General features: G+C 37.3%; 1 protein-coding gene across 2 annotated transcripts; it reads left to right on the top strand.

Annotated features, from left to right (window-relative positions):
• The first annotated feature begins 191187 nt into the window (after positions 1 to 191187).
• SYT1 (synaptotagmin 1) lies at positions 191188 to 520167 on the top strand. Of its 2 annotated transcripts, none has more exons than XM_016199415.2 (9): positions 191188 to 191355; positions 337582 to 337764; positions 384170 to 384354; positions 390122 to 390244; positions 393764 to 393931; positions 397489 to 397656; positions 432696 to 432813; positions 513547 to 513680; positions 518180 to 520167. In XM_016199415.2, exons 2-9 carry the CDS (start codon positions 337599 to 337601, stop codon positions 518384 to 518386), a joined length of 1269 nt encoding a protein of 422 aa, XP_016054901.1. In that variant the 5' UTR covers positions 191188 to 191355; positions 337582 to 337598; the 3' UTR covers positions 518387 to 520167. The 2 variants fall into 2 exon arrangements, with proteins under 2 accessions (XP_016054901.1, XP_087670649.1); XM_087814523.1 differs by lacking the exon at positions 191188 to 191355 and adding an exon at positions 300164 to 300396.
• The last annotated feature ends 56549 nt before the right edge of the window (positions 520168 to 576716 follow it).

The following is a 576716-nucleotide window of genomic DNA, read 5'->3' as shown; positions in this document are numbered from 1 at the left end:
TTATGTTGTTTTTCCATAACCCCAATTGCCATGACTTCTCCTTTCTATGTGAACAGAGAATATTAATAAATTTAGGGCCATTGTTTCTAAGTAAAGTTTGCCAGAAGGTCAATGCATTTTTTTCTGTAAAAATACATATGCAAATCCTCTGACTTTTTTTTAATTGTTGATCTTGCTGCATGACCCTATTGTCTTAATTTACTTAAAGTGAAGTTAGTTCCTTTGTTTAAGGTCTAATAACATTGCTAAGCAAGGACCTTTGCCTTGCAAGCACTGTTGGGAATAAAATCCAGGGATGCTGCAAATAAATTTTTGTCTTTAACATTGCCTTGCCATGCTATACATTTTTATCATAACCTCTCCCCAGTGTCAGAGTAGAATGGTCTGGAATTTGCCTACTTAAGTAAAATTGTAGGCTATAGACTACCTCAGCTTGCGCCGGCATGAAACAGGTCTGACAGCTTAGACGCCAGGACCATTTAGACCTTGGAGGTGTCAACTATCAGGTAGGGGCATAAAAAACAGCTGGGGGTTGTCTACATATCACTTTTAGCAGAATATAAAAAGGGCTTGGCCTCACTCTTAGAGCAGAGTCTCCTCAAATTTGGAGGCCCCAAAACAATGCACTGAAAGCGTATGTTTAGAATCCAGGTAAGAGCACCCAAAATATGAAGAATTAGGATGATTTGAATATCTGTGTACAATATTTCTTCAGTAATGAATATGAAAGAACTAGGCTTCTCTAGTCTGTTTTCTGAATTTGACTCCTCCCATTAATCTCATTATCTGTCTAAATATTCGCTTGTGATTATCATCAGGACAAGAATGGAAGAATGAAAATAATAAGCATTAATATCAAAGTAAGTTTATCTTTGAAGCCTTTCAATTGAACATTTTGTTAGTCAAACTACATGAGGGAGAATGTGACTTACAATATACTATTTACCTGAAAGAACAGGCGTATCTAAACATATGGTTCAAAATCACAATTAGATGGTTTCTTGCAGAGAGCTCAGTAATCCATGATAATTTGATACAAATTGACATTTGGCTAAACCTGTGACAAGAAAAAGAGCAAATTTCCTTTGGAAAATAAGCGAATAATCTCCTAGGATCCCGAAACTGGGAAAAATAGGAAGCACAGGCTAAAATGTAAGACTTTCTGACTGAATACGAGCTTATAAGTATTATAGCACTTTCCTTCCTCCAGTCTCAGCAAGCCCATCATTTACAAGAGCCCCTTGGATCCCTTTCTTTTTACCCTGTGCACTTGTTTATTTCTCTTGAAAACTCCCCAGTGACTGCAGACATTTTTCTTAACAGGTAATTTTTCAATGAAATGTCATTTTGGCTTTGTGAGTATCCTTAGTGGCATGTACCAAATGACTCATTTCATTTGTAACCAGAGCCAAATTCAAATTTAATTTTCCAGAAGAGACAAGTTAATGTTTAACCTATTGTGCCACCTGGCATCCTAAATTAAATTTCCTGAACTGTTTTCACTGAGGACAGAATCAGGTATATTGTTTTGTAAAGGCATTTTCAACTGTCAGCTGGGACTTCAGTCATTTTTATAGTTATATAATTAGCCCATTTGTTATAATTAATAAGTAATAAATATCCAGGCTTCTTGATTTTGAAAATGACAATTGGATTATTTAGTTCTATGGCACTGCAATAGCTTATACTCTGAACATTAAGGAAACATTAAAGCCTCTTACCTGAACTCCCATTACAAAGCATATACTGGATATTATGCCCCATGAATACTATCATAGAAGGAAATGTTGATTTGTAATTCAAACGCAAACTACTTCAATTTCAAAGCTCATGTTCTTTCTACCACATAACGGTAGAGTTACAGATGTTTTGTAAATTTTTATGGAAAGCATACAAATTTCCATTAAAAAAGAACATAAAATTAAATTTAGAATTTTCAGACCACTTCAGAATGGCATCTAGACATAAAGTTCTAATATAGCATACATACATCTATCTCTAAAAAATGTAAGACCTAATAAGGCTTCTGTATATACAGAATGCTGAGTTATTAAGGTCAATTTCTGTCCAGAGTATCCTGGCATGTCACCAATATAATATAGTTATTATATGTGTTCCCGTAACTCACCAATTTACATTCTATCAGCAACTTGCTCATTGGTGTCCAAATATTCAAGATTGCTCTTTATATTTAGCTAACCCCAAAGTGAGCCACTTTAAATAGTGAACAACACATTTTATGCTGTTTTGTTTAAAAAATATGAATTTATGAATGAAGTGATATTTTCTCCTTTATTCTTATTGCAGAAACAGTTATTTCCTTTCCTATTCTAAATACAAACTCTGAACCAGTCAAGGCTTCAAATCCCAGGTCCACTACCTCTTGGCTGGCTAACTTTAGGAAGTAGTGTGACCTCTCTGAGCTGTATCTGTACACTGGGAATAATAATAATAATAGTAATAATAAGAATTACCCCATTTAGTAATTTTGAGACTTATGCAACTTAATTTATGTAAAGCACTTGAAATAATACCTGCACAGTGAATATTCAAAAGCACCATGCACTATTATTAGTTATTAAAATCTTCATATTTACAGTACCTTACTTAGCAAGATAGCTGATCTCTCCATAATACTCAATCACTACTGTATTTCATCTCTCCTTCCCTGCCTTCTAGCATCATTTTTTCTGAATATAGATATTACATAATAATTGCAAAATATTTAGAAATAAATAAATTAAATATCTCCATCCAAGCACAGGGACTGTAAATATTTTGAGGTGTTTTCTTCTGTCTTTTTTTCCCCTTTAGGTATACATACACGGAGACTGTTATGATCACTTTGCATATATAATTCTAGGTCTTGCTTTATTCACATAATGTTACAACAACAAAAAAATCACTTTACTACAAAACAGACATCATTTTAATGGTTTAAGTTATGAATATTTACTAGGTTATTCAACAACCTTCCTATTGTAGATCATTGAGTTTATTTCATCTCTATTTTTTTCATTATTATAGCTAATGCTATGATTCATTCATTCACCAAGTAAGAGTCTTGCCTGGCCAGAGGATATATGGGAACAAAAGAGGGAGAACCCCTACTGCTGTGGAGCTAATGTTCTAGCTGGGGAAGGAGCAATAAACAGATAACCTCTATTATACACTTGGAAATGACATGTGCTATAAAGAACACTAAGGCAAGGTATGGGTGTGAAAGGTGATAGGGAAACTCTTTTAGACAAGCTGGATTTGGGAAGCCTCTCTGAGGAAGAGATATCTGAACAGACACCTGAATTAAATGATGATTAAATCATAAAATTTTAGTGCATAGGAGTTATTGCAAATCTTTTTGAATATTTATATACCTATAAGTGGATGAAAATTAGTAAATGCAAAAAACCTAAGTAATTTCATGTCATGTTCTAAAGTGACTCCCCACCAATCACTTAGCATTAAAAAATAATATTATACCTTGCCCTGGCCAGGTGGCTCATTTGGTTGGAGCGTGGCCCCTTACACCAAAAGTTGTGGGTTCGATTCCCAGTTAGGGCACATACCTAGGTTTGGGTTCAGTCTGGTTGGGGCTAGTATGGGAGGCAAGTGATTGATGTTTCTCTCTCTCTCTCCTTCCCTCCTTCCATCCCTTCCTCTCTCTATAAAAACATTGAAAAGCATATCCTCCGGTTAGGATAAAAATGTAACATTATACCTTATTAAATAACAATAGCAAAATAAGCGCATTCACCGAGTTATGTGAGGAGTTCAAAGTATGACTTACATGATTACTTAGGCCAATTTTTGTGTCTGGTAGATTGAAGGTTATGGATCTGAAAAGCAACTTTGTTTTTATATTTACCAGCAAAATCCTCATCATCTGTTTGTAAAAGAAAATATGATCAACATCTATGGGTATGATTTGAACAGGCTCATCTCTTTGGGTTCAAATTATTGTCATCAGCATACCCATGTATTTTATACTTTCCAAATAATTAAAAATCTGTCTAATTCCAGTAGACAGAAACTGTGATACTTAGCAATATGTAACCTGCAAAGGATTTCTGATACTTAGGGTGCATGGTAGAGGTTGCCTTTGCTTAAAAGTTTACATAACCACTTACAGTCCGCCTTCTGGAGAAGTTCCCACACTCAGCACTACAGCCCTTTGATCATAATGTAATAGGACAAATGTCAGGAAATACATTCCCATAAAGCAAAATAAATCTTGTTCTTTAACCTAGAAATGACTATAAACATTACTGTCATGGAAATTTCACTCATATGCATATTTTCAGCTTCTGTAAGAGAACACTCAATGACAATTAAGTAGTAGTGATGCTTTTAATTGAGGCAAGATCAAACCTTATCAGATTCACACTTAGTACAACCTGATCATTTTGGTCTGTTTGCTACACTAAAATCATGACACAATGACCTCAAAGCATTTGAGGGTTAATTTTCTTTGACTAAAAGAAAAAATGAAATGGACTTTGGTGAGTTGTCTTGATGAGAAAAATATTATACAATATTTATATACCTATTCTTTTATTGTATGTTCATATATTTAAAGATAAAACAGCATTTCTTCCTTTAGTTTTCTTTTTTTAAATAATATAGCACTGGAGGTTTCTATTTCACATCGATTGGAGGTTGCAGAACTTAAAAAACCTAAACAAAAAATTAGGTAAATGTACAAGACTCAAATCAGAGATACATTAAAGAGCAGAAATGATGAGTAAGAAAAAAGAAGAGCAGCAAAATGGAAACAGACCTAGAAATTATAAAGGAGAATTGTGTTAAGAATGGGAAGATACCGGTCAAAACTACCACGAGAAAGAAAAGGCAGATAGAGGAGAAGAAAAAGAGACATAAAGCCCGAATAGAAAAGGAAGAGAAAATGTCAGAGAGGATTATGTCAAGATAAGGGGGGCGGGGGGATCAGAAAGGGCAGAAGTAGAAAAAGAAAATATAGAAAAAGAGGCAAAAGAAAAAAAAATTCAAGTCAATTCTTATGACTGAAAGTTACACAATCCCACTGCAACTAGTTTGTACTTATGAGAAAACATCTCATGAGGATATGCAAGTATTTCAGAGAATCAGCTGTGGAAGTTCAACAAGTTCTTTCCAAGGACCAGCGCTAGGAACTGGAAAGCTGATGGTGTCAAAGGCTCTTTTTCTAGCCTTAATGTATTTGCTCTTGTCTTCCCTGTTTGCAGACTGGCTTCTGCTGGAAGTTTGGTTCTCTTACAGTTGCCAGTTTTTCATCTACATAGTACAGTCTGTACGAGAGACTGAATAGGATTTTCTGAATTTCAGTCGCTAATTATCAAAGGAGTTTATTTGATCCAGTTGGATAAAGGATTCACCCATGGTAATAGATTTAATCGGCCTTCACCAGGGAGTGATATTTAAGATTAGTCTTCTACCTATGAATTGTGAGACACTTCTCAGAGAAAGAAGTCATGAAATAGGTAGAAAAGTTCAAAGATACCAACTCCTTAGAAGTAAAGAAGATTAATTGAGTAATGAGAGAATGCCTGTAGTTCAGTAAAGTAAAAAGATTGTTGAAGGGGGGAAAAAAACACCAAAAAACAGGAAGGGAGGACACAGTAATGTATGTTAAAAAGGAATGTGCCCAATTTCAACCATCATGCTGTATATAAACATCTGTGCTTGTAAAAACTCCATAGCACCACAAAAGTTGGTTCCTAGCTCTACATTTTTGATTGGATAATTTAATCCATTTTTACTTAAAATAATCATTGATAGGAAAGTAAAGCAATTGAAAATTTCTATTTTAAATTGTTTTCCATTTCATGTGTAGTTATTTTGTAGCTACTTTCTTCTCTTATAGCCTTTCCTTGTGTTTCATTGATATTTTTGTATTGATATGTTGTTCTCTTGAGTAAATTCTATAGGTATTTTATTTGTGGTAACTATGGGACTCACATAAAATATCTTTTTGGAAAGAAGGTATCTCCAATTTTCCTGCCAGTTCGATGTGTTGGTTTCACATTCACCTAGGCTGACAGGAGCCTCTCAAATAGTTTCTGAATGTATCACAAAGGTAATTGACCTGTATATTGCTGTCGATTCAGTTTGTCCATAGCAGGAAAGAATGTCCCAGTCTTCCAATTCTGCTATCTCATCTTGTTACTTGAGTCTTACTTTTTTTATGCCAGCACTTTGTAGAATGCCAGGCACTTAATCAATGCTTATGGATTGATGATAGGAAGTCATACACTATTTTGATTTTTGTGTTATGAATTGATTCATTGAATCACATATTTATTCAAAAAAATAATTGAGTCTCTTCTAATTACTAAGCACCTTTTTTCCCTAAATATGAAAGATTCTCCACAGGAACTATAAAGACAGAATGGTCAACTTGACATACCCAATGCACAAAATACTCTAGATTAGATTTTTTGAGGAAGCCAAATCAAAAATGCCTTTTTTTTTTTTTTACCTGGATCCTGGACAAATTGAGAGGCAAGATAAAAGACCAGCAGATGGAGAACCGAAGTATCTTCTTTATTGCTAATAAAGGTTAAGAAGAAGGACATAATGTAAAAATGAAAATTGCTTTCCTCCCTGGGCCCACAGAAATAGACTGAATTACCAACTGGGAAGTTTTGCATTGGGCCAGCCTCCTTACAAAAGTAGCTGTCACCAGAGAAATAAGGAGAAAATGTGATATTTGGGAGCACTCTCAGAAGGAAGGAAACAGGAATGGTTTACCCTTACAACTCTCCAAATTAGCGTACACAAATTTAAATTGTAATCAATGAGATGCATTAACTGATACTGAGACCAAAATATCAATAAATTATAAGAAAATGAAAACCAAAAAGTTTTACAAAAAGATAAAGATTTAATTTCACTCATTTGTTTTGTCATCAATTTCTGCTTATAATTAATTTATCATTACAGTTTTTATTTTTTAATGACAACAGCTTAGGCTTTGGTTATAATTTTTCTACATTAATTTAGTGGAAACAATCCAATGGCAATCTGTTATATTTTTCCAGTTAAATTAGCATAATTGACTTTTAATATGTCTTTTAATAGACATTGTGATCATCAAGAATATTCTGAAATCAAAATTACTCTTAATGATATTTTGGACTTTATGTAGTGACAGTGCTCAGTGATTGATTCTGGTCCTCTGGGAAATAATATGAAAAGTCTTACTAATATATTTCTCTACTGTTAGCAAGAAAAGTGGCAAAGTGAACATATACTAGGCTAGTTTTAACAAGTTTTTTAAATAAACTATTTAATTGGCAGTCTAAAGTTTTATTGTGATTCTCCAGCTCTATGTATGTTTTTAGTAAAATAAAACACAGATTAAAGAGATAGGATTTGATTTGGAATTAAAAAGTAATAGATGGGACATCTAGCATGTGTTCAGATCACCTACAAAAGTAAATCTTGAGTTTAACTTAACCTAATTGCCAAGTGGTACTTCCTTGGAATTCTTTAAACCTTTATGTTTAGTGGGTGGCTTTTTCTCTTTGATCTGTGGAAACACACGTCTATACTCCTTGAATTAGTGAAAGCAAGAAAACCTCAATAATTTAACTTGGTTTATGTCTTGAGAGAAAGCTATTAAGCTGAATGCTGAGATTTTCCTAGGACATATAAAGACATTTCTGCAGGTGGTTGAGAGTTGTCCTTTATGCTGCAGTGGTAACAGAATGAAAAATGCTTACTCTGGGTACACTGACTATGTCATCCTTAAATTATCTGGTCACTACTTAAATAGTTTACATTGCTGTAATGGTAGGAAGGCTTGCAGTTATGGTTCCATCCTGCAGTCATCATTGCCTCTAAACACTGAGCATTCAATGCAAGCAAAGCAAATTGTACCATATATTTTTATTTTAAATTTTCATTATATTTTCATTGCTTATGTAACATATTGTCACTTTTTAAAAAATTGAATATAGGTAGATAGATAGATGATAGATAGATAGATGATAGATAGATAGATAGATAGATAGATAGATAGATAGATAGATGATAGATAGATGATAGATAGGTAGATAGATAGATAGATAGATAGATAGATAGATAGATAGATAGATAGATAGATAGATGATAGATAGATAGATAGATGATAGATAGACAGATAGATGACAGATAGATAGATAGATGATAGATAGATGATAGATAGATAGATGATAGATAGATAGATAGATAGATAGATAGATAGATAGATAGATAGATAGATAGATAGATGATAGATAGATAGATAGATAGGTAGATAGATAGATAGATAGATAGATAGATAGATGATAGATAGATAGATAGATAGATGATAGATAGATGATAGATAGATAGATGATAGATAGATAGATAGATAGATAGATAGATAGATAGATAGATAGATAGATGATAGATAGATAGATAGATAGATAGATAGATAGATAGATAGATAGATAGATAGATAGATAGATAAAAAGGAACTTAGGCCCTGGCTGGTTTTGCTCAGTGGTTAGAGCATTGGCCTGCAGATTGAATGGTCCTGGGTTCAATTCTGGCCAAGGGCACATATCTCGGTTGCAGGGTTGATCCCCTGCCCTGGTAGAGGCTCGTGCAAGAGGCAATCAATCAGAGTGTCTCTCTCACATTGATGTCTCTCTCTTTCTCCCTCCCTCCACTCTCTCTGAAAAGTAATGGGGAAAAAATTATCCTCAAGTGGGGATTAAAAAAAAGGAATTTAGGAAGATTTTTTTCTGTAATCTAACACTTAACTATAAATATAAGCGCTGAACACTGTTAATATTTTAATAACCAGTCATATATATTTATATGTGTGTATGCTTTCTTTTCCCTCAAATATTCATGTATATATTCAATATATTAAGAATATTTTATATGCATTAATTTCATATTTTCTAATAGAATGCAAATATTATAGAAGATAATGCAAATATTAAAGAATTAAAAATGGAAGAAACATATAATAAATTGGAATTACTATAAATCCTTGCTCCCAGATACAACTACTGGTAATGTTTTAAGATATAGCTCTTTATTTTATTTTTCTAATTTGTGTCCTGAAAATTGGCAGAATTAAATAATATATTAGGAACACATACCATGTCAATAAATGTAGAAAGACATCAGTAGCATAGTGATCAAAAGCATTATCTCAAGTCAGATTTCCTCTTTCTGATCTATACTGCCACTTAGTTGTGTAACACAGGACAAATTGCTTAACTCTATTAAACCTCATTTGTATATTGTGAAATAATAGCACTACCTATCTCATATGTCTGTTTTAAAGCAATTAGTATATAGTATTTAAATAACATAATATAAAATCTTATAATTGTATTTTATACTATTACTATATAATATGCCAAGTGAGTAGATACACCAGAGACTATTTAACTCTTTTAATGGACTTTCATCACATTTCCAATGAAATTTACCACACTGAAAAATAATGTGTGCAATTAAAATTCTTATGTGTGAATTCTTATACATTTATAAAATTACTTTTTAGAATACATTGCATGAAGTGGGAAGTTACGTAGAATATTACTCATTTGAAGGAATTTTAGGAGATAGACATTTTTCTATTTAAAAACTTTTAAATTACATTGATTATGAATATAAAGAAAACAATAGACAAACACAAAAAGTGTCAGAACTCCTTGATATCAACAGATGCTACTACTTAAACTTGTAATGAAGAAAACAAAATGACTTGTCCAATTTGTTGGCATTTTATTATTAATTGTAGTCTCATGGGTCTTTGTATTTCTGTAGTATCAGTTATAATGTCTCCTTGCTTTCATTTCTAATATTATTTGAGTACTTGCTCTTTTTTGTTGGCTAGTCTAGCTAAACGATTGTCTATTTTGTTTATCTTGTGGGGGGAAAAAAAAAAAGCTCTTAGTTTCATTGATCTTTTCTATTTACAAGTTCAAACCTTGCTAGTCTTTTTCACTTATTTCCACTGATTTTTAAGCCCTTCCTTCTACTAACTTTGGATTATTTTCTTCTTATTCTAGTTCCTTGATGTGTGAAGTTATATTGTTTATTTTAGATCTTTCTTGTTTCTTAATGTAGGTATTTATTGCTATGACTGTCCCTCTTAGAACTGCTTTTGCTGCATCCCTTAACTTTTGGTATGTTGTATTTCCATTTTCATTAGTCTCAAGGTATTTCTTTTTATTTTGATTTCATTGACTCATTATTTGTTCAGTAGTAACATGTTGTTTACTCTCGACATATTTGTAAATTTTCAGTTTTCATTTTGAACATTTCTAATTTCATACTGTTGTGGTTGGAAAATATGTCTGATATAATTTTAGCCTTTTTATATGATTTCTTGCTTATTTTCTATTCCAGATAATTTTAGAAAATTACTATTTTTATATTGTGACTTTTTTCTGAATTACCTCATAAAGAATTATCAAATTTAGCCCTGCTGGGCGTGGCTCAGAGGTTGAGCGTCAGCCTAGGATCCAGGTGATTGGGTTTCGATTCCCAGTCAGGGCACATGCCCAGGTTGCGGGCTTGATCAGTGACTCTCTCATCATTGATGTTTCTATCTCTCTCTCTCCCTTTCCTTTCCTCTCTCTGAAATCAATAAAGATAATGTTCAAAAAAAAAAAAATTATCAAATTTAATAATAAAAGTCACAATAATGAGTCCAGAATTCTATTTCTGAAAATTAATGTCTTATTTTGTTTATGTGGCCTAAAAACTTTGTTTATAATCAAGAGCCTTAATTTTAGTTCCTTTTAGGATTGTCATCATGATCAAAGCAATGGTTTTCATTATCAATAAGTTAATTCCTCATCTTACACATAGAGAAAAACAAGTCTTGATTTCATGAGGAATCATTTTGTTTGATGATTTATATAATTCCCAAATGAAAAGTCTATGTAGCTTTTCTTAAAATAGTTTTGGAAAAACAAGTGCTATATGAGAAAAATTAGTTATTCTAATAGCTATATGAAATTATTTTTTGTTTCCCCTCAATGAGCCCATTTAAACATTTATTGAATGTTAAGAGGGCTATAAAGCTAAAAACCTAAAATTTGACTGAAATGTTTCCTCTATTACTATTTTTTCTTGAAAATGCTCTTTCCCCCTTTTCTTACCTTGCTACTTGGCCCATTTTGCATACAATGTACTATTATCTCTTCTATTAAATAGAATAACATGTGTATCAAGGATTTTTTAAACTTTCATACTTCAGATTTTGCCAATTAATACCAATTCCTTAAATTTATACTTTTTTCAAATATGAAGGAATAGTAGTCCAAGTTCAAGTAAAAGCACATATTCAAAGACCATAGCTTTATTACTCAATTTTTATAATTATTAGAAAATTATATGTATCAATTTATTCCACTTTATGTTATAGTGATATTTAATTTTATAAAATATCCCTATAAAATAATTTACTTTTATAGGGATATTTTATTTAGTGAAATAAAGTATTGTGCATAGTATCATCAGTTAAAATGCTCAGTAAGTCTTAATTTGACTATTGCTTCTAGATGATTAAATAGTGAAAGTTTGTTTATTTTGGAGTCTAAATAAAAAATGCACAGTTTCAAGTATCATAATCATGCATAATTTCATATTTAATGAAATGAGAGGAAAATATAAATTAATCATATCATTTATATCACTTTTAAACTTTGAAAAATATAGGAAAAGCATTTATGTGACATGTACAGCGAAGAAATTTAATGAAATCTTATTAATGTTTTTAACAACTGAAGGTTTTCTAATGTACAAAGCTAAACTTGTTAAAGAACATGCCTGAAGGTCTTATAGTCAAAACTGCTTTCATATTCATTTTGAATAAAAAAAAATGTCCCACAATCCATTGAAATGTAAGCAAAAGAAGTGAGCTCCTGCAGTGTTATATGTTTGAGAGCAATGAAATCTCTCCATTACAAGCATTAATATGCATTTTGAAAGACTTTATAAAAGCAATGTATTGGCATGCTTTAAAAATGAGCTTGTTACACAGTGAAACTGGCATATGTGTGTTGCTCCATCTTTTCCCGAATATCACCAAATGTAAAATACCCCATCTGTATAATCCTGGAAGCTGGAACTTGTAAATCCAGAGAGTTGCAATTGTTTGAGTTAAAAATAACACTTAAATAGCCCAGAAGTGAACGTTCTAAACTCTGACTTGGATTTAAGCTACTTAGCTGTAGTTGGAGCTTGCACAATTTTGGACAGTACAATTTTTAAAGCACATAGAAACTGTAGTGGTCTGAGGGTGATTAAGGGATTTTAAGGGGAGGCTAATGGAACAGGGTTATAATTTTAAAAAATAAAGAAAAGAAAGACTATAAAAAGAAAAACCCCAGATTAAAAATGATCTTGTAGTTCTTCCTCAGACTTAATTCGTCTAATGTTGTGGAAACTGAGGAAGTACACAGATATGTTATTGAATAGGGGTATCTGTATTGTGGTATCCTGAAAACATCTCAGATTTAACTAGGAGGTTAGAGACGTTAGATTCAGCATAAAAATGTTTCAGTAAATTTTGCATGTGGGTGATAGACTGCAAACAGGCCCCTTAAAGAAGAAACTTCAGTCCAGCACCCCATCAGCATTCCGTTAGAATAGATATTCCAAGAGGCTCATAACTATTCCATTGATCCTTCTTAACCATACTACATATGGCCATCAATATTGATATTCTTAACACATAAACTATATGATGTCATTCTCTTGTCCCACACTTGCTTTCTGGGCATGTGGAATAATCTCTTTTTCCTTGTTGATTTTTTTATTGTAATAAAATGTGTAAAACATAACGTAAATTTACCCTTACACATTTTAAAAGTACAATTTAGTAGAACCTAGTACCTTCACAATGATGTCCAATTATTCCCCATTATCTAGTTCCAGAATATTTTTATCACTCCAAAAAGGTATCCCTGTCCCCATGAAACGAGTGGTCGCTCTCTATTCACCCCTCTCCTCAGCCCCTGGCTCGTCTGCTTTGTGTCTCTATGGATTTACCTATCTGGATAGTTCAGATAAATGGGATCATAGAAATGTGGCTTCTGTGTCTGTCTTCTTTCACTTAGTGTTGTGTTTGCACGGTGTGTCTATGTTGTAGGGTGTATCAGTACTTAAGTACTTTTTGTGGATGAACAGTATGCCATTGTATGTTGATACCACAGTTGTGTATCCATTTATCAGCTGATGGACTTTTAAGATGCGTCTGCATTATAGCAATTGCGGGTAGTGCTGCTGTGAATATTTGTGTACAGTTTTTGTTTGAATGTTTGTATTCAATTCCTTTGAACACACACACACATATGGACTTGCTGGGTTATACAATAATTCTGTTGTACTTATTGAGGAACTGTCAAACTATTTTCCACAGCAGTTGCACCATTTGACATTTTCACCAGCAATATATGAGGGTTAAAATTTCTCCACATCCTTGTCAAGTCATATTTTTTATTTAAAAATTATTATAACCATCCTAGTGGGGATGAGATTTGTGGTTTTGATTAATTAAAATCCCTAGGATGGGTGATATTGAATACATTTCATGTGCTTCATGGCAGTCTGTATTTCTTTTTTGGGTAAACGTCCATTAAATTATTTTGCTTGTATTTTAATCAGGTTGTTTGTCTTTTTGTCAGTGAGTTATAAATGTTCTTCATATATTTTGGATATTAAACACACTGATTAAATATGATTTTCAAATATTTTCTACCAACCTATGGGTTGTCTTTAACTCTCTTAATAGTGTTCTTTGATACATACAACTTTAAATTTCGATGAAGTCTTATTTGTTATCTTTTGCTGCTTGTAATTTTGTTGTCCTATCTAAGAAATCATTGCCAAATCCAAGGTCACAAAGATATCCCTGTTTTCTTCTGAGTTTATAGTTTCTTCTTTAGGCTACTGATCCATTTTACATTAACTTTTATATATGATGTAAAGTGGGGGTATAATTTCATTCTTTTGCACATGGCTATACAATTATCCAGCACCATTTTTTGAAAAAAACTGTTCTTTCTCCCATTGAATGGCCTTGGCACCCTTATAAAAAAATCAAGTCTGTTTTATCCATTTATAAACCTCTCCTTATTCCAGTGCTACACTGTTTTGGTTATTGTAGCTTTGTAGGTACTTAAAATCAGAAATTGTGAATCCTCCAATTTAATTTTATTTTCCTTTTGCAATTTTGTTTTGCTTCTTCAGGATCCCTTGCAATTACATATTAGTTTTAGGATCAGGTTTCCATTTCTGCAAAAATGGTCATTGGACTTTGATAGAATTTCATTGATTCTGTAGCTTGTTTTAAGGTATATCAACACATTTAACAAAATGAAGTCTTCCAATCCATGAATATGAAATATCTTTCTATTTAAGTCTTTTCTAATATCTTTCAGCATTTTTTAAAATAGTTTTCAGTGTACAAGTTTTATACTTCCTTTCTTAAAATTATTCCTAAGTATTTTATTCTTTTTGATGCATTATAAATGGAATTGTTTTTTTAAATGTCCTTTGTCGATTGTTTATTGATAATGTATAAAAGTACAAGTTAAATTAGTGTGTTGATCTTGTATCTTGTAGCTTTTCCTGAATCCCCCCCCCCCCCCCCCCATAGTTGTATTATGAGTGCTTTAGGATTTTACATATATAAAATCTTGTCATCTAAAAATATTGTTTTACTTTTTCCATTCCAATTTGGAGGCCTTTTGAACCTTTTTCTTCTCTTGTTGAATACTGTTATGTCATGGTATTGAATTTTGTGAAATGTTTTACTGCATCTAGCGAAATGATCTTTTTTTAAAATTTTATTTTATTTTATATTTTATTTTCCTACTTTAATGTGGCTTCTTGTATTTACTCCTGGAATAAATCCCACTTGATCACGGTGTATAATTCTTTAAATACATTACTACATTCAGTTTGCTAGTACATTGTCCAGGATTTTTTCATCTATGTTTTTAAGGATATTGCTGCATAATTTTCTTGTTATGTCTTTGGCTTATCAGGCTACCCTAATAGAATGTGTGAGAAAAGTATTGCCTCCTTTTCTAGTTTTTGAAAGAGTTTGAGTAGGAGTTGAGTTAACTATTTTGCAAAGGTGTGGTAGAATTAACCAGCAAAGTGATCTGCTCTTTCTCTTCTCTTTGTTGAGAGGTTTTGTAGGGGCATTTTATGTGGTTTTAATTTGCAATTTTATAAAAACTGATGATTTAAGCACTTTTTCATGTACTTGTTAGCCATTCACACATTTTCTTAAGTGAAGTGTCTGTAGAAATCTCTCCCCTATTTTTTAATTGTTTACTGTCTTTCTATTGTTGGTTTGCAGGAATTGTTCATCTATCCTGGATATTGTTATCACTCACCTTGATCTAATTTCCAGACCCAAGTATAACTGACCTAAGTGTCATCACCATCTCTCCTTTACATAGGAAACTTGAATTCAAATACTTTTAAATATATACTTTTTCTATATTTGCTCTCTTAGTCAATGACTCTTAATTATCCAGTTATCCAACTCTGAAATCTGGTATCCTGCCTAGGTTTCTCCCTCTCCATTATCTCTGATTTCAAACCTGGGAAAAATTTAAATATATCTCTTAAACATCTCCCAAATGTGTCCCATCTTATGCATTTCATTATTATTGACTTCACTCGGGACCACATACTTTCCTAAGCCAGGAGTCAGCAAACTTTTCTTTGTAAAGACTCCATAGCAAATATTTTTGGCTATGTAGGTCACACAACCTGGATGAGTACCAACTGCTTATCTCGGCTATTGTAATGAGAAATCAGCATGGACAAAGGATAAACGAATGGGTGTGGCTAGATTCCAATAACATTTATTTACAAAATCTGGCAGTTTGTGGATATAGGTAAACCTTAAAAAGAACAAATTGGACCTAATAGAATTTAATCTGGATGCCAAAGTAAAATTCAACACACTTTTTAAAAAAAGACAACAATGTTCTGACATTTGACAATGTAATATTGGCAATGTCCTTTATCCTATTAAAAAAAATACTAGATAGAAGCAGCAAGGGATTAAGTAAACAAATAAATGAAACCTCATAGACAAAGACAACATTATGGTAATCACCAGAGGGAAGGGGAATAGGGGTACGTTGAAGAGGGTAAAGGGGGGATAAATGCTGATGGAAGGAGACTAGACTTGGGGTGGTGAACACACAATACAATATGCAGATGATGTATTGTAGAATCGTACACCTGAAACCTGTATAATTTTATTAACCAATGTCACCCCAATAAATTCAATTTTTAAAAAAGGAGGAAAATTTGACACATAATCAGGAAGAACGTCAATAAACTGAAAAACAAAACAAAGAATAGATGATAGAATTAATCAAGGATTTGAAAAGGGCTATTATAAATTAAAATGTTTAAAGGTAACTATAAACATAAGAGAAGGAGAAACAAGATATAAAACAAAAGAACATTCTGAAAGTGAAAGCACAGTATTTGAAATGGAAATTGATAGACCAAATAACAGAAGAGATACTGAGAAAAAAGAATAGTGCATCTAAAGACACAGCAGTAGCCCTGCTGGTTGGCTCAGCAATTGAGCGTCAACCTGGAGATGGCCGTTCTGTTCAGTTCCAGGTCAGGGCACATGCCTGGGTTTCCGGCTTGATCCCCAGCAGGGGGCGTGCAGGAGGCAGCTGATTAATGATTCTCATCATTGATGTTTCTATCTCTCCCTTTCCCTTCCTCTCTCTGAAATCAATAAAAACATATTTTTTTAAAAAATACAGCAATAAAACTATCAATACAGAAGTAAACAGTAAAAGGGAGGGGAAAATACTGAGTTTTGGATACTGTATCTGTGGAACAATATTAAGCAGTCTAACATCTTTAAAAGTGAAATCCTAGAGAAAAAGGAAAGGAAGTTAGAATGTTTTTAAAATTAATGGTCAAAATATTTCCCAATTGATCAAATCCCTAAATCCACATATTAAATAAGCTCAATGACCCCAAACAAGATCAACACAAAGAAAACTGCACCTAAAGGAACCATTTAAATTGTTAAAAAAACAATAAGTAGAAATCCTAAAAGCAGTTGGAGAAAATGAACACATTTTATATAGACCAAGAAAGAAAAGAAATATCACTCACTTCTCACCAAAACCATTCCAAACTAGAAGATAATGGAATGAAGTCTCTCAATTCTAGAAAAACCCCCACATATTATCAGACTAGAAATCTATGTTCAGTGAAAACAGGCTTCAAAACTTAGACATTTTTAAACAAACTAAAGTTCATATAATTTGTGAATAGCCATTTATACTACAATAAATATATTTTTTAGGCTGAAGTAAAATGGACCGAGATAAAAACATAGAACTTCAGGAAACAAAGAAGAAAAAAAGTTTATGGGTAAAGATAAAAGAGTATTAAAGAAAACTCATGATAATAATGTAGATTTAATATATTTGGATAATTAAAATGAATTGCCAGAATTAGGCTAATGATGGTGTGGAAATAAATGGACTTATTCTAACTTACAGTGTTATTGAGAAAATGGCCAATATAATAATGTGTATTAGATTATAGTAAGTAAAGGATGTATGTCTGTAAAGCAATCCCTAAAGGAATAGTAAAAGCAATGCATTGAATTAACTAAATATCCCTATGGGGGAAAAATGAATCTTGACCCCCCCCAACCTAAAACCATACATAAAAATAAATTCTAGATTGATTATCTATTTAAATGTTAAAAGTAACAAGCCAAACTTTTAGATTAAAACATAGGAAGTTGTCATTGTAACTTCGGATAAACAAATATGTCTTATAGTTATCCATAAGGAAAAGATGTAAAAAGTTGTGCTACACAGAAAAAAAAACATGCCCAATACATTTTACTTGATGCTGTAGTAACCTTGATATCAAAACTGGCAAGTATAGCTTAAGAGGAAAAATATAATCATTAGTCAACAATAGGAATGCTAATGTCTTAAAAGAGTATCATCAAAACAAATCTAGCAATTTATTTTTAAAAGTATGTTAGTGTTAATTTATATCAAAAGTACAAAGTTAATTCTATATTGAAATACATATTGGTATAAATCACATTAGCAAATTAAGAGAAAATTTCCTCCAGTAGGAGCAAAAAATAAAAACCTAGAAAATATTTCATATCCAACCCTGATTAAAAATAAAATAAAAAAGTAAGCCAGAAATAAGAGAGAACTTCCTTGCCCTAACAAAAGATTTTGTCACAAACTCTACAGTAAACAATATACATATTGGTAAAATATTAAAAGTGTTTTACTTAAAGATTTTTACTTCAAGTGGATGTTCTACCCAATGTAACAATCAAGCAAAAAAAAAAGATAATAGCTGTTGGGAAAAGTAAAAGTCATTATTCATAGTTTAAATGTTTGTCTCCAGAGAAAACCTAAATAATCTGCAAATTATCATAATTAATCAAATAGTTTAGCAGGATATCTACAAAAGTCAATTTTTATAAGGAAATGTGAGCTTTAAAATGATAGAACTACCTCAACAGTAAAAACTGGACCTTAAATCTAAGAGAAAATGTATAATGCCTTTGATAGATAGAGTCAGAGTCATAATGATGCCAATTTTTAAATCCCAAAATTAATGTAAAAATATAATAAAGGTCAATAATAATATTAATAGAGTTTTATGCTGGAAATATACAAGGGGATTCTAAATTATATATGAGCATGCTAACGATGAAGAACAGTCATGACATTTGGGGAGTACAGGAAGGAAGAAGCAATAGAGGAGTGGGGAATGTTCTTGTATATAGGAAAATCTTTTATAAAGTTACATAGTTAAGACAGTGTACTGTGGATGCAGGGAAAGATAAAGAGGACAGTAGAATACAATGGAGACTTCAGAAACAGAGAAAGCATATTTGAAAAAGTGATCTACACAGGCTGATGGGGAAAAAGACAGGCTCTCCGTAACTATGCTAGCAGAATTGGTCATCTGTGTAGGAAAAAAAGTGGAACTAAATTCTATCTCCAATCTATCAAAAATAATTTTAGATAGATTAAGGACTCAAGCATAAAAGGTTAAATTTTGTTAATTTTATAAATATTGAGAATATAGAGTAAAAGATGATAGGACTGAACTGCACTAAAATTAAGCATTTTTTTTTATAAAAAGGAAACAAAACAAATTAAAACACAAGTCACAAGCTGAGAGAAAATATCTGCAATACATATAGCCAACAAAGTATTAATATAAATAATATATAGGGAACTCCAATAAACCAAAAGACCAAAAATAAATAATATATGGGTAAAATATTTGTGTAAATGCACTTCACAGAAAAGGAAACATAACCAGTAAACATATGATATTATTCTAAAATTTCTCAGTAATCAGAAAAATACAAATGAAAAAACACAAAAGTAATCACTGATAGCCACTAAACTAAAATTAGTAAAATTTTATTATTACAATTTGTTGGGATTTCTTTTCTTATTCTAGACAAATATGAACTTCTGTTCTTAATTTGTTGGGATTTTTTAAAATATGTTTTTATTGATTTTAGAGAGATTCTTAAATTGTAAAAACTTCAGATCTACAAAACCTGGATCCACTTCTTATCCTAACTGTATACTCAGGAGAAACCTGTGCCCTGGCTGTTGTGTGTCAGTTGGTTGAGTGTTGTTCTGGGCACCAAAGGTCGCCGGTTCAGTTCCCAGTCAGTGCACATGCCAGGGTTTTGGGCTCGCCCCCACGTCGGGGGGGTGTTTTGGGGCAGCTTACTCTCACATTGATGTTTCTCTTTCTCTCTCTCTCCCTTTCTCTTCCTTAATCTCTCAAATTAATAAAAACATATTTTTTTAAAAAGAGAAACTTGTGCACATGCAGAACAAAAGACATGTATGAGAACAATCATAGCAGTACTATATGTAATAGCCCATAATCAAAAACAATGCAAAAAGCTACAGATGGAATAATGGGTAAAGGTAATGATAGATTCATGCAACTGAATATAATATGAGCTATAATGAATAAACTTCAGCTACATGGATAAATCACAAAACTTCTTATACCAAGAAAATGAGTTGGAGAAATATGTATTACAGCATAATTATATTTATAAAAACTTCAAAAACAAGGAAAGCTGAAAATAACATTTTATAGAAACATATACATATGATATAACTATAAAAAATAGCGAGATAATGGTAAACACAAAATAGAGAATAGTGGTTACCTTGGTGGTGCAGGTAGGAAGGAGTATCAGATGGGGGAGAGCAAATGGGTGAGGGCAAAGGTAATTTTTAATACTTAATTTCTGAAGCTGGATGGTGGCTATCCTTGTGGTTTATTAATGACCTTTAAGCCATTCATACTCTTTCATAATTCTAAGAGTTCTAAAGCTGACAGCTAAAATTCAGTAACTTTATTTGTTAAGGAGAGTGGCTCGCAAAATAATCGTGTTCTGATTTCACACATTTCCCTTGATGATGATGAGACAGTTATATTAAGATTGTCAAGTCTTGGAAGCTGAGATGTGAAAGGTGAAGCCCTTCCTGCTGTGTGATATGGAAGTTATTTACCATTTCTATCAGTCTCTCAATAATGTTTGCTATTATTTATATACCATTGATTTCCTGACACCCAAATATATTGTTCAATCTCTGCTAAAGATAGAAAATGTGGGCACACATAAAGGACAACCCTGGTCTGGGAGATGTCGTTATCATTGTATCCACAATCTGCCACCTGGAGTGGAGGCATGCTTCCAGGCCATGAGGCCAGTCACTCAGGCCCCTGCCACCTTTGTCCCAAGTCTTGCATATCCAAAAAGGAAGCATGAGATCCAAGAGAGACATCTATGCTAGGGCTAGAGGCAGGGAACCTGCTGTCCTCATCTTTCCTTTGGGTTCAGTATCCAATAAGCGAACTTCTTTCCTTCAGAAGCCTAATTTCTGAAGCTTAATTTAATGTTAGGTGAATTAGGGACAAGTGGATGAGTATGCATATAAATTATTGAAGCAAACCCATGTAAACCATTCTGCAAAAAGCCTTCCAGGAATGTCCTAGAATGAATTAGACCCAGATGCGTATTTCCTGCCCACGGTCAGAACACTGAGGACCATTCCAGATTCAATTTTTGAAGTAGTGGTCTTGAGTGTCTGCCATATTTTTCTCCCAAAGGATATTACTGGGACATTTTAGCTTCTTGAAAACATAGAATATCCTTCCTCCCCCATCCCACTCTACCTTAACTATCTACACTTTCAGTAAGTGAATTAATCTCTCTGGAAACACTTTTTTTTTTTTTCCACATATACTGAATGAAGCAGTTCAACTACAATTCTCTATATATTCAGTTAAAAAGAAATCCTACCTCTGATTTTAAAGGGAATTAACATGAAATTTAATGTTGTTCTTGCTTTATTAGCAGACTTGTTTTCACCACAGTATATTCCTTGTACAATAGAGTATTTGAAAGATATATTATTTGTTTTCTTTCTAAGACCTTCGGCTAACATTAGCTCAAACTACGCTTATTTTGCCCTTGAGATAGATTCGCCTAAATAATATTTTCCTTGCTAACCTCCACTGCCTGACACACTATATTACTTTTTGAGTCACTGTCCTCCTTTTCATTTCTAATATTTTCTTAGCCATAACTTTAAGAAAAGGCTTTTTGTAAAGCCACATTGAATACTGCTAGCTCTTTATTTTCTTTAAAAATTGTAAGGTATTGTAGTTCAATTATGGGGCTTTTACTCTCTGCCCCAGAGACTTGACTCCCATCTCTATTCATTTCTTTTTCCCTCTCTCCATTTCAGATTCTCTTTATTTTACAGTGTGGGTGTTCAGTTTAGAAGTTCATGTGGTTAATTTCTCTTTATCTAGTTCTGACACCGAGAGCCCTGATTTTTTCCCCCCTACTGGTTGGCTATAAAATGATCAGCAGTACTGCCAGGCCAAATGAGCTTAAGAGAAAAATGTGTAAGGGAACGCAGAGTGGAAGGCTCCACTTGTTTGCTAGAAATCAAAAATACTGCTGTTCATGATTTTTTAGCTCTAGAATTAGATTTTTCTTAATGTTAAAAAGTAATAGAAACCAAATTTTAATGATAAGAGAAATTTAAGTACACATTCCCTAAAAAACAAACTATTCATCTCCTAGAAGGTTACAGTATAAGACCAACACATGCAAGATAGATTTCTGTTGGCATTTTATGTATAAACAAGTGCTTATAACATGGATTAACTCTCTTCTAACTTCAGTGCTCATATATTAAGAGTAGTGCTACTGATTTAAATGGATCAGATGACAGGAAGAAATCCAATCTCCTAGAAACCTGAAAAAAATATTTGCAGTAGCAGCACCAATTAATTATAATGATAAAGTAATAATAACGGTTAATATGATTCCTTGCTATATGCTTAGAGATAGTCCTTGAGCCCAGCTTTATTCTACCCTCACCAAAAAAACGAAAGATATATGTTGTATCCTTATGGACTTAGTACAAATGAAAAAAAGTGGAGGGTTAGTGTGCACTTTTCAAAATCACATGCACAATTAGTGATGAAGCTAGAGTTTTATCCAAATTCTTGCCCCAGAAAACAAACATTTAATCAACCCTCTATCTGTCCAAAGCCTGAATCTTGAAAAGCAATGGCAGAAAATGTATAAGTATAAAATAAACATTTTAAAAATGACATGAATCTATACAGACAGTAAGCATATGAATAGATTTTACCAGACATCTAGGGAGGTTATTAAAGATACAAAGTTGAATGATGTATGAGAGTCTTGATGAAACAGAACTCTTTAGTACCATTGATCAACTAGAATATGCAAGCTTTTTCACCAACACAGAGAATTTTCTTGGTACCTCTCTCATGCATTCTATTTGTAGTCTACAGAAAACCATGGCTAAATTTTCACTTAATGAATTTCTTGTTTCTAAAGCCTCTAATTCCCACTCTTGCCATAAGACACACTTTTCTCCTCAGTGTCCCAATCCAATTTAGTTTCTATTCTGATCCTGTAGCCTAAAATAGATGGCAAAGGGAACATTAAAGTTGTAAATAGATGAATCCCTTGGAAAGGGAATAAAGAAAATGATGACAATAGGATCTCAATAGGAGTAAAAATGTGAAAGAAAAACTAACAAATGTGTGTGCTTTTAAAGCAAAAAATGAGGAAGCAAAACATTAAACAAAAAAAAAAGAGATGAAAACAGTTCTGGAAATGCCAAGTAATTTTTTTTAACTGCCACACAACCAGGGAATGAGTTAAATCTTTGTAGCATGAGAGAGACACAGAGATTCTGGATTTAAGAGTAACGGAGAAATGAGACAGAAACGACAACTGACCTGATCTTTCTTTTAATGGAGGAGAGTCTGCTATCAAGGCAGGAGAGATGGTGCAATCTCTAAAACATGAAAGTGTGATATGTCAGCGTAGTAGGACCAGGAGGAGGTACTCAGCCCATTCATTGAACTTGGGGAGCAACAACACAGGAGGGAGAATAAAAACCTTAGTCCTGCAAAAACTAGAGCATATCTACATCCGGTATACAAGTAGAGTCTTCTTAATATTCATGAATAGAAATGTTATCCTAAAATTAAGTACATTATATATGTAAAACCCATTTCTTATGTTAGCCAGCAGTCTCCCTCGAGTAATTTGGGGCTATGAACATGTAGCATCGTTCATGTTGTCTAGGATTCTGACCACTGAGAGGGCGTGATTGTTGGGTAGGAGGTCAGGAAGACAGGAGGATAAATTGGCTAAGATACTGATGATAGGCTCAGAGTCTGGGACAGAGATAACTAATCTGGATTCATAGTCTACTTACTCATCTCTTCTAAAATAAATTTAATTCTTTCTATATAGAGGCGCTGTTTGTGGCTATTGAAAACGCACAGATTTTAATTATTGGAATTTAGAGAATGTATGACAAGTATATTTAGAATGAAGATGTCTATTAGGTGGATATTATAAGAAGCCTCTCATAGACATTTATTGCAAAACAGTGTTAGAGAAGTCATTGGCTCTTTTCCCCTCCACCTCCTCCCCTCCCTTTTCTTCTTCATCAAATACTTAGAACTGACTTTAAACTAACATTTATTATCTTCTTTCTCCAGCTATGAAACTATTCTAAAATTAAGATTCGAGGAATATTTTAGAAACGTGAAAGATAAGTAAAGTTACAGTGTTTGGAGAATACACCATTACTTGTCATTAAAAATATTATTAGTTTATAATTAAGGTTCCCATCGTTTTACCTATACTTAGGCTCAGGACCTTAAACATGACATAAATAGGAGAGGTTTAATTAAAACTTGAAGAAATGTGTTACTGTTAATTGAATTCTTGCTGCAGTTACCTTTGCAAACCAGTGTTAATGAAACTCCAGTTCAAAGTGGATGGGTTTGGGGAATTGAGATAGCTATTTATTTCCTTCCCGGAGATGCCACGATAATCTTCTCAATAAAATAAAGGACCCAATTAAGAGAGTTCTCATTTGCAGGTATTGGTCAAGTTTACACAAACTGCTAGGATTTCTAAGCAAAACAAACCGGGGGCCCCAAGGCCCTCGAGCGAGGTCGCGGTGGGAAAGGGAAGCCCTGCCCCGCCGCCGAGCCCTGCACCTGTGGCGCGGGGCGGGCTGCTCCCGCCGGGGTCGCTCCGCCCCGCTCGCGGCCCCGCCCCGCCCGCCGCACCTCCCGCCGCAGCTCCGGGTCGCGTCTCCCTCTGTCACCGCGCTGTAGACTGCCCTAGAGCTTAGAGACAATCGGGTCAGCCCAGCTCTCGGGAGGGAAAAGCTGCTTACTTCCCCGCACAGTCATTCGGGGGGAAGAGAGGACGGGGGGAGGAACCTCCACGCTTTAGTCGCCACCGCGCTGCCGAAGGGGTGGAGAGACGCGGGGCGCAGGCGGGGGGCGCCTGGCGGGAACTGCATCCCCAACACCGTCGCGCTGGACCCAAGTCTACAAACTTGAGGGTCGCGGCTGCGGAAACTCGCGGCGCGCTCGGGGGGCCGGCAGCCTCCGTCCGCTCCGGGGTGGAGTCGCGCTCCCGGGCCCCACCTACGGACTCGGCTTCCCTGACATCTCTTTGGCCCGCGGCACCCTTCACAAAAAAGTCTCTAGGCTTCCAGCAAGGCTCAGGTTAATCCACCCTCGCTCCCCCCCCACCCCTCACCCCCGAACCCGGGCAGAATTTTATTCTTCGCCTCCGAGGGCCACCTCCCCGCGGCTCGCGGGCGGATGCTCCAGCGGAGCCCTTGGCGCGCGCCCTGCCCGGCTCCGCTCTCACAACTCCGTGGGGTCACAGGGCCAAAGACAAACTTCTGCCTCTTTTTTTTTTTCTTTTTTCTTTTTCTCTTCCTGATCTCACCTTTCCAAAACCCACCGCCGGGGAACCCACCCAAGTCGGAACTCCGAGGGCGCTGTGACCGTCTGGGCATGCTCAGTATCAGGGCAGGTTTTGATTGAAAGTAAAGAGAAAAGAAAAGAAAAGAAAGAACATAGCTTTGTGTTCTGCTGTCTCCTCCTGGGCGTAGGGCTGGCTGAACAGGTTGCGGGGCATCCCCGCGGGGCCCCAAGGGTTTATCGGACGCCCTTGATCGCGTCTCCTTGGGAGCTGCCCCCTCCTAGTGACCCCCCCCGCCCCTCCCAGCCCCCCTCTCCTGGCCCCGTCCGCCGTGGGGATGGAGAGACTCTCACGGAGCTGGGATGGGCAGCGCCGGCTGAGCGGATCCACCTATTATGAGTGCGCGCCGATTGGCTCCCCGGCTCAGCGTACCCGAGGCGCAGCCAATCGGGAGGCCGGGGCTGGGAGGGGCCGGGCGGCCGCCTCCTCACTGGAGGGATTCCTGGAGGAGCTGCAGTGTGGGGATGCTCTAGACCCAGGACTGCCCCCGGCGTCTCTCCTCCTCCGCCGCCGCGGCGCAGCAGCACCACTTAGCCCGGTAACTTGAGGCTGCAGCCGGACAAGCCCCCCCTGCCCCCCAGGGTGGTGCTCGGCCGAGGGGGGGGTGCTAAGCGCCCCAAAGGGGTGTGTGTGTAGGGTGGGGGCGGCCAGCTGGGACCGCCTGGTGGCCCCGCCGAGCCTCCCACACACCCACACCCACACCCACACGCCCCTTTTGTGTTGCAGGCTGCCCCTCCAGGATCAGGCAGCGAGGGGACGCGCGTGCCTTCGAGCGGGTCCGCCCGGGGACGGCGCTGGGCACGGCGACAGCACCGCCTCCCGGTCTCCCCTGCAGGTAAGGCGCGGGACGAGCGCGGCGGCCACCTCCGCGGCGCCTGTTTGCTCGAATCCCGTGGGGAGATTTTGTTCTCGGTCCCTTTGGGCTTTGGTGGTGGGAGGTGAGACCCGGGGAGGGAGCCCCGGTGGCCTATTGTGAGCAATAGGAGACCACATGTGCATCTCCTAGAAAAGCACTTTGCACAGCGCCGGTGATTTCGAGCAGAGCCTGGAGTTGATGTTGGGCACCCCCCCCCCATCTTCTTGCTCTGTCTCTCAATCTCTCTCCTCCGCCCCCCACCCCAACCTCAATCTCTCACCTCCACCCACCCCTTTCTCAGTCCCTCTTCTGCCTCCTGCCATCCTGGGCACGCGCAGGGTTTCTTTCCCCTCCTGGAGAGGACTGCCTGCTCTCCGAGGAGAGACGGGCATGGTGCAGGGAGGAGAAGGGTTTCTTTCTGCGGGGCCGGGGGCCAAGGTAGAAGGCCACCTCGGTGAGAATTAGAGCACGGGGGGCGGCTAAACTGAGCGCGGCCAGTGCACAGGCCACCCAGCCCGGCTGTCAGAGGGGAAGCGTCAAGTTTCCCTCGACCCCCTCTGCAAGAGGCTATGCCTCTCCCTCGATTCGTTCCAATGGAACAAAAATAAACCACTGATCCAACCCACATTCAGCTGCTTAATTGCTGTTGTTTCTAAGCGCCAACCATCTGACTTTTCCTGTTTTCATCTGTCCGGTGGGGCTACATGGTATTTGCCCATCCGTGGTAATGTCTGAACTTTGAGGTGTTTCTTGCATAGAGAATAGTAATAATAATAACAACAAGAGATTATTACTTCCCTGAGGTTCTCGGGTATGGCCTTTATGTTGTGGGGGCAAAAAACAAACAAACAAAAAAACGTAAAGTTTGAAACATTCGTAGGTGACACCAGTATCACCAGGAGGCTTGGGTTTCTACTTTGAGGAAGCTACTCTAGGTAGCTTTGCATACATGTTGATTTTCACTTTCTTGGATGTTAACCCTTTGGTGAAATAAAGCAACCATTTCACTCTTATTTTAAAGCTGCATTTCTGTGTGGATCCCCATTTCATTCTTCCTTTCTGCGATCTGCATTTTATTGCCTGGATATCAAATTCACGCGTTGCCTTATTTTCTAATAATGGTATAAACCTGATGTTTATACCATTTCAGTGCTCCGGTTAGAAGGCAGATGGGCGCTCAGTTGGCCAAGAATCCTCTTGTACTGGAACAAAGTTTAGAAAGTAATGGTAGGAAGATGATCTAAAATTTTAAAAATCTCAAAGGGGTAATGTTTTTGTTCTCAAGGAAGAGAAAGATGGCAAAACAGCTATGTGTCCTGACTGCCGGAGTAATAGGTCAAGTAAAAGGTACTTGTTGAACGGACCTTGACGGCAGCTTCAGCGATTTCCAGTTCCATCCTCAGTGATGGAAGCCTTCCTTCCCTATTATGCAGCAGACACAGCGAAGCGATTCCTGTCAGATGGGAGAAGGTAGAGAGGAGTGCCCGGCTGAATGTAAGGGGAAAGCGTTCCAAGTGGGTCCTGCATGCCTGAGAGAAATCAGCAGATGCTAGTGTCCAGATAAATCCTTTCCTTTGATTTATCAGGGGAAATTCTAAGTCTTACATTTTTTGTGTGCATATCACTTGGGATAAGAAAAGGGAATCTTCTTTCTCAACTTTGCCTGATCTTCCCCACTAGTCTTATGCACCACAGGAAGTATTTTTTCACCACAGATCTTAGTGTATAAGTTTATACACCAACTTAGATAAGAGCTGGTTTCATTTATCATCAGTGTAGTGAATATTATTGTTTAAACCATTTTCCATTTGAGGCACTTATCTCTGCTATCTAAGTAGAATTACCTAGAGTCACAAAAACAAGATCTTCTTTCTAGGGCTTTGACACTTAAATGGCTTTTTTCCCCCTTTTTAATGTAGTACTTCTGTTGAAAGCTGACTAATTTTTAGAGATGCCACCTTTTGGTTACAAGGACAAAAGGACAATCGCTTAATTGCCTCATGTGTATACAAATGAATTAACAAGTTTAGACATGAAAAGATGTATAAAAAGGAAACCAACTGTTTTCCATGTGAGCAAAAGAAGATTTTGTTTGCTTATTTCTCCACTGTCTTAGGAAAGGTAAAAGTTTAGGCTTCTTGGTTTTTGACAAATTTTTTTCATGACTCTTTGCAAATGTTAATTATAGCAATGACATGTAACAGAGATGTATCTGACTGTTTAGTTTTTAACATACTTCTGAAAAATTAAGTCTTATAGATACTGGAAGTCAGAACTAATTCCAATATGTAGTGAGTGGATTGAGAAGAGACTTTAAATTATTACCTGTCATCCCACAAAATGTTCTCATGTAATAATTTTATACAATCTTCATCCTTTCTCTGTTTAAAGAAATATTTCAGAGCAAATATGGTAATTAGATTTTTAAGATATTTTTTATCAAGAAATATTGCTAATGTGCAGGAGAAATTCTAAAATACTAATTCCAGAAAATACCACACAATGGAGAGTTGCTCCAGACTAGTTTTGAACTTCATTTCATAATAATATTATTCACTATGGTCAAATTATCAGATACTTCTAATCAAGAAATACGAAAATGGATATCATGGTGTTTACATTATTAGGTATGTGTTTGAGATGGTGCTAACTTAAAACAAAACTAGAATATAGTATCTTATCTTAATTATATTTACAAAATGAGCCGGAAGATTGATACAGAATGTGTTAGAAATGTAATTTGAACTTCCCGGTAGCCTAATGACACCATGGACATAATATCTAATTCATCTTTGGAGGTCAGTATATTAAATCAATTTAGAGTGAATCCCCAAACATGTTTTTGGAGCCATCTGATCTGAAAGAATGCACACTCAAGGCAGACATTTACATGAGCCTGCAATACTTATAGCTCTTACGATTTCCAGTTTGTGAAACAGCCAGGAAGAGATACCATTAATTCCAAATTGGAACGTAATATTTATTTTCCTAATGATAGTGATTAAATAATTTGGGGGGTGGGAAAGCAAAAATAAAACAGTTCGATTACATAATGGAGCAAATTTGGTCCAATATTACAGAAAACCAAGACCAAAGTTAGACTTTCTACCATAGAGTAATGTTGGTGTGGGTCTTGCAGACATTTTGCTAAACAAATAATGTTTTCTACAACTAAGTATCTAATCCACCTGTGATTTTAAAAAGTTTTTAAATGATTTGCTTGTCATAAATAGATCTGTATCAAAAGTTTAAGATGAAAGAGAGGCTTTCTAGCTGAATTTGTTTTCCACAGAAATTTACCAAAGCTATTTATTTAAACAGGGGTTAAGTATGTGGTAGTCTAAATAAATAAATAATTTTTCCACTAGTATTTAAGGATATATGTACATACGTAATGTGGATATATATATATATATATATATATATATATGAACATTTTTGAAAATTTTCTAAAAGGATTATAGACTAATGGACAGTAGTATATAATCTGCTGAAACTAAAGGGTACTCCTGCAAAAACTGCCATTCAAAGAAAGATGATAGTCTCTTAGGGTTGCTTTTAACAGTTCTTTGGTTGAAAGGCTACTAATACCCAGAGGCAAAATTGATGGGGGCCTGTCTGGTTCTTTCCTTCTAAACAGTCTTTCTATGGCTTTGGGAAGAAGTGATTTTTATTTGAATCATGGGTTAAAAAAAACCCTCTCAGCAATAGAAAATGCACTTTTATATACAATTAACAAATAAGATGAAATCCTGTTTTTACATGATTTGGACATAATGGGGTGATAAAGTTTCTGTCTGAGGTTTTTATCAGGTGTTTCTTTCAACATTTGCATAAAGGTAAACTTGTTCTTCATCTTGAATGATGTGATTATCGTTGCTTTTTCTGGTAAGGGGGTATGGATTTGTATCTTTAATAATTCCTCTGAGAATGATTAATATTTTTTTCATAATATTTTCATAAACTTTACTCAAACCCCGACATTAAGTGGGGCCATTTTTTGAAAGCAGGAATTTGATCTTTCCAATTCGAAGTAAACAAGTTTTCCTTTAGCTCCCCTGCCATTTTAAGAGAGTTCTTGAAGAGCTACCTTTATATTTGCTATAAGATAAACTGTTAGCAGGGTATATGAACATCACTCTATTCACATGTGATAGTAATAGAAGAATAAGCTTATTTTACAATATGTTGCTAATATGTTCACGCTATCTTTGCAAGTATCACAGCAGGCTGTCCTTTCTTGTATATATGAATAAAAATTTAACCTTTGGTGTTGAGAAATACTGCTATGCTGTAGAAAGGATAAGTAACCAGAGATGTATTTCTGCTGTTTTAAATATAATTTCAAATGTCCTATTGCAAAGAAACCCCCTTTTAAAATGTTTTCTAAATTTAAAAATAATATTTAAGAAAGTTCTAAAGCAAATTAAAACCTAATTTAGAATAAAATAGCACATTCATAATAGTGTTAGAAATAATTTTCTGCCATATCTTTGAAAAACAAATCAGATTTTTAAAAATTTTCTGTAATTTTTATAATTTTAATATTTAGTTAAACCACAAGTTCTAATTGCTTAGAACTAGTCTGATTTTCTTTGGGTTTGTTTTGTCTCCACAAATACACTCAATGCTTGGAAGAGATGTGGCACATTGGTTTCTTGAATTTGCCAGTAATGCAAATGAGGGGAGGTCAGAGGTCATCTTTTTTGGTTACTGCTATTGTGGAGATACAAAGAAAATATACTGGTCATTCCTATATAAGTCTCACATATAGTATGTTGAACACAGGAAGTCATTTTTTTAAAGAGGAGTTCTGGAAAATTGTAATTCAAATAAAGATAATAAATACTTCAGTTTCTTAGTTGTTTGTACAAAATGGGAGCTGAAAAATTTCCACGTCAAATGAGAAATATTTTCTTCAGTTACTATAAACATCTGGTGAAACTATTCAGTTAAGATATAATTTCCTAAATTTTTCTAACAGTGCTTCAGATAATGTTTTATCATATATACCAAGTATGATCCTGCTACAGCAACCCCAAATACTGTACCTGAGACAGTTAGCTAAGTGCCTCAATCAGGAACTAATTTGTGGTCAAAATATCCGGTTGATTAAATCTTAGACATGGTACTGAAATTTGGTCTTCCCTTATTCTAGGGAACCTGTTTATTTGTAAAATGTGCTTTGCTTTTAATTCTTATGTGCTTAGAGTTCACATAATTAACTATTATTTATAAAACGAGTTGTGTGTTATTTTCTGTAATAGATAAATGATTTCTTTTTATTTCTAAATACTTCCAAGATAATCAAAGATAAAATGCACATAGGCACTTAAACACAAATAGCATCAGAGGGTCCTTTGAAGGTGAAACATTCTTATACTACAGTTGTTTGAGTGAGACGTATTATCTCTGGCCCGCTTCACACCCTCCCTGATTTCAGCCATCTTTCAGTAACACGACCATAGAGGGGAAATCAGGCAAACCCACCTCACACCTTCTAGGAGAGTTGCCTGGGTGTGACCTCCTGGGTCCAGCTTCCTATTTTTACCTTGGGCCCATTTCCTTTCTGTGCCAGCCTCCTTGCTTGTCACCCCAGGCCTCACTGGAGCTTGAGCTTGAGCTTGGAAGCAGGTGATTAGATTTACTAATTGCTGCAATTGAGACTCATTGGCAAATTTGCATCACCAAGAAGGTAAAAAGCACATGAAAATACTCAGACAAAACTGACACAGCTACACAAAACTTAATATTAGTACTTATATAAAATGGGTTATTGAATCTTGCATAAGTTTTAGGATGGTTCATGAAATAGCTTTTCCTTCATGAAATTTGTTTTGATTACTCCCAGGTGATCCAAGAAAAGGTGAGGTTGTTAAAACCATGAATCAGTATAACTTTTCTTTTTAAATTAATTTACACCAGTGGATAAAATACAAATAATTGTTAAAGAGACTTTCAGATGCTTAGATTGGCTTTAGTTCTTCCCAAGTCCACCTGTGTCCTGTTATGAAGATCCTTAAGCATCCACATGCCTCACTCTGTCACAGCACACCGTTGAGGACTGGTGTGTGTTTCTGTGACATCTCCGGTATCGTGAAACATCACATAAGGTTGCTTTTAGGATGGATTACTAACAATCTATTTTCAAACATAATTTTATGTGAGAGTTGCTGTAAGTATAAACAACAACGTAGCATCACAGCAGCAGGCTACACGCACTAAAATGTCCATTTAGAATTGTTTGCTCCTTCTTGAGAAGGAGAAAAAGCCCGTTGAGTGTATTTTTTTTCCTCATGATACCCTGCATCCCGGTATTCTATACAGTATAACTAGTGGACAGGTCCTTGTTCAGCACCTACGAAATATGGAAATTGCTTACTTACGAGGAAAAAATCATCAACAAATGTTTTTTAGACAAATGACTGGATGGCCTTTGAAACAAGAACAGTGGTATGACAGGTTCCTAAGGCCTAGCTGAGCAACTCTAGCAGTCACGCTTTGAGTTAGCAAGATTATTAAAAAGAAAAGTTGACACAGTTTCTCATGAGGACAGAGTAGCAAAGCCCTGAGTCTGTTTCTGATTTGGAAGGTCTGCCAGATCCTGGTTTACAAGGCTGGCTTTCTGCCAAATTCGTAGTTTTTTCATCAGATTTGAGGAATGAAGAAAGCGTGAACCATTGGGCATTAGAGACTTTCTAGAGCACCTGAATCTCTTCTATAAATAGAATAACATCATCATCCTATTTTAACCAATATCCAAAATCCTAGGCCACAGGTTTTATATTTAAATATAAATATAACCAGACCAGTATACGCCTGAAAGTGCTTGGGTTTTATCTGTCTGTGTTCAGGGAATTCTTATGTTAAAAGCTTAGATAACAACACGATGTTACAAATGACACATCTATTTTTAGTGTTTTTATTAAGTTATAATGTTAAGCCAAGCAATCACCTTGAGACACATCTGAGTTTAATAATTCAAGGAAGTGACATTTCAACAAAAAGCCATATACTCCTAAATTAACCAAAACTGCCCTGCTTTTACATTGTGGAGAAAGAAACAAAAAGTAGTTGGTATACAAATATTCTTTTTTCTTCCCCCCCCCAAGGGAATCATAGATACTTTCTGAATCACTCCTAGACACCACAAAATGAATATTGATGATAGGAGAGAGCCAGCTCCTTCAGGCAAGTGGAGGAGACAAGTTTTGTTATGCCTTTGAGAATCTGTTTCATCATTTATATATTGAATACATGGCAACAGTTTTATTTCTCTTGACTTCTGGACTTTCAAACCTGGATGCGTTGAAGCATATTACCACTCACTGCCAGAGTAGATCTGTTCAGCTCTCCCGCTAAAGGGGGAATGTAGCAATTTTCTTGCATTCCCTCCTTTCCTTGTATTTTCTTCCTTTCTTCCTTTCTGCTTTTCCTACCCTCTGCTTATTCTTCCTGCCTTTCTTTTTTATTCTTTTTTATATCTTAATTATCTTCCTCTCATCACTAACTGGGAGCTTGGTACTTCAGGCTCCATACTGATGGATTATTATTTTTTCAACAACCAAGAAATTTAATTCTTAGCTTGTTAGCTTTACAAAACATATGTACGGATAAACAAGGGAGCAGCTTCTTAATTTGTTTATGTAATTGGTACACTTAGAGGGAATGTGCATGATTTGAATGTTTTTAAGTTCTTAAATATAAAGACTGGCCTACTGGTCATTTCTGGAACAAAATTGATTGCAGAGAGATAATACAATACTATTTAAAAATCCAAATAAGGTACTATTTTTCTTTTTTCCTATTTTGCTCTTCCAATGACAATTAAACCATTGTTTTCATGGCATTTGTATAGTACTATATTTTTTAAAAAAAAATTAAATTGCCTGATTTGATTTTGATAATGAAGAGATTCTCCATTTTGCAGATGCAATAAAGGAGACTCAGCTGTTAAGTTACCTGCCTGCAATTACACACTTAGGAAGCTTTTTATAATTTTTACCTACAGAACAATAGTGCCTCAGCATTTAATAAAGGAAAAAAATATGTCTTTTAATCCTCTCAATATATAAAAACTAGTTTGCTATTTCTTACCAAAATAAAAATTTAACATTATCACTGAATGTTGAATATATAGCCTTTATTCTTCTCATTGAAAACATAAGAAAATTTTAATATACCATCATTACTTAGTGTTACTCTAATTTTGAAATAAATTATATTTGTATTTTAAAATTATTCCAGGAACAGTTTTTAAATCTATAAGAGAAGTCACTGAGCTTGAATCACTAGGCTCAGTTACCCTTCAATCATTGCTATGTCACTGTGATATTAGATGTCATCTCACTGGTTTTCTTATTTATACACTACGTAGTACTAAGCCACTTCCTTGAGTACGCAGTGATGTGATCAGAATAATGTGTTGTAGCTTTACCACAAGTCTCTAACGTCATCATGTCTCATTATTTTTCTTGTTGGTACTCACAAAATTTCTCAGTTTCCCGAACTTATCATTAATGGAAGTTGTTGAATTTACTATTCCAAGGTAGAATGAGGTAAGCAGAGAATATATCAAAGCTCCAATTATTACTCAGCCCTAACGTGTGAAGTCCATCAGTTGGCAATTCTTTGTGTTACGACTCGAACACAATTGGAAGTGATTGCCAATAGCCATGCATATTGCAATGTGGATAAACATGATTCACTTTCTAGCTGAGCTGATATAAGGAGACAGGAGTTTTAATTGGGAAAGGCCTACAGAAAGAATGCAAGATTAATCAGAGCAAAGGATAGGTTTTTATGGTGATTTTTGGACAAACACAGGGAAATCATAGTTTTGTATTCTTAATAAGTGTTAGACACCTTTCTGTGTGCTTTCTGTGCTTCATTTCATTAATATTCCCAGTAACCTTATGATTGGTACTAATTTACCTATAATTCTTCAATGAGAAAATCATAGAAAAGAGGTAACTTGCCAGTGTCACACAAATATTATGTAGTTGGTTGTGGTTTCAAACCCAAACAGTCTATATTTATAAAGCCAATACCTAACCCTAAGTAATTATATTAAGCTTCACAGTGGCAGGAGAAAAGGAACAGATGGGGTCAAAGAGTAGAGATGACCTAAAGAGATTGGAGAGTCATAGGTAAAACTGATTCACTTCATAGCAATGTGATCAAAACGTTAAACTTGGAATCCTCTTGACCTGAGTGTAAATACCTACTCTGGCATGGTAAGCTTCAATAAGATAGTTCACAAGGAAGGTTTGCAAATTGTTTGGTCTCTGTTATCAAATGGCAGACCTTAACACATGTCCCACCTCATTTTTTTATTAGGAACTCTTTCATTTGTAAAAATGTCACCTAATTCAAAATGGTTTAAGAAAAAGGGGAATTTAGAGACGAGATTATCATAAAGTTCAGGAATGTTCTGTATGTGGCTATAGCTGGAAATGGGAAATCAAACCATCTCATCAGAACCAGGCCTATTGTTTCCCACACCTGTCTCATCCCCACCTCCTACCAGTTCCTATTCTTCTGCCAGAAATGAGCTCGGTTATATGATTACTTATGGCTGAATGTTGGCTTTGTAAATATAGACTTGCTTGGTTTCAAACCGACATTCTGCTGCAGTTTAGTTCTACTTTTCTCAACCATTGCTTTATTTAGACTCATATTATTTCTTTACGGTGGTTCTTTCTTTACTCATGTTCTTTCTTAGCCAGTGACTCTAGGCTAATATAAGAAATCGTGTAAAGCGAATATTCCCCCCCCCCCCCCAAAACTTCCAGGATGAGCTTGATTGGAACAACTTGGATACTTGCCCTGGACCCATCACTGTGGTGAAGGCTATGAAATATGATATTTTTCTAAGCTAGGCCTTGTGTAGTTTCTGGATTTGAAAGTTGGACATATCATTACTCAACTGTATGGAAAGAGAGTTCTGTTGTTACAAGAAGGAAAATGATTAGATTTAAGACAGGCAAAAGCAGCAGATGCCTACTAGCTCATGAGGTAAGACCACTGACCCATCAGGAAGGATGCAGGGGAAGATTCAGGGAATCCTAGGGAGAGGCCTGTAGTTGTTGAGGATGTGGAGAGAAGTGGCACTCACGAGGCTTGAAGCAATGACTGATTACAAACAGGCATGGAAGTATTCAATAATTTAACAACCGATATGACTATACCATGTGAAAAGGCTGAATATCAGAACACAAGGGCCATGTTGAATGTCGTCTAACTCTGGCTGGGTCCTTGCCTTATTGCCTTGGCTTCTTTTTAAAAACAGAGGAAAGATGCTTGTCGGACTTGAAGATTTTTAGATTCTCAGCTCGGCAGAGCTGAGAGCAGCCAGCTGAAGATACCTATAGGGACCACCTGTATGTATATCTGTCAGTACTTCAAATTTTTTTTTCCAGTTTTTTGCAGGGAGTATTATTTCAAGGAGTTTATCAATGTTTATTTTATAATGGCCCTCACTACATATACATTGCTGTAGCTGCAACGGAATAAATTTGCACAAAAACACTATGCATTTTCTCTTTGCTCTACCACAAACTGAAAGGGAATTATTTAGGAATAATGTATTTCTTCAGTAAATGCCATGATGTGCCTACTATATGCCAGGCACTGTTTTGAATGCCGGGAATTCAGAAGCCAAGAGCAGAAAAGTTCTCTGCTTTTATGCATCCACATTCTAGGGGAGACAACTAAAAGCAACAACAAAATATAACTAAGGCAGTGTCAGACATTGAGATATGCTAGAAAATAATAAAACAGGCTAAAAAATAAAAGTAATACTAGGGACTCTAGTCAACCAATAATATGGAAGCTGAGACATAAAAGGAAAAGAAACCAGCTATGTAAATGTTGGGGGTAAAACGTTGTAGTAGAGGAAACCCCTGTGTGGAAACTCTGCCATGGGAACGACATTGGTCTACAGTAGTCCCCCCTCCCACCCAATGCATGTGTTTGCTTCGCATGGTTTCAGTTACCCAAGATCCAACATAGTTCAAAAATACTAACTGTAAAACTCCAGAAATAAACAGTTTGAATTGTGTGCCATTCTGTGTAGCACAACGACATCTCATGCTGTCCGCTCCCTCTCACCCGGGACTGGAACCCTCCCCTTGTCCAGCCTGTCCGCACTGTGTAGGATCCCTGTCTGTGAGTTACTTAGTAGCTATCTAGGTTATCAGATCCACTGTCAAGGTATCACAGTGCTTGTGCCCAAGTGAGCCTTATTTTGCATAATAATGGCCCCAAAGTGCAGGAGTGGCGATGTTGGCCTTCACCACACTGTTGTCTGCGTCTATGGGTTATGCATATATGTATATAAGCTCTTTGATTAATCTTTCCCCAGCCACTCCCCCACCCCCACCCCCACTTTCCCACTGAGATTCCTCAGTCTGTTCCATGCTTCTGTCTTTGGATCTATTTTGTTCATTGGTTTATTTTGTTCATTAGATTCCACATATGAATAAGATCATGTGACACTTGTCTTTCTCTGACTGGCTGATTTCACTTAGTATCATACTTTCCAGTCCCACCATGCTGGATCAAAGGGTACGGGATCCTTCGTTTTTACAGCTGCAGAGTATTCCATGGTGTAAATGCCCAAGAAGATGCTCGATATGATTTCAATCTTCTTGTACTTGTAGAAACTTGTTTTGTGTCCTAACATGTGGTCTTTCTTTGAGAATGTCCCATGTGCACTTGAGGAGAATGCCTATTCTGCAGCTTTGGAGTGGAATGTTCTGTAAATGTCAATTTAATCCATCTGATCTAGAGTATCATTTAGAGTCATTATTTTCTTGTTGATTTTTTGTCTGGAAGACCTGTCCAGTGAAGTCAGTGGGGTGTTAAAGTCCCCTACTATGACTGTTGCTGTCAATCTCTCCTTCATAGTCCTCCAGAAGTGTTTTGGTTTTTTTCCAGCCTGTGTGGGTCTTTTGTTCTGAGGTGGATCGCTTGTAGACAGCATATATTTGGGTCTTGTTTATTTATCCTTTCAGCTATCCTAAATTTTTGATTGGGACACTTAACCCATTTATATTTAAGGTTATTATTGATAGGTACTTATCTGTTGCCATTTTATTTCTTTATGCCTATGTTTCTCTTTCTCTCTATAGCAGTTCCTTTAACATTTCTTGCAATGCTGGTTTAGTGGTGATAAATTTCTTTAGCCTTTTTTTGTGTGTCTGGAAATCTCTCTTTTTCACCATCTATTTTGAATGATAGCCTTAATGGATAGAGGAGTCTTGGCTTCAGATCCTTGTTTTGCATTACCTTGAATACTTCATGCCATTGCCTTCTGGCCTATAGAGTTTTTTATGGGAAGTCAGCTGACAGTTTCATGGGAAGCTCCTTTGTAGGTAAGAGCTTGCTTGCCTCTTGCTGTCTTTAAAATTTTCTCCTTGTCTTGGATTTTTGGTATTTTAATGATGATGTGACTGGGCGTGGATCTCTTGGGATTCTTCTTGCTTGGGACTTTCTGTGCCTCCTGAACTTGTATGACTTTTTCCTTCACCAGGTTAGGGAAGTTTTGTGCCATTACTTCTTCAAATAGGTTCTCTTCAAACAGGTTGACCTCTTCTGGCACTCCTATGATGCAAATATTGTTATGTTTCATTTTGTCCCATAGCTCCCTTAGACTACCCTCCTGTTTTTTAATTGTTTTTTCATTTTGATCCTCTGATTGAGTGATTTTTTTATCCTGTCTTCTGATTCACTGATCTGATCCTCAGCTTTCCCTAATCTGCTATTCATTCCTTCCAATGTTTTTTTTAATTTTTTTTTATTTCTACTATGTCATTCTTAATTTCCTTCATTGTTTCCATATATTTTCTCATGCTGTTGAGCATCCTCAGGATCAGTATTCTGAAATCTATATCTGATAGATTGCTTATCTCCATTTCATTTAGCTCTTCTTCTGGAGACTTCTCTTGTTCTTTCATTTGGAGCTTGTTGTTTCGTCTCCCCATTTTGCCTGCCTATTTGGGTTGTTTCTATGTATTAGGTGCATCTGCTAGGACTCAGTCTGTTGGATGGTCTCTGGTGCAGGCCAATGTTAGAGGCTGTTTGTGACTGGCCTTGAGTGTTCCTTTGGAAGTTTTCCACACTCCACAGCTTCTGGTTTCCTCTGTTTGGGCTGAGTGTGCTTGGACAGGACCAAGATATGCACCAAGGTCTGCTTTTCCAATCTCTGGGTCCAGAAGCAAATCAGGCAAAGACTCAAAGCACCCAGAAGCTGTTATTTAGTCTCTTAATGAACTCCATGGGATGGGGCCAGAGGTTTTCCAGCAGGGTGGGGCAATTGCTCCCCTCCACCCCCCTAGGCAAAAGCTGTTTAGAGGGTAAATGTCTACCTTAGAAAGATGTTATCTGAAGTATGGGGGAATGACTCAGCACTGGGGTCCAGATGGATGCCCTCTGAGATATTCTCCCAGCCTGCCTCAGTGGATTCTCTTCACACTGCTCTTGTCCACTCTGCCTTCCTTCCGCCCGAGCCCAAGGTGAGTGGCTGCACACAGAACTTTCTGTGTTGGCCCTTTAAGCGGGTGCCTGCATTTTCAGCCATCTCTTCCTGGCAGACAGAAACCCTCTTGCTTTTCACAGCCAGATGTTATGTGGGCACCTTTCTCAGTTCTCGAGCTCTGGGCTGGGGAGCCCAGCTTGGGATTTAGACCCCAGAGTTCTCAGTGGGAACCCCCAACAGCTGAGATTTCCCTGCAGACTTTTAGCTGCTGCCTGTGGGAACCCAGCCAGCCCTCTTGTGTCTGCACTTCCTACCAGTCTCTGTGCAGCCTCCACTTTAAGTCTTTGGTTATAAGGGTGCTCCCCAGGTAGTCTTCAGTTGCAGTTGATTATTCAGGATGGTTTTTCTATATTTAGTTGTAATTCCAGTTTGGTCCTGGGAGAGTTTCAGTGTAGCTTCCAGTCAATCTGTTGCCAACTTGGGTCTCCTATAGGTATATATTTTCACCTTCTATTTTAATCTTTAGAAGAGTAACTCCTTTTATGGTATATATTATTCCATAGACACTTACTGTACATATTTTATTAAATCTTAATAACCTTTCTCCTTTTGCCCTCATTTTTAAAGGAGTGGAACACAAGGCCTACCCCCATTTTTATTATTTCTCTGAATTAAGTGAACACCTTGGCTTTTTATCACAGTAATGATTTTTTTCAGTGTAATTTCCTTTTGAGTATATATTTGATAATATCCTACAAAACTCTAATTTAGATTTTGAAACAGAAGTAAATAAACACCGAGAACATAATGAAACAAATTATTTTGTGTCGATTATCATTTAGACAACACAGGTCTCAGAGCATTAACCGGAAATTATTTTTCTTCTATCTAGTTTCATATCCTGGTTTCAAGAACTCAATAACCCAAGTCTACCTAGGTCACTCTGTGATAGTAAACTAGGTGCTTATGGAGGCATATTAACTTTTGTGAGGCTGCAGGACCACTCAGTGCGCTGCAGCAGTAATGAAGCAGTAATTAAAGCGTCAATCTTAAATGGCCCTCTCTTTCCCCCTAAGACTCCTATAGATATTACACTCTGATAATAACATATTTTGAAAATGGAGTTTTCTTTGCTGAGTTGACACAAAACCACCTGCATGTGAACATAGCAAGAGTATAATAATGGACTATTCTGGTCAATAGCGGTGTACTCTATGTTTTCCTTATCTGTGGATCTAAGGTTCTTTTCTATCCTAAATATCTTATGTTTTAGGACATTATACCTATATATTTGCATATATAATATATTTGAATTTTTAAAAAATATGTTTTTATTGATTTTAGAAAGAGAGGAAGAAAGAGAGAGAGAGAAACATCCATGAGAGAGAAAACATCAATCAGTTGCCTCCTGCATGCCCCCTACTGGGGATGGAGCCCACAATTCCGGGTATGTGTCCCTATCAGAAACTGAACAGATGACCTCTTAGTGCATGGGAGGGAGCTCAACCTACTGAGCCACACTGGTCAGGGCTAAATTTTTAATGTATCTGATTAGTTCACTAAATGCAAGTTTTCAGGATTTTGTAATGCCATTTTTTATCATCTCTGACTCTCCAGTGCCTCACAGATATAAGACAAGTGCATTCTATAGAATGTTTATTGAATGAGTGAATGAATCCACAAAGTCTATACTTTCTAATGTTTTTTAATGACATCCAAACTCAATACACAGTCAAACACACATACACACAAGATGAACAAAGGTTCTATGAAATATTTCTTACTGCTGCTGTATCTTGATATTATTTTTTTCCAATTCTCTTTTTTTTCTGATTCATTAAAACATAGTGCTCATGACCAACTAAGTTAATGTAACAACCTACTAATGGGTAACCATCTTTAGTTTTAAAAACACTTCCCTAAAAAGTATTACCAGTTTTCAAATAATTATAGTGCATTTAAAATCCCATTAAGCATATGTAAACATAACTCAGTAGATATTCAGGAACTTGGGTATAAGGTATTAAATCATAACATAAATGCATAAAATTTAATTACATCCCCATACCAAAATTATAACATTCTTGCTGCATTTACATATAGATATTTTTTTGTGAATTTGCACTGGATGTTTTCTTTAAAGCCCACAATGAATCTGGCACTAATACTGTTATTGGCCATTCTCAACCAAGTAGACCTGTGTTGGTCTGCTACCTTCTGAGGAATTCAGTTAATAGATACTAGTTATAATAGCTATCAGTTAAAAGATATTACACTTTCTTCTTGTTAAAATGGTGTCAATACATCATACCTCTTCTTTTTCTTTTTTTTTTGGTTATGGATAAACTTTCTTGTAGAGTAGAAGAATATACCTAGATGATAGATTATTTTTCTACCTTTAAAGTAGTGAGTAGAGAACTAGTCTATGGAACCAATAGGCAATGAAGACTGAACATAAGTATTCAAGGTTTTGTGTTCAAATTAAAACACACAAAATACAAAAACACTCAACCTGTCACTAACTCCATGATGTGGAGGTTTTACTGGATGATATATCTTACACTGTTCTGTGCTAACATGTGACAATCTGTAACTGATGTGGCATTTTCCTGCAAGGTAATTAATTAGACATACAAGTAGCCTAGCACAGAGACACTCCTTTGACTTCCCAACTATCCATGTGAGTTTTCTCATAATGGTGGATAAGGTTGGAGATTATGTCTTCAATCTTTCAATCATTCATTAACCTGCTCAAAAATATTTAGAGTACAAACTCCCAGACATTATCAATCACCTATAAAAGGATAAAGTATATAGTTCAGTTAGGAGAGAGACTGTAAGCAAGTAATGATAATATATTCAGATATGAGTTGTGCACAGTCAGGATAGGATAGGATATGCTTGTGATAAGAAACAGCACAAAAACCTCTGGATTGAACACCTATACCTTATTTCTTTCTCATAGTAAATAACCATTGTGTGTGCGTGTAGGGGCAGAGAGAGGTCTTCTGATTTACAGTTATTCAGGGACCCAGACTGATGAGGGCTTCAAGGACTTGTGACACTGTCATCTCAACATAATGTTCAAGGATTCATTGCAGTAGAGAAGAAAGCACTGGAAGTTTTCTCACCAGCAGTTAACTAGTTGACCCAGTCTACACGGCCTGTGACTACAGGGCATAGGAAGTGTAACGCCCTCTGTCAACCCCAGCATTGGAAGGAGAGGATTTCACCAAGTTCTTGAAGCTTCTTCTGTAAGTTGCAACAGGAAACTGCAAAGCTTTTTAAATGCACATGAAAGTGAATGATCAATTAGTGAAGACAGCGATGGCTTCGCAGAGGAGGTGATCCTTGAGCTGCACTCTGAGGGACTTTCGTATTATGAGAAATGCTTAGTTCATTCTTTGGTGAGAGCTTCTCTTTCCTTTACCCGAATTTCAAACATTGTATCTGTATTTAATTAAGAATGCCATCACTCCTGGCCAGTTTAGAGAGTGAACTTAAACTAGGATTTCTAACATCTAATACAACCACCAATTTAATAGATCTATTTGGATGTCTTAAAGATACTTCAAATTTACCACATCCAAAACTGAAACCATTCTTTCTTCACCAACAAATCTAGTCCTTCCCCAATATCTTTGATCCTAATGAATGATTCTGCCATTCATCTAGTTGTGTTACCTAGGGACCTGGGAGTCATCTTTGTTTTCACATGTCTTCCATCTTAACCCCAGATCCAAAATATATAATCTCATAATCATTTTTTGCTCATAAATACCTTTTAAATGTCTAATATTCTCTCCTCCTTTACCATAATATAATCAAAATAACTTCCCTTCTCAATTCTGCTATTCTTGACACTCAAGTCCATGCAATGCTGGCTCCTTCTATTCACCAGCCTAATTTCTCATATCACCGCTCTCATTCTCATGTCCTGGCCACATTTGCCTTCTTTCTAGTTTTTAGTATTTCAAACTCTTCCTGCCTTGGGGCTCTGGCACAGTCTGTTCCCTGTGCTTGGGAGGACCACAGAATGTAGGCGCTATTGGCAGATGCTAACACATAAGTTCAGTAATGTAATATGGGTGGCTGTTTAAAAATATGTATATTTTTAAAATTAAGACTTATTTATTTATTTAATTGTTCAAAATATTACAGATGTCTCCATTTTTCCCCACTGACCCATTCCACCCGCCACCTACTCCCTGCCTTAAGCCTCTACCACACCATTGTCTGTGTCCCTGGGTTATGCGTATATGCATATCAATTCTTTGGTTAATCTCTCCCCAACCACCCACGCTCCCCCACCTTCCCTCTGAGATTCATCAGTCTCTTCCATGCTTCTGTGTCACTGAATCTATTTTGTTCATCAGATTACTGTGATACTTATGTCTGAAAGTAAATGTCCAGTTTTTCCGTTTTATAAGAGTATGAATATGTCACTTTTGAAAATTTCTGCAGAACTGTCAAGAATTAGCAAACTGTGCATACTAGGGAGGTATTTGAAGAGTAATTAAGACCACATATATATATGTATATGTATATATGTGTATGTGTATATATATATGTGTATACACACACACACACACACACACACACACACACACACACACATATATATATATATATATATATATATATATATATATATGGAAACCCTAAGCAGAGTTTACGTTTAAGGATGTTGAATGTTTGACTTCTTTTAAAGAAGAAATTTGTTTATAAATTTGTAATTTAGAGTTGAGAATAATGATGGGCTAAATTGAAGGAAATCTTGAATGGGATGTAGATCACTGCTTTAACTATATACTGCTAAATTTTTAACCTTAGGATTTTTTTCCCAGTTATTTTGGCAGTGTGTTTTCTCAGAATCATGGCATCATAGATTTTTGTTGTTGTTGTTTGTTTCTTTTCCTTGTAATAGGAACATTCTGTGATCTTACATTCTCTGAGTGTGAAAACACATTTTCAGAAAATGTCTAAAAAAATGCAGTGAAAAATAAATCTTCTAGCTAAAGCTAAAATAGTGAGACTGAAACAAACACAGGCAGATAGGATTTGTAAAAATCTCTGGAGACTAATTTGAGAATAACTCGAAAATCTTCTGATACTTATATTTTTATGCTTCAAACGAAATGCATTAAATTATAAAATTATAGCAATGAAGAATTAATGTTTATCTTTACATCACAAAACATCACACGAACGTAAGTGCTCTGTGAGTGCGGGAATCTGTCTGTATTGTTACCAAGTGCACCCGCAGTGTTGACCGACCTGTGAGTGCTTAGCACTTACTATGCAAGCACTTAAGAATCTTTGGTGGATGTTGCTGGATGAATCATCCTTTTTAATTTTTTTTCCATTTAATTCTCACTCATTTCTATTTTTCTTCAAACTAATATAATAACTTAATGTGTAGCCTTGATAATAACAGTCTTCATGAACTGGAAGTAGTTATGGTCGACTCATTTTTGTACAAGGTAAAACATGACTTCCCTTCTTTTATCAGTCCTTGGTTTCCCAGAATAAATCAGCCAGGTAGCTCACTATTAAACTCCAAACAAATGTGTGCTAATTTAAATATTCATTTTGTGGTAGATAATTAAAAGTGAAAGAAAATGTTATGTAACAATATATTCCAATTTCACTTTAATTACGACCACTATTTTGTATTATTTGGGCCATTGCTCACTACTTTTGAAATAGATAATCATTCTTTTGCATCACCTTTTCCCTTTCACCTACTCTCCACCTTTTTCTTCCTTCTCTGTTTTTAACTATTTCCTCAATTATGTCATAAATCTCTATTGCATTCAAAGCACAGAAGTGTTCTGTTACTGAAAAACAAAGATATTCTGTCTCTGTGTAGATGTGATTTTCAAAATATGTTTAATAGTCTACATTGGAAACTGGTAGTTTTAAGAAATACATGGTTTATTGCTATAAAGAGCAATGTTTTTAAAGAAATATTTTTACTTGATTTTTGAATGAAAATGTGTTTCATAAAAATATTGAGAATATTCAGATTATCCAAAAACATATGAATTGAAAAATAAGTCTTCTCTCAGACCTCCTGTTATCTTCCCAGAGGCAACCACTCTTAACAGCCTTTAATCCCCTGGAGCAGAAATATTACGGGGAAATGCAAAGATACATCACATTTAAAATTACTGCTCCATTATATATACAATGTCCTGCATATTTTAAGTTATTAGGTTATTTTATTTATATTGGATAATATTTCATACAAACTGCAATTATTTTGTAATGTATGTATTTTATGTATTAGGAAGAGTAATATATTACTTTAGTTACTGTAACAAAATAATTTTATAAAATATGTTAATTGCAAGTGATTAAGTTTAAGTTTTAGCTAACTTAGTCTTATGGTTTTAAGTATTTTCTTGTATAATTTGTGACTATTATCACAATATACATAAGATATATTAAATTATTTTATAGATTTGAACATATTTAAAGACTTATAAAATTTCACTTTCTTCATATTGCATTCTTGTGTTTATAGACATTATTACAGTATCTTATTTAAAATTAGTATTTTCATCTATAATCATTACTAGAGGTCATAATATTATATAGTATTTTTAATGTTTGAGTTCTTACATAAGTTCAGACACAATTATAAATAAAAATTTATAATCATTTAATATGTGTTGGGTTTGGGCCTGCAATATGTTAATTTTAAGGATTTAAAAATATTTCAAAAAGTAAAATTGTAAATATAAACTCAAAAATGTAAAAATGTAAAATATTTCAAAATGTAAAATAGCTACATAAATATTTCAGAACTAAAATAAAGGATAGGAAAGATGTGCGCAGAATATGAAGATTTAGGGTCTTTACAAAATTTATTTAATAATAGCTTACATGTAGAGAGCTTTAATTACATGTCAAGTGCTATTCTAAATATTTTTGTGTATTACTTAATCCTACTTCAAATTCTCTGTGAGGTTTGTATCATGCTTATTTTTGGAAACAAAGCTAAAAGTCATCAGAGAAATAGTACTATTTGCTTATAGTCATATAGCTGTTACCTTTTACAACTGAGTCTCAGTGCAGAGGCTGGGCTGGGCTGGGGTGGGGGTTAGTTGGTTTTAGAGCTAATAGGATCTAGATCTAGATCATTTATTGTTTCCTAATTCAAAAAAGCTGAGAGTTAGTTCAAAATTATTCACTGTCAATAACTTCCAGACCTCAAAGAGCTTACCTTTTAGTGGAGACAGTAAAGAAGTAGAGAAAAGAAGACAAGGAGGAAGGAGAGAGAGGCAGGAAGGGGAAGAGACTTGCTGGTATTATGTTTTATCTTGGCAAGTGCTATGAAAAACGTCAGAGTGAGCAAAACAGGAAAGAAAGTATACAGTTCTAGGTTGGGGTGGGGGCAGTAATGAATGTGGAATGCATTTTTAAATAAGGGTGGTCAGTGAAGGTTACATTTGAGTACAGATTTGAAGGAGGTAAGAAATGGAACTTTGGTAAGAGGTGGGACTGACCATGCCTGGTGATATGAGGAAAGCAAAGAAGCCCTTGTGGACCAGTGGAGAAAACACCAAAAACTTATTTCAGAGCAGTGTCACAGGAGCAAATGGTGTGGGGCACTGGCATGACTTTGGCTTTTATTCTGAATTAGGAAACCATTAGAGTGTTTTGAGCAGGAGGGTGACGCTCCACCTTAGAGTTTCTGAAGAGTTGTTTTGAATAAAATGTTCTTGCTAGAATAGATTGAGTGGGACAAAGGTGGAGGTAGGAAAAATTGTACTCTTTGTAGGTTTATGTTAAACCTCTCTCTGTGTTGCCTAGATTTTTGTGGCTTCTCAGTACATTAAAGAGAGCAGTAGGAAACTGGAATATGTTATCATAGAATTAATAAAAAATGGGTTTAACTTCCATCATACAAGCTAAAGCTTATCACAACACTGATTTTCTTTTATGTTTTTAGCATTTTTTACATGCATTTCCTAGCCACCTTGCCAGGTAATGCATTGTCTTGGAGCAAGTAGATAAAAGTTGGGCTAACTTCAAGGCATCTGGGAAAGTGGCAGAGACAATTTTTCTTTTTTCTGCCTGTGCTTGCAAGACTTACTAATGTACTCCCAAGCGTCCGAGGAAAGGAAGCATTAAGGGTTCACAAATAGAGAGTGAGTGCAGTTGGTTCTAAAAGCCATCCTCCATGAAATGCCTGGATTGGCATTGCTTTTCAAGAAAATTGTTTTTAGACAAAATGCTTTTGTTTTTCAGTATTTCACATGCAATTTCATTTTAAACAAAAAATATATCAATGTCAACATCCCAAATGATACTCACTCAGTCGATGGCTGGTTTTGAAAGTTATAAAACATTTGATGTAATTCCCAAAAATAAACTATCACCCAAATGTTGGTCATAGTCAAATGCATAGCAACAATTTAAGAATTAAGAGATATTTATAGCCCTTATAGCTATGATAATCAATATTTTACTCAGTACATACTCCTGATGTTTTAGGTACCCAGTCAGCAAATATTTTTCTATTGCCTTCTCTGAGATGAGCATGAAGCCAGGTAGCCTAGATTTTTTATATATACTTTATTATTATTATTATTATTATTATTATTAATCTTCACCTGAGGATATGTTTTTAATTTATTCTAGAGAGAGAGGAAGGGAAGAGAGGAGAACGAGAGAAAGAAGCATGGATGTGAGAGAGATACATTGATAGGTTGCATCCCATATGTGCCCCAACCGGGATTGAACCTGCAATCTGGGTATTTGCCCCAACTTGGAATTGAATCTGTGACCCTTTGGGGCATGGGACAATGCTCTAACCAACTTAGCCACACTGGCCAGGGCTAGCATAGATTTTTTTTTTAAAGGCTTTTTTTCCCCTTAAAAAGAATATACTATAGTTAAAGAGCTAAGAAAGACCTACAAAATACTTTCAATAATAAGTATAAGACAGTGTATTATTTGTTGCTAAAGAAAATGGGTATTTAAATAAAAGACTGGTTGGGTAAACAGGTACAAGCTATTTAAGTCATTCTGTAAGAGTTTATGTTCTATAAATGCTACTTGGTCATGTGATATGGGAGCCTCACAAGCCAGTAGGTGGAATTAAGATAATGATCTCCTAAGACACTTGCACTTTCTACCTTATGATATAGTTGCTTGTATGTATTGTTTACTTTCCCTATTGCAACATGAGCTCCTTGAGATTAGGGAGGATGTCTCAGTTGTCTTCATATTTCACGTAGTTGATATTCAATAAATATGTACGGATCAAATGAAGTATGTGCTTTCTCCTAAAATGAAAAAAACATAATTTCAATATATAGACCTTTTGTTAGGAGAAATAGATTATTACTGCTTGTTTGGGAGCACTGGTTGTATTTCTTAAATGTGATATTCTTGGCTTATTGAAAGAAAGCTCAAACTTTCAAGGTAGAAATATTTAACACTAACTAAACTTTATTTCCAAAGAGGCTTCCTCAAGTTTTATACCCAGAAATATTATTAATGCATTTAAACTAAGTTATGTTGAGACTATAGTTAGCAATGAAACTTATTACATGAGAAAAGTAAAGTGTTAATATCAGTAGTAGTAGTAATAAAAAGTATAAATTAGTAGAACCTCAGATATAAAAGTATTTTTAATCATTTTTAAAATAGTTTTTGTTTTCAACTTTTGTGATTTGTGAAGATTAAGTATTGTCCGTGTTTCCAGAAAACTACACATTTGTAGCATAGGTGTAAGTAGATAGCTCATTTCCCATTTTACTTCCCCGTCCTGGATATCTTTGTGTACAATGCCCTGGGCAGATGGACAGACTCATCTCCATTTTTTAAGCTTTAATGAAACATATTTAAGATGCTGAGATAATAAAACACATTCACCCTACTGAGAGATAATGCACGTAAAATGATTAGTATGGTACTAAACACAGAAATGTTCAATAAATAATTATATCTATTATTATTATTACTAATCTTGTTGGTGTAGTTCATTTTTTGAAATGCATCAGAGATCGCTTTTTCCAGCTACCTTCTGAACTCTACGCGGTTCAGCCTGCCTCTGCCTGGTGATGGGTTAGTATCTTTGGTGGCTTCTGAGTCGCGCTTCATCAGGAAACCAAGCGTGTGACTTGCATTCCAGCATCTCCTCCTCCCTCCTGCTCACTGTCACTTCTATTTTTACTTTGGTGCACAGGGTTCTTTAAGGCGTCTTGTATTCTGAGGCTTCCCGCATCCACAGATTTACTACCTGCTTTTCTATAAGAAATGTGTACTTGGTAACAAATCTTTACTAGAAAGAGACAGCTGGAGCTAGATTAATACCTAAGGCCAAAGCTTTCATTTTCTCCTAAATCCCCTACTCTTTGCCCTCCTTGGACTATTATCAATTTTCTGTCCTAGTTCTCTCAGAGCGCCTGAGCCAGTTAATTTTGTTAAACAGTTCAAAAATAATTTGAGTACCTATAGTTAACCTATTGACAAACGTGTTGAATTCCTACTTTATCCAGGGATATTTGTTAAACACTAATTCAGCTTATTTTATCCTGGCATCCATGTTGCTTCGAGGGCTTGAGGATGTTTTACCTGAAATTATATGGAAAAATGGGGAATGTATATTTACATATGCATTTTCTGGGGAATGAGTTCATAGCTTCCATTACATTGTCAAAGGGTGAAGATTCCAAATACATTGTCACCCACTAGAGAGGCAATAAAAGCATAAAACATGTTGGAATATAAGTGAAATTGATACAGTAAACGGCAGAATAAAAATAGGGGTGAGGTGGTATACAACACAATAGGTAAAAAGAACAAAATCCCTTAGTAATAAATGGGAGTAAAGAACTAGGACTTGGTCAGGGTTTAAAAATAAGTTATTTGTTAAAGTTTCATGGAACTTCCATCCTGTGGGGAAAGAGCATGAGAAAAGCCTTGGAATTAGGACTGACTAGAGTGTTTGGGAAGATAATGGAGAGCTTATGTCTTGAACGAACGATAGTGGTTTATTAAAAAAAGTAATTGAGTACATGAGCTATTAATAATTTTCATGGTTTACAATGTTGAATAGTAAAAAGATGCATGGTAGATTATCTTTTAGCTAATCTTCCTTAAATTTAAAAACATTTAGACTCTGAAAACCTTAATTAGTCTTCAAGATTTTTTTGGTAAAATAACTCAGTAGCAGCGATCAGCGTGATATATCATTAAGAAAGATACTGCAGTTCATTTCACAAAGACACTAAGTACAGTTCTTCAGTAGCAAATTACATTAGAGCAGTTTATGCTGACCCAGGCTGAATACTTATATTTCAGTTTTCTTACATATCCAGGGCATTTTGTTTTAAGCTTCGGCTTGTTCAGTTAGACAGAAAACAATGTTCAATTTCCATGGCTTAAGAGAGTAGACATCTCCACTTGACATCACAGTGTTTTAATAAAATTCATAAATCTTAAACCGATCTGTTCATGACCCTCTTCTTTTTTCTACTTACATCATCTTTTCTTTCCCTTCTTTTCCGAGCTTCACAATTTCTATTAATTGCAATCAGTCATTCTTCTCCAAATTGACCTTTTCTTCCTGGAAATATTTCTTCGTCTCCTTATACCGTAATATTTAGGGTTTACTCCCCACTCTAGCTGCCTTTCCATTGCTCTGATCTCCTATCCAGAGTCAGAGCCCCCTTCCTTCCCGTCAATGTAAATGTTGCCCTCCCTCCACGCTTAGCTGAAAACCATCAGCTAGAGCATTATCTAAATAAGATCTAAGCAATAGTAATCATGCCCTAAACATGAATACTTCTAGATTTTAGGAATGTACATAGTACCTTATTTTATACTATCTTTTTTATGGATTTCTTTAGAATTGATCCTACTGATTTTTCATGGATAAGTATTTACATTATTTGTCTTCCCCCCTGAACTATAATCTTCCTACCAGCAGGATCAAGTCTCATACTGTTGGTTTCTGTTTGTTTGCTTTGTTTGCTTTTATCCATCAGATTAAGCACAAAATGAGCTCTTGCTATGTAGTTGTTTGTTAAAACATTGGCAAGATGTTAGGAGGTGAATGACACAAAATCAATACCAACATACATTTTAATTTACAGTGTGCAAAGCACTTTTACATGCCTTTTCTCATGCACTATTCAAAACAACACTATTATGTATCTTTCTTTTTATTTTGCAAGTAAGATAACAGACTTGGTCAAGAATAGAAAAGTAGTAAATGGCTAAGCTGAGCATTAAGCTTGTATTTTCCCCCCATATAAAGCTTTCCATGATACCATAGCTGCCTTCTAAGGTTGCATTTTATAGAAGAAAGCTAAAGACTGCATAGTTCCTAATATCTGTTTGATCAAAGGGAAATAAATGGATCTGGAAAAAATTTGTCAAGGTAGCTAACAGAAGTTCTAAATGTTACTGAATTTTAAAGTACCCACCCTGAAATGACAGCTAATTGGTACTTAGATACTGAAGAAGGCATTTTCAGTAGCTTTTTAAGGTAGAAAACTTAAAGGTACAGTAGACCTTCCTTGTTCACAGTTTCACTTCCCGCATACACATGGTCAACTTTTTCATGGTCTGAAAATATTATGTGGAAAATTCCAGAAATAAAAAATTCAATGAACCACTTCATATTTTAAATTGCATACCATGCATAGTAGTGTAATGAAATCTCACACTGTCCCACTCTGTCCTGTATACACTCCTTCCCCGTTAGTCACTTAGTATCTGTCTGGATGGCCAGGTCCACTGTATCTGTACCACAGTGCTTGTGTTCAAGTCGCCCTTATTTTTACTTACTGATGGCCCCAGCACAAGAGTACTGGTGCTGGCAAATCAGAGATGCCAAAGAGAAGCCATAAAGTGCTTCTTTTAAGTGAAAAGGTTGCTAAGATCTATAGTAAGAACAAATCTATCTATCTGGCTGGTGGCTGAGCTGGTTGGAGCATCGTCTCATATACCAAAAAGTTGCAGGTTCCGTTCCCAATCAGGGCACATACCTAGGTTGTGGGTTCAATCCCCAGTCGAGGCACATGGGAGGTAACCGATCAATATTTCTCTCTCTCTTCCTCTCTCTCCCGCCCTCGGTCCCTTCCTCTTTAAAAAAATCAATAAAAACATATCCTCAGGTGAGGATTAAAAACAAATCTGTGAAATTGTGAAGACGAAAAAATTATTCTAGCTTTGCTGTCACACCTCAAACTACAAAAGTTATGGCCACAGAGTGTGGTGTTTAGTTAAGATGGAAAAGACATATAATTTGTGGGTGGAAGACATGAACAGAAAATGTGTTTTGATTTTTGGCAACATGTTGTACCAGAAAACATTGAACCTATACAAAGACTTCTGCAAGGGATCCCCTGAAACATGTGACCACATCCACATAACTTTTATTTATTATAGTATATTGTTATAATTGTTCTTAGTTATTGTTGTTAATCTCTTACTGTGCCTAATTTATAAATTAAACTATGTATATATAAGAAAAAACACAGTATATGTAAGGTTCAGTACTATTGGTGGGTTTAAGCATCCACTGGGGGTCAGTGGTTGAGTGTCAACCTATGAACCAGGAGGTCATGGTTGGATTTCTGGTCCGGCCACATGCTGGGGTTGTGGGCTCGATCCCCAATAGGGGGCGTGCAGGAAGCAGCCAATCAATGACTGTCTCTCATCATTGATGTTTCTACCTCTCTCTCCCTCTCCCTTCCTCTCTCTGAAATCAAGAAAAACATATTTTTTTTAAAAAAGTGTTTACCAAGTTACTCTAGGATCATGCAGACAAATGGATGGCTGCTATTATTGCAGCTAGTACAAATGCACTGAGTAAGAATATACAAATGAAAAGCAATTCCAGATTCTGGGAAATTGCCACATGAAAAGCAAAAGTGATTAATATTAATGACAAGTTACTTCTCCAGAAATCTAATGATACTTGCCTAATTTTGGGGGGGAGGGGCTTTTTATTGGCTGGTTTATCAGAATACAGGGTGGGGCAAAGTAAGTTTACAGTTGTGAGTATGCAAAGCAGTTTATTCTTGTATTATTATTTATTAATTATTGTATTATTTTCCACATGAACCACTGTAAACCTACTTTTGCCCCACCCTGTATATAGATTTTAATAGAAAGTAAAGTATTGCGCATCTAGACCAATAATATTATTACTGAACATAATATACATATTTATAAAGTAAACTTTTAGAGTTTGCAAGATTTGATTTCAATAGTAAGCACAATTTTCAAACCAGCTCACCCATTTTTCTCCATCTGTATTGAGGAGGAAGATAGTCTAAGTAGCAAATTTACTGAATACTCAAAAAATAAAAAGCCTGAAAATTCATATACTCATGAAATCTAAGCTATAAGGGGATATTATAGAAAAATTGAGTCAAAGATATTAAGTCTTCTACCTGAATAAAATTTCATATACTGTGATTTCTGCTAAGACTAGGCCAGAGTATGATGACTAGTTACTGAAAACAAAACCTAACTGAAACTAAAATCTAAGCCTAAAGGCAGGTTAAAGACTAGATTTATCTCACAGAGTAACAGTTGGCTCCAGCCTAGTAATTAGACTGACAGATTCCCACCGAAGCCTCATGACTTCCTACTTGTGTGACATCAGGCAAGTCACTTACTCTCTTATTCCCTCTGGGCCTTGTTCCCTCACTATCAAATGGGCATCAAAATAATAGTTCTCTCTTCATCTCAGGAGTATATGAGATGAGGCATTATTAAGTGCTAATGAGAAAGCTTGGAAAACAGTAAATACTCATGAGTTCCTAAAATTATGACTATTGAAGTTGAATGTATGATGTACCTTCCTTTTAGGTTTCTATAACATCCCATAAAATACCTTGAAAATAAATATGTACTTAAATTAATTATTCATAAGAGAATTGATTATTTCAGGACATAGGATTATTTTGAAATGCAAAATGAGAAAACACAGAGAACACTTCCTCATAAAACTAATTTATGACAGTTAGGATTATAGGATTAAGTAATCAACACTTTAAACAAAATAATAAAGCCTTTATGTAAAATAATATTGGTTTTAGTAATTACTAAAGAGTTGGCATTTGTGTGTTACCCACATAATAAACAGACTCCAAAAAACACATTTGGCTGCTTGAACTAAGGCATTTTCATTTGAAAAATAAAATATGTTATCATAGAAAACTTTTTATTTCTTTGTGATTAAGATTTATTAAAAGTATTTTTGAAGGCATTCTATAAAAACAATCCTGTTGTTGTTACTGATCCGTGTTTTTTCCCCTAAATCCAAAATAGTTTAAGAACATATATTTGAAATCAGAAGACACAATAATGAATGATTGTAATGTGTGCAAAGTATTTAAATTATGAAAAGTAATTCTAGTCTACTAAGGAAAATAAAAAATGCAATAGTAACGATAACTGTGGCAAATGCTTACTTATGTTTGTTCTGCATTTGGATCAATGGACTGCATCTATAGCCTCTTGAACTATTTGGAGTCCTAAGCTAGAGAAATCTGGCCTCCTGCTATACCAGGGACTTTGTGAAAAATGTAATGATGTGAGGGAAAGAAACTGTACAAAGTAACTTAAGGATAGGAGGCAAGCTCAGCTATTTAGTTACCATGCAGGGGGCAGTTACTTGACCTTTGAGCCTTTCCCTCAAATGTAAAATGGAAGTAATTAAACTGACTTCAAAAGTAGGTGGTGCGTAGAGCACCTACACCAGTTTCTGGCATATAGTCTGTGACTTTGCTATATGAATAAATGAATAAAAGAATGTGTTTCTAGAAATCTAATTCTACGTACCACAAAATCCCTTTACTATTCTATTTTTCTTACTCATTTAAAGTTAGAACTGCATTTATTTTCTGCTAACTTAAATCGTGGTGCTCTGTTTGAGTAAAGAATTGGCTATTTCGAGTCGTGTTCAGTAGTGAGTAGCATCTTCATGGGAATTAAAAGGAAATACATTGGCAGATGAACTTGAAAGGAAGGAGATATGGAAATACAGGATGAAGAAGTAACTAGGAAAGTGCCTCAGGGTTAATCACGAAGGAGAATATTGTAACGACCCTTTTCTGTTGAACAAATGAGAAAATGTCACTGGAAAAAGAGATTTATCTGAGAAACCCAAAATGTTACCTGAAACTTGTTCTTAATATGAGTGAGAACAAACGTTCTGCAACATAGATGAAGTGAGCTTAATTTAAAATGAGCAGCAATCACTCTCCCCCAGGGGGGAGTGTCCCCAAACTATGTATCCTCGTGTAAACAGACTTGGCAGTATTTAGGAGTCAGTGACATTTCTATTAATTGTTAGAATATAAATATCCGAGCCATTTAATTCTGGTTTTTTCCAAACAGTATAAAATATAATATATATTAAGATTCTAAAAATATGTGAAAAGTGGCTATCTTTGAAATAGCTTTAATTCTTTTCGAGGAATGAATACAAAGAGAGAAATAAGTAATTTTATGTGTTTTACAAAGAATGATATGAATTAAAGTTCAACGTCTAAAAGATGATTTTCTACAGAAAAATCATCTTTCAACTAACAGAAAAGTATACTTAGAAAATTTACCTTCTTTAAATCTCAGAACCTCACAGTAATGCAATTAAGTTCTTTAGACCTATATGCAGGAGTATCCAAATAGATTTTTGACAATGTCAACAGTCAACTAAAATACTTAAAATTTTGTTTTATATTTTTATATACTTTCTTATACTTTTTACATGTAGACTATAGAAGTTGTGGACCATGCATTTAAATACACAATACCTTCACATTGATTAAACTGAAATGTGCCATAGAGTAGCTTTTGTACTTTGTTTTTTTGAGATATTATTTGAAAAATATTCAGGCCCAGCTGGGCATGGCTCAGCGGTTGAGTGTTGACCTAGGATCCAGGCGATCGGGGTTTGATTCCCCGTCAGGGCACAGGCCCGGGTTGCGGGCTGCAGCCAATCAGTGACTCTCTCATCATTGATGTTTCTGTCTCTCTCTCTCCCTCTTCTTTCCTCTCTCTGAAATCAATAAAGATATATTTAAAAAAAAAAAAGGAAAAAAAAGAAAAATATTCAGGCTGATTTTATAGGTTATATAAAAGTAAACAATTATATGTGACATTAAATTATATAATTAATCATATGCCAAATATTAGGCTATTATTAGATTTCTGAGTTTAGCAGGAAGGCTGCCTTTCTTTCTCTGTAGTTCAATGGTATGAACATAGAAACACTGCTTAATAAACTATCCTTAGAGTGCTTTGGGTAGGCCTGAATGCTTGGTGACCAGAAGTTAAACTGTTTTTTATTAGGCCAGGGCTTGGATGCTGTCCAGATCCTGGAGGTGAAGCACCATCATTGCATAAAGCTCTGTAAGCCTGAGCAGTGACAGTCCAAGACTGTTGTGAAGAGGCATATGCAGCAATTTGTCTTGAGCTTTTAAATGAGTGGACAGATGAGGCTTTGACACTGATTCAAATTAGGTCCATCCATTGATTTGCTCATTACAGCTCATAAGGATTTATATAATTTATTAAGTGCCATAGGGCAGACCCTATGCTAGAGCTTGACATATGTCATCTCACAATGATCATACTTGACCTATTGATACAGGTGTACTAAAAATTTTAAATTTAACAGAGGATGCAAATTTCCTTCCTGGTGTTTTTGGAATATTAACTTGATCATGGACTATTTTGCCAGGGCTCTGGCATTCTCAGTGGTTTTTATTTTATGGAGTAAATCCACATATGACTTCTGCCTGGGCAGAGCTGAAATTCTCAAGTTAGGAAGTGAACCAAATATAAAGGTCCATTTGGAGCTTGTGCTGAGGCGGCCTTCATCGTCTTCAGTTCCCAAAGGGGTAAAACACCTTAGAGCAGCAATTTTCAGCCTTTTTCATCTCATGGCACATAAACTAATTACTAAAATTCTGTGGCACACCAAAAAATATATTTTTTGCCAATCCTACAAAAAAAAAAGATATAATTTTGATTCATTCACACTGGATGGCTATTGTGTTGGCTGTTTGTTTGTGTTTTATTTGCCAATCTAAAGGAAAAGAGGTCAGTGCCCCTGCCTAAATAGGCAGGTGTTACATGTTTTATAAATTATTGTGGCAGCCCAGTATGCCCCAGCACAACAGTTGAAAATTGCTGTGTTAGACCAAAAAAATCCTACTAACCAAAAGTCCTAACCTTACTTACCCAAAATTTCTTAAGGCATTTGTGAATGCTTGGACATCAGTGATTACAGTTTCTAAATCTCTTACCCTATTTATATGGTTGCATTATCTGGAGTCAGATTCTCACACTAACACTGCACTTAGTAACTGTACAACCTTGAGCAAATTACTTAACCTTGTTGTCTCATAATTCTTACCCATAAAATTGAAATAAGAATAGAGCTACCTCATAGACTTGTTTGGATGATTTAAGTGACTTAATAAATGCCAATGTTCATGGAACAATGCCTGAGAAACGCTAACAAAGAAAGGGGTAATTATCATTATTGTTATTGTTGTTTTTAGGGGTGGGGGATATTATCTCATGTATAGGTTGTCCCTATACCATGCCAAGGCAACTCAGTCAACTTGAGTGGGGAAAATATCAGTCAAAATCATGAGTTGGTGCCAGAACATTTACTTTCCATTTTCTCGTGTTATCTTTGTGTTAAAGACTAACAGCATAATCTCTATTCTCAAAACTTACTCAGCCCTCTGATCTTCCCAGAGTCATAGAAAGTAGGATTTGAATGGCTTTCATCTAGTTTGTCTTAGTAATACACCCACAGTCCATCAAGAAACAAATGCTATTCTATGGCCCTAGTTAAACAGAATTCATGATTGTTTTTCCCCCCAGGACTGCATTGCAACCACAGATGACAATGGCAGCCTGCCAGTAGGCCCTGCCAGCTGGCTCTCCACTGCACTCTGGGTTTCAGAGAACAGAAGCACTGATATTTTTGATTCTGCAGGCCAATTCAAGCACAATTTACAATGAGAAAGAAAACCTTTAACAGTGGTTTCACATGTAGTGAAGTGATATCTTTAACATTTAAAAAATGTAATTTCTTTGTATATACATATACTTTCAAAATGAATACTGGCAAATCATCAGCTAAAATGGACATGGATAAAAAAGCATGCTTTCCAACAGTTAATTACATGTCCAGTAATGATACTAAATTATATAACTGTTGATAGTGAAATGTTTCATTCATTCCTTCTTTCATTCATCTCTTCAATACACAGTGCCTACTATGTGCCCAGCAATTAGTATGAGATTGCATTCACTTCACATCAATAAATGGTTATGAGTTGGCAAATCCTGTTGTGTATTGTTACTTATAATACTAGGCTAATACTTGAAAATAATGCTCACTAAATATCACCATTTTCAAATAACATTTGAGATAAATTCTCATTTAGCTCTCTTAATATTTGAGGTTGTTTATGAATTCTTCATGAGTATCACTAGTGTAGGACTTTGCCTTGACCTCTAGTGTATTTCTGGAGTTAGAACACTGTGGCACAAGTTAAAAAGTACAATGCAATAAATAATTGAATGAATAAATATGGAAATCTAAGTAATACAGAATGTCAATTAGGGGAAGTAAGCAATGATGAAAAGCTGCAAACCTTGGGAAATATTATTTTTATTTTAAAAGCTATGTGATATTCTTCAGATATAATTTTATTTATATTAAAAATATATTTTATATATTAAACATATAGTAATGTACTATATAGTAAAAGCTGTGTCTATAAGTGTGGGTGGATATGATACACCATTAAAATTTTTTTTAATATATTTTTGAAATATTAACATTTTTCTCCTATGTGAGATTTTTATTTTGCTGCTTTCTTACCCAAGAAGATTCTTCTCTTTGAAATTTAATGTAGCTCCTAAAAATGTTCTGTTCTCTGCTTAGTCTGCAAACTTAGAATAATTGGATTTTTTGAAGTTGGCTCTTAAAACACTGTGAATACTTTCCCCCTAATATATTTAGTTCAGTATGCTTTATAATTTTTATCAATGCTTTTTAATGAAACTCTAAAATAATTTTATAGCTAGATTATTTTATAGGAAGGACATAATAGTCTTTCAATATTATTACCTTTTGAAGGAAGTCATTAATTTTGTTATATAATTGAATTTAGCTCCTAGTTTTTTTTAAGTCTAAGATACCTTTAGAAATACAAATTAAGATGGTTGTACAAATAGATAAAATCCATATCTAAATTAAAAATATAATTATCTATAATTGCTGTGGACCAAACACAAGTGTAACAGAACAAGTTACTCAAATAAGTGGTCATTGAAAGTTGCTAAAAGACCCATTGGTGGTGATTAAGAGAGGCAGTAGATAAAGATAGCTAAGTTTTCATAGATTTCTGGTAAAACAACCATTTTGATGGGAAGGAAATTACTGAAGTGATGTTTATTTACTGATTTCATTCTTTCATTCAACCAGTATTAATTCAGACATTCTGTCAGGCATGCACCTATTTATTACTAGGGCCAGACTGGTAAACAAGCTCTACAACATAGTATTCTCATGGAACTTACATTCAGAAGGAGAAGACAGATTTATAAGTACATAAGCAAATAAATATGGTGAAATCAATGGATTTAATTGTGAGAAGAAAATAAAACAGGCTAGAGAATGACAATGGAGAGATATGATGAATTTTGATTGAATAGTCAAGAAAGTCTGGTTTGAACTGAGACCTAAATGGCAAGAAGATACCAGGCAATGGAAGATCTTCATCTGATACTCTAGACAAAAAAAAAAAAAAAAAAAGGGCTAAAGGCCCCAAAGGAGACACTTGAGCTTGATGTGTTCGACATATGGAAAGAAGGTGCATTTGACTGGAGCATGTAGATCTAGGGAAAGGAGGGGACAGGAGGCTAGAGATAGTAGAAAGTAACACCTGTAGAATCTGGTAGTTCATAGAAAGAGTTAGACTATTCTCCAAGTGCAATGAAGAATTGGAAACAGCTTAGTGTCAGGCTCTTATTTATAATTTTAGAGGAAAACTCTCTAATGTGAAAGAATATTTGTTCTCTACATGGATTTGGATCCCTGTTGGCAATACGTACTTGTTTCTTTGTTTAAATACTCAACACTGTCAAAATGCATGTAATTTTTAATATAATGTGGTTTGTCAAAACACTAGAAGACAATTAAAATCATTTAGCATAGTATTTTTTCATGTATTTGCACAAATGTGTTTTTAAGTTCTTTACAGTAATATATTTCAAGTAAACATCTAATCTATTTATTTAGTTATATCTTTCCTACATAAAATCTTCACACATTATTTTTAAAGGTGTATCTATATGTATGTCTATCTGGCTGACTTCATACTAATCCATTGCTTCTCAAATAGAAAGAAAAGTAATGGAAAGTTTTTCAGTCCGACCATTTAACTATCAAAATTTTTTCATGAAGGTAAAATTACATATTTTCTAGAAACATAAACTTTGAATTGAATTTGGGCCTCTTATAATAATTTTTCCTAAAATGAGATAGCCTTTTTCCTTGATTAATGAAGATCAGAGTTGGTTACGAGTGTTTGAGATTTTATTTTGGTGTAGTGTTTTTCCTTTTCTTTATTTTCTAGACATGAGTATCTGCCAAGCAAATGCTATATTTAAACCCCTGAGAAGTTCAAAGGGTTTGGAGACAACAAAGGGAGTTCTTTTATATTTCACTATCCTCTGTAATTAACATTTCTGTCTCAATATTCAAGCTTTTGCTGCTTTAGATTTTCATTTTAGTGGTTGAGGCCATTATTATTTGTGCTAAAGGACAATCTAGCTGTTAAAAGTAACATAAGTACAAATTGAAGAATAATTGAAAGAGATAATTTGCCATTATTAGCCATGTCCAAATATTTGTTCTGTAGTTGTCGACAAAATGGTGATCATCAGGCCAAACCAATTCTCCTTCGCAGGCACCAACTGGTTGCTGTTGAGTGTTTGGCCTTCACCCTACTCATGTGATCAGATCCCATTATACATGCTTGAGACAGCTTCTTGAAAAGGGAGAATACTCTTAATGTAAGAAATGTGGACACTGCTTCTTTACCTCTACCTCTTAAAAAGTATTCTAGCTGTATGTGTTAACAATTTAATTCTGATCATATAAAGACACTTAATCTTAACATTATGTATGTAACTGTGCCCATTACTTCTTGGAAAAAGAATATTTTCTTACATAGATTTTTAAGGACCTAATTGAAGGCAAACTTGACCTGTAACAGTAGTCAAAACTTTAAGGGTGCTTCAGGGATATCTCTGTACCCTCTATATCTGGCAAATCATTTGTAAGACTTTATATAAAGCCATCTCCCAGAGTGTTATTTATTTCTAAACTCTGAAGCAAAAAGTCACAGGTAATATAAGCTGGCAGACAAACTGAAATTATAGGACAGTAAGAAAAAATTTATCAATTATAATACCTGTTACTTATTGAAATTTAGCTATATTATTAATGAATATTGATATTTTTTCTCTAGGAATTTTCTGTTTTTCTAAAAAATGGAAGATTGTGAGCTTGTTAGCAACCAAATAAACATCATTGGATAAATAAATAAAGATAAATATAAGTTTAAATTTTTATTTTATTTAGGTAGGCACATATATATTAACCATAAAAAAAAGTGAGAGTTAATTGGTTCACTTGTGATTATTTGTTTTGCTTTATTTTGACTCTTCAGGAAAATAATATTTTTTTCTCTGATGGTCATGGAAATCATAGCCTGCTCTGAAAAACTCTTATCATAAGACACTCTTGACAATTTGAAGTCTCAAACACTGGATATATTCAGTAAACAATATTTGGTGTGTCCAGTTTTCTGAAAGTAATATGTGGAGTTATGCCATAAAACAAGGGCCTTGAAATTCAAATCTTACTATTTAAACCCTAGTAACATGTGTTCTGGGAGGTGAATTGGTGTTAAAATAATCAATCAACTGGATTTAGCCACAATTGTGCAGAATCAATTTTAAACTCAGAGAACTGACAATAGTAATTTATATTATACCTACTAGTAAAGTAGTATGGTAGTTCAAAGCTGGTAGAAATATATAAAATTGTTAAATCTCAAATTTATCTTTCAAGGTAAATATGAACACATCTTTTGCATTTTATATGAAAAAAGTAGGTAAATTTTCAAATGTTTAAGGTTTTATATGTAATACTTGTATTATAATTACATATAAAACATGGTAGATATTTAATTCTTTCTACATATGTTAAATTTTTATATTGATAAAGGCAAACACTAACAATTTAAAAAACTGCTGAGTGAAAATGATATTTTAGGATATTCTGAATACTTAGATTAGAGGTATATATTTTTTTTAATTTTTATGATCTTGAATAATAGTCCCCCCTTTCATATGTTGTTAATTCAATTGAAATGCATAACATAAATAATAATACATAAATTTATATATAAGTATGTCAAGAATTTTTTAGTCTCCTAGCCATATTTTATAAAATTAATTCTTTGCGTTTTTTAAAGACAGGACCCGGTAATGTTACCCCATTTACTGTATCTTTTTTCCTATAAAAGAATCACAAAATGTTTTATATCCTCTGAATCTGTATGACACAAAACTTGATCTATCTGAATAATAGAATCAAATACCTATTGTAATCAGTAAAAAATAATTTAAATAGCTAAGTATCATACAAATATCAGAGTTTCAATTAACTAAAATTGTGATATAAATCAAATTTACAAATCTCTATGTTCATAATAAAATTGTAATTTGAAAAACAAACTAAATACTAGTATGTATAAAATCTTAATTAATTAATCTTATAGAAGTTTACCTATAAATATTATAAGATTTTAAATCAGTCATTATCTGCATGTGACTGAGTCATAAGATAATTGTGTATTCTCCTTTGTGATTTGTTCTCTAGAAAGCAAATGCAAAATTGAGATACATTGTACAGACCCATAATTAACTCCATAAAATATATAAAATTTTAATTGTTTAGTACGTATTTAATGCCCATCCTTTCAGGGTAAATCAATACATTGCATCTATGGTAAAGAGAATCAATGAATGTAATTATTGGCATACTGCACTTATTTAACAGTATGCATTATCCTAAAGATATGTGATGAAAAGAAGGTAGTATATGTGTGTAATACTATAAGCAGCTAAAAGTACTCAATTTTTCTCACATTAAAAGCTTACAGAATTCCATAAATATTTTGGGGATGGTGAGAGAAGAAAAAGAGTTCTGACTTTAATAAAACTGTATTTTAACCATTTCTTTTTTATTTGCTTTAACTTAAGTAATAAAGATAACAATATGACTATGTGTTGCTGGCTCCCTGAGCACTTTCTATGAGCCAGGAGCTGCTCTAAACTCATTGTTCACAACACTTTATAAGACAGATACCGATCATGAAGCAAATAAAGCATGCAGAGGTTAAGTTGAAGCAGTTTTCAAAATTAAAACGACATCATACATTGCAATTAACTGAGTTTATGTTAATCTAAAGAATGATCTTTTGCCCTAGCTTGTTTGCACAGTGGTTAGAGTGTGGGCCCAAAGACTGAAGTCTCGGGTTCGATCCCGGTCAAGGGCATGTCCCTCGGCTGCAGGCTGGATCCCCAGCCCCGGCCAGGTGTGTGCCGGGGGCGGCCAATCTGTGTCTCTCGCACATCGCTGTTTCTCTCTCTTGGTCTCTCCCCCCCTTCCACTCTCTCTCAAAGGCAGTGGAACAAATATCCTAGGGCGAGGATTACAAAAACACACCAACTCTTTTATTTCCTTCAAATTGGTTATTAAATGTTTTAGACATTTAAAAATTATTTACATTCTTAAACTTGGAAGGATTAATAAATCATTTTTTCATCTTCCTGTAAAGTTCTTTGGATACTAGTGAAATCTTGCAAAATATAGTATATTAAGTATTTTATTACAGGTTATTCAGATTTTTTTACATTATTAAAATGGAATAATTAACGGATCACTTTTGTTTTTCTTTTTCTAAAACCCCTTGGATCCTAATGATATGTTGCATAATGTAATACAGTAACTAATGTAGCAAAATGAAGATAAAAAGAAAAGAAAAGCAATGTTAATTATCTTATTTCTCTTCAAAGTGATTACTTTAAGAACTATAATACAGTGAGCAATTGGTCTCTATTTTCAATTATAAAACAGACTAAATAAACTGTTAATTATAAGAATAATAAATAATTAAAACTACTTTTAATACTTAAAGGTAAGACATAATATAATGAGGATCTTCAAAGAAATTTCATATCACTCACCTATAGTGATTTAGGCTCAGCATGACCTTGAATCTGTTAGCTAGGCCTTAAATTTCTTTTTCTGTCTTTTGAACTCCATGAGAACATCAAGCTTTAGTGCATGTAAAACATGAACCATAGCTTTCTCAGCGGCAGTTTCTCTTTAAACATCCCAAACAGTTGTTTAGCTTCTCCTGGGGAGCTGAAATTATCATTCAGGGACCCCTGCTTCTCTTAATTAAAAAAAAAAAAATCACATTTTTAGCCAATGAAGATGAAAAATGTTAGGCACACTGTGTTTTAACATAAAATATTGCACAAGCAACTTTTTTATATGAGGTGATAAATTCTGTAACCAGCATATGGCCTCTGGATAACTGCTCAGCAGATCAGCTTTTAGCATTGAGTTTTTTGAAAGTCTGCTTCCTTGAAATTATAATTGCCACAAAAATAAATTATATCTGTGTTATTAACTTTATTAATAAAGAAAATACAAGAAGATTCATTATGTTTGCTAAAAATATGCTTTTTGAGTAGCACAGGATGAAGCCTATATGTAATTAGTTGTTATTGTTTATACACGCTTTCACAGGTGGCATTATTACCTGGAACAAAATCTAAAATAAGTTAACCTGCTTGTTAAATTAACTTTTACAAAAGCTGCAATATGGTTTCACAAAAAATTTGTTTAATTAAAAAAATAAAACCTGAGTTGCCATTGTATAGGGGTAGAGATGCTTTGCTCCAAAAGAACTGGCTTGGAAATAATAGAGTAGAATTAGGAAGGGGAACTTCTCTGATGGAAAATTAACAGTGGGGTCCCTAACTGAAATAGCTTTGCTCCCAGAAAAATATCTGTTTCTAAGTGAACCTACAGTACTCTTTAAAAGACAAAGAAATACTTCTCCAGTGCAGAGGATTTAGTTAGGCTGATGGCATATGTAAAATATCAGTCGATACACTACAAAATTAGGGATCCATCCTGGAGACGTAAAAGTTGAAAAGAGATGTAATGAATATTTAGAAAATGATTAAGACCATGAGGAGTGGATAGATACTTCATTCACTGCCATCCCTAGTGCTGAGAGGAGAAAGAAAATATTTTTTGGACCAATGGAGAAATTAAATGAAGTTATATTTTATACAAGCAGACAGTAAGCTATGAATGTCCCAACACTCAAAAAGACTGAAAGTGTACATTGGGACTTCAAAATTTTGTGTTTCAAATGGGCTCTTAAACTATAGTCACCATGCTGTACATTATATCTCCAGAACTTCTTATATCTGGAAATATGTGCCTTTTAACCCCCTTTTCCCATTTCACCTCCCCCAGCCTCTGGCAACCACCAAATAGTTCTCTGTATCCATGAGTTCGATATTTTTAGATTGCACATATAAGTGAGATCATATGGTATTTATTTTTCTCTAATTTTACTTACTATAATCTCCATGTTGTCACAAATGGCAGTATTTCCTTCATTTTTATGACTGCATAATATTTCATCATGTATGTATGTATATATACACCACAATTTTTTAATCCATTTACCCATCAGTGGGCCCTTAGGCTGTTTCCATGTCTTGGCAATTGTAAGTAATGCTTCAGTGATCGTGGGTGTACAGATACCTTTTCTTTTTTTGTTTTATTGAGGTGTAATTGACATGCAACATTATATTAGTTCCAGATGTAAAACATGATTCAATATTTTTACAAATTGTGAAATGATCACCACAGCAAGTCTAGTTAACATCAATCACCATACATAGTTACAAAAAATATTTTTGTGTGTGATTAGGACTTTTAATATCTACTCTCTCAGCATCTTTTAAGTGTGCAATACAGTTATTAACTGTAGTCCCCATGCTGTATATTACATTCTATGACTTAAAACTAGAAGTTTGTATCTTTTGACCCCATTTGCCCATTTCATTCCCTCCACCCCCCCTGGCCTCTGGCAACCACCAATCTACCAATCTGTTCTCTATATCTATGAGGGTGTTTTTTTAACACATATTGTTGCAAATAACAACAGCTTTTTTGTGGCTTAATAATATTCGTGTGTGTGTGTGCGCCACTGATGGAAACTTAGGTTGTTTTTATATCTTGGCTATTATAAACAATGCAGCAATGAACATGGGGTTGCATATGTCTTTTTCAGTCAGGGTTTGGTTTTCTTTGGAAAAATACCCAGAAGTGGAATTGTGGTTTTTATTTACATTTCCCTGATGATTAGTAAACTTTCACCTTTTAATAGATGTCTTCTACAATGGATTAGACTTTGCTTTGCTTACTGTTATTTATTTTAAGTTCAGCTTCAGTAAAATAAACATCTATACCGGAACACAGGAGTACTCTTCCTTTTAAGAGAAATGACCTTGGAAAAGGAAAGATAGATTTCTTCACCCACTCAAACAATTTAAAAATTACAGCACATTACAGTGCTAAAAAAATGCTGTAAATAATGTAAAACCTAGTTAAACCTCTAATGTGGAGAAAAATAGCTCTAATTATATGTGATGTAGCATCACGGAAGTTTTTTTTTTTGGAGCAGTTTCTCATATTTTATAAACACTGATGAGTTCTTTCTCCCTGAGGTAAGATAAAGATATTTGTAATTTAGGAGTCGTCCTCCTTTGTTATGTACTTCAAGGAATCTGAAGATATCAAAAGACTATTTTTAGCATTCTCCCAATCAAGCCAGTGAATAAATATATGAATTAAAGGAGCTTGTATATTTAGTAAGTACAATTATAGATATTTCTCTTAATAAAAGAAGAGAATGGATTAAATTATTTTCAATAACATTAAGAAAGTCTTTTAAAATCTAGAAAAAATAAAACAAAACATATTAGTCATATTCAGTGCTAATGATTGGTTTTATTCTAGGCATTTATGCATATATCCAAAAGAATAGGAAGAAGTTATATTGTAAAAATGTATTTCCTCATGATAAGTAAAGTTCATTCAAACATTCAACAAATACCTGTATTTACCAAGTGCCAGACTGCTAGAAGCGCTGGAGATATAGCAGTGAACAAAACAGATTAAAATGTCTGCCCTCATAAAGTTTATATTCTAATGGGGGGAGGCAGGCAGACAGATCAAAAAGTAAAATATTTAGCATTTCTGAAAGTAAAAGTGCTACGGAGGAAGAAACAGGGGAAAGGGGATGCCAGCAGCAGGAGTGGGAGTTGTCCCTGGCCACTCACTCGGGCAGTGACTGGCATCAGAGAGGAATGACTTAGAAGGGACATGAGAGCAAACGCAGAATCGGGGCTGCCCGCCTTAGTGCAGGGAACGGTGAGGCTGCGAGTGTCCCGGCAGAGGCGGAGGGGAGGGCCCTGCCAGGGGAAAGCGGAGGTCTGGGCCCGACTCCACCCTGCCAGAGTCCACGGTATCCCTAACGTGATATTTTATTTCATCTCATCACTAAAGCACCAGTTATAGTGCCTCCTGTGCCAGGGGTTATACTAGATCTTCTGAATACAATGATGATTAAGGCTTCATAACTGCACATGAAAAGCTTAAGTTCTGGCATTTTAATAATACCTACTGGTATAATTCCTTGACGTAAAGCATTTAAAGATTAGATTTTCATGTTGATTCATTAACGCATACATTATGGTAAAGTGTTGTCAGAAAGGGAATTGAACATTTATTGAGGATCTTACCTTATTCAGGTTTGGGGATAGAGGTTTCAGATATATTACTTCATAAAACTGATAAAATGTTCCCAGGATTTGGGTATTATGATCCTTATTTTATACATAAGGTGGGGGGGAAGGTATCCCAGTTCATGGAGTAGGCAAGTAACAGAGCAGACAATTGAATCCAAAATCTTCATTTTTTCTGTGATGTGTACAAAATATGATGTGTACAAAAACTACCACATGAAGGAGATTCATTTTGTAGTTTGATGGTACAATCATTATTGCATGGACAATAGGGGGGAAAAATCAGTGAAATTATGTGAAAATGTGTTAAATCAAAAGTTAGTGATTACACACACACACACAAAGTATGTGTGTCTTTGTGTAAACAAGGAGATGAGACAACAACAACAACAAAAATCAAATAAGAACTAACTATATATTTGGAAAAACACTTTTCTAATGAAGGACCGAGGGATCAAGCTCCTCTAAGCAAAGTCATCACGTTTAGGTGGTGATGGTGATGATGCTTGGAGATTTACATCCCCAGGGCAGTACTTCTTTCCAGGAGTTGCACACTTATTAGAGCGTTAACTGCTAAATTCTCCTCTGATGCACTGATGGAAGTCTCGAAAGATGAGCTATCTGAAGCCAAAATATGAAATGCCATCTGCAGTTAGGTCAAACGCTCGGATCTGCCTCCCAGTTATTACTGTCACAAAGCTACTTTTTATTTTGTCAAATGAAATAAAAATGTGAGTTTATCTATGCCTTACAACCAGAAAAACCCCATCAAAACCACAGGATCTTGGGACTTAACAGAAGCAACGTGATCAAGATGATTCCTTACGCAAAACATTGGTCCAATCTCTGCTTTGCGGTTTAGGGAAGGAGTACCTTAAATTACCTGTTAGGTATAGAGGGAAGAAAGGCTTCCCCCCAGCCACTTCCTAGAGTCCACAGTATCTGAACTTGCTCAGTCATCAGCCATGTTGTCACATGGAAAACATGAAAATCAAATTTTATACCCAAAAAGTTTAAATAATTGGGTTTATTAGAAATAGAAAATTTCAGACACTATAGTCTTACCTCCTTGTTTACACAAAGACACATGCTTTTGTATAAGTCACTCTCTCTCATACATATATGAAGTCATTTTGCCTCTGGCAAATAACAGAAAGAAGGAATTTTCAGAAACTGAAGGAAAAGAATCTGTCAGAGGTTCTAGGGACTTAACTAACCTTCCCCAGCTAGCTGTTCAGCCTGGAGCAAACCTGTTCAACTCCCTGAGCCTCAGTCTCCTCATATTCACAATCTCCAAAGTCCTGTCAAAATTCTCTTTACTCATTCAACTAATATTCACGGAATTGGTCATTTCCAGGCCCATGAGATCTTATTTCATTATTCTAGTTGAAATACTATAATTAAACTTACAGACTCTGATGATTAATGAGGTAGGTTTTTTATCTTTTGAGTACTGGTAGATATAATTTCTAAATATAATGCTACCTTAAGGGCACATGGTGCAACTTCAGAGATACCATAAATTTGGGCAGTTTTGGTAAATGCATAACTCAACAATATAAAACTGAATAAAACTTAGCAACTCACTCTTAGGCCAGAATCTTTGCCAATCATTCTGTTCTACTGATCAGAAACCATAATATTTCCCCTTAACCACTAAAGCACATTGTACCATGTTCCTATGGTTCTTTGGTACTGTTTCTAGTTTCCCATGTGTGGTAACACTCCTTATTTCTGTAAATAAAATAGGCTCAAGAAAGCGTTGCAATTAAAATGGATAAAGAAGGACACATAGACAGGTTGAGGGCAGAGTCCACTATTTCTGCCCTTTGCAGAATTTCTACCTGTACAGGTTGAACATCCTACTTGGCATTTCCAAGAAATCCATTTCATTGCTTCACTTAGGATGATGAGGTTCTGGGACACTGATCTATATTACATATTTTCACAAAGAATTGATTTAAAAATGAGAACACAATTCATTAATGTATAACTAAGGCCATTTCCGTCAACCAAAAGATTCATAATCTCTGTAGGACAAAGAGGGCATTTTATGGCACACTCCATGTTCTTCCTCATGTGGATACAGAATAATTGTTTCCACTCAGAAACGTTATCTTATTGGTGTAACACTCAATAAATACATGTACTTTATATTTTTAGCTTCTATGCAGATTTTGTGTTCCCATTTTCATTAGCTCATTGCAAATACTTCAAAAATGAGTTTTTACTTTATATAAATGTGCGATTGGTTTAGCGACTTTCTAGGATCAGAGTATGCCATTATTTCTTATCAGCTACTCATTTATAAAACATCTCTCAGTGTAAGTTACTTCTAAATTGTTTTGCTTCATCTACATTTTTCCTTATTTCTTAAGTAGAAAAGATGTGTTTTTCTGATTGCCTTCATATTTTTCAAGATATATAATTGCTTTCTATTGTTAAGATTCTAATTAAACTCTGACTGACAAAAATCACAAATACAAGAACTTAGGTTTTACATATAGAAAAATAATTCAGGGATATATATATATAGGGTGTCCCAAAAAATGTATATACGCTTTAACAGCTGATAGCTCTATTTTGAAAATGAAAATATATTTTAATAAATACTGCCTTCACAATTATTCAAAGTGTGTGTATATATTTGGGGGGACACCCTATATATATTTCACTTGTGTATCCCCAGAGAATTGTACAAAAAATGTTCTAACCAGATATTTGCTGCCATATTTTCCTTATAGTTAAAACTTGACCCTTTTGTAATTTAAGACAATTAGATAGATATAGATATATAGATATAGATATAAATGATATATAGATATAGTAGAGATATGTGATCTTCAGTGTCCTTCATGAGGGAAAAATACAGATAATGACCATAATGAATATAATATTTATTTTTTTTCTAAATATTGTCATCAACAATATTTTTGATTCTTCTGTAATCTAATAATATGCCATCCATACTTAGTAGTATTCAAAGTATCAAATATCATATACAATAGGTTGTTACTGTAGTTGTTAATAAATGTGTTTTCTCCTTAAACCATAGTCATTCACAAAGCCAGCAAGTACTCTTGCCATACTAGGACCCTGTCCAGTGTTGTTTGGTTGCGCCCCTTCTTCCTCTGCTGTTCGCACGCATCCAGCTAGGGATGATCAGCTTCTCCTCTGCCATTTCCTGCATTTGTCGTGTGCATCCCAGAATCATTGCAGTTCAGATCTAGAAATAGATTATAAGCTCCTTCCTCACCATTAGGTGGCCCTCAGAGCCATTTACCTACTAGATTGAAAGTTTCCTAAGAACAAGCATCGTATGATCTTTGTAGCCATAACGCTTAACATAGTCTGCAGTGCATAGTAGGTATTTAATCAATGTATTTTATTAAGTAAATGGGTGAACAACTAATTGAATAAACAAAACCTTGACCTCCCTTTCTAGGGCTTGCTAGTTCCTTCAGGGTCTCAGTTCCTAAACATCCTTACATGAAGCCTGGATCAGTTTTCTTAGACTCTAGATGTCAAATAGTAAACCTCCTTAGGGATTTTTTCTGCCCGTCTTAGGCATTCCCCATCCCAGCTTAAATCCCTGGATATTTACACCTGTGTATTTCAGGCCACAAATATTCATTTGTTCATTCATGCAATTGGTGTTTATTGATTTCCTCCTCTGTGCTGGGTCTTTTAGATACAAAGGGGAGAAAAAAAAAAAAATACAGCCTTTGCCTTTATGAAAACTAGAGTCTAGAAAAACAGAAAGGGAGTAATGACCATGATTGCAAAAAATGTAGTTACAATTCTGTAAAATGCTACAAAACAGTGTAAGATACGCAGTGTTCTGAGAGCTCATAGTAAGGAACATTTCTACCTCTTTGGGTAAGCTAGGCTTTCCGGCCTAAGGTACGTGTGAGCGGATATCTGAAGGGCAAACTAAGGTACATGATGAGTATGGAGGGGAGAATCCAAGCAAATTCTTCTTTAAATTTTTTATTGTTGAGAGTATTACAGATGCCCCCCAGGCAAATTCTTGAGCCAACAAGGGACTGAAAAGGCCACTATGCTAATGTACACGGAAGGCAGAAAAGCAAGCTATAAGAAAAATTTAAAAAGTTGGGACAGTCAGATCATGTAGGGTTTTTAGGTCTGTCAAGGTTTATCTAAAAGCGTTGAGAGGTCACTGAAAGGTGTTGAACAAGGGACGGAAGCGACCGGATTTTCCATTGTACGTGATCGCCAAAGCTCCAGTGTTGTGAGTGAACCAAAGAGGCATGAAGGTGGCTGTGGATAGATTAGTTTGTCGTCAAGATGAGTTTTCTCGCTTGTGCAGCTAGATGGATGTGGGTGCTATTCATCAAGACAGAAAACACTGAGTGTGTGGGAAGATCATGAATTTGATTTTGGACATGAATGTGTGTTTGGAAATAAATCCCGGGAGAGATGTCTTACAGGAAATTGAATATATTGGCTCAGGGCTCAGAAGAAATCATTTGTGTTTAGATAGTAATTCAAGCTGTAGATGTGGAAAAGAATATAGAATGAAAAGAGAGACAGCTTAAATATGAACTTTGGGGGACTCCACTGTTCAATGTCTTTGTACACAAGAGTGAACCTGCCTGTGACAAAGAGCTGGCACAGAGGAAGGAGTATATAGTACAGTAAATGTGTGACAGAAGACCAGGGAAGGATATGTTTTGAACAGAGAGAAGACATTGTAAGTGTCAAAACAACAACAACAAAAACCTACTAGGATATCACCTGAAATCTGAAAAATGTTTATTTGATTTAGTAGCATGGAAATCATTGGGAATCTCAACAAGAGCTGTTTCAATGGACTCAGGAGACGAGAAACTGGGATAATAACCAGTGGAAGTTACAAAGCAGATAAATATAGACACCGCTAGCCTCTCTAAGGCTCTGTCATTATGATGCTGGTGACTCCCTGAGGAAGTGAGGTGACGTAATTCCTGGGAAACCCTTTTGCCATTGCCTTATTTCTTCTTTCTTTATTCTAAACAAGCTAGTGATGGAGTCCCGGAGTATCTTCTCACTGGGACTGGCCACTGTTAAATTACTAAACATGATGAATGTCTGCTCACTGTACTGCCTAATTGTATTAATAGAATCATAAAGTGCAATAAGGCTCAAAGTGCAAGGTAATTGATGACACCTGCCTGACTTCCTATTTCCATGACTTCCTGGGTGAGTTTCTATGATACTTCTGTAAGTTCCCTCTGTAGCATTTATGAAGTAGAATATAATTGGGGTACATAAAAAAGGTAAGTTCAGGGAGGTAATATTAGGTGTGAGTCAATTGTGATATTTCAGAAAATGAAACTGGATTTACTGTTATACCTTCGCTCCATTTCCTTCTTCCTTCCCCTCTCCTTTCCTTCCTTCCCCTCTCCTTTCCTTCCTTCTTTCCTTTAGGAAATGAACACCTAATCATTATACGATGCAAGTCACTAGCTAATAATAGAAAAGGTAAATGAGATAATGATAAATACACTGAAATTGCTAAAAAAAAAAAAAGTCTATGTCAAAATAAAGACTGATAAAAACAAGATTGAAGAGAACGGTATTAAGAGAATGAGTTTGATAGATATTTTTGATGTAAGGTTACATGCAATGTGGCGATCAATAGAGCACTATTAAGAAAATATAACAACAGAGATTATCCTAGAAGCTCTGCACAGGTCTAAAAATAAAAAGACATTGGTTATTGTAATAATCTAGCTATCAATTTGGAGGATTGAGTATAAATAAGAGGCATTATGTAGTGGAAGTACTCTCAAGATAGTAATTATTGGGAACATATCAAAGGGAAAGGCAATTTGGAGTCAAAAGAAGTTTTATATGCGAGATACTTTTAAAAGGAGATATATAACTTAGAGTAATATTTTTGTCTTATCAGGCATCATGTGTTGGTAGAACATCCATGCATACATACACGAAGGCAGAGAAAATTCAAAAGCATTTAGGGTACTGTGCAGCAGTCTATATAGATTTCCTCAATTCTTCTTGGGAAGGGCCACTCGGTAACCAGCATTTTCTAAAGTATGCCCTAGATTGATAAAGACAAGTGAGAAAATCCACTGATTGAAAATGTTACAAACCTATTTAGTTATATTTACTTACATCAGACTGGAAAGGTAATTTTACTTTTAATGGTAAGTGAAATCATTTTAAGTTTATTAATTTCTAATATATGTTATAGAGTCTGTTGTTCTTAAATAACACAAGTAAAATAGCTCATCTTTATCTTAATAAAATGTATCCAATCTTCCTGATTTCTCATATAAAGTTCTTATGAAGAAGGCCTATTTTTAAGGAGCTAAATTTTATTTCTTTATAGTTTAAAGATGTTTTATATATTTATTATTTTCCTTTCTTAAAAAAATGTAAAGGATATTTATTTTGGAACAGTTTATACTTACTATAAGATCTAACAGTGACAAAAACTATTATGTAATTTTAAATTAAGCCAAATACATTTTTTTTCCATATTAGTTAGGTAAATACTTGAGTTGAACCTAAAAGTTTGAAGAATATTTCTTCAAAAAATTATTGAATTTCTAGTTAATGTAATATTAGATACTTCATTGATATTTAAGGAACTTTATATATTTTTTTGCTAGATCTCATAATGATTTAAAATTTATACATAGTAGAAAAATGTTTTATTATGCTCATTTTCTGGATTGTTTATCTGAAAAATATCCTAAGATGTTGGCAGTTAAGATGTTTATAAAATTCAGAATTTCTCCTTCATTCCTTGCTCTGAACAAGACTTTAAATAGATTTTCCTAAAATGTGAGTTGTTAGGTTTCCTTTGTTGTTGGTTTTTTATTTTGTTTAGGTTTTTTTTTTTACTTAATCAAATCTATTGCAATATTTACTTGATCTAGTAAAATGTATGACTCACTTGACTCACAATGATGTATCCTGAAATGATTAAACTCACTATAATTGAAGCCTAATTATTAACCAGTGATCTAGAAGATAAACAAATTAGCCTTATGCATCGCTAGTCACATATATGAGGAGATTGCAAGGATGTAATGGTATCTTCCTATCTAAAATATCTTTGGAAAAATCATGTGCATTGGAAAGGGCACTGAATTGGACTTGCCTTAGGAAAAAAATCAATTAATCTTACTTAGTTTTTTCATTTGCAAAATACAGGTAATTTTTATTTATCACACAGATGTTCTGACTCTTAAGTAAGATAAGGTATGTGACTTTTTTGAACTACTGTAGTAAGATGGCATTAATCTTCAGTTAATTATTCTTTTGATCACCTATCAGATTCATCCCTTAGTAATCTGAGAAAATAACTATACAAAATTAAGTTTTCAAAGGTTTTGGGAAAACGATTGTGGGACTTTGACCCTGGAGAACTGGGGATTGTTGTAAAGATATCCTGGAAAGTCTTTCTGTGGGTGGAAAGAAGAGGCAAGTTGTGCTAATATTGAAGGGTGAGGTACATAACTGGGGACTAGAAAACAAAAAACTGTATTTTCTAGTTTTGCTCCTGGAATCTATTCTGATAATCTACTCTGACCTTCGGCAGCAGATGTTTTCATGTCTTAAACACCGAGCAGTTTAATGAGTTAAGCCTACTTTAACAGCAACAAATTATAGAGTAATTTGTTTTCTTTTATTGATGCACATGTTATATATACGTTTCCACTTTAATGTCCTCATTTGCATAAGTTTAAATAGGAGTATGAATTACAGCTCTGAGGGTGATGTGCAGCAGTTCATGGGTCCCTACACTTGGTGATGTCTGCTTAAAGACACATAAAGCTCAAATGCTGTATTAGAAACATTTCTTATTAAAACCTATGAATTTAACTCTGACTCGAGAGTGCTATTTTGTTTTCTACATCTTTTCATGCATTAATTCATATAAATGAATATCGAGTTTCATAAGATATGATGTAGTATGCAGTTTGATTTGGGCCTCTTGTTGTTTTACATGCAATCCAGTGCACACACACAAAAAAGCACACACATTTATAATACACAAGTGAATATTTTAGGTACCACACGGGTAATATAGAATATATGGGGGTTCCAAATAAGGAATGATGACTGTAATAATGGGTAGTGAAAGTGGGCGTCATGGAGGAAGTGTCTATTGAGCTCTACCCTAAAAAATGACTGGTGATCTCTCTCTTTTAAATTTTCTTAAAATTACAGATTACATTCAATATTAGTTTGTATTAGTTTCAGGTGTACAGCCTAGTGCTTAACCAATCATATGCATTACAAATTGTCCCCCCCCAATATTTCCACTACCCAACTGGCACCATATATAGTTATTATATTTGACTTGAAAAAGATAGACAGGAAATAAATTATGCACTATTGAAAATTTTAGAATAGGAAGGCAATATTATTAGAGAGAAGCTTTAAAAAAATTGAAGTGGTAGCTCGAGCCAGATTGATTAGAAAGCAAGGGATGATTCTCCAGATAAAAATGCAGTTAAGGCACTATTTTAACAATAGGCCAATGGTTCCCAAGCACTGAGCCTCCTGCTACAGAAACATCTGCAGAGAGTTTTTTCTTTAAACAAATGTTCAGGTTCTTCCTGAGACTCTGATTCAATGAGTCTTAGATAGGGACCTAGAAACCATATTGAAAACCCTCTAAGTGGTTTTGATTCGTAGCCAAGGTCACAAACCACAAGTTGTAACAATAAAGCTTCGGGCCACATTAGTGGAAATTGGAATTAGGATAAGATAATGGGGTAATAAAGAAAGAACTGCAGGAATGACCAAGAAGGTATTATATTTGCTGTTAATTGCCCAACAGTCAAAATGACCATTTTTTCTATCTGTATTTTGTAAAATGCACTTATGAAAAACTCTCTGCCTTGTCCTGACCAGGTGGCTCAGTTGGTTGGAGCATTGCGGGTTTGATTCCCCATCAGGGCCCGTGCCTAGGTTTCGGGTTCCATCCCTGGTCAGGGCAGGTTATGGGAGGCAACCAATTGATGTCTCTCTCTCCCTCTCCCCCTTCCTGTCTCTAAAAATCAATAAGAACATATTTAAAAAGATGTTTTCTATCTTGTTGTAATTTGCTATATTTATAGTGCATTTATATCTATTTCCCTACCAGTTTTTAACCAGTTGACATCACAACAAATTTTGTCAAAATAAGTTTCGAAAGTGTTTCACCCTTCTACTGATTCTACTATATCTACTGATATAGATTGCTGATTATAATTCAGAAGTGAATGATTTTAAGAACTGTTAAAATTATATTGAATATTTAAAATTACTTACTATCATAGTTTTTTGTAAGGAAGAATAATTAATATCTGCTAACTAAGGAAGAAAACAATTATGTTTGAAAAAGGTTTAGAGCTTTCTTATCCACTTCGTACTCCAAATTCTATATATTTTTGTTAATATTCCCAAGGGCAAAAGGATAGAAACTGATTATTTTTCAATGTAATTTAACATATTGTATTTAGTTACGCTACATTTATAGGGATTTTATTGAGTTATTCTGGGTCTAAATAAAATCCAGTATTATTTTATTTTTATTTTTTTAATATGTCTTTATTGATTTCAGAGAGAGGAAGGGAGAGGGAGAGAAAGAGAAACGTCGATGATGAGAGTCATTGATCGGCTGCCTCCTGCACTCCCCCGACTGGGGGATCGAGCCCATAACCCAGGCTTGTGCCCTGATCGTGAATCAAACCGTGATCTCCAGAATCATAGGTTGTTGCTCAACCACTGAGCCATGCCAGCTGGGCAATCCAGTATTATTTTAATTAAATGGTAAACTATGGTAGAAATTATGAGAAAAGCAAAAAAAAAAAAAAAGAACTCCAATGGATGGAAGACTCAGTTTCAGTTTTTGATTTTGTAAATGTAAAATAACTTAGCTTCCTATCTGAGTCAGCCAGACAAGATTGAGATCATGTCTTGGACCCATCTTTTGAGCCAAGATTTTCTCTTAATTTTATTGAAGTGTCTGAATAAATCACTTAGCCAAATGTATGTTTTTCTATTAAATAATATTAGAATAACAGCAAAACCAAAATTCTTACATGATGTAAATAATAATAATAAGGGTAATTTCAAGTAAGGTTATTCAGGACTTCTTTTAAGAATATTTGAGGAGGGCCCGGCTGGGCATGGCTCAGCGGTTGAGTGTCAACCTAAGATCCAGGAGATCAGGGTTCGATTCCTGGTCAGGGCACATGCCCAGGTTGTGGGCTAGACAGCTGATCAATGACTCTGTCATCACTGATGTTTCTGTCTTTCTCTCTCCCTATCCTTTCCTCTCTCTGAAACCAATAAAGAGATATTAAAAATATATATATATTTGAGGAGGTTTCAGATATGGTTGTTGAAGTGAACATCCTTTTTATGACATTTTCCCTTTTTTTATTCCCAAGTTCAGCCTAGCTAAATCCATGTGTTTCCCTTTTATCTTAACTTTTTATTGACAACTAAATATATTTAGTTCATCACTTTTATCACTTACTATTGATCTGTTCTCTTGAACTGTACAGTTTTCTTTTTCTGTTGATGTATGTAGAAAATGAGAGTAGCATTCTTTACAAGAGTCTGGGTTAGTTGTACCAATGAAACTTCAAAACCCCTTTTTAATTACATTTAGAACTATTTTCTCTGTCTGAGTCTCTGGGCTTAATATTTATGAATCCGTAGTCTTCAGTTACTGTTTTGCTACCCCCTTTCTTTTCAAGAAATATAAATGTGAAAATCTTTCTTTTCACAGTCTCAGTATAAATTCTCTAAGCAGTTACAACTGACCCTGAGCTTTATTAGAAAGTTCTTTCCTATATTGAGTTGAAATGTTTTCTTACATTTCCACACATAGCTCAATCCCTTGTGGCCATACAGAACAAATCTTATTTCACACAACAGCCATTCAAGTATTTGAAGATGGTTATGTTCATACTCTGCATCATCTCTGCTCTAGGCAGTTTTTCATGAGTCATGATTTGATTTCTTTGCCACCCTGTCTTCTGGGTATAATCCCAGTTAGTCTGTGTACCTGGACTTTGCGCAAGACGCTGGCATTAGTCTGAACAACACAGAATAAAGTAGGACCCAGACTAGCCTTGTTCTTGAGCATGTATTTCCAACACCACCACTTGCCTCCCTGCCACACATAAACTAACTGGATCAGATAAGATCTTAAGATGATTGCTTTATAATATTGGCTTATAGTAAATTTAAAGTTAACTTGAATTTGGGCCTGAAATACAACTCAAGCATCAGTAGTTGGAGAGACAAAAAATAATAATTAAATGTTAAGAACACATGCTTATATTGAGCAAATCTTTTAGGAATTTTAAAAGCTACATATTTTTAAGAGATTTTTAAGTCTTTTGTAAGGTTTTTAAGTACTCCCATCTCATATCCTATATAAAATAACTGAGCCCAGAAACGTACAAGTAATAGTAACACAGATTTTTTTTTTTTTTTAAGTAAGACGATGCACCCACACGTGCTCTGACTGGGCCTGATTCCTGCAGGGAAGAGACTAGGAAAGCACTGATGCGAGAAGAGCCTTTCACTTGCCCTTACCTCCGTTCCAACAGGGTTGCCCGCCCGGGCCTCATGCCTGCCTGTAGCGCTGCCGGCATCAGTCCGTGCAGCCGGCTGTAACTTGCTTTGCTGGGAGCTGGATCTGGGCAGGGTTGACTGATTGAGAGAGCTGAAAGCTACAGACTCTGGGGACAAGAGGTCTGCCCTGTGGGCAGATGAGCTAGTTATACTTCGAGCCTTTTTCAAGCCAGGGAGATAAAACTCTTGATAAGCATCGAAAAGCCTATGCTGGCTGTGCTGACAGCGCTGCCCTGAACAGTGCGGTCCCCCGCGCCACAGGCGCAGTAGTCACTGGGTAGCGGTCATTAGAGCACCGCCTAGACCAGACAGACAAGCACCAGGTAAAGAGACCAACTGCAGCCAAGTTTATATAAAGGGTAATCCTCAGAGAATTATAAAGGGTAAAAAGAACATAATCTTAATGGCTAGCAATTACAGTATTAACTATAGTACAACCATACGAGGAGATATGCATCCATACATGATGATCCTAAAGAGAAGTCTTCAATATTGCCATGAAATATCAATGAGCTACTGAATCAAATTTCAGTGTAGTATGTATAGTGATATCTCGTTGTTAAAATATATAAGTGATACATTTAGCGAAAGAAAGATAGTAATTGAGACGAAGATGTGGAGACAGGATAAATGAAAAATTATAAACCAAAATTTTAAAAGATTTATTGCTAGATAGTAGAGTTGATGACTTTTGATTATTTTAATTTCTGCACTTGTGCTTATATGGGTTATACAAACATACAGGCAATACAATTACTACTTCTGTAATAGAAGCATATATAATTACATTTTTGAACAATTATGATAAGTACAGAAGTAAAGTTTCCAGGTTATAAACAACAGAAACCAGCTCTAGGAAACTGGAGCAAGAAAAAAGGATGTGTTGTAAGGCTATCAAAGTACTCCCCAGATCTGTGGAGTCCAAGCTTGGGAAAGAGGTCAAGGGAAGCTGGATACCAAGGAAGCCAGGATAGCCAAATACAGAATTGGATCAGGCAGAACAAGGGAGTGGGCTGCTTAGAACTTCCACTGGTACCTTTGTCACCTGGACAGTCCATAGTCACTTGACACCTCTACTCCCAAGCCCAGAATAATCACTAACCCTCCTTAATCTTCACTTCACTTTGAGATACAAAAGCCCAAGGTGGGATGATGTGTATTATTGGCCCATAGCCCATAGCATCTGTCCATGCCCTTGCTTCCAGGGCTCTGCATAACTAGTCTCTGCTTCCCTCTGCTTTAGATGGAGGGACACCTATTTTGAAATATGTCATCTCTTTTCAAGAGAAATAATGTGGGGTGCTAAGTCGTGACAAATGTTCTGTACAGCAAAGTTTGGAAGGAGGTAGTAAAATATTGTGTTAATACTTCTCTAGAGATCCTTAAATGGGATCCTTAAAGTATATATATATTTTTCTGTACAAGAAAGTCTAATTGTGTATGCCACAATTACTCAAATTCTGGAATATTTCAGTACTGTGTATTATGTAGCTCAGATGTAACAGATATGAACTCTCCTGGAGACCAATACATAGACTGATTTATGCATGCATGGCAGCCTCAGATACCATAGATTAGTGTCTCTATGTTCTAGATCAGTGATTTTCAACCTTTTTCATCTCATGGCACATATAAACTGATTACTAAAATTCTGCGGTACACCAAAAGTGCATAATGTTTTTTGCCAACCAGACAGAAAAATAGGCATAATTTTGATTAATTCACACAGGATGGCTATGGTTGTGTTGGCTGTTGTCATCTTTTTTATTTGACAATCTAAGGGAAAAGAGGTCAGTGCCCCTGATGAAATAGTCAGGTATTGCATGTTTTAAAAATTCTTTTGGCACATTGGTTGAAAATCGCTGCTCTAGAGTATCATCAGGATGATTTTTGTTCAAGAGAGCTATGACATTTAGTCTTTTTGAAATACTAAGTCAGGATGAATTACTAAACTAACTGCCAAAATTCAAATAAAAATAAATAAAATTTTTAGTTTTTGAGTGATATGTAGGAACCTGTCTTCTTTTTATTAATAGACTTGAAAAAAATGTAAACTAAATTAAAGTCATGGAAATCCATGATTAGGTTAAAAACATAGTGACAAATTTTTATTAGCAAAACAATAAAATTTAATATGGGTGTTCTCTGCACTTTTATAAGATGGTTTACAAGATTCCATAGAAAGTTATAGATGTAGTGCTGCCACTGAGTTATTTTAAGAATAGATGAAACTCAATGAATGAAAATGAAAGGACAGAATACAAATTATAGATAAATATATATCAGTATCATTTATTGATATGTGCTAAGGGATATTGGGGTGGCTTTAACACATTGAGGTTCATCTTATACAAATTCAAGAAGCAATTGAGTTTTCAATTCACATGTTTTCATTCTTTATTTTATCCAGTGAGATGCATTTTTTAAAAGTTTTGTAACCGAAAGATCTCTAAATAAGCATTTTTTATTAAAAATCTCACATATCTACATCGAGAATATATTTTCACTGAGGAAGAGGGGAAAGAGCCCTTTAAATATGATTTCTCTTTGTATAAATTAAAACTCAATAGACAATTCAAAGTCTATAATTTGTTCAGTTAAAATTAATTCCCTTACTTTCACTCCATGTTGCCCCCGAACGTTGCTTTTACCAGTATTCCCTGATTCAAGTTTACATATATGGTGATACTAATGATGGTAATAAGGAACCCTTAGTAATTAGGAAATCAAAGTTAAGACAGATTAGCTAATTTGTCTAGGGTCATGAAACTTTAAAATACTAAGATTCAATCTTGAGCAGTTCAAGACTGAAGTCCATATTTTAATCCCTACACTATTAATAGATCATATATTTTCTTCTCTGAATCATTAATTTTTAGAGGTAATCTATCCATTTTATGTAGTAATGTAACTTCCATAACACTTAAGACTGTGATGACCTCAAAATAAATGATTAAAAGGCAATAAACCAAAATGATCACTACAGTGTTTACATAGTGTGATTGTAGGTAATTAATTTTACTCTTTTTATATGTTTTCTTAATATTCTATAATGAATAGAAGTCAGCATAGGGTATAGTTCAAAGTAGGAGTTATGGTTACACACACCTATTTTCAAATTATCCCTCTCTTACCTTATGACTGTGATAGGTTATCTATAGCTTCAGTTATCTAATCCATAAAATAAGAATATTATAAAGGAAAGTATATTTAGGATTGTTGGAACAACTAAAGATACACTTTTTAATGTATGTGGTAGAAATGAGTAGATGCTAGCCAATATTTTTAATCAAATATTTAAGGAGAGAATGCTAATAGCATATTATCAATAAAAAAGGAGCAGCCCTTTTAACTTTATAACTGTCTAGTGTCAGATCAGCAGAGTCCAATAGCCTCTCTGAGACGAAGAAAATGGTCTGTATCTTTCTAACCCAATGTGATAGCTAAATAGCTAGTTAGCTTTTGAGCCCTTGATGTGTGGCTAGTGCGATTGAGGAACCAACTTTTTCATGTCAGTTCTTTAAATTTAAATAGGTGCATGTGGTTAGTGGCCACATAGTGACCACTTATTGAGCTATGCAATTTTAGGTTCTAGATCTGTGCTTCACAACTTTTCCCCAGGCATATATGATAGTTGGCATTTGTATATGAGACACCATCCCACAGATGGAGGCTGAAGGCAGAACAAAGCAGCGACTGCAAGCGTAGAGGCTGAAATGAAGGGCATTTAAGCTCAAATCCTGGCTGTGGTGTTTAGTGTGTGACTCTGAGTGTGGAGTTGACTTATCCATGAATTGGGATAATAATTGAATTACATTAGAGAACTTTTTAAAATACTTTTTATTTGACATAATTTCAGAGTTACAGAAACCATGCAAGAATAGTACAGAGAATTCTAATACACACTTCACTTGGTATCTCTAAAGGTTGATTCTCTCCCTCTTGTTCTCTCTCTGTATTTCTCTGTGTGTGTCTGTGAGTGTGTGTGTGTGATTATTTCCTGAACCATTTGAGAGTAAGTTACAGGCATGATCCCCTTTCCCTTTACTAAATGCTTAAGTATATATTTCCTAAAAATAAAGACATTATCTAACATAAATCAGGAGATTAACATTTACTAGTCATAATACTATTATCTAATCTACAGACCTTATTCAGATGTCAGCGTTTGTCCCGATAATGTCTTTTATATCTAAAGCAAGTACCATCTTATGCTTTGCATTCAATTTTCATGTCTCTCTAGTCTCCTTTATTCTGAAACAGTTCCTCATTCTTGATTTTGTTTCATGACATAGACATTTTTAAAATGACATAGGCCAGTTAGTTTGCAGGCTGTTTCTCAATTTAGGCTTGTCCATTGCTTCCTCCTAATTAGATTTACTTTGTGCACTTTTAGTAGGAATGACAAAGTATGATGTGCCCTTTCCAGTGTGTCGTATCAGGAGGCACATGATGTCCATTTGCCCCATTATGCTGATGTTATCTTTGATCCCTTTATCAATTTAAGATGTTGTCTACCAGCAGGTGTTTGCTAGTTAAGCTTATGTAATTATTTATTTTGATGCTCAAATTGTCCCAAATCTGGGCAGAGTGAGCCCCCTCAAACTGGACCCTATATCCTTTGGACATGACTCCATCATTATATGAGTACATCCCTAATTTCTGGCACAATAAGTGTTTTCAGACCCATCTTTTACCTTCCATGACTAGCCCTGGAATCAGTAATTTTATCAAAATGCCTAGTTTTCTGTTAGTGAAAGAATGATATTTTGATAGCAAGATCTTGGAGCCAGGTATGCCTCTTATTGTTGCTGGAAGTCCTTGCTTCTAGGCCCTCTCAACATATAGAACTGAAATTTACACACACATATAGATATGCAAGTATGTAGCCAAAGATAAGAGTGTATATACTGCCAAACATACACACATACATATATCTATAGCTTAGAAACCATAAATTCAAATGGATGCCTCCAATTCCAACAACCCCTTCCCCATATTTATAACAACCTTCTCTGACAGTACAAAACCTCACTCCCATGATCTACATTTTGTTGTTCATTTCTAGAATACAAAAAACACAGTTTCAAAATTAACTCATGAATCTGGAAAAAAAAGACACCTACCCTATGGAATTCAATATTTGTTTAAGTTCTTTGACTCTCCAGACTGAGGATACACGGTTTCAAATAGCTTCAAAGTTACCTGACTTCTTCCTGCTCCTCACCCAGTGCGGCTGTTATTAATTTGAAATATGACTCTGTTCATGTTTCTGTTTTGGATCTTAAATTTGTTCCCCCCCACCCCGACTGCCCAGCAGTCTCATCTAGTTTTATTTTAAGTGTGTGAAACATTAAAATTTTCAAAAATCAAAATTCCCTTTTTTCAAAGAACTGTTCTCAGGAGTAAATAAAACTATAAATATTTAGACTTTACACATTAGATGGCACCTATTTTAAGTTCAAAAAAGTCTCATCTAGCTATTCATTTAATAATATTGCTCTATCTGTGTTCAATTACACACTCCCTTAATTCTTCACACCTTTTCCTACCATCTGTGAACCCAAGTTGGAATGCAAATGTGAAATAAAATTATTCTCCAACTTTGATATTTTAAGTCTTATTTGTACCCTTGTCACGATTGATTACAAAAAACACTATTGTGTTTAGTTTCCAGTTAAGACTCACTGGCCTATTTCATTCCTTAAAAAGTAGAAACGTGGTTACTGCATGTGGGATAAGCATAATTTTACTGCAGGAGTGATACAGAAAACATATCAGAGTCAGACCTCATTTAAATAGTGCCTTAAATGGGAAGAAAAAAGCTGTAATTCTGTATGAAGGTGATAATTGTTAGATTGCTGTGAAACAAATAAAGAGTCCTGAGGCACGTCTGAAGAAATGAATGGATTACATGCTTAACTAATTCTGAGAGAAAAAGTTTCTAGACTAAGTCATGCTCTACAAAGGGGGAGGGGGGAGCTTACATCATTAGGATCACTTTTATTTTAATGTATTTCTTTTAAGAAAAAGCTTTGTTTTTGGAAACATCTAATATGGCTGCATATTCCTTATGATTTCTCCTGTGCTTACTTCACTAGCAACTATAATGTGTATACTTACTAGGGAGAGTGAATAAATATGTCAGAGAACAGATCTCCTCTCCTGGTTAAAAGTTTGCAGTAAAATTAACAGATCAAATTTAGGCATTTCTTTCATTGGGAGAAGATATACACATCTCTCTCTCTATATATATATGTATATATATCCATATCCATATCTACATCTGTATATTCTTAATAAAATCCTTTTTTTATGATCATGTATAAAACATATTGAGTTTCATAAAAAAATTAAAACATTTAATTTTACTATGACATAACTAAGCAATGGAAGAAACAAAAAAAGAAGAGTATGTTTATGGAGAACTCATAAATGACATAAATAACTCTGAACCTTAATCTTCAACATTTATGGGAAGCAAATAGAGATGACATGATCAGGATCAAAAATGTAATAACCATGTGGTATCAGCAACATAACCATCTCCCTGAGATGGTGACTTTTAAATACACCTTCTATATTGATGATAGTATAGAGAAATATATTTTCTTGTCCACACTGTAATAGCAGTGTGAACTTAGATTACAGAGGCTTATTGCTTGTTTAGTACCCAGTTTTCATATTTCTGGGTCTCATCTTCCAAATGAGGTAAAGATAACAGCAGCCCCTCAGAACTCAAATCTTCTCCATGCCATGGCAGGGGCTTCCAAAACCCCTTATTTTCTTTCACCACCACCCCTCCTGGAGATTTCTTTCTTTTCTGACCTCTCATGTCTCCTTTATATGTCAACTTCTGTCCTTGCTGTTAGTGAGTTAAGTGGACCAGGGTGCATTTGGGTTCTAGCTGCTTCTTGAACCACTGGACTCCATTGGGATGCTTTGGAAACCCAATCTTTATTGTAAGGTTATTTCTATGAGAAATTGGGTTAAGTGTTCTGAACAATACAACTAAAATTTTACTGTAAGACTACTGTGAGTCATGGTTTAAAAAAATTCATCTCCCATCTATTGTGGGATATCTACCATTCTATAATTCTGGTCATGGAATCATGCCTAAATTTTTTTGCCCCTTTTGAAATGACCTTCCCAAATCTTTAGTTTATGTTTATAACTAGTTACTATTTTCCCCCTTGTTAGTGGTCTGAATTAGCATTTAAGAGAAAATTATCCTAATAACTTCCTTTTCTTTCTCTAGTGAAATTGTCAGCATGTCAAGGAATAATATTTATTAGCTTTCCCACTTTTATTATAATAAGATTTCTCATAGATATCAGAAAAATTTAAGGCCATCATGGCTACAAAAGCTTGCCTTTCTCTCACCTGACTGTCATAATATCATTAGGAATAGAGCCTCCATAGCTTCCATCCAACCTGGCATATGTAGCACAACACACACCCCTTTAAAAGGATGCTCCTGCCCACATTTCTGTTCATTTATTCTAATGCTATCCTTTATGCTCCCACTAAAAGAATATGGATTCCCTGAGACCTTATTTTTCAGCATTTTACCTGAATTTCTCCTGCTGGAATTTGAAAGTATGCATGTAAACTTCAAGTACATAATACTAATTGATGCAAAAATTTTTAAATATCCTATTATAAGATGGGAGTAAAGTGATAGCTTAGAAAGATGTAACTTATAAGAGCAATAAAGAGTTTTGGACATTTTCTTTTCTCGGCTGATCTCATTAGGAGCTGCTGGAGTCATCTGACTAAGTTTAAAGGGTAAATATCTGACTCACACTCCGCTGGGAGTAATTTACGTAAGGTAGATCATACAGTGTTCTACCTCTGGATGGAAACCACTGCCCCTGCATTTAATTATTTTTACAAGATGGTATGTTAAGAATATAGATGATTTACATTTAGTTCTAGGCTTATTTTACCCTTGGACCAATTAAATAATTGAATGTACTTACCACTTAATATAGCATTTTAAAAAGTAAAATAAGGGTCATAGAGAAAAATGATGACCTTAGAAAAGTTTGGACTTCAAAACCAAACCAAAAAATACAGGAAACATAAGTTTTTGTTGACGCTGTTGTTGTTTTTAAAGAAAGTGTATTTATTTATTTATTTATTTATTTATTTATTTATTTATTTAATCATTGGTAGATAAACCAGGTAGAATCATGTCCATTACATTCCTTTCTTTTTTTAAATTTATCTTTATTGTTGAAAATATTACAGATATCCCCCCTTTTCCCTTCCATTGACCCCCTCCACTCCACATCTGCGCCCCCCACAGGGCTTCACTGCACTATTGTCTGTGTCCATGGGTTGTGCATACATGCATATGAGTTCTTCAGTTCATCTCTCACACCCACCAACCACTCCCCCTTTCCCTCTACTATATCTCAGTCTGTTCCATGCGTCTATGTTTCTGGATCTATTCTGTTTATCAGTTTATTTTTTTCATTAGATTGTACATATGAATGAGAACATGTGATACTTGTCTTTCTCTGTCTTATTTTACTTAGCATAGTAATTTGTGAGACAGGAAGGATACAACAACTAGGTCACTCTCAGGAAATTTGAGAATGTCTTAAGACATGTCATGTTATTAGTCACAGTTATGCTAAAGTACAGAGTGAGTTCTAGCACATTCTAAACCATGAATCCAGTCACATGGGGTTATCTAAAAGGAATTATCCTAATCCAGCACACGCTTCCATTTTGAGAACATAGAATATAAAAATCCAGTGTTTGATTTCTCTTGTGATCATCTGGAAATATGGTGAATCATTTTTATCCAAAATTTCCTATATGAGGTGGGACTAAAATGGAAATAATGCTGATGAAGCTGAAGGTAAAAACTACCAGCATGAACCAGGAACTTAACACAAAACGGAAGATGTCCTCCAGAACCCCAGAGCTATTAAACCCTGCACTTCAGGAACAGTAAAACAAAATGTTACCACTTGGATTCTGTAAAATGATCTGGTGTTATTTTAGCATAATAGTTCTAATTGATCTTTCCATAATCTGAACATGTAGCTTGACTTCGATGCTGCCTTTCATGCCCACATACGGGGCTGGCGGACAGTGACCATTTGGTGGTGTACTCCAGCCTATCTCTAATTCAGTTCTACTCTGACCATGATTTAAGTGAGTACCTACTAGTTGCAGAGTAGTTTTAAGGTAGAACTTAGATTGTTAACTAAAAAAAAAAAAAAAAAAAAGTTGCAGAAGTTATATAGTTTGATCCTATGTCTGCAATAGTAACAAAAATAAATTGGGGGATCTATTATTCTTAGGAATTATAGGAAAGTTATTAGCAACTATTTGGGGAATGATAGGAAGAATATTCAGTAATTTTAGTTTCTAATTTAACAACATTGTGGTGTTTGAATGATTATCAATTAGCAGTTATTACCTATCTGATTAGGAAAAGATAGTTTTTCAAAAGATAGGTTTTATATAGAAATGTAATCATATAAGGTGAAGTCATAGAACTTACTGTCAGAAAACATAGCACCTATCTAGTCATGTGACTTAGGAGGTGTCATGTATTCTTTCTGAACTTCAGTATTAACTGTAAAAGTTTATTGATAATAAAATTACCAAACTAAGAGGTCATTGAGAAAATCAAAATGCAATATATGAGAAGTACTTTACAAGTTGAAAATAGCCAAACACATTTGGTAGTTATATATGTACAGCTTTATTCTATTGTATAGGTACTTTTTTGATAATTTAGAGAGAAAGAGAGAGACTGGGTAGACCTATTTGTAAAAAAAATAAAATCCTGTGAAGAAAGCTGATTCTGACAAAGGCAGAGGTGGAATGAAAAATAAAATGGAAATATATCAGAACACATTTTCAAACAAGACATAATAGCTATGTAATGCTGGGAACAGGGAGGAGAGAAATTAAGGAAAGATTAACCTAGTAAAGAAAATTCAGAAGCTGTGGGGTGGGGGCAGTAGAGCTAATGACTTAGGCTTGGAAATAGCACTAAATTGTGAAGCCTAAAAATGGTCACTAGGGAAGGAGAGTTGGGGTGTTACTTGCTGATAATGACAGAAGAAGAGGATGAAATGTTTTCTAAGACTGTCAGTATATATGCTCTGTATACTGGAGAGTGGTCAGACCTTAAACATAATTAAATTATTTAACCAAGATTTGATCTATCAAAATTTAACCAAAATTTGTCTCTTTAATAGCTGCAGGTAAAAATAAGCAAGAGGTGAAGTGAGGGCCTAAGTTTTAGCGTCACTCTTGGATTCCAGTTCTACCACTTCCATAGCTGTGTAATCTTGTGCCAATGATGATCTTCGAGTCTCATTTCTCTCGTCTATTAAATGTTAAAAAGAATATCTGTCTCATACGGCTGTCAGAAAAACTGCGTTGCTGTCCTTGAGACAGAATACATGCTTACTAAATGGTCAAGAGGTGAAATATTCAGAGGCCTTACTTCTGTACGTAGAACTAAGATATCAACTCACATCTTGAGGATCCATATCGCTTACTGAGAAATGAGTGAACAAATGTCTGCTCATGTTGTGGATTTATTTTTCTCTTAGGGGTTATCGTCAACAATTTTCTTTTGAGAATCCTGACAGACTTTCTGTAGCTTTCCTACCAGCTTCAGTTGCTCTGTGCCTCTTGCTGGAAACTACTTTCTGTCCATAGAGATGGGGTAATTTATTTGATGTTGCCTCTGGAAGAGAAGGAGGCCCTTTAGGTGCAAAAGTGTGCCTGTCGTGCAGATGACATCCCTAATCTAATGAGGGACAGGACTGAGCAGTCAGAAGGAGCAGCAGAAGCAGCCTGTTTTCTTTCCACACCTTTCCCATCCATGTAAGAATAGCTAGCGGGAGAGCCACTTTCTGTAAGGATTCCTAATACTTGGCGTGACCGCAGGAGGCCGCTGCTCCGGGACACAGTCCCGCTGTCTGTGGGCCGAGCCTGCCAGTGCGTCTGGACACCTTTCCCTCACTGTGAGGTGTGCGGCCTGTTATTCTTAGCGGTGGTTTGGTTTATGAAATCTGCACTTGTTTGTGAAATTATGAGAGGCTAAATTGGGTTCTTCCTACATCTGTATCTTCAGGCTGTTATCTGAATATACAAGTGTAGGCTTTGGGCCTGTTTCGCTTCATCATTCATTCAGAACCTAGTGGGCTCCCTAATGAGAAAGTGCTTGCAGCTCGTACATTACTAGCCTGGTAGTGGCAAGTGAGAGAATGAGGCCGCGGCCTTCATGCTTTCTGTGTCTCAGCTCCCTTATATATATTAGTAGGAGATACGTCAGTATTTTTCACTTGTCTCATAGGATGATATTGAAGGTCAATTATGTTTTAAAATATCTACAAAGCTATTTGTTACTCTAAAATTATCTAATTTTGCAAAAGTACTAATTTTAAAAGGATCCCTATGGTAATAAGATTTAGTTTAGTTGTCAGTTTAAAATATTTTGATTTTAATTTTATTCAAAAAGTAGAATCCACTTCAAGTTAAGGTTGCTATGTGAAATTTTTAAAATTTGTGTAAATATTACCATCAGGTAGATACCACATTTTGTTCCATTTTATAGCCATCGTTTATTTTTTATCTGACTATCCTTGTAATTTTCATTTCAGGTGCCTTTAGGGAACAATATGAGAACTCTTCTAGAGCTAATTTAACTCCTATCAATTTTTGCCAATAAAAGTCAAAGATTATAAGAAAATTATATAAACATTTTATTCACTTGGATAAGACGCAGTCTGTTCAATTGCTAAATCAGTTCTTATATTAAAACGATTATTCATTTTATTTCATCACTTCAATTATAGGCTAATAAACTCGTACAGCCTTCTGAAACACAAACACTCAGAAAGTCTTACTCATCTAAGACTGACTTTCTCAGTATAAGAAACATTTTAAAAGTTCTGCATAAAGCAAATCTTTGTCACATCAAGATGCCCAAAATTATAAAGGTTATCAGGCATCACTTTTGGTATTCTAAAAAATTACTTGTTTGATTTTGAGAAAAGCCTCTAAGCAGTCAAGTTAAGCTATATTTTTAACTTGCTTTACCCTGCTTTAAAGGGTACACCTGTGAAGAAATATCTAGGTCACAGATAATATGCTCATCTCTCTTCTCCCACCTTGTTTTATACTCTGTGGGTTGCGATGCATATGGTTAGATGAATTCCTGTGACTAATATTAGAGCAATCTTGATCCTAGTGTATCAATTCCTGTGAGCCGGCTATCCTTAAAAGAATGTGGTGGCTAAGTTATAGAGCCTCTAAGAAACCCTGACTTGAAGAAGGAAGATTCAAGTGAAGAGGTCAAAACAATACTTATAACTTGTTAATAAAAATTTTGTCATCTATTATCAAGAGTAGTCCAGGAAAACCATTCTTGTGACTTCTAAGTCCTTGAATCTAGCAATATAAATTTAGATTTTGTTGTAAATTTAAGTGTCCTATTTCTTCAGGTTCCATTTCTTCCTAACTGAAATGATTTGTCAAGTTCAGATCATGAGAAAGAATATTTGGATTTTTGTAATACAGTGTATTAAATTCATCCATTTGAATGAGTAAAGATATGGCTTGAACATCCTCGATTTTGTGTTTTGCATTCCCTTGGAGACTATCCATTTCAGGAATAGTTTAATACTTTCTGAGTACTTGTACTAAACTTCTATGATAGATATTAGCAAAAAATCTACAGGGAAAATTTTCTTTATACATCCTTGTTTTGCCTCTTCAAGAGAGAAAAGGAAAGAAAGAGGGAGAAGAGAGATGGTGTAGGATCCCATAATAAGATTTAGATTTAATGAAACATGCCTGGTCTGTGTGTTTGGTTCTTTACAGAAACATAGGAAATTCATTAGAAGAAATTAAGGGTAATCTGTATTTAAAGGATGCAGTTTATATGCCTTTATTGGTAATGGTCTCTCCAATGAAAGAATTTCTAATACATCTTTATTGAGTAAATTGATTTTTAAAAAATTTATAATTTATAAAATATTTTGTTTGATCCTTACAGAAATCCGTTGGGATAAGTGAAAGCAGTATTATAATGTCTCTTTTTGGTGTTGCTGCTAACCTGGCTTCCTGACCCAGAGTCAGTGCCAATCTTGTCCACTTGTGAAAGACCTAAGAGTCATCTGAACAAGTAGGAGATATAAGACCACTGGTTTTATCTCATATCTGGAATTGAGAAGAATTGTCAACCAGTCAAAACATGGATTAATCACCTGTGTGTTTTAAAAAAAAAACTAGATGTTGAAGTGAAAATCTAAAGAATTAAATATGAGATGTTTTTAAAAAAGATTCACTGAAACTTATTACAGAAAGGATTTGCTATACAACCCTTGTCTTTAGAGAATAGTATAAGCACAGGGAGCAGCTGCAGGCCCTCAGATTCTCTGGCAGTAAACAGTTATTTTAATTTATGGATTCTAACAAGACATTCCAGCATATTACATGTTGGTAACTGAAGTGTGATAAACCCAAGGACCATACTCTGGCTTGTGCTCCACAAAAATCATGACTTGCCTAGGAAGTTTAGATTTGGTTGGACCCATTTCCAATGAATGAAGGTCAGAAGCCTAAAAAAGACTAAAATTGAATCTCCAACAATTTTTTTAAAATGTAAGTTCTAAAATGGTATTTCTAGGTCTACATAATTTGGAATCTGCGTTTGGACAGCAGGGCAACCATGGGGAACAATTAGGCTTCTTGTGATGACATCAAGGATATCTCACCCCCTGTGTGGCACTGGTTGCATTTCTCATAAAGATTGCTCTAAAGTCCAAAGTGGACTCTGCTAATAAAATTCTGAAAGGCAAGTTTTAGATCTCATTGATTTACTGAATTATTTATTTAATTAATACATTTCTGAGCTCTTGCCATGAGCCAGTGAGTATGCTAGGCCATGTGGCTACAGCACAGGCATGGCTCATGTTTGGTGCAACCTAGATTTTATTGCTCTGGTAAAGATAACATTGCTCATGAAAAAGGAGGCTAAATATTATAGAAAAGAATAGTATGGAAGTAGGACCCTTCCATAAAAGGAGGCAAATACACAAGAATGGAAATTGAAGTGTGTTTTCGTTTGGGTAAATTTAGAAATGAGATTAATTGCTCCTATGTTGAAAATTAAGGTAGGAGGGAACCTCTATAATGTTAATTATGTCTAAGAGTAACATTATTTTATACTGTTTTCAGTTTGTCATTTGCCAGTGTGGGCTTTTAGATAGCTGTTAAAAGAAATCTGTGTAAATCAAAACAAAAAAGAGGCAAGCCTTCCTAGTATACCAAATTATTAGAGCTAAGAACATGCATAAACTAAGAAATTTGCTCTGAAGTCATTTGAAAGGGGTACACTTATCTGTAACCACCTTAGCTATGTGTATCTCAGAGCAGAGTTAGTTCATCTTGAGCTTGTCACCTAGAAACCAGTATTTTGGTAGCCTCATTAAATATTTCAAAGTACAAAGACTCAAATTTCCTTTGAAGTAAATAAAGATATAGTAAGTAGTCAAGGCTTTGGATATAAGATTGAAAAAGTTGGAAGAAAATTATTTCATTCTATCAAAATCAGATATTGAGTTCTGTGTTTATGTCGCTTCTTTTAGAGTGGTACAGTTGAATATTTAACCTTTACCTTCAAAAAATGTACAAATTAAAAGCAAAATTTCAATGTAGAAAAGGTAACTGATAAATACAACATGTCCTATTCTGTCCTACTAGGAAATTTTTACTTAGATACAGATATAGAATTCATGCTTCCTTATCTGTAATGACAGTTGAATCAGCATTATCTCTGTTTTCTAGTAACTTGAAGACTGTGATTTGAACTTGAACTCTAAGGTATCAAGTTCCAATCATGGCTTGTATGCTTTCTATTTTATCATTGGAAAATTAGGCCTTGGATATTTATGGTTTCTTAAATCATTTACATGTATGTTATACCTTTTAAACAGCTTTCAGTATAGTTCTTATAATTTGGCTTTGTAGATACACCTGTTTTTTTTACTTTTCTCTCTATTTAAATAGAGTATTTTAAGGAAGCAGTAGGAGATACATTTAATTACAATTTTTTCTTATAAAGAAGCCAAACTTTCATGTTCACTAAATAATAAAAAATGTAAATTATTTATTAGTATATTTAGAATACTAATTTCTTCTGAATGTAACTTTATCTGTCAGCTTTGCATAAACAAGCAAGGAGGCCTTGATTTAAGGTTATTGTAACAGGAAGAAGAGGCCAGATCATGAGCTCTATTCCTCTGAAACAAAGGGCTGGAGAATTTTAAGAAGTAGGGAGAAGCGCTCTCATGCTATCTGTTTGCTAATTGGCTTTACCCAGAGGAAAAGGAAACTTCCTTATATCTTCAAGACTAGAAATAGTTTTACAACTGGGCACCCATCAAAGTTAAGTCTCCTAGCCTTACACAAACATTGATAGGGGTGCTATCTTCCTTGATGTTTATACTCAAAGGGATGGCTCCCAGGCCCTTGAAAAAGACTTTTCTGGGTTGTAAAACTGGCAAGAAGCTTTTATAAAGATTTACATTTCAAAGGAGCAAAGAAAGACTTTATAATTATAAGTTATCTAAAGTGAGTGCTCTAAGAAAAGAGAGATCAAGGCCTAGAGCTGGGAAGAGACTGTCTAAAGTTTTGTCAAGCTGAGGAATGTGGTGTTGGTGAGTCTATTATGTTGTAATTATGTTATAATTTGGACTTATTTTTCCAAGGTTCTTTGACTGTGGATCTCTGGGCAGGTGACCCATTTGGACCTTTAAAAGGGGGAAAAACAAGAGGGACAGTGTTTTTGGTGCTCTTCTTTATTCTGTTACCTACCATTTATTTCTTGGGAAGTTGTGTTTGCAAATTTTAAATCCTGTAAGTTGAAAAAAATTAGATTTTTATCCCAGTAACAAACAAAAATGAAATTGTATTTTAAGATATTGGAATTGCACAGAAGAGGATTATCGTAGAAACACAATTAGTAGTAATATTTTTAGTACTTTTGTTGAACATGCATATTCATCATGATGCATAGAAAAGGGACATGGTTATAATGTAAAGATAAATAAATTGTGTTATACTGACCACTTAAATTGATACCCATATTTTTATACTTCTTACCTTCAAACTTGAATTAAAAGTAATGTAGTGTTTATATGTCATCTTGTTAAGGAGGCAGCAATAATTATAAATTCTCTTTCTCTTTTGAAACCTTTTAAACAAAAAAGCCTTTCTGGAAAATTCCATAGTGCTATAATGTTGAAACATTATTCAGAATGAAATAGCTCATAAAGATGTTTATGAGATGTACCCAGATAATTCTTAATCTCTGAAAGCTAGAGCTCTCTATTTCTTTTCTTTTCCATTTTTTTTTTTTTTTTTTTTCAATGTTGTTCAGGGTGATTAAGTATTGTTTTCTAGTTCAGGGTGATTAAGTATTGTTTTCCAGTTACCTGGAAGAGCAGATGTCCCTGGGATTCCTGATATCACAGTTTCATGTATTAATATGATGCTGATTGTATGATGTAAAGATTCGATACTGGGAACCTTTGAACTATATTTAAGAGAATTATAGTAAGGGCTAAAAATTCATTTTTGCAGCCCTCTTTTCCTTCTTTCTTCATTTCCTTTCACTGTCCCTCTGTAGCTGAATTATTGGGTTCTCTCTCCTCTCTGTTCCTTTCCAACCTCTCTTTCTGTTTCTCCTTTGACACTGCTCTTCTGGAAAATAGGACACTGAAAAGATATATGACTTCAAACAGCCATCAGGGAGTAAGTCCTAATCATTCCAGCACTCAGTAAGCCATGTCTGAAGACTCAACCTTTCCTCTGGGCTTAATAGGATAAAGCGAGTGGTAGAATAGGAATTGAGAAATGTGGCTCTGCTGATAAGGAAACTTCCCCAGAAAGTGTGAGTTAGCAGCCGTTCACCAGATTTACTTTTGGAGGGTTACATTGCTATTAGATTGCCTAGTTTATCCTTTGGCTTCTATGGACATATCACCTAGGATAATGATCCTCCATCTATTTGCACAGGTGCAAGACAAAAAAAAGGCCCTAAAATGTGCACACAGACTCACACATACATATAAGCATGCCAAGCGTACTAAATTATAGAAAAGAATCATTCACCAATAGAGTAAATGTTATGAAGTCCTGAGACTCATCATTCATGATTTACTCATAGCACAAATTAAAAAGTAATCTTGAAGTAAGTCGACAGATTGGACCAGAAGCATAAATCTAAGCCGTGCAGGAAGTGTAACTCTGCACGGTCACATTATGGGAACAGCTGCTATCTCAGTGTCACTCACGCATAGGTTGCCTTTATAGACGCTAATAATGACAAAACCAGTTAGCGAGTTAGAAATTGCCAGAAATCAGGGTACCTCTTGCTTGAGAATCACTAGAAAGGAATAGTATTTTGGCTAGGGGAATTCTTTGTTCACCTGAGGATTTATGGAGTAAGAGTGTTTCGTGTGTAAACATCTGCTGCTTCAGGAGAGTATCCATCACTCAGTTGCCAGACAACAGGCAGTGGGCACTTTGTACATCTGGGAAGACTTTAAGATTTTTGGCACTGCTGAATTTCTAACCATGGACTAAAACTTTTAATCAGGTGTTTTTGTTCTCTTTTTTATTTAAATAAAATAAACCTAGCTTATAAAATGAACTGTTGAATAGTTAAATGTAAAAGAAAGCATTTCAAATGATATTTGATTTAAACATAAATGTAGACTATGAGTTATGAAAGAGAATGCAGCTTTTTGTATTCTTGTTTTTCTAACACCTGGGATCAAAGTCACCTTTTGAACTTGCAAAGTAGTCTTTGAAATTTAAATCTTACTGTTAGGATTTAAATTCTTTATTTTTATTGCTAAAGACAAATGTTGCCTAAAGCTTTCTCTGCAACCTAAGTTTCCTGTAAAGACAGGGACGCTGAATTAACAGGAGAATAGGGAGGACTCTGGAACATTTAGGTCATTGCTTTGGAATCAGAGCTCTCAGCAGTTCCATGCTTTGTGGATAATTAAAATCGATACAAAATAATTACACAGAAGAATCTCCAGGTACTTAATCCAGTCCCTTGCCTCCATGAGAAACTAGCTCTGCTCTAAACTAACCTCCACACGGGCATTCAGGTTATATGAGAGAATGGGAACCCTAGATTCACTTTCTGCACTTACTAAGAACATTGCATGCAAATGTGTCTTGGTAACTAACCAAGAGACTATTCTTATAAGCATGTGTTTAGAAAGATATTATTCTTATAAGCATAATGTAAGCATCATACAATGGTCTCCTACATTCCCAAGATTAGCAATGGGAGGCAGTGATGGCCAAAATTGTACTCTTTTTCATATTACTTTGACAGACATTTTCGGATTTCTGACAATGTCCCATCTGCTAAGTGGTTTTGTCATTTTTAATGTCTCTTATGTCATATCTTAAAAGACCATATCAAGTGTAACTTCCTCCAAGAAACCTTACTAATCTCACTACATATTATTTTTATTTTTATTCCTTTATTTAAGATATATACCTAACTCTTTAATATAGATATAAATTACCATATAAAGTAGCACTTGCCATCTCTCTACCTTGAGAAGTCCCCAGAGCCCAGCACAACAGTCTACTTAGTCATTAATCAGCAAATGCTAGTTCATAAAATCTTTTGTTTCTAAATCTAGTTAAAAGTAATTTTATTTATTGTTCTGTCCACAGGAGAGATGAGGACAATTGTGAAAAGTGTTGAGTCTCCTAATTGATTTCAATTTTTTATGTCAACATTATGTTTCTCTTGATTTATTCTATTTTAAGGCTCCTTTTTTATTTTATAGAGATCAAATAACAAGAATAAAGCAAAAGAAATATTTATAAGTTCCATTAATGCTCCCCTTTCTTCAAGTAAAACTTACTATGACAAAATTAGTGTACAACAAAAGAGTTTAGATGATCCCTTGGAATTCAATTTGACTTTTCAGAAATGCTTTTCCTAAAGAAAAGGGCTATGATTCTTTAAGTTTTTGTAAAGTAGTAGCAAAAACCCTAAAGTAATTTGTCAAGTTAGATTGATGGGTTAGTCTGAGGATACCTGAAAGCTTTAGGCAAACTCTCTTTGGAAAAAAAAAAAGAAGAGAACTTTTAATCAATATTCAAGATTGGCTCTATCCTGTTTTCCTCAGTGGTTAGAGCATCAGCCCTCAGACTGAAGGGTGGAAGGTTCGATTATAGTCAAGGGAACATACCTCGGTTGCAGGCTCCATCCCTGGCCCAGTTGGGGCACATGCGGGAGACAACCAATGAATGTGTCTCTCACATCGATGCTTCTCTCTCTCTCCCCTGCCTCTCTCCTTCCCTTCTATTGTCTCTAGAAATCAATGGAAAAAATATCCTCCAGTGTGGCATAACAGCAACAACAAAAATATTCAACATTGGGCTACTATATGGAACTACATCCTATTCAGGCCCATAATATTTTTTTAATCCTGTCATCTTTGACTATTGGTCAAAATACAAGATTTCTATCAGAGGAAATATTTTCCATATTATCTACAACCAGCTGCCTTTACAATCTCTATATTCTGTGACCTAGATCCTACATTTCTTCCAAAATGATTCCTTTTTTTTTTTTTCTTGAGCTAATAAACACCCAGTTACTTCACTTGACAAGAAATAGAGGAAACCCAAGCGGAAGCTGTTCATTTCACTATACCTGGGAGCGAATGGGGAGGGGAGGGCTGCAAGTGGGAATGACATTCTAAGTTCCCATTGCCACTTGAAGACCATCATTTTCCTCTCATGTAAAACTCTTCCTCTGCACATATATCTGAGCACTGTCTACTAATCACTGAAGATACTGGAATCTGGTGTGTTCTCTTCCTTTTGACCCTAGTTTCAAGCACCCATTTGTACAACTTCAGCCTCTTTATGGAGGACCCATCATTTATCTCAACACCCTTCACCAACAGTCCACTCGGCAAATGTCATCAAAGCTCAGGCCCAAAGAAAAAATTAATTTTTATTTTAGGCCTTATTAGCATCAGCCTCTCTCTCCTTTCAGCATCCATGCCCTTCAATCCTATAATTAATCAATTAAACAATTTGATCTTCCCAAAACACTACGTGAATTTATGCAATCATGATTCCCATTATCTCATGTCCAGTCTTCTTATTCTGGTATGCAAAGACCATCAAAATTGGTTCTTAACCTGTCTCTAGACATTTTCTATTATTTGTACAAGATTATAATTAATCTAACAGTTCTCCAAATATGCCTTATTTTCCAGACTCCAAGGTACTCTCATGGCCTCTCTCCTACCTCCCCCCCCCCCCCAAAATCACTCTTCTTTAGGATTCAAAACATCAGGTAGTCTATGACCTCTAAACATGAAAGTGTTCATACCCATCTCAGAAGTTACACAGAATTGTGTCCTACAGTTTGAAACCATCTCTTTCTTTGTTTTGTGGGTAAATGTGTATTTTATCTAAGTTTCCTTAACTACTTGATAGGTGGAACCAGCTTACTGTTTTAGTAAAACAGGGTATTTCTAGTTCAGAGTCTGCCTCTAACTCTTACTTTTTACTCCACTTAACTATAGTTGCATAAACCTAATATAAAAATGTTGGTTAAAATATTGTCTTTAACTTTGTATGTGCTCTATGAAATTATCAGAAAAACTGACTAGGGCTATCTATGTTTATTTTTTCCACAGTATTCTTTGTATAGTGGCCTAAAAATAACAGATATTCAATAAGAATTCATTAATATTAATTGAATAAGAAGGAGGTGAGTACTTACTAAATACTTTAGATAGAAAGGATTTACTCTTTTATGCAGAGCACAATAATTTCTAGGAATTAATGATCCACTTAAGGCTACAGTTCTCAGTCATCTACCACTTCTTTTCATCATATCTGTGATTGGGTTTCCCCAATGAGCTCTTATCTTCCGGGTCACATTTTAGCCTATGGCAAATAATAAAACTAGTATAAAAAGCATGGCATGCCAGGTTTGGAAAAGCAGACTTTTAAGTTTTGGTGACAAGCTGTACAATGCTACAATGCGACAGTTTTTTTGAAAAGAATTTGGTAAAGTTACACCTCGTCATTATTGTTCTTGTGCCTCCTTGAATGTTCCTCTAATAAAACTGTGATATTGACCTTGTTATCCACCAATAGCAAAGCCCCATCACACGGTTCGTCTTGTGTGAACCTCATAGTAAATCAAATGTTATAGCTTCTTCCTGTTGAATTGGTTGCCTATAGAATGTTTTGTAATTATATAGAATTTTCTTCAAATGCTGGTATCTTCTAAACATGACAGCTTCTATCTTGGAAAAGCTCATATCTTTTTTGGGCTTATACATTAATAAGAAACGTTGAAAAACATAGTTTATTTTTACAGAGAGCTCATAATTTTAAGAATCTCTGAAAAATGATATATGTCAACAGATGTTAATTTTCAGTGTAGCCCAAATATATCCTATGCCCAGAGAACATTTTTTTGTGTTTGTTTTTTTAATATTTAAATAACAGTTATCTTGGCAGATGCCATCCCTCCACCCCCAACCCCCCATGTGTAGAACAGGAATGTTTTTATTTGCTAGTCAAGAGATGAATTTCATTTGTCTTTAAAGACTAAGTAAAAGAAATATATTTTTACTAATTAAGTTAATTACAAACAGAATAGTTTGTATTTAAAAAAGTGATAATAAGCTTCTAACTCAGCCTCAGGACTTTAATTTTATTTGTGTACCATGTACTGTTTGTAAGTGGACTTTAACTAGGCTTGTTTACCTTGGGAGTTCAGGATGCAAATGTAACAACAAAATTCCTGAAAATACTTTAGCTGATCCAAACCCCCTTAAAGAATTATTTAAAAGATAGGTTATTTTCTGTACTGCAATAAATAAAAGAAAGGATTATTGTGATCAATATGTGAGGGAAATTAAGTTAATTTGTACTCAATACGCAAAGAAAATAAAATTAACTTGTAATAAATTCAAAACAGAAATGTGCCTTATTTATAATCAGCTTACCTTATTAGCTCAGTATTTGATTTTTTAAAGATAATTTTGGAGAAATTGTGCTCTTTTTGGCTAAAATTTCATTTTAATAAACACACATATGTTGTTGACAGTGTAGCCCCATCATAACTGAGATCAATTTCCAGTATGCAGCAGTACTTGAGATTAAAATAGAATAATTTTGAAGCAAAAGTGTTTTTCCCCCCTTTAGATTTGGGACATGATTCAGCATTTGAAATTTAAAATTTTCCAAAAGATGTTGCAGAGACAAATTGTACTCAAATTTAAAATAAAATTTTTAGAGCAATTTCTGTATTTAGATTCAAAATTCTGGAGACATATGCATATAGCAACAGCTTCACTCACCTTACCCCCACATTACTTCTCCTTCCCTGATAATTTCTTAGTAAAGCAAGTTCAAACGAATGTATCGCCACAGGTATGCGTGGGACAGAGAGGAACTTGGAAATATTACAGCAACTTATCTGTTGGATTTGTTTCAAAACAAGGGACTGTTTCATATATTATGCATGTATTACCCATACATGTATATACATATGCATTTATACATAGTATGTATTATGTGTATTCTCTTTCTTTGTAGAATTGCACAATTTCTGGTTATTGATGATGTCCTTAGGCAAATGTTACCAAGCCTGACCTCTCTGCTCTGTTCAGGAAATGAGATCAGCAGTGCTCATGCGAAACACTCATGGAATCATCAGTCTTTGGTGCTAGTATAGTCACACTAGGGTTGTGCTTCACTAATCATGTGGGTTTGGGCAGCGTAAGTCAAATAACACAAATCTAACAATATTAATGGCAAATCACTTCTGTTTGCAGAGAGTCAAGGCTGGATAATCGTGCTCAGCGTGCCCTTATTCAGCCCTTTGTCCACTCCCAGCCTACCTGCCTCCAGGTCCCACCTTACACTGAAGGCAACACTTCTCGACTTTACCACTTTTTCTAATATTACTTAGCCTTGTAGGAAAAGATCGGAGGAGGAATAAAAGAAGTTCAACATAAGCAGTTTCCTCTTTAATGTCATTATCTCCTTAACATCGTTCAGAGAAAAAAACGCAGGCCCTTTTTCCTAAAGAGTAATATTCATGAGAAATTTAGGCTATAACTCAGGTAGATAATGTTAACAGTAGATTTATATTATATAGTAAAGAATTCTATATTGTTATATGTTATGGAATACTAATATTAAAACCCCTTTTGATTTTATTTCAGTAAACTGTTCTTTTAAAAATATTTAAAATCTGGACAGGCTCCATCTGGATGCCCATGCCCCTTCTCAAGCATGACCTTTTTACTTCCTCCTAAATTCTAAGGGTCCCCTGAAACTTGCAACCAGGGGAGCAGTGGGCAGCGGCACCTGGACCCAGGTTTAGCCTCTGATCCTGTCTTCAAGGCCCTCTTTCCTCTGACTCCCCAGTGAGTTGGAGCAGCCCCGCCTTGGCACAATGCTTTCCTGTAACATTTATAGGGAATCAAAGCAGAGCACTGCCTAGGCTCTCTCCTGTTGCTTCTTCTACCCTAAGTCCTTCCTTTGTTTCACTGTCTCCAGCTTCAGTAAACATACTTTCAAAATAAAAAATAAAAAAATTCTAATATCTGGGGGGGGGGAAGTTTCCCCCAAGATTATCTCTCTTACAAGAAAGAAACAAATTTATTCATTCTATAAGAGTTTGCTGGGCATCTGGTATATACCAGGATATCCCCTAACGAGATACAGAAGGAAACAAGAAAGGCAAAGTTTCTGCCCCCAGGAGCTTATAGTCCAGTAATATTTAATGGATAAAAGCATGTATTTATCAATCCAGAAGCTCCTCTTTAAAGCCACTAGAAGCAGTAATTCTATAGTGCCCATAACATCTTACATGAATACATAATAAATATTTGTTTGGTGGTACATTTAGTCACCAGTTTGGAAGGCCACTGAAGATATCTTTTACGTAAAATATCTCAGCTTTGGAGTGAACAAACAAAGGCACTGGATTTAATCAGAGTGCAGCATAGAAATATTTGTTATGGGTCTGCCTCTTACTATAAAGGATGTAAGAATTATTTTACATCTATTTTCCAAAGCACACCTTCACACATTTTGTTTTCCAAGATTTTTAATGACATTTTCTTATTAAATAAGAATGGTTTGTTAATGTATTTGATGGAGTACCACCGAAGGCTTTTTGGATTTTATTTTACTATTCCTGAAAGATTTGTGGCTGCTTTCCTCCACCAGTTTGGTTTCACTCTCTTCTCCCCTAGTCATAGTTTTCTGGAAAATAGGAAGAATGTTATGGATTTAGGAATGAACCTTCATGATGTTGCTTTGGATGGTGATGTCCTTAGGTATTGACCAATTCTTTAGCCTCTCGCTGTGCACAACTGGGCAAAGTGAAAATATACCAAAAGATAGAAAAAGGGAAAGCATTTTGCACTGAAAATTTTTTACTGGTGAAGCCCTTTTCATGAAAGAAACATCACTCACATTAAGCCAGATTATACATCATAACCTGGAATGGGAACCCCAGTGGCTGGTGAATTGGAGCTTTTCTGAGAGAGAAGCCAAACAATTTAAGTTAGAGCTATGGACTCTTCACACAGGCTATCATATCCAACCAGATGAAACAGTGCCTGATAACCGTTTGACTCTAGAAAAGAAAAACAGATTCACTGAGGAGAAAATTGGCTAAAAAGAGATTAAAAAATTTAAACATGTACTAAAACTGCTGCTTTCGTGCTGTTCATATTCTCAGCGCTGACAGACCACAGAAAGGCTGTAAATAGCTGCTGTAGCTTTGGAGGAAGACATGGATTTTATTTGTTTGGTTTATGTTTCTGTGGTTTATTCAAATTGTTGTACTTTATAGAGCCTCTTGGGTTGTTTTTATTGGTTTAGAAAAGCTTGGGCCTGTTGCAAGGGGAGCCATCTAAAAAGTGCTGGAATTTAGCCCGGCCTTCGTAGCTCAGTGGTTGAGCATCGACTTATGAACCAGGAGATCATGGTTTGATTCCAGGTCAGGGCATATACCTGGGTTGCGGGCTCAATCCCCAGTAGGGGGCATGCAGAAGGCAGTCAGTCAATGACTCTCTCTCATCATTGAAGTTTCTATTCTCTCTCTCGCCCTCTCCCTTCCTTTCTCTGAAATCAATAAAAACATATTTTTAAAAAATAATAGACTTTAAAGAAGTTGAGTCTCTATAATAAGTAAGTTAGGGTAGGTCTTTTATATAAACCAATCTCATAAAATGTTAATATATATTTTAATCAAATAAAATATCCTCATCGTCCAGTAGTGTTTTAAAATATCAGCTCTAAATTTTCAAGTTCATTTTTTCCCAGCATTTTTAAAGAACCATAGAAATAGTGTATGTGAAAAATGGATAAATTTAACCGTCGTGATAGAAAATGACACAAATACAATGCCTAAAAGGTCCTACAGATTATTTTAACCATTTAATTAAAAATACAGAGAGCAGCATTTCTCAGATAATTTTTTAAAGTCAATATTAGTATAACTCACTATATTAAAAGCTCTCAAAGTAAGAGAATTAGTCATGGAATAGCATTTTTTGCAATTAATGATGTATTTAATTTTCTTATTTAGTCATATTTCTATCTTTACTCCTAATCAAAATATAATTTAGAGAATATATTATTTCATCTAGAAGTTAACAGCTGGCTTGTAAGAAACACTTATGTCAGGTTAATTACTGCCTTTTTAAAATTTTATAATATACTGTGACAGAAAGTTAATGATGCTCACAGTATTTAGCATAGTTCATAACCTATATTTTAATGAAAATATACTGTTATTAATGATATGCATGTCTGTTTGTATAATTCTATAAATAAAGCCAGACTCATTCTATTTATTAATTTAGGCATCATGGAGTAAAATATGCATTCACTATATTCAGGTGTACATAGGATTAGATGAATTTAATCAACCCAAGGCATAACAAGTACTGTTTGGCTTACAGTTTCTCAAGATTCTAATCTGGTCAAGAATTCATTTCCCTTTATTCTCACTGTGCCAAAGTGAGATAAGCACCTGCATTCTGTCTATGGAGAGAAGCTGCCATAACAGGCACTGATATCAAATGCAAGATGTCTCTAGTTCGAGTGCCTCAAATATAAGTTTGTTACACAGACTAAGTTAAAAATCCCTTTTTACTGTAGCAAAAAGCAGGGTTTCTTACATGATAGTACCTCAATTGTAAAATCCCAAATTCTCAAATAGGGCCACCTCTTTCTTTCCTCAGTCCTGTTGAATTCAGTGGTTGTCTTTATACCAGTGGCTAGTGATGGGCTATAGGACTTCTCCAGGCCAAGGACTACAGTAATAGGAAAGACATGATATATCCTGGGCTAACATGGAAACAGTCATCTTTGGAACCATAGACATAAAATACTAGAAAGATGGTCATAATAGTTTTATTATAGAAGATAATTTTTGAAATATGGAATTGCTGTAGAAGATTTTCAGGAATGTTGATAAACATGTTATATGAATAGCCAAGATGTCTATATTAGTAATTAATGTGAATAAAGTTTATTATTTTCATAAAGTAATACCCACCAATATCTGCAGACCTATGATTATGAGCAAAATGTGTCCACTGGTTTCAGGATAATTCTAAGTGCGTTTAGAATGTGTGAGTTGTCACAAAATAATATGCTGAGTTTTAAAAACCTTAAATAATACCCAGTTTGAAAGACTTCAATCACAACACCATTTCATTTATAAATCACTTCAAAGTGTCTGTATTCTAGAGATTGACTGACAGTGGTGGGTGTCTCTGAGTCACTGCTAGAGAAAATGTCTAAGATAGGATACAGCAGAAAGAAGTTCCTCTAAAGGAAGAGAATTAAAAGGAACCAGCTTTGGAAATTCATTTCTGAGTGAGAAAATACAGCGGGCTTTCAAATCTCACTTTTTGGCATATGCCTCACATTGAAAAGGAAGCATATGAGGAAAACAGAGGAACTACAGAGAATAGTAAGGTTGTTTTATTAGAGCAGAAGGACAAAGGTGAAGCTGGGCAACCTAAATTACATTGAATTATCTGAACTATAAAAACCCTTAGGATATGAATTTGTCTCTAATTAAATAGGAACATAGTAGATATAAATTAATATTATAATCAATGTTTGTACATAGCAGCAAAATAATATTCTTTTCAAAAGTTACGAATGTTTTAGCGTTTTTCTGTTACATCATAATTCTAAAAAAATAAATTTCAAAAACAAAGAAAATAAAAGCCTCCTTGAAGTTATACCCCCTAAAGGTAACTATAATTTTAGTTTGGTGTGACTCCTTTCAGAATTCTGATAGTATATAAATATAAACTTTTACATTAATGGGTTTTTGTGTAGTACTATTATGAAGATTACTTTTTTATTCAATCATATAAAATGTAAAATAATATATCAATACTTACATATGAACCTACTTTAAAATTTTCTCACTACATTATTTCGTTAAATGGCTGTACCATAACTCTTTTAAGCAATCCCTTCCTGAAATATGAAGTATATTAATATGATAATATAAACAATCATGTAATATACATATTTCTAGTGGAATTTACATTTTGACATAGTTTCTGATAAGGCCCAGTGATGAGAAGGGACCAGGTTCACACACACACACCAAGTGCCAGGAATTTTTTAACATAGCGTTTTGTGTAATCACAACCACATTTGGAAGTAAAAATTGTTGGCATCCTTTTACAGCACAGGATAATGTGTTTCAGAAAGGTTAAAAAGTTCATTGAAAGACACAAAGCTAGTAAAAGACAAAGCTTATTCAAAACTGGTGAGAAAGGCAACAAACTGTGAGAAAGACACTTCAAGTGTATGCATGGTTTAATTAGATCTGCCTCTTTAGTCATATGGTTTGACTCTCAAATTGCTTCCTTTAAGCACAAACCCCTGATTTTATTTTTAAGAGAACTATTGAACAGAATTCTGCCGTTGTTTTTCCTCTAACATCCGTAGCAGGAAACCTGGTTGCTCAGACCAAAATGGAGTAGCCATTGCACTATCACCAAAGTACCAACTTACAAATAGTTTCAGGAGGAATGCTGGGTTTCTTTATTTTTACATTTTAAATACAGAGCAACATCACATCCATGCATATCAACTGATAGCATTTTTATATCTAATACATTTTTATATTATTTTTGGAGGTGTTTGGTTTACATGGGAAATTAAGTAATATTCTATGTAAATGGACAATAGATTTCCTCTAATATAATAGTTAAGTCCAGACTCTCAATATATGGATTAACTTTTTCCCTTAGTTTAGTATAATTCCCTTGTTTTCATAATAAAGCCTCACATCTACATTTTCACAAAACTAATTTTTATTTTGGATAAAATGTTTCACTATCTCCTAATTATCTGTGTCAGACTATTATGGGACCAGAAACTTCATACATTTATTTATTAAGCAAAAAAAAAGCAAAAATGTATTAAATAATTGTTATTTTCTGGATTTATCCTGAACTCTAGGGATATAAAAGCAAATTATCCATAGGATCTATGTCCTCAAGTAGCTATCAATGTAGTAGGTAGGAAAGGTACATGAGCAGGGAATTGAAAGGAAATATGATACAAGGTTAAAATGGCAACCCAGTGATAATTCGTGTTTTTATACAGAAGACATGAGAAATGCTGTTATTTAAGGTTTTCAGGACAATACTAATATGGGATTTAATAATACAAAATTTTTAGAGTAATTAGGAAACTCCAAGGGAAGGAAACACTAGTTTAAAATATATTGTTTAATATGTGATACCAGTTTGTAACTCTATAAACAAATAAAATATCTGGTTAACATTCAAAAGACTCTCTCAGTCTGTACAAATCAGAGCAATGAACAAGTTAATCACCACACCACTCGGCATCATGTTTTAAAAGCCAGATAAATGAGCGGATTTTTGTTCACCTGAGTGGATGCTTTGCTGTAGTCTAGTCACAGCCACCATGCAGCTCCTCGTGATTTGGCTGCGAGAGTGCCTGCTGAAGCTCGTGTGTCATTCAGGATGTCTCTGGCCTCTGCACTTCTGTCTGTTCTAATGACCACACTCAGCAAGCCCCAGCTTTCAAAGGAGACTCCACTAATTAGCTTAGTTGATAGAGCATCTGGTAACTGGTTGGTGGGATAAACAAAAAGGACTCCTGAAGTGAAGGATGGAAAAATGAATTCTCCAGGCCGCAAAGACCAAAATGAAATTACAAGCATACAACCCAAAGCCATGAGAAGCCCGCTCGTTTACATTAGCCGTGTCTTTAGCATTGCCTGGCACCGAATCCTGGGCCTGAATGCAGATAATTGGAATTACATAATGCTCAGTGCTTCGGTTTGGCATGAGTTTCATAATATAATAAAACTTATCATTTGTGAGCCCGTCTGAGTTTTTGAAAGAAGACTGGGAACAACTTGATCTGTCTTGCTACAGCAGACATGGATGCAGATGGTTTAAAAACAAAGCATTTAATCAGACAGAGTTTTACTTAAACTACTTGATGATTCATCATCCAGCCTCTGCTCATTGTCACTTGTGCCTCTCTGAGCTATTTTTCATAGAATATTTAAGGAGCCCGGAGTACGTGTGCCTCTGTCTTGGGTTCTATTGTACTGTAAATTATAGCTCCAATTTGTTTGAAATTCGACATGGCCTGTCAGGATGCCGTGACTCATGCTCTGTTCAGATGAATACTGTATAGTAGTTATACCAAAAAGCACTGTTGTCACTGCTAATTTATTGGTAATTCTGGAATATTCCTAGACTACAGTTTTGTCAGGTTTCAGTACCATAAAATCATACTCCTCCATTTTCTTACGTTCTTTTTGTTTTTGTTTAACAGTGTAAATTCAGTCAATGCCTTAATAAGCACTGTAGATTCTGGCCTCCTAAACAGCCTTTGCTTTCCGAGATTGCTCAGGATGACACAACCCTTTCTCTATTATGAAAGAGACCAAATGTCTATGGTATTCCCTAAGTAGAGACTGCATGTGCTTCTTATAGCACACTCTGTATTCTGAGGTACTTTTCCTTAAGCTGACTACTGAAAACAAAGCAAATCATAATTGGATCAAAGAAAGGAAAATTAGCCTCAAATGACAAAACCATGAGGAGAGGCCTTTACTTTACTTGTCGTGCTTAGCACTTAACAATTGCAATTAAATAGGTACTTAATTTAACACATAGGCTCCCTGAAAGCAGAATAGTCTATATTCGTCACTGTACCCTCAGCATTTAGCCATGTAGTGGTAGGGACATCAACCTCTAGACTGTAGCAGGAGTTGATGCGTGAATGAATGGCTCTGAAAGACAGGTATGGGCTAGATCTCCTGCAGGCTGGAGAAAGTTAGGAAAACTAGTCAAGTATGAGAATAGGGCTGAACAACATAGGTACGAGCTGAAAGGGTATAGATGTACTCAGCCTAAGGTTTCATCTCTATCTTAGTCCATCTGGGCCGCTTTAACAAATCACCAGACGGACAGCATGTTGGACGGGCCAGGGAGCTCTCAGGGGTCTCTTTTATAAGGGCACTAATGCCTTTCATGTGGGTTCCACTTTCATGACCTAGTCACCTATCCAAACACCCCACCTCCTAATCCCATCATATTGGTGGTTAGCTATTCAAAATATAAATGGGGGGGGGGGCACAAACGTTCACTCTATAGCGACTTTAAAATGAGCGTCTTCCCCTCAAAGCGCATATGGCTCGTGTGCTGCTGTTGCACCCAGTACCTTTGTTTGTTACAGCTCCTAAAGGCACTTGGATGGAACCTGTCCTTTCCCCTCCAGCACAGAGTGCGGCACCTTAAGAAGTGCTCAGCGCGATTGTGGTGACCTGAGCCGCTGCATACACACTGTCATTATCGTTAAGTCCTAAAGTCTTGTCTGGCTTAAAGACAGTTGAGGTGTTGTGTTGAGAATTTATGCAAATTGTATAATCCACCAGAAGAAATGTCTCAAAGCATTTAGACATCCATTAAACATTTTTTTAAAATCTTCACCTGAGCATGTATTTTAGAAAAAGAAGGGGAGAGAGGGAGAGAGAGAGAGAGAGAGAGAGAGAGAGAGAGAGAGAGACCAGTTGCCTCCCATATGCCTGACCTGGGATCAAACTGCAACCTAGGTATGTACCCTGACTGGGAATTGAACCTGCAGCCTTGCAGAGTACAGGACAAAATTCCTACCCACTGAACCACATCGGTCAGGGCAACAAATTTTAATAAAATTAAAAGTTCAAACCACAGTATGAGGTTAGAGAATACAACTATGCTTTGTCAGAGGAAAAAGGTTTTTGAATTTTTTCATTAAAAAATTAGAAGAAAAGACAGTGGGGCATGGGAAGGGAGGTAATAAGTAGGAATGTGTGGGAGGGACTAGAAAGAGTGAAGACAGTACCAGATTTTACGTCAGCTCTCGCCTAGCTTGCTTTGGGCTCTCAGCCAGGGATGATTTTTAACTATTCAAATTTCAAAAACAATCCTTAATGATATTTCAGGGTCCACTAATATTTTAGGCAGTTACATTTTAGGGTCAGTAGTATGCAGAATTATTCAGATGTATATGGCAAACAAAGGCATTTAATAGAAATTTTCAACTATGTAGAGAATCAGAGATTTTCTCTAGCTACTTTGTTTCTGGACTTAGAGAAATAATGCATTAATATGCAATTAGATCATGTCATCTTTCAGGGTGTTTAGCTAAGGTGAAATGTGTAATTAGACATTTTAAATTGCATGTCACCTCCACCCACAGGGTTGACACATGTTGTTTTCTCTTCAGTACAGTCCTGTGTAAGGATTCACTCAGTATATCTAGAAGTCACCTTGACCATGAAAATAAGGCTGTTGTACATTACAGCTTCAGAATTAAATCAAACACTGTCTTCTATTATTTGTGTACTCCGTGAATGAATTTGATAAATAAGTTTTCCCTTTTATTTAACATAAATTTATATTTAAAGACATCATAATAATAAAAATATTTAAATATTAGCAGGTAATGAAATCTATATGCACCCTGTCCACTCTTCATTATGGTAGGGATATACATGGAAATAGATTATAGATAGATGATAGATAGATAGATGATAGATAGATAGATAGATAGATAGATAGATAGATAGATAGATAGATAGATAGATAGATAGATGATAGATAGATAGATAATAGACAGAGAGAAAGAATATATGAAAATAAATATCTTCTTAATATTGAACCCAATTTGGTTCCATCAATTTGTTGTACACATAATTACCCTAGGATATTTTTTTCAATGATTGCTTATTTGTTATTGTAAATAACTTTAAATATGTATTTTCCATTTGAGGTTTTGTTAAATATTAGCATGTGAGGGAAAAATAAAATATGTAACTCACCTATATGTGTATAGTGGTAAATGTTAAAGGTTTATTTGCTAAAATGCACTGAAACTAATGCAATATTGCCTGCATTATATTTCTCCACTTTCATTGCAATGTTAATCAGGAATTTAAACTCTATTTTTGGCATGGTATCCTGAGTGCTATATGAAAAGGAAGTGATGATGGAATTTTTATTTTAGCGTTAACAACAGTTTTCAAGGGAGCTAATTAAAATCTTTATCTGAGCCTTGAAGATGGGAAAACTGTGAATGCAAGTGCTGAGTTCATATGCCTTTGAGATTTTTCTTTTCAATTTTATAATTTCACATTTCTAGTTTTTTATCCATTCTCCCATAAAAGCAGTACTTCTCGATAACTTTAAATGCTGCTTCAACTTAAAGTGACAGTTAAACAGTTTCTAAGATATTTTGAAATAGCATAAGGGGGGAAAACATCTTTTTTGAGGGTTTAACAATAATTTAGGAGTTGTTTTTAGTCTTGTCCAACTGCCATGCAACTTGTCAATTTAAGGTGGTGTCTGGTTATCAGCAGGATCAGGATTCAAAAGATGAGAAAAGTGTTGCTTGATTAATTTCCAAACATACTATTTAGATTTTTTCAGTGTATCTTAAGTGGGGTAGTACTGGTTGGACCACAGGGAGTAATAAATGCTTATTTGTCATATAGGTGTTTAGTTGGTCTCATTGGTAGCCTTAGTGTCCTTGAGCTATACCTTTATAATGACCTGGGAGAAAATAATATTTCCTTGCCCTTTATCTAACAATTGCAGGGGGCCATGCACTTTATTTTCTGCCAAGTTATTATGATATTATGTGTGTATATATAGATAAAGATAGGGAGTGTGTGTGTGCGTGAGAGAGAGAGACTCAAATGTAGTGTCTATTTGCTTTATGGTCATCTAGCAGATCAATTTCATTTTCTTGTGTTTCAAAATCTCAAGGTCAAAGTCATCTTTTCTTTGGCTGAAAATAAATGAGTTTTTCAGTGTATAACCAGGTGGTGTAAGGCCAAGGTGTGTGGGTAAGGATGGAAATTCCTGTAATATTAGAAATTATTATAAAGTAAGGTTTCGTTTCTCCATATTGAACTTAGGTTTTGTTTTTCTGTGTAAAAGCATGGTGTATAGTGACTTGGAGGGAGTAACTTAGTAATAATGGAGTACTAACATTGCTAGAATGACAGGTTTTGTGTTTATGTATGCTTAATAAATATATCACACAAATGAAGTAACATTCTGAGAAATATCTGTAACAGTTTAACATAATATATTCATACAAAGTCCACAAAGAAACCCGAGGCACGCCGCTTGAGTTTGAATCCTGACTCCTCTGCCTGTTAAACCTGTGGTGGGCAATTTATTTAACCTCCTTGTGTCTTAGTTCCCTTGTCTGTAAAACTGGGATAATAATAACATCTACACCATTAAGTTGTTTTGAGGATTAAGAGAGTTAATATCCCTCTCCCTTCCTTTGCTAGAAAGAAAACTTCAGGAGGATTTTTTTTGTGTTTTTAAGGGATGTATCCTACATACCTGAAACAATGGTGGCAATCATTTTAAATTTAAAATACTCATTCAAACTGAGAAAAGTGCTTCTTATGATAATTAACTACTGACAAGAACATTTATGTATGGGCTCTGTGTTTTAGTACAGGTTAACCCAAGATTATTCTGTTATTTATTGAGATTTGACCTTCTATATAGTTGAAAAGTTAATCAGTAAAGAATAATTACAGATTATCATCCTAATTAAAGTTTGCCTATTATGATGAATTCCCTTTTGCTTTCATAGAAAAAATATTAATTTTTGGAAATGGAGAAGGAACATTATCTTAGCATCACAGTTTACTGGTTAAGAAAGTTGGAGAGTTTTTTGTTTTGTTTTTTTAATGACAGACAACTTAAAAGATTTCATTGTTTGAGACCATGAAGTCTCCATTATAGTACAAAGCTAATTATTTCTTGAATAATGTTTTGCTAAATACTAATGTCAGTCTAAGTAAGCTTGACAGGCAAACTTATTAACCATTGACTGCCTAACATTTGAAGTCATTCCTCTCCTGCTAATTATAAATCCATTTTGTACTTTATATCTCTTATATTTCCTTAATCACACTCTGTCTTTGCTCTATTGTCATCTGCTTGTAGACCAGCAGGAGGTATCTCTCTTCATAGCTATGCCTTTATAACAGAGTGCCTGGCACATAGTAGGCCTTCAATAAATGGTAGTTGGATGAACATGGTAATGGATGAGAATATTAGTACATTTTAATTTATATCTACTATATTGTGCTTAGATAATTTTAAGGAGTAATAAAATTAATATTAAGACTCATTCACTGAAAGTACAGTGGTGGGAAACCTAGGAGTTGAGATATTTTAAGATGTTTGCTTAGAGTTGTTGAAATTATCATCTTATTTAAGAGTAATCATAATAAAAAACTTCCTTCCATAAAATATTAGTTTTCTTTTTCTTTTGTATTTCAAATGACCTTTAATCCTTCTGCAGCAGCTGTAGTTGATGCTGTTACCTTAAAATGAAAGTGAGGGTGTGTTCGACTTGAGAGACTTTTCTATGTGAACCCAAACAAGATACAATAATTCCAATAGATGATTCTTACAAGAGGCACCTAAAAAGAAACAATCAAACATATAGTTTAATTCTTATTACAGAACAATAGATGTCAGGGCTTCTTAAGAAAATGCATGCCCATCATAAAATGCTGCTGAGTTCTAACCTGTTTCAAACTAATAAAAACATGGTTGCAGTGCCAGCTATATAAACTAGGGAGGAATTCCGTGGAAAAATGAGTTAACAGTTGGAAACACTTTCATGTCCTTTGGACTGATAAGTGTATTTGAATGTTATGCCATGATCAGGGAGGCAGGGCAAAGTGATTTTGTTTCTGAGGAATATAGTTCTTTTGAACTACAATATTCAAGAAACAAAGAAACACTACTGGTGATTTTGAAAAACCATCCAAAGTCCAAGGTGGGAAGAACTGCATTCCAGAGTGGTTTTAAAAAATGTCACATGATTTCAAAGTAATTTAATTTAAATAATTATAAAACTCTTGTATATACTTTGTCTTACAGTCTAGTGGTCAATATGTTAGTAAAGAAACAATAAAAATAGCAACTTCACCACTTGCATGCTTTGTTGGGAGTTTTGCTTATAATGGAAGAAAAAAGAAAAAACGTAAAAGAGGAAATCTTAGTGATTTATGTTTTAACAGGGTTAGCATCTGTTCATTTAAATTTATTTCTAACCCTTAGCCTTTCCAGATTTCCTCTTTTAAGAGTAATGGCATTTTAAGCAATGGCATGAATTTTAGGAATTTAAAAAATATTTTCTGTTAATAAATGTGTACAGAATCTGTAAAGTCAATGCTCATTTATTGAATGAGTCAATATATTTAATAATTTGGAAAATAGAAATACCTTTTTGGATCAATTTTTCTCAGGTCCTCAGCAAAAAAAAAAAAAAAAGGAATGGGTTCCTATAGCAATGAATTAAATCATTTGATAAGCTAGGTGTGATAGATGCAAGCTCCGTGCCTCTGGGACATCACAGTCTATTGGAAAAAAACAAGTAAAGATACCAGTGCAAAGCAATAGCATTCATGTCACATTAATAGAGGAGCCTAGAATGCTGTGGGGTACAAAGGAAGGATCTTCACTCAGATGAATGATGGCTTCTGGGAGATGTGAATTGCAACAAGGAAGACCTTTGAAGAATTTCGATTCAGAAAAAGTAGGCAAGCTAAAATTATTTAAGGGATGGACCTGCTGTAGTTTTCCTTGTAGAACTAAAAATATTAGTTTATAATTGAACTAGGGAACACAAAATAAGGAAAAGCTCTGAGGGAAGTATGCCGCATTTCATTTGAGGTTTGTGAGTTTAATATTCCAGTAGGACTTGTATAAGTAGATAGCAGTCAAAAGGAAATAGGCGTCTAGAATATAGTAAAAGAGGCCAGTGCTCAAGATGTAGTGGTACGAGTAATCTGCAGAGCAGTAATATTGAAACTATTAGAGTGTAGAATACAGAGAAAACCTTGGGTGTTTAAATATGAATATAATCAAGGAAGACTAAGCAGAGAAAGTTACTAAAATAAAATACAGAACTACAAAAACCCAAAAGTGTACGTCTTGACACACAACCAACGTTTGGAGACAGTGGAGTGGTATAGTAAAAAGGAGAAAGGTCAGTATCAGTTAAAAGGGCTGTGGAATGAATATTTGGCTTAGTATGGAGACAATTGAACTTGTTTGTAAACTGGTAGAAAACAGAAATAGAGAAGAAAAAGAGTGAGGATTCTTAATCAAGGTCCATGGTGTAGGGGTCTATTTTGAGCTTCAGGCTGTCTTTGATCTCTTAAGCACAATCTATTGACTGTATGTGAATATTTATCAAAAGAGTCATGAGATTCTCATAAGGATCCATATGTCCCACTGCAACCCCCAATAAAAGAAAGTTTAGCATCTATGAAATGGTGCAAAGGGAACATTTTATGGGCAATGGCCAAGGAAACAGGATGAAATTAATTTGAGAGGACATATATTTTACACCATTTCATTGAAAAGTTCATCTGTGAATCTCAACACGTTCCATGTATATTAATAACAGATGAAAAGAATAACTTGTATCATCTCTTAATTTACTCTGAATTCTGAAGAAAAATATACCTAAAATGACCTTCACTGCATGCATAATTCAATACATGATTACTGAATACTTGCCCAGTCTGTGCCCAGCAGAGTGCAGGATCCTCAAACAATTAAGCAGGACACCTAATCCAGACTTTGAAGGAATCATGTCAATGTGATTCTAATAATGGGACTTGTTATATACTCAAGTATTTTAGGAAAATTAATCTGATGTTAGTGTGTAGGGTGGATTAGAAATGGAAGAAGTATCCAAAGGTTATTGCTTTAAGCCAGGTATAAAGGGATAAAGACCTGAGTCAGTGGTCTCAATGCATTACTGGTGGAAATGGAGAGAAAAAACAAGTTGCTTCTAGATACATTAAGAAGAAAGAATTGATAGAATTTTCCTGATTACAGAAAGAGGGAAGGAAGCAGAGATGACTCCATATGATGTTCATGACTAAAGTAACTATCATTTATATTTGTGTTTAGTCCATTGCAAACCTTCAATAAACCTAATGAAATGAATAAATGAATGAACACATGACCAAATGAGAGAGGAAACAATGTGGTGGCGGGGGGAGTGAGGAGGTAGTTTTGGCATTTTGAATTTAGGAAGAAAGTGCAAAGATCTTTGCCTAAATTAAAACAAGTTATCAGCACACTTCATATCTTGTACTTTCTTAGCAGTATTACAAAGTGAGGCAATTTTGCTAAATTTGCCTATCTTACAGCACAATGTATGTAAAAGAGGGAAACCTGAAAGACTGATAGCGAAGGTTCCAACCTCAGCTTCACCTCTCACTGCGAGTGTGACCTTGAACAAGCTGTATAACCATTCTATTCCTGTTTCCTAATCAGTAAAATGGGAATAGTAGTATCATCTTCCTCACAGGATACTAAGGACCTGATAAATGATCTACTACCCACTATCCTCAACGATACACCAGAAACATGAGGTCTGCAGATTAAAGACATCACTAGATAATTATCCAAAATTCTCTACCAGGAGATACTGATTGTTTATTGTGTATAAGACACTGTGTTGAGCGCAATGGCTTCAGATTAAATTAAGTATAATCTAGGGTTTAGAAAAATACATTTTCTTACTTTAAAGTGCCTAATGTTCTAAGAGTTTTCAAAGTAAATATATTTCATTAGTTTATATGTACATATTTTAAAGAATGTGAAGAAGCTTGATTTTTAAAAATTTTACATATTCTAAAATTTTATCTGTATATCATAAATAAATGGTTCAGTCATTAGTAGGGTTTGGTTTTAAACTTTATAAAATTCCTAACTTCAGGTTTTCCCTGGCTTTTTTTTTTTAATTTCACAGTGTTTTTAGAAATATAAAATAATACTAGGGACTAAAAATAAATATCCTAGTCTCCCTTTCTCCAGTATAGTTGATGTACTCAAAATGTTAGTGAGTCTTCAGTAGCTTTAATTGTTGTAAATTATGTGCTTTTACATCTGATTTAAGAAACAGATAAGTTTTTAATTTAATTGCTCAAATGAGATTGATACAGTTGTCTTCTTATCTTCTTATTGCCCAAGTAATATATAGAAGATATGTCATTTTTAAAAATAGATAATTTTTGTAGTTTAAAACAAAAGGTTGTGGTTACTATTACATGAACAAGCTATTTCAATAGACGTTTCCTTTTACTGTTGGGTTGTACTTGCTGTTATCTGGGTTTTCTCATATCTGGGTTTTTCAGACATGGGCAATGTGACATAAAAATGTAGGATGTGCTAAATATTTTGTTCAAGATAAACTTATATCATAAAGTAAACATTAAAACTTTTTATAATTTACTACATTTATTTGTTTATTGATATGTTCTTTTCTCATTAAATTATATAGTCCCTTCTGTAAATTATAAACTTTTTTTATTGTGGCTTAACTATAATTGTTTATTATTTATTTACATAAAAAAGCTTGACTTTATTTACTTGTTAATAATACATTGCCATTCAGCCAGTGTCAGTATACTCTGCCTTCACTATTATAATTTTTCATGATTGTGTTGCCTTTTTATGAAAGTTTACATCTTTTACAATTTCTTGCATTATAAATATATTTTCTAAAATATCTATGTATATATTTGTTCATGTTTTTATTTTTGTATTTGGTACTTCAGCATTGGGGTTGGGATTGAATTTAAGCAAATAGTAACAGAATTTTCATTGAATTTTACAGAAATTTAAGCAACATGAAGGTAAAGACTTTATCTGTCTTGTTTGCCCCTATATCCTCAGGCCAACAAAAGTACCTTCCATGTAGTTGCTTAATAAATATGTGTTGATATAAAAGAGAGAAGAAAGGAGAGAGAGGGAACAAGAAAAGGGGAAAGACAAATTAGTACGGCATTTCTGGCCCTCAAGAACTTAGAGGCAAGATAAGAAAATATGACAGGTGCATAAAAAACTACGAATAGCAATTAGTTCACTGATGTGATGTACACTCCAATACACCATAATTATGTGTGCTCTCAGCGTTCAAGCATGGGAACCTCTAGGCTATAGTGTTTTCAAATTTAAATTGGTGTTAACTTTATATTAAAAGGAATAATTATATCAATAACAGCAGCAAGCAGCACTTACAATAGCCAACTCAATAGGGCTTATTATGTGTTAACATTATAATTGAATTAATTTATCCAATGTTCACAACATCACTATTAGAGAATTATTATATTCAGGGTTTTTTTAGATGAGGAAATTGAGAATTATAGCTAGAAAGTGCTGAAGTCTGGATTTGAACTCAAGCTGCCTGAAGACAAAACCCAATAACAACAAAAAATAAGTATTTGAAAAATGGATTCAGTTCTTTACTGTAAATGTCAGTCAAAAATTTTTTTATACAAGATTCCATTCATTTATTCCTAAATTGGATTTTTAGTAAAATAGGAATAGTTATAAATAATCATAATATAAATATTATAAAATAGGAATAGTTATAAATAATCATAATATAAATATTATTTCAAACTATTTAAAAGTTTATTAAATAGTATAAATATTAATAAATTATGCTTTATTGGAAAATTTGTTAAAGGAGTATATTTTGAAACACGCAACTAAAAAATAGTGCCATAAAATTAATTACTTTGGCTTTAGTCTCCCAAAATGCATTATTTATTTATTTAGTCTCCCAAATGCATTATTTATTTATACTGTCCATGTTTGTGTGTTTTGCCTAAATCTATTCTCTCAATGATTTTTACCTGCACTTGAGATCAGAGTTCACCTAAATTTGCACAGTAGTCAACTGTTGCTTGCATAGATCATGTGCATAATTACGGTCAATAGGTTAGTTACCTACATGCTGGCTAGTTTTAGCAAATCTCTAGAATACATTTTTTTCCTAACTAAATTTATCTTATAAAGTCTAAACCTCTTTTGAATAATCTAAAACTTGAAAACAATTTATAAGAGAAAAAAGAAATATATTAGTTTGTCCTGACAAAGGAATACAGAAGCGGAAGACAATCGTTGAACAAAAAAAGGCTTTTAAAATTCAATGTATTCTATGCTGAGATTTTAGAAATAATAAGTAAATAAAAAAAAAGATGAGAATAGGCACATTGTTTTGTGGATTAAATCAGACAAGACAGCCAAAGAAAAATTATATAAAATTTCCATGGCTATAAAAGATAAACTCACATTGACTAATTATGATAAAGGATTTCTCCCTGACATTTTTGCTTTTAAAAAAATCCAAGCAAATCTTATTCTAATAATAAAGCAAAAACTTGATTTTCTGAGTTTTTTATGATATTTTACTGTTGGATTCTTGGAAGTAACGTGCTATGTTGGTTTGACTTGGACCATGTATTAGAGCAAGGAACTAGGAAGTCTATGATGAAAATGGCACTTTTCACTCATTGGCTTGAGAATCAAAATATATGAGTGTAACAACTTGGGCAACTTTTTATTTTTGAACTTTTTATCAAGGAGAAGAATTATTGACTCCTTTTGAGAATCTGGTTAAGATACACAAATGCATAAATGCATAAAATTCTAGATAGTATTTCAGGGGTATGCAGACTTCTTGGAGCTGCAGTCACCACCAATAGGTAATAAAGCCAAGAACTAGATAATCCCTGGAGGACTTTTGCATTCTATGCTCCTAATACAATTTGCAAGCATTTTGTCCCAAATGATTATTTTAACTGGAAAAAAATTTTTGAATGTTAGTTATAAATAAAAGCCTAGTTCTACTGCTTTCTCTCCCCCCCTCCCCCCCCTTTTTTGCCTTTGCCCATTGCAAACAAGATTCTTCTTATGCAGATATCTTTTAGGGCATCTTGGCACAAGAATAATTCTAATGTAATTATTCTTTAAATATTCATGGGTAATTTGCTGTTATATCATCTGATTTGCTTATACCTAAGGTCAAAACCCTGAGGCAATTCATCATAAACTAATCATCTATATTTTCTTTACCAAGGTTCACTGAATCTCTTAACCTATATTGATTACTAGAAAGTTGATTGTCCATATTTGAACAATACTCAAATTAGCCTTTTAAAAATTACACAATAAAAAAATGAAGATACATAAGTCAAAATACATAAGGTATCATAAGCAAATAACCTTTGGCAGTTTTTCTTGGAAAACCATATCCAAAGCACATTTCTCTAGATAATTTATGCTATTTTGTATATTAAAACAATTTATATATAACCCAATAAAATGTATAGTACATATGTTTAAAGAATAAAACAATTGATAAATTAGAAATATCTCACTCTGAAGAAACGGTACAATAAAATTTCTAACTTAGATATTTTTTGTCTATAAGCTTTTATGAATTGATAAGTATGCCATAAAAATATCACCTTTTAATATTACAAAATTTGAAGTACAAAGTATAAGAGAACTATGTTAGGACAAAATGTATTTTGCTTTTATCTTTTATTTTTTATACATTTGCTTTGCCCAAATAGGTTTATGTATGCTTTTTCCATAAACTGCAACTCTAAATACTGTTTTTCATGACAAATCAGCAGAACCACATGCTATTAGTCAAATTTGCTGTAGTTTACCATGCAAAGTTGACCTATCATTAAAGTAACTTAAGGGAAAGAATGACATTAGATGATTGCCTGCATCTAGGAGACTGTTTTCTAAATTATCCACTTATTTATACATTCAAGATGTATTTGTTGCCTGGCCGGGTGTGGCTCAGCGGTTGAACGTTGACCTAGGATCCAGGCGATCGGGGTTCCATTCCCGGTCAGGGCACATGCCTGGGTTGTGGGCTTGATCCCCAGTCAGGAGCGTGCAGGAGGTGGCCAATCGATGATGTTCTCATCATTGATGTTTCTATGTCTCTATCCCTCTCCTTTCCTCTCTCTGAAATCAATACAGATATATTTAAAATAAAAAAAAAGATGTATTTGTTGAGCTACTAATATTCAATGCCAAATGGTGTTCTAGGCCCTCATTCTGCATCAGTGAATCAAAGTACAAAGAACTTTAGCTCTTACAGATTTTTGAAGAGGTGGTGGAAGTTAGACAAATCGACCAACTAAACATCAGGGAGCCAGAAAATTAATTTTTAAATTAATATGATAATTTCTACTCCTGAGGATAGGTAAAATAATTTTTTTGAATTATGGTAAATGTCCCACCCACCCACACACAGCCCCACACCATTATTCAAAGATTCACTAAAGGGACTAGATCCTTGAGCGGCTTCCCATGGTTCCCTCACCTAGAATCCTCAGCAGAAGTTAACCCAGGCCTGCCTCCAGCCTTGGCACACTTCATGTTTCTCCATACTCACTATATTACAACCACATTGTCCATTTTTGTTGTTTCTCAAACATATAAAATTCCTTTCTGCCTCAGGACTTCACAGGCATATTGTTCGGCCTTGAATCTACCCCTTTACCCACCACCCCCAGCTCCCAACACACCTCCAAACCCAGCTAATTTGTAAATGTGGTTTCTACACGGAAGCCAATTCTGTATGAGGGACCTGCTCTCACTGTCCTAGCATCTTTACCTTTCCTTTTTGGAACGTATTACAGTTTAAGGAGTTATATAATTACACGTGCTCTTTGTGCGTGTGTTATCTGTCTCTATCTTTCCTGAGCCTGCAGGCTCCTTGGGGTGAAGTGAGGGGGCACTGAGGTAGCTGTTGCTTTCCTTTGCCAATGAAGTTCCACTGTTTTGCACCCTGTCTGACACAAAATAAACACGTAGAAAATTGTTGCTGAGAGAGAAAATGAATTTCCTTCAGAAATGTCTTCAGTTTACAACACATGGTTTTATGCAACTCATGGCAAAGTGGGTTCTGGTGGGAGTTGGTAATAGCCTTTCAACCCTGTGACTGAGCAAATGAGTGCACTTGAATCTTGTGTTTTTCAATCTGTGTTACACACTGGTCCTGCCCCAGACTCTGCTGGAAGTCTACTGCTTGTTCGTAGGCTCATAGTCCCAATGACAGATGGTTTTTAATCTTCGCTATTTGGCTTCCAGAATGGGAGTATATTTCTAACTCATGTATTCTTTCCAACATGTAGAAAATGACTGGTTGGCTGTGCTTTCTGAGTAATAAAATACTTTTTGGGACCTGTATCCATGGGAAAAGCTTTTAAATGCTTTCTGGCGGGAAAAAACACTTTATGCTTGGAGTCACTGTTGAAAAAATGATCCAATTATGAAAAGTCACAATTGTGTAAACCATTAAATAATTTCAGGACTTTATTGTTTAATCACCTCATGCCCGGTACTCTGAAGGACACACACATATGCACATAGGCACACAGTGTCAGTGATGATTTCTACTTTCAGAATGAGAGATTAAAATTCTCCTTGAGGAGGGGAAGCACCCTTCTTCAGTGTCTAGCATATCCTATATCTCTATGTGACACTTATCAGCTTGTAGTAATATTCTGTTTTATTTTTATATCTATCTCCCCAACTCTTTTTTCAAAAACAAGAAACTACCTTTCTCTTTTTTATCCCCAACATCTGGCCAAAAAAAGAAAAAGAAAAAGAAATAAGGTCCATATAGACACTCAGTTAATGTTCATTGACTGAATCACAGATAATAAATAAATACTTAAAATGGAAACAGCCTGAGCTGAAGTCAACCATCCCTTGTGCATTATCAACCAGGCAAAGTGGAGCTCAAGAAGCCTCTAGGGAAACAATGCTCTCTTATGCAGCACCTATTTCTTTAAACCAACAACCAAGGTTTTCCCAAACCTAGTAAACACTCAGATTTTCCTGCATGGATTTATGCCATAACGATTCTGGTCCATTAGTTGGCAAATAGGACTCCTTAATAACTGCAGAGAAACTATAAAATTCTATTCAGAATATAATGAAAGCTACAGGGGATTGTATGTGCATTTACCTTGTGGTAGGAAAACTTGAATCCTCAAATAACAGGGTGTTGCTATGTTAGCTTTCTCTGGAGAATTGAAACTGAAACTGCAAAGAGAGAGGAATGATCTGATTAGTGTAAGAGCCACTGGAATATGCAGAGCCTCCATTCTTAATTGGGACTACAAGATTCAGCTGATAACATAAATGCCCCTACTTGTGTTTCTGTATGTATGAAAGAATTATGCCACTGTACTTAGAGTTTTGAGATTTCATAATACAAAATCATTATTTAAAAACCTCAAATATGAGAAAGTAGGTTGCTCTATATCAAAGCGTAGATAAATACAATAAGGAATTCATTAAAGAAAGCAGAATAAAAGGAAGGAAAGGAAAGAAAGGAGAGAGTGAGAGAAAGAACAGAAAAGGCAAGGAAAGAAGGGAGCTATTAAAAGATCTGAGAGAGCCCCTCCACAAGTTGGGTTCTTTTGTATGTACAGTATTTCAATGCCCTTTTTGGGCAAATAGCAATGCCTTTCCTTTTTATTAGCACTGTGGCACTGCTGTTGCTTACAAAGAGATTCACAAGTCAAAATAGACTCAGTTAGCTTTTCAATAATTCTAAAAGGTGGGAGAACATTGCCAGAGAAGGATAGCACTTCAGTATCCTAACAAGGAGTCTTGTTAGCAAAACGAAGTGTGAATTGCTTAGAGATAATTCCCCCGGTGGGTAGTTCCACTGGGCGCCTCCCGGGGCAGCGCATGCTATTTCTCCTCTGCAGACCCATGCCATTGAACGGGATTTGTTGGAAGAAATGTGAAAAACTTGCTTTTTTGAAACATTTATTCTTCCAGATTTTTCTTTATGTCAGCATTACTCTCACGTATTGATTCTTAGCCTGGAGCACCTCGCACAACCAGGAATTAAGGAAGCTAGAGCAGGATGTGAATAATGAATGGCTGCCTGAATCAGGAGAACTCTCCCTGCCCAGTTAGTAGTAAAAGCAAGTGCAGAGTTGCAGACCATCATTGTGATGGATTATTTCTTTTATTCTCCCTCAAGGGAAAACAGGAAAACGAGAGCTAACAAGAACTTGAGTGACAAACGCCTGGCTTCAGATCGGAAGACTGCTCATTTGCCTATTGCTTCATTCCTGGAAATTGCGGTGCAACTGTCTGATTAAGGTATGCGGGAGGAAAACAGAAACTTTCATAGGTTTTGCTGATGATCACCTCCACCCTTATACATATTTTGTGATATGGGCGGCGGGTGGGGAGCATTTGTACAGAAGATTAGAGGTTTGTATCTCTTACTTTAAAAATGGTTTTATGATATTTAAGTAAATATCTTTTGCAATTATTACTCGTTTTAATGCCCTTGAAGTGTTACTTTAGTTGATGGGGCACCTGTCATTTATGTAACATTTCTGCTTTCTCCTGCTTTCATTTTATACTTCTTCACATCCCAAGTTGTCATGGTTCATTATCTGTAGATGATCTTGAGCAGCCTTGCATTCTAAAAGAATATGCCATGACATCTGCCTCTGTGCTTTCGTGCCCTGTTGTACAGATGATATTTGGGTAAAGGGGTGAGAGTGGAGGCAGAATTTGTCTCAGGCTCATGTTTCTTTGTGGCTTACTATGTCTTACACTCACATATGCTTAATTCAACAGTGAGGTACATGTATCACATTGTGACTATTACATATGTTAGAGTTCATAATTGGGGTTGTAAAGTATCTGCTTGAATGTCTTAACTAATGAATTCCATCAAATTCAATTATCATTCTTAGACTCTTCATTAACCAATCAAATTGCATCTTTGGTCTAAGTCATTTCTAACATACTTTCACTAGACATAAACACTATCCTATCAAGTAAATTGGAGGTGATTAAATTATCTCACTGATCATTATTTGGAGTCAAGTGTTGTTGACGTTTTGGATCTCTAAAGAATTGCTTTTCACATTATTCTCATTTTATGCAGGAGAAATAATGTTACAGTATGAGACTGTGTCTTGAAGACTTTGCTTCATTATTTGCATCTTAGTTATTTTCTGAGAAAGTTGGCTACAATCGGTCTCCAATATTAAAATCACTTAGAAATAAACCAACTATACACCTGTAAACTCACCAACTTATTAAGTAACTCTGTCCAGTGGGCTTGGGTTATATTACAAGTGCTTCAATTTTTGGAAAGGAACTGTTTCAGTACTAGAAGCGTCTCCTCTTTCTCATGCAGTATGATACTACAGACTAGGACCACAGTTGTTTTCCTTGAAACATGATTTTTAAAATTTTTATAATTTTTAAACATGGATTATTAAGACAAAGTGGTCTGAAAATGCATATAACCAGAATCAAAAGTACTTTAGTTTCTGAGGAAATAATTGTTGCAGTGCTAATGGTTATTTCAATCATTTTATAATGAAGGGCATGTGCTGATGCTCTGGTGGTGTGGTTCTGACTGTACAGCTTTTAAAATATTTCCATTCTATTCTCTTCTACTTTGATGGCTTCAAGGAGCAATTTCTTCTTCTGTTCTGCAAATATTTTAAGGAACAACCTCAATGTAGCCAGAAGTGAACCTACAGAAATATCTGCTCCTAGGTACCATGCCAGTCTTACTTAATCAGAATCTTTGGGAGTGGGCTCCAGAACCAGCATTTTAAATATGTATATTAGGTGATTCCACAGTACTTCAGAGTTTAAGAACCACTACTCTATAATATGAGAACAAGGACACAGCTGAGAGGAAAACATTATAAATTTATAGACATATAGTTGATATCAAACATTACAATATTTAAATTAAATTTGGGTTTTGATTTTTTCCCTACATATTTTATTTCTCAGGACTGTACAAATGATTTTAGACTGTTTATTTTATTTTAGCTTTAAATATTTTGAAATTAAAAACTCAGTATAAGGATATCAAGGATAAAAATGTCTATTAATTTAAAAGTTTCCCAGAGTTGCCAAATAATATAAATTATCTCTATCAGAGTAAAAATATATTAAATTCACAGTTTGTACAATTAGTTATTGTTTTCACATCTAAATTTTTAGCTTTACAGAGCTTTCTAAATAACAAGTCAATCTTTGCACATTAGACATGTCTAAGAAGTACCACTTCTTTAAGAACTAGAGCATGAGAGACAATATGGTCTCAAATAGGGGTAGCCATGCAGTATTAAACTACTCATTTAAATAGAGAGGATGCTCATTAATGGTTATGTTCATAATTCAGGGAAACAGATATATTCAGTTATTATAGAATGGATACATATAGTACTTACACATCTATTGAGGAAGCATATGAATAGAGGAAATGTTTAAACAGAGACAATGAGCTTGAGTGCTAATTCAATGAGCATCAGGAAATGGTGTGAAGACAGAGAACTGGTGAGTCTCATAGTCTTCACTTTTTCTCTGAGTTATTCAACCCACTACTCAAGGCTTTTTCCAACTCCATTTTCTAAAGGATCCTACCCTCTATGTATTTTTAAAAGTTTAGCATCAAGTATTTCAGTATTCCAAATTTACCAAATTACTGCATTTACCCATGCAATTGTTCCTTTAATTTATCATATGTTTATTAAATACCTATTGTGTCTTAGGCACTATGCTAAATTTGTTACTCTTTCAGCAGAAATTAGACCACAAAGAACAGTTTGTTTTATTTGAATTTTAGTATTTTTACATTTTACCATTTCTCTTTATTTTCTATTCATTAAATTTGGATGGTTTGAGAGAACAGGCATCATCTGTGCCTGGGAGAACAGGGGTGAATAATTCAGGGAGTAAGGCCCAAATAAGGGCACAGCTGTCTTATTCCTCCCCTAGCCTTTGGATTTCAAGGAGGCCTAGCAGCCCTAAGTAGAGCCCCCCATTGTCCTATTTTACCTAAAGAACAAGTGTTACATGTAGAAAGGCAAGTAGGGCTATTTCTTCAATCTAAAATTCTCCATTCAAAGAAAAATTAATAATTTCAAAATAAAAGCTGATAATAAATAGCACCTCCTGATTTGATATAAGCTACACTAGTAGGCTAATCTGCAGTATAAGAAGCAAGAGTTAGAAAGCCATTCTGGAAAAAGGGCCCATAATTCTATATCAGATATAATTTCCAGTAAAATAGAATATCTAAAGGGAAAGTTTCCAGAATCTCTATTAGTATTTACAACAGAAGTCATTTTATAATTTCCTAAAAACCCTCTTTACCCTGGAAATTGCACTGAGGGGAAAAATTGTATATTTTTTTATTCTATTGAAGAAAGTTGTTAAAAGGGGTTTTAATGTAAAGCACCCCTCTTCTCCATTCCATTCTCAAGAAACAAGACCAAAGGCTAAGACGGTGTGTTGACAACATTCAAATGAGAGTCTTAGGACAGGAATTGTCAATACTATGTCGGGCTATCTCAAAATATATTTTTCAGCTTTCAAAACCTACTATGAAATCCTGGGCTTAGTAAGACTGTAATGGTATCACAACCTTTATGTGAATTTCCCAAATGCTTTTGCTCCCCCATCCATTTGAAGTGATACTTCAAAATTTCCTAACCAATGCTACATCACCAGTTATCTTTCTATATAAACTTTGTTTACATTCCATTCAGTTAGGTTTCCAGTCAACGTCTTTGTTTCCTACTCTCCCTTGGCCCAACAAGTCTTGTTCGTTGGGAAGCCTGATTTCACACCTTTATGTATTCAGCAGTGATTTTTTTAGGCACCTTCTATGCCAGTCACTCTTCCAAGCCCTCTGTGCAGGCCCCTATTCTCATGAAGATTTCATGTTAGTGGAGACTCAAACTATTAACAAGAAACAAATACATAAATATTTAGACCCATTAAAATATTGGTCATCCAAAAACTCTAATCACATTCTTCTCTACCTTTTTTCCTCCAAATTTTATGTAGTCAGTGATCCTACTTTGTATTTTAATCTCATTATTACTGTTGTCAGCCATGCACTAAAATCAATCTGATCCACTTATTTTAACTTTTTTAAGGCTTTCCATCTTCTTAAATGGAAAGGACAGGGTATACATAAATTTACATATTAGATAAAGCTGAGTTGCCTGAGAAATCTAATCCATATAGCTAGGCCTAAGTAATGGGGTGGGGGCAATGGGGAGGGCTACACCGTGGCCATTACAGAATCAAATACCCACAACCTAGGCCTCAAAAGACATCTTCTCTGATGCTGAGGTTTTTCTTAATTACATTTTCCATTGACTGAATGCCCTATTGTGGGACACATCAGAATAAATCTTTTGCTCTGCTGCTCTTCCTGTCTGGCACAGTAACTTTGGTATGGATTAAGTTGGACTAGCCACTTCTAAATTCAATAAGGTTGGTATGTACCTAGTCAAGATAAATAGAACAATCATTGTGGTAATAGGAAGGAAACTATTTAAATGAAGATACTAGCCATAAAGCACAAAAATAGATGATAAGAAACAATACATCGCAACTAAAAGTTTATTTAGTGTTGATTTACAGTTTACTTAATGTTGATTTATTTTTTTACTTGAATGTATTTTTTGCCAATTGTTAGGCATTTAAAAGATTCTTCATTTGTCATACATGTACCCCTTATGTGCAGCTAAACATATATCGAACATATACCCAGGAGAATAGTAAGGTTCACATGAACATGGGACAAGAATTTGATAATAATCCTATAGAAAAACAGAGCCAAAGCAGGAAATGGATAAGCAGATGAAAGAACATTTTCAAACACCCAGGAATTATGTGAGGCAACAAAGGGATATGTTGAAGGACAGAAAATTGTTTCGGGTACTAAAGTAATGAACTCTGGAAAGCTGTCCTTTTCCTAACATTGTAAAATTCACATTGAACTACTTGAAACATAGTCTATAAACTCACTGTCTGCACTGAGATGAATCACTGATTACTAATTTGTTTCATATCAACAATTCCAATGGACTGAATGGGGCACTCAACCACCTCCCATTTGTGTATGTGTATATATTATTATATACAGTAATAATACTATAAATATTTCTAAATATATAGATCAGCAACAAATAAAAACTGAAAATCTTTAAGGATCAGAAAAGAAGAACTCCAAAGGCAGAGGAGGAAGATTCAGAGCTGGTGTCATGACGAAACAGGGAGGGGCCAGTCCCTTATGAAGACTCTCATGGCTAAAGGACTTGGGTCAGTCATGTTAGCGATCTGGAACTGAAAGTCCCACATAAATTCAAGACCTTGGAAAAGCTGTTTCCTCCTAATGAAGCAGCAAGAACACTGCATTCCCTGCTCCAGGGTAGTGACGAGATGAAATGGAATCTAGATGAAATGGAAAAAATAGCTCTACTCTAACAAAGCAAGACGCTAGACCTTGGCATGTACCAGGGTGCGGCTTACATTTATCGTACTCACAGCACCTGAATCCCCAAAAATATAATTTATGTAAACTAATGGAAATGTATCATTCTTACAGAAACATGTCTTAGCCAGGGCATACAGGAAAAACAAACAAACAGAACAGAAATGAGTTTTCCATTAAATGATGATAAAGTCCTCATGAGAATTATCCAACGTAATAAGGAATAAGCGAGCACCACAGCAGGAGAGTTAAAAGCCTCAAAGTCTGCAATAGCCGAACAACATGGACAAAGCATAAACTAACCACTTTTAATTATTAAGGAAAAAGGAAGAAATAAAAACCAACAATAGGACACTATGAAAACAAATGGGCAGATTTGAAAAAGAACCCAATAAGTTAAAAAAATAAAAATAATAAATAACAACTTCCGAAAAGAACAGTATACAAATTTAAAAATTTAGTGAAAATTTTTAGGAGGAAAAGAGAAATGGCCTTGGAGAATATTGATGGAGTGTGAATTATATCTGTAGAAATTTTCTAGAATGAACAGTGTTAAGAAATGAAAAATTTAAGAGACATGGTAGAATAAAATGAGAAATTACACCAAATGTCTACTTAGAATCCAGATGGATGTGATTAAAAGATAACAGAATTTTCCATATTTGAAGAAAGATGTATCATATAGAGAATCATTCCCAGCCACAAACCAGCTAAATAAAACAAACTGGGATACACAGATATTGTAACAAAACAATGCAAAATCTTAAAAATCAGAGAGAACAGACAACATATAAAGAGACAAGAAAAAGGGTAATATTTGTCACCTAAAATTGACAAGATGACAAATGGAAAAAAATAATTTCAGGGGTTGAAGTAAAATAACTAGCAAACTCAAGTTCCCTATGTATATAAATTACTTTTTCAAGAATGGAGAGTCAAATAAATGTGTTTTTCCCCCCAGAAAATAACTAAAGTTCACTGCTCATGAATAATTTTGAGTAACAAATTATATATTCTCTGCACTTTGGTGGAACCCTGGTGGTTAAATATTTTTCAGCCTTGAAAACTTGGTTATTCTAAGATTTGTTAAACTAAAAAGACAATATCTTCAAGAGATCAAACTTATTGCTGACACATCTTCATATATCAAATGTTTGAAATTGTAAAGGCGTCAGAGAGGTACCCTTTGGACAGCTAGTAAAGTGACCTGAAAGAGAAACCGTGTACTCTTCTGATCCTTTACGTCTTCAGCTTTGTAAGCTGTAACATTGCCATCCCTCTTAACAGTGGCTTCAAGTAGGAAATCTTTATGTTCTCCTAAGATCTCCCTTCTAGTTCTTGAACCATCAGAAGATGAAGCCTGTTGCATTTCAGAATGCACATCCAGATGTTGACATGTGTGCAACATGTAAATGCTTATCTTGCTCAAATATTCTGGAATAGTATGAAATATGTATGAATAATTTAGTGGCTAAATCTTCATACTGTCTTTGTTCCATGCACACTTACTAAACAGAGAATAGCTAAAGATATAGGAAAAGGTGGTTGGGGTAATTGGAGTAAGTTCTTGCCAGACAGCTCATGATCTTTAACTCTCCATATTGAAAAGTGATTCTTTGAAGAGCAGAAGGGCACTAGAGAACACTGATACCGGGATAGACCTACCAATGACGGAGTGGCTTAGCAAGAGTGTGCCTTTACACAGGACAGAAACTTAAGAATGGCTGGAGATGGACCAATTACTAAGGCAAAGAACTTTGCATAAGCAACTTCTCAACCTCCTAAATTAGATCATTCAGAAAACAATTATAACCTTTCCTATATTGGTGATGTTTTCTTATATCCTGGATAGAATGTACCAAGATAATTAAAATTTCAGAGCATCCTAGCAATACAATGGCATATAACCATTAGATTTATTATCATTTTGTTTAATTCTTGAAGCTAGTGTGTTTGTTAGGATAATCATAAATTAGGAAACAATAAAGAATGGAATTTAATAGAAAAAGTATTAAAACATATTCATGGCAGAATCACTATATAAAGGTGAATTAGAATTTCCTCTCAAAGACATAAATAATTAGATGGAGTTTTTGGTTCACAACAGCTGATGAGTTGGCAATATACTACTGTTGAAAACAAGCATTATTACAAAGCATTCAAATAATTATTCAAGAGTAATTCTGGGTATGACTACTTTATTAGAGATTTGAGTGCAAACTTAGGTTCATAATTGAAAAAATATCAAGAATTAAAAGAAAGCAACAAAACCAAATTTATTTAAGGCTTGTGACATAGCTTTGTAAGAAAAGAACAAAGACATTTTGCAGCATTAAAATGAGAAAAAAAGAAACACTAAATGTGCATTTGAAGTAAATAAATGCCATTACAAGCAGCAATGTAAACCAAGGACCAAAAAGAGGAAACTTATTTAAATTATAGAAAAGAGTGATGGGAATGATGGATGAGATGATGTAATATTCTGCAGAAGAGGCAGTTGACATCTGTTCTTGAAAATTTTTTAAAAGATAATTGTCTTTTGTGAAAATGTTTACTACAATTCTGCCAGATGATAGAGAAATACATTTTTTAATATTTCCTAACTCTCACATACAGGGTATGACAAAAGTCAGTTTTCAGTGTTGGATACAAAAAACACATTTTATTCTTCTATTATTATTTATTGTATTATTTCCCATCCAAACAACTTTAAGCCTACTTTTGCCTCACCTTGTATTGATAGATAAGTATTAAAACTGTACTTAGAAGGCTTAGTGTAAGAAATCAGAAGGTTTTCTGAAATATGAGCACAACATCACAATTTTCTAGGTGATAAGTTATTTTGGGATTTTCTTATTACGCTCTGAATGAGCAAGAGAAAGTCTGAGGGAAAAAGTCTTTTAGAGAAAAAATAATATCCCTCCTAAATGGCTCCCTGTCAAATTGGCAGCTGAGTGCAGAGAATGACCAGATTAATCCTTTGGGTTTAGTGGCTGTTTGATGTTCCATAAGAGGAGAAATGAAGATCTGATGACTTCCAAGAAAGCTCTCCTCTGGAATAGAATAGAGCCATCCTGCTCACTCTCTCACAACCCCCTGTATATTAACGGGCACTTTCTAAGTAGACGACACGGTAATGAATTCTTTATGTTCTTTAGGACTTTTAATTCTAAAAATATTGGAGGTTTTTATCTGTGCTGTTTACTTCTGAGCATATATGTAAGGGAATTCGGCGTTAAAAGTTAGACTCTTGAATAAGATTTTATGAACTGATTTAAGGTCAGCATGCTTCAGGTTAATTTTGGATGCAAAATGATCTTATAACATCTACCGAAATCAACAAAGGAGATAATTTCCAAAAGTATTCATCCAATAAAAATTCTCTGTAGTTAGAAATTTACATTAATCTATCTTTGTTTACCAACAACCTTGTCCTTTTGTTTATAAAAGCGCTTTAGAGGAGGGAGGAAAACTAAAAGAAAACAAAAGAGGAAAATTGCTCTCCAACTTTAAAACTCGCATTCAGCTTTGCCTGCTTTTCATGTAGCATAGTGTCTGTTATGTGTGGACAGGCAGGATAGTGTTTTCTCGCCTGTTTCTTCTACATGGGCAAGAGCATTCAAACCAAAAATCCAAGCTTGTGTTTTTTTCCTGAAAGAAATATCTCTGGTGCATAGGAAAGATCAGTTATGTGCAAATACCTGACCTTATAAAAAATAATCTTTGTGCTATCATTAAGTTGAATTAATATTGCTTCCAATCATTATTTATAGTTTCTTTCTGTATATCTCTAATATACTAGTTAGTTTTAGATCTCTGATACCTTAGAATATAAAACAGTTCAAGTACATCTATTTTGTTTTCCAAAAAGATTGATTTTAGTTGGTAGTTTTTCTTCTTTATTTAATGAAACAAATAATTTCTTACATGGTTACAATGATTTTTGCAGAGTTTTAGCTAACCTAATGCAGTGACTGAAAATAGCCTTTGCCTATTGTTTATCATTCAGGAAGTAAAAGCTATATATTAATAATTATATCTACAGAGTAAAGGTGATGCGGTTTCGTATACTAACAATCCCTGTTTATATATAAAATGAAATACAGGTTTCTTCTAACTGGAGAAAAATTGTTATTCTTACACATTAAAAAAGCCTTTTCATCATTGCCCGGAAACTGGGAAACTTCATTTTTTAGCTTGTGGAATATAAGTTATCCATTTTCCACATGCACACTGAAATTTAGTTTGTGAGACAGAATATATATCTGTTTATATGTCTCTCCATAATAGGATTTTGCTGTGGTGAGTGGTTTTCCATATACACATGAAAGATTAGATACATATATATTTTTCTTTCCAAAAATTCCATCAGTGTTGTCAGTCTCTGAATATAGGTGGAAAACTGCCTCAATGTTTCTGATATTTCTTATTAAAATATAGTTACAATACAGAATGGAGAAATACTAACATTTTATGAAGCATGACCATGAAATAACAAAACTTTTTTTAAACAAAAAAAGCTCATACACTGAAACTTATATCCAAATGAGTGTTGCCCTTCACTATGTTCACCTTGGATTTCAGAAATGTTGCTGCTGTTCAAATATTTTGTTAACACATTTTTTGAACCGTCTTTAGGGCCAGTTTATACATCAGAACACATTTCTCAACAAACACTGGAAGACATTGTTATTACGACCTGTGAAAATGTGGAGGTAGCCCTTCTGACACGTTTCTTTTAATGAGTTTATATTTTCAAACGAAATAGGCATCCATCAAGTATATTCTACACAGTACGTTTTTTCCTAGACAGAAAGATATATCTATCACAAAAAAGGAGGGCTCCTAGGCTGATGGGCTCATGAGGACACATGTTGAGTAAAGGACTTTCTAATCTATGCCCAGAATATTACATTAGACTCTCCAAGATTATTTAAAAACAAAACAGGAAACAACAAAGTTTCAGGCTGGATCAATGAGTGCGGGCTCCCTGTTTTACTCACCTCTTGTTATATCATTTACTTATATCCCTGTTTCAGACAAGTATATAAAGTCCTTACTAGAACCTATGAAACTGGCCCGGCTGGGTGTGGCTCAGTGGTTGAGCATGGATCTACAACCCAGGAGATCGGGGTTTGATTCCTGGTCAGGGGACATGCCTGGGTTTTGGGCTCGATCCCCAGTGGGAGGTGTGCAGGAGGCAGCCAATCAATGATGACTCATCATTATGTTTCAACTCTCTCTTTTTTTGTCTCCCTTCCTCTCTCTGAAATCAATAAAGATATATTTAAAAAACAAAACAAAACTATACATGACCTGCCGCTTATCCTTTACAATCTCTTCCAGAAAATAAAAGCAGAGGAAATACTCTCTGACTTTATGAGGCTAGAATCACTCAAATACCAAAACCTGACAAAGACTCTTCAAGAAAACTGCAGATCAGTAGATCTTGGTAACACAGAAGCAAAAACCCTCAACAAGAGGCGGCCCATAAGCTTTCATGCCAAGTGAAAAAGGCAGTGGCACTGTGCAGGCATGTTCTGCCTTCCATCAACTGTTCATTTTTTCAACCAACATCTACTGTTTTGAGCAGTATTCTATGTGGTCAAGAGGTTAGACTTGTTACCATCCCTCCTTTAGTCAGTAACTCATCAATTAAATCATCCAACAAATATTTCTTGAACATGTATAATGTGTCAGACATTAGACCTGATACTGGGGAATATAGCAGTAAGAAAAAAAGGCCAAATTCCTGTCCTTCTGGAACTTATATTTCATTGGGGAAACAGGTAATAAAGAAGATATACATGTAAAATATATAGCATCTTAGAGATATGCTAAGAAGGAAATGAGAATGTAATGTGTACATGTGGGTGAAAGTTGCATAGGCTGTTCAGAGACAGTTCCACTGAGAAGGTGACTTTATGTAAAACCCTAAAGGAGAGGATGTTGACAATGTCTCCTGGGAAAGAGGAGGAAGACAGGACAAGAAGACACATAACTAGGAGGCCGGTGGAGAGTAAGCATGAGAAAAGCGAGTGGTTGGAGATAAAATTCAAGAGTTAGATGGAAAACAAATCATGCAGGGCCTTGAGGAAAATGGTAAGGAGTTTAGATTTTCTACCCAGTGTAATGGAAAACCACTGGAGGATTTTCAGTAGGGGAAATGCAATAAAATGATTGTTATAAAAATTCATTCTAGTTTCTGTGGAGAAGATCTATTTAGGTGTCAAAAGCACAGCCCTGGCTAGTGTGGCTCAGTTGGTTGGAGCATTGTCCTGTGCACCGAAAGGTCACGGGGGTTCGATTCCTCATCAGGGCTCATACCCAGATTTTGGGTTCGATCTTCAGTCAGGGTGCATAAGGTAGGCAACCAATCAATGTTTCTGACATCAATGTCTTTCTCCATTCTTCTCTCTCTCAAATCAATTTAAAAATAAAAGTACAGGCAGAAAGACCAGTAGGAAGTTATTGCAGCAATGAGGGGAGAAAACTATCAGAGAGGTTAGTAGCTTTGATTAGACTCAGAGCAGTACAATGGTGAAAAGTAAAGAGACCTGAGACATATGTTGAAAGTAGAACCTAAATGACCTGTCGATGGATTAGTCATGGGGAATAAGCAAGAAAAACTAATCGAGAATTATCCTAGGTTTTGCCTGATACAACTTGGTGAAGCCATTTAGTGTGATGGGAAGATTCAAATAGGAACAGGCAAAGGAGGAGAAATCAAGTTGTATTTTTTACATGGTAGGTTTGAGATTTTTATTGGACTTCTAAGAGATGACGAATAGGTGGTTAGATAGAGGAGGCTGGATCCCATCTTACTAAAAGTTGTTTAAATGTTAGTGAAATTTGTTATGTCACTTTATTATGTCTGTATTTAATAAGTCTAACTTTACAGAGTGCCAGGGTTAATTCAATAGATAACTGATATAGGAAACCCGAGCCAGCCTCTGTGAGTCTCTTGGCCTGTCCCCAGGTCGGCGGTCTTGGTGCAGTAGTGTGAGCATCATGTCCTCACATGGCAGCAGAGAAAGCAAGGTGGCTGAAAGAGTGTGTAGTAGAGAAAGGCGTGTTTTTTGTTTGTTTGTTTTTTGAGTTAGCTACCTCTTCTGAGCAGGGAGCAAAATCTTTTCCAGAAAATTACTAACAGACTTCTCCAGTGTGTTCTTGCCCAAAGCAGTATCAAATGCCTATCTCTGTACCATCCCTTGCAAAAGGAAAGGGCATTATCTAAATTTGATAAATATGAGTCATTTCTTATGACTGAGACTCCATCATTAATGAAAAAACTAGGGTGTGCTGGGAAGGTGACCATCCATGTCCCTACAGGAGGCATTGGCTTTATTTAAAATCAGGACAGGAGGATGCCCCCCAAAATGTACCCACTCTACACTCAAAATATCTACACTGTCTCTCTATAATACTCATTTTATATGGCCATGGAAGAACAAAAATATCTATTCACCTTGTCTAGACGATTACCTACAAGTGATGAAAGAAAACCAAAACCCAACAGTCTTAAGCTGCCAATGAAGAGAATTCCCTCCCTCCATCCTTTGTTCCCTCCCTCTCGCCCCCCTCCTTGATTTCTAGTAGCTTCATGTTTTCAAAGTAGCTGAGGGAAAAAGACAGCCTAGAATATCATAGTATTAGATTGATTGTGAACTTACATTCAGCAGGTCTGTATAATTGCCATTTTACCTTTATAAGCCATAATTTCCTCATCTTCAGAACGCCTCAGGGCAGTCACTCTTGCTGTCCATTCTCTCTGGCATTTGCTCCTCTTAGATCTTCACAGGGTCGGCCAGTTCTCTTTATTTAGGTCTCACCTTAAATGTCTTTTTCTTAGAGCTGCTTGCTTACCTTGGAGTAGCCACACCTATTATATATTATAATATCTATATTATGTACATATTTAAATCACTGCTTTTGAGGCATAGAAGTTATCACTGACTAAAACTTGTACATATTTTTGCTTATACGTTGTACCCTTCCCACTTTCAGTTCATGGATTTCTGTTTTCTTCTCCATGGACTCCCAGCACCTAGTATGTGCTATATAGTAGATAGTCAATATTTATTTACTCTTCCGTAAATAAGGAGACTTTGAGTAACTGGTCTGTATCATCTTTCAGAATATACACAACACTTAAATTATGTGATTCCTGGTAAGCATCTTTTTAAAATCACATTTGTTGGAATTCTTTTCTGATTGGGAAAGTAAATTAGGTGTAGAAATCATTTCTATTTCACTATTTTAGACTTAGCTGCCTTCCTTTACTTTAGGGAATTTATTTTTCTTTTTAAACCACATTTTCTACTTCAAAATATAGAATGAATAAAAACACATGACTATGCTTTTTTGGTCATAGTAGTTGTTCTAAGGATGGGCACCAAACGCAAGCCAACCCAGTCATGAAGCTTTTTTTTCATATGGTTATGATTTCATGTACACATTTATTTTTATACTTCTAGGCTCTTAACATATGTCTTCCACTGTCTGTTAATTTAGAAATGGAATGATATGACAATGGCCTGCAGTTTTATACTATATTTTTATAACTTTGAAATGAATCATTTGCCTATGAACCAAAATATATTTCTGGTCTTATGGGTCTAAAGGATATAAGTTGGAATCTGGACAGGAAATGTAGCCAATATCACAAAGATTATCTTAATTGGCTCCTCAGTTTGCCTGTCTCCAAAACATTGTTTTCATATTTACTAATTCCTATACCCTTATTCAAAATAATTACAATTATAAAATAAGCACTTCATTTGCCTATTGACCCTTTTAAGGAAGGAAAGATTGATTAAGTTATTTGAGATACATTTGCAAAGTGACAGGAACTGAATTAGGTATTAGAGTTTTTCAGAGGAATTGTTTCAAAGTCTGGCTGAAGACTGTAGGTAGTGTGTAGGATTAAATAAACCAAAAAGGGGAACTGGAAGTGCCTAGGAAAACTGAGACCCAGACAGAGAAAGATTTCTGAGAGAGAGAGAGTTCAGAAGTAAACACATCTGATCCAGGGACTGTGCTGAAAGTTAATGAAATCAGTAAGAAACAGAGTTTAAATCAGCCTGAGTACTTGGGGGCTGGGAGGGTGGATAGACAGACCTGTTAAAGAATCAGAAATGGGACAATCAAACATAATAGAAGGAGAACTTAGAAAATTTATAGACGAATGGAAGAAACTAAATTCCAGAAAATAAGCTCCTGAGTTTATGCACCTTTAGTAGAAGGGTCATAGTGTTTGAACACAAGCTTGTGTTTGGGGTGTGTTTGGTGGCCTGTGAATGTGGCCAGTCGCCAGCAAGCTCTGTGAGGAGGGTTAGCAGGGATTTGTTTACTGAGAATCTCCCATATGCCAAATACTGCAGTAGAAGCAAATAAAAGACAGACAGAGGCCTCTGTCCTCAGAAAGGTTGTAATGTCTGATGGGATGAAAAGTAAATAAGCAATGCAATAAAATACATTTGCCACAACTCTCTCATTGCAGGGTTTTTTCCCGATTTTAAAAACTAAGCTAAGCAACGCACTAGCATTTCAATCATGGCTATCTGGTTTACACAGTCCTTCCATTCTGCTACTTTGTTCTCTCTGCTCTATTATAGAGAAAACAATGTAAGTTGATATCTGCATATGTTTTTTTAAGTACAAATTCTTATCTGTGTCTCCCATATCACACTGTATTGTGAGAAGTCCAAAATTTAGGTTCTTTCTTAAATTTAATTATCTGGTACTTTCCTACAACAGTCTGTCTCCTATTGACGTGTCAGGTTTCATTTTGTTCACATATCTTTTGTGTGTGCCTCCTTGATATTGATAACAGTGGCTGGTGTAAGAGCTTATCTGCCTTTGATTCTGCAAATGTAATAAAGAAGGAAAAAACAAAGTAACAGCCACATGTACTGGTTATTCAAGCATCTATTCAGCTTCTGTATCAATATTGGGGGGACATGGTATGCACGCTGCAACTCAGTCTATCTGGGATCAAAGACAGACACCGATGGCAAGAGATGACACTTCTTTGACAAATACATGAAGGAATAAACTGTTAAAACAAGCTACAGTGGTCTTATGGGAAGCTTTGTTTTATGTTTAAGGTACAATAATTTCATGAATGTGGCCCTTTGTATTTTATTACTCTCTTTTACTGCAGCATATCACCATTCTTTTTCTTACCTAACAATTTATAAGCAGAAATGACGTCAAAATTAGGAGAGATTTTACCCTTTACTCTGTTTTGGTTTTAACTCCATCCCCTCCATTTGAATATACTTTAAATATTATAAAAATTAAAGGGATATTTGAGATAAAACATAATATTAAATAAATTCTAAGAAGTTATGTAGTTCTTACCTGATGCTGGCAGATTTTTAATTTATAAGGGCCTTCTAAAATGGGAAACTTGCATCTTATAGAAATTCTTTCTTATATCTAACACAATTTTTTTATATGTTATTAAGCTTGTGTTATTGTTTCTTAAAAAATTTGTAATAAGGTATTTGGCCTATAGTCAATGCCAAAAACATTACAGGTAATTGATAGAGACATTTCAAAATTGTAGGACTAAAGATAATTAATTTTGTTTTCGTTGGATTTCACAGATGAAAGTAAAATTTAATTTGTAATTAGAAGAAGGGAAGCATTCATCATATGGAATTATTTTATGTAAAAGAAATTTTTTTCATCATTAATTTAAAACTGTAAATCAGACACTTTTATCCATAAAAATTCTAGAGAATAATTATGATTTTCAAATGTGATCAGAAAAACTGAGACATTCAGCCCTGCCCTTTCTATGAACTCTTTCTTAGATTAACAAGTTTTCTCAATTTCATCATTTTTTAATTCTTTTTATAAAATTTAGAGTTGTATATAAGTACTGACTCTATTTATAGATTTTATAAAATCATGCTGAATTGTTTTGTGGATAAGTATGTTTGTGCCGAGATAATTTGGTTCTATATTTTATTTGTGTGAATTGCTGCTTGAGAATAAAGCTGACAATTTTGTACAGGGGGTCATTACATGAAGAACCATTATTTCCTGGAACCTTTACTTTGGGGCCACAGAATGTAGACTGGAGGCCCTGGGCAAGTTGAGGATCAGGCTACTGACTAAGTTCATTGTCTGCTCTTACCATTGTCTTTTCCCAACTCAGAGTCACCCTGGTAGTCAGGAAGATTCATTCGCAGGGAACAAAAGGAATAGTTCCTTTTTTACCTATGCCCTGAGAGCCACAAACAACAGAAACCACTTGGAAGTCACCTTGGGAGAATGGAATATTCAAGAGTTTTAGAAGTTGTTATGCCTGGACCTGAATCCTTGTCTCTACCAGTTACCTGTGTGACTCTGGGCAAGGTGACTGGCCTCTCCAACATATTGTCATTTACATGCAATAATTCAAAAGGGTCCTCCCAACATAATCTCAAAGATGAGAAGTGAAGGTAGATATGTTTTTCCAAACTGTTTTGACTTCTAATTTATCAGTGGCATGAGGTTCTATTAAGATATAACTTAAAACAGTGCTTATGTTAAACACTAGGTAGTTACCTACTAGTGGGTCATGTAATCAAACTAGTAGTGTGTGACTAGCATTGTTAAATGGAATAGAATAGAATGAAATAAATATACATCAAATGCAGTGAGGATTAGTATTACTTTGTGAAACTTTATTTTTACCATACCAGCAGTACATATTTATTATTATTCATGAATAGTCAAAAGACTTACAGGCCCATTATTATTAGGATAACCACACATATGAAATATCACTGAGTGACTGGAGTGAAAGGACAGTTTTATATATATTTTAAAAATACAGGAATATACACACATACTCTCCCTCTCAAGTGTTCACCATGCACTGCTACAAAAGCAGGAGGCATTGGAATGCAGGAGTTCCAGTATGCATAACATGTGGAAATATCTCAAGCATAAAAACTATACTTAAGTTGAAAAAAAAAGTTTCTTTCTTCAAACACTTTGGGTTCAAGCAAAGCAAATAATGAACAAGAGTGATTACCATACTACTTAACACTTTAAAACAGAAAAAGGTCAACAGTTGCAATAGTCCTGAAAATGTAGAAGTTAGTTATATATTTGCACTGTGTGAAATTAGTTGTGCTGTAAAATATATTTCTTGCTGATGTTATTGCATGAAGTAAAGTAGCTGAGTTACTTTATGTTTATGGACAAATGTTACAGAGAAATTTACAATGTCCATTCATTTGGATGCTTGTGGGAAAGAAACAAATAGTGCATCCATATTTGGTTTACTTGAGAACTTCTTTTAGGCATCGTTCCTCAAAATTCATATGCTAAGGCTACTGCAGAGAGAATTCTCCGTTAATTTCCTCTACACACTGATGTTTGTTCTCTGGCATTTTTTTGTGAGCAACAAGATGGCTATTTTATGCAAATAAAATCTTTGTGCATCAACCCACAACTCATCCATTCTGATAGCTCTATATCTAATGACTTAAAGCCTATATTATATTTCTCTATTTTCTACAACAGATTAAGAAACTGTCAGATTTCAATTATCCTCAACCCCAATCTGTGAAAGGACAAGTAATCGTAGGAAAAACATATTCCTTATCAGAACAAGCAGATGTGCTCAAAATATTGACTGAGCTGCATAACCTTTGGGGCATAATACTGCAAGGAAGTACAGTAACGCTCAAATGCCTGCATTTTTATTTTCTGTGAGTTTGGTATTTTCCCTTCAAAATAATAATTTTCCACATTCTTGATGAAATCAGGTTGATGCATCAAATCAGCCGTCCCTGAATAGGTGAAGCCTTTGACATTTGGCCCTATAATACTGCTTACATATGGCTTCCCGAAGTGGATGTCCAGTCAGAAACTCAGCTCCTCCACTGGGACCCCATGTTTGTTTTTTGAAGAGCAGTTGCACATCCATAACATCCAGCTTCTAAAAAGAACAGCTTTCAGACTAAACAGAATGAGCTTATTTTATTGTAAACCAATTTTTTTTAAAAATAGCAAACAAAATTTTTAAAGCATATATGTTGAACCATATAAAATTGCTGTTTGATTCCTTTTGACTTATAAAGATGGTGATTTTATACAGTGCAATTTATTGTTACTTTGGAAGAAGTAAGACAAAATCCTACATCCAATGTACATTTCCTTCTCAATATCCAGACTACCTGAGCTCAGCCAGGAATAGATGTGATCTAATGCTTTTCTTCATTGTTGTATTTTACAAATATTTCCCTAGTTCCTCCTTTGTTCAGAGCACCAGGCGTATGGTAAAGACAAAGATAAAGCTGGCAGACTTAAGAATCATGTAATATTTTTCCTGATTGATAGTAGGCTGGTGGCAAAATAAAGAAAGTGAAATGCTTCTTTTCACTTACAAAGTGACACAAAACTTGATGACCTATTAAAATGTGTGTTTTTTTCTTAAATATTACCTCATATGGGTATTTCCATCATCAAAGTTCTTCCTATACTATCCCTATATATACTTCCTCCCGAATAGATGCTCTCTGCAACCAACCTGCCAGTATAACTCAGTCTTTCCCAGGTTCTGCTCCCCAATCCTCAATATTGATGCTTTCCTGTAAGAATTGAACCACCCAACACCTCCTGGTGTCTTGAAGCACTGACAAAGGAGTCTTTCATATTTTAATCCCCCAAGCTACAGTCTATAACATAATACAGTTGTTTATATGTTGTTGGAACTTGATTTTTGAGGAGAAAATAATGAGTGGCTGTCTAAGTGGTTTGTCCCTTCATAAGATAATCACTGACCGGCCTCTCTTCTGTTATCTCTACCTCTTTCACATTCACTGTAGAAGTTGCATTGTTTTTGTTTGACTTTGTTTGGAGGGAGTCCTTTGTTCTGTGATTGATATTTTTGAAACGAATGCTTCCAGCTATCATTAGCCGGTGCTTCAGGGGCTTTTGTTTTCTTCAGAGAGCCCTCATTTTGTGTCTTCAGACTGACCATGCCACTTGCGACTGTGCACTGATGCTCACCGACTGTAGACTGAGTACAACAGGGCGAGGCAATTAAGCCGTAATTCTCCACCTTGGCCTCACATTGGAATCGCCAGAGGAGTGGAAATACGAATGCCTGTGTTCTGCTCCTGAGATTCTGACTTAATGGGTCTGAACTGAGGCCTGAGCATTAAGAGTTTTAACTCTCCCAGAGGGACTCTTATGCACAATGAAGTCTAGGAACCATTGATGGGAGTTTTAACAAGAATTCTCAGGGATAGCTGCGTGTCTTTGGTCTCACTGAAACCAGGCCCCAACTTTGGGATATGCTAAAAGCGAATGTAGTAACCCATTTTGGTGATTAGCTGACTACCATTTATAAAGTTCTTGCCACTGGCCCTAAATTCATCAGAGTGGAGTTCAAATTTCAACAAGGGTGAGAAACAGTAGCCGTAATAGCCTTTAAGTCACTCTTTGGTATCCACTGCAAGATTATTCTACTCACCTGACGATTTGGGCAGCTTTCTCCTGAGAGTAATTAACATCTGTGTAAAGATGTAATCACCTGAAGCAGCTATGTAAGCAGGAGTGATCTCAAGGGCTTTCGTTTCTAGCAGCAAAGAAATTGTATTACAGCAGCATTTTTCCAGCATATCTTAGAGCATCAGTGTAACCAGTATTAGAATGAAGCATTGTAAGACGGACTAACAGAAAGAGATTAATTTCTATTAAATATCTACATCTATTGATTCTCCAAAGTAGATTAGGCTGGGAAAGAATAATGGAGGATTTTACCCAATCACCTTTGACTCTGGACACAATTCCGGCAGCTGCTGCTGAGGTTCACTAGAAAGGAAAAAAGAAATGAAGTAAGCAGTAACCCTAAACATGTAACCAATCCCTAAATTAATTGCTGTTTGAATGAACTGTGTTGTATTTGGGTTAAGTCTTAATTTATATGGACAATGATATTCTTTGGTCTAGAAAGAAAGATTTTTTTTTTTACTGTGTAACATTATGCACTTTTAAAGTAAAACACTTGCCTGGAGTTTCTGAACTGAACTTACTGTTTTTCCTATGTCTATTTCACTATCATCTAGGTTTATCTCCATTCATTTTCATCACAGAAAAGTTTACAAATATAATTATGGGTATAATATTACCTTTTTCTTTTCACCTTCATGTCACTTATTATAAGAGAATTGAAAGACATTTGTCAGTTTGTGTTGTAACTTTTGTCTCAGTCCTTCAGTGATTCATTAAATTATAAAAATAGGCATTAGTAGTAATTTTTAATGAGTAGAATATTTTTGTCTGATATCGAAGTCCACCTGCTCTCAAGAAATCCCTTGATCACCTATACAATCATGATTTTGGCTTAGAAAAATGTTACTAAACACTGATTTTCACCTAAGGGGGAGGTTGATTCCAGGATTTTATAGAAAACATCTTGCAGAAGCAGCTTTCTCTTTAACTACCATGCTCTATTGATACTAATTAAGAGGAAAGCATGAAATGGGAACTCTTCTAGGTTTCTGAAAGTTCCATTTTACTGGAACTTGGTTAAATCCCTGGGGAAGAGCTTTAAACTTCCCTTAGTGGTTATTTTTTTATGCTTGTAGTAAGAGGTATTCTTGAAGGTCCTCAAAAGTCAAAAAGACCACATTTACCATCTTTAGATTGGTTTCTAAATACTACATTACATTAAGCATCATATGTAAGAATGACCCCAAAGTACAGTAAGATTTGAGAATGCTATAGTGTCCTATATCATAGTCTACAACCTCATCTACCTGCTTTACTTTACCCACCCCAGTCAAGTTTGGAAAAATAAAGAAAATGGATAAATTAATCTGAAAGATAATGAACAAAGATAACCTCACACAAGTGGCCTTGGAAATGCAATGCTTAAGAGAAACTCAGAGAAATGAAGATTGGATTATTCACAGGATAAATAGAAGCCTGGTCACAGTATTAAGAATCTTTGAATAGCAAGTCATAGAAACTGTTTGAACTTGCATAAATCTCAGTGATATTATCAGAAGGACACTGGAGTATCTACAGAATCCAAGGAAGCATTAAGTTTTCACCTCTCAGAGAGTGGGATCCAGTGCGCCCTCAGAGATCTCAAAGGCTTCTAGACGTCTCCTAGATTTTCAACAGCTTAACTCCCTATATCTCTCTTCCAACTCCAAAGTAGCAGTAATTTGATTTTCCCATTTGTGGTGAAGGGCCTAACCCATAGTAATTAGAAATAGCCAGACTGACAGCTATCAGAGGGGAGGGGTTTAGGGGCTGAATGAAAAAGGTGAAGGGATTAAGCAAAACAAAAACAAACACAAAAACCTCATAGACACAGACCACAGTATGGTGATTACCAGAGGGAGAGAGGGGTGGGGAGAGGTAGATGAGAGTATATGGGAGATAAATGGTGATGGAAGGAGAATTGACTTGAGATGGTGAACACACAATACAATGCAGATGATGTATTATAGAATCGTGCACCTGAAATATATATAATTTTATTAACCAATGTCACCCCAATAAAGTTAATAAGAATAATGGAAGGGAGGAAGGGAGGGAGGGCCAGGAAAACTGTTTTTGGAATAAAAACATGACCCCTGGGAGTCATTCCTATGGCAAGTATGGCAGTTCTCAATTAGGAAGGCCCAGACAGAGACTCCAATAGGATCCCATTATGAATATTTTCACAGGGTCCAGAAAACAAAAAGGAGACATAATAAAAACAAAACAGGAACATTTATGGATCACATTATTCCCAAAGCCTCAGGCCTTTTTATTTTGCTTAAAATATCTTACATTCTTAACTGTTGGCCAGTAAGTAATTGTGCATTGACAGGAGGTGGTAATATTTCTGCTTCTGGAAACAAAGGAGAATGAATGACCTGGAGAATGGGCAGTTGGCCCTTTCTGGAGAAAGTAAGGGCTTGGGGAGCTCTCAGATTCTGTGTCTGAGTGAACGCTGCAGGAGGAGTGCGCCCTAAGGGGTACAGACTTGTACCCTAAAATCTGTCTCTTTCCACTTTCCATTCCCCTCTTTTCCAGTGTGGGGAAGAGAAGTGGAGAAGAAAGTGGCGGAGTTAGGGTGAGAGGGTGAGAGGGTGAGTGAGGAGTGAGAGAGAAAGACTGAGGACCTGAGGGCCAAGAGAGGAGGAGGGAGAAACGCATGGAGGGAAAGAGCGCCTTTCAGAGGACAGTGCTCACACGGCGTATCCCTTACCCGGTACCTAGGGGACAGTGAGAGGGAGCCGCTACTTCAAGGAATCATTTCGGACTATGAAGCTGGCCCTTACAGTCACCTCCGTCCCTCCCCAGTGCCCTTCATGCCTAAAATGACTTCCCAAGAGCTCAGAGCCTTAATGAGGACCGACCAAGTTGGTTTAAATGCAAAACAAGTTTCAAATGGACTCATATGACATCTTTGCTCAAGACAAAGTTTTTATAGACTTGCAGAGAAACGGAACAGAAGAATTGTAATAACCCAAAGAGAAAAGGGGAGAAAGAACATCCCATGTGAGCTCCCACCCCCAAAACCCTTGCTCTCTCCAGTTTGCCTGGACAGTCCTTGATTAGAAGTCATTTTATTTTATTTGCCTATGAAAAATAAAAATACTGAAATTAAGATCAAGCATGAAGATATTTTTTATAGATATTGCCTTTCAAATTAGCTGACAGGGAGAGTTAGGAGGGAAAGAGCACAGGGGCCAGGGTTTCACTAAGAAATTTTATTCACCCTCCTTGGAAGGTAAACCTAAATGTGTGAATTTGGTACAACGCTTATCCCTTTTCCTGAAGTCACATTTTTTGACAGGGAAAAGTACTGCTTGCTTTGTCCATGCCCCCGGACTGTAATGTAAGCTCCATAGGGACAGCCACCAGGCCTCCTGTATACAAACTGAACACACAGCGCCTCGCACAGGGCCTGCCAGGGAGGCACTGAGTAGCATTTGCTGAAAGGATATTAAATCATGAAGCAGTGTCTAAACAACAACGTGACCTTTAGGAAATGTGAGGAGGCCGTATAGAATCTGCACAGTGTTTGAGAGTTTGGGCCCTTGGTTAGATGGAATTGATTCAAATTCATGACTGCCATTTTCTAGCTTTGCCATCTCTGCTGATTTATTTAACCTCTCAGAACTTGGTTTTCTTCTCTGCAAATCTAGGGTAACGATATGAGCTTCCTTCTGAAACAGTTCTTAAAAATAAATCAGCTTATGGACTTAAAGCATTTAGTGCATCTCCTGCCACACAATGAGCACACAGAAAGAAATATTAAGCATAACAAGTTGTCATGCAGCATTACACGCAAAATTCAGTCAAAATTTGTAAGTACCTTGAGTTTTAGTATTGGTAGAAATTTTCACTCGATCACACTGATTATATATCAAGAAATTGATAGAGGGTGGTGGTAAGGTCCTGCTTTTGTAAAACAATATTGAAGTTCTAGAGCAGCAATGCTCTGTGACTATGTGACCGAACGTGGCTTACTAGAGTCCTCTGTTCTCCAACTAACCAATAAGTAAATTATAAAATATCTCCATAGGAAGCTGTTAGCCACCAAGTATTTTTGGAAAATCATATTTGCTGTTTTTCTTCTAACATTAGCATGTCCTTGGCTGTAACTGCAGGTGTTTTGGAGCCTTCATTTGTAACACCCTCTCTAGAAGGGCAGCCCGTGACTTGGAGGCAATACTATATAGAGTGATTGGTAAAGGGAGATTCTTTTGTGTATCTAGTTTCATTTTATGGGGGTTGTTCTTTTTAAGTCTAGATTTTTGGTTGTTTTTATTTATTTTTGTCTAAAAATGGAAGATTAACAATGCTGATCAAATCCAGGATAACCATGGGGTAAACTACTCTGATAGCCCTTCTAATGACAAGTTCGATTCTAAAATTTAATGCCCTTCCTTTTCTAATCCCTCCAGCCTGGCAGGAATAGTTTGTCTTAGATTAAATTTATGTCTGTCAGAACATATGTGCTTAATAGAAACTAGACTTGAGATATCCCCGTACTGAAAATTTGAGCATGTTATAGAGAGAAAAGATATTTGCTGCGTAGGGTCCAGGGCACTATTTTTTGTCCACTGTATTAGAGATAATCCAGGAATCAGTCACTGGCAGTAGCTAATGTATTCAGTATGTTATTGGGGGGAGTTCATCAGTGATATGTGGAAGCTCGTTAATATTCCAACAAAGAATTCATTAACTTCAACAAGATGTGATTTAAGAGAAAAAGGTTCTAATCACCATACATTTTAAATAAGCACACATCATAGGTGCCAGGGTTTTGATTATACAATTGGGTATTTCATACTGAGAAATGCTGACTATTTTAAATGTATCAGTGAGGCTACTGGAAACATACAAAATGTTTGGAATGTGAAATAAATGGAAGCATTACTGATGTTATGTAAGATTATATTAAATTGGGTTAGTAGGATATGTTAAAATATAGGAGAGAGTATATTTCAAAGTAATTCAAATCTAATTCACCATTGCTAAAATGTGATTTAGATGCAAGCAAAATTGAAGGTAGAGTGCTATTTTTATTTTTCAGGTAAGCAGTGGAAAGATTAAAAATGTACACTTACTCCTTGGAAACAAAATACCTCCTTAGCTTTTAAACATAAATGTTATAAATCTCTTTTTAGAACTGCCTTAACCACTTCTTCATTTTGAATATATAAAGCTCTCTACCTTTAAAAGAAAATTATGTATACTTTTTCTCTATAATTGAAGCTATCAAGGATGACATTAGAGTTTCTAATAATGCCTTAGTTGTATATCTTGGGGCCAAAAGACTTAAATCAGCATTTTGTTTTCCCCAGATAACTATTTTATCATCATCTTTTCATAAAGAGAATATTGTTGATGGACCAAGTAGTTTACCCTTTCATATCAACCTCTGTTGGTTCAAGGTCTGTGTGCTGAGACACTCTAAGAAATGCCAACCTAATTCCCAAAGATGTCTTTACTTGAAAACAACAAGCAAACAGAAAACCATTTTAGCCAAATTGTAAACATAAATTGCTTCAAATAAATTAAGTAACTGAGCATTAGCATTTAAAGTTGAGATTTCCCATGTATTTGCCCATGGGATACTTTTCCTCTAAGCAGGGTACCACTGTTGTGTATACCTTAATTCATATACCACTCTAGTGTGAAAGTCACAGTAAGTTTAAGGGGCTCTGGGATAATTCCTATTTAACCTTTGCAGTAGCTAAAAACTGCCAATATGATAACCAGTTCCTCTATATCACGTCATACTTGATAGACTAAAATGGTGATAGTTTATGAATTCTTTGCACATTATAAAGCTCATTTCAGTTAAGAAAAGAAAAAGAAAAAAAAAGAGCCCCCAGTCTCACTAAGGAAGCCACCACTAGAGTGATGGTAGAACATTCTCAAGTCTCATGACTTACAGATGATTTAGGGGACATCAACTGTAGATCTTATGATTAATTGAATTCAAAAAAGCAATGCTTTGCCCTGGCCAGTGTGTCTAAGTGGTTAGAGCACCAGCCCGCACACCAAAGGGTCGTGGGTTTGATTCCCCATCAAGGGCACATACCTGGGTTGCAAGTTCCATCCCTGCCCTGGTCTAGGTCAGGCACGTGCGGGAGGCAGCTAATCCATGTGTCTCTCTTACATGGATGTTTCTCTCTCTCTCTCTCTTTTCCTCTCCTTTCCACTCTCTCTAAAAAATTAATGGAAAAAGTATCCTCCAGTGAGGATTAAAAAATTAATGCTTAAGGGTTTTCTTTTTAAATTTTTATTTATTGATTTTTAGAGAGTGAGAGGAATGAAGAGAGCGAGAGAGACATTGATTTGTTGTTCCACTTAGTTATACATTCATTGGTTGATTCTTGTACGTGCCATGACCTGACATCAAACCCGAAACCCTGGTGCATTCGGATGATGCTCCAACCAACTGAGTTACTCAGCCAGGGCTGCTTAAGGGTTTTTTTTACTATTAAAAAATTTAACTCTAAGCTATTTTATAAATAGGAAGAGAGTCCAAATGCATTATTTACCAGGGTAATGTGATTAGGGTTGAGAAGACAAGATGTTACACTGCTCTCCCTACAATCCATTCTGTTGGTTGGAAAGATCGTGTGCTATTAGTGACTACAGAAAGGCTGCAAGAAGTGAGTGCTCCACCATTATCTGGCTAATTGCTTTGTGAAGTGCTTTTAGAAAAACTGGACCTGAAAGGCACTACCAATTTATGTTCTATTCTTAGTGTCAATGATGCTCAAGAGAATAGCACATTGTAAAGTCTGTTTTTCAGATGAAAGTATTTTTATCAAAGTGATGTGGATTTTAAAATACTCTCCTGCTGAAAGGTGCAAAGTGACCATCTGCTTTTCACAGTACGAAGTTCATGATTTGAGTGCTCACGATCACTTCCTGTATTCATCTAAATAAACTTACTTTTGGGGTGGGGGGCACTTGATTCAAATTTTAAAAAAGATGAACAGAATGCACAGATTAATTTCAGTGGTTGGGTTACTTGAGAACTTTCACTTTTGGTAATTTCAAGGTTTTATTCTGTTTTAAAGCATGTTCTCTGCTTTAATCATATGCAATGTAAACAACTAAAATATTTAAGGGACAAACTGCTGTTGCAAGGTGCATAGAAATGTTTGCAGATCCTTTATTTAAAAGTGCAGATAGAAATATACTGTTGTTTCCCCTTACACTTTTCAAAAAAGTTAAAACAATTGTACTATAATTTTTACTGTAATCTTTCACTGGTTAAAAAGAATGACAGAATTGTATGGATAAAGGAAATTTAAGGGAGAATGAAGCACATCAGTTGCAGTGTGTTCCCTCACTGGTCAGAAAGACTGTAAGTTGAGACTCATCATGGCATATGCCTACTGCTCATTTATTACAATTTTCATATGCAAACAACTTATTTGCTTTTAGATAAAATTTCCTTGGTAAGAGGAACAGCAATGCACTTGTGACTGCAAGATGAAATGTTCATTATTTGGCTTTTTTTTTCATTGTTATGTGTTGTTGTTTTTTATTATGGGGAGAAATTTAGCATAGAATAATGTCTCATTATTTCACAGTTTTTAAAGTTTTTTCGTTTTTGTTTTTTAATGAATGAAATTTGCTTTTGAACTGCAGGTTTAGTATCCAGGTAGCAAGCAAGCTACACAGAAAATGTCCTTATGCTGTGTGTACGGAGATGCCCTAAACTCTTGCCCCCAGCTTATTTCATTTATATTCCATGTCTGTTCAAACTGTGGATTTAGTTTAGCATCTCTAAACACATTGCATTTGCCTAATGACTGTATTCCTTGAATCTCAAATTCACTGAATCACTCCTTTGGGATCCTTCTATTGCTAAACTAAGCAAGAAGGTAAAGTAAGGCAAAATGCGAAGGATGGGAGCCAAGGCGAGGGGAGGGGACGGGGATGGGGGTGTTAAGCTTGTACTCTTTCGCTTTGTTTGGAAAATGGTTTTATGAAACCTACACTCTGTGAAGATCAGTATGTAGCTTTTAAAAAAAATGAGTAGCAGGATCTTACATTGATGCAGCACCTTTTGCCCCCTAAGGAGTGAGTTGCAAACCAAGTACAGAGCCCAGAAATCACTTTCCCCGCCACTGGAGAGGAACACAGCAGTTGTTTAATAGAACACAACAATACTGCACAATCATTTTAAAAAGAAATTGAATGAGAGTACAGTCTCCCAAAGAAATGGGGGATTTAAGAAGAGCAGAGTACAATCTCAATTTGGAATGTGGCCAGGACTTTCAGGCCAAACACTCCACTCCATTTCAATTTTTTTTCTTAAACATGATAGTGCCTTTGACTCAATGATCAGTGTCTTGACATTTTAGTGTTTCTGTCTCATGACATCTTCTGGATCTAGTGCTTTGATAATCACTGGTCCAGAACTGACCCAGAAAGAAAAATTCCATTTAATGATTTTCAGTTTTCACTCTTCTAATGCACCTGGGTTCCCACCTGTCTCCTTGCCAAATGCCATCACTTCTACTCAGTGTTAGTAATATTGCAGCGCAGATGTTATTCACAATCCAAAGGGGCAAGGTAGTAGGTGATAAGATATATTTTTCTAATTTCTTGTAATTATGAAAAGATACATGCTTAAGACATCACTGCAAAATCAGAAAGATTTCCAGAGATTCAATGAAGTCATGTGAATCACGTAGTGGTAAAATGGATGTGATACGTGTCATTGAGGGATTGTGGCTTCTTTGTCTCTGTCTACTTTAATTTACATTACACTGCAGATCCTTTCAAAGTCCTGAATGATAGTGATTATTCTATAGGTAAATTTATATTAAAAATATGTATGTGCATTTCATTTTCCTTTGTGAAGAAACATTATACATTTTTATAATTTTATGACCTACTTATATTGAATTTTTAGTGATAATAGCCTATCTTCTCAATTCATAAGTATGTTGGACAGTTTCTTTTCATTTTTCATATAAAAGGAACTGCCCATAGAAACTCTTTCTACAAAGAAAAAGGTAGGCTTTGAAGTAAGATTAGAGCTTTTTTTTCTTCCTTCTAGCAAGTGTGAATCATCACTCCCTCTAAAAGGATTAATTTCTTTTGTTCCAGTTTTAAAGTAACAATTGCCAGCACCTTAGAAAGCTTCATTATGTGGAAAAACTGCCATGAGCAGAAACCATAATAAAATAGTTAACCTTCATCTTCAGAGTAACTATGACACTACTAAGAATTCAATTTTGTCTGTTTTTAAATATCTAATAGCCCTGCCTTTTTTTTAAACCTAATACTCTCAGCAAGAAAAGATAACAGCATGTAGTTTATATATAAAGATAACAGCATGTCGTTTATATATATATATATATTCAAAATGAAGAAAACACATTTGTATCCATTACATTTTTGTTTGATTTACAGTTATTAGTGATAAAAGTTACCAGCTGTCTAAATTTCATAAAGTAATATATTTTGACAGTTAAAAGTATTACATTTTTACTGAAAATAAACTGGATCATAAATATAAAATAATGACAATTGTAATTTCTCTCAAATAATTATAGCATGTAATTAATTCAGCTAATTCTTACTGACTTATCTTATGTGCCTAATAAATTCCATGACTTGGATTTAAGGTACTTAGATGGGTGCTGGGAAATACTAACTGAGCTCCATATAAATTTTACCATTATTCTTTTCAGTTAGCTTAAGTAGTTGTATTTCAACAAAATTTTAATAATGACTTATGTTTAAACTAACTCACTTTGTTGGCCTTGGGCTAAAGATAAAGATACTTGTTATTGCTGTTGGTTTGGGGTGTTTCAATAGTATAGTTTTAATTGTTAATACATACAGGGCAAAAATGAAAATGTAATTTGGATATAAATGTGGGAATTTTTCAAGTATCTAACATGTCCCAGTTTCCTTTAAGTACCGTATCTCATTTTATTTCACAACAGCATTATGAGAGTACTATTATTTCCATGTTTAGATAAAGGAAATGTAGCAGAAAGGGGATCAGTAACTTAGACCACATGGTTGTAAGTGATAGATCAGTGTAGCTGACTCGCAACCCTTTCCACTCAACAATGACACTGGTTTGATGAATAATACGCTCATACAACTTCAAACTTAAAACAAAGCTTAACTGAACATGTAGAATACCTCCATGAAAAGAAGAATTCCCTGGAAAACCCTAATAGATGACATCTCAAAAAGAGTCTAGGATCCTTTCTGTGTGGACACAACAAAACTTTCCGGTAGCCCCCTGTACCTTAGTAAACAACAAGCCTCCTATACAGCTATGTTAATTTTGCTCACCTTAGTGACAGTGAGGTCAACAGCAGAATATCTTGTTTCAACACTGTGTGTTAGAGGCTAACTGTACACTTTTGAACGGGAGCATGAATGAACTTACAATGTATCTGAACCCATGTTTCAGCATGACCATATTTTATTCTTATGAAATATATTAAAACAAATGATTATTAATAGATAAAATATGCCATGGAGATAAAGAACATGGACTTTAAGGTCACACAAACCTAGATTGCAACCCCAGTTTTCCTTTTACTAGCTCTGTATATAGGGCAAGTCATTTCAACTCACTAACCCTGTTTCTTTCTAGCAAAAATAGGGCTAATAATAGTGTCTCTCTCATAGGGCTGTTGTATATCAATCATGTATGAGATAATACATACAAAACATAAAGTATCTGGCCTATAGGAAGCACTTCAGAAGTGATCATTATTATTTTGTTTATATACTAGTAGTAGTAGTAATATATATGTATATATCAGCTAACATACAAGATGCTTAAGAGCAAATAGAGGTGGCCTTTACATAGTCATAGAGGTTATGGACTGAAAAGATAGTAAAACAAACATGGCCATTCAGTTTACTAATTACTATGCTAGAAGAAGATTAAAATCATGAAGAGTTTCATAGGGAATATAGTTAATAACATTGTAATAACTGTATAGTGTCAAATGGGTACTAGATTTATGAGAGTGATCACTTTGTAAATTTTATAAATGACTAATCATTATGTTGTACCTGAAACGAATATAATATTGTGTATCAACTATAATTAAAAAATTAAAAATTATTTTAAAAAAGAATTCCAAAAGCTTTCACTTAGATTAAAAAGCCATTTCAAATTGAGAATGGGTTCTATTGAAGGTATATATTTCATGATGCTCCTGATCCCTTCCCACACTGTCAAATTGTCCTTACCACCATGAAACACCTGAGCTCTCGTGGATTAGTGTCAGATACCTAGAGGAGTACTTCCAATGGGTATTCAGTATGCCTACCTTTCTTTTCTCTAATGGTTTGCATTGACGGGTGATGGTATGCCTTTGGGGATACCAAAAAGCATGAGTCTTAGTTCCTGACAAACAAATGTGACTCTAGGTAAAAAACCTAGAAGGGTTTTTTACTCAGGGTTCTCTTTTAGGGAAGACCAAAGTCTTGAAACTGACTGTAAATACCCATTTCCATTTTAGCTTGGAGAGGAAGTGATAACATTCATTACTTTCAGATTTTCTATCTTGGACGTGTCTCCTTGTGACCACATATGAAGATCACTTATGTAAGGCATGGGAATTAAAGTATTAGATTTTGTGTCATCAGGGAATACTTGGTTAGGACTGACCAATGAAGCAAATGCCAAGAGTTGGCACCTTTATGACCAAAGTTGCCAAGGCCAAAGCATCGCTATTATGCAAGGAGTGGGTTCCATAATAAACTGTAATTGGAGTGTACTATGAGGGGGAAAGAGAAGGCGGTGGCAGTGACCATGAGAGTGCTCCAGGCAACAGGTGCTCTTTTTGGAAAACTAGTCCTGTTACTTAGAATAATAACATTGCAGGCTTGGATATTTGGCAGTTTTGGTCTTTTGGCAGTCAGTAGGGATAAATATTTAGTGTCATCTTCTGAGAGTCCCTGAGATGGCATCTGTCCTATCTGTTTTATTTGTTTGCATGCTTTTTTTCCCCTTTCATTTTATTTTTGGTTATCTAAAATGTACAATGTAGGATTATTAGACATTCACAGAAAGATATTCTCAGAAAGCTTTAGAGCTTTACTTAGTTTGATTATAGTGGAGGATAAGAGGGGGCTCCTGCAACTCACTTCCCAATTGGTCCATGATAAGCATGTTGAAGTATATGGTGAAACACATTATTATCTTGATTTTTTTTAACTTTATTATTATTTTTTTAATTATTCAAAATATTACAGATGTCCGCTTTTTCCCCCATTGACCCTTTCCACCCTGCACTTACTCCCCACCCTAGGCTTCCACCACACTATTGTCTGTGTCCATGGGTTATGCATATATGCATATAAATTCTTTGGTCAACCTCTCCCCACCCATCCACCCATCCCCACCTTCCCTCTGAGATTCATCAGTCCATTCCATGCTTCTGTGTCACTGAATCTGAAGTCTTTGCCACAGTCATCAGACAGGAAGAAAACATAAAAGGTATCCAAATGGGAAAGGAGAGAGTAAAACTGTCATTATTTGCAGATTACATGATACTGTACATAGAAAACCCTAAAGACTCTGCCAAATTACTACTAGATTTGATAAATGAATTTGGCAAATTAACATCCAAAACTTGATGGCATTTTTATACACCAACAATGAACTCTCAGAAAGAGAAACTAAAAAAAAATAACCATTTACCATTGCAACTAAAAAAATAAGATACCTAGGAATAATATTAACCAAGGATGTAAAAGATCTGTACTCAGAAAACTACAGCACACTGAAAAAAGAAATAGAGGAAGATATAAACAAACAAGTGGAAGAATATACTATGTTCATGGATTGTAGAAATTAATATTATTAAAATGTCCATACTACCCAAAACAATCTATAGATTCAATGCAATTCCTATTTAAAATACCAACAGCATATTTCACAGAGCTAGAACAAATATTCCAAAAATTTATATGGAACCAAAAAATACCCCAAATAGCCGCAGCCATCTTGAGAAAAAAGAACAGAGTGGGAAGTATCACTTTACCGGATATCAAACCGTACTACAAAGCCATTGTAATCAAAACGGCCTGGCATAACAACAGACATATAGACCAGTGGAACAGAACAGAGACCCCAGAAATAGACCCATGCCATTATGGTCAGTTAGTATTTGACAAAGGAGGCAAGAGCATACAATGGAGTAAAGGCAGTCTCTTCAATAAATGGTGTTGGGAAAATTGGACAGGTAGATGCAAAAAAAATGAAACTAGGTCACCAACTTACTCCATACACAAGTCTAAATTCAAAATGGATAAAAGACTTAAATGTAAGTTGTGAAACCATAAAAATCCTGGAAGAAAACATAGGCAGTAAAATTCACAGGCATCTCATGTAGTAGAATTTTCACCAATACATCTCCTAGGGCAAGAGAAACAAACAAAAAAAAAAACAAAAACAAATGGGACTACATTATTATCTTGATTAATTCCTTTGAAGCACAATTTAGTTGCAAGTGATTAAGAATTTTTGCATTGGTTATTGGTTTCAATGAATATATAGCTTCTGGTATTTTGTTGCTTTGTACATTTTTAAAGCTGCTAGGAGAAATCTAAAAAAATTAAGGATTTGCATTCATACAAATATGCTCCCTAGGTGCTCTACCTATTAACATTTCAGTTTGTAGAAATTTTAAGCCTCAAATTATTCACAGTTGCCTCATTGGCAATTTTTCAGCAAAATGCCTACTGCTGTTGACATCTGTGGCAGCTAGCCAGGAGAAACTGAACTTAGAGAAGATGCAATTTTCCCCTCAAAGTTAGGTGAGGGGAAATTATGTGACTAAGTATAGCAACTATTTAGATCCAACCTTAGTTCAAGTCCCTCCTCTTCCTACATATTCTCCTTTCATTACTTCAGACCATGATGACCTTCCTGTCCTCTGGAATTCTACAGCTCACAGCTCATTCAGGTAGTCTTAAAATTAAGTTGCATTTTATAAGCTTATGTGCAAGTTAGTCATTTGGTGCACAAAACTGTTTTCCCAGAGGGGGGAAAACATGTTTTATGTGGTTATTTATGTGATTGTTTTAGTCAGCTTTATTTCCATTATTGAAGGAAATTATTGCCTGGATCTGTTCCCAGAGCCACTACCCATCACACAGCAGTGACAATACTGTTGGAACTTGATGTCCTAAAGACCTCTATGCCCCAAATCTAAAGTTCTCCTTAAATTAATGGATCATTTGAACTGAGAAGGTAAAGGAGGGTCAAGTTGGGAGTGGAGGGGAGAAACTAGGTAATACTTATACCACTTTTGAAACCATAAGTCAATTTTCATTTCCTGGGAGGTTTCAGGAAAAGGCTTTGGGAGCAGAAGCTGAATAAAAGATTTAGGGGCTCAATTCCCATTAGAAAGGTAATGAAAGATTTTCAGTGCAAAATCTCATCAAAGACAGAAAGGAATTCTGGGAGTAGATGCCTTTAGAGATGGGAACTGTATCTGGATGAGAGGTGTGGGTAATGCCCCCTTCATTCATTCAACACTTGGCTAACAAATGCTTACTAGGTGTCAGACATTGGTTTTAGGAGGTACTTAGGATACAGCAATAAATATGTTAACAGGATTCCTGCAGTCAATGAATTTACACTCTAGTGGAATAAAAAGGAAATAAACCCACATACATAGAGTTATACTGTGGTAGAGGGAAAAAACATAAAGACTTAAATGGAATAATGCGTAGAGAGTTAAGAGTAGAAGGGCCATTTACATAGGATGATTACAGGCCTCTTCGAGATGGTAACCTCTAAGTTGAAACCTAAAGAGTAACAACCATCCTGGAATATCTGGAGGAGGAGGGTTCCAAGCAGTGGGTTCAACATTTGCAAGAGCCCTGATGCAGGAATGAGCTTGGTTTGTTCTAGGCAGAGAGAAAAGGAGAACATGAGGAATTTATTGCAAGGCAAAGGAAAGTGTTAGATGAAATAGGTGCAAAACATGTAGGTCCTAGAAGCCAAGAGAAATGGCTATATTTAATTCTAATTGTGATGGAGAGCTGCTGATGTATTTTAAGCACAGAAATACTATGACCAAGTTTATATTTGAGATCACACAGGCTATTGGGTGAACACTGACTGTAAGTAGAAAAGAGTGGAGTCAAGAAAATAAAGCATTTATCCAAGGAAAAGATGGTGCTTTGGACTATGATAGTGGCTGTAGGATCAGTGAGTGGTGGTCAGATTTGGACCATTTTGTGGAAGTAAAATAGGTAGATTTTGATAATATGGAGATTCAGGGAATAAAAGGAATCACATGATTCCCAGGATCCTCGTCTTAGCAGCAGGTTGGATGCTTAAGGTGCACAGGAAATGATTCCTGTGTCATCTCCTACTGTTCACTATTGTTTTTTGTTAGCCTTACTTCTGCAACTGATGTCTTCATGGATAAGAGCCCCAATGTCTTCTGTGTCCATAGTGTCTATCACAGTTCTCAGTACACAGCAAGGGTTCTATAAAAAGTCTATCTTCTGTTTATTTTTTCTTCTGTTTGAACAATAAAATGCTATTCATAAACAACTTTTCCCCCAAAGGAAAAACACTTCAATGAAATTTTTAGAAATTTCAGCTTTTCTGTAAATATATTTATGCAAGATTACTTCGAACATTTTTACTTCATTTAGAAGCCTTGCATTAAATTTGAAATCTGAGTTGGTCACTTTCATTAAATGTTTAACTTGCATGAAGTAAACTTTTTTGTTACCATGTAACAATGTCTGTTGTAGCTCTCATGAAATACAAGATGGTATTTTAAAAGCTCTGTACATTTTTAGTACTTTCTATAAGAAAACAAATCTCTAGCAACACTTGTGTATTCCTATATCAATATTTTAAATCTTAGTCACTTTACCTTTACCTTTAAGGTAAAGATCCCTTTGATTTTCTTTTGTTTTGTTTTGACCTTCCAGTCATTCATACAGGCCATTCACTCTGTGGATTGTCTAAAGCAGTAGGCAACCCTATTTTCAGTTATCCCTGGATGCCCAGAATAATCTTTGGTTGTCTTTACACTTTATTATTGATGGATATTAGCAAATGACATCAAAGCAAATCATAGCTATTAATACTAAATTACGTGTATGAAGTTCTTGCTTCCGTGATGAACAATTATATGGTCTTGTTCACTTAATCAATATAAATATGCTATGAGTAAATAGCATAATCATCCCCATTTTATGGATAAAGACTGAGACTTAGAAAGGTTAGAGGCTGTGCCTAAGATCACCTAACTGTCAATCAGAAGAACTGAAATAAATACAAATATATAACTCAAACTCAACTGTAAGGTAAATTGCTTATTGACTTTAGAAAGTCAATTCAGTTAAGACTTTGGTTATTTTATAATCTGGTTAATTTTAAATATTTAGATTTTTCAGCATTATGAGTTTCCATGTGCTGTGGTCTGTAGTGCTTCTTTGGTTTCCCACCGATAACAATTCTGTTTGTCTCTTGATCCTCTCACTCTTTCCTTCACTGTCATCTTTTCTCCCCAATCCAGAGTTGGTGCTTTACTCCTTAGGTACTCAAAGCTCAGCCCAGAGAAGGCATCCTCTATATTTCATGATGTATCTTGCCCTCATTGCTGTCACAATCCTCTCTCCTGGATTTGCAATACTGAGCAAGATAATATTTGCAAGAGTTTTGGACTTGCTTTTCAGCGTCTGTGGATGGAATGCCGCTGTGTGGAGTCAGGCCTGCACCACAGGTTTTATGGGTTTCTTTCTGTTGCTAGATAAATACGATGGCATTCCTATTACTGTAGGTTAATGATCCTTTATTGTGTTATTTTAATATTTTCCTAGTATGATGGAGAGAGAGTTTGAAAAAGAAATAGAATTAGGATTGAAAAGAGACTGTGACAACATGAAAATTGGACAGAAACAAATTGAATGGTTTTTTCCCAGTTTAAGTTCAAGATTAGATTAGGTGTCTCTTGCTTCTCTCAGAAAAGAAAAAGCAGGGAATATCTCACACATATCCATCTCAGGTCCTGTCCTCACTTTGGTTACCATCCATGGACCCTCCATTTTATTCTGAACAAATTTTCTTCTCAAAATGATGTCTCCCTTATGTGTCCATAACGGGGACCACTGCCTTCTTTCATTAACACCATACCTTTTGCTGCTCTTCTTAATATGAAAGTGAAGGGGGGCATTCACATTAGCACCCCACTTATCAAGCCCCCTAAGCTCTTTTTTTCTACACTGAATTCCTTATTGTCTGGAGTCTTAATTGGTAATTTCAGTGTCTCCTACAGTGCTTCCAGATACTCAGCTTTTAATCTCTTTTACTCTTGCCCATAATACTTCCTCTGTCCCTATGTTATAAACTCAAAGTCCTGTTCTGCTATCAGTTTTTAGGCCATCCTTGTGGATGCTCAGATTTTTTTCTGGACCCCATCCTAACCATTTTATCTTTTTAGTTATATGTTCATTATTTATTTTAATTTTAAAGACAATTTTCTTCTAAAGCTAGATCTTCTAAATGTCCTTTTACTTTAATACCTATATAATTCCTGAGCAATCTTCTTCTGATGAGAATGCCTTTGTTAGAAAGCCTTTGTTTTCCAAGTCTATTTGATTCCCCCCTCACAAGGGAAGAATCAGGGCTGTAGGAATGGTGAGAGGTGGCCCAATTTGGCCCATTATGCCAATCACTGTGGAGAAGTTCTATCAGAATTTGATGTCTGTTTCTTAATAGTAACCTAAAATGTTGCTTTAGGATATAATAAGAAACCTTAAATGAAATAATACCATTTCACTAGTGAAGAGATTTAAAAAAATCATAGTCTTCAAGTAATAGAAATATTTGTTTAATACTTACTGCATATTTTGTCATTCAATAAGTGTTTATTAAGTGCCAGGTACTCCACTAGATATTAATAATTCTATTGAGCACAAAATAAACAACATCTGCCAGAATTTACAGCTAGCCTAGAAGAAGGACAATTTGTCAGTTTATTTCAAAGAAGTGTGATGAGAGGTTTGGGAGCCTATAGCAGGAGTATCCCATCTAATATAGAAGGAAATGACATTTCATCTGACCTCCAAAGAATGGTCCTAGCGATGAAGAGATAATGTTGAAAAAGACAGTGCCCTGACCTCAATTAACTTACAGGACAGGGATATATGTGCTTTCTGAGAGATCTTACTAGAAATAGTTCAAATAAACCAGGAAGAACTTTTAAACTAGTGACTATTAACTTTGCACTTAAAATTCCTCTAAGCTTTAACAAAACAAAACGAAACAAAAAAAGGCTTAGGTATTTACACTAAGTCTCCTGAATTAAAATTTTTGGTTGTGGACCCTGGGAATCTGCATTTTATAAGCTCCACAGTGACTCCTGAATATCTGGGTGCTTGGGAATCATTGCCTGAGATTTAGACATAGGTTTTCTTAAGGATCATCTGTAGATGTTTTACTTCTGCAGATTGTCAGGGCACACCTGAGAACCCAAAAGGTCTAAAGCTATAAGGCCCATAATCTTCATTTTTAGAAACCAGTCCAGTTGATTCTCATTCGAGGTTAGGTGGCCCACAGTGGATAAGCTGTGCTCTAAAGTTTTACAACAATGTTATCTGTTAGAGAAGATGACTATGGTCTCCATATTGATTTAAGTTTTAGAGAAAGATTAGATCCAATCACCTGGATGCTGTCTTACTTCCTGGCCACATCTAGCTCAAGTCTTCTTCCACTCAAGTATGACTGAGCAGGTACTGCTCTAATACACAAATGGTAGACATTTCTCTGTTCATAAAAATGCAAGTGTATGCAGAGCTCTCAATACAAAAGGAAATCACTTAGGCTTTTCCAATTCCTCTTTTTTTTTTTTTATCATGATGCTTCTGAGATCTATATGGTCAGTCACTATTATATAGCTCTTGTTTTCATAAACAGCTGAGAAAAAATGTATTATACTGACTCCTGGTTCTTTGTGAAGTATCTAGGCAAAAACTGAGCCTTCTGTAGACCAGTCTTCAATCCTTCTGAGCATGGCATAGTGCACCTTGTAGCTGCTTCTCATGCCTTTCCCCAGACTATGACTGCCCTGCAGCAGGAAGGGTAATTTTCCTTCTGTGGATTATAATGAAGTCATCTCCTTAATGAGGCCACCATGCTCTATGTATAGGATGTGCCCCAACCCACCTCCAGACACATTGCCTTTTTCCTTTTTCCTTTGCTTCATTAAATCAGCCACACACCCTTTCTGTTACAGGGCCCCTCTTTCCACTCACTGTCCTCTCCCCAGAGATCTTTGTCACCTCTGTTTGCTTGCACATCAGACCAGCTGACACCTTTCACAGGTCAGCTCAGGAGTCACTTACTTAGAGAATCCTGCCTTGATTCCTGGTCAAGGTCAGGTCAATTCGACACCACTTCTGTCTTGTGGAGTGCTTTCTGAGTGTTATAATATACTCTTTTATGGGTTTGTTCAATGTCTCCCTAACTTTATTCACCATATTGTCTACATATAATAGGTGCTTAATAACTATTTGTTGAGGAAATGAATGAAGAGTTTAAAATACTCTAAGAGAGTCAGGTCTGTGATTTCAGTCTATCCTATGGGTTCATCAAATATTTATTCAATATTTGCTGTGTGCAGAACCCAGTAATAGGTACGAGGATTGCAGAGATGAATTGTTTGTGAGCTGTAAACATGCACTTTCTGTTTTAGCCACCTTTCTTGCAAATAGATGTGGTCCTATCACCCATTTGTATAAGTGGGAGCCCTTTCTCACTAATTCATCTTCCCAATTTATCTGCAAGCAACTTGGGCATGTCTCACTATATTTCTGCTATTTTTCACACACAAAACCTAGCCCAGTTCCAGGTCTAAAAAGAAAAAAAATCCAATCAATACCAATTCTTGAAAACAAACCAAAACCTCAGATCAGTTTTTTATTTGGTATGTGAAAATGCTTTTTTCCCCTAGATAATTTGGAACATAAAGGATGGCAAAAATATTAGGAGATTAAATAGTCCATTTCTTTCTTCTTCAATAAAGAAAAGATCCCTCATTATATCAATTTGCTTAAAAAATTAATCTAGGGTATTTTGACAACTTCTAGTGGAATAAAAACAAAAAACAATTCAAATACTTTCATCATTAATGACTCTACTAGCAAGTACAATTTATCTTTTCTTAAATCTAACCTTAAAATCTATATCCAAATGTGAATACAGTGCTTTTCAAACACTTGATGCCATTTAGAATAGAGTTTAGAAATCTTCTGCCCTTTAAACATTCCATATCCTGTCTATACTTGGTATAAATATTTCTTTTTTTTTAAATATATCTTTATTGATTTCAGAGAGAGGAAGGGAGAGGGAGAGAAAGAGAAACATCAATGATGAGAGAGTCATTGATAGGCTGCCTCCTGCACGCCCCCGACTGGGGATCGAGCCCACAACCCGGGCCTGTGCCCTGACTGGGAATCAAACTGTGATCTCCTGGATCCTAGGGCGATGCTCAACCACTGAGCCACACCTGGCTGGGCCAAATATTTCTTCATTTTGAAAACATATTCCAACATCTTCATATCAAATTTAAATTAAAACTTCACAGCTAAAGTTGTATTTTAATATAAGCTTATATTACATAGACCTGACTCCATTTAAAATATTTCTAACATTGTCCCTTTGTTTTAAATGACAATAAGTAACCAACTTTTCATTTGCTTTTCCTTTTTTTGGTTTAATTGTGACCTCAGCTCACACCATCAGATATTGTCTCTTTGGCAGTTTCTTGATCTGATTGTCATTCTTGCTGCCACTATCGCTGACTCCCTGGCTAATGGTTGGGACTGCAAGAGTCAGAGCCTAAATAGCCAAAAGAATAAAAGTGTGTACATTCAATACACTTAGCCGATAAATACTATATCATTCCAGTTTCATGCAGCCAGCAGATCTACGTCTAATAGACCAAAGTAAATATGACAGCACCTGTTTGTTTAAATGAATTCAAAGTATACAGTTTCGGAAACACTCAGTTCTACTTGAAAGCAATTCGTTCAGAGGCTTGCCAGTGACATAATAATATTCTCATTCTACCGTGGATTATCCAATAATCATCCACATTCATACCTATTGAAGGTAGGATGCTAGTGTTTATTTTTGCCAAGTGAGATAGGCCACGATTAGCTACATTTTACGAATGAAAAGAGGTAAGGAGAGGTTAAATGACTTTGCCAAAGTCACACAGCGAGTACACAGCAGATCTAAGATGAAAACCAAGTGCAATGAGCCATGGGGCCTCCCTTCCTGGGAAATCATTTATCAAGCACTTATCCCAAATCAAGATTAATTGGGTCAGATGATAGCTCTTCCTTCATTGAAGCACATTCAACTAATATAGCTGAGATCTGTTATTTGTGTGTTATGATTCTAAATAGAGTGTGTATGAAAACTACAGAGTTAAAAACAGCAGTGTTTTTTTCTCTAATTAACATCAAAGATTTCATATCCTTTCACTTTCATATCTGTGTGAAATAGGGCATTTATAGTGTATTTTCTCACATATTATGTCCAGATAAAAGCTAAAAAGAATAGGTTTATGGCTCTTTGATGCTCTAATCTCACACTTGTTGTTTCTAGAATTAAGGCTGCACCACCATGTGTTTCCATTGTATTATGTTTTCCTTTCGAGTCACATTGTTCCTATTTAAACAGCTGTCCTCACTTCTGCTGTCATACAGGTTATAATTATATTTCAGCTAAAAACCAGTATTGTATTTTTATTCACAACTTGGCAAAGGAGAGCAACTTGCACCACATAGAGGTCGGTTTTTCAGAACTGGGATCAATTAAATTATTTACTAAGTGCACTGGCGTCAGAAGTATTATCCTGGGGTATATTTATAAAGTTAAAGGGGAACATCTCAGATACAAAATCCATGCACATTAAATGGGTAGCAATGCTTTCTGCAACTTAATTTGAAGTGGATTTTTAAGCAGAAGAAAAGTTGTTTCTAATCATGTCATGGAGGAGGCAGTGATTATGTTAAGTGCCTGTATTTGCTTAGGATTTAAGTATCTGTATTTAGTTTCCTATTTAGTTTGTAACAGCTCAATAAATGATTCACAACTAGGCATAATTTGACAAAATTATTAGTTTTTATTAGAAGGATAGTATGATGGATAAAGGCCACCATAGATCCAAATTTTACCGTCTGCTTGGTAAAATCACTTTGGACATTTGAAGGGACAAAAGACTCTTTAATGATCTACTCCCAGGTATGACTAAGGGCTGATTGTGTTCATATTAATCCTCTTATTTCCATCACTCACTTTTGAAGTTACCAGTTCTGAAGATTTGTTGACCTATTTAAAATCCATAATTGGAATCAAGGGTGGGGTGTGGGGTTGGAAGTACAGTGACTCTATAATATATCACAAGATTTCCAAAGGAGCTGTTAAAGAAGAAGACAACCCGAAGACCAAGAGCTGAGACCTGGGAAGTGTTATGCTTTATCATCAGTAGGTATTTACATTTAAGGAAAATATGATTTTAGATCAGGAGATAAGAATATTAGAAATCATAGTAGTATGCATATTTTACACTATATTAGGCACTTATTTTGTGTCAGGTACTGTGCTAAATGTTGAGAATAGAGAAATGACTAATCATAGCCTTTGCCTTGAATGAGCTCACAATCTAATGAAATAATCAGGCATGTAAGTAAATAACCGCAATGGAGCAATCGGGTCTCTAACTGAGGCATGTAGATAAACCAAGAAACATCAAGTGGGATAGTTTGGGGGAGAAAATAGTGAAAGTTTCACAAAAGAGACTATGATTTAATGGTTTTTCAAAGTATTTTTTCTTTAATTACAGAACTGATAGATGAGCAGGGAAATAGAAAAGAGCATAATACATTGTGGGTAAGGGACTTCCGCATGGTCAGAACATGCTGTGAGAGTTGGGGGCCAATGTTGCAAGGAGAGACTGAAAATGTAAAAAGAGATTAGGTTGCTAACGACCCTATAAACTCTGCTAAGGAATTTCAGATTCTTGAGAAATTTTAACCAGAAAATGGACATAATTAGATTGTCCTTTGATAAAGTAACTGTCAGCAAAGTAATAAAAGGAGAGGAGTAATGTGAGGCATTAGAAATTAGAAACTAGTTGTGGGGAGTCCATTAAGGAAACCATGGTGATGGTCCAAACACAGGTGTGAAGAGGTCTGTGGTAATGGTTAAAAACTAATTGATTTGAAAGAAAATTGTTTTTATTAGGACAGTATAGCATGGCTGGCTATGAATAATGAGGGATGGAGAAGAGACCAAGGTTTCTTTTATCAATAGGAGAAGGTGTAGGTTCAGGGCAAAATATATGGTTTTTTAAAGTTTTATATATCCATTAAATCTTTTATTTCATATGATACAAATTTTGAGTGAAAGCCAAGTTCTAGAGAAGAAGGAAGCACTAGAAATGTATTTCCTTTGTTGAACAGGGACAAAAGTCGTATAAAGGCCTAGAGAAAATCACCTGCTGTTTGGGGGATGGGGAAATGTGTAGAGCTGGGCAGGAGGACTTTCCTGACAGAAAAGCTGCTGCTTATGGGGAAGATCATTTAGACTCAATAAGCAAGACCCCACTCTGGGTTCTTTGATAGTTTAAGCATTTCTTTAGAATAATTAGGAAAATCTATGTGTTAATCCCAGTTCTGTGAATTAGTAGGTGTGTGACCTTATGTGAGTCTCTTACTCTTCTGGACACTCAGTTTTATTATCCTGAAATGGGAGACTAATACCTGCTTCATAGAATTATTTCTAGGATTAAATGAAATTATATAAATAAGGTGTTTTATGTTTTCCTTAGCAAGTAATAAAAACTTTGTAAATAGTAGCTATTTGTCAAGTTCCTCCTGAAAGTAGGACATATGTCAGTTAAATGAAGGAATTGCTATATCTCAATTTTATACTCCTTTATATCTTGTTTCATTTCTTTATTTGTTCAAAAAGTAGTTTTTGAGCATATCTTCTGTATCTAAAATGTGTGGGATACAGGATTACTGGTTATGGTCTGATAATCTAATGTGGAGAGAAATTCAGTCAAATGAAGACAATACAGTATGATCTCATAGTTTATAAATATAGGGGTGTAACATTCCATTAATGTGTATCTGTTAATATCCTTAAAATAATTTAATTTGCTGGGGTTGATTCTTTAAAACTATTGCAGAAATGTGAAGCCCAGTTGAATTATTATTATCAGCAGTCCCAGAATTATATTTCAAAACTTACAGAGGATAAAGCTATATGAATCAATTCATACAGTGATGATTAATGTCATAATTATAATAAATGCAAATATTGTAACGAAGTGTCTACCTAACATAGTTGGTACCTGTATCGGTGAAACAATCAAGAGTAGCCAACATGAGAGGCATTTTCCATGGTTGGTACTGTGCTAGTTGTTTTTGACTTTGCTAGGCAAAATGCCATTTGGGGTTTTGGTTTTTTGGTGTGTTTTTTAGAAGCAGGGAAAACAACCTACAGCATTTTTTTTCCTAGCAAACTCTTTCATGTTAAAGAAAAATTGTTGGCCAGGGAAACCAGAAACAAAATCTGTAAAGTCAAAATTCTCATCAATTCTTATAATCTGTATTAAAATGTTTTTCTTTTTTATATCCCATTTAACCAGTAGGTGTCCATGTGATGCAAAAATACATTAACTTTTGTTCATTCAACACCTCTACAAATTGCTTTTGTATAATACGCTGCACCATAGGATCCCTACCCAGAGAGCTGATGCAAAACCTAATTTTGGGAAACAAAAGCCATGTCAATTTATAAGGCAAGAGAATGAACACTATATTCCAAGTTGACATAGGATTTAACAGTTTAAGTCTGGAATAAATTATTTGGAAGACACACTATCTTTTGTCCCTTGACCTTGGTATTAACAGCATTTGTGACCTTGAACGCAAATGAAATGCAATAAGAAGGCTGTTCTTCATCAGCATGAATTAGCAGTTTTTTTAATGCATGTTTCTGCAATCATCGGTTTATTTTCCAACGTGTAATTTTTATCTCCCTAAATCAATTTAACCAGTAGCATGTTGCGAATGTGACTCATTACATCTGTGCCTGTGGTTCCTATTACGTTGCTGCAATAAGACCACTGGACAGATTTTTGAGCCTAAGGAAGTTGTCCATCTCAATTAACAGGACACCCAGGACATTTCCCTGTTGGGATAATAAAAGTGTGCTCTGATTTCCCTCCTCTCTGGAAAAGAAAATATTATGTACTGCTAGTATCAAGTCAGGGTTATTTTATCTTTCAGAATACAACATGAAGTCTTAGCAGGAAATGAATATTTTTAAAAAATAAAAAATAAAAATGGAATGTAACGTATATATGTTGGAACTTAGAGAAGTGTGATTTCTTCCCCCTGCCCCCATATTATAGGATATGTGTCAGGAATGCAGGAATGCCTTTACTAATTCTGTCACTCCTATAGAAACAGGTGGTCACATTCATGGCTTCTTTTTAAACTTTACTTTCATTGTTTACAATACTACAGATGTTCCCATTTCCCCCCCTTCGCCCACCTCCACTCAGCCCCCACCCCTCCTTCCAGCTGGCCATCACCTCACGGTTGTCTCTGTCTGTGGGGTATTCATACCTGTTTTCGGCTAACCCCCTCACCTTCTCTGGTCCAGTCCCCACCTGCCCCACGCACGCGCGCCACAGCTGCCGGTGGATTCCCTGTAAGCACGCCTCTGTTTCTGTTTTGTTCATCAGTTTATTAGTACTGATATCACCTGCTGTTCCCTGTCCATAACAATAGATCTGGGTTTCCTGGGCTTTGAAAAGGAAAAACTTGGAAGGAAATGCACCGTTCTGATGTTTAAATAGTTTACTCTCTGAACCCTTTGAAGAAAGCTGGGGTGCTTAATTCCTCCCAGGCCAGTGCTCAGCCGGGCGGCCTAACGGGTGGTAAAGTGGAAACGCAGTGCGCCGAGGACCCCAGTGGCCTCAAGCAGGACTGGGGCAGCTTTTCACACGACTTTAATGAGAGCAGAACGCTGACATTGGCTGACACTTAGTCACCATTGGTGCATGCTGAACTTTGTTTTTTAACTATTCATAATGGTTTTAATTTTTAAAAAATTTATCTTTACTGTTGAGAGTATTACAGATGTCCCTCCTTTTTTCCCCGCCTTGCCCCCCTGCACCAGGCTCCCGCCCGTGCTGAACTTTTAATATAATTGCACATATAAACCATAGCTCTTGCTGTCCGATTCAGTTTCTCTATGTTCTATTCTTGATGTATCTCCTTCTGTTAATCGTTTTTGTAAGCCTACATCAGGAAAGAAAAAGGAAAACAGACAGAAGCAAAGTGCCTTTCAAATATAAAAATACCCCTGCAAATATATGTGACATCTTTAGATATATTATTTTGTATGGTTAAGCTTCACAAAGTCATCTCTGCAGCAGGCTTCACATTTAGCTGGGAGACAACTGAGTTATAAAATTGGTTTTGGACTATTGAGAAAAGAAATGGAGCTAAAGGGTAGAGATTCTATCATGAGCCCATAAAATTGGAACTTTTCCTTCTGGTAAATTTTCTTTCTAATACTGATTTATTTTTCTTTAAATGGATCATTATCAAGATACCTCATACTTTTTCTCTATGCACAGTGGCTCTCAATTAAAATTCTGCGCGTATATGTAGTGCTGATACGAGCCTAACACCTTGCAAAAAGCCTCATTTCTTTAAAAAAATCTAGTGGTTACCTTACAGTAAAAGAATGATAGCATTATACATCTTGAGAGCTGAAAAGATGAGTACCTAACCCCCACAAAAAGCCATTTTAAAGATGAAAATGACTGTCCAAAGAGGTTGACTCGGTCCAAATCAGAATGTTAGCTAGTGATGGGAGAACACAGTGCCTTCATCTGCTCCTCGCACATTTACCCTTCAGTGTGCTGTGTAACTTGACAATCAAATCAGGGATTTAGAAAATTTAAAATGCCCAAACCTAGGCTTTTAAAGGAAATAGTTCACATAACTCATATTTTTAACTTATCATTCAAAGAGTTGAATTTGGTCCAAGTAGCAAATATTCATTAACCTTTTTATTCTGTTGTCAAAATAAGTACATTTCTTCTATATTAATGTCCCTTTTACTTTTTCAAAGCATCTTAAAAATCTAGTGTTTTGTTAGCACAGCTAGCCTATAAGGAAGCTGTTCATATTCCTATATTCTTTTGTTGTTGTTTTTCCCCCCCACTGAGGACACTGAAATTAAAAAAAAAAAGGTGAAATATAACCTTATCAAGTTCATAGAGCAGCTCACACAGACTGTGACAGTAGAATTATGAGTGCCAATGAATTTTCAAAAGGGAAAGAGGGAAAACGTCTACCAACTATTGACTGATTTGTGCTCAACTATTAGGAGATGATTTATGTATGTTATTTAATTTAATTCTCTATGAAGACACATTACCTTAATTCCCTAAATGATATAATGCATCTCAGACAGGGTAAGTACTTCAAACTAAGGGCTGATAACCATTTAAAGGAAAAACTGGAATTCAAATTTAGGACTGTCACCCCAAAACAAATGCTAGGTCATCTAGGTTAGTGGTTCTCAAAGTGCAGTCTGGGGACACTTGCAAGCCCAGAGATCTCACCAGGAAGCCTCTGAGACCAAAACTTTTAAAAATAATAGTAATACCTTTTTAAAATTTAATTGTCTAATGACCGTACAATGGAGTTTTCCAGAGGTTGCATGGTGCGTAATAACACAACAGGTTGACTAACTTGACTAAAGAAGCAGACCTGAGAGTTTAGCTACCTTCTATTAAATCAGACATTTAAAAATATCTGCAAATATGTTAAACAATAACAATCTTCTTACTAATTTTTTGGGAGGATATAGTTATTTTTTAACAACATGTTAAGTATATTAACATTACAGGTTTCTTGTTCATTGTTATTATTTTAATAAGTTAGTAATATTTTACATTTGTTATTTTTAATTTCTAATAGGTTATATATATCTGTAGATGTAACTCACATACATAAAAGTTTCCTTGAAATCCTCAATTAAAAGTATAAAGGAGTTCTAAGACCAAAAACGTTTGAGAACCACTGTGCTAGATGAAGCTTTCTCACCGAGTAAAATTGGAAACTACAGTTTATAGCAAAACAGCCAGGGCCTCTCTTTCAAACGACAAGAAAATCTATGTGCACATCAGTCTTCGTGTTAGAAATGACCTTAGATTAAACCTTGCTGCCATGTGGTTTTGTGTGTGTTTTAGCTTATCCTAGAATGAAATCAGTAATTATTGTTCTTTTCTTGAAGATCATGAGTTATGAATTGTCAATAGAGTCAGGTTTTTTTTCTTTAGGGTACAGTTTTTAATTTAATTATTTTTCCATCACCATTTATCCCCCCTCTTCCTTCTCCCTCTTTTCTCCACCAGAGCTGTCAGTCTGCTGTCTATGAGTCTGTCTCTATTTTGCTTGTTAGTTTCAGTTTAAATCTAACTCTTTCAGCTTAGTTCCAGCGTAGATCTCAAAGACCAAGAAGGGGATGATAAATGATAAAACTCACACATTCTAAAGTAAGGAGCTGGGATTACGTAGACCTTTCAAAGACAATTTTTAAAATTGGTCTGACAACACCTCTCCTACCTGCATGAAATGAAATAAAAGGATAGAAGTAGGAGAAGCCAGGTTGTTGGAAATTGAATAATTTATTTAAGTATACTTGTCACTACGCTCTGAGTCTTTATGGGGGAGAGAGGAAGAAAGCTTCCTTCTCGTATGAAACCTAGAAAACGGGGCTTTAGAGGGACCATCTAGAAATCCTCATCTGTGACATATAGAGTCTCTGGGACCCCACAGCTGACACCTGACCCAAAGCACGGAAAACCAAAAAGCAGGGTATTGTGGCTGGCTCAGACCTCAGATAAGGAGCATGAAGAGGAAGCTTTGTGGAGAGGAGTCTGGACTCAGAGGTTGATCGTGCCAAGTAGGGTGGTGAGCATTTCCTCTGGGAGCAGATCTTGAAAAAAACAGCAGGGAGTTGTTATTTTTAGTAACCCTTGAAATTTTTATTATATATTTTATAATTCATAATAATACATTTATTTTTACATAATTATGGTCTTTCATTCCTACAGAAAAGTTACAAGGACAGTGCAAAGGACTCCCATATACTTTTTCCCAAGATTCATCAATTATTTATATGTTGTGCCATATGCTCTATCATTCCCTTGTTTCTCTATTGGTCTGTCAGTCTCTTTCTCTCCATGAACACACACTGTTTTTCCCTGAGCCACTTGCCTGTGGTTTGGAGGCATCATGCCTCTTTACCCCTGAATACTTCACTGTGTATTTCCTAAGAATAAGTGCATTTTCTTATATAACCTGTACCCTTTTTTAATTGATACCATAATATTACCTAATCTAGCTTGAATTATTTCAAATTCTTCCCAAGACGACTTCCTGGAAGGGCATCCTAATCCAAACCCCATGTAGGGGGCAAACTGCTGATTTCCCGAAGGGTCAGAGAGGAAGGATGAGGGATGAGCAGATGAAAACATATTAACCTTTAACCCAGTCTTGAGTAACCAACAAGTATTCTAGGAAATCGGTACTGGGGGTAGAAAGGACTCATTCACTAAAGAACAATTCAGGAACTTATTTGCTGTGAAATAGGCCTGAAAAGAGGTACGGAGCCAGCAAGGCAAACTCAAGGATGGATTGGAAAGAGCCTCCCCAGGCTTCTGCTTGTGGCTTCTGCCTCATGTCAGAATCGATTGCAGGACCCAGGGCTGTGTGGCTTCAAGTAGAGATCATTCATGCCCAGTGGCCAAGATTAGCTGCTGTATTATTTACCCAGAGCCAGAATGTTGCTCGACTGTATATTAATGTAATCTGTGAGGTATCTTTATCATTCTTGAGCTATAGAGGCATTTATTCATGTAATAATCTAATATTAACTGAATGTCTACATATAAAGTCCCGGACTAGGAATAAATTCCCGAGCAGTCTCTTCAACCTTCATTCATCCATTCAACATTTACTGAGAAATATAATTACCATACTTTCTAGGTACTGAGAGAACAGCAATATTTGACTAAAATGGGCAAGATCCCCGCTCTCCTGGGAGTTACTTGCTAGGGTACACTGTGCTGTCCTTGTTGAGCTTGACTGTGACCTTTGCAAGCAGGATGACGCAATGATGTTTTGTTACGTCACATTCTATAGTTCTTATTCTGTAATGGTTAAGGAAGGATTTGGATCAGAGAATGACTCTAAAGGAGAATTTAGTCCAGCTCTGTTCCCTGTAATGATGTATTGTCTTCCTGAAGTCCTTCTTGTTAGCCACACATTTTATTTTTTACTAGCTCCAGGATACTGGGTACTTAATCCTGCATTTATTGTGACCTTTTTATAGTCAGTTGCAAAGCAGAACACACTTATTTAAAATATGCCTATAAAATGATTCCTAGGCAGATAGAATTCATACATTCAGTAGCTGAAGCCCACAAGTGTGTACACTAATTAATTATGAATACCAAATGTGACTACTGATTTTCTATCTGCAGTTCTCTGCCTGGTTTTACCATTAATACCATGTATTAAACACTCAAGCCTGAATCTGAGTAATATTCTGTTGGAGGCAAAAGAAAAAAATGATCTGAACCATCATCATTGCTTTTACTTCGATGTGAATCACAAGCCTCATCAGCACGATCCCATTTCCTCTACGTTGACTTTAAAAACTCTTAAACTCCAAGCCAAACTATAATGATATTTGCTTGTTAAGCTTTATAAAAGCACTGGGAGGCCTGGAAATGATGCTTAAATTACATTAAACCTTGGAGTTTCCACTAGCTATTTAAAAAATCACCAGAAACTAAGTTTAATTGCTTGCTTTGAGAATGTCATTCTAGACTCACAAATCTAGAGAGAAAAAGTCAGAAGTATACTATGTGTCTGAGTTCTAGCTATTATTTTAATCATATAATAAAAGAGTGATTTCATTCTTGATTTCTTAGTCATAAATATGTAGGTATGTAGACACATTATATATGTGTATGAGTGTATACACACATGGACATGTATTACATACATATGGATGCAGACTTGTATTTTGTTCTTCATTCTATGCAATGTATGCATATACATGTTTAGGTGTGTGATGGCTGTTTAGTGGTAGAAAGTGATAAAGACTGCCTGCTTGGCTCTAGAGCTTTATTTCTTTTAGTACCATACACGATAGTTGTATAACTGACCTCTGAAAAGGTTTGTAATACTGACGCACACATACATGCTGGGAAATTGATTTTGATTTTGCTAAAAAGAAGTAGCTTAGTCTATATATGAGTTTATAACTGTTTCAAAATCAATCTTCCCCTCGGTGCTAGATATGAGATACTGAAAATAGATATTTAGAAAGACATGTGAAATATAAATGCCTTTAGCATGGTATAGTGAAGAGTTATATTTTAAAGCTTGATTGGTTAATTTTATGCATCATTTATTTTAGTGTCTCATAATTTTTTAAGGAAATATTACCATTCCAATGTTTTAGATTGCTTCCTTTCTAATTCTCATTTAATATATTGACTACAGCCGTGTATGCTTCTGTTTGAATAGTTTCAAGAAAAAAAGCAAGTTATTAACCCATTGAGGATGAGAATTACATCCGTTTCATAAATATATTCCAAGTACACAGAGTTATTACTGTTTCCTGATTAAAGAGACTTCAGTTGCTGGTTGTAGAAATAAGTAAGTGAAGACTGAAATAAGTCTTTGTATTCTGTAGGTGTTTAATGTATTTTTATATTAATCACTGAAAAACAATTGCCCATTCTCATCTACTTAACATGTTCTTTCCTAAAAAGAAAATATCATCTGCAATTAGGAAAAACAAAAAGACATATTAAATAAACTACTAAATTTTTATTTTATTGAGTAGGTTGGTCTATTTGCTTATTTATTTTTAGCTATTAGAATACATTTAAAGCTGTTTGTTCCTTTTCGCATGTTTTTATAGACCCCTTGAAATTATTCACAAATGATATTTTCCTCTATTGTATTAAAGGAACTTATGCTCTTGCTGTTTTGCTATTTCTTGAGTAAAACCAGCTTTCCCTGCCTTGGGCCATTGTGCTTCCTGTTCTCTCCACCTGGAGGGTACTTACCTGGATCCTCAGGCAGCTGTCTTCTTCAGTTTTCTCTGATCTCTGCTCAAATATCTTTCCAGACTGGCCTTTCCTGAGCCCCCTGCCTAAAATGGCCTCTCCTATCGGCTTCCTGTTTAATTCTTTTGAGCCTTACCTGTCTATATTCTTCTTCATAGCCATTACTACCAACTACCTGGAGTTATATTGATTCATTTCCTCATCGAGTCCATGAGGATAAAGACCTTGTCGATGATATTCATCTCTATTAACAGTGCCTATCCTATTGGAGGTGCTCAAATGATGTTTTAAAAAGTAAAATAAAAAATATAGACAGATAAGTAGATACAGATATACATATACATACAGATACAGATATATAGATTTGTCAAGGCCCTGTTGAATGAATGCAGAAGGTAAGTTGAAAATCAAAATTTAGGCAAATGACAACCATACTCACTTGAAAGCAACTTACAATGAACTAATATCATACCATGTGTCTGAAAAAATGAATTCCATTTTTCTCAGAAGTAGTCAAACTAAAACATAATATGCTATAGATATTTTAGCTTGGAACAATGGAAATAAGTTATTTAAAAGAATAAATAATAAGCTGTAGTAAGATAAATTCTATTTGCAGCAATTAATTTAAGGGTATAGCACCATATCAATTAATTTTGATTTGCTTTAAATAAAAAAGACACTAGGTTGGTAATGGAACAGGCATCAACCGTTGCTGAGTTTTAATGGTGAGTTGCCTGTCTGTGGATGGATATGTACGGCCCAGCCACTGGAGTTTACCCATTTCTTTGTGTAGCGTAGTGTGAACTGATAAAGAGCTCCATATTTCATCAGGATAAAGGCAGATTGAATATCACCAAATCCATAAAATGAGATTATCACTTCCTTGTTCAAGTACTTTATAGAAATACATACTTATTTCATCATCTCAGAGATGTTTCCATGAAAAAAATGTGTCAGAAAACTTCAGAAAAATAATGCACTTTTTGTTGACATGCCACCAAATTTCCTTTCTGTAGAGTTATCCATGTTCTGCAAGCCCTACCAGACCTTATCAGATATTTCTTTACTCCAATAAAAAAAAAATGTACTTTAAACATCATCTTCTCATATTATTGTCCTTCTTCTGAAATTTTAAGTATAAATGCTGTAGTATAATGTATGTCCCTAGCCAGCCTAATGCTTTAGAGGTTCAAAATCCAAATACACAGAATTAAACTAGTATGGACAGAGCTGATTGCTACTCAGTTTTTTCAGAGAGAAAATTAGAGCATACAAGTTTATTTTAGAGCTGCTAAGCTCCATGAGAGTAAAATCCGTGTGTATACTGCGAGCCTTTGTATCCACAGCACGTAAGAATGGCACATAATAGACAATACATCTTCGTTAGATTTTTTTAAATGATACTATATTAATGATCTCCCCCCAAAAATAAAAAGAATTATAATGCAGTATTAAATATTTAGGTATTATTGATAAGTGGTTAATGATACAGTCTTATTTTTTGGGTCAAAAATGTGCTTATTTTCTGAACATGGTATTGGGAAATATCAGCATGATGATTGCATAGTTGGCTGAAGATTTTATGGTTTTCTTTAAGTAAAAACTACAGTTTGCTGCTGACCTTGTCTCAAGAGCAATAGAGTAGTTGAAATGAGAATAATAAATGGAAAATGTATGTAGGGGTCCCTGCCATCCAACATGAAATAATAGATTTTTCAAAGAGTGTTATTTTGGAGGACTCTTTTATATTAAGAGTAGTCACACAAATATTTCCTTTTTCTCTGTTCAGTGGTTGGAACGCTCCTTTCTTATTCAGGAAGCTGCGCAAGATACATTTGGCTTTTGAAGTCCTACATGGTAGTAGGGTACTTTCTCGTTTCTAGGTAATTTCTACTAATGCAGATATCAATTATGCTTTCAGACTTTTCAATATCTCGCCCTGTGTCTTCTGGGTAGTGCAGATTGGTTTTGTTTTATAGCCTTTGTTAATGCATTTGCAGATTGCATTGAAAGAGTCTGAGAAAATTACTCCATACATCAGCATCGACAGTGCAAATTGTGTGTTTTTTCCCCTTTTCTCTTTTAATATATACAGCGTGCTAGTATACTACATTGTACGAATCAGGGAAAAAGAAGTGACTCATGTTGGTTCTGGAAAGTTGTAGGGTTGGAGCAAATATATTTCTTTGAATGCTTCATAAAACTGAGCAACAGAAAGGGTAAATAAAATAGAATATGAAACCAAACTTATACCACCCTCATCCTACGATCCAGATTCAGAAACATGTGCGACTTGGTGATTGCCACTTGTATTTTCCATGCGTGTAATGCTATTCTCTAGCTAATGAACCTTGAATGAAGTTTGATTTATATAGATGCGCTAAGTGTAAACATTGAAGATTATATGGTAATTGCAAGTTGGTTAATTAATTATAGCTGTAATAAAAGTTTCTTCTTTTTTTTTTTGTTTGTTAATCCTCACGCAAGGATATTTTTTTCATTGATTTTTAGAGAGAGTGGAAGGGAGGAGGGGAGAGAAGGGAGAGTGAGAGAGAAAAAAAACCATCGACGTGAGAGAGACACATCCATTGGTGGCCTCCCGCACGTGCCCCAACCGGGGCAGGATTGAACCTGCAACCCAGGTACGTGCCCTTGGCCGGGAATCGAACCCACAACCCTTCGCCGCATAGGCCTGTGCGCTACCATTGAGCACACCGCCAGGGCGTAGTAAGTTTCTTAAAGAAGTTGTAAGGTAACATTTTGCAAGTAAAGTAAAGCCAACTGTATTACCAAAATAATGTTCTTTACTCAGCCCTGCGTCAAAGAGTAACGTTAGCTGAATGTTCCAGTGTTTCTAACCACTGCATAGTAAAAATTCTTGTTCATTTAAGTGCCACTGTGTTTAGTTTTTGTGTTAGGCTTGCTTCACTGTGTACACTTACTTTTCTTTTTTCCTCTTGGGTCTAGATTGTCAGTGCCATGTAGAAGAAACCCTAAGAAATTTTGTGATTTTAAATCAGGCAATGCCTTTTTCTTCAATGTGTCATGAATTTCAGTATTAAAAACACGTCGATAAAAGAAACAAAAATATTATACACTTCACATACTTTTAAAATTTTGCCTTACAATATTTTGTATTACAAAGTTAAACAAAACTACATAATCACAGGAATACTACCAAATTCCTTAGCGATATTGATCTTCTGTGTTCAATATGTTGATTGGGTCTTTCAGGTTAACTTATTTTCTTGACACTTGCTTCTTTTTAATAAAGGAGCATGAAGGCTGTGTGACACAGAAACAGTCTCTTAAGATCCTGACTGATCTGTTATCATTTATCAGAACATTCAGGAGAAGTTTATATTTTTGGCTTGAATATCCCTAATTAACCAAGTCAGTGAGCTCTTACTGCCTGTTAAGGTGATGATCCTTGTTAGTTCCCTGTCATGTAACTTTCATATTGAACACATCACACAATTAACCCTGGCTCTTTCTCTTAGAGCCTGAAAGTCAATGTGTGCAGAGTGGGCAAGAGTCTAAGTTATGAGGGGGAGCAGTTATCTACCTGGAAAAGAGAAAAAAGTGCGATACTATAGAATAAGAATAATATTCTGCAATATTCTATTGCAATTCCTACTCATGGGAAATACTAGAGTCTATGCCCACACATGGCAAGTGTGCCCTGTAACCTTTTTCTTTCTATCAAGGATCGCAATATTTATTTAATTATGTAAGCTTTGTACAAGGCTTTATGAAAATAGGTTGTAAATCTAAATAAATGTTATGGGAGATGATTGAAAATTATTTCCATGTCTTATATAATAACTAAATGCCTTCTAGAAACCAAGTAACTTTTTCATGTGCACATAAAAACAAAGAGCATAGCTAGCTAGCAGTAAGTCTGTCTATGAGTGATTGTAGCTCCCTGATTCAACTGCACCACTAGGTTTGGAAAGCAGATATTTAGTGAGAGGACATTATGCAGAGAAAGGAGACTGATTGGGTTCTTCAAGAGTTTAGTTCAACAGACATGTATTTAAAACCCCATATATGCTGGGCAATGTACTAGGCACTGTGAATCTCTTGGAGAGCTTCCATTATCATGGAGTTAAACAACAAAAACAGACTAACATAATGTACTAAGTGCGGTGATAGAGGTATGAAACTTTATGGGCAGAGACGTTTTCTTCTACTTCTTTTTATTCCACACAACTTGAAGAATAGTATATAGAAACTTAAAAACATTTTTGAGATTTGCCTGATTAGAGACGAAACTGTGGCTTCACCTGGGGCCACCCTAGTGTATTGACAATAAGACTGATTTGTATTCAACTAGAAAAAGGTCTGTGCTTCCCATCAACCTCTGCCATCAAGTTTACTATTCTTAACATAATTAGCATTTAAATGATTTCATTACGTTGACATTACAGTTCATGTTATGATTGTTAGTGAAATTAGAAATCCACATGATAGATATTACATAGTCTCCCTTAAAGTCTGTTAAAGTGAATTATGATATGACTATTTTCTGATTTTCCCCTATACCAAGGATATGGAAGTGACTACAATAAAATCAGTTTATTTTCAAAAAATAACACAACCTTAAACTCTAACTAAAGAGAAAATTACAATGCTAGGGGATTCTGTAGCAAATACTCCAATGACAACACTAAGAAGAAATAATAAAAATTAACTTGCTATAGTATGTAATTACAAAAGAATTTTAATTTCAAATTGAAGGTTGGTCTCTTCAGTGACTTTTCTATCAGAGGGCCAAAACCTCAGGCCCTTATAACCTTGCCTAGAGTCCTACCTCCAAGGAAACCTGCCTGTTCTAAGGAATTAGTTCTAAGGAATTAACCTTGATCATATTCTTTTTGTCAGTGAAAATTGGTTGCCGTTCACATTTGGCACCTGAAGTATCAAAGAGTAGAAGCGAGAAAACAGCCCATGCATGTTAGTGCCCCCCCCCCCCCCCCCCGAGCTGCTGATGTTCTACATTCATTGTCATTTCATGGGTGAAATGACAGTCTTTTTCAAGCACAAGTAAAATAGCATCAAATTTTTAAGTGATATTTTATTGAAATCTCCCCCAAATCTAATGCTAGAGCACCCAACTATTTTCGCTACTGAAAAATGTAGTGTGACAACTGTTCATTCCCCATGTGATTTGATGGATACTCTCCATTTCTCTCAAATATCTTTAGGGTGGTGGTGTTTTTTTAAGATTAGTTTATTGAGTTTTTTTTTTAGAGAGAGAGAGAGGGAAGCATCCATCTGCTGCCCTCCACACAGAGGATTGAGCCTGTAACCCTGGCATGTGCCCTGACTAGGAATCAAACCAGCAACCCTTAGGTGCATGGGATGACACCCAACCAACTGAGCCACTAAAGGGAAAATTACAATGCTAGGGGATTCTATGGCAAATACTCCAATGACACCACTAAGAAATAGTAAAAATTAGGATTTAAAACATCTATGAATTCCTTGAATAAACCATTAAATTAGAATTTTATAGGATTGCATTTAGGGTCATTATAAGAAAAATAATTATTTTATCAGAATTAGGCACAAGCATGTTTTAGTATCCTTTCCCCTGTGGTCTTTTGTATTTATTGATTTGTTTTCATCCATTGCTGGGGGAGTCTAGAATCTAGTGTTCTTAAACTCTGACTTTTGTATGTATTCTTTAAGAATAGAAATCACATTCTATTTTTTGAAATTCTTACCATTTTCAATTCTCACACATCTAGGTCTAAGAACTAGCCTTTAAAATGTGTTTTGCCAAAGTAAAGTTGCATCTTTGTTTGTCTGTTTTTACTTCTAGAGCTTTTAGAATTAAAGAAGTGTTGTCTATTTAAAGAGTTAAGGCTGTGGCTGTTAACATGGACTATTGTGTTTTCAAGTCATCCCATAACATCTCTTAGCTGCCCTCCTGATATGAATATCTTAACTTAGATATTCACTCAGATTTTGTTGACTCTAATTAAGAGAAAATATATCTCTAGACTTCCATGATGACACAGTTTTATTTTCTTCCTAATATAATTCTACATGACCTATGTAGATGTTTGGAGTTAAAAATAGTATGACAAATGTTTTATGCTGCTTATAAATATATCCTGAAGGTAATCCCACAATATTAAACCCTCTTATGTAGATGAAACTATTGTATTGACTTGGGAGTATTTGTTTAATATAGGCATAATGATATTCAGTTAAGGTTCCAAGAGTACTGATGAATTTCTAAAAGGTTGCATGTTGAACACTCCTTGAAAAGGCTTCTATTTTTAAGGCTTTTTGTTCCTCTAAGATTATATTAAATTACTTTTAGAAATCAAAGATACCTCAATAAATCAGTTAGTTCAGTCTTTTCCCTTAGGTTAGTATTGTTACCCCATTTACACATAAAGCAATTAAGATGCAGAAAACTTATTTGAATTGCTTCAGGTGATGCACACCTAATAAGTAGTGGAAGAACGTCTAGAAAATAGGTTTTCTATCTTATTAAAGTCAGTTCAATTACTACAGAGACTTTGTTGCAAGGGAGAAACAGGATCCAAAGACAGACAGAGCTGAGTCTGGATTCTAGTTTCACCACTTACTCTAAAGAACTTGTGAACTGAGCTTGCTCACATGTAAACAGAGATTTGATACCTACTTCACTGTGTCCCATGAAGTTGAATGTGATAAATATATGCAATCTGTTGAGGTCAGCTTATTAAATAACAGTTCTAATTATTTTTTTAGCCATGCTGCTTCTCCAAAAATAGGCATTTAACCTCCCATAGTGAATCTTGGAACGGGGCATTCTTCATGTGAATGTAAAGGCTCAGGACACCTATGAACCAATCTGTACTGATGTTTACATTTGTACAAAAGAAAGACAGAAATGATGTCTTGAGAAGAAGTTTAACATAAGAAATTGTTTATTTTATATTTTCTATTGACATCTTTCCCCAAAAAGATGTTAAGGAGAGGAAATTGAAGACCACTTCTAGGCTATGGCTTCTCGTGGTTGGCCCTAAACTTCCAGGTTGATACCTTCTCACGGTGCTAAACTAAACTTGAAATATAGCAAAGCATTCAAGTTGAGCCAATCAGCATAGAACTATAAAAGTCTCATGCCATATCCCAACATCCCACTTATTTATTCAGTGACACTTGGCTGGGCTTGAATTTGCAGCAAAACAAGCTTAAATAAAAATCCTTTTCCCTCCTTCAGCCTTAAACCTGTATAGAGGATGGCTGCCCCACTCGCCCCACTCTCCCCACCCGACCTAAAAAATTGGGAAGACTGAGTCAACTTATCTTTCTTGTCATTTTACCAGCCACCTCTGTTCTATTAGGAAATGTGCAGTTTTTATAGCTACCGTGGAGCCCTTTTAAAAGTATGTGTTTGGCTTCTCCTTTTTACAAAGCCACGAATTATGCAGGCATCTATTTTATCTAAATATTCCCCACAGACTCTAATTGTTCAAGTACTAGACTCTGTATAGAAATCAAAACCCTTAGAAAACAGTCCAGTTCTTTTGTGTTCTCTCTCCCTTGTGCCTTCCTCCTTTTTTACCTCTTGCTGTCCACAGAGATACCAATTCTGCCATCAGTGTCCCCCCAACTTTCTTAGAGGGATATTGCCACAAGTAGTCTTGACTTGAACACAGAATTTTAAGAAACAGTGTGCTCTGTTCTGACAAAGCTGGAAAAAGCGGTCCCTGTTCACCTGTGCTGTGAATCAGACTGAAATGGCAAGCATACTTCAAGTTATAGTTCCAGGTGCCTTTAAGGATACTTGACTAGAACTTTCTAGTTTAAAAAAAAGTGCAGCCCACCCGGGCATGGCTCAGCGGTTGAGCATTGACCTAGGATCCAGGAGATCGGGGTTCGATTCCCGGTCAGGGCGCATGCCCGGGTTGCGGGCTTAGGCAGCTCATCAATGACTCTCTCATCATTGATGTTTCTATCTCTCTCTCTCCCTCTCCTTTCCTTTCTCTGAAATCAATAAAGATATATTTTAAAAAATAATAAAATTAAAATAAATGCATATATCTGGGGAAATACAATGATGAGGCAGAAGCAAAGTAGGGGCTTCACAGAGTCCCAGGATCACCAACTGTGCTTGATGGCCAAGAAGTCATTTTGGGCAGCTGCCAATCAGCATCCTGGTTCATTTTCTGAGCTCAAAGTACATCCTGCTCATCTCCATGGACGGATGAGCATTTGTTGAGCATTTACTCATGTTAAATACACCCTTTTAGAGGGAAACAGAAATTACAGAGCATGGCCTCCTCTAGTTGTCAATTTAAGATCAGCATAAATGTATCTGGGGGAAATAGTGAGAGCATGTTAAGTGAACGCTAAGTTATGTGTTATAGGATGTCAGTGCTTGACAAGCTTATAGGAGACAAAACACATGAGGAAGCCAGTGCTGATGATCATACACTTCACAGAGGGGTCAGCAGTTGTGCCTGGTGGGTCTTGAATTATGTTTCATGGGTTTAGTTCATGGAACTAAATATGGATCCTATGAGTTTCTTCAGGGTTCTCTTCTCTAAGATGGGCAGTGCCCATTTCTCTCCAGTGACCTTGGAGTGAAAGAACATTTACGTAAACTCATGCCATTTGCTGGCTGCTTTTGGGTGCTCTTCAGTACTGTTCACCTGGGGACGCTAAATGTGGACACAGGGAATGTGTAGAGTCCCTTTGATAGTAATAAAATGAACAGATAAGGATTTCTATATCTGAATGCCTGCATCAGTAGTACATGTAATTGTCACTTTATACATACCAAAACCATAAATCATCTTTTGCATGCTTTCATTTATAGTAAAGTCCCTTTCAATGGGATTTGTATCCTATTACTTGAATCAGTGCATTGCTCTTTTATTCATCTTTCCTATTTTTCCCCATTTCTCTTCATTTAAAACTCATATCAGGCTATTCTCCTCTATAAAAATGTTCACAGTTGCCCATTTTAATAAACAGAACCATTACAGAAATACTTAGAGCTGGAAGGCACCTTAGTGAATCACCTGTTTCCACTCTCATTTCACAGCTGACAAAATTGAGGTCAAACTAGATTAAATGATTTGCCTAAAGTCACACACTAGGTAGAGGCACAGGCCAACTAGGATTATAAGACACTAAATTTTACTTTTGTCAACATATAATATTTTTCATTCGATATTCATTTATATGGCAGGCACTATTCTAGGGGCTGGCTGGTAGTAGAGGCCCCTATAGGCACCATTCTGCTCCTGTCACCCACGTTTCCACAGGGTTCTTCTCCCTTAGCTGCTCTCACTGTGACTTTGTTATACCTTTATTTTAATACATAGTTTTATTTCTTCATGCTTTGATAGTGTTTATCTTTACTCAGTCCCAATTAATTTCCCAAGCTTCTCATTTAATTCCCATCGTCCTTTTCAAGGTACAAATGGGCTCTCCTGATTCAGTGCCATTCTGCCTCAATAGCCGCCACCCTGTTCTCAAATTTTGAGTATAATGAAAATGTTAAACATGATAAAACCCAGTACGCAATTATTGTAACTCCAACTGTCAACAAATGTTTTCATATGTTTTGACTTGGATAACAAAATGTCACAACAGAAAAATGAGTAGACCTTTCATCCTGCCCCCCTTTTCTCAGTCTTGGTTGGTAAATATTTGCTTCTTTCACAATGAGGACAGGCTTGTAGACTTAAGCCTCCTGAATGACTGTCAATGGTTATACATGAAGGAGAAAAAATAGAAAAATTTCTCTTTCCTAATTATGAGGCACAATCTTTTGGCCTTCTACCTTCCTGTCAAGGAAAGTCCATATTCTGGATTATCGCCTTCCTACCAGCAACAACACAGGTACCCACAGTAATTACATTTATTTATGGAACATTTGTCTGTTTACTCTAATACTTGATGAGTTATTTTTCTTTTACTGCCTAATACTCTCCTATAGTCATCCATATAAATGTCATTACCTTTTATAGTTATAGACAAAATGAAATAATCTTGTGCTTAATGAATAAAATAAAAATAGCCACAGTTCAGTGTAATGTTCTGTAGAGATACTGAAAAGTGGCAGTTTACTTTTAATTTTTTTTAAAAAATAGTTTTATAGTCTCTTTTTTGATAATGTTTGTTTTGCTGTTTCAAACTCTCATAAAAAGTTGCAAATTAATATAAGCAGTTTTCATATGCCCTTTACCTAGATTAACGAATTGTTTACATTTTGTCCTATATCACTTTCTCTGTCTCTCTCATAAAATATATATATATTATGGATATTATATATAATATACATATATATGTGTGTACATACACAATTCATATATTTTTTCAAACCACTTGAGAATAAACTGGAGACATGGAGTGTTTTATCCTGAATACTTCAGCATATATTTCAGTGTATTTCCTAAGAACAGAACATTCTCTTACATTACACAGAACAGTTGTCAAACACAGACAATTTACCATAGATGTAATACCATTATATAATTCATAGTCCATATTCACATTTCACCTACTGTCACAATACTCTTATTAATAGCTCATTGTTTCTTCTATTGGCCTAGGGCCTAATCAAGAATCATGTGATGCATTTAGTTGTCATGCAATGCATTATTTTTTGTTTAGAAGCTTACATTCAGTCACTAATGGCCTAGATAGTGTCTCTTTTTCAAGTAACCTCTGCTTGCTGACTGCTGTTCCAAGAATAAGAATTTCAGCCAAAAGATGTCTTTAAAAAAGAAGAAAATCCCTTAGGATTAGTGATATCTGTGCTGAGCAAATGGCACATCAACTTTGTAACCGTGTTGTAACCACAGGTTTAGGCATTTCCATAGGAGGGAGTCTAGGAAAGAGAAACCCTGAGTTTATCAACACTTTGCAGTTTTGAAATTTAAAACTTGGAAGAGGGATTATGTTGCCATTTCCGACCACTGGGTCTAATGGAACAGTGTTTAGCAGGGGCTGTTACAAGGATTCACAGTGCACACTTTAGATCCAACCCTAAATAAATATCTACCTCAGTGGGATGTTGGCGAAAATTCACAATCAATATATTTTCATCAAAATGAAATCCCTGAGATATTTAAAACAAAGTTTGGGTATAAATATTAGTTATTTGTCATTCTTGAAAGTAAGTCTTCTTTTAAAATAAAACACATCTGTGCATTTTTAAATGCCCCGCATTAAAATGAATACAAATAGTCCTTCCCCCAAAAAATGGCAAGAAAAACGTCAAAGATTTGTAGTACTTCTTATAATGCCTAAAGCGTACAGTGTTTAGCTTATTCTGTAAATAGAATTATGATTAGGGCTATAAGATTTCAGCAGTTTGATTTCTGGTCACTGCTGAGCAGCAGTAATCCCTAAGTCTCAGCTAATTTTCTTTTTTCTCCATGTCAGGCCTTCTTCTAAAACTGGATAAAAAGAACATGAAAGAGTCATCAGCTTTATTGACTATGAATGCATAGGATGTTTTGTGAAAATATATATAAACCTACCTAAACAGAATCATGTTTGTTTGTTTTTAGTTTTGTTTTTTAAGAAATGTATAAACACATAAAAGTACCAAGTCTCAATACCAGGACTTTGTCTGAGTCAGACCTACCGTCACCCGTTACATTACTGAAAAGCCTGACAGATGACCGAAGGTGCAAAATCATACTATGCTATTTCCCCTTTTTCCTCTAAAATAGAGATGTTTTTACGTGCAAGAGACAGAAATTAGCTACCAGAAAAATACTAGGCACATCTATATTCAGCACATAGATTAAAGACAAAGTCACTGTTTGTCCCCTACAGAACAGGCTTGTTCATTCATCCTTGTGATAGATGTGCATGTAAAACCAACATGAAATCAAATCCCTGCAGATGGCTCATAAGTCAAAAAAACTGTCTAATCCTTTCACTGCATCCCTTAGGGAAGCCTGCCCCATGCTAGGCAATAATGTACAATATACAGAATGTCAAGTGCTCTCTTAGTTTTTTAGTAGAACGCCTTCATTTTCTCTTGGGTCCCCCCCCCCCATATTTCTTGTCACTCTGTTACCTGAATATCTGCATCTATAGAATGTTGTTGTCACTTTTGTTTTAATTAAAAAAAAAAAAAAGTATCAGTGACTGAAACTATGTATAGAAATCTTATCTAAAATTGATTGTGGCTCAAAGTCATATTTTAAAATGCAGCCAGGCAAATCTCAGCATATTTTTGCATTGCTCTTTCTAATGGATTTTACTGGAAAACAGTTGAGTTTCAAGAAGGAATTAAAATGAAAGCAGACCTGGGAGGCTTAACCATTGAGCAGATGCAGTAAATGCAGCTTTGGAGCCACAGCTGTCAGCTCAGATCTTTTCTGCCGAGTACCTATGTGAGCCGATTGCCAGAGCTGCTGGCATGAAAGCATTTTTGTTGTCCTGTTGAAGACAGGCATTATGAGAACTCTTAAAACAGAGTAACGTGCCTATTATGAATCTATGTTTATGTATTTCATTCTCGGTTTTCATTCTACCTAAACTTTTGGAAGACTAAAAATGATGAGAACTTGTATTTAAAAAGTCCTTGTCTCTATTACTATGAAATTTTTCTTTCACTTGCGGGTTGCTAACTTGTCAAACCAAATCAGAAATTCTTGACATCCTTATTATGTTAAAACAATTCCTGATATTGACTCTTGGGAAGGACTCAATTTTCTTGCTCTATAAACTAAAAGTTGTACTTTTATTCTGCAATAATGTGAGATTATCTTTCTCCTTACCCCTGATGGGCTTACTTTATATATAATCTACTATCTATCTGGATCTATCTATATGCTAAATAGTATTAGGTTATATCTGGACACTGATTTGTCTCTGAAAATAGGCAAATGTGTGTAATCTATTGAAGTGCTCCTGACTTTAGTGAAAGTATAAAATTCAAAAGTAACATGATATGTATAAGGTTGATTTACACTAATCATATTGCTACTCATTATAGCACTAGGCATTAAATTGATTAATAATTGTGTGATTCTTCTTTAATGAATATGATAATGTAATATTCTCTAACAATTCTGCCTAGCTTAGCATTTTTGTTTTTAAACTGAAAAACTATAGTGGCAAAAGCATAAACTTTCCAAAAAATCAGTGTATGGACTCACAGAATTTTTATCTCTAGCTCTTCAAACCAATTTTAAAATCCCTATCTACCTAATAGTACATATACATGTATATAATATTGTATTTGAATGTATGCACTGCAAAATTTTTAAGTACAAATATTAAATCATAAAATGTATCAATTATATTTACGACAACCTGAAATGACTCTGAACTATGTGGTCACCTACCCACTGTGCATATTGTTTCCTTTTTAGAAAGATAAGACAAGAATCTGAAAGAGAGAAAACAGAGACTGAAATACCCCAGAATTTCTAACAGAACAGTAAGTACTTTTATGACACAATTATACTAGAGCTACTATACAATTAGAAGAGTTTACAAAATTCTTTTACAGAAATATTCACATTTCTATATGCTAAGAAAAGAAATTAACATACTAAGCAAGTGGGGCTTTCTACGGCTCAATTTCAATTTACTGGAGTAAACTAAAAATCCCTTATCCTGTAATCCTCTTAGATAAGAGGCCAAGGTAATACTTGTCTTACGTCTATGTGGCAGAAAATGTTTATGTGCATTCTATTATATCTTTTGACTAGCATCATATCATTTTAAATTCTAATGAAGAAAAAAAAAGTAAAAAAAAAAAAAATTAGAGTGCCTCACATTTTCTGTACATGATACATTTATTCATTTTGAACAAAATTTAAAACCGAATCAATATGCTTGGTGTGTTTATAGGAATTAAATTAGAATTATTAAACAATGGCAACCATCTGAAGGCTTAAAATATATACCTTCATCTCATTATTGCATTTCTTTTCAACCGTCTCACAATTTAACTATGACGTCTTTTCTAATATAGGTATTAATTGTTAGTCAGTATTTCCCTAAATATGATTTTATTGAACAAAAGTGCATTCTTGATATCATTTTATGGTAAAATTGGTAACATTATAATGATTTCCTAGGTGTAAACATTATAAATTTTGAATATGTGAATAGCAAAATTATTTCTGAAAAAAGATAGAAAAGCAACATCCACATTGATGACTCATTTTATATCACTTTAATGCCATGGTTGTTTTGAAATGAGTTTGCAAATTCAGTTCTCTAAAATTTAAAACCAACGTTAACGTAAAATGTAGCAAATTAACAGAATGATAGCTATATATAAATGGAAAGGATGTGTGATATAAAGAAATTCACAAGGAATTTTTCTAGGATGTGTACAAATTACACATACATGATAAAATTTTCTAGTTTCCAAAAAACTTTAATGTATAAATTACATCTTAGTTTAAATGATTAAACCTATTTAATCATGGTTATGCTGGTATAAATTTAACTGATCTTAAATCAATTTCATTTATATTTGAGAGGAGCAGTGAGAGAAGGATATTTTACTTCCCTGAGTATCAGTCATGTCCAGCATCACTTTACGCAAGCACCCTACCTCACTTTTTGATGTACTTATGGATGGCCATACTCTTTAAATTTTTAAATCCAAGATTTATAAGTTCCAAAATTTTCAAAAACTCTTCCTTCATTTGAAAATTAAACTCCAAATATGTTTTGAGGTGATGGAGCAGGTTATGAATGAGTTTACATAGTTCTGGATGTAAGAAAGATAATTTAGGAATCAGATTTTCCTATCATGTAAAAAAAAAGCAAACTCTGCCAGTTTGAATAAACTGCAAGATGTGAAATATATGAGCAATTTTTTTCACCATCTATTGATCAGAGAGGGTCAAGTAAATCTTTCAGCCAAAACATAACCACCTCTCAGCACCTAGCAATTGTCCCACAAGACTAGGCTCTCTTAAAGTTTTGTTTTCATGTATATAATTGTTTTTAAAGATAATTTCAATTGTGTACATTACTCACTATAAAAAGGTTGAATTTTTTAAAGGACAGAACTCAAGCTCTTTATGCAAGAGCCAGATATTACCTACCTTACCCCCTCAGTTTCTTAGTGTCTTATTATAATTTCACTCTGAAAAGCCATGCGTTGCCATTTTTCTGATCTGATTTATCTATATTACTTGGTCCATTATTGAGATATGATATATAAGTTATTTAATTTGAATTACAATTTTCATAATTGTATTGAAATTTGATTTAGTATGACACTTTGGAGGGGAACTGATTTCAGTAATGAGATCTGCTCATTGGAATAATCCCAGAGAAAATAATGTATACATTTTCAAGAAAGAAATCGTGCCTTTTCTTGGTGCATTTGTGGTTTGGGGCAGTTTTTTCTTTTAAACATTAATTGTCTTCTAGTTAACAACTACATATTACATCACTCATCAGTAATTTTAAGGAAAAATTAATTTATTCTTTTAAAAATTGATAAAATGTTTGTGAAGAGAAATGTTGTCAAAACATAAGTGTCTTAATATATGTCTTGACCTCCAGCATGTTTATCAGTTAAAGGTGTTAGTACCTGCAATAAAGCATGAGATAAGGTGAGGACCCTGGATAATACAGTGACTATTTCTCTTCTATTTCTATAGAATACGTGCCTGTGTTGTAAACCCATGAATAATAAATGAGTTTTTACTATTTGTATTTGAATCAAACTTATAAATGAAAGATTTTTAGCACAGAAAGCCATACAAGTCTCCTATAATTTTTTTTCAAAGCCCATAGCTTAAAAATTATTGGGTAATTGATTAAAATAGTACTAAAGGTATTTAGAGCACATTGAATTTGTAGTTCACAAAAAGTTTTGTGCTTAAGAAAGTTAAAGAAACTAAGGAAAGATAAGAAATGATAAGAAAAATCTTCGAAAATTACATTTTAAAATAATTTTTCTCTCAATGCTGAACACTCAGTGGTACTTTCAAGAACTCTAAGAGTCTTTTCTCTGTAGACTCTAAATGCACTAGATAATAATAATAACAAAGAGGATGCATTTAAAAAACCATTCAGAAGCTCAGTAATGCTTCTTGGAAACTATTCATATTTTCCTAGATTTGCTAAACCTCCTTAAATACTTCTGGGGGTTGATGGTCTCACTCAAAGCATGACTATTATTAACAATCTCACTTTCCTGGCACACCAAATAGAAAGAGAAGTATTCAGTAAGAAAGGTCCTAATGGAAAGCAGATTTTAATTAGGAAAGTGTTTTGTGGTTCATTAGAGAATAAATATTATTTGCAAATACCCCTCAAAAATTTAACTTAGTCAAGCTTTTCTCTGAAGTAACAAGTCCTTGTAATCAAAAAGTATAGATGTCTGTATATGTATTAGTAGCACAGAGCTAGGAAAAATGTATCTAGTCTAATAGTCTCATTTTTTAGATATTACCTCCTTTAATATCCTTATTTATAGAAAGACAGATAAGCGAAGTCATTTATGCTAGCTCTGAATAGCTAGTGGCAGAATCAAGAGAAATTCTGGCTTAACCACTCTCTATTTTTTCTATTTGCCATATTAACTAAAAGTGCTTATATAAAAAATGAGGGTCTCAAATTTGTTCAAGAAGCCTCTTAAAATTTAAATTTCTTCCAACCAAAACTCTAACGAAATTTTATATAAATAACTCTGCCTAGTCTCTATCTACCCAAAACTTTATTTTGACATAGCTCATTAGGGTGATGTTTATAGTAAAAAGAATTACTACTATATGGGGGGGGGGGGAGACAAACAGAGAGAGCACGCACTAGGGAGTCCGAGTTTTGGCTTTATCAACTCCCCCCCCATAGTGAAGAGTGCAATAGCATAGGGGAAGGTGATGACATTCAGGACCACATACCTATAAAACTACTGGATGATAACACTGCATAATACTACGTACACACAAACTCCCATCAGCAACAGTTAAGCAATTACCTCTTTGATTCTCTGTTTTCTTATCTGGAAAATTTTTAAAAATCTTCCCAGTCTGCTTCCCAAGACTCTCTCAGATCAAATTAGATATACGGGGATCACTGTGGTCCCCATATATGGTGATGTTTAATTATAAACTTTGGCTATTGCAATGTTATATAACACCTAAGATTATATTACTGCGAAAAGAACTTCTTTCCTTTGTGTGGCTCAGTGGTTGAGCATCGCCCTAGGATCCAGGAGATCGTGGTTTGATTCCCAGTCAGGGCACATGCCCGGGTTGTGGGCTCGATCCCCAGTAGGGGAGTTCAGGAGGCAGCCGGTCAGTGACTCTCATCATTGATGTTTCTGTCTCTCTCTCTCCCTCTCCCTTCCTCTCTCTAAAATCAATAAAGATATATTTTAAAAATAATAAAAAATAGAAAGTTTTAAAAAAATGAAGTCTTTATATATTATGGTTTTATAGATGATGAAAATGAGAACTGAAAGCTTTAGAAAGTTAGCCTAATTAGTAAACAGCAGAGCTACCATTTGAACTCAGGTCTGTATGATCACCCCTTCCTTTCCAAGTTGTCACTCTTAACTAAACATTACAACTGGTGAAGAAAAGGCATATTTCATTTTCCTGTATGAATGATGGCATGGTGGGAGGAGGTGAAAATAATGAATATGGCACTTTTAAAAATGTCATTTGTCTATGCAAAATGCATATGATATACATATTACTTTTCTTTACTGCTTATAGTCAATAAACATTAGATTGCATCATTTGTGTTTGTCCTTCAGATGCTAAAATTAAACCATGAGAGAATTTAATTATTAAAGACAGCTATCTTTAGATAGAAAAAGTAGAAGGCCCAAATTGAAATAGATGATATCCTAAGTATAAAAGGTCACCTAGAGGGGGGAAAAAAACTATATTTATTTTGTTTATCAAGTAAATAACAATAAAATGGATGCTTACAATATGTTCTTAGATTTTTATGCTTACTACTTGATCTGGACTTATTCCATTTAAAATCTTTGGTACAACGTTGGAAATTCATTTCTTTACATATTCTTTATTCTTTATTCAATAGTTGCTATTGAGTACCTACTGTATACATTTTCCCAGGTGTTGGAGATAGAGGAGTGAATAAAGCACAGCTTTGGTCAAGTGGCTTATAGTTAGAATAATTACAAATGTTAGAAGAGTCACTTTATAAAGAGAATAGTATTACTTTGACTTACAGTAATAGACTATCTTTTTAAGATACTCATCTGATTTCTCATGGTCAGAATCATTTTATGTTTTTACTTACCAAATGATTGAGAATTTTGTCACTTTCTGTGGGAGATTGGGTAACATGGGTTTCCCACAATCATTCTCATTCAAAATAAAGCTAAAGCTATTTCATGAATTAGAGTACTTTTTAGAACACTAAAGGAGCCTTCTTTAATCTTAGTTCTTTCTAGTTTTGGAAACACACTCTGTGTTCTAATTCCAGCTCCACTTATTATTAGAGCTATGGGACATAGGGCAATTTAGTGTACTGTATGTTTTCATTTCTTCATCCAGTGATTGTAATAATTAAATGAGATAAAGATATGAAGTAATTTTCTTTCTTACTATCAATACAGTGTTATATAATGTGCTATATTGAAGTTAGCTACTATAATTATTCAATAAAATTTAGTCCATTACCTCTAGAAACATGAATCTTTGATTTGGATGCTCTCGTTGATATTAGTTTTTATTTTATTTTGAAAACTGTATCATCTTTTATGACTCTGAAATATAACTTGTATACTTATGGAAGAGATGAAGTGGAAATGCTTTAAAATCAACGATATTGTTTTAAAGATATCATGTCAAGTCTAAAATGAATAAGACTTTAAGACAAATGATGCAGCTAATTTTTATCTATTCTAACCTTCTGATTTATTTACATATTTTTCTTCTCCAGAGCATTAATTTGCTTTGTTTTTATAATAAACATTGTTGGCAGTGGATGAATGAGCTGTGTTCAGGTCCTGTTTTGGACACTTATTGTATGACCTCAGGAAGATAATTTAATCTCTTTGTCTCAATATCTCATCTATAAAAATGAAGATAATAACTCCTGTGTAAAGGTTTCATATGAGAATTCCAGTACAGTTGACCCTTGAACAACACAGGTTTGAACTGCATGGGTCCACTAATGCATGGATTTTTTTCAATAAAATACAGTTGGTCCTTCATACTCCTGAGTTTCACCTCCATAGATTTAACCAACCTCAGGTCAAAAACTGTATTTTCAATTTGCAGTTGGGAATTCATGGATGTGAGGGGCTAATGGTATGCATTGTTCCATGCCATTTTATATAAGGAACGTGAGTATCCTTGGATTTTGGTATCTGCAGATACCAATCCCCTATGGATAATGAGGGGCAACTGTAGTTAAGTTTTGGGAGAGTCAAAAGTTACATGTGGATTTTCTACTCTGCGGGGGAGGTCAGTGCCCCTAACCTTAGCATTGTTCAAGGGCCAGCTGTACATGTTTATTATGTGTTTATTACAGAAGTTAATAAAAGAACATCAACAAATAGTAATTCTATTATTTCATTTGCCATTAGAGTTACCTCCTTTGCAATATTCAAGGGGCATTCTTTTAAAGTTATAAAATAGAAGTCTGCAGGGAAAAGAGAGGAAGGAAAGTGTGGAGGATGGTTGGAAATTTCGAATGCAAGGTAGAATTTGGTTTTGATACAGTAGGACGTAGGCATGCTTTAGGAGTCCACCATGAATTCTGTCCTTGAAGGCCTCTTCCTCCTTAAAGCAAACACTGAAATTAGACAAGGCCAGTATAGTATGACTTTTTCAGAGACGCCAAAAGTACGACTTCACCCGTCATCTCTCAAAGGACACTTTGGTCATTTCCATGTCTGGGCCACTGTGAATAGTTCTGCAATAAACATAGGGGTACATATATCTTTGCAAATAAATGTTTTCAAATTTTTCAAGTAGATACTGAGAAGAGGGGTTGCTGGTTATATGGTAAATCTATCTTAATTTTTTGAGGAACCTCCACGCTTTACCATAGTGGCTGTACCAGTCTACATTCCCACCAGCAGTTGAATGAGGGAGGGTTCCTTTTTGTCCACAACCTCTCCAACACTTGTTATTACCTGTTTTGTTGATAACAGCCACTCTGACAGGTGTGAGGTGGTAGCTCATTGTAGTTTTGATTTGCATTTCTCTAATAGCTAGTGAGTTTCAGCATCTTTTCATGTATCTGTTGGCCATTTGTATGTCTTCTTGGGAGAAGTGACTGTTCAGGTCCTCTGCTGATTTGTTAAAGATGTGGTATGTATATACTATGGGAATACTACCATTTACAACAACATGGGTGGATCTTGAGAATGTCATGCTAAGCAAAATAAGTCAGACAGAAAAAGTCAAGTACCATATGATATCACTCATATGTGGGGTATAAAGCTGAAAGCAACAAATGAATAAACAAGATAAGCAAACCAAAATTCATAGACACAGACAAGAGTGTGGTGTTTGCCAGAAGTAAAGGGGGTTGGGACGTAGGAGAGGGCAAAGGGCATCAAATGTATGGTGACGAAAGGATATATGACTTTAGGTGGTAAACACACAATGCAACATACAGAAGATATATCATAGAACTGTACACTTGAAATCTATATAATTTTATTAACCAATGTCACCCATAAATTTGATTTTTTTTTAATTTGTAAAGGAAGACTTGAGACATTTCCACAGTCTTCATGGCCCTATAAATTAAGCTGAATCAGTATGCATTTTGATGTGAAGGATACCAAAAAGGCCTTCTAACCTACCAGAAAAGTACTTCCTTTAGAGTCAAAATGGGATTATTTTTCTTCAGAGAAAATCAACCTAACCACACTGAAAACCAAGCAAGTTTTCAGAAATAAATTATATCCAACACGTTATTACATGCACCATTTTAAAGGACAGTTTTATATCAGTGCATGAAAAAATGATACACTCTCCTTTAAAAAAATTAACTAAAATTTGGTATGTGATATCTGAAATTAAAATCACAAAATTATTTTCTTACCAAGGAGATCTCAAACAACAAAAATTGCTTATTTTGCTGCTTTCCCCCCTTATTTTAGTACTTCAATTATTTTCTGTTAGTAAATTTCATATCTACCACTTTCATTTGACTTTATTGTTTTTCTTTTGCAAATACTGTAAAAATGCATTTATAATACTGAAGTAGAATAGCAGTACTAACACCGCTCCCCATTTTAATGTCAAATCTTGTGCTGCCTCTAAATATAAGCATATCCCAATCTTAGGAATAACTGCTCCTATGGCAGCAAAATATAATTTATGGTAAACAGCATTTTTCTTCTGTCCTTAAAATACAATCCTTACATAAACTACAGTTTTCTTTCCTATTCTAAAGTATGAAAAATCTGGTCCAGCATATGCACCATTGTACATTTGAGCAATTTATATTCCCTGTTCTTGTGATTACTGTGAATTGCTTCACCCTGCTATTGTTTTGATTTTCCACTTTCAAAAGAATCCTGGCAAAGCCTATGCTTATGAACTGGTACAAAATGTTTTGAGAGTGGGGAAATAATGCCTCTAAACAAATGATCCAACTGCCTTGGTTTGCTAATTCAATAACCCTCAAAGTGATACTGTGTAAATTTTCAATAGTCTGAAATGTATTTTAAGAAATAATTCTTAGCAGCAGTTGTGTAAGTTGCTCAGGGTTTTTGCTTATCCAGTTTATGTTTGAATTTAGCATTGACACAATTTGCTAGAATATCTCCTGGGAACTTATTTATTTTTATTAGGTATGTAATATTTGAACTATGAAGAATTTAGCCTTGGATTTTCTTTTCCTTTTGAACTTTATTATTATCAATGTGTCACAACAGGCAAAGTCAAGTTTGTCATTAAGTGAAACAGCTGAAATAGTGGGAAAACTAGGGGCAGTCCTCAACCCAGGAAAGAATTGTGCAATAATATCCATCTTAAGATGTTTTCTTTTATTTTGTAAGATGGATATTTACTCAGTGTAGTTGCACAAATAAATCCATGAAAACCCACAGCCTATGCTGACCCATAACATTTCCAGCATTGGGAATGGGGACTGGATGATGGGAGGGAGACAGGAGGAAATGCTTCTCTATTTTCCCCGACACTCAATCTACCCAGGCCAGAGCTTGAAAAATAGGTAAAGCTGGCTCTGCACACTGCTCTCTCTTTCTAACCTTTGCTTTTTCCTGGTGTAATTCTGATTCCCATATGACATTCTTGAGCTGCTGTCTCTTTAGAGTGGTTTTGGCTTCAAATTGCCTAACCCCACTTTCTCTCGATCAGATGCCTCAGTGCGGCTTGTATGAGAACATGTCTAGGAAAAAAGGAACTGGGTCAAGTATTCACACCAGCCCTGTATTCTCTCTGCTCCTCTACCTGCTGTACACACAATTCTTAACCCAAATGAGCAAATGACATAAGGGCTCTGAGGCAGTGTGAGGTCCTGAAGTGATGGACCTAGGTAGTATGCATGAAGATATCTGGGGACAGCAACCACGGGCCCTGGAGGCAGCATCCCTGCACTGCTTTTCAGGCATTATATTTCCTTCCAATCGTCTACTTAGGAGCTCAAAATTTCTCTATTTTAACACCTACAAGTGTTCCCAGTCGTTCCTGTGAGGATCATGATAGAAGCTGTGTCAATGAGGTGAAGTAGGCTAGAAATTACCAGCTTCTTTCTTCTGTAATGTAGCTTATTTAAAGTACATGACTAAATAATACTCTTTATCTACACTTCAATTTTTTTTAAATACCCAAATTATAAAAGCATCAATTCATGAAGTAAATATTTGTGTCCCTTCAATATGAGGAAATTACTTTATTTGTACCACTGCCTTAGTTCAGGCTGCTTTAATGAACTGTCATTGGCTGGGTGGCTTATAAACAACAGGAATTTGCTTCTCAGAGTTCTGGAGGCTAGCAGCCCGAGAGCAGGTGCAGCATGCTGTGTCCCGGTGAGGGCCCTCCTCCAGGGGACACACTTCTCATTTTCTCCCTACATGGCCAAAAGAGGGCAAGGGAGCTCTCAGGGGTCCCCCTGTATAGGGGTACTAATCCTAAGGGCTCCACTCTCATGACCTAATCGCCTCCCAAAAGCCCCACCTCCTATTACCATCACATTGAGTATTAGGATTTCAACGTATGAATTTGGTGCGGGACACAAACAGTCCACTGCAACCATCTACACCACTCACTCTATTAGACAACTCAGATCAAGAAAATCTTCAAACTTTAGCTTTCAACTTTTATCATAACTCTGGATGTAAATATATTTAATATGTTTTTAACAATAACCCTGCCAGTGATGATCAAACAGATGGTATGCTCTTTCTATGCTGGCATCAAATTATAACTATAATTATGGGAGTGGCACAGTGAGACCAGGCCAGCCTGCTGCACCTCTGTCCGGGGTATTGGCAGCTCCAGCCTGGCCATGCCTCTGTTCTAGGTCTTACCAACCACAGTAGCCACCATTAACTGAAAAGTTACTCCCTCCTGAGAGCAATTACATGTAATTTCCCTGTGAAGTTTCTATTGACATTTCTATTGCATGAATGAGGAGAGAGATTCTAAGAGGCAAACTAACTTTCTCAATGAAAAAAAGCTTATAATTTTTTAGCCAAATGCTGACCCCAGTGAAAATAATGCTAAAACCTGTACTCTGAGACACACAAATTTCATGGACTTAACACTGAAATGATGTTTGAAGAGTTTCTTTCTGCATGAGAGGGTGAACTCCCTGAGTATGGTAGGCAAATGATATTTGTGTCCCAGAACGTGGCACAGAATAGGTGCACAATGCCAGCTGAATGAAAGTGAGAAGGTTTTATCCAGATCTACCATAAGGGTGGCTTTATACAGTTCTTTTTTTCTTATTTTTCCTCACTAAAACTAGATTAATTTATATCCCAAACAAGAGCTGTTATTTTCAAGAGCTTTATAAACCTATACAAACCTTATACAAACCTATGATTTATTTTGACCTTTTAAAAATTGTGGTAAAATATACATAACATAAAATTTACCAATTTAACCATCTTAAGAGGTATTAGTATTTTCACACTGTTGTACAACCATTACCACCATCACCTCCAGAACTTTCTCATCTCCCCAAACTGAAACTCCATTTCCATTAAACAAGAACTCTCCACTCCCTCTCCCCCAGCCCCTGGAAACCACCACCCTACTTTTGACCTACTTGAGCACTTTAGGTACCTCACACAAGTGGAATGACGCAGTATTTGTCCTTCTGACTTATTTCACTTAGCATGATGTCTTCAAGGCTTATCTATTTTGTAGCATGTGTCAGTTTCCATCCTCTTTAAGGCTGAATAATATTCCGTTATATGCATATACATATACAAAATGCAACTACATTTTGTTTATCCATTTATCCTGTAATTGATTGAATAATTTAGTTGTTTGAAGTGTAATAGTTTTGCCAGTTCCCTAACTAAAGATGCAAATATAGAAATGCAATGAGTTTGTGACTTTGAGGACATGTCTCTTTTTATGTCATGAACCCTAAAATTAATCCCAGGAAATTAGTTTTGTAGAGGAGATCAGCAGAAGAAACATGAGTTTAAGGTAACTTAGGGTTTCTAAGTCATAAATATGCCACATTTTAATTGCTCAGGCTAGAATTAGCCAGTCTTTATTTGATTATCTTTTTTTCTATATATTGAATGTTCCTTAGAGGATTTGCAGTTAGGGATATTTTTAAATGGCCACTTCTCTAAAAATAGAATAACAGGGAGGATGTTGTTGATTCAAAATGGGGATGCAAATTTATAGTCTTCAACTTTTCTACTACTACTATTTAACTTCTGATTTATGTATTATGAAATTTATTGTTGAAGAAATACCAGATAAATCTTAAATAAGAGGGAAGTTATATATTTATTCATTCCTTCATATTTTCAACAAACATTACTTATGTGCTTACTAATGGTTTTATAGCTAGCATTTTTTGAATGCAGGATACACAAACACCTGTATATATCTTGTAATAGACCAGCTTTATCATTATATTACAGATGAGGAAGCTGAGGATCAGAAAGTGTGTTTCACAGTTAATAAGTGGCTGAGTTGGAATTTGAGATCAGAACTTCCACATGCAGGGCTGTCCTCTCCGCCACCTCACCCTGCCATCTACATACCATCTACATACCATGCATGGTGTGATAGGCAGGACAAGACACTATGTCTACTTTGGATTAATTTACATTATAGTGGAATGGATGGACATTCTAAACCTAATTATAATAGCATGAACATAGGAACTACTTGTAAGCCAGCAGACAGACATGGCTTAACATTGCCTGAAAAACTACAAAGGAAAGGCCTTTCCATTTTGATCTTACGTGACTGACTTCCACACTGTTTTTCTACTTTGACTGCAAATGAATTTACTTAAGCACATAGTACATTTAGTTAGGATTGAGGCTATAGTAAGATTATGATAGTGAAGTTAAAGTGTTTGAAGTTTATCCCTATCTAATGGAAAACCATTTTTATTATTTTGCTTAATGTCTCATTCTGTAGTATCCTTAGTAACAGAATAATAATAACAATTAAAAAATAAGTTTAAGAAAATCCTTTTGTTATCTTGTGTTCATTTTTTTAAATGTTCTTATATTATAGAAATGAGTGACCATTTAAGTGTGTGACTTTGCCTCATGTCCTCTCAGGTGATCCTCAATAGATTCATAATATTTGGTGTTATTTTCTTACCCGTTGGGTGAGATACTAAAGCCTGCTTCCCAAGGTCTATGTAGTTTAAATTACTGTAGTGACGGAATTTCACAGCTCTGTTATGCTTTTGGTTAATATAGTTGTGTGTTTTGCTTGGCAAAGACAATTCTGATAGTGTCCTATTGATTCAGATGTTTTCTGACAGTAGCTGCCTACCAGGTTTGCCTTCATCGACTTTTCAATGTTCTGTTACAAATACGTTGCATGTACAATTTGATATTGAAGGTTCCCCACTGCGCATGGAGTTGGAGCAACCCTGAGCTGTGGGGTGGTGAGTGCTTATCATTCTCAAAATCACCCTCTTGTCCTCAGCTGTTGCCATAAAAGATGTGTTTTCTGTTTTTTCCCCTCGTTTTATTCTTTCACACATTCCAAAGCGTCTCTTATTCTTTAAAGGTTTAAACTTTATTCTTAGAAATCCAGTATGCTGACTAAAACTTGAAATACAAAGCCATAGGTGTTTTCTTATTTTTTTTTTTTTTTAAATCTGGGATCCAAGCAAGGCTGAATTGCATGTACTTCTTTTGTTAGTACAATTTAAAAGAAATCTTATTTGTTTTTTGTTTTTTCTAAAATCACGGATGATTAGAAATGTCTGCTCTAATCATAATAAAATTAACTCATTTATTGAATGCCTACCATTTGCTACCTCTGTGCATAGCAATTTTCACATTATCTATAATTTTGTCAACTCTGTAAGGTAGGTATCATACCCCATTTTACAGATGAGGAAACTAAGACTCTGAGAGGTTAAGTCACTTGCCCAAGATAGTCATAATTACTTCTATCTCTCTAGTCATGTTTGACTTTAGTTATCTAAACTGATAGTAATATCGTTTGGATTTGCAGAGCACCTCACAGTTTGCAGTTTCACATATGGTACCTCTTTTAACCTCGCAAAAGTAGAATCTACACCTTGTATCCATCTTACTCTTTTTGAAACCATCATGTGACTCTAGATTCAGAAATAGAGTATGGATTTCCCTGTGCTGAAATTACCCTGGTTAAGTTAACGTCATTTGTAATAATGGCTTTACTTCTACCACTAGCTGTTTATGTTTATATTTTATGAGGGGAGAAGGCGGCTGGAGATCTTGACTACTGATGCCCTTGAACAATTTTGGGGATTATGCTTACCTAAACAATAGTCACCTAAAGCAGAAGCATAATAATGTTTGAGGCCAAACTACTGCGCTCCAGAGAACTATGTAGAAAATGCAAACATAGCTGCTATTTCCTGCTGTCTCCTACCAGGATCCCGCCCAGAGCAACCTTTAAAAACATTCCAGTCTGTGCAGTCTATTCCCATATCTCCACATACAGTGGTACCTTGGTTTTCGAACATTCCCGTTGACAAACATTTCGGTTTACGAACACCGTAAACCCCAGAAGGAAATGCTTCGGTTTTCGAACACACCTCGAAAGCCGAACATGCCCCAGGGCTTCCGCTGATGCAAGATCCTGAGGCCCAGCTGTCGGCTGCTGATCCCTCGGTTTTCAAACCTTTCAGAGCTTGGGCGGTCTCTGGAACGGATCACATTCGAAAACCGAGGGACCACTGTAAAGAAATCAAAGCATCCTGTTCTTCAGTATACACAGCTAAACACAGAGGAGAGGGGAGGAAAAGACAGAGACAGACAGGGCACCTCAGAGTGTGACCAAAGATAAGCTAACATGAAAATGACTAGTAGGTACATTTCTGTCTCATTACTTAACAATTAGTTCCAAAACTCAGTGACATTAGATTCTCTGAAACAATTTATGGATGGAAGTACCAATTGGGCAATGGGAACAACAAACAAACAAAGTGGAAGAATAAGTAGAGAAAAGAATTGAAACAGATGAAGCCTCGGCCATGCTCGAAGGCCATACAAAGTCTCTTGCTTCAGGGAAATAAGGGTGAAAGTTAACAAATGAGAAAAACCAGAAGCTCCCCAGGTTCTAGAATCTCAGCAGAAAATGACATCAGCAGTTAGTGAAACTGCAGGTGTTAACATGGAAAACAGACACTGTGCAAATATTAAAATTAACACCTAGGATCTCTGTATAGATTATTTTTATTATAAATAAAATATGTCTCAAATACAAGAGTATCAAATAGAAGAAACATAAAATAGAAGCTCTATCTCTTTGCTGCTGAAAAACAAACATCCCAGTAGCAATAATTAGCAGTCATTAAAGGCAAGAAGATAAATAGTCTTGAGAAATAAAATCAAGAATGATTTTTAAAATATTTATTTTACCCTTATATAATGTGGAGATTATAAGCACTGACACCACCACCACCCTACTCTGCTGTGCACAGTCAAAAACCCACGTGGAACAGACTGAAGAATCTCAGAGGGAAAGAGGGGGTGAGTAGGGAGAGATTAACCAAAGAATTTACGTGTATATATGCATAACCTATGGACACAGACAATAGTGTGGTGAAGGCCAGGGGTGGGGGATGAGGGATGGGGGTGGAGTAGAAGAGGTCAGTGGTGGGGAAAAAGGTACATCTGTAATATTTTCAACAATAAAGATAAATTTTTAAAAATCCACATATAATTTTTTACTCCCTAAAACCTTAGCTACCAATAGCCTACTGTTAACTGGAAGCCTAACCAATAGCATAAACATCTATTAACCCCCATTTGGTATGTTATGTATATTTTATACTGAATTCTTACAATTAAGCTAGAGAAAAAAAGTTACGAAAATCATAAAGAAAAATGCATTTACAGTACTGTACTAATATTTATTGATACCATAACTTTACATCATCTGTTTACATAATCATCTGTCAGTACCTACATAAATATTGTCTTACGTGATATAAAACACTGTATATATTGTGCATATTACTAACACAAGGCATCAAAAGTGAAAAGAAATTTGAAAAAGAAAATTGTATTTATTTACGTGTGTAACGAATCATGCATTGATAATGAAGCAGCAGCAATATGATTGCTTGGTAACCTCCTGTCATTAATATGATTGTTTCGTGGTAGAAAGGAGATCTCCAAAAAGTTTCCAATATACTTATTGAAAAAATTCACATATAAGTGGACCCATACAGTTCAATCCCATGTTGTTCAGGTTCAATAGTAGTACCTTGAAATTAATCATAATTACTGCCAGGTTTCTGAATCAAATCTGAGCAAATAGCTGTTGAAATCTATAGGACAGTCCAAATCATACAAGAAAGGATTTATTAGTCTTTGTGTGTTTATATGCATAGAAGATGCTGTGTGAATGGGTTTGCATTTCCCTGCTTTTCATTATCTTACCATTTAATTGACAATAAGCAGAAAATTGAAAAAGATGGAAAAATATGGGAGGAGAAGATAAAGGGTTGCAAAACTTACAAAAGAGCCAAGTAATTATTCACAAGATAGCAGAAGAGATAATCAACAGAAAATGATTTGGATTATGGATTGGAAGGAGAAGACCACACACATGCACACCCATAGGCATGTGCGCATCACCCACACACATAATGTACTGATCAGACATACGCACAAAAGCACAGACTACACACTTGCTCATACACAAACACACAGACACATCAAAGTTATGCTCCCAACTTAATTAACTAAGGATACAAAATTTTATCAGAAGCAAGGGAAGCCATAGTAGCTTCTCTTGATCACCAGCACCCTAGAGGGGCTCACGGCTGCCGATGATGGGACAAGCAACCAGACCTATAAAGTTCACTTATTTTCGCAACCCTGCATTTTTTATACCAGTGTACAGTATCATTCTAGAAAATCATAAATTTATGATCTGTGTATTTCAAATTAACAGTAAGTGTTACATCTTTAAATCCTCAAACTTAACTCAGTGGCATTTGGGCTATGCATCATCTAGGGAGAGAGAGCAGAGTCAATGCTCAGGAGCCATGAGCCATATTGCATTTTTGTGCATTAAATATCATGGATTATACTTAGTCTAATACTGAATTGATACAGTGGAAATAATAACCCTTGTCTGATGAGGAATAAATGAAATAATGTTTGTAACACACCTAATACAATGGTACATACAAGATGCTCAAAAATATAATGGAGAAGTGTGAGGCATACTTTTACCTCTGTTAAAATCGATGGTTTCCAGCTGCTCTTGATTTGGTTGATTTCCCTCACATCATCCACTAATTTAGATCCTAAATAAGCAATTACATTTCCCAACTTGATCACCTTTTAATGTCCTAGGAAATATTAATCAGGGCTACTGAGTTTACATTAATATGTCCCTAAAATCTGAATAAAACCTTAAAACTTTCCAAGTTGGATCAGAAATACACATTACATAAGCTTTACTTCTCTATCTCCTCAAGGTAGTCAGTAGAATGTGCTTTTAGCTGATCTACTCATTCACAGAAACCTTTCTTCTTTGACAAGCCACTGCAGTTGTGATCATCCCAACTTATAAAAATAAACATGCTTGCCCTGGCCATTGTGGCTCAGTGGTTGAGCATCTTCCCATCAACCGAGAGGTCGCCAGTTCTGTTCCCTGTCAGGGCACATGCCCAGGTTGCTGGTTTGATCCCCAGTCGAGGCGCATACGGAGGCAACCAATCAATGTTTCTCTCTCTCTCTCTCTCTCTCAAATCAATAAAAACATATTTTAAAAAGAAAAGAAAAAATAAAAGTAAAAATAAACATGCCTTTTTAAAAAACAGATTTTTAAAATTCTTTGAAATGTCAAGAAGAGAATGATGTGATAGATGTCAGTGAAAGTGGTTTTATGTTATTAAATCATATAACTCATGCCTGTCCATTCTTTCAGATGTTTCTTGTACAAGAAAATACAGTTGTTGTGTGTATTGAATTTTTACAGTTGACTTTAAATTCTGCTTCCTGTATTAAGCATAAAAATAGAGTCATGGAACTGTGGAATTGGAATTTGAAGATATGCACTTCACTATTGACATACAGGCATTTTTGAGAGTCAGTTCTCGCTTTTTTTTTTTTTTTTTAACCTTTAAGCTGCTTTACTTGGAGTCCCTTAGAGAAATATTTCTTATAAAGCTAAGGTTATATAAAAACCATAGCTTTCCAAATGGCTTTATATGAACTTTGAAGCAAATAACTAAGAAGATAAAAAGCCAAGCAAGGCCATGAGAGATTCTCTTTAGCAGTTACTCTGTAAAGAGACCTTGTAATGTAGACTTGCTGGGGTTTCCAGGTAAAACATCACCACCAACTGTACTTTCATGCTCAGTGGTGTAGAAAGGCAGAGGGGAGAAGTCAGGATATGGGCACCACGTTCTGAACTTTAGGGGTTCACTTAAACCTTCCCAGTTCTTTATCCTAGCAAACATCCTCTCCTAGGATCAAACTGCCCGGGGCCACAAACGGAGACTCAGAGAATGCATCTGTTCCAAGTCACACACACCAAGCGGGAACTGATGTAGAATATGTTCTGTACCCCATATTTCAGGGCTGACTATAATCATTTGGCATGATCGCCTCTACACCTTCCATTTCCTCAAGCACACACCCATGTGACAAGCCTGAAAGAGGCCAGCAGCAGTCCATGTCATACCCAGAGCTCCTGCTATGCTTTGTATTTTGTTCTTACTAATTTAGGTTGTAGTTGCAAAAAGCCAGGCCAGAAATGACCTTTGATTATTTTATGAAACCCAAACACACTTGTCAAACCCAACCATGCAAAGCAGCACAAATTAAGTCAACTTTCACTCCGGTCTTATGCCATTTGGAATGAAGCCCCTGGTGGGCTGGACAACTCTATTTCCTGCTTTCAATTTCAGAGAGTCCAATTAGTAAATCAAACTTTAAAAAGCTGTCTAAAACAATTAATTAGGTCATAATCACTCAGAAGCATATTTTATAGTGTGCTCTAATCTAGTATCTGGTCTAAATGCTTGAAAACGGTATCAGTTTCATTATTAAAGAATTAATTATAATTGAGCCTAATCCTTGGGAGATGGAGGTTGGAAAAAAACACCTCTGGGGATAAACAGTTCATATATGTGAAGTAGATAAATTATTTCAGAGCTCAAGAGTCCTTGTTGTGCTCTGAAGTTATTTGATGCTTATAATATTCTTTTTTAAAATCTTATAAACATCACCCAACAAATGCCTCATAGGAGAAGCGAGTCCTTTTTCTGAATATGTTTATCACATATGGACAACTGCTATTCCTCCTACTCTGTCCCCAGCGTCTTCAATAATCAGTACATTGCTACAATAAAAGACAAGGAGAACGTAGGTGTTGTATCAGCCACTACATTAAGGAGTTTTACCCACATTTTCCCATTTAGTCTAATATCATATAATCCTGTAAAAGATGTATAATTTTTACAGAATGAGGAGTAGAGATTCAGGGAAAAGGAATGATTTTCACAAAGTTAATAAAGGCGAGATCTAGGAACTTAATTCAGGCCTAATTCCAAACATCGCCTGCTTTTACTACATCAGTGTTTGTCACACTGGGAGACCTCGGACGTTTTCTTGAGAATTCATGCATGCCCAAAACTGATATTTTAAAACTCTGTCCTTTTATTCCAATAATAATCTAAAGTGTATATATTTTATCATTTATCAATACAAAACAGCTCCTTGGTAGTGATCATTCAAAAATGATAAACATTTGAGTAGAAAACAACTTCAGTTAGTAAGTCATGATTTCTCAAGACCCCTAAGTGACCCTCAAAGACTTTTTTTTTAAATGTCTGTGTATGACTCATGTGCATAAAATTGTGTGCTGCATGACCACAGAATATTCCATATGGACTCCTGAGTACTTTTAACTAATTCTTCAAATTCTAATTGTATTTATTGTCACAAGCACCAATGATTTTCAAGACTCACGTTACGATGGCAGGGGGTGTCAAGAAGCACCTGGTCACAGACTCTCGCGGTTCGGTTAGGTCCTTGTCCGTTACAGAAATTTTTATTTGACCAACCGTTAGGAGCCACTGGAGCATCTGAAACAAGAGCAGTTGTTATTTGATCAAATGATTTTTAGAGAAGATAATTCTTGGTTTTATGCATTTAATAATCTTATTAATTTTAACCAGACCACTGAGTTCTCTTGTATATATTGTTTGCTCCTGGTTTATATACATTTTAATAAGTTCCATCAAGCCTGGTGTGATAATATCTTTGTCCCTTTCATATGCTAGGATAGCATGCTTTTATTTGACAAATAGCTTTTTTCAAAGGACATTTTAATGCCACATTCACAAGAAATCAAACAGGAATGCTAAATACAATGTTCTGTCAGGGAGGTGGGATTTTTAAAGAGTTTCCATCATAAAAGCTATATGAAAAAGATAATATGTGAAAGATTGGAAAATATAGATAACTACCTCACATTCTAATATTTACAAAAGACAATATAACTTCTTGCCAATTGCAAGTAGAAAAAAAATCTCTCCCTTTAAGAGATAACTTTATGTCATCCTGTAGAGACTAATTCTCTATTTTACTAAGAATAGAATAATAATAGAAATCCTCTCTGCAAATTAACTTAAAATTTCTCATTTAGAGGGACACCTTTGTGTGTGTGTTCTGTTCCTAAATGTTACCATCTTTAATATAAAGGCTTTTACGTTACACGAAGACTAATTTCCCAAAATTTCTCTTTCACCCACTCTGAAGAAGAATGCCACGGAGGGAAAGTGTTACTATTTTTTAAAGTTCCTACTCACTTATTTTTAATGTTTCTTTTAGGATATAGCAAATCAAATAAATATTCAACTATTCATAAATAGTAATAAACCTGAGATCAGTATAGCTTATCTGTACCCACTTATATCAGAGAGAATATATAAATGTGGACCACTTCCATACCTTTCCTGCTTATTTAGGCCAAAGGGTATTATAAAACCAAGCTATAGAATTCAATAAATCAAAGGCAGCTAATCATTATATTTTATGAGTAAATTGTTACAGTGAATTAACGTGTTTCTCAGAAGAAAGAAGACAGAGATGGCAGATGCTCATCTATAAATGGCAATGAGTAGCATGAAGCCAAGAACACAGGTTAGTGACCTGCTAAGGTTTTCACAACAGTATAAACCACAACAGCCAAAAGAAAATCTTAGAGCTATAAGTGGGCAAGTATTCGAGAACATCTTTTCAGCACTGTTTCTTCCACTAATTTTGGGGCTTCACAGAATCCATTACATACATAAGTGAGGCCATATGTTGACTTAAATTCTTATTTGAAATGTATTTTTGAAAAATCATTAAGAAACTTCATTTTACCAAATAATTCTTTTTGTATTTGTTTTTACACATTTTTATTTTTCCACAATTGTGTTTGAATGTTGAGACTCTGAGTTTTTCTTAATATTTATGGATATTATAACATTAATTTTTTTCTCTTTAATATGCTTTGTATTTCCATATTTCCATTTTGTTTTAAAATTATCATTTTCCCCCAATACAAAGATAAAGAAATTAGTAAACCCCTTATCCTCAAGGGGACCAATATTAACAGCTTTATATATATATATCTTTATCCTTTTAATTCAAACTTTTTTTGGAGGGGGTCACTGTTGTCTTTGCAAAATGGAGATCATAATATGAATATTTCTTTGCTTCTTGACTTTCATTTTTTCTAATACATCCTAATCCCCTCTCCAGATCAATAGATATACTTTTTAAAATTTCTCTTTATTGTTGAAAGTATTACAGACGTCTCCTTTTTTCTCCATTGACCCCTTCCCCCCCAGGCTTTCACTACATAACTAATTTTTTAAGTAATTAAAAATTAACATTAAAATATAAAAAGGAATCCAATAAGACCTGTTCTATAGAATGATGGCTACTAAATACCATTAGTATGTGACTTGACATTGACAGAAAAATATACAGGTATGTCTGGCAATGAACACGTGATAAATATGAGCTGTGGATACAGTCAGATATTAAAATCCTTCATCGGAACTCAGTCTTCTTAGCAAATCTGTATATTGTATGACTCTTTATATTTTTGGAGAAAAACACTTGAGTAAAGGATAATTTTTACTCTTTCCAAAAAAATACTGCAGTTTTGAGATACAACATGGTGAAATATAATAAAACTGAATTAAATAGCTCATTTCCCAACAGATTCGATAAATAATAAATAAATATAACGAGATGCTCAAATATAACCTTGAACATAATGCTTTGCAGGGTTGTAAGAATTTCCAAAATGCCTTCCATTTTCATATTCTTAAATTTTTCAAAAGCCACTTAAGATGTCACAGAAATTTATGCCTCCATAATAACTACAGCCTATCTTCAGAAAGCTGATTATCACAAATTCCTGCTGTTTTGTATAACGGACCTACCAATATGACAAATGAATGAATGATGTACAAATTGACCTGGACAGACGTGGGACCCTAAGTACATATCTGCGACTGAATAGCAATTTGTCTAGTTTTAGGAATTTTGTCTCCAAATTGTTTTATAGGTTTCAAGAAATTCTGTTGACAGCATGAGAGTTAATTTGCTGTTATTTACAATTCATGATGAAGAAACTGATGGCTAGCCAATTTGCCCAAAGCCAAAGAAAGAACAATTAGAGCTTTTAGCCTCAAGTTTTTAAGTCCAATTGATTATTGGAATTGCACTAACATTTTTTTTAACCTCTAATTTTTTTCTCTTAGGAATGCGACATCTTTTGTTATTGTAAAACTATACTTGTGGCTATACTTATACTTGAGATTACACTTCTATTTTAAATTCCTATTTCTGTCACCAACAGCTTTTGAAAAACGTTATCCTCTTTTTCTCAAGCTTGATTTTTACTTCAGAAAATTAAACTAGAAAGTTACATTAAAAACTGCCCAGTCTTTTTTTAGCCAAAACTTGACAAAAATAACAGCTGCAAATCTCAAACCTAGGTTCCCCTCAAAGCACAGTCTGAATATAGGAAGAGAGTCTTGCCTTTCAAAAGTGAGGATGTCTGGACAAAAAAGGACGAGTCACTGGAAATTCTGACCCTCCCTTTTTGAAGAAACTGCAGCTGAGCTCTAGAAAAACAACCTAACAATAGGGGGAATTCAGTCAATTTTCAACTGTGCTGGTGTTTGAAAACAACAGTCTTCTTACTCATTATTGAGCTACAGTGTAGAGAAACCTTTGTAAATCAATACCAGTCTATTTTAAAAATCATTTATTGATTAATTCTCAACATTTTATTTACTGTCTTCTTGCCAGACAATATTATGAGCACTGAAGTTACAGTAATAAAGATATAGACCTTGCCTTTAAAAAGTCTGAGAGAGGGGGGGGAAAAAGAGGAGAGAAGGGGGAAAAAATTAACCCCTAATAAATTTGTGCTAAGAGAGCACAAGAGAAGAAGTAATTACTTTTGTGGCCAGTAAATGTTTAGATTGGAAAACTGAATCCCAAAGAATAAGTGTTTATTAAATGCCTATTGTATTTCTTACCTAGAACTGCTGTAACAAATTATCACGGATTTGGAGGGCGTAAAACAGCAGAAACTTATTTTGTCTATTCTGGAGGCTAGAAATCCAAAATCAGGGTGTTAGCCAGGCCATGCTCCCTCTGAATCCTCTAGGGAACCCTTTCAGCTCTGATGGCCCTAGACTTTCCTTGCTTTGTGGGGGCGTTACCCTCACCTTTGTCTCTGTCTGAATTCACGTGGCTGTCTTCTCTCTGTGTCTGTGTCTGTTTTCCCCTTTTGTAAGTTCACAGTCATATTGGATTTAGAGCCCCTCCTACTCCAGTATGACCTCAGCTTAATCACATCTATAAAGACACTATTCCCAATTAAGGTAACATTCATAGGTACCAGGAATTAGGGATTCAACATATCTTTCTAGGGGACACAATTCAACACACACCACTAGGTGCTCATTAAAACACTAGATTCCTGACCTCCTTGGTTTAAAAAGCAATAGTTATTTAATTTAACAATAAGACAATAACTCATAATTTTTTTTGCAGTTCACAGCTCTATATGTGGACTTTTATATATACAGTTCTCAGTATTTCATTATCTGTAGTATATATTATTCTGTTTATAAAGATGAAAAGATTATCTTCTCTGAATAATATAAAAAAATAAACTAGATTTCATTAGCAATTAAAGATAGGCATAAAAAGGAGCAGTGGCCCTTTAAAACAGACTAATCATGGATATTGTGGAATCATTCTCTCTGGTGATGTGTTTAAATAGGTAAACTAATGAAATGGATGATAAAATCTTGTCCACAAATGAGGAAGAGTAGTAAATGACCTCCTGGAGTAACTTTAATGGCAATAACTTGTATATAGTAGAATTTGAAATTTTTAGAAAATACCATGACACATAAGCAGAAATGTTTATGTAAGATTGACATATTCTATCTGTCACAGGTATTTAAATTTATAAGGCCTGTCCAACCTGAAAATAATCTTTTTTTTTAAATTTGAGTTTCCTCTGTTCTCTAAGAATGCATAAATGGTACCTAAATATTTTTCAAATTTTTGTTTTAATTGAAAATTACAAACACTGTATTTAGCAAATTTCAAACTATATGCTAGACCCTGCAGAGAAACAAGACACTTCCCATGACACCAGGAACATATTATCAGTGCAAGTGTTATATTTGTATAAATATGAGCCTTAAGAGATTTCACCAGGATAAAATTTGCAGGATGGGAATGATATTTCAGCAAAATGGAATGATTAACTTATTATTCAACCAGTATATATTGAGAGCTTACTGTATGCCAGGCACTGGACAAGACACTGTTCTAAGTTCCTGTCCTCAGGGGCCTTAATTCTGTGGGGGGTCGGGGAGGTTGTCAGGAAGGTATCAGCAGTTAAAATACGGAATGCCCTGTTATATTTGAATCACAGGACATCACATTGTAGTGTGTTTAAACGCAATATTTGGAATGCTTGACTATTTATAGAATGAATAAATTTTCAGTATACTTAATGACAACAGTATTTTAGTATGTCCCATGTGATATTTAGGACACACTCATACTAGAGAGTGTTTTGTTATGAATCTGAAATTCAAAGACTGGGTGCTCTGTATTTTTATTTGCTAAATCTGACAATCCTAAAGTAGGAAGACAAGAGAATAAACACACACACAAAACAGTGCGGGTGTGGTGATAAATGCAAAGATGAAAAATAAAGTAGGGTTAGGAGGACTGGGGATGCTGTGACAGTGGGTCACCATTACATACATCAGAGAAAGAGCTCTCCAAGAAAGAGGCACTTGACACCGAGCTGAAGGATGTGAGGATCTGAGCCACACCACCATCTGTGGGAAAAGCTTTCCTGGCTAAGGAGACAAGTGAAAATCCCCAAGAAATGAAAAGTGTAGGGTTCTGAGGGAACAGGGAGTCCAGTTGCCCTTGCAGAATTTGTTATTAGGTAGAAAAAATCTTTGGCATTACTCAGGATATGGTCTTTAGTTGTATGCCTGTTATCTCTCTGTCTGCCTCTCAGTCTTTCTGTCTCTTTGTCTCTGCCACCCAGCAAATGCATGTATTATGTGTGAATATGTATGTATCTTACTTATAGACTAATACAAAGTAATATCTGCTACAAGAAAAAATAATGAGCAACTTAATTATCTGGGCCTTATTTACATTTGTATTGTCAATTTTTAATCATCTGCTTATTTAATTGAAGTTTTCTGCTTTCATTACAGTCATTAGCTTCCATCTATAAATAATAATGTATTTACATACTGCAAACATGTTAGAGTTCCACACATTTTGCAGCAGAGACCAAGACACAGGGAGTATTTTTTATTTAATGAAAGCCCTAATCAAATCCTATGGATTTACTAGCAGTTGTTTAACCTTCAGAATAACACCACATATCAGGATTCTAATGCCCAAATTTGTTAACCTCATTCTTTGTTTTGGAAACTGGCCGCCCTTTGACATTGTGTCACACCTAGCTCCTGCCCTTGCAGCCCTTCTCTCCACAACACCTGAACCCAGCACTGCCTCCAATTTTAAACATTAGGCATTTAAATAGCTCTAGATCCAAAAGTGTGTAGGGACACCTTTACAGCATTTGTGTTCAGGTTCTACCTCCATCCTGGTGCCTAAATCACTGATCTGGTAGCTTCTACAGCTCCTAGAAACTTGGAACTCTACCTTTCTCTTATTAACTCTTCTAAGAACCCACTCGTCGTCTCATCTCTGGTCTGGTGTTGAGCTAATTTTACCTAATGATGAAATTTTCTGAATTAAATGTTAGAGTATTAGTCAGTCTTTATCCCTAAGTTTTACTCCTGAGCTGGGGGTAAGTAAATTTCTCAGACTTTTCACTTAGACCTGTGTTCCTCTGAGGTCATGCTTTTTGACATAAGTCATGACGTGTCTGACCAACTGAACTTCCTTTGAGCATCACGTATGGATCTACTCTTAGTGTGCCCTCAAGCGCATACAAGGATTCCAGACCTACTATCCTCCTCTGCCCTCCATGGATTGGCCAGGGTCAGCACACAAGGACATAAGGTCAAGTCTTCCCTTGTTTCCAATAATGGGATTGGTTGGATATTGCTACTCACTCCTTATTTTCCAAAGAGTGAGAATAAAACCTATATTACTATGCCCTTTATTCTGAACCCCCAAGTCAAAAATAAATTATAAATATCCTACATCTCAAGGATCTCTAATTTGAGGCACCATCCATATTATTTTGCAGACTTCCAGAACCAGGTTTTAGAAGAGCCCTTATTTGTTTAACTAAAACATTTCTAATCTCTTCACTGTTACATACTTTTGCAAAAGAGATAACATGAGTTCCTCCTTCTAGGTTTACCCAATCCCTTGATTCCTGGCCAGAATCATCAAGGCCTCTGCGTTTCACAGTGAATTTCCCGTTTTGGTCCAGGGCCCCTCTCTCCAACTTCATTACATCCCTTTGGAGTTTTCCACCTAATCCCCACTGGAGCTTCTCCTTTCTGTGCTAGTCCAAGCAGCCTTTTCTGTCTGGTTCTGGCAGACATGAGCTCTTTCTTCCCAGCAAGTGTCTATCTCTGAAGTCTGATGCATAGTTTAGCCTAAGAACCCTTTCCCAGTGCAAGTAAACAGATCCACCATTGACTAGGTCTCAGAATGAAACACATAATTGTCCTTTTTGCTATGGGGAAATGCTTCTGATGCTTTAATATTTATGTTCTAGATCTAAAATTTCTACTGTTAGCCATGTGAACTCAATCCGTAAATCTTTTCTCATTTGTAAAAGAAGGATACTGGCTATTTGATCTCCAAGGTCACCTACACCTCTGCAGTCTGTGATGCAACTATTCATCACATTTGGCAGATCCTCTCCTTCTTATAAAACTCAGGTTGGTCAAATCAGGGAGAAGGAAAATGATCCCAGGCATGATTATGTTCTATGAGGATTTCTATCTTCATAGCCATGTACTCATTTTTTTTTTTATAGAAAACCATAAAAAGAGGTAGTGATGCAAATTACAGATAAGTATGTATTAGATGATTATAAATCACAAAGTATATATTTTTAAGACCAGAGATAATATTACAAAAATTTCCTAAAAGGAACTTCTGTGACATTTTATATATTTTTAGCTTTTTACTTTGTTAATTCGTTACTGTCTTATGTGGAGGTGAATACATACATAGTTTTAAATCTTTCGAAATTAAGCAGCTGAGATGAAACATAATTGTGATTCCTGTCCCTCTGTTTTTACTTTTCACAACGGATGCTGCAAATATAAAACATTATATTTCTTTATAAGAATATTGTGAGAAATAGTTGTATCATAAAGCTCACAATCCAGTATTAGCTATAAATTAATAATATTTAAATAACATATTTGAAAATTACTCAGCCAGTCACATTATCTGGGAGCTCCCAAATAACTGGAATGAATGTGATTTTTTTTTTTAATTGGGAAAATTTTTTTAAATTTTCTGTATAAATATACATAGACCACCAGTGGGTTTGTCTTCTCTATACTCTTACTTGCTGGATCCATCATGTCAGTTCCTGAGTCAATCCTCATGAAGTTCAGATGCTTTTATTAAAAGCCTTTAATATTTTCCATTGTTTTACCTGGTACTAATACATTGCCTTTTAAATGTAGAACCCATGGCTACTTTCTGAGGTACAAAATATCCTGTAAGATTCTATTTTATGCCAGAATCGTGTGGGTTTTTTCAGAATATTATATATATATATATATATACACACACACACACACGTATGTATATATCATAGCCATTATACATTATGTAATTGCATGAATTATATGTATTATATAAATATATGGTATATAAAATAGCTATACATGCACAGAGCAATGCTAATGGATACTTAACCCACATGGTACAACTTCTTGGAGAGTCAATTATACTTAATGGTGAGTGATACATAAACTCAGCTCTATTAAGGGGTAAAATGTTAAAGCCACATGAATTAAAATAAGAAGAATGTACAAGATCCACCTAAAAATTATTTTCTAACATGGTACTGAATTAGGCTACAACCCAGATCCCCAGTACATTTAGCCCTTCTGAGTTAGTGCAGTTTTGAATACCCTACAAAGCTTGAAAATAAAAAATGAATAGAAAATATTTAACATATAACCATATTGAAACAAGATAAGACTAATATGGAAAGTTGTAAAGAACATGAGAAGGATATTCAAATTGATTTTAACATCTCCCTATAGCAGAGATCAATAGAGTAATAATTTTTTACTTTGATGTATAATCCATATTGAAGAGAGTGATTTAAATTGATCCTCTGATGTATGGAGATATATCAAAGGCCCCTGAGTCCAAGTTATAAAAACCTTAGACCTTTATAAGTCAATCCTGACAAAGTTCAGATGCTTTTATTAAAAGCCTTTTATATTTATATGTATTTGTGGGATTATTCTTTTAGAATGTAGAGTTAACTATCCATTTTATACATAGATATATCAAATGAAATTAATATATCAGAGTATGATGATTTAAATGATATTTTAGATAGCTTAATTACTTTGCTTTTTTCATTTTCAGTCATAGCTGTGTTCTCTATCAGCCATAGAAACTGTGGAATATGTTATGTTAGAAACATAAAAATAAATAATCTTATTCTTTTGAAAGACCACAATGATTTTAAAAAAATCATTTGCATTGACATACACTAAAACAAAATACATTTAAGTGATAAAACAGACTTTGGGTCTTAAGGTTGTAGCAGCTGTTATTAACATTGGACAGATCCATAGACATGAAAAATGGGCCATCTGTCCTTTTTGCTGACTCAATGAGAATGTTTTACAAACAAGATCAGTACTTTCAGATGGTTGCTGATTGCTATGGATGAAAAAATCCTTAAAGTCACAGTATAATATTTTCTGTTCCTCTTACGTAAGTCATTGTTAGAAAGGAAAACCTTTGCTTCAAAAATAGATCTGCTCTTTCAATGAGATCAAGCATTTCAATGATACTCATTTTGAATTTAATATTATATTGTTATGTCCTATAGGAAAACAGACTGAGGATTGAGTGTGTAGAGATTTACATACATTTAGTATGTAGATACTCCGGAGCACTGCATCTACCGCCATTCTCCTGCCCTCAGCTCAGCATTAGTGAGTCTGGCAGGTACTGCAGTGATTATACTGTTCGGAATCAGTTTAATCCTGGAAATCATATATGACATCATTGCATATATGTAAAATTATTGTATTTGGAGAAAAATATCATTTGTATAACATCATGTATTCGACCCCCCCAAAAAAGAGAATTATGCAGATTGTTTATTTCTTTTTACATTGTACCAAACATCTGGCTATCATGGGACATCTATCTGGATGTTTGACAACCATCAATCTCAATATGATTAACTAAGCATTTCGTTTTTTATCTACATGATTTGGCGCCAGGGAAAAACAGATTTAATGATTATTAATTAACCATCCAGTCCAAAGAGAGTTAGAAAATTTTCTATTGTGAAACAGAAAGAGAAGCCATTTACTACACTAAAACTTTGCTCCTAAATCTGAATCTGAAAGAAATCACAACTAATGCTGGTGGTTATACTAATAAATACATTTTCTTCGATCTTTAAGACAAAACAGATCACATAAAGGTGACAGGGTTGACTATTTAGATTATCTCACAAGTGAAAACTTGATGAGAAAGATTTACATATAAATTAGCAGGGAGGACACCAGGCATTATTTAAACTGTTATTTAGGCTCTGGTATCTAAACAATGCCACTCAAGCCTTTTGCTTGGTCACCACAACTCCAGAGAGGCAGCCTAGCAGCTACACGGATGCTGTTAGACTAATGGAGTTGGTCACTTCCACTGTCAATATCTTGTCAAATAGTTTAAGATGACAGATGAGTAAGGGAATTTAGGAGCCTCAACAATGGACATGAGACTAGAAAGTGTCTACAGACAAGCTGTAGCTTTACAATAAGAACAGATTGAAGGAAAAGGTATTGTGACTAAATGGGGGAGGGGTAAAATGATGCTGCAAAGTTATTTAGATGGTAGAGAGCTATACATTTGGGCAGTGGGGAGCCTGAATGTGGTGGGAATAGATTTCTAATGAACCCGACAAAGTTTGATACCGAACAGATAATAGGCAGATTGGAAAAGCTATAATTATGCCAAAAGCAATTGTATGTGTGCATGTGTGTATGTGTAAACCTGTACACATAAACTATTGGATCCTCCTCAACTCCCTCATTTCTTCTCCCCTTCCAGGAGAGGCCATATACCTACAAATATTTTAAAGCTTGTGTATAAAATCTACAATGAAAAGAAAAAATATATTACTATATTTTTGCCTATACAATGCAATATACACATCATATCTAATAAATTCACTTTTTGTCCAAGTTACACATAAGGCCTACTCACTTCTAATTGGTCCTGATTTCTCTCTTTATTCCAGTTTACTCTCCCTATCAAATTATAAATTTCCTTTTATAATTTGTTTCTCTAATATTCTCTGTCAATTCAAGTACTTCTGCCAGTATTCCTAGGGAGCTTCTCAGACCTCAGTGACTGCTTTACTATTGAATTCATTCTGCTATAAAGCAGTGTTTCTCGTTATAAGCTTCTTCTTGTCTTACACATTAGCTGAATGATTATGTGACCTAAAACCTTAGTTTCTTTGAATCTCAATTTTCTCTACAAAATGGAAGTAGTATATACATGGGCATTAAAATTTTTCCTACTGAAACTAGTGTAGCCAAAATTAATAGTGTAGTAAGTTGTGCCTCAGATGTTTATATATTGGAATACAGGTGCAGATTCAACATAGATTTTGAGGGGAAATTTTTAAAAATATGTCTTTATTGATTTGAGGGAGAGAGAGAGAGAAACATCAATGATGAGAGTCATTGATCGGCTGCCTCCTGCACGGCCCCCACTGGAATCGAGCCCGCAACTGGGACATGTGCCCTGACCCAGAATAGAACTGCCATCTCCTGGATCACAGGTCGATGCTCAACAGCTGAGCCATGCCAGCCAGGCTTGAGGGGAAAATTTCACCCTTCTGTAGACACCACCTAAAAGAGGAAGTCATGTGGCCTTTTATCCAGACATGCTCTTTTGGTTAATCTGTTTCCACAAAGGCTTATAAACCCATCTCCAGCTCAGTCTGCAAGATGTAGCCTCAGTTAGCATCACAGAATAGAAACTCTCCGAGAATGACGAAGAAATGCAATCATTCATTTTCATTAACTTAACACAAAATGTTGTATACCTGCAGTATCCCAGGCAGTATGCCAACCACAAGAGTATAACTATGAACAGACATGATCTCTATTCTCAAGGAACTGGCAGAATAGAGCAAAAGTCATACAATAAATGAGTAAAAAATAACACACCCACCTCAAAAGAAAACCACTTCTTCAGTGATAGAGATTACTACTAGGGAATTCTGGGAAGACAAGTGAAAAATAATAGCCACATAAACACACACTCACTATAAGTGCTATGAAAATAATTGAACAGTGATAGAGAATAATAATTAGGGAATTATGGCAAGATAGCTTGAGTATATTCTGCTACTATATCAGACCCAAGCAGCTGCTGAGACTTCATGTGCTGCTGGGGTCTTGAAAGAAAGACCATATGTAGGAATTTTTGCTTCTTGAGCAAAGAGGAGGCAGGGATGAGTAGGGGAGAGGTCTGATGAGAGGCCTCAGTGAATGTGGTAGGTCCTGGCAAAAGTCCAGCCTGAGGGGTACATGAGGAAGGCCTGCCCTCAGAGTGGTCCTTTGTTGAGTCTACTAGTCTCCCCAGGCCTTTAGCAGCTTCCCTGTTAAGAAAATATTTTTTAATCAAGAAACAAGAAAGCAAACACAATAAAAGAAATGATTGTTACAGATGACTCCACTAGGATTAAAGGAAAAAAGAAACTAAATAAAAGGAAAGGACAAGCCAAGATTAAAAAAAATATATTGGGGGGGGGAGCCCAGAATAAAAATAGGCAAAAGAATGCACACATCATTGAGAAAAAAATTAGAATGCCAATAAATACATGAAAAGATGTTAAAGCTCACTACATTGCTGGTTGAAGTATAAATTAATACCGCCACAAAGAAGGAGACCTTCAAAAAATCTGGTAAATTTGAAGGTGCTCATGAGCTGTGACTCAGCAGTTTTACAAGGTGGTGAAGTCCCTAGTGAAACTCTGGCATGTTTCCATAAGGAGTTATGTGCAAGGATGCTCAAGTCGGCTCCCTTTGTAAGAGTGAAATGTAGCAACACCTAATTGTTCTTTAGCAGGTAAATGGATAGGCTGTGTCCACGCAGTAGGACAATGAACCAAAATTAAAACAAATAAGCTATATTTACATGTATTGACCTGAATAAATTATAATAGCATGGTAAATTATAATAGCACTATAAAGAGCAAGTTGTAAAGAGAAGGTATTAAATGATATAAAGTTATAAAAAATGTAATAAATGTAAAACATGTACTTCTAAAAAGATTATAAAAGAACTCTAAACCTAGAAAATATTATATATAGGGTGTCCCCAAAAAATGTGTACACACACTTTGAATAATTATAAAGGCAGTGTTTATTAAAATACATTTCATTTTCAAAATTGAGCTATCAGCTGTTACAGTGTGTATACATTTTTTGGGACACCCTGTATATTGTTTATACAGATATCTGATAAATTCTATAAAACATAAAATTATGCACAGGTATAAATATAACGGACTTCCAGAAAGTGATAAGAGAAGGGAGGGGGGAAAGGGATGGGTGTGGCTTTGGCTGCACGTGGAACATTTGATGCTTAGAGCAGAGCGAGAGTGCCTGCCTTGATGCAGAGATGTCACACGACAGCACCTGTTTGTTCATAGAAGTGGGCATCCTTTGTAAAATTATTTTTGTATTAGCCAAAATTACAATTACAATGGGAGATTTCACAAACACACACACTATTTAACAAGCCACAATTTGTCAAGGAGTGAGGTTGGGTTGAGGAGGTCTAAGGTCATAGAGTTGTAGATGAGTAGTGGTTGTACTGCACAAAACAACATGAGATAAACTCGAACAGGAGAGAAAATGATGCAACCAAGAGACACAGGAAACACCAGACATATGAGGCCGCTGTGGGCATTATACAACATACTGTTTTATAGTGAACTGTTCTTTAATTCCATCCCTAGTAGCTTACTATTCACTTTCAGAATGAAAGAGCGCACTCTAGCATAACTACAAAAAGCACGGTATAGCAAATATATAAACCAGTAACAGTCATTTATTATCAAGTATTATATACTCTACATAATATGTGCTATACTTTATGTATATGTGACTGGCAGACGGTAGGTTTACACCACCAGCAGCAAAAAAGGTGAGTAATGTACTGCACTATGATATTTCTATGGCTACGTCACTAGGGCATAGGGATTTTTCAGCTCTGTTATAATCCTATGGAACCATCATTGTATATGCAGTCCATCGCTGACCAAAATGTTATGTAGCACATGACTGCACATATATATTTATTTAAACCTCCATTATTTTTCCTATGTCAAGATATGTTCTCTGTATCAGGCACTAGAAATATAAAATACTACTAGATTAGATTAAAAGGTCATAAGGAATGAAGTAGTGTTCTCAGTGATGAAAAATTGTTATTTTCTGCAGTTTAGAATAATCATTGAGCTAATGTTATTTTTGTTAGAAACTTTCCTCCATCCCCAGTCGTTCAGTATCTGCTTTACTGTATATTTTAGTGGTTGAAACATTCTTGGCTACACAGGAATGTGAGAAGTTCATTAAAAGAAGCATCCTGGTTACTGCCTTGTAATGATTCTGACAGCCTAGTTCTTTTTTTTAATTGAATTTATTGGGGTGGCATTGATTCACAAAACCATACAGGTTTTAAGTGTACAACTCGACAAAACATCATCTGCACACCGCGTCATGTGTCCATCACTCAATGCAAAGTCTCTTTCCATCTCCATTTATCCCCCCTTTGCCCTCCTCCACCTACCCCCCACCTCCTTTCCCTCTGGCTATAACCACACTGTTGTCTGTGTCAATGTTATATATATCTATATATATGTGTGTGTGTATATATATTTATATATATTTATATATGTATGTATTTTAAATCCTTTCACCTTCTTTCATCCATCCCCCCAACCCCTTCCCCTCTGAGAGCTGTCAGCCTGTTCCCTGTGTCCATGCCTCTGGTTCCATTTTGTTTGTCAGTTTGTTTTGTTCCTTAGATTCCACATATATATGAGATCATATGGTATTTGTCTTTCTGACTGTGACAGCCTAGTTCTTTATGAACTATTTGTGTGTTGGCTAATCCTGACTTTGGACAAGTTACCCACTGAAGCAGAAAAATCACCGCCAGAGTTGTCAAATATCATTGGTGCGATGTGCCTTTCTGTGTGCCTGGCTGAGCAGCTTCCGATGACATTTGATGAGGGCTTTTCTCCCAAGGCCATGGCATGCCGCGTGCATCAGAATCAAAGCTGAAAGCCTAGTGCATGGCCCGAACTCTTGGTAGGGCCCCAGGCACTTCACATTCATTTATAAAGTGCTTGCTTTCTACTTCAAATTAATCTTATGTTTTTTCCAATCACCATTGTGATACTCTTTGGACTTTATATTCTGACAAGCTTGAAATAGCCTGATAGGACTGAACTGAAGTATAAAAAACCAGAGTTACAACAGTTAGAAATAAATGAAAAACCAATAACCTAGTTTACAGAGTTACCTTCACAGCTGTTAGTGCGCAATTCAGGCCTCTTCTAGTTTTACGCCTCTAAATTATATCTTTGTTTTGAATTAAATTGTGGAAATTATGTTTACTGAGCAGTTAATCCATCTCCAAAATTTGTAATGCTCCTGGCCGTTCTCTGACTTTATTGCAAATGGAATTCAGTGTCTGGTTGATGGGAGAGCTACTAAAACAACAGAAGGAGAGTTATCACAAGTGTCTTTATGTAAGACATTAGCTTGCGATAATTAATCTGAATAGGACACTTATTTTAATCCATCTAAGCAAATCAAATTTAACTTTTTCTTCCTGGGTATACAGTTTAATGCTTATTTAGGTCCAAATGTCATATTAGTTTAAGTCATTGGTCACAATGTGTGTTGGGTTATCCATTCATTTAATAATCATGCATTTGGCACCTCCTATGTGCCTGGATTTAGGAATTCAGAGGTGAAAGGGACAATTTCCTGTATTCAGGTGGTTCCTGGTCTGGTGGGGGAGGAAGATCAGCAGACAAAGAACGTGTAAGATGTGTCAAGGTCAGTGGTAGTACCATGTCCTGGGCATAGGGGTAACAGAAGACAATGAGAGTTCAAGGACAGCTTCCTGGAGAAAGTGCTATCTGAGCTGACAAAATAGGGGTAAAATGACAGTGATTAGAAGTCAGAGTTTTACCATTTGTTAACTGAAAAAATCTAAGTAAAAAAAAATTAAAATGTCCTCTAGCTTTGGCAATTGAACAGTTTGTGTGGGGCTTTATATTTCAGTAGCCCTTTCATGTATTAACCCACTCATTCCTTCCTTCGTTTTATAAAAATCCCTTGATATATGAAAACATCTCTCTAGTTTACCAAGGAACTGGCTCTCAGTGTTCACACTCAGTGACTATTAATTAAGTGAGATAAGTCAATAAACATTTGAGTGTATCCTACCTCTCTGTGCCTCAATCCTTTATCTGCAAAACTAGCATAATAATCAGACCTCTCTCTTAGAAAAAAATAAGGCAATATATGATATTAACATAGGATACTGTTGGACTCAAACTCAGTGTTACCTGAGCCAGTTATTATTACTAGTAGTGGTACACCAGGTACTGTTTTAAGCACTGATTGTGAACAAAACAAAAGGTGACTTTCAGGGAATTTACAGTGTAGCTGGAGCGAAGTGATAGAGGGGAGAAAGTAAGAGGAAGTAAAAGTTAAAAGACTTGCTGGAGGAGGGAAAGGCACACATTACATGGGAATTTATAACCATTCTAAGGATTTAAGTTTTTTTAGCCAAGTAGAACATGATCTAATTAAGGCTTTGAAAGAATTACTTACTTTGAATGGAATGAAGAAGGGCAAAGATGGCAAGCACAGACCAGTAGAAGATTATTCAGATAATTGTGGTTCGGGGCCAAACTGCAGGCTGCAGGAAGGGAAGGAGCGGGGCCTAGAAAAGTAGTCACAATCTGGGTACAGTCTGAAGGGTCAACAGGTAGAATTCACGGGTACATTGGATATGTGGTAGTGGGCAAGAAGAGAGGTTCCAGAATTTTGTCCCAAGCAGATAGATGGAAGCTGCCATTTCTTGAGATGGGGAAAGACTTATGAGGAAGGAAATTGGCAGTAGAAATCAAATTTCCACTTCAGACAAGTTAATACTAAATAAACTGATGAGTATTATGTGGTGTTGCAAAGGACCAAGGAATTGATTTGGGTCAGGAAAGATGGATAGAAATGAGAGGAAGAAGATACTACGGTTTGAAGACTCAAAGTGAGAGGTGGGAGACAGACAACAGGGCTCATAAAAGAGAAATACTGTTTGAATCTGAGTAGGGAGACTCAAATGAAATAGTATTGAGAATGAAAACTGCAAACAAGTGATCAGGGTTTGGAAAGCTAGGATGGACAATTTGAGCTACGTTTACTATTTGATTGGCAACAGTGAAGATTTTCAAAACAAGCTGATTTGAGCTAAGGATCTCAGCATTTATCACATTACATTAAGTTATCTGTTTCTGTGCTTTGCTCTAGCACTAGGCTCTTAAATTTCCCAGCATTTATTCACTTTTGTACTGCTACTGACTAGCACATTCAGAGTCACTGAGAAAGTTCCAGATAACCTGTTTTAGCACCGCTTAGAAGGGTAACACTCACTCCCCACAGCCTGAAAAACAACACTTAGTATCCTGCTACCACCTCATTTTGCCTCATACTAGAGTCCAGAGCAAAGTTTGAATGTTTCTCTTTCTCTTACATTTAACTTGCAAAATTTCAAGTCAAATTAAACCCTGGTTTGCTTAAAGAAAATACAGAGATGGAGTTTCTCCTTCCCATTTTTGCAGATTCATTTGTCTGCACTCTAATTCACTCAGAACTCAGAGAAAAACACATTTGTATTGAAACATTTGTATGGCATTGATTGCTCCCCATGCGATTATTCCAACAAGTGTGTAACAACATAAGGGTGGAAATAATCTCTGTAGCTGGTCTTGTGTGGGCTAACACCCTGGTGAGATGGACAAATAACCTAAGATGCATCTCCACTTTTCTGAGACTTGTCTTTTCAATAAGAGTTTATTTACCGTACCTCCTGCTTGTTTTTAGTGAGTGATATATTTCTTGAAAATAGAACAAATTCTGTCTTTTCCACTTGAAAACGCAATTTTTTTATTGTTGTAAAACTATCCCATTAAAAAGTTTAAAATGTGAGAATAAATGTCACTTTAAGTTGGCACAAACTGTTCAAATTTTGATAATAAATCAGACTAAAGTTGTAGGATACTGTATTTTTCCCCCTCTAGCTCCACTTACAGCCAGGTGCACTTCATTCCAAAACACTTGCCTCCATCGTTTCTTACTCCCCCCTCTCCCCCTATAAGTATGATCGCCCATAAACCTCTCACACTCCTTCCTTATCCACCAAACCAGTGCTCTCTCATAATTTGAGACCACTGGAGACCCCTAAGCATTCTTGAGCCTTATGAAAATCATTTTTTCTAGGTGCCAAGAAGTTAGTCGGGTGGAACAGCATACCTGCTCATAAGGACCTTCCAGTCTGCTGGGAGACAGGACACGTAAACACTTTACTGAGTGTGATTCATGCTTCAGTGGATGTCCAAAGGAGAGGGCTGTAACTCTTTCTGGGTCAGTCTAGGAATATTTCACTGCAAAGGTGTTGTTTAGTTGAATCTTAAAAAATAAGTAGGAGTTTGCCAACAAGGGGGGGGGCATTTCAGGTTAAAAAAAAAAAAAAAAAGCAATATGTTAAAAAACAGGAATTCAATGATATGACCCATTAAGAGATAAAAAGTTGAATGTGACTGGAAAGAAAGGGCCAGTGGCAGGGTGGGCAGATATTGAAGGATTTTGAGCCCATTGGAAGCAATATGAAAGATGAATGAACTTAGGTACCAAGTTCAGATGAAAGCCTATCGCCGTATTTGCAGTGGGACAGAGTCAATGGGATTAAGAGGCTAGGACAGAACACAGAGATTTTCAGGAACTGGAATCCACATCAGTTAATGACAGAGTACAGGAGGGCCAAAATGAGGGAGGAGGGGGAACTAATGGATAGTTCCCAGGTGCCACTAACCAAAATAGAGAATGAAAGAGATATTAGCTGGGGGTGAATTGGTGTAGGGAAGATAATATATCTGATTTGGGAACTGAGTGTAAAAAACCTGTGATATGAGCTGAGTTATATATTTGGGAGTGTTTACATAGGCAAAAAGGTTGAAGTCATAGGTGTAGGTGCAGTTACTCAAGGTAGAATATGTAGAGTAATAGGGACATGGGATGAAGCAAAAACATTTGAGACTGTCCCAAGAGCCCAGGTTTATTCCCTCACTGCTGTAAAGTTCAAGAGACCCTGACTGGGCCTGGTCTCTCTAAATTAGCTGAAGGGATATCTGCCATTCTTCTAGGAGATCTCGTTTATATCTGCTGGTTTGCAAAATTAAAATAAGATATTCTCATTCTCTAATAAAGCATGAGACCTCCAGAATGATCCATTAGCCAGAAGTCATTTGATATCATCTATCCACAAGGTTTAAACCTCTGAGGACTAAGCAGTTTTTGGAGGAGCTATAAGCAACAAATTTCTCCCTTTTCTTACGAATACCCATAGGAGCTGGTATCACTATAAGATACTATGTAATCTTTAAAAGTCCCTCTGGAAAATCCAAACACTCATAAAATAAAGCCAAGATCTTGTCAAACAAGGCCTTACCCAGCCCTATTCAAGGAGGGAAGCAGTCCTCTGATCTCTGAAAAATGACTTACTTGCTTTAAAAATGATAGAAATGATTAACTTTCAAGGATCTTGCTGAGAAATTGATAAAGCAGGACTTCCAAAGCCACATTGCTAGTTACTAACTAGAGAAGATCCTTGCTTTCCTTACTTCGTTCAGGGTGAGAGCAGAAGGCTAGTCACGTGTGTGTGTGTGTGTGTGTGTGTGTGTGTGTGTGTGTGCACTTGCGTATGTGTATGCATGTGTGGACATGTGTGCATACATGTGCGTCCACACATGCTTACCTGAAACCCAATAGACATTCCACAATCTTTGGAATTTGTTTTGTTAACCCCCCAATTTTTTCAGTAATGTTTTTACTTAACATCTCTGGGCTAATGTTTCATCTTAGCTACCATTAATGAGTTTCAATGCTGTGCCAAACCATAGGAGTTTCATGTTCTTTATTTCATTTCCTTCTCCAATAGTTACATGAATCAGACATTAACATCCAGCTTTATACATAAATCTGAATCTAACATCCAACTTTATACATAAATCTGAATCTGTGAGAGGCTAAACAACTTGTCCAAGATCACATATCTACAAAGAGGCACAGCCAGTGTCTGAAACGACGTCTTTCTGACACTAAAGCCCCCACTTCATCTAAAGCACTGTCACTTCCGAATGAGGTGGGCAGAAGGCAGTCCCTACTAATTCTAAGTTACCTTGAATCTGTTATTCCAGAATTCAGCATTTAAATACACATTTTTTGTATTCCAGTAATAAATAAAAAAAAGAATGGAAAATTCCAAAGTATTGGCAACAAGAGCACAATACAAATAAAACACCCTGCAATAGAGATTCCATTCATGCTGGCTGGATCTAAACTTGTCTAGGTCAAGCAATATCATTGATGTTACCCCATCTCAAAGGATACACTAGAAACTCAGGTTGTAAAGATGTAGTTTCACTTAAGTGTTTTAAAATAATCTTCAAAAAGAAATGATGTGCCGAAGAGTCCAGTTTATCACAAGTGAAAACCTTTGAGGTTCTGGCTAGTGGTGACTGTTTGTGCGCGCTTGGCCACTGCCCCCTTAGCCATGCTGTCCCCTGCGATGGCACGGTAGGGGGAATCACACGCCCTCAGAAGCCCCTGTCAGGACCAGCTGAGGGGTGGAATCTCTTTGTGAACTACTAGGCAGCTCCTGAATGAATCAGATTTAAGCAGAACATCATCTCCAGATTATCACCTCACCACATGTTATTTCAGAACATGTGAACAGTGCACTAAATAAATTAGTTGAAAAGTAATTTTGAGTGGTCTGAGTATTGATTTTTTTGTCCTTCAGAGCTTTGCTGTAGCCACTCAAGGACAAACGAGAAAATATATATATTTTTTAAATTGTAGTAAGTGGTAACTTTCTACATTGTGAACACAGCAAAGGGGAAATAAAAGATGAATGCTCCACCTGAGTGCTATCCCTTAGTAGACTTGACTCAGTCTTGGCAATGACAAACCAATATATAAACTTTTCCAAATAAAGGCAATGCAGCCAGGAGATCCATTTTTTTCTCCTTGGCTCACAATCCATTGTGTTACTGATCCTGAAAAAAATTTTAATTCCTTATGATGTCACTTAATCCTTCTCACCAAAAAGAAAATATTAATTCAAAAAAAAATTGTTTTCCCACAAAAGAGAAGCTCTAGCACAATAATGTTCTTTTTGTCTGAACATTATTTATTCATTGCAACTGGCGTTTTAAAACAATGCAATTTGGAATACACATATGCCTGGTTAATGCTATCTTTCAGAGAGGAACAAAAAATTAATAATTTAAAGCCATATGGTTGTTAAGGCATCCATTTGATAGAAATGTACTCTTGAGGTAGGAGAGTGAAGAATTACTTGAAGATCAGAAATATTAAAGGAGTCACAACTTCTGGGATGGTTAGTGTCGTCCTCAGTAAATACAAAGCAGGATTTTAAAAATTTATGTAGGTTTTCATTTCTAATAATGTGAAGAAAAGTATTAATATCTTTAAAAGACAGAGAATTTTTTTGTAAATCTGTGTCTCTGTGAACAACACTCAGACACTTTAAAATACAAGATATCGGTTTTGTCCTGTGTGATTTTATTTAAATGCTATAGACACTAGTCTCTGATTATGACACTGGCTTGCCTACTGAATTCAATGGGAGATGTATCCAGTTAAGCATTTTCAAGGCACAGCACTGAGCCTCTGTGCTCTTACTCCAGATCCTCCCAGTCAGAATCTCAGGGAGTCCATTTTCATTCAGGCCCCACCCCCCCAGTGATTCTTACGCATGCTGAGGTTTTAGAATCACAGGAATTCATACAGGACCACAAAAAATTTCCCAGGTTATTATTATTAAATTAAATGATTTGCAAATTATTAAATGATTTTCATGATTTTCCAACTCTAAGATAATATATTATCTATGTTATGTAGAACAAAATTTAAAAATAGATGTCATATTAAATAATAATAACCAACACTTGAGGTGTTTGGGGTTTTTTTGGTGCCAGATACAGTTTTAAGTTGTAATTCATTAATATTAATTTATTGAGTATTCACAGCCACTGTAGGAAGTATGATGTTTATCTCCCTCTTAGGGTAATGAAAGCAGGGAGAGAGGTTGAATAATTTGCCTAAGGTCACACAGCTAACAAATGACAGAGCAAATTTGACTTTATGCCATCTGCCTCCCAGAACCTCATTTTCACTACTAGGTCAGACTATGTCTTAAGTGTTTGTCATTGAACATGGGACTGCTTAGAAAGTCATCACAATAGGGGGAAATGCTCTCAACACATGGTTTGTCGTAGAAGAAAGAGAAGGAAGAGGTGACATTTTGTAGACATCAGTGAAATCATGCCTAGGAAAAAAAGACTGAAAAGGTAGAAACCAACACACTTGTTTTCTGGTGATGGGGTTGTGGGGTTCTATTATGTTTGTCTATTTTCTGAATTCCCTGTAATAAGGAAATGAAAGAAAATGAATCACTCTTATAATTAGAAAACAAAATTGAGTCACTTTACAGAATGATTGCATATAGTAATGATTGACCTATTTCACAAAAATACCAACTGATTTAGATTTTTAATTTTTCTATTTTAATACTTAGCTACTTTTAGAGCTACCCAAGTATATATCCATATTGTATCTGGGTTTGTTTTTCATTTGAAGAATAGCTTAATCCTTATACACAAATCCTATATTTTTATATTATTTTTAGTTGTTCTTGAAAAACTTCAAAACACATTGTGGCATTGAAAATAAATATGCTACTTCCATGTCACTGCAATGGAAAACTTAATCACATCTTATTTTGTTCTCCCGTGTATTATGTTCGTCAAGGGATGAATAAGGTTATTTGTTAGTAGGTATATTTATTGCCAACAGTGTTTATTTTAATGTTAGAATCTAGAAAAATAAATTATACCTTAAAACAAAAGGGGAAAGATAGATACGTGTTCGCCCATGTTCAAAGCAGCGTTATTCACAATAGCCAGAGGCTTATGTTGCTGACAAAACTGAGTAGGAGACGCTACTTGCCCTCAAGGAACTTTCCAACTAGCAGGGAGTGGGATTTTAAAAGACACGCCATACAATATTTACAATGCATTTATGGCATGTTCCCCAATAGTCACAAAATGCTAAAGCAATTCAGAGAAAAGAGTAATCATAACCAACATGAATGGGAGATGAGAAAGATGCAGCAGTAACTGTTTTTTAAGTGGTGGCTTTAATTTAGATCCTGAAGGCTTAGTAGACTTTTAATAGATAAAGCTCTCTTTATTCATTAACAAATATTAATTTGTCATTCTATTATGTACTTTTTCTACGGCGAGGCAAAGTGGTTGAGTAAAACTGACTAGACCCCAACTCTCATTCATTCTAGTAAACAAATACATGGGTTACCTAATTCAGATATTGATGTTAGTTCTTTGCAACACTAAAATAGGATAATATCCCAGTGAATGAGTTGGCTAAAAGAGGGGAGAAAGGGCTTTTCTGAAGAAGGGAGAGACTTTCTAAAAATATGGCATCTAAATAAATATTAAATAATTGAAGAAATATTAAAATAAATTTTAACAAATGTTGAATTTTTAAATTTGAATACATATTAAATATAAAATAAGTAAAGTACAATAAATATAAATATAAATTTAAAATAAATATTTAAAGCCAATCATTCAAATATCTAGGACCTAGAGCATTTCAGAAAGAGGAAGTAGCAGGTCTGAAGGCTCTCGGGTTGGAACAATGTCTTGAGTTCAAGAAACAAAAAGGCCAGTGTGGCTGGAGTACAGTAAACAGGGTGGTGAGGCCTGAGGCCAGATCAGAGGACAGGTCATTAACATTTAATTTGAGAGCATATTTTCAGGCCAGATCATGAAGGATCAAAAAGGACAGATGTTCCAGCAAGAAGAACAAGAGCCCCGGAAGAATTCAGAAGCTCAGTGACATAATGGTTGAACACACATGGCCACTAAGAGCAAATGGCTTGGCTTCAAGTTCTAGCTCTTCTGCTTCCTAATTGTTTAGCATTTGCCAAAGTTGCTTTTTCATCAAGCCTCAGTTTCCACACCTTTATGCAAAAATAACAATGATGCCTGCCTTGCAGTTTGTGATGAGTTCTGATTCATATAATACAGGTAAAGAGCTTAGCTAAGTGTCTTAACATTAATGAAAGTGACCATTTTAGAGCATCTGGGGGAAAACAATTCAGTTTGTTACATAAGGGGAAGAGCAATGGAAGATGAGTCTACAAATATAACTGGAACCAAAATAAGCAGAATATGGAACACCAAGCTGTTCCATGAGCAGGAGAGAATCATAAAATTTTTTATCAAGAAAGTGATGTATTCGTGCTTGGCTTTGGAAAAATATAGCAGTAGTTTACAAAATATTTTGGTTACTGGAGATACAGAAGTCAAAAAATGAATTAGGAAGCAATTTAATTTGTTCTATAATGGGGACCAAAAAGAGAAAATGGGCTGCAGACATTATGGATGTGAAACTGACAGGACTTAGTCACTAAGTGAATAACTACAGGCATCGAAGCTGGGGGCCTGAAACAATCTCTGATATAGAAAATGGTGATAGAAGAACCCGGGTTGAGTCAGAATAAAATGATTCATCTGTGGACATGTTGGTTTGAGATTCCATCAGATATCCAGCCAGCAGTAGAAAATGCAGAACTGAAATAGGGGAAAAGTACTGGTTGGAAATGTAGGTTGGGGTATCATCAACATTCAGGTTGTAGCTGAAGCCCTGATTGTTTGGGAGATATTGTTGCCAAGAGAGAACAGAGATAAAAGAAAAGAATGCTAAGGGCATAGTCTCAACATCCAAATATACTTCACTGACAAGATCAGAAGAGTCTGGGAAGGGAGTGGTCTGTAAGATCAAAAGACACCTGGAAGAACATACGAAACAGATTCTGTATGTCAGCTGCTGTACATAGATGCAACCTAAATAATTAATTTTAAAATGTCCCATTTCTAAAGGATAGAATAACTTCCTAAAGAAGTTGTGAAATATTCAGATCCTGAATAGTTGCCTAAAAAGTAGGTCCTGTTAATAGCATGAGAAAACTTTTCCTTTGAATTAATAGCTAAAGGTGATGCAACTATTTCCTTTTGAAATAATTCCAGTCCTATAGTAGCCTTTAGGAATGAATGCATGTTAAATGCAGTGTTATCACAAAAGTCTTTTTTTCCCCCTTTACTGCTGTGCTTTTGCCCCTACTTTACCTTTAACCATAATAAAAACAAAGTAGAAAGAAAATGAGCAGATATAAACAAAAATGAGATGCATTATTTCATTTCACTAGTCGTTCAACCCCTATCTCACCTTGTGTTGTATAGACCAGAATTCGGGTTAACAGAAAAATTATTTCTTATTCAAACAAGCAGACTTATTTATATAAATAAAATTATGAATAAAATTTTAAAACTAGTACAACTGATATAAAATATTTAAATACTATGACAAAGTATATGTTAATTAGCTTGAAAATAAATATCAAATAAACATCTAAAACACTGTAAATGATCAAAAACAATAAAGTCCTCCACAAGAAATAGAGATGTAGGTCAAATTTTTTTCCAACTGAAAAAAACAAGTGGGCTGACCTCCAATATTTTCTCTTGGGTTTTCTCTGTAATAAGTATAGTGAGGAATAAAAATAAAGTTGAGAAAGAGAGTGAGCTTTCTACAGTTCCATAATTATTGATATCAGAGGTTTGCATCTTACCTACATCATTGATTAATAAAACAGATTTTTAATTTTATAAATGTTAATATTTTAGCACTCTGGTTTAACCAACACTTTTTAAAATTTGTGTTGAATTTATTGGCATGAGATTAATAAAATTGTATAGATTTCAGGGTAAAATTCTATAATTCATCATCTGTATATTATATTGTGTGTTCACCACCCCAAGTCAAGCCTCCTTCCATCACCATTTATCCCCCCCTTTCCATCTTCCGCCTCCTGCCACCCACCTTACCCTCTGGTAATCACCATACTGTGGTCTGTGTCTAAGAGGTTTCTGTTCTTTGCTTAATCCCTTCACCTTTTCCACTCAGCCCCCCAACCCTTCCCCTCTGACAGCTGTCAGTCGGTTCTCTGTATCTATAAGTCTGTTTCTATTTTGTTAGTTATCTTATTTTGTTCATTAGAGTCCACATATAAGTGAAATCATATTGTGCTTGAAGAACTTTCTACATCTAAATCATCCTCACTTATAATGTGAAAAAACATCTAGTTTCACTGCAATAAAATAATCCTTATCTGTCTTCATGATCTAGAGTAGTATTCCTAACAAAGTTTGGGACAGAAGGAAGTGGAGCAAAGAAGGGAAGGCCCTCAGAGGGCTTTCAGCATCAAAGAGGGCTATTCTTCTGGTACACTTACCCCACCTCCCAGTTCCAGAATGTCTCACCATTTTTTCTGCCGCTTCACATACCACTGCAAACTCATCCTCTTCATGGAATAGCCCTTCTGCTTCTATGCCACGTGGGGGCTAAGACTATTTTATAGTTCTCCACTCACATGCTACCTTTGCCAGAAAGTCTTCCTATTTCCCCACTTCTTAGGTGCCTTTCTTCATTTTGCTATTAATACACCTGCCCCTTCCTATGACAGCATGTCACAAACACACACACACACACACAGTTTTCTAATTCTCTGTTTATAGGTGGGTCTCTACTAGACTATTAGATCCTTCCAAGAAGAGACAATGAGTTTTTCATTCATATTAATGTAGTAATGAATTATAAAGATAAAAGATGACTATTATTTTTATCTCCAGTGACCACCATAATGCCTGCCACAGACTCAACCCTCAAAAACTACTTATTGAATGAATGTGTTACATGGTTTGCGACGTATTTTCTCATGTGTTATATCATTTAATTTTCATATTAAGCCTGTATGGTGAGTGTAACCTTCTTATGTTTAAATAATGAAAACGGAAGACACAGAAAACTTAGCCAAGGTCACAAGTGCTGCAACAACAACAAAACAAAAAACTGAGACTCAAACTCATGTCTTTGAACTCTATTTCCAGTGTTGTTTCTCTTACAACTCAGATGAGAGATTGGTTTCGAAAACTGCAAGACGCACCTCCAGTATACCAGATTTCATGCTCTGAAAATTTTTACTACACTGAAATAGTAGCATGCCAGAGGAATTTTTTAACGTTCCATTTCAAGTTAAATGGACAAAATAAGAGTGTTTTTCAATTCAGTAACTGTTTATTGCAGAGCATAATGGTAGTAAATAATATATACAGCCTTTGCCACTGAGAGAACTTAAAGTTTAGTAGAAAGAATCAGAGAAAAACACAAATAACTTTAACTCAAGGCAAGAAAGAGAGGCTACATATGAGTCAATAGTTTATTGGGCACATCTTTACTAAATAATTAATTCTAGGTGCCAAGCTTGGTGAGATGTGCTATGTATATGAGGATTAAAAACAGGGGTTGTGGGCTCCCAAAAGAAAAAGATATCACCAGAGGGCTGAGTTCAAAAGAGACTCATGAAGTGGGAGAATCTGAGAGGAAGCTCAGAGGACAAGGAGCAGGGTGGTCATTCTGGGAAGATATGGAGACATTAAACAAAAGCTACAAGGTAGATTGTGTGGGGCATGTTATGGAGAGAACCAGGTTAATTAGAGTGCCAAGGAAAAAATGGGGCAATAAGAATGAACTGTTAGAACCTAAAATGTCAACTGAATTCATAATGTAAAAAGCAGTGGGAGCTATTGAGAGTTTTGAGAAACAGAATGACATTATGGGAGCTGGGATCTGCAAAGATTTATCTATCAGGTGCATGTAGGATGCAGTAAGGCACTCAGGTTTTCAAAGCTAACTATGATAAAGTAGCATCATTTAATTACACCATTTTGTTACAGGAAATATTTAGGTGATCTAAAATACACAGATTCTTTTAGTTCCCCCCACCCCTAAAATAGATGAAAGTATTTGAAGAGAGTCCCCACTGATGAGTTTTCATACTAAACAAAATGCCTATTAGGGTGAGAGATTGCAGCTCAGTACAGTTAAATTAGATTTGTTATTTCTTGGAACTAAACTCCCTTTGGTAGTCGTAGAGAATTTCTACTGCAGATTAGAAGAGAAAAAGAAGAACATGAAGCACGCAGCAGTTTTTCATAGTTATTCCAGGCGACATCTAAACTGTCAGAGTGCAGACAAAGGAAAGGCATATAAATAAGACAAATAAGAGAGTTTATTTAGACTCACCCTCAAACACCAACAGAAGTATATAAAGAGATAATGAACTTGCCTAGGGTGCTGCTAAATGAGTAAACCCAGATAACTTTCAATTCCAAAAATTATTTTACAGAAAATGTCACTTTGGATTGCTGTTCTCAAAAGGAGTAACTTTTAGAATAATGTGTTTCATATATGTTAGCCAAAATATTTTACGTGTTATATGTTAGTTTTAATTGTACTGGTATTAAGTATATGCTGTTAAATATGATTTTAACTGTCAAAATCCCTGTATGTCTTAGGAGTCAACTTCAATGATTTTACTTGATTTTTTTTTTAATCAAAGAAAATAAGAAGATATTGTTATGGTGCTGTACAATTAAATCTGCCAGTTATGGGCTTGAATAAATAGTTCTTTAATGATAGATATGTTATACTAAAGAGAGATAGCTTTCAAACTTGGTGGCCAAAAAACTCTCTCTGGGTTATAAATTCCAAGAGATGATCTACAAAAGGAAATTTTTATTGTCAATTAAATTTTGGAAATGTGCATGTCTCTTTCCTTTGGAACTACATACTGCACATTAGCATATTAAATTCTGATATATTCTGCCTTAAAGGAAAAAACCTATTTAACTTTATTCAATCCAGCACTTTCCAAGCTTATTAGACCACATAACCTATTTAGTTTCTTTTAATATTTATTCATAGTCCATACTGACTTCAGGAACTATTACCAGAGAACAAGGGGGACAGCATACCATACCAGGGAAATGCAATTTTTTTTTTTTGGAAATGCTAATTTTTAATAAAAGACCTGCTCACCATTTACCCTACTTCCCAATAAAACTGCTACTGAGTCAACCCATGGGGTGCTCAAGTTTTAACAGATGTTCATGGGATTTCCATAGTCCTATTTAGTTCTGCCTCCAAAATGAAAAAATATCTCTGATTGTTTTGTCTCCCCATCTCTGCTACCTCTATCCCTTCATCCATCTAACGTTTTCTGTGTTCTGACTCTGGGAGGAAGCACGATGTATTCTGGAGCTAAATGGTGAGCAGAATCCCATGGTCCTCACCTTCACCAAGCGAGCGGCGCAGCAGAAAGAGAGCCGCGGAGAAAGCCTGGCATGTTTTTGCAAAGCAAGATACCTCACACTGTGGAAACACAGATCGGGAGCATCCATCCTGCCTTGGTGGATTAAGGTAGTCCTGTAACTGAAATAAATAAATGAATACAGTGGTGCCTCGGTTTTCGAACGTCTCCATTGACAAACATTTCGGGTTACTAACACTGTAAACCCGGGTGTAAACGCTTCGGTTTTCGAACACGCCTCGGAAGTCGAACACGCCACGCGGCTTCCACTGAGGGCAAGATCCTGAGGCCCAGCTGTCGGCTGTGGATCCCTCGGTTTTCGAACGTTTACTAACTCGAGCTGTCTTCCTGAGCAGAGTACATTCGAAAACCGAGGCACCACTGTAATTCAAGATAGGCCTTGGTGTGGTAAAATACGGCTTTTAGGAGAAAAGTAAGTACAGTAATTCATTCCAGCCATGTAGTATGGACCCCAAGGAAAAATCATTTTCTTACTGTTGTATTTCCCTTCCCAAGAAAGCTTGGAAGCCCTATCCTGACCCTGCTACCTGGAGGATAATCCAAAGGGGAGGGGAGATGACTCTGTGCCATTTAGAAGCTTAGTTGTAGCTGTTATTACTTCAAGGCAAGGGGCTGAGGCTGGCCTCTCCCCTCTCCCCCATGATTTAAGCCCAGAGCTACAAAGGGCAACACACCTACCTCACAACTCCTCCTCCAGTGCTTCCCCTGTAGTTTTATCCAAACCCTAGAGCAGTTCCTTCCTGCAGCATTTGGCTCTATGACTGCATCCATAAGTCAAAGCCAAAAGCACTACTTCACTGAGAAAAAATACAGCTATTCGAAGTATGTTCACAAAATATGGGATATGTTAGGATACTGATGGCCAGACATATGTGGGTCTAACTTCCTGTCAAAACACTTATCTGTCCTTGTGGAAACGGTCCACTGGACTGTTAAACCAATGTGTGTGTCACATATAAGCAAAAATAAAGAGTTTCAAAAATTGAAAATGTCAGCATTATTCACACAAGCTCAAAAACATTACATTGGCAATATTCTAATAAAATGAAGATTAAAATGTTCTAAAAATGAAAAGCTTGAATATGCTACTGCATGCAATGATTCTATATTTTTAAAAGGAAATGTTCACGGGAGAATGCAAATAATTTATCAACCTGACCAGACCACTCCCACTGTTTTCTCTTTCAAGTCGAAAATGGTGCAATTGTTATGTTATGCTTCATAAAATAGTAAATTATCTTCAATTATTGTAAATTCATAGTAGCACTAAAATGCTTATGTAGAACAATACACCCCCTATGGTCATCTTGAAATGTATTACAATATTATAAAATTACAACTCTGAAAATAATTTCAAAATCATGCCTAGCTCATATTTCTTGCCTCTAGGCACGACTGGGTTGCAAATAATTCCAGAAAAATAACTATCTAAAGAGAAGATACAGCAATTATTCTTGTTAGCTACAGGGTTCAATTGCATTCATATAGCAACGAATATTTTTTCCCCATATGGCACATTTCTTAATGTTTCCTTATGTTCACATTCAGCTAAATTCTCAAAAATTTATATTCTACTCCCTCAACACAATTGAATTGTCTCTGAACAACAACAAAAATTAATTAATTAAATCTGGCAACAACTTTACCCCATGAACTTTTGAAATACCCTTTCATTTCTTTGCTTTGATATTTCTATTTCTAAGAGACAGCACTGCCCAGGCAAAATTTTAATCACCTCTAGGTGAAATATCAAAAATGTGTTAAGAGTGGGAGGGTAATCTAGCCCCTGCACAAAAACATTTTGCTCTTCCCACAGATATCCAGAAATAAAGTAAGCATGGTTTCTTCCACTGACATAAAACATAAGTAATATTTTAAAATTATAATTACAAATTTTGTTGGGAATCTGGCAGACATCAGATATTCTGCAAAGTTTTCACATAAGCTCTTTCTCTCCTTTTATCACTGAGCTTACTACCTAGGCGCCCTTCCAAAACCTGCCCTTCCAACTTAGGGCTGCTTTGAGGGTTTCTAGAACAGTTCTGACATCACATTCTAGTCTGTCAACAAGACATGTATTAAGTTCCTACAAAGTTTCTCTCCTCCCCACATTCTGAAAGCTACAAGGGAGAGAGCTAATGACACGAAAAGAACAGCACACAACCTATGAAGTTAAAAAGGTCTCTGTTTGATACCTAGTTCTGTCACTGACTAGCTAGATGACCTTAGAAATGTCATTTATCATCTCCAAGTCTTAGGTCACTTGTCATTTAAATGGAATAATGATGCCTACCTCAAAGGGCAGAATAAGAGTTAAGTGAGATAACTTATGGAAAACATGCTATATGGCCAGATTGTCCCTCAGTCCCTGTTTGAAGTTACTATTTCTATTATTGTTGATGTTCTCGTTAGTAGTATTGCCTTTTCTATTGCAAATGCAAGAGCACAGAGGCCCCAAAAGCCTATTGAAGAAGTTTAGAATTAGGATTAGTATTCACTGGGAGAAGTGGTTGGAATTTTATGCTGGTAGGGAAGTAAGGAATGTTCAATGGAGCCAACATGACATGATTATTAAGACAAAGTATTTCCTCTATGGGGAGATGAGGTATTGACTTAGGATGCACACAAAATCACTGATAAAGCAAGAAATCCTCTTACTACTATTGCACTTTGTGGGTGAGGAACAGAGGCTTACAGAATTAATGTTAAATTCCCAGCATGAGTGAACTAAGATTTCTGAGTCGAAAGTCAATGCTTTATCCACTTATACCATTCTTAACCCTCTGCCTTTTAGGACAGCAGTCCTTCCCGTTCTCTTCCCCAACCAGTCAACTTCTTATCATTGCTTATTTTGAATTCCCATTGTATATTATGCCTACTTTATTATAGCATAGTTACTTACTGTGTTCTATCTCTTTCTACTAAACTGTGAGCTCTAGGAAGTCAACTCATCTTTGTATCTCAAGGCCTCACTCATTCTGAGTGCCACCTCTACAGGGTGAGTCATCCAGTGAGGACAGCAGTTTGGGTTCTATCTAGACTTTTCTGGAATCCACAAGTGCCTCTGCAAATGGGGAAGCATCCATGTAAAAAGTGGTGAATAATAAAGATTAATGAGGAAGCCAGGGTACAAAATTTAAAGCCTTTCGGATCTGGACTAAGTTTAAATTCTTGAGCCTAGGAGTTGCTCCTTGAAAGTCCTGTTATTGGAGATATGAATCAACTGCAGCAATTTTCAACTGTTGTGCCACAAGAATTTTCTTTAATATATTTTTATTGATTTCAGAGAGAGGAAGGCAGAGAGAGAGAAACTTCAATGATGAGGGAGAACCATTGCTCGACTGCCTCCTACACACCCCCTACTGAGGATCGAGCCCAAAACCTGGCCATGAGCCCTGACTGGAATCGAACCATGACCTCCAGTTTCATGAGTCGACGCCCAACCACTGAACCACACCCGCCATACCTGCAAGAATTTTCAAAACATGCAACACTTGACTATTTAGTCAGGGGCACTGACCACTATTCCTTTAAACTGTCAAATTAAAAAATGATAACAGCCAATACAACAATAGCTGTCTGGTGTGGATGAATCAAAATTATACCTATATATTTGTCAGTTCAGCAAAAAATATAACATATTTTTGGTGTGCTATAGAATTTTAATAATTAGTTTCTGTGTGCCATGAGATGAAAAAGATTGAAAATCACTGACCTACTGACAATATATAAGAACAGATTAGCAAGAGATAGAGGTTCCAGTAAAATCATCCATTGGCTAATTCAATTCCCTCTTCACTTGGTTTTACTACAGTTAAAATATAAAAGATCTGTTTACATTTTTGATGCCTCAATATGTACTGAAAAATACAATATTTTTAAGAGAGCTTTCCCCTCACTTTTCTCTGCTCTAATATCCTGCAGTCATTATCCGTGTGGGCCCACAGTGCTCCATGTTAAATTCACCAACTGCTGTTCTGCACATTCCCTCAGCCAATTTATTTCAATTTCACAAGGAGCAACCAACTCCACAGTGGTTGACTGCTGACTGCAGTTCCACACTGTCACTCTTTGGGGGTAAACTCGCATCAAGCAAAAAGCCTCCGCATGTGGGCATGGATGTGATCAGTCCCCTGGCACAGCAGCTTCAGGCCTGGTTTCTGTATACAGGGTGCAGAATTGCAGATCGCTCACCTGCCTCTTGCACAGGACTCAGTTTTTATGATAAAAAAACACACAAAAAACACTATAGAAAATGCAAAGGGAAAGAAATAGGTTGCACAGAGAAGATTTTCAAACCAGTCATTATCCCATGTTAGAGCTAGGTCATATTTATAACATAGTTGATGGTGGCCAGATGGCACAAGTGCTTATATTTACTTTTGGAAAAAATTGTAGAATTCTTAGGGTAACAGCTTAAATCTCATAATTTTCCTGGTTAGGGAGTGAAAGCATAAATGTTCAGGGAATTTTCCTCAAATGGCTATCATCAACTTAAAATAGCTAATATTTACTAAATAAATTTGTACTAATCTAGACACATGTGGTAGAAAACCTGTAGCACAGAGCCAATAAAGGTGGCCCTTTGTCCCTCTGACCTCCCTGGTCTTGTCTCTGATTTTCTCCCTATGCTAATTACATCAAATAATTTGATCTTTTATACAAATGATCTAGCCCATTATTAGACAAGATCCTTTATTCTAAATGGCATTATCATTTACCCCCTTATTTTGCACTTGTGAATAGCATATCAGAGTAAGCCACTTTGCTATTTAAATGTGTACTCATGAATTATTGGTTACATATTGTTACATTCCAGCTAAAATAATAATTTTATTCTAGAATTAGATATTTCTAGAAATGTACACACAACAGTATTGGAGGTTTTTCAAATTTGGGTTGTACACTGTCATAAGGCTAAACATTTTTCAAGTGTAATATTACACAAAATTTTTTCACATGATTTGAATAGAGAAGCCGTTACATTCGAGACCACATACAATTTTCATAGGCTAGTATTGATGCAAAAACAACTGGCATGCTACATTTCTTCTCATTTACAGTGATAATCAGGTTTACCATCTTCACTATGTAACAAAGCCAACAGCACTAGTATAGAAATTAGGAAGAAAAACGAGTATTTAGTGGACTTCAGAGTTGAGTCAAACACTGTACATGTATTATCTCCTCTAAGTTTCACAGCACACAAAAAATGTAGTTATTATCTGAGTTTCAGGGGTATTAAGTAATTTACCAAATGTATCCTGCTGGCTCTTTAAATGGTAGAGCTCCACAGATGTCTGTCCTGAGCACTGTTTTTCTATGCTACATAATTTCCCTGGGTGCTCTCAACTCTATATGGTTTCAGTTGCTGCTTTTATACTCTGATCACTCCTAAATCCATTATTTCTCACTATAACCTTTCTCCTAACCCTCAGATCCATGTACCCAGCTGCCTACTACATATCTCCCCTTCCTTAGCCCGAGTTGCTTCCTCCTCTAGATATCCATTATTGGTTCCCTTGCTGTCTACTCTGTTCCTCTAGATCTTGTGTTTGCTGGCAGCACCGCACAGCTAGGGTGGGCAAGGATTGGTCATCTTACTTTTCTCTATTACCTCTGACATCCTCTTATAAATTTTACCTCCTCAGTAACATGTAGGCTCAGCCAGGGAACCTGTGTCTGTCCTCTCTACCCTCGCTAACCTCTCCTTATGATGTCTATTACTATCTCTTGCCTGGACTCCTAGCAGGTTCTCCTGCCTTCAGTTTTATTATTTTGTTGTTGTTAATCCTCACTGGAGGATGTTTTTTCCATTGATTTTTAGAGAGAGTAGAAGGGAGGGAGGGATGAGGGAAAAGAGAGAGAGAGAGAGAGAGAGAGAAACATCAATATGAGAGAGACACATCGATTGGTTGCCTCCTGCACGCACCTGGACCAAGGCTGGGGATCAACCTGCAACCCAGGTAGAGCCCTTGACCAGGAATCGAACCTGTGACCCTTCTGCTCTCCGGCCAATGCTCTCACCACCGAGCAACACCAGCCAGGTCTCATGCCTTCAGTTTTACAGCCTTAACACTGCTGGAGAAATCTATATAAATATGCCATTTCCCTTTTTAGAAACCTTCAGTGGCTCTCCATCCCTTGTAGGAAACAGGCTGTGAACCACTAGCGAGACCCTCGTTGCCTCTGGCTCCACTTTCTTCCATAAAGCTTCATCCACTCCATCCTTACTCTTACTTTTCTCCAGAAACACCAACTCCTTAGATTTTTTTCTCACATAACATGATTTTTCTTTGGCCATAATACTCCTTCAGCCTTAGAAGTTCCTTCTTACCTCACCCTCAGTTTTGCTGACTCCTGTTTTCCCTTTAAGACTGAATAGATGTCACTGTCACCAGAAATCCCTCTCTGACCCAGGCGCACAAAAACCAGAATGAGGGGTTCAGATTCGAAAGTTGTTAACTGAGTGTCTACAGAGTTGAATTAACATCACTGATGTTTGAGTATAGGGAGCAGAAATACATGCTTCCAAGTGAACCCGAAAAGCCTAGGACTTGGTGAAACAAAGAGGAACACTTCAATTAATTTCGGAAGATTCCTTTACTTCCTGAATTAACTTGTAATATATTTTTTCTAAGCTAAATTACTTAAATAGCTTTACTCTCCCCTTGAGTAAGGACAGAAACTAATTAGGCATCCGTTTCCCCAGGGCACAGATGGGGAAATATCGTCTCCCCTCCGCTTTTCTTAATCCCTCACATAACCAGATGTAGAGAAAACCCCCGCTGCCTCTTAAAGGCCTGCTGGGGAGCAGTAGGATCTCACAGACCGGACCAGCCAACCGAGCTTAACTTTTGCATCCGAAGGCCTCCCCAGAAGCAGTGAATTCAGTTCCCCATTCTGCTTATGGGAACTATTACCACACAAAGAAACGGCCTGTGCTTTGGGGAGAAAGACATTTAACCAATCAGAGCATCTGGATGTCGGATGTGTAATGTAGCCCAGTCTGTTCAGGGGAACAGAGCAATTTATATATTTTTGAAATATGAATTTGAGAGAGGGAGCTGCTTATAACAGCTTCATGGTGTGTATATTTCTTGGATTTCAATTCAGCAGAGTTTTATAGTCACAGTATAGAACTTGTCCAAAATAACCTAAGTTATCTGTAAAGCTGGACTTACATGATTTATATTTATGCACAGTATCTTCTAAGACACTTTGTCCCTCCACATCCATTAGCCGAGTGGGGGGAAAAAAAGACTCCTTATGAAAAATTCATGTTTATCAAGAAGCTATATGTTCCATGTGATTAAATTCTAAGAGAATTTCCTTAAACAGTTCATCCTTACAGCTTGGATGCAGGTAGTCCAGTTGTCAGCTGACCAGTCTCCCTGCTTTGCAGCTGAGAATACAATGTGTGGAGCAGCTCGGTGATTCACTGATGATGGCACAGACAGTGTCAGCCTTGAATCCAAGTCCCCCGACCTGGGAGCAAGTTCCACCACACCTTGAAAACTCCCCCCTTTTTCATAAAGCAGTTATTTAAGAGTGTGAGCCAGTACTCAGAGTAGTGAGCTATAATGTTTCAAAGCAGCAGAAATAATCTATGTGTGACCAAATTATCCTGCATAGAATAGTGGTGCCTTGGTTCATAATGCCACAGTGTTCATGCCCCAGAGTTGGGGGCCTGTGTCCTTCCCTGAAATTACTCCTAAGCGGTCTTTTCCTTTCCTTCTCCTCTGGCAAAGCCATTTCCCAATCATGAAGGTCCCACTGTTCACATTCACATCACCCATTGCCTCCCAGAATGTGGTGATTGAGTTGAGCCACCACAAGACAGAGGTTTAAAGGCACCCAAGGCATTCCTGGACTTGTCATATGAACGTTTATGGTCTGCAGTAGCAGGCAGCCTCATAGGCAAATTAAAGGTGAAAGCTTCCTTTGTCTTTTGGGTTTCTCTAACATCCTAGAACCATCTGGAATAAAATATAGATTACACTTTCAAGTGGCATCAAATGTTGGTATTGACGGCTGTTTGATATTGGTAGCCTCTCGTTGACTTGAGAAACAGGCCCTCTGTAACCACGTATTCACTTTTACCCTTTTCATTCTTTCCCCATTCAGGGTTCACTAGCCACAGAGAGTCACCCCCCACCTCCACCAATACCCACAAGCTACACCAGTGCCCCTCTCTAGCTACGTATGCCTTGGGGTTGGTGTAAGGTCAGGCTAGTGACTACTAACCAGCAGTGAGCCTGCTAACCTTGTGTACTGAGCCACCAGAGATGCAACTGGAAAAAACTTTTTAATTGGCTGCTTTCAAAAAACAACTTCTGGAGCCCAACTAGTGTTTTTAATGCCCCAAGGACTGACATTATATAAAAGAAAAACCTTGTTTTTGCTTATCAATAACTTGCCAACGTACTGAATACTGTACACTACGGTTGATGCCATTCAAATCAAGTAGCATTTGTCAAATTCTTAATACACGATAGCAAGGCATATACAAAAATAAAAAGTCCTGCTCCCCCTGGTAAAGGGGAACTAAAAAAGCTACATTTAACCGCACTGTTTAATGAAATTGTTCCCCTCTCTTCACTGCTTTTCAGCACTTTCTGAAGTAGGTGTCTTCTATCATGTTTCCTGGCAAGATTTGTAAGAGCTTTTAAATTACAGAACTATAGCACGTGTCTTAAGCACACACTTTTTAAACTCATCATCACTCATATAATTAGATATAAAAGACTGCAGAAATGATATGAAATTCCTTTGAAAAAGGTGAAACAGATTCACACTCCAAATAAGTGTGTGAATTATTCACTAGTTATTAAACGTGTTCTATAAATTGAGCTAATACTGAACTTCAATATATCTAATTCAGATTCCAAATGTGATAAGTAAAGCAAAATTTTCTGGTGATATATATAAGTTCCATTCATTTCATTGCTTATAAATTAAGTTTCATGAGTTTCAGTGAGATATATAAAAATATTTGAAGCATGATGATACTTAAGCTGATGGTTTATTTCAATCATATTGCTTAAGCCTCAGAGTTATAATTCTAACCATTAACCCAACTTGCTCTATATTTTTAATAAATGATACCTTCTAATAAGATGATCATTAACATCTATCATTTTTAAAAAGAAGTTTGACTGAAAATGAAGAATTATGACGAGAGGAGAGCCTGGTTTTACAAAAGAGATTTTACTCTTCCTTGTGGACACAAGTTCTGCACCAGCCATGGCGATGTGTGTTTAATTCAGTTATAGTGGAAAGAATGAAATCTCTTTCGAAAGCTTCAAATTACTTTGCCATTTAACCCACATGTTTCTAATAGGCTCTAACACTAAGCCAGACAGCAGCTCGTGGATTCCTAGGCAAACTCACCTTAAATTTCCATGTCTTAAAAAATGTGTCTATGGTGGCTGCCTCAGCATTGCAATTCTGGTCATCAGGTTCAATCCCTTGGGTCACTCCATTGTTTCTAAAGGCATCCATCTCAAAGCAGTGTGTGTGTGTGTGTATGTGTGTGCGCCTGTGTGCGTGTGTGTAGGGAGTAGTTGCAGAGAGGAAACAAAAGGATAAATGTCCCATTAACAAATTCATAACATTGACTTTCAGGTTCTTTAGCTGTCACTTCAGAAATCAGAAAGGAAGAGAATCTTAGCGAAAACAAAATAGGTGATTACTTTACAAATAATAACTAACAACTAAAGTTTATTTCATGTGACCCTGGAGACAGGCCTATGAAGACATTGTGGGTTCAGCCCCAGACCACAGCAGTAAAGCGAGGTGGCAGCAAAGCGAGCATGGCCGTAAAGCACCGGGAGCCGTAATGGAGCAGCCTGCCCCCAGCATGTAAGAAGCAGCACCTGGGAGGCGCAGGGAAGCTTGATGCTTGCCTGCGCTGACGTCAGTGCATTCTATAGACAGGGAAGCTGCGGCTCCTAGGGCTCGAGTGACTTGTTCAAGCCTGTGCTTGTAACCCTAGCACTGCATCATTATATTGCAAGCATTTTATTTACTGACATTTTAGAAACACATTTACTGCATAAATCCAGCTCTTTTGTGCATATACTTTTTTCCCTCTGGCTAAAATAAAACTGAAGCACTTTCCATTTCCTTAATTGCCAGCAGGTGTCTAAAGGTTTAGCTTTCCATTTTTGGTGTCAGAACTCAATGAGCTCAAATTAGTGATTTCTGGTAAACCTGAAACAAATAAACAGGAATTCTTTTTTAAAAGGTAATGAATTAAAGTTTTTTTTAATTTTTTGACTAGTAAATTAACAAAAATGGAAGAAAAAACTCCAGAATAGCTTTCCTCTTCCCCTTAAGCGAAGGGGAGACGAAGCACCCTTTCAGACACCAATGGAATAATGTCTTTCCCTCCCCTGCTTCTGTTTTGTTGTTGGTCTTGTCATATTTTTAGCTAACATTTACCAAGCACTATGTGCCAGACACTATGACAAGAACTGCATCTATGTAGTCAATGCTTGCCACAACTCCATGAGGCTTTCATGAACTAAGTCACAGTTAAATCGTCAGGATTCACCACCCTAACACAGCCAGAAGTATATTGCCTTTCATAGTAATGAGACCTGCCTGAAGAATTCTGCAACGCCACAATATGATGGCAGTGGCATAGAAACCAGTGCCGGGGTACTCTCTGCAATTCTCCTTTTATATGACCTTGCAGACAATACCCAACCTCTTCTCAGTACGTTCATTCTCTCATCTGAAAAAAGATACCAAACCCAAGAGTTATCATGAGGAATAATTTAGATAACCTGTAGGTAACCTGGAAATAGGAGGCATAATAAAATATTGTTTTCATCATCACCATCATCATCTTTATTAGATGGTCCATTCTCAGATCCTTTGGAAAGAAAATGAGTAGGGAATAATAGAAAATGGAAATCCTTCATGTAGCAGTTGTATGCACTGTTCATATACAACTATGTATTATTGTCACTTTTCATTTGGAGACTAGAAAATTATATTCCTTTTTTTCAGATTATCAATAAAATGTCCAGCCCATAAATATTTAAAAGGTTAAATATGAAGTAGTCTAAGTGACATTAAAGTTCTTAATTCATTTCAAATGAAGCTGAAAGGAGGGGGAGGGAGGGGAAGATTAAAGGTTACTCCAGGAAAGTAAGGAGGAAAAACAGATCTTGGAGAGGAAAAAAGAACAGATTGTATAGCATTCACATGTGCAGTCTTGATTCTTGTGATTTTCTGATGAAGAGTAACCCATCCCTTAATTGGTGTGTGTCTTGGGGCTTAGCAGATCGCTTTAACTCAGAAAGTTAAACCACAGGCCCCTCAAGAAAAATGGGTAGAAGCTGTGAAAAACTGCATAAGTATTAAATAATTTTTCTTCTTAGCTCAGGACTGCATTCTTCTTTGGCAGACATTGTACAGTAACAAACATATTTAGAGTTCTATTTAAGAAAAATTTATATTGCTCTCTCAACTGCTAAATATCAACACCATATTATTAATAGGTATGTCACCTTCCTGAATCAGGGATACTCACTCTTCCTGGAACTGGAAGCCTCCAGGTTCCTTCTTGTCTCTGATCAAAGGCCAGCTTATCAGAGATGACTTTGTAGCTTCCTCATAGACAGTAAACCCTGCACCCCATCACTTTCTACCCCCCTTATCCATCTTTTCCTTTAATTTCTTTGGAGCACTTGTCACCATGTGGCATCTATCTGTCCATTTAGTGTCATTCTCAGCCATTAGAATTTAAGCTCCAGGACACCCAAGACTTTCTTTTGTTCACTACTGTATGGTATGAAGGAGGAATTCAGTAATTATTTGTTAAATGAGTGAGTGCTGAAGAACTGGATCTTTTAGAAGAGCAAAGCCCTGATTAGCTCTGAGAGACTGGCAAAAGTATCAGCACATTTCAAATAAATAGCTTATATCTTGAGTTTGCAATCCGTGTGTGTGTGTGTGTGTATGTGTGTGTGTGTTTGCAGAGAAGAAGGGGGGGTGAGAGAGAGAGAATATCACACTATTAAAAGTGTTTTATAATACTCTAGAATTGTCACCTAAGTAACTCCAGTGAAGCACTCGTGGGAAATTTGCTAATGTTCATCAGGAATTCCTAGGTATGTAGTCACAGCCACCAAAGAAGAATCTTTACAATCATCTAGAAAGAATTCTTTTTCAAAAACTGAGATTTTTCTCAGTGAGCTATAACTAAGTAACTATATAATTTATGTACTAAAATGAGACATTTTTGAGAGTTAGGGGAGATGCTAAAACAAACTAGCAAGTTTTAGTTTATCTACATCAGGCTATTCATGGGCAAACTGGAACACACAGCTACTGTAGGAATAACAGCCCTACCTGCATACCAGCTGTCATCCCGTGCATTGCACTGTCCACCGTCTCTGAACTGACAGACTCATCGTCATAGTGCTCGGAGCAAGCTAGAAATCTGGAGCAAAAGGCAGGCTTTTTGCTTGCAACCCACTAAAAAGGACTTTTCCAAGCTTAGGATTCCTCAGCCGTGATGCAAACCCACTATGTGTGTGCACAGTATCCACCCAGGCCATGCCACATACCTCTCATGGGACTCAGGATGTTGAGGGGGAACTGGCACAAATATAAAGCTCATGCTCTTGCTGTGCCACGAATAAAATTCCTTTGTCTTTGGCCAGAAGCCTCACATCCTCTGCTGGCAGCTTTGAACTTATAGAAGGCTAACTTATTAACTTACAAGTAAGGCAAAATCACAGCCTCCTCATGGCTCTTGACATGCATGCATAGGGCAAGGGCAGAATAACCACAGTGATAATGATATTTAATCCAGCTGAGTCCTAGAAAGGGCACTGGACAGGGCTCCCGAGATAAGCTGCATTCTACTGGACTACAGCGTTTTGAGTGACGCCAAACAAATTACTTCATGAATTACTCTGGTCCTCAGTTTCCTCATCCATAAACTAGTCGGGGGGCGGAGGGGGCTCTTTCATGTCTCTTTCTCACCACGTAGCCTATATGTGTATAGCTACAAGTGGTAGCTTATCAATCACAGGGTACTAAAAGTGCAGAAACTCTTTAGAGATGATCTGCTCTAGAGATTTCCACAACTATGTTCTGATAAATCCCAGCATTCGTCAAAAATAATTTGAGGACTCCCAAATGCTTGATTGATTTAGTTTTCATACAAATCTTAATTAAAATAAGTTTTCATAGTTTTTAAATGAAACAGAATAGTATGGACACTCAAGTGTGCTGTAAGCCCTAATTGACCTTACAAAATGCAAATGCCATACAATCCAATTTCTAAAATAGGCCTACACTGATGAAATATTTCTTTCAACTATTATTTATACGGGGAGTTAAAAACAACAAATCACTTTGAAAGGCTGATTTTATCAATCACAGATATGAAATATTGATGTATTGCAGGAATACTAGTCTGATGAAAGGGAGCATAATGAATTGGGGTAGAGAGAGAAGAAAGCAGTGGCAAGATGCTAAGTATGTATGTATGGAGATATTATAATTTAGTTGAAGTTTTTTTTCTCTTTTGAGTTGAGGACCCCATTTTGTTTCTGTTGAGGTCGGGTAGTTGAATGTTACAGTCATTTGGAGTGTAGGTTTACTACAGTGGCTTTGTTTCCATTAGAAAATCATTATTAAAGATTTCCTTGAATAAAAGGTTTTCTTTTGTTTCTGGCTTGTCATTGCTACCCTGTGAACAAGACAATGCACTCAAACCTGGGAGGAAAGGCGGAATGGAAAAGAGATATGTATAAAAGGCAACAAGGAAGAAGAAACAGAATTCAATGGCTGGTTTATGTATAGAAAGATTTAAGCATTGCTCTTGCATCTCAGTGACTGGGAAAATGATGGAAACTTTGGCAGAAATAGGAACATTGCAGTTTTGAAAGAAAAAATTATGAGCGCAATTTTAGAAAGTTGGAGTTTGAAGAGACAGCAGGCCATCTGATATAAATCCCCAATGAACAGACCAGAATTCAGGAGAGCGCCTAGCTAGAATTATGGATTGGGTAGCCATCCGTGTCTGTAGATTGCAGGCTTCAGATATCACAAATTATCTGTTATTCTTGAATCTGGAAGTGCCCATCCTGCAGGCAATTTTCTGCCTCTCTTTCCAATAAAAAGTTCACATTCTTATTTCACTGCGACTCAGTAAATTGCCTCAAATCTCATACATCATTTTACTTGTTGCAGGTGACAAGCCCAAATCTACCTCCACTTTAAATGTAAAAGTTTATTTACAAACAGTGTTGTATATATGTAAACTAAATAATTACCTCTTCCTTTACCTGAGCAATATGGATGTGTGAATGGAATAACAATAAACCTTTTTCACCAATCAATACAAGCAATTCAGGTTTACAAAGGCATATTTGAATTACCGTAAAAGAAAAGAAGACCTAGAGGTTTCTGTTTGATTGTGCGATATATAGCATAATCAAAATGACAAGGTAAATGCTGGGAACATTTTTCTGAATTTTGGAAAAATCGACTGAGTATTCAGCAGAAGCTAAATGAAAATGTCAGGTAACGAGGAAGATTTTGTACTTTAGCACACTCAAATGATTGGAACATAGCAAGATTTGATTGTGACTTCATGAATGTAGAAAATCAAGCTTGCAAAGACCACCTATACTAGAATATACTATAATGCTTCTTTATTTAACATTCCAGGTTTTTAATATGTACTTGTTGAATAGTATGTTATTTGGTTAATGTAGTATATGGCTTACTCATCTCATATGATCCCTTGAATGGGCAGATTTACATAAAATTACTCAAAGCTTTTCTCAGATACTAATAAATAAGTGTCTATCTCATGCCTACAACAAGTGTCGGCATTATGGAAGTTTAGGCAGAAGAAATTACAGTCTTTCAGGAAAACTATATTGGACACTCATAAAATAATATCCATCATTTCATTCTGTGATAAGAAGAAGAAATAGTTGGGTGGAAACACCCACTTGGTTGACATTAGCATCTTGCTTTTGCTTGAAAGAGGCACTTATGGGCACATCAGCCTATCCAACTCCATGCTTTTACTTTTAGGGCCATAGGAGATGGTTTGGTGGTGGTAAGAAGATGCTTGTTCTATTGGTAGAAACAAGATTTGAGGAATTCAGGTGTTCTTTGACAAATGAGATCCTAGCAAGAGTAATTAAAATAAGCTGTTAATTAAAAGGTTTTGAAACCTGAACTGGGGGGAGCAGCCCAAAGTGGCAAGCTTTCACACCAAGTCATGTCGTTGCTCTGAAGCCCAAAAGCGTAACCTGAGACAACATTGCCTGGAAATGTCATGAATGCCTGAAAGGAGTTGGGTTGAGTTTAGCTTAGTCTGGAAAATATGTCTATGTTTAGAATAAATCATGAATTTTTAAGTTTAACATTTAGACAGAAAATCACTTGATTTTTCATTATCATAAAAATAAATGTACCATTCTAGTTAGTAGACATCCTTTCATCATTTATCTATTGAGCTCCTATTAACAGCTGGACATCTTTTAACTGCATTATCTCAGTTAAACCTAATACAATATTATGAGGTTGGCACTTTAATTATCCCATTTTACAAAGAAACAAAAACACATGGAGAAGTTAAGTAACTTGTCAAGATTCATCAGCTCACAAGAGGTGAGATTCGGAATGGAAACCAAACATGCTGCCCCCGAAGTCATCTTGTGAACCACCATTCTATGTGGCCAACCACGACCAGCAAACTTCAGGAATTACATAGGAATGTGTTGGGTAAATTGGTTCCTGACTACAAACAGACCTCTAGTCTCCAAATCTTTTTTATACTACACAGTACTATTATTCTATTTTCCATAACTACTAATTATATATAAAACCTTAATAATGAAAATTATTATTGAAGTTGGCTAGTGTATCTCTATAATTTTCATTTTAACACTTTATCTAGTGCAATTTTTTTTTCTTAAGCATTACTTATTGGCTATTAATGTATTGCTTTTGTTAAACCAAGAGGAAAATCTATTAAATGAGGTTATTAAAGGTAAATCTCTTATAGTTAGATTAAAAAAAAATCATGTTTCTTGTGTTTTTCATTAATTATAATGGCACCTGATCAATTTTAAATATGGGCTCCTTCTGTATATTAAAATTGATTTTCCTCTCCATTTTTTAATTCTGTAGGTATTATTTATCTGAAAAGCAAGGAAAATTGTCAATTATTTTCATTATTCCATGTATGCAAGGTATAGGTAGTCATTCTGTAGGTCATATCACACATTTGTTCCAAAGTATTGTTCCTTTGCATCGAAAAACATCAATAACAAGTTAGGTCTACCGTTTCTTGACTGACTGATGTTTCAGGTACTGTACTTGGGACATTTTTGTACTTAGCACTTTATATTCATTATATTATTATTATATAACCATCCCATTAAAAAAGCTATCTTTACCCACCATTATACAAAAGCAATGTGGCTCAAGATGTTAAATAACTCTCTTAAGTCATAAATTAGAAGTGACAAAAACTGTTTTCAAAACCAGTATCACCTGCATACTAACACTACATTTTTACCCTATCAATGTGCTGCCTCTAAGATACCTTGGAAAGCATTGAAATTAAATGATCACTGTAAAGATAAGATCTTGAGCTCATTTAATTTTTGGTTTGTACTACATAAACATTTAACACATATTCTTTGATGTTAGGTGAATAAAAATTAAATTTAGCTGTAGTTCTATAATTTGTTTCTTTGGATATTTAGTATCATATCAACCCTTTGTTAGCATTCTGGCCTTTCCCAGTGCTGGTATTTATGTATATGATCCTGCTTTTGTATTGACTATGGATATTTCTTTCTTTATCTCTGCACAAATCTCTTTGCTGACATGTTGTTAGCAGATATTTATTCCAGTCTACAAGCAGTAATGCATAAAAATATGATCTTAGATATTCATGTCTTTTCTCAAGCCCCAACACATACTGATTTAACCATCATGACATTCATAGATATTTATTTCATCATGGCCAGAAGAGCAACATAAATAATTAATATTGATTTTTCCCAGTCGTGCTTCTAAGCCATACAGCTTTCACTAGTACTGATTGATAGAGAAATATTTTATCTATGAAGCTCTCTGACATTTAAATGTTTCGTTTCCATTTCAGAGCACACTAAATATTACTGGGGTACACAAAAAACTTTTTTAAAAGCAGTAATTTAAACTACAAACTTGAGAAATCAACAGAAACTAAAACATCTATAAGGGTTTTTTTTTAATATATCACTAGAAATTTATATTCTCAGCATCAGTTTTATATTTTCAATGTCAATGAAAGAGACAGAAACATAATTGCTCTTTAATAAAAGTGTGACTATTTTGTTGTATTTCCCAAAGGGAATAATACCAATAACTAGTCATCTATTAGTATTATGACTTAGTCTCTTAATTTACAAGCAAATCACTCTTTCTTCCATTCACCTTCTTCTTTTGACCCTAGCTTTGCAACTTTGGGCAAGTTAACAAGCCTCTCCAAGCTTCTTTTGTCCTACTTAAAATGTAAAATAAAAATCCACAGATTAAATGAGAATATGTGTGCGTTATATAGCATATTTGTTGATATATACATAAGCAAATATATACTATGTGCTATCTAATATATCAGCAAACATATTATATGATATTATAGAGAGAGAAAGACATAAAGCAAACAATGCCTGGCATATATGCAGTAGTCTTTCAATAAGTGTGAGTTCTCTCCTTTTCCTTTTCATATGTGTGTGTGTGTGTGTGTGTGTGTGTATCACATACTATGTATGTATCTGTTAAATTAATTATATTTTTTGCAGGACTTTCACTCAGGATAGGATCAAGATGAGGCAAGTACACAAAATTTGAGATTTGAGGCCAAAAAACTCAGTAATCGAGTGAATATTTTAATGCAATTTTCAAAAAATCAGATTTTATCCAAAATTCCATGATGAACAAAATATTATAATATTTTTAAAAGGCAAGATTAGTATTGCTGGGTTTTTCTCCCTCCCACCCCAGGCCCCGAGATGGCTAGTGCCCACACCTCCTGCACCAGAATTACATAAGCATGTTTCACAGCTCTTAGCCTCTGTGCGAACACAATATTCAACATGTCTGCGTTCTCAGTCCTGAGCCTCTTGCCTGAGGTACCTCACAGACCCATTCTTTTTTCCCATCTGTGGCTTAAAGGTTTAAGGCTTGAAATTGGATATAGGAAGACATGCTGAAGTAAGAGCTGAAAACTTGAGAAGGCAAAGACGGGCAAGCCCAGGGAGGCCCAGGGAGCCCCAGAGACCTGGTGCTGAGAGAGCTTCTGTTCTTTCTAGAACTTGCCGAGGTTGAAAAGCCACAATCAATAGTCTTTTTGCCCATTCTACTTCAATTTCCTCATCCGAGAATTATTTCTGACCATGACAGTGAACAAATATCCATATTTCTGACATGATTTTGAGAAGTACTAGATAAATTTCTGGTTCATCTTAGGTCCATGAATATAACATATATGTAAGCAAATATATAGTATGTGCTATATATCAGCAAAGATGTATTATATGATATATATAAGTATAGAAATGTACATATAAAACAGACAATACCTGGCATATAGGCTCTCAATAGTTATTTTTCTTTCATTTGGCCTTGGAAAAAAAGGCGCTGATGAGTAATAGTTATCTAAGCACTTAGCATATATATCTAAGCATATATAGGTATGGAGTTGATTTTAACAGTGCTTTTGATAATTTGGAACAATTGCATTCTCTTTCCATAACATTTTTCTATTATTTTGTGGTGCACTTATTCCCAACTATTTGAATATACCTCTACTAAAACCAAACTGTAGACCAAGTTAGAGTGCTTGCTGTTAGTTGGTTTTGCCTGGTGCTCTCACAGAGACACACTGCCTCTTTGGTTACCCAGGAGAAAGAATTGTATCAGCAGTAGGTTAACCCAGTAAACAGAATTACCAAGCAGTGGAGCAGAAGGGGTGGGTGACACCATTTCTACCCCTAAGTTACCAAATTGTGCACAAAACATATCCACAGTTAGTGTTGTCATAGATGCAGCATTTCAGGTGGGCTCTGGATTGTCAGGAAAAGACCATATGAACCTTCAGAAAGCCCCTGACTTATTTAACACGTATGCTGAAATTAATGGAAATACAGTGGCTCCCTGCAGTGGGAGCAGATAGGCAGCACATGGCTTTTCTCTTGATCCTGGGTTCCCTGAGGGGCACACAGCTGCCAGAGACTCATTTCATCTAGAGAAGGCCCTGCTAGCATTGAAAACATAGCCGAGTTTTTGCTCTGCCACAGTGTTTCAAAACATGGGGCACAGGACACCAGTCCAGAGTCTGGTGATCTCTGTGTTTCCGCTGAGGGCACATTTACAAACCTTAGACTCTATAGGTTCTTCTACAGACTCACCATGAAGCCAGCATCTTGTCTGGTACAGAAAGCAGAGTCAGGTTTCCCTTTACAGGGTATCTCCCTTTAGAATTCTGGTGTCCCCCCAAAACCATTTTCTAGCAGAACACCCCTTGATACAGATTTAGCAAACTTTTACTATGCGGTTTCAATACACGGTTTGGTCTAAAGATAACAACACGTTAACTTCTCTGAAATATACTTAGTTCTCACACTATGCCAAGTTAAGTGCCTGTTGATTTCTCAGAGCCAAGGAATGGGTCTGAACCCAGGCCTCCCTGACTTATAACAGAGAGTGTGCTTCATTACCAGGCATCACGGTCACCGAGAATGCTTATCAAATGCACGATTTCTGGGCCTCTCACTAGATTTACTACTAAATCATAATCCTTGGGGATGGAGCACAGGAATTGTCATTTTTTTTACAAGCTCCCGGTTGACTCATACACACTAAAGTTTGGGCATCACTATTTTGCATCCAGGTTGCATTGACTCCTTTAGGATTTGAAATTCTGACTCTTGGGGGAGATGTGCATAGGTAAATACACTGTCAGCACCACTGTGAAAACTGCTCTTTGCATCCCTCAAAAAACAACAAAAACCCACATAGTTGGTTGGCCTGAGCTCAGCTTGCCCACATCAGAATGAACTGGCAGTGAGGGCCACACAGAGTCGAGGGAGTAAACTTCCTAGGTGGTCATCTTGAAAAAAATAGGCCAGCTTTTCTCCCTTGTCTTCTATCTTGAATTCTGCTAAAACAAAGACTGTTTTAATCTGTGGAACCAAGCATGTAGGCCATCTGTGTTTTCTAGACATCAGAGTTCTATAATGTTTTCATTCAGCAACATGTTTATTTCACCCCTCCTGTGATGTTGCTTCATCCCCATGCCCCCTTCAATCAGCTTTATCTGATGAGATTTAATCTGTCGTTGGAACATTAATCTATCCTTTATGCTTCATTGCATCTCCAATTTAGACCTAAGGAATTTTATGTTTTATATTTTAATATCTTGTGTCATTCTATGGATTCCTTATTTCTTAAAAAATGTACTCTTTCAAAAATGTACAGATACCATATATTTGTATCTTTGCTGTTTCTTAAAATTATTTATCATGTATATACATGAAATATTACATATGTTATTAGACAGACATACTATAATGAATGGTTTAACTAAAGGAAGAAATTTGGTTGCTTCCATTAATACTGTTGTAGTTATATAGGTTAACATATGAAAAATTTGAGGAATATATGCTAGTTAAATTATTTGGATTATTATGTTACAAGAAAATTAAAACTACTGTTCTTGTATTGTCAGTGAAAAGATACCATTGTGTAATTGGGAGAAAGATTGAAAATATTCAGATTAGTAATGATTATTTGGATGTGGAAGGTTAAATATTATGTATTTAAAAAATGCATGTGAACCTAAAACTGCTCTAAAATAGCAGTGCCTTTAAAAATATATAACTTGTTATTCAGAAATATTTTACTTGATATAATTAGGTGGAGCTCAGGATGTGATATTCATTGCTTTTACTGTTTTCATGATCTTTTGTAGTTTATTGATCCCATATATTCTAGGGAGTATCGTGGCAACGTAAGAACACATCACATTAGGATGCATAATTCATGAGGTTAAACAGCATATGTCATTGACTTGGGTTTCCTCAGGGTGCTCCCGAAGTACATCAGGACCCAGCTTAGCCAGCAGCAATTCAAGATGCAGAATTAGCACCTTGTTTCTCAGGGAATGCCCTTGAATGTGCCTGAATAGCTGTCTTGTGTAAGGCCTGAGCAGAACTGCTGTGAGCCAGAGAGGAAGCAGGTCCCAGGCACCATGCAGTAATCCTGTGGCTCTGCCTCATTCGGTGTCTCAGGAAATGTCCTCAGGAAATGTCAGGCTCATTGTGGAGTGATTAACACACAGGCAGTGCAGGGCAGTGCTGCGCCTGGGGACTCAGCTCATTCTCGTTACAGAACACCTATGCAGAATTCCAAAGCCTCCTCTGTAGTCCAGGTAAGCATCTCACCTTTCATTCTAAAGAGCCTGAAGTTACTGAAAAATAATTGAGAATTTAAGACCCGTCTCTGCTACTACTTGAAAATTTACATACTCATCTTTTTTTGAGGGGGCTTAAATAAATGCATTTTCTGGAAGTAACTAAAGATGGAAATAAGTACATGGATGGAGGGGGGGGGTTGTAAAATGCAAATGTGGACAGAAAAAAAACACTTTTTATTAATCTCACTTGCCAGGAAACCGTCACTTACTAAGACAGATAGAATAGAATGTTTGCATTTGGCAAAATGCTTAGAGGTCGAGAACAATTTAATCAATCAAATGTGAACATTAGTAAAATGAGAAAAAAGACACAATAAGTGTATCACAATTTCATATGAACTTTCATTTGTCTTTTGAGCAGCAGAGTAAAATGACTGTCACTGCTTTTAATCACTTGACAAACAGAATTCTTTTCAGGGTTCTCTCCCTTATTGTTGAATATACCTGTGTATGAGTCCATGATCCAGGGTTCTGAACCAGAGAATAGTTTCTTTATTTGATTTGTGTCAGCCACTGAAAGCTTAAGGAACATCACATTTGCTGACAGAAAGCTGAAATAGACATCCTATGATATATTCCTATGCCTCGAGTCCATTTTAAGACAGGGCCAACTCAAGTTGTCCTTGGACAAGTGAGAAGCAGAAATAACAAAATGTCAAACCCTAGATTGTTTTCATGTAACCATGTAGGTCTATGATTTTGAGAAAATCCTATGTTAAAAAAAAAAAAAAAAAGATAATTAGGTGTAGAGAGTAACATACAGTTTTCTCTGATGATACTCCAAAAATGGATTCTTAAGAGCAAACCCTATTAAGATCTTTTCATGTTGCTAGGAGAACTGTTACCATAGGAACAATGGCACTAGTAAGCATCACTTACGCATACATAGCACGTAACCTGAAAAGTAACTTAATTAAAATATCTTTAGAATTTTATACTGTTGTCTTTTGCAGCATTGTATGTATAGTACAACCTATTAATCCCTCTTAGGCAAACATGTAAATTTGCCCACTGCTAGCTTTTATTGGTTTAAATCCTCACTCATTTTGTTACATTGAAGTTTTGCCTTTCTTCAGCATATAAAGAGAAAAATATTCTGAGATGAACTGTCATTGTTCTTTGGAAGACTGAGTCACAGCAGGGGTGGGTGCTCAGCCTGATGGGCTGCCATAATCAAATAAGAAAATCAAAGGAAACATTGGTGCTGGTGCACATTGAAGTCATGCTTCACCCATGACCCAGTCATTTTATCTTGAGTATTAGTTGAAAACACGAAATCAGAACAAGGAGCCATCCTGAAATTCTTTTAAACATATGTTTGCAGATTTGTCCCTAACAATCACAAACTCTGATCAAATGGAACACAGTTCAACTCAAGCTACTTTGGGAAATCATCCTCTACTTTTCTCCTTAAAAGAATAGTTAATAAAACTACATTATACAAGTACTGATTACAGGCCCACAGTTTACTATTCAAAGAGTATGCTAGCTCAGATTACAGAGCTCTCTAAAACCAAAATCTTGAAACCTGAATTCATGACTTAAAGCATTAGCACATTGTCAGAAAACAAATTGGGAGAGAAGCATCCCCACGTCATGATCATGAATTTGTATGATGCTTGTGGATTCCTGTAACTAGGGAGCTCGAGAAGGGTATTGGGGAAGATAAAACACATCACACTTGACCACAGTAGGCTTCTGCTAATGTCCCATTCATCATCACCCCTTTGACCTACCATTTCCTCCAAAATTAGCTCATTTTAATAAAGGTCAATCACTTTTCTATTTTTATTAATAAAGTATGCTATCTATTACTGCAATTACACAATATACTGTCAGGACACCAAAATTATTTCCCCTGAATTCCTAAAGGCAGGAAAGCAGTCAGCAACACTCATTAACAAGGATTTTGCATCCAAGAGCATACATAAAATATAGCCTTTAATGATGTAGAGAAGAGACTTTGGCCCCAGGACATGACTCTCTTCTCTCACATTCCTCAGTGAGATGCTTTCTCTTTTTTCCCACTGGTCAGGAGGATTTGGCTAAATCTCCTCAACCCAGATTGGGATGAGGGAAAAGGGCTTTTTACTGTCTGGGTAAAGACCCTACTCAAGAGCAGCCAGACCTCAGGCATCTGTGGCCCAGGTGACACAATTCCCACTTACAAATGACTGAAGTAGACAACACCAGGAGGTGACCCTTTCAACCAGACCCCTTCAACTGGATCAGTCATGACAACTGCTGACCCAGAACTGCGAACACCGTCTTTACACCCTGGCTCCTTGTTTTGAGAATCTTGTTTCCCACGAAAATAGCATGGGATAAGCTTGTAAAAAGCTTTCATTTTTAAACTAGCAATAATTCTGTTTTACCTTTCCTGGGTGGAAATAGCCTTGTATCTACCTAAACCATCAAAATTCAAAAACAGTTTTCTATCCCATTTAGCTCTAGCCTGAAGGCACTTTCTAAATTTTGTATTATGTCAGTGTTCTCCATCAGATTCAGGGCTTGGTACCCTCAAGTGTATTAGAGTCTGACTTTGACCTGGACAATCTGGTCTTCCTATAGTCGTCAGAAAGAGCAAGAACATTGGCATCAGCAATTACTTAAGTCAGATCCATAGACAGAAAATGAAGAGTAGCCCTAGTGGGTTTGGCTCAGTGGATAGAGTGTTGGCCTGTGGACTGAAGGTTCCCAGGTTCGATTCTGGCCAAGGGCATGTACCTCAGTTGCAGGCTCAATCCCCAGCCCCAGTCCGGAGTGAACTTGAAGAAACATCCTCAGGTGAGGATTTAAAAAGAAGAAGAAAATGAAGAGCATAATCTTACTCCATAGTATTGGAAAATTAATGAGTTTTAAACTAAATAATGCATATAAAGGGACATATCACAGTATCTAGAATATAATAACCCTTGAATAGATGAGAACTCCTACCCTTACATTATCTGCAGAACTGGTTAAGAAGGGAATTTCACTGATATCCCTAAGGTAATCAGTTTTACTTGGGTTTATTTTATAATTCACTACTCTGGTAACTATCATTCATGTATCTTTTACTTTGAAATCTAAAATTAATTCAAGTTCCAAGTTGGTGTTTTCCAAACTTGATAAAAGGAAATGCCAGTGAGAGAGCAAATATATTGGTAAAAATAAAAAAAAAAAAATACTACTATAAGAAGCAATGATAACATTTTTTAATCATAATTCAAGTAGTACAATGTAGAAAAATCATAGTCATAGAAACCAGGAATTTTAAAAACGTAACAAGCAATCAATTCTGCTTGCCAACTCTCTGCCCTTTAGGTTTTTGTCTAGTCTTCATTTCTAATGTCTCAAATGATGAAGCTGCTCCTATTTCCCATGAAAACTTGCTCATAATCAATAAATATTACCGTCAAAAACCTTTACTAATACACTGACCAAATTTCATATTTTCATTCATTCAATTTTTTAATTTTTAGTTCAGACCCAGAGTATTCCCAAGCTTTGTAATTCTGCCTCACAAACTTCCTTATATTGGATGGCTAACCTAGTCATATTTTTTTATATTCATGATTTTCTCACACTAATTTTTCTCATTTGATTAAAGCACCAGTGCTTATTTACATCTTTTGTAGTGGGGTGGATACAATTTTATTCTGATAAAATATCCATTAGCTTAAGCAATTAAACAATTAAGCTATATACATCTTTATTTTTTATTATTCCTTGGATGGTTACTGATTATCTAGGAATGTAAGTATGAACTTACCTTTAGTTCATCTAGGTATAAAAAATAGTTAGTGATATTTCCCATAATGCCCTTAACAAAGATATTGGTGGGACAGAATCTATTGCATTTCCTGCGGAGTCATTTCTCACCATTGAACTGCATTCTCCTAAAGGGGAGATAACCAGCAGGGAAATTGAAGCTGCTGGAGTGAGCTGAATTGTACCTCAAGAAGGGAACTCTCAAAGGCTTGGCATTGAGAAAAGAATGGCCAGGCCATTTCTATAATAATTAAGAGGTCAGTTAATTTCCATAACAATTAACAGGTCAGTAACTGCTAACCCAAGTAGCAGTGATTTTGGTTCAACATCATTGCAGCTGTTGATGTATGGAGATGAAAAACTGACTGATTTAATTCCTTACATTTTAAGTTTCACGGATTTCTTAATTAAATACAAATATCCTAGTCATAGTCACTATCCAGTAAACACATATAATGTTTACTATGTGACTTGTTACATGTCTGTGTTTGGCTTACTGACAGTGCCTAAACTATAATAAATTCAACACGAAAAGCAACTATGCTATTCTTTCTGTCTTTTGTTTAATGCTCAAGTTGCTTGTGGCTTCTGCAGTATGGATTTTTGGAAATTCTTTTCTCAATATTTATTTAATCAATTTACTGATCATTGATTTCAGACTTTCTGGAAGTCTCATTAAGATATATCAAGACCTTATCTGCTTATTGTTTTCTACCTCAAATATTTTAAATGGTAACACATTCACTTAGTATCCTAGAATGCCTAATAATATTACCCAATTTTCTAAATCTATATAGCTTGACTCATCTTCATAAAAAATCTGTTTTTCTAACTATACTTAGAATGTTAACATTTTTTAAAAATATTATTTAGAATACTTTTTAATTTTGTTATGCATAAATTTTAAAGATTATAATCTCTCATAACTCATAAAAAATACTTAATGTTTATTTTTTCTGATTTAATGTTTTTAAACAAAATCATTTTGTTTATAGCAAGAACTATTTAGCCATACTGAACATAAGTTATTCAAGAATTAGCACTAGTTAACAGGTGTATGTGCTCACAGTGTGCAAGATGCTGTCTTAATTTTTTTATATATTAAAATTTACTCATAAAAAAAGCCAATGAGATTGGCATCATCAATAGAGCTATTTTGCACATAAGTCAAGAGGCACAGAGGTTTAAGTTACTTCCCCAACATCACACAGCCAAGGACTTAAATTTAAATACAGTTTATTCTTGTATTATTACTTACTAATTATTGCATTTTCCATATGAACAACTGTAAACCTACTTATGCCCCATCCTGTATTTGGACTCCAGATCCCAAGCTTTAAACAATTATGCTTTCTACACTACCTCTCTTTATACATATAACATTTTTGATCCTATGGAGAAAAAAGAAGGGAAATTACCTCCAAAATTAAAAAGCAAATAACCACCCCAACAAAACAAAAACTGCTTCAGGCCTCAAAGAGCTTTGAATCATGAGAGAATTTACAGCCCTTATACATTAACCGCCCTCCTGCCCCTAAATATTCCAACAGATAGGGTGCACATCTGCCCACGTGCAGCCAATACGCTTTATACATACACCCGTATACACACTGTAAAAAGAAAGCAGGTTACCAGAGAATGTAAACGAACCTTTGTGTAGGAAACTTCATTAGAAGGAACAGAGCTAACATGCTATATAGAGATTGTAAACTATATATCAGGCCTTTTCTCTGTACTATCTCATGCAACACTCAGTGTTAGAAGGTAAAAGTGAGGCTTAAAAGTTCAATAATTTGCCAACCACCACACAGATGATTATGGAAGACCTGGAATTTAAACCAAGTTCTGAGGCCAACCCTGTGACACCACTACAACCACAATACAGAAGAGACGATACTTTGAGTATGAAATGCTAGTGTACTCCAGAGACTCGGCATGGAACCCAGTCAGAGACATTAATAACAAAAAAACAGTGTCTCCACTTGAGCAACTCTGGAAAGTAATAAACTTTAAAATATGGTTTTATGGAGTGATGTAAGAATGAACAGAGCCTGTTAAAGTTCATCAGAGAATTTTTTCTGAAAGTTTTTAGATGTGACCTGAGTTTATGAAAAAATTTAATTGTGATATATGTCTACAAGGTAAAGGACACAGACTAAATAGCATATATCTATTTTTCAAAAACTGCATAAATATCTAGAATGGAAAATTTTTTATAAAATGAATCTTTACAATCATCACCAAACAGTACTATTTAAACTGCCTACTATTTGGTGCCCTCTTGCTCCTCTTAGCTAATATCATACTTATTCTTAACAATTACCTTCTTTATTCCCCAAGTACATAAAAAGAAAACAAATGTCTTCAGCAAATATATTTTCAGTGTTCCCCGAAATATTTTTCAGATTTCCATGAAAATTAAAAGACAAAGAAATGAGCTGAGGTGTGTACACTTTCAAGTCTACACCTGCTTTATTCTAATAAACTGATTTTTCTTATGTTTATGCAAGTACTGAAAGTAGGAAAACAGCTTATTGTAATGTTCACTGCAATGACTATAACATAGGTTTGGGCAATTTTAAATAGCCTTTGTGAAGTTAAACATATAAAAAGACCCTCAATTCAAAAGTCTGTCAACTACTATGTTTATTAAAATACGTATTTCATGCCATATTCTAATAACTACAATGTTGAAATTAAACAGCCCCATCACAATGATTTAAGTTACGTGAACTGATACAAAGGAATGGTTATACCTAATGAGTTCATGAAAGCCTTTGAGATTAACATGAAATATCAATCCTAGGAATTTTTAAGTTTTAGTATTCATGAGGCAGGATAAGAGTAGAAATCTTTCAAGTATGTATAAGGGAATCTTTATCCGGTAAGCAGCACTGACTTCCAGCACTCATTTATAATAGGTTTGAAATAGGGACTTTTGACACCCCATCTGGGGAATAGAAAAATGTGAGCTATTACAGGTAGTAATTACTGAAGGTAATTGTAATGCAGCTTGAGTGGTAAACATTAATGGGAGAAAACAAAACAAAACAGATTTCTAAGCAAATAAAATCTTAAGCACCAAAAAGACAAAAAGTTTGTGATAAATGGTTCATTTAGGCATGCAGTGCTGTGTGGGCAAAATTGGATTGCAATCATAGCCATTTCAAAAAATGAAAACATTAGGAGAAAAGAAAATTGGACACAAATGGCATGGAAATTACAGCCTTTGATCCATTCTGAAGAACCTTTTTTTTTGAAGCATCAGCATGAGTGGGCAGTAAACTCCTTCCGCTCTCCTGTTAAAACCTTTATGAAAGCCTGGAGACCCTGAGATAGAAATAATCAATTTGGGACTGACAATGGGAATATTTTTCAGTGATAAACTTTTTTTCCATAAAACTGTGCAAAATTAATTCTACTGTTAATTTGCTATCTGATTTTGCCATTGACACTTTTAATTTCAGGAAAAGTCCTTCCTGAATCATCCCGACCTACCCAACTAAAGATCAATTAATAAGTTTGTATTTTTCATGATAACTAATAGATGATAAAATTGCATGAAGGTAAAGAGTGTTTCTATGTTCTCAGTGTTATATATCATTGAGAACATCATGATATATAACATCTTGGACCCATCTCAGGATGGGTCCAAGAATCATCCTGTAAATAATGCATATCTTGAAACATAAGTGGGCATTAGTCTGTAGAAACAGATCTTTGGCTATTATAAATGATGCACTGCAGTTTCCAAAGACATGCAGCAGTGGTAGGTCTGTATTTGTAGAAACTTAAATTAACTCCTACAGCTTTGAAACAATAATGATCATAGACTTGTTCAATCACTATTAAAATGTCTGTAATTTGATTGTAAGACACTAATATTGTAATTACTTATTGGCTTTCCTTATTAAATACTGGTAATTACTCGTTTCATAAAGTTTTTGACCTATTTTATTAAATCCAGGTTTTTAAATTAGCTACCCAGTAATCATTTAAATTAGATCTTACACATGAAATTATTTTAGATAATTATCTTTGGGAGAATGTTACATCTTGATGTTAAAAAGGGGAATTATTGGTAAATAAATATAAGAACACAGACAATAGTGTGGCAAAGGTCTGGAGATGGGGCCAGAGTGGGTAGGAGGGGGTCACTGGGGGGAAGAAGGGGGACATCTGTAATACTTTCAACAATAAAGATAAATAAATAAAAAAAGAACATTACTCTTTACATTTTGGTAATACTTGCTCTAATCTTCCAAGAAGGCTGTTTAAATCAGATTTGCAATGCCTGAAGCAACTTCTTGGTTTATTTTCTTATTTTATTTGACTTCACTACATTCTGCTTTCATTAACATTTTCTATTTGACCTTTTGAGTTATGGACCCCTTCTAACCTCAAAAGATATTATGAAAGAAAAATGTGTCTGTTTGTTTTATATCTTTGAAAGTGAATATTGGTTTTATTGCTACTGAAAGTATTATTTAAAAGTTAGAGGTGTGAAATTCAAATGAAATGACTAAAATATGGGCTTTTTTTCTGTCAAGGTGTTGTTTTTTTGGTTTTGTTTGTTTTGTTTTGTTTTTTAAGTATATCTTTATTGATTTCAGAGAGAGGAAAGGAGAGGGAGAGAGAGAGAGAGAGAAACATCAATGATGAGAGAGGCATTGATCGGCTGCAGCCCGCAACCCGGGTATGTGCCCTGACCAGGAATCGAACCCTGATCGCCTGGATCCTAGGTCGATGCTTTAACCACTGAGCCATGCCCGGCCGGGCTGTCAAAGGTTTTTAATTCAACTATGAATGAAGTAGTTTCTTACAAATATTTGTTAGCCATATACAATTTCTGTGAGCAAAATGGCCCATTTTAATGACACTTAAGGCTTTCATAATAAGTTTTTCTAAAGTATCTCTATTAAAGTTAAGTAGCATAAAATAATTTTCTAAATAGACTTTCTCTTGGAACACTGCAACATACAACACATTCTTTTAAATCTGTATGATATGGAAATCATTGCCGTGGCCCTTAAAGAATCCATAATCTAATGAAAAAGACGGACAAGTAGCAAATTAACAAATAGTATGATGAGTGATATAAGGGATGTACTTTAACATCCCTGTCTCAGAGACTGCTAAATTAGGTTATATCCTTTTAGCCTTAGCACACTGAATTGTCCCTGTTAAAATACTCCACATCCAGTATAGTAAGTACCTTTTCAAATCTGTCTTCCTGACAGACTAAAAACTTTATAAGAACCCATGTCTTCTCCCTTGTTCACCACAGTATCTTCAATGCAGTACTATTTCTGACATGGTTGCTTTATGCATTCTTGTTGAATAAACTAATAAATGAGAATGAATGAATGAAAGGTATGAATGGGATGTTATGTTACATAACCCAGATGGGACCATTTTTAAGTGAGAGCTCAGCTAAGTCATAAAGGAAAGTCCAATGAGCGTGGTGAGGAAGGGCATGAAAGGCAAGATACAACACCGACAAAGGTACAAACATGAGAAACCACAAAGCAGGTAAAATCAACAGCCAGTAATCTAGAATGGCCAGAACATACATAGAAGTTGTGAAACAACAGTGATGCAGAATATTTGTTGAGATATTTTAGTTTCATCTTAACACTATCCTTTACACCAAGGATGTAACTCATTCCTTGCCTAGAGGGATTTTCTTTCCAAGGAAGAAAAAAGGAACAGCCAAAGTCAATGGCACTAATGGATTTTGATAAGATGAACACATTGAGGATATATGCTTGGTGTCCAGGAAAAGCAGCAAAAAGGGGAGCATGCTTTTGACGACAAAGAGAAAGTAAGAGAGACTCCTTGACACAGACAAAGAGAGCTGGTTTGTCAGAACCTTAGGAAGATGGTAATAACTGTGCCATAGACCCAGAAGCCACCAGCTTCACCAAAGATTCCTGTGCCCAAAGCATGAAATGGGGAAAAGAGCTCCTGGGGTGAAAAACACATTGAGAGGCCATGTTGGCTGAGACTTTGGGCGTCTCAGGGGTGACTAGGTTGAGCAGATGAATTATGACCAGAGGAACTTCCATGATTCTGGCATTTGGCAAATACCTACAACTTTGGAACAGTCTTAAAGTGATAAAGTCCGTATTTGCTAAGATTGACATACCCATCTGCCAGGAAGGATGGATGTTTGAAGCCAGTTTTAAAGTGATTTAAGAAAATTAAGAAATGCAGGTGGGATAGAAAACTGAAACTCATAGACACAGATAGTGTTTATCAGAGGGAAGGGGGTGGCGGTGGTAGAGGGTAAAGGGGGTCAAATATATAGTGACAGAAGATGGTTTGACTTTGGCTGGTAAGCACACAATGCAATATACAGATCATGTATCATAGAAACATATACTTGAAACCTATATAACCTTATTAACCAATGCCATCCCAATAAATTTAATTTTTAAAAGATATTAGAAGAGACAAAAAACTCTATTATTCATTGGCAGGAAAACAATGCCTTTTTTAAATAAAATCTTGTTTCATAAAAATTTTAAAATGCCATATTTCATATCATTTGCATTTTTAACTTTAGTTTCATATGTTCTACCTAACCAAGAGAGTTAGGTTGGAGCCACTTCATTGAAGGGCATTATATATCAAGTTAATAAGTTTGAACTTGATTCTGAAGAAAGTCAGCCATTTGTGGTTTTCCATGAGGGAAATTACAGGTTTAGATAGAAATTTTATAAACATAACCCTAATGGCAATAGCAGTTTGGATTGGATAACAAAAAAGACTAGTGGGAAGTCAACCAGGTATGGACAATAATTCAGTCAAGAGATGATGCGCTGACCCTAAGATTATAAGGATAGAAAGGAACTAATGAGTTGAGAGATATTTAGGATACAATACCATCCTGACTGGATTTGCTTGGTGAAAGAAAAAGGAATCTTAGGTGATTCACATGTTTCTGGTCAGCTTAGAGGCAGAGAGGAGGGAAGAGAGGAGGGGAGGAGGTATAATGTTACCTTTTATACAAAAAGACAGCCTGGAGGGGGGGGTGCTGCTGAGAGAAGGGAGAACATAATCTGGAGCTCAGGACAGAGGAATTTGGGGGCTTATCAGTAAAGTTGAAGGTTGAGGCATATATGTGAGACATATATGGCCCAGAAAATGCATTGAGTAAAAGGGCTGAAAAAGATGACTGAGAAGGAGTGAGCTGCAAGCTAGATGAACAGTAGAGAATGATTTCACAGAAGAAATTAGAGGGAGAAAATTCAGGAAGGAGACAAACGTCAACTGTGTTAGATACTATGAAAAGCCAGGCAAGTAAAATACATTTTGAAAAATTTGAACAAAAGAAAAAAACTTGGCAAGGAAAATAGATTTTGGAAGACACTGAATATGAGATCTGAGCTGACCTATGAGAAAAGAATGTTACGACGTGGGAAAGGGTGTGGAACCAGGTTTCAGTGACACAAGAGGCAAATTCTAGGTGATGAGAGAGATACGTAATGAAATTTGACCAGAGGGGAGATAGACGTGCAGGAGTCTATGTGGGTTTTAGGATCAAGAAAGCTGGGTAGCCTTCTTGGTGGCTCAGCAGTTGAGCATCGACCTGGGATCCAGGCAATTGTGGTTCGATTCCCCGTCAGGGCACATGCCCGGGTTGCTGGCTCCATCCCCAGTCGGGGGCATGCAGGAGGCAGCCGATCAATGACTCTCTCATCATTGATGTTTCTATCTCTCTCTCCCTCTCCTTTCCTCTCTCTGAAATCAATAAAGATATATTTTTAAAAAAAAGAAAAAGAAAGCTGGGTAATCTTGTTCTTGTTGCTCTTTCATGGGCGAGGGATTGGAACAGTTTGTATGGTGGAGGACAGGGAGGGAAAGTAGAAAAAAAAGTTTGAAGAGAAAATAAAGGATATAGGAATGGTTCCCTGTGGCAGCCAAAAGGCAGGAAGGGGCAAAATGCAGATAGACATGGGAGGGAGGGAAGTTAGAATCCTTGTGAAATCAGAATCATTTCATGTCTTTACAGGAAGAAGTAGATAAAAAGTGTAAAATGTCAAGGAAATTGTTGTCTGCTTACCTGTATTTTTCTGAGAGAAAATAGATGAGAGAAATTGTCTATTATGTGAAGACTATTATGTAAGGAATTATCTATTTTCATATAATCTCCTATTATCTAAATATCTATTATGTCTATTCTATGGGGAATGATGGAGAAAATCTCTATTACGTGAGAGAGGAATTGTCTGCTGAGAGTGAGGACATAGTTTGGAAGACTGAGAGTTTATAAGTGAGCAGAGTAAATATTTGAAGAACAGAGTGGGAGGCGAAGCTGACTGGGGATAAGTGGAATGATTATAGTAATTTTTCCTAGGAGCAAAGAGCTTTCGTTTGGGCCTAAATTATGGAAGTAAATTGACTGATGGTGGTTTACAAAAAAAAAAAAAAAAATGAAAAAAGAAATAAGGCCAATTTAAACGTAGGAGAATCTTTAGATTTCATGCAGCCATATTACTCCTCATTTATCTATAAGATAACTCAAGACCTGACAGATAAAGTAACTCATCCAAAGCTCAGCAGTGGCACAATCCTCCAGTCCCCTCACTGCCATACTAGAAGACTTTCTCTCCTGTAGCTGCCTCTTGATAAATGGACTTCTACATGTAAGAAAGATTTACCAGGAGGCCTAATTTGCAAGATCAGCGGAGCACATGGAGCCTGGCAGCCATGTGTACAAACTTTTATTTCCTCCAAAAGACTTTTTTTAATAGACTATTTTTAGAGCAATTTTAGACTCAGAGCAAAATTGATCAGAAGGTACATAGATTTCCCAAATACACTTGCACAGCCTCTCCCACTATCTAGATTTCCCCCTACTCCAGCATGGGACATTTGTTACAACTGATGAACCTACATTGACACATCATACAGAGTAGTTTCACTGCCCTAAAAGTTCTCTGTTCTCTGCCTATCCATCCTTACCTCCCCCCCCCACACACACACACACATACACATACACACCTCTGGCAACCTCTGGTCTTTTTCTCCATAGTTTTCCTTTTTTCAGAGTGTAATGCAGTTGGAATGATATTCTATGTGACTGGCTTCTTTCACTTAGTATAATACATTTAAGTTTTCTCCATAACTTTCATAGCTTGATAGCTCATTTATTATCATTGAATAATATTCCATTGTATGGATGTACCATAGTATATTTATCTATTCATCTACTGAAGGACTCTTGGTTGCTTCCAAGTTTTGGCAATTACATGTGAACCTGCTGTAACATCGTGTGCAGGTTTTGTGTGGACATAAGTTTTCAACCCTTTAGGTTAAATACTGAGGGGGGCGATTGCTGAATCGTATGGTAAGAGCATGTGCTCAATTTTGTAAATTGTCAAAACTGTCTTCCAAAGTGGTTGTACCATGTTGCATTCCTACCAAGCCATGAATGAGACTTCCTGTTACTCAATATCCTCACCAGCATTTTGTGTCATCATATTTTGCATTTTCAGCGCTCTGGTTGGTATGTAGTGGTGTCTCATGATTATTTTAATTTGCAATTCCCTGATGACACAGGATGTTGAACATTTTTTCAAATGCTTATTTGCCTTCTGTATATATTCTTTGGTGAGGTGTTTAAAGTTTTTGCCCACTTTTTAATCAGGTGGTTTGTTTTCTTACTGTTGAGTTGAAGTGTTCTTCATATATTTTAGGTAACAGTCCTGTATCACATTTGTCTTTTGCAAATAGTTTCTCCTAGTTGTCTTCTCATCCCCTTCATAGTATCTTTTGCAGAGCAGAAGTTTTTAATATTAATGAAGTCCAACTTATCAGCTATTTCTTTCATAAATCATACCCTTGATGTTGTGGTGTTGTATCTAAAAAGTCATCACCAAGCCAAAGGTCATCTAGATTTTCTCCTGTATTCTCTCCTAGTTTTATAGTTTGGCGTTTACATTTAAGTCTACATTAAGTCTTACGTTAAGTCTTTTTTTTTTAATTGAATTTATTGAGGTGACATTGGTTCACAAAACCACAGGTTTCAAGTGTACAACTCAATAAAACATCATGTGCACACTGCATCGTCACCCATCACCCCAAAGTCTCTTTCCATCCTATTTATCTCCCCTTTGCCCACCTACACCTACTCTCCACCTCCTTCCCTCTGGCTATCCCCACACTGTTGTCTGTGTCTGTGTGTTATATATTTTTTTGGCTGATCCCTTCATCTTCTTCATCTAGTCCCCCAACCCTCCTCCTCTCTGACAGCTGTCGGTATGTTCCACATATGTACAAACTTCTAAATCCATCATTTTCTCAGAATCTTTACCTTCTATTCAGTTTTCAGGAACTAGAAACGGTTTGTGGCTTCAAGCACCCTAGTTATTAAGTATATCGACACAATTTCACTGGTGAAATCTCATGACTTACTCCTTTAAAAAAAAAAAAAAAAAAAAGGCATACCTCAGTAAACACATTCTAGAAAATTTTTTTACTCCAATAATTATTTTGTTTTTAACAAATACAGGAATCATTTCATAAACAGCTTACTTAGCTTCTGGAGCATATGACATCACTGCCTTGTGAATACTCTTATACTATATTTTCTCAAGGACAGTTTTGCCTGAAATTGTATGTTGAACAATAGTTTCTTCATTTAATTTCTGGCATGAAATTAATGTTCAAAGCTGAGTTATAGCTTTCTTTGTGTTTTTGTTTTTTTTAGTGATTATAAAATGCCTTTCCCTATCCCTAGCCTTTCCTAGAAGTACTGTTGGTGCACCCTATTTTTCTTTTTAAATATATCTTTATTGATTCCAGAGAGAGGAAAGGAAAGGGGGAGAGAGAGAGAGAGAAACATCAGTGATGAGAGAGTCATTGCTTGGCCACCTCCTGCACGCCCCCAACTGGGGATTGAGCCCGCAACCCGGGCATGTGCCCTGACCGGGAATCGAACCCCAATCCCCTGGATCCTAGGTCGATGCTCAACCGCTGAGCCACGCCTGGCCAGGCAGTGCACTTTATTTTTTAAACCTTCTAAAAGGAAAAAATGTTTCCAATTTTAGGCGAAATATGTAAGTAAAATAATCACATTTTATATATATAAAGTTTAAAAGAGTATCAGTGTGTTTTCCAGTTTGCACTTCACTTAAATCCAAAGGAAAACCCCAGAATTTTAGAAATACTGAGGAAGCTCCAATAGTTCAAAACAAGGAAGCCCACCAAAAGTTTACATGTAGGGAAGACAGTAGAGTTTTGGTGGATCAATTTCATGGAATTGTTCATTATAAAAGAAAAATTGAGTTTTTTTAAATAATTGAAGAGGCACTTAGCTTCATCTTCATCCAGGCTTACTAATCTTATATGTGTGTGTGTGTAGAAATTCAAGACCTAAAAGGTGAAACTACATTTATTTGTACAGTGAATTTCCAATACCTATTTCCCCAGGCTTGATCAATGGCTCAACACAACGCATGAATTATCAAGCATCAAACACAAAAGGAAGACTTACTGGGGGAGGTTGAGAAGGTGGGGCTAGGTTCCAGCTCAGGATCTGGAGATTAGTTACATTACTTAATTTCCCAAGTTCCTCAGTTTTTGTCATCTGTATAAAAGGAAAATTTAACTACAGAGCCTTTATGATCTCTACCATCAACGGGATGCCAATCTTTCCTGGGTTCAAATTTAATAAACCAATGCCTCTGGCTAACTTGCTACAGAAATTATGGTTGGGGAAAAAATCCATTGAACATGCACAAAAATTCTATTCTGTTTTACTGTCTAAAAGAAAAATTGAGCTATAATTTTTAATGGTTTATAGGCTACCCTAATACATCTATGTTATAGAATGACTATGATTAAAAACTCAATTTATGAACAACAGGGACACATTAATTATGACTAGAAAAACAAACATAAGCAAAGAAAAGATAATATGTTTATATACAAATTACCCTGCCATAGTAGAAAGTTGATTCAAATTGTGTGACACTGGTAATCCTTCTTTTACCAAAATGGTGTTATTTTCAAATGCTTTTACTTCATTGGGTGGACTTCACAGATGATAAGCTCTCTGACATCAAAAGGTATTTCATTGTTACCACAGTCTCTTAGCACCCTGTCCTTTCCACTGTCAGGCAGGCTTGTTCTACAAGACAAAGTGAATTGCTTGCAGCTTATTGCAAGGGACCATTTTAGCTGTGACCTTTAAAAGCACAATATTCTATAGGCATGACTATCATTCACTTTTTGCACTGATGTGGCTGGTTGGAGTCATGACACCAAGTTATGCTCCCTGGGCAATTAAAAACTGCAACAGACAGACGGGCTGAGGTGAAAAAAACAAAATAGCTACTTCACACACAGCCTCAGTCCCACCACTATTTTAAGACTTCCTGTTCAAAGCAGTAGGCGATGACAAACAAAAACAAAAACAAAAAACTTACTTTAAATTAAGTTCTAAATATGTTTAACTTTCTGTGTACACACAACCTAACAAAAATAACTTACCCATTGGACCATATGTGATAGATCTGGGCTTCCATTCGATGTCTATCTGATGCATCAATCAGTAAGTACATTATACTAAAAACTGCACCTTTATTATGCAACTGGAACTCTCCTAAGTGGTTTAAATGTATTAGCTCATATAAATCTTTCAACAGCCTTTCAGGTAGTTGCTATTATTATCCTCACTTTACTAATGGAGAAAATGGAGCAAAGAGAGGTTAAGTGACTACTAATTTATTGTGTTAGTCAGTGCTGGTACTGGGATTCAAACTCATGCAGTCTGGCTCCAGAGTCCCTAATTTTAGCCACCTTACTATAAAACACAAAAAACAGAGAGTGACTCTTGGAGGATCCAGGCAATACTTCTGAGAGATGATGTTAGAACTAAACTCTAAAGGCTAGGTTGAATTTAGTCAGAGAAAAGTCTTTCAAGACAAAATATACATACAGCATGTACCAAGGCATGACAGTTTGTTCAAGGAACAGTGATAAAGTCTGTGAAAATGATATTTAAGTGGGAGAATGGAAAAAAGGCATGGAAATTACATTCGGACCAAATGGGGAAGTGCCTTTCATGTTATGCTGAGGAAGTTTGGATTTTTATCCTACAAACAAGAGAAACAAGAAAGTTTTCCAAAGCAGGTAAGGAGAGGTAAACATTAAGTTGTTATATAGGCTGGTAGATTCTGATCAAAAAATAAAAAAAGTAAAATGTAGACGTTAGGAAGGCTTAGAGATTATGCACACATATCACATTCAGCATTTTATTTTCGAAGGCTTGTTCTGGCTACTGAAAAAGACAACCACTGGGGAGTGATGATACAGAGAGGAAACGGAAGTCATAAAGGCTGGGAAAGCATTCAGAAAACCATTAGCAATCCAGGGTACCATCTATTATAAAGTTCACGATGTTGAGAAACACTAAGAAATAAAAATGCTACAAATTAAACACTGTCTCTCATAAGGTGCATTCCCATTTCACAGATGTAAAAATGTAGGACTGAATACATCTTAGGATATATGATATATGGTATAATAACTCAAGCAAACATCGATTTAATTACTGGTCCCAGTCACTGAGTAAATTAAAACATAATTGAAGAAATACTTATTGAATGTTGGTATATAGAAATATAATGGATGTTGAGAATAAATGGAGTGGTGACTGAGAGGTAAGGAATGATCATGGATATAAGATATTTAGAAAACAGAATTGTTGATCTTTGCTGTGCTGTTGAATGCAGATGGTAAGGGAGACAGCTTTAAGGATAACCTTTAAATGTCTAAGACGCTGACAAGATAACATCTTTGAGACCAAAAGCACAAAAAGGAAAGTATTTTGGGTTGTGAGATCATAAGCTTAGCTTTGGACATACTGAGTATAAAATAAAGGTAGGACTTAGATGTGCAGATGTCAGCAGGTAGTTGGAATAAGTGTCAGGCCTCTGATCAGAAAAGAGGACAGGGCTAGAGGTAATTAATTTAAGAAGCATCCAAGTGATGTGGTCAATGAAACCATGAAAGTGGGTGGAGCCACCTACACCAAGAAGTCTGGGCAAGAGGAGATACCGACTTGAACCAGGGGAAGGCATTAGGAATAAATGAAAGGAGATGGATTCAAGACATACAATAAAGATAAAATTTCTTAGTCTTGATATCGATGATCCTTAAGGATTGGGAGAAAGATGGTTTCATTAAGAGAGATGAGAAGTTAAGAAGTATAGCGGTGTAGTTGAGGATGAGTGAAAATGTTAATTCTAGATGTGCTGAAAATGCTGCCAGGATATGCAAGTAAAAGTGACCCAAGTGTAATTGAAAACATATAGCCTGTATTTCTGCAGATGAGTCAATCTAGACATATAAATTTAAGAGTCATCTATTCCTAGGGAAAGTTGCTGCTGGGGCATACATAGAAGGTTGCTAAGAGAAAGATATAAAGGAAGAGTAGAAATGAGTCAACCATATAATTTTAAAATAAGTTATATTTAGGTGGAAATAGTTGTTCTAGCTTATACTAAATACTGTTTAATAAGAAACTAAAACAACTGTATTTATTGAACTCCTATATGTGTGAGATATTTTACATCTGGTATTTGTAATACAAGTAACTGCATGATAGCTACTCAAATCTTCATTTTACAAAAGAGAAAAATTGGAGGTTAAATAACTTTCCCAGGGGGAAACAACTAGTAAATGGCTGAGTGGGGATTTAAACCTAAGGCTCCTGCTTGAAATCCCTAGAGTTTCATAATACACTCACAGCTTACACAAAGCCCATCTTCCTGAAATTGTCATACAATTCTATTCTTTATAGAGTACATGTAACAAATCAATGCTTACAGAGGACACAAGTAGGAAGGTGTGTGAGAGACCTGAGCTGAATCTGTCTCTAATGGTATCTGAAACTATAATGCTTTTGCAATGACACCCTTGTTTTGACTATGAAGATGTATTCTTCACTTTTACCCAAAAAAATAAAGTTTTCTTAAAAGATTTGACCCTTTTACTCATTTTCATTTTTCCAACTTTTGATTTAAACATGGAAACGAAGAGATAGTTCTCTGCCATCAGAAGTCAACAATTCAATATGATAAAATGCTTGAATTCAGTACTGAAAAGATTAGACAACGGTGAGGACTCTAGCACAATGCAGAGTAAAGCCCCATCTGAAAAGATGGCAACCCCACAAAGCCCTGTGTTGCCACAGCTTCAGGTTTTGTAAGATAAGGTGGAAACTTAAAAGGTTAGGGGAAACTTTCCATTTTTAATGCGATTCAGTATTTTAAACACCATACTGGCTAAAGAAAACTATGAATAAATTGAATACTAACTGGTGCCCGTTTATGACCATAATGTGCTTCCACATGACAACCTTTAGTATTGAAAATAACACCATGCCTTATATTTTTTATTTTTAATATTTCTAGTTCCTTTAGTGTTGCTTGAATTACAAAACTTTACTCTCCTTTGAACAGAATCCATTTTCTCAGTGTTCTTCAATTATGAAAACTAGAGCTAAACAATCATGCAGCTACTCCCTGACCCTTTCACAATTCAGTGGTTCCATCAGTGTCTCTGTCCTAGAAGTGTAAGCTAATGAAATCTAGTGTTGCATGAGCTTTTTTCCTTGGCATTTACATCATTTTACTGTTGTCTAATGAGTTTCAGTCAATAAAAACTGGTAGTTATTTTTTGTTTTAACTTCCAAGATAAATTTTACACATCCAACACTTGCAATAATTTTACTTTTAAATTAAATGCAAGACTTTATACTTTCCCTATTAAATTTTATTTTATTTGGGGTAGGGCATTATTCTAGATTTTACGTAGAGTTTTCAATCATCTATCTCCACAGCTTCAAGTATAAAGACCTGCAATTCACTCTATGGACTATTCTCAGGCACAGTGAATGTTCATGAGAAACCTTGTCCGTCAAGGTGCACACCATTTCATAGTGTCCAAGCAGAACTGATCCATTAAAATATTATCTTAAGGATCCCATCCACACAATTTCCTTCAAATAACCATAGGATTATTCGCATTTGCCTGAATTTCTCCTACATTGACACACCTGCTTACTCATAGGGCAAGCTTTTAGTGATGTGAGCTATTTGGTTTCCACCATTATCCAGAATTCTACCTTGTAAATTATTTCCTGTATTTGTCTCGATAAAAAAATTCCTTGCAAGTAACTGCAAATATATCATTGATCATATATTGAAGAACATTCTCTTCTTGTTCCTCTGCTTTGAAGAGTACTAATCCACGAGTATGAATTTATCTGACCGATTGGAGCCTTGCACTCCACGTGGCTTTCTTCAGTAAACTGTGCAGACTCTAGTATCAATAACAATACCAGCTCGTGCTTCCTAAGGGTAGTGCCAAGCATTATGCCATGCATTTTATGTAAGTCACCTTCTATATTCCTTAGCAGAAATGCTTAATGAAGGCCTTATACATTCTCAACAGTCAAGGAACTAAGACCTATAGAACTTGAGTAGCCTCAGTCTGTCAGTAATTCCCAGGGTAAGTTTTTCAACTCGTTCTGTTTGCGCATCTAAATTCTGCTCTCCGCTGTTCTTCTCATTCTTAGGCAGGTTATCTGGCCTGTCCTTTGATTTAGACAAATAAATTACCAGTTGGACAGTGGCACCCACAATCCCTGAAGAGCCCCGAGCTCTGTGGAAGAGCAAGGTTTATTTGGCAGGTGTGTAACAAAACCCTAAAGTGGAAACGCCCTGGAAGTCTACTACTCTGCCTACGCTTTGTAACCTTTTCAAATCATGGGGAGAGCTTATTCAAATATAAAAAGCCCTTAATGTGTTAGGTGTGTGCTTTAGTGCCAAAACACAACTTCATTTCTTTAACCAAATTGTTGGTAATACCAAATGAGAAAGAAATCTGGGCTGTGCCTTTGGGGTGGCATAGATGACGATGACATGCACACCTGGACGGCATTCACAATGCCCGCTGCACTCCTAATCTGCAGCTTCTCCACACACACACACACACACACACAAACTTTACTAGCAGGTAAGGGAATAAAGCATGATGTCACCGTAGGGACAACATCAAATCAGATACATTTTTTAAAGCAGGTAACTCAGAAACGTTGGTACATTAGTCTCAGTGATAAATTAATACATTCATCCCCGATATCCATGGGGGATTGGTCCCAGGGCCTCCACGATACCAAAATCCACGGATGCTCAAGTCCTCTCTGAAATGGCATGGAGCAGTGCACTGTCCGCCCTCCCTACCCCTGGATTCCCAGCCACAGATCGAAACGCTGTTTCCAATTTGCAATCGGTTGAGTCTGTGGATGAGAAACCTGCAGATACTGAGATCCAACTCTTTTGTGTACCAAACAAGACACTACTGGGGAGAACCACTTAGCTTCATAGTTTTCACAGAGTGTGTGCTTTACTTTTTTTCTCTCTCTTGTTGCTTTCTATTTTCCAACTATTGATTCATCTAGACTAAACTGCCTTTCTGTCTTCACTTTTCCATTTGTTTTACAAGAATTTGTGTAAAAAGCCTGATTGAATGACAAATTCTGTATGTGTGAAATATTCACAAAATAGTCCACCCACACCCTAGTTAGCTATCATAAACTAGATGAGACTAATGGGAAGGAATCATGTCTGTTTTCCAGCTTTGACTCATGCCCAGAGAAACACACTGTAAAGAAAAATTTTTAGTAATGGCCTTTCTCAGTAGCTGCAATCTCTGTTGAGTGCCTTTGACTTATCTTTGGGAATTTAATGTTTAACCACTTTTTAATAAGTCAAAATATTAGTTGTTCATGAGAGGGGTTTGCAGTAATAGACATTTGTTTGCTTTGCAAAGTTTTTACATTTAATAAATAAAAATGGCAAACAGACAAAGGGAAACAGTGATGCAGTCAGACCCTCTTGGATACCTAAATTCCTGGTGATGGAGAGTCACCCATTTTAGTTAAGACTTTGATATAAAGTAAAAGGCAAGTATCTAGAGAAGTGACCTTTTGGCTATCATTCGCCTTTTGTAAATGAGTTCGGCACATTTTTTAATGGAATTTATTGGGGTGACTTTGCTTAATTACATAGGTTTCAGGAGTACAATTCTATTGATAAGAAGTAGGGAATGAGGAATCTTATACCTGAATCTGTGTGGAAGTGGGAGAAAAGAAATAATAAAGGTTTGGTTTTTTTCATCATTTTCACAGTTTTGGCTTAAGGATGTCCCATTTGTATTTAAGAAATGTAGTTTTCCTTAGACAAATATCATCTAAGATTATTTATGGGAATTTTTTTCTGGGTGACATTTTTGTTGCATTTATCTTTAGAATCTATTTTTTATGTTATTTGTGGTTGTAAATTGTAATTGAAAAGTTGGGGGGAAACTATTGATTAATTATATAGCTTCCATGGTATTAAAATAGCCACATTTAATACAGATTTGTAGCTTGAGAGGTTTCTTCACAAATAAAAGCGTTTTTGTGGTCTGGGCACTATCCCAACCCAGATTTAGAATAGTGCTAGAAGGGTTTTGTTCACTAAACTTATTCCAAAATTTCTGACGTTCTGCATTCTTTAAGCGTGACAGGGTTGCTGATTTTCTGTGATAGCTGTTCTGCGAAGACACTTCTATTAAAATGTGTTTCAATGAAAATCTTTCCTTTGAGCAGGCGCCTAAGAATTTTATCTTGATTGCAGTGGAAGACAGCAATTTGGAACAATTATTTATCCTTATAATAATTCAAGAGCTTTTATCATGAAGCACTTGCTATTTGAAGACCTGACTGCCATTCCTAAATAAGCGAATAATAATCCACTTGTTTTTAATCCTTGTAACACAACCTAATCTTTGGCTGGCCTATTCTGTGAGCTAATGAATCCATATTAAATGGGAACTGAATTGTGAACCTTCTCCATAGTTTATAAAAATATATATTGAACATAAATAATAGGATGAGCACTAAAGCACATTTTCTTTTAAATAAACATACTATAGAGAACTTTCTTTAGCTGCTTGAGGCTAAAATCTAATTATTGACTAAAAGTTTACCCACCAAATTCATTAAGTTTTCCTTACCTTTTCTCATTTTGACTAGCTGACTTCTTACATATGACTGTTTATAAATAAATCATTACCCTTTCTTTGCAAATGAAAATCAAAACCATTAGACAATAATTAAAATTGGATATTATGCCAGATTCAACTAAAGGGTTCCAATATATTTTTACAAAATATAAAAAAGCACCTGTAGAAAAAATGTTTACCTTTTCTGTCACCTGAAACTTAAGTGCCGTGAGACCTGCCTTTGCAAAACATTATTTTGATTTTTCAAAGGGAAACTCAAAATTTTGAAGTATATACTAGTTCTCAGAGTCTGTAAAAAAGTTCTGCTGGTAATTCATTTTTAAAAAAATTCAATTCTGGTCATTTCTACCATAATAATTGCAATAGAATACATCAATACTGAACATAAAAGATTAATTCAATGCATAGAATAGAATTCAATAGCTGATTTTAATAGTGGTCACTTCACATTCTATGCGGGAAAGACCAAGCTCTATACTGATGTATAAATTGCAGAGTAACTGGGAGACAAAGATGATATTCTAAAGAAGAATATTTTAGGGAAAGAAATAGGGTATTGAATACCTATCTAGGTCATCTCTTTAGTCCAAATATTAGGTAGTTTTATTTTTGTGAGGCCCTAGTAATAGTTCAGTAGATCACAAACAGTCCCAAACCCTGGTTGATAACTGTTCCCCTTCCATTTTTAGAAATGAAATTGATATCAAAGTAGGTACAAAAATGCTCCCTCAGTCTTGTGAGGCTCAAATGAGATAATGTATATGAAAGCACTATAGATGCTACACAAGTGTTAGTTTGATTCAAGGGGAAGGTTTTTTTAGAGACAGCTTTGGCGCTGTGGAGGTACACTTGGACTTAGTTTTTGAAAAATCTTAGTTTTACTATCTGTGTGTTCTCATGAGCAAACCATTTAATTTCCTTTTCACTTTTCTACGTGTAAAACAAGTATCATAATTTCTATCACAGTGCTCTTTTGTAAATCACCTCAAACAAAATGAGCTCTATAATGAAAGTAATTTGTAAACAAGGAAGCACAATATTAATATAACATTGTTATTTGAGTAATTATTTATGAAATATAGTGTAATTAAAGGAATGGCATTTATAACAAAATAAATACCATTGCTTAATTAAAATATCTATTTACGAAGGCTAGGCAGTTGAAGCGAGCCTTATTTTGAGTTCTTATCAAATAACTGTCTCAGTCTCCCTATGGAGAGGGCAGAGAAATGGTGGACAAGTTCTGACATTAAATAACTTACCATTTCAAGAAAAGGTAGGGCAGAGTTTGGGTCTCTACAAGACATAAAGAAAATAAGCAAAAAACAAAAATGTACCCATGTTATAAGTCACTGTAATGATCAAGTCTGTCACCCAGCATCAATAATACTTGTTTGAGAATTGTGTACAAAACATTGTCCTTTGGTGTGGGTGTGGGTGTATGTGTGAGTGTGTACGAGGAGGTGGGAATAAAGTGAAATGTATACTACAGTAGCGTTTAAATCTATGTTTCCTTCCCTTCCCTCAGTAAGTTTTTACACTTGTAAACTTATAAAAAAATTTTATATGAAGAAGCATAAAAGGTATGGCAAATGACTTGTACAAGGATGTATAACTGAAACTTATTTAGCCTTCTTTGTAGAAGCTGGTCTTTACTTTTTACAAAAAATTAAATATTAAAAGACTAAAATGCCAGGTACCAAATATTTGTAGCTATAATTTCCCCAAAGTCCAATGATTTAGAACTAAAAGAGAGAATTAAAAATATATTATTTTAAGGTCTAACACACATGTATATACTTAACTTTTTAGTAAGCAATTTGTTTAAACATGTGACGAGATAGGGAACTTAGTGGAATCAACCAAATCTGGTATAAAGTCTTATTTGCTCGACAATTGTCAAATTACCTCGCGGAGCCTCAGTTTCCTCATCCGTAAATGAGAAAAGTTCTAACTCATTGAGCTGTTGTGTGGATTCAGCAATTATAATTTGTTCATTATAATGAACAAAAGTGACCGAAACTGTGCCAGGCAAGTGCTTGGAGCTCAATAGGTAAATAATTATATTCAGTAAGACAGGAATCTTTATTTTTTTTATTTTTTAAATATATGTTTATTGATTTCAGAGAGGAAAGGAGATGGATAGAAAGATAGAAACATCAATGATGAGAGAATCACTGATCGGCTGCCTCCTGCATGCCCCGGACTGGGGATCGAGCCCGCAACCCGGGCATGTGCCCTGACCGGGAATCGAACCCCGATTGCCCGGATCCTAGGTCGATGCTCAACCACTGAGCCACGCCCAGCTGGGCAGGAATCTTTATTTTTAATAAACCCACCAAGTGACATTTTGATCTGACAAAGATAGGACATCCTGCATTAAATTTAATACTTTTTCTCGTTCCCACAGAATACTGCTAGTTCTTACTGGTGAATCTTTAATATATACAGAATAAAGACATCTCTATTTCACATTTTAAATTTATATTTTAACATTTTTTCAATAGTCACTAAGAAGAAAAGGGACAGTACTTGTTATGGTTAGAAAATAACAAAATTTCCTACATTCTTTTCCTTTGAAAAAATTGTTTCAAACTAGAGCTTTGTCCTCAGGAGTATTTTAACTTGTGTGATTTTTGACATCACAGCTAGCTCTTGTTTACTAAATGTGTATAAGATAAAATGAGATGAGAGGCTAATTATCTATAGGGTTGCCTCAATTAGCAGATAACGTTTTCTAATTTCACTAGGCCTCAAGGACAATCATCAACAGTCAAGTTTCTAAACAATTTCCTCATATCCTTTTGGGCCATTAGTTCTCTCATCTTTAAAGTTTTCAATATTCTTTCAAGACATCTTGAATACTTGAGCAGCATTTTTTCCTGTTTGTAGCAATCACCAGTTGAATGCTTTTGTGAATGGGAAATTAAATGGATTTTCAACAATGTAGATACTTTTAAATGAGAGTCCCAATGAAATTATGGATGAAGAGACAGCAGGAAGTCTGATTTTCTGCATTCGCAAATGTTTTTCTTTAAAAAATGCCATTCTTAGAACTATATTAACCCATTAATGCCAGTGCCTCAAATTTTTAGATCATTCCTTTTTTTTACTTTTTTTTTATGGCTCCAAAAATTTCGCAAGAACAGTTTAGAAAAGTAGCCAACTACACTTAACAAGTTACATAAAAGGCACTAAATATACCACTGACAATAGAGGACTCCTTCAAAATACTTATGTTCCTAACTTCTAGAAGTCTAAGTTATTAATATTTTTTAAATGTTTTAAAATATCAAGAGAATATAAGAACTTATTCAGGTAAATATACAAATACAGGGATGAGCAAAAGTAGGTTAACAATAAATAATAAATCAATAATAATATGTACAAGAATAAACTGTGTTTCACATACAGCTGCAAACGAACTTTTCTCACCCCTGTATACATAATCTTATTTAGCAACCTGCTGGTTATTATCACATGAATCTGTGAGCAAAATGATTTAGAGGTTTACTGGATGTGATGAGACAAACAATTTTAAAGCCCCCTCTGGAAGAAAATGGAATCAATTAAAGTCCAAAAGTAGGGGAAATTCACCTGCAAAGGCTGCAACAGATTTCCCCTATTGGTGGCTTGAGATAAAGCAGGTGACTTTGAAAGGAGACTATTGGAATTTGCCATATATGCTTCTGAGAAGGAGTGTGGCATGAGGAGATCAGTATTTAAAGATGATGATGTTTGCTGTTACTAGATAACCATAGAAGAGGAAGAATCATTTGACCTTCATATTAGTCACATTGTCAAATGTAAAATAGGCCTTTCAAATTAATTCACACTCACTATTATCATACATTCCCTCCAGAATTCAATTATTTATTCCTACAGGGTAAAGCTGTCAGAACTACCCATGATTTCTCAGGAGAGGGGTAAGGTAGCAGATCGATTAGAAACAGGCTCTGGAGCTACATCCCCTGGGTTTAGATCTTAGCTCTCCTCCTTGCCAGCTGTGTGACTTGGATAAACTATTTAGTCTCTCCTAACCTCAGTCTTCTCACCTGTAAGATGGGGAGAATAATGTCTCCTTTCTTGTTTTAATGAGAATTAAATGATAGAGTGTCAAGGAAGTACTGTAAACCCTCACTTCATGTCAAAGATATATTCTTGGAAACTCACTTTAAGCAAAAGGAAGCCATTTTAACCATAATCTAAGTGACAAATTAAACAAAAATTAAGTTCCTATGGCATACTTCTGGTCACAAAAACATCACCAAACTTCTAAATATAGGCCCAAAACATTTCTAATATTAAAAATTGAGCCTGGCAGGTGTGGTTCAGTGATTGAGCATTGACCTATGAACCAGGAGGTCACGGTTGGATTCCCAGTCAGGGCACATGCCTAGGTTTCGGGTTCGATCCCCAGTCGGGGGCGTGCAGGAGGCAGCCGATCGATGGCTCTCTCATCATTGATGTTTCTATCTCTCTCCCCCTCTCCCTTCCTCTCTCTGAAACCAATAAAAACATATTTAAGAAAAAAACAACAATGTCCAAACTTTAAAAATATACTAACCTCTCTCCCAAACAACTTAAAAATATATTGAAAAAAATATGAGTTAGACATACATTTAGGGAAGATTAATAAAACCAAGTAAGATAATTCTTTTCTAATACGCTTATTCCAGTTCAGGGTCTTGGGTGGCTGGAGCCTCTCCCAGCAACTCAGGGTGCAAGGTGGTCAATCACCCTGAACACGGCACCCTTACATCTCAGGGCACATGCAGAGACACCCACACTCACTTGGACAGGGACAATTAAACACGTCAGTTCACCTCAAGTGCACATCTTTGGGATGTGGGAGGAAACTGAGGACTCAGAGAAAACCCACCCAGACATGGAGAGAACTGGCCAACTGCACACAGAGAGTGGTTCCAGCTGGGAACTGATTTTTCTTCTTCTCATCAACATTATAACAAAATGATGCTGACCAAAATGATGTTATTCAAGGACCTATTGTATTTACACAGTACTTAGCATATTATCGATGCTCAATAAATGCTAATTATTGTTAAGATTTCTAGATTTAGAGATCACACATTAAAATGTATCTTTACTACTACGTCATGGAAATCTATTATTTCTTTTCTTAATATGTATAATAGAAAAAATACTGTCAAACAAAAATTCAAAATGAATTATCCAAGTGCCTAAATAATTTATAAATAGAGATGCAAACATTTTAAAATTTACAACATTTTAATTCACTGGAGTTTTATAACTATTGTTTGTAAAATGGTTCTAGGTGCTTTGATCTAAATGTATCAACTTTATACATGTTAAGTTGTCTTTCAAGTATAAAATATATACATTTGATAATCTAACTTTAGATAAAATACATTTAAAACTAAGTGCCAACATATCTAAGTCATAAAAGTTTTTTGAGAATAACAGAAAAAAATCATTGTGAAAAATATGAAAATAACATCTGGGTGATGAAGTTAAGATAACTTTATGTCTATTTAAAAGAGGACCTTGATAATTGGAAAAGATTAATTAGATATTTTTTATGAGTCTTTTGTTATCATTGTTTTTGTTATTTCATTTGTTTTCCTTTCTTTGTTCTTAGAATTTTTTTCTAGAGAGTGTGGTTAGTTATATATGGAAAATCTAACACGATGTTATTTATAATGCTCTGAATTAAAGTTATGAGCTAAAAACATCATTCATACCATTTAGGATTTGTCAATTTTCTAGTGCATTTACAGTTCTTCATTTTAATTAGTTTTTATTCTGGAACCCTGATTATTTATTCTGCAACTTCTCATATTTTTACAGAGTAAGACATTTCCTCTTAAGCCTACACCAGAAACATCTTCCCTTAAAAATACTGTAACCGTTTGACAGCAATATGGGGTTTCGAACTCTAGATGACTTTCTCACATGGGCAACATGGTTCAAGTCAATGAATGTGTGTTAAGATGCTACTACATATAGTACAGATCAGTAAAATTTCCTGACCTCAAAAAGGAGTTTTGCATCTAAAAAGAGAGATGCTCAAGGAATAAAGTAATGTGTCATGAAAGGCATACAAAATCATGGGATTTTAGCAGACTGATTAATAGCATTCCTATCTTTTTGTTCCAAAGTCCAAAAAAAACATATGAAAGTTAGATGGAGGAATCAAGCTGATGCAAATCAAAATAGCTCTTTGGAGCATATTACAGCTGTCCCCCCCTTATTCTTGGGGGGATACATCCCAAGACTCCCCAGTAGATGCCTGAAAATATGGATAGTACCAAACCCTATCTATACTATGTTTTTTTCTATATATACATACCTATGACGAAGTTTAATATATAAGTTAGGCACAGTAAGAGATTAACAACAAAAATAAAATAGAGCTATTATGATATTCTATAATAAAGTTGTGTGAATTACTCTCTCTCAGAACATTGTACTGTACTTACCCTTTAACTAAAAAGAAGCACTTTATGGCTTCTCTTTGGCATATCCAAATTGCCAACAACACTACTGTTGTGCTTTTGGGTAATTAAGTAAAATAATGGTTACCTGAACACAAGCACTGTGATACTGTGACAGCTGACCTGATAACTGAGACACTTCTAATTGACAGATGGGCCGGAGTGTACACAGCAGGGAGACAAAGGGTGGACAAAGGGTGGGAAGAAGTGGCGTGACACAAGATTTCAACATGTCATTCAGAACAGCACCCAGTTTAAAACTTATGATTATTTATTCCTTAATTCTCCGTTTAATATTTTTGGACCACAGTTGACCATGGGTAACTGAAACCACAGAAACGAAAACCATGGATAAGGGGCATCTAAAGTATTGCATTATAGAGCTTAAATTGTGGCCTCAGTTTTGTTCCTTGCATTGAGCGTACAATTCAAGTCTGCAGTGCACCCTGGAAAGTGCAGTGTAGCCTTGTAAATTCACTGTACCTCCAATAGGATGCACCCTCTCTGTGGGCAGACAGGTGGGTAGTAAGGACTTCGGATACCCTGGGCCAAACACACACAATTCCTTCACTCAGATTCCTCAGTCAGACCAGGCATTCCTCCCTTGGGGAGGGTGGATGGAGGAAGGGAGCCAAAAAATGGAACTGTCACTCCCTGTACTTTATTTTTCCCTTTAGGAAATGCAATGGAAATTTCCCATGCTTGGTAGGAATATGAGAAGTAAAAATAAATGTTCTTGTCCAGAAGGAGAGATAACATGCATGGGGTTCAAAGAAGAAAGAGCCCAGATGGTTGAAATGACGAGGAAGTAATTCAGAAAGGCGACAGCATCTGAGATAGGCTCACAAGAGGAATGTAAATCAGGCAAGAGGAAAGAGCCTGACAGAACATCCAGAAGAAATAACTAAATCATTTCCAAGCATCAATGAGGACCCACTTAACACTGACGTGAATTTTTAATGAACACAGTCGGAATGATCTGAGACCTTTTCACAAATATTTAGGAGGCAAGGAAGAGCCAGACATTGTAAGGTGTTTAAGATTAGCAAGCACAGTAGATTTAAGTGGATATGACATTCTATGGAAATAGTATATTATTAAATAGATGTTGCAGGGCTCACGGTCATTAGCTGGAAAAATAAAACTGGTATCTGTGTCACAGACTAAAAGGGGTAGAAAGTGAGGAAATAATGGACAGATTTATGGGGAAAAGAAAAAGATGGGAGGCTATAGTGAAAGAGAGAAATTTTGCAATATATGACATAGAAAGTGGAGCAATGCCCAGAGATGAAATCCAAACTATAATTATGAAAATTATTAGAATGGAAGAAAGAAAGGAGTGTTGAGGGCTAAATGGCAGAGGGTCATCCATGGATGTTGAAATGACTAAGGATACCTCTAAGAATGTTGGCAGAATACAATCCGAGCTAGTGAAGGAAGACTGACATCCTTCCTAGACATTGCTGGTGGCACTGATGAAGAATTAAGTAGAATGAGTAAGTGGTTTAGGCAAGTGCTGGTGGTTAGTCGTCTGAAAGCAGCATTGAAGAACAACTACTGACCTATTCTCTGGACCTTATAGGAAAATAAGAGGCTAGGAGGCATCAGGGTGAAATTAGGTTTTAGGTCATAAAAGGTAAAAAGAGTTTAGGCCAAAGATTTGAGGCTTTATCACAAGGTCCAATAAAATGCAGGGAGTCAATAACGTACAATGCATGATACACTAATGACAGAATGGGCCAAAGTGTAAGTGACCTGGAACGAAGGGCAATCTAGGTGGGACAAAGGATATGGGGGTTACCAATAACGATTAAGGAAACAATGATTTGAGAGAGAAGCTCCAGGGAACTGTAGACAATACAGGAGGTGGCATAATTTAATCTTTTTCAGTCCTTCGGAATGGTATTGCCAAGTCACTTTGGGATGTGGAAACATTATATTCCTTCAACACTTTATAATTAGGAGCAGGACTTGGCATCATACTATTAGAGCTTGCTAAGGATGTGGTACTTTTTAGAGACAAAGACTTGATCTTGCCAGCACATTCTAATGTAGCCACAATGCCATCCAGTGGTTAGTTTGGCTCCTTTTACAGGTACTTCCTATTGCTCTTTAAGAATCTATTTTATTTTATGATGACTAGCCATCTAAGCTTCAGCAAGCTTCTATGAAAACCATTTCCCTGTACCTTCAAAAATCACATAGGAGGGGTTTGATTTGCTGTCCACTTCTAAGCTAATGGAGTTATTACATCTAGCTTGTTTTCTATGTGTGTTATGCTCTGGGAAACATGATTTAGCCTGTCTTCTATCGAAATTAATACAATAAGGAACCATGAAATAATAGGCCTTACACTGTATTCAATTTTAGACCTAATAGAAACACAGTGGAAAATAACATCTGCGACATAGGCCTGGTTGATCATAGGAGAGTAATGGATATTTTCTGCTGTGATTTTATTGGTGCTGTGGCTTTTACCCTTCACAGTATGCTCATCAGTATAGCAATAATGTCGTACATACTTTGACTTGACTTGTATTTTGTGTCGGTTTGTTTTTAAGCTCACATGGGTAAATTTAGCTGGGATACTTTAATTTGGCTGCTGACAAAGTAGGATAAATCAAGATGCCTTTAGAAGGAACCCTTCTCAAAATTTTATAAAAGCACAGCTTTCAAATTTATGGCACATCCCTTTAAAAATATATTTGATATCAATTTTTAGAGACATCACACTTTAGACATTCGAACCTTTGGCGATGAAGTTCTCCATTGCCAGGAAAATGCGTTATTTGAATCCCCATGGTAAATTAACTGCATGGAGTAGCTACTTTGTTTTTCCATGAAGCACAGGCAAGAGCAGAGACAATCCCATCATCTTTACCACCATTTGTGTGTGGGATCGCTAACCAGACTTGCCCATGAAAAACCTGTGAAGGCCTTTTGGTTTAGCCCTTTACCATGAGGCATAAACATATCCAAATCATCCTAGAAAATATCCATTAATACCTAACAATCTTTCTTCAGACCTAGAGGGGTAGTGTCACCACAGTCAACTATGTTAAATTGATGTAGTTATCAAGAATCATTTCTATTTGAAAATGATGGGAGCCATTTGTCATTTGATTATGCTCACACACTGTCCTTAGAATGCTTAAATCCAGTTCAGAAACTGTAGAATTGATTTGGAAAAGAAGCTGATACTGATGCAAATGATAACACTGTCTACGGATTTTCAGGACTGCGAGAGCAAGAGATCTAATGCTGCCCAGCCTGAGCCGCCAAACTGACGATGACCTAAACAGGAATGCATGGGTTACTGCGTTTGATCTGAACTCATGCAATTAAATACTCCATACTATTTATCAATAATAAATTACTGCTGACTTTTTTCACTAAACTCTGCCGCTCTACAATCTACTCCATGAAATGCATATTTAGGTGTTTCATTGTTGTTATTTTTATATTTTTTAAACTTTACATTTGGAAAAATATTTTAATTACAAAAATTATTGACTAGAATAGTGCAGTGGACACATATATCCCATTTGCTTATACCAAATGGTAACTTTTTGCTACATTTGCTTTGACTATATATCTGTATACTTTTTTTTAGCTGAACTATATGAAAATTAGTAGGTACTTCACCTCTCAGAACGTCAGTATATTTGTTAGGAGTAAGAACAAGAATGCTCTCCAGGTAACCATAATACCAATATCACCCACCCCCAAATTGAATATTGGTGCAATATTATCAAGTATAATGTCTAAATTTAAATTTCCCCAATTATCCAAATATTTCCTTGATAGCTACATTGTAAAGGTACACTTCTATCTTTACAATTTATATCATATTCCTCAAATACCTTCTTTTCCCCTCTCAAATACCTTTTAACATAATGGTTTTAGGATCTATGGATTCTTGCCCAAATCACTTATTTTATTGGCTATTGCAGAAAAGGTGCTCTTCTCATTTTTATGATTACTTCACCTGTAAAGAAGGTTCTGTTCCTTTTCTCTAACAGTATCACCCTGGGCTTGTGGATTCCTTTTGTTATTCAATGTTTTATAATCTATTACCATTATTTATCTTTTTCATGCTCACATGGTCTCAAATTTCGCCAGTGGGAGCCCCTGAAAACCAGCTCCTGCGCTTTCTAACATATCCCAAAAGATTTTGGGATGTACTTACTTTCTTACCCGATAAGGTGCTCTTTCTTGCACTTTCCCTGTCCCAGACTTAGAAACAAGACCTGTGTATTTTTTTCTATGAGTAATTGTATTTAGAAACCAAAATATACTCATCTTGGGTTTTCTTTTTAACAAGGCATTCAAACTTTTACCTCTAAGTCAAAGTCAACGCTATTTACTCAACTAATACCCTCTAATTTGTCATTTAGGGTTGTTTTTTTTTAATATTATGCCACAATGATTAATTTGTGTATATTGTTTTGTATTTTTGAAGGTGTATCTTTAGGGGAAATTCCTAGAAGTGGGATTGCAGAGGCAAGGGTTACCCAAGATGTGTGCTTTTGGCGGATATTACCAAATTCCTCTCCACAGACATTATGCCATTTTGCACGTCTGCCATTGTGCTTCTTAAGATAATTAAATCATTTCTGTCTGAAAATATTAATGTTAATTGTTTAAATAATATTAAACAATAAAAGCTTTCATAGAAAAAGCCAGATTACAAGATTTAAGATAAGAATTCCTCTTTCCTTATTTCACTTCCTTATTCTGAATTCAAATTTAAATTATATAGATGGCAGATGCCACTACAGAAATAAGCAGAACTATAATACCAGACAAACCTGAACAAGTGGAGTATTTTGAAGCTTTAGTATTTATGGTTGTTTTGCTCTTGGACTAATTAAAAATACAAAACAAAATAACCCATACAATGGAAGTTTACAGTGGGAAGCAATTTCAGAGATTTATCTTTATGGGTCATTTAGAAGAAAGTGAAGTACTGACAACATAGCAATGATTGAATGCACATCACATTATTTCTTGGAGTATGACTATATAGTCTATATGCTAATTCCTGCTCAATACAATCTTCTCTGTCTTTATTTTTCTTCTGGGGTGCTCACTGGTCTCCCTATTGACCTATATCTTCCTAGGTTTTTAATATTTCTACTTAAACAGTTCCTAAGACATCACAATCTGATTTGTCATTTTCCATTCCCAAGCCACTAGGTGTAGAAGGCCAGCTCATGCGACTAGAACCACTGTAGGTTCCCTTCATGTTACTCAATGGGTTTTCACTGCCACTCAGCAGTATGTCCTTCTCTAGGCTCCAGACTTCTAGAACTGACCCCTCAATACCTTCTCTTTTAGCTGATGACCTTGGTTTTTACTTTTCGTGAAGAGCAAGGGCATCGAATTAGCGTTCCTACCAACTCTATCCTCTCTTCCCCATGACATCTTCTTCACTCTTCTTCTTCCTCTAGGCTAATCCTACACCCCACCCCCATCTCCTCTTGTCCCCCACCTCCCCTTACCCCCACCTCACTCGTAAACACACACACACACTCTTGCCTTTTTCCTCTGGAGCTGTGCTCCGTAAATCACCCCCTTTGGAGCTTACAGTTTTTTCAATCATTCTCTCTTCTACCAACTTCTCTGTCTGTACACATGGTTAGTTCTCTCACATCCTAAAGATAGCCTCTTTCATCTTCTAACTTTGAGCTATTACATTTTTAATGAAAAATTCTGAAAGTCACTATTTTAAAATCACAGCTTCTGTTTACTGTGTCGTCAAGCTCTTGTAATCTGGCTTCCAGTTCATAAAATCTGTTCTCGTAAAAATTCCTAGTGACCTCTGAACGCCAGTACCACGAGTCTCTTATGGTCTCCATTCTCCTTAAGCTCACTGTGATGTTTGGCACTATTGATTGGTTTCTTCTTCGAACTCCTTTTCTGTGATTAACTTTGTAGTTACAGTTTTTCTCCTGAACATTCCTTCTCTCTCTTGTTTACTAGTTTGTCCCAGTTCACAACTTAGGTATTTCCTGAAAGTTCATCCATAAGCCCTATTTGAGTAGTTCACTAGGTGAACAAGTTGAAAGACCTAATATGAGAACATGCATCCTGGACTGTGAAAATAGCATAATGCATATTGGGGAGTTTATTGCATAATGCCTAAGAGTAATAAATACATACGTATGTTGGATTATATGGTGACAGACAACAGACAGGTAACACATACAGATAGGTTCATATTATACGTCATTTGGTTCTAGGACTTTATTTCTTGGGCCAACACAATATTTATAGGCCAATATTTCTTGGGCCAATACGTATTAGAGCAATAGTTTTTAATTGACTGATAGCGAAGGTCTGAACTACAGTTAAAATAAATGTTTACCCTTTTTTAGCATTTCTGCCAAAAATATTTTTTAAATCTAATACCCAAAAGAAAAGTGTATCATATTACCATATTTAGACTGCCTTTAGTATGGCATTAAAAATCACGCATTACTTGTGTTAGAAATCAGTTCTATTTTTCCATTTGTAATCACCTTACACTTTTGAATGTGTATAAAAAATTTGAGTATTTTCTATGATAACAATATTGCCACAGCTTCAATTGATGTAGGTCCATTTCTGGTTTACATTGGTCTTTAATCGTTCAGAATAAGAACCAAATGTATTATATTTGTTAAGATAGGAATCTAGGCAATAGTTAATCACACATCCTTTGCCTGAGTTATAGCAGGTAGTTATTTTGCATCAATTATATGCAAGTCACTATTCTGGGCATTAGGAATTCAAACCAGGCAAAAATCTTTGTCTGCAGAGCATACACATTTCATCTGAATGAATTAGACTAGCTTACATGATACAGTATTTGTAGCTTATACCTCTCTCTTCCTTCAGTGAATGGTGCTGTACAGAGTATACCAGTTATTAGTGTACATGCTGAATTAGACAGATGGGAAGTATTTGTATTCTGTAAAAAGGAACTGTTCAACTCATAGATAGAGAACAAACTGACAGTTACCAGATGATGGGGAGTTAGAGGAGTTAGGGGACTGGGTAAAAAGGTGAAGGGTTTAAGAAGTACAATTTGGTAGTTACAAAAGAGTCACAGGAATACAATACAGCATAGTGAATACACTCAATAATATTGTAATAACTATGTATGGTACCAGGTAGGTGGGAAATAGAATTATCAGGGGGATCACTTTGTAAATTATGTAATTGTCTGACCACTATGCTGTACGCCTGAAACTAATATAAAATAATATTGAATGTCAACTGTAAGTGAAAAATAAAAAATATATAAAAATTAAAAATAAAATAAAAATGAGCAAAGAACCTGAGCAGAAGACATACAAAGGGCCAACAGATATATACACAGGTGCTCAACATCAGTAAAGGGAAATACAAATCAAAACCACGAGATATCACATTTGTTAGGATGGTTATTATAAATAATAATAATAATATTAATGCGTTGGTAAAAACAAAAATCTGTTCGTCTTGGTCAGTGGTTAAAAACTAAGGGTGATCTTCCTCCAGGGAATTTTTGGCAATATGTGGAAACATTTCTGGTTGCCACACCTGGCAGGAAGACGTCCCACAGTCTGTCATCTAGCAATACTGCTAAACATCCTATACTGCACAGAATAGCCTCCCAACAAAGAATTATTTGCCCTGCAATGTCAGCTGTGCCAAGGATAAGAAACCCTGCTCTTGGCTAATGGACCCATGTGGCTCGGGCTCTCTTTTAGAAGAGGAACATAAACAATGTTCTGCCACAGCCTCTCTTCTCATCTGACCATATAGATCTTCCTTCACGTTCATTTCACAAATATTTTTTGTTCCATGGGTGAGCATATAACGTTCAGCTGAGATCTGTACCTTCTCTTTGTTTTCTGGGCTGTACTCAAGAGTCATTCAATGCTCACTAAAGTTTTTGAGCAAGCACTAAGGTGGTAAGTTCTGTGCCTGCTGGGCATAATTATAGAAAAAAAATTTATTTTTAAAATCTCATAAGAATCACAAGCACAGTCCACAAATTACAATTTCATTCAAGTGTGTGTATGCTCTCAGCAGCTCACAGCAGGACTAAATAGCACTCTCTGCCAGCCACCATTTTTCTAGCCACCTTCCTAAAATATCAGAAGCAACAAACCTCCCAGGGTCAGGAGACATCCTGCAGTGTTGCCTACATGGACCAGTATTTTTCCCATACAGTGGTTATGTTGCTATAAAATAGTCAATAAATTATTATTTAATTCATGAATAGGAGAAAGCCATCTTAATTATTATTAATATGATATTCAAATGGTAGAAAACTCACAGGGGTCTTGGTTGTTAGTCCAAAATTCATTTGTGTTTTCTCTTTCTTTACAATGCTATCTAAAATTTTTAGATTATAATATCATAATTTACCTACGTAACTCTATGGAGGTATATGAAGTAAGTCACTTAACGACAGTCAAGTTTCAAATGGAATTTACACCGTCACTACTTATGTAACATTAGTTTACTCATTTAACCTTTCAAGGGCTGAACTAAGTGATGCATTAAGTAAATGGGCTGATATCTGGCAGGAGAACTCTGGGTTTGAATTCCACATCACCACTTTCTGGCCGTGTGACCATCAGCAAGTCACCCCAGTATTTAGAGAGATTACAATGAGCTGAGATTACTTTGAGCACTACATTGCTGTTGTCGCCACCAGATGATTATCATGAATGTGTCTTCTAGTTCTACAGACACAACTTATTATTTATTCTAAATTTTTCCTAAGAAATGATATTCAGTATTCAGGATATTCAAATTGGTCAAGGTAGGCTTTTAAACTCTATCTTTCCCCAGTAAAATAATTATACTCTACATCTAGGACTAGAAGTATAGGAGTAGAAATTTAATGTGCACCCCAATGGTTCCAAAAGTCATCTTTCTTAACATGCACACTCTATTTTAGATTCACTGGGGAACTCCTAATACTCTAGAAATTGAATACATCTCATTGGACTATTAAAGGTTGAACATTTTCTCTAGAAACTCTCATATCTCAGAATTTTTCTTCTTTCCCGACATAAAACTGCATGAGTTCTGTTCTTACAGCAAGAACATCTTCACTGACAAACTAAAACGTCACCTAGCAAAAGGAGGTATCGAGAGCCAGGTCCTCTTCACTGTGAACTGACATTTAGGTCAGTAGCTACTGATCTTTAAGAGTGCTAGTTATACACAGGAGTGACATCATTTCCAGATTCTGTGAATTTCTAATTACCTGTGCTCCCAACTGTCAATCAGCAATACTTAAAAGAGTCACCTATTAGAACGAAAAATAACTAGGTGCTGAGGGAATGTTAAAATGAAATTAAATGCCATTTCATTTACACTTCACCTACCTACCTGCATTTCAATTTATCCCGACCATTTTTCTAGGCAGCCTGAGAGTATGATCAAGTTCCCACCTCCATCAGGCACTTGTGAAGTTGGATGTACCTTGGAGTGATTACAGTCTGATATTTTACAGAATGACCGTCCCAATTCTCAAATATCCCTTCTGTGCTGGACTTCTTTGGAGTAACCAGATATTAAGTGGGCACACTACATCTTGTTATACAGGTTTGCAAGGCTCCAACACCTTTATTGGAGATATAATCCACTCAAAAAAATAAATATTATAAATCATCACAGTACCAGCTATTTTCAAGCAGTATGGACTGAAGGTTTTTTTAAACTGTATACAGAAGAAATGGTTTACAAATAGCCATGATTATGTACCATTTCCACCTAAATGAGTAATTTATCATTAATGATTAGATATTTAATAGCTAAGTTAACTAGTCATGCTTTTTCTATAAAGTACATCTTATGTTTTCATTAATTTCCATTAGAAAACCTAAGAGATGTTATTTTTTAAAATCTTCAAAACTTTTGGTTGACAATTGGAAGGCAATCCTACAGCATGTCAGTTATTGAGGCGTTTTATCTAACATTTTAGTCCTCAAAAAGAGTTCATTTTGTTATTATACCAGTTTATGTATCACCTTTCTTCGTTTAATAAGCTCCTTCCATCTCCTTTTCCTTGAAACTACAGGATTTTCTTGGGGCTCAAGGATCCACACATATTCACATCTTATAAAACTTTTCATTTCTTTCTTTGCCTGTAATTTTCTAGTATTCCCTGGATTTTACATGTTATTTTTATTCTTCTCCTTTTATTTTTTAAATTTTTATTGAATCTATTGGGGTGACATTGGTTAATAAAATTATATATGTGTCAGGTGTACAATTCTATAATACATCATCTGTATATTGTATTGTGTGTTCCCTACCCAAAGTCAAGTCTCCTTCTGTCACCATTTATCCCCCCTTTACCTTCTACCTCTCCCTACTTCCTTTCTCTCTATAATCATGGTCTGTGTCTATAAATTGTTTTTTGCTTAATCCCTTTACCTTCTTCACCCAGCTCCCCCAACCCCCTCCTCTCTAACAGCTGTCAGTTCGTTCCATGTATTCCTCCCTCTGTTTCTGTTTTGTTTGTCTGCTTATTTTGTTCATTAATATCCACATATAAGTGAAATCATATGGAACTTGCCTTTCTTTGACTGGCTTATTTCACTTAGCAGAATAATCTCTAGTCCTTTCACTCTGTCACAAAAGATAAGGTTTCCTTTTTTACAGTGGAGTGTATTCCATTGTGTAAATGTAACACAGCTTTTTTATCCGCTCATCTAATGGGCACTTGGGCTGTTTCCAAATCTTGGCTATTATAAACAATGCTGCAGTGAACATAGGGGCGCATATATTCTTTTGAATTAGTGTTTCGGCTTCTTCAGATATATTCCCAGAAGTGGAATCCCTGGGTCATAAGGCAGTTTCACTTTTAATTTTTTGAGGTAACTCCATACTGTTTTCCACAGTGGCTGCATCAGTCTGCATTCCCACCAAGAGGGCACAAATTTTCCCTTTTCCCCACATCCTCGCTGACAGTTGTTTGTTGATTTATTGATGGAGCCATTCTGACAGGTATGAGGTGATATCTCATTGTGGTTTTGATTTGCATTCCTCTGATGATTAGTGACATTGAACATTTTTTCATATGTCTATTGGCCATCTGCATGTCTTCTCTGGAGAAGTGTCTATTCAGGTCCTCTGCCCATTTTTTAATTGGATTGTCTGTTTTGAGGGTGTTGATTTTTACAAAAGTTCTTAATGAATTTTGGATATTAACCCCTTATCAGGTGTGTCATTGGCGAATATGTTCTCTTATTCAGTAGGTTGTCTTTTATTTTTGTTGGTTTCTTTTGCTGTGCAAAAGAGACCAGACGAGGCTTCATAGAAGATTGGTAGGAGCCCTGCAAATAGCTTTCTCACTGTTCTTGCAGATTGGTTTTTCTTTTCCTGAGAGGGCAGACAGAATTCCCTTTAAAGAATGTATATTGTTGATATGGAACAACAGGGAAACTTCCCAAGACCACTAATAATCTCCTTGATATGTGAGAATATCTAATTTTGATTACCCCAAGACAGCCTGCCACAATGCCTCTGCTTAGTTATTTTAAGACTCCAGCTAATCTTTACATTTTGTCTCTTTCCCCCAATCCTTTCCATTTGTATTATTTAAAGAATATGTCATGTTTCATTATTTCCACATTTTTTTCAGTGAGATATCAAGACCCATTGGGAAAGAGAGATATTTTTTTTTAAAAGTACCCTACATACACAACAACATTTTACTCCTTTCCACTGTAAATAATTTATTCACACCATATTGGTGTTTTGTAACTTACATTTTATTGTGCTGTTTTTTAAAAGAATTTCCTTTTCCATTTCCCTTATTCATCCAGAGATTTTTATAAAATTGTATAGCATACAATATAGTGAAAAGCTAAAATACCAGAAAATATTTTTAGAATGAAGACATTCTACAAATGACAGATTTCTTTCCATTTTAGGCCTTATGAAAAATGGATTTGGAACTTATAAAAAATGTAACTGGAACATCTGAGTGCACGATTTTTTTATTGGATTTTAGGATTCAGATCTATGATTTAAAGAGATTTTTTTTCCTGAAAGTAGCCATGCAAGTTGATTTTTAAGGAGAAAGAAAGGGTATAATTTGGATTTCAAACCCTTTTCTAAGGACTTATATTCTTTTCATTGATGTTGGCTTTTTTTATTCTGGTTGCATCCTCATAAAGTAAGGAAAGCATGCCTTATCACAACTTCACAACTTTTTTACAAGGGCTGATCTCGGACAAAGCTGTAATTAAGACCTCATTCTCCTTTGTTTCATTTTGCCTTTTTCGTTTCACATCTCCTATTATAGATGCAGTGTGGCTTTCTAGCTAACACTCTTTTCTCTGTCTTACAGGAAGGATCTTATTATCTTATAGTTACATCATCACTCAGAAAGAGAATTTGTTTTTCCCCACAAAAAGTAAAGAAAAATAGTAATAAACCCAAATGAATGAATCACTCACTAACCGTTGACCTTTGAGTAAAAATCCAGTGAATGTGGGATAGAGGTATAGAAGACAGAAATGGAAATTTTTCAGGTCTATGAAAACGCATAGAGGACTAGGGTGGATCCCATTTGATTATTATGAAATCCAAAAATCTGAGTAATAAATCATTCACCAGCTTTTAAAACCTTGATTCTCAAACTCTGAAAGTAGTCCTCTCTCAGACTTGTTACTTCTATGATGGTTGCATCAATTTCCACTAGTTTTTAGTTTAGATAATGGAGTAAAAACCTAACTGAATAAAAGAATGACCAAATTAGAATAAAAATTCCAAGTCTAATCTGATTTGCTGCTTTCTAGCTTTCTGATCTTGGAAGCAACTGAACGTTATTTTCCCCCTCTAAAATTAGTAAGCTAAAGTGTATTTTTTAAAATGGTTCTATAATAGTCTTCTTTGGTTTAAATTAGGACTTTACCACTTTACTAGCTATGCAGTCTTACACAAGCTATTTAATTTGTCCACACACTACTTTTCTCATCTATAAAATGGGGATCGTTATAGTACCTATTTTGGAAGGAATTATAGCAAATGAGGTAAATGCTTAGTTAGATTCTAATAATTTTTAGATATATTTGATTCAAGAACTATGTTCAAGTTATCACAGACACATGAAACAGCTGGCAGAACTGAAAAATGTAAACAATGTAATTTTAAATATTTGTATAATAGCTTATTATGTGCCAAACATTGCGTTAAGCCCTTCATTTATAAATCACATTTAATCCTCTCAATAACACAGTGTAGAAGATACAATTATCCTTGGTCTACCCATGAGAAAACTAAAGCTTAGTTAATCACATAGTCACACAAAAGTACTTAGGTGGTGGTAAGCAGTTTTTTCTCCAGAATATCTACTCTTTTAATCACTGTGCTATACATATTGCCTTCCATGCTAGAGTCATCTGCCTTCAGCGTAGATGAATAATATTTAATTAAATATAGCTCTAGATCTTAATAAAAATCAACCTATCCATCTCAGATCATTTTTGTGATCCATGTCAGATTTACATTAATTCTTTTTCAAACTTGCCAATAAACTTTGAGCATGATAGCTATACATTTTTTGAGCATGCAAACCCGTAATGTCAGAGTGAGTTTTCACACCACTACTTGTTATTCAACCCCATTCTTTTCTTTCAAAATCATACACGAAGGATCAAGTTTCTTGGGAAGGTCAGAGACTTGTTTAGAGGAAGCCTTGAATTCACCTAAAACTAGATAAAATTAGTGATGAAAAGCCTGTAAGAGCCCCATAGAAGAAACTACTACATTATGTACACACTCATACCCCTTCCATTTCAAATGTAAGAAGTCAGAGTTTTAACACCATTGTTTTCCACATATTACATTTGGGATTTATGACATTTGAAATTAATATATTTCAATTACCCAGATCTCAAGGTGCAACGCTTCACTGCACTGAGGAAAAACATCTGTGTTTCATTCTCTAGGTTAATTCGCTTCCTTCAGAGAAATTATTTTCAGCTATTTTAGAGTATATGTCCTTCATTTGGGGAGCAGTTTAAATTCATGTACTCATGGTCATCATTCACTAATATATCATGGATTGATGGACTTAAAAAGCCTAGGTTTTCATTAGTTCTGTTTGCAAAGCTAATTTTTTTAGTATTTGATTATTTCACTTCCAGTTGCTCCTTTTTCCAGGACACTGCATCCCACAATCATTCTTTTGTTAGAGTAATCTATTATGTTTCTATCTACAAAGATGTCTGTATGTCCATACTAATGAGAGCAGGTACTTATGAAAGCAAAAACTTGTTCACGTTTCTTGTGCTAATTATGCACAGAAAGTTCTCCAATGAGATCATTAGAATGTGTGTCTTGGAACAGAGTAGGTCAGGAGCTTAGTTGCTTGTATAACACATATATTATTGGCTACTAATTTGCACTGAATATATGTAAACTCTTCACTACATTCCTCAAGTATCCTATTATTTGTTTATTCTTTCACTGTTATCATTGCTAAATTCAATTTAGTTATAGGGTCTATCAACACAAAATCACTGTTCTTTACCAAAAGCCAAAGATGAAAATAAGGAATGACTTGATGATACATATGGATGTAAATATATAGATATATTCCTGATCTCTTAGTCCACATACATAATAAACTTGTCTCTTATTAAATTTTACTAATTAAGGAACAGGTGTAAAAAAATCTATTTTGCTCCTCAAATTACAAAATTTCTGCATGAAATTTTCTATGATATAGTAGATTCTAGTACACAAGAAGCCTTGGGAATAAAGAATTCCTTGTAATAATGATTTCTACTAATCAGTAGGAATATTGTGGCTGTGGAAGTCCCCTTGAGGAATGAGGGGTCCCAGCCCCAAGTCAAGCCTCACCAGCCCAGGGTTCCAGTGTCAGGAAGAGAAGTCCCCATAACTTCTGGCTGTGAAAACCAGCAGGGATTGTGACCAAGTGAGAGAGGGCTGCTGGAAACACAGGCATTTCTCTGTAAGGGCTCACATATGAACTTATTTGGACTCACTCTCTGAGTTCCAGTGATGGCACAGTAGCTGAAAAAGCACTAGAAATGTATCACGAAGAACTGAATTGTCTGGCTTCAGTGCAAGGGCCTTCTCCCAGACAGAAGTACTGGCAGAAACCATTGTTCCTTTGCTGAGCCCTTCCTTCACAGAGCTGAGTAGGTGACAACATATCTGAGCTTCCATCAATCTGGCTAACACTGCCCCACGTGATGATTCCCTGAGACCATGCGCACCCAGCTTGCAGGCCCACTCCAGCCCTTTCCAGTCATTTTTCTACACAAATGGCCTATCTTGGCTCATGCTACAGACTTTCCTGAAATCTCTCAAAAGTTCACAAACCCCAAATAACCAGCATCTGGCCTTGGCACGCCCCATACCTCTTGCTCAGTAGCTCCAGGCCCAGCACTAGTGGCAGCCAGCCAACCTTGGTTTGCAGCTTGGCCTCTCTGGGTAACTCCAAGCCCAGTACAAGTGCAGCCACCATGAGATTGCTCTGTAGCTCATGTCAGGTGCCCCCAGGCAGGGCACAGGAGACAGCTGACCCTGGCCTGCACCTCCTGAGAGACCCCACAGACAGTGCACCTAGTGGACAGCTTCAGACCATGCAGAAGCACCACCCAAATACTTCCAAGACTGACACATTCAATAGGAGGACCCAGTGGGCACCAGAGCCCTGCTGAAATGAGTCCTGCTCTGTGAGGTCAGCCCCTGCATAGCAGATCCTCTGCTGTGGTCACTGCCAGTCTTTGTAGCCCATCATCCTGGGGGTAAATCCCTCCCATTCCATCAAGGCTCAACTACAACAGAATGGTGTACACAATCCACCCGGGTGGGTAGTGCTAGAGCACCCAGCTTGTGTGACCAGGGAGGCTGCACCACTGGGTCCTAGACTTACTACATAAGGCCACTCTACCAAGACCAGGAGACATCTCAGCTCTACATAATACATAGAAACAAAGGGAGGCAGCCAAAATGAGGAGACAAAGAAACAGGTCCCAAATGAAAGAACAGAACAAAACTACAGAAAAAGAACTAAACAAAATAGAAACAGGCAACCTACCAGATGCCAAGTTCAAAACAGTGGTTATAAGGATGCTAAATGAACTTAGGGGAAGAGTAGAGAAACTTAGTGAGAACTTCAACCAAGAGAGAGGAAACAATAATGGAGCTAGGAAACATAAAAAAGAACCAGTCAGAAATGAAGAATACACTAACTGAAATGAAGAATACATTACAGAGAATCAATAAGAGAGTAAATGAAGCAGAGCATTAAACCAGCAATTTAGAAGATAAGGAAGCAGAAAACACCCAATCAGACCATTAAAGAGAATCCAAGAAATTGAGTATAATTTAAGGAGCCTCTGGGACAACTTCAAGCATATCAACATTTGTATCATGGGATGCCAGAAGGAGAAGAGAGAGAGCAAAGAATTGAATTTCAGTAATGACTGAAAACTTCTCTAACCTAGTGAAGGAAATAGACTTACAAGTCCAGGAAGCACAGAGAGTCCCAAATAAGATGAACCCGAAGAGGCCCACAGCAAAACACATCATAGTTAAAATGCCAAAGTTTAAAGACAAAGAATCTTCAAAGTAACAAGAGAAAAACAGTTACTCACAAGGGAGCTCCCATACGACTGTCAGCTAATTTCTCAACAGAAACTTTGCAGGTCACAAGGGATTGGCACAAAATATTCAAAGTGATGAAAAGCAAGGACCTACAACCAAGATTACTCTACCCAGCAAAGCTATCATTTAGAATCGAAGGACAAAAAAGAGCTTCCCAGGTAAGAAAAAGCTATAGGAGTTCATCACCACCAAACCAGTATTGCAAGAAGTGTTAAACAGTCTTCTTGAAGAAGAAGAAGGAAATTATAAATAATAAAAATGGCAATAAATACATATCAATCATCCATATGTTCATTGCAGCATTATTTACAATTGTTGTGAGGACAACAACTTGTGAGGTACTTGTTGATCCAGCATGGAAGATGGGACATATGCCTGAATGACCACAACTTAAGATATAAACTGATGACTCTCATAAGCAAGGCACAGAGATATGTAACAATAGCTATACAGAAGAAAAAAAATTACTGTCTACCTGAAGAATTTTTTTAAAAAGCTCCAATAAAAGGTAACATTAGGGTTCGATCTAAGGGGAAAAGGATATTTCTAATTTTACTCCACACCCTATGACTTCTTCTTCCCTTTAATTGTGTATTAGTAGCAGTATTCTTGAGTTAAACAATGTAAAGGTGATGCCTTGGCAGATGTGAAATGAAGGTAAGGATGCAAGAAAAATAGAAAGAGGTAGAATGACAGCAATTACCTGAAGCACTTAGGGACTATGAGTGAGATAGAAAAGTAGTGTGTGGTTTTGTGAAAAAGAGATTATGAAAGGTGAAAAGAACCAAGATTTTATTCCTAAAGAGTTAAAAATAAAAGGGTGGGGGAGTAAGAAAGTTACTGCTTAGTGCTCCCTTAATACAACCACCCACTGACACCATCAAGGTAGTCTAGTTTATTTGTTGCCTGAGTTGACCTAACTAGTGTCAGAGGGGAATGGGTCTTCAGATGATATGCATAGGATATTTGAAGCTCAGACACTCACCACTCAAGAAATAGTTATGAGGATGAAGTAAGAAGTGCTCATCTGTTGATAGTCTGGAAAACACAGCTGTTTTGATGGTGGCAAGATGGTCTTTCCCTGACAGCCATGCTGCGTCATCTTGCTTGTAAATGAAATATTTTGTGAAATCATTCTGGCTTGCACAGGCGCCAGGCTATTGACTCTCTCACCATTCCTGGAAGGGCAGTGTAAATGTGCCCAACATCAGCCCCCCGTGTGTAAGAACTGATTAGCATGAATATATTCACTATTTATCACTTGTTCAAATATCAAAACTGGTTCTAATAGAACCAAAGTAAGCATTTTTTTCTCCTTTCTTTCCACTAAGTTGATATCAATGTCTATGCTTCTCATAAATGGATTCTCTAGAATCAAGTGATTCTTTTCAAAACTGTGTCCCCTCAAACTGGCAAGTCATATCTGAACTAAGGTCAGTTCTATTAAAGTGAGCATACATTCCAGTCTACACAATGCCATAGTCAGTAGACTACCATTTGGGCCCCAAACAATTTAATAGCCTGAAACAGTTGCTATAACTTTCCAACAAACTTCAGGAAAAACACAAAGGGTAATAAAATAAGTCCAAAAAATGACTTTTTAAACATCTTCATACCAGAAATTGGTCTCAACCTAAGGGGATGCAATGATACCACTACCAGACTCTCTAAAAGTTTACAATCTAGCATAAGAAAAATATGTGCCAACAATAGAGTGGTACCTCAGTTTTCAAACGTCTCCGTTGATGAACGTTTCGATTTACCAGTGCCCTAAACCCAGAAGTAAACGCTTCAGTTTTCAAACACGTCTCAGAAGCCAAACATGCCCCACGGCTTCCGCTAAGGGCCAGATCCTGAGGCCCAGCTGTCAGCTGTTGACCCCTCGGTTTTCGAACCTTTCAGAGCTTAGACGGGCTTCCAGAAGGGGTTACATTCAAAAATCGAGGGACCACTGTATCACGCTATGCTGAAGGACATAAGAGGCGTACTAGGAAAATAAATTTTGACTGAGCTGGCTCAGAGAAGAAAGAAGCAGTTGACATAGAACTTGAAGCATTAAAAAGATTAGAATAGTGAAGAATTAGGTAGAGCAGAGTTTGGATAGGTTGTTTGCCAGAACTGGGGGAAACTGAACTGGGGTAATTGGTGAATTACTTAATAGAGTAGAAATTCACTGGCGAATTTACATTAAGAATTTACTTTAAATTCTCTTTAAAGTAGTTAAAGAATCTACTTTAAATTACTTATTTCCATATTTTCATTTTTTACTATTATTAAGATCCATCAAGACATCATGACCAAAATATATCTTATTTTCTGTAATACACGAAAAAATGAATGATGCTAACTTTAAATAATTTTCTTATTCATTTCTTCATCAAATTTTACAATTCTGCTTTTTCTGATTCATTTTATTTTTGTTTTATTTTTTCGTACATCTTATATTTTTAATCCCACTATGCTCTAATAAAAATTATCATAGGGCATTTTGGAATTATCAAATCCCTCAGATTAGTTTTAAAATGGAAACTTTGGTAAAAATGTAATCAGCTATAAAATTCATACTCTTTATTATAGTAATCATTTAACTTTGCTCAACTCTAAATTTCAAGTCCCTACTGAGCCCTGAAACTTGTTTAAATTCATTCAAAATAGAAGTATTTTTTGCAGGGTGAGCATCTGAACCAAAAATTATCTGTAGTCTAAATAACCTTTGAAAGTAAACCTGCCATAAAACTCAGTAGGCTCATTTTCCCTGTCTCTCAGTAACCCTAGCGCAGCATTGAAAGAGGTAAAGATTTTTGGTGTTCGATCTAAATGAAATAATCCCCTTGAGTTAGAAGCCATGTTGTATAAAAATTTAATTGTCATTGTTATTGTTTTTATTATTTTCCTGAGTGGATATATTTTAATGCTGCCTACGTTTAAACATAAAGCAACTGCAGTGGTTCTCAAAGATAAGCATACATCAGGATCACCTGGAAGGCTTGTTAAACGAGACAGCAGATTCCACCCTCAGGTCTGGATTAAGGCTTGAGAATTTGCATTTCCAGCAAGTTGACACATGCTGATGATGCTGCTCCAGGGACCTCGTTTTGAAAATGACTGCGTGTGTGTGAGTGAGTGTGTGTGTATGTATCTGTGTTTATATATACATACACACGTTTATACATATATAAACACATATACACATATATAAATATCCAGTTTTAAAAGAAAATTCTTGGTTATAAAGAGTGTTTTTATAAAGATAGCCGTGTGGCTGTGCGTCATTCAGCCATCTTTAATCTATCAGTCCTTTCTTAGTTTTTCAGTTGTGTTTATAATCTTTTCTGTCCCATAGAGCTGCTTTGATGTGCAAAGCTGGCAAAACCAATTCTCAGCCACAGGGAGGCTTTAAATGCTGAAGTCAAACTGTCAATAGAATCCTGCGTGGGCGGATTTAATGCCAGGAAGATAGATATACAATTGGCATTTCAATAAGCTACTTTGCTAAGCTTTAATAACACAAATTCTGTTAATCTTGGACTCCTGATTAAAACACAAATAAGTGAGAAAACCACTATTGTTAACAAAGCTCATTTTGCATATTTATTGCTTCCCTTTTACTTTGTAAGGGCATGACAGACTGTGTAATGAAATGTATTCTATATTTGCTAGTCTTTGATGTTGCCTTTTCCACATGTTATATTAAATGTAGACACCCAATGTGACTCTAATAGCTTACCTTCATTGGCAGAAAATGTAAACAATTCTAAAAAGTGCCGTCTTTCTGCCATTTCTTAACTTTTTAATGTTTCCCCATGTTGTTTATAATCAGAGTCCAAAATTTTTAACTTGCTTTTTTACTCCACCAAAATGAAAATCATATCTACATTTATTTAACTATTTATTTCTTTTAAATGCTTTATTTTGTGGGTTAAATAGTACTTCCCACCTCCCAACTGTTTTAATTCAAAATTATCCCTCACACAGTCATATATCCAAAGTAAAGAGATGACCCTGAAAAAAGATAACACAATATAAACAAGCTAGGGGTGCAGAGTGTGAGAATATAGAACTTCAGAAACATGGGGCTTGTTTACCAACCAAGAAGATGATCAGGCTTTGGGGCTGATTGTGGGGAGGCAAGAGGATGCCCAAAGCAAGATAAGGAAAGACTGAGAGTAAAGGTGTAGGTATAACAGATTAAAATATCCCAAATTCACAATTTCATCACACGATCTACTTCTTTTGCAGTCCAACTTAGGAGGAACTAGGGTAGATAATATATAAATATAAAAATACAAAATATAAAAATCAAACTACCTACCTTTCCCCCCTTTATAAAGTTATGTAAAGTTCTGGGAAGACAAGGTTGAAACTACATCTCTCTCTTTCATTGCTATAACTATGGATTTCTTATACAGAACTGCCTCCTGTGGCATGAATAATCTAAAACTGCTTACAGTGTTTGTATTTGAAGACTATACATTCTATTCATTCATTCAACAAATATTAAGCAATTGCTATGTGCCAAGTGTTAGGTGAGGAAATACAGTTGTCAACACACATCCCTTGCTCAGCCTGGTGGTTAAAACATTCTAATAACTCATAGCAATAACATGCATTGACTATGGAAAAAGGAGAAGCACATGGATACAATGTATCAAAGAGTCCTAGTCCTAATGATATGTCTGGGTGCTCCTGCAAATTTTGAGGAACCCTAATTTAGAATTTATATGTAAAAAAAACTCAGTCTCGTCTATGTATCTTTTCCTTTAGCAACAACTACAGAGAAGAAATGTGTTCTTTTAACCTTTGAAGAGGTTATTTTCCCTTTGAGTAGAGGGGGGAAAGCTTCAGATCAGAACTAATTGTTCTGTGATTGATTAATACTTCCCCTCCTGTTGCTGCATGCAGCCGGGATGACATGCATTGTACACACAACAGGAGGTAAGAGAGTCAATCAATTAGGGAAACAATTAGTTCCAGATTCTATAATTTATTTGAGCTTGTAGATGAAATTGCCTGAAAATATTAAGAACATTAAAGATCAGTGGTGAAACCTAAAGAAATAAATGTATATTCATATTTTAGAGGCGGATGCTTAGTTGACACTGCTCTTCTGCAGATAGGCAATGCTAATGTGATAACAATTAGTTTGGCAGCAATTAATAAATAGACTGTCAAAACCAGTCAAGTTGTGTTCATGGTTTTGGAAGGCTGCTGATTTTAGCTTTGACATGATGTGGCTGAAGTGTTCCTGAAAAGCTCAACATTATTAATTTAGAGAATGCAGTTCTGTGAGTCCCTTTCTATGGGTCTTAGGTTGGAAATTTTTGAAACCAGACATTCAGTACTACCTGGAGTCTTTTTAATTTATCTGGGGGAGGGGGGGTCCATACTTAATTTATACTTGCATTTAGAAAAATGCAATATGTAGATATATTTGAAGATTTATGAGATCAATGAACCTACAACCAAGAAAACATGAGTTAATTTGAAGTAATAGAATTTGCTGGGATCCTCTGGTCACATGGAATCCTAGATTTGGTTTGTGCTGCAGTATTACAGTATAAAATACAGGTAGGGCTACGAAATCTAGGTGGACCAAGGGTAATGGCCTAGCTCTAGGTAAACTCAAAGTCATATTCCATGCAGAATAATCAGGAAGTTTAAGCCTGGCAAGATATTGAGATTCCTGGGGTCCAGGAAGTGAGAAAGCAGAAAGAAAGAAAGAAAAATAGTCAAGAACATTTAAAACAGTGAAAAAAGCAAAATGTTCATGAACTTGAATACAAATTCTATTTCTTTTAAAGCAAGATATAAGGAGTTTTAAGCTCACAGATTAGCCTATTCTTATTTAGTAATGATCAAAGCTACTTCAGCCCAGAAGGTAAATCCCCACTCAGTTTCACATATCTACTAGTTTGTCCAGACTTCAGTAAAGGAATAAATAAAATACTAATCTTAACATATGTGTCTGTATAATAATTAAAACCCAAACACATTTTGAGAGTAATTGCTATAGAGTTACTCAAATTTAACCTCTCAGAGAAAATTTACATCTTTTAAAAGGTAGCACTGTTACTTTGATGAATAAATAATTTAACACTATAAAAGTCTCTGATGGCTACAAATGAGGCAGCTAAAAAATAAGGAAAATAAAATATCATCAATATCCCCCTGAAAAATAAGGTAATACTAACAGAGAAAATTATTTCTAAATATTAAATCTATTTCTAGACCAAAACAGAAAGAATTCATCTCATTTCACACGTTTTCTTAACCTTTAAATAAAAACCTTGTAGAAATTTGTTACAAAGTTCCATTTTGTAATTTAATTCTAGGAATTAACTATGAGGAAAAGCAAATGGATATTCTTAGCTCCTTGTCTGTTGAATTTTAGTACTTAGATCAAGTTTGGTGCTGTAATTAATTTTACTAATCCCTTTAGTTAATGAATAAGTAAATGAGAACCAGGAGGGAAAATCCATCAATAGCAAGAACAGTGGGATAAGATTATTAATTCAGAAGTGACCCCCACCATCAAAGTGATCTTTCAGCACTGCTTTGCGACCTTGTTAATTTTATAATTTCTGTTGTATTGCTCTTCATAGAGTAAAACATCTCACAGTTCATCTCTACAGTACTTTTGTTTCTAAACTCTCTAAAGGACATTGATTTGGCAGTAGGCAAATATTTGAATATAAATTGATTTTATGCAATACACAGAAAACAAGTATTTTATTGATATAAATGGTTCCTTTGTGCAATTACACTAAGAATTATTTTGAAACAGCATGCTCCCTCTCTGGACAGTATTATAATTTCATGCCTAAATCAGTTGAACATTAATTTTTATATGATTTTTTTGGCTTATAAGTAGCATAAATATCTATGGTTGGAAGCATCAGAGGAGAAGAGATGTAAATAAAAGCTTTGAGAAACAAGATGTAAGTGTGAAAGATGACAGAATGATCATGAAGGGGAACAAATGCTGTAGCTTTTCTTTTTCAGGCCTACTCATAAAGAAAATACTTAAATTTAAAGAGTCATTTTCTTCTAATCTGGTTCATAATAGCAGAAGACTTGGGCCTAAATTATATATGTAACACAGTAAATGCACAGACATCATGAAGACAGGCCTCTTTAAGAAGGGGAACACTTGCATACATATATAGAACTAAAACCTTGTACAGTAACAGCCTGAAATCAGTCGACATTCTGGCACTGATGTCCAGACTTCCTTCACCCAGGAAGCGTTTAAAACCTTTAAGCAGCATGGCCCAGAGAAGAGGCTCAAGGGCAGTGTAGACTCCAGAGGTTGTTGTCTAAGCTATTTTGATCCACTTCAGTGCCACACCACTCTTACGTCATCTGCAATGCTGTTATCTCACTCAGAGCCACATTCAAGTCTCTGATGATGGGCTTCTTCAAAGTGCCATCTTAAGGAGCTGATTTCTAAGAGACTTTTCTTCTAACACCCTCTGCAAAATGCTGGCTGGATTCTTTACTTGTAGCTGCAAAATCATGCTATTATTCATTACATGTTCCCCTCTTCAACACTGAGTGCTCTATATTCATTCTCTCTCTCCCAGCTGCCTTCCCTCTCTTCCCTGTCAGCGTTTTGGGATGAAAAGATTTAGTAACAATGTGTGCCCAATTCTGCATAGGCTTTAGGTTCACTCAGGATTTGAAGCAGGCTCCGTTTTTACCACTGAAATGCCCTGTCACCTCTCCAAATACCAATTCTCTCCAAAATTAAACTTAATCTGATCTAACATCCAAAACTTGAAAATGCATCCAGAACCTACTCATGACACCAGAGAAAAATAAGGAATCATAGGCAAATCCACCTAAGTTTACCTAAGTTTATGTATTTCACTCTGTCATAAGAGGAATGCAATATTCATTGATACAAATATTATGAATATATTATCTTAAACTATCAAATTCCTACCATATTGTGGTAGGGATTGAAACATTATGTTGAGTATTGCAAATGCAAAGATGAATAAGTCTTTATTCCAAAACTAAAAAGTTCAGAGGCTGGTGGGCAAAAAGACACATAAGCAGATAGGTAATCCTGATATCATTCTACAAATGCAGTAAAAAATCCATAAAACTCCTCATCTTTTCCCTTTTCCAACATAAAGGAAAGGAGTCTTTTTACATATTAAAGAAAAGAGGACATGACATGTTTTCACTAGAAGTACATATAGGTAGGACTTTTGTTCTTGGTGGCTTATTAACCATGAGATTATTTATGCTTCCTTCCAAAAGCTACTTGCAATAGTAGGGGGGAAAAATGAAAAGAAAGGGGTAAAGCACATAAAACTCTAGGCAATGTGAATACACCTTAATAAAAGAAATTTTTAAGAATTTTCAAAGGATAGAAAGTGTTTTATAGTAATTGATAAAGAAATCAGAACTGAGAAAACTAAAATCCAGATGTTCTTGGCTAAAATGTACTCCCAAGAGAGAACCCATTTTCCCCAGCTGGACCTAGGTATTCCAACAAATTGATCAGGACTTTTGCCTGGAGAGTAATTGCATTGAACTAATGTATTAATGGAAAACTGCCTACTCCCAGCTGGGCAACTGGCTCCAATTTACACAGGGGTACTAAGAGCCACTCTGAGAGCGCTCTGTGTAATGTGGGGAGAATTCTGGGAAGTGTTTAGGACCAAGAGAGAAGCAAAACAGGGTACTCTAAATCCTAAAGGAGCATGAACAAGAGTAGGAGTAGCCCCTTTGCCAGAAAGAGAATAGAGTCCACCGCCAGAGAAATCTTTTTTCTCTTGATAATTGAGATTATTCCTAGCCTACCCACTGCTACCTGCCCAGGCATCTAGAAGGAACATCTGCTTATCAAGGCACTCTAACCAGGTATGCCAAGTTCCCAGTCAACACTTTCATTCAGAGTAGGGGAAACTGACTTGTCCAATTTAGGGGAAATCTCTACCAGTCACTAATATTTATCAACATAAGATTCAAACATAGATGGCTCCAGAGCCCATGCTCTTATCTGATATGTAACTGTTCTAAATATGTATTGGCCCAGTCCACATAACTTAGTAACAAACCTGCCCCCAACCTATGTCATATTTGCATTTATTAAGAAAGATTTTTTGTAAGGCAAATAAATATCCAACTGGTGGACCATCTACCTGTACAAACGGTGTAAAGTTCTTTTCTGAAGCCATAGGGCCTCTAGAAACCTCCTGCATTGTGGACTGATGCTCTTATAACTGCAGTGGACCCACTGGTGTTAGGAAAGTGTGATTCCCTTGCATGTACCACTTGGAAGTTGGGGGTCCTAAATGGTTGACTACCACTGGGTGTCCTGCAAAACCCTGCCAGAGCCAGAGCTTCAGAAATTCTGGCCTGTTTCTCACAGAATCCTGAAAATTTCATTTGGTAACAGCTGTCATTTTATTTAAAATTTGATAAGTCTGAAAACATATTTAGATCTTATTCCATAGAGAAAGATGAACAGCCTCCATCAAGAAAGAGATTTTAATTTCTTTGAGTCTAAGTGATGTTGCTATGGGACAAGGAAGTGGTATGGTACAGAAGTAGGCTGAAAAAGTTGGCCATATTCCAGGATCTGGCCTTCAAAGTGATAGGCTCAGAAAATTATTTTGAAAGTCATCTTTTGGTATGACTCATGCTAACCAATTTGCAAGAGACTAATGTGTAAACCAGAATGCCAATATTTGTTTAGGGACTGGACATGGCATCTCTCACTTGGGCATTTTCTCCAACTAGAGAAATCTACATGTCAAATAATTCTATGTTACCTCCACAAACCAGAGTAGGAGGAGTTCCTTGCATCTAGCTCTGTAATAGGGACATATTTGCTACAGGAACAAGACTATTATTATTAACATTGCATTAAAACAATGAGTACCTGCTATGGCTTATCAAAATACTATCTAATTTTATGATAAATGTATAAGTACTGTATTATATATTTTTAACAGATGAAAAAACACTGGCTCAGAATGCAAATAGTGTGCTCCTGTTTTTGTAGCTAAGACAAGAGTCAGAACTGAGATCCCTCTCAAGCTGACCATCCTAGAGCTCATTTGTGCTCAGCAAGGGCCTCCTTTACTGTACCCCTCACACCCTGTGAAAGTTTCCTCTGCCCTTGATGGGTTTATCTTCATTTTTACACCCTAATTTCTACATTTCATTATGAATTATTCTTTCTTTGAGTATTCTATTTTCACCTTTGCAGTTTTCAACTTTCCAGTGGAGCTATATTTTGCCTCTTTTTAAAAATTCTAGCCTCAAAAATTGTGTGATTTTAAGTAATCTCTCATACTTCGGTTTGATTTTATAATTTTACTTCATTAGTTTTAGTGGTGCTTTGCTAGCATTCCTGGTTTTTGTTGTTGTTTTTTGGCACAAACTGACACAATCTTTTGGCTTGGGGTTCCCCCCCCCCATTAATTTGTTCTTTGATTGCAAAAGCCCCTGAGGGGTTTCTAAAAACAAAATCATCAGAACTATATTAATACATAGCTCCTATTTCATTCTATATTTCACCTTCTATAATACAGGGTGATTTTTAGTTGATTGCAATCATCACTCATATTTTATTCCTGCTGTCAATATACTTTTATCTTAGTAAAAAATGTTAGTTTATCTGTAATATGATATTCAGCTATGAATCTATAATAGTGTACCCTCACTCTGAAAAGTCTCCTTAGCCAGTGTTGGATATTAATTAAAATTTAGCTATTGATATTACCTATTTTAAGGAAAAGCAGTTGCCCATTAAGTGGCATGGAAGAAAAAACCATTTAGTTAAATGCAAACATTTTCTCCCAATTACTGCATCACAGTTTGATGAAACAAACTTTAGGTTCTCACCATCAATGATCTTGACCTACACAATAGGGAACACTGCAAATTTCCCTGTGAATATTGCTTTACAATAGGGTAGAGATTATTTCTACTTAAGAATATTAAAGCCTGGCTGATGTGGCCCAGCAGTTGAGCATTGACCTATGATCCAGGAGATCGAGGTTCAGTTCCCAGTCAGGGCACATGCCTGCATTGTGGGCTCAACCCCAGTCAGGGATGTGCAGGAGGCAGCCGATCAATGACATTCTCTCTCATCATTGATGTTTCTATCTCTCTCTCCCTCTCCCTTCCTCTCTCTGAAATCAATAAAGACATATTTTAATACACACACACACACACACACACATATATATATATATAAAATGGTAATATGACATTTTGATATTAAAAGTCATCTAGCAACTTTCAAAGAAGTTGGTCACAATCAGTACTAGTACATTAGATCACTTTTCAGTTTTACTTAATATATCAAATTATTGATCAATAAGTTTGGGGGAAAAGACTAAGGAGATGAGGAGATTGCTTATAGAGTGACATTATTTCCATGAAATTATAGTGTCTGTAATTACTGTATATAAAATTAAAAGAGTGTTTAGCTCCATATATTGCTGTCAGTTAGCCAGCATGCCTGTTTATGATGCAAATGAGAGGGTATTTAAGGATTGTGCTTTTCAAGGCAACCTATCACACTGAACTCTTTCTTTTAGGATCTAAGCTGCAAACTGTGGTATATTCATCAGTCTTCTTATTGAGCCACTCAGCTGGAAATAGCATTAAGCCCAACTGTTGGCCAAAATGAAAGTTTAAAAAAGGCCACAGATAATGATTTTTATCGAACTCATATTTTTTGCAGTAATGCTTAAATGTGAGATGGTGACTCAGTACTTTATTGAAAATGTGTTAAGTTCACTTTCTTAAAATGGTGTGAACTGGGTTTGTCAAGAGGAAAGACAAAAATTATTCATGGATATAGCCTTAACTTTATCAAAGATCAACTTGTTGGAAAGGGAGAAAATAAACCGCTTCGTATTAAGAGACAAAAGCAAAGAAGGCAGTGAGGAAGCAAAAGAAACATTTGGAGATCATAAAACACAACAGACATAATAGGGTACCTGTCTATCAAATATTCTTTCCAATCCTTTGACTCCTCCTGACTTACTTCTAAAGTGCTCCAAGTGGATCAAGGCATAGTTGTACACTGTCCCCTCATTCAACACTTTGAGTAATGATGGGCACATTAGAAGGTAGGGCATTCAATTTGCATATAAGGTACAAAACGGAAACCTTACCCAAGCTTTCAGATATTTTAAATTAGGTGAGACAATCATAAAACTAATTTTCTTATATTTCAAATCTTATTTATCTAGCACCATAGGATGCAGGGCAATGATCTGCACCATAATTCATAGGATGTCAAGAAGATACAGTATTGTTCTGAATAGGAGAAAATGTAATGAGTGCCTCTTAGACTTACAAAGAATTGAAAACTAGCGGTCAAAGGCACACAACAAGTAAAGGGTGTTTGCAAGAAGCCAAATTGACATAGCATAGTAGAAAATAAGCCTATAGAGATCCAAGATGGTGGTGGACTGAGTAGAAGCTACACTGACACTCTCCTGGGACCAATCTGGATTTACAACTAAAACGTAGAAAAACCATCCTGAAAACCAACTGAAAAAGCACCCTCATAACCAAGGAGGAAAAGTGGAGACCACACAGAGACTGGTAGCAAGTACGGATCTGAGAGGGCTGAGTGGGCTCCCACAAGCAGCAGCTGAAGGTCCCGAGGGATATCTCAGCCAAGAGGGTTCCCACTGAGGACTGTGGGGCCTAAACCCCAGGCTGGGCTTCCCAGCCAACAGCACCAGAACTGAGAGAGGTGCCTACATAACATCTGGCTGTGAAAAGCAGCTGAGATTCTGTCTGCTGGGGAGAAGCAGCTGAAACTGCAGGCACCCTCTTAAAGAGCCAACACACGAAGTTTCCTGTGCAGCCACTCACCTTGGGCTCTAGTGGAGGGGAGTGGAGCGGAGTGGACTGGAGCTGTGTGGGGAGAGTCTGGGGTTGTGGGCTGTGGAGAGATCAGGGGATGCCCATCTAAATTCCTGTGCTGTCATTCCAACTAGACCGTGGAAGACATCTTTCTCCAGTGGTCAATTTTTGGATTTTGCCTGAGGGGGAAAGCCATTGTCCCACCCTGCGGGAAAGCCTCTCGTCTTGCCCAGAGGAGTTTCTACAGCCTGAGGCTTGTTAAGGGAATCAGATTAATCAGTCTTCAGGCAGAGGCAGACTTCAAAGTGTTTTGAGTCTTTGCCTGATCTGCTTCAGGACCTGGGTCTTAGAAAAGCAGACTTTTGTGTGTGTCTTGGTCCTGTCCAAATGCACCCAGCCCCAGCAGAGGAGACCTCTAGCAGTGGGCTGTTGATATCTCCAAACAGGGTACTCAGGGCCAGTCACAAACTGTGTCTGACATTAGCCTGTACCAAAGACCCTCCAAAAAGACTGACAGTCCTAGCAGATCTACCTAATACTTAGAAACAAACTCAAAAAAGGTAGCCAAAATGAGGAGACCAAAAACAAGCCCCAAATGAAAGAAAAAGCCTCCAAAAAAAGAGCCAAATGAAATGGAGATAAGCAGCCTATCAGATATAGAGTTCAGAATAGTGATGGTAAGGATGCTCAATAGCATGAAAAAAGATATAGAAACTATGAAAAATGACCAGTCAGAAATGAAGAATGACATAGCAGAAATAAAGACTACATTGGAAGGAATAAACAGCAGATTAGAGGAAGCTAAGGATTGAATCAGTGAATTAGAAGACAGGGTAAAAAAAAAAAAAAAAATCACTCAATCAGAGACCCAAAAACAAAAAACAATTAAAAAACAGGAGGACAGTCTAAGGGAGCCATGGTACAGCATGAAATGCAACAATATTCTCATTACAGGAGTGCCAGAGGAGGTCAAAAGTAAGCAGGGGCTAAAGAACCTCTTTGATGAAATAATGGCAGAAAACTCCCCTAACCTGGTCAAGGAAAAAGTCACACAAGTTCAGGAGGCACAGAGAGTCCCAAGCAAGAAGAATCCAAAGAGGTTCATGCCCAGACATATCATAATTAAAATACCAAGAATTTAAGACAAAAAGAGAATCTTAAAGAAAACTAGAGAAAAGCAATCTGTTACCTTCAAAGGAGCCCCCATCAAGCTGTCAGCTGACATCTCTTCAGAAACTCTACAGGCCAGAAGGGAATGGCATGAAGTATTCAAGGTAATGCAAAACAAGGATCTACAACCAAGACTGCTCTATTCAGCAAGATTATCAATCAAGATAGATGGTGAAATAAAGAGCTTCCCAGACAAAAAAAAAGGTGAAAGGACTTTATCACTACAAAACCAGCATTATAAGAAATGTTAAAGGGACTGCTGTAATTAGAAGTAGAAATGAAGAGAATGAGAAACATAGGCATAAAGAAATAAAATGGCAGTAGATAAGTATCTTTCAATAATAACCTTAAATGTAAATGGATTAAACGTCGAAATAAAAACATATAGGGTGGCTGAATGGATAAGAAAACATGACCCAAATATATACTGTCTACAAGAGACCCACCTCAGAACAAAAGACTCACATAGGATGAGAGTGAAGGGATGGAAAAAAAATTACCATGCAAATGGAAATGAAAAAAAAAGCTGGGGTAGCAATACCCATATCAGACAAAATAGACTTCAAAATGAAGACCATAACGAGAGACAAGAAAGGTCATTACATAATACTAAAGGGATCGATCCAACAAGGTGATTAACCCTGATAAACATATATGCACCCAATATAGGAGCACCAAAATTTATTTAAAAACTTCTAGAGGACTTTAAGGGAGAGATCGACAGCAATACAGTCATACTCGGGGACTTTAACACCCCACTGACTTCACTGGATAGATCTTCCAGACAAAAAATCAGCAAGGAAACAATGACCCTAAATGACACACTAGATCAGATGGACTTAATTGACATTTACAAAACATTCTACCCCAAAGCTGAAAAATATACATTCTTCTCAAGTGCACATGGGACATTATAAAAGATAGACCACAGGTTAGGACACAAAACAAGTCTCTACAAGTTCAAGAAGATTGAAATCATATCATCTTCTTGGACCACAGGCATGAAATTAGAAATCAACTACAAAAAAAAAAAACACTAAAAAACATTCAAACACATGGAGGCTAAAATGCATGTTTTTAAACAATGAATCGGTTACCAAAGAGATCAAGAAAGAAATCAAAAACTTCCTGGAAACAAATGAAAATGAACACAGCTCCAAATCTATGGGACACAAGGAAAACAGTCCTGAGAGGGAAGCTCATAGCACTACAAGCCTACCTCGAGAGAAAAAAAAACAACTTCTAATAGACTCTCTAATCCTACAACTTAAAAACTTAGAAAGAGAACAACAAGAAAAGCCCATAGTAAATAGCAGGAAAGAAATAATAAAGATCAGAGCAGAAATAAATGAAATAGAGACTAAAAAAACAATACAAAAGATCAATGAAACCAAGAGCTGGTTCTTTGAAAAGATAAACAAGATTGATGAACCTTTAGCCAGAATCCATCAAGAAACAAAGAGAGAGGACCCAAATAAACAAAATCAGAAATGAAAGGGGTGAAATAACAACTGACCCCACAGAAATACAAAGGATTATAAGAAAATACTATGAACAACTATATGCCACCAAGCTGGACAACCTGGATGAAATGGATAAATTCCTAGAAAAATTCAACCTTCCAAAACTCAATCAGGAATAGTCAGAAAGTCTAAATAGGCAGATAACTGCTGATGAAGTTGATGCAGTAATCAAAGGGCTCCCAGGACACAAAAGCCCTGGCCCAGATGGCTTCACAGGGGAGTTTTACCAAACATTCAAAGAAGAATTAACACCTATCCTCCTCAAACTATTTTAAAAAATCCAAGAGGAAGGAATACTTCCAAATTCTTTTTACGAGGCCAGCATTAGCCTAATTCCAAAACCAGATAAAGACACTACAAAGAAAGAGAATTATAGGCCAGTATCCTTGATGAACATAGATGCTAAAATCCTCAACAAAATATTAGCAAATCAGATCCAGTAATATATTAAAAAGATCATACACCATGACCAAGTGGGATTTATTCCAGGGATGCAAGGATGGTACAATATTCACAAATCAATAAACGTGATACATCACATAAACAAATTGAAAGACAAAAATCATATGATCATATCAATAGATTCAGAAAAAGAATTCGATAAAATCCAACACTCATTTTTGATAAAAACTCTCAGCAAAGTGGGAATAGAGGGACCATACCTCAGCATAATAAAGGCCATATATGACAGACCTACAGCCAACATCATACTCAATGGGCAAAAACTAAAACCATTTCCCCTAAGAGCAGGGAGAAGACAGGGGTGCCCACTTTCACCACTCTTATTCAACATAGTTCTGAAAGTTCTTGCCACAGCGATCAGACAAGAAGAAAACATGAAAGGCATCCAAACTGGAAAGGAGGAAACAAAACTCTCATTATTTGCAGATGACATGATATTGTACATAGAAAATCCTAAGGACTTCACAAAAAAACTATTAGATTTAATAAATGAATTTAGCAAGGTAGCAGGATGCAAAATTAACACCCAGAAATTGATGGCATTTTTATATACCTATAATGTACTCTTAGAAAGAGAAACTAAAAAACAATCCCATTTACCATTGCAACTAAAAAAATAAGATACCCAGGAATAAACTTAAACAAAGATGTAAAAGACCTGTACTCAGAAAACTACAGGACACTGAAAAAAGAAATAGAGGAAGATATAAACAAATGGAAAAATATATCATGTTCATGGATTAGAAGAATTAGCATCATTAAAATATCCTTACTACCCAAAGCAATCCATAAATTCAACGCAATCCCTATTAAAATACCAACAGCATATTTCACAGATTTATATCAAACACTTCAAAAACTTATATGTAACCAAAAAAGACTCCAACTTGCCACGGCAATCTTGAGAAAGAAAACAAAGTTGGAAGGATCACAGTACCAGATATGAAATCAACCCAAGCCATTATGGTCAATTAATATTTGACAAAGGAGGCAAGAACATACAATGGAGTAAAGACAGTCTCTTCAATAAATGGTTTTGGGAAAATTGGACAGGTACATACAGAAAAATGAAACTAGACCACCAACTTACACCATACACAAAAGTAAATTCAAAATGGATAAAAAACTTAAATGTAAGACATGAAACCATGAAAATCCTAGAGGAAAACATAGGCAGCAAAATCTGAAACATCTCTCATAGCAATATGTTTGCCGATACAGCTCCTAGGGCAAGAGAAACTGAGAAAATAAACAAATGGGGCTGCATCAAAATAAAAAGCTTCTGCACAGCAAAAGAAACCATCGACAAAATGAAAAGAGAGCCCACTGTATGGGAGAAAATATTTGCCAATGACACATCGGATAAAGGGTTAATATCCAAACTATATAAGGAACTCATACAACTTAACAAAAGGAAGACAAAAATTTTGATTAAAAAATAGGCAAAGGACTGAAATAGACACTTCTCCAAAGAGGACATGCGGATGGCTAAGAGACTTATGACAAAATGTTCAATGTCGCTGATCATCAGAGAGATGCAAATTAAAACCACAATGAGGTATCACCTCACACCTGTCAGAATGGCTCCATCAACAAGTCAACAAACTACAAGTGCTGTTGAGGGTGTGGAGAAAAGGGACCCTAGTACACTGCTGGTGGGAATGCAGACTGGTGCAGCCACTATGGAAAGCAGTATGGAGTTTCCTCAAAAGGTTAAAAATTGACCTGCCATTTGAACCAGTGAGCCCATTTCTAGGAATATATCTTAAGAAACCCAAAACACCAATCACAAAGAACTTATGTTTGTACCAGTGCGATTTACAATAGCTAAGATCTGGAAACAGCCCATGTGCCCATCAATAGATGAGTAGATAAAAAAGCTGTGGCACATTTACACGATGGAATACTATGCAGCTGTAAAAAAAGTAGGGTCTTTTATTTTTTGGCACTGTATGGAGAGAACTAGAAAGTATTGTGCTAAGTGAAATAAGCCAGTCAGAGAAAGACAAGTACCACATGATCGCACTTATATGTGGAATGCAATAAACAAAATAAACTGATGAATAAAATGGATCCAGAGACATAGAAGCAGACTGAGAAGCAGACTGAGGGATCTCAGAGGGACTGTCAGGAGTGGGGAGAGGGTGGGGAAAGATTAATCAAGGAACTTATATGCTTGTAAGCATAACCCATGGACACAGACATTGGTATGGGGAAGGCCTAGGGGTGGGATGGATGTGGGGTGGAGGGGATCAATGGGGGTAAAAAGGGGACATCTGTAATATTTTCAACAATAAAGAAACTTAAATTAAAAAAAGAAAAGAAGCCTATAGAAAAAGCAAAGTTTTTTTGTTACTGTGGAAATCAGATGAAGTACTTGCATATGATTAGCCTTTGGCTGGAAACAGCAGCAAATGGAACACAAAATGGATTAAACCATAAGAAAAATGCATTATTTCCCATTGCAAGAAGTTCCAAAGTGTGGTGTTCATAGTGTTGGTTAATACAGCAGTTTGATATCATCATGAGTCATGTAACTTCAAGTTTTCGGTTCTGTCATCCGTAAAGTATCAGCCTTCTGCTTCACTAGCTTCTCTCATGATCTCACCATGACCACAAGCAATCCCAAGCACCACACACAAACACCACCACCAGCAGACATTACTTCCTGTATATTCATTTTTAAGAGTTAGAAAAACATTCCCAGAAGTTACCCAGTAGACTTCCTCTTATATCACAATAGTCCCAAATTAGAGCATATGCCCTTGCCTGAACCAACCATTGGCAAAAAGAGTGGGATTGCCATGATTGACATAGATACTAACAAAATTTATCTGTGTGTGGGGGTAAGGAGAAGTAGTTACCAGAAAAATATATATACATCTGCCTTGTCTTAAATCAAAAGGAAAGAACAGCTGTTTGGTAAGAAACCAACAAATGATTTTGTTTATTATTTTATAAATTGTGGATATTGTTCATTCATGTCTCATGTCCCCGAATTAATTCCTTAGCACACAATAGAAGGTAAAATTCAAGAAGTAGCAGCAACCAAATCACCACTTTTATACCTCGTACCTGATATATTTAGCCTATAAATTTAGACTTCAGGCCCAACTATATTCAGGTATTTTAAATTTCGATGTTTTTCTACAGGGTGTACTATTTCAGAACAGCCTCCCCAATCATTTCTACTAGAGTATATGTCACATTAGATTTTAACTACCTATATGCGTCCTCGTGCATACAAATGCTGAATAAACTACTTGAAATTTACCCAAAGCACCAAGTATCATGTTGACACATTGTAGGCACACAATTTATTCATTCACTCAACATTTATCTCTTCATTTATTAAAAGGCAGAATTCCATGGGTCCTGGAGCTAGCCTGTTTCAGCTGAAATCCTCACCCTAGCTCTTACTAGCCGTATAACCTTTGGCAAGTTTTCTCATCTATAATAGAGAGATAATAGTGTTGCCTGACTCATGGGGTTTATTTGTGAACATTAAATGATCCTGTATGTTTAAAGCTGTTATAAAAATGTTTGCCTAATAGTGTGGCTTATTAAATGTTAACTATCTTTATTAATATGTTCTTTCTAACTGTACACTGCAGAATTTTTCATGATATTTACCAAAAGCTGAACCATGTATAGATTGATTTAAAAGCCTTGCTTCTCTGTGACAAAACAATGACAGTCTGAATGCAGTTTGATAAAAGAGGGCTTTGAATCACAAGCTTAGACTCTCTTAAGTGCCTGCAGTTCAGCAACAGCAAGAGTTCAGAGCCGAGTTTCTGCAAAGAAATGGAGAGTGAAAATTCCAATGTATTTGTCTGTTGCTTCTCTAGCAAACATTTTGAGAGCCAATTGGCGTGATCCAGCTAAGCTGTATGTCTTTAGTAACTGCCAAAACCGTCTAGTTTCATCTTACTATATAAAAGTTAAAGAGAAGTAACTTCAATTAATATGTTGTACACAACGAGCATTGTTACAAAAACTTGTTAAATTGACCCACACAGGATTTCAATTCCATCTCTAGGTTTTCTATATATAAAAAAAAAAAAGAAGAAAAAGAAAAGAGATTGACCCTTACTGTACTCTTTCTAAAATACTATAAAATACACTTGAAGTCTTCATAATAAATTTGAAAAGGCTATTTTTGTATCTTTTCTTGATCATGACCCTGTCATTCTTACTAAAATCTTAAGAGGCTCATTAAAGCCATAATAGTGGTGCCTTTAAAATAAATTATAATTTTTGAAGCTGAAATAATAAAATATTTCATTAATAGAAAAGTGAGTACACAATAAATGAATTAGAAAAACACAATTATAAATTCATTATTAAATACTTTTAGAAACAGCTCTCAAATCATAATTTTCAAGATTTGTTTCCCTATTGTAGGTAGGAATTTTTCAATTTTGTATAAGACTTCTTGATTTTCTGTATCATTATTACAGTAAATAATCACTTGGGTTTTGGCTTGGATAGGGTTTATTTATTTCCATTCTTTTATTCTCTATATTATAGGTCTGAGGGGGGAGGGGGAAAATAAGGTAGCAAAATATAGTTTTCATTTGGCTCATGGATTTATTATTTTAGTTATTTCTTCTGAAATTTATATTAACTACAATTGCTAAATACAGTTGTGATTTTTCTTCTGGGAATGAAAATCTGTTTAAAATTTTAATATTTATTACCTTATAGTATATTATTTGTAAACAATGCCCATGTTTTTTCTTCATTCTTTAGGAAATCTGTGTTTCATGTACTCTAAGAAACCATTAATTATAAAATGCACCATTATTTTATATACCACTATGTCAAAAGTGGTTTACTATCACTAGAATTTTTATTTTGTATTTATTGAAAGACCATTCAAAGTTATTTAAACAGATTTTATTTTTATCACTCTTGTACATATAGAGAAAAATAAAAGCAGATTGGTTAATTAACCATTAAGATTTCTAAATCTGTTCTCAACTCAGAGTTAATGATGCCTTATCTTTTTTCTGTATACCACTTATCTTCCTTTATGCCATCCAGATTGTTGGATAAAGAATTTCTTTAAATATTTTGCCACTATTGCTTCCAAAATCTTCAAAACTACTTGACTCTCATTCTGCTAGTTTGGTTGTATACGTTTACAATAGAAAGCTTCAGACCACAACCAGGACTTAGACCCCTTCCTCAGTGGTCTGTAAGTGATTTGTTGGCTGGAACATCAGTGGGAATAACAAGCAGGTTGAGTGCGCACAGGCCTAGCAGACAGTCACATAGAGTATAAGGAAATCCCCATTTCAAAGATGTGAAAATATGGGAAAATAACATATTGTGAAAATAAAGTTGACTGTTTACTAACTCAACTATCAGTTAGTCTCCATAGCATTTTTCTGAGTCTACACAGTAGGAGCCCCACGTCACTCTATAACATCAGTTCTGTTACTCTCCCATCCATACCTAGTCATGAGTGCAGAGCAGAGTTAGTAACAGAATTGACTACCACTGGCTATAAATTCAAATATTCCAGAAACTATAAAGTCTGGTAAACCTACTCAGGTTTAACGTCTCATTATGCTCTCTTGGTTATAAGGAACAGATATTCAGATTACTATCAATAGTAGTATTTTCAGAATATGGCAACTCAGAGCTGAAAACCAGGCCAAAGAAAGCAGGACAATCAGAAGAATGGCACTGCACAGTGGTCACAGATGTGAGCCCTGAGATCAGCTGCGCTGGGCATCCTGGCTCTATCCTTAACTCTGTGACAATGAGCATGTTTCCTCTCTATGCCTCAGTTTCTTCAGAGTATTCCACAGCTTAAATTCCCAAAGGAGGGAATCTTATTGGCTTCACTCACCTCTTCATGCCACACAGTGTCCATTGGACTGCAGCCAGCATCTAAGTGCGCTGTCACTGAATCAACTTCTCACCCCTCCTTAAATCTGTTCTGGCTGTAGGAGATGGGCCTGCAATCCACATAGACTCTCTCTCATCATTAGAGTCTGTAAGCGAGACAATTTTATTGAAAAGGAACTGTGGGTGGGTAAGCACTGGGATTCCTATCTCCCACCCACCATCTGCAGGGTCTAGAGTTGGATTTCTCTCTCCTCAGAAAAAACACAAAGTTGTTTTTTTAAAGACATATTTTGAACAAGTTGGGCCACCTTGGAAATAAATCTTGATAGTAATGATACTTTTTAACAAAGGACATTGTTAGAGATGGGAAAATAACTAAAGCCTTATTAGAACCAGTGTCCTTCTACATTTAAAGAGATAAATCTGGAGAAACTGCTTTTGCTTGTCTTGGGAGACACGCTGGGAGGGGATGAAGACTGGAGAATCAGAAAGAGATAGGAGATAATTCATATGAAAACTGGAAGCTGGTGAGCCGAAGTTTTCCTACATCTAGTAGGGGCAGCTTGCCATTTTAAAGTTCGACCTCTGGTTTTTAATACAAATGTTTGCCTTTTAAGCTTTCTGCTGCTTTGAACACCTCACATCTGTACCTCTCTATGTTTATTCCCTTTGGACTCAAGTTTCCTTTCTCCTGATCCTGTCTGCTACTTCTCATTCATGCTTTCCCATCTGCTTCCTGGCGATCAGAGTTGTGTTGCCAGTTGTCTAACTATGTCAAGAAGATAACTGTGAGCTGTAATTTACCACTATTCATGTCAACAGATGCCATCCTGGGGCATGTTTGAGTTTCCATAATGGCAGGAAGAGGCAGCCAGGAGAAACTCATGGGCTGTCTTGATGACATGAATTGGAATCTAATTCTCTTTTTCTCTGATTTCACACAAAGCACGGGGCTCAGTGAACACATTTAACCTGCATCAAGTACCTAGTACATGATAAATAAGAGCTAACAATAAATGAGTATTGTTTTTCCCTTTGGAGGCAATTTTTAAAACTATGAAGAAAGAAAAGATAGAAGTAAGAACAGGAAGATTTTCATCAGAGAGAAAGACAGAGGAGAGAAAGATAGAAGGAAATGCAATAAGGCTGGAGGAGACTTGCAGAGAGACAGGTTGAAAAGGGAGAGAGAACACATAGAGCACTTTCTCAAGAGCCAGGAACTGGAGACTGTGTGTACACTTATTTCCAAATTCATCAAGTTTTATACATTAAATATGTCCAACTTTTGGTATGTCAATCACACCTGCATATGTACATGCATAAGGCATTCTTAGAAATGTTGGGAACAGCTGGGGTATGACCAATATTTCCTCCCTTGTCACATTCTTCCAAAGACACCTTCAGCATAGCAATCTATACACCTCTTCAATATGTATAGTGCAGTGTTTGTAGGATTGGAGAGGAATGTTGATTTTTTTCACTCAAGTAAAACTAAGGCTCACTTGTATTCAGTTTGCACAGGCACTGATGAGAAATAAATACTGAGTGAGAACCATACTCCTAAGTAAAATTCTCCCTGCACCTCTTAGACTTTTGTGACTAGATAAATGGGTAAAATCTAGAGGTACCTGGATCTATTTTTAAAAAGAAGGACAAGGGGAAGGGGAAGTGAAAGAGGAGGAGAAAAATGAGAAGCTGCCCAGGACGCTGTGTGTTTTATGGTTTTATGAAGGTAGGATGCCTGCTTTGCTTCCAGTTGTTTCAAGGTCTGAAAAACCACCTTTCATCTCTCTCCATTTTATTCTCTATACACTCCCCCCCCCCCCCAAGAAGTCAGCTCTTTTCTGCTGTAACAGGACCGTATTATCTCTGGCTTTCCTCTTACTGCTTTTAAGAAAAATTACCTAAACTGAGGAGAAAATAAACCTCGAGCCTGATATTCAGACATCTGCCAACCTGTGGAAGATTTTGATAATGCTGCTATACTTTTCTTGCTGCCTAAGGAGCCTTTGGTTTGGAAAGAATCTGAATGAAACTTCTGATGGTGGCTCATCTTTTTTCCAAAAGTCTTTCAGAGTGGGTGCCATGTGTCAGATTCCGCGGGAAACTGCTAAGTTGAAGGTAGCGTCCTGGGAATGCTTTCCCTGTAAGGCAGTGGAGGAAACAGGTCTGGGCAAAGGGGACCGCTCAGCTGAGATGCGGTTACCACAGGCTTCAGCTGATTTGACAAAGTCCTTCAGAAATGAACCAAATTGAGTCAGGGGGCCTGGCCTTTATACCAGCATCCACCAGTCACTGGATTTGAGCTGTCCTTGGAGAAGTGGGTTTAACCTTGAGCAAGGCAGTTCCCTTTAGCCAGGGGCCATTCTTTAGGAGACTGCTCAGCGAGGAGATGTCAGCACTCCCTAATCTAAGGGCCTCTTTCCTAAAAGGAAGGGAGGGATGCACAAGGTGTTTTATGGTTTTCAACTACACCTACAGAAGATCAAGGGAAATTGTGACGGAATAAAATCACTCACTACATTTTGCCTTCCACCTCAAAAATGCATTCTAACACATTCTGTGGTATCTCCCAGCTCCTGTAATAATTACTCCAAGAGTTATAGTCTGGGACATTTCTGCATTAGAATACTGTTTTTAGCAATATTTTTTACCTTCTGTTTGCTCTTTAATTTTGCAAACTATTATTACAAAATACAATACTTAAATAGAGAAGGAAATAATGCTTTCCCTGGAAATGTTTATGCAGTATGGTAGGCTATCTCACTATATAATCCAGGAAGTCTTTATCAATGTGTAGACCTCGAGATAGACATAATTAAAGTCCTACTAAGCAGAATAAATATAAGGGGCAGAGAAAAGTTGTCATGGCAACCAAAATCCTGATTGTCTTCATTTTATAACACAAAAGTATTAACCCTTAAAATGCCTTAATATTTTTTTTATAGTTTATTTTAATCAGTGGCAATTCTGCATATTATGTTTGCAAAATTATAGCTCTGATTACCAGAGGGAAAGGGGGTCAAGGGAGGGAGAAGAGAGCAGGGGGGGATAAACGGTGATGGAAGACTTGACTTGGGGTGGTGAACACACAATACAATATATAGATGATGTATCAGAACTGTACACCTGAAACCTATTTAACTTTATTAACCAATGTCACCCAATAATTTCAATAAAAATTAAAATATACCTATAATGTAAAAAGCTAAATTGCAAGAAATAATGATTCAGCTACATACTGGTTTTTGTTTGGGGTTTTTTGTTGTTGTTTTTTGCTTAATCCCTTTATCTTTTCACCCAGCCCCTAAACCCTCCTCCCCTCTGACAGCTGTCAGTCTGTTTTCTGTATCTATGAGTCTGTCTTGTTTGTTAGTTTTTGGTGTTTTTTTTAATCTAGCATTAGGAAATGAAACTCTTCTACAAGATCTAGTTTTCTCAAAAGCAAAACAGTTTTAATGAGATATTTTTATTTGCGTAGTTTAAAACAATTTGGGTTTATAATATATTGACAATAAACATATAGGAGGGGAAGTGAATATTCTACCACAAGGTTAACACTTTTAAATGTATCTTTCCAATCTTATTGTACAAAAGATTTTACTCAGGCAATTTGGACATACTTTGTATAATGTTTCATAAACATATTTTTCATCTAACACTCTACTGTATTTCCAGGTTTATAAATATTCACCTTTACAATAATTTTAATAACATTAAGGATTACCATAATTGAAGAGGTCTCTCTGTTAGGTATTTTCTGGTCTTCTAATATTGCAAATATGTTACTATAAACATCTTTATATTAAATTGTTTATACAGCTGAGGCTAATTCTTTATTGCAAATTCCTAGAGAAACATATGAGCACTTCTGCAGCTTTTGATTTGTTCTCTTACTTTGGCTCTATAAGGTATTTTCCTAATCTATCATCTCTCCCAGTGGCCCAGGTTTTTGTACCCTCACCGTCATATCTATGTTTAACCACATTCATAAATTCATATATATTTTCTCATTGTTATTTTAATTTTCAGTTCTTTGACTGTGAAATGAAACATGTTATTTTGGTCAGAAGGGATTTGTATTTCTTTCCTTGACACCTGCTTGCTCATGTGCTTGTACTGAACTTTCTTCTAGAAGGAAACTCATTTTTCTATTCAATAATGATCATCTTGGCATATTCTGGGATGGCAAATTCCACTTTAACAAACTAAATGGCTACTTCTCTAAAATCATGCTACTGTTTTCTATTAGTAAGATGATTTGTTTTTTTCATGTACTGGTAAACCAATTCAAAGAGAATCATAAATACCTTCCCAGCACTGATTTGTTTAATAACACTTCAATGTTATTATTAGAGTAGACTGGTGGAAAGGACCTTGGATCAGGCTAGTTCTGTGTAGGAAAAATCACTTAACCTCTCCACATCCCAGTTTCTTCTGTAAAATAAGACTGTTGCGTTTCAAGGTTGTAATGAGAATTGAGGATATTATAGTTAAATATCGATGATAGCCTCTTGGTACATGGTGTCTTTAGTTTTTATTAGCCCCATTTAGTGTTATTGCATCTCAACATGTCCCTTATTTTAATGGCTTTCCAAACTGTAGGTCTCAAACCATTAGTGGATTGTGAAATTTATGTACACAATTTTCGGGCACAACTAGAATTTTTAGTGAAAAATAGCACAACAAAGTTGAATGTATCAAAATATTTCACGCATTGTTAAAGGCAAGTGTTTTTATGTGAAACTTTCATTCTGTATATAACATAGGTAGAGAGAATATGCACACTGGAGCACAGTGGAAAATGTACTTCTTACTATGGGTTGTAGTCAAAAACTCTTTGAAAAAACACAATTTTATCAGATACTGATCACATAGTATACAAGTCCCTTATACTACAGTGGTTAAGACACCTGGATTTAACCCCCAGCTGCAGTAATTGCTACAGAATTGCTTTGAACCAATTGCATAACCTCTGTGTGCCTTAGTTTTCTCACCTGTAAAATGGATGATAATTATACTTGTCTCATGGGAGTGATATGAGAACTATTTGATTTCATGTATCTAAACCACTTAGTAGGTACTCAATAACAGTTGACTGTTATTTTATCAAGACTTGAATAGAAATTTTTTTTCTGAATAAGTAATGTCACAAGCACTAAAATGCACAAGAGAATATAAAGTCCTCACATTAGTCAGAAATGAGTAATTAGCAAGTTTTTTCACCTACAAAGTGCTTCTTGATAAGCACCTTATATCCACAAATATGTCAAGAGCCATGTAGCTATTCTTAGTTTTGCTATTGAAAAACATTATTTTTCAATTGTGAAGGAATAAAAATAAAATATTAAGCAATCAGTCTTTGTCAGTATATTAGATCATTAGTTACATCTTTCTATTTTATAAAAGTTTTTTAAAAATTTCACAGTGGTATAAATTAAGTAAAAGGAGCATGTCTATAGTTCTTTCAATCTTTTCTTGATTTTTAAAAAAATAATAAATGATAGGGATAATACCATTAGCTAGTAAAAATTGAAAGTTTATAACTTTTATCTTTTTTGATGAAACATCTTCCAAGCATACATTATGTTCAAAAAGATTGTTTTTGGAAGTTATAGAAACATTCTTTTCTTCATTTAAAAAAAAAAAAAAAATTGAGTCAAGTTCAGTGCATTTACTAAATGTTGACTCTATTTAACAAGTCTTATTTGTCCTATAGTATTTTAGATCATTCAACTTATATGTAGAAGAAGTGTTTTATATTTCATAATAGGCTGGGGTCATATAGAAATATTTACCCAACCCAGGTGAAAAAGGACCCAAACATCTGCATGCACAGAACTATAAACAATTATGCGATCACTTGGAAGTAGCAAGTGAATATCAGTCTGGGTGACCAGCAACAATAACCCACTTCCAGAGCATTAAGCTGAAACACAGACAATATGCCTTTAATTTAATGATGACACTGTTGTATTTAGCTATTTGTATCTAACACATCATTTCCTTTAAATCCCACAGTAAACCATAATTCCTCAAATATCCTCAACTATCCTGTGAAATTCAGTAATAATGCCAATCATATCTGGTGATTCTTACAAGAGAAAAACAAATTTATTTTTTAATGCATACATACTAGTATTTCATACATACATACGGGTTGGTGTGTGTGATTTTAGTTTTGCTGACTCACATGAAATATAAAAGTTTAGGTATCATAAATACCAATAGTTTCACATAAGTTATGCCAAAAGTACAAGCAGTACTCCATATTTTTTGCAGGGAGACAAGAACCTAAGATAAACAGAATCAGAAAAATCAGGAAAAGCTTCTGGACAATGACCTTGAGCTGAAAAAATAAATTTTTTTCACATTCTGGAAAATTCTGGGCTGCCAAGTGCTTTTAGAGAGGGAGGAAGGGAGTAATCTATTGACTGACTGAATGATCAGTATAGGCTGTCCTGAAAAGAATGTATGCACACTTTAACAGCTGACAGCTCAGTTTTGAAAATGAAATGTATACACACACTTTGAATAATTATAAAGGCAGTGTTTATTATAAACACTGTATTAGCCTCAGCCATCATCTCCTTCTGGGAGATCTAAACTCTCTGAATTTTGTTTCATATTTTAGTAATAACCCCACACATTTGAGATTCTTCTTCTTTCAATTGTACTTTCACTAAATACATAAGTATACATAATTAATTCACAAAAGCTTTGGATTCTATAAAAAAATCCTTTATGTTTGCTGGTTATCTCCATTTACTTGCAAATCAACAAAGTGTGTTATGATTCCACAAACTTTCCTGCTGAGACTGTGAAGTTCCTCATGCCCAGGCCTGTTTGTATTTGCCTATTTCTGCCCAAAGTTACGTTCACTCTCTCACCAGCACAGCCTGAAATTTTAAATCACACAGTCAAATTATTAAAGTCCAGAATATGTTTAGATTGGAGAATAGGACTTCAATTTGACCCCTTTAGAAAAACTTTCTAATATTTAGGAATATAAATATGTACGTGTATATATTATTACGGTGGTCCCTCGGTTTTCGAATGTACTCCGACCCGGGAGACCGTTCGAGCTCTGAAACGTTCGAAAACCGAGGGCTCAGCAGCCAACAGCTGGGCCTCAGTGGAAGCCGTGGGGCGTGTTCGACTTCCGAGGCGCGTTCGAAAACCGAAGCATTGACTTCCAGGTTTCCGGCGCTCGTAAACCGAAATGTTCTTCAACTGAGACATTCGAAAACTGAGGCACCACTGTTTATACTTATATTATGTGTACTAAGAGAAACCTAGGCAGGGCAGGTTTCTCTTCTTCGTATTTCAAAAGGCAAATTAATTGAGGTCAAGTGTCTTGTTAAAATTCATTTAGCTAGTGAAGACGACAAGAACTGATCTGAAGTCTTCTGTATTCAAAGCTTTTTTTTTTTTTTCCATTGACTACCTTAAGGATTAATTTTTTAATATCTGGAGATAAAAAAATGTGTAAAATAATTGAATGAATTAACTTAATAAAATAACTCAATAATTTATTCAAACTAAATAAACTGAAATAATTAGACAGACAAGTCATGTTTCATCATCAGGGCCATGGTATATATAGTCAGTCATGCCACATGGACAGTGGCTTCAAAAATTCACCCAGCAAGACAAGTAAATTATTAAACAGAGTATTGTTTGCAGTAAATGTAGAAAAGAAAGAAAGACTGGGAGGAAAATATACCATCAATAAATGAGATTCAAGAATTAATTTCAGTATAACGTTCATGACATCTTAGAGTATCAATGTTATAATAGTATTCCTTAAAACTATTTTAAAGTTTACTAACAATTTGAATGTATGCTGTCATTTATCAGCATTTCCAGTGTAAATATGTGACCTCTTTTCCTTTTAGAAAATACAAACTGTTTTGAGTATAGAGCATGTACATTGTCAGCAATTGTTTCATACACCTTTCAGTGAGATATGGGTTAAAAGTTATATCTACGCAGCAAACAATTGGCTATATAAATAACTAATAGGGTTTATATAGTACTGTTGGGACAGAATGCTCTCAGTAACTATGTCTGGTCTTACCTTCTGGGAGAGAATCTCCTCTGTGGTCCATAAATATTTCATGAACCAACATAAAGTAATATGCTAATGACAGACCATTTACCCAGTGAGCAGGGCACCCTCTGATGTTTTTGCATCTCTGGTGTAGCTTTGATGTGGGATCAGTTAAGCCATTGTGAATTATTCTTTTTGTGCTTCCCCCCCTCACAGTTTCATCTGAACCTAAAATGGTGAGCGAGAGTCATCATGAGGCCCTGGCAGCCCCGCCTGTCACCAACGTTGCGACTGTTATACCAAATAATGCCACAGAGCCAGCCAGTCCTGGAGAAGGAAAGGAAGATGCCTTTTCTAAGCTGAAGGAAAAGTTCATGAATGAGTTACATAAAATTCCACGTGAGTAGTACATATTGTTCCGGCAATAAAAACAAATGGTTGAAAATCATCTTATTTGTTGGATAGAAAGCAGAATTCCTGTAACATACTATAAACATACATTTGACTTTTTATTATTGGAACAGGAGTATTCAAAAACATCTGTACCTTGTATTTAATGTAAGTGGGGTTCTTTTTATCTTCTTTAAAAATCTGTTTCTTTCAAGAATATTAAAGTTTAGGAGTTGTGCTAATGTTCAGGATTTGTATTTCTGAAATTATTCCACTGTAAAGATTATTTCTAAGCAGTAGCTAAAATGCACTTGCCCAGCTGCAAGTTTGATTTCCTTTTATTCATTTGTTAATATTTAAAAATCTTTTGCACACTTTTAATTTTTTCTTTGTCATTAGGAAATAAATAATTTGTACCCATTTATTTCTATAGCACTAAGTGAAATCAGTGGCTTTTAATTTAAATTTTAAACTATTTTTTTTCTTCAGGCTTATCTTGTCTTCAGATTTGAACATTATATACTAAACACTTTTCTAGGTGCTGGGGAAACAGGTTTTGGCCCTCACAAATCTTTTATTTTAGTGGGGGGCAAAAGTCATAAATTGATAAACAGGCAAATATATAAAATGCATCGTTTAGTAATAAATGATGTAAGAAAACTAAAGAAGAGGAAGTGGGATCAGAAAGGGAATAGAGAGGAAAAGGTTATTATTTAGGATGATGAGAGCTGGTTTATAAGGAAACCTGGAGGAACTGGGGGAGAAAGTTATAATAACCTGGGAAATACAGACAAAGGCCCTTAAGCAAGAATCTTCTTGGAACAGCAAGGAGCTCTGTGTGCCTTAAGTACAAGGTGGAGAGGGGCAATAGATGAATCAGGATTGCAGCAGAGGCCACATCATATGCGTCCTGCTAATTATTCTAAGGAACTTGGATTTTACTCTGAGTGAAATAAAATGTTTTTGTATGGTTTTGAGCAGAGGTGTCCCAGGATCTGACTTAGGTTTTTCTTAAACATCATTCTTGCTATTGTGTCAAAAACATGCTTAGAGGGGCAAGGGCAGAATACAAAGCAGGCTGTTGCAATAATCCAGATGAGAAATGTATAAAATTTGTAAGAGAATTATTCTATAAGGACATTGAGAAACTAAATTTAAAAAAAAAATACAAGGAATCAACTTCTTATCCCTCAAGTAATTAACCATTTGTTGACCCATCTGTCCTCTTTTAACAAATTCAAGCTCGTCTGAGAGACAGCACAGTTGTCAGTAATTACCATTCTCAGTAAGAAGATCCCTAACCCAGTGGGATGGAGATGGTCCAGTAGATAGAGCCCTACAATAAGAAACGCAGGCTCCCAGTTCTCTTCTTTGCTCTGCTGCTGAGCTAATGGACTGATTCAGATATGTATAACTTTGAGCTCATAACCACATGGCAGAAACCAAATACACATATCATGGAGGCAAATTCTCACTTAAATATTTTATCAAAATGTTTGTTTTTAAAAAAAATGTGTTGTAGGGAAGCAAAGAAAGCAATGAACAACCAAATCAAATACATAGTCTGCCTTGTCTTCAATACCATCTCCTTCTCGGAAAGAGGAAACAATATGGGAGGCATGGCAATGTCAACAACTCTGGGATTGAATGTTCCCCATTATTGACATAACCCATTCTCTCTTCTCCCTCAGGCCTTTGCGCAAACAACATCTTCTTAGTTAGAAAGTCCTCAACCATGCTATTTAAAATTATCACCTATTTATCACACCTTGTCTTTGCCAGCACTTCCTGTCCTTCCCCTTGTTTTTTTTTCTTCTTCTTCTTCTTCTTCTCACCATATTACTTAGCACCACTTGCAATGCTTTGTATTTTATTATTTGTTTTTAAATCATTTTGGCTTCCTCTAAAATAATGTAAACTCTATGAGGACAAAAAGTTGAGCCTGTTCTGTGCACAGTTGTATCCCTGGTGGTGTCTGCCATATATGAGGCACTCAGTATCTATTTGTTGAATGAATGAATTTCAATTTAACTTATATCCTGAACCACTCCTCTCAGACTTTGAGGCCTTAAGATGCTAAAAATTTAAAGCATAGTATAAATCTTTAATTTATAATACAAAGAAAAACGTCATCACCATGCTTGACTATGTCATCACACTGTTTCCATATTTATATAGACTTCCCCACTTAGAGCCAAGAATTACTTTATATTTTCCTTCCTGTTCATCAGTAGGAAAACTATCAGCTGGAAAAAAAATATCTATGAAAATCTTTTTTTTTCCTTTCCCTTGGCTAACCTTATTTCATTCTTTTCCAAGCCATTGTCCCATTCCCTTGTACCTTTTGTGGTCACTCGAAATCAAACCAGGTAATTAGTCTTCTCCATGGAGATTTGCTTTGACCAGCAACCTAAAATAATAGACTGTCAGAGGCTCAGGGTAACACCTATGGAGATATTATGTTGCTAGTTTTCTAACTTGATTTAATAGGAAACAGCAAATGAAATACCTAAAATTTTTAAATGGTATGGTAAATAAGTGTTAGAAAAACTGTATCATAAATACAACCATGCAGTCTTCTTATTAAAAATATGTAACTGCATATTTCACACTCTCATTTTAATCCATTACAATTTTTATTGACGGTGTAATTGAAATTTCTAATGGGATTTATACACAGGGAACAACACTAAACAAAAATAAAATATATCCCCAAAATCAAATTCCTTTAGGAGCACATGTTATATAAAGGTTATCACTTTTGACTTGGCATAATACAGTGTGACTCTAATGACAGGCAACAAATTAGAATATTAATCGATTTCCGCCTCTGAACTAAATCTTGTCTATCTGGCAGATGTGTTTTTTTGCAAAATTGATAGCAAACAGCTTTAGTCTGTCACTTGAAATTCCCACTTGTGAGAAGAGCGGTATCACAATGGCAAAGCATGTGCATGTCATTAGTTGGGTAATCTGCACAGTCCAGCATGGAATATATTCAAACCAAATTGCCTGATGATATCATCCATAACACCATGGGGCTTAAAATTTAAAAAAAGAAAAGGAAATAAACGCGGAGCATTTTTATCTTTCAATTCTTTCTGCACACTGTTATCTAAACGAAGCAGACAAGGTTTCTCAGAATGTTTCTTTATTTTGCAACTTTGATTTTAATATGACTAGGGCTGTGGTTGGTTTGTAAAACATGAACTCATGTCATCCGAATAGCTGTGATTGAGGTTTTGATATTCATGAGCTTCTAAAGTAGAGTGCACCTTTCCTTAAGTGTCGCAGTAAACCAGATGGCCGCATCCTGACTCTTAGCCCAGAATAAGAGCAAGTGGACTAGGGGTACTTATGTAATTCATACAGAAATGCTATTGGATAGACAGTTTAGCACAGGGATTAAAACCACAAACTCTAGTCACAGACTGCATGGGTTCAAATCTTAGCTCCACCATATACTAGCCTTGTGACCTCAAGAATGTTGCTTCATCCTTCTGTTATTAGTTTCCTCCTGCATAAAACAGGGACAAAAGTGTCTCCATCATAGGCTTGTTGTGTTAAGATATCAGTGCATATAAAGTGCTTAGCAGAGTGTCTGGCACAAAGTGAGCACTTTATAAATGTTAGCTATTCTTAAACTCAAGCTGCCATTTCTAACAAGCCTATTTCTGTTTTATAAAAGCCCTCTATTCATGTCAGACAGACACCCAAATTGAGAAAATTCTGGAAACTTACCGCCCAATATTTAAGCATCGCCTTCTCTAAACCCACTCCAACACTCCTGTTCTCAGAAAGATGAATCCCCTCTTGGTGTTTCCTCTTCCCATCATCTCCCCTAATTTCCCTTTAAAAAAAAAACAAAAAAAAAAACTCCTATAATTTCACTGTCTTCCTCATACACATGCTCAAGGCTCACATACCTGAAGGGCCTAGTGACCTTCCATACACACTAAGTGCTTAAGAAATGTCCATTTTCCTCTTTCAGTCTCTAAACTTTGCTTCTTACCTCACCTCTTCTGTCAACTGCCATTCTCTCTCCTTCCTTCATTTCTATACCCAACTGCTTGAAAAACATGACCTAGCACCTGACATCTGTTTCTTCAGCTCCCATTAACAACTCGGCTCCTTCCTCCTGACTCCCACCCTTCAAGCTCTGTTAAAATTGTCTGAACTGCGTCCCAGGTGCTCCCTGATGCACAGCTGTGGGGGTGATTCCCGACCTTCCTTCCTTCAGGTGTTCCTGCATTGTGATCACTGTCAGCCGCCATCACCTGGAAACTCTTGATTTCCAGTATTCTGCTCTCATTGCCTTCTCTTCCTTCCTTTCCTCCTATTCTCTTTTATTAACTGGACCTCCTCTGACTACTTTTCCTTCCCGTAAGTGGTAGGGGTCCCTATTTCCAAGGTTCCCCTTTGAATATTTCTCCATGCTCCCCCTGGGAGCTCTCATTCACACCTCGCCATTCAAATAAGAGCTCTCACCATTACCCTTGTCTTTTCTCATATATTTAATCTCCATTTCTATACCTGCATTATTTAAATCCTGTTAATTCTCCTCCTGAAAAAACTCTCAAAACCAGCCAGCACTTTCACACGTGTGTCTTCTCTCATGCTTGTCTCTCTTCCTGGACTCGAACCAGTTCAAATGTTCACTGGGGTGAGAAGTTCCATCATTTCCCAAAGAAGAATTATTTAAGTCTTCCTCAAAGCTCTTCATTAAATCTCTTGGTTATCTGTTTTTGGTTTGTTTTATCTTGTTTTGCTTGCCTTTCTCACTGAAATATAAATACCTCAGAGGCAGGAAAATTTTCTTATACATATTTGCACCCTTCTTATTTGAAAGTGTCTAACGCCATGCTAGAAACAACTGTACAGATATTACCATGTTATAAATACTAACATTATACCAAACACTGTATTTCTTGTCCCATGCTTGGAGAAACTGATCTACAAAGCAATAGTCTTAAAACCTTTTTAGCCAAAAATTTTGTTCAAATGAAAAAAAAAACAACTCTATCTAAAACAAAACAGAGCTGCTGTGGTGAGTTAAAAGTGTCTTTCTCACTCACTCTTCCAAGCTACTCCCATCTGCAGCTCTAAAGACACGTGACTGTATGGAACACAATTTGAAAGCAGCAGCCTGAAGAAGTAGTAGGTCTATCAGTGTTCTCTCTCACAGCAACTGCCAATGAAACTCAACAACCAGTTGTAATATAGTTGGTTAAATATGTCACAAGCAATATTCATTAATGAGGAAACATGTGGTCCAGTAACTTTGCTTTCCCTCATGTGGCTGCAGAATGAACATAAAGTCTTTGTTATATCAAGAAACACATGAAAATACCCTTAGGAACACACAGTAATCTGTAGCATGTAAATAACAATTGTTGTGATGATGGCCAATGTTTAAGCATTCAGCTTGGAAGTATGCACTGTGCACTCTGTAAAATCAACCTCAATTATGCCTTGTGAAAACTCTATTAGATGAGAACAATTGTTATCCCCATTTTACACATAAGGCTGAGGCTCAGTAAGGTAAGTGACTTGTCCAAGGAACTTACACATGGTTCAGGTTGTAGGTACAGGGGTATGTCAGGAAACATTTTGCAGTTTTCTGATTATGCCTTAACAGAATATCCCAGAGGCTGCAAATGGCTTTCACCATTCCTCATCACACATGACTTGAAACTATTCGAGTTCTATGTGTCTGTTCAGAGTATTGGTTAATATTTGACATTCATCTTTTGATATTTGTTTTAAATGACTGCATACCCAGAACACAAGTTTAATACTAATTCAGAGTTTGTCATTGCATTAACTGGCTTTAAAGACAAGTACTTATTTATTCACTTTATTTTTCTGCTTTTTTGTTGCACTCATTCTGTTAGATTGGCATGTGAATAACCCATTACTACCTAAGTTGCATTTTGTTCCATCATATAAATGAACTCTGTACATGACTCAATTCTCACTTCAGAAAAGCATTGGCTGAAATGTTACGTGACATTATTCATTGTTAACCTCTACTAAGTTGAAATATCTTTAAGAAAAAAGTTGCAATACTGATAAGTGTTATTTTCAGAGCAAGTGCTTTGCAGTATTGATTGACTTCATCAATGCAATGCTGAAGGAAACTATTCAAGATAAAGACACTCAGAGATAAGGGTGCAATTCATCATAGCACAATGGAGTGACTCATGCTTACATTCAATAAACATATTTTAGTTTAGTTTATTACCTTCTTTTTCAAGTTTAATTCTGATTTAAAATATAGAAAATATGTATATGTGTGTGTGTGTGTGTGTGTGTGTGTGAGTACTCTGTGCATGTGTGTTTGTGTTAAGAGTTACTATTTAAAATTTAATCCTATGACAGAAAGTCAGTTTGGTTCTTAATAGAGTTGACACTGCCCCCTACAGTATGTTGTGAGTTTTCGTTGGGTCATTTTTAGTGTGTAAAAATAAGAGCACTGGGGACATAGAAAACACAGCCCAGGCACCTACACATCTTGAAACATGTAAGACAGTTTCACACTATGAAAAAATTGTCCCTCACTCTCCATGAATTTCAAAATCTCCATAGAACATGCATATAGAAGGAAAGTTGGTTAATTATCTGAACCTAAAACTATTTATCATATAAACACAAAATATTCTTGCATGGCTCTAATATAAACTGAATATTCTAGCTTTGATTGTAATGTTTATTTAACACCTGATCTTTCCTTTTCTCCTTCCTTTTTGAAAATCTTCTGATTGTCTTAGTTCTCTAAATCCAAATATCCCTTTTAGCAGTTGCAAGCATTTGATGACTTTGTTGTCTTACTACTAGTATTTCTATACTGAAATACAAATAATTTCATTATAAATTACTTATTTCCTTTATATTACAGTTAGCACATTTTATTGATGTGTAAAATTGATATATGTAGGTATATTATACTACCTATTATATATACTCAGAGAATTAAAGGAATCATATAACATATTTGTTGTAAACTGGGTCATTATGGATAATACTAATTTTAAAGAACAAGTGTGCACTATGACCCTATCAACATCCTACATTCAATGTGAAAACCTAGTGAAAAGTACATGCTACTGATGTTGGATTTCAAGAAGGTTGTATAAATGTGTCCTTGAGTTTTGTTTTCCTCTTGGAACCCTACTATGCAGAAAATTCCCTCAAGAAATTTATGCCTATAAAATGAACTAGTGTTGAGAGACTTTATAAACATCTAAAGCATTGGTAATACAGAGTAATGGTAAGCACATAAAGTCAACAAGTGAATTATGATCTCAGGGAAGTTTCTAAACCTTATTTAGCTACATTCCATTAGCATTTCAAAGATATTAAGCAAACACACCTGAGAGAAATAAAGAAGTGAGCCATATTTTAGACATATATTAAAAAATAGTTCAGGAATTACCTTGTAAAATACTATAGAGACATACAAATATATTTTAAAATAATTTTAAGCCTCTATTCCTCACTACATAGCAGTTGCAGGTCAAAATACAAGCTATATTTTCACTAAAGGAAGCCTGACTACAAATGCAAATCCATAAAGAAAACAGAATGAAAGGAGCTGAGAGGCTGCTGTTTTCCCCTCACTCTAATGACTGCGTAGGTCTTTGATTGCATTGCTGACCTGTCAGGTTTGTGTCAGTCTGTTCAACAGAATAAAGAACTTAGAAGCGGAAACCAAAAGGAAAATACGTGATGTACTATTATATTTTTAGCACTCAGCTTTATTTTTCTTCATTTTGACTTTCATTTATGAGAATGTTACAACAAAGGGATTGAACTTGATACCTTCTGAATCCTCACGCCCTTCAGTCTGCCTTTTAAGCAAATTTATATAACTTGGAAATAAAGATTAAGAAGCTATTGGCACATTTAAAGGTTTCTTCAACCAAGCACCACTTTCATTGACACTACTGTCCTAGAGGAATTTCAAAACCACTGAGCCCTTTCCCTTTTCTCTTTCAAGCTTTTTACACATACAAGTTAAAACAGAAAAGGGGGCAATGGTACTACAAATAATAGAAATATATTTGACTGTTAAATATGCCATTTACTGAAACTAGTGTGTACCTGTCCACAGAAACTTAGAAAAGATCCAAGATTTCAGGGTGATAAACCTTAATTAACTGAGTTATATTGTTCAACACCTTGAAAGTAAAATTCTATTGTAATAATTTCTTTTTCATAAGGACTTGGATAAGATTCTTTAAAATCAGTAAACTATTCCAGTGGATTTAAAACATTACTGCTATCACCATGTAACTATTGCTCCCTAAATTCTTCGTACACTTCAGTAGCCCCGTACTCTGTCCAGAATGCTGTGTTAATCACTCAGGCCATCAATACTGTATGACCTTGGGCAAATCATCTACTCTCTCTGTAAAACAAGGGTCATAATAGAACTCGACCTCTGGAAAGGTATAAGCAGTAAAGCATTAATATACATAAAGTGCTTAAAACAATGTCTGGAATATAATGTTGGCCATATTCAAAGTTCAAGCTTCCAACTTATGTATATATAGCACTTACTATGTGCTAGGCTGTGTATGCCTAGGAACTAAACCAAAGCACATAACTTTGACTTGATTCTGGGCCTCAATAGCATTACAGACTCAGAATTTTTCTTCCAGAAGAAACTCTAAGTTAAATGTCTTAGCAAGACACCAATGGCTTTTTATAAGATTTGGCATGGTTCTTGCGTAAGTTTCAGCCTCACCTGCAGCTGTGCCCTCCCACAGTCTGCTTCAGCAGGACAGAAACTCTAGAAGTTACTGAATTTATTTTTCCAAGTGTTCCATGCTCCCAGGTCTTGTACAAGCTCTCTCCTCTGCCTGTAATTTCTTGCTTGCCACTGCTTGTCTAGTTGGACTATCTCTACTCTTTCGAACTCTCATCTTTTTTCTTTTCTTTAAATCCTCACCAGGGGATATGTTTATTGATTAGAGAGAGAGGGAAACATCGATGTGAGAGAGAAACATCGATCGGTTGCCTTTTGTACATGCCCAGGGATAGAACCCATACAACCTTTTTGGTGTACAGGACAACACTCCAACCAACTGAGCCACCTGGCTGGGGCAGAACTCTCATCTGTTATAAAGGTCTTCCTGTCCTCATACAACCAACTCCCTAATCTATTAACAATTGCCACTCTGTAGTAAGTCTGTACTTTACATATTTTTATAATTTTTACTATTTTACTTATCTGCTGTGTTTTCTCTCTTAATACCAACCAGTCTACATGAGAACAGAACACTGTCTTTTCCCCTCTGTGTTTCCAGCCCCAGTACAAAATTTGGCTCATCATAAGCAGAATTATTATTCTGCTTTTGCTCAAAAGATTCTAATAATCGTCTTGCCAAGAAAAGGCTTCCACTCATAGATACAGAGAACAGATTGGTGGTTGCCAGCTGCATGGGGTGGGGGAGGTGGGTTAAATGGGCGAAGGGGATCATAGGTACAAACTCTCAGCTATAAAATACCTAAGTCTGAGGGATCTAAGGTACAGCATGGGGACTGTCATTAATACTGTATTGCATGTCTGAAAGTTGCTAAGAGAGTAGATCTTAAAGATCTCATAACAAGAAAAAAAAAATATTGTAACTAAGTGTGGTGATGGATGTTAACTGGCCTTATTGTGATGATCATTTTGCTTATCTACACAAATATCAAATCATTATATACCTGAAACTAATACACAGGGTGGGCAAAAGTAGGTGTACAGTTGTGAGTATATGAAACAGTTTATTTTTGTATTATTATTAATTAATTATTGTATTGTTTTCTATACACACAACAGTAAACCTACTTCTGCCCACCCCTGTAGTTATGTGTCAGTTATATCTCAATAAAAAAAAGGAAGGGCTTCCGAAAGGGTCTTCCTGGAAATAGGTGATACTGATCATCAAAGGCAAATGTCAAGACCACACTGGGCTTGGGTGGGCACCTTCCACAGCCACTGCTTTCCCTCAGCCTCTCAGATTTCACACCAACCTTTTCCTTTCTCCCTCTCCTATTACCTCTCTCTCCATTTCCCTGACCTTTCTTTAACTTTGTCGTTTTCTCTTCTGTTTCTTTCCTTGTGCTTTCTGTTTCATTGCCTGTGCTGAATAAAAATTGTCCTTGTTTGCCTTACTGTCTTTGGCTGTCTGGTTCAGCACTGAGATGCAAACAGCCACCAAATTGGTCCTCAGGGTAAACAGTTCTCCCCACAAGCATTTGTATTCAAGTGGAGAGCTGGGACTTAGCACCAGTTTCACCTTTCCACTTTAAAAATCATGTATTGTAGTAGAATACTCAGGAAACAAAATGAACTTTTTTTTTTTGGCAAGTGCTATATAACACAGCCCCATTTCCTGCGCTGTCACCGAGAGAGCTCAAAGGTACGTGGATGTGTTACAGCAGCTTTTCCCAGTGGGCACTTTTGTGAGGATTTCTTTGTCTTTTTTCTTTTAATCCTCACCAAAGAAAATGCTAATTGATTTCCGAGAGAGGGGAAGAAGGATAGGGGAGAGGGAGAGAGAGAGAGATCAATGTAAGAGGGAACATTGGTGGGTTTCTTCCGGTACGCACCCCAACAGGGGATTTTACCAGCCCCCTTTTGGTATATGAGACAGTGCTCCAACTGAGCCATACCTGCCAGTGTCTGAGGTTTTCTTTAGTGAGTAGCTGTTTATAGGAAACATTTATGAATTTCTCTGTTTTACCTTATCAGCCAAATAAAGCACCACAGGTTAGCCATTCAGCTACTGTTGTTGTGACTGTCAGTTGAATTGGTGCTTCAATATGGCCTGGCCAGCCACCTTCTGCCCACACTGATTGGAACTGTTCCATGTCCCCTTACCTTCCCACAGCTGCTGTCATCCAGGCACCTTTCTTTTCCATAACTGCTAATGTGGCTCTAATGTAATTTGCCTGGCTACCTTCCAGGCCCTCATCAGTAGGAATCTGTTTTGCTGTTTTGCAATAAGTGGTCTTTAGATGTAACAGCAACGCCACTAATGAGGAAGCCCAGTTACTTTCATAAGGGCTTGAGTTTAATAATCTTTAGTTGAGCACGGCCATGTTTCCACCAGTCTTCAGTTTTAGGAAATACATAGACAGTTCCCTAAAGTCTGTTCTGCTCCATTTATCTTCCATGGGAGCTTATGCACATTTGCTTCTATCTGGATTACTTGGTTTGGCCATTCAGCTATAGACACTTGGACCTATATGTATAAGGCACCCTCTACCCTGAAGCTCAATTCCTTAGCATAATCTTGGATTCTTCCCAATTGTTGTCCCCATTGTCCAGCTAGTTAACAAGTACTATCACCTCACTCCTGGTCCTCTCTCTCCTTTTCATTCCCACTGCCACGGCTCTGCTTGGGCTCTCATCCATTTTACAATTATGAGAGCCTTCTAAGAGACCTTCCCACAACCATTTTCCACTGTTGGCCAATTCAGTGTACATAAATCTTTCAGATGATTCTTCCTGGAACCCAGCTCTGAACATGCAAGTCCCTAGCTCAAAAACCTTCAGTACTCCCCCTTAGCCGGCTGTTGAACTTTATTTGTCATACAAGACCTCTGTAGTCTAGCCCCAATCCACCTTTCCTACCTCATTTCTGCTTCTCTGAAGTGAATGTTCAGTGTCCCATAGAGATATCTATTTCCTGCCTTCATACTTTAGTCCATGGTTTTCCTTCATCTGAAATGTCACACACACACATACACACACTGATCTCTTCATATCCAAGCCTCCCTGAATGATTAAGGCTCAATTCAAATGCTAGCCCTTCTATAATGTTACTCTTGAATATCCACATTACTCTTCTAATATATTTATCTTCTACCATATAGTATTATGATGCTCATGTCTTATTTTCCTTACTAGACTTTAAGGTCTTAGAAGAGAGCCTCAAAGTTTGACCCATTCTTTCTAACTATAGACACATACTGTATGTTTTACAAAGAGTGGGCAGTCAATAAATGTGTACGGCATGGATTAATGGCTTGGTGGTAGAACCCAAAATAGAATAAGTTATTCTTATAATCTAATAGGAGAGATAAGATATACAGAGAAACAATAACAATTGAAGACAGTGATGCATACTGAAACTTAAATATATAGAGGAGTCATCAAAGATGAGACTGGAAATGTAATTTGGAATTAGGTTAGAGAGGGCCATCAATATCAAGCTAAGGAGTTTAGACTTTATTTAATAGTTAAAGAGGAGCCAGGAACCATTCAAAATATTTAAACATGGAAGTAACATAATTACAGTTTTGTTTTATGAACACCAGTCTGGCAGCAGTGTGTGGGTAGGACAGATTGTACGGGGAGAGCCAAGAGTGAGGGACAAAGCCTGAAGGAGGTAACTGAAGGAACTCTAGAGATAATGAAAGCCTAAATTGCTGTGGAAAGGAAGGCACAGATGTGACAGACTCTGTGATGTGACAGATTCTGTGAACATACAGTTGACAAGCACTCAAGTGGATCTGAGGGTGTCTAGGAAAAAGAAAATGAAAAATAATTCCAGAGGAGCTGGGTAACCATTTCAGGGTTATGCCTTGTAGGGAATGGGGAACGCCAAAGAAAGTTCAACTTTGGAATGTGAGGTATGGGAATTGACCTCATATAAATGTAGGCTGTGAAAGTGGATAGTTGTCATTAGAAGAATGGGGGGGGGGGAGTGTCAATGTTAAATTCTTAAAATATAACTCATGAACAAATAGAAAAATGGATGAAAAGATAAATGAGCTGTCAGGGAATGGTGGGGAAAGAAGGGCAGTGCCATAGAAGTTAAGTGAAAAGAGTTTCTGAGAAACAGTAGCCAATTTGATTCCGGGAAAAATTATCAAATGTACTGCTTGAAGTTTGGGACAAACAAAAATAACTAAAGTATACAACCTGTCCTTATTTCAGTCTGGGGGGTTGGGGGTGGGGAGCAGATAGCATCATCATCATCAGAAGAAGAATATTTTCTGCGTGATTAGCACTATATATTGAATTCTGATTTGACCAATTTTTCATCATAACAACCCTATTGAATATATATTTATGATCCCATTTTATAGGGAGTAAAATGTCTCAAAGATGTTAAACAAAGCATACTTTAGTATAGGACAAAATAAAATAAAGTATTAAAGACAGGTACAAGTAAGCAAACCACAAAGGAGGCAGAAATGAATTACAGAAGGAGTTAAGAGAAAGGAAGCCTTGAATTATGCTTTGAACCAGAGACGGATTTGCCTAGGCAAAGAAACAATGGAAAGGCCTTCCATACTGAATAACAGGAGTTGTTCAACATGAACTGTGAATGCCCCGCCCCCAGAGTTTTATGGTTAACAATTTGGTTGGTGTGATTGGATTGTAGGTTACATGGAATGATATGCTTGGAAGAGAAAGCATGTGACCCCATTTTTGAGAACATTTAATGCTTTGCTAAGCAGGTCACACTTCATTCTGCAAAACATAATAAGCCTTTATGGGATATAAGAAACAGAGTGTGATCCAGCTAATTTTTTATTATTTTTTGGACCCATAAGAAGAAATAATTAGAGATATAAGCATCCAGGCATGGCAACTGCTGCACGTAGATCATGGAATGTTATGCCTGAGAAAAGGCCAGTGGGTTTAGAGCTCTTTATTGACCTTGGAAAGCCGTGTTTCATTAGAGCGCTGGAATCAGAAGCCAGCTTACAGGGTGTGAGGTGAGGACTTGGGTGAGAAAGGAGCGAGAACACGAAAGCAGGGAGCGTTAACCGTTCTCTCCCGTGAGAGTACAAACAGAATTATAGCTCAGGCACCTAACAGGAGGAAGGGAAATTGGATAAGTGTTCAGGTGGTTACAGAATGAGATGGAAGGGAAATAGGTTGTCATTACCACCGGCAAAGCTAACCCTTTCCTGGCTGCTTCCGAATGCCACCGCCTATCCACAGCCTTGGTGTTAGCACAAACCTCTCCTACATTTGACAGCAGAAGTTACTTGTCAACCTGGGACGGCGAAGTTGGGGACAGTCCACTGGTAGCGTAAACATTAGAAACTCTTTCGGGTACATTCAAAGGACTAATTCGCTTTGACTATACAGTGGTGCTGAGACCACATACCCACATATTTGAAACGCTTTTCCTGCTTCGTGATCACTCTCCCTGTCCTTGGACTTTCCACAGGCCTCATGCTCATGGCACGTGCCTATTTTCTGTTAGAGCTGTTTATCTTATGTTTCCAGATTTGCCTCAATTTTGGGGGAACAGAGATGGGCATTCTCATATATATTGCTCCTATAAAGTAGACACTAAATAATTACTGATTGAATTAATTCTGGAGACTATGTTTCACTATTATAAACACGTGGCCCAAAATTGGTTTGTGGAGAGATACTAGTTTTCTACTGCTGCACAGATGCTTACAACAAATTTAGTGGCTTAAAACAATATACATTTACCACCTCACTGTTTACGTGTGTCAAAAATCCAGGCATAGTTCAACTGAGTCCTCTAAGTCAGAAACTCGCAAGACTGCAACCAACATGTCAACTGGACTACAGAGGAGGGACTCAGGACCCTCTTCCGAGTTCCTTCAGATTTTTGGCAGAGATTCAGTTCCTTGCAACTGCAGGACTGAGACCCTCAATTCCCAGAGGCACCCCCTTCACTGGCAGTTTTCACCAACATGGCAATGTGCTAGCTCAGGGCAGACGGAATCACCTCTCTATTACCTCAGGAAGAGCCAAGTACCTTTTGGAGGACTTTCCTCTGATTAAGTCAGATACACCCAGAATAATCTCCCTTTTGATTAATTCAACATTCACTGATTTGAGATCTTTCACACATTGTCAAGATCCCCTCCTCGCTGCCATATAAAGTAACTATGTCACAGGTTTTGCCCACACTCAGGGACAGGGGATTACATAGGATGTGTACACGAGGGGTGCTGAGGTGGGTGGGGGGAGTCTTGGGAGCTATCTTAGAATTCTGCCTGCCCCAGACAAGGAAAGGGGAAAAGCTTATGGGAGAGAGCCAAAGAATTCTTACTTAAAAGGCAATAGATATTTCTTTTCTTTAACTAATACCCATTTGTACTATGTACAGTTAATCTTTTTTTTTTTTTTTATAAAATTAAGAGCATTTGTAGTGGAAAGCATCACTCATTCCAATTTGTTCTTTTATTTTTGGTGGCACTTCATGATAAGCACTAATATAGTGTATTTTCACAGGGTAGCAGCAGCACAGTTTTAGTGGTGAGACACGACAGTGCAGATTTTTTGGTGTCTGAGATGTTAAAGAGTGAAAACTAAAGCCATTTGTTATTCATGACTCTCAGTCTGGCAAATCTTTCAAAGTTTATGTTTTAGTAATGATAATTAGTGCAAATCAACAAGTTTCAGGATATCTATGAAAACACTGTAGATCCTGGGTTGGAGATACTAATTCAAAAAAAAAAAAAAAAATTTGATTAAGAAGTGGAACTTTTGTTCTTAGTATGAATTCAGATATAGCAGTTGGAATTGTGAGCTGCTGTAATCTATACTCAATATGATTAGAAACTAAGTTTGACACATCATGTTTTAAAATGATCGTGTATTACACATTCATGATATCTCTTTTATAAGAAATATGCATAAGGAGAAAAATATGAAGGAGAATACTTTAGAATGGGGGCAGGGGCCATGTATTAGTAAAGACCTCCAGAAGACTTACAGTTTAGACTGTTAGTATACCTCACATTCCAAAAGCTGTTTCAAGCACGCATGAGGTAAGCCTCTCATCATTTCCAAAACTGACACCTCTCTGGCTAAGGTAAATTTTCAAAAATATTCAGAATCTTACTTTAAAAAGGTAAATTATTTGTAAAATTCCAGCAATGAAAACTTCATTTTAGCCATGAACTGAGAGGGAAAACTCATCACTTGTTTTGAAAACCACTTTAATTTTAAGCTACAATTAATGTCAGACAAATGACTATGGTTTATACACCGATACACAATAGCCATGTCTACTACATGCTTCATATTCCCATAAGGAGTTTAGGTTTTTCCTACTATTGATTGGTAAGAAAATTCTTATGAGGAAAGATTCGGGGGGGGTTTCAATGAGGATTTTTTTCAAAGTGCCGAAAAAAAAATTTCCAAAATATAAAAATTCATGTTTTGAGATAGAAGAAAATAACTAAATAGAAAATGAGTAGCTAAATAGAAAATAACTAAATAACTAAATAGAAAATAACTAAATAAGAAAGAAAAACTAAATGTATCTTCATTAAGAAATTAGAAATAGCCCTAGCTGGTTTTGCTCAGTGGTTAGAGCGTGAGTCCATGGACTGAAGGGCCGTGGGTTCTACTCCAGCACCTCGGTTGCAGGCTCGATCCCTGGCCCCAATCAGTGCCTGTGTGGGAGGCAACCAATTGATGTTTCTCTCTCCCTGTCTCTCTCCCTCCCTAAAATATCCTCTGGTAAGGAGTAACAAAAAAAGAAATTAGAAATATATGTTTTAAATGAAAAAGTACAGAGCAGGTACTGTGGATTGAATTGTATCTCCCAAAAAGATAAGTTTAAGTCCTAACTCCTGGTGCCTGTGAATATAACCTTATTTGGAAATAGACCTTCAAACATCTAATCATGTTAAGATAATGGCATACTGGAGTGGGGTAGTTCTTAATCCAATATGACTGATGTCCTTACAAGAGAAGACACAGAGACAGAGACACACTGGGAAAACATCCTGTGGCAACAAAGACAGAGATTAGAGTGATGTATCTACAATCCCAGCAACACCTAGGATCCTGAGCAACATCGGAAGCTAAAAGAAAGGCCTGGAACAGATTCTTTCCCACAGCCTTCAGAGAGAACATGGCCCTGCCAACACCTTCATTTTAGACTTCTAGCTTCCAGAATTGAGAGAATAAATCTCTATTGTATTAAGCCACCCAGGCTATGGTAATTTGTTTTAGCAGTTCTTGAAAATGAATAGAGTGGGCAAGTTAATTGAGAGTCACCTGGGTCCGTGTGGATGCATGCTTAGGTCACTTTTCCTTCTCTGCCCAAGGTCACTCCCCAATCAGCTCTCCTCAAGGAGAGAGTTTCCCTTGACAAGGAGAAGGGTGCTGAGAGGCTAAGGGAGCCAGAGACCTCATCTACCTCATCATCTGCCCTCAGGGTGTTCCAAAGGCATGGGCAATCAGGCATGTTTGTGTAGCTGTATAACAAGTACATTCCCCTTTCTTCCATTTACGAGCACTATTGGTGTTTTAACCAGCACACTGGTTGCAAACCAGCAACTTAGGAAGTACAACTTAGGAGGTAGGACTGGCTTTTCTCAAAGTCAGACTTTACAATATTGTCTCTGAACATTCTTGGCATAGAACATACCACTGTTGGGATGTAAGGAGTATAAGAAAAAGTAGAGCAAGCAAAATCAATGATTCACAACTCTTTGCTGTGAGACATACTTCTTAGAACATGTCCCTGTCATAAGCAGGGCATGACTGTATATGAGGAAAGGTGAAACTTTGACCAGAGGCACTTTTGCCCAGCGGGACCTCCCCTGTGTGCTAAACGTATAGGAGCATTGCTTTTTGCACTGTGGCTTGTCATAATAGCCACCATTTGAATGAGTATGTACCCAGTATTCCACAGGCAGTGTGCATTGTTTTATTTATTCCTTACAACAATCCTATGAAGTAGATGCTAGTATTACCCCCCGTTTACAGATAAGGGAGTGAAAGAGAAATTTATTAGTATCCTTCAACTGCAAAGTAGCAGCTGAAGATTCAAACCTAAGCCTTGTGGTCCCAAATCCTTCCAGGCTCATTACTACCACTAGTTGCTCTCTCCTCCCAAGATATCCATAGGTAGACTGTGTTGTCGTTATTGGTAAACTGTTTATGAGAGTGCTAGAGACTAAATGCCTGTGCATTCCCAGTTGACTTGCTAAAAACTTAATCCCAATATGATGGTATTTGGGGGTGGGGCCTTTGGGAATTGAGTAGATGATGAGAGTGGAGTGCTCATGAGCAAGATTAGTGCGCTTGTAAAAGGCTCCAGAAAGTTCCCTTCTGCCATGTAAGGACACAGTGAAGACAGTTATCCATGAACCATGAAGTAGGCTCTCACCAGACAAAGAATCTGCCCATGTATTGATCTTGCTTCCAGAACTGTGAGAAATAAATTTCTCTTGTGTATAAGTCACCCAGTCTATGGTATTTTGGTTATAGCAATCTAAACTGACTAAAACAGGGTGTTTGCCACTTTTCTCCTAAAATTGTCTCAGAAATTGGAAAACAATTATTTTCCCACGTCTTCATTTTTCAAGGACTTTTTTTCTCTCTACAGCTTGTTAAGTACAATTTCTTAAATTACACAAGGGTAACTGTTATCGGTGGGGTATCTTACACACCCTCACCGGTTGCAGGTAGAATTGGGCTTCTTGGGGTGTTGCTAGAATAAGAATTTCCAGAGGCCCCATGGGAGGATGAGGTGTTGTGAAAAGTTTCATTTCTGTGGAATTAAATCACTGAGTTTCCAAGGTCACATCTCCCTCCATCCCTCCAAGAAAAAAGTCTCATTTCATCTTCAGCAGAGCTAGGGTTAAAGCCATTGCCCAGAGTTTCCTCTACATATTTGCACAGTCTAGTCCAGCATCAGGCTAGCTTAGCTTGTGTTCCCAGCTGTCGCCCATTGCATGTGGGGTCCACGTGGCCATGGGCCACGTAGCTTATAGCTATGGAGGGAACATGGGCGAGTACAAGGAAGCAGAAGCAAGGCCAGAGAAACGAGAGAGAGAGAATTCCTTTGTCTCAGGATTGTGTATTCCCATATTTTCACAGGCTTGCAGTGGCTCCATCCCTATGGCCAATTATCATTGTTCCCATGTTAGAATGACAGACAAGCACCTTCCCTACATCACCTAGACTCACTGTGCATGCACCCATCTTCCCCTTTGTCCAGTCTCTTCCCCGCAGGGATCTGTAGGGAATGAATCCGTTATTCCCTGGGGAGTGTGCAGTTGCAGCTTCCTGGTGAAGCTGCTCAAATGGCCATGTTTATAATGTCTAGCCTTCCCTTTGCTGCTTTTCTATTATTAATATTAATAACTAGCTAATTTCTGTGATAACATAACCACATGCTTTCTCACATTTCAGTATTAAGCAAAACATCAGGGAGAGGGCTTTTTTTTCCACACTGATACAACTTTGTGGTAAATTAGATAAGCATACTTACTAGATTCTTGTGTCTCTGTTTATTAAAATATTCTAAAACAAAATCAGTGTGGCAAGAATGAATGTGAGAACTTTACTTAAGAACAAGGATTGCTAAAGTTGGGGATGCACTGCAGAAAATCTCATCCCTTTTCCTATTTTGCAAACTCAAGGATCATGAATCTTAATTATTGCTGAGCGGCAGGTCTCTGTAGCTAAACCCAATCCAGGGTGGTATGACTTGTTGCTTTCCATGATTTACTTTAATAGAAATGCTAATTATCAAAAACAAACAAATAAAAAAACCTACTCTCTCAAAATGCAAAGTACCCTTAACTCAGAAATGATAAAGGAAGTTCCCTGGGCCATCAAGGGGTGGGGCAAGCCAACAGTACAAATTTAGTTGGCCTGGGAGAGGAGGGAAGGAGAGTGAAGGGGAGGAAAATGGAGAGGGTGTGGGGGGAATAAAATTACACCTAACAGAGTTTAAGAATCTAGTATAAATAAGCATAATGCTGCATCCTCTCTCATAAAGTAAAAAGAATTAGTTACCCATTTCAGCCAATTTCACAGTGGACTCTTATACCATATTTTCAAATGTGTTAGAACAATTGATCAGTTCACTGAAATTCCATTCTGGGTACTTTTAAATAGAGTGAAGGATTTCATACTGGTAATTACTAGTGTTCTCTGCTCATTTCCTGGCCTAAAATTAAGGTGCCTTTGTCAATACCTTCATTGCTCTCATTGGCTTTGCACACATTGCTGCACCCTCATTATCCTTACAATTTACTAACGCCTTTTTTTTTTTTTTTTCTGTTTGGTAACCTTGCTCAAGAACCTTCCATACAATTTTCTTCACAGTCCTTTTCCATGTTTTTCTCTCATAGAAACTTTCATTTCCTATACATTTATGCAGAAAATACCAATATTGGATCAGAAAACTAACAAGACCTATACTGTATTAACCTATCCCCCTACGTTTTCACCCATGTCAATTTAGTACTTGCTGAGTTAGTGAAACTGGGCTTCCCATTTCACTTTGAGCAGCTTCTTTTCCAGACTGAGATTTCTCTTTTTGGTTTCTTCAGCGACAAAAAAGAAAAGAGTACTTTAAAAGTCATTCTAAAACTTGGTCTGATGAAGTAGGTGGCCGTATTAGCAGACGAATGCAATTCCTAGAAACTATTTCCACTGAGTGACAGATATTATGACTGCAAGGTCTAGTATGAGCAATGAGATTTTTCACCAAAGGAATGACTCAGAAAGTGTTATGTCTATGTAGAAGCTATGCTTTAAAAAAGATCACCTTGCTCATTACTTGAAAACTCAAGTATAAATAACCTTTAACCTTGCTTTGACTTCTTAAGCAGAACACTTTTTAAAAAATATATCTTTATTTATTTCAGAGAGAGGAAGGAAGAGGGAGAGAGATAGAAACATCAATGATGAGAGTCACTGATCGGCTGCCTCCTGCATGTCCCCCACTGGGGATTGAGCCTGCAACCCGGGCATGTGCCCTGACCGGGAATCAAACCACAATCTCCTGGATCCTAGGCCAATGCTCAACCGCTGAGTCACGCTGGCTGGGCAGAACATTTTATTTTTGTGCAAAAGTTTATGAAAGGTAATGTTTCTGGGAAGAAAAATATAACTTCAAAGAACTGTGACAAAAGAAGAAAATAATTCTGAAAATAATAATAATCTTTTGCAATTTAGTTCCTTCTTACCAAGCCTAAGACAAGCTTTCCTGAGGAACTGAAGAGAAAACCTTCAACTAGTCTGCAGTTTCACCAAAAATGATACTTTATAGAAATTATGCAAGAGGCTTAATAGGGGACAGATTCTGGAGACCAGGAGGCATATGAATGGTCAATTACAAAAGATGAGGGTCCTCTTGAGGATATTGGGTGCAATAGATATTTTAGGACATGGGGACTGTTTTTAGCATGAAAATTAAAGGTGAAATGAGAATTTAAAAATGATTACAACTTTAAACCTAGGGAAAGTTGAGCGATTGGGGAAGTGCTGAGAAAAACTGGAAAGTTTAGAGCATGTTTTTCATAAAGGGAAATGGAGGTAATTCTGCAGAAATGAGGTGAGTCCAATCATGAATGGCCTGGAATGCCAGGCCTCATTGGGAACCACTGCAGTATTCTGAGCAAGGGAGCAACCTGACCAGAGCTTATGACAATTACTCTGGGCATGTATTTCAGAATGAGTTAGGGAAGGGAGAAGCTGGAGAAAGGGAATCAGTTTGAAGGTGTTCCAGATATTCTAAGTAACAGGTAATAAGAGCCCAACTTGGGTAGTGGAAATAGAAATTCAAAGAGGGAAAGCTATGCAAAAATATTCTTCCCTTTTCCAATCCAGTACGTATTTGTGCCTTCATTCTTTTGTTCACGTTGCCTGTCATTTCTCCATCAGCTCTACATGTGTGAATTCTGCACATCTTTCATAAAGTCATTTCCAATTATTCTAGCCCTTCTCTGAATTTTCTTTTTTTTTACCTTTTCCTCTAAGGCGATTATTATTAATTCTATATTATATCTTAGTCATTTAGGTTCACCTCTTATCTCAGCTACTGTGAGTTCCTGGAAGATTAAGATGATGCTTTAGTTTCTATCACCTTTTCCAGCTCAGTGGCTAGAATATAAGTGTTCAGTATGAGGGTGACATAGTATTCATTTGTTGGGGGTGTTAATGGATAAAGTGATAGAACTAGCAATGTACTCTAGCTGGGAAGTCAAAGAATAACAGCAAGAGTTTCGAAGGAGGGTTTTACTTAATTAAAAATCTAAAATCTCTCTCTAATTCCAAGTGTCATTAGGGGTCAGGGAAAGTAAAGATAATTTAATTTAGTGATTATTCTATCACCTGTGACCTTCCAGTGTATGGTTTTTATAGAGAAGTTCTTAAGACTTCAGAGAGAGTGTTTCAAAGTCAAGGGCAATTTGGCATCTTTGTATAGCTATATAACAAATACATTCTCATGTCTTCCATTACAGGTACTTATTACCATTATTATTTCACCAGAATCACCTTATTTAATTCTCATATAATTCTATAAAATAAATATTACCATTAGTTCTATTTCAGAGAGATTAATTTGTCCAAATGTAAACAGTTTGTACGTAGCCATGAGGATACAAAAATCCGTAAGTGTGTGACAAAAGGCTACCAACTCTACGGATAAAGGGAGGATTCAGGACAAGAGCTGAACTTGTTATAACAACACTCCTGCTAGAAGTCCTTCCAGGAAAGAGAAGGCCACTGCTGAGTATATCTGTCTTCCAGGGCAAGTTACCTCTCAGCATAATCGAGCTCTTAGCTCCTGCTCTCACAATATCTTTATTAATAAATAAAGTCCCAGTATGTAAATCTATTCCTACTACTCCTATCAAGGGCTTCTGTGGAATACTCACAAGTTGAAGTACTTACTCTCAGCTACATCAACTCCTTTGAGTCATTTAACACACTTTAAATTTGAGAATAATTCTCATGCACAACTGTGGTATATCTCTGGAGATGCTTTTATTGGTGCAGTATAGACTCTAATAAAATATTTATGAATGAAATGTTCAACTCAGTGACTTAGGGGAATACAATTTTGGTCATTCTGTTATAAAAACCCAGAGCTACAAGAGTCTTCACACAATAAAATGGCTGATATATTCACAAGCATTCTTTTGGTGAAACCCAACTCCAATTTATGTGAGTTTTTTAGTTTTTAGAACAAACAAATACCTGCCTGTCCTAGACCTCAAATTATGTCATCAGAATTCAGGGTTTTTTCCGTCTTTTCAACCGTTAGCTTAGATTTCTTCTATTCTGACTTCCCTCTCAGGCAGGCATTCTCCACATGGTGGCTGCCTGGAAGCTCAGGGATAATACTCAGCCACCATAGGAAGCTCAGCCTAAAGTGGTTTCTCCCATTCAACAGATATACGTTGAATGCCTCCTGTGTATAGCGTTGCTCTACATGTAGAGGTACATCACTGAAAAAGATAGGAAAATCTCTGCCCTTCGGTTGCCTTTTCTAGATCTAGTGCTTGTCACAGTAGTCCCAAGTCTGACTACTATTACACGGACTTGAATCGTGTGCCCACTATGGCCCGGTCATCATGCCCTTCGGCAATGGAGTGTTCTCATTCACCAGACCTGAGACTTGTGCTCATGCTTAAAGAAAGGAAGGCAGGATCAATCAATAACGCAAAACCACTCTGATTAAGAATGACAAAGCAGTTTTTCAAGGAGGAATTGAGGTGTCTTTACCAAACAACAGATGTGAACCTGGGGGAAATTTTTCAATTAAAACTCCAAAATCCAAATTCAGAAGGATTAGATGAGGAAATTTCTCCAGAAAAAAAAAAAAAGTGAGTTAAATAAGCTTCCAGAATCACCAAGTCTAGATTCCCCTTCATTTAGTCAATGAGCATTGGTAGGAAAATAGTCTTCCAATACAGAATATGTTGGGTATAGTTGTACTTCTATGGATAATAGCTATCTGCAGTCATTGTCTGAATATATGGTTTATTTATGTACAGAATTTAACATCCACCAAATGAATAGCTCTGGGCTATAGGTACTTCTTTCTTGCCATGGACAGTGAAAGGTATGTTCAATCTTGTCTCACTCCAGGTGAGTAGAGCTCAAGCTATTAGCGATTGAGGCCTTAGGCTTGGTAATTTATAAAATTTACTCTACACTTCTGTGACAGAAAAGAAAACTGCCCCCTATGCTTTGGGAAAATTGATTCAAAATTTGTTTGTCTAATACGGTGACTCCTGCTTACTGGGTAGTAACTAATAGGTATTTTCTAAAGAATTTTATCTTATTTTTTCCAACCACCATGTTATAGTAATTGCCTATGTGTATTTTTTCTTAATTTGATAACTGACAGACAGACAGACAATACACAAACTATAGATAATCGATAGGTGTATGTGTTATATATTTGAAAATTATTAGAGATTAATGATATGTAAGATAAGAGTGTAGACTTAGCAGCTAAACTGCCTAAGTTAACATCATGAGTGACATTAAACTATTAATGATTTGAGCAAGAAACTTTTCTGAGACACAGTTTTTCATCTGAGAATGGGAATAATAATAGTGCTTGCATTGTAATATTTTTGCACATGAAATACATTAACTTATATCAAAGCTTAGAACAGTGGCTGATGTATAGTTAACATTCAGTAATTTTAATTATCATCATCAGACTCTGGATGCCTTCTGCTGCATGTAACAGGATTTTCATCATAAGCTGATACAGTGATCATCAGTAGTGTTCAACAAGTATTTCTAACCATTTCTCCTCAGTGCCACACGGTGTAATTGTACTTCCCTACCCTCTTGTGGGTGTTGCTGTGTGACCAACTCTGGGATGTTAGTCGTGAGTAGAAGTGATATGTGTTACCCTGGGCTAGAGCATTTGCTTGCAGTTAAGAGACTATCCAGGACACACTCTTCCTTCTGGAGCCAAAAAGAGCAAGTTTGGAGCTGTGCCTCCTCCATCAACCCATATTCTTGGGTGACTACAATAAGCAGAAGCCCTGATGACCCACAAAGACCTGTAGCATGAATGAAAATAAGCCTTTGTTGTTTTAAGCTCCTGAAACTTTGGGTTATTTGTTAGTGCTGCATAATCTAACTTATCCTGGCTGATACAAGCAACTTACACAATACAGCATTTAATTGTCTCACATAAGATTAAATCTTGGCTAGGCAGTTCCAGAGCTAGTTCACAGTTCCAAGCCACTAAGTAACTGAGCTTCCCTTGGCCTTCTCTGCATGAGTGAAAGAAAGCTTTGGCCTCTCTAAACATCATATGCAGGATGGGGAAAAGTAGGTTTACAACTGTTCATATGGAAAATACAATTATTCATAAACAATAATACAAGAAAAAACTCTGTTTTGAGTAGTTACAACTGTAAACCTACTTTTGCCCAACCCTGTATATAAAAATCCAATTAGGTATTGGGAAGAAAAAGCAAAAGGGTCTTCCCCTCAGTGCTCTTTTATTAGGGAAAAATATATCTATTTCCCAGTAGTCTCCTGTAGATTTCCCATAGACAGCATTGGTAATCCTGGCTTTTATGCCCAACCCTCAACCAATCAGTGACAAAAAGAAAGGAATTACAAAATAGACTTAATTCAATCATCATTCATTAGTATATCTAGGGAAGGGGCCTACTGTTTTTGACGATACTAGTCCCTGCATGATACCTGAACAAATCAGTGTTCCCTTAGCAAAGAGTAAGGAAGAAGAATGGCTCTTTGTCTAAGCAACCAACAGTATTATCTTTCATAAGAATAATGTCCTCTGTAAGGGTTCTTGTAGAATTAAAAGCGGACTTTTAAAAATGAGGTTCCCATGTAATTACAGTATATGCAGTTGTCCCAGGAGAGGGTTTTAGGTCCACTGAGAAGACACTAGATATGCTAGTAAATCTCTCTGCTTGCATTTTACCGTAGGTAATGTGGATTTCTAAATAGATTTGTTCAGCCACATTGTTAGACAGACACCTAATAATTGAGTCTATACTTAAGTATGTTAATAGGGAGAATGTGTTATATGAATTAATTGCCTAGATTATAATTATCCCAACTTTTAGCAGTTCTTGAATTGAAATATCTGCCTAGAATATAAAATGAATAGTGACTTTCTCTGTTCCAAAGAGATGTGGGAAAAGTTTACCATAAAATGATGATGATCTACTCTGCAATCCCTTTACGGCTTGAAAAAATGACACAATTTGTCATTTGAAAGCATGGATTCCAGTTAAAAGCTAAAAGTTGATGACTGCCATGTCTTTCCATAACACACAGAATGGCAAGAGAAATAACAAAACAAATTCTGCCTTATGGTACACACTTTCCTTACTAATATTTGCAATTCCAACTTTTAATATAGCACAGGTATATTAAATTTCCTCTGAACATTGGAATGCAAACCATCCTATGCTGAAAATAAGAGCCAAAAAAAGATTCTCAGGCTATGTTAGCCTGCAGAATCCTACAGCTGCAGATGGATTTTAAATTATATGGGGAATTGTTGCTGTTGTTTTTAAATTCTAAAGCACTGTACTTGCTTTAGAATGGCATTTAAATTATCAAACCATTGCCCTCCCAAGCAGAAATGTCTTGCCAACACTTGTGTCTTCTGAGTTATCTGTGCAAAAATTACAAGAGTTCCACTGAACATTTTTATCAAGTCTAGTGATAGAAACATATATTTTTCTCATGGTATAGTTCCAAGATCTTTAAAAGGCATTGGTCAATAGCCCAAACCTTTTTTTAACCTAGGGATCTACACTCTCGAAAGGATACCTACTGTTAATGAAAGCTTAATAGTAGGAATTCTTTCAAAAATTTAATGCTGGATGCAGAAGAAAAATGCTGCCTACTCAAATTTATTGATCCATATTTCTCATTTATCCTAACTTAAAATTTATCTCTGAATAGCAGTATTACAAAACTTATTTCTAAAATGTGAGGGTAGTGTATTTTCCCTGTGTATAGCCATGAATCACCTTTAAATTACAAAATCTCAAATCAAAGCTTGCTCATATAAACTTTAATGTCCTTTCCAGTGAAGACCATTTTACTAAAAAAAATTACTTCTAGCAGCTTGCTAAGAGAGTCTCTGCATGGCCATGGACAAGATAAATGACCTTGAAGATTTAGAGCAACAAAGGCAATTTTGTTGAATTTAACCTTAACAGATTATTTAGCAGCGTGTATCAAGATTCAATTTTATCTGAAACTGAAGACGTTAGAGTAAGATAACAACTCACTTTTAACCTTGTAGTCAAAGTTATATTAATTAAGACATGGAAAAATAGTCAACCCATATCCTTCTCAAAGTGTAGATCAGCATTTCTGATAGCTGGAAGCTTGATTCTGATGATTAGCAGCCATGGGTGGAGGTTAAATGCTATGTTTATCTCGTGACTGATACTAACTAAATCTATTTATCATCTTGACAGTGGTTACTGCAATGGGGTCAATACTTTTGGTGTAGAACAAACAGAAACCAGGAATCTATCATCATCCCACTGGAAGGTTACTGTTAAGGAAGACAGAAAAGTATCTGACTATTAAAGCCAAATACTTTTGGATATAAACATTTGCATCCATATCACCTCTGATACAGCTCTGGGTTTCGTATGGCCTTGGGAGTGAAAACCCTCTTGCAGTGCATAGTGAGTAAGGGAGGCGAAAGACGACTAACTCAGTTGTTAGGTGCATCACAATGACATCTCTATCTTTTCCTCTGATGCTTAGCATTTTATTTCCCTAAGGGTGAGACTACCAAAAGGAGAAAAAGATCAGCGTCTTAGATGGGGAAGCAAATTAAGCAGTTAATGTAAAAAGAGGTTATTTTGTTTTGCTCTAAAAATAAACAAGATTTCTCATTCTCTGAAGAAGACCAGCTTAAAGTACACCTTTATTTTATATATCCCTGTGGGTTGCACATTTAAGAACTCTGGAGAATAATGACTGTGATTTATTTCGTTTCAAAACGATTGTGACAGTGTTCGGAGGCAGGGTTTTATGTGCCTTTTTCTTTTGTTTTTCTGACTTAGCATCTTGTCAGGCTTTCAAACACCCCCAATGAAATGAGAATGCCAAGTCGACAAGACACGGAGGCGGGAGGCTGCCTGAGCAGCCTCACGTTTATAAACTGTGACAGCCCTGCCATGAACAAGTATGACTGCTGAGCTGCCTGGGACACACACAGCACGGGGTTCTGGGCATGGGGATGTCTCTGGGTAATGTGAGGGGCAAATCATGCGTGGCGCATCTACCACTCTGCCGTGGTTTCCAAGTTAGGCTATTCTGATCCTGACGCATGAAAGTTCAAAGAGATGTTAAGATTTAGCTGTGACATGTGCCGCAGTTCTCTTAGGAATAAAAAGTTAGGTCTGAAAAGATGCTAAGAAGATAGTTATGTAGAAGCACAAAGAATTGTGCAGGAATAAAAACCACCTGACTTCGTGTAGAGGTTACCTCCTAGAGAGAGAGTGGAATGCAATCACGGGCCTCAGCAGCACCCGGGATCTCTCAGTTCTTCAGCTTGGTGTTCGGGGAAATGAATACCACGCCTTATTCCTTTCTGCTTGACTTACAGTTCAATAATAATGTCCGAAAGAATTAAAGATGCCCATGTAGTAACACGTAAAAATTTATAATGAAACCATCCTGTGTGCTGGGAAGGCAACTCTGTGGATAGATGAAGACAAGAAGTGAAAATGTAAAGAGGTGACATGTTAAAGTGGTAGAATTATGAGACATTTGGACAGAAATTACAGAGAGGCGATCTGAAGTTTGGTGATCAAAACTGGGAGGATATAACCTGTGGAAAATTGAAGCTGTTTTCACATATAACAAAGGAAATGTTCAGTACAAATCAATGTAAATGTTCAGTAGATGACCAATTTCAACTTCGGCTTTTTCTTCCTCTCCTCTGTATTCACCAAATCATTTGACATTCTTCCAATTAAAGAAAAACACTTCCTTTGTATGACTATCTAGAGTTAATATTAATATTTCTACAAGAAAATGTAATTCGGAGATCTAAATTTAAAACAAGTTCAAAGCACAGTCATGCTTTTTAAATATTACAAACAATAACTGGTATTAAATTGAATTTCCTACTTACTGCATATTCTGAATTTAGAGCTTAAATTAGACATATAAAATAAGACAATAATTAAAGAAGGAAAATTTCTCATTTCTATTATAACTATGCCATTAAAAACAAAGCTTTTTCTAAAAGGACTTGATTATGGGGAGAGAGATGGGCAAAGGCACCTCAGAAAAATTTAGAAAGCCTATTTTTCCTATAAGCAGTTGTGGTCAGAAAGATCAAAACTTGCTCAGTCTAATTTGCAAAAAGATTTAATTTTACTGTTTCTTATTTCCCATGACCTTGGATAAATTCAAATACTACACTCTTTTGATAAAACTCAGTAGAATTTCTAATTTATCTACTATTGTTCTGTTGGATTGACTTTATTTTGATCAATTTCAGTCAAGTTCTCTTGCTTTGAAATTGAAAAGCACTTAGAATGGCTATCTTGTCATGATTGGCTGAAGTAAACAGTGAAAAGGCTATTTTATTGAACTTCAAAGAAAAAGTTTTTAAAGACTTTGCTTTTGTTCTCTGGCCCTTAGTAATGCAGACAGTCATAATATTATAGAAAGCTTCTGAGAAATTTTTATCCAGGGCTTACTTTATATACAAGCACACCAAAATGCCTTCAGAACCTGGTCTACAAGGTGCTACCTAAGAGAACCACAAATTCAATAAAAGTTTCATTTTGATCTAATGCTACTTTTACAAGAAATTCATATTTATTATAAAAATGAGTATAATAACAAGTGTTTTATAATCGACCCTAACACCTAGAAAGTGACAGCAACTCCCCAGTCTCTATTAACTCTAGACCAGTTAAAAGGAGCTGGTAAGATAAAATTCTGTTGTGTTCTGGTAATCCCGCCTTTTTTATCTCTGACCCTATCTTGTTCCAAGGCTGATGACAAGCCATGAGGATCTCATCTTTCCTAGCTTTGAGAGAGCCTTCTTGTAGCTCCTGTATCTAATTGTAGTTTTCTCTACTCCACAGTTTTCACCCAATGACTTATTCAAAATTTGCAAAAATCTATTCAAAAATTGCAATTAAGAGTCCTTCCATTTATATCGGAGTGTTGGATTATTTTCCTTAGAGAAAATTCACAATTCTGTCTTTATAGAAATACCATGTTTTTTCCCTCCATATACCTGGGTCTCAAGCCATTCTGTTAAAGGGAGAGAGGGGTAATTTTATTATATTAAAATATCTGACCATATGACGAGATCAAAGGATGGACTCATCTTGCAGATCATATAGTGATTCCCTCTGCCTGTAGAAACTCTGCACACCTAAGTCATTGTGAGCTCCTGACGAGACCCGGGAGTCACCCTACTGTGGGACCGGAGCCATCCCAAATCCCATCTCTCCCCTACCTGTCGTTGGTCTTTGAGGATTCAGTAGTCTCGTACTAAGACGTAAGTTTCTCAAATGGTGAGTTAGTGTACTTTAGAGCCATAGACTTAAAACCCAGTAAGGCACTATAATTGATTGCCAAGTACTAAAAACAAAACTACTTGCTAACTTTAATTGCCTATAAGACTTAATGATCTATGCCAGACCTACCCTTTGTAAAATTCCTTCAGTATATTTCTACCTCTCTGTCTCCAATTTTTTCATTCTTTTCTGCTCCAGTATGTTTATTTTCTCTCACTCTCCCTTCTCAGAAAATAGAGGTCTTTAATTCCCTTATAAATCTATAAGATCTCATTGTCTAAAACACGAGCATCTTCTTAACTTTATGCTGGCTTAACTGCAAACTGTCTATATTCCTTCAAGTTATGGAAATTGCACTGGGCCTATTTTTTCTTTCTTTAATTTTTAGGAGAGGCAAATAGAGCTAGGTCTTTGGAGGAAACTCAGTAGATTTCATATCATTTTATTGTTTGAGTCTAAGCCTTTTAAATATGTTAGCAAGAAATACTTTTAGAATAAAAAGTATTAAATTTTAGGAAAGAATTTGATGACTATTTCTTATTGCTTAAAATGAGAAAGGGAATTAGCATTCATTAAACTCCATCTATATGCCAAGTGTTCAGATGTGTCAGCTCATGTGATTCTCATAATTATTATCATAGTATTTTATTCCTACTTTTCATGTAGAGAAATAAAGGCTCAATGAGGAAAAAAGCTCACAGAATTAGAAAATTGGGGATCACTGATTCCAGACCTTAGAGCATGATGCGGTGAAGTAATATGTAACATTATAACTGATTTTGTATGATTTTACTCTTTTGATTCTTTGTTTTAAATAAGTATGGCCCAGCCGGGCGTGGCTCAGTGGTTAAGCATCGACCTAGGATCCAGGTGATCAGGGTTCGATCCCCGGTCAGGGCACATGCCCGGGTTGCGGGCTGCAGCCGATCAATGACTCTCTCATCATTGGCGTTTCTAGCTCTCCCTCTCCCTCTCCTTTCCTCTCTCTGAAATCAATAAAGATATATTTTTAATAAATAAATAAATAAATAAATAAATAAATAAATAAATAAATAAATAAATAAATAAGTTTTTATTGATATCAGAGAGAGGAAAGGAGAGGGGAGGAGAGATAGAAACATCAATGATGAGAGAGAGTCATCGATAGGCTGCTTCCTGCAAGCCCCCGACTGGGGATCGAGCCCTGACCTCCAGGTTCATGGGTCAGTCGACAACCACTGAGCACACTGGCCGGGCTCTTTACGTTATTAAGTTCCACATTTATTCAAATTAATAAACATTCATTTTAACTAAAAATCAAATTATATTACCATCATGACAAAATACCTCCTCTATGAGGCCAATTAATCTAAATCTACTCTGCTCTAGAGAGGCAAAACCCTTGTGTGTTGCTTTATAACAAATAACAAAATAATAATTATGTTTCAGCCATTTCAGAAACTTATTTCCATCCTGTATGTTGATTATGAGTCTGATCAATTGTGCTAATAAGACTTTTTCTTCTTATACTTTGTTGTTGTTTTTTTTCAAGAAACCTATTTTGTTTTATAGTATAGTTGGACCTCTGCCTAGAAAATTGCAAAATCACTCAAAATAAATAACATTTATCACAATTTTCTGAAGAAAAAGAAACTTCTACTATCTAATTCCAACCTCATGACTCTGCTCTGATATTTTCCCAGCCGTAGGTGTTAGCATCTGCTGTTATAAAATCTTTGGTTTTGATTCAGGGGGACTGAGGTGAGGACTAGAGCCGAGATAGCGTTTTACATTAAATATTATATAATTATGCCACATGTCCAACTTCGCAGATTGCTGGAACTTGCTGAAAAGATATACATCTTTAAGCTCATTTTAATCATTTTCACATTTGTATTTTTGAGGTTGTACATGAGATTCTCACCCACAACCCTTAAAATAAAACAACTGACACCCTTCTCACAATATAGGGACATGGAGAAGCCAACTGCTTTCTCAGCCACCTCCTGAGCACTGCTGACGCTGAGAAAGCTCTTCATTTCTCCTGGAAATGTACTGCAATTCTCATATAACTTACCACCTCTCCTCCCCATTTCACAAATTAGATGGTTGTTTAGAGACAATCAGGAAAAGTGCCAAAGAACAAAATAGCTCCAAATAGCTGCCCCCAACTCTGTACTTTATTCCCCCCACCTCCTTGGCTCCCTCACATATCAAATAGACATAAAGCAGCTCACAAAGGAGGTAGAGTAAGTGGAAAAGAGAAAACCGAGGCATAAGGCAGCACTGTGTGCTTCAGGAAGGACCCAGAGTACAGTTTGGAACTAAGGATTCAAGGAGAGATCTGGCCCAGGTTCACGTAGCATAGGGTCACTTACTGCCCCTTTTGCAGAGTCTGTAGAATGCAATCCTCTGTTTCCTTCCATGTCTCAAGTGCATAAGACTTCAAAGAGCACTGATTAGAGAAATGATGTAGTGCAATCAATCACCACTTACAAGTCAACAAGGGAGCTCTTTTTTCAACAGGAGATAGCACTCTCCATTCATTTCTGGTTTTTTTTTTCTCAAGATCATTCCGACTACTTGTTTTGTCAAGTGCTCTGCTAAAATTTCTTTCTTTCTGTCCATCAATACTTAATTTAAAGTAAACCTCTTTTTCAGAGATAGTGGTTTGACCCTTAGTCAAAAAGATTTGCCCTTCAGTCCACTGACTTCTCCATTTTTTTAGTCTTTCAGGTAAAAGCATTAAGATGAACTTAAAATGTAAAATTTTACATTGTTTGAAAAGCATTTCCTTAAGTGCTTAGTAGATACATTATTAAGTATTGTACCCACTATAGCTTTTGAAAGAATCTTAAGAGACTACTAGTATAGTAACATAATTATATTTCTCCCAGGCAATATCTGGATTTAGTGATCCTAAAAGGATTTAATAGATACAATCAGCATTACAGTACTTGCACAGTAACCAGGTTTTTTACTTTGATGGATACATATAAGTAAAGTACTGAAGAAAAACAAAACTAAAAAAATTACAGCTATCCTTTCCATTAAGTTTTATTGGTTTTAATCCTTAAAGAAAATCCCCTAGCTATTTCACTATTTTATTATATTAAATCATATTAAAAATGTAAATTTCAGCTAACATTACAATTTTAGTCAAAACCATCAAAAGAAAACTAAAGGCTCCTAACCTTATTTCTTGAAAATGATGAATGGAGACAGTAGAAAATTAATGAATGTGACATATTAAATGAACATGGCATTGAAATGATTTAAATAGTAAAGGACCAAAAATTGTGATCCTAGGTAAGTTTAAATGTTATCATCATTGCTTGATTTGCAACAGGAATTTTTAGAGATTGGATTAAGAGACTCTGAAGGTTCTGAAGGCTAAGCTTGAGATTGGGCCATGATTTCCCCCTAGGATCTCTGAGCTGTCTTATTTTTGATACCTTAAATTTACCGTCTATGAATGAAGATAATATTACCTAAATGAAATAAGGAACCCAACTATTCTATAAATTATTCAGTGGAAACTTATGGTATAAAGTCAAAGTTGCTCCTTAATTTTTAAAAAATGATCATTATAACTCAAATATGTATGTAAATAATTACTGAATAATAAATGCTGGATTCAAGGGAGCTTTTTTAGTCACTTAAAAAACTTGGTCAACTTTGAAAGGAAGAAACAAAAGCGGAATCAAAGAGCATATTGTTGTTAATGCCTGAGCACTGCAGAATTGACTGTGTGTTCCAGCAAAATCTACCCTTTTGCCATTAGAGAGTGAAAATGTTACCACTAATATCTTTACTGCTGGGTTAAAACATTTACCTCAGGTAGTGTTAGCTAGGCTGACTAATAATTGTAAATACAAAGTAGGACATATTATGTTTATTTCCATTAGAACAAATTCAATATTATTCTAATGCTACTTGCATTATGTGAATAACAATTTGGGGCCTCTATGATTTTAAAGAACTATTATTTATTCTCCCAAGAGTTTCTTAATTCATTCTATTCTTTACCCATGAATAGCTTGAGCACCGCCCAAATGCTTCGCCTTCTGTTTCCAACAGCAAACTTTAAGAATGCTGCCCCGACATTCTCATATATTGTTAAGACAGAGCATGTTTAGTACATTGGGACTTGTATGATGCATACAAAATTGCATGCATTTAATCTTTTATCTACATAACTTTTAGAGTTTCTTTTTCAGTCAAGTTTTAAGCATTTTCAAGTTATGAGATTCAGCAGGAATTTCTGACAAATAATAACTGGCATTGAAAACAGTCCTTCGTTGTTATTCACCATACTAAGTACTTTGCATATTACAGATTTACATATCAGAAATCACTTACCAGTTTATATCATTAACTCCTTCTTCACCCACCTCCTTTGTTACAGATGGTGAAACTGAGGTCCAGAAAGATTAAATAGCTTAATCAGATTTCCTTAACTGGCAAAACTTGGAGGCGAGATTCATGATCTATCTCACATATTGATAGTGCTGTTATCATGCTTTCTATAAATATTTTTGAAAAAAGATTGTTATTGATTTGGCATAAATGATTAAAAATTATTTCAGTTCAAAGAAGCCTGACAGTAATATACAGATACGTTCACAAAACTAAAATCTTCTTAGCAATAATATAATCAGTGACTATTTGCTCAAATTCCAATGTGGACACAAAATAAAGCCAGAATATATGAAAAGAACTTGAAAACTGAACCCCAAAGGTCTACATCTGATCCTAAGTCCAACAGAAATCACATTATAGAAGGCACATTTCAGACGCTCGGTGTCCTAGTCTGTAAAGTGGAGACTATAATATCCACCTTTGCTACTCTACAGATCAGAATGCGAGGGGTCTCAAAGTCAAAGTAGTACAGAGTGTCCCAAAAAAATGTATACACACTGTAACAGCTGATGACAGCTCAGTTTTGGAAATTAAATGTAGTTTAGTAAATACTGCCTTTATAATTATTCCAAGTGTGTGCATACATTTTTGGGGACACTATATATATATATATATATATATATATATATATATATATATATATATATATATATATATGAAATTGAATTAGTAAATACAGAAGTCTCCCCCCACTTATCAGCTTTTTTTACTTTCTGCAGCTTCAGTTACCTGTGGTGAACTGCAGTCCCAAAATATGAAATGGAAAATTCCAGAAATAAACAATTCATAAGTTTTAAATTGTGCATCAGTCTGAGTAGCATGCCATCTGACTCTGTCCTGCCCCAGACATGAATCATCCCTTTGTCCAGCTTGGCCACCCTGTTAGTCACCATAGTATCGCAGTGATTTTGTTAAAGTAACACTTACTTTACTTACTCATGAGCCCAAAGCACAAGAGTAGTGATACTGACAATTCATATATGCCAAAAAGAAGTGGTAAAGTGCTTCCTTTAAGTGAAAGGGTAAAAGTTCTCGATTCTGTTGAGAAAAATTGCATGCTAATGTTGCTAAGATCAATGGTAAGAACACATCTTCTCTGTGAAATTGTGAAGGAAAAAGAAATCCATGCTAGCTTTGCTGTTGTACCTCAAACTGCAAGAGTTCGGCCACAGTGCATGGTAAGGAAAAAGCATTAAATCTGTGGGTTGAAGCCATGAAAAGATAACATGTTCCAATTGATGGCAACATGGTGCACCAGAAAGCATTGAGCCTATAGGAAGACTTCATCTAGGGGTCCCCCAAAACGAATGACACCAAGCTATTCACTGCAAGTAGGGGTGGTTACACAGACTCAGGAATAGGTTTGGACTGAAAACTGTGAAAATGACTGGAGAGAAAGAGAGAGATCACATTCACATAACTTTTATTACAATACGTTGTTATAATTGTTCTGCTGTTCGTTATTATTGTTTAATATCTTACTGTGCCTAACTGATAAATTGAAATTTATCGTAAGTTAAGTATGTGTAGGAAAAATCCTAATATATATCAGGTTCCACGCTATTCACAGTTTTAGGCATCTGCTGCGGGTCTTGGAACGTATATCCCTAGTGATAAGGGCGACTCCAGTACTGAAGGTGCTGGATATAAGAGTGGAAAACCTTATCAGCATTACTAATACAATTTTAAGAGAATCTTTTCAAGGGAAGATAAGAAAAAATAATTGATGGGAAAAAATGAGCCTACTGCTTCTTCCATAGCCTACAGATAATAAAAAATACAGAATACTTGCACAGATTTTCTAAGCAATCTGGAAAGTTTATATATTACTAAAGCTGTATTAGGATTTAATCTGTAGTGTTACCAAAAAGTATATCATTTAGTTTTAACAAAGTGTTCAGTGGGGTCATGTCTTCATTAGGTGTGAGCAATATTTGAAGAAGCCTTTATCTGCCTCTATTTATAATTTCATTTATTCAGTAAGCATTTGCTTAAGACTGACTGTGTGTCCAACCCAAATGAGGCAAGAGGCAAAGGGAAAAAAAGGAAACAGTATTCCTCTTCAGATAGCCTCCCCATGTGGAAGAGACAAATCACAACTCTACTAGAAAACCAGGCTCTGTATGATTATCAAAGTCAGAAGGCATAAATAAATGTTGATGACAGATCAAGTCCAGGCTCATGTGTTGTTCCTCAGGTAAACACTTAGAGGAACTCTACTGGGCAATTTTTAAAGGAGCTTGGCAAACAAATGAGAACAAAAGGAATTCTACATTCTTAGTGGAGATCAGTGAGAACCTACAAAAACAAGCAAGATTCGTGCAGGGACTTGAGGTCATATGTCCACAGGTGCAGTGTGTAGAAGTACAAGCTCTAAACAAAAGAGGGGTAGGATTGAAAAAGAAAACAACAGACAAGAGAAGGCCACTATGCACAAGATTGACCGGCATAGGGAAGCCCTTTCAAAAACAAGAACTGAAAATAGATCAAGGATCATGGGAGCTGTAGAAAAATAAAGATGAAAGTTTAAATCCAAGAATCAGGTAAGAAGAAGAAGAAATGATTCTACAAATTGGGAACTGGACAGATAAAAGTGCCATGGCGAGAAATACACTGAGAGAAACAGAGAAAACAAGTGAGAGAGGAAAATTAATGTTGGGTCTACAGCCGCAGGAATCCGTTGAATAATCAAAGAAAAATGTCCTGTGGCTAGCAAGCCAAGCAAGAGGCTTTGTTTTTGCTGTTGTCTACCTGTCACTTTGTATAGTAATGAAATTAATGAGCCTGGCTCTTCCCTTTTATGACTGGAAAAACTCAAACACTCTGCTCTTCTTTGTTCATGCATAGCAACCACACCGTTCTCCTGTCAGTGCAATCAAATCTCTCCAAGTGGCGGGGAATTCTAAAAATGTACCGCCTGCTCCTAGAATAATAAACAGAAAGTACATGGGGGGAAATATTTCAAAAAGCAGGTAACAAGGCTAAGTGACATTTTTGTCTGTCTGTTTCTTATAACTGTTGAACCCAAGCTGAAAAGTAGCATAAAGGAGCAGGGAATATATCTGCCCCTTTAACTGACATTGTTTTATCATAATTTGATTTAATCATAGTAACATTAAACTGCTTAGCAAAGAAACAATTAGACACCCAAATATTAAGTTAGCCAAAAGTCACCAACAGGTGCTATGTTTAATTCTTAATATAGACACCCCCCCCCTTGGGCATCTTTGATGGAAAGCAGATGAAAGAAATTGCTAACCAAATTCAAAGCATCATAATGAAACCAAATAATAATTGGCTCCAAATCCAAGATATGATAATCTTGAAGATTTCTAACACAGAAGTTGAGCCTCAAGTATAACTCTTTTTTAGTGTTGAACTTTGAAATCAGAACTCGAGAGAGACATACTGCAAATTTTATAGGATAAATGGATTTCCCTTTAACCACAAAATTGTGCTGTCCACAGCATGATTGGAAACTGTTACAAACTTACGCAGGCTCCGGGACCGATTGGGCCCTGCGCGGCCCTCGTCTGCCGGGTGCCTGGCGTGGCTTTCTGTTTACCGCCGCCCCTCCCTGAGCCCCCGACAGCGAGCGCCGGGCGCCCCGGGAGCCTTATCTAAATCCTCTAGAATTTGTGTCGGGGCTTATCTCTGCCCGGAGACCCAACATCATTTTCCGTGTTAAATTTCAGACATTCCAATATTGTGAAGATATGGATGACTTTGCCTCATCGTTGAAAACAGGCTATTATAGACATTTTATAAAGTTAATTATTTGGCTAATACTTGTGCAAATAAAATTGCTTTCAGTCCACGAAGTTTTGTTATCAAGACTAATCGTTGCATTCAGCAAGCAACATCAGTAACCTTAGTAACTTATTCAGCAGGGGCTGTGAATTTGTTCAATAGCACAGTACATATTGAAATCAGATCAATGGATAGAGATTATGGGAAAAATTTACCAATATGTAGGTTGCGATTTGGGGCATATCAAAGCAATATAATGTATTTTACTGATGTTTTATATGTATTAACAGTTTAAGAGTTTATGGGCAAAGAGAGGCAGATTTTCCATTTTATTAAATTCTAGAGTTTTTAAAAATAATTCTAAATAAGAGTTCATTTGACAAGTGTAATAAGAATTCTGACTACATAGAAGAATCAGAATCTAGCAAAAGACCCCATTTAGTTTGGCATTTAGCATGCTTTCTGGTATTATTCACAATTTGCTTCACCTATAGTAATTAAATATGCCCAGATGGACTATAAACTGTTTAAGTGAATTATTTCAGACTTGTTTACTGTTCCTCCAATGTGTGCTGAGCACTAATGTATTAAATAAACACTCGAATGATGAATAAGGGAATGAATGAGCCTCTCTCCTACATTGTTGTTTACACAACCCATTTGCCTTAAAAAGACACAGGTAGCTGACTCAAGTCAATAGCTTGGATCATTTTACAGCATATTTATACAGAAACATCTTCCATTTTGCTTTTGGTCAGGGGCGCATATTATAAAGCTAAACAGAACTACCTAAGAGGGAAATGTTAAGTATGTTTTTAAGAAGGTAATTTTGAAGGTTATTTCGACAAGGCTACATAGGTTTACTACAATGGATTTTTTTTTTATCCTATTGAATGAAAAGACATCTAAAGTAGAGTTTCTGAAGTCTGTGTCTTATTGAGATCTTTGTTTAATAAGGTAGTTACTGGGTGATAAGTTTGGTTAAAAGGAGTCTAAAAACCAAAGGAAAGATGGGAAGGAAGGAGAAAGGGAGAAGGGAAGGAGACAGACAGATAGGAGGAAGGGAGGGAGAAAAAGAGCTGGAGCCCCCATAATGCTATTTCCACTGTGTTAACAAGCAAGGCTTCCAAGCTCACCTCCTCCATGAAGCCTCCTTTGAACTCTCAGACCCTTTAATTCTTTCCTTCCCCATCCTACTACCTGCACAGCCCACCTTCTCCACTGAATTCTGTGTTTGTGTATTGCCTCCTGTCTCTAGTTTTTACCCCGGGAGTTAGTCTTAATAGGCTCCTCGAGAAAGACCCATCTTCTCTGCCCCCTTTCCCCACCACCTCCAGCACAGTGTGACCACACAGGAGACTGCCAAGAAGAAATAAATGAAAGGTCCAGTGACCAAAAGAAGGAGTAAGTTTTCCCTAATTCAGTAACCTTGGTGAATTCTACCTCAATGCTTGGGAGAAGTTTTCAGTTTGGAGTCCAGTGGGGTCCTAGTCGTAGGGAACTGTAATCTCCCAGTTGTGTGGAAATTTAAACACGCACGCACATGCACAGACATTTCCCATCAATAGCCCATAGCGTGTCCTATTCTAAAAGGGGCATATAATGCAAAGGAGGCTCAGAACTACCATTCCAAAGGGTGAGGAAATTTAAGTTTAATACTCAGGAGGCAGGAATGCATAGTCTTTAAAGCCATTTCAGTCTATAATGAGAAATTCTTCACTCCAACCTTTAACTGGTTGGGTTAATCTTAAACCATAGTCTGTATGATTTCATACACTGTTTCAAATCTTGCCTTTTATGTTCTGTCTCCAATAGTGGTTAATAAGTATATTAATCCATATATTTCCAAAGGTTGTTTTGGGTTTTTTTTTTCCTATTTGTGTTCTGTAATTTAGAAAAAGCTTTTAAAATGCAAGGCTTACTTTTAAACCAGTTTTTGAAAAATGATTATCCTCATGTTTTCAAAAATTATTCCTAAACTGTCTAAAAGCAAACTTTGAAATATAGATTATTTTTCCTACTGGTTAACAGAAAACTTATTTTCATATTGTATTCTGCATCTTGCATTAATGTATTATGGTGATCTAGAAAGATGATGGATGGTTTGGGGTAAAACTAGAAGTTGGCAAAAAGCTTCAGTAAACATGAGAATGAAGAATATGTAGATTATTCATAAAATGAAGAAAGACATTAGTGCAGTAGTGAGTTATGAAAAAACAGGAACATGTCAAAAGTAGAAAACGCTTGATGTTATTGCTGCATTTTTGTAGTGGCCAGAGCAATAGTTTATCACCTGTGTCATCTTGAGGCTCTCGGCTGCAATATCTAGGACAGATGTAAATGAACAAGCTGATATTTCTCAGAGAGGAAAATACAGCTTGTCTTATGTAAGAGACGTGGATTTCAAGTTGTTTCATAACATGATGAATGGGAATGAAACTGATAGATAATGCAGAGCTGCCCTTGAAAGTGAAATCAAGGCAGGAAATACAAGACCAGTGAGTTTTGCCCTGGATTAAACCTTGACCCCAATGAGGAAATCCACAAGAAGGCTGCCAGCCTAGGAGACGGCCACAGGGGACGGGGACTGGGACTGAGACTGAGACTGAGGCGGGAGCTAAGGAAGTGGGCCTGAGAGCAGAACTCAGGAAAACACACTTGAGACGGTGGTGTACCCCAGAGCCTGTCCACTCTGCTTCCACTTGACCTGAGAACGCGGCTGTGTGGGTTTCTTTTGAGCCACCTAACATTTACCGAGCACTGTTAAGCTGATAGTGCTCAGTCAGGCATTTTAGAAAATGGGGAAGAAAAACCTTTTTAGAAGTGAGAGCTCAGAACCAGGAGAGCTAGAGCAGGCTGCCCTCAGCCGGACGGCACATTGTGGAAATTTCAGAAGCTCCCCTCCCCGCTGCTCGTTCTGCACGTCTGGGTACAGTGTGTGTCTGACACAGAGACTTTGGATTCGGCAGCTTAACTGGACACACAAGGCTGCTATTCAGTAATATCAGAAATGTCCCTTTTATGAACGTATACTCACAAATACTCTTATTCTTTGTGATGCTTTTTTTTTCCTCAATCCTCACCCGAGGGTATGTTTTTATTGATCTTTGAGAGAGGGAGGGGGAGAGAGAGAAACATCAATCAGTTGCCTCTCATACACACCCCAAGCGGGGATTGAACTCACAACCTAGGTATATGCCCTGACCAGGACCTGAACCCAAAACCTTTTGGTGTCTGGGATGATTCTCCAACCAACTAAGCCACCTGGCCAGGGCAGTGTGACCCTTTTAGCTTGCATTTCACAATACTCTATTATAAAGAGAAAGATATTTGGAGTGTCTGCTTTAAAAAAAAAAAAAAAAAAGTATGGCAGGGCCCCTTAAGTCAAATTTTTAAAAAATTTTGCTTAGTGCCATAACTCCCTGAGAGGAAAAATGATGATGTTTTTCAATCAGAGTCTTACATTTTTATTGTAGAAAGAATATTTACTAGTTGATTTCATCAATAAATGTACCCCTGGAGCCCTAAATTTGTACACAAGAGCATATTAAACCATGTAGTTTCCATTTGAAAATGTACCATAATATGTTCTGAGCACCGAGTTTGGCAAATATAAGAAATTTACTTCTTTTAAAAGTGTAACTAAGACCCAGATTTTAATATGTGGGAAGTAAATAGTAAGCTTTATAATCACACAACCCATGCTTAGCACTGTATTCCAGCCCTGAGAAAATGCTTCGCACATAGATACTTGATAAATGTGCTTGATTAATCACTTTTTTTAAGCGAGTTTATTCCTTTTTTTCTTTTTTAATCTTCACCCAAGGACATGCTTAGGGGAGGTGGGGGGGAGAGGGAGAGGGAGAGATAGAACACAGACAGGGAGAGAGGAAAACACATTGATGTGAGAGAGAAACGTCCATCGGTTGCCTTTGTACCTGCCCCGACTGGGAACACAACTGGCAACCTCTTGGTGCACAGGATGACACTCAAGCAACTGAGCCACTCCGGGGGGCATTAAACTGCTCAATTTATGCTCACTTCCCATGAAAGAACAGCCTCTCTGATGAAGGGAATAGTTGGTTGTTTGGGGTTTTTTCCCCCCAGCAGAAGACCTGATTATGCAAATTTACTTGTAAGTGGTTCTTAATTATTTTATTGTTTTCATTAAATATCAGTGCTTCATGTTATGAATTATTCAGAAGAGCTGAGTTTTAAGTAAGTAAAAAGTGAATTTTGTGTAGGAATAGGGTATACTAAAATACCTTTTATATATTTATATAGATTTGTCTTTTTATTTTTAAATAATACATCAGTTTCCTCCCAGCATATTGTGTCACATAGTGTTTTCCACTGGGTGCAAGAGGGAAATTTTAGCAAATGTGTGGAATATTTTTATTTAAAAACCTATCCACATTGAGACCTGTGTGGAGCCTCAAAAATAAATATTGTTTAAATGACTGAAAAGGAGGAAGAATAACATTTCAGGGAGGGAAAGAAATATACTTGAGAAAAACAAGAGGGTAGACTTGAGCAAAGAACGAGCTGCTCAGTTTGTTGAGACGAGGTGGGCACAGGAAGCAGTTAGGATAAAGATGGGCAACTAGGGTGGGACAAACGACAGACTTCCAAAGCTAGGTACAAAACAATTAAAAATTATATTAGAAAGCTGTGTCTGATGACTATGAAGGGGTCAAACGGAAAGAAGAGATAACTGATAGGAAGGGAGATTAGTTGGAGATAATGTCAGGTCCACCTTTACAAATGGAAGGAGGAGTCAAAGAAATAGAAAACACATCAAAGAAGAAATGGCACAACCTGCCAGTCAGTCAGATTAGGGAATAAAAATTTTCATACGGTTTCAATGCCCAAGAGGCAGAAAATGATAGAAGCACAGGCAAAAGCTATACAGTTGGTTTGGAGAGCTGGTTTGAGAAGACAAAGGGTTTGCAGGACTCACCCTGCAGGCAGTGGGGAGTGCAGTTAGGGCCCGCAGAGGAGGGCACAGAGTGGAAGACCTGGCCTAACCGGCTGAGGCGTGGGGGGGTGAAGGTGGGCAAGGGGCTAAGAATCTTTAATAGCCCGCTTAAGACTTGGGAATGGGAAAGAAAGAGAAAAATAGAGTCTTAGAAGAAGATTTTGATAAGGGCGAGAGAAACAAAAGCAGAAAAAAATTTCCAGAAGGAATATCTGGTAAGACTTTCTCATACCACAGACAACGTTGTTAGCTTTCTCCAAAAGAAAACCATGGTTAACTTTGAGAGAGTTGTTGGTAGAATGTTAGTATTATGAGAATGGTTGCAGAAGAGATAGATAAAAGGTTGGGTAAGAAGGAAAGATTATAGAAAATATAGAAATCCCACACTAATAGTCCAGCTGTATAATCATCTATATGCTGCATATATTACAAATATGTGAGGCCCACTTTGTATCCCTTGAGTTTCCTATTGCTGCTGTAATGACTTACTACAAATTTACAGGCATTAAATCACAAAGTTATTATTTTTTAGTTCTGGAGGTCAAAAGTCCAAAAGGGTTTTACTGAGCTAAAATCAAAGTGTCAGCAGTGCCGATTCCTTCTTTTTTTTTTTTTTTTTCCAGCTTTGAGATATAATAAATAACACTGTGTTAATTTAAGGCATCTAATGTGATTATTTAATATGTGTACTTGAAATTTACTAAGACAATATATCTTAAATGTTCTCACTACACACACTCATCACCTCATACACCATTGTACCAGCCCCGGCCCCTGGTAACCACCATTCTACTCTTTGTTTCTTGGGTCCTTCTGGATAACCCAGGAAAATCTCCTCTCAAAATCCTCAATCACATTTGCAAAGTCCTTTCTGCCAGAAAAGGTAACATACAGCTTGTAGGGAATCAAATATGCACATTTTTGAGATATCACTACTCTACCCACAAAGTCTAAGTTAAGACATCAGAAGCAGTTTTTATTTTACTTTGTCTTAATTCTTACACATCTGTTTACATTTGGGCTAAACAATATGAGATTAATTCATTAACTAGAAAAAAATAACATTTTTATTTGAAGAGTTTTTATCCTAGTCTATTATCTTCTGCTGAAAGTTCTTTAAGTTCAATTTTTAAATTGTTTCAAAATTCCATTTAATAATAGTTGGTGGTATTAATGATAGCTGATAGCTTTCTGCCAGTAGCAGTATTTTAATGAGCCTATTTTTATTGAAGCTATATATTACATTATAGAAATTCGTTTTGGTGGCATCTTATGTTATTATTTGCTTCGCTGTTTTTGAATATAAAAGGTTCTATTAAAGAGGCTTCAAAGCTCATTAAGGATTTTTTTCCTTTGTATACATTTAAAATATGTACATTTTACCCTAATAATGTAAAGACATATTTGAATTTCTCAAACTATTCAATGTGTACTTCCCCCCCCCCCTTTGTATATAGTTGTTTGTTGTTTTTTTTCTGTACAAAATTGAAGGAATAATGGACAAAACCGCGGTAAAGATTAAGTTCGATAATGATGTAAAACAGCACAGCTGCTGGCCCATGGGAAGTAGGTCCCAATACATTTTCAGCCTAATCTAAAATATATCCCATGAGATTTGCTCACTAATATACAAACATTTTTCTGCAATTTCTACAAATAAATAATACTATAGATGGTGTTTCTTATTAAACATATCAAATTTTAAAGATTTGGTTGCTCTATACAATAGAATAAATTTTTTAATGTGAGAATTCAAATAATTCCATTTAATTTAAAATAGTGATTTATATTGTAATTAACTATGCAGTCAGATTTTCAAATGGGTATACAAAATAACATTTTTTTAAATTAATTCTATCTAAAGGTGCCAGTAAATTATGAGGAAATTTTTATTAACCTCATATATTCAATATAGCATATTCAAAGTTAAAACAAAAGTGTTCAGAAGACCAACTGAAAGGAAATCTAGAAGACAGCAGCACTTTAAGAAATGAAAATCACGAAATAAGTTTTTCAGTGGTTATAATTTACCTTCAGGTGTCACTATTTCAGATTTCTTGCTGTGATCCTATGTTTTTATCCCTTTAACTCCCTTTGATTAAATAATGTGTCTGGGTTTTCACTGTCTATTTCCTTTAGAAGGGATGCCATTCTAAACTTTTTAGTATATTAGCTCCTTTCATCTTCAAGAGATGAAATGGGTACCACTATTACCTTCACTTTATGGAGAAGGAAGCAGAAACTCAAAACAGATGGACAATCTGGCCAGAGTCACACAGCCTGTGTCTGAGCCTGTATTCAACCCTGGTTTAGAGCCACTGCCCTGCCTCTGGAGATCCTGAGTGGTAAATGTCCCCAGGACCCACTCTCAGAGCACCAAGCACTTCTTCCTAACCTTCACTTCCATGATGATATTACATTTGTTTTATGTTTCATTGATGTCTGCCCCTCCCATTGTGCCCAGACATCATAGAACCCCTACTATTTAATAGATGAGTGATAACTACTAATACTTAATATTCTTTTACCATGTGCCAGACTCTGCATCTTATTTTAAACTTCAAAAAGACTATGAGCTACCTACCAATTTACCTCCACTTTAGAGGTGAAGAAACTAAGGCAGAAAGAAGTTAGACAACTTGCTCAAGGTCACACAGCTAGTAAATGGTGGAGCCAGGATTGAAAATAAACTCCAGAGCTGTGCTCTGAATGAATGAAGGAATGGACTAATGAAAATATAGCTTGGAGGGGCAGGGAAAGCAATAGGGAGGAAATGGCATTTGACTTATCTGGAAGAGCGAAATAGAAAAAAATATAAACATTCTAGGCATAGGAACCAACTTGGATAAATAATTCAGAATAGAGTGCCTAGAGCATAACAGATGCTCAATAAACAGGAATGAATGAGTGAATATCTTTATAGCCCATAAGTTAAAAGTTTTGCATTCATAAATGTTTTACTACTAATGTTATCTGTCTGCTTTTTTCTTTCAGTGCCACCGTGGGCCTTAATTGCCATAGCCATAGTCGTGGTCCTTTTAGTCCTGACCTGCTGCTTTTGTATCTGTAAGAAATGTTTGTTCAAAAAGAAAAACAAGAAGAAGGGAAAGGAAAAGGGAGGGAAGAATGCCATTAACATGAAAGATGTGAAAGACTTAGGGAAGACCATGAAAGATCAGGTAATGTATTCATTCCATAGTTCTTCTTGGATTTTATTGGAAATTAATAGATGGTTTATTACTTTATGCAAGCTAAGTATAGAAATAAACAACTTCTGGACGCATCTCATTGTTTTAGAGATGCTTTGCAGTCCTTTCAGTCATTATTCAATATCCCAAAGTGCAATGGAAACATTTGGTAGGGTTTTCGAGTCTCCTAAATCACATACACCAGAAAAGGGCTTCCATGACCCTCTTGATGGTCCAGCATATTGGATTGATGTCCAAATATTCTGATTACATCTGCTTAGCCAGCCTTAATTGTATTTTGAGTTTTAGAAACTATTAAAGAATATCTGAGTGTTATCCCTCTTGGGCAGGTCACCTTTCTAGCATTATCAGTGTTCTTAATCACTGTTAAATAACTGAGTTAAAGGTGTTTATCACACTTGATGAAAGCTACCCATCGAATGTATCCATCCAGCTCAATAATTAGTGCTTGGGAATAATGAATTATACAGGGAAAGGGAGAAAAGCATGAACTGGCCATAAAGAACAGGGTAGAATTTAAAGGCAAAATTCTTATTTCTTCACATAGGGAACACAGATTATAAAATCTATCTGGCTGGGTTATTCTCCAAGCCTAAGGACGCTGTTTGGATGTCCTTTATATTATCTATTTCTGCTAAATTAACTGAATTATTTGGTTGAGCATTTTTTACTATTAATAATTATAATGATTAAATGCTTCTGCATTTTTTCAATCATATTCATATCGGATATTTCTAAATAACATTTAATTTATATGAAAAATATAGAAAGATTTTTTCAAAGAAATTTTTAATTATCAATGTTTCCCTTCAAATAATTCAAAAGTTCTATTTATTCCGAATAGAAATATATATAGGCAGTTTAATAAATTTCTCTTATAGTATTAATTACTACTATGTAAACTCTTAAATATATGAATCTTAGGAACAATTCAATAAACAAAGTCATTTTAGAACATTTGCATAGTTTCCTAGTTAACCACCCACTCAGGACAATAATCCCTATCCCAAGTTCAAGTTTTAAACACTTTTTCTCAAAGACACAGTAATATCTATTGAAAACTATTTCACAAGGCCCATTTTTCACTCACTGAACTTTTGTTAGGTTTCAGGGCTATAGAGTGGATGTGAGGCTAGTGCTTGCGCTCAGAGAGCTCTGCCCTGAGCTCAGAGGAAGAACAGTTACATTTTTCTGAAAATTTCTAATCACAGCCATAAAAGCCGATGCACAAACTTTCAACCACAAGTGTCTAATAAGAACTTTTTTCTTTGGTTAATCTGTTACATAGAAACTGACATTTTAAATCATGTCATGCTTTATTTCAACATTTCCATAGCAAGCAGGACTTGATACAAGTTTCTTTAAACAACTTGTTGAAATAAGTGTAGAAGCAATCTTCTAGATGGACATGAAATGAATAATTTTTACATGAATTTCAGCTATATATGTCAAACAACAGGTTGAAAACACAATACTATCATTTTCATAACTACAATAAAATTCAAATTCTAGTATTCTAGAATTAAAAGCTAAAAGCATTTAATGATATTACATAACTATAGTGTTTTTCCTAAGACAAAAAATTTGTATTTTTCATTGTGAAATTTGTTCTGTATGATGCATGACTCTAGTTTATAGAATAGTAGTGGTGTTTATTACCCCTGTTACAACCTGGATAAATGACCAAGATCTCTAAAGTAATAAATACAGAGAATTGATTTTGGTTAATTTTTCACTGATCACCTATTCCTTTGAATGGGACTGGAAGAGGAAATGCTAAGAAGTCAGTAATAGTTTATAGTAATCTACTGTCACAATATAGCTTTTAGGATTTCAACACTCAAAGAGGCATTTTTAATTATTTTAAATAGATCAGTTTATCTACGTAGGATTTTATAGGTCTTATTTTGACTTGCGCACAATTAAACATTAAATGATTTACAAACAAGTGAAAGCAGGCCCCTGAGCAAACAATTCTATGACAGTAGTTTATCATATGTTTTAAGGCAAAGTCCTGAATAGTGGGTTCATTGTTTTAGGAAGAGGAAAGATGAGAAGCAAAATGTCACTCAAAGATTTTAAGATGCTAGATCGCATTTGATCATCAAAATTCAAATATCATCTGATCCTACAAATTCACAACAGCCTGGACACAGTAAAATTATTCTTATTTATACTTTTAGAATATTTTTAAACAGAACATTGATATAAACATGGGGAAGACAATATGTTTCTCATTTAAAAACAGATGTGAGAGCCAGTTTAGATACGAATTCTTAAAACATCTAGGTTCTAGGAAAATCAACAAGTTTTCACTCTTTCAACCCATATAAAAACTCACAGAAATTCAAATTTCATTCTTCATGGCTACATGTCTCTATGGTAAGATTTTATAAACAAGAGAGAACTTTTAAATCTTCTGCAATGACAACAAAAAATTAACTATAAATACTGTATTTATACAGCAAAAGATATATATTTAAGGTTTTTTTTTTAATGCCTTAAAACTTGAGAACATTAAAAATACAGAGGAAAAATATCAACTTAGAAAGTCATAGGTCCGGGAAGGCCATTTCTCCATCGCTTTTACTAATGTGTGTAGATACTTTAATTTTTATTTCTTCCTTCTATGTTCTCCTTATCTGTGTTGTGTCTCATGACTGTTCTGGACTGTCCCTTGCGGTAGGTTTCCTCTGCTACTTAGACACACCTAAGTCAACGCTCGGATACATTTAGTGGCCTGGCAGCTGGGACTCCACAGCTGAGGGTGGACCATTCTGACACACATCAAGGCTGAACTAAACTGATTTTTTTTTAAGATGAAGGGTTCTCGTATTAAATACTACTGACCGACTGAGTAGAGTATTATTAGAAAGCTCAAGTTTTTCATTGATGGGCACAGAAAGAAAATTCAGTCCTTTGCTGCTATCTCTTTACTGTGCCTTATCAAATCCAAATCTGAACAATTTAACTTAAATGAACAAGTGCTCCTTTTGATGGTGAACTAAGCACCTTTTAAAGCCAGCCAGAAGCATGTACACTAAATCTTTGAAATTTAAAACAAGGTCGAGGTTTCCAGCACAGCTTTTTCTACAGCAATTTATCAACTCTCAGAACTGCTGGGTTTACAAGCTTTTTTTTCTGCATTTTGTTCCATGGTGGGGCTGGGGAGGGGAGCTGGTATTGCTCTCGAGATATAATGGCTACTGATTTAATAGGCCTGAATTTAATGTGATAGTACAGAAAACGTCTTGGTTAAACTCAGCCTTTGGGACAAGAATAGACTTAATCACTTCAGTGATGAACAGTGGCACTGAGAAATTATCAAAAATTTAGACCTATTTCATGCAGAATAATTGCAGAGATGGTCCTGCACCTTTTATTAGGGCAAAAACCACTTAGGGAGAGGAGATTTAATATCTCAGCTATTTCAAATCACACTGGGCTGAAACGTGATATGCAAATTGTCAGTTCTGAAAGAGACTTTTGAAAAAGTATTTTAAACCATGAAATTTTTTATTATGGTAGAGTAATGTGCAGATTTTTCAGACAGAAGTATGCATTAGTTTGCTATTATTTTTTAAAAAGTAAAATCTTACAGGGAGGCAATTTACCTAAGCTACAATTTTCAAAGGACATCTATGACAGCGTCAAAGAATTACAGCTAAGGCTTCAGTAGTCTTTTCTTGTCACTTTACTACCATATTCCCTTTAGTGACACTCCCCCCAAGTTAAAAAATGAATATAAATTTTTAAGTAATTATTTTGTTTCCTGCCTTTGGCTATCAGTAAAATCAACATTTTACTATTCAAGGAAACATCCAAGTATGCATTAAAATTTCCAAATTAAATGGTATATGGGCTAACCAGATTTTTTAAAGTTTCTACACTGATATATTAATGGTAATTTTTAAGTTTCCCTACTCATTGTAGGCTCCTGAAATTTTTCAAGAAGCACAAAAAGGAAACATCTCTAGCTATAGCTCAACTCTCTGTTTACCGGATCTTCCCACACAAATTAGTTCTATTAATATGCCACCAAGTCTTAGTTTTTTGGGATCAAATTGGAGTTTGCTGGTTAGCTGGTTAGAGCCAAATTGGAAAATCTTGTCAACTGAGGAACTGAGGGTCTCTGTGTTAACAGATAAGTCAACAGAAAAGTCTTCTCTCAGCAGGAAAAAAAGACCATGTGGTCTGGGAGCTGGGGGTGGTGGAAGAACTTGGGTGGTTGAGCTGTAGTTTGAGGAATCTGATGCCTTTCTAAAGCCTGGTTATGCTTTTTACATTCAAGTTCTACAAGAAGCCTCAGATTTAATTTGCTGACAAAAGTTAAGATTCCCTTGCTTTGTCAGGGATATAAAAGTCTACCACTCCTAAGTCTTAACTTGATTCCTGTGAGGTTCTACTGTTACACACACGGCAATGAAAATGCCATAACCAAAAACTAGGAGAAAATATTTCCAATATATAACAACAATAGAAAGGTTGAAACCACTAAAATACAAAGAGTCTCTACCAATCAATAAAAGGCAAACAACAAAATAGAAAAATTAGTGATGGCCATATACTGGCAGTCTCCAGAAGAAAAAAGTAAAATGATTAATATAAAGACTTAAAATTTTCATCAACCTCACTAATAGAGATATGTAACACTGTCATTTTAAATTTTGAATAATAACTATGCATTGATTTCTAATTCTTTTTAAAAATTCTTTAAAACAATAAGAATGCACATCCTCAGAAACAAAGCTTTTAATGTTTATAATCTTTATAACCTTTATTTAGCAAAATTTTTGCACTTATTAGGTAAATATATATATATTTTTTTTTTTAAAGAGGAGCATTTGAATGTACTTTATGAAATAATGAGCTTTCTAGTGTTTCAGTTTATGTTACACTTAAGTTTTAGGTTATAAAAATTATTCAACTGCTACAAACTGAGCTTTGAGAGTTCAGTCCCATGATCTTTGTTCATTAATGCAAAATAAATGTTTATACCAATTTCAGTATAACAAAGTTGCAAACATAACTCCTTTTATCTTTTGATATCAAATGGACCCATAAATCAATTTAATTCAGCCTAGCTTTCTGTGGAGCTGTTATGAAAATAAAATGGTCACCTTAAACTGGAAATGGGGTAGATTTTTCTCTAAACATGCATTTGCTGGTGGCATGTTTTCCTTTTTCCATAATCATTTTAAATGTATATATGAAACAGAAAATTAAAACTTTCTGAGAAGCACCTACTCAACTATTTTTTCATAGGAAACAAGGCAAGAAAAGGCCACACATTTCCTATAAATTACTCCACTGCATGTAACAATGGTGTTTTACATGATGATTAGCTTAAATCGCTTTAACCCACATGAATGTGAAACCTGGCCTGGTTAATAGCATGTTGATCATACTTCTGAAATAAGCAGTTTTAGCAGAGCCAAATATAATACCAAGTTGACGTTTTCTTTGCAACAACTTTACATTTTTTGCTTGCAATGTTCTTAGGGGCTTCTTCCATTGCTTCCATGTTGCTTGCTGATTGGGGGGAAAATTCCGCGCACAAATGGAATTTAAAAAAATACGTGAGCAGGAAACATGAATGTGTGTCAGACAAACTGAGATTTCCAGCATCTTAGTGCTTGCTTCGGACAGCTTGGAAGTATAACCACAGGCCCAGTTTTCCTTGGATTTTGATGAAAAGTCACTTGAATTGACATATGATCCATTTCCCTACTCATAGGCCCTTAAGGATGATGATGCCGAAACCGGATTGACTGATGGGGAAGAAAAAGAAGAACCCAAAGAAGAGGAGAAATTGGGCAAACTCCAGTATTCACTGGATTACGATTTCCAGAATAACCAGGTCTGAGGGGGGAAATGTTTTCTAATTCCATTACACTGTCTGAAATTACCAAGTAGAAATTGAAGCAAGATACTTCTTAAAACATTTTGTTGGCTGTGAGGGGAAAATGCAATTATCAAAGCTATTGATGAAATAATTTCGAAGTACAGGCAGTCCCCTACTTGCTAATTTAACTTCTGGTAATTAGAATGCACAGTATTCAATCGATTACATCTAACTTATGGCACTTAAAATAGGCAGGCAGAATACAAATGAACTCGAAGCAGTCAGACTGACTCTGAGAGCTCCAGCCACAGTCTCAGCCGCACAGGCCCCTCAGCCCGAGCTAGAACCATCTCCCTTTCACTCCATGGATTTAGATCCAAACAGGGTGGGGGGCCTTTGAGTTACACCACCAGTCAAGCCAAAGTTGTGAAACATAATGTAACAGTTTGATAAGGAATCAAAGACAGAAAATTGCAGTCCGTGAATTTCAAAGGCGGAATGATACTAGGTCAAACTCCTATACTAATGAGGTAGCAGGTCTAGAAGAGCAGAGAGACCAACTGGGAACTCGATTTCTAGTACCTACGACTGCTGCCCCAAAAGCGACAAAACTAGAGGAGGGAACAAATCAGGCACTTCTGCTTCAATTTCTCAAAGAACCATGAAGTGCCACCTAGATAAGCAATAATATTAGCTGCCTTTATTGACTGCCTGTTATAGAAGTAGCGCAAAGATAGCTGTTAGAAATCTCTCTACATAAAAAGACCTTCCAGATTCTATGACATTGATGAATACACTCCTTTACCTTAAAACTGTTAAAGAAAATAAAAAGGTAGACAAGAATTAGTGGAACTGGCTGAGCTAGAGATCTGACCCTTAAGAATCCTTAGGACATGGCCTTTCTCTAAAGACGAGAGTTTTAAAACTCTCCAGTTTATTTTGTTTCGCTCATGGTTTTGGGTGAGGAAGAGCTGGTAAATGTGAAGTACAGACAATTACTACTAATGCAGTGCGTGTTAATTACTCCCAGAGTGATGAGGAATGAACAACAGATAAATCAAACTCCAGGGTTCAGCACTGACAACTAATGTCCAGAGTCAGCAATGCTGTGACCGATCTAAACCATTGCAGAAATTCTGGGCTCTATTTAGAAACTGACTGTTCAAATAATGTCTTCCCTTTCTGAAGTTTCTAGATTTCTCATGAAGAATGTGCTGATATGTTCTCTCATTTTAAAAATAATTTTATTTGATCAGCTTCATTACAGTCCTGGCTAGTTATCTTATAGTACATTTTAGAAAGCTGCATTCTGCTTACAGATACAGATTTATAGGTGTGGATTTATTAAGATTTATAGGTCTATCTTTTATAGTTAAAATTAAGTAGGGCATTTGAAGTCATTTCTATCACTTATACCAAAATTTGATCATCAGGACATAGTTGAAAGCAAAACTTTTTATATATTCAATGGAAGGTCAAGGTCAACTTATATTATCTTCACATATAACATGTTTTCCAGGAACTTAACCTGCCTTTCTATATGCATCCAATATTTTTCTACTAATTTATTCCACTTTTATATTGTCCAGTAGAAATCTGATGGTATCTCATCCTGGTTAGTCATAATTTTGAAATTTCTAAGTTGACTTTGAGTACTATAAATACCATTCTATAAAATAGTATTTTTTAAGACAATGATAGCACAGATTTTTTTTACTCAAATATATGAGTGTGTTTACTGTTACCTTTCTAGCAAACATCACATTTAAAAGGGCATTTTGTCCTGAGGATCTGGAAGATTCTAACTGATGAAAATGTTTAATATTATTCAGTGATTTTCCAAATGTTCTCAACTAATCTGATTTATAAAAGGATTCCTATGAGTCATGGAAGATAAAGTCTGAGGAACTTTCCAGATAAGGGTGTAATCAAGTATTCACAGTTGTTACCAAAGCTAAAAGACAGCCCTAAGGTCCTCTAATGGAGACGCTTTCATGATGAAGGGAAATGTGATACTTCTCTCTCAGACAGAAGTCAGAGCAGGGTTGGAAGAACAAATTCCACCCCTTAACAAAATATCCAAAAATCTTTTTAAAATATAGATGATATGGTTTTAATGAGTTTAGGTATATTTCTAGAGCTTTCCCTGCCCAACAGAAAAAAAATTGCCAAAGTAAGAAGAAAATAGAATCTTGCTTATTTCTAAAAGTAGATACTAAATACCAGTTTGACAAACCAAGGGACCAGCTGTTTGATTTACTAAACATGTCTTTATTATCTGATGCCTATTTTAGCTATTCTTTGATCATCTGTGTTTTGTATTCCTACAATCCAGTACTCATACTGCTATTGTTGTATAATGATATCAAAGATACTAAAGCATTAAAATGAAAACATTCAGGGTATTATTTTAGGTGAAAAATTGAGTCAACTAACCCAAATGCACTTACAAACAAGGTGGGTCAGTTTTACAGACCATAGCTGTGTCCTTTTGTTTGGGGGGGGGGGGGGCGGTGCAGTGAACTGCTTTTCCACTATGTTGGCTAAAAGTCTCAAACTCAGGTTTTCAAGATCTGATGTAAAAAGCTATGGTGTGACTGCATTTACTGAATAGTATATATACTTGAACAACAATGAGTCTGCTTTTGTTTCCCATATGGATCTAGAGCAGTCTGCTGACACAAAATGTCTGGTGGCAGAGCCTCTAGAATAGTCCACTCACAGCTTTTGTTTATTAAAAATGCCAGCCTATGCTCTCATATATAGCAAGAAATAAAGATGTATCACTAACAAGACAGACTTGAAAAAAATGCAGATATTTCTGCTACATTTGGAAAAGCACAGAAATTTAGTCACGCTTGCCACTAAAAACCATACCTGTAATATTCCCTTCCTTTATATGAAGCTGAAATTATATTTCTTTGACTATGTCTTATATTTAAACAGAGAATTTAATATATAATAATCATTTTACTGTCAGTAAAAGTAAAAGTAGTCAGCACACAAGCAAAAGTCAAACAGGATAACTTGAAAATCTTGAAGATCTTATTTTTATCTCAAAATGGTACCTAATTTCTAAGGAATTTCTATTTAGTTGATCTGAGGCTTTGGTTCAGAATACAAATTTCCTGCTTTATAATTATACACTCATGATTGTTTAACAATTTATTTCCACTTACAAATCATGCCCTAGAAAGAAAAATAATGCACAAGGGCTTTTAGCAACTGGAAAGTTATTTGATTGCAACTCTTTTGCAAATGTGAATCCATAGTTAACTGTAATCAGCAACCTTTTGAAAGCCTCTTTTATACTTAAAACCAGGCTTTCTCGAGGCTGCATCTGTCCTAATTGGGTTTCTGAAGTCTATATTGCTCACTTCATTTGCCTTCTGTGTTCAGATTCGTAAGAGAAAAAGTGTTTATTAAAAGCAAAGAGGAAGAGGGAGAAATCACAATATGCAGCAATGTGAACACATAAATCTTTTCCAAAACGCCCACCAATGTGTGTCTGCTGTGTTCTGTTGTTTGTTCCAGCTGCTGGTAGGGATAATCCAGGCTGCCGAGCTGCCCGCCTTAGACATGGGCGGCACATCTGACCCCTATGTGAAAGTGTTTCTGCTGCCCGATAAAAAGAAGAAATTTGAGACAAAAGTCCACCGAAAGACCCTCAATCCTGTCTTCAATGAGCAGTTTACTTTCAAGGTATTGTTTTATACTTACTAATAATTTTTCCTCTGCTGTTTTAGTTAAGAGGCTGATCTCATCCTGACACGTACATAGGCGTGCACATGACCACTTGTTCGTAGATTAAAGTGATTCTATTCAGAATATTTAAAATTCTTATTTTCCACCCAGTGAGGATTTTGCATTGCATTTAGATTTGGCCAAAGTAGGATTCAGCTTGCCCACTTCAGAACAGAATAGAGAATGGAATATGACTAAGATGTCATGTTCACATCTAAAAAGTGAGGTCAGCTTCCAGTGCGTGCCAGTAGGCTTGACATTTTCCCCTCTATAAAATAAAGTTAAAGAAATAATGAAATTATTTTGTTAAGTTTCAAAGTTCCTGAAAATAGGCAAACCCTATTGCAGTCACAGAATAAAGTGAGCTATGTCCATTGTTTAAATGGTATAAGTGGATATTACTCTCATTGCCACCTTCTGTGTGCACAGGGGCAAACTGAGCCCCCTAAAACCATTCTTAACCTTTCAATAAGAAGAAGGTGCACATAGTGTTTTTGTGCATTTATAGCGTTTCTCCTTTACTCTAGGCTCTTCCCTGGTATTCTTCATCTTGTTGAGACAAACAATAACAATGAGGGATTCTGACCCTAGAATAACTGGACAGGAAAGCCTGCTCTGGAGGCCTCAGGCATTGCTGCAGTCACACCTTCTATAGCTCTTGTCTAGAAGTCATGCATAAAAATAGTTCTTTTGTGGACATATTTAATATGTGAAAATTTTTTAATGCATTACTTAAAACAATGCATTTTTGAAAAACAAAATGTATGTGATGACGCCAGTAGGCTGCTTCTAAACAACCTGTCCATCAGCCAGCACCTGCCTCATGTCAGCAGATATCCTGGTATGAAAGAAATGGATGGACCTGAGGCCATGAGTCACTTTCTAGAACTTTGTTCCCAATTTTCTAAAAGAGTAGTGTCTCTATTCACTTTGAAACTTTTGGGTTTTTAAGATAAAGCCCCTAATATAAGCAATCCTATTCAAAATAAATCTACAGTTTTCTATGCCTAAGAGAGTTCATTTACAGTAGCAGTAAAAACATTCTGGAAATACTCAGCTTCTAAAGAGCTAATCATTATGTTCAATATACTACAGAACATAAAATGAAAATAGAACTAAAAAATATTGCAAATGATAATTACAATCATTTTGACTATGTATGAATCTTTTAGGTCATTTCTAACCACAATTTAGTAAGCAGATTCTTACATTATTTAAAATACTATTGTGGGGGCTTTGTTTTTGTTTTCAGTTACTTATATGTTATTTCTTTTTCAAAAATGTATTGCTAATAATTTTATTACCAATTTCTCTGACTTCAAAAAGTATAACTATTGAAATTTTGAAATTGCCTATAAAATTTTATCAGGTTCCATTTTATTTCGAGAAGGTTGGTCAAATCATAAATCCATCCAAAGTACAATATATTTTGATACATTTAAGAAATATGCCACTGTTTCTAGAAAATTGGTTCATTTATCCATTAGACATTATAGATTATGCATCTTGAAATTCCAATAGGCAATATGATATAGAAATAAAAGCATAATAGAGTTTAAAGAGGATTGGCTTTTAAAAGTGACTTCAAATCCACTTAACATGAACTCTACATGTCCCAAACTCCCACCTGAAGGAGCTACTAATCATTCAAACAACATATATTAGGTTCCTACTGTGTGCCAAGACTATGCTAAATACCTTACATATATTCATTCATTCAGCCTCAAACAGCCCTGTGATTTAGGCACTATTATCATCACCATTTGATAGACTAAAATGCTGAATTTTATTCACTTGACTCAGTCCCTTCAGCTGGAGAGTGGGGACACCCAGGCCCAGCCCTATTTGACCCTAAGCCCAGGTTTTTGACTGATGCTACCTCAGTACAATCACACACACAAATTTAAAGAGATTTCAGGGCCCAGCTGGGCGTCGCTCAGTGGTTGAGCGTCAACCTAGGATCCAGGCGATCAGGGTTCGATTCCCGGTCAGGGCACATGCCCGGGTGGAGGGCTGCAGCCGATCGATGGTTCTCTCATCATTGATGTTTCTATCTCTCTCTCTCCCTCTCCCTTCCTCTCTCTGAAATCAATAAAGATATATTTAAAAAAACAAAATGACCACATAATCATATACATTTAAAAAAAAAAAAAAAAAGATTTCAGGAATTAGAAGAAATTTTCAAGAGTTTATTCCTACTCTAAAATGTATTTCTTCCTCTGAAATTCAGCTCTTTGGAAGAGCTTATATTTTTTTCCTCTAAAATGGAAAAAGCATCATGCCTAGTTCTTTTTTTTTTTTTTAAATATATCTTTATTGATTTCAGAGAGAGGAAAGGAGGGGAGAGAGAGTCATTGATCGAGCCCGCAACCCGGGCATGTGCCTTGACCGGGAATCAAACCCCGATCGCCTGGATCCCAGGTCAACACTCAGCCGCTGAGCCACGCCCGGCCGGGCCATGCCTAGTTCTTAATTGTGCTATTTGAATCAAATTCTAAATAGATAACAAATGACAGAAAATGAAACCTTCGGAAAAACTAAAATTTCTTAGACATTCTGAATATGAATATGGCTGAATATTCTTCCTCCCCTTTTCCTTCATAATATACAGAGTTAATTGAGATACGTTTGCTGGAGCATAAGACAACCATTTACACTGATAAAATAATAGAAACTATATGAAAATTGATCAAACCTTTAATACAAGTCTAAATAATTTCTTAATCAGGCATTTTTATTCAGCCAAGTGAAGTGTAGTTCACTTGGATTGCACTGCTTTCCCTGAATATTAAAAATGTCACTAATAAACTTCCCAACCCATAGCATCTGTCCCAGATATATTTGAACAGCTGGAGAATTCATCAGTTCTTGGCCTTTTGCCACCACTCATCCTAAAGAGTGTCATACCTAAGAATGAACTTCAGGATCTATATTATAATGCATCCCTGATATTCAAAACATCAATTTTCTAGTCAGCTCCTGTCAATCAGTAAATTATTTCAGGGAGTAGGTGAGGCACCTCGTGAATTTCATTTAAATCCTTTTAGACTCCTAGGATACCTTTTCATAAGTCATTGCTGCATTAAAATATGGTACCCAAGTGGCTTAAAATGTATCTACCCCTGAGTAAGTTACACACTCACAATACAACTTAACAACAACAATGAAATAGCCTGCAAAGAAAACTTCTTTATATGGTCAAATTGGCTTGGTTTATCCTTGTATTAATCTAGAAGTGTTTATTCCATGACTAATAGTAGGATCCATTACTAATAATACTAATAGCTTCCAGAACTTTGGGATAAAGTGATAAATCACCAAAGGAAGTCCCCATTTTCTCCCAAGTAATTTAAGCCCTGAGCAGTCAAATGATTCAATTTGAGAAAATACCAAAAGCATAATTATTTCCCTGATCTATTTATCCAACATAAGTATTAAGATTAAATATTGTAAACAAGCTTTGAATTCTAAGCATTTTGGGGACCCGATTGTTATCTTCATCTCTTTTCATTCAGGTGCCGTACTCGGAATTGGGAGGCAAAACCCTGGTGATGGCTGTGTATGATTTTGATCGTTTCTCCAAGCACGACATCATCGGGGAATTTAAAGTCCCCATGAACACAGTGGATTTCGGTCACGTAACTGAGGAGTGGCGTGATCTGCAAAGTGCCGAGAAGGAAGAGGTAAGAAAAGCATTAGCGTTTCTCATGTGACAAACAGTGCTCGTCGGTTCTACTCACATAATAACCTGCTGAGAGATGCTCTTTACAGAGTGATGTGGGCGTCCAGCTGCTGACAGCTGGCAAAATAGGGTCAGGGGACTGCATAACCTCATTAAAAAGTACACCGGTCTTCTGGGTGTTATTTGAAAGAAAAGAGAAAGGTTTGTGTACCAGGTCTATGGACAACTCCCTGAAGAGACAGACAAGACAGACAGACAGACAGAAATACACACACACACACACACACACACACACACTTCTAAAAGCTTCCCAAATGCCATACAAACACCTACTGATTTAAAGGGACAGTAAAATATCATCCTTTTCTTTGTATTTTGCCACAATCACTCTTTATTCCTACATAGGTTATGTTGCTATTAAATAGAAATAAAATGGCACTTTTTCCTTGATTATTTCTGTGTATCAGGCAGTTCATTGTTTCTCCTGAAGATAAGAGAGCATGATGGGTGAAACATCAAATATAATTCACAAAGCCTGGTATTAAATCCATTTTTTAAATGACTCCCATTTATATAGTAGTCTTCACATTGTTTTCTCCCAGTTTGAATAGGTTAACACAGGGTTTTTCTGTGATTTAAAAAGGGAGGCTCAATATCCTTAGTGCATTTAAACTGCATAATAATTCTATTGGATTATGCTGTGCCTGCCTGGCACCAGCGTTTTTCTGTGAGAATGTCTCAATAGGCCAATTGCAGAAAAGCAAACAACTCTTAGCTTCTCTGAGCTCTTAAAGCAACGCCTGTTGCAGCCATTTTTTGGATCCCAACATGAGTTTATAATTACCCAAGGGATCCGTGATTTAGGATGCCTAGGATTCCATAGATGTGGTCACTCTGGGGCTACCAGGGAGATGAGAGAGTGGCCCAAGCCTTCAGAGAAACTCACCCAAGCCCATCACCTGGGAATCCTCTCAGCGTGAGGCTTTCTGTGACCAATATAATGGCGTGAGGTTTTAGAACAGACTTGTGATTGCTGTACAGAAACTGAATTTCATTAGTGCTCTAAAATTATTTGGTTGTACAAAAGGAGTCAAAATTATTAGAGTTAAGCTCCACTTTCTTTTTGGAAGGAAATAAATATAACTTAACCAAATAGGTTAGTCAGAATTAGATTCTGGGATATTGACATAACTTTAGCCCTACTGTGGATTTTCAAGAACAACCCAAGGATAATATCGAGTTTTTAAATTTTATGATTTTTGTAAGTAGTTTTCCCTATGAGTAAACTAGTATCAACTTTAAATCAAACACCTGTATGAAAAGAAAAGCATTCAATCGTTCAATAGTAATGTTTCTAATTGTTTAACAAAGCAGTGAGCTGTTTCCTTGACCTTTTATATTTTATTGAAGCGTTTGACTCTGTAAATTCCTTGAAGCTTGGGGTGGGTGGCAAAGTGGGACCACAACAAATAGTTACAAACTAATTGGCTTTTATTACTTGACGGGCTTGTGGTTGGCTTGTTGGTTGAATACAGGAATATGACTCACTTGTGCTTTGCAATGCCCACCTGGCCAGACTGCCTGGCTGGGGCTGCTGACCTCCCCTGCTAGCTATGGGGGGTGGGGGGGCCTGGAATTCCAACATCGCACCTCACTGGGTTTCTGAAAAATTAGTGTTTTTTGCTTGAGTGGCGGGGACGTATCCCATCAAACAATTTTCCTCTGTCAAAAATTCTTTGAATGTGGGCAGAGTCTGAGGCTTGACACTGAGCCGGCAGGTTTGGCTGGGCTCTGGGACCCCGAAGGTTAGGTGGCTGCCCCAGAGCAGTCACATTCTTTCCTGCCCCCCCCTTACTCGCTTCTTTCTCCTTCTTTCACATCTTATCTCCCTAAGGCTTCTGTCACCCAAGTCATTCAAATGTATTCATTATGCAAATATCTATGATACCTGCTATATCCCTGAAGCTGTAGTAGATGTTGTAAAAAATAAAACAAAAAACGTGGAAAGGGTCAACTTTGGAAAGGGTCAACGTGGAAAGGGTCAACTGTGTCTCTTCTGTGGGGTGTAGGGTTGTCTCCCTTTTCTTCACCCCATCCTTTGCCCTGCTTAGTGCCAGCTAGACTGGCGTCTGGGAGACGTCCCGTCTTTAACAACAAACACGCCTGGCTTTCAATCCTGATCAATTCATTTGTCAGCTCAGACACATTGGGTAAGTCACATAAGCTCTCTAAAATTCAGTTCTTTAATCTAGAAAGGGGCCTATCTACCCTTTATTCTACAGATTAAGTGGGCTAGAGAATCAAGTGCGGTGGCTAGTAAGTGCTCAGTAAACAAGAGATCTCCCCTGCTTTCTCCTTGGCCAAGCTTACTGTTCTCTCTTGTTTTTCATCTCCCTTTTTAGTCTCCCATTTTCCCTCTAAATAGCTGTACCTTCTTCTCTACTCTTTTTCTCACCATTTTTGAACTTATTGAATGTCTCTAAGCTTTTAATGGGAAATTATTCTACAATCACAATTTTAAACTCTGGAGTTTTCCCTCTTTGCTATCTACTTGGGAATAGTGATTTTTGGTTTTCCGTTGAACGACTATTTCCTTTTATCATGATTTGGAAAACCTCATGAAATAGATGTCTAGCTTACAAAGTATCTTTGAGTGACTGGCGCCAGGTGTAAACTCTCTCATAATAAATAAAGTGAGGTTCCAATTATATTTTGTATCTGGAGAATTACTATCCTCGCTGATATGTGCTCTACCTTTTCATACTACCATTAACTACAGAAAATCATAGTTGTGTGAGTCTATTAAAGTTCTGATTGACATTAGTTCTCATGATTTTAAAGGAATTATTTTTCCATTTTACATGAGCAATTCTGTTTGTGACTTTAGTGTGCTTCCTTCTAGCAGTGTTAAATTTTATTTTTAATGTCATAAGGAATGAAAGATTTTCAAGAAAATGAGAAAAATCAATTCAAGAAACAGCTTTGGGATCTAGAAACAGAACCACTAGCCCTGGATGTCTACTCAGATAGAGACTTGCATTTAAACAGGTTAGATCCGATGCTCTGAGCTCCAGCCCCGTGTTTTTCATAGAATGTTGCCAGAAGTCGAAAAATATAAAAGTCATAAGATGCAGCAATTATGTAAGTGAAAGACTTGTGTGTTATTTTAATGATCAATTAAATGTACAAGCAATTTAGGAAAAAAAATAGGAAGGAGACTTATCTGAAAGTTACTAAGCATATGTTTAAAAGAGGTGGAAGAGGGTAGAGGGGGAATAAATGGGGATAGGAATAAAAAGGAAAATTAAAAAATAAAAATAAATAAAAATGGAAAGTGTTGACGAGATAAGCTATGCCAGGAAGAGACCTAACAAGCACACAGCTCACTCTGCTAGATTCTAGCCCCTGGTGAAAACATCTCTGGTGAGCTTTCCATTCTGACTTAATAACATTTCTCTATATAACATAATCAAAGCTACCTGCTGGCTTAAGTTCACTTGCCATTTTTAGGTTGTTTGATTGACCACCTTTCCTCTTTCCACCACCCCACCTCCCACCAGGTGAACATGGAATTTGACATTACAGATACCTATACCTTTCTCTTCCTCTCTTTTCTTTAAAACAGAAATGTATATCCTGAGTTTTGAGGGACAGTTACATAAAAAATTGTCTTTGTAATTTTCCACTTCTCCAAATAGGGCCTCAAAATCGTCCTTTATAACCAGTATATACAGTTCTTTCATTGCACCACCCACAAGTCAAACCTGAAACCAACCTTCAGACTTTTAGAATAATCCATTCATTTACTATGTTCACTTAAATACTTCGATGTTACAATAAATAGCTATGCCTCCGTTTTCTTTATTTGTAAATTTTACTTATAATCATTTTAGAAATTGTCTCTTTCCTGCACCCCAGAGTCAAATACCTCTTCAAAGCATTTAGTATTTTGTTTTTATTTTTTATCTCCCTGCCCTCCAATATTACTTGTCTTGTATTTTTATTTTAGTATTTTGTTTTTTAGTGTTTTTTCCTATTTTTATTTTTTAGTATTTTGTTTCTATTATAGTATTTTGTTCCTACTTTTTATCCTCATGCTCTCCAGTAATACTTATTTCAAAAACACAAAAAAAGAAATCGATGCCACCAGAATACAACTTGAGTCCTTTTGTAAAATTTTCTAAGCAAGTCTCTCATAACTTGACCAGTACTGTTTTGTCTCCATGAGAGAATATGTCTATCACTTCTGCTTTGTGTAGAATTCACTAAAGACTGATTTTTAAATGAGATTCTGTAATCCAGTGCAAATGGGAAAAAAAAAAAATTGATTGCTGAATTAAAACAAGTTGGGACATAATTTAATTAGTATCCAAGCAGAAGGGAAGAGAAACTACTTTAGTGCCTTAATAGAAAATCAATTTTGCAAGAAAATTTCACATTTTGAAGCCTATTTAGAAAAACATTTACTTCACAGAAATAAAAGCCCTTGGAGAGTACCTATTCAATCAAATGGCAAATTTTTTTAGCTTCCGATGGTGAATTACTTGATACTTCTTCAGAATGGGTTAAACTCATTCCATATAGCATCTTTTTTTGTCCAAGGATCATGAGAACCGATGCTATTTCTAAGTACACTCAGTAGTCAGATGGTGACTCATGCCTCCAAGAATCTGTGTGCAACCAATCAATGCCCTGAAGGGAGATTCCTATGAAAGGTTAACTACTGAAAAGATAAACATGGGTGCCAGTAAGAAATTTCTTTGTCATTCACAATCTATCGCGTTCAAGAAATGTTACAAAGACACTGATTGTGATCCGTAGCATTCCAGGAAGGCTCCATCCCAGCGATGCCTATTGTTTCTCACTGTGAAACCAAGTTTGATCACAGAGGCAAGCACACAACAGGCACGCAAAAATATTTTTGAATGAATGAATGGGGAGAGGTGATTATTATCCTGTGAAAGATGTTTAAAAACTTTCTTTATAAAGTTCATGGTAACAGTAGTTGGGTTGTTTCACAAATGAAGCCTCGAGTATTCTGAAAGCCTGTCAATAAAAATATCTTAGCACCAAACAATGAAAATGGTTGTGTGCTGTTTTGGTTTTTTGGCCTGTTTCTTTCAAAAGAGATGCAGTATATATGCTTAGCAAAATGATTATAATTGGTTTTGTTGACAGTTATGAAAATGATGAAAGTTTTTATCTTTTTTTTTTTTTGTAAAGGCTTACTCAGTATCTCTTCTCTGTAGCCCTTCTTTCATACTATTTACATGATGCACAGAGAGCGTGGGGCTTAGCTTAATTTAACTTTTAGTTGAAGTTCAGATTTAGTTAAAGCTATCATGTAAGTCTCTGCCTGCATAATGGAAATGAACCCAGAAGGAAATGAGAATCAGTTACAAGGAAATTTCAAAGAATCTGAACAAAATCTAAATTTAGCATACCTAGTCAGACTTATACTATAGTAGGTATAAGTATTGAATTTTTGCTGAAATCCTTGCCCGAGGATATTTTTTCCATTGATTTTTTTAGAGAGTGGCAAGTGAACATAAGCCAGTAAAGTGGCTTTGATTATGTTATATAGAGAAATGCCATTAAGTCAGAATGGAATTGTTTTTAAGTATATTAAGATGATAGCATATTTTAGTGTACTTAGTAGCTATCTGTCCATTTTGTGGAACTGGAACATAATTTTCCTTTCAAGTATTACAGAAGTTGCGTTTGATTTTTTTGATGTCTTTGTCCATAACTGTGGTTTACTTGATGCTTAGTGTTTGGTCAGAATTTCAATGATCAATTATAACTATTGTTATGCATAATAAGTATTGTCTGCTTCGTGCTGTGGTTTCTAAAAGCATCATAGGAAAAAGCAAATAACTTAAAATACCCCTCTAGAGTGCAGGACTGTAATTTGCCTTTCTGGTTTAAAAAGACTTTTCAGGCACAAATGGATGAAACCAAATTCTTTGCTGAGTTTCTAAATGAAAATTTGGTATTATTTGATTTTTTACTGTGAATTCCATAAAAATATAAATTTAGACTCTACTTTAAAGACTTAAGTAAGAAGAGAGACCCTGGGCATTTTCAAAAAGCTCGTTGACAAACATTCCATTGCTCCCACAGGGCCATCCCTTAACCTGCTACAATACTCTTCCCATCACAACTTTAACCACCCAAAAGCCTGTGTTTCCAGCCCTGCCTCCTTGTTTCCAAAATTCATTTTCATTAAAGTTTACCTTAGCTTCTCTACCTAAGCTATAAACACAAATAAAAGCTACCATTTACTGAGAGCCTGCTGTGTGCCAGCAAAATTCTCATGACATTCTTTAAAATTGGCGTGATTAAATCTGCTTTACAGAATGGGGGGGAAACAGACCTGAAGTCCAGGAAAGTCTCAGTAATTTGTCCAAGTTCATATAACCAATGCCAGAGCTAAAATTCAAATACAGGTCTAAAGCCCACACTATTTCATCATAACGTCTTCTTTAAACAGTCTTTCTAGTCACACACACAAAAAAATGATGCAAACTAGTTTTTCTTAGTTTTGGTTTTTTTGGTGGGCGGGGAGATCTTATCACTTGGTCAGTTTTCTTGACAACTTGCAACTGATTAACATCTATATATGTATAATATTTTCCCCTTTAATATATTATAACACATTGCAAATATATGCAACACAGCAAAAATAAAAGCAATACTAGCTATGGCATTTTTTTTCTTCTTAATAATATTTCATAAATACTCAGCATGAATTTCTGCCCAGGATGCAAAGCCCTAAAATTCAAAGGTACTCATTAACACAAACATGTTATTATTCACTCATGAGTGCTGAGGAATTTAATGAAGGCAGAGGAATTTTGCTTTCCATTAAAAAAATAACACAGTCCATTAAATAGAAAATAAATTTCCATTCATTCATTCAAAACACATATTGAATATCTGTGAAATTAGCACTGTAAAGTGTATAAAATGGAAGATTAGGATTCACACATGAGAATGGTCAGTAATAGTAGCAAAATTTTATAATGCAAAACATTATATTTGAAACAGGTTTGTCTGATGCCAAATGAATTCCTTTCATGGGAGGGGCCAGGAGTGTAGAGGGAAACCCAGTTTCAATACCATGTAATAGTTTCAGTAGTACTTTTCCTTTCACTGTGGGGCCAGAGATGGTCTAGGTACATGTCTTTCACCCCCTGCCACCCACCCTTTCTTATTGCAAGAGCCTGAAGGTGAAGTGGAACAGCACCTGAGCTTTGGGGAAAGCTAAGGGGAAAACACTCTGTCCCTCTACTTCAAACAAAACAACTTCTGACACTTGCCGGCTCCTGCTAGCTTTATCTCCCCTCTTTATCGCTTCAGAAGGGGAACTTGGGGAACAAATAAACCATTTAGCTTACTTTTTGTTCTACATTAACTGTCCCCCATGTTGCTAATAACTTGCAACTATTTTCTCCCTTGACTGCAGCAAGACTAAGAGCCAGGGGTGTATGTTGGGGTGCCCCTGGGCTCCAGGAGCCGGCAGACTTCTGGCTTGGCACACACAGGAGAGCACTGGGCAGCAGGAAACCCAGACCACAGCAAACCCAGCCCAGGGCAAACCATCCACTTACACCTCTAAAATGAATAGAGGGCAGTGTTCTCAACGATGATGGATTTCATCCCAGGATGAGCCCCTGCTTCCAGCATCCTTTTTGAAAGTATTTCTAACCCAATATTTTTCTTGTCATATGGAACATAATTAGTTTATATGCAAGAACAACTTGTGGACTTGGGAGAACACTAGAGTACAGAGATGGGCATTCATAAGTGAAGCAGAAGGCCCCACACACAATTCTATAAGGGGAAAATATTTTTTTTTTTAAATAATTGTTGTCAAGCTTTCTCATTCTCTAAGCTGCAAAACACTCTGGAATGTGAAGAGGTTGTTGTTTACCAAAGCTAACCAACTGCTCTTCAGTTTAAGATGTCATTTCTACATGAATAAATCAGTATTCTGAAAAGGTCCTTCCCTGAACTCTCCCTTTCTGCTCACGTTTAAAGAGGAGGATTGGGGGGAAATCCTTTCAGGAGCCAACACAGTGTCAGGAATAGTTTGTTCTTAATTGTATCTCAATGTCAAATAATAAATATAAAGTGAGATTCGAATATTAAAACAGGTCAAGGGCCTGGAGTTTTTGTTTTTATTTTAGAACATATTTTTGGATAACCTAGGTCATAAAGAGGGAATGCAGACAGCCTTTGAAATGCTTGCCTGATATAAAACCAACATCAACAGTTAACTTGCGATCTGAGGAAAGATGTATGCTTCTTTTTGAGGTCATTGACTTTCTAAGCACTATCATACTCATACTTTGTTTATATTGAGGCCATGTTTGAAAATGACAAAGGCTATGGAACCTCAGCGTCACAAGAATGCCTAATCTTAGGGGGGAAATGCCACTTTTGTTGCTTTTTGGTAGACAGTTTTCAAAGCTGTGTTAACAGGAAAAATCAAGTAGAGCACAAATTTGCCTTTAACCTTGTTTTAACTCATGTCTATCTGTATGAGCCAGGCACTGTGCTAAGTGCGGTAGCCCATGTATTCTTCACAATAACACTACAGGGTAGGTACCATTATTATTCCATATTTATAGACAAACCAAAGCTCAGGGAAGATGGAAATAACATGAGGCCACACAACTAATGGGAGAGCTGCAACTCCGAATTTGGTCTGATTCCAAACACACCCATCACTGTAGATTCCTTTAAAAAGGAGCTTACAGGGCCTGTGCTAGGAATGGTATTTTAGTCTTCAGACAAACATATACTTTGCATATGCCCTATGGTTTGTTTCCCTTACTCCCAATTCTTCCAACTCCAAGGCCACCACCACACTGCACAAAGGGAGGGCTGCAACAGCCCGCTTCAATTGGACATCTCTCCCCATTCCCAAGTCTCTTAGCTGCTCCAAAAGCTTCCTGCGTCAGTCTTTCTGTAACATAGATGATCTGTGAAAAACCCCAAATAGAATTCACATGTGTCTGTTTCCAGTTCTCTCTATTCCCCATACTCTGATTTGTTCCATTCATTATATTGTACATTCCTGGAAGGAGGAAATAATTGCTTCCATCTCTCCCACCACCTTTCCTTATATCGGGTATGATGATGAATGTGGTATAAGATATCCTACCCTGTTATTATATCTAAAATACTGAAGATCCATGAGACATTTTCATGTTCTCCAGACAGCATTTAATTAGGTATAATTGAACATTAGAGAAATTTCTTTGCCAAAAAAAATATCTTTGTATGCTTAGAGTTTTCTAAACACCTATGTTTCATAAAACAATAGAAGGAACTCCTTATTTGCACCTTCTAGGGAAGATAAGCTATTGAGCTCTGCAGAATTGTCCAATTTTTGTCATTACTAAAGTAATTTTTAAAGAACAAATCTGCCAAAAGTGGATGGTTCCCTTATAAAGTACTACAATTTGAAATATGGCAAATGACCATTCTCCTAGACTTTCATTCCAAAACTCTACCTCTTACAACAAAAAGAGAGAAAGTGAGAAAAAGCATTAGCTACATCTTGTAAGACCAGCTGACAACTAAATGCGTGCCGTCTGATGCTCAACAACTTCTTTCTTCAAATCCAAACACTTAATATTAATACATTGTAGCATTCCTGCCTATTGATTTTTATTTCATCTTTATATGAATTATTTCAACCAATTCCACATAAAACTTAGCCAAGTTTTTAAACACTTTTTATGTCAGGTCTGAATTTTAGCAGGATAACTAGCCCTTACTAAATGAGCAGTTGTTATAATGTTCAGTCATGACTTTCAAAGCCTTGAGTTAGCAGGTGATAGACCCGGTTTCCTGCGTCGGCAGCACCTCTACCAGGTGATGTCTAGAGACCTTCATTCTCACCATGACCCCCACAAAGCCAACCTCTTTCACCTGCTGGTCATGTTCCCTCTTCAGAAATTTTCTTATTTTGTAATTCTAAGTGTTGGTCAACTCCTTTGGGAAGAAAAACAATTTATAAATTTAAATCTTAAACAATTAAGTACACTAGCTCAATTAAATCTCACAGACCGTGTTATAGATGTTACTAAGCCAAATTTGCAGATGAGGAAACTGAGGCGCAGAGAGGCTAAGGAACTTGTCTGAAATCACATAACTAGGAAGTAATGGCCAGACATTTAAATCAACGGTTTGCTTCATTCCAAAGCCCATGTTAATTACTATTTATTTAAAATCTAAATTCCTTTACAGCAGGGACTTGACATCAAATTCCTAGCTTTGGGAGTTAGGAATTGTTCAAGGAAAGTATAGGAGAGCCGGTAATTTACTCATGAAAGAAGGGTAGCATGTGACTATGGTGGCCTTTTAACAAATGGATTGGGGTTCTTCCTGGAGCGGTGATCAGGGTCAGGAAGATGTCTATTTAAATAGCACACATGCAGCCTGAATTCACGCTCTTCCTCTGTTGGTGCAGTGGAGGAGAGGAAATAGTTTACCCCAGTGACTCTTACTCTGTATACAATAGTGCTGAATCTGAAGAGAGAAAAGAGGTAAGCATTGCTGAATTTTAACAAGGGTGATTTAGGCCAGCGCTGCTGTTTGGGGGTTTGAGTCTGAGATAAGTTGGAGTCTGAATTTTACCAGGATGTATACAAATCACCAGAGGATGGTTTCCTGTAAAAACCCAATACACAATAGCAAGGATCAAACCTTCTTTCACATCCTCATGGCCAGCACATAATAAATTCAGTGCCCTGGGCTAGAACTTGAGTAACTGGGAGCAAAAACCAGCTCACTGTGAGTAATTTCTGAGAGAGGATAATGCTTGAGACACTGTGTGATCTCTAAGTGGAGCACAGAGCCACTTGCCTGGCTATTAGTTCGAGTGCCAGGATGGAAGGTGGGAAGCAGGGGTGGGGAGAATAGCAGGGAGAATACAGTGAACTGTTTCTTTCCTGGCCCCGATGTGGTGACCAGCCACTCCCCACTGCCCCTCCCATTCTCAGCATATCAGACCCGCCAATGTCCTCTAAGAAAATGCTTCAGGATGCCTCCTTCGAAGATAAAATCATATGCATTTAACTTCAGAACTGAGGATGGAAATGATTCATTTCCTCAGTATGCAAGTGCTGGCATACCTAAACAAAGATTTGGAAATGCTTAGCTGAAATCTCTCAAGGAATTTAAGACATCAGTTATTCAAACACATTGTGAGATTGTGAAAATTAAAGACTAATGTATCCCCACATGGAAACTACTAACTGACATCATCTTCTATGTCTCACCCTTTTTATCAATAAACTGAGATCACTTTCTTTCTTCCTTAAAAGGCTCAATCTGTTTGGATTATTTTCATGTTCCATTTATTTCCACTTTTATTAGTTCAAATTTATTCCCCAAAATGTAGATCATTAACCAAGTGATAAGTTTAAGATTTACATAATCAAAGTTCTTATGAGTGAAGTAGTGAATATTATTAACCAAGGGTCATATATGCATGACACTTGCAAGTGTTCGAGAGCCCCTTGGCTTCAAAACCCCCTTCTCTCTTCCCTCAAATCTCAGGTCTGTGGCATCTATGGCAATTGCCCATTTGATTTGTTCTCATGATAGAAAAACCAGAATCTCTTTCTCTGAATGAGAAACCTGAATAATGAATTTCATTAATTGGGGGCAAAATATCCACTTGAGTCAGCTCAGAATGACCTTCTGAAGCCACTGAGGTCCAAACAAATAGAAAGGTGTTCAAATTGGGCATGGAAATCAAAGACGACCTTCCCATCAGTGTTCAATGTTGAAACAGATATCTGAAAGAGCCTACCTCTCTGGAGGGTTTTTAAAAATAAGAATTCGGGCATGGATTTCTAGTCTTGCTTCAAGGTAAGTGAAGAGACAAGGTGATCTCTCGTGGGATCTAGCAGCCCTGTGATTCATCAAAGGTGTTTAAAAAGCAAAGCCATGAAAGAAAACAAGCTGCTGCATCAATCTAAATCAAGGCTTACATGTACTTTCTCATTTTTTTAACTTCTAATCTCTCCCTGCATTTTCATAGGACCTATCACAGTAGGATATACACTCTACAATTACTTTGACAAACAACGGTATCAGTACTTGGGTTTTTAGTCTCTTTCAAAGTAATCAATTTTTGACAGTGAAAAATAGCAGAAACTGACCCCTAAAGCTCTGGACTGCAGTGGTAGATTTGGGGAGTTGATTTAGCTAGGGGGGTTTCCATATACCAGCCCCTGGCTAACTTTCTTGAGCAAGTGCCCACGGGCAGCAAACTCTCGCAGTGGAAAGTTAGATAAATGCAATAAAACAGTAGTCAGATCACGTTGACTTTCCTACCAGGTACTTGTAAAAAAGATACCAGATTTAAAAGCAAAATCTTTTTTTTAGTTTTAATGAGAGTCACTCACAGCAAAAGCATTCTACCCAGAGATGTGAAATTTCACATCGTGAATTCTTGCAAACAGAAGCACTACCAAGCTGAGCCGCTAGCCTTCATATCTAAGCCACACAGATATTCATATTCCATAGGTGCCAGCTTGCTCTAACTTATCTTTTCACACATTAAAATGGGCTCCCTGTTCAACAATAAGAAAATGATTATTTATATTACCACTTAGGAGAATATTAGACAGCCATTAGATGCAATTATATGGAAAATGTTTTAGTATGTTAAGCAGAAAAAAGCTAAGTATAATATTTTATACACATACATGTTTTGTTCTAAAGCCTTAAAATATCTGCATATGGATAAAGATAACTTGGGGATCTATGAAAATTAGAATATCATCTTAGGATGCTAAGATGATATTTTTGGTCCCATTTTTAACATCTATGTAAATATACACACATCCATATTTGACATAACAAATGACTACTTTTCCAAAATTCATTCCAGGATTTTCTGGTTTCAGAATAGGTTTGTTACCATGAGTCATAGGAAAATGGGGGTAAAACCACAGGACCCCTTCCTCATTACCTTCTCTGCTGCTAAGATCTCTGTTAGCAATACACACATATTGAATGAGTTTCCATTTTAACTTATATTCAGGTGATGGGTTTTTTTCCCCCTTTTCCAGAATAGTTTGCTCTAGAAATTTTCCCACATATTATCCCAGAAAATTCTCTTTTTCCTTTAAGAAATTAGAAAATGAGAAGGTCAAAATAGATTAACATTCAAAAATCAGACCTAGCTCAGCCCTGCAGGGCTTCTGTGGGGCTTGAGGGGCGCAGCTTCACACATCTCACGTCACTGGGAAAGTGAGAAGTCGGGCTGGCTAAGAAAAGCTGAAATGAAACCTTGACTGGCAGACATTTTTGTGGTGAATCTTTTCAGGCCTTACAAAGGAATAGGGCAATATAAAAAGATAAAGACCTATACCTTGGATCAATGCAGCAGAAAATATATTGTTGAAAGGTTTTCAATGTCTTTGAGATACCACCTCACAATCATATTGATCCAAATACTTCCTTGAAGCATGGACTTTAAAACACTTGCATTTATAATGAGTTTTGTTATAAGTGGCCACCAAATTCCTGTTCCCTTTTCCTGGCCACTGCAGAAAACTCTGCCTGTTGGCAGCTTTGCTGCACTGAAATGAAACCCAGTAACCTTTGGATGTTCTTCTGTAATATCTGAATCCCACTGAAGGGAGTATCTTCCCAGGGGGACCACGAGACCATGGGGAGGCCAGACCATCCATTCATTTGTATAAGACCTTTGGCCTGCTCTGGCAGCCAGGGAGACTTGGCTTCGTGGCTGGCTTACCAGAAGCTCAGGGACTGAGACTTCACAGTATTCCCTGTGTCACTTTCTAAATCATAGTTTTAGCGTGTGACAGAGTATACCTACTTGGTGGGGAAACTTTGTGTTATGGCTGGGAAGAAAAATGCATATAACCTCCTTCTTGGTAGATGTGGAAAAACAAACCATTCAATGCTGAGCAAGAAAAATAAGGATTGTTATGCACCTAATTTCATACCAAAAAAATAGAACTTACTTATGAGCTTGCTATTGCCTTTTCAGTGCCAAGTTCAGGTGTGTCTGTAAATGCCAGCTTTGAATAATTAAAAAATGTATTCAAAATCATTTTCATGAAACTTACAGCTTCTGGAAAGCAGAGGAGGGTTGCCCATTTCATGTAAGGCCTGCAAGGTCCTCTTTTCATACAGATTTAGTGTGGCTGCAGAGAGGACTCGTGGAACAGGGAGGGCCTTTGTAGTCAGACAGGCCTGATTCAAGCGGCCTCTGCCATTCATGAACTGTGCAGAGTTGGAGAAGTCAGCTAACCTCTTATTGCTTTAATTTCCTTATGCAGAAGATGGAGACTACAAAGCCTCATTACAGGGTTAACTACACCTCAGTTAAACAAGAAACCTCATCACATACTATTATTGTACAATGCCGTACGTGAAAACATCCAGAACTAGCAAGCAGGCAATGAACACAGCTTCCTTTTTTCTTTTTTGTTCTTCTACACACAGTAACTAATTACTTACTTAAATTTCCTACTACCTTTTTAAAATACAAAGACCATATTTATTCGTAGAGAAAAAAACATAAAACTTCAATCATGTGCCATGAAATATTTTCTCATAGGGTAGTCCAACAAAATGGGACAGAGATTTTCTTGCCATTCACAGACTGTTCATTTTAGCATAATTATTGGAAACCTCGACTATTTTGACTTTTGACAATGTCTGGCAGTCCAAAAAATCTTTAGATCATACTACTTTACCTCTCTGTGCTCTATTGGACTATTTATTCTGTGAAGCCTGTGACAAGCTACAGTTAATAAGTTTTCTGTGGTGTCAAAAGTAATAATATTAGCATGCCGTTGTGAGTTAAATTAATTTTGTTCTGTGCACTGGCCCGCATAACCGTGAAAGACATTTCAAAACACGATGAGGCAGGAGCTGAGAGAGCCAAATGGCAAGGCCGAATGAGGTGCAGTCACTGGAGCTGGGCAAGCATTTGGGGGCGCAGGGAGACGGGTGCAGGAAACATACGGAGGGGGTTGTTTTAGTTCATTTTGCCCTTTAAAAAAATCGTGAAGAGAGATTCTATCTTTAGAGAAACTAGAGATGTTTGACATCCTGGCTCCCTGTTTGGAAATGAAAGAGCATCTCTCTGCTAATCTCTGATTTCAAGTGTCTTCAACCCACAGATTTTTTTTCTCTGCCTGCAAGAGGCAGCTGATTGGTAATAGCTTTTAAGTGGATAACTGTCAAGTGGCATTTTAAAGTCCTAATGGTTGTGGGGATTTTTTCAGAAACTGCTTCAGAATCCCCCCTACACACCCTGCCAATGGCACAGATAAATGGCTGTCTGTATACAATTAAAAGATATATGTTGGACCTAAGAAGGAAAGTATCTTAAGATATACCAGCCACCAGTGGCTGGCATAATATCTTGTCTTTTTCCATTGAAGCTCTAGTATTTCAACTGTTGCAACCAGCAATCCAATTGTGAGGGAAAGAAAGATGTCCCTATTAAAGTGGTCACTGTAGATCAGAACTATAGACAAGTTTATATTATATGGAACTATTATACAGCATTATATTACATAGACAGATATTCTCTAATAGTTTAATGAGGCTATATACCTCCTCATACCATAAGCTTGACAATTTAGTCCAGGCTACATCCTATAGTAATAAGCCTCCACCTCTTTCAGGAGTATTATTGATATACCACCCAATTTTTAAACTTGTATATAGAAGTTCCTCTATTTCAATAAAATTAAGAGCACTGTATCTGTGCTGTGGAGTACTGTTACCCTCATTTTACAAAGGAAAAGTGAAGAGATTCCACCAGTCATTTGGTTGTTAAATCACAGTCTACAGTATTTTAATTCAGGTCAGTCTGACCTCAAAGCCTGTGCTCCAGATGACACAACCCCAAGGACCCTCGCCCTGTTTCTTTCCAGCAATCAATCTATTATATATACTAATTGCTCATATATGTCTAAGTTCTATACATTCTACATTTAACTATCTCAAATGAAAACACACCAGCAAAGGAAACAGCTCCTTTGTAGAAAATTTTCCATTAACCTGATAATTCGATTCAACAAACATCCATCCAAAGATTATTCTATGCTGGTCCCTGTGGTATAAAGATGAATTAGACAGTTTCCCCACTTAAGGAGCTCCGAGCTGATGAGGAAGGAATGATGCTGTCTGGAAGTAGGAAGTTCAAAAGGGATGATCAGACTGTGAGTTTGAAGCAGATTGTAAATTACTGGGAATCAACAGGTTGACCATAAGGCCTTCCAAGCAGAGGCTGAGCATTTGGAACCTTTAGGGAACTACGCGAGCCAGGTCTGGTTAGGAACATGGCTGGGCAGGTGGGGAGGGGCAGGAAAACAAATAAGGCTAATATTTGAGGGCCTTGAATGTGGGCATAGAGTTAGGAGCCAGAAGGATGCTAAAGCTGCCAGTGGCAGCCTCAGCTGTGTGATTTAGAAAGCTGAGACTTTGGCAGTACAAAGAATCACAGGTTCTTGCCTCCGTTTCGGAGGGTGTTACAGAGTCTATGCAACTATATGGCAGTGAAAAGAAGAACTCAGATTTGGAAAATATTTTATGAACTAGATTTACAGAATTTTTTTATCAATTAGATAGATAGGTGAGGGGCAGAGAACCATAGGAAGTTATTCCAACTCTGGCTTGGTTGACTGAGAAGTAAGCATACGGGGCAGTTAGTGAAGTTACAGAAAGACGCATTAATTTTAAGAGAAAAGAGTAAGTTCTATTTTGGACGTATTGATTAAAACAGTTTATTTTTATTTAAGATCATATTTGCACCCTCTTTTTTCCCCACAACTTGTTTAATTTAAATGCTTTATAACTAGTATTTAATGTTTTCCTAAATATTGCCACACCAGTAATCAACTAGCATAGCTAAATTTTTTTTATTCCATCATCTCATTAGTCTAGTATTTTCCTAAACTGCTCATAAATCCAAAACCCATACACTTTTTTAAAAAATTTCCAAAGGAAAAAATGTCCTGAAGAACAGAAAATAGTCTTCTTTCTTGCAATTGAGGCTGGTATGTTTTCAGGCCTCCTCATGAACTTCCTGATTTCCATTTTGACACATCCCAGTTAGCAGTCAGGTATAATAAACCACTACAACCCTGATCTAAGCTCAAGGCCACCGAGGGATTGAGTGGGTCACAAGATCTAAACTATGTTTACACAAGGGTAGGATTCGGTGAACCTCAACTCCGAGAGACTTACTCTGTGAGGATGACCCTGGAGTCTCCCTGCAGAAGCAGAACCTAGGACAGGGTCCATGTGTCGTGAGATACACATCTCCACACAGACATCTTACCGGGCCCACCCCTGGCTGTCCATGTGCTCTTTTGTGTGTCCAAGAACAAACTAGTAAGAAGACTAACTTAGATATGACTGTATAAACATCCACATGGCATTATCCTTCCATTGATTAACACAGCAAAAATATGAATACCTGTTATGTGCCAGGCACTGTACCTGGCACTAGCTGAGTAGGCAACACACAAAGATGAATATTATTATTCATTATAATATATAAAATATTATTTTGTAAAAGAATCATTCTTAAATGTTTATAGATAGAAATACTACTGTACTTAGAATAAAATAACTAGCATGCATTGTGCACTTACCATACTCTGGGCACTGTTCTAAGCACTTTATATAGCTCACCTCATTTAATCCTCCTGACTAGCTGAGATCAGTACTATCATTATTGCCAGTTTATACAGTGGAAACTGAGGCTTAAGGAGATGAATGCCTGCTCAAGGTCACCTAGCTAATAAGTGGCAAACAAGGGTTCCCAACCTAGGTCTCTGACTTTAGACTTCAGCTCGACATGTAGCCCAACCGGTGTTTCAGTCAGAAAATCTCTACACAGTATTCACTGACCTTTGGCCACATGAGAACAGAAAGTATAAAGCACTTATCACTTGTTTAGAGGTCACTTGCTTTCATATTTTTCTAAGTTACTGCTTAAAATAATTCCTTTCTTGCATTTATCCCCTCATTTGCAGAAAGCTTATCATTCTTTTTTCCCTTATTTGACCTCACTGAATCCCCAAGAGGAGAGAGGAATACATTTTATTATCCCTTCTGATTCAAAGTGATGTAATACATCTCCTTTTAGTCCATGTATTTAGCTCAGGCAACCTCAGGAACATAAAGGAAAATCTGGAGCTTGTGTTTGGATATGCTTCCGCTCCTCTGAGAATCCCTTTCCAACTCAACAATCTGCAGATGCCCGTGGAAGACCTTGAGACGGTCATTCAGGAATTGTAGCCTGCCGATTCCTGTGCGTTCAGGAAGACATGAAAGCAATTACAAATTGCTTAACAGATGATGCATGATATTAGAGATGAAGAATCTGGCTGCGAACACTTACACCAGGGAAATCCTGCCATGTGATTTTTTTTTTTTTTTTCCAGTTCAGCACCTTGTGCTAAGAGGAGGTTACTGACATAGTGCTAAATACTATTGATAATGCCCCAATATAAAAAGAAGTTAAGTATTCTGGGTTTGAATAACCATGATACCTTAAGAAAGTGATGTCACAGGACAGAGCTTCGATTTGTCCATTGACGAAATGGAGATAATGATAACCTATACTTCATGGTTATGAGGGGATCAAATAAACTACATGAAGTATCCACCACATACAAGCTGATCCATCAATGAGAGCCTGTTATTAACAATATTTATTGAGCACTTACTATGTGCCACGTTCTGTTGTATACATTTCACATATTAACTTTGTAGTCCTCACCACAGTCCCTGGATTTAGGTTTATTTGTTATCATTCCCATTTTACTGATGAGAATACAAAGTCCCACAAATGTTAAGAATATTCCCAGATCAGATATAGTGAACAATATCATAGTAACTGTGTATGGCACCAGGTGGGTACTTGAAATATCAGGAGGAACACATTGGAAAGTATATGATTATCTATCTGCTATGCTGTACACCTGAAACTAATACAAGATAATGTTGGATGCAAACTACAATTGAAAAATATGGGAAAAAATAATAAAAAAAAGAATATTTCCAGATCACACAGCTAGTAAGTGATCAGCCAAGATTTGAATACAGCAGTCTTAGCTGCAGTCTTGACCATGGCATTAACAGGCTCTCAAAAATGATTTTAGAGACAAACATCTTCTAGGAATATAGACTTAAACTTCCAGTCCATTTTTTTCTTCCTGATGTAAGCACAGGAAACTTTCTCAATAACCCCAGGCAAAAATTGCCCCAACTTACTTCTGTAAGCTGTTGAATTCCCCCCTACACACACAACTGAGGAGTATTCTTCATTTGTAACAGAAACAGCTCTTTCAGAAGGTTATCCCCCCTAACTCTGTACCATTCTCAACTACAAGTGACGTCATTGGCTCATTTCCCTACCTTTAATCCACTCTGGATAAAATGGGACCTGATCTTTTCCAACAGTACACATTTTCTTTACTTTTTAAAAAATTTTTCCCATAAGCTTAAACTTGTAAGATTCTTCTATCTTAGCATCTCGCAAAAGTAGTCATATGTATCTATGATTCATCTCCTTCAGCCATAAGTGTTTAAATATTCAAGGACTCTGACTGCCTAAAGGCTTTTTTCAATAACAATTTTATACTTATTCTTTTCAGCTTCAAAATCAAAATGCTGTCTTTCGGATTTCACGTGTTCTTTCTCCTACTTGAAAGATTTTAGAGAGGTTATCTGAAATTTGTGTGGTTTTTTAAAAAATTTATGTTTTTATCTATTTGTTGAGAATTAACATGCATTTCAAAGCAATAGAAATAAGGATTACCGCAGGCTCTTAATTTGTCCATTTGCAGAACTTATTAAATAACAATGGTTATGAGTTTTCAAAGTAGATTTCCATGGAAATCTGCAAACTACTTTATGATACAGTATTGGTAAATATGCTTTCATGAGATTTCACATGTGCAAACGTCTCTTTTTTTAAAAAAAAATAGTACTGATCTCCATCAACAGGATATCACATACTAAAATCATAGATAAAAACAAAATCCTAATACAGTGATAAAGGCCCTCTGCTGAAATTCACCATAAATTTATGGATCAGTTCTCATTTACATTTCTAGAAAATAAATTTCCTTCATAAAAATATGCTCAAAAGCTGAAAGCCAGAATGTCATGACAAATAAAGAAGGAAATTGTCCTACTTTAAAATACTTTGACTTAAGCTTGCATAACATGCTTTTTAAAAAAAATACTTTTAGTAATCATTTCTCATAAAAATCTATGATGTACTTTACATGACTAAAAAAAATCCCTGACACTTCAGCAGGGTCACTCAAGCTCCACCAAGATGCACACATACAAAGTGAAGCAAATAAGATACCTATGTGCTTTCTTTGTCTGAAGAGAATGGCTTCCATTCAAATTCACATCATACTCATTTGCAGATAAATTATATTTTTGCACTGTGTGATTCAGCAACATCCATATTTCCATGCAAAGGACCATTGAATTCCCTAATGATGTTCTGATTTTCTTAACAATGAACACCAGTGAACTCTCCCCCTAGGCAAACCAGATGAAAGCTAAATTGTTTCTGCAAAATGAACGATTTGTGAAATCTTGGCAAACTGAATTCCCAATATATTTAGAGATGATCTTGACTTCCTCTGTAACTCTGCCACTACGTGTAATATGTTTAAGGCCAACATGAGAAATACACTAATTAGTTGCATCACCTTAGGCAGAAATGAATGAGAACAGGAGATCACCATGGAAGAGATAAAAGTCAAAAACTCTGAAAAAGTAATACGCAGATGGTACAGCTTCACTAAGAAATGGAGATGAATGGAGGTGATGTTAGAAGTGTTCCATTATCACCTTTGAAGTGGTAATCTATTTTGTGCAGGAAGTAACTAAAGTTAAGCAAATATCTTCATATTGCTTCAAGTCAGTTATATAATCAAGCTGAAAATCTAAATTCAAATTCCTAATCTATATATCTATAATTTGCTGCTCCATATACCCTCCTCTATCAGAAAACTAATTAAAAAGGCTGTGCATGAGAAAGATTTTGTTTCTATTACCCAGAATCTGATATTATTTTCACAGTGACACTATGAAACTATCAAGTAGATGCAACATGCTTGTGGCACAAAGGATGGACTATACTTTCTTCTTTATCTCAAGTAAATAATTCTTACAATTCTTCTAGCATTCCATCTATAGAGGGATATAATTTCCCTGGAAATGACTAAAATGGCCATAGTCATAATTGGGATTTATACCTATTTAGATATTCAGATATTCTGCCTCAGCTTATGTCATCAAGTAATGAGGCTTCTTTTGCATCTTTACAAGATTCAGCAATATTTAAATTTAAGAGGGTTTGTTTGCATCTTTACAAAATCCAGCTACTGAATGTCTAAAAATAATAATAATAAAGCAAAGGAAGTAGAGGAAATTGTTTAAAAATGGTTCTTCTACTGATATTAAACTAGCAAGAAAAATATGAGTACCTTTCATTCACAGAACAGGTTTAATATTTCAAATCTCTTCCCTATCTCTGATTTCATTTTATTCTTACCAGTTCTTTATTATAAAAGGTAGTTACATTATTATATATAAATCTAGTTTCAACTTTTCTCCAACCATCAAACTAGCCAAATTCCCAATGTTACTCAAATAATTTTTAAAACCTACTCAGTCCTCCCAAATTGTGATTGTTTTCTCTTTGGCTCTTTTATGTTTTTATCTTGCCTAGTTATTCTTCCAAGGGTCTTTACACACTGTCCCTGCCATGCCTACTCTCCCAGCAAGCTTCATCCCCAAAATCCTACTTCCTCGCCCCCCCCTGCCCCCGCTTTGAATAAAAACTCAAATGATATCTCTATATAATGCCTTCTTTGGATAAGCAGAACCCATGGACACAGACATTGGTATGGGGAATGGGGGTGGGATGGATTCTGGGTGGAGGGGATCACTGGGAATAAAAAGGGGACATCTGTAATATTCTCAACAATAAAGATAAAGAAACTTAAAAAAACAAAAGGTTCCCTGTCAACCAATAAAAATAAAATAAATAAATAAAATAAATAAATGCCTTCTTTGGATAACTCTTCAAAAAATTATCAACTCTGTGCTAGACACAGTTCTATTTTTTTGTATCACTAGACCATATAACATAGCTTTTCATTTTTGTCCCCCGCATAGACTGTTCTCCTTCACCTTACAGGGGTGCGTTTTGGCCTAAGAGGCAGAACCTATCAAAGAACCAGGGACTTCCTCCTTTGCTCTGCTGTGAGCCTCTCGGAAGGCAGAGCTTTTCATTTCTGTCATGTAACCCACAATCCCCATCATAGCAGACGACTTTTCCTCATAGTCTTGACCAACTAATTCAAACTTTTCTTACTATAGCACAAAAACTAAGAATTGACCTTTTCCTCTGTCCTATGCCTTTCATACAGTAGATACAGTCTCTCTTCATCTGTAACTTTATATTGACCTTCAGCTGTAGAGCAGACACAGGGTTAGGCAAAGTGGATTAACATATAGGTCTCGCTTAATGAAAGAGGCAGACAGGCGAGCAGACATCTATAGAGTATGACATTGCAAATGCTATACTGAGTTTGGAAACGTGTCATGAAAACGCAAAGAGGGAAGAAAGGTCAAACTCATGAGACTGGGCAGGGAAAGACTCAGCTGAGATGACAACTGAGAAACAAGTAGGAGTCCAGGAGATAAACAAAGGGAGGGAGGTTATACCAGGCAACAGAAGCGCCGTGCTTCAAGATTTGAAGCCACATCAGAACCTGGTGCAATCAAACACACAAGTGGTATAAGTAGCAGTTCTTCTTCTATTTCTTGCAACTCCAAATAAATTTGCTTTCATGGAGTAATGTTTCTGCTGTATAAATGCATAACTCCTTTGGTATTTCTTTCTATAACACTTTTACCGTTTTTTCCTGTTCATGTCCATGGCCTTTAAGCTCTACTCTGGCATCATCTTCATAAGTTGCCCTTTATATTTTCAAGCATCTTTTCAAGTGGGACCACCCTTTCCAATCTGTCAAAAGGGAAGTTATGTTTAACATGGATCCTCCTACGTCTGCTGTCTTAATTCTTCTTGCTCATAAAGATTAAGAGAGCCAGGAACACTCACAAAGCTGGTCTTCTTTCCCACTATGTATCCCCACTCACAGCCTTACCCAGGTTCTCCCTGCCAACAACTCATACCCCCCACTCTGTATGACATTCCTCCCTTATTGATGAGCATCAAGAACTCCCAAGTCAATTCCTTCAGGAATGTTAACTTCACTCTTACTTTATTGTAAAGTACTTGTATTTTGTTGTAAAATTTCATGTGCTTCTAAACTTTGGCACTCCTTTACACTACATAGTCCTACTGCAAATGGTGCTTTCTCTATACCTGTGTGGGTTTTTATAGGCTTCCAAATCTCTTTAAATTAGCCACTTTTGCTTTCCAGCTTTATTGAGCTATAACTATCTGCTTTCTTGCTGTGATCTAATCCCCCCACGTGCCTCAGACTCTACTGTATTCTTTTTCTGGAACTTGGATCTCATCTATAGATGAGATCCTGTTATGTATTTTTGTCTTTTATTGATCTTTCCTTGACTAAGTTTCTCTGGGGTCTCTTCTTTACTCTCAGTCCTTTCTTTATTCCTCTGTGGGCCTCACACAGGCCTCTCCTCTTGGGTAGTGGTTTCCTTTCCTTGGCAAGGGCCATCTTCTCCAGCCATTTTTATCTTAGCTCTTTCTCTTCCTGACAAGCTTACCTAAATTTCTGCTGCACCTTCAAATCCATTTTTAAAGAACTATAAATAATATGTGACACTGATAGTATTTTCTTCCATTTAATCAATGATTGTGTCCTCCATCCCCCACACGATTGCCTAATGGCAGCCTTTGTAAGGGGCCACCTGCCCTACAACACATACCTTCCTCTCTTACTCAACTTCTCATGCTCCTTTGCCCTTATATAGGACTTTTTTCTTCGGGTACTTTTTGCTCACATGATTTGTTAACATGCACATAAAGGAGATCTCTGGTGTTCCAAAAACAGCCAGAAGACGTCTTTGTTCTGGATTAAAAGCTGACAGTGTATAGTGCCCATGCTCCTCTCAACAGCCTTTTATTTCATACTTTCCTATTTCCCTACCCTAATGCCAAATGTCTCTGCTGCTGTTAATGGAACTTCAACATATTATAGTTGGGTTTTTTTTCAATGAAATTTCCATCTGACCTATTTCCTATTTCAATCCTGAAGAGAATAGTCTTGAGCTTTAGCTTGGGGGAAATCACCACAGTACCTTGTGCTTTTCCTTCTGATACAGTCTACAAAATATATTCACTTTCTCTGTCATCTGAGGTTCATCAAACTCTTTATTTCTGTGAATTTGAATTACTGCAGATACATCTCCTGGGTTCTTCCCAATTGAACTAATAATTAGGACCCAACCACATGGTCCCTCTCCAGGCAACAGCTCTCATCCCTTATGAAGTGAATTCACATAAAATCCCCTTTCAAAATCCTCCCACTGCTTTCCTCGCCATTCCAAGTTGTTCGGTTTTCCTTGTCTTCTCTTCCTTCTGCCCTCTTTCTAATGAAAGATAAAATAGACAAACTGGCTTTTCCTTTACTCTAATTCTTTTCTCCCCTCTATTCTTTTTCCTATATTTTCCCACTGCCTCACCTTCCCAACCCCAACTCCAATTCTTCAGGACTTTTCTGTCTTCTCTTTTTTAAAGGCTCCCATTTGCAAGGGACAGACCCCATAGCCAACTGAAGCCAGAAGTCGAGAAGCTGGGTTTGGCCCCTCTGACCTCTCTAATCTTGCTTTTCAGTAGCTTTTCTCCTCGCCAGCTTCTGTGTGACTTAATGACGCCTACACCATACACTATTGTCTTTAGGCTTTTCTCTCCATGATTTTGAGCTCCCCTTGGCTCACAGATAGATGTCATGTAACCCTCATCTAAAGATAAAGCAGATATTATTTATCCCGTTTAATGGTGCAGAGAGGATTTTTCTTAGAGCGCCACCATGAGCTGGTTAGTAAAAGAACTCTGGGCTGCTGAGCATTCACCTCTCCTCTTTACCCAGCCCTCCCTGAGGGAAGGAAAATCTTCCCAGGCCAATGACAGGACCTAATTGTGTGGCACTGCTATTCCTCTGCATTCCCTCTTAATCACCATCATCCCAGAACTAAAAAGGGAAAAGTGTTCTCTGGCAAGAATAGCACTCTGGTTTCTGAGCTTTCTCTGGCAAGAGCTTATTCCCGCATAGTTTCTTCTCTCTCAAGTTAGGATGCACCAGTAAATGTAGCTACAGAGTGGCAGACCAGGATATAAACTCTCTGCAGTTGTTGAGTGTGGCAAGAAAAACTTTAATTCTGCTCTATCAAGTAAGCCTATGAGCAAACCATTCAAATGCACATCTCCACCACTAGAGATGACATGTCTGACTATAGGTTAAAAGTGCCAAACACTGCCTTCCAAAGATTACTTGGCATTGTTTGCCATGAATGTTTCAGGATCAGTGGCCCAAGTCTGGCATAATATTTCTTTACAATGCTTCTTTTATAACTATTTAGATCAAATCCACATAGAAATATACATTGTCCATATTTCAAAATTACTTGGTATCCGTATTTCCATTGTAAAGGAAGATAGCACTGGTTCCTCATAATCCAAATAACTATTTGGAAAAGACCACTTTACCTCAGAGCCTCAAAGTCACACAAGGACAAGAAAATAGAATATTTAAAATTGGATCTGACCCAGAAAAATCAAGGATGTGTAGTTAAAGAGAGAGAATGTTAAAGAACAAAGCAACCTGGTAAAGGCTTGTCTTTGGGTATCTCCCACAAACTATTCTCCATTATTTCCCTTCCTCTTCACATGTCCTCATAAAACTGGTCATTTCCCAAGATCCCACTTAGGCCTTCATTAACTGAAGCAACATCCCAGGCCATGGGGGCATACCCACTATCTTCCCCTTTTTGCCCACCTACAATCATTTGCATAAATATTTCATAACCCAAGAAACTGTCAGCTAAAATTGAATACCATGATGGAGTGCCATGCTGTCTACTAGGGGGCAAAACAGTATTTCATATTATTTTAAAGGCCTCCTAGAGATCGAGTTTTAGCGAAAGGGAATCAATGGTGGGATTCCAGGCAACACCACACACTACAGCAGAAGGAATCTTGACAAGGACATTTTTGGGACTCACTTTCCAGTTCACATTCCCCTACCCTCCACTCAAAATTTACATGCATGAAATTAACCACAAGTTTCTCTACCTTCCCTCTAGTGGTCCTCATAGTATATGTTTCTATAATCGCACTTACCATTTCATGTTGAAATTTTGTTTCTATGCCTGTTATTCCCAGCATAGAATAAGTTTCTTAAGGGCAAGAACAAGTTTTAATCATCCTTTGTTCCCAGTACCTTGCACCATGACTGACATACTGAAAACAAGATAAGGGTTTGGGAAACTGAATTTGTGAAGTAATAGGCTAAATGTGGCTTATTTTCTAATGAAAATGAAATGGATCACTAATCATACTTTTGAAAAAAACATTTAGAATTTATTCTCTTATTTGTGTTCATTATGTCAGACTATGCTTGGTACAGTAACAAATAGACCCAGTTGTGATGGTTCAATAAATGAAATTTATTTCTTGCTCACTCTGTAATACAAGGTGGTTCCACATTGGTAGATAGGGCTCTACTTTTCAGGAGCCAATCAGGGATCCTTGTTGATTGAACCTCTCCCATCCCCAGCATGTGGCTTCCAAGGTCATTGTAAGGTCATTGTCAGAGTCATAGGAGAGAGAAAAGATCATAGGTAGGAGTCTGAGGGGATTAAGTCTGGAAGTGGTGCACATCGCTTCTCTAGTAGTCTCTGCCAGAGTTGAGCACTCATTCTTTAGTTCAATAACAGTGTACTAATCATCTCCTTTGTGCCAGGTACTATGCATATAAACAATACTATACATGATTATAATTATTGTACATGATAATAATACATTATTACTATAATCAATAGTTCAAAAGAAGAGTACAGGGGCAACTAAGGAATATACAAGAAGGACATTATTTAGTCTGGTGATTCAGGGAAGTGTCCTCTAAATAAATGATCTTTGAAGTGTGACATTAAAGATGAATGCAGTTAACATGACATATTTAATGATATGAAGAAAACTGATGTGGCTAGAGCACAGAGGGGGCAAATGGCATGAGGTGAGGCTGAGGAGTAAGCCAGAACCAAGCCTAGAAAAATATTATAACATGGTAAAGACCTGGGTCTTTATCCCTAGAGAGACAGAAGACCTACTTGAGGATCGTAAGTAGATTTGTTACTTAAAAGATGACTGCCCACTGTACTTCAAAAGTAAATTTAAGGAGACCAACTAAGAGACTATTGGAATAATCCAGATGACAGGTTATTGAATTAGAGTGGTGAATATTCTAATGTTGGGATATTAGAGATTTATTGGATGGATGGAAAAAAGTAGACCCATTTGAAAGATTTCCAATAGATTAAATCAGAGCTCTAAAGAAGTCAAAGGTCAATGATAATTCCCAGTTTTCTGGCTTGAGTGCTAGTTCGACACTGGTACCAATCACTGAAATAGAATGAACCAGGTTTTTGAGGAGGATAATGAATTCAGCTTACAGCATTTGAGTCTAAAATGTGTATGAAATATTCTAATGTGGAAATGACAAGCAGGCAGTTAAACGTCTGAGTCTGGAGAACAGATAAAAAGTCTAAACTGAAGATACACACTTGGAAAAACCTTCTGGATTGTAACTCAAGCCATAGACTGGGATAATATCAGTTTATGAAGAAAAGAAATGGGCTTGGACTAAACCTTGAGAAAGGAGGACAAGACTGAGTGGCCAAAGGCAGATAAATCAAGAAAGCATTGTCTTACAGAATCCAAAAGAGAGAGGGAAGTCAACAAATTCTGCTGAGAGTTCAGGTCAATGAGACCTGAAAAATATTTGGCTTACTAACATGGATGTCATTTGAAACCTTAACAGAAACCATTTCAATAAAATGATGGAAAGAGAAATCAGTAGAACATATGTAATAGGGACAATGATTGTAGCCAGTTCATTCAAGAAGTTTGGTTATAAAAAGTAGAGGAATTTGAACTATCTAGAGAAGAGGGTGGTTCAAACAGGATTTTTGTTATAATAGCAAACACTCATATAGCACATTTTATGCGCAAAGCACCCTTCTAACTACTTTACTTTGCCTTATAGTTTACTATGTTTATTTAGTTCATTGATTTTTGAATGCTTTATTGCATCCCAGTGCCTAGAACAGTGCCTGGCACATAGGAAATGCCCAATAAATATGTTTAATGAAGAAATAGTGAGGTAATGCCCATGTCTCATTCCAGTGTTCATCCTACCATTCTATTCTGCACTTGACTGTTTGTTTTTTTATAATATATCTTTATTGATTTCAGAGAGAGGAAGGGAGAGGGAGAGATAGAAACATCAACGATGAGAGAGTCATCATCAATCAGGTGCCTCCTACAGGCCCCGACTGGGGATCAAGCCTGCAACCCAGGCATGTGCCCTGTCTGGGAATCGAACCTTGATCTCCTGGATTCTAGGTCATTGCTCAGCCACTGCACCATACCCAGCTGGGCTGACAGTTACTTTTTTTTTCTTTTCAGTTTCATCTTTATTGTTTACTGTTACTTTTTAATAGGCATTTTGATTTTCTATTTTCATCATTCTTATTTTGATCACTTCAGAATATCCACTTTTCTGATGTTAATTGTTATTTCTAAAAGGACTGCATTGTATCTTTTAATAAAATAGAAGTTAAAGATATCATGAAGGAATTTTGAAGATCAGAATCATAAAAAGAAATTCATGTTTAATTTAATAACATGAATGTTATGCTTATAGAAGACTAACTTGGCTTAAGGTCTTAGGGGCTTTGCATATACACTCTTGTGCCTAGAACATTCTTGCTCTTCTTCGCTGGGCTCACGTTGACTCTTCCTGGTGAACCTTCACATCTCAGCTCAGATATTGGCTCTTCCAGGACCAATGTCATGACACCAAACCCCCATACATGCTAGTTCTGGTTGAAAGAGGGGAGCTAGAGACTTGTCTTAAAGATACATTTGCACGGCAAGCTCATTGATTTTACAAAGAACAGGCATTTGAGGTGGCTGGAGAAGTTGATAAGAAAGGGTATAAATCTCCAACTGATGTCCTCCCCTTTTCAGTTAGCTTACCAGACCCTGCAAAGTTTCAACCTTCTCCTCTTGGCTCCCATAGCATTTGTCCCACCTACACGGTACAGTTAACACATAATATTGTTATTATCTATCTAAGTCTGTCTCTCCACTATATCCTGAAGACCTTAAAGTCATGTTATTCACCTAGGCATGATGGAGTCTAGAACCTGGAGAAGTCCATGGTGGAACTCGGCAGTTGTTCACTAAGAAATGAATAATTGAATGAATACAAAGTTAATGGATTATATAGTAAAAATAGGTATTCCAAGGTATAACATATTATCTCATTCACCTGAACAATTTACTATACACTTGTACACTAGGCCAGATTCAGTCATTTTAGCCTCAGTGCATCCACAGCAGCATTTCACGCTGTGACCATCTGGACCATTAGATGTAAATACCGATTTGGCAGATACTTCAGGGCTATGAAAGGAGTTGTGGGAATAAAATGAATTTGAAATACACTACCACACAAAGGACATAGTTAAAGCCTCTTTTTGTTATTAAAATTAAAAACCTGACACTCTCCTTCTTATAAACAAATAACATCTTAGTATTTTTACAAATGGAGAATATGCATAGTCTGAGTTTTCATTTTGAAAGATTATGGGAATGCCATTTAGTACTTGTCACCTCTAAATAGATTCCCAACCACACATAAAAATCCTCTACTCAGAATCTATCACCAACTTAACACAGAAAAATCCTAAGATTAATATAAATAGAATATGTCTTTTTTAAGTGGTACAGCATTAAGTCAATTCAAATGCCTTTCAAAAACTCATTCAAAAGTACGGCATTTCAAAAAACATGTGCCTCATTTGAAAAGGTCATTAAATGAACCTGTCTTTTTACATATAAAATGGCACATGGTATTATAGAAGCCATCAAATAAATATTCATTTTAAATCAAACTTTGTTTATCCATTAGATATGACCTCTGTTCTAATATCTATAATGCTTTTCAAAAAGGAAAGATATTGCTGTAGTCTTTTATTGAATCATTAATTTGTGTCTACTCTATTTAGTGGCTGCTTTAAAAAAATCATGGAATTATCAAGCAGCTCAGAACAAAGGTGCTTTCTGATTGTCAGCGCCACATTCGAAAAGAGCAGGTTAATTTCTCTAAATCTCACAGTTGGAACTTTCTAACACTAACTGGTGGTTTCCACCTAGTGATCAAGGTAATTGACTGAAATAAATTATACATAAAGCTGAAATTCCTAATAGTAATAAGGCCCCTTCATGAGATAATCACAGCAAAAGCACTCATCTGTCGGCTACAACTCTACACGGTCTTGAAATTATCTTATGAAAACTGTACTTCCAGAAATGTTTTCATTTATAGTTTTATGATAGGGCTAAAATAACAGTGAGAATGGAATGAGTGGTCAGTTGGAATACTGGTTTATCACTCCTGATGGTAAAGACAACTCATGATTTTGAGTCAAAGGCCCTTGCTTCAGCTCCACTCTGAGACACCTATGGAAACTTATGGAACCTCTGAGTCTCAAAGTTTTCATTTATAAAATGGACACAAAAGTACCTACTTCCCAGGGGTATTGTGGAAAAAACTACACAGAATAGTCAAGGAGCAGTACAGATCTGAGATGTAGATTTGGGAATCACCTTTCTACATAAATTTTCCAAGAACCACTTTTGTCTTCCATCACCATAACCCTGCTAAAGGAAACATTTTTAAAATTTAGAAAAATCTGGTTTTTAAAATTTTAGCGATAGATAAGATTTTTAATATTAAATCTTTATATATTACTATGCAATCATCTTTCTTCCAAATTGACATGTGAAAACAATGATATAAGAGTTTGATGTGAAAATGTCCAATGAAATTATCAGATCTTTCCAAATCTTCTAATGTAGATAACAAGAGATACAGTAAAACCTTCACATGCTAGAACCAGATTCTAGAGACAGGAATACATCTCCATCAAATTAAATGTCCTAAAACAATTAATCAAGGGTAAAACCAGAATGTAATAGAAGAAAGTTGCCCCCACTTTCAAACTTTTCATTTCAGAGAATTATTAAAACTGATTTTTAAAGAATTAAAAATATACCTATATCTCAGATAATTACAACTCAGAAAATTTAATGAACAAGATAAAGTTTCATAAAAATTGGGTATTTTCCTTGCCTCTTCCTAGAAAATGAGTTTTTTTCTATCTACCTGGTTGGCGCCAAAAAGAACACAAATTCCAGAATAAACAGTGACTAGCTTTCAAATGGCCTATAGATCCAGAAGTAATAAAATTTAAGAACACTGTAAAGTAACTTCAATTGGTTAGTATAAAATACATACTTAATTTGGCATACCAATTATGCTAATTTTATGAGCAAATGAAATTTTACATGTCAAGTCTCTAAAGTAGTTAAATGCACACCTATAAAGGGTGGTTTTTAAGCACTTTTCCATATTTACCTTTCTCCCAAAGTTTCCATTTTGATATTTTCTTTTTTAAAAAAAAACTCTTCCTCTATCCTATAGCTTTAAAATTACAGAAAACTTCACACATTTCTTCTACTTGAGGTGTGGTTTTTCAAACTCCATAACTGCTCTCTTCGAAAGCTAAATATTATGTAAAATCTTTAAAATTTCCTATGTATCATAAAATTGAATAAAAAGATACTAGAAAATAATAGGCAAGTTGTGACATTTCTCTGTTTAAAACAATTGAGGTGCCCATAAATTAACTGTGGAATTAAATTATGGACCATAAAGACCGGTGTCACTTAAGACAGAAGAGTCATGTCTAAAATGCCTAATTAGAACTGCTGCAGTAACCTGGTTCTGCAACAGAGTGAGCTCCCCAGGGAGGGTATTGTAGTGAAAAAACAGAATCCAACAAAAAGAACCCACCTCCTAATGAGTGTTTTGGAACAGCAATTTTGTTCATTTACATCTCTCTTATCTCATAAGGGTCAGATAAATTTGTCTATACTTTGTATTAATTTCTATGATACTGACTCTCATTCTGTATTTTCAAAGACTATGAAAAGTAATTTATTCCACTAGATTCTTCTGATGTGTAAATTAATTTGTAGAGGTGAGTAGGCACTTCAGGAGAATTTAGCACATTAGAAGTAACTATTACCTACACTGATGGAAGTGAGCTATGACCTAGATAACTCAAAATGAGGGTATTATCTAAAATTGTCACTTATTTGCTTTTTGGAAATGTGTAGGAAATAACTCAGACAGGGGCCCTGTCTTCAAGGAGTCTACAGTCATGTGGGAAAACTAAGATGTGGGCATAAGGCTACAAAAAATAAGTCCCTAGTAACATAAGAGATGTATAGGTAAGATGCTATGAGGACTCAAGGAATGAAAGAATTGGGGCTATAAACACATATATTGATATTTTCAGTAAAAGCATTACTTAAGCAGAAAAAGCACTACTCTCTCACACACACACACACACACACACACACTCAATATATTACTTCTTGCCCCGCCGGGCGTGGCTCAGTGGTTGAGCGTCGACCTAGGATCCAGGCGATCAGGGTTCAATTCCTGGTCAGGGTACATGCCCAGGTTGTGGGCTCGATCAATGACTGACTCTCTTATCATTGATGTTTCTATCTCTCTCTCCCTCTCCTTTCCTCTCTCTGAGATCAATAAAGATATATTTAAATATATATATATTACTTCTCAACTATAGATAAAGCATAGACCAGGTAGATATGCTTTTCTCTTTTAAAGGCAGATATAATGAGTACCCTGTAAAAGAATTACATTTCCTTAAATTGTTAACTTAGATCTAGGCAGATATCTCCACACTGGAGACTCTAGCTGATTTAATATTTATGAAGTTATAGATAAAGCCAAATATAGTCATAATAAAAGTATAACATGAGAGGACCTGAAGATATGGCCTTCTGTACCTCATTCCTACATTAGAAGTATATCAACAAGTCAACAAACAAGTGCTGTTGAGGGTGTGGAGAAAGGGGAGCCCTGGTACACTGCTGGTGGGAATGCAGACTGGTGCAACCACTATGGAAAGTAGTATGGAGTTTCCTCAAAAAGTTAAAAATTGAGCTGCCATTTGACCCAGTGAGCCCCCTTCTAGGAATATATCCTAAGAAACCTGAAACACCAATAAGAAAGAATATATGCACCCCTATGTTCATAGCAGCACAATTTACAATAGCTAAGATCTGGAAGCAGTCCAAATGCCCATCAGTAGATGAGTGGATAAAAAAACCTGTGAAATATTTACACCATGGAATGCTGTGTAAAATAAAGAAGGATCTCTTAACCTTTGGGACAACTTGGATGGAACAGGAGAGTATTATGCTAAGCAAAATAAGCCAGTCAGAGAAAAACAAGTACCACATGATTTCACTCACATGTGGAATATAATAAACTAAATAAATTGATGGACAAAATAGATCCAGAGACATAAAAGTATGGAACAGACTGACAAATCTCAGAGGGAAGGTGGGGATGGGGGAGTGGGTGGGGAGAGATTAATGAAAGAACTTACATGCATATATGCATAACCCATGGACACAGACATTGGCCTGGGGAAGGCCTGAGGGTGGGGTGGATGCGGGGTGGAGGGGATCAATGGGGGAAAAAGGGGGAAAAAGAGGGACATCTGTAATGCTTTCAACAATAAAGATAATTTTTTTAAGTATATCTTCAGAAATCTGACACAAACACTACCTTCTTTGGAATCAGGATTCACTTTGGGGTGGGAGGTAATAAACCCTAATTTGCCATATACCTAATTCCCTATATCAGAAAGCGGTCTAGATCCTCCAGCACCTCCCACCCTGTCTCTCTCATGCTTATAAATATGAATGCAAAAGTTCTAATACCATAGTTCTTAGTTATACCAAACAGTAAGACACTTAAGGTGTGAGAACAGGTAGGTAGCAGTCCTTTCTGAAATAAAAAGTTCTATTACCATCTTCTCAAACTCTGACTCATTTGTTCAGAAATGCTTGGGTACCGAATTGGCGAGTGTGCTTTGGGCCTAAAATACAGTATTAATGAAATAAGGTGAGGGGCTCTGGGATGCTTTGTTTTGTATTACTATGTTTTGTTTTCCAACCTGCCACTCAGATTTTTACAAATATTAGGATTTAGATTTTTACAAATATTAAGGAAAAGAAAGTTAGACCTCACTTGAAATGAGTAAAAATGAAAGTGCAAAAACTTACTTTGTTGCCTGTCAGCCACTAGAAATTCAGAATTTCTCATCAATAGATAGAATTTAGTGGAACACAAATAAGTCTTTTTCCCAAAAATCTAAACATAACGTATTAAACAATCCTATTTGAGGTGTAAAGAGAATAAAATTTAGGTTAGGGATGATTTTACTAAAAAGTGCCTGGCTCCTTTCAAAGATATTTAATAAAGTTATGAAGTTTGCCAAGAGTGCTGCAGTGCTATTCAGAGTGGAGTCTCTAAAAAAGTCGCCTTGGTCTCATTTCCTGAACCGTCGAATTATGGATCTAGTTTGATGTGTGGTCAAGTATATAAGTGAGCTGCTTAAAAACGGAAATGGGTTGCAGTTACCCTTGATGATACCTTAGTGAATGAAAGACCACTGGGTAAATGCCAATGAACCTAAGAGTTTTCCAATTCTAATGGTCATAATCCTCCTTCTGAGGAATTTACAATGTATATGTACAAACTATATTCCTCATTATCTGAAAAGTTGCTTATACTTGTGTATTGGTTTTTGTAGCAAGAGAAACTGGGTGATATCTGCTTCTCCCTTCGCTATGTACCTACTGCTGGCAAACTGACTGTTGTCATTCTGGAGGCAAAGAACCTGAAGAAGATGGATGTGGGTGGCTTATCTGGTAAGTCTGTGATGTTTATTTTTTTTTAAATGCTGTTTCATCATGGTTACCAAGTGCATAGCACACATGCTGTGACTCCCCAGTCCTTAATGGATCACTGTTCTCTTTCCTGCGGAGGCTGGAAGCACTCTCGGAATTCATCCCAACACAGTACCCCAGGGAGCCACTCTTAATTTATTGGAATTGGCACAGAAGATGAAATCTATTTTCCTCCTTCATAGCAAAAGTATCAATTGTCGGTTCTATACCATTGAGAGCTGAAATTGTTTGCGTCTCTTCTGAAAGGCAAGGCTGCCCTGGCTGGTGTGGCTCGGTTGGTTGGGCATCGTCCCATGTACCGAAAGGTTGCTGGTTGGATTCCCAGTCAGGCCATATGCCCCTGTTGTGGGCTCAATCCCCTGTAGGGGGCTTGCAGGAGGCAGTAGATCGATGTTCTGCTTACACATCAATGTTTCTGTCTGTCTGTCTCTCTCTCTCTAAAATAACACAAAATATTTAAAAATACACACACAAACACACACCCTGGCTGGTTTGGCTCAGTAGTTAGAGCATTGGCCTGCAGACCCCACGGATCATGGTTTGATTCCCAGTCAAGGGCATGCACCTTAGTTGCAGGTTTGATCCCAGGTACTGGGGCCCATATGGAAGGCAACAAATCTGTCTCTCCGTCTCTCTCTCTCTCTCTCCCCCCCCTTTTCTTCCCACTCTCTAAAAATCAATGGAAAAAAGATCTTCAGGTGGGGATTAAAAAATTAAATATATATATATATGATTTTAATAAATAATTTAAAAATAGAAAGCAATGCCTATGACCAATTATAATTTTGTTGAGTTTTGGGGTTTTGCGGGGAGATTTTTTGGTCAAAGTTCACCCATCATATAAAATACAGTCTTTTATCTGAGATTTATTAGGTTTGATAGCCTAGCATAGTTTTTTAAAATACTGTTTTATTAAAGATTCTGCCCTTCAAATATATGTAAACAATAAAATCTGTCTGAGGATGAATCCCCATGGTAATTCATTTATTTTCTATAACTTATATTGGGGATGAAAAAGTTTTGGATTTAAAGTTCTGTAAAACCCATCCTTAGTTTTTTAAAAAAGGTGAGTAAAGTAGTATACTCTTGCTCAAAAGCAAAGTCAGCTCAAGGATTGTCATTTCCACACTTTAATTTTTTTCTTCTATGTGATTAAATCAATTATATGTAATTTTCCAGTAAATTATTACAGTGTGAGAAATTTTCTTGATATGCAACAAGGTTTCCATAGACTATAGTTGTCATTGTTTCCAACTGTGACACTAGAACTAGCAGTATTGGTTACTCGGGGATTTCTCCAATAAAAATATTGTAAACTTCAAAAGGTCACCCTAATGCAGCCTGGTGATTTTATATTCTAAAGCACCAATTTTCAACTGGTGTGTGCAAGGATTTTTTTTTTTTTTTTTTTGGTCAAATTTAATAATATTCCAAAGGCTTACCCTTTTATAAATGACCTGTAACACAAAAATCTACATTTAAATGTATGTGTTTTATGTTTAGTGGGACATAAAGATTGAAAGCTACATCTAAAGCTACATCTAAACTTATTTCCACATTAATGGAATTTTTTTAAATTTATCTTTATTTTTGAAAGTATTATAGATATCTTTCTTTTCCCCATTGATTCCTCCATCCTGCATCCGAGCCCCCCCCCCCCCCCCCGCCCGGTCTTCATCACCATATATGCATATAAATTCTTTGATTAATCTCTCCCCACCCACTCCCCCATCCCCACCTTCCCATTGAGATTCATCAGTCTGTTCTATGCTTCTGTGTCTCTGGATCTATTCTGTTCCTCAGTCTATTTTGTTTATTAGATTCCACATATGAGTGAGATCATGTAAAACTGAATCAGAAAGAAAACCTGAATAGGCCAATAACAACTGATGAAATCGAAGCAGTAATAAAAAAAAAAACTCCCAGCAAACAAAAGCCCTGGTCTGGAAGGCTTCACAGGGGAACTCTAATTCTTTAAGTTGTAGGGTTAGTTTACTAAAAATTTTTCTTGCTTTTTGAGGTAGGCTGGTAGTGCTATGAACTTCCCTTAGGACTGCTTTCCCTGTGTCCCATAGATTTTGGGTTGTTTTGTGTTCATTTGTTTCCAGGAAGATTGTGATTTTTTTCTTGATCTTATTGGTAACCCATTCATTGTTTAATAACATGCTATTTAGCCTCCATGTGGTTTGAATGTTTTTGAGTGTTTTTACTGTAGTTGATTTCTAATTTCATGCCCTTGTGATCTGAGATACTTGATATTTCAATCTTCTTGAACTTGTGGAGACTTGTTTTGTGTCCTAACATGTGGTCTACCTTTGAGCATGATCCATGTGCACTTGAGAGGAATGTATATTCTGCAGCTTTGGGGTGAAATGTTCTGTAAATATCAATTCAATCCATCTGATCTAGTGTGCCATTTTGAGTCACTGTTTGTGTTGACTTTTTGTCTAGAACATCTATCCCATGAAGTCAGTGGGGTGTTGAAGTCCAGGACTATGACTGTATTGCTGTTGATCTCTCCCTTAATGTCCTCAAGGTTATTATTGATAAGTCCTTATTTATTGCCATTTTAAATCTTTATGCCTATGTTTCTCTATCTCTTATTATTACAGCAGGTCCTTTAACATTTCCTGTAATGCTGGTTTGGTGGTGATAAACCCCTTTAGCTTTTTTTGGTCTGGGAAGCTCTGTATTCCACCATCTATTTTTGAATGATAGCCTTGCTGGATAGAGTAGTCTTGGTTTCAGATCCTTGTTTTGCATTACCTTGAATACTTCATGCCATTCCCTTCTGGCCTATAGTTTCTGATGAGAAGTCACCTGACAAACTTATGGGAGCTCTCTTGTAGGTAACAGATTGTTCTTCTCTTGCTGCCTTTAATATTATGTCTTGAATTTTTGGCATTATAATTATGTGTCTGCGTGTGGGCCTCTTGGGATTCTTCTTGCTTGGGACTCTCTGTACTTTCTGAACTTGTGTCTTTTTCTTTCACCAGGTTAGGGAAGTTTTCTGCCATTATTTCTTCAAACAGGTTCTCTAACCCTTGCTTACTTTTGACCTCTTCTGGCATTCCTATGATGTGACTATTGTTACATTTCATGTTGTCCCACAGCACCCTTAGACTGTCCTGTTTAATTTTTTCTTCTTTTTGGATCTCTGATTTTTTTCTACCCTGTCTTCTATTTCACTGATCTGATCCTCAGCTTCCTCTAATGGTGCTGTTTCCAATGTGTTCATTTCTACTATGTCATTCTTCATTTCCTTTGTAGTTTCCATATCTTTTTTCATGCTGTTGAGCATCCTTACAATCAGTATTCTGAACTCTATATCTGAGAGATTGCTTATCTCCATTTCATTTAGCTCTTTTTCTGGAGACATCTCTTGTCCTTTCATTTGGGGCTTGTTTTTTGTCTCCCCATTTTGGCGGCCTGTTTGGGTTTCTTTCTATGTATTAGGTAGATCTGCTAGGACTCTGTCTCTTTGGAGGGTCTCTGGTTCAGGCCAATGTCAGACACTGTTTGTGACTGGCCCTGAGTACCCTGTTTGGGGCTATCAACAACCCAAGGCTTGAGGTCCCTTCTGTTGGGGTTGGGTGTGCTTGGACAGGACCAAGATGCACACCAAAGTCTGCTTTTCCAAGGCCTGGGTCCAGAAGCAGATCAGGCACAGATTCAAAGCACTCTGAGGTCTGCCTCTGCCTGCAGGCTGATTAATCTGATTCTCTTAATGAGCCTCTAGTTGTAGAAACTACACAGGGTGGAGCAATTGCTTCCTCCCTCCCTCCCCCCTGTCCCCAGGCAAAAGCAGCAAATTATCTGCCTAAGAGAGATGTCCTCTGCAGTGTGGAGGAATGACTCAGGACAGGAATCCAGAGGGGTGCCTTCTGATCTCAATCTCCAGAGCCCACAACCCCAGATTTTCCTCACACGGCTCCAGTCCACTTTTTCCTCCTTCTGCTGGAGCCCAAGGTGAGTGGCTGCTCATGAAACTTTGTGCATTGGCTCTTTAAGAGGGCGCCTGCATTTCCAGTTCTCTCCTCCTGGCAGACAGAAGCCAGGCTGCTTTTCAAGCCAGATGTTATGTGCATACCTTTCTCAGCTCTGGGCTGGGAAGCCCAGTCTGGGGTTTAGGCTCCAGAGTCCTCAGTGGGAACCCCCCACAACTGAGATATCCCTCCAGAGCTTCAGCTGCTGCCTGTGGGAGCCCAGCCAGCCCTCTTTAACCTCCGCACTCCCTACCAGTCTCTATACTGTCTCCAGTTTTTGCCCTTGGTTATGAGGGTGCTCTCCAGCTCATCTTCTATTGCAGTTCATTATTCAGTATGGTTTTTCTATATTTTGGTTGTAATTCCAGTTTGGTCCCAGGAGAGTGTCTATGGAAGAATTTTTAAAACATACAATACTTAACTATTTAGTCAAGGGCACTGACCTCTTCTTAGACTGTCAAATTAAAAAATGACAACAGCCAACACAACAATAGTTGTCCAGTGTGAGTGAATCAAAATTATACCTATTTTTGTCAGATCGGCAAAAAATATAATTACTAAAATAGATTTTTAGTAATTAGTTTATGTGTGCCATGAGATGAAAAAGGTTGAAAATTGGTGTTCTAAAGTATTAAAAAAAAAAAAAAAATGCTAAAGCTGAGTCTCTACTTACTGAAGTAATTTGTTAATGAAATTCTCCTGGTGCCTCTTTATAAGTGAGTTGCCTGAGGAAGCTGCACTAATTCTTTCATGTCACTAAGACCTCATTTAATAACTTACTGCTTTCATTGCCTAATAGCATAACAGAGCAGATTTAAAGCAATGAAGCTTCCTCTAAAAATGTAAAGAGTACTTAATATGCCTAAGATGCAAAATACATGCATATATGTATGTATGTGTCTATACACATACCTTTCCTAGCTCTGTCTACTGCAAAGGCCTAGAAACAGACTGATCAAGTAGCCATGGGCATCCTTAGCACCAGACATGGTTTGAAAGGATCATTTCTCACCAAAAGAACCTGGGGCACATTAGAGAAATGGGAGATTCCAGGTGTGGCACAGGAAGTGTTCAAGACAAGCCTAAAGCATCCATTATTCCAGAAAGCAAGGAAGCTATCAAAGACTAGTGGGGCCATGTCTAAAGACTAAGGAGCCAACTTGAAGAGGCTTCCACTGGCAAACATGTGATCATTTGAGCTTTGTAATGATGATAAATGTGATGTATTTAAACCTAAAAAAAAAAAAAAAAAGGGATGGGGGGGCAAGGGATGTAGTGTGCCTATATCTGAAAAAAATTCAGTGAAGTTTTTAACTAGAAGAACAATTCCCTGTCAGATTACTACCTGGTATCCTGAGGTATGTCTTCAGGCACCTTTGACCTTTACTTTCCCTTTAGTTCAATAGCCAGACACTATCACAGGGCCCTTGTATATTCTCACAGGCTCCATTCCTGACTCCCATGCCAACAGTGCTGTCATCGCCTACGTCTAGTACTCACCCAGCCTGCCTTCCAGTTCACCTTATACCTTCAATGCTGCCTCCATTCTTAAGTCATTCTCTTTACCTGGAATTCTCTTCCTTTCGACAATACCTAGGTAAAGCCTATGCATTCTTCAGGCCCAGCTTAAGTCTCATTTTTTCCATCCATTCAACAAATGTGTACTGTGTCCCTACTTTTTGTTAGGTATTTTTGAAACCAGATTTGTATCAGTGGACAAAGAGCCAAAAAAATACCCACATGGAGCTTACATTTTAATGTGGGGAGATGGACAGGAAGCCAATAAATAAGTAAAGTGCATAGTATGCCGAAATGTGCCACTGAGAAAGCCCAGCAGGAAGTAGGATAAGGAACGTTGGGGAGTGGTTGTAAATGAGTTAGAGAAAGCCTATTGAGTGGGTCACATTTCAGCAACAATCTGGAAAGAGATGAGTGAGTGAGCCATGGGGTGTCTGGGAGAGAGAACATTTTAGGTGGAGGGACTCCATGAAGCCTTTTCTGATTCATTCCAATAGAACAAATCTTTCCCTTTTTCAAATGCCAATGGCAGTTTGTTTATACACCTCAAACTTCACACATCTCTCTCACTAGAATGTGCTCTGTATTTATATCTCCCACAGTGCCCTCACTGACTGGTAGCACTGAGCATAGCTGCTGGATGAATAATGAATTATTTACAATAGAGCTGTGGCCTGAAAAAAACAAGCCTTGCATTTCAAATTTGTTTAACCTACTTACCATTAAACTGACTTTAAGCACTTGGATGGTCTGTCTCAAAGTAAGTTGGCCTATGTATGTCCTATGAGACCAAAATTATCTAATGAGATCATTTCAGGTAATTCAAATGCCAAACTACATTTGCTGGAAATGGTTGGTTAATTGGAACCAAAGTGTGTTGTTTGGCCAAGGTTTAAATCTCACTCTGCCACTACTAGAAATATGACATTGGCAAGTTATTTAAGTGTTCTAGCCTCAGTTGCATTATCTATAAAGTGGGTACTTCCCATAAGAGAACATTGTGAGATATAAATAAAAGCACTGGGTCTGTCACATCTAAGTGCTCACTAAATATTGCCGTAATTTTTCTTTTTTTTCTTTTTTTAAATATTTTTTATTGATTTCAGAGAGAGGAAAGGAGAGGGAGAGATAGAAACATCAATGATGAGAGAGTGAGTCATTAATCGATTGCCTCCTGCACATCCCTCACTGGAAATAGAGCTCAAAACCTGGGCATGTGCCCCAACCGGGAATTGAAACTTGACCCCCTGTCTCATAGGTCGACGCTCAACCACTGAGCCATACCAGCTGGGCTGTAATTTTTTTTCTATTAGTAACTTAATCAAATCTTAGGTTAAATATGCAAAATGTGAAAGCAACCAATGGACAGTTTAACCAATTATTTGATTCAATGGAAAAAGAACGTTCATTAGTTTGTTTAATGAGATTGCCTAATCAATTCAAGCAAAATGATATCAGTAGACCATGTTTTTCATATACCCAACAAGTGAGTTAAGACAAGGTATGGAATTAAACAACAAATAAAACAAAGATTTTTTAAAAACTGAAAAGAATAAGAAATGGAAAACATTTTTAAAATAATTTTTATTACTACTCCCCAACAGCCTATTTCTTTCTTTCCTATGTGTTAATTCAAACTGCAATGCAGAAAGATTTTGCCTCTGTCATACACCCATGTAGCATACCCAGCAAATCCTAACCCTTCTTACCTTACAATTTAGGAATCCTTTTCTAACTTGGTTTATGCATGGAGTTCTCATTATAGACCTCTGAGGTCATTTCTGAAGGCAATAGTCTCAGAAAATTGAAATTTAGAGACATTAGATAATGTACATATATCATCTTGCTCCATATCTGGCACATAGGAGGGGTTCAATACTGGCCATCACTTTTGTTGTTAGTATTAACAGTCAAAGTCACCTGATTTGCAGGTGCTCTACCTGAGACTGAAGCCCAGGCCTTCTGATTCCCAATGCAGAACACTTTCCAAAACACCAAAAACCATCACCTTCGAGGTGGGAGAATAGGGATTCCCCAGCTGGAGGTGAAACACCAAGATGAGGTCCTCAGTGTTAATAAGGCTAGAAATGGAAGCTTCAAGGATTTCTTGAAGACTGCAGAAATTTCCATATGTATAAACCCCTGTGAATACTCCCAGAATCACACAACTACTTCACTTGTGGCTTTTGGCAGACTTCTCTACTTGCATGACGCAGTATGAAACAGAATGCGGTCTCCTGAACCATCCCATTCCCTCCTTCCCTGAAGCTAGCACATAGTCCTCGTGAAATGTTCCTAAGTGTTCATACTGCTAGGAACCAGGGCTGAAAAAACAAGGGTGAAAGGTTTGTAGCCCTGCTGCCTAAATTGTAAAGAGAACAAAAGCATGTCAAACTTGGTGGTAAAAGGGTTCTGGGAAAACTCATATAAGAAAGTGAAATTATATGCACCTATTCCAGCAGTCTCCTGAACATTAAGGAGCTAGAGAGGTGGCTGTGAGGTGGGATCAGGTCAGGAGTGGCTCCAGGGCTGATTGAAAAAGTGATGATTTTTCCTCATCACCTCTTTCTGCCTTTTACTTCCCTCCCCAAGCCCACCCACAGTGTTCTTGGCCATCCCCAGTCCTGTCTTATCTCTGTGGAATCTGTACTATAGACAGAAAGGGTAGGGCTACAAGAGAGTACCCCAAAGCATCTAAGTCTCTAAAGAAGGGGGTAATGAAATTCAGAAATGACAGCATCTGCTTGAGGAAGATGATGGGTGAACAAAAAGGGGACTGACTGTAATAAAGGCATCACCACCATCTGAATACGTGAGACTGCCAGTGCATGTATTGGTCACTGAGACCTGTATCAGTAAGATGGACCTTGCCCACCCACCCAACTCTACCACACCCTCCCACACACTCTTTCTATGAGGTGTAATTTTTAAAAATTTTTCATTGGTTTGTATTTTCCTGCTTCTACTATCCTAGAAATATAACTTGGGAAATACAGCCAATTTAAATATTTGAAGTCATCTAGGAAAGAGCACACAGCCAACTTTAGGGAACCACTAGACTTCACACAGAAACCATGAATCAGCAGAGACAGAGCATTCTTTCAGGCATTATTTTTCAAGATGTGATATTCTCCCTACATCAGAGTCACCCCGGGTCCAGGTTAAAATGTAAGATTTTAGGGACTACTTCATACTAAGCTATAACTGAGTACCTCAGGGTGGGAACCTTGACACTATATTTCTAAAATCCCCATGTTATTCTTACATATCTTAAGTTTCAAAACTACATTTTATAGAGCATATAGAGTTATCTGAAGCTACAGTAGTAATCATATCACAATATATGAATTTATCAAATCACATTTTTTACCTTAAACTTACACAATGTTATGTCAATTATATCTTATTTTAAAAATTAAAAAAATTAAAAAAAAACAAACTACACTTTAGAGGCTTCAATGCTACCTCACAATTTTAGCTGAGGTCCAGGTCAGTCCAGTGGGGTTAGAATTTTTTGGTCAGTGATGTTGAATGCATCCTTTGCCTTATATACTGGGATTTTCCTAAATAACAAGTTCTATTTTTTTCATCAGCTCAAGTATCCTCTTTCCTGAAAATTACCTTTCCCACATGTGTAAACTATTGTCTTTTTTTCTTCAGTCAATTCCAATGAAAGTGAAGATAAAAGCGATAGATGGTTCTTTTATACATTCCTGACCACCAACCACCATTATCTGTCTTTCCATTGGTGCTGAAAGCATGACAAAGAAAACCACTCCACATTCAATTGATTTGAGCTAAAAGCCACTAATCTGGGAGCTGAGCCAATAAATAAAGTGGCAAAAAACTTCTATGAGCCAATTAGATATGGATATGCAAATTAATTGGCCCTGATCTCAGGGTCAAGCACTAATATGCAAATAAACTGGCATCATTTGGAGCTCAGAGGACAGAAATATGCATAATAAGTTGGCTGTGATGTCAGAAGTCTTCATCATGATTTTAGGCTTGAATGTTAGAATATAAAATTTTGTGACACTTCAAAGTGTTTAGTTACAATATTGAAAAATAATTTAAATTCCTAAGATGCAAATAAATTGATCTAAAAAAGAAATGACAAATCTTTAAACTGGATCATCCTAGAAACTCAGTTACTAAGAAGGGTTATAGCCAAGCCCTATCCAAGTTGAGCTCCAGCCATAGTTACCACAGAATGGATAGAATGTTATGCCTGAAGGACTAATAGTGGTTTTAAGAAAATGAAAAGAGCTGTTGTGAGGCATGGCCTATATTTGAAATCAAGAGAAATGAGTGATAGGCTGAAATGCGTTAGTTAGAACAGTTAGCACAACAACTCCTAAATAAGTCCTTTAGCTGGCACGTACAGGTTCATCACTCAGCAGACATTTGAATATACACTGAGCCAGGCACTACGCCAGTCCTTGAGTGCGCAGGTAAAAGTCACAGCAGATCTGTGCACAGCACAGCGTGAGCCAGAAACACCTTTCTAAATGCTTTACATAGGTTAAATGATTTAATCCCTATTATACCCTTATGAGGTAGATACTATTTTAAATGCTATTTTATGGCTGGAAGTAAAGCACAAAGAGGTGAATAACTTTCCCAAGGTCACATAATTAGTATGTGCAGAGTTAGAATGTCAACCCAGTCTGTCGCCATGAATAAAGCATATGACTTCTAAGTCCTAATCCTTTCTCAGCAGGCTCAACCTGGAGAGCAGATGTCTAACTATATTTACAGTTTGAGAGATGGCCAAAAGTTCTACCCTATTCCAAAATTCCTTTGTACCCAAACTAAAATTCCACCAAGGAAGCCACTAATACAAATTAGTTTGTGGATTCTTTAGTTAGTGTTTGGCTACTTAGACAGCAAAGACAGGATCAATGAGTCCATAAGATCAGATATCAAATATTAGATTTCTAGGCTGAAAGGACCACCTCAGTTTATCCCTTGTGTGCAGATTGATATGTTATTTTAGTGACTGAGTTTTTGTACACTACAGAGAATGAGATATAAAATGGTATAGTGGTATCAGTGATAAAAGTGAAGGGATGTTGGCAAAACATTCTAGAAGAAAGTCCAAGTCTAAGGGATCTGAGTGCCTACTAGTAGGTGGTAGAGAAAGAGCTAGGGAAAAACTTTATCTACTACACAGTTTTATTAAGGGCGGACTCTAGAAGACAGTATATGACATTGTGGGGGTGTCAGTGGGCAGCCGATGTAATATAGAAAAGCTAACTACCTCTCTAAAGTGCTGTGGGATGCTGTGGGTCAAAATTAGATATTTAAATAAAATTGAAGAAATTGGAATTACAATAGACAACTTAGAGTTCAGCTGGAAAATGTTAACAAGACAAATCCACAGATGGAGTAGCGGGATGCCAAAGAGGTCTGTGCTAAGGCATTTTTACTAGTCACCATGAAATTCTGAATCTTGAAGGTGACAAATGCTTTGAGCCATTGAAATGTCAAGTTCAGTGGATAAATGAAAAAGTCTTGCTAGTCTGAGTCAGCCAAAATGTGGTAGATGAGCTCCAGCGTGGGCAAGTGTAGAAACAAGACATTAAAAGAGAAAAAAATTAGAGTGTAAAGTAATAGGGTCAATTATAAACACCAAAAAAAGGTCATGGAGAACCATCGCTGAGGATGCTTACCAAGTGCACTGCTCCAACCAGAGGCTTGGTGTTGTCATAGAGGATTTGACAACGTACGAGAGGGGGAAAATGCCCTCCCTTTGTCTTGGACTAAAGCCCACCCACGTGTAGGGTACACATAGTTGTGGTCACACACCACACGAAAGATACAGTAGTATTAGGGGAGCAGAGGAGGGCCCCTAAAGCAGGGGTGCAGGGGTGCAGGCGCTGTGTGCGAGGACAGGCTGAGATTGGGGCTTTGTAGTCTGGACAAGGAGAGCTGAGCAGAGAGATGACTGAAGCCCCCAAATACTCCCGTTTTTGAAAACTAAAGTTGGTGGGCTTTTTAAGAGATATTATTCACATTTGATGGAAAGGTTTCTTCTAATAAAACAATTAGAAATATACAGCAAATGTCTATGCCACTTTCTCCTTCTATGAAGCTACAAGATTCCTGGTAGGCCGACACAGGTGACAATGGAAAATACCATCACATCTCAAACACAGTAAAGATGCTCAGAGAAATGGAAACATCAAAAATAGTCTTTTAAAAAAACTGTACTGTATTATAGTCACCTCCACTTTCAAAAGGATGTTTAGGTTGTATTTGGTCCCTTGGTCCTCATGTCTGTTATAAATGTATCACTCTCTTTCCCTCTGCTCCGTAGTCTTGCCACCTGCTGCACCAGGAGCTGCTTTGAGAGCAGGGATTGTGTCTATTTGCGCTTTATTCTCTGAGCCCCTAGCACATGAGTTGGGGGAATAGACCTCAATGTTTCCTGACTAAGCAACCAATTACGGATTTTTAAATTCTGCCAGTCTAACAGGCTATTTTGTCTTCATCTTCCAACTGATCCAACTTCAAGTTTCCACTTAATGAAATTTTTTGGCACCATATAGTAACACGGTAATACAAATAGCAGCTATGAAAAAAGTCAAAATAACATAAATGTAATTCTCGAAAGTAACTGGTTATTTAGCTGTCATTTTCAGATTTTTCTTCCTTCATTCCTCCTCATTCCCTTTAGTAATGAAACAAACAAAAACAAACAAAAACCCAGACTATCTCCAGGAGATGAAGAGAGTGACCCAGAAATGCCCACATTCCTAGGGGGTTTCCTCTATGACAGCCATGAAGACATTTTTCAGTGAAGAAAGAAAGACAGAAATGGTCCCCTGGCCACATCTCCTGCCCGGCCTGAACAGATGAGGCAATGATTCAGCATCGTATCTGTTCACTGCTGTATGGACCAACTCCTTACAAAAGGCAGTCAGGAAGCCACTGCAGCTGGGTGCCTTTCTGAATTTCTAATGACCGAGCTTTTGCTATTCACCATCCGCATGATCCCTGGGAAACTAGCGGGCTTCCTATAATTTTTTTCTACACATAAATCATCTTAAGTGTTTACTTACGATATTAATTTATTATCTTAAAAATATGAAATAAACACATGTTTTATATCCTCAGGAACACAAAACTGCTTTTACCCAAAATGAAAGCAATATGGTTGATTGACAAGAAATTCATAGATTTCAAACTAGTAATTTCAGCCAACAATATGATAGTGTAATTAATTTTCCCCGTGAACCGAAAATTACAGAATGCATATTTAGTGATAGTATAATTGCAGAACTAATACATATAGAACTAATCCATATGGGGCTGTGAGATTTCCCAGTTATCCACTGATCTTACAGCTGCCACTTATGCATATTATGGACTGTCATACCCTAATTAAGGAGGCAAGTGCTTTTACAATATTTCCCCAGATTTTTAAATTTTTAGAAAAGCTTAAGAAGTTAAGTTAAAATAACCTATAACCCCATCACTTATTTTAATATGCAAGGTAAAAATATTGTCTTTAAACTAGTCCCTCTAATCCCTTCCCATTCAGAGGTAGTTAATTGTCTCAAGGAAACCATTTGAAATTTCATGTCCAGATTTTCTATTGTTTTATATAAATTAAACACACACATATACATCTATATGCACTTTATACAAATGGAATCAGATCAAACACATTATTCTGTAATGCTTTTTCATCCAGCAATATAAATAGAGATCCTTCCAGGCAGGTACATATAGATGTGTCATTCCTTTTATACTCATTGCATAGCATACCTTTGTTTGGATGCATCGAATTATACTTAGTAAGTCCCTCATAAATATTAAACTCTCTGAGGAAAACTAACTTCACCAAAGGACTTAAAGCAATACCTAAATAAACAAAAGAACGTGCTCCTGAATAGGAATATAATATAGTAAAGATGTCAGCTACTCCCAAATTATTATTAAATGCTATAAATGAAGTTAAAAGACAAGTAACAGATCAGAAGAAAGCAGATAAGACAGTAATGTCCCTATAATACAAAGAGTTCCTCCATATCAACTAAAAAAAAAAAACAATTGGGGAAAGTTCCCATTCTTTTAATGTTCCTAAAATTTTCTTGCTGCTGCTTCTACTATTGGCTCCTGTTGATGAAAGGTAAAATTTTACATCTATACAGTTTCATCATGCCTCTAAACAAGAAAGGATTTTAAAGTAAGATGCAATTACCCTAAGTTCAAAGCCTAAAAATGTGTTGCTTTAAAAAGACAACTGCAATTGATTGCAAAGAGTACCAAAAAAAAAGATCCGTTCATTAGCCTGCAGCTTTTCATCAGCTGTATTTGCAGGAGTTTGAATCCATTAAAACACTCAACCCAGCGGCACTGTTTTGATAGCAAGTTGCATATACCTGTGACAGTCAGTGTAAAAGTATATACCTTCACAAAAGTAAAAACCAACATGTTTAAGAGAATCTACAAAAATACTTAAACATTTAAAAGCTGCTTACAATAAACACTGTCAATTCGAGGTGTCCATCTAAAAATTACTCTTGAGTGCCATAATACCTTCTCTACATGCAGGGAAAACGTGAAGAACAAAGCTAGCGTAAAGAGCTGTATTATCGTGAAGCTCTGGTTTATGATCTAATTGGAAATCTATTTTAATCTTAACTGAAAGATGTGTTCATGTTTTATATAAGAATTTCCCTGAAAAACACTTAAAATAGTTTAGTGGCAGAGAATTTAGAAGATGCAGTGAATGCTTATGAATTATGTAAGTCTGAACTTTCATTTTAATAACTTCATTAAAATATAAAAACCTTAAAAGCCTCTCAACAAGAATTTAACTATAGAAATGCTTTCTATGTGCCCTGACCTTGCCGAAAGGCATGCCTAAGGCACAATTTAGCAGTTATTACAGGGCAAAGCCTAATAATAAATACCTATCTGAAATGCCAGCATTTGTCCCTTCCGCCATGGCCTCCAGTGGAGTAGCAACTGGGCCATAAACAGACCCTCTCCTGAGAGACAGCAGGACGCATGGAAAAAAACAGCAACTGGCATTGGAAAACCTGGATCTGAAGCCTTTAACCTTTCGGATCCTCAGTCTGTTCATCTATATAATTGGGGTGTTAATGACAGCATCGTTGTTGGGTTAGCAAATGAAGTACAGTGGGTCCTCAAATAACATCATTGCCATTGTAACCTCGATGAGACGCCATGGGAATTTAACTGGCTTATAACAATTAGCCTATAGTAAAATTAGTTTCATTAAAAGTCACAGAACGTACCCATGACATTGAGGACTTAATTGTAATGTCAGATGGAAACTCAGTTTCTAAGCAAAGGGCAGCTCTTGGTTAACTATTTTCCTCACCATATCCTAGTTCCTAGAAAACAGGTTCCTGCATGACTGATACAAATATTGCGCACATGTTCGTGTGTGCTTAAAGAAGCAATTCCATTATTTGGATGGCAGTTATCTACTTAGATTAACCTATCCTAGGAGAACATGCCAAGGTTCACCAACAAATTCTGCTCCCTTCCTCTGCTCCTGATTGGCCGCAAGGCTCAGTATATTCTATAAAAAATAAGATAAGACCAGTGGTCTATTTCTCAAGTACTATATTTTTACCACCTTCAGCTCTTTAAGTTGTTTATTTCAACTTTCTAAGATACCAGGCTTCTCTTTCAAGTGTTTTTTTATAATAACAGGCTTAAGACAAAAGCAGTTAATTGGGCCAACAAATAGGGATAAAGAGGAATAGAACCTCCGTCATCCTAATTATCAAGTTGGTGCCTGGTTGCTAGACAAACTCTCCCTCTCTCTAAAAGGAGACAACATGAGGTGGAACCTGCTGTTGCTATGTTAATTTGACTAGAAGTTGGCAGGGCCTTGTCCCAAAGCAACCACCGTTTGTCTTCCAAATAATGGTGCCCCAGCAAATTAATACCTAATTGGATACAATATGAGTCAGCTTCCATTGCCCATTGTAGGTACATAATTGAGTGGTCAAGATTCCAATTTTCACTTAGCTCTACCAGTTCTCAAATCTTTACAAATAATAACACAAGAGAAGTGCCCATGTAAACTCTCACATTCTTGCAGAACTTCAACTCTCTTCAGTTTCTTTTCCTCCAGCTGATTTCCTTTTATGTATCAAACATTCCCAGGCTGTGCCCTTCCGGGCAGGTGTTTTGTTTTTTTTTTAAATGAAAACACTCTGGCTGGATTATGCATCTACTCTCCAGCCTCCACCTTAAATCGGATGGATTGCTCCAGTTGCCAACAGGAAAAGCAACTTCGTTAAAATACTTCCTAAGGAACTAGGTAGGAAATGTGAAAAACTGTTGTATATTAGTCCTACATCAGAGATGATGCCTCTGTGCCACTTTGATTTGTTACTTAACTAATCCTAAATTTTCCCACATCAGTAATGTTGAACAGGGCCTCTCTCAAATAACCAGCCAGTCTGACCCAAGGTTAAACCAATTGCTTAGGAAACATTTTCTGCGAAGCTATGAACCTGAAGACCATCTATATACCAGGCTTCAGGGATAAAAGTGTCAGAGTTTCACAGGATGCTAAGGGAGATTTAAACATGAAATTAGTAGGTACATTCTAGCGTGATCCTCAAATTTACAAAAAACCTCTTCACAAACACATCAGTAATGTTGCTGCTTTTATTTTTAATAAAGAATGTTTAGTATTCCTGCAATAGAACTTAAGAAAGTAGAATTAGAGCATTATGTAAGTTTAACCAAAAGCTAAAGAGAAAGAGCTCATCTTCAAGCCAAATTATATAGATAGAAATTTTGACAGATGTAGCTTTTAAAATCACTTGGCTCAGCAGTTGAGCACTGCCTATGATCCAGGAGATCAAGGTTCCATTCCCGGTCAGGGCACATGGCCGGGTTGCGGGCTCAGTCCCCACCCAGGGTGCATGCAGGAGGCAGCCAATCAATGATGACTTGTCATTGATGTTTCTCTCTTTCTCTCTCTCCTTTCCTCTCTCTGAAATCAGTAAAGATAATGTTTAAAAAAAAACACACAATTATAGATTTTGATTCTTATAACTGCCACTTGAAATTTTTTTAAAAATCTAAAGCAGTTCAGCCATCCTTAATGCTGTAAAAGGGGCTAGTTATTAAAGCTACTAAAATGATATTTACTTGTAAGCAAGATACGGGAATGGGATTTTTGTTTTTATCTTGGGTGGGTCAGTGAACAATAAGATTTCTTTTTATTTGTTTGACTGCTGTTGGAATGGGTGGTTCTTGTCATTGCCTCTCTAACTTGCCATTTAAATTTCAAAATGATTTCATCTGAAATGTAAAACAGCAGTGCAATCGTATTACTGAGATCATTCATTTCAAAGATGAGATTGTCAACAGAGCTTCTCTACTTGACACTGAGAAGTCTGTAATATTGCATTTGTTTCTGGAAACACACTTAGGAGAGACATTGACTTTCTAAAGCAAATCCAGAGGGAAATCAGGGTCATGCAGAGGGCAGACACAGTCTCAGTTGAGGAACTGTTGAAGGAATTGGAGATGTAAAAGCTGCAAAAGACAAGGCAGAGAGAACACAATAACTGCCTGCAAATATGTGAGAAAAGAACTGAACTTATTCTTGTTAACTATAAAGATCTGAACTGGGATCAATGGGTATAAGCAATGAAGATCCATATTTAGCTCTTTCCATTTCAGTACCTAAGCAAAGGCTAGAGGCCAGCTTAGCAGAAATACTGTGTAGGGACGGTGCCCTCCCCAACACTATAGGTAAGGGAGTTAATCTGTTAAATCCCTCCTGTCTCCCAAAACTCTCTCATTCTAAATGAGAACTAAAGCTCTAAAGCATCATGCGCAACCTGAAGCTAGTATTAGCACATGAAAAAAAAAAAGCATCTATTAAAGACAAATTTACCACCACCAAGAGCCAGTATTTTTTTCCTTTAAAAAAATAAAAAGGAAAGACTACTAGCGAAGATAATAACAATACATAGCTATAATCTAGCTATAATCTAGTCAATGCTTTTGGTCTTGTTTAATCCTAAACCTAATACCATAAAGTTGTTATCTCCACATGAAAATGAGGAATCTAAACCTCGGAAAAGTAAAGTGACTTGCTCAAGGTCACAGAGTGAATAAATGATATGCCCCAGCTCCTCACTCCAGCTGCATCTGTTACCTAAGCCTGTCTGCTTACCCGCTGCATCCCACTGTCTAGACTATGCACACTCTAATTTTGATTGTCTATAATCCCCAAACCGGAGAAACTTCAACCCTAGACGATAGTAAATGTTTTGAGTTGCAAAATTATCATTAGTTGACTCACAATTAATACTTTCTATAGATTATTTTGACAAAGTAACAATATCCAACTGTGCCTGCAAAAGCCAACACATGCAAATCCCCATGACTTCATAGATAAACAGCAAATGGCCTAATGAGCAAAAAAACAACTGCTCTTTATTCATTTTTTCCTTCTGTGTGTTTTTTATTTCTGCTGGAAAATAATGTCCAGAAGGAATCTGTGTTCTTTTCAACTAAAAAAAAAAAAGGAAGGCTTGCATTTACAAGTTTACATCATACAAAAAAGAGCCCGCATGAAACAGTGAGCTGTGGCTTCCCGGTGGGTTCCTGGGCAGTTTTAATTTACTTTTAATCATTTTAGGAGTCGTGCCTCAGAGGTAGGAGCTGAAAAGCCTCATAGAATCTTGCTGTTTTTTCTTTCTTGTCCCTCCTCTTTTAGTTTGACAAAACGTGCTAAAACAAAACAACAAACTGGGTAGAACCAATTTAGGTTTTGCTTCTCCTGGAAGCTTTAGATATCCTGGCCCCATCTTCATTACGCTTCGCCTTTCCTGCCCACATATTTCACTGGCCACAGACTTGTCTTTGACTATGTCCTGTGAATGCCTGTTCTCTTTCATGAGACTGAAGCTCCTTAACCATCAGGGTTGCAAGGCGCCCTGTGTATTCCTGTTTGTGTTTCCCCAGCGCACAGGAGTTATTCCTTCCCACGACCTAGCCCACACTATAGGTATCAGTGGCTCTTTCTCTGTGAATTTCTTTTGCCCGAGACGTGACAACTCGTTTTCACATGGCCATCATCTAGCATTACCTAGCATATAGTTAGGTCCCCATAAGGGTTGAAATTTAAATGAAAATGAGAACATTTTGTCCCTGACACTGGGCTTATAATATGAACTGAATTGAATTGAATCAGAACAAATAAAATTGAACTGAATTGAATGCATTAAGACATTATTATGTCACAATAAAATTACCTAGGTTATATTTATAGACGCATTGATTAGCACGGCCTAGCTACGTGAGTCTAAGGACTGATACTCCCAGGGTTACCTATTGTGTTACCATAGAAAGGGCAGCAGCCTGGCAGGGCCGGGACGGGGGTGCGGGTGGGGGTGGGGTGGAGGGAGTCAGTGAGGGGAAAAAGGGGGGACATCTGTAATACTTTCAACAATGAAGATAATTTTTTTAAAAAAGGCAGTAACCTTTAGGCATAATATTGTAGTTAGTTCTTTAAACTGAGGCCAAAGTGGTAGACATGGTCCAAATCACTTTGTATTTGAAGAGTAGCTAGGGGATGTGGAACAAACGTCATGGTTGACAGTATTTCAAAAAAAGCAAATAATGCATAAAGTAACATGAACTGCTACTTTTGTTTATATGGGAGGATCCCCAAAACAAGTTGATCTTAAATTTCATTCTCCAGGCTAAGGCACCTTCTTGGTCCAAAGTTTGCTGTGATCCCAGAGAGAGAGAGGAACCCAGTTACCATCCACGCCTCAACCCTGCTCCTTTCTTATTAACTCCGGCTTCTAGAAACCAGTCCAGCAACAAGTCAGTCACCATCTGGGCTAAGCCCTGAGTTAGGCACTTGAGATTTGGTCAATGAGATGGACACTGTCCCTCTACTTACAGAGCCTACAGTCTCAAAAAGTCTATAGTCTTGACAATACACAAGTACAAAAATAATGGCAGATCCTGTGTTAAAAAAAAAGTCAACAGAATGTGACATAAAGAAATGAAAAGAGGTTTCCCTCACCCAAAGGATGTAGTAAGCTGCTTTAGGAATTATAGGCAATTCCTTTCTCAAAATTACATCCCCTTTCATCAAAAAATTATCTGTAAACCAGATGAACAAAAATTTTATAAAAACCATAGTGATGGGGGAGGGGGGCGGGAGATATCCCTTCCCTACGATCTCTACGTAAGTAGCATAGAGTTGAATAATGATGTTCACCTATCAGTAAAGCTTTTGGAGCATATTCCTCCTTATATGTTACTTGTAGATTTATACATTTTGTACATTTACTATTGTAGTAATATAAATTGGAGACTATATAGTTATTTAAAAGTAGAAACTTGTAAAGGCTAAAGGAAATATATTCATTTTACAATTTTTTTATGAATGATAAATATGTTATTCTCCACTTAAAAGTGTCATTAAGCCCTGCCAGGCGTGGCTCAGCAGTTAAGCATCACCTATGATCCAGGAGGTCACGGTTCGATTCCCAGTCAGGGCACATGCCCAGATTGTGGGCTCGATCCCCAGTAGGGGGCGTGCAGGAGGCAGCTGATCAATGACTCATCACTGATGCTTCTATCTCTCCTTCTCCCTTCCTCTCTCTGAAATCAATAACATTTAAATTTTTTTTTAAATAAGTGTTATTCATATTTATATTAATGAGCAAATATGCCTCATTATACCCTGAAGACATAGTCTTAACTTTATGATACAGGAATTCTCAAATATTTGATTTTGCTTTTCACTTAGCTTTAGTGTGTCACATCTGCAAAAATACTTAACAAAATCACAAGATTAATATTTAATAGGACTTAGTTTGAGATTCATAGTAAATATAAACCAGTATGTCATATTGATGGGAATTTTTTATCATTTTAGCCAACTTCTCTCACCTAAAGTAGATCATTTTTTTAATCTCCAATAGTAACCAACACAGCTCACTCTAGAAGCTGAGGAAGAGTTTAGCTCTGTCATTCTTATTTTTCACTCATGTGAAATATATTTGCATTATTAAAATTTCAAGCTACCATTGTTGTTTTTTCAGGAACCACTTTAAGCAACATAGTCATTTTGTGAGGATTACTCTGTTACAACTGAATGGTATAATCCATACATCAGTATAACTTGGCTCACATGAACTGAGTACATAGCAAAACACCAAAAGCAAATAAACAAGCGAGGGTCTCCGAGTACCCCATACCCACTGTGGTGCTTCCTTGCATGTGAATCAGGCCCACACAAGGGCACCACTGTGTTCTCTACCTCAAATCTTAGTCAATCTGTCACTCTATTATTTTTTAGAAGAAAAAATATATAAAAATGGAAATTCTAATATTTTCTTCACCTTGGGAAGAACTAATTCCTCACTGGAGACTTCAGAGGACTAAAGGCTTCTAGTTTATAAACCAAAAATCTGCCAAACATACTATATTTTTCTTCTTTTCTCTTACTTCAGGCAGAAAAATATGTTGTTTCAATTTTTCTTCCTTTAAAAATCAATTACTCATTCACCAAGAAGAACAATGCATTGTAATTTATCAATGCAATGTATAATTTTTACGTAAAAATGACCCACATTCTGATAAATGGTAAGCTCTTCATAAATTTCAGAGATAATGTCATACTCTGAAAAGAAAAACATATAAAGAAGCACTAGGCCAGATTGGCTTCAGGACTTGCAATGTCACACAAGGAATCAGAATGGCTGGATGTCTAGCCTGTAAAAGGGGAGACTGGGTGGGTAACAGATGGCTGATTGCAAGTATTTGAAGAATTGTCCTAATGACAGAAGTTTGAAGTTATGCATTCAAATATGTACTGTATGAAATACCTAACTGCTAAGTATCACAATGTGCTAGGAGCTGGAGAAACAAAAATGGATAAAATGTGATACCTCCCTTCAAGCTTGGAGCTGGCTCAGAGAAATCCACTTAGATTTCTGTGTGAGATTTCTGTGTGAGAAATCCACTTAGAATACTGTGTGAGATACAGGAGTCCACAAACTTTTCCTGTAAATGACCAGAGAGTAAATATTCTAGACTTTGCAGGCCATGTGGTCTCCTGCAACTATTTAATTCCACCCTTGTAATACAAAAAGAGCCATAGACAATATGTAAAGAATGGACATGGCTGTGTTCTAATAAAACTTTATTTGTGGACACTGACATTGGAATTTCATATAAAGTCACATCTTGTGAAATAATATTCTTTTGATTATGTTTTCAACCTTCTTAGCTCATGCCTACAAAAACAGACGGCACCCACATCTGGTCTAGGGAAGTAATTTGCTGAGTCCTGAAAAAGCTTAACAGGATTTTACAGAAGCTCAGAGGAAGGGTAGATAACTCCATCTGGGGCAAGGGGTGTCTTGGAAGCTTCCTGGAGAAACAACTGAGTTGAGGGAGTATGAAGCTCAAGGGGACAGGCCCAAAGGCCAGTGTGAGCAAAGGCATGGCTGTGTGAAACAGGCTGGGGAGTGCAGGTGAACTGCAAGCGATGTTGCTCAGCAGAGTGAGACATGAAGTTGGAGAGAGAGACAGGGTCACCAAAGAAATTGAACTTCATTCAGTGGAGGTGTTGGGTAGCCACGGAGGGCTTTAGGCAGGGAATTTTTGCTGAAATGGTCAGCAGCGGTGGATCTAGAGCAACAATTCCAGCCATGTGCATGACTTCAGTCTGACTTGGCTTCAGATCCCGGTCCTGCCATTCACCAAGCCATGACCTCACATCAGTGTATCTTCTTTCTCTAAAGCTCAATTCCCTCATTTGAAAATCAAGATTAACACCCATCTTAGTGTTTCTTATTTATTATTGCACTATTTGCTTCCCTTATTGCACATAGTGTCACAACTGGAGACATGAGTTTCATTACTAACTTGTTTGACTGACGTCCCTTCTAGATTTCAGGAACATGTCATTTTCAGTGTACGCCAAGTGCCTAGCATGGTGTCTGATAGAGCAGGTACTCAAAAGTAGTTAATGAATAAATGGGAAAAAATCAACCAATCATAAAGCCACATTCTCCCACCTTCTCACTCTATCGGTGTCTATGCTGGCTTCTTGTTTTGCAAGCATATGTTGCTCCATTTAAAACTTGGAATAAAGGCAGGGAGATAAAAATGATTAATCACTCTCTATACAACTAACTTATTCATAATAGGTTTATTTTCCTGAGAGAGTTCTAATTCCATTATATTTTGGTACATGGCTTTTTTTGTCCACTTCCACTGAGATGCATTTTCTTCAAGAAATTATTTTAATCTAAATAGGAAGTTTTCTAGTTTAAATTGCACTAGACTTGCAGTGAAGTAAAAATTTTTTAAATGTACAGTTCATCAGACTTTTAAACTCAAAGTTAGAGATAGAATGGCAAGTGGCCCATTTCATGAATCATCCACAAATGTCTATATTCCTCTTTGTGTAAGTTGCCAAAAAGACCTTCATATTTTACTGCCGAATATCATATCACATTGTAAGTAGGGCATAGAAGATTTATCTAATCACAAGATTTCCAGGACTCTTGTTCCAAGGCAAACCAGACAGCAACATTTTGATTTTTATGTCAAATTACTCATTATTCAAGTTTATTATTTGTTCAGTAAATGTCTGCTGAACACCTACTGTGTGCCATGCACTATTAAATCTTTCTTTTCAGCTTAACTCTTAACCAATTTATTTTTTCTATTACGGGTATACGCAATAAAGGCCTACCCTGAAAAATCCTACAATTCTAATGATTGAAGAAGATATAAAAACACACAAGACTGCTTAAACAGTACAGATTTTTAAAAGCATTAACTTCAGTTTCTGTGATCCTTCTGTTTTCCAAGAATTATGTCTGCGTTCTGAAAACTAACCCCATTTACATATGAACGAGTTGCTTTTGAAAATTCAGACCTTGGCCATATTGCCTTTGATGTATAAACAACTTAGTTTCCTTTCTCCCTTATAGTTCTACAACCCTTTAAGAAAGGATTAGAAATTGAGAATATCCAGGATGTTCAAGTGATGCACAATTTACTCAAAATATCAAATCTGTAATGTAGAAAAACTGTCATTTTTCTACAGAGTGCTTTATAATTCTTTCCCAACACATATTTTGTCATCACTCCAGTCATGAATAAAATTAAACAGGAGATAGTGTATGTGAGAAAACAGTTTAATTATATTTCTGAAAATGATTTCTTTCAAAGAACACTGTTTTCAGATCCCTGGGATTCTTTAGATTCTAATTTTCAATTACTAATTTGTTAACCAGAATAAGTGAGGAGATATGCATTCATTGTGTCATAAATATAAATTCTATAAATATATTTATTTATAGATGTATTCTATGATATGTGTATTCTGGCATTATTATTTTATCCAAAATCCTAAGGACAACTTAGCATTTTAGTGAAATATATACAATATACAGAAGATTTAAAGGCTTAATATTTAAGTAGGCACATAGTAAGTACCCCAAAATTGCTGTTGAATCTGTTAGGAGTAAATCTAATTTAGAGTTTGTTTCCCCTTCCTCTTCTTTCCTCATAGTTTAATTCACTCGTTAATTCAAAAAATATACCACACCTACCAAGTGCTAGACAGTTCTGGAGGCTAAGTATATAGTAATGAATAAAGCAGACAATCCTCCATGAGGCCAAGATTGGGGGGGTGGGGGGGAGGGTGGACACTAAATATGACCAGTGAGTAAATTAAAAGTGTGCTAGGTAAGTGTTTAGGCCAAAAATGAAGCGAGCAGGGCATGTTTATGAAAAATGGTCAAATTTTGAAGGAAGAGTCAATAGGATTTGCTTCTGACTACAAATGCCAGTGAGGAGCCAAGGATGGGAGCATTGATTTTGGCCAGAGTAACTGAAAGAATGGAGCTGCTCAGCACTGGGATGGGAAACCTGCAATAGGCCAGGTTCCAAGAGAGTGGGCAGGATGGACTTCCTTGGAACATGTTTAATTTATGATACCAAACAGAAGAACAAATGGAGATACCTAGCCTATAGTTAAACTTTGGTGGTTGTCACATCAAGAGTGTTCAAAAGTTACGGTATCTTTCTCATTTATTCTTCATATCATCTAATTCTTAAAGCCATTAACTATATAAAACACGCCATACACTGTGGAGCTTATCCTCACTCTCACTTTTAATCCTCAGACTGGATTTCCATTTCTTACTTATGCCCCACACCATACTGAAAATACTTGTCTCTCAGAGTATCGAACTCAGTGAGTCTTTCCCTAACTAACCTGAAGATGCTGAAAGCTTTAATCCTCTATGAAATCCTTCCAATTCAACCCCAGTTTACTGATGCATCCAACTCTCCAGGACAGATCTAAAAACCTTTAGAAATATCACAAGAATGACCTATTTTGGAGAATCTTCCTTTTTGTTATATAATCGTGACATATAAATACCAAATCTTAACACTCAGGAAAAAAAAAAATGTCTATTGGAAACAATCTTTCCGGTTCTTCTTACTACTAAACAGGCTGGATTAAATAGTCTACTGAGTGAATTTACAGAAACAAATTTGTAAAGAAAATAATTGTTTTTTAAAGAATCAACTGATGAGAGGTTTAATGGCCTCATAGATTTTATTAAAAGCAAGTCTGACAGTATGGTGATTGCCAGAGGGAGAGGGGGGTGGAGGGAGGTGGGAGAGGGCAAAGAGGGGATAAATGGTGGCCTAAAGACACTTGACTTTGGGTGGTGAGTACACGCACGATACAGTATACAGATGGTGTATTATAGAATTGTACACTGGAAACCTGTATGATTTTAGTAACCAATGTCACCCCCAAAACTTCAATTAAAATAATAAAAAATGTTTTAAGAAGCAAGTCTGGATTCTGATTTGCAGTGGTTCTCACACCACTCTGATCTAAGAACCACTTGTGAAGGTTGAAAGCAAAATTTACCAACCCCATTATCTATAGAAACAAACAAAACATGACCCACAGTTGGGCAAATGCTTTTGATGAGACATTAGCATTAAATCATGAACTCATGCCAAGAACAAAAGTATAAAGATTGGAATCCAGATCAAAAGTGATTAAATCAAGGAACATGCTGGAATGCCCACACACAGATCCAGCCTAAGACCCCACTTGGGGAAGCACTAAATATCATAACTAAAAATGGTCATTAGATGAATTTACAGCCCAAACCCAGGAAAGCTCTTCTATCAGTTACTTGCATACAGAGCCTAGAAAATTTGTGGAAGTCACAACAGTGATTTCCTAAGTCATTACAAAAATGAGTGTATGTTTGAACACAGGGCTTTGGTCAAAGTGTTTCTTTTCAAAATGGGTGTAGAAATCAGGGATCTATTATTGTACCTTCTACTTCCTTCCATGATAATCTCCTCCTGGGAAAAGAAATGCATTTAATTTTACTGTTTCTGTCATGTTTCTGACAATTTACATCCTCATTTTCAGTTCTGAGATTACAGTTAGTAAATGGTTTTCAAACCCAATAAGCATTTTAGCAAGTTAATCAAAATGCAGGCAAGGCAATGGGATATGCTTGAAATAACGAATCACTTGATTGCTTAATTAGGTTAGCAAGACCACCACAAAATGAAACCCTGTCATTTCTAAAACCTCAGTTGAAAATATTTCTGGGTAATGACATGTACGTTTTCAAGAAATATAGGAAACTGATCTGTTGAGGGTTTCCAAGAGGTACCACGTGTACACCACTCCAAATGGTCCTCTGAGGACCCTGAAAACACATAGGGTTTTGTTAATCATCTTAAAATCTCAAAGAGCGGTGTAAGCTACACAATACAGTGGTCTCCCCTTATCCAAGGGTGTGCTTTCCATGATTTCAGTTACCGGTGGCTAACAGTCTAAAAATATTAAGTGGGAAATTCCAGAAATAATTCATAAGTTTTAAATCATGACGTTGGGCGTAGCCTGATGAAATATCACACCATTCCACTCCGTCCTGCCCCTTGTCCAGCATCTCCGCTGTGTAATCTACCCACACATCAGTCACTTAGTAGTCATCTAGGTTAACAGATCGACTGTCCTGGTATCACAGTGCTTGTGTTCAAGTCACACTGATTTTACTTAATGGCCCCAAAGAACAAGAGTAGTGATGCTGGCAACTCAGATATGCGAACGAGAAGCCGTAAGTGCTTCCTTTAAGTGAAAAGGTATGTATGCATAGGGGGGAAACAGTCTATTTAGGGCTTGGTACTGTCCACTGGGCATCCACTGGGGGTCTTGGGTAAGGAAGACCACTGTAATACATGAAATCCACATAAAGCTTCCTGGTGTTCTAGGGAAAGTCTTGATTGGCCCAAGTTTTTGGATTGGTTGAAATCTATTTCCAAGCTCAGTAGCAAACCCCTGGAAAGCTGTGATTCCAAATAAACCTCTGCATTGTGTCTTTTGCCTCTTAATATAGTAATCATAGATATGTTTGTATACTGAAACATCATCTAATAGAACCTTTAACTTTGACAAACATGTTTGCCAAGAGGATACTAAAATTACCCAAAAGGGAAAACAAAAATAGTGAGAGCTGTTATTGAGGGCGTCTATCTTCCACTCATTGTACTTAATACTTTACATGCACTATGGCATCTTACTGTCACAACAAACCCAAGATGGGTATTACCCCATTGAAAAGATGGGGAAACAGACCTGAGGAAGCTAAATAACTTGCCAAGTTCATGCCAGAGAGTGAGTGACTGCATCAATAATCCATACCCTGTCTTCTAACTCCACTTGGGTCATGCTTTCTCATTTGGGCACCTAAAACCCCTTTCCCAAAACATTTTGACCTCTTTGGAATACTTTATGACCTATTTTATTTTAAAAATTTCCATTTGCTTATGAAGGTTAATTTAACGTTTTAACTCAAATTTTAGCCTTCAACACTCCAACTCTCCCTAAAAGAGAAAAAATAACGCACCTGTCAGATCTTTTAAGAAAATATTAGCGGCAGGAACTAATTAGCATGCCTGAAAGATAGGGCTGGGAGCCCAGAGAGACTCTTCGGCAAAGATCCAATTTGAAATGTGTTTCTGGAGCTTATTCACATTTATGCCTTATTCTATCAGCCAACCAGACAGTGTCCATCACTCCTCTCTTTGTGCCTGGGTCAAGCAAGTGCCTTCCTAAAATGAAAAGTGCTTGGTTGGCAGTAGGAAGCTTTCCTTGCAATTCCCCCAGGGGAATTTTGTAAAAGACTCTCCCCTCAACCTCTTTATCTCCTAGAAACACCTACTAGTGCTTTCTTCCTTCTTGCAACCCCAAATTTCCTGGCCCTGCTGGAGCTAGCCTATATGTAGGATCCCATAGGTAGAGTGTAGCGTGTCCCCCAGAACGTGAAATCCACAGAAGAGGACTGGCACCCATGTGCAGTTATAGAGTAGAAGTAACTGCTACCTGATTCAGAGCTTACTATGTGCTGGGCACTGTGAGAGATACTTGACGAGTTTTGCCTTGGTTAATTCCGACGACATTTCCAGGAACTATATCAACATGAACATTTTTCAGTCGGGGTAACTATGGCTTAGAGACCTAAAGAATCTTAAGTCCATGCCCTTTGCTACTGCATTTGCTCTCAGGGTTTAATAGTTTTTGTTTCTTGAAAAATTAAAGATCTGTGGCCTATATTAAGCTACAATACTGTTGTTATTCTGAACTCCCTAATCTCTACTTTACAACACAGCAGTTTTGATCTTTTAAAGGATTAGGCTTGCATCTCTTTTGCTCTCCCCAAAGGAAACATCCTTTGTTCAAAGGTAAAACTGTATACCTAAACTTTGTAAAACTCGTGTAGTCGAGACTCTCTCAAGTTCCCCTGGAATCAGATAATTCTTATCAAATCCTTGAAGAAGATAAAAGGACCACCATGGTTCCAAAGTGCACAGCAACAAAAGCCAAGGTCCAGCTACCAGCGCTGCATTGAAACGCAGCTTTGAATGTACTTACTCCCCGTCTTAGCTCGAGGCACGGCAGGGGGCTGCAAGGATTTGAATTCTGAATTCCTGTTAGAATAGCATCTGCCAGAACAAGCCCTGGATGCACGGTTTGTCCCTGTAGAGGAAAATGAGGAGCTTATCATGCAGGTCTTTGACAAGATAATACCTACACCTGTCGTCAGGCTAAAGCCACAGACACTCGGGCTGCAACGCCAGGTCTGCGGTGTGCGGGTTAGGGAGCGTGGCTGAGCTGCAAATTGCCTGGAAGGGAGCCGATTTAAGGTTGCCATGGCAAAGGAAAGCACACAATGCGAGCTTTTACATTAATGTTTTCTAAGTCCTGTTATGATAGGCCTGTCCAGCTGAGGGGCACTTTTCCGTACTTCCACAGATAAAATAATAAACACTAATTACAGAGCATTATAATGATTTCTAAGCTTCGCCTCAGAGGGGCGGATACCTGCGAGGTAATTACTTCTCTGACAGATAGGTTTTTACATGAGAATTGAGTTTATTGCCGGCTGATGAGACCCCAGGGGAGGAAGGTCCTGTGGCATGCTTATTGAGACCATTTTAGTCGACGTGCTTTTCAATCAGTTGTCTAGGTACCCACCCCCGGTTTTAAGAAGTACTTCGTGTGGAAAGGACACAGTGATTCTCAGTGGTGGGAGTGTGTTACTTAGGGAAGTGATTAAGTGATGAGAGACTGTTCTCAGGTTGAAGTGGAAGTTCGCGTTTCTTGAGACTGTGATGACTTTGTCTATGGTGCTCTAACTTTATTCCTAGCGCAAAAGTGAGGGCCAGGTTTTATTTTTACACTTACATTGCTTGAGAAATTATTTTCCCCTCTAACAATTCATATTCAAGTTCCTACATGATCCTGGATAATAGAAGGTACTCTGATCCCAGGGGCTTCTGTTTCAGTAGCATTTTTTAAATATTTTTATTTTTAAATAACAGTTGATGTACAATATTATTAGTTTCAGGTGTACAACCCCTGATTAGACATTCATATAACTTACAAAATGATCACCCCGATAAATCTAGTACCCACCTGACCCCATACATAGTTCTTACACTATTGTTGACTTACATCCCCTACGCTGTATCTTACATACCCATGACTATTCCATAACTGCCAATTTGTGCTTCTTAATCCCTTCACTTTTCTCATGCAGGGAATTTATTATCAAAAGTAACAAACACACGTGCCACATCCTCTTGGACTCATCCCTTTCCCCACTTCTTAACTGACTTTGCCAGAAAAGGGGGGTGGGAATTCTCTCTCCTTGTTGTTTACTTAGACAATAGAGAATCTGCAGAAGGGGAAAAAAAAAACAGAATTCAGAGAGGGGGGGGAAAGTAAAAGAAACCTAAATGAAGCTTTATCAACACTTTGAAAATGTTCATGTGTGATGCCCTTCTGGAAATGTTTCATCTTATTAAAGCAAGATGGTTTCAACGTCACCCCAATAAATTCAATTTTAAAAAATGATATCGTTTCACCACTACAAGTATAGAGATTCAGAGGAAAAAGAAGGTTTACCACTTTAAAACTATAGCAACTGATTTGTACTCCAAATACTGCGTCGAGATTCCTGGGTATTGAAGAAATATAAATGCTCCAGTACAGTTCCCCCTTCTGATTACTACAAAAATTCAGATACTGTTCATAAAATAAGATTTCCTCCAAGTAGTCTGTGTGGTGTTATGGTACTGGAGATAACGTAGGATCACTTGTCATGTCTTCTATAAATGCTCTAAGGGAAATTTATCCACAGCAAATATAGCTATTAAAACATGTACTCCTGGCATGAGGAGAGAGGTCCCTATATGCTTTGTAGGACAGAGCATTGTAGAATATTCCCATTTTCCCCCCTAACTATAGATACTTTTCTCCTGTTCAATATGGTATAGTAGCAAAATAAATTCATGGGGTACAGATGGCTATTCGAGATACAGGGGTTTTTTTTAAAGTGTTTTTCAGCCCACCCACCCCCCAAAAAAAACTCTCCTTTTGCTTCTCTACCCTTTATATAGTTTGCTGTTGACCCTTGCAGAATTTACAGTTAGACAAAACACACAGTGGAATGATCAAAATTTAATTAGGTTTATTTGTTGTTGGAACAGCTTTCAAATTATTTCCTCTTATGAAGGAGTGAATCCCTAGATTACTCAGACACATGAAAATTAAAAAAAAAAAATACAGAGGAATTTTTATTCGCACTTCTGAGTTAATCATGTAAAGCACCTGTGCTTTTTCTAAAGGCTGCAAATCCTTCTTTGTCTTTATCATTGTGACGAGCTAACAAGATGAATTCATCGCTAGAGTCCCATGAAAACTAAAGTGTGATAAATGGCCCCAAGAATATAACCCCTCCTGGATCAGACCTATTATTTAGAAATTCTCTGGGGAAGCTATAATCTTACAGAGGTATTATTTGTGTCCTGGTTTTCAACTAGAGGATTTAGCTTCCTCATGAGGACTTAATATTGAGGGTAGGCTGAGAGCTGATCATTTTAATCTGGAAGATTTGTCATAAATAGAGGAAATTGAGTTTTAGTAATTGAAGCAAATTTTCCATATACATCATGTTTTTGTATTTCATTGGGTGCTGAACTATGCAATCACCACAGCAACTGAGGGAAAGTTCCCAGCCTTGAAAATACCCAGCAGGTTTAGGTCTTGTGCTTCACCCTAATGAACTCCAAAGCAGATATTCTTTGCAGTTGTTAATACAAAAGCTTTTGTGTAAAAGTCCTTAAAGCACTTATTTTATACACAAAATATGAACCAGGTTTTATAGTATTCAATTTGTACACCAAAAAATCTCTTTAATTTTTCCATTTTTAATTACAGTTCACATACAATATTATTAGCTTCAGGTGGACAACAGTGATTGGACATTTACATACCTTACAAAGTGATCACCCCTTAATTCTAGAACCCACCTGACACATCCACAGTTATTGCAATATTACTGACTACATCCCTCTGACTATTGTAACCGGCAGCTTTAATCCTCTCCGCTTATTCACCCTGACCCCCAACCCAAAACAATCTTCAGCCAGCCTCCTCCATGTCCATCATTCCCTAACACCTGGTCATCAAACAAGATTTATTGAACACGGTTTAGTATTAAAATAAGAAGAAATTTATGATCTCCAGGGATCTGTAACTGATATAGCCTATATCTGAACTAGGTATGAAAAATGTTTCATATTCAGTTTAGCACTGGCATGTAAAATTTATGAGTTCAACAGAAAAAATTTTAAGTGGCTTTACATTGCCTGACCATATGGACTAGAGACAAAAATGCAGTGGCACCGAGGCGAATGATTTGACAAACATTTTGACACTGTCCTGAGAGATCTGAGGCACCATAGACTTAGAGGCACGGTGATGATTTTAATTTATAGTTCCATCTTCTCAAGTTTTGAATAGAAGCACATTAGCAAACAAGAATAAAAGTTGATTCAGTGTTGGTGGCAGATGTGAGAAAACATCATTACTTATTATATGATAGGCTTAATTGGCTCTCTCCTGAATGGATAGACATTATGTGCCTAATCTGTTTATATATGGGTGTTTAATACCCAAATCTTTTGAACTGTTGTTGACTGTCTGTCCTTTTCTGGTAACATTCCCACCAAGCAATTTGTAATAAATAGGTGATGCAGCGGGGGTCGGGGTGAGGTACTGGGTTTCAGTGTGGAACAAGCTGAACTCTAAAGAAAAAGAGGTTTCTGAATTCCACAGAGGCAAGGACTATATAACCAGTTATTGGAAGTGCATTCTCAAGACTGTATTTTTTATTTTCTATCTATTTTTGGATGTTCAGTCAAGGTTTATGTGTATTCATTGATTTTTCAAGTCTGATTAGCTTTAAAAACAACTTGAATTTTTATGGTTATCCCCCCAAAAACTGTCACCCACAATTAAAATTAAAGTCATGAAACCAAAATTACTGGTGGCAGAGCCAGGATTTACAAGTCAAATGGCATCAGGGAAAAATTGTAAACTAGACTACATATGCAGGTTATTATGGGTTTTAGAATAAATTCGTGTATTAGGCCAAAGTTAACAATTTGAAGAGGGCATCAATCAGTTGTAGGTATAAATTTGATTACCTGTTTTTGTAATTCAGGAGAAGGTGCTGTGTATGAACGTACTAAGTGAAGGAAATAAAGTCATGAATAGACTGTGCTCCGGTATCTCAGGTAAAAACATACAGCGTGATACCGAACTCTCCAAAGATTGCAGGTTTTTTCCTGCTTTTGTCAGTTAGCTGGATGAAGTCATCTATCATTAAGTGAACATGCTGGAAAAATCCTTCAGTCAAAAGGAAAACAGGTGTTTGAGCCTTTGTTATGGGAAACTTGGGTTAGCTCAAGATTAAGGTAGCTCAGGTGGCTCTCGCTGCCTGTGGTCTCTAATCCTGTTCTCAGTGTGTCAAGACTTCCCATGACAATGGCACATCCTGGCCTTGAGTAAGCCCCAGGGTTGTCCAGTCCATCACCTTGCTATCAGATAAAACTTCTTTAAACCATCCCAAGGAAGGTAGCACATTCCTCTGCAGAGAAGAAATTTGATTCTTGACAAAAATATGTATTTGTATTTGTTATACATATATAATGTTATTACTGATATATGACATGTGTAAAAATTTCACAAATATAATATTCCTTTGGAAATAGCCACACTTTCCCCCAAATATGTCTGAGGTTTTTTCCTTCCCACTTTATTCTATTGTTTTCTATTGTATGAGCTATCTTCCGTACCCATTGTGCTTTATTAAAAATATTAATAACTACCCTGCATTGGTGGAATTCCCTGGTGTTTGAGTCTTTAAATATCTATTACCAGCATAATCTCTGTAATTTACTAATGATTCACAAAAATTCTCAATGCCCTTTCTTGAAGTTAAGAGTTTCCAAGCATCCATGCCAAGAGTCTCACACACCCCTGGGTCTGTAGGTGCCCCTGCGACATCCTCACAGTTGCTTCAGGTTCCCCATCGCCCCAACCTCTATTCTCAGGCCACCTGGTGCATGGCCAGAGCTTCCATAGTTCTGCACGCTTCGCATCCTTCTTGCTTTCCCAACACTAACCTCGCATGTGTGAAAAACATTCTACTGGAAGAATAACCTATTGCAGCATTTCATAGTCATTCTAAACCCATTTGACATAAAGATGTCTGCCCCATCACCTGCCTGTAGGGGATAAAGGAAATGAGTTTGAGATAGAAGAGAAACGTATCATTGCAGGTCCCAATCCTGGCTAATGTCTTAACCTGACTTTATCTTAATTTATGTCTATTTTCAGCACTTCTGCTATCTCCACTCTCCTACCCACCTTATAATTATTTGAATATTTTATCTAACTGGTATCCCTCATAAGAGGAATATTTTTGCACATATGATACAGTTTTGCTTGAGGAAACAGTAACTTTCAGGGAGAGCAGGGGCCCAGAGAAGCAACTGGGAATCTAGTAGTCATTCATAAGTAAGGATCTCCTCTTTTCTCTACCTTGGTTAGATTTAATGGAGAGGGCACTAAACTGAGTTCTAGCTGCAATTGCACCATAACAAGAACCATAACCATGGGCAAGTCACACAATTTGCCCAGGCATCAACCCGATGAAAAAGTTAAACTATTTGACATCTAAAGCCTCTTTCTTTAAAAAGAAGAAGAAGAAGAAGATTCTATTACCCCTTTATATTAAATAAGGTTTAGAAGGCTGGCCTATCAAAGGAAGTCACTAAAAAATAAAAATTGTAATAAAATATTTCAAATATGAAGCTATGTAAATATCAGCTGTGTGGACATTTTTGGAACATTTCAAGCCAGTCATAATCACTGCTTTCTTATTCCTATGTTCATTGATTAAAGATGATGCATAAAATTATCTTTTTATATGCATTGTATCGGTGGTGCCAATTAAGATTTAAATTATTTATTTTAAAAGTTGTTTGTAACGTCAATACATTCTTAAGAAATGCCCAAATAATAGTTGCTAGGAGAGAGGCTAAAATGCCTTGAAAATGGTCTTGGAAATTTCCGTACTATCTAATCATGTATAGATCCAGACTATTCATGTTTGGCGTACAAGTAACAGCTGAAAATTAGAATAGTTTGACCAATATATGCAATTAAGTGGACATATTTTAACCCTTTTGTTAGGAAGTAGCTTTTTATTATGATCCTTTTTAAGTGATATATTTCATCCAAAATCTTTGACATCTCATGAAGTCCATTAAGTTCTCAAACAGTTAATTTCATTTTACATTAACACAAAAGAACCTCTACATTCTTTGTACACTTAATTTTTCTTCCACATTGTACAAATATTTAAACGTGTGTGTGTTTGTGTGTGTAGCTGCAGGGGTCTGTAGATGGAGCTGGATCAGGAAATATCTGCAGTGAAAGTATAATATTTTTCCTATTCCTTGGTCACTGTCTTTCAACACCTTCACCTGTGTCCTTTTACTCTCCAATATATACACATACACACTTAGTCCCACTTCTTTCAAAACAAAACAATCAAAACCTGATCATTTCAGGGAAGGGTGAAACAGCATAAATTTTGTAGTTGTGGAAGGTTTCAAGAAGGGTTTCCATGTTTTATTCCCAGGAAAACATATGGAAGAAGCAGGTATTTTAAATCCCAATTTCCAGTGCTCAATATATTATAGAAATTATTATACAAGGACATGAATACGTTATGCATGATTTCAGCCACCTTTTGCTAAGCCTGTGACATACTGAAGCGCTATCATTTAACAAACTCCAAAGAAACTCATCTTTGAATGCCATTAAGGATGTGTATCTACAATGCTAGAAACCCGATTATCCCATGTTTAGAAAAATGTGCTTTGTAAGTAGATTTATTCTCTTTCTCCATGACTCTCCATGACTATCTACTTCCAACAGAATCATATGTAATCAAGTTATTCTCGTTCATGTTTATAAACCCTGGTAATAAAAATGTGGAAATACCAGTTTTCTGACTCAAAGCACATTTTGAATAGATGATAGAATATCTTACTAATCAAATATTTTAGCAACACAAACATCAGCCATAGCTTTTGTATAAGGACACTGACTCTATCACACTGTTAAATTCTAATGCAAGCTCTCTCTACTTTTCCTAGTCTTCTGTCCTTCCATAGACCTAATAATGTCTAAAATAAGACAGCCAATGCAAACTAAGAACATTTTTAGTTAACTTAAAGATACTGCCATTCACTAAGTGCTTGTTGTGAATTAAGCACTGTGTTTCACAGAGAATAGCCCATCTCACCCTATGAGGTAGGAACTGTAATTATCATTTTGCAAATAAGGAAACTAAAACTTTAAGAGCTTAATTATTGTCCATAATTATAGAGGTGGAGCTAAAATTCAAATCAAGTTTGTCTGGCTCCTGAATCACTATTCTATACTGCACCCTTGGCAGTATATTTATATTCAGGTTTTCTTTGCTCTGTTACCATCAAATGCTGCCAGTCATCTTAATGGTTGAAGAGATTCAACTCTAAGTTCTAGCACGCTAAGTTCTAAAATAGCACACAATTTTAAATGTAACTTTGGTAGTATCCAAGAATTTTTTTGCTCGATTTCCAAGCTCTTCAAGTTGAATTTAAAGTCTTTGATGTGCTTCACTCCAGCCACTCAGTGCAAATTATGTCACCAGGAGCAAGGCAATAATTATTACTTTCAGGATCAGTCACGGTCACTAGGCCCAGCAGTTAAACAGCCATTCTCATCACTAGAGTGTATTAGAATTCCTGGGATACTTGTTAAAAATGCAGGTGCCCAGACCCACCCCAGTGATTCTGATTCTGTATCTCTGGGAGAGGGACTCAGTTATCTGCATGTTAACAATGCCTGGTTATTCTGATGGGAAGTCTTAAGGAATCACCCTTTGAGAAACACTAGCTTAAAGATACACAAGATTTTTTTTTTAAAAGCCCCCGGGGAATGAATAAAAACTAATTTAATGGAGAATGACACAGCCCATAGGTCATTAACTCCAAAGCATGTGTTCAGGAGACGGCCAAGAGCTTAAAGAGGCCCATTTCCATTATTTTTTGAATGTGGAAAAGATGCTGCCAAAAGCAAAGAAAAGAGGACATTATCTTTTGCAATCACTGAAACAGAATCTTTAGTTGATCCCCCAACAGTTATGAGTAGACAGTACGAATTACACATGATTATTCCACTTAGGAAAGTGAGAGAGAAAAGAGATGGATTTATTTTTATTCAGGACAGCTGATTTGTTTTGATCAGAAACCAAGGAGTTTTAAAACACCAAGGAGTCCAAACCTGCATGTGAGATTTGGGACACAATGGGAAGAATGCTAGCTGTCACAACTAAAAATGAGGCCATCAATACAGCCAATTTTGCAAGCTATATAGTAAATATCAATCCATTGTTGAAAGCTTTCAAATTTATATACATTTTAAACTCTCTCAAAATGTGCCACATCTATACCACATGAATAGCACATATCACCACAAAATAATAATGCTCTTTGAAGAGTGGATACCAATAGATGCAGGAGATATGGCAGCCTGCCATTCATCATTGTTTCTCCAAAGAAAGGACAGTTCAGATGCTGTTTTGTGAGAGCATCTCTGTGGCCACCACATTTTCAAACTTTTAAAAATATATGTTAAAATAGTTACGTTTCCATGGCGATACTTTGGACTCTGAAAATAAACAATCACAAACCATTTGCTAAGAAATGTTTTCATTTTCTAGCATACCTACAAAAACCTCATCAACTTTTGCACTGTAAAAAACTACATGGGATAGGGAAAAAAAGTAATGTACATAGATTTCATAATTTATAGTAAAAGTGTCAGCTGTACAACCATTATATGAAAATGTAGCAGATAATACAGATTGTTGACCATAAGTGAGAATATATAGTGGCTTACAGCAAATGAGAGCAGGAAGACGGAGGATCATTCTTCACTCCCCCTAGACTCGCTCCCCCCCCACCCCCCCACCCCCGTGACATGCAATTTACTCGCAGTATGAGGGACAAAGAACACAAAGAATAGCAAGAGAGGTAAACCAATTTAAGCTGATGCAAAATGTTATATGTTTGATATGCACAAAATATAGATAGGATTTGGGCAGCTTAATCAAGATTAATCTGGTCCATTTCATAAAGAAGCCTGAATAAATCGAGTCTAACCACGTCTGGAGAGGCAATCCTGAAAGCATATTTTTAGACTTCTCTGTCAGCCTCTTTCCAACTTCCCCCACCACCCCCCCTCCTGTTTCCTCTGACCTTTGGGGCAGGAACAGACAGAGCAACTTCACCTATGTTTTTACCACTCTGCCAAACCCTAAGGCCTCTATGCTGTTCCGTTCTGGGACCGTGAAGACCAGAAACAGCTGCCATTTCAATGTAGACCTTGTTTCTGACTAAACCTCAGAGCTATAGCAGGGACTGCACTGAAGAAATAACATATTACGGGGCTGCAATCTGCTGTCATGCTTTATAAAGCATCCGGTCACATGTATTATTTAAAATCAGACAAATACATAAACTGTTCATGTCACCCAGATAGCTGGGTGATAAGCACCTGGTAAATAAATGCTAGGGGAATATATAGCTAGGTATTAACTTATAGCAATGGACCAGCAGATACGAATATGATTTGGGATATCACAGAAGCAGTTGTCAAAATGGAAATAATCTCGCTTTACTGGGAAAAATTGAAAACAGTGAAAATGCAGCTAGAAAAAAATCAGAGAAACTCAGTGTGTCAGGTTTAACCTGTGTAGGCAATTGGTATACACTGATAAAGATAGATTCCTCTGACAGTATATAAAACAGTCCTCAGGATGATTCAGTATCAAATAGGCACCCATTTAAACTCACAATGATCAATACCAATCAGAAGTTGATGACACACAATCCACCCTTTATTCTCATGTCTCATCTTAGAGGTTGACATTTCAGAACTCATACATTTTTAAAGATGCTTGACTATTGGGATAGGAACTGATCTACTTGGCTTATTTTATGTTAAGGGGAAAAAACAACAACAACAACTTATTTCGGCCCACATGAATAAACTAATACCTAACTAGAATTCATCAAAACAGACTGCTACTGCATCATTTAAAAAAACACACACAAAAAACAGATGATATGTCCTGCCTCTTATCATTCAAATGCTAAAACATCTCGACTATAAATTTAATGTAACCAATGGCATATCTACACAAAATCATTTTGCTATTGAGTACATTTAGGCACTAAATGGATTAGTCTGTGTACATAAAATTATCTTCATAATTATCAATGGAATTAAGGTTACATAGATGAATATGAGAATCCTAATATTTAAAAACTATTTTTACACACCACATACACACAATTTTTTATATCATTTTTAAATGCCAAGATGATTTTAAAGGACCTGATACATAATAGGTATTAAACACATTTGCCAAATAAATAAGGGGAGAGGAAGGAAAAGGAGGTAGAGAGGAAGACGGTAGGTTATAGAAGAGACGTTAACCCATCAGGGCTGCCTTGCAAAAATTCCTCTGGTTGATTCAGTCGTCGATTAATGAACTACAGAGCTCAATGTTCATTACGGACTTTAGTAGGAATCTTTGATTCATGGAGTAAAGGTATTTCTTCTCCTGGTCTATGTGTAGTATATACTTTATTAAAAGTATGTAATGAAAGGAGGAAACGAGCACAGGAAGAATATAAAGGGGGAGAAAAAACAATTTAAGTTGATGTGTTATCTTAGCAAAAATAAAATAACTTACAATAAACTTCAAATACCATCATTCCATACGCAGTAAAGAACAAGTATTCAGACTTTCCTAAATTAATCCTCAGTAATAAATTTAGGGAGACTTACTCCTATAGTCCACAAAAACAGCCAGATTAACTATTTTTGTTATATTATGGCTGCAGAATACTCAATACTTTGTATGCTAAATTAGTTACTACACCGAGGAATAGAATTCTTAATTAATTAATGCTCAGATATGAAGTTATCTGTAACCATTTCTAAACCAAATGTTTTAATACTTTAGAAACTGAGGTATTTATGACAGGGTCCAGAGCATGCTAACAGATTTCCAGTTACCTGTGAGGGGTCTCTAACGATGGCTGGGCTGAGGTGCAGCCCTGGGAGGGTGCAGGGAGTGCGGTGGCGAGGCAGGAGCTTGGAAGTCATGGGCAGGAGTTGGTTTATATTCCAGTTGTACTGGGTAGCTAGCCATAAAATGTCTTTAAATGATAAGGAGGAGATGCTCTGGTTGTATAGGTGGCGACCTGGGGGGAGGGTCAAACCCAGGGGCAGGATGCCCACTGCAGCAAGATGTCTGGCTTGGTGCTGGCAGGATTCTAACTGACCCTCTACACATCACCAATAATGAGTTTTCTTCATCATTCTTTTAGGTCAAAAGCTCCATACTACAAGTCTTAAAGACGAGGTGGGGTGGGGTGAGTGACGCATGATGGTTCCTTTGCATAAATGTGCCTGATGTTCTAATCCCAACAGCTTCGGATCTAGGGAAAGCTTACTCAGTGTTTTCTTCTAGCACCTGTAAATTCTATGTTACCATGTAAAATTGAAATCTCTGAAGTTTTTGAGTCTTTGAAATTTTGGTGAATTTTTAGTCTTGTAACTAAATGAGGTTAGGCTGCTAATGCTACAAACATTAGATTGTGAACTGCTGTTCAAAGCTGGAAGTTTGACCTTCTACTTGCATTACTTTCTAAATACAAAATATTTCCCTGTTACTACCCATCATATTCCGTTTGTCACTTATTCAGGAAGCGGTCAGGATGCAAGGTCGGTCTGGCCCACAGAACAGAGAGAACATTGGGATAGGAGGGCCCTTGTTTCAAAAAGACTGAGCGCCTCTGAACTACCAAGGGAAATCAGTTCAAAAACGCTTTTGAAGGAATTTTACCCTTAAGGTAGAGAAAATACTAAGGACTACGCTCTGAGTTCATGGCAATTGCTATCTAGTATTTAATAATTGATTTGTCTCTTAAGCAAGTACTGTCAAAAAATCTTTTGAATTTTTGTGTTCAGTTCTCAACTTATCCTGGCTGCATATTGTCAGCCAAGTTCATTTTCCTAATGAACAGGGACCAGGTGTTTCCCTGGTGCATGTATCTTAATGCCTGTTACATTGGGAAACGTATCAGAGGAGGTCAGTAAATATCTGCTGAATGAGATAAACAGTTGATAGAATATGGTCCCTCTACTCCAGAAGCCAAGAATAGAATAAAGTAGGCCTTAAAGCATTGAATTAATGTTAACATATATAAATCAAGCTATAGAATATTTTGTCAACAACAGACATGTATCAAAACATTTGCAAACAGGATTTATTGGTGAGGAGAGTTTTCTGGGAGAACTCATCTAAATTATTATCTCAGAAAGAAAAGGCTTTAAGTATATGAAAATGGGCATGTTTTATAAACAATAGATTTTGAATGGAAGGGAGAACTTGATATTAGAAGGCAAAAACAATTTTTTCTGTTTAACAGTACTTTCTTTAACAGTATTTTGTCACAGCCCTTCTGGCTAACCTTTCTGCAGACCTCCACTCCAAATCACTGACTGGCTCAACGTGACCATACAAGTAGCCAGCACCGTAGATTAAATCATGTAATTTCAGAAAGTCTTCTCCGTATTTCTGCCTACCTAGTCAATGTCTGCAATATTAATGCATTGTCCGGTATCACTGTACCTGGTCTCCTTTGAAATTCTGGAATCTTAGAATCCCATTATTTCAAAGATAGGGCATTAGAATAGGGCACCAATGAGAGGGAATATTGATCCTTTCCTTGGTCTTTAAGGATTTTTTTTCCTTTTTATTGAATTTATGGGGGTGACACTGGTTAACAGAATTATACAGGTTTCAGGTGCACAATTCTACAACACATCATCTGCACACTGTATTGTGTGTTCACCACCACAAGTCAAGTCTCTATTCATCACCATTTATGCTCCCATGCCCTCCTTCACCTCCCTCAACCGTCTTTAAGTTTTAGAAGGGTTGATACTGTTATATTAAAATGCTATGACAAGTATTCTATGATAATTTGAATGGGCTTGGGGGGTTCTGTTTGGTTTTGTCTTTTAAAATTTTAATCATTGTCTTTAGCAGATAATTTTTAAAAATACAGGGTGCCCCCCAAAAAATGTATGCACACTTTAACAGCTGATATTCGATTTTGAAAATGAAATGTATTTTAATAAACATTGCCTTTATAATTATTCAAAGTGTGTATACATTTTTTGGGATGCCCTATACTATGATAAAAGATAAAGTAAAAATTCAGATGTGATGTTATTTGCAAGTTATATTTCATCTTCTCTAGAAGTCAATTAAAGTGTTAAATATAGTGCCAAAAAGGAAAAGTAAACCTTCATTGGCTTTAGTTCCTACCAGGAAGAGTCTGCCTTGTTACATTTATCTCTTCTTCCACCCTGTATCCCAAGAGAAAAGCAGATTAAGTCTTATCAAGTACATTTGATGATTGCCGATGGATTTGTTTTTAAAGGCATCCTTCCATACACAAATGAGGGAAGAGGTTAAAATTTCACGTAGTAGATACCTCAAAGTAAAAAAGTATCTCAAACCTTGGTGAGTTTCAGAATCATCGGTAGTTCTGGTTAAAATGCAGATGCTGGCCTTGCCTACAGAGGCCTGAGAAGTTGGGGAGGGGTGCCCAGGAATCTCCATCCCTCACAAGTTCCAGGGGAGGCTGGTGTTGATGGAACCGAGAACCACTAGAATCAACAATGCTTAGCCATTCCCTGCTTTTCTTGGGGAATAAAAAATTTTATGTTTGCTCGGCCAGGCATGGCTCAGCAGCTGAGCATCGACCTAGGATCCAGGAGATGACAGTTCAATTCCCAGTCAGGGCACATGCCCGGGTTGAGGGCTTAATCCCCAGTTGGGGGCGTGCAGAAGGCAGCAGGTCCAATGATTCTCTCATCACTGATGCTTCTCTCTCTCTCTCCTTCTCCCTTCCTCTCTCTGAAATCAATAAAGATATATTTAAAAAACAAAAATAAAAAATTTTACGTTTGTTATAGCCACAGAACAATGTCTTAAGAAAAGCTTTTATCAAACTTTAACCACATTTGTGTGCAACTAGCTCTTGACTGAGAGAAACCAAATTGACTTGAATGAAAGCAGAGAGTTTATCTGAGCATCTCCCTCTAAAGCCAAGGTGACTAGAACATACCTAGTCCTGCCTTTCCTTCTATTCTTGGATCTTCATTTCTCCTCCAAGTGCACTCACCATACTCACTCCCCCACCCTTACTTTATCCTTCATCCACTCACAGACATCGTGTGACATTATAGAAAGAAGTGGGCACAGGGACCCAACGCAAGTTATTGAGCTGAGCCCCAATTTCTCCACCAAAACAAAGGTCATATCTACTCCCAGCTATCGTTCATGATCGATAGAATGATGTATAGAATCCAGTATAACACGCCGCACACAGGCGGCCTTCAAAACGAGCTTCCATCCTTCTAGAACTTCCTGCCTCTACGTGTCATTAATCTCCCTGCAACTGCAGTTAGTGACACCCTTCCCGAATATCCCAGAGTGTACCAGGCAGAAAGTGAGCGAGTGAAGATGCCAGGCAGGGTTTTCAGGTTTTCAGAAGGCAGAGAAACACAAAAGGATGGGTGGATGGTCCTATAGAGCTGCAGCTCTGACTTCTGGTCCTTGCGAGAAAGTGAGGACAGAAGTCGTTGCTACAGGACTTTGCAGCCGTCTTAATCACCTCTGGCTGTCGCTACAGGTAATGGCGCCACCTGACAGAACAGACAGGACCACAGGTACATTGCTGAAGGGCAGGCGCTGCTTTGTCACCTATTTTTAACTCCCAGTCCTGTTATCCGTGCTAATGCTGTGTATCCATAGGACACACTAGTGTATTTGGTTTCTGTTAAGTCCATGCATGAGCCTAAAAGAATCACACCTCTAATCTAAAGGTGGAACAAATATCTTTCTAGATTTTCATTCACCCCTTTAGATAATATCACAATAGTTTATGGATTCAGGTAATCAGCCCAGTGAGTTTGAGACACTACAGTGGCCGTTAGGGACATGTCACCTAGGTGCCATCGCTAATAAACAACGCGGTCATGAATAAACCTGGCAGTTTCTTGTCCATTACCCTAATCTGTAAGGTGGACGTAATGCCACATGGCTCATCTACTTCCCATTGTTATTATGACAGACATCCAATGTTTCGAAAAGTCAAGTGAGGGCAAATGTAATGCTAGTGGTTACGTTGAACTAAGTATATTAACTAGAATCGAGTCAATTCTCAGCTCTCGTATGTACCATAGATCCAGAATGTACTATTACATTCCCATCTCGCTTTCACTTAGCGTTCGTGAAGCTAGTCACCTGAACCCCCGACGACATAGCCTGGGACAAACATCCAGGGGTGCTGCTCCTTCCACTTTGGAATAAATGTCTTTTCTGAGTACGTTTGTTGGCTAGCTTATTTCGGTAGAAAGAATTTACTTTTCAATTTATTTCATGTGTCAATGGGAGATTACCACATGGAAGACAGATATTAAAACAGTTCACTATGAAACTTTTTAGGAGGAAAGAGTCAAAAGGTGAACTTCCCTGGGATCTGTCAGAGCTCTGGCGCCCACAGCCCCATCTGCAGTAAGGACATTAGCACTTTCTGAGCTGTGGAGCCCCTCACAGAACCTTCCGACACTGGGGTTGACCCTCCAGTGGCGTCAACCACACTCCACCGCTCTAAGGCTCCCACAATAAGAATTCTTCCCACAAAAAGTTTCCATGACGCTACACACAAACCCCTGGGAATAGCTCCTCTCTTGCCTGGAAGTGGGCTCCTGTCTAGAGCTGCCATATCACACTTGACCAGTAGGTGCTGCCATCCAAACGTGGGTGATTTTCCTTCGAGTCTGAACACACGTTCAAGGTTTCCAGCTCTGGGAGATAAAATCTGGGTTTCAAGTTTGGTAAAGTCTTTTACAGTGGTTATCTGGGACTGATCACTTCTGAAGGCTCTAATTTCTGTTCAAGCTAACTTACAAGGCAGCCTGAGAAACAGCACCCTTGGATGGGCAGCTGAAAAAGCAGATTTTCGCAGGTGTTTCCTCTGTGCTGCAAATCTAAATGGCCTCCTAAGTTTAATCACATCTATGCTGGAGGCGGAAAAAAACTGCAGCAAAAGATGAAAAGAGAGCAAGCTCAGTAAAGCTTATGGCTCCCCAAGAGCTGTTTTGATGTAGAGATCTCTGTGAATGCTCATTAAATCCTCAGTGTGTGAGGCAGGACTTTGGGGGAAGTTAAAATGAAGATAATAAGACTCCATATCTACCAATGCTGACATATTTGTAAAGCATTCAAAGTACTCCAAGGAAATTCCATGTGACTCCCCATTATATTAAGGGCCTAAAATAGCTTTTCTAGATAAGCCACAGTCCAGATAAACAGTTACATACTTGGGAGATGCAGTAAGTTTTGTTATAACATTGACCATAAAAAAAATTTTTTTTAAAGCAACTCAAAGAATAGTCCCCAAGCTAGAGAACCAGTTAGGTCCTCTTCATGAGCAAAGAGGAGACCCATACACCATGAATATTCAATACATCAGAATAACTTACAAAAAGCATTAAATGACAGGTGTGTAAGAGGAAAGCCAATAATGTTTGTATTCCCAGTGCTTTACTTACCAGAAAATATTCATTAGGTTCATCTTCAGGCTTCAGCTAAGAACTAAATGGAAATGGGACCTTGTATTGTTAGGGTTCTCCAGAGAAATAGGACCAATAGAATGTATATGTGTATGAAGAGAGAGATTTTAAGCCATTGACTCACGATTTGTAGAGGTTGGCAAGTCCAACAGAGGTGGGCAGGGCTGGGCAGGGCTGGGCAGGGCTGGGCAGGCAGGGTAGGAGGCTGGAGACACAGGGAAGAGTCGATATTGCTGGTTGAGCCCAAAGGCAGTCTGCTGACAACATTCCTTCTTCCTCAGGGGCGGTCAGTCTTTTTATATTAAAGCCTTCAATTGGCTGAGGCCCACCTCATTTTACCTTATTACCTATTTAAGGACGTATCTCCAAATACAATCGCATCCCTTTGCGCTGAGGCCTTAGGACTTCAACATATGAATTGAGGGAGACACAGTTCAGCCCATTACTGGCCCGAGTGTGTATTATGATGATCTAGAAATTTAAAAAGAAAGAGAGATGGGAAGAAGTTGGTAAAATCAAGTAAACACATTCTCAAAGTGTGGCCTGGGCCCAGCAGCATCAACAACACCTGGGAAGTTGTTAGAAATGCAAATTCTCAGACCCCACCCAAGACCTACTGCACCTATGAGTGGGGCTGGCACAGTTTGTAACAAGTCCTCAGGTGATTCCAGTGAAGGTTCAAGTTTGAGAACAACTCCCTTAGAAGTTGATTGATTATGAGAACAGCACCACCTGAGAAATTTTCCAACCAACGTAGATCTAAATATTGTTTAATCTCTGTGTTTTCTTTAACTACTTAAGCTGAATCATATTTTATAAATTGGCCTTGGCATCCATGTTGCGCTTATAAATTGGAACTAAAGCCAGAGCTCCAAGGATAAGCATGATAACAAAGGAACTTGGCCTCTGAGTACAGATTTCCAACAGGGTAAAAGCAAAACTGTGGGTACCCAATAAAACTCATTTATCAAATACCAGAGCAGTTTAATTGCTGTGTCTGGTTGGAGTCCTCAGTTACCTTATGCAATTCCCATGACTGGCAGGCTGAATTATAATGGGAGAGCTTAGTAAAATGCACTCTACTCTCCTTCTTAAAAATTGAAAAACTAGAATTAGAACTGCTAAGTGGTCACTTTTGAGCAAGAATCAAATTTATACTATGCTACACTTGATCCCAAAACACCTTCTAAACCATCACAACATAAGCAAATACACTGGCCGATAAATCTGTGGCCATGCCTCTCATGATGCCCTTTGAGGATCTACCCCGAGCATCCGAAACAAAATGATTGAACTCTCCTGTGGGTTATTTCCAAGCCTTAGTGGTCAGATCTACAAATAAGGATACACACAATCAATTTATCTGAAGAAATCAGTCCTATCTGAGGCACATACACTACATGGAGGTCATGTACGTGCCCCTAAAGGTAAAGCTTATGTCCAGAAAGCTTTCCTGCCTCATCTAGCACAGTTCTCAGACAGATGTAAGACTCTGCATCACATTGCCTAACACACCTATATCCAACACTCATAATTATTTATATAATTTATGGGGCAAGAATTTTCCAGGCCTTCAGGAAAGAAGATTATTTATGGAGCCTAACTTTTTTATATTGGCTATTAAGAAAAAGGTGTCGAATGGCCTTTTTGATTGGACTTGGATCTAGATGTAACCTCTTTGTGACATTCTGTCAGAATGACAACTGTGAGCTTAATATATTTGGTCAGGACCAATGTGACTAAGCTTCAGGACAACTTCCAAGTCATAGTGTTTAACTGTGTCCAGGTGGAATAGAGAGCATTTTCACACTGAGCAATTATACCAGCAGTCCATTGACTGAGAAGTTGATGTTTATCTGCTTCCACAAGAATAAGGGCAGTCCCTCAGCTGGAAGCTCCAGTTCTAGACAAATAGTCGGGTAATCTATATTCTTTTTTCAGTCCTCCATGATTTACTCTTCTCTGGGTTTATCACTGGACCCCCCCCCCCCCCCGGGGTGATATATTACCTGTGACTAATCATACTGTGTGGGGCTCTCTCATCAATAATAAGTGAAATCAACTTAAATTTAGCATCAGGAAGTATCTTGAAAGAAAAATAGGTTTATAAGAGTAGCCTAAAAAGAAAACACCCAGTATGGTGATTGTCAGAGGGGAAAGGGGGCTGGGGGGGGTGTAGAAGAGGGTATGGAGGGATAAATGGTGAAGGAAGGAGACTTGATTTGGGGTGATGAACACACAATACAGTATATAGATGATGTATTATAGAACTGTACACCTGAAACCTATAAAATTTTATTAACCAATGTCACTCCAGTGAATTTGACAAAAAAATAAAATAACAATTTTTTACAAAAGAGTAGCTTCTTATGGTTTTGAGAAGGAAAGAGGCCACGCCACAAATATGGTGAGGGACATGATGGTGAGGGAGTTAGGATACTGTCACCCATGACTCTAGCATGAGGTCGTGGCACTACCACCTCTCCGTGCCCCTCCCCTCCCACAGCCCAGTTACCTAGCTGCTCCCTACAGTTGCTTGCCAACCGTTCCTTGGGAAACCATGAGAGAAAGAAAAGCTAGACTCCTGGAATAGATTTCCCTATTTGCTGTGCCACTGGGATGTCTCTGATGGCTATACTCCCAGAAATGCAAATACCAAGCTCGGAGAAGATCCAGAGTCCTCTTTGTGGACACTGCCATCCAACCCTTGGCCTCCCCTGGAGGCGGGATGCAGCTACAGCACCGTCTGTGACTCTGAGGTATAGCAAAGCTCCTTTGATGGGCCTCTCCTTCAGTGAGAAGAGGGTCAGATTTTCCATGTTCCATGCTAGGGTTTTACTTCCATAGGGGAAGAGCTTGTCCTTCACCCCGTGGACTCGGGGTGCATTGCTATCTTCCTTCCCTCCGTCCCTGACCACATCTCCACTTCGTGGAGCCCCCTCCTTCCCAGCTCCCTCCTCCCACAAACAATACTCTCAAGCCCTTAATCCTGTTCAGACCGTCTCCTAACTGACCACTGCCAAAAGGTGCTGCTTCCAGAACAGGCTGAACAGGGAGCCTCAGACACATGGGAATATTCCTGACTCACCTGGAGTCCGTTTGGCCTGAGTGGCACACTTGAATTTAAAGCAAATTGTAAGTGAAGGCAGTTCTGGCTGAGCCACTCTGAACAGGAGATGGCAGTAGCGCCCAAGGTATTGGGGCACCCTTTTCCAGCTCTAACGGAGGGCACTTCCTATCTGTTTGTCAGTTGTGGGCATAATTTTGCCTCGCCAAAGCTAAAATGGCTAAATAATGTGCCCAAGGTCCCAGACTTTGCGGAGTTCCACAACGACTGAAGAACTAAACGTTGCTCAGATTGGAGACTGAACCACCAAATGAACACGTTGGGGAGCAGTTACTAAGGCTCAGTACAAAGGAAAGGGGGAGCCCTCCAGGAAGCACAGACACTCTTACATTGGCATTGGTGGGATTTTTGGAAAACAAGGGAGTTGAGATCTAATGCGCACTCTTACTAAGACTTTGAGCAAGTTATTTAACAGGTGACTCAGCCCATGCCCAGACATGGATTAAGGGGGTAAGGAAGTCCTCATAAAAGGTCAAATAATATCACAGCCAGGGAAACTCTGTAAACGATAACATGCTCTAAGCATACAAGGAAGGCAGTTTTGCGGTTTGTCCCTGCACCCCCAAAGTCCTAGGCCACTTTTTTTCCCATCTCCTTTCCCTTTTCCCAGGTAATATGGCCAGAAGCAGTTGCCACACATGGATCTATTATTTCTCTGATAATTATAATTTCCCAGATAGTTATGGCACACAAATTACTCTGTAATAGCTCCAAATTCTTTGCTTCATCTCGAGTCTACAATTAAGCTCTCACCCAGGCTCCTGTCATCTGCTGTCTTGATTTATGAAACCTTCTGTTCTCTGACCTCCTCATTTCTTACCTCCACCTCCTTTAAAACTTACGAAATGTGGCTGCAAGGTCAGATTTCTCGTCGTTCCAGCATTACATTCTCAGGTGTGATCGTTACTCTTAATAAAGCCGGCAGTTCCACAATAGTCTATTTAATCCAGTGGGTAATTGCTCAGCCCTCACTATATAATCCCCATCCTGTCCCTAGCTAGGATTCCAGAACTGCTGTGTTGTGGTCTAAAACATCTATTAATTTGGCTCCTGTATTAATTAAAATTTATTTCTAGTCAAGCATGTGATGGATCAAGAGCTGCATATAAACAAAGAAACTATAACTAATCGTAACCAATTTCACTTGGGGTGAGAACAAATATAACCAGAAAGGTTTCTGGTAACTTCCATATACTTATAGACCCTTTACAAAAGTTAGAAAAAAAATATCTAAAATTTGAAGTATTGCAGAATCAGCTTTGGTATTATGGTAGGAAATTCATGAGGCACGCAACCACACAAAATTTTTGATGGAGTTAATAAGGCAAAGACATATTTCACTTTACCCCACTTCTGACCCAGAGGGAATTATATCCACAGTAAAATTAGACCTAACTAGGTTGTGGTACCTGAATGGCCAAGAGGTATAGAAATTTCCAGCACAGCTTTATTAGTGAGTGGGATATAAGAAGCCCATAATCTAAAGCCAGTCCTCGGTTTTATCATTTATTTTGCTGCCTTGACCACTTTTCTGCACTCATTTGGCTTGAAGGCACAGACATTCCCTGTTGATTATCTGGGTTTGGCAGTGGGTTTCTGCTACACATTTTGATTCCTAATATGGTAGCGGGAGAGGGTTTTGTCTGAGTTCCAGCGAGTTTCTCCAGGCTTGTGGAATGCAGTGAGGAAAGAATCCTACAGAGATGAAAACACGAACATTTGCATTGATGAAGGAAAAAGAAAAGAAAAAAGAGGACGTCTCTCTAAAGAAAAATGTGTTGTTTTTTTTATTTCCTTTTTGTCCTCTGGCCACTTTCATTTCTAATAATGTCCTCGAGTTGGGGGAGGGAGGGAGGAATTCATGTTGTGTTCTTTAATCGCCTATATTTCTGTGACCATTTCAAAATCATTTGGAAATGCCTGAGTGTTTTTACAGAAGCAACGCTAACAAAATACACTTTTCATTACCATCATGGCTTAAATCCTTGAAGCACCCACTCACACTACTCTGTAAATTAGTCACCAAATGATGGCATCTGAAAAAATAAATTCCATGTCCCCAAAAAGAGTAATAGATCATGCTGTCGATTCAGGATACAAATTATACTGTTCCTCTTCATTTTTGTTAGAGTATGGATTAATGCTAAAGAATCCATGCATTGACTGTCAGAGTTCAATATAGTTTTTCTCTCAGTCACAAGTTAGTTCACAGCAATATTTATTTGGTAAAAGTTCTTTAAACAATACATCCCAGTTGACAAACTTTCTTTTTAGTAATGGGTTCATTTTCCCGACTGTATTTATGAAAGGCCTCTATACTTTAATAGGCCACATTTGCACTGGGGTGAAAATGTCATACTTTTCATCATTAACATCCCTTTACTGTTTCTTTTATATAATTAAGAATTACATTTGGCAGCTATTGCCTCCAAATTGGCCATATCAGCATTTGAGGTCATGGCTATACAGGCTTATCTGCCTCATCCACAAAGAGAAAGAACAAAAAACACAAATGAGAGGGTCACCTAAAAAGCCAAGAAATTCAACATATTAGTGTAGATTCATGTGCAAGTTTGGCTTTTATGATGCTTCAACTATTTTCTTTTGCTGGATAACTAATCCTAAGAAGCCCTTCAGTAAAGGGTTCTGATCAGTTAGCAACAACCACAAACAATTAGCCCATACATTTCATTAGGCCCAGGAGCGGCTATAAATACCCCAAAACTCCAACAACACAGGTTTAAGTGAAATAGAAATTTGTGTTTTTATAACCTGAAATCGTGTGAAGGTAAGCAGTCCAAAGCTGACATGAGGTTTCCATCTATCACAAGGAACCTGGGCTGCGTCATTCCCTTCTGCCATATTCTATATGTGGCGTCCTTGTCATGGACATATGGCAGCCAATACATCCCTGTGAGAAAAGAAATGGGAAAAATAAGGGTGAATATATCCTTTCCTGAAAGCTTTTTTTTTTTTTTTTAAATATATCTTTATTGATTTCAGGGAGAGGAAGAGAGAAAAGAAACATCAATGATGAGAGAGTCTTTAATCGGCAGGCCCTGGAGCCCACAACTGGGGCACGTACTCTGCCCAGGAATCAAGCAGTGATCCCTGGGTGCTAGGTCAACGCTCAGACACTGGGCCACGCCCGGCCAGGCGGGAAAGGTCTCAAAATCCTACACAGTGTACTTCCACTTACATTCCAATGGACAGAATCTAGTCCTGACCACCTTACCTGCAAGGAAAGCTGGGAAATGTAGTCTTTTATGCTTGGTGGCAGTGTGCCAGCTAAAAATTGGTAAACTAAAACTAAGAGAGAGGAGTGAAGTAGGTATTGAAGTAGGCAATACACAGTCTCCACCACAGTCAGGTTCACAGGCTTTTTGACTGGCTGTTATTGTCAGGGTCATGCAGTGATTTAGCTTCCCCATGTATATTCATATTTACTTAATCAAATTAGAAATCGCTTTTTTGTTTCACTTATATATATATATAAATTATAGAAAATTTGAAAAATCAGACAATTAGAAAACAACTTTAAGTTTAGCACTCAGAAATAATTGGGGTTAAATTTTTTTGGTACATACTTCTAGGCCTATCTTTATGCACATATGTGTATTTCTATAATTTCCATAATAAATTTGGAATAAACAAAGCATTCGAATTTTTAACCTTTTTTAACAACACAATATTATGAACATTTTTCTGCATCAATCTTTCAACATTGTTTGAAATAACTATCAATTATTTTATATGCTCATACCATACTTTATTTAACCAATGTCAAATTATTGAACACTTTAGTCATTTCATATTTTTCTGTATTATAAACCACACTGTGATTAACAACTTTGTAGCTAAATCTTTGCTCATATTCTCAACTATCTTCTTTCAAAGGTAGATTTTCTGATCAAAGAATATGCATATCTCACAGCCAAATTCATGCCAAATTCCCCTCCGGAAAGACTGTTAACATTTTACATTGCTACCCTCCCATCTGAGTGTGTGAAAGCACCCTTTCACTAATAATGAATGATATACTTTTTGAAGTCTTTGCCGATTTGATAGACCAAAATGTGGAGGCTCGATTTATTTGCATGTGTTTGATTACTGTTGAAGTCGAGCATTTCTCCCTGCCTTAGATGTAGCCTTCTTTATTCTTTTGAAAAGATATGGCAGAAGAGAAAGAGGTTCATGGCTCACATTTGGAATACTAACTTCAGACAGGAAGGAACCAGTCCCTGGTTGTTAGATAAGTCATGGATGCTGACTCGTGACTCGCAGCATGAGAGAAAGTTATCCTTTCATTTCCTGTGGCACTCAACAAAGATGCCACCCGATCCCTTCAAGTGAGGTATCCCAGTCTGTTCCTTCATTGTTTGAGAAGGAAGCTACTGCCATCTTGGTTCAAGTTGTGTCGAGCTTGAAGGACAATGCTTCATCTGTGATTTATGGGTTTTCTCCCAGCCATTTATTCCTTCAAGTTGACTGTCAAGCTCTGGTGTCATAAGAGTGGCGAAATATTTAGAGGGTCTCAAATTTAATTCAAGTAGTCAGTGAACCACAAGATCTGTCTACTCAACTCCTTTCATACCAATTAGGGTATCTTCTACCTAAATTTATAATGGAGCTGAAAACTCGGTGCCTTTAAATATCTGATGACGTGTCATATTTCATTTCATCTGAAGCCAGGGTGATGTACAGTAAGTAGCCAGATCACAATCTGCCAGTCAAACAGCTTTTTGTATCATCAGTATCATTTCCTGATGTTGGCTAAGTAGAGAACTTCAAATACCTTAGGCACATGCTATCTGTGAATGGAACTGATATATTTTCTTGCTTGTGTGTTGTATAAATTACTCTGGAGTGGTTTACCTCTGTAGCTTTTTAATCCTTTCCTTGTGCCCAAAAGCCAATTAGTAAATCAAGAGTTAATATAAGAGACAGTTTGGACACCGTGGGGTCATTTCCAACTAGACCATAAGAACAAAACTTCAGGTAACTGAATGCTTAAATACTAAGGTGCAACTAAAAATAGGAGGAATAAGAATAAAGTCCACCCTCTACCAGCAAAGCCAAAAATTAAACATTAAGCCACAACTATCTCTTTTTCTCTGTAGGCCTAAAAATTCTTTTCCATATATGTAAGAAAGGCTAATACGCATTGTTTACAATTTAGGTTGAGCCTTGTACAGTGCTCCAGACTCGCATGGAGCACACCCCAATGAAAACTTAGTGGGCGATAACATGGAACAGTACAAGCCCAGAGGAATGTAAGACACCACTGGGGTTGGCCCCTCCTCCGGCTGTCTTGCGGTAGTCTTTTTCTCTCCCTCTGTGGGAGAAGCTATTTAGAGTCAAGCATCATTAAATCAGAATGCAAAGGAAGGAGAAAATGAATATGGGTTAATTGCATTCTGGATGCCACCGAACCGCACACAGTTGGTACAAATTATTATTGTGGCATAAAAATTCATTGTGCATTCCAGGGAGACAAATAATTTGGTGAAGCTGGAGTACGGGTGTGTACCAGGAAGTGGCCTCAGTGAGGATTCTGTGTGTGTGTTTGCGTGTGTGTGTTGGCAAGGTGAAGATGTACATAAATCCTTGTAGTTTATGCTAAGAAGTTGGGATTTTGTCCTGAGGCAGGAATTTCCAAGGAGTCTTGCAGCCACTTTCTCATTACGTGCAATTTGGCACATGCTGTGTGATGCACTAAGAAGCCTTCTACCTGTAATCTTGGTAGAGAAGTAAAGCCTTCATTCCTTATCAGCAGATCTACAGGGTCAGCAAAGGGAACACTATTATGGGAGCAGCTGTAATGGAGCTGAAGACCTCTTCCTGCCATCAACTGCAGGGAGATAAAAGGAATACAATCGATATAGGGCAGAGAGGCAGCAACTTCTACAGCAATGAATTTTTTGTGATAGGAGCAGAAAGAAGGAAGAGACCCAAATGAGGGTTCCAGGAATCACAGAAGGCTTCTTAGAGGAGGTGATATTTCCTACCTCTGTCAGACTCAAGGCATAACCTTTAAGATCCTAAAAAATCAAATGGCAGTAGGACTCCACGGACCCATTTCTTTGGTAGGAATAAGCAAAATAGACCTCTCCGGGTTCGTGAACCACCACAGAAAACACAGGGGCCTGTATGTTTTGCAGAGCCTTGTCAGGGTGCCTGTACCCAAGAACTTAGATAACTGCTCCTTTTCATTGGTCTTTATTAATTTTTCATTTTATTTACTTGTTTATGTAAAATTATTTGTTTAAAATTTATTTTTTTAATTATAAATTTAATATGTGTTTATGGCAAAGCAGTAAAAACAGAAGTATAAAGTCTTTCCTTCCACCCCCATATCCAACCCTTCCATCAGGCGATAACCACTGTTTCAGGTATAGCCTTCCAAACGTTTTCCATGCATCTATGTGCATAGATTGTGTATTATGTATAAATACTATCAAAATATTTTATTTTTTAAAATGTAACTACGCTATAATGATAGCTCTATAAAGTCAATGTAGAAGGCACTTGACGAGAGCAATCTGGTTGGTAAAAGGGTCCTGAAGCCCTGTTGTAATATACTTTATGTAAAATAGATTATCAACTATTTATATTAAAGAAAGAGGGATTCTGGGAAGTCTGGACCACTAAAGCCCCCCCAAGCAATTCCTTGGCTTCATCACTTGGCCATGTTTGCATCAGAGCACACAAATGGGTGCCTACCATTCCACTGTGTAAATGGACCATAATTTTTAATCATTTCCCAGTAGTAGACATATGGGCTGTATGTAGGGTTTTTCCTTCATGAACAATACTCTTTTGAATCACTTTGTACATCTATCTTTGGATAGTTGGGCAAGAGAACCTATAGTGCAAATGCCTCCAAGTAGAATCCCTGAGTGGAAGGGAATGAGCATTTTAAGTATTGATAAAATGTTGCCAAGTTGCTCTCCCAAGACTTTGTTTCAATTGACAGTCAGTGGGAGAGACATGTTTATATTTCAGGCTTTCCTGGTAGAAGGTGTGAGCTGTGCTGTTGCAGAACTAGTTCTGCAAGCTTAAGACTCAAAACCAGCCTACCTACTTGCATCTAGGATCCTAGCCATGTATGTAGTTCAGCCTGCTCTCAGCTTTTAATATCTCAAAGCAATTTGCATTAGTAGTGCAGCTAAACTATGCAGTGGCATCGTCCCAACCATATTAAGAATCATTCTTATTTTAGCTTTCTAGAGTGTAAGTAGCTATTAGAGTGTTTCTTTCCAAACCCAGGGAAAATTCTATTGGGAAAGCAAAGTAGTAAGAGAGACAAAGTCGTGAAGGCCGAGTCTGAGCTGCCGAGTAAGAGAGACAAAGTCGTGAAGGCCGAGTCTGAGCTGCCGTTGTCAGGAAGGCAGATAGATAAGTTCAGAAATTGAATAAGGAGCTCTGTGACTAACAATGACCATTTTGGTCTCACAAAAGAAAAGGTACTGTAGATATCTCCTGAAAGCCCCTTGCAGAGGGGATGGCAAAGACCAAAAGCTCAGCTTCTTGCCTATTTTTGTCTCATGTTGGAATGCTTTTCAGAAACATACAACTTCATCTTCCTTACCATTTTGATGTTTAGATATATAAATGCTCTTCTAAATAGAGTTTGGGTTTATATTCATGCTTTTGTGGTAAATAACAGATGATCACTATGTTTTCAAAGATATAAAAATACGACAGGAAAATGACAGCATTGGTAATTCAATTTCAGGTTTTTGTCAAAGATCTTTTTTCAAATATATATATTTATTTATTTATTTATTTTTTTTGCTTAGAGAATGAGCAAAAAATAATCAGCTGTGTTACTATTTCAAACAGCAAACTATTAGAAATTTATTTCTACTCTTTAAAAAAGTTTGGGATTAATAAATTCTATTGTATATGTGCTATTGATGAAGAAAAGAGGTATAAAAGGTACAACATCCTCTAGAAAATGATTACACCTTCAATGAAATCCAAAAAGAATAGCTCCTTTGTTGGTAAGAAAACTGTGTTTAAAACCACCTGTAGTCAACAAATGGCAAAAATACAACAAACATTCTAATATGCATATATATGTCTGTGTATTCTTTTCATTCTTCAAATCCCCATATTATACAACAGCAATATGATATTTTTAACTTAATCTAAATTGTAAATCATGTATCAATTGTCAGATATCAAGAGTGTGTTTAGTACAATTTGTGGAAGCACAAAAACAATGGCACAATGAACCTTTTCATTCAGCCTTTCCTGCTTCTACAATTTGTCACGGATACCTACCTGTGTTTTCCTCCTAATCATGTTTTCTTATATTTTACTTTTATTTAGGATTAAGTATTTAAACACTTGGGATTTTTTGTTTCATTATATGTTGGTTTTACAATGACATACAGAGCTTTTCTAAAAGGATTTTCAAGAAAAAGAGACTTGTCTTCTAATAAGAAGTTCGTTTTCTCAGACCAGCCTGGGATTGGGTCTTCACTTCTCCAGTGAGGGCAACAGGCTCCCAAAGCCAGGCCCCTGGACTCCACCCTACTGTCAATGGTGTCCTCCTAAATCAAAAATCTCCCTGCTCTATTCTCCTGTTTAAAATCCTTAATTGGCTCTCATTAGCTTCTCACTTCCTTCACGATGAAATCTAAATTCCTTAGACTGCTCCACAAGCCCCTGCAAGAGGAGACTCAGGCCTGCCCCTCCAAAGGGCATCCATCCCTTGTTCCCCATTTGCCCTATGTTCCAGCCACAGTAACACCACATCATCTCCCACGTGGGAGCTTTTATGGGTGCCGTCACTCTGCTGTGATGGTCACCCCCAGCCCAACCTGGAGAACCTCTGAAATGGTGCTTCTCAAGCCTTCCCTTCCATATGAATCTACTGGAGCTCTTGTTCCGATGACGGATCTGCTTCCGCTGGTCTGGTACTGTATATGCCTGAGGTTCTGCATTTCTAACAGGTTTCCAGGTAACCTGAGGCTGCTCAAAATACGTGCTCACAGCAAGGCCTTTAACCATCCCTCTGCCATCTCTCCCCTGTGAAAAACTCCTCTGCAAAGCCGATCTGCACAAAGCGTCCTCTTTCCTAGTCTTATATTGTGTGTGTGGAATATGCACATATTGTCTTATATGTCACACGACTGTCATTACTTGGTTATATGTCTGCCCCTCTGACCACCTATGGATTATCAGGGCTTCTTCTTGGTTTCCCAATGCTGACATCAGGCCAAATGGACAGGCATTTCAAAAAAGTATTTTGAACAGAAATTAGCAAAGATTTTTAAAGCAGTGTGTGTTGTTAAAGACATCTATGCTGGATTGAAAGGTTAAACTAAATTCTTAACTTTCACATCGTATCATGTATTTTTTTAATGTTACTACCATTATCTCCAGTGGAATAGAGGGGTGGGAGACGGGAAGTTCTCACTTAACGTTGTCAACAGGTTCTCAGAAACCACAACTTGAAGGGAAAGGGTGTATAAGGAAACCCGTTTTACTATAGGCTAATGGATATAAACAAGTTAAGATCCTACGGCATATTTCTGGCCACAAAAATAACACCAAACTTCTAAATAAAGGCCCCAAACACACCTAATATTAAACATTGAGATAAATGTTTAATACATACATTTATTTTACATACATTTAAGAAAGATTAATACAGACAAGTTAGAGAATTATTTTCCAGCCCACTTGTTCGGCTCAAGGTGGAGGATGAGCGGGGCCCCTCCTGACAGCTCAGGGCACAAGGCGGGACCCACCCTGGAAAGGAGGCCCTTACATCTGGGCACAGCACACACACCCACATACACCCACACTGGGACAATGCAGACAAGCCAGTTCACCTTCCGTGCACATCTCTGGGATGTGGGAGGAGACCCACCTACTCCACACAAACAGTGGCCCTGGCCAGGAATAGATTTTTTTTTTCTTCTCATCAACATTAGTACAAGAAAAAACATTGAACGAAAAGACATTATTCGAGGGTCTGCTGTGCTTGTTTCTTTTCTTTGAAACTAGCATGTTAAGTCTAGAGGCTGGTTAAGAGTTTGAAGAACCCAGGCCTATTAGACAGCAGAACTAGGTGATTATCATGGTGACCTTGTGGGTGGCCATCCCTCCCACCCCTGACCTCCACTGCATTGCACAGCCCTGCCTGTTTTCAAACACTTGGCCCTGCACAGAGGGAAAGCCAAGGCCAGTGAACAATCTGCAGCAGAGCGTTCGGGCAGGAAGCCACACATCAGAGACCTCTGCAGGTCTGAGGAGAGAGAGAGTTCAAAGAAACAAACATCTTTCCAAGTTTCTTTCATCATGTCACAAACACGACAGCAGTCACTGTCCCTCCCATGGTAACCTGTGGCCCTGAAAGTTGGTCAACAGTGTGTCAGGGCTGCAGAGATAGCATTTGCAGCACAGCGGTTCCCAAGGACAAGTGTGTATTAGAATCGCCTGGGGAGTGATATTTATAGGATGTGAACACTGGAGCCCCTCCCAGACCATCTAAGTCAGGCTCTCTGGAGGCAAGACCAAGGGGTCAGTAGTTTTTTAAATTCTCCAGGTGATTATCATGTGAAGCCAGAGTTGAGAACCACTGAGAGGAGGTATCACCTCTTTGGATGCTTGAAGTCCCCTATAGCAGCCTCAGAAGTGAATGTCTAGCCTCAGCTTAGCACCCCAACTCACTGGCCTCTTGGCCTTACCCATTATAGGCCAAATAAAACCCATCCAGGACATTCTACCCTTTTCCTCATGAGGCAGGAACTCATGAATTATAACTGAGAATTTCTTTATTTGCACCCATATCTCCCATCACAGTTTCTATTAAGAAATTGGTAACCCGATAGAGAACGTGAACCATAGGAAGACGAAAGCTGAATTCACTTGGCAAAGAAAATGCCAAGTCAGCTCGATTCCCTTTCTTCTAAGTCTTAATCTACCTCGCTTTCTCATTCGCCTCCCACCTGCACCCCGTCTCCGCAAGTCCATCAGTCACAGTGGTGAGCTCACGGCATCCGCCAGGTCAGGTGGGGTCACACTGGCTGGATCTGAACTTTCAAGATAATGGGATTCGGTTACACTTATAAGCACAGACACCCCCCCACCCCCGAGCTGGCTATCATACTGCCAAATACAAAAGGACTCTTGTTAGCTACATGGCAGGAACTTTATATATTTTTGTGGAATATGAATCAGAGCTCCTCGAATCTTTTAAATGAAATATTTCAGGCTTTACAATAATAATCCTAATATAACCAATGCTTATGTGCCCAGTACACAAAAGAAATTATACAGATATAGATATGTAATCAAAACACCCCATGTATCCCTCCCTACCCCTTCACGCTCATTCTCTCCTCCAAGGTAATCGTTATCTTGAATTTGGGCTTATGATTCTCAGGACAATTTCATGTTTTATGTTCATCATTCCTATGCATGTTTTTATTACATGCACACAGAACTTTGCTTTTGCTCATTTTCGGTTGTGAATGGTATTATACTCTATGTATCTTGTTTTTAGACTTTATGCAAATAGCACCATACTATGTATCCTTATGCAACTTGCCTGTCCATACTCTATTCTTGAGATGCACCCTTGTTGATTCATATAAACCTGTTACTTTTTCATTGCTGTATAGCATTCCATGGTAGGAATACGGCCCACCTGGTGCTCACAGTTTCCTGATGTTGATGGATATTTGGGTTGTTCTCACTTCCTCGCTGTCTTGAACAGTGCGACGTTCCTATCCATGTCTCCTTCTGCAAATGTGGAACGTGTCTCTAGGATGTTCACATGAGAGTGGGATTCCTGGGTTGCAGTGAACGCACATCTTCAGACATTACCGAACCCCCGCCAGAATATGAGTGTTTCTATCACTCACACCCTGGTCAACAGGGTGTGATATTGTTAACTTTTAAATGTTAGACCAATTTTAACCGGTGTCGTTTTCCCTAAAAGTCCTGCAGAGGGCAGCGTATCCTGGCGATTGCAGCTCCTTCCCACGCCTGCCAGTTTATGGGCCCCTTCCTTTTCTCCTGAAGCCCTTTGACCTCGGTCCATTTCTCCTGAGCCCACTCCTTTACCTCAATCTGCGCCCTGGCAGAATCTTACAAGGACCAACGAACATACCACTCTCTGAAACCCGCAAGCTCCCTCCCGCTTTTCACTCTGCATTTCTGGCATATTTCTGTTTTCTGACAGGATGGGAGGAGAACAGAGCCGAGTCAGTGTTGAATTAAAATCCCTTTCCCAGTTCAAAGCAGCATAAGAGAGGATGTGAGTAGACAGCAAAGTCCTGCACTGTTCTGAAGCAGCGGTTTGTGACCTAATTAGAAGGCATTACACGCTGTCTGAAACCGCTTATGCAAATGGGAAATACTGGGGAGCAGGGAAAGGTATTGTAAGGCGGCGGTGGCTTTGTTTTTCTTCTGGAATAGGAGATATTTATTCCCTTGCCCTCCTGGTTACATTGTTCCTGGTTCCCTAAAGAAGTAAAGCAGTGTTCAGTTTCAATGCACCTCCTCGAATTTCTCTCATTCTGCGCTGAGCTGAAGTCCTGCCACGTCCAGACTCCCGTGGTGGGAATGCAGCCTTCAGAGACTCACTCCTTCCAAGGAAGCAGAGGTGAAGCTGGGCTGTGCGTAGAGAGTTTTACATGGCTGCTCTAGGGGCGAGTTTATCATTAGGCCTTTCAAGGCGGTCCTATAACCACCACTAGGCTAGGAGTACTTTTTCCTAGCTAAAGTGGATTTTAATATTTTAATACTTAAAAATGAATTATGAAATTATATTGTTGTCCTTGAGGGCAAAGTAGATAAATAAATATGATTTGCTTTTGAATTGACTACTGCCTTGAGTTATTAAATCTTTTCTTTCCTCTTATCATAGATCAAACTTCCTCCTAATGGAATCTGTCAAACATTCTTTCAGAAAGGTGGTAATAGGTGTGCTAGGGAGTAAAATTCATTTCAAGGAAAATGATGGGTTAAAGAATGTTTAATCAGGTTTCTCTATTGTAAAATGTCTTAAAGGCCTTTACATGCTGATATGTACTATAAATCTCTAAGATGAAGACTTTGAGAGATTCTGTTTCTAATTGGTTAACCACAGTTCCCTCTTTTGTGAGTCATGTGACAGGATCACGGTTCAAAAGACACATTTGGGAAATGCTAGGATAGATATCCTAAGGTTGGTAATATCATCATCCGTGCTCATTGAGAACAGAAATTCATCAGAACCAATTATATGTCACCCACTAACTGAAATTATTTCCTGATAGGATGCCTGTCTTGACATGTTGGTTGGTAGACATATTTCTTATGTGTTGGGTGTTATTGTGGAGATATTTGAGGCCAGCCTAATTTTCGCTTCCTTGTCAGTGACTTTTTTTCTGCTCCAATGCCTGAGAAATGTTTATATCCTTGAATTTCAATGATTCTATCAGGGATATGTTTGTAGTGTTGAGCATTCTGTTATCAACATTTCCTAGAATTTGGTACACTCTTGCAACCTATAGATGTGGCTACTCTTGTGAGAAAAGCATTTACAGAGACATTAATTTTGCTTATGTTGAGTGCTTTGGAACTCCAATCTATTATAACCGAATTCCTTTGCTCCCCTTGTGTTTACAAGCCTTTCTTATAGATCAATCATTTTATTTGCAGCCATGTTTATTTCTTCCTTGCTATGTCACCTTTGTTTATTTGTTCTGTAATATTGTCTTTGCCCTCAACTTCCTTAATTTTGTAACCTTCCTCTTGTTCTATTATCTTATCTTTGAGCTCACATTTTTCTAAGTTCATGTTCTCATTAACTTGATTCATAATACAAGGCACTTCTGAGGAATTTTGTTTTGCTCTTTGGACTATGTTTTCTTTAAGAGTGGGGGTTTTATTCTTTTGCATGCTATATTCCTATCTTTTAAGGGTTGATTGCATTTCTTTGTTTTGAGAGCATTGCCTTAACACGTTTAGGTATTTTTCAGTGTTTTCTCCCCAGATCTTGTCCATCCCTGAATAGCTGTATCCAGAACCCTTTTTGTTCTGATCTAGCATAGATGTCTTAGCCTTGACTCCATTCCCATTGCCCCTAACTTGTTTTGCCCCATACAGTTTGACAACTAAGTAATGAACACCATCCACCTTTCTGTAGGTTGATGGAGTGGGTAGAGAAGGAAAGGGAGGGTGGAAGCTTCTTTGGAAGCTGCGTGACATCTGTGTGAGTTAGGGCTCCCGGTTCTGCTCTCCCCTCTGGGATTTATTGGTGTTTTGAAATAAATGTTAGCCCCTTCCTTCAATCAGGACTCTTATCTACCCTGAAGGGAAAAACTCTTGGTTTTCCCCCCCCACCCCCCAATCACTCAACAAGCTTTTATGGAGTACCTATTCTCTTCCAGGCGCTATTCTAATCAAGGCGCTGAGAATACAACTATGTGAACAAATGAGACAAAAACCCCTTTTCTCATGAATCTGTATTCATTATGGTTGGTATCTTTACTGATACAATGTGGTATCAGAAAGAAGCAGCCCACTTCTGCCTAACAGCCATTCCACTACCCCTCAGTCAAAAGAGAGGGGAAAATAAGGATAGTTGTTCAGTTTGTTTATCTCTAGAATTGAGAGCAATAGTGAAGTCTTAAGATTTGTCAATTCACCAATAAAGCCTGGGGGGGAGGGGCAGGGGGAGGAGCTGCAATGTGTCACTCCAGCCTCTCTTCTTTTCTTGGCCAGCAGTTTGCATGCACATGGGTAGGTGCGTATGTTTTTTTTGGTCTTCATGTTTTCAAGTTGTTTTCAAGTGGTTGATTTATTGTTGAGGAGGAGGGAGCTAGTGTTTCTTATCGTTGGCATTTTAGTTGTGAGAGAGAGAAGGGGAGATTTCATGGTCTGTTGTCACTCTATTCACCTTGAGCTGCAGGCCTCAACTAGTTATCTTAGCTAATTCTTGTAACACCCTACCTATGGTCTCAGATATAAGAGCTCCATGAAACATCTCCTTTCTTGGAATTATTCAAGTACTTTAAGACACAGATTTAAAAAAAAAAAAAAGCCTAAAGCTGAAGTCATTTGGTTGGGTTGATTAAAAAACATTTCAAGGACTTGAACTTTCAAGTACTTCTAAGAAATTAGTTAGTCTTACCCCAGCCACTGGGGAAAAAAATGCACTTTCTCATATCTACAAAACACATTTGTCAGAATAGTTCTTCAGTGTCATGATACCTTATTCTCAAGATTGTTCTTGCACAATCCCAGAAGAATCTGAGTTCTCTCCTGAATGTCAAACCTATATAGATAGTGGCAGGCAGGAACGAGAATAAGAATAAATACCTATCCCTAGACTTCTACCAAGATGTGAGGTCTGTGTTATCATTAGAAAACCCAAGCACCTAGATCTATTTGCTTAACTGAAACAGTAAAAACATCATCGAACACTTGTGCCCATTATTGCAAACCTTGAGACTTAGCATTACCTGCAAATGTCTCCCAAATAAATCCTACTTAACTCAGATTATGAAGAGAATATTTGATAAATGTTGTACTTATAAGGGAATTTGAGTGTCACTAGATTGCATCTTCTTGTGTCACTATTGTGCCTCTAACGTAATTTCCCCCATCCAGAAATGTAATCCTCAGCCAGTTGCCTTGAAAGCTGGTTACCGCGGAGATGATTATCAGCATTTTGATAACCTATTTAGAGGAATTTCTGCATTGCCAGGAAACAAATAACCATAAAAAAAGCTGGGCAAGTGAATGATGCTCTTTCCCGGAAGGTGCCTTTACAAACAAACGCCATAGATGATGTGTGTGTGTATGTGTACATTTGTTCATAATTAAGACTTACAAATGTTTCTGTGAAGTAACAATTGTCCTCATGCACTCCAAGAGTACAGAAGGTGGTACAAACAACAGCAGGTATAAGCATATGGACCTCTTTTCTCTTTCTACAATTTGCAAGGCCATGGCTGCACTGATTTTTCAGCAGTGTTAACATAGCAGTTTCTTTTCCTTGCTCAGCTTCTGTTTTTAAGGATTTTCTAGGGGTGCTGGAGTGTGGTTGACAGGTTGTTGGTGAGGCTTGATTTTAACAGACCAATTAACTGGCCATTAATAGATCCTAAATAAAACTGTGACTACTTTGATGGCTAATTTGATTTCCTCAGAACTATGCCATGAAGTCTATCTTCTAATCTCTATTTGGTCTCCCGTTTTTCTATGAAACTTGTGATTGTATGCAGATCTGGCTTAAGTTCATAAGTTTAAATGTTTTTCATTAATCATTATGCTATCCACCGATACTTCAGCTCCTGCCCCCCTTTTTTTGAGAAAATTTTGATAGTATTCTAATATGCAAATTCCAGTGATAAATATTAAACTTTTATTATAACCAAAGAAGCAGTAACAACATAATCCCCACGTTACCCGAAATAGGAAAAACAGACCTACTGTCCTCCTCCTAACCCACCAAGGTCATGTTTTATGTCATTTTTATATCCACTCTAATGTCACCAGGCAAACGCCACTTTCTACTCTCATCTCTCATTGTAACTTCCTCCAAGATAATAGCAAGGGGTCCATATTTTCTACCGTCTTCTCATATCATCCAGTAAAGTTCTGACATAGTATGAATGCTCAATGAATCTGACTCGACACATAATATGCCCTCCAAGAACTTTTAAAACCTCTTTAGCCATGTTTTCAACTCAGCTTTCATCTGTTCACGATCCCAATGGCCTTCCAGCAAGATGATGTAGGAATCTCCCTTTTAAAAACCATACACAGTGAGTCTGTTTTCCACAGAGCATCTTGAATCAAGGTCAGTTAACTCATTTGGGCTCTATTTTCTATTTCTGCACTACAGACCTGTCCTTATGCCTGAAATCACATTGCTCTGAACTGAGGGCAAATATCAAGTTCATAGTAGTTACCTCACTCACTTCTCTGGTCTTGCTGCCATGGTCTTGCTGCCATGTTGAAATACTATTGGAAGAAAATTTTCCTTCATTTGACTAAATATAACTTTTTGAGAAGGAAATACACCAGTCTTTTAATTAACAATTTCTTAGCTAAATTTTAACTCCAGAAAGCCAAGCACAAATTGATCTTGTAAAATGTTGACTTCTCTCTATCTAACAGAGTTGCACGGGAACGGTTTTACCTAACAAGCATGAATACTGCTTACTGGCGAATGGCCTTTGATTCATTTAGACCATTTCCTAAAAGAGGCATTAAAAACACAGAGAGCTTTTCCATTTAATTCAGAGCCCATAAATGGTAGCTTCTCTTAGAACATGATGTCCGCCCTCTTATTCATTTGTTTAATAAAGATATTTAGCTGTCTCTTTAAAATGACCTCCCGATAAGGAACAAGCTGTGAGGCTTTTGAACCTTCACATCTAGCACTGCTTGGTAAGAATTAACCCTTTGAAACTAGGCTTGGAATCCTTAAGCACCCAGAATATTTCCACCAAGATTCAAAACCAGACCTCTGACTCTGCCCAGTAATTCCACTAAATTAATTCACCCTGCGTTCTCTTGGATGGATTTTCAAGGCAAATCATGAGCTCGCTTTAGAATATTCCCTCCGTGTCTAATCTTCACTCCTGGAGATGACAGCGCTTAGCATTTAGCAGTAGCAGCCCTTCCCACCCTGCAGCTAAACTGGGAAGAATGCGAACAGAATGTTCTAGCCTCATCCATACCGCAGGCGGTTGTGCAAGGGAAAAAAGATATTTCAGAGCCTTTTGCTAGACAAACTTGCTTTACAAATAGGCACAGTCTTCTAAAGAATGATGTGGAATAGCTTTTCTCCAAAAAGATTCCATGGTTTTACACCCTTTACTCTCAGAAAACTCATGCCCTTAACGGCTGGTGAGCCAAGGCCAATCATGGTATTAACTCACTTCAGTTGTCCCAGCTGGTAATTTCTGTCGCGCTCTGGTCACGGAGCAGCACCTGCTGCGCATTTCTGATGAGCAGCTCAGGGAAGGTCGTTGGGTGGATCAGTACAGCCGTGCGTCAGGAGGACAGTTGGAGGAGGAGCTGCCTTCCAGCGGAGAGTCAGGTCCCCGTGAAGAAGTGGCGCTGGAGCTGAGCTTGAGGTGTGAAGGAGGGGCATGAAGAGGCGGCACTCCAGGCATGAGACCCCAAAGAGGGCCAAACAGGGGGGTCGAGGTGCTGAAGGGCCAGTGGGCTGGGCAGAGGCCGCGAGGGGGGCTGTCCTGAGGGGTGAGACTGGAGAGGTGGGCATGAGCCAGGTCATTCAGGGCCTAGTGGTCTAGTTGAAGAAATGTGAACGTTAAAGTTACAGTATAGTTAACATGTTCTAATCATCCCTCCTTATATAATGTATATAGACTAAAACTGATAACATATATGATTGCTGAATTAGGATAAATGTTCAAAGTCACAGGACCTGGGTTATACCAAAGGCCAACTGTATGACCGTGGATGAATTAGCTAATGTCGGGTTCCTCGGCTATAAAATGGAGGTGATAGTACCTACCTCTTGGGTGGTCGTGAGGCATGAATGAGGTCAACTATAGAGAGTGAATGGTACAGTGCCTGCTAAGAGCTTTTTAAAATTTGTAAACATATGCAGTGCAGCCCTTAGATGTGGACAAGGAGGGACCCTGCCCTGGAACCCAGAGTTTAGAGGGCCCCTCTCTGGTCCTCCTCTAGCTACACTTCCAGGGGGTGGATGGTCCACAAGACCAACAGAACATACTCATCTGGAGGCTTCACTCAACTCCATTCTAGAGCAGGCTCTGGGCACCTGAGACCCAAACTTCCCTGCCAAAATGAGCAAAGGTTGATCCACAAGGTCTTTGAAGATCTTTTTCCTAAATATGACCACCTGCGGGCAGGTTACGTACCCCATAGAAGAGGGGTGCCTAAGGAGTGCCTTTTGAGGACTGGTGAATGAAGCTCAGACATGCAAGCTGGGGCATCCCCACATGAGTATGTGTGACTTCTTACAGTGCACATTGGAGCTGACAGTGAGAGGAAAGGGGGGCAAGACAGGGCTGGAAGCACACTCTCCCACACTGCCAGCTTCCATTGTGGAACCTCAAGGAGTCTGAGAATTCTCAGTTTAAAACTGAATTTTCTAGTCATTATGAATATCTGTTTGTGAAGATATGAGACTAGAAAATAAAATTTATACATATGGTATATGGGCTTGCTTTTGTAGTCTTAACCTGGGTCCTAAAAATGTTAAGGCAGGTCTATAAAGTTCTGCATATCATACAAAATTCCTTTCTGATTAAGATGGTTAAGTCCTGCCTGGCCATAGTGGCTCAGTTGGTTGAACATAGTCCCATGCACCAAGAAATCACTAGTTTGATTCCAGGTCTGCGCACATATCCGGGTTGCAGGCTCAGTCCCTAGTAGGGCACATGCAGGAGGCAGCTGATCAATGTTTCTCTTCATCGATGTCTCTCTCTCTCCCTCTCCCTTCCTCTCTCTTTAAAAAAATATCAATAAAAACATATTTTTTAAAAAGATGGTTAAGGTGGTCACCTACTTATGAAAATCTCATTAAGGTAACCATGAAATTCCATTAGATACAGAAAGACTGGAAAGGCCAAAGGGAAAAACAAGTTCAAACAAAGACAGTCCACTTAGTGACCTCTTCCTCTCTCTGCATAAGACTAAACACTATTCAAATATCATCATATTTCTTTTATAAAATTGTACACCTATATGTGGGGGTGGAAGGAGAGGAAGACATGAGAGCTAATGATATTTTTAACAGAAGGTTAGTTGTCTCTTCATGACACTTGTTTGGACTCCCTAAATGTAGAGCCTTGAATTCAAACTAAGCATGTCCAACTGAATGAAGGGCATCTGCTTGAAATTCCTCTCACGGTCATTGCCGTATGAATTATTTAGCAAGAAAACATATGCTGTCTTATGCTATCTTTCCTATTACAAAAATACGTGGGTTATTTTAAAGTTAACTTTTCAGGAATTTATGTCTTCTCTTCCCAAGTGAACTGTAAGCTCTCTGAAGGACAAACTGGTCTCTGTAGTTTCTGTATCTCCTCACTCTCTTCCCTAAGAGTTGCTCAGTAGACATTTATACATCACTGGTTCATTCAATCACATAGCAAACATTTACTGGATGCCTACCACCTGCCAGGTTCTGTGTCAAGCATGGGGAGACAGGACCAAACAGGAACTGGCTGAAAGGTAAATACCTGGCACATAATAGGCACTCAGTAAATGAGCGATTAAGTGGATGGATGGATGGATGGATGGATGGATGGATGGATGGATGGATGGATGGATGGATGGATGGGCAGATGGGTGGATGAATTCTGTACCACAGAGCTAAGGAATAATATCAAGAAGAATGTATTTACCATTTACATTATTTTAGACTAAAAGCCATCAAGATGAAAGATATCAGCCTACAGAATGTCTGTGATTCAAGAAAGTGGAAAATGTGGGGAATATTACCATTTAGTATGTCACTATGGAATCTTGCAAAGATAAGCCATTTCATAGAATTTTCTGTATAAAGAATTTGACCAACTCTAATGCCCCAACTCTCACTCTCCCAAATTTAAGGAGGAAATATCTGGGATGGTGTCAATTCCAAAGAAATCAGTGTATACAATAACATTAGTGTGAGTTTTTACAGAGATCTGAAATACTGATATGCAGTGACTGACTTTAATCACAGAGTTGCTTCATAAGTCATGAAACCACCACAGAGTATTACTCCAGGTCATTTTCCTATATGCAGTATAATATTGAAGCCATAGTTTATTTTTATTTTCTCCTTACAATATTGTAAGACAACCAAATTACCAAGCCAGAAGTTGATCTCTCCTGCAAAGCTACTAATCTTCTTGACGTGCAGAACACCAGCTGACTTTAAACAGAGTTTCATGGCTTTATGAAAGAAACCCATATTTGGCCATCAATTAATTAAAATGAAATAATTCCCTGGAAGAGTAAGGGAAATCAACATTCAAATTAATAAACTTAATGACAAGCCAACCAGGGCATTTAACTTTATTTTTAAAAAGGACATACAGCCCAGCCAGGCGTGGCTCAGCAGTTGAGCATTGACCTAGGATCCAGGAGATCGCGGTTCAATTCCCGGTCAGGGCACATGCCCGGGTTGTGGGCTCGACCCTCAGTCAGGGGCATGCAGGAGGCAACCGATCAATGACTCTCTCAGCATTGATGTTTCTATCTCTCTCTCTCCCTCTCCCTCTCCCTTCCTCTCTCTGAAATCAATAAAGATATAGTTTAAAAAAAAAACAAAAACAGAACATACATTATTCATACTGTAAAATCTCAAGCCAAAGGTGGAACATATGGGTTGTCCACAATATTATTATTCTTTTTCTTTAAAGAATTTCTTTTTTTCTTTTTTTTAAAATCTTTATTGATTTCAGAGAGAGGAAAGGAGAGGGAGAGAGAGATAGAAACATCAATGATGAGAAAGTCATTGATCAAGTCCACAACCTGGGCATGTGCCCTGACCGGGAATCAAACCCCGATCGCCTGGATCCCAGGTCAACGCTCAACCACTGAGCCACGCCCGGCCGGGCAAGAATTTCTTTTTTTAAATATATTTTTTTATTGATTTTTTTTAGAGAGAGTAAGGAAGGGAGAAGGAGAGAGAAAGAGAGAAAGATTGATTTGATAGAGAAACGTCGGTCAGTTTCCTCCCTTACACACCAGGGATCAAACTCGCAATCTGGGTATGTGCCCTGACTGAGAATCGAACCAGCAACCTTTTGGTGCACTCAACCAACTGAGCCACACCAACTAGGGCACAATATTATTATTCTCAAAAACCCTATCTCTTTCCCAAATGGGAAATGGAAGCTGCATCATTCACCCTCTTCTAGGTCCACAGACTCAGCAACGTCACTTAAAGGCAGGAAGAGAAATAGCAAAGAGAAAGAAACCCTCCTGAAAACATTAAAGAATTTCCTTTTCCAGCCAAAGAAGAAACATGGAGACGTTTCCAGCTAAGAAAACCGAGGGGCCATCTCCTCACTCACTAGGAGATATAACCAGACTCTTGCCGAGCTCTAGAAACAATTCAAAATGAGGACATGGAGAGGGATTCCTCCAGTCCATCTGGAAAATTTCCAAATCTCCCCCACAATTATCCTAAGACAGTTTCATTCCATAAGCTTTCTAATGCTTACATGGCAGATTGTTTAAAAGACACACAGACACAAGTACCTGCAAGGAGAGCACAACTGATGCTGGCTAACCCAGCCTGAGAACCGGGGGGGCCTGAGGTAGCCCCACTGCGGAGCACTAAACCACTAGGCACATGATGTGTGGAGGCAGCTCTGTTCTCACGTCGTTTTCATTTTGTACTCCAGTTGAATTCCCTGGACACTATCACTCTGTGAGTAAGGAGTAGCATCCATTTGTTATATTACACGTGCTTAAAAAACCCCTTGCAGTCTTCAGGAAAGAGCCAAACGTAATCACGACCGCCTCTGCCCTCACGTGTCTGCCCTTCCTGAAAGACTCTCCAAGTACAGGAAACAGGGCTGAATTACAGACAAAGAATTTCACCTTTAAAACTGAACAGAAGAGATTTGGATTTTGCAAACATACCCCTTCCTCTACTAAGTGCAGAGCTCAACCCTCACACTGCTCTTCACCTGCCGGGAAACATGTCACATCTGTGAAATCTTTCTTTTCTGTAACCTTGGTCCCTAGTTTTGTACATGCAGCCCTACATTTTTAGTCAAGAGGCTGGCAGTCACGTACAGCCCATTTAGCAATGTTAGAAATGATGGCTGGAATTCAGTGGCTTCCTCCACCACGACTAAAAATGTTTTCCATTTAATTCATAATAATAGCATTTTGCATTTATGTGTTTGTCTCCTTGAAGCACTCTGCCACCATTAATGAACTAAATCAGCCTTTGCTATTTTATGATCTGTCTCATTAAAACGAGGTTGATTTTCTCTGTGGCGGTCGCTTATGTAATGTTGCTTTCTTTTAGCAAACACTGCACTTAACTAATGTAAATTCATTTTTAAATTGTGTGCTCACATAGAAAATTTCCCCAGAATATATTTTTAATGCTGCACCCTTAACATTACAGGGAGCATTTAAACTATAAAGACACATATGCTCTGCAATGTAGTCTTCTCTAAGTACTTGTAAATTACTTATTAAAAAAGCAACCCTCAAGTAAATATGCTGTAAATGCCAGTGATGGAAATGGGAATTGTTCGCTCTGTGAGCCCTATTACTATTTAATTATTTGCATACTGTTAAATGATTGGCTTACTGATGGAACAGACTTGGTAAGCACACAAGCAAACGCTGCTGTCTGGGCCTGCTGGACCACTTCATACAAATGCTTGGTGGCTCGTTACCAGAAATTCGATCTCAGGTGGGAAGGAATGTCTCTCCACGAGTAAGTGTATAGATACTGCCAAGTTTAGACAAGGATGGGATCCTACAGACCCTAGGTTGAGAAACTCTATAAACCAGCTGGTTGCCTCCCAACTTCTGTTCCCCACCCTCTAATTCCTGTTTAAGTATCCACCATATTCTATTCTTAGCCTTATGCTTAGAATAGAGTTGAGCCTAGCCCCAGCTCCAAAGGTAGGACCCCTGTCCCTTCTGGTTGGTTTGGGATGGACACATGACCCAGGCCTAAGCCAACCTAGCTCATCACACTCCCTTCACCTCGGAATTAATATAGAGATGTTTCATCTATGTTAGTCCAATCAGGCCAAACATGGGCTTTTCCTGGGAATTCTTATATAAACTCTCTTTTCCCTTGGATGGTTAGTGTGATGATATGAGACTTGTAGCTGGTACAGAAATTTACATTCTTAGGAGGAAGGCGTAGGATGTCCTGGGGAGACCACCATGTAGAATTTGAAAACAACTCCATAGAAAACAGAGCAGAAACACGGGCAATCTGGGACCTTGCTGATAGTGTTGAGTCTATACCAGATAGGGAACAGACTGAACTGCTGTTAACAAAGAGACTCCAAAATACAGTGGCTCCAAAGGGTAGAGTGTCTGTTTGAAATTCTTTATCACCCTCATGTCTATAAGTAGGTGGGTGAGTGAGCAAAATTGGTAGGCAGTTTGGGGCTGTGAGGTCATCTAGGGACCCGGAGTCTCCTATCTTGTTGTTCTGTTCCCCCAGAGCAGCTATTTTCAAACATTTCCATCTCCTAGCACACATAAACTAATTACTAAAATTCTGCAGCACACCAAAAATATATATTTTTTGCCAATCTGACAAAAAAAAATTGGTATACTTTTGATTAATTCACACTGGATGGCTATTGTTGTGTTGGCTGTTGTCATTTTTTTTTTATTTGGCAATCTAAGAGAAAAGCGATCAGTGCCCCTACTAAATAGCCAGGTATTACGTGTTTTAAAAATTCTTGCTGCACACAGGTTAAAAATTGCCATCCTAGAGTACTGTCTTCACACTGCAAGGTAAAGGCTGGGTCACTGGTCTCCCATCACATCCATGTTTCGGTTGCAAGAAAAAACATAGGACGAGTGGAGGGCATAGAGCTTATTTTAAGGCAGAATTTATCAATTTCAGCTCCGTTGACATTTTGGGCCTGATAATTCTTTACTATTGAGGACTGTGCTATGCATTGCAGATGTTTAGCAGAATCCCTTGCTTCTACCCACTGAACGCCCGTATCACTCCCCTTCAAGTTATGACAATCAGAAATGTTTCCAGACATTCATTGCCAAATGCCTTCAAGGGGGTGGGGTGCAAAATAGCCCCATTGTGAGAACCACTGTTTAAGAAATGCTGCGGAGGTTACACACATCACTCCTATTGACTTCCAATCGCCAGAAGTTAGTCAGTAGCCGGCCATACTTGAATCATAAGAGAGCCTGGGAGAAATATTTTTTAGCTGGTGCCTAGATAAAATTCATGGAGTTTGATTGCTAAAAAAGAAGGGGGAATCTATTTTAGGGGACAATTAATAATCTTTTCCACACAGCCCTACTTCTGGATTTTTCCATCATATAAGCCAAGAAGTTACCTTTACAATTTACACCATTTTGAAATGGATTTTTCAGTTGCTTGGAATTCAGAACCCTCATTGATACTAGTGTTACTTTCCTTGCCAACACTAGAGGTTGAAATTTAGTGAAGATCATCCAAAGGAAAAAGAATGAAGGGAATAATACCTGGAGTCCCTCAGAAGCGGGGGCAGGCTCAGGAGGACTGAACGGAGCCGCTGAAATGAGGCTGTTCTGTATCAGGGGAAGTCTTCGGTTGAAATGGAAAGGCCACGGTTACAAGGGCCCCCGGTCATTGTGGCAGTTAAGAAAGAAGACAGTATAATTATGCAAAATTGTCGAAATGAAAACTGCAGGCATCTTGCATTATTCGGCTTTGAACTGCTGCTTTCTAGTTCTCATTGTAAATAGAAGAAGTCTTTAGTGGCTCCTTTGTATCTCACACAAAAGGATCATTGCTTACAGCCAGCTGTTTTGCAATTATATTTCTATGAAGTTAGCATAATGTGACATTAGAACCGCCTAAGGGAAGGCGGCGGCGAAAACGTGCTAGGGTGTCAGCGTATGGGATGGTCGTGGAAGAAGCCTCCGTGATGCCTGTGGAGTCTTCCCCAAAATTCATCTCAAAGCCAATAGTGCTGAATTTAAAACATTTCCCCATAGGAATGTTTTTTTGTTATTAGATTACTACATAAGGCCTCCAATACCGGAAAATAATGTAGGTACTTCTCAATCGTACAAAAGAAAATGCTCCAAGGCAGAGAAACATTTGTTCAAAGAGAAAGTTTCTGACTAAAAATCGTAAGTAAAATCTTCAGGGAAGAGGTGATTTTTAAACCAAACTTAAGATGGGAAAGGAAAGACATGGCATTTCAGGCTAAAGGACATGGCATTTGACATTCCCTGTGAGGAACAGGCTGTGGTGGGAGCATGTCGGCTGTGGGCCTGGTTGTTCTAGTAACACATTCCCAAGTGGTAAAGTCTTCACCCACCTCTGGGTATGCCTACTCCTCTTTTCCTCTGAAATAGCCAATAATGCTCCAAACTTCCCGTTTCCTTTAGGGAGACATGACACAGTGTAGGTTCTGGACAATGAAAGGGTTATACTCCTTTAAAAAAAAAAAAAAGTAAATAAAAAATGTAATTCTCTGTGAGGAATAGTGAGTATCGACCATGAGTGGGGCACAGGATTTGTGGAAAATGAGACGAATAAGTTAGGACGGGGCTGTAAATGCCACAGTAGAGTTTGGATTTTTTCAGTTGGAAAGCCACTAAAAGATTTCAATGAGGGGAATGGTGTGATCAATATGGTTTTAACAATTATATGAAGAACAGTTAGAGGACATAGTCACAAGAGAGGTTAGATTTCTGATCTTGAGATGTGCCAGCAAGTTAGAAAGAGGGACCCAACCAGAGACAGCATGAAGGAAAATTGGAAGGTAAATTGGTGGCCATATGTTCACAGGAGGTAGAGAAGGAATCAGAGATGGCCCCAAATGTTCTAATATTTTGGTCCAAGAGGCTGGAATCATGGCACAAAACCAAGCCTAAAGGGGAAAGGGGGGTAATGAGCTCAGCAGGTTTCTTGTCTGAAGGATAAGGGAAGCCCTGAGGTAGTTATGACCTTACAGTGCAGCATGTGTGTTGTACTTATGCTTCTGCAAAGCTTGTCCACTGTGTTCCTATAAATGAAGGAAACCACTTATTGAATTTTATGCTTAGTTCCAAAGTCTTTCTCCAAGTTTGCTCTCTATTTTTGAAGGGGAGACTGTATCTCTACATGTCAAAGCCGTACAGTGACACCAGTTGGTGAAGACACTGAGTTCCATTGCCAGACTTTGCTTAACAGAAGTAGCAATGCTATAGGAAGCACAGTCTTGCATTGTAGCATGGCTGAAAAAAATAGTATGGAGAACAATCCTATTAAATGTGTATTAAAATAATATCAAATGTGATGAAGCTCATAAAATATGTCTTTGAGAGTCTAGAGGCACATGAAGGGAAAAGAGGAAATAAAGGTCAGCTCACGCTCAGAGAAAAAGATGGACGCAAGGGAAAGTTTAGCAGGAAGAGTGCTCTCTGAGCTCAGGCTGCTATAACAGATGACCACAGACTGGTGGCTTAAACAACAAACATATTTCTCACAGTTCTGGAGGCAGGAGGTGTGAGATCCGGGTGCCAGCCTGGTCGGGCTCTTGGTGAAGACCCTTTTGCTGTTGACAACTGTCTCATTGCACCCTCCCACAGTGGAGAGAAATACGAGCTCTCTCAGATCTCGTATAGTCTCCACCCTAATGACCTAACTACTTCCCAAAGACCCTGCCTCCTAACACCATCACGCTGGGGTTTAGGATTTTATCATATATTTGGCAGGGCGCAAACATTAATTCCATAACAAGTGAACAATGCCAGCTAAGGTGGTATCAATAATTATATGGAAGAGAGAGAACTTCTTTTGACTGCTATAGCCAACCTCCCCATTCCCCTCCATAGACAAAGTCATCAGGTCAACTAAGCTTCAGTACAGCGTGGTAGATGGTAGAAAAGGATACTAATTGAAACAGGAGAAAAATAGCCCTGGCTGATGTGGCTCAGTTGGATGGGTGTCATCCCATGCAACTGGCTGGATTCCCAGGCAGGGCACACGCAGGATTTGTGGGCTTGATCCCTAGCGGGGGTGCGCAGGAGGCAGCTGGCCCATGTTTCTCTCTTGCATCAATGTTTCTCTCTCTCCCCCTTCCTCTCTCTCAAAAAAATAAAAACATTTTTTTAAAAAGAAAAAAGAAACAGCAGAAAAATACGGCCATATGTATGTCATTACCCTTCTGACTAAAAGAGGATGACAGATTCAGGGTATCCAGGGAACATCAGATGCAGGTAAGTGGGATGGGATGTAATGTCTGAAGGACTGTGGAGGTGATTGCTCTCTACTCAGAGCTCAATATTGCAGCACCAGGGCCCATCAGCCTGCTAGGAATTGGCCATTGGAAGAAACCCGTCAGGAAGGAAACTCGTACCAATTAATAAGGGGGATTTATGTGAGAGGTCTTCCACCTAAAATTAATGCCTGAATAGGGATGAAAGAAAAAAAAAATGGCACCAGATCATAGGCTGTCCGCGCCATGAATCAGAGTCAGCAGGGGCTGCCCAGCTGGCGGAGCTATGGAATTGCCCTTCCATCTTCAAAGTGGCTCCTAAGCTGGAGCTGACCAATAATCATTCTCACTGTTTTAAGTGGAAGGAACTATGGCAAAAAGAGGTTAAAAACGTGTCCAGGACCACACAGCTGATAGCAGAGCAAAATTCGAGTTAGTCTGGCTTCAGAGCCTGTACTTGTAAACACTGTACTAAGTTGTTTCCTCAACAAATCACAAAGAGCAACAGATTCAGAGGCAGAAGAGACCCTGGGTTGACTTGTACACTGCTGGTAAGAATGTAAATTGGTACAGCCACTAGGGAAAACAGTATGGAGGTTCCTCAGAAATTAAAAACAGAACTACCATATGACCCAGCAATTCCACTTCTGGGTATATATCCGAAGGAAATTAAATCACTACCTTGAAGAGATAGCTGCATCCCCATGTTTATTGCAGTATTATTCACAATAGCCAAGACAGAGGGGAAAACCTAAGTGTCCATTAGCTAATAAATAATTTCTTTTTAATAAATAAATTTTTAAAATGTGGTATAGCCTTGGCCAGGTAGCTCAGTTGGTTAGAGCTTTGTCCCAATATGCCAAACTTGCAGGTTCAGTCCCTGGCAGGGCACATATAAGAATCAACCAATGAAGGCATAAATAAGTGGAACAAATCGATTCTGTTCTCTCTCATCTCTCTCTTTAAAAATCAATAAATAAAATAAAGAAAATTTGATAGACAGATAGATATAACTATATATATATATAATAAAATATTCAGCCCCACACAAAAATAAGGAAATCCTGCCATTTGCAACAACATGGATGGACATTGAGGACTTTATGTTAAGTGAACAAAATTAGACAGAGAAAGACAAATACTACATTCTCTCACTTACAAGTGGAATCTATTAAAAAAAAAAAAAGTCAAACTCATAGAAAGAGTAGAACGGTGGTTGCCAAGAGCTGGGGGCAGTGAGGGAAACAAGAAGATGTTGGTCAAGGTGTATAAACTTCTAGTTATAAGATGAATAAGTTCTGGGGAGCTAATGTACAGCACAGTGACTACAGTTGGTAATGCTATATTTTATACTGAAAGCTATTAAGAGTAGAGCTTAAATGTTCTCGCCATACACAAAAAAACTGTAATTATGTGAGGTGATCGATGTGTTAACTAACCTTTTAACTATTATGGTGATCACTTCACAATACATATGTTTTCAAATCATCACATTATACATCTTAAACTTATACAGTGTTATGCCAGTTATCTCTCAATGAAGCTGGGTGAAAAAAGAATAGGACCTCTAAGTTACTGCCAGCCTTGGTCATGATTAAGATGGGAATTTTGCCTGCAAAGTAAGTTGCTTTGGTACCTGTGTCAGAATGAATCTGCAAAGGCAAAGACTGACACTGCCTATTTATAACAGGTCCAAACCTGCTCCCCTTCCAGCCCTCTGTCCTCTCTTTTAAGGATATGAAATTATAGAATACCTCTGCATCGCTGTCAGAACTGGCAGATTTGCTTATGAAAGTCACAGATCAGCAGTTACCTCTCTGATCTCACAACCTACCTCTGTCCTACTGCCTTCTTTTTGTTCCACTAACACGTGGAAGCACACACACCTTAGGGCCTCACAGGCAGTGCTCTTTCTGGCTGGTACAAGCTTCCACCACATCTTCAGATGACCAGCTCCTTCCCCTGTCTTTCCATTCTTAGCTCAAACCTGACCTCCTCAATGAGGACGGTGCTGACCACCCTTTCCAAATTGCCTTGCCCTCCCTGAGGCATTAATCCCATAACATCAGAGCTCAAACTGAAATCTGAAATTATCTTGTTGGGTTTTTAATTTGCTTACTCAAATGGCAGGTGCACAAGGAATTTTCTTGTCATTTACTCTGTTAAATGAATAAATAAATAGTCATTGCGCTTCTCCTGAGGAAAACGTATGCCTTAGGTTGAAGTTTTAACACACAAACATAGGATGATTGGGGGGACTTAGTATTTGGATATTAATCAGTGCCAAGGAGCAACTGGAGACATGACCATTTTGTAGATGTGCTAGAGGTTGAGAGGGTGGAACCAGGGAGCTTCATAAGCAAACAAGGTCTCTGAACCAAAAATCAACCTTGGCTGTGAACAGCAAGATATATTATTACTAAAATAAAATGTAAAAAGCCATATTTTCCCTTTTCTTTGCAACTATTTACAGTGAATTTTTTTCTAATTGACCAACTAGTGAGTTGACAGAGCTGGTTTCTCATCTCTAGGTCTGGTTTTTAAAGATATTCTTCATTTTGATGAAAATCTTCCTCACAATCCCCTTGACTGGATGTGGCATTAAAAAAAAAACACACACCCAAGTAATGTGGGCTTTGGGGCAATGAGAAGAAGACAGAACTGAGAGTAAGGAGATCCAGATTATGAGGCCCTAAAGAAGTTCCACTTATTCATTTAACAAAAATTGAATAGTGCCAGGCACTGTTTAATAAATTCAATTAGTGAGCGTGGTAGACCAAGTTTCTGTCCTTCAAGAGTTATGTTCTACTGGGGATAGGAAGAGGGAGATAAGAACAACATTTTTTGATCTGCAGTTTTATCTTCTAAAAAAATATGTGGGCAAACTAGATCATCTGTCAAGTTCCTCCCAGCTGTACGTGTTTTGAAAGAGAGGAAAGAAATGTTGGAAGCCTTAGCAGTGGTTACTTAAGGGGAATAAAATCATGGGTGATTTAAGTTTCTCTTTTTTTAATCATTGCTTTCTGGTAGTTTTTCCTATAATGAACATGTATTACATGTGAAGTAGAAAACTGTTTAAGAAAACAGTAGATTGCCCAGCCGGGTGTGGCTCAGTGGTTGAGCATCGACCTAGGATCCAGGAGATCGCAGTTCGATTCCGTCAGGGCACATGCCCAGGTTGCGGGCTCGATCCCCAGTAGGGAGCGTGCAGGAGGCAGCCAATCAGTGACAACTCTCTCATCATTGATGTTTCTATCTCTCTCTACCCCTCAACCTTTTTCTCTCTGAAGTCAATAAAGATATATTAAAAAAAAAACAGTCGATTTTCCTATCAGACATGGGCATTGGCTCCTGGTGACATGAAGGTATGCCATTTACCCATTAGTAATGAGAAGCGTAAATGGGAATCCTCTTACCCCTCCAGTGATTTACTTTGCCTTTACCTAATGAGGCCTTGGGGAAACTGCTAAGGGAATCTTTCTGTTCCTTTTCTCATTACCTTTGTGTTTACTGGCTTATTCTCTTCCCCCTGAACCCCTGAAGCTCTTTACCTAGGGATGTTCAGGCACAGCTGCTGGATCTCTCTCTCTCTCTCTCTCTCTCTCTCTCTCTCTCTCTCTCTCTCTCTCTCTCACACACACACACACACACACACACACACAGCCTCTTCACACCCTTCAAACTTCATATCTCAGTTTAAATGTTACCTCCAGAGAGGCCTTACCTGAGTGACCTAAGAATTTCATTCCTACTTTAGACTCACCATACTAACTCTGGTAGTCCCTATCATCTCTCTGTTCTATTGTTTTCCTCCAGAACAATGTTCTCAACTTGTAATTCCCTGTGCATTTCTTTTCTTTATGAGCCTACTGTCTATCGTCTGAAGTTCCATCATGAAAACAGGGGTGGTCTGTTTTGTTCGCTGCCCTGTCCCTAAGGCCTAGCTGACATTGGTTTAGTAAATGAATGAATGACATGGCTCCGTTGTCCTCTCTATCAGGAGTTACTCCCACGCAGGGGTACACTGCAGCCAGTTCTTCACCAGCTCACAAGAGCCAATTGTTAAATATTCGCAACTTTAGTTGTTAAACTGTTCATAGCTTGAAATCAGCTATGCTGAGATTATTTATACCATGGACTTTAGCAAATGCTACATGTCAAGTCATTATTTCTATCCAAAGAGCTGATTTACCTGCACACCACTGCTCTCATCTCCTAAATCCAATTATAAATATTGATGATACCACGGCAAAACACACGGCCCGCGGGTTACTTAATATCGTTCAATAAAAAATTAAATTTTAAAAAATACTAAATATATACTATACAATGATTTTCCCATTGGGTGTACTTGGTCATTTTATAAGCTAAATTATAATTTAAAATATGTGCCTCTGATCTCCTAAACGTTTTGGTTCTGTTTTTCAGATCCTTATGTGAAGATTCATCTGATGCAGAATGGCAAGAGGCTGAAGAAGAAAAAGACGACAATTAAAAAGAATACACTCAACCCCTACTACAACGAGTCGTTCAGCTTTGAAGTACCCTTTGAGCAAATCCAGGTAATGTCAAACATAATTTTGTCTTCCCATTCCATTTCATTCCTTCAGACCACACAAATTAAACACACAGACGTTGTAAATGATCAGAGCACACGCCTTCATTAGAACTGCCATTCTTATCCCCGCGCACACTTAATGCTCAAGCCACATCAGAGGAGAAGCCTGACACAGCCCGGGACGCGCTGATTCTTCAGCCAAACACAGCTGGCATGCTCTTGAGTAGAAATAAAGTAGGAACAAGAACATCAGCAGAGCAACTCTACTAACCCGATAAGTACATCCATAGAGATTAAAAGGCCAAGAACAAATGAGCTTTAACCATTTATCCCCAGGCCATAATATGTAACTTTTCTAATCACATCTTTACAGCAAAAAAAAAAAAAGAGAGAGAGAATGATAAGTATATTGGTTGATGCTAAATATGCAGCATCTTTAAGCTTTATTATCAAAACATAATTAACAATAGAAAAATTAGGCTAAGTTGTATTTTTAATTGTTTAAGTTTAGCTTCTTGTTTCTGAGTCAGAGCAGATGGGTATGTCTGTAAACATGGACCCTTAATGTACTAGATAATAATTGTTATGATAGGAAGTGCTTTATTAGAAGACTTTGTGCCTAACATGTTCAAAATAGGATGCTACATGTGACCAAAATGGGTAGCATATAATCTTATTATTTAGCAATTTTTAAATAAGGCTTACCATTAATTTTTATTTAAGATTTTCTCACTTCATATCCATAGTTAGACTTTTAGAATCCAAAGTTCGCATCCAATAATTTTGGGTTGTTTCTTGCTAATTTTTAATGGGTATCAGAGAGTCAAAATGCTTAAAGCTACACTGCTTTTTATTAAGTAATTGATATGGATCCATCTTTTCATAATATAAAAGTTTGCCCATAATTTGAAGGAGAAATGAAGAGTAGGGATCCAAACAACTTGGAACCCTCTATAGGTCCAGAGTAACAAAAGTCAACAAATATTCTTCCACTGCATATTTTGACTTTTAATCTATTCTTAGAACACAGGATCTTATGAATGAATTACACTTTTATTCTATGAAGAAAGCTAAGACAATAGCTACATTTATTACATATTTATTTAGTGCCTGGGCCCAAATTCAGCACTTTATTTGTATAATCTCATTTAATCCTTACAATAACCTTATGAGAGGGATTCCATTATTATCCCAATTTTATATATAAGGAAACTGAGGCTTAGAATTTCCTCATATGTAAAATAGGAGCAATAACAGAATCCATATCGAAGTAAGAGTATGCATACAAAAGCACTTGGAACACTCAGCAAATGGTTCCCATCATTATTATTATTCACAATGCTAGTGTTGTCTCCTTTTCAAATCATCATTTTATTGGCAAATGGATCTAGCAATAAGATTAAAGCAATATATAAACCAGCACTGTCCAATATAACTCTGTGAGGATGGAGATAGTTTATTATCCCTGCTGTCCAATGTGGCAGCCACCAGCCACAGGTGGGCAATGAGCACCTCAGTCACTGGATTGATCAAGGAACTTTATTTATGTTTCATTTACTTAAATTTAAACAGCTACATGTAGCTAGTAGCTAGTGTATTATATAGGGCAGTGTTTAAAAAAATCAGTCATCCAACCATCCTCACATTGGCTCATGGTTTTTATATAAACATTCTCATATACATTTTCATTTGGCAGCAAGTTGCACATGCTTATTTACTTTCAACGACTGTCACATTAAGTAAATGACATTGCAGAGGACACTGATTCCCTGTCGGCAACTACTTGTTCACTAGTCCGAACCAGTGAGCTCTCTGCTTCGGACCCACTGGCAAAGCCCTAAGACATCCAATTATCTCCAACAATTTATTTTGTGATATTTGTTCAGTGACCTCTTCTGAGTTCTAAGATGTTTTTCCTATGGAAACTAACACCTCCTGGCATTTTGTTTTTTAATTCCACAAAACAATATCAGGCAGGGCATTGAGATGAAAAATCCTATTATAAACCTTCCCCTTTGAGCGACAATTCTGTACTCGTTTTAAAAAAATAAATGTCCCCTTTCAACTATAAATTGCAGTGAATGCAGATATATTGAAAATGAAGTGCATGAAAAACAAAACATATGCCGGGTTTCTAGGGCAGATAACATTCTGGAGGAGATAACATTTTGTCAGGACAGAGAGAGTCTGAGCCCCATACAGAGCATATATTAGGCATGGAAAGAATGAGCGTGCCTTTAACTGCAGCCCTCCTCCTCTGCTCCTTAAGTCAATGTATTCTTTTCTTTTCTTGTTTTCCTTCCCAGGAGGCTGCTTTCCTAGTCTCTGCAATTCCCTAGAGAAAGTAATTGAGCATGCTATAACAGGGGGTTAGGTTTCCTTTATCCTGTGGTTACAAGGTTATATGTCTTTCTGTCTCTATACCTATGAAATATATTATGAGAGAAGATAAATATGTTGATTTCCAAATGCACATGAAAATGTTGCATTCCTCTCCCCAAACCCCTCAAAATGTATAAACTATATACACAGCTGGAAAAATTAATCCAAGGCCTTCATAAGGGTATGTTTGTCTTGGGTGTTACTAATCAGTACGTTCCTAGGTGAGTAATCAAAACTCATTCCAACCACTCACTCCAACCTCCAAAAGCCCTTGTTACCTTTGTGCACAGTCCCCAGTGCCCCCCGCCCCTGCACTGCAATATGACTGCATCCTGATGAATTTGCATGGGAAAAGTTCTCAGAACCAAGCTCAGTTCCAAACACCATGCAGTGGGTAGGTCATCCCCTTGACAATGGAAACAATGCAAGGCTGCACAAAGGAAGACAAGTTTGTCTCCTTTATTGCCAGTGTTTCATTTCACATTCTAAATTTCACTTTGAGAAGTGATCATTTTCTCTGATCTGAAGCTGTACCTGGGCACCTTCTCCCACACATTGGTGCAAGAACGCAGCCCCTCAGAGTACAAAGTCTACTGCAGGGCCAGACTCCACTGGAGCTCCATCTGTCCCTGGCTTCTATCATTACATTTTCTGCTCTTTTTTAATTCTGGTCTCCAAAGATTATGCATTCTACTTTGCTCTAAAGTCTTCCTTTATCTTTGCACTCAGTTTCTAGATTGGAGCAGTTGCATATTTTGACTAAACAAATTCATTCCTTAGGAAGCAGAACTAAAATGTGCTTTTAAAAGTATTTCTTTCATATGATAATGGTACGGATTTGCTTTCATCATTTCAGTCAGTTCAAAAAAAGTAAGTTATTAAAGAAACCCTCAAAATCTAACAGAATCACCAAAATAAACCACGGCCTAAAAAGGTTATTTCCATTTGATGTCAGTGCCGGATTCATAGTAGTAGCTTCTCAATAAGTGTTTATTGAGTGCATGTATGAAAGAAAAATATTGTATTTACTTAGTTACTACTTTTTAAAGACTTTTTACTCTACTGTCACATTTTATATCCCAATTTTTGTGATTAGCTGTAATTCTACATTAGTTTTATGTAAAACATTGTCTTCTCCCCCCCTAAATGGGATTGCTGTACATGGTTGCTTCGGCAATTGTAACCAAAAAAAGAATGGTCTGAGTACCAATGTCAGAAATTTCCCTGATGGGACAACTGGAATAAATGGATTTAGAGACAAATACAAGTTGACACAGGAAGCAGGGTATGTGGGTCACAGCATAGACTCTGGAAACCAAAGCTCATTCCTTATATGACCTCAGGCAGGTTTCTTCTCTGAGCTCCATCGTCTTATCTATAGAATGGCAATATTCATAGAATCTATTTCAAGAAGTAATTGAATAGTATATAAAAGACTTAGAATAGTGCCAAATACATAATCAAGATGAACATTTACTATTTTTTTAAATCCTCACCTGAGGAGTGAGGATATTTTTTCCATTGATTTTAGGAGGGGGAGGGGAAGAGAGAGAAAAGAGAGAGAAATATTGATGTGAGAGACACATCGATCGATGCCTCCTGCAAGCACCCCAACCGGGGGTGGGGATCAGACCTGCCTCCACAGGCAGCGTTCTAACCACTGAGCCACGGCGGCCAGGGCTGAGTATCTTGAAGGTGATGACGGCAGTGACAATGGTGGTGATGATGATGTAATCATGGCAAAATAGTGACGCGGTGTTTTCATATTCAAGTCGTTTTCCCCCTTGTCCTGGTATTTAGAAATTGATTCTTCTTGCCCGGCCGGGGGTGGCTCAGCGGTTGAGCATCAACCTATGATCCAGGGGATCGGGGTTCGATTCCCGGTCAGGGCACATGGGGGGGGCATGCAGAAGGCAGCCGACCCATGACTCTCTCATCATTGATGGAGGTCTCTCTCTCTCCCTCTCCCTTCCTCTCTCTGAAATCAATAAAGATATATGTTTAAAAAGAAAAAAGAAGTGGATTCTTCTCATTTCTGATTCCTTAGATCTCAAGGAAGCTCTGGACTAGGGAGGCATCTCAGAGAGGGATGATTAACGTTTATTTTGTGTGTTCTTTCAGAAAGTGCAAGTGGTGGTAACGGTTTTGGACTATGACAAGATTGGCAAGAACGATGCCATCGGCAAAGTCTTTGTGGGCTACAATAGCACCGGGGCGGAGCTGCGACACTGGTCAGACATGCTGGCCAACCCCAGGCGACCCATTGCCCAGTGGCACACCCTCCAGGTAGAGGAGGAAGTTGACGCCATGCTGGCCGTCAAGAAGTAAAGGAAAGAAGCCTTTCTGCATTTGCCCACATAGTGCTCTTTAGCCAGTATCTGTAAATACCTCAGTGATATGGGTCCTTTCATTTTTCCGGCCATGCGTTCCTAACACAATTCAGTGGTACTTCAAATCCTGTTTTAATTTGCACAAATTTAAATGTAGAGAGCCCCTGAGTCCTTCATCCTACCACTGCCCTCCAGATCTACTCTTCTTTTAAGCAATATGATGTGTAGATAGAGCATGACTGAAATTATTTATTGTATCACACAGTTGTATATACCAGTATGCTAAAGATTTATTTCTAGTTTGTGTATTTGTATGTTGTAAGCGTTTCCTAATCTGTGTATATCTAGATGTTTTTAATAAGATGTTCTATTTTAAACTATGTAAATTGACTGAGATATAGGAGAGCTGATAATATATTATATGGTAAATATAGTATCGTCTGCATTCCAGCAAAAAATATCAACATGTAAGGCACTAGTACAGTGAAACTGACATCTTAAAGGACAACTTAAACCTGAGCTTTCTATTGAATCATTTGAGTACCAAGATACACTTACACCACGTGTTTGGTGGGTGAATCCAATTTTGTAGAATTTCTTCACAGGCAAATTAGCATGATCTGAGCAGCATCCAGGCTGATCTCCAGGAAGCATAGCCACAAAACAGAACAGCGTCTGTCTGTACATATCTACAAAGCTAAAATCAGGGCTTCACTCTTACATTTGAAGGAGCAGTTGAACAGGAGTCCATGATTTCATATTACTGCATATAGAGTAACAACGTGATGGTGTTCTGTGTGTGTGTGTCTGTGTGCGCGTGTGCGTGCGTGCATGTGTGTGCATTTGTTTAGGGACGGGTGGGTGGGAAGAAGCTGAGGGGAGAAGTCAGCATTTCTGAAATATTGCCTGACTATTTAAAAAGAAAAAAGTAGCTCTCTCTTATCACCTTTATACAAAATGTGCATCCTGTGGATTCTGTCCCAGACTTCACACTTCTAATAATTCCAAAACATTTGCACACTAGACTTTGTAACAAGATATTTTATTATACAAAACCAGATTAGAAGGAATGCAGAATATTTTTAACACAGCAATCTGTGCTTATTACACAAAAGTACTTTGTGGTAAACAGACAGTATTGTAATCCCATCAAAAGATGAAAAGATGAAACAATTAGCCATAGTTCTGAATGCACTTCGATTAAGCCAAAACAGACAGCTAGTGATCTTTTTATATGCTCTTTTTACTTAAAGAAGTTTTAATTTGTCCTTTAAAAAAAAAGGTGAAACAAAACCAAGAACAAGTTCTAGAAAACTGAAGCAACCTCTTATGTATTCTAGATGCTTGATTTAGGAGGAGTTTTTAATGTTTTCAATGTTATTATGTAGTAAATGGCACTATTCTGAAGCTACTAGTCATTCCATAAGCGTCTTCAAGGACTGCTCTGTGTAACACTGTGACTGCCGTGTGTGCTTAGACACGTAGTTTCCTCAGTGGATAGCACTCAATTTATCCCGTAGTGATATTGTGAACAATACTGCCATTCCCTCTACTGCACTGCCCGAGGTGTGTGTAGCACAAACAGTTCTAGTTACAAAGGACCAATTCAGAACTGAGAAGCTATGCATAGGACAAGAAGACACATGGACGGGGGTGGGACACACAGCATTTTGTCAAGCACTGTGCAATATTCCGTATTTCCCCCACGACGGCAGACCAGCCCTCCGGAAGGGCAGCCCGTCATCACACTGCACCCAGTCTCGCCTCCCACTCGCTTCCGCGGCCCATTTAGCTCCCGGGGCCGCAGGGAGCAGCGATGCTCCGAGGTGGGAGCTGATCTTCACAAATACCGAAACAAAACTGAAGGAAGCCAAGCGCTAGCCTCCTGTTCAGACTTGAGGGTATCAGGCTACTTTTATTTTTAACAACTCGAAGTTCAAAAAGGGCTGGTGGGAAGCTTGGAGCATGGGGTTAGCTGTTTCCTTACGAAACCAGAATTCTTGTCATTTTTCTTTGCCCTTTGACCTTTCTGCCCGGTGATAGCAAACTCTCCAACCAGGGCAGACAGAAAGGGCAAAAGAAGAATGAATAACATCTCCCTCTTCTGTGGATGGTCTATACTTAAAAAAGAAAAAGCCAAAAACATAGGTATTAGAAAATACACAAGTCATGATGACTAAGAGCAGACATCAGTTTGGACAGAAGAGTCAGATGAGCAGCTTTCCATTGAAACGGACCGAACTATACCAAAGAGAGGGAGTTGATTGACTTGTAAAAGTCCCTGAAACACCAGAAACTGACATTTCACTTGACTCTATTCAGCTTTAAGTTATTTACACTGAAACAACACTTTAAAACAAGCAGGTTCGAGCTGCTGAAGACACATTCATTTTTGCATTCAAGTACTACTAATGCATTCTTGCAACACTGCCAGACATGGGATATTGTCACCACAGAGTTAGTTGGTACTGTACCACCTCTCACAAGTCAGTGACCGGACCTGCTTTAAGACCAAGATTCGTCCTCAGATAAGCCACATGTACCTTTCTGACAAAGCTGTGTAAAGTGTTAGAATCGGATGGATGCTCTAGAAAGATCCTAGTTGCCTTTGTGTATATTTACTGCCTGCTTGAGTGTTCCTATGTGTGGGTTTTTCTCTGTATCCTGTAGAAATGTTGGGGTGTTTTCTCTTCTGCCATATGGCTCGTGGCCCGCGAGCCAACTACTTTAGCTGTATTTTACCTTCATTTTTGATGAGGTGGTTTAAATTTTGTTTCACTTCGTGTAGTGAATTCCACAGTAGTTTTCTGATTGTTGTTGAAAATAACTTAACATATTACACGGATATTCAATAAAAATGTTTTATTTCCTGTTGATGTTGCCACCTTTCAACTCTTTTTCTTCCCCGACTCTGGTGGTAAGTCAGTGGCCTATTGACTTCTGGGGTTCCTGGAAGCTGAGGCAGCTAAGCGAGCACTTGCACCGAATGCCAGCCTCTGACTCGGTCGGTAAACAGAGTAGCTGAAGGGAAAACATTGCCTAGGGCACGTGTGGCCCTGACTGCCCAGTGCTCCTGGGCGGAATTGTTCTCAACACATTTCTGTTTATGGTCAGTTCACCTGGCGCAGTTTCAGGCCTCTTGCTGTGCCCAAAATATATCCTCCAGGGTTTTCACGAGTCTAGAGCCTGAGTCACACAGCCGCTCCAGGATGGGACTAAAAATAAGATTTTTAAACCCCATTTTTGTAGGGCAGAATGACATTAAATATCCTGCCTATTGCAATTAGTAGAGAAAAAAGTAAACATCTTTCGTCCACTAAATTCAACATTTATCAGGTGGCTACTGTGTACCATGTTTTAACTGGATGCTGGAGACACAAAGAATGATGTGATGAGGTACAGCTGGCCCCCGAGTCCACAGTCTCAGACAGACGTTTAAATTCACCATCACAATACACTACAATTTGCACCTTGGATCGCCGAGAACTTTCACTAGACCAATCACAGTGGACGCCATGTGTGCCACCTGGATGCCCCTTTTGCACTGAGGCACTCGACCTGCATCTCCCAGAAGCCTTGCCTGCTGACAGCTCACGCTGTGTCCTTCTGACCTTTCCTGAGGAAGCTGCCTTACCTACGAGATCATGCATCCTCCCGGGCAGCCCACATCCTGGGGCAGCCCACATCCCATGGCCCTTGTCAGATCTAAGGCCCGATCTCAGTTTCACAGCCCCAGGGTTAGCTGAGAATGCTTTTGCAACTGCACTGCAGTTCAAATTCTTCCTCTGCCCCCACGGTTTTCCTGACTCCTTTACAGGTGTTATTCCCAAGAGCATTCCCCCAGGAAATCCCCTTCATGTTAGGCTCTGCATCCTGGGGAACTCAGCCCACAACACATTCTTTGGGGCGAGGGAGAGCTACCAAGAAAAGTTTTCTAGAGAACATATCATCAAAAGGATGTCCTAACAGGGGTGAGGAACATCCGGCCCTCGGACCAAAATCATTTATTTGGTCTGGCCCTGCCAAGGCAACCACAGGTGGGACTCAAAATTCAATAAATCTAGGAGCTTTTTTCATAGCTAATTTTTAAGTTGATAATTTTTTATGGTCTTTGAATGATATTATAAATATCCAAATGGCCCTTGGCAGAAAATAGATTTCCTACTCCTGTAGGAAAACCAGTAGGCATTATCCCAGTGAGTAGGTAAGACTGTGACAAAATCTACCTCATTTAGCGAGGCTGAAAGTTTACCCATGATAAGGTCTTTGACAACTGGCAACATCACACTCCCTTCAGCTAGCTTTTATTTCAGCTGCCAAATAAAGATGGAGACTAAGCTAGGGGAAGGACCGCTCTGAGGAAACAACTGGCAGATATTAAATGTAAGCTGATAAAAGGACATTTAAGGTCCACTAGGGTTAGGTATAAAAAAACTCAGCATTATAAATACATTTGTTTGGTTTTCTTTCTTTTTAAAAGAACATATTTTTATTGACTTTTAGAGAGAGAAGAAGGGAAAGGGAGAGAAAGAGAAAGAGAAACATCACTGTGAGAGCAGAACATCGATCGGCTGCCTCCTGCACGCCCCTCAGTGGGGATCCAGCCTACAACTTGGGCATGTGCCCTGACCCAGAATCAAACTCTAAACATTTTGGTGCTTGGGATGACACCCAACCAACTGAGCCACACTGTCAGGGCTGTTTGGTTTTTAGTGGTGAGCATTTTGGTTTTTTTAAATAGCTCTTAGCATTATGCACAACACTAGAGTATTTCTTAATGAATTACAACAACAACGAAAAATCATTCCATCCTTTTGTCAATGTCCGTTTTCCCAAAACGTTTTTAGGTCTAAGATATACACACAGGATACTTATTAGGTGTTTAGTCAGGAAAATAAAACCATTCCAGGTGTTTCAAAGAGGGAATTTTATAAGAAATTGGCCACAAAGAGAGGGCTGAGAAAGCAGGGGAGAGACAGTGGGTTAATCCAGAGATTAACAGAAACCACCTGGAATTGTATGCTAGGGCTATCCTAACAAAGTACCAGGGACTGGGTGGCTTAAACAATAGAAGTTTATATTCTCACAGTTCTGGAGGTCCGAGTCCAGGATCAAGGTGTTGGCGGGGTCGGTGTCTTCTGAGGCCTCTCCTGGTTTGTAGATGGTGCTTCCTCCATGCCTGTCCCTTAACCTCCTCTTCATATTAAGGACGTAAGTCATATTGGATTAGGGGCCACCCTAAAGACCTCATTTTAACCTAATTACCTTTTTAAGGGCTCTATTTCCAGATAGAGTCACATTCTGACGTATTGGGGGTTAGGACTTCAACATGCACATGGACAGGAGGGTGAAGAGCACAGTTCAGCCCACAGCGCGGCTGCTAAATCTGGGAAAACAAAATGAAGACAGTCTTAATGTGGCCAGTACTTTAGAGCAGGGGCTAGAACTGTGGGAGCTCCATTTTTCTGGGACCACTAAGGGTCTCCGATGCTGGTGGGGGGCCAACAGAGAGGCTCCACCTGGAAGGTTTGGGAGCTGCCGAAAGACTCTGACCCAGCAGCAGCCCACTGTGGCTCGGGGAAGGCTGGCAGAAGCTGGAAACAGGACAAGGGGCCCTTCTCCTCTCCTAACCCAACTCAGCCAGTGCCCGGCATTGGCAGACCTAACCAGGGCCAGCTGGCGTGGGAGTGTAAGGAAACAGCCTGCCGGGTCTTAGAGCCCACCCCAAGGACACAGCAGAGCCCTGACAGGTGGCAGGGAGGGCAGCAAACAAGTGGGCAATGCCCAAGGCATTAGTTTCTTAGTCCTTTCAGGCTATTGTAACAAAAATATGAGACGGGACGGTTTAAACACATATATTTACCTCTCACAGTTCTGGAAGCTGGGAAGGCCAAGCTCAAGGCACCAGCAGATTCAGTGTCTGGTCGGGGGTCCTCTTCTTGCTGTGTCTGCACAAAGTAGGGGGGGGCGGGCAAGAGAGCTCCCTGGGGTCTCTTTTAAGGGCACTAATCCCATTCTGGTTGGCCTCACCCTCGTAACCTAATCACCTCACAAAGGCCCCACCTCCTAATGAGTGTTAGGACTTCAACATAAACATTTGGGAGTCACAAACTTTTTAGCAGCTGCGCAGACTTTCTGAATACACGTTTCTTCCTGGGAGGACTCAGGTGTATCCGAGCCATGCTAGGCCTCACGCACCTGATGAAACAGACACACAAATCACATTTGTTCTATTTATGTGGAGAGTTTACTGTTACAGATCTGAACATTCCAACCACGACTGCAGTTACCCCCCCACTGTAACGCATCTTTATTACACATGCACCGCACTCTTTGACGTTTAGCAACTGATTTAAGCCGCACACAAATCTTTACCATTAAACAGTCAGAAGGCAACTCTGGAATAAAGAGGTAAAAAATCAGGAAAATAAAAATGAGAAATAGCCTAATACTAAATGTACAAAGAAATTTTCCAAAGCCTACAGAGTAATGATTATTCAGGAGGAACCATCAAGAAGGAACTGCAATAAAAACACCATGCGAACCCGCTGATGATTTGTGATCTAACTTCTGGGCTGGCTGCTAGTTACCTGCATTTTAAAACCTGCGTTTCACGGTTTACTCCTCCCTCCCTCAGCAACACACGTGCCCAAAGCTCCCACAGTCGTCCTTCTCCGACAGTAACCCTCCTGCCAAGAAGCCTTTTCCCCTGTGCAAAATGTACCTGCCCCTGCCGGGGTGCACGCAGGTTCAACAGGATTTTGTACTGAGCAAGTCGGGACGCACTCCCTTCCCAGCTGTCCACTTTCCTGTCATTACCCACCTCCCCTGGAATGGGAGTGCAGGTGAGGAACCCAATTCAAGCTGAATTAGGAAAAGAAGGGTGGGGTAAAAGAAGTGGGGGAAGGAAGAGAGACAGAGACAGAGACAGAGACAGAGACAGAGACAGAGACAGAGACAGAGACAGAGACAGAAAGAGGAACAAACTATTGGCTCATCTAAGCAGGAAGTTCAAGGTATGGTCACATTCAGGGACAGCTGGATCAAGGACCTCAAACAACATCACCATTCCCATTCATTCTCTTTTCTTCTCTCTCCCCCTTTGCCCCGGTGTCTCCATGTGACAGCACAGATGGCCCCTAGCACCTCCAGACTTATATTCTTCCAGCTTAGGATGCTTGCAGACAGCACTACTTTCTCGGTTATGTCCCCAAAATTCCCAGGCCTAATTATCCATGCTTGGATCGCATGCCCTCCTTAAACCAATCACTGTGGCCAGATGACACAGTGTTCGCTTTGGCCAAGCCCAGGTCATGTCCCCAACTCTAGAGCCACAGAAATGAGAGTTCCTCAGAGGAAGATAGAAATGGTATTACGGAGGAAGAAAAGTGGATACAGGGCAAACAAGAACAGCAGGTGTCTACTATTCAGCCCCGGTACATCTCTGCTCTAACATGAGGGATGTTGAAGGCACAGACTCGAACCACAGCAGCAGCCTGGTCAATCTTCCCCTTGGCCAAAAGGAAATATTGGAAAGGAAGCATTGAAAGTATGCACCACCTTTCAATGATCTGAAAACACCCATTGGCTTTCCAGGAAAACCGATCATCTGCTATATATTTTAAGCAACTTTTATTCAAAACACTGAGACATTAACACAATTCTAGATTCCTGAATTCATAAAAAATTATTATTATTGAAACTTAAAAGGAAAAAGATGGGCGGAAAATTACTCTACACACCCTTTTTGTTTTGCAATATGGGCTGACAGTCTTGGTCCATATACCTTTTTGGCTTGTCTTTTTAACATTTTTTAAAATTACAGTTGATGTAAAATATATTAGTTTCAGGTGTTCAACCCTGTGATGAGACACTTATATAACTTACAAAGAAAACAAGCCTTTGTTTTGTTGCCACACAGTCTTTATAATTCTTATTTTTAATGGCCATCAGACTTTTCTTCAGGTGGATAAACGAGAATTTATTCAATCATTTCCCTGACATCAGATATTTAAGTTATGACTAGTTTATTTCTTACATAAATAACATTGCTATGGATACTTTAGTGGAGATTTTATTTCTTATTCCATTAATCTATTATTATCTATTATTAAATAGATTTTATCTATTTATAGTCTTAAGATAAGTTTCCAGAATTTTCCAAGTTGGTTTCTTGGAAGGTCTCACCACGAAAAACTGCCATTGGTGTTATACGTTCCAGTTTTCCCACAGCCTCCCCAGCTGTGGGCTTGGTGCTTTCAATGTCTGACACTGTAGAGGGTCAACAGCCTCGGTGATGACAGGCCCAGAGCTGGAATACGAGTCTCTCCATTCCACTGTCCTCTTCACTACTCCAGGCAGCTTGATTAAAAAATAAATGACATGAGCCTGGCCAGTGTGGCTCAGTGGTTGAGCATCAACCCATGAACAAACAGGTCACTGGTTCGATTCCCAGTCAGGGCACATATCTGGGTTGTGGGCTCAATCCCCAGTAGGGGGCATGCAGTAGGCAGCCAATTGGTGTTTTTCTCTCATTGATGTTTCCATTTCTCAATCCCTCTCCCTCCTTCTCTCTCTAAAAAAAATAAATCAATAAAAGCATATTTTTTAAAAATAATAAATGACATGAGCCCTGGTCAGGCGGCTCAGCTGGTTGGAGCATCATCCCATACACCAAAGGGTTATAGGTTCCATCCCCGGTCAGGGTACATAGGGGAGGCAACAGATCCATGTTTTTCTCTCACATTCATGTTTCTCTCTCCTCTCTCTCTCTCTCTGTCTCTCTCTCTCCCTTCTTCTCTCTCTAAAAATCAGTGAAAACATATCCTCAGGTGAGGGTTATAAAATATAAAAATTAAAATTAAAAATAAATGACATGAGAAAAGCATTGGCAGAGAGCCTGAGAAGAGAAGGTGGCAGGAGAGAAGCTCAGAAAGAGACCGCCCAGGAGAAGGAGTGTCCAGAGGAGGCAATTTGCTCCACTCACCTTCCCATTGTGACCTGTAGACTAAGTGAGGAGTTGCTCAGGTCCCTCCCTGCTCTCTAAGACGTCACAGAGGCCTCACACTGCCTCCCAGTGCCCAGCCTCATCATTCTGGCTCTCACCTGAGAGCAGGAGGAGCTCCAGCTTGAGAGCTGACAGCTGTGTTCAAATCCTGATTCATTCACTTAGCTGTATAGCCCTGAACAAGCCCCTTAATTTTGTATATTAAGCTAACAAACATTAAAACCTAGTATAAAATAAGCATTCAATAAACGGTAGTTGTTGTCTTCTAAATCTAGCCCAGGATAGGCAAGCTTTGTGTGTAAAGTGAAATATTCGGGGCATCTTCTTTTCTTCCTACTATCCGACAACCATCCATCCTTCCTTTCTTTCTAACCCTTTAAAAGTGTAAAAACCTTTGTGCTCACTTCGGCAGCACATACACTAACAATGAAAAACCTTCTGTAGCTCACAGGCCATACGAATGCAGGCAGCTATAGTTTTCGGACTAGACTCAAGTCATGTCATGGCTTCTTCAAAACCTCCCTCGTGCTGGGCTGGCATGCCTCAGCAGCTGAGCATCGACCTAGGGTCCAGGAGATCGGGGTTCAATTCCTGGTCAGGGCACATGCCCGGGTTTCAGGCTCGATCCCCAGTTGGGGGCGTGCAGGAGGCAGCCGATCAATGACTCTCTCATCATTGATGTTTCTATCTCTCTCCTCCTTTCCTCTCTCTGAAATCAATAAGATATATTTATTTTTATTTTTAAATATGTCTTTATTGATTTCACTGAGAGGAAGGAAGAGGGAGAGAGAAACATCAATGATGAGAAAGAGTTATTGATCCGCTGCCTCCTGCATGCCCCCTGCTGAGTACCAAGCCCACAACCCAGAGACACTCAGGCAACTCAAGGAAAGAGAGCGATGTGACATTTATTTCCAGATGCGCTGTGCTGCACTGTCATGCTCTCTCTGAAGCACAATCTAAATTCTCAAGCTTAGTTCATTAATGCCACATCCTTCTAGGCAACATGTGGCTCCTTCTACCCCCAAATGCCTCTGGCCCTCAGGCCAACAATGCTCTTTAGAGTAAGAATGCCTGACTTGCCACTTTCCTCGAACATACTGAAGAATTTTTTTTTTAATTCATGGGAAAATGAACATATTTCAGAAAACTAAAGCAAAGCTTCCTCCAGCAAGTGTGAGATAGGTGATTTATCAATTATGAAAAGGAACTGGAAGATAGGTCCCTGACTAATTTCCTGTCAGTGTCACAGTTGCCTCATTTTCTCACGTTTCTCTACAATATGTGCTGCTGGGCTTCTCACAGCCAGGACTCAGACCCAGGTGACTCAAATTAGGCAGGCTTGGGACAGTAATTTATGGGCCGGGTGACTCATTAACCTTTGCTTTGCCTCTAGCAGGGATGATCACTGCTTGAGCCTGATGGCTGGGAAGGAGCCGTGGGATCTTTTGCCTCCCCACCCCCAGAAACCACTATAACTTCAGACCCACTCAGGCCTGCATTTCTACCCTGAAAATATTTCCTCCTTCGTAGAGGGTCCTTTAAGAAGATGACTACCATCTCTACATAGTTATTCAATACTTACTGTGAACTAAGTACTAATTCTTCAGTTAGGAGTCTGTGAGGCAGATCGAGGTGGGATCACATTATGGGCTGAATTGTGTCCCCCGAGAATGTCATATTTAGAAGTCCTAACTCCTGGCACCTCAGCATGTGGCTCTGTCTGGAGATAAAGCTCTTAAAAATGTGATTAAGTTAAAACGATCTCCTTAGGGTGGGCGAGCCCTCATCCAATCTGAGTGGTGTCCTTCTAAGAAAAGATTAGGACACGCAGAGAGCCCCCAGGGGTGCAAACACACAGAGGAAAGATGTGAAGGGGCAACAGGAGGGCAACCATTTGCAAACCAAAGAGCGGGGCCTCAGAGTGAAGCAAACCTGTTGGCACTTTGATCTTGGACTTCCAGCCCCTTTGAAACTGTGAGAAATAAATTTCTACTGTTTAAGCCACCCAGTCTGTGGTATTTTACTATGGCAGCCCTGCCAGGCTAATACAGGGCCCATCCCTTTGGCCCTTGACCAAACTCAAAATGTTTCGACCCAAGGGAAACCTGCCTTCCCAAGACTGCAGAACAAGCCCCTCTGGTCCTCTCTCTGACTTGAAAGACAGGACCTATGCTCTCTCTTTCCAAAGTCTGTCCCGACACAGACCCTTCCCCTCAGACTTCCCTCCTCTCACCTTCCTGGACAGCATAGCACTTCTCCTGCCCCATTTACCCACTCCCAGTTCACATCTCTCTCTCCCCAGAGTGATCACTATTCTACAAAATTATGGGCTCCCCACACAGGGTGAGGAGGAAGTTTAAGCACAGTGTGTGTCTTTCCTTTGTCTCAGATGCATACTGTATTAGTCAGGGTTCTCCAGAGAAACGGAACCAGTAGGATGTGTATATACATAGAAAGATTTATTTCAAGGAATTGGCTCACATGGTTGTAGAGATTTAGGGAAGAGTAGCAGTTTGAGTCCAAAGGCAGTCTGTGGGCAGAATTCCTTCTTGTTCAGGGGAAGTCAGTTTTTGTTCTATTAAGACATTCAACTGATTAGATGAAGCCCACCTGCATTATGGAGGGCAATCTGCTTTACTCAAAGGCCACCAATTTAGATATTAATCTCATCCAAAAAACACCTTCACAAAAACAGAAAATTCTGGAATAATGTTTGACAAAATATCTGAGAACTGTGACCCAGCCACAGTGACCCATAAAATCAACCATCATACACATCTCCGTTGTACTAAACTGCTTTGCCTTGTCCTCACTGCACTAATTAGAAGGGAAATGTCCAAAATAATAGCCACTAACTGTGCAAGGCTAGTCCAAGTTGAGATGTACTGTAGCTATAAAACACATACCAAGTTTCAAAGACTAAGTATAATAAAAAGAATGTAAAATATCCTACTAATTTTTATACTGATTTCACCTGGAATGCTCATTTTGATGGTGTATTGAGTACAGTGGTACCTCGGTTTTCAAAGGCAATTTGTTCTGGAAGACCCTTCTAGTTCTGAAACGTTCGAAAACCGAGGGATCAGCAGCCAGCAGCTGGGCCTCAGGATCTTGCGCTCAGTGGAAGCCGTGTGGCATGTTCAACTTCCAAGGCGTGTTCGAAAACAGAAGCATTTATGTCTGGGTTTCTGGCATTCGTAAACCAAAATGTTCATCAACAGAGACCTCAGAAAGCTGAGGTACCACTGTACATTCCTTTCCTACAGCTGCCATACAAATTGTTACTAACTTAGTAGCTTAAAACAACACAAATTTATTATCTTATATTTCTCTAGTTCAAAAGCTTGACTCAGGTCTTAATGGGCCAAAATCAAGGTTTTGACAGGGCTGCATTCTTTCTGGAGGCTCTAGGTGAGGGTCTGTATTCTTGCCTTTCCCAGCTTCTGGAGGTTGCCCACATTCCTTGGCTAGTGGCCCCCTTGCTCCACCTGGGAAGCCAGCAGAATCTTTCTTATCCCCTTTCCTTCCTCACATCTCTCTGACCACACCCTGAGAAGGAGTCTCCATTTTTAAGGACTCCTGTGATTGTACTGGGCCCACCTGAATAATTCAGCATAACCTGATCTCGAGGTCCCTAACTTTAATCCCATCCGCAAAGTCCCTTCACCATGTAAGGAATATACTCACATTTTGGGGATCTTGGACATCTTTGGGTCCTATGTTCTGCCTACCACATTGTGTTAAATAAATATCATTAGAATTAATCCCAGCCCTGGCCAGGCAGTTCAGTTGGTTGGAACATCATCACCTACAATGAAACGGTTGCTGGCTCCGTTCCAGGTCAGGGCACACACCTAGGTTGTAGGCTCCATCCCTGCTCAGGGTGTGTACAGGAGGCAACTGATTGATGTTTCTCTTTCTCTCTCTCCTCTCTCTGTCTCTCTCGCTCCCTCTCTCAAATCAATAAATACATCCTCAGGTGAGGATGAAAAAAAAATTCCACTTTTTTTTTTTTACTTTCCTTAATGTGCTTATTAAAAAATTTAAATTACCTATGTGGTTTCCAATTGTTGAGAAAACAATAGTTTTATTGTTCAACACTGTATGAGAAATTGAGAAATACATAGATCAATGGGCTTTTCAAAAGTTATAGATCAAGTCAATAATGATGCCAAGAACAGTGAAGTGCCTCAGGTCTCAGACCTCTTCTCTTTCCACACTCATCCAGGGTGATCTCATCCTGTCTAATGACTTTAATGCTACTTATGTGCTGATGACTCCCAACTTTTTATCTCCAGCCCAGACCTCACCCTTGAACTCGTATATCCACTTGGCTACTCAGTATTTCCATTTGGATGTCTAATAGGCATCTCAAATGTAATATGTCTCAAACTGAACCCTTGCTTTTCTCCAGTTCCAATCCCATTCACCATCCCAACCTACCGCTCATACAGTTTTCCTCATCTCAGTAAAGCCCAAAACCTCCAAGATAACCCTGACTACTCTTTTTCTTTTCTGACACACACCCAATGTATCAGCAAGTTCTGTCAGTTCTACCTTTGAAATACATCCAATACTTAATTATTGTCAACACCCTACAACCTGGCCCAAGATACCACTGCCTTTCACACAACAGCCCCATAATTGGCCCCTGTGCTTTAATCCTTCTGCCTCCCAGTTTATTTTCAGTAGAGCAGCCAAAGTTATCATGCTAAAACATGCAGTCATGTCATTCCTCATCTTAAAATACTACCATGGTTTTCTATCTCGCTCAAAAGAAAAGCTGAATTCTTTACCATGTTCTCCATGGCCCCCCATGGCCTTGCCTCTAGCTACTGCTTGGCCTCATCACTCACCACTCTCTCCCTGGCCTACTCCACTCATTTGTATTTGCCACCTTGCTGTTCCTCAGATATGCCAAACATGCTCCCACCTCAGGGCCTTTGCACCTTCTCTTCCCTCTCCTTCAACAGTCATTCTCCAGAGAGCTTCATATCGCATGCCTTCATTTTCTTTAGGTCCTTAATCAAATGTCAACTTTCAGCATCCCCATGCCATCACTCTCTATTCTCCTTACCCTGCCTTATTTTCCTTCATAAAACATCTCTCTGTGACATACCGTCTCCTTGTTTATCTGGTTATTGGCTATCTCTCCTCAATAAAAATGTATCCATAAGACTGAGCTTTTTATCTGCTTTATTCATTCCTGTACCTCCAGCGTCTAGAACAGTGCCTGAAACACAGTAGCCACTCAATAAATACTGATCAATAAATATACTCTAATTGACTCAGAAAGGATTAGTAACTTTAGGCTGAAGAATTAAGAATAAACTAGAAAACTGTGTATTCAATATTATTTTTTTCAGAACTGTATTATTTGTTTATTTATTCATTTATTTTTATTAAATTTATTGGGGTAACAATGGTCAATATGAACATATAAGTTTCAGGTGTGGGTTTCTATGTTACAAGATCTGTATACTGCTGTGTGCCCATCATCCAGTCATATCTTCTCCCGTCACCATATATTAAGTCCCCATTCATGCCCCACCTCCTTCCCTAGAACAGTATTATTTAGTTCCAGCAGATTTTTAAAGGCATCTTTTAAGTCTTAACGACATTAGCCAATTTTCAGATGAGAATCTTATCGTTCAAAAAGCAAGTGGTTTCAAATCCTTTTGCCCTTTTGCCACTCAAAATTAGTTTTTCCTACACAGATAATTGTTCAAATCTAGCCTTTAGAACTGGCACAAGAAAAAATACAGATACTCGCTGTTACAATAAATGGAAAAGTAGCGAAAATTACTGATTTTTTTTTTCCAGTTCATTTAACCCCCAATCAACTGTCAAGCAAAACATCCTTCCCAACTGACAGCTTCAGTTAGCAAACTAAAGGGCCTGCTTTTCTCAGCTCCTATCACATCGCAAGTCTCAGAGAGCAAACTAATTGCTTATCACTTAAGCAGAAAGAACAGGGGCATTATATTTTCTTATTACTGTACAACTAATGTCCTTATTTGCTAATGCTTTCAGTGCTGATGATCTCAACTTTCAAATTGCATTTTTTTCTCCACCCATAATGAAAGCAGCTATTTATGACTCTGAAGTAAACTTTTCCTTTGCTTTATTTTTCTTAAAATCACACTGCGCTTGAAACTATCTACATGCAGCACTGCGATGTTTTAAAGAAAATACCAACAGCCTTCATCTTCTTCCCATAAAACCCTGAGGTAATGTCTACATTGCCCCCAATCTTTACCAATCTTGTGACCCTTAGAAAGTAGGAAAGGGTATTCTGCTAAATCACTTTAAAGATTACTAGAACATTCAACCTAAGAAGACTATTATAAAGTTGAAAAGAAATATCATAATTCATAAGTTAAGGGCATTAGAAACTCTTGCCTTACACAAATATGCCAATGGAATAGAATAGAAAGTCCAGAAAGGGACCATAATATATATAATAATTTAGTATATGAGAAAGCAGTTGTTTCAATCGTTTTTTAACTAGAATGTCTTAGAATTGTCCAATCATTTGGAAAACAGATTTAAATTCTGTGTCAGTTAGGAATGTTCTGGCCATAAGTAACAAAACAACAACAAAAACTCAATGAGACTTAAAACACAGATGTCGAGCTTTCCTTGTTCATCACATGAAGCCCAAAGAGAGGCAGTCCCAGGACTGGCTCAGAACCTCAAGGATGTTTTTGAGTACCCGGACTCTTTCCTCTTCACCATCCTCAGTGGGGTGGCTTTTCATACTTGGAAATGTCACCTCATGGTCTAAGATGGCCATCATAGCACAAGACATCAAGTGCTCACATACCAAAGGCAAGAGGTCAACACCAGGCTGACGAGAGAGAGAGAGCTCCCCTTTAGTGTTTCTCTCCTTTTGTCAGGAAGTTATATTGTCTGCAGAAACCTCAGAAGAATGTCTCTCCTGTATCACTAGCTAGGCCAGGTCCAGACCATTCCTTATTGCACAGTATGTAGGTTAAACCAGTATCTGAGGTTTTCCGTTTCTGCAGTTGGGAGGGAGACAAGGGAAAACTGGGTCAGGAACGGATATGGGGCTGCCCATCAGACCCTCCCTAACACATATCGACTGCATGCTTCTGGCCATCATGAGAGTAAACGCTACTGGACTAGTCGTCCCCCACAGACAACCGTAAACCTAAAGAAAATATGTGAACTTAATAAACTGACGAGCAGAACAGATTCAATGACATGGAAGCATAGTTGAGACGGACAAAATGTCAGAGGGAGGGGAGAGAGGGGGTGGAGGGGGAGAGAGTAACCAAAGAATTTGTATATATATATGCACAACCCAAGGACACGGACAATGATGGGGAGAGGGACTGGGGAGGGGGAAGAGACGGGGGGAACGGGTCATTGGGGAGAAAAAGGGACATCTGTAATACTTTAAACAAAAAGAAAAATTATACATATTTTTAAAAAAAGAAAATATGTGAAGTGACTGTTTTCAGATGTTGGACAACAGGATAAACAGCACTAAGTTCACTGAGACAGGGAAACAAATGAGGTGAACCGCATGACCACCCCAGCTTTTTTCATGGAGAAACTCAGGCTGCAGGAGGAAGGGTAGTCCACACAAGGTATGGTGGTCTTGCTGAGCTGAGGAAGCAGAGGTCGAGGCACACAGCTACTGAGGCAGCTGGAACTTGTGGGGCAGGGTACCAGAAAAAAAAGAAGGGAGATGTGCAGAGAAGGAGCTCCAAAATCTACATAGGAATCCCCTTGAATCTTAGGCCAAATACTCGCTTGTGTGTGTGCAAAGTGAGACTCCATGACGCTGGGCCATAAGGAATTGCCAGGGAAGAAACAACTGCCAGGATACTGAGAGCGGGGCAACCAACACGCCCACATGGACTTGGGGGACATCCGAGCTCCAACCAGTCAGTGAAAAGACCAACACCGTGGACTGAAAAACAAACCTGGAAAGAATCATGCTGATTCACAAGAACATAACCTGCTGAACAAAACTCACGATTAAGGAAGAAAAAAACTCAGGGCAACCAGTTATGTAGCATTCATCACGGTCACATACAAGCAAAAATTACTCCACAAAAGAAAAATGTGACCCAGAACCGAGAGAAAATCAGTCAGTTAGGAACAAAATTAAATGGATGTGATTAAAATATTTCAAGGCAAAATGAGAAATATCAATGTGCCAGAAGAAAATGCAGTTGGAAATTTCCAAGCTTTATACTGACAGTAAAAGTATAAGTTAAATGATTGCTAAATTTAATTACTATACCTATGAATTTAAAACACTTCTGAATCAACAGCAAAACACTTCACGAACTGAGTTAAAATAAGAAGAAAACTGGGGGAATGAAACTTCTATGGAAAAGGCTACAATTATTTATATAAAAAGGCTTTCAGCCCAGCGGGAGTGGCTCAGCAGTTGAGCATCGACCTAAGATCCGGGAGATCGGGGTTCAATTCCCTGTCAGGGCACAGGGCAGGGTTGTGGGCTCGATCTCCAGATGGGCAGGCGGCAGCCCATCAATGACTCTCTCATCATTGATGTTCCTCTCTCTCTCTCTCTCTCCCTCTCCCTTCCTCTCTCTGAAATCAATAAGAACATGTTTTTTAAAAAAAAACTTTCAGAACAATAAGGAAAAAGTAATGATGCAAAAATTTTTTAAGCAACAGCTATAAAAACACTAAAGGTCGCCCGGCCGGGCGTGGCTCAGCGGTTGAGCGTCAGCCTAAGATCCAGGCGATCGGGGTTCGATTCCCAGTCAGGGCACAGGCCCGGGTTGCGGGCTGCAGCCGATCAGTGACTCTCTCATCATGGATGTTTCTATCTCTCTCCCTCTCCTTTCCTCTCTCTGAAATCAATAAAGATATATTAAAAAATATATACTAATGGTCAATAAACATAAAAATGTTCACCTTCATTAATAATAAAGTAAAACGTGTTTAAGTACCAAAAGCTGCTTTCCCGTAACAGAGTGGCGACCGTCAAACAGTACACTCTCTCGCTAACGAGGGCGAAGGGGAACTTAGACGCCACAATGGGGAAGGGGGTGCGGGCCCATTATAAAGGGTTAACTTGGCAGCAGTTGTCAATAGCTGGAGATTTTTTATGATGTCCAACCTTGTAATTCTACTGCTAGGAATAAAGCCTCAGAACATAGGCTATACAACTAGCTAAGCGCCCAGGAAATGCACCTGAAGCTGTGCGTCACAGGGTAGCTGACAGCGAGCAGGGGCGTCTAGGGACAAACGGCAGCAGATGGTGAAGCCTCACTGGCCCCGCTGCCCTGGCAGCGTACGTGTGAGCTAAGGAGACCGAGATCTTAGGTGAAAACTAATGACCCATCGCCCTGAGCTCTGCCACACCTAAGGGCCCAAGACACCCTTCCTGAGGCCATCCCTAGCTGCACGTCACCCTGAGAGGGAAGAGCCTCTGCCCCTCGGCAGAGCCACCAAGGTCAAGAACAGCACCAGGCAGAAAGGCCGGCTTCCGAGCAGCAGAGGCCGGCATGCAATTTGTGTCACATGAAAGTCACTCATGGGTCCTTCCAGAAACACTCATGCGAGAGGACCGGGGATCAAGAAGGAAGCAAGAGCCACTAGAAGCAAAACCCAAGGCTTTGAGTTTTCTAGTTCACATATCCACCAAGGAGTGAGATGTGGGAACAAAAACTCACCTTCTAAATGACCTTCTCTTTGAGGAATAGCCTAGTCTCATTTTGTTTTTTTTTTAAATCCACTTCTGGTGTGGAGTCCAAAGCCGCTGAAGAATTTAATTTCTCTAATTTGCTTTCTAAATGCCTCCTCCACATGTGTTTGTCTTCGCTCTCTGGAGGACACACAGTTACTGCTTTTACTGATCAGACTTTTTTTGTTAATCCCCACCTAAGGATGGTTTTTAGAGAGAGGGGGAGGGAAAGGGAGAGAGAGAGAAACATCGATACGAGAGAGACCCACGGATTGGTTGCCTCCCACACACACATGACAGGGCCAGGGATGGGACCTGCCACCCAGGTTCGTGCCCTTGACAGGGAATGAAACCTGAGGCCCTTTGGTTAGCGGGCCAACACTCTAACCATTGAGCCACACGGGTCAGGGCTAATCACACTTAAAAAAATAGATTTCTATTCTTTTTGTCCTACTTTTTCATAAAGTCAATTTACTATTACTACTTGTTATTAACAGATTTTCACTCAACTTAATTTTTGGAGTTAGTGGGATAATGGGTATTTTTTTCTTTTTTATTTAGTTTTTTAAAAATTATTTCTATGTTTTGAAACTTAGAAGTAATGGGGTAAAAAAAAGATACATCTATGGGGAAGCAAAAGTGAAAATCACTGAGATGCAGGCCTGGACATATTAGCAATTAAGTGCTCCTTTATATTTTTACCTTGTGTTAAAGTTATTCTCGATATATTCCTCATCTCTACCAAATATATGTCCAGGGGGAAAAAAGTCTCTAAAGTGAACTTATCGAGAGCAGGGACATTTTCCCGTCATTCATTCTTTTATTCAACAAATGTAATTACTGAGTGCTTAAAAGTGCCAGGCACTGGGTTTGGCACTGAGTTTATAACCTGAACAAAAGAGATACAATTTGTTCCAAAATTAATTTTAGGTAAAGGGATTGTGTTTTGTTTCTTTGTATCCAGGGGTCTCACAAATGCCAAGAATAAAGGGGACACTGGATAAATGTTGCCTTAACTATTGCTAATTGCCTTTGGCACCAGGGTCTTTGTTCTAATTTCCCCAAATCCCTGAGGCATTATATATTCAACCACCCTTCTTCATTCAGTGTTTCAGTCTCAGCTATACTTTTGCAGACACCATGCTCCGCAATACAGAAAACATAAACCACGTTAACAGCTCTGCAAAATTGGGGTTGCAGAGGAGGGGAGCAGATGGAGTGATCCTAGATGGGTCTGTAAATCACTGTCTTCTCTTCAGTAAGAGAGAATCATCATTATTATTACTCTGTTTATGACCACTGTAGGAGCTGAATACATAGAGATCTTCGATGAAACAGTTAATGAATGGATATGTGTTATTAAAAATAATATGGAACAAGAAGATAGAAATTAATGTGGCTGGCTCTTTAAGGAAAAAAATGTGTGTGTGAGAAAGAGAAAGGGAGAGAGAACAGGGGACGAATTTCAATGATTTTGCTATTGCTCAAACATTTTTTAAATTTCTTTTGACAACAGTATTCATTAAAAATATCCTAGGGGCCCTGGCTGGTTTGACTCAGTGGTTGGAGCCTCGGCCCTTGGAATGAAGTGTCTTGGGTTCAATTCCGGTCAAGGGCATGTGCCTTGGTTGCAGGCTCGCTCCGATCCCCTGCCCTGGTCGGGCAAGTGCGGGAGGCAGCCAATCAATGTCTCTCTCTCACATCAATGTTTCTCTCTCTATCTCTCCCTTCCACTCTCTGAAAAACAAAGGAAAAAATATCCTCAGGTGAGGGGGAAAAAAAATCCTAGGAATAGATTTAACTAAAATGTTTGGATATAGCTAAAATAGAAAAGAATTTCTTTTGGTCCATAAAATTCTACTCATCATTTCTCAAATTGGGATCCCTTTGATACTAGTCTCAAAAATAAGTCAACAAAAGAGTTCTATGGCCAAAGAAGTTGAGAAACAATGTCATTCTATTTCCCCTTGGAGATTTACAAAGCACATTTCTATCATGTTATTGGCTCTGGTGGCATAATTGTGGATTCCCAAACTAATTTGACTCAGACATCTTTAAAAAAAAATAAAAATAACGCCTATTAATACTTCATGGAATGCATATTGGAAAACCTTGTTGTAAAGTAATGCATGGTTTTCTTGTGTCTTTTTTGTGTATGCATAGGAATATTATCCCTTAAAGCGTTTGTATTGCTGTATAACACACATTATCCAAATAGTTTCAAGTATATATCATACTGATTTGACGTTTATATGCATTACAAAATGGTCCCCACGATGTCTAGTTACCACCTGTCACTATGCGAAGTTATCCCAATATTATCAGCTATATTCCCTATGCTTCATATTACATTCCCATGACTTATTTCATAACTGGAAGTTTGTACCTCTTAATCGCCTTCACTCCTTTCACCCCCCAGCCCCATCCTCCAATCTCTGGTTACCACCAGTTTGTTTCTAGTGTCTATGAGCCTGTTTCTGTTTTGTCTTGTTTGTTCATTTGTTTTGTTCTTTAGATTCCACATATAAGTGAAATCACATGGCATCTGTCTTTCTCAGTCTGACTTACTTTACTTAGCATAATATCCTCTAGTGTGTCCATTCGTGTTGTCACAAATGGCAAGATTTCATTTATTTTTATGGCCAAGTAATTGTCCATTGTATATATGTACCACATCTTCTTTATCTATTTATCGGTCGACGAGCACTTTGGTTACTTCCATATCTGGGCCATTGTAAATAAAGCTGCAGTGACCATATGAGTGCATACAGCTCTTTGAATTCGTGTTTTTGTTTTCTTTAGGGAGCTACCCAGAAATGAAATTGCTGGGCCATATGGTAGCTCTATTCTTAATTTTTTGAGGAACCTCCACACTGCTTTCCACAGTGGCTGTACCATTTTCCATTCCTACCAACGGTGCACAAGGGTCCCTTTTCTCCATATCCTCGCCAACACTTGTTATTTTTTGTCTTTCTGATAGTAGCCAGAATTGAAAGCCCAGACGTAAACCTGTGCTTAATGGACAATTAATGTATAGCAAAGGAGGCGAGAATATACGATGGGGAAAAGAGCTTCTTCATAAATCATGTTGGGGAAAATGGACAGCTACATGCAAAAGAATGAAACTGGACCACTCTCTTACACCATATACAGAAACAAATTCAGAACACATTAAAGATTTGAATATAACACCCCAAATCATAAAGCTCCTAAAAGAACACATAGGCAGTGGGCTCTTTGACATCAGTCTTAGCAATATTTTTTTGGATCAGCCTCCTCAGGCAAGGGCAACAAAAGCAAGAATTAACAAATGTGACTCCATCAAACAAAAAAGCTTTTGCACAGTGAAGGAAACCCCCAAGCGAAAAGGCAACCCGGTGGGAGAAAATGTGTGCAAATCATCCATCCCATAAGGCATTGATAACCAAAATATATAAATAACTTACACGACCTAATAGCCAAAAGCAAACAAACAACTGATTTTAAAATGGGCACAGGGCTTGAATAGACACTTCTCCACAGAAGACACACAGCTGGCCAGCGGCCCGTGAAAGGTGTTCAGCATCACTAATCACCAAGGGAATGCAAATCAAAACCACTAGGAGCTGTCGCCTCACGCCTGTGGGAATGGCTTTTCTCTTGGGTCATTTTAAAGTTTTTTCTAAAAACATTTACTTGGACGTATAGATTTTAGATATGCCTATTTTGAAAAGCAGTTACTGTACAAACAAAAGGTATACTTTTATATCCATTTTTCTCTTCTGCCTTCATAAAACAAACCAGATCTCTTTTGTTCAATCTGCCGATGTGCTCAGCTAAAAACCCTCACCTAATCTACATCCCCTTTGGCCTTCTGACCAAATTTAACAAATGAGATCTCAGCAGAAGGAAAGCTATTTCGGAGGCACAAATTCTGCTGGTGTGTCCATCAGCCTCGTGCCTCTGCCCCTTTACCCTTCCCAGGACACAGTCGCGATGCCTGAGCCACAGTCTAAGGAGAATACAGTGGCCCCTCGGTTTTCCAATGTGATCCCTCCCGGGAGACCCCTCGAGCTCTGAAACGTTCAAAGCCGAGGGATCAGCTGCCGACAGCTGGGCCTCAGGCTCTTTTCTTCAGCAGAAGCCCTGTGGCGTGTTCGACTTCCGAGGCACGTTCGAAAACCGAAGCATTGACTTCTGGGTTTACAGCGTTCGTAACCCGAAATGTTCATCAACAGAGACGTTTGAAAACCAAGGTACCACTGTAGAGCAGGATCATGGGAGCATCCTGGGTCCCTGATGGAATTATTGGGCTGCCCTGAGCTCCATAACTAACTTCCTTCTTCCCTCCCTCCCTTCCTTCCTTGTTTCATTCCTTCCTTCTTTCCTTCCTTCCTTCCTATTTAAATTTATCTTTATTGTTGAAAGTTTTACATATGTCCCCCTTCCCCCCTCAACATAACTTCTTTTAGTTTCAGAAAAATAAACTTCTCTCTTGTTTAAGCCATTGTCTGTCACATTTTCTTTGAATTTTAACCAGACACGTTCCTAACCGAGAGTCACATTATGGTCACAATTCACATAACTGTCTTGCAATGAGTTGTGTTTCAGGCTATTGTTCTTGTACCTTTACTGTAAATCACCTCAAACCCTTCCTGACAGTAGGTATAGTGTATAGGAATCAATAAAAATGTATGTTTATAACTACTGCAAACTCTGCATTGCAAACTTTTGTAGATCAGCAATAAAGACATAAGTGATCTGCAAAGATTTTTCTAAACCTGAATATTGATCAAACATTCTAAAACCATTAGTTTTTTAAAATTTCATAGCAATCACCTATAAATTGTTTGTAATATAGTTCTATTCATAAGTACATGAAAATAAATTTTGTGATGCGAATTTTATTTCATCCTTTGTGAAATTTATAAATGCCCTTAAGTATTATTATCTCAGGTTGGGATGCCAGGATCCAGATCCAGATCTTTAACTTCCCCTTGTTCTGTTTGCATGGAGAAAACCTGACTTCACCTCAGCTCCCAGCACAGCTGAGCTTCGGGATGCTGGGAAATGAATGGCTCTAGAATACGTGGGGAAAATGAAGGGAATATAAATTGCTGAGGATTATTATCATCTTGATGGCACTGTAGGTTTTTCCTCTTCTTTAGCCACAGATTCGGTGACTGGGAAGGGAGATACAGTTGAACGTGGTAACTCTACCCAAGAACAGAAGGGCTGCTTTGCCACTGTTGCAAATTGCCCTGCGATTTTCAAAGGTAACTATAGAGACTTGTCATTTTTATCTGTGGAAAAGTGATGCGACAGAATCAAGGCTCATTTAGGATATTTCACCTGATTGCAAAAGGACCAAAGAAATGAAGCCCACTTCTGGAAATTTCCATGCATATTAGCTCTTCGTAATTACAGGTGGAATTCTGTGGAGTGTTGAGGCTGTCATTTAAAGGCCTGCTAAATAACCTGCCAGAAGAGAGAAATACTGAGGGGGGACAATACTTAATCTGTGGCAAGAGCTGAGATAAATTAGGAAGAAAATGCCTCTTGGCTTTGCATGCAAAAAAAAAGTTTCCATTAGGTAAGTAATTAACCCAAAAAAGATCTTAACCAATTGACACATTTAACCAACTTTATTGAGGGCCTATCATTTGTTAGCACTGAGATTTATACTGAGGATACAAAAAGCATTTATGTGGTAAAAGTATGTAACCTTAAAAGGCTTATAACTGAATAGGAAACATAAGACACATATAAGAGCAAAAAAATAATGATACATAGATTAAGTATGCTGCACCCAACTGACAGCCGAAGGGACTACAGGAATTCAAAGGAATAAAGAGAGTGTCACGGTTTAAGGGGCCTGAATTCCTGTCCACACTCTACCACCGTCATGTAACCTGATCCATAAACCTCAGTTTCCTCATTTGTAAAATGGATTTTATAATTGTACTTATTGCACAAGGATATTTTAAGGATGAATTATAACACGTAAAATGCTAAGTATGAAGTCTGGCAAAAATAACTATACAACAAAATGACAGGAATGATATAAAAAGAGAATAAAGTGCCATCAGATGACTAGAAATGTTGTGAAATTCCTGAACTATAAAAATCACTCTGTACTCGATTGATGGAGTCAACCCAAAAGAGTTAAAAATAAAAAGGATCGCCACGGTGATGCTAGCCATTCCAGAGGTTATCCAAGTTCACAGGTAATTAAAACATGGAGGAGGCGGGATGGTTCGTTGGTGGAATAATTGGGCAGCCTGTAATGGATTCACCTGAAACCTCGCTGGTGTCTCACAAGGGAAGCTCAGCTCCCTCTCTTGGTGAGCCGTCAGCAGCAGGGGTGGGAGCGGGAGCCTCCAGGCAGGGGGCTGCTGCCATCTGTCCTTCAGGCTGCTGGAAGCTCTACCATCTTCCAGCTACCACGTTAGATATTCCCCTGGGATGAGAAAGGGGGTGGATGTGATCACTCCCTTAGACTGGGGGCATTGGGGCCCCCGTCCTGTGTCACTCCCCTTGGGGATCCCTGTGCTTTAGAACATGTTCCTTCGTATCTTCTAAGTCTGGTTCCTGGAACTGCTCGAGGACGGCTGTGTGATGCACACAGAACACTCCAAGCCTGGAGCTGGTCCAAAGCGGGCCATGGTCACCAAAAGCCCCTCCGAAGGCTTCCAAGCTCCCGCCAATGACTCGGAATGGCTGGGTCCTGTGGACATTTTTTGTTCCCCTTCCCCTCTTTCTCTGGGAGTCCAATTGCTTATAAATAAGGCTGCTTGGTATTGTCCCGCAGAGCATGGTGCTCCACTGAAGGTTTTTTTTAGGCTTCTTACTTTCTGTGCTTTCTTTTGGATAGTTTCTGTTACTGCCTGGAAGTACACTGATCTTATCTTCTGCAGTGCCGAACCTGCTGTTAATCCCTCCCAGACTATCTTTCATTACAGATACAGTATTTTTCTTTCTTTTTTTTTTTTTTTTTCTTTTTTTAAATATATCTTTATTGATTTCAGAGAGAGGAAGGGAGAGGGAGAGAGAGAGACAGAAACATCAGTGATGAGAGAGTCATGGATCGGCTGCCTCCGGCATGCCCCCGACTGGGGATCGAGCCCGCAACCCGGGCATGTGCCCTGACCAGGAATCGAGCCCCAATCGCCTGGATCCTAGGTCGACGCTCAACCGCTGAGCCACACCCGGCCAGGCCAAATACAGTATTTTTCATCTTTAAAAGTTATTCTGGGATATATATAGATATATATCTTCCATTTCTTTTCTCAACATGCTCATATTTTCTTCTACCTTCATGAACATTTGAAATAGATTTATAGTAGATGCTTTCATTTTCTGCCAGTTCTATCACCTCTGGAGTTTGTTGTATTCCTTTAAATAAGATTAATTTTATTTATTTATTTTTTTGGCACACAGATAAGTTACTTGGAGTCAGCTGAATGTTTTCAAGACACTTTAAAGCTTTGTTAGAGTGCATTCAGAGCAGTCATTAGTCAAGAGCTAACTTAGTTACAATCTAAGTCTTATACTAAGACAACATTCTTTGCAGGTTTCTCCCCAATATGTTTTATATAATGAGGTATTTTCACTGTGGCTGGGGAGAACATGAACTATTCCCAGGCTTGTTTAAATTTCAGTAATTGTTCCACCCACTAATTTCTGATGATTGTTCTGTTCTCAGAGTTTTTTTCTCACACATGCACAGATGAGTACTGGGCCTAAAACTCAGGAACACCCTTGACAGCTCACTCGCCCACTCTCCCACCTCTCTCCCTCCTCTCAAAATGTTGAGAAATACTACTTGCTCTCCAAAAAATGGTGTTATAAATTTATATTCCACAGAGAGTTTTTGAGAGTGCCTATTTTCCTGCATTCATCCCAAAACTAATGACTTCCAATCTTAAAACATTGGCTATGGAGAGACAGTAACCAGAATAGGAAACACAAATGCCTCTAAACATATAAAAATATGCTCAGTCCTGCACAGAACATAGAGACACAAAGCAAAAAACAAAACAAAACAAATATATATATGGAAAAAAACAACTTAATAGAAACAGAGACCATGCAAAAAGAGAAAGCCTCTAACAATATGTTATAAATTAGAAAAGATATTTCATTCATTTAAAAAAAACAGCATCCTATTTTTAACAGGATTTTCAGAGAACAAAAAAATGCTCACATAAGTTAAAAATGTGTTCACAAAAGTTTCTTAAAAAAAAACACAATGGAAGGGTTAAAGAAATTTGCCATAGGTGGCATACTCACACATAAAAAGAGACAAAGATACAGGAAATAAGAGAAAAAGATAAAAATAACAAGAGAACCAACCCAGGAAATCCAATGCCTAAGCAGTATAGGCTCCAGAAACAGAGAAGCAAAGAGGAGGAAATAATCGACAAAATAATTGAAGAAGATCCCCCACAACTGAGATGCTAGGTTGACAGGGTCCACTGAGCCTCCAATACAGTCGATTAAAATAACCCTAGAATGGGGCATATTATTGTGAAATTTCAAAACAGTGGGGCAAAGAAAAGATTCTATACGTTTTGAGAAAGCGAGAGAAGACAACGGAGAGACGGCTTCAAACGACATCCGGTCTACAACGCTACACCCAACCCGCCTACCAATCAAGTGTGAAAATGGAATACAGTCATTTTAAGGCATTCGTGATCTCAAAAATAAATAAATAAATAAATAAATAAATAAATAAATAAATAAATAAATAAATAAATAATAAATAAATATCTGTCTCTCATTAACTCATTATTAACTAAAACCAATTAATGTGTCCCCTCAAAATGAAGTAAACTAAGAAAGAGAAAAACATGGGGTTGAGGAAAATAGGAGGCCCAACACAAAGGACAGAAAAGGGAATGTCCAGGTGAAAGGTGGAAAAGGCAGCAAGATGGTACTTATATAACAAGTCCAGGGAGGACCCAGAGCCGTGCTACTCACAAGACTGACCCGCTGAGGACCACCGTGAGCAAGGTCCCCCTGCCCTTGCGCCACCATTTCAACCTGAGGACAGAATGTCCGAGTGAAGTCTGGCCCAGAGTTTCAGGTGCACTTGGCTTATTTGAACCACGTGAGGATGACAAACCTGATGATTCTCTTCTCCACGCCACACCTCGACTCTTGGGTCAACTGAGAAAATTCATTTCTTCCTAGAGAAATATTTTGCTTTGATTTATCCCTGAAAGTAGATAGGCCATGGGAAGCTCAAAAGTGGAAAACATAGTACAAAGCATCTTTTCCCCTTGTCCTATTCCTGCCGGACACCCATCTGTACTCCCGCCAGGGGCCCCAACTCTGGCGAGCCCTGCTTCCCAGGATTTACTACCGACTGTGTCCAGACGTCCTCAAAAGGGGCTTCTGAAAACTTTCAGGAAAGCTGAGTCCAGGCGTTGCCCCAGTGACTGTGTGCAGGTTGCCTTCTGTTTCACCTGAAAGTGGTGATGCTGCTGTTTCCATACACAGCTAGGCCTGTGCTTGCTACTAAATTTTCCAAAATTAAGCAATATATTACTGAAGGATAGATACACAGGTAATAACTTTCTAAAGAGGAACACCACAATGAACACAGAACTAGTACAGCGGTTCCTCTGGGAGGGTCGAGGGTGCATTCACAGAGGGACACAGAGCCATTTCTAAAGTGCTGGTAACGCCTTGGTCTAGTGAGTGCACTTACAACTTTTCATTTTATAATTATTCTTTCAAATGTACATATACATTGTTGGACACACTCTTCTATGAGTGTGATATACTTCACAATAAAAAGAAAAAAACATAGCAACACAATAATCCTCATAACTGGAAAAGTAGGCCATAAAATTGAATGCCTGCTATGATCACAACTCTGTGTACTACGTGATGGGGGACGCGCAGGTGGAAGGCAGTTATACCCAAATGAGAAGAGTAAATTATAGTTAAAAGGTTGTGCCTGATTTTCTACAAACCCAACAGTTTCCAAGCGGCTTCAATGCATTCTCCCATTTAGTGCTCACCACTCGGTGAAGCGGGTTTTCACAGCCCTCATGTTGCACGTGGAGATGCAGAGGCTTCCAGAGTTTACCGAAGCTTGCCCGCCATCGCCTGGGCAAGGAAGAGTGGACCTGGATTCAAACCCCTGCGCCATACGGCCTCGCTCTACCACCCTTTTCTCTTACCTTAGGCAAGGGACACACTGAGCCTCAGCTGCCTCGTCTGTAACATAGTAATAGCGAGGACGGGCTTTACTTAGAGAGTGATCAGGATTAAGAGAAATGAAGCACGGAAAGCTCTGTACTGTACAACCTCGCACATAGGAAGTGCTCGGTAACTGTCACGTATCAGTAATAGCGATGCTGATATCAGGGCCTAATGAGACAGCTGAGTGCAGTCCTGTTCAACTAGGCATTAGGCATAGCTGCCGGTCGGGCAGGAACCTATGGGAGAGACGGAGGTATGTACGTGTATGCGTGGGGTGCTGTGGGGACGGAAGGGGGCAATGCTTGGCTTGGGCCTGGCGGGGCGAATGCAGCCGGGGAGGCTTCCTTAAGGAAGCGTCACTCAGGCATGTCTAGTTGAATCGGGGAGGAATCTATGAGACTGTGTCCAGACTATGTCCTTAACCTAACTCCCCCAAGAAAAGGCAAGCCGACGATAGAGAAGTTAAGGCAAGGATGTCGCCATGCCCCGGGTTTAATACTATCCTGCTAAAAAGTTCAACAGCGACGGTTAAAACAAATCAAAGGAATAAAGACAAAAGGTCATTGATTTTGATAATTAAACGATAACTAGTATCAGGAAAACTTGAAGATGTCCTGAGAATTAGATGATACCAAGGAATTGTTCATTTCGTTAGGTGTGATACGACGATTATATATTTTTAATGTCTTTCTTCTCTCTTAGAGACGCAGAGTTCAATTTTCGTAGTTACCTTAACTTACACAATTGGCCTACGCTGGGAATGAGACGGGCGGAGTGGTGGTGGTAATTATAAGTGTCATAAGAAGAAAGAAATCGTCAGGAATTCAATATGAATAATCTTATCTCTACTTTTATGTATGTTTGATATTTTCCACACTAACATTTTTTAATTTAAAAAAAAGTCACTAGTGACTTGAAGAAAGCTGTTTCAGATAAATGTTGTGGGGAGAAGGCAGATTGGAAAGGGTCAAAGGATGCACAGGTGAGGAAATATGAGGGCACTGAGTGTAGCTTGACTCATTGGCCAAGCTCAGCGGAGTATCAGGTAGAGAAAATGGAGATAAGCTAGGGGTCAGTACATACATACATACAGAAATAAACATGGCTCGGCTAATCATAAGGGAGATCAAACACATCTGTGGGTCTAAATGAAGGAGCTAGTGGAGGAAGAAAGGCTGAAAAAGTAAAAGAGAAGCGATTGATGATACATTAAAAACTCCAGATGGCAAGCATGGGTCCTAGGAGAGGAGGGGATTCAGTCATCAATAAGCACAAAAGAAACTACTTTCAAATCCATGTCAGGTGGGACAAAACCTGCACTCTCCTGCCAGCCTGGGCCCCCACTTGTGTCAGGAAGACAGGGGCGGTTGCCTTTATAGCTAGAATGGAGCTATTTTGATGTAAAGCCTGACACTAGAGGGCAGAGGCCACCAGCAAAAGGGAAGCAAAGGCAGATTAATAAACAGGTACAAAGTGCAAGCAAGACAGCTACTCAGATTGAAAACCCTGATATTGAAAAGAATCTCGCGTGGGGCGAAGCGTAGGATCGCCCACAGCTCTCCTCCTCCACCGCTAACTCCAGGCAGACTCCAGCAGTCTCCAGTTTAGGGAAGGCAGCCGATCTGGCCCAGCTGGGGTTAGTACTCCGAGGGTTAACAAGGCCTCGGCCTGAAGTGAAGGTATGTGGGCGTGCGGGAATAAGGAGATGGGGGAGCTGTGTCCATTTTAGAAAAGTTGCAGGATCTAGCTAGATTCAATAGGCCCGAATCTCAAGGGTCAGCTCGAGAACCTGAGCCAACCTTTTTGGTCTGAACGGCAGCAGGCCGCTTAACTGGCTGCTCACTAACAGAACCCACGCTACCATCCGATGCTGTTTAATGATGAGGATTTTGGCTCACCACTTCTCTGCAATTCAATTTCACAGTTACTCTTAAGTTGGCCCATGGTGAGAGGAAACTATTCCAAAATAATTATCATTTAAACAAAAAACTATTTCAATGAGAGGAATAAAATTACTCCTCTCCTCCATGCAAACCAAAAAAAACCCATTTCCTACCTTTTCCCCTACATCCATCCAAAGGGTACCTGAATCAGTGGTCCTTTGAGAACCAACAATAACTGCCAATTGTTAAGGAGCTAGAATTCCACTGGAGCAAGGCATTTTCTTAACAATGCCAGCTCAGGACCTGCGAACTATTTGTTGCACTGTTTGGTTGCCTTAATGGGGCATCATTAAAATTCCCTCTTCCATTCACTACTTGAGATGCAAAGCCAGGGAAATGGTCCGCTAGGTGCAAGCAGATATTCTAATTAGCGACACTGTAACCAGGGTTTCTGCCCACCAATGTGCTAAATCATGTGAATTGCATGAATAGTGAAACGGAGTGGCAAGTCTTTCAGATCTGCTTTCTGAGCTGAATCCACATTCTGCTTCTAATTAGAGCTACAAAGATTTCCTATATAAAAGCTCACATTTCTAACTCTCCATCCGTTATTGACTCTTCCTTGGAGCCACCTCAGCCACAGTCCCCGCGGCAATATCGCTCCTGTGTGTTTTTTTCTCCCCGGGACACAATCCATTTCCCCTCACCAGGAACTCTCACTGACAATACCTGGAGAGCAGAGTTATTCTCGGAGAACAGCTTGCCTGGTGCCAGGCTTCATTTGTCTTTCCCCATGGGTCATTTATCACAGGGAGGTGGCCTGTTGAGGTAAATCCTAATTGAAAACCTGGATGTTCTCCTGTGTGCAACCTGGATGCCAGCACCAAGCAAAATGAATTATTTTGCACCCTGCACACAGGTGCACCAGGACAGAACTGGGCAAAGTCCCACAAGCCAGCAATAACACGCCCTATCACTGCCTTTGGAAGAAAGATTTTTCCAATTCTTAGAGAGAAATAATCATATAGTATTGCAATTTACACATGCAATCTGAGATGTCTCCCATGCCCAAGGCTTTGTTTCTATAGTATCTTTGACTACCTTAATATCAGAACCCAACAGGACAAGGTTGGTTCTAAATTGGGGTGTATCCCTACACCCATTTCCTCACCCTGCCCCACCCTCTCTCCACCCTCCTGGACTTGACATTACAGGTAGAATCCACTTATGAAAACCTCAGGCACATTCATTCATTCAGCAAACACAAGTGCCTGTCCTTCAGCAGGCACAGTGGTAGGCATATTCAAATCACTGGAGGAAGACAGAATTTCGATTTTGAAAAAGAATTATATATCACAAAAATATAAGCATTGATTGTTGATTTTCAATATTTAGAGTTTACGTATGTGTAAAACTTGGAATACTTAAAAAATGGGCAGAACAGAACGTGAATGGTAGCAAAAGTGATGATGGAAAAGCACAGACGACAAATGTTGGGAAATGGAAGGGAAGGAAGATTGCCGAGGGGAAGGTTTGGGGACTCAAGAAATACTTGCTCTCCCTGGCAGGTGCGGCTCAGTTGGTTCAGTGCTGTCCCATGCACTACGTCCCCAATTCCATTCCTGGTCAGGGCACCAGTAGAGGGTCAGCAGGAGGCAGCCAACTGATGTTTCTCTCTCTCCCTCTCCCTTCCTCTCTCTCTAAAATCAATAAAAGTATATTTTTTAAAATAGAAATACTAGAGTCTATGGAAGAATAAGTAAAAGCATAAATAAACTAAAGCTACTGAGTCGATTATAGTGGGTGTTCCTGGGCCTCACGGACAGCCACCTCCCTTCCTCTCCCCTTCCCCTGCCTTCACGTGTTAGCAGAGCCCAGGCTGTATTTCCTGGCCCACACTATTCTTTGGGGTCACATGCTCAGGACCATCAGGGGTACATCATGATTAATCGACACTGTGCTAACTCCACACCCTCTGTCAGTCATTAGCAGCAGGCTTGTGGCTGCTTTTAACCAAAGAGACATGGGGAGAAGTTTGCTCTGGGCTCCCATATCTTTTAGACACTATCTGAATTCATTAACCTTAGAGCTGACCTAACTTGGGACATCTTATTGTGGGAAAATACATTTTCCTTACTGCTTAAATATTTGGAATTGATTGTGTCTTACTAGAAGTGAAAGCAACCTAACATGCAATTTCCCATTAAGGAATAAAAAAATGATGATTTAACTGTACTGGACAGAAGGAAAAAAGAAGGAGGGAGGAAATGTAAGTGAAGTAAGTTCTCACATATAATAGCAGGTCAATAGATAATATAAATACAATTAATTTTTTTTTTTAAAGAAAAGAAGTAGCAGTATAGTAACTCTATTTAGAGAGCTGGAGGTAGTCATCAGAAGAAAAGTTAAAAATTGGAGCAGAGCTGAGGAGGGGAGGGGTGGGTAAACACTACTTTTCATTTTAAGTCCATTCGCACTATTTTTTAAATTATGTGCATATATTTTGTTGTTGTTAATCCTCACCTGAGGATATTTTTTTCCTATTGCTTTTCAGAGAGAGTGGGAGGGAGGGAGAGGAGAGAGAGAGAGAGAGAGAGAGAGAGGAACATTGATGTGAGAGAGACACATAGACTGGTTGCCTCCCACACGCACCCCCAGCAGGGGTGGGGAGCAACCCAGGTACATGCCCTTGACAAGGAATCGAACCCACGACCCTGTGGTGTGTGGGCTGATTCTCTAACCACTGAACCACACCAGCTAAGGCCGTGTAATAGTTTTCATAAAAGTTTTAAAATTTACATAAAAAGAAAATGAATTCAAAACTAGAAATTAACTTCCTCTTCTGGAGGCACCGAAGAGAAAATGAGACTTATTCTCGGAGACAAATCAGCACGTTAATAGAAGCACTTTTAACCCAGGAGGAGACCTAGGGCCCTAATGCTTTCCCTGGGCTCTCTGTGCAGGAGTGTTGTCTTTCTGCCAATGTGGATGAGGCATTTGGCAGAGAAAGTGTTTGAAATAGGAGGCGATAAGAGGGCCTGGAGGGCAAAGAAAGAGAAACATCCCCCAGCTACAGACAGTGCAGCCAGATTTCCTCCAAACACCGCAAATGCGCCAACTCATAGATTCCACTTTGTTAAAATAGGTGGCAGCTATAGGAGTTGGATAACAAAACGTGCTGAATTTCTCCCACTAAAGTAAGACAAGTTTCCTCCAAGCTCATTTCACTCTTAAAAGCATGAGAGAAAACTGCTTTGGTCATCTTGACCATCTCCTTGGGGATATGAACAAAGATGACACTTCAGACTGCTATCACTCCCACTTCTTTGACACTGGTGACTAAAAGGTACTAATGACCTAACTTGAGCCACCAGCATGGCCTTAAAACAGCTAAGGACGTTCCTTTTCAACAAAGCCCACAGCTTCCAAGCTGCAAATTTGTTCCCAGGGGATAAGAGTTACTGAAACAAATTCCAGGAAGACAACAGTTCTAGAACTTCCAGAGCCCAAGAGAAATAAACATTTATTTCCAACCTTGTTCTCTTAAGGTCTCACTGAACTGGTGGTCAATAGGCCATTTTTTTAAAGCTGTTTTTCAGTCATGCAAGCCATATGTACTGGTTTGAAGTCAGTTAAAATAAACCCTAACTTGAGTCTAGTTGAGTCTTCTCAGAACTAACCTATTTCAGTATTAACTATGCATTGACCCAGCCATGCGTATTTCTAGGACTACATCCTACAGAAATAAAACATATAAGGTTATGCATGGCGGCATCATTTGTTATGGCCAAGAAAAAAAAGGGTGGGGGGAACAATCTAAAAGTCCAACAACAGGAGACGGATTAAACAAATAACGCCATGTCCACCCTATGGAAAAGCATACAGCTATCAAAGCAAAAATAAAATAAAAACCCAATAGAACTCTGAATTTTCATAGAAAGATGTCCATGATATATTGTTATGTAAAAGGCAAGTTGCAGAAATATATGTACAATATAATGAATGCCATATTTACACACACACAAAAAGTGTGTCTATATATGTATATGTGAGTATGTGTGTATGTGTGTTTTTTCCATGTAACTAGGGAAAGTTATGAAAGGGTCTACACCAAACTGTTCATGGGGATCCCCTCAGGGCATGGAACTAGAGAAGAGTTTTACTTTATATACTAGTGAGTATTTTGGATTGTTATATCAACCATACATTCTTTCGTATTGAGGGGGGGGAACAAAATAAAATTTATTCACTGGGAGTGTGGGGAAGGTTATCAAATTCCCTTTTCCAGGACCACACCTAATATCACAATTTAATGAAAATCTCTCCAGTTTTTCAATATCTCCAGGAAATAAAGATTTGCAACTTTCTTCTATAATTTTGTCATAATAATAGTTTCCATTTATTGAAAGTCAAGATGTACCTGACACAATAGTAAGCGTTTCACATACAGTTACTTACTTACTCTTTCAGTCATAATACAAATATGATTAGACCCACTCTACAAATGAGAAAATAAAATAACTAGACATGATCACTTAATCCAACAAGCAGCCTAGTTAGGATCCCAAAGCAGATCCAACTGGAAAGTTTGTGTTCTCCCTGGGACTATACCATATTTATGAAGCAAATGCATCTCAGTGACATCACCTTACTTCAGATTCAGCTACTTTTGTAAATGGAAACAGCAGACAGTAGTTCTCCTTTATCCGCAGTTTTGCTTTCTGCAGTTTGTTGCCTACAGTTAACCATGGTCCAAAAATATTACATAGAAAATTCCAGAAAGCAACAATTCATAAATTTTCAATGGCACACCGTTCTGAGTAGCGTGATGAAATCTCGTGAGTCCTGCTCTGACCCAAGCAGGATATGAATCGCCCCTTTGTCCAGCTCTATGCTGTGTGTTACCCACCCAGTCGTCACTTAGTAGCCACCTGCTATCAGATTAACTGCTGAGGTATCACAGCGCTTACACTCAAGTCGCCTTAGTTTACTTAATAATGGACCAAAGCACAAGAGTAGTGACGCTGGCAATTCGGATATGCCAAAGAGAAGTCGTAAAGTGCTTCCTTTAAGTGAAAAGGTGAAAGTTCTCAAGAAAGGGGCAAAAATCATATGCTGAGGTTGCTAAGATCTACAAGAACAACAAATCTATCCATGGAATTGCCTAATTTATAAGTTAAACTTTATCATAGGGTTGTATGTATAGGAAAAAACATAGTATAACATATAGGGCTCGGTATTATTCGCAGTTGCAGGCAACCACTGGGGGTCTTGAAACATATCCCCCGAGGATAGGGGGCTGTGTGCTATGGGAGTCTAAAAACCTACCTCTCAGAGCTGTTAAAAAGGCAGCAAAGGAAATAGGCCCCAACAATTCCGTCCTAAAGAACACGGGTCCACAAGCCACCCTGCCTTCTGGTCCTCGAAGCCACACCCTCCCCACCCTATCTTCCACCTTTAACCTGTATTTTCAAAAATTCTCTCAGGGAGGCCTCTCCAAATTCTCTACATTTCTCTAGAGCTGAAATCTGAACAGATATCTCAATTTTGACAATTGTCTCACAGCTTCTAAAAACTAAGCTCTTATTCATGAATCCCCATAACCTGCAGGCTCGGTGTTACGTTTTGTCCATTAATTTAAACATTGCGGACTCACGATCATTTGACTCTTACACCTGCCCAGGTCTGCTTGCACATGGTCTGTCGTTCCTGGCCTTGAATTTGTCATATTTGTTAGCAGCACTGTGGGAGGGACAGTGGTCAACACTTTTTGGAGGAAAATGTTCATTAGAGCCAAAGAGGAAAACTCTGGGCTTAGGTGACGCAAGGCCTAGTAAATAAGAAATGGGGAAATACAATAGACATGGGGGAGGCAGTAGCTCCGTCTCCCACCACGTGCCTGAGACGTGACTGATTTATTACCGGTTCTGTATTCTCACCCGGTCCCAGCGGCCAGAGTCCTATCATCCCATCTCTAGCTGGTCCAAGATCACACTCCCCAGGGGCCTTGCACTTCATAATAATGACTCATTATTTATTCTAGCCCCAGGGCATTTCAAATGAGTGTTTCAAACCACTGCTGGTTATTATATTGGATTTAACTCTACAGATACATTTATTGACACCACAGGAACCTCCGCAGTGCAGTGGTCTCCATAGCTCTCTGGAAGCTGCATTTTTATTTGATTTTTTTTCATGAATCTGGAAACCTAGCATGGTCTTTTCTATAATAATTCATCAAAATAAACGTATTTGCTGAAGGAATTAATAAATGAATCTTTAAACAAACCGGCAGAGTATAAAAACTAATGATTTTAAAGTTTTAAGGAATTCATTTTTTTTTCTTACTGAGCACACCAAACCTTTTCCAAGCCTGCGCCAGACCACGCACGAGGGCAGGAGCTGTAGCGGGCACTGCCTGGCACACTGAGGCACGCGATTAAAATTTGCTGAGGAAATGAATGACAGGCTAGGTGACCACAGCAAGTTTTTCATTTTCCTGATAGCTCATTCCTTTTCTTGATGATATATATATATAAGTTCCATGGAGTACAAATTACAAACTTATATCTGCTCCTTTTTTTAAGATCAACTTTTCATTTCTGTGCCTCGACACACTGCTACCTGAGTCCGTGTCTAGATACCCTACAAATAGAGAGATACATAACCCACTCGAGGCAGGCGGCTTCCAAGACATTTAAAAACAAAACAAAAACAAAGTCTTCAGAATCAACAGAAGAAAAGAACATGAAACGAACAAACGAAAAGAGCACTCCCGAAGTCCAATACAGTTAATTTAAAAAGAATTCTTTAAACCACGAGAGGAAATCTCGCTTGAACTCTACGGTAAGTCTTCTTTCTTCTCTTGCTTGACTTCATAAGAAAGGGTTTAGAGGGGTGAAGAGAAGAGGCTGGGGAGGCGAAAGGTCAACCACGTACTTCACTGAATGTCCTTGAACTGGAAAATAGCTTACGTGATGACATATAATTAATTGTATTACGATGATATTAAAACGCCACTGGTGTTAACTGGTTTGGTAATTTTCTTACTCTGACCTGGAAGCATTTGCATATGAATTTCAGGAAGGCACATATTATGAATCTGTCTTTCCCAGGAAGCACTGAATACATGAAGGGTGGCTAAGTAACAAGCCTATGTGTATGGAGGGGCAGGGAGGGAGGGCATAGGTCTGGGGTAGGAGTAAAGGGTACTCCTATTCATTCACTTTTCATTTCCATACTGTTGCTTTCTAATATGCAGAGCTAGACCAAGGCACTCCTGCATGTAAAACCCATCCATGGCTCCCTATTACCTTCAAGATAACTCTCTTAACATGACGTATACCCCCTTTCAGAATCTGGCACAAAATTCTCCATCTAGGATCTAATTAAACTGAATTTGTTGCTATTACGCATTTTAACTAGTTAAAAAAAAAAGTTAGTAATAATTGCCAATAAATAAAGCCTTTATATCCACAGAGCCTAAGATAATGCTTAGAACACAGTAGATACTTGTTGCCTCATGGATGACTTAATAAGTGAAACAAATGAACAAATGAGACATAATTCTTATAAGATTCTGTACAGTTGTTTTGATCCAAAATTGTGAATGTTCCTGCTATCTCAGATCCACAGGGGTGGGAGTGGGAGTGGGGGATGGGAGGTGGCAGAGGTAGACAGATAGATTTTTTTTCCCTGTGAATATTAGCATACATATGTACAGGTATGTTACATACATGCCAATATTCACAGAATAAAAGATCTCTCTACATATATATGCATATGCATATGTATACATGCATATGCACATGCATGCATACATACATATATACATATACACATATATGTGATAGCCCAGCAAAATCAGGCATTTAATTTTTAATTGATTTGAGAGAGAGAGAAAGGGGGACAGAGAGGGAGAGACATTGATTTGTTGTTCCATTTATTTATGCATTGATTGGTTGATTCTTACATGTGCCCTCACTGGGGATTGAACCCACAACCTCGGCATATTGGGATGAAGCTCTAACCAACTGAGCTATGGCAGGGCCCAAAATCAAGCATTTTAGATATGATATGGTTGCTCTCTTCAGTGGGGGTTGTTGAACACTAGAAAGTGAGGGATTTACTGCTTCATCCAGGCCACAAATTTTCGGCCACCGGGTATTGGGAAAACACTGTCACCTTAAAACGCCCCCTAAAGACATCACTAGCTAGAAGTATTATTGCAGCTTTCTAATGACACCCATAGAGTTGTCTGGCGCAGAGTGGCTGGTTCCTTGACACAAACCCAAAAGGAACTCTGTAGAGACCATTGCTCTGCCCACCCCCCTCTCCCCAGCACCAGCGGCCTTCGCCAACAGCACCAACGCTTCCTCATTGCTCAGCTCAAAACGGAGTAGCCACCGATTCTTCTCTCATGTTCCACACCCAGCCGGTCTGTAAGTCCGGGGAGCTCTGAGGACAATAAATAGCTCTAAGCTGGCCATGCCCCCTCTGTGACCACCCCAGCCCAAGCGCCCTCAGAGCTCTCCATCACCCCACACTTGGCCATGCGTCCATCCTCTCCACAGCAGCCAAGCTAACCTCCCTAATTACACAGCCACGTCCCTGTCCCGCATGAAACGCTCAGCAGCCTCTCTGTTCAACAGGAGTAAACCCCTAACACCGGTGGCCTAGGGGGCCTTCGCCGACCCAGCCCCTGCCCTCCTCTCCCGCCTCACCTCCCTTCTCCTGTTCCCACGTCCCGACCGCCTCCTTGCTGCTGTCCCACCCGCTGGGTCAGCCCCAAAAGGCCCCTTCCTTCCCAACACTCAGACACACTTCAGATGTCACTCCTCAGAAAGCTCCCTCCTGACCAGTTCAGGTCCATCTCCAACCCTTTACCCTGGCATTTCTTGGGTGGTTAGTACTCCGCATCTCTTCCCATGGAAGCAGAAGCCCCCTCAGGGCAGAGACCCGGCTGTTTTGCTCTCTGCTCTACCCTCGGGGGCTAGAACAGTTACTGGCACAAAGTTTGCACAAGTAAGTATTTTCCAAGGGAGGACCACAAAAAAACGATGTCTTTTCCACATACCACATTTCAAAACTGATGCTAGCATTTTCCCAGAATTAGCTCACCTGGGAAGCTCTGCAGCTTGGAAAACAACTTTGAAAGAAATATTTCTGACCACCGCGAGATAAGAAGAAACGGCTCGCCATGGGCAGGCACCAGAGGCAGGTTCATCTTTCATGCTCATTGGATTAAGATCTAAAAGTCTGATTTCAACAGCCTGCGATCTTTAAACGAAACCTGAGGAGGTATTTCCCCTCGCCTATCAATTGATAAACAGAAACTTCTGGTCATTCTCGCTGCATGTACGCAATCTTTGATCTTTGGGATTCTGTTTGCTTCCTCCTAGTGCAGTTACAGCTCCACTCTGTGGAAAAACAGGGAAGATGGGTGCTGTAACTCAGGTATGTTACCTACGTGACCCCGGAGCAAATCCGGCCACCTACCAGGCGAGAACAGTATGTAAAAGCATGCACAAAATATCAGAATGGTGAAGTGCATTTTATTCCTGTTAGATTGGATGTGGTAACCTCTAGAAATTAAATATGAATCACGGATCTATTGATGTTTAAGGCTATTACTTGCTCTCTTTCCCACCTTCCCACCTTTTATTTCCACAGCAGGCCTGAAACCACTCTCAGTTTTCTCTTTGAAGTAATGCATCTGTCAGCAGGCACGGCGACATGTGAAAAAACACAAATCCAAACACGAAGTTTATTCTGGTCAGCAGGAGAAATGAGACGATTAAAAGCAAGTGATTTCCTCTATCTGGATGCACAGGGATGCAGCCATGGAAACCAGCGGACGCAGCCCTGCTTGCTATTAACGGGAAGACAGCATCGCTCACTAGCCAGTATCCCTTGGCCCTCGCCTAGGAGAAGGACCTTTCATGAAGCTGCCAGGAGTTATGAGCAACATAGAAGCAAGACCAAATCAATGTCCAGCTGGCTCAGCTTTTAGGACACTGGGGGCAGAAACAAGTTAAAGATCTCTCCCAGGAAAAAACACACACAGAAATATTTTAACATTGCTTAGTATTTAAGACCTTGTGACACGGGGTCTCCAAGGCATCAGAGCACAGCCGGACTTGTAGTCAACACAGCAACGCTCAATACAAGAGCCACACCTGCTCCACCACTTCACCATCTAAACTTGTAAAACCACCTCAGACCCGGTTTGGACACATGATTGATGTGCACAGTATTAATCTTCCCTTCTCCAGCTCCAGTGAGATGAATTTGAGCCTCACTGGGGTTTTCACTGGGCTAACTCATTAGAAGGCTCCGAGTACTCAGTGAAATTAGAAACTGGGCAAAGTTTATCTTGGGTGACTCAAGGTAAACACTCATCTCCACTGCCCCCCATGCTCCAATCCGTCTTTAGTTCTTTCCCTATCAAAACAGCCTCTGAGGAAGAGATCTGAATTCCCCAGCACTAAAATAAACCTCTGCTAGAAGCTTCAAGGATGACCTTTCTCAAGGGGCTAAGGGAATAAATAGGAATCGGAGCTTTGAATTACACTGTTTTCACTACTAAGAGAACAGGGAGGGAGACTGGGGAGTCCCCCGAACCCATGAAATTGCACCACTCAGCAGCCGCCTGCTTTGCCTACATGGTAGTTAAATCAATTTCAGTTAAAAAAAAAAATTCAAAAATAGACCCTTCCTCAATTAGTTCATACCTAGCAAACAACCAAATAATTCATTTTCATTCATGAAATAATCACAAGAATATTTGAAGGATAGAATTCTACACAAAATGGAAACTTTCACAACTGGAAAGTTTCCCAGTGACTGAGCTTGGTTCTCAAGGATGAGTAAGAATTTGTCAGCGTCGAAATTAAAGGACACTCACGCCATGAGATCAAAGCGAGCAAGGAGGGGCAGAGTGGAAGCATCGTGGTAGTATAGTATGGTTTCTGACTTACCTCTTTCACCTCCAGAAGGTCTCACTTTAGGGATTATGAGCTCTGCTTACAACTATCAGTGCTCAGTTTTAGAAAAAGATATGTACTGCGAATATTATTGATGGATGTTCACTGTGTGGAATCTAATTAATACGGCACTGACCAACCGCCACGCAGTTCACAGTATCATGGGTTTAGATAGAAATGTGTGCATATAACATGGAAATACAGACGACCAGGAGGAAGAGAGAATGGAGCGGGAACTGGATATCAAGTCAGGAGGCCATAAAGTTCATCAGCCGCTCGCTTCCAGCCGGGGGTAACCTAGATCAATAAAGTCCTGTGAAGTGGTGAGGTCAGTGTTACAAAGTCCTGCCCGAGTTCGAGAGCCTGGGTAGGTGGGACTGGCTAGTTCCTGCCCCACCCTCACGTTTCCAGGGTGTGAATAAACCCAACTCCCAAACCTCAAGCTATCCCAGCCTGGGACAGAAACGCGGGGTTTAGCATTTTCCACATCTACTAACTCATCAGGGAAGAATTCGCGATCCCGGGAGGACTCAGCCACGGCTTGGATCGTGTGGGAGACTTCTCAGTGGGAAGGGCGACCACTTCCTTGTTTGCTGTAACCACAAAACCCATTTACTCAAAAAAAGAGATGAAGCCTCAACGTCCTGTTGATCCCTCAGAAGCTTGCGTCTGCTGCTAAGGGTGGCGTGTCCCTGTCATCTGGCTGCCTTGCACACGTCACCTCTCGGCCTCATCTCCTTGCTGCAGGACTGCACGGAAAAGCCGTGCAAAAGGAAACGCAGGAAATCCCTCGGTCTGAGGACAGCTGTCTGTGGGGCTGCCAGACACTGTCTCTGCTGAGGCCAATCTTCACTCAGCCGACAGTGCACGGCCAGTGAGAGCAAGGAGAGCAGTGCTGGGGCTGCAAATGTTGACAAGGGCCTCTCCACCTGTGGCTAGATCAGCCTCCCTGGTCTTCTGTGTTGAGAGCTTGAGGTCGCTTAGGAAACCTCTGACCCCTTTGGCCAGACGTCTAGCTGACTGTTTGCACATTTATGAATTGGGTAAATGTTTTCTCAAGGCTGAACACTTATAACAGTTTAAGAGAATGCTCTCCAAAGCTTCAGGTGCTGCTGGTTCAACAGCACTTCTGTTTTAGAGGAAAAGTCTCACCCTTTTTCTCTTGATTTTTAAAGTAGTATGGGCCATATTTGAATAAATTGCCACTTTTTTCCTATTTTCTTGAGTATAGAAGGCCCATGTTAAGGGGGCCTTTCCTCTTGAGAAAGCATCTCAAGTCCAATCACATGCCTTCAGATTCCTACCTAATGGCATGAGCCCTCAAGGTAAAATGAATGCGCTGACAGGAGAGAAAAGCAATCTCAGTAAACCCTGCGATTTCTATTATGTGGGAAAAATGTGAATGGGGTATCCGGTAGTTTAGAGTCCCAGAAGCATGGATTCAAAAAGACCTCAGAGACCGGCGCATCTAACGTCTCATTTCATGATTCAGGGAATTCATTCTCATTCACTCATTCAATGCCGGGCAGGATTGATCCCAGGCAGCATTCATCCCGGTGATCGTCAAAGTGTGGTCCCAGGACCAGCAGCAGCATCACCTGGGACCTTCTAAAAACAGAATTCTTGAGCCCCGTCACTGATCTGCTGCATCAGAAACGGTGGGGGTGGGGCCCGGCCATCTGTACCGTCTTCCTGGTTCTAATGCATGCGAAAGTTTGAAAATCATTTCCTTACACCGGAGGAGTGGAATGTATGAGTCAGGGCCATTTATTTTAACTGGATTAAACACAAAAGGGAATCTAATCTGTTAGTCCATGCAGCTGAAAAGCTCAGAGAGTAATACTTCCTCCAGAATAATCTGTGAAAACACCACGTCTTGCTTTTCTTCAATGGCTACAAATTTCCGTCTCTGTTTACTACATACTCCTGTGTTGGGGTTGTCCCTACTCTGCTCCCAGCCCACCTGTCTCGTTTGACTTCCCACGGCTCTGTGACAGGCACCTCCGCTAGTCTCCGTGGTCAGCTCCCTGTGCCTTGGCCACGCCTGCCCATCCCCCTAGTCTCACTGTATCCATCGAGTCCCCCCTGATTGAAACGCCCCCATTCCCTCAGCCAATCCAAAATCCTGCCCAGCCTTGCAGAGCAAGCTCAAGTCTTACCTCTCTCGTGAAAACTCCTTTGCCTCCTCCAAGCCTCTTGTAAACTTTCTTGTGAACTCCTACAGCATCCAGTGTCTGACCCACACAAGACAGCCCTTAATTACATTTCTAAGTCAGAGACCATTCTGTTGTAAGAGAAACCATCTGTGCTCGTTAAGCGGAGAGCTGTAAGGATTCAGAGGGATTTCACGTAACCCAACTGCAGTGTGATTAGCTAAACCGCAACAGGTTTGAAAGGCCACAGGTATTAGAAGGGAACGCTCGTTTTTCATGTTTCAGTGTGGACGGGCATATCCTGGCCTCTCCTACTGTGCCTCAATCAATGCTGATTAATTATATTATTAGTGAATTTGGAAGAGGGGAATTCACCAATTTCCTCCCATAGGGAGCATTCAAGGGCAGGTGCCATGGCAGGGACAAGCAGGAGTGGGCAACTCGGCGGTTTTCCAATTCTGCTTTTGACTAGGTGGGAGAGGATTTCAGGAGTGGAGGTGAGCCCCTTGTTACTGCAGGGTTGAAGTTTTCCTCCCAACAGCTGAATCAGCAATAAAGTTGGCACTTTTATCTCCATCTGCCTGACTCACTTATCTGTCCCTCAGTTCCAGCTCAGGAGAGAAAGAGGGAGTATTATCATTAGTCACCCTGAAATTTAAATAACTGAGTTAGTCTCTCTTTTTCTTTCTGAAGTTGCATATTTATAATCCCTGCTATAAATCCACCCCAAGTCTTCTTGCTCTGAAAACTAACTTCATGTTAATTTGGGCTTCTCCCTCCTCATTATCTTGGGCATTTATGTGGAACTGGGTGTTACCTTTAGTTACAGACACTAACTTTTCTCCAAATGTATTCCTCTCTTTTTTAGTAACAGAACACCCAAATTTTAGTTGGGTACATAGGAAGCCTAGAAGAAAATAGATAATTCCCAAGTAGATGTGGGCATGTGATTAAGTTCTGTCCAATGGGATTTAAGTGCCTCTGCACGGCTTCTAGAAGATATCCTAAAAGGGGAGGCGTTTGCTGTCCTCTTTCAATTTCTTCCTTCCTATGAGCTGGAATGCAGCTCTAATGTCTGGAGCTGGGGCACCCATTTTGGACCATGAGGGAGCAGCAGTTGTAGGCTAGGTAGAGCAGGCTCATAATGGCAGGGGAGCAGGCTGTCAAATGTTCAGGAATTTTGCAAGCTGGTTATTAAACCATTGGTAGCTTGAAATTGGCCATAATGGGACTATTTCCTTCACAGGAATCAGGCAAATGCTCCAAATCAAGCCTTTCCCCCCACCCCTCAGCCCCCAGAGTCAGTTTACCAGCATACCACCGAATAGAGCACATGTTGAAGCTGACAGAGCAATACGACATAGGGGCCTGAGACCCTGATGACCATGAAACAGCGTGCCACCCAAAGCCTCTACTTCCTATGTTTATATGAGAGAAAAAAGAGTTTCTATTTTGTTTAGGTATCATAATTTTTACTTTATACCTCTCAAAGCCAAATCTAATCCTAACTAACACCCAGTTGGGGCATTGGGCTGAAGTCAACATAACATGACCACAGTTTGGGGGTCATTAGGAAACTAAGAAAGAAAATGCATTTCAGCTTATGTCCGGTTTCCATATGCCTGGCACAATCTATGGGGAACAGGGTGACCTCGACGGGTTCCATGGCATAAACCTGACCACCTGAACCTGTCCTTTTAGCAGGTTTACATCTGAAAAAAGAAATATGAGCAAAGCAGGCACCCCGAACTAGTTCACCATGCTACCATTCAGTACATTAGTGCACAGATACCTTTTTCTAATAAAATATATGTTTTTATTGATTTTTTTAGAGAGAGAGGGAGAGAGAGATAGCAACATCAACTGATCAGCTGCCTCCTGCACTCCCCCTACTAGGGATCAAGCCCGAAACCCGGGCATGTGCCCTGACAGGGGATCGAACCAATGACCTCGAGGTACACAGGTTGACGCTAAACCAACTGAGCCACATCGGCCAGGGCTGGATACCTTTTCAAATGTCATTCCACGGAGCATCTATTCCTTTTAAGAGTATTTGTTCGAATACTTTTCTGAAAGCATTCTATGTATTTTCCCTATAATCGATAGATATATTTTCCCCTGGGCCCTGAGTGCGGTAGAGTACACAACATACTCAAAGCCCCGAGAACCGTGCCATGCGACCCTGAGTTAAGTGTCTTGTTTATTCCAGTGTGGTCTCTCTCCATTTATTTTGTGTTCTGGTAAACAGTTCTGATCAATGATGCCTGACAAAAGCTGTTCAAATGATGGTGCTGTACCTGCCAAAAGGAACAAGGAAGGGTTCCCAGGAAACCTTCAGATGTCTGTTTTATTGCAGCTCTAGGCACCTTCAAGGAAACAGAGAATAAACGTCCGTAGGCAACAAGAGACTCATAGAAGTCCTTTGACTTCATCTAAAGCCACACGGCTTTACTCCATCTACAGCAGACCGACCAGCAATCCAAGATACAGCTGGAGTTCAGGGGACCTCAAGAAACTGAAAAGAGCTATTGATAACGTACTAAGGGGAGCACCTTTCCAGGGGACTTTGCTGTAATGGCCGTTATAACGCTGACTCGGCTAGGGTGCCCGAACACAAGCACACAGCCGCACCACCAAGCGCAGTGTGCACCTGCTTCAAATGTGCACCTGCGTGTATGCTTCGTTTGTGGGTTAATGTCATCAACCCCCCTACATCTTCTCCTTTGATTCTAGTATATAAAGGAAGCTGTAAAACTGCCATTTTCCGGGGCATTTCCCCAATCTGTTGAGAATTTGCTTCCCAGCCATTGTTGTCATTTTGGCTCAAATAAATGCTCATAAGATTTCTTCTTAGGCTGGATGTTCTTTCATCAACACTACTAAGTCTTAAGGTTTTGGGGGGGGGGAGAAACATTGATTGGTCGCCTCCCACACACGCCCTGATGGGGGCCAGGGATCGAGCCTGCAACTGAGGTACGTGCCTTTGGCCGGAATCGAACCCGGACGCTTCAGTCCGCAGGCCGAGGCTCTAACCATTGAACCAGCCCGCCAGGACCAGTGACACTGTTTAACCAACTGGAAGTGACACAAGCTCTGGAATTGGGCTAAGGCGACCCTGAGGGAGCTTACTACCCAGCAGGCAAAGAGAGTTTTGACAGAGCACAATTAGTAGCAATTACGGGGAAAATAAAACCCTTTCATGTTTATGCTCTAACACAAGGAGGCTCTCACGAAACTGTTCATGCCTGCGCTCCTCAAACGCAAGCTGAAGTGCTGCCTGCCCTAAGGAACAGTTATGTTTCCGGTGAGGTTTTCATGGAGACAAGGGTGGAGCACGGAGGTGGAGGTGTCGTGAGATAGCTGCAGTGTTTGGGGGTAATCTTAAGTCTTCATCAGGAGCCAGGCATGCCTCAGGCTAACAGGTAAATAAACAATTCAAAACAGGAGCCTCACATTAACGGAACCAATCACATCATGTTCCCCATGTGAGATTTTTCTAATTGTCACAAAGGTTGGGAGGAGGGGTGGTGGTTTGATGGTCACCTTATAATCATATGAGTTAAATGCAAAAATTAACAAATAAATGAACCCTGGCTGGTGTTGCTCAGTGGTTAGAGAGTTTGCCTGCAGTCAGAAGGGTTGCGAGTTCAATTCCCAGTCAAAGGCATGTCCCTGGGTTGTAGGTTTGATCCCCAGAAACCAATCGATGTGTCTCCCTCACATCAATGTTTCTTTCTCTCCCTTTCTTTCCCCTTCTCTTTGTCTTTCGTTCTTTGTCTTTTCCTTCCTCCCTTCCTCCCTCCCTCCCTCCCTCCCTTCCTTCCTATCATTCTTTCTTTCCTTTTTCTTTCTTCCTTTCTTCTCTCTCTCTCTCTCTCTCTCTCCCTCTCTCTCTCTCTCTCTCTCTCCACCTGCCTCCCTCCCTTCCACTCTCTCTAAATATCAATGAAAAAAATATCCTCGGGTGAAGATTAACAAAACAAATAAATGACCAAAGGAAAAAGTTAACGTGGATAGGAAGCCAGAGAGACTCTGGTGATAGTTCTGGCTTAAATTCTTGCCATTTCCCTCTCCTTTCCTGTAATAGGACTCCAGAAGCTTCTACGGCTCAACCCTGAAAGGACTGATAGCTACAAAATTGCCTCACTTTATTTGCCAATTATGCTGAATACAACTGAAACATTACAACATATAACTCACATTTTGCACATCTATAGTGTGCTACACGACAACCACCTTTCCCAGAGGCCTCGGTACCCGGGTCAGCAGGCAGGGCAGGGCTCTCAGATGAGGCTCTGGCTTCGGGGGGGCAGCTCCATAGCCTGAGGTAACCCTGATCTGTGCTGTTTTGATGCTCCCCCTCCCCTGGCCAAACTTTCTTTCCCCGGTCGGCGAAGCAGAGCCTCGAATTCTCAGCATTCCTGTCATTCCCGAGGGGCTCAGGCGCTCTCTAAACACTCTCGCCCACAGGCACCTGAGGAATTAGGCCGGGAGTTCTTAGCGGGAAGGCAGCAGGAGGTAAAGTGCAAAGGGCAGCGAGAGTATTTGGGAAGATAACAGCGAGGCCTCAAGGGGACACAAAAAAGGTGGGGGTTCAAGAAAGGCTTGCAACAGATGGTCCCACCCCTCAGCACGTTAGTGACTTACCTTGAAATGGAATGTGGGCCAGGGGAAGCTGGTCCAAAGCTTTGTACAAATCCCTAAGAAAGGTTTCAGCTAGTATCACTTGCTGGAATCCTGGAATAAAAATCTTTTCACCGAGGCCCTGCCTGGATCTCAGAAGCCCTGTCCAGAAACCTTGTCACTGTCCCCTCAGAGTCGCTGAGATGAGCTACGCTGGCAAGAAACCCCCTCCTCTCCTTTCTCTCTCTGCCTCCCTTTCTCTTTCCCACACACGACCTGGGGGTTTATTTGATAAGTTTTTTGGAGAACTGGGACACACCTGCCGCGTATTCATTTAAGCCTCGGACACACCACCAGAGGGCAGTGTCATCGCTAACCCATAAACTGATTTCCTCTGGCGCGTGTTCAGCAGCCCCTCTGCACACTCTGAGACAGGCTGTTTCAGAATCTCCCGTTCAGCTCTCATCGTAAATGAACGTGCGCAGGGCAGGTACCCAGGTGCACAGCCCAGCGCGGCGTGAGTCACCCAGGCCAACGTTTCTGCCATGGCCACCTTGCCGACTTGGCAGCACAGTTCAGAATCCAGAGTTTAAACGTGCACTTCTGTCCGCCTACAGTTCTGCCTGGATTTTGGAATTTCTTTCCTATGCTGTCCTCAAGAGCTACAACGACTTTTCAAAGAGTTAATTAAGCCAGCACAACCTATTTGTATAAGATTCTGTTTTGTTTCCAAATTCAAGTTACAAGCGTTTAGCTTGCTCCGAAGCATGGCGGCCCGCTGGTCAAAACCTATCAGATTAGTCATGTGCGAGGACATGGGGCCCAAGAGCCACATGTATCCCTCTGCTAGAGGCACTGAGAGTGAGAATTTACCGGGCCCCAGTAAATTCAGTCCTTGTTAGTGCGCCAAAGAAAGCAAAGTTACTGGAAGCTGTGGGCTTTCCTGTCAGAATTCCCCTTCCTGAGTTCGCCAGTGCTCCTAGGCATAGGCCCTGCAGCCTTGCACAGGGAGGCTAGGAGGCGATTTCTCTGAGATCAGTATTTTAAGAAGCCATGCAAACTGACTGAAGACTTGGGTGAGATTATAAATCAGGGAGTATTCAAGAGTCAGGCACAGGACAGAACACGGGCAGGGCTGCTGCGGCCCCGACGACACTGTGCTGTAGTTCTTCAAGCAGCGGACACCTGCTGACACCAAGCCCAGCCTCGTTTTATCAGCAGCAGCAGATAAAGCGAGGGGAACACTTGCAGCCAGAGATTTCTGGAATTTTCCTACAGTGCTAAAATACCATCCGGAGTTGAAGTGGGCCATATTTGGACAAAGATTGCTATGTTATTGTTTCTATCTTTTGTATTTTCACTGCTGTACAATAACACTAACACTTTTCACAAGGTCAATGCTATTTACCTAAGACTTTCCCAAAGGTCTCTCTTCTCCTTTCCCGTCTTCTCCCCTCAAAGGATCAGAAGTACATACTATGTTTTTGAGGGGAAAGCTAAACTAGAGGAAGAGTTTACTGGAATCGGTCGGGTGGTAATGGTAACTCAGCTAACCCACATTTACCGAGGGGAAGATGGAGCTGAATATGAGTCCTAAGGCTGAAAGACGCCATCTCAGCAGAAGGCTCCCGGGACTGGGCCCACATTGTGTTTCACGGCACGTGAAGAGAGAAAAAAGTACGGAAAAACAAAGACAGAAGATTTATACTCTTGACCGAGCAAAACCCGACTAGGTGGAATGTTGACAAAGGGTGGAGGCGGATTGCAGAGGTTTGCAGATGGCACCCACGGCCCTCGCCCACCTCTTCACAGCCCAGGCACGTCACCAGGAAGGAGTCATGGCCTTTTCTTTCACAGGCACCTTCTCTCCAGGACTGTGCCCCAGGAAACCAGGGAACAAGCAGCTCTTTGCTTCCACTTCACCTTTATACATGCAAGGTTTTGGCACACTGGGGACAAATAAAAACAGATCGCTAGGAAAGGATAAATACGTGCGATCCCAGCTGTAACTCAGCAAAATAGAGTTGTTTCAGGACATGACAACTTGGCTTCAATCCGTATTATTCGGAATGTATAATCTATGTGGCTCTCCTGTTTCCAGTAAAAGAACTTTTGTTTTGCTTTTTTCTTCCCTCCTCCACTTTCACTCAGAATGAATGGCTTTCTCATTAGGCAACGTTCACATGCTCTGAGAAAATGTGTTTGGAATAGAAAGACTCCCCGGAACTGCAGATTAAAATGCCAGCAGAGCTCAGTACAGTCTCCCCCATTCCGAGCTGGTTAAACGAGAACTCCTGCCGCTCCGCATGCAGGGAACTTCTCAGGTAAGACAGTTACAGCCACGGGGCCATCCACTTAGTGTGGCTATTAAAATCCGGTGGCCCTCCGGCGAGCAGTGTGTGGAATGGCAGCCGGAACATCGCCTCACATTCCAGCCCCTCTATTTCCTGGGTTCACAGAAGCGAAGCAAATGGGAAAGGTTAGGTCTAGTCACCCGTTTTGCAGACGTTAACTGAGCACCTACTCCATGTTCATGGCTCTGGACTACAATAACAAGCTCTAGCAACACCTCCGCCTTGGCAGAGTTTAGTGCCATGAGGGAGACAAGCCAGTTACAGGACAATTATGACTTCACAGCCACTAAGATGGTTACCATCAGAAAAAAAATTCCCGAAAGTAACAAGTGTTGGCAAGGATGTGGGGAAGTCAGAACCCTCACACACTGTCGGTGGGGAACGTAGAACGGCGTAGGCGCTGTGGGAAAGGGCTACCACAGGACCCAGCAATTCCACTCGTAGGCACACATTCAAGAGAATTGAAAACACATTATCTTACAGAAACTTGTACACACGTGTTTGTAGAAGCAACACCCACAGTGGCCAAAAAGAACTAATGACTCAGATGTCCACCAACTGATGCATGGATACACAAAACACAACCTATCCGTGCAACGGAATAACATTCGGCCACAAAAAGAGACGGGGTTCTGATACATGTTCCAATGTGGCTAAACCTTGAAAACGTTATGCTTAAAGAAGCCAGACACAGAAGGTGAAACATTGTATGGTTCCATTTATATGAAATGCCTACAACAGGCAAATCCATACAGGAGAAATTAGGTTGGCAGTTGTCGGTGGGTAGGGGGAAGGGGAGTGTGGGCTCAGTGGTGTGTGGTTCGGGGGGTGATGAAAATGTTCTGAAATGACGTGGTGGTGGCTGCATAACCTTGTGAGTATACTAAACACATGGGCCTGTGCACTTTGAAGGGGTGAATTCTAACGGTGTGTGAACCGTATCTCAGTGAAAGGAGTAATTACAAGGCAGTGGGACTAGTGCTGCCGGAGAGCGGAGAGCCCTCTGCCAGCCAGAGTGGGGCTGGGCGGAGAAGGGCTCAGAAGGCTTTCTGAAAGAAGCGACTTTACAGCAGAGGCCGTAACGTACAAGCTAAGAGCAAGAGGGACAAAGGAGGGAGAGTGACCAGTGCTGATAAAAACACCGAGCGCGCCCGGGGCTGAGGGGAGAGGACACTCGGGGCAGGGGGGGGACAGTGAGGGGTCCGCTGAGCTGACGCGCAGTGTTTGCGGTGGGCAGTGAATGTTCTGGAGGCTGGGGATGGCGGGCTAACACGCCGCGCTAAAGAATTTGGACTTCAGCCCTGGCTGGTGGCTCAGGTGGCTGGAGCAGGGTCAGGTGCACCAAAAGGTGGTGGTTTCAGTTCCAAGGCAGGGCACATACCTAGGCTTCGGGTCCATCCCCCGCCCCGGTTGGGATGTGTGCGGGGAGGCAACCAGTCAATGTTTCTCTCTCTCTCCCCCTTCCTCTCTCTGAAATCAGTAAAGATATATTTTTAAAAAGAAAAAAAAAGAGTTAACACTCAGGAGCAAGAAAATTGGATCTGTTCTTCAGAGAGGTTGTTCCCAATGCAGAGAGAAGAACTGATAGGCCGCGGATCAAGAAGAGAGGGCCCGAGGCGAGTTAGGAGGTTGCTGCACTAAGGCAGGTCAGAACCGACCCAAGAGGGAGACTGGGAGGTGCTAGAGACGCGCCTCCAGGTCCGTGTGCTCTGCCAACCCTACCTTGCTCCGCCAGAAAGCAAGATACAGTTTCCTAAGGAGGTGGCACTGGTGCTGAGGAGGTGCCTCCCGCCTCCCGGCCAGCACACCTCCCCGCAGGTCCTCCTCCTGCTTGTTGTCCAAACTTTATCATCAATCCCTTCTAGACTTGGTTTCCCTTCTCAGACCACCTGAGTTCAAATTTCTACCCTGCCATCTCCAAGCTAAATGACCTCAGGTAAGCCACTTAATCTCTGATCTGTTTTCTCAAACAGGAAATGAAGAAATGACATCTTTCAGTTTTTACCGAGGGGGCTCTATGTGACGTGTTGTTGTTTTTTAAAAAAAAAAAAAAAGCCTTCTAACAGGCCTGCCGTGTAGTGGGTGCTCAGTGTATGTGGTTTCTGTACCACTCAAGCTTTTGGAGGCTGTGAGTCTGTAGTTAAAAGTCATGGTCATAATTTTTTGAGGCCAGCATGACATGGAAGCTAAATAAGTGCCCTCAGGCCTGGAACTGTCAACATCTTAGCAAGCTGGGGAAGACGAGTCCACTGTCATCCGGGAAATAGGCGTTTGCCCAGATGACAAACACGGCTCCTTAAATATCATTTCAAAATCTAATGTATTTAAATTAATTCCTAAAAAGAAAGACCCGAGAGCTGCTCAGACAAGCCATCAAACGAAGCCTGTTTACACACAGGCAGGAAGGCCAAAGTTCCAGGTACAGGCTCCCCTCTCTAGAGCTTGCATAACTCCAGGGCAGCAGACCATACAAATAGTTTGAGGCACTGAACTAACAGAATGTTGTCTGGAATGATAATGTGGAGAGAAAAGCACTTCCTGTACACACACAGCAGGCAATTTAATTTAAAGAAACACATTGAACAAGCCACCTACAGCTTTCTAGGCACAAGTGTCAGGCTGAGGTTTTTGATACAGACAAGAGCACATTTAAAGAACAGGCAAGAATAGAAATTATCAAAATATGGTTTAAAACCTTACTTCAGGAGCTTATGTTATCAGCACTAAAACCAAGGTCTTTCTCTCCCCCTTTACCAGGTTGCAGGTCCTAATGATAAAATGTAATTTAAATACTGATATAATGTATTAAACAGGTCACCCCCTAAACCTTTGGAAAGATTTCTCTCTCTCCCCCGCTCCTCTCTTTCTCACCCACACACACACATCCTCCATGTATTTAAAAGATGCCTCCCTCTCACCCTCCTACACTATGAAAATTTCTTTCCAAAGGAGAAACAACCTTCCTAAGGATTTTTCCTTCTTCGTTGATCACTGTAATGGGTTTCAGAAAGCACCAGGTGGCAGAAGCACGCTGGAAATAAAACTGAAACAAGCTACTGGACAGCACGGAAACTGCAGGGACAAATCTATTCTTTATGAGAATAAAAGGGACTTTTCCGTTATAAGAACAGATATGCTTAATGAGGTTACGAAAATAAGACGGTAAAAACAGGAAAGAATTCTATCACCCATAGATGTGGGGGAAGGTTCCATTTCACTCCTGGGATTAGCGGTTGTGATTATACTAGATTGCAACTTTGTAGCCTCCCTTTCAAACTTGAACAAGTTGAGAACACTTTCAAATCATTTTCTTCCCCCAAAATATACATTATTGATACATACATGTCCTTGCTTCAAAAGATTTAAGGCATCTGCATGTGTCCATAGTTTTATAAACCCTTTAGAAAGATCATTTACTGGAATGTGGCTTATGTAATCTAGACATTTTCCTTTTAGCAAAAATTACTTTAGGTGAAACATTATCAATAGTGCCTAAAGCAGTAAATTTATATTTTTAAGATGCCATTTCCAAAAACAAAAAAGCCTGTTATCAGAACTGAACAAATGGAATGGTAACCGCTTCCTTTTTTTTCTAAAACAGAACGAAATGAAGACAGACGTCCTTTCTGTTCGAACCTTTGTAACTCCAGTATAAAATACAGAATACAGTACTCCTTGAGCTGTCCTGTATATACTTGGATCTTCATTTCCTCACTTTTCAAACCTACACCGACCATATATAATATGTATTATATGTGTTTGTGTGTATAATTGTATATATGTATAATTTTATATCTAGAATATAATCCATGACAAATAATTTTTAAAATACTTAAGTACTGCTGAAGTAGGAGAAAGTCGGTTATATTTTTTAGAAAATTATCACTGACTAGATGTGCTCCCGGGAAATTAATCAAAGCCAAAATTCATTTGCTTCTTTGGAATATTTCATCTGAATGCTAAAAAGAACTGTATATAATCATTTGGTCCAGTCATGTGCTTTAAATAGATGAAAACCCATTATTACTCCCCTCTGTTCAGCCAGCATCAGGGGAGACGAAGTGGAGGACAGGGACCCTGCAGCCAGTACTGGAAAAATCCCACACATCTCCCCATGTTTCAGTACCTAAATCCACACCTTGTAATCACAGGTCAAACATGAGAAACTAGAAATAATATGACTGTTCCCCTTTTTTAAGTGAAAGCCTTAATTTTCTCTGTTAAATGAGCAAAAGACTCACTTCATGGGAGGGGAAATTCAATTGTCAGGAACAAATATTCCATTCCAGAACCGCCCGAAAGGTAAGTCTTGGTTGGTTCTCTCCTTTGTAAGAACTGACTGGGCAATCACATGACATTCTCTTCAAGGAACAATCCCATTCACACCTCCCATTCACACCTCCCATTCACACCTCCCAGGCCCCAGTCCAAACCCCAAACAAAAGGGCTCTCACTCTGATGGTCTCGCTCGCTCCCTCCTGGCTTCCCCTGGCCCAAGCAGCTCTGAAGAAACTTCCCACTTTATTCAACTGCTCTCAGCCAGTTCAGAGAGGGGGTTTCCTGAACTCAGCACCGAGGCGAAGCCTTCAGGGGCCCAATACATTGCAAACTGGAAATCACTGAAGAGGGGGGACCGATCAGCTTGAAGAAAGTATTAGTGCAGGAACTTACTGCACCTTCTCAACATTCCTTAGGGCTTCCCATGCAAACCCAAGGCTGAGTCTAGATGGCTTGACAATAAACTCGGCGCTTCGCCTCTCTAGCTGCTGAGGTTTCCCAAAAATGCTTCATCCATTTCCAGAGCCCTGGAGAAGATTAAAAAGCATGAACTCTATTAAGTTACATGCCTTGTCTGTGGAGCATCAACGCTTTGAAAGCCTGGAGATTCTGTCCTGGGAAAGCTAGAAAAGTAAACAGCAACTATCATGAGTGGGAAGTTAATCTTTCCTTTGCTGAGTCTTGTCCCCAAACTTCTAATAAAAATAATTTAGGTTTTGGGCCTCAGAACTATTTTTTTTACAGACTGCTTATCATTATACAAGAATAGTTCCCCTATTTTTTTGTTTATTTGTTTTTCCTCTATGTCTATTCTTTCCCACATAGATTAAACCAAAATAAGATTAACCAGACCTAATTTGATTCCAATCCAAGCCACCCGCCCCACGTATTCCATTCCAAATCAAGTTTAATTTACTGACTTCCTCGGGTCCCAACTGAACGACCTACTGGAATTCACGAAAAAGGTCACAGAATAATACTGCAGGTCACAAAAAGAATGTGAAAAACACAAACAAGCTTGGAAAAAGATTGGCCCAGAGACATGACTTGGTTAAGATGTTTCTTGTGGAATTCCAATGATAAAAGATCAAGTCTTCCAAGTGGAAAAGCAGCCAGTGGAGAAGCAGATGTGTTTGCGTTTAATCATTTGTTCATTCATTCATTCATTCAACAAATACTTGCTGAGCACCTATCACACCATCGGACCCGCTGACTCATGGACTTCACAGCCGCAGAGGCGATTTCAGCCGAGTATTTGCTCTTCTGGTCCTTAGTTCTGCACCAAGCCTGTCTCCCCTTTGCCTCTCGCATTTTTTTATTTTATTTTTAGTTTTGCATATTGTGACATCTGTGAACATAAGCTTTCCTTTTTATCTGCTTTTATCTTTTGGTAATTTAGAAGCTGAAATTAAAAACAACAACCACCTTTGATTCTGATAACCAACAACTTTTGGATTCTTTTAATCCAAAACATTTTTTAGACCTTTTTTTAAATCTAAGTTCTTTTAAAGTCAAGATTTACCTCTAAAGGACAAAATCAATTTCATTTACGAACAATACTAGAACTAATACTATAATAGCTATAGACATGGTTTTATACCAGTGCTAAGCCACTAATATTGTTATAATGTCACAAACTTCCACAATATTTTTGATCCTCAAAATTGCCTTCATGTTATAGGAAGAGACATAGTATTACTATCTGATCAGTGTTCTTGTCTACTTTTCCTCAATTTAAGTTTAGCTTAAAATTTAAGCTTTTGTCTCCTTCATGTCAGGGAGTGCACTCTGTTACGCCACAAACACACTGAGAAGTCCGCATTATTCAAAAGGTTCCTGCTTAGTCCTAAACCTTTGGTTTTGCTTGGACAATGTAACATCCGCCCCTTGCGGTTTAAAAACAAAACTTAAACACATGATAACAGCAGACTATAGCCATATCAGACTTCCACAAATAGAACAAAAATGTTCACTCCTCAGAGCATGTTATTTTGGTGAACAGAAAAATCAGAAAAACTACTTCAGCCACCATTTCAGCACTATTTAGCCAATTAACCTTGGACACGTCCCTCAAATTCTGTGCCACGGTTTTATACACCATTAAATAGGTATAAAAATGGTCTTTTAAATTTTACAATCCGTGGAAGATCGTTAATTCTAAAATGTTTTGTGTAGTACTTAATGCTATGGGTATACAAATTCTGAGAAGAGAGAAAAAAAAAACATTTCCGTTTTCATCTCATGCAGCCTCTTAAGAGACAAGGTACATTTTTTTGCGGTTTCTTGTTTAGTATCTAGAATATTGTGTTCACATTCAGTGAATTCTTTAAATTCCTTTCACTGACATCCCTCTGGACCCTGAGTATAAAATTATGTAGGCATTTTCCCTGTTCCATGAAGACGAATTGGTTTGTACAAGCACACAGTAACTTAGTGGCAGGATCAAAGGTCACAATCTCCGGTGGACACCCTAAGCCTGCCAGGATCGTTAGGTTACACCTCTGCTAACAAGATAGAATCGTAACACCCTCTCTCCTATCAACAGGCTCCTCTAGGCTGAGGCTTACTTTGGCCATCCGTTTCTTTCAGTTCCCATGCTAAATCTTTTGACCAGATCGGCTTCTTTCTCTTCCTCTATTGAAGCCTAACAAGCATAGAAACAGATAAAAGGAAAGCTATGTATGTGCAGAGCCAAGACTCTGAATCATCCACAAGCCAGAAAAACCTGAGAGTTAACTACATGGAAAGTGAATTTTCTTAAATCATATAGAGTCTTGGGATAGACAGCAAAAATTTTCTTTTTGCTGTAAGTTTGCAAGAAATTCTCATTTTCATGAAAAGTTTTTCATAGAGTCACTAAATGGAAATGAGAAAGTGCGTAAGTTATTTACAAAAGGAGAAAGAAAAAGACACCTTTTGGAACTCTCACCAGAACAAAAGAGTAAAAATCAAAAAAGTCAGAAAAGGTATTCTAGTCACCCAAAGAAATTTATAAGTTGGCTGGAGAAGACCTTTGAGAAATACAGACGCAGAGCTTACAGGTTAGGAAGAAGTGTCCGGGAGGGTAGACAAAGAGTCTGTGAAAGAACAGTAACGACAGTTCTGCGTGACACATGCTGATCTAGACATTTAAAAAATCTTAATCCTTACAAAT

The sequence above is a fragment of the Miniopterus natalensis genome, chromosome 2, assembly GCF_054644295.1.
Source record: "Miniopterus natalensis isolate mMinNat1 chromosome 2, mMinNat1.hap1, whole genome shotgun sequence".
In the NCBI taxonomy this organism is placed as follows: domain Eukaryota; kingdom Metazoa; phylum Chordata; class Mammalia; order Chiroptera; family Miniopteridae; genus Miniopterus; species Miniopterus natalensis.
Note: the sequence above shows the minus strand (reverse complement) of the source record. Positions and strands in the feature narration are given on the sequence as shown.

Coding starts and splice junctions, on each gene's coding strand:
- SYT1 (XM_087814523.1), top strand. CDS start 300,306: ATGACCGTCCCAATTCTCAAATATCCCTTCTGTGCTGGACTTCTTTGG. Junction 384,355..390,121: donor GGAAGACCATGAAAGATCAG/GTAATGTATTCA, acceptor CCCTACTCATAG/GCCCTTAAGGATGATGATGC. Junction 432,814..513,546: donor GGATGTGGGTGGCTTATCTG/GTAAGTCTGTGA, acceptor TCTGTTTTTCAG/ATCCTTATGTGAAGATTCAT.